Source organism: Pleurodeles waltl, chromosome 7 (genome assembly GCF_031143425.1).
Source record: "Pleurodeles waltl isolate 20211129_DDA chromosome 7, aPleWal1.hap1.20221129, whole genome shotgun sequence".
NCBI classification, from domain to species: domain Eukaryota; kingdom Metazoa; phylum Chordata; class Amphibia; order Caudata; family Salamandridae; genus Pleurodeles; species Pleurodeles waltl.
In genome coordinates, this window is record NC_090446.1 from 151,533,520 (window position 1) to 152,110,235 (window position 576,716).

Below are 576,716 nucleotides of genomic sequence, written 5' to 3' on the forward strand. Positions count from 1 at the left end.
TGTTTATTTCAGCAGTTAGTTTCTTTTAAAAAACCTTGAGGGATCTATACAAAGCACCCCTTGCTGAATGCAGAATTTTGTCTACTCTTCAGAAATGTTCAGCATCCTAGGCTCACATCTGTTTCCAAAACAAACTCTGCAGCCACCGACTTTGTAAGAACAGTCAGTTATGAGGATAAAAAATGGTTCTGCCCATGTTGTGTTTTGGAGTGTTTCCTGTTGTAGGCAATCGGCCCATCCACACAATTAGAGTACAGTTTTTATTGGGGTAATTCGGGCAGTGAAATACGCGATGAGGATGTGCATGGGGGCCCCTCCATTTCCCGTGCATGGGCAGTGCAGGGGCCACAAGGGGCCCCACCGACACCTCTATTCCGCCAGCCTTTCCATGGCAGTGTTTACCACCATGGAAAGGCTGGCGGATGGGGACTTGTGATCCCCAGGGCAGCGCTGCTTGCAGCGCTGCCCTGGTAGATTACAACCCCGGGACCACCAGGCTGCAGGCTGGCTGCAGCCTGTTGGTGTCAGCGGTTGGACAGTGGCGGCTCCGCCACGGTCATAATGGGGCAGTCGCACTGCCCTGTTTGCGGTAGTCCGACCGCCATCGTGAGGCTGGCAGTCTTAAGACAGCCAGCCTCGTGATGAGGCCCTATATGTTGCTTTTGTAAATCAGCCATTGTAACAAGAATTTACTGATGAAAACGTTTTCATTAGTTGTTTTTTCCTAGACAGTTTAATTATTTGTTTTATTTCAGCACTTAGTTTTTTTACAAAAACCTTGAGGGATCTATACAAAGAATCCCTTGCTGAATGCAGAATTGTGTCTGCTCTTCAGAAATGTTCAGCTTCCGAGGCTCACATCTGTTTCCAAAACAAACTGCAAGCAGGCAACTGAAACCTCAACAATTACCAACAAGCATTTGCAATGCAACGTGTCTCGCGTTTGCTCATGTTAAAGCTGATAGCGTTGTAAACTCCTAACCCGACTTTTCACCTTTCGGCAAAAGTGCATTTATGTACGTAACCCGAATAAGTGCAATTAACTGTGTAAAGCGCTCGACTTCTGCCAAGCGAGATCGCGCTGCGAAACTAGCGAAAAAGTAGTCCACAAGCCGGACAGAAAACAGCGAGCCTCGCATGTTTTCTGTACTTGGTCGATGCGCTCGAGGAGGGCTATCCACCGGAAAAGGCATGACATATGCATGCCTTCCACTAATGAAATCAAGCAGATTCTAACAGGCAAGACCACAAGCCAATGACAGACACAGATGTGACGCGGACAGGGCTCCGAGCCCTTTTTAATTACTAAAACGTCTCGCTTAGCAAAACGCATGCGCAAGCGCATGCAACTCAGACTCGACCCTAAAAATGGACTACCTCTTACACAACTGCAAAAACTGTGGTAATTTTGTTTTAATAAACGTCTGCTTGTTTCTAAAATCTGGGAGGCAAACCTTTTGTGAATTGCTTTCATAGGAATAAATATGTAGTCTTCCACAGCACGTTTTTCCTTTTTGTTCCACAAAAAAACATTTCGCACATCTTGGCTGTTTTTCCTCTTCCCTAGAGAGAAATCTGCAGCCCCTGGGTACTTTTTAAATCCCCAGGATGCAGGAATAACAGGATGTAAATTTGTCATGTAGACCTTTTTTGGAAAGAACGTTAGAAAGGATTAAACGAAAGCTACTTCTAATATCCAGAAAATGGCTTAGTACAAAGGAGGAAAGTCCTAGCAGTCACGAGGTTAATAACTTTTTAACATGCCCAATGTGATCTCATCTAGCAACCAGATCAATCATTGTCTCTATGACCCTTGTTGTACCTTTCTAAACGCTCTCCATTCCAAAAAAAAAAATGAAATTCATAACTTAATCGCTCTTTATAAACTCAAATTTCTTCTTCTCGAAGCGACAAGGCTTGAGGAGGTTTCCGTCCTGGATCTAGCCATGGTAACCTTGTTTTTAAGACCATGTCTGTACATAGGGAAACTAATAAACAGGGTGCTGTTACACTTATATTTAGAGAGACATACACAATTCTATTTTCTGCTTTCAAACTTAGGTATTAAATTTATATTTCCCCAGTCTTTTACATGTATTTCTGCTTATCGTCCTCTAAACCCAACTACTACTTTTAGCGCTTTTAGGGGCATATTTAATAGAAAGTGGCGTAATGGTCCTGATGTGACATTTTTCTTGCGTCGCCCCTGCCCCACTCAACAACACCATGGATGCGCCGTATTTACAATACAGTGCACCATTGCGGTCATTAGGACAAAAGCGGCATGACGATTATGTGGCACTTTGCTGCACTAGCATTAAAAATCTTGATGCTAGGGAAGCAAAGCACAGGGAGGCCCATTGATTAAATTGGGTGCGTCACTTTAACGCCTGCTCTGCCTAGGCTTTAAAAATGACGGGAAATATGGCGCAGTGAAATATTGTAAATTTCACTGTGCCATTTTTTCAGGCCCCTCTGCGTCTGAACGCCTCCCTTGCACAGATTGTGCCTGGCGCAGGCATAATGTGGCACAAGGGTTTACGAAGTGGTGCAATGCAAGCATTGCTCGACCTTTTAAATACAGTGTGGGAGAAAGACCTTCTTAGCATAAAAAAATTACGCTAGGGTGGCGCAAGGTGGCACTAGGGCAGTGGTCTTCAAACATTTTAATGCTGTGCCTCCCCAGTTGGAAAATAAAAATCCTTGGGCCCCCCCTCAGAATTTTTCACAATTATCTTATAAGAATGGCAATGTTTAAATATGTCTAGGCCTATTTAAACATTGCAGTTAAGTACTGTTACCTTTTTTTAAATGCATTAACATGCTTCTGCTTAAAACAAAGGCCTGTTATCTGTATAATGCTTCTTTTGGCCAGAGTCTGGCGCCCCCCCTTGGATCACTTGGGACCCCACCAGGGGGGCTGGCCCCCCAGTTTGAAGACCTCTGCACTAGGGGCTTGTAAATATGCCCCTTAGTCCTTTATTCCCAGACTATCTCTCAGCGTTTGGCGCGAAGCCTCTAACTTTCTGGTTTTAGGTGGTTTTAACATAAGGGTCGACTGTCCTGCTGTTACCATCCCAGCCTGCTTCCTAGAGAAGAGTAAAGTGTTTGGTGTTTCTCAGATGGTCTTGAGTATGACCACATTATGGACCGCACTCTTGATTTGATCTTTTCATTTAGTCCAAATATCAAGGACGCACAATGCACTCCTCTTCCCTGGACAACTCATTACTAAATACAATTTGTTTAAAACTTCGTAGGCCTCTTAAAATGTTGTATCCTAATAATGGTATTACAATCCCTGCTTGACAGAATGTCATATCTGGGATGTTTGCCGGTGTTCTCAGCTCTACTGTACCACTTTATGAAATTGATCTTTCGGATTTAAAACTTATCAATAATATAGTTCACAGCTGGCTTTATATTGTCTTGGAAGAAATAGCTCCAATGAAAACCATGCAGTCCTTTTGTACAAACTATATGAACCCTTGTTTTCTGATAAAATATGTATGCTAAAAAAAAAGAGTAAAAAGCGTGAACGTAAATGGCGGAATGACTATAATTCACAAAATAAATTAGAGTATGTATCACCTTTTCACCATTACAAAACAATAATTAAACTCTCTAAATCCAAGTATCTTGCAGAACAAACACAGTCTGATTCCAACCACCCATCCCCTGTTCAACATTGTGGAAATGTTTCTTAAACCTAAAACTGTCAAGTAATGTGTAATATATTATCAAACTATTTCCTTGCGAAAATAGAGAAATTCTACAAGAATTTCACCAAACCGAATAGCTGCCTCAACTCCACTGGTTTACTTAAACCCCTTTGTTTTGTTCTTTGTGCCATAGCAAACCACGTTCCCCTTCATATGCAAGAATTGTTTCACAGACACAAGCAGAATAAATGCCTAGGTACGGCATCAAAAGATAATGTGAGTGTTCCCTCTTTCAAACAAGCATTTGCAATGCAATGGGTCTTGCGTTTACTCGAGTTAGGGCTATTAGCATTGTAAATTCCTAACTGGACTTTTCTTGGCGCATACATTAAACACGAAAAGTAAAACAGTTGACACAAGAAAGTCAATTCAAAGCACCACGGCCACCATGAGCGTGAGCGCGAGCACAAGAGTTATTGACTCCCTGCGTGCATGTCTGGGAAGGATCGTGGCTGGGATGAAAAGCAAACCGAAACCGGAGGAGGGGCCATTACACGCTGTAACAGGAAGAAGCGTGACGCAGTGTGATGGCCAACAAAAATGTTCACTTAGTGAAATTGCCTGGGAGGGATCGCAGCACACAAAGGGGGGACATTTCACAAAATGCACCAATAAAAATGAAGCATTTAAGATAAGCACAACAAAGAATGAATAACAGTAGTGGGTGTGGTTAAAAGCCCACAGAGGGATTACAACAAGCCAGAGCGCTTGTGCGCTCGACCCTAAAAATGCGCTATGATTGGAGGGCGTTTTGCACTCACTCAAAATATTAGAAATTCTCTGTATCTTGTTGATGAAATCCACTCTTTATTGAAAAAGTGGAATGTGAAAGAGACATCCTCAATTGTTTTACCTTCATGATACTTAGATGGGTGACATCTTAATATTGTGCATCAGAACATTCCTATGGACTAGGACATTGTTCTATATACCTCAGTTGGGCCATAGGGCAGTCCCTTGTTCCCAGCCGCCGTTTGCTCCTACCAGTGCTTTAAATGGAAATGTCGAAGTGGAGGTACTCACTTTTCTGAGTAACTGCTCGTGAGAAGTGCCAGTACCCTCCAATTAAATGTATTGCAGCAGTGCTGAGAAGTGCAGGTACTCTTGCTTCCAAATTAAAGAAGTGCAGGCACTCAGTACCTGACAGTACCGGCCCATTTAAAGCACTGGCTCCTACCTCTTGTAACAGTGAACTCCAGACCTCTTCCATTTGTGCCCCTATCCTTATTTAACTGGTGACGAGGATGGGATGCGAGCTCCTTGCAGCTGAGTCTGTCAATCAGAATTTGAAGATTGTCACTGCATGAACTAGTCTTGCCATGCTGAGACCTTTCTCCACAAGCATACAGAAGGCTGAGCTTCGCTGTTGTCCCACAGTGTATCTTTTCAGGACTATTGAGGTGAGGTACAGCAGCCACGGTTGTTCTTGCCATGTCATGCATTGTCAGAGCTGCACATTATCACCGCCGCTACTCATGCTTATTATCAGATATACTTCCCTCAGTTAGGCTGCCATGGTGCCATGGTGTTGGTATACTGGTGAATTATCCCGGTATCTCAAGCCTCGCTTTCACTACAGTAGCCATTTTGAATTTCTGTTGGCATTAGAAAGAAAAGTTCCCTATACCTTACCATAGGGAGATCCCCATCCCGGTGGCGGAGATCTCCATACGGTAAAGTATGAGGAACATTTAAAAAGTTTATTAAACTTGGAAAATGTTTGTAAAAACATTTTAGTGATAAATATTAATGTAAATTATTGTTATATATTTATTTTAAATGTAGAACTGAAAAAAGTGCTATGTATATATTCTTAAATTACCATAAATATACACAACTAAATTAACTATATTTTTTAGGTTTAATCCAAAAAATAAATCCCCACCTAAAGTAATAAAATGTTTTTATTATGTATCAATAATTGTTAAAAGTGGAATATAAAATGCATTAAAAATAATTTAACTATGATTTATTAAAAGTTAATCTAAAATTATTTTTTATGTTAAAAGGTCGCATTTGATATTTTAGAAATAAATAATAAGTATATATTATTTTTAAATATTTGTGTAAAAATTAAAATATATTTTTTTAACTATTTAAATAAACTAAAATAATATTAACATTATTTCCTATGGATTCTTATTGTCATTCCCTACTTCTATTATTTCTGAGTGGGTCTTTTAGTACCACTGTTTAGCCATGTGTGGTTCTGGAGTTAGGGCCTGATTATGACTTTGGGAGAGAGGATTACTTTGTATCCGTCACGTTTGTGATGGAGTAATCCCCTCCACAAAGGTCGTAACCAGGACCTTAATACAATCTTTTTCCAGTAGTAACTTACACATATAATTGGGGTTCCACCCCTTATTTCAGGATGTGGAGATGTGGAAATTTACACTTTTGAGTAACGTTACACTTGGATCTTGTGAATAGCCATAAGTACTAAAGTTATTCAAAGATGTAAGAGTAAATTACATGTGTAAATTACTCAAAATTGTAAGTTACCTTTATGAATAGCTCCACAGTCTTATTTCTTTTCACCGAACAATAAAACAATAATGGTCAATTAAGTTATTTTGTGAAGTACATATGCTGGTCAAACTAACATTCTGTTCCACAAACAATCTTGAGGTGTGCATTGGTTGTCAGAATATAATTAGCAAACATATTGTCTGACATAAATATTGTGTCATAAATATTGTTTACAATAATATCAACTGACAGGATGTAGATTTTCTATGATTAATTCCATTTGAGCAATATATTTTGGTATGCAATATTTAGGACACGGTATTTCTATCAGACGATGTTTTAGTGATGATATTGTGGTACTAGACCTCTTGGCTGTTTGACCTCGCAACCCTTCTGAAAGTCAAAGCCTCGAGAGAAGGTACTTGGGAACTCATTGAGCTTGCAGTAATATGTGGCACTTGTTCCAGGGATCATTGCAGTACTTGATCAGTAACCAACAGAGCATGTTGACTGCAGCTTACAAATACCCAATAACCGTAAAAGGGGTCTTTTGGGGGATCAGGGCTCACTTTTCATCATCAGATATTGACCCAAAGCATGACAGAAAAGGGAGAAAGAATGAGGAAGAGAAAGCAAAACTGACCCAAGGAAAAAACAGCGATGAAAAATAACTCACGAGATTCAAATGAGGATGAGATAAAGAAACAGGAAGTGCAGAGGTGTGAAAGGAATTCTTGAGGTCGAGCAGTCAGCACCCCAGCGCCACTGTTTTTTTCAACTAATTAATCACTAAATAGTGTTTCTAAGGGCAGTATGATGACGCCAGTGAGGTCTGCTGACACCTGTTGGAGCTGTTGGTATTACTATTTTTTAAGAAGAGAACGAATATTCTATGTGGACAAACGCTATAACTTTCTGATAAAGATGCGAACAAGCAAAAATGTGTATTATCACTCAATCTCAGTTCTATTTTCAGCTCTGGCTGATAAGCAGTCAGTACATCCGATAGTCGCCTCGGGGACCAGGCTGGAAGTATTTCCCCACCGATGCAGATCAGCGCACATGGGATACATTCCTTTCATGCAAATATATTTGAAAGCGCTTGCAAAGAGGGGAGACAACGGCTTAAATTCTCCTTTGTTGGCTCCAATAATACCCTACACTGGAGGCCGCAGGCTGGAATTCATGAGTAAATGATCCCTTCATTCATTTTTTTTAACATATTTCTTTTAAAGTTGTTAGAAGTTCCAAAAACATTTCTAAATAATGCTGCATGTATGTGTATGGCAGCTATAAACATTACCACTAAGGCCTGCTTGCGTGTGAGTGAATAAAACACACAGGGGCGGATGTACCTCTCTGCAAACTGCTGTCCCAAAAAATCTGCTGTTAATGAAAGGAATCGAAATCCAATGCGTACTTTACTTTCAAATGAAGGGGCATATTTACAAGCCCATAGCGACTCCTTGTGCCGCCTAGCATCATTATTTGGACGGTAAGGTGGCGTGAAGGAGGCTTTTCCCCACGCTGGATTTACAAAGTGGTGCATTGCAACCACTTTGCAAACCCCTGCACCACATTATGACTGTGCCAGCGATAATATATGCAAGGGGTGCATTCCCGTTAGCAGGCCCAGATAAATGGTGCAGTGAAATTTACCAAATTTTACTGTGCCAATTTTCCCATCGTTTTTAACGTCTGCTTGAGGCAGGCTTTAAAGTGACGCTCCCATGTTTCCAATGGGCTTCCCCATGCACTGCTGGACCAGAGCCATCATTTTTGGCGCTAGTCGACCAATGTGCCACAATAGCGTAAAAAATGTTGACGCTTGATGCTATTGTGCTAACGTGCGCTATATTATAATATGTCTCTACCATGGTGACATTAGGGGAGTGCAGGGGGCACGAAAAGTGGTGCATCATAGCTGATGCACCATTTTATTGTAAACACGCCTCGAAGATTGAAAATGCAAGAAAAAAAAAACAAGGGTTACAGCTTCCACAGTGCCAGGGGACTTTACTAAAGGAACATACCTGTAAAATGTGTGCCGCTTTGTCAAAGGACTACTAACTCATGTCCATGTGCAGCAGATGCACCACAGCTGGTGCCACGTGAATTTGGAGATGTATAGATACACTAATACTAACTCCACATCTATGTACCTTGAAGATATATGTCCAGCATAGATACATATATGTGGAGTTAGGTATAGAATATCTAGATGTGCTTACCTGTTGACATTGTTTCTCAAAATGTGGTCCTCAATAATGTGTTCCATCGATATTCTATTAATCAGGGTGCACATACTTCAACAGTGGATCCGTGCTTTATGAAACTGTTATGTTATGAAATAGGTCAAAATGACCAATACAATTGCAATGCAAGCTCCTGAGACAGAGTACCGGAAGATGTTACAGACTGGAAAGCCCCTTTCAAATGTATGGACATCGCATCTGAGATAGATGCCATAGCTAGTTTTGAGAAAGAGAAAAAGAACAAGACCTTATATGCAACTACAGACCATTCAGAACAAGGTTAATTTGTCAGTGGCTGACGGTGGGGAGCATATCTAGCTGACATAAGGGGTATAACCTTACAAAAACTAGGAAACCCATAAGTAGGAGACCGTACAAGTAACAAACATTAGCACTCTTGTATGTTTGCAGTGCTAGTTGTGGAACCCACTGATGAACTATACCACGCTAAGTAGGTCAGTTTCATCATCGTATATACAAGTACATGAATGTATGATAATTCTGTTAGAGGTCTTTGTAACATTTTTAAACCATACCTTAATAGTGACTCTACATCATATTTAAAACCTTCGCCAATACTGGCCAGAGGCAGTTTCTCTTTTAGGGCTGATGGGCTGCGCCCCTCTGAAATTCCTACACATTAATTAGAAAAAATAGATTAATACAATCATATGTCTTAACAAATCAATGCATTTAAGACTCGTCTGTCTGTCCCAGGCTTCCTGCCCGCCTCACTTTAAAGCATGAGACGGAAGCCAGGCAGTAAACCAACTTTCTACACTGTGATGCACAACGCAGGGCTGACTGCTCTAAAGTCCTTCATTTCCATTGTGATCTATGCCAGTATCCACTACAGGCCAGTGACACTTGTAGCGTTATGATTTTGGGCGTCGGAGCCTTCATCCCTGCGTAAGGGCAGCCATCTGTCATTAACAGGCATAGATCCCACCCTTCCACCCATTCGTCATGCAGTAGGAGTGGATGCAAGCATGTGATTTAGTGCCTTGTCTTTGGTAACAGTAAGTGTTATAATGTTAATTATGTGTTATTTTTATTGTACTGAGACCCCTTGTCATGCTAACTTCCCTTGTGTGACACTCCAGGCCCTAGCTGAAGATCGGTGGCTCCTTTAGAAGTGGAGCTGCTATATTTGTTCTTCATTAAATTGTTCCAAAAAACTAGCAGGATTCTTGTTACCTTGCAAAATTGATCCAAATATCCATGTCAAGCACAAGGGGAGAAATACATGCTTACAGTAAAGGCAGTTATCGGCTGTGTGGCGTTAAAACTGGCCCTATCTTCATGCCCTAAACATTAATGCCACAAACATAGATTTATACGCGAACAATGAATGTTAAAATGTGTGTAATGTGTGTCAGCAATTTAGTTCCTCTTATTTCACATGTTTTACTTAATGTTGCATTCCCCAAGAGAGTTAGCTGATTCATCATGCTGTGTTTCTGTGCATTGTATTACTCTTGCATAGTGCATATTTTAACTCGTGCCAGGTGTTTATGAGGGGCTTTTATTGAGAGCGCTGGTGCTAAAGCTGAGGGCAAAGCAAAGTGCCTTACAGTGGTCTCTCTGCAGAGCACACAGAACAATGGTCATGTGTTCCAGTTGCAAATTAAATTCAATGTAAATGTGTGTGAAGGGGTGCATAGAGGTTGAAATATTTAGAAGGCAAAAGCACAATGAAATAAAGGCCCGTATTTATACTTTTTTTAGCGCCGCATTTGCGCCACTTTTTGGCGCAAAACGGCGCAAACCTACAAAATACAATGTAATTTTGCAAGTTTGCGCCGTTTTTGCGTCAAAAAACGACGCAAATGCGGCACAAAAAAAGTATAAATACGGGCCAAAGTGCTTAAATGTGAATGAGTGCAGTGTATGTTTGGGGTAGTAAAATGAGGGAGATGCGAGGGACTGCATTCAGGTAGAAGGAAAAGAGGGTGCAGAAGAGGAAAGAGAGGAGGTTTCAGATTGCAGTTGTGCAGATGATGAGATGCGAAGAGAAAAAAAGCAGACATATCTAACGTAAAGCACACATAACTGAAGGCCATACTCCTTCCACAGGCCTCAATAATATTCCATTCACAGTCTCAGAATTGAAACATTTCCAATGTTAATTATTTATAACTAATCATTGTTATTACCCAACCATTGACAACGCCAATAGTGCTGACAGGTTTTGGGTGTATGTACGTTGTTGTGTTATATTTCTGGATGCAATAACATCTCAAAGAGAAACCAAAATACAGGCTGGGTGGCATACTGTGGGAATCACATAAATTTATCTTACATGTTTCCTTTTAGAGAGCCCCCACTTTTTCATCCCACTTAAAGATCTGTCTGCACATATTTCTGTGTGATTGATTGCAGCCAGCAGCTCTGGGTACTTCCTGATGCCTGGTTAGAGCATTTTCTTCCAAAGTTGATGCTGCATGCAGTGCAAGACACTGGGCAAGCTCACACTTTAAAGGGCCTGAAGTTGTGATGCTGTACAATTTGCACATTAAAGAAACTGTTGAACTGATTAATGCTGTAAGACATAGGGCAGTTTTTAATGTGTTTAGTATTTCATGACTGTATGTTCCCACTGCTTTATAAACCTTGCTTTCTCACTAAATGCATTTGCTTTCAAATGCTCCATTTGTCCATCATTTTTCAATTTGTTCTTAAGAGGAGGGCTCACCTTGGACCCCACGTTTGTCCATTAAGCTTGCTTTCTTCACTCGCTACATAAAAGTCATATTCAACATTTACACCCCACCACTTTCAAATGTCATCAGCTGCCACTGATACTGGCATTGTAGCTAACATCACTTTGCATTCTGAGGCTTTGGACCCATAAAGAAAGTGTTATGGCTAAAATACATGCCCCACAATGTAATATATTGTTGGCCGAAAAGCAAGGAATGGCTGATTTGTCATATTTAGGGTCACTGGAATTATGCAATTGTGCAGCTGTGCTGCACTTCCCACATAATCCATCATCTTGTGCAAAATGTGCACATTTTTTCAAAAACAAATTTAGTTTCTAGCTCATTCAGATCAAAGTTATTAAAATCATTACCGTGCATGTGCTGTCCATTGGCAGACCTTTTGTCATGTAGAGGAAGGCCACCTTTCAGTTGCTGATTGCTGTAATTTGGTGTTCAACCAATATTAATGAGGTGAAAACATTGCTCAATATATAGTTGATGTGAGAAAACAGGGCTGATTGCAGAGGCCCCCTAACTTTTTGCCACCATTTTCCACTTTTGGCTGGTGTTTTCCTGACTCTGATGGTGCCCTGGGTACTGCTAACCAGTCCCAGAGCCTGTGCTCTGTGTAAAATCAATATGCAAATTAGGCTAATTATAATTGGCTAAGTCAACCTACCTATAAGTCCCTAGTATATGGTAGGGCATGTAGGTTTAGGGACCACAGCATAGGTAGTGCACCCATAGGTGCACTGCTCAGGTTCCCAGTGTTATTTTAAAGGCAGGCCTGCCTTGCTGGCGCTTTTAAATTAAAGTTATATGAAAATTCGACTTTGGAATTAAAAGTAGTTCCAAAGTCTTAAACTACCTTATTTTTACATATAAGTCACCCCTGAAGTGTGCCCTATGTGCCCCTAGGGCTGGGTGCCATGTAACTATAAGCAGGGGCCAAATTTGCTTTTCCCTCATTGTAGTGAATGGCCTTCATAGGCTAGAATGGGGAGACATTATTTTAATAATAAAGTCCCCTCAAATGACAGATACAAAGAGTTTGGTATCAAATTAATTGTTATAATAAATCCCACAACTTCCAGTTGTTGGATTAAATATAACTTGTTGAGATTAAGAGTTTTAAACTTTACCTGAAAAGTTGCCAATTTCAGCCCTGCATTGTTTTTGCTGCTGTGCTCTGATTGGCCAGCCTCTAGCAGCCTGGCCAGGCTGCGTTGATGAGGTGTGAAGTGGCCTGGCTTCACACAAAGAGATGTGCCTGTGGGATGGAATCTCCCCTCAGCAGATGGTGAGGCAGGAAGGGGGAGGGCTGCCAAACTGGTCTTCAAAGGTAGAGAAGGACATTTGGAGCAACCCAGCAACACCCCCACATCCTGCAACCCCAGACAACTAGGTGCCCCCTTAATTAGATTAGGAGAGGGCAGGAGAGGGGTGTGTTTATGACTTTTAGCCACACCAGTGGGTGGGCTCAGCCAGATGTAACCTCCAAAAATCAGATTCAGCCATGATGGATTTTTGAAGAATGTTGCCTCCTGGGATTGATTTTTGCCACACTTCACAGGAAGTGGTCATCACAGGGGGAAGGACCCTTCACCTGATTGGAGAATCAGGACCCCCCCTGTTTTTCACCCAAGAGCAAGGATAAAACTGGCAGACCTGCACCCACACCTCAGTTCCCTACCACATCCCTACCAGGAAAAACTACAGAAGAAGAAGGACTGCCCTGCTGGACCCCTGGCCTGCACCTAGAACCTGCACTCAGAAGGGCTGCACCAGCTGCACACTTGGGCTTCACCACAAGAAGGACTTTGCCTGGCTTCAACTGGTTCAATGAGGGACTCCCTGTTTGCTACAGGTGAGAAATTGCTAACCAGAGTCCCCTGCACCAACTCCTGAAGAAACCGACCAGCTGACCACTGCCCAGTGGCCAAAAAGGAGTTTGTGCCAGGTGCATTCTGGGAGATGTAGTCCGCACCCCCAAGGATCATCTCAGAGCTTCTGGACCCCAGGGGCGAGCTGTGGACCCCAAAAGAACCTTAAAAGAACATCTGGGAGAACCCCAGAAGTTTGGAGAAGTTTGGAGTACTTTTGAAAAAAAGCTCCATAGAGGGACCAACCTGCCGCGGCAACTCTAGCCGGCTTGCCTCAACCTCGACCCGGCCTGATTTGCAGGTTCGTCCCAGTGAAGAAAATCTCCAAAAAAGAGACTAGGGGCCATATTTATACTTTTCGACGCACAACTGCGCCAACGCAGTTGTGCGTCAAAAAATCTAACGCCGGCTAACGCCATTCTGAAGCGCCATGCGGGCGCCGTATTTATTCAATGACGTTAGCCGGCGTTAGCCGGCGGAGCTGCCTGGTGTCCGTAAAAAAAAATGACGTACACCAGGCAGCGCCGGCGTAGGGGAATATGGAGCTTGGGCGCCAAAAAATGGGGCAAGTCAGGCTGAGGCAAAATTTTCGCCTCAACCCGATTTGCGCCATTTGTTTTTACTCCCAACCCTCATTGAAATTACTCCTGTCTTAGCAAAGACAGGAGTCATGCCCCCTTGCCCAATGGCCATGCCCAGGGGACTTCTGTCCCCTGGGCATGGTCATTGGGCATAGTGGCATGTAGGGGGGCACAAATCAGGCCCCCTTATGCCACAAAAAAAATAATAAAATTACTTACCTGAACTTACCTTATGTTCCCTAGGATGGGTCCCTCCATCCTTCGGCGTCCTCCTGGGGTGGGCAAGGGTGACAGGGGGGGTCCCTGGGGGCATGGGAGGGCACCTCTGGGCTCCTTCCGAGCCCACAGGTCCCTTAACGCCTGCCTGACCAGGTGCAAAAAAACGACGCAAAAGCGGCTGGACGTCATTTTTTTTGACCCGCCCACTCCCGGGCGTAATTTTTGCCCGGGAGTGTAAATACGGCACACATGCCTCGGAGTCAATTTTTTAGAAGGGAACGCCTACCTTGCATATCATTAACGCAAAGTAGGTGTCCACGCTAAAAAATTACGCAAACTCAATGGACTTTGGCGCTAGACGCGTCTAACGCCAGAGTATAAATATGGAGTTCGTTTTGCGTTGAATTCGCATTAAAAAAAACGACGCAAATCCGGCGCAAACGGAGTATAAATATGGCCCTAAGTGCGAAGGTAAAAAATTGACCGGGACCTCCCAGCCAGCGCATCCGAGGAGGGCTCCAGGTACGTCGGATAAAGATCCAGGTTTGCCCTGTAGAAGGATTTTCACCTTGAAAAAACGACTAAGTCCGAAGGTAAAAATCTCAACCGAGGGCTCCCGCGACGCGTATCCGGAGAAGAGTTCCAGGAGGTCGGATTAGACTGGAAGGTTAATCCCGCTGAAGAAAATCTTCAGAAAAGAGACTAAGGGCCATATTTATACTTTTTGACGCAAAACTGCGCTAACGCAGTTTTGCGTCAAAAAAATTAGCGCCGGCTAACGCCATTCTGAAGCGCCATGCGGGCGCCGTATTTAATCAATGACGTTAGCCGCCGGCGCTGCCTGGTGTGCGTGGAAAAAAACGACGTACACCAGGCAGCGCCGGCGTAGGGGGATATGGAGCTTGGGCGCCAAAAAATGGGGCAAGTCAGGCTGAGGCAAATTTTTCGCCTCAACCCGATTTGCGCCATTTTTTTCGACTCCCAACCCCCATAGAAATGACTCCTGTCTTAGCAAAGACAGGAGTCATGCCCCCTTGCCCAATGGCCATGCCCAGGGGACTTCTGTCCCCTGGGCATGGTCATTGGGCATAGTGGCATGTAGGGGGGCACAAATTAGGCCCCCCTATGCCACAAAAAAAAAAAAATAATAATACTTACCGGAACTTACCTTAATGTCCCTGGGATGGGTCCCTCCAGCCTTGGGTGTCCTCCTGGGGTGGGCAAGGGTGACAGGGGGTGTCCCTGGGGGCATGGGAGGGCACCTCTGGGCTCCTTCCGAGCCCACAGGTCCCTTAACGCCTGCCTTGTCCAGGCGCTAAAAAACGGCGCAAAAGCGGCCATACGTCATTTTTTTTGACCCGCCCACTCCCGGGCGTGAATTTTGCCCGGGAGTGTAAATACGGCGCACATGCCTCGGAGTCAATTTTTTAGACGGGAACACCTACCTTGCATATCATTAACGCAAAGTAGGTGTCCACGCTAAAAAATGACGCACACTCCATGGACTTTGGCGCTAGACGCGTCTAACGCCAGAGTATAAATATGGAGTTCGTTTTGCGTCGAATTTGCATTAAAAAAAACGACGCAAATCCGGCGCAAACGGAGTATAAATATGGCCCTAAGTGCAAAGGTAAAAAATTGACCGGGACCTCCCAGCCAGCGCATCCAAGGAGGGCTCCAGGTACGTCAGATCAAGATCCAGGTTTGCCCTGTCGAAGGATTTTCACCTTGAAAAAACGACTAAGTCCGAAGGTAAAAATCTCAACCGAGGGCTCCCGCGACGCATATCCGGAGAAGAGTTCCAGGAGGTCGGATTGGACTGGAAAGTTAATCCCGCTGAAGAAAATCTTCAGAAAAGAGACTAAGGGCCATATTTATACTTTTTGACGCAAAACTGCGCTAACGCAGTTTTGCGTCAAAAAATCTAACGCCGGCTAACGCCATTCTGAAGCGCCATGCGGGCGCCGTATTTATTCAATGACGTTAGCCGGCGTTAGCCGCCGGCGCTGCCTGGTGTGCGTGGAAAAAAACGACGTACACCAGGCAGCGCCGGCGTGGGGGGATATGGAGCTTGGGCGCAAAAAAATGGGGCAAGTCAGGCTGAGGCAAATTTTTAGCCTCAACCCGATTTGCGCCATTTTTTTCGACTCCCAACCCCCATAGAAATGACTCCTGTCTTAGCAAAGACAGGAGTCATGCCCCCTTGCCCAATGGCCATGCCCAGGGGACTTCTTCTGTAGATGTTAACACCTTGGGTGAATTGTACTCTCTGGGAACTGCATTCTCTGTGCACACCACTTGGCTAAGGAACACAGTCAACAGAGAGATTTGTTTTATAGCTAAGCGCTTAGACGTTCTATGGGCTCTCCAACATGTGTTTCCCTACTGCACAGCCATTAACACAACATCAGGTTTGCAGTGAGTTGGTCTCAGTGCAGCACATCCTTCCACTAGTGAGTAGACTCAGTAGCAGAATGTAATCTGGAAAAACAAATGTGTATAGAATCATTCTTATTTACCCATGCATGCACTTATTCTAGGCACAGCCCACATTCCTCACCATGCTTGTATAACCCAGCTGGAATACACATGCCATTTCATCTCCACACATCTGTCCAAGTACTCATAGCCCTTGCATCAGAAGTCCACATGAGTTTATAAATGGTGCAAGGTACACACTGTACTCATATACTTGTTGAAAAGAGCACAACATCGTTTTCCAACTTGATCATGCCTTTTCTGCACCCACCACAGCACCAAAGGTGAAGTGACTGGCAAAATGCTACTCTCAATAGAAAATCCACACCACCCTATCTTTATTCCTACGTGGCCCCATTCCTTCCAAACCAACCACACAAAAACACAGCATGACATTCTAAATGCCAAACATTATAACTCACAGAACTAGCCATTTCTATTACACCCCCCAGTTCTACCCCTACCTAAGACTACATGGTCTGTATGGCCTTGCACATGCTCACATGCAACATCAGGAATAGCATGTGATGCCTGCTAATCTAACCAAGGCCCTTGCTGTTTCTCTAATCCACCTGGAGCATGTCAAAATGCGCACTTTAAATAAGTAGATCATGCAGCTGCACTGACCCTGGATAACCGAGAACAAATATGCCTACGTTCACCAAACAGCCCACAGCCTATAAGAGAAAAAATACATCAAAAACCTACATACATGCAAAACTGACAATGGATGAGTAAAATGTCACTTTCTTATCAGAAAGACGGTAAACTCTTCCAAGGACAAGTGTAGAGTAGTTTTTAGAAGTGAATGATGCAGAAGGTGTTAAAGGGTGTGTCCGGGGAATGGTGTCACAATAGATTTAACAACCCTATACTTTTCTTTTGTAGATATCCCTGTTTGAATTATACATGTAACTTTATTCAGGTGTATGTTTTAAACCAAGTTTTAAACCAAGGGTAGGTCGCTCCCCCTGCCGCTGCAGCTCCTCCAAGTTCCCGAGTTCCTGTGTTCCTGAGACCCACCTAACTGTAAGTACCCCCCTCCTCCCAGCCCCTCGCCCTGCCCCGCGCCACTCACCTTCTCTCCTGCTCCTGCTTCTTTTCCTCCTCTCTGTCTCTTCCTCCTCGCTCCCCCTCTGCAATCTTCTTCTGTGTTCTTCTGTTCTTCTGTTCTGTTCTTCTGTTCTTCCCTTCTGTTCTTCTGTGTTCTTCCGGTCTTCTGTGTTCTTCTTCTCTGTTCTTCTCGGTGCTTCTGTGTTCTTCTTCTCGGTTCTTCTGTGTTCTTCTCTGTTCTTCTCTGTTCTTCTCTGTTCTTCTCCTCTTCTGTCTTCTGTTCTTCTGTCTTCTGCTCTTCCGGTCTTCTGTTCTTCTGTCTTCTGTTCTTCTGTCTTCTGTTCTCCTGTCTTCGGCTCTTCTACCTCCTCCGTCTTCGTCCCCCGAGCCTGCCCTCCTGCTCCTTCCTCATCCCCCTCCCTCACTCGCCTCCCCCTCTCTCACCCCTAACTAACCCGTACGCTATCTACCTCCCTCACTCCTCCTATCTTCCTATCTCTCTAGCTCCCTATCTCACTATCTAACTCCCCCACTCTCCACCTCCTCCTACCTACCTATCTGTCTATCTACCTATTTCCCTATCTATCGACTTCTCTATCTATTTTCTCTATCTATTTCTCTATCTCTCCCCCCCTCCCGCCACCCCCTCTACTACCTATCTCCCTATCCTCTCACTCTACCTCTCTCCCTCACCCATCTCTACAACCCCCCCTCCCCTATCTTCACAACCCTACTCCTATCTCTCTCCCTAATCTCCAAACCTCCTAACACTCACCCTCCTCCACCCTAAACCCCCTCCCCCAGCTCCTCTCACTCTACCTGTCCCCCCCTCCCTCGCGCTTTCCCGCCGCGACCTCCTGCACGCCCCCGCCCCCCAGCTCCCATTCGTCCCCAGCTGACCCCTCCCCCCCCCTCCTACCTCTTATGGCAGCCGCTGCGCGACAGTGGTAGCGACCCTTGACCCAAGGGTAGGTCGCTCCCCCTGCCGCTGCAGCTCCTCCAAGTTCCCGAGTTCCTGTGTTCCTGAGACCCACCTAACTGTAAGTACCCCCCTCCTCCCAGCCCCTCGCCCTGCCCCGCGCCACTCACCTTCTCTCCTGCTCCTGCTTCTTTTCCTCCTCTCTGTCTCTTCCTCCTCGCTCCCCCTCTGCAATCTTCTTCTGTGTTCTTCTGTTCTTCTCTTCTGTTCTTCCCTTCTGTTCTTCTGTGTTCTTCCGGTCTTCTGTGTTCTTCTTCTCTGTTCTTCTCGGTGCTTCTGTGTTCTTCTTCTCGGTTCTTCTGTGTTCTTCTCTGTTCTTCTCTGTTCTTCTCTGTTCTTCTCCTCTTCTGTCTTCTGTTCTTCTGTCTTCTGCTCTTCCGGTCTTCTGTTCTTCTGTCTTCTGTTCTTCTGTCTTCTGTTCTCCTGTCTTCGGCTCTTCTACCTCCTCCGTCTTCGTCCCCCGAGCCTGCCCTCCTGCTCCTTCCTCATCCCCCTCCCTCACTCGCCTCCCCCTCTCTCACCCCTAGCTAACCCATTCGCTATCTACCTCCCTCACTCCTCCTATCTTCCTATCTCTCTAGCTCCCTATCTCACTATCTAACTCCCCCACTCTCCACCTCCTCCTACCTACCTATCTGTCTATCTACCTATTTCCCTATCTATCGACTTCTCTATCTATTTTCTCTATCTATTTCTCTATCTCTCCCCCCCTCCCGCCACCCCCTCTACTACCTATCTCCCTATCCTCTCACTCTACCTCTCTCCCTCACCCATCTCTACAACCCCCCCTCCCCTATCTTCACAACCCTACTCCTATCTCTCTCCCTAATCTCCAAACCTCCTAACACTCACCCTCCTCCACCCTAAACCCCCTCCCCCAGCTCCTCTCACTCTACCTGTCCCCCCCTCCCTCGCGCTTTCCCGCCGCGACCTCCTGCACGCCCCCGCCCCCCAGCTCCCATTCGCCCCCAGCTGACCCCTCCCCCTCCCTCCTACCTCTTATGGCGCCCGTCCGCGCCTGGCCCGCGCCCAGCGCCACGACCCCTGGTCCCCAGCTCCCCCAAGCCCCGCTGATCCGCTACGACCCCACCACCCTCCACGCCCTCAACCCAGGGCGCTCCAAAACCTGCTTCCTAGCTTACCCCAAACGCACCCATGGACCCTTCGCCTGCAACTCCTGCAAACGCATCTTCCACCACGCAACTACCACGACCACAAGCCCACGCGCCATCAACCACCTCAAGTGCATCCTGATCAACGCTCGTTCCGTCCACAAGCACGCCGTTGAACTTTGGGACCTCCTGGACTCCACAGCCCCGGACGTCGCCTTCATCACGGAGACATGGATGAACGCCTCCTCTGCTCCAGACATCGCTACCCGCCATCCCCGAAGGCTACAAGATCTCCAGAAAAGACCGCACCAACCAAGTAGGAGGAGGTGTCGCCATCATCTTCAAAGACTCCATCAGCGTCACCACCTCCACCGAAGACCCCCCCCTCGCCGCTGAACACCTGCATTTTCAGATTCGCACCGACCCAAGGACCACCCTCAGAGGATCCCTCGTCTACCGTCCTCCCGGACCTCGCGCCTCTTTCAGCGACGCCATCGCCGACTTCATCTCCCCGCACGCCCTCGCCTCACCGGACTACACCCTCCTAGGCGACCTCAACTTCCATCTGGAACAAAACAACGACCCCAACACCACCACCCTGCTCGACAACCTCGCCAACCTCGGCCTCAAACAACTGGTGAACACCGCCACCCACATCGCCGGACACACGCTCGACCCTATCTTCTCCGCCAGCAAACACGTCTTCTTCAGCCACACCTCTGCCCTACACTGGACCGACCACAGCTGCGTCCACTTCACATTCCGACGCGAGACCTCCCACCTCCGCACTCAACCCATCCCTCATCGACAGTGGAACAAGATCCCAGAAGAGCAACTCTTCTCCGCTCTCGCCGCCAACCAACCCACCCTCACCACCGACCCCAACGACGCAGCTCTCAACCTCACAAACTGGATCTCCAACTGCGCTGACAACCTTGCTCCCCTCAAACGCACGCATCGACAGACCAACACCAAAAAACCTCTCTGGTTCTCCGACACCCTCAAAGAATCAAAGAAAACTTGTCGTGCCCTTGAGAAGGCCTGGCGCAAGGACCACACCGCTGACAACATGACCACCCTCAAGAACGCTACACGAGAACACCACCACCTGATCCGCACTGCCAAAAGGAACTTTTTCACCGACAGACTAGACAAAAACAGCCACAACAGCAGAGAACTCTTCAGCATCGTCAAAGAGTTCTCCAACCCCAGCGCCAGCGCCAACGCCGTCACGCCCTCACAGGATTTGTGCGAATCCCTCGCCACTTTCTTCCATCGCAAGATCAGCGACCTCCACGACAGCTTCGGACACCAGACCCAACCATACACCACTGAACCCGCTTCCCCGGACATCACCCTCAACAACTGGACCCACATCAACACGGAAGAAACCAAATCCATCATGAACTCTATCCACTCCGGCGCCCCTTCGGACCCCTGCCCGCACTTCATCTTTAACAAAGCCGACGACATCATCGCCCCGCACCTCCAGACCGTCATCAACTCTTCTTTTTCTTCTGCTACCTTCCCCGAATGCTGGAAGCACGCTGAAGTCAACGCCCTACTAAAGAAACCTACGGCTGACCCAAGCGACCTGAAAAACTTCCGCCCCATCTCTCTTCTACCTTTCCCAGCCAAGGTAATAGAAAAGACCGTCAACAAACAGCTGACCACCTTCCTGGAAGACAACAACCTGCTCGACCCTTCACAAACCGGATTCCGAACCAACCACAGCACGGAAACCGCCCTCATCTCAGTCACAGACGACATCAGAACCCTGATGGACAACGGTGAAACAGTCGCCCTCATTCTCCTCGACCTCTCGGCTGCCTTTGACACCGTCTGTCACCGCACCCTAATCACCCGCCTACGCTCCACCGGGATCCAAGGCCAGGCCCTGGACTGGATCGCCTCCTTCCTCGCTAACCGCTCCCAAAGAGTTTACCTCCCTCCGTTTCGCTCAGAACCCACCAAGATCATCTGCGGCGTACCTCAAGGCTCATCGCTCAGCCCGACACTCTTCAATGTCTACATGAGCCCCCTCGCCGACATCGTACGCAAGCACGACATCATCATCACCTCCTACGCCGACGACACCCAACTTGTACTCTCCCTCACCAAGGACCCCGCCAGCGCCAAGACCAACCTACAAGAGGGTATGAAGGACGTCGCAGATTGGATGAGGCTCAGCCGCCTAAAGCTGAACTCTGAAAAAACGGAAGTCCTCATCCTCGGCAACACCCCGTCCGCCTGGGACGACTCCTGGTGGCCCACGGCCCTCGGCACCGCACCGACCCCCGCAGACCACGCCCGCAACCTCGGCTTCATCTTGGACCCTCTTCTCACCATGACCAAGCAAGTCAACGCCGTGTCCTCCGCCTGCTTCCTCACTCTCCGCATGCTCCGTAAGATCTTCCGCTGGATCCCCGCCGACACCAGAAAAACCGTGACCCACGCCCTCGTCACGAGCCGCCTGGACTACGGCAACACCCTCTACGCCGGGACCACAGCCAAACTCCAAAACCGCCTGCAACGCATCCAAAACGCCTCGGCCCGCCTCATCCTCGACGTACCCCGCAACAGCCACATCTCCGCACACCTGAGACACCTGCATTGGCTCCCAGTCAGCAAAAGGATCACCTTCCGTCTTCTCACCCACGCACACAAAGCCCTCCACAACAAGGGACCGGAATACCTCAACAGACGCCTCAGCTTCTACGTCCCCACCCGCCCCCTCCGCTCCGCTGGCCTCGCACTTGCTGCCGTCCCTCGCACCCGCCGCTCCACGGCGGGTGGGAGATCTTTCTCCTTCCTGGCGGCCAAGACCTGGAACTCCCTCCCCACCAGCCTCAGGACCACCCAGGACCACTCCGCTTTCCGGAGACTCCTAAAGACTTGGCTGTTCGAGCAGCGATAACCCCCCCTTTCCCCCCTAGCGCCTTGAGACCCGCACGGGTGAGTAGCGCGCTTTATAAATGTTAATGATTTGATTTGATTTGACAAATACCAATGGCGTTAAAGTATTTGTCTTATTGCAATGTGATAATTCAGCTTGCTCAGACTTTGCCATGTTTTATTTTGGTGTAGATTTTATTGTATTTCTAGTTATTGTTTGTAAATTATGAACAATATTTCATAGAAATTGATATCTTGATTTCCCAGGTATTGTTTTAAAACAAAAGCTTTGTTTAATAGACTATAACGAGGTGAAATGCTAGAGGGGGTTTAATTGACTATTGTTTATTCTGAAGATGTATATAAACTGAAAAAAGCGTTATTTTTAGAGAGAAGAGTTTCACTCCTGGGACTCAAGACTGAGGGTCATCTGGTAGCTGTAGACACCTTTTCTTGTGGAAGGCTACAAAGAAGGCACATTAATTCCTCAGTACAGCTTAGCGTATCTACTGGCTTCAAAATTATAGCTGCTGAAACGGAGCTACGGGAGCAGCAGCAGCTATGCCTTTATTGAACACTACTTCTTTTGTTCAGAAAAGGTATGCCAATGTCAACCATCTTTGAAACTTGAATAGGTCCCCGTTGGTGCTACGTTTAGCTTAACACAGGAAGGGAGCTGTTGGGGTCTTAAGGAGACTCCAGCAATACTGCCATAATATTACAGTGGTTCCTGTTATTTCTGCTGACCCACATTGTTGCTGCCAACATGTTTATTTTTATTATAACTACTATTCATATTGTGTGCAGTAGGATAGGATTTTGATTTTAATACATCTTGAAAATATATTCCTAGCCTCGTAGTGTTCTTAAGTATAACGTTTTAGGATGAAAGAGGGTAAGGGTTCCACTAACAATTCCTGTGAGAGTCTCACAGGACTGATTGGTACCTAATACACATGTCACTTACATAATTTACAGTAGGGAGCGGGAGACTGCAGTCAACTGGATTCTCTGACTCATATTGATACACTTGGGGGGTCATTACAACACTGGCGGTCTTTGACCGCCAGGGCTGTTTTGGAGGAAGCACCGCCACATGCTGGCTGTGCTTCCAAAGGGATTACGGCCGCGGTCGCACCGCCGGGGCCGGTCGTTTCATGCCACTTTTGTCCCGGCGGATTTAATCCTCCAGGGCAGCGCTGCTTGCATCGCTGCCCAGGGGATTACGAGTCCCCCTCCCGCCAGCCTTTTCATGGCGGTTTTAACCGCCATGAAAAGGCTGGCAGAAAGGGGAGTCGCGTCGCCCCCTGCCACGGCCCCATGGAGCTTTTCACTGTCTGCTATGCAGACAGTGAAAAGCACGACGGGTGCAACTGCACCCGCCGCACAGCTGCAACACCGCCAGCTCCATTTGGAGCCGGCTCCCGTGTTGCGGCCGAGATCCCCGCTGGGCCGGCGGGCTGAAACCAGGTTTCCGCCCGCCGGCCCAGCGGGGATCTCATAATAGACCCCGCGGGAGTGCGGCGGCATTGGCGGCCGCCCGGCGGTTCAACCTTGGCGGGCGGGTTGTAATGAGGGCCTAAGTCCTTAGTGTCATCGGGTCTAAATAACTTTTTCTTGGTCTGTGTTTTGGAGAGAAATCCAGAAAACATATCTTTGGCACCAAAAGCCGTGTTCGTCTTGGCACACTCAAGATTTTGCCTGTTATTACTAATATTATATTATCGGTTGTAATACAGGGCTCCTGCTTCAGTTCAGAAAGGTGTTTCCTCTCCATTGTGACTTTGTCAGGAACTTGACTTATAAAAGGTTAGCTCCCCATTTTGATTTCAGCTTTGAGTCTCATGTTTTGAATCTGTTTTAAAATTGCCCAGCAACCTATTTTGATGGGGGCATCACAAACAAATCACCTCTTTGCTAGGTGTTTTCCTAAATCAAGGTGGGATGACTTTTGTTTTGGATACACATGCTACGCACCTTTTTGAGATAATTTACTCGCAGTAGATCTTGATGCTGTAGATTCCAATCCTTGAAATTTTCATACATACAGAGGTGCTGCAATACCTGCTAATTATGAACCACATTGCAACTTAGAAGTCCCGTTAGGGTGCTCAAAACATCAAGCATGTTTGGTGGATAGGTACTCAATGTAGTTCATAATGTTAGAATGGGCACCTTCAGCAATGAGGGGACTATGCTGCCGTACTGGCCAGTTACACACCACACCCTGACAAAATAAACTTGCAAGCTCCAGATTTAAGACATCTAGTAACTTAGCCAGCAGTCATTCAATTCTGACTTTGCCAGTTTGTTCTACAATTGACTGCTAGAGGACCATTTGTTTGTTCCCAGCCCTGCTTAGCAAGCAAATCCCAGTCTGCAGGCAAATAGTTCACAGATTATTAATGCTTTCATGATTAAAGTTCCATGAAAGCGAGATGAGATTCCATTCTGTAATGCTAATAAAACTGACCAATTAAGGTGGTCTATCCTCATGGAAAACCCCAGGAAAAACATATGGCCCTCATTATGACCCTGGTGGTCCGAAGACCACCAGGGCTGCAGTGGCGGTCTCACCGCCGACAGGCCTGCGATGAAGACCACCACAATACGAGTGTGGCAGTTTGGCCTCCACCAAACCATCCATCACCATGGTACCACCAGGACAGTATGACAGCCAGCCCGAAGGACAGCACCTCCGGGCCGACGGTCCTCTGAAGACCACAAGCGGTATTACAAGTCGCCTTTCTGCCAGGAATTCCGCCTCAATAGCACTGCCACAAAAACCCTGGCGGAAAGGCTGCCGGCGACAGGAAATTCCTTTCCTGCCGCTGGCAGATGACTTCCCAACACCCCCTCTTCAATTACATGACCTCCCACCCTCCCTTCCATGACAGCACCACCCTCCCCGCATACATGCACACCCACACTACATGCATTCACCAACACTTGCATACATGCATTCACCCATACGCATTCACACAAAAATACCAGCACGCACTCACTTCAACAATCACACACGCATTCACACATGCATACACATACTCATACACACTTATATTCACACACGCACAAACAATACCCCCACCTTCCCACCCCCCTCAGACGATCGACTTACCTTGTCTGGTGAGGAGGTCGTCCCCCAGTGAACGGGACCCGGCGTTTCCACCGCCGGAAGAGCCCCGCCATCAGGACACCACCACGCCGTATTACTGCTTGTAATATGGCAGGTGGAGTCCTTTTGGCATGGTGGTGACTGCAGTGTATCTGCCTCTGCGCTTCTGACCACCAGCACAACTGCTGACAGATTTCTGCCCAAATTGTGGCAGAAATCCTTCAGTAGTCGTAATATGGCGGTCAGAAGACCGCTAGCACTGGCAATTGCGGCTTCGGAGGTCTTAGGAAAAGATCACCAAAGTCGTAATGAGGGCCTATGTGTGTTCCATTTGATATGTTCCCACCCGTAGAAGAGCGCACTATTTTGGAAATAATCAGTGTAAGTATATATACTAACACGCATGGCATACCCACATTGATGGTCTTACTGGAAGTGTTATAACAGGGAGGAATTAAATTAATAGGTAGTTTAGTTTTGAAACAGTTACCTCAATAGTTCTGAGTACAATTCAAGGACAAGCTGTAGTTCCAGCACTATTCCACCGGTTGGCAAAAGTTCCTTTTCCTGACTATGAACAGGAGCTTCCTAAAATTATTGCAGAAGTTTGTCTCTGTAGGCTGTGATACTTTAAGCTGCACAACTACACCTCAAAGTAAAAAATGAGAATGAGGGCTCCAGTAAACAGAAGGCTGCACCAATATTAAGAAAAAGCAGTAAACAAAATGAAAACCAGGCTGGATCTCCTCCATAGAAAAGTACAGAAGGGATGGGTGGATGTGTTTTGAGGAACTGTGTTAAATATAGAAAGTGGGATCAGGATCTGTATTACGATAGAAGTTGTTCTTGTTGTTAGCAGGACTCTGGTGGTGGTAAATGGACAGACAGGAGTGGATGGACTGAGAGGCATATTTAAGAGCCCCTTACATGACGCTCGAGTGGCCCTACCTCTGATCCATATTTACAAGGAGGTGTAACGACACTTTTTGTGGCGTTATGACTCCTTGCAAATATGGGTGCCTCCGACACAGTTTTCTGCATCAGAGAGGCGTGCAATGGGTGTTGCTGTGGGCGTGCCACAGGAAAACACCCATTGCATTTTAACGCTGCCTCAGATTTACGAGATTATGTAAACCTGAGGCAGTGCCAAAATCTAACGCCACCCCAGGGGTGGCGTTAGCAAGGAGCAATGAGAAGGAATACTTTTCTTCCTCCTCGTTTTTTGCTTTTTCTATGCGTGCTGCATTTTGCAGCATGCATAGAAAGAGCAAAATGCCAGAAATTATTGTTTATGTGCGATAAGGTGTCCCTTCCTGCACATAAACAACCATTTCAAACTGACGCTCTGGCACTTGTGTCTGTGCTGCTTTCTACAGCACACACAGAAGTGCCAAATCACCATTAGTGATTGTTTATGTGCAGGAAGGCATACCTTCCCCCACATAAACAATCACACTCCTCAACGCAGACATCCTTGCACAATGGTGCAAGGAAGCCTGCGCTGGTGCTGGCAGCTAAATTTAGTGCTAGAGCAGGAGACAACACAGGGGTGCGCCATATTCAATTAAATACGGCACATCCCTGCGTTGTGAAAATGACGCAGCGCGGCGTTGCCAATTTTGGCACAGTGTCGCGCTCCATCATTGTCCTATAGATATGGGCCTTAGAGTCATATTTATACTCTGTTTGTGCCGAATTTGCTTAATGTTTTTTACACAAATACGGAGCAGACCTAACTCCATATTTATATTTTGATGTTAGACACGTCTAGCATCAAAATATAGGAGTTTGCACCATTTTTTGGATGCGTGCACCTACCTTGCGATAATGGGATGCAAGGTAGGCGCTTCCATCTAAAAAATGGTGCTATCCTCATAGCTCCAAATTTATCTCCCCATGCTAAATTGACACACGGGTGGGAGGAGGGGCCAAATAATGGTGCAAAGCTTGCTTTGCAAAATTATTTTACACTTGGGTCATACCAGGCGTTAGGGGACCTGTGGACCCATTCCCGTGGTTAAACACCATGGAATGGGTCCACAGGTGTCCTCCCCATTCCCCAGGAACACCCCCACCCACACCAGAGGGAAACCATCCCAGGTGAGTAGGGTAAGTATAGGTAAGTATTTTTTAATTTTATTTTAAAGTGCCATCGGAGCCCTAACTTGGGCCCCCCTGCATGGGACAGGGTGCAATGGCCATGCACGGGGGCCAGTTGTCCCCTGTGCTGACCATTGGGGTGGTGGGCATGACTCCTATCTTTCCTAAGACAGGAGTCATGTTTTTAGTGGTTGTGTGGCAGGAACTGGCGCTAGTCTGGTTAGAGGCATTTTTTTGCCTCTAACCAGGCTAGCGTCATTTTTTGACGCACAACCCCCTCCTTCCCTGCCGCCACCTCCACCCGGCTAGCATCTTCTTTTAAGATGCTAGCCCAAGTTTAGCGCCGGCTTGCATCATTCCTTTAATATGGCACCCGGCTGGCGCTGTGGAATGACGCAAGCTGGCAAGCTACTTTTTGCCGCAAAACTGTGTTTGCGCAGTTTTGCTGCTAAAAGTATAAATATGCCCTTTAGTATCATAGAAAAAATAAATACATGAGACAGAAAAGTGAACCAGTGTGTGAGTTTGAAGTTAGTGTTAAGAATAAAGAGAATGCAAACCTTTTCCTTCCTAATACCAAAAGAGTTCAGGTAAAAATATGCATGCGAGCAACCTTTGAAACAGGCTGCATTCTTGTTTAGAAACCAAGCAGAGTGGAACAAAGAATCTGTTCCACATGGCATTCTCTTAGGTAGTAAGGCCAAGCTTCAGTCTGGCTATATATTCTTAAACTAAAAGTTAAATAAGATAATAAGACACTTTTAGATCAGTCATGAAATCAAGCTGTAATAGTGCTTTGTCTTTCCTCCACAAACGCTCCTTTTTTCTGTTATTAATCTTGAGAAATCCTATAGAATAGTTTTAGATTATAGAAATCTACATGCATATCTATACACAGACACACACACACACACGCAGTGCCAAATGCATACAACACTGAACTAATGACAAATGTAGTCAGTAATGAAAGGATAACCTCTGGGTTTGGAGTCGTTCAATCTGTATTGCACATTGGGTGAATTACCTTTTATTTAATAAAACTGTTGCAGACATCTCTATTGGCTCCGTACTTTCTTACAATCACATAGGTACGACATTTATTTTGATGTGTTTCTTATTGAACTTTATAGACTGTACTACTTGTTTGGTCCTAATTATATTAGACTGGAATTAATTTCCATTAGAAGTAATTTGCACTCACATATGAATCACAGGATTTAAAGTATTGTTTGACTATGATTCTTGTCTCCCAATTTATTGGGTGTGTTATAACAGCATATTACTGTCTCTCTCATTGAACCTAATCTGCATCTTATAATATGGACATTACAGACAACATGAGAGGCTGCAGTATCTACACTTCACCACAATATAGTTAAAATAAGCATTGGCAAGGTTAATAAATCTGGCATTGGCTTCCAGCCTTTCGACTTTGTCACTGCTTATTTTGATGTATTATTGTCTTTGCAAGCCTTTATTGTTAGTAAAACTGCCAGTCTCTCACTAGGCTGAATAAATTGCCTAAAAGCAACATTTTTTTGTTCTCAGAAAGCCCACCATATCGTAGTAATCCCTGTGGATGTGCTCCATGTGAAAGGGAATAATGCTGTCTCTCACACTGAAATTATTCAATCACTGAAGTGAGCTGACCCACTGCCCCTTCTGTATGCTGTAGTGGGGGGAAATTCTATCCTATGGGATTTAGATTTCGGCAGACAAGCTATCCGGCACCATTGTGACAGAGTAATCGATCCACAAAGTTTTAAATCAGGCAATCTCTTTTTCCTATACTTTTGCTTTTCATATTGATGTTTTTCCTGTTTAATGCAGGCCTTGGAATGAAGTGTTTGTGTTACGCCTAGTGTGACTGACTGTATGTCTTGTGGCAATAATAGCGAGTATACATTGTTGCACCGAAGAACATATCTGATGATTTCTGGGTTGTGGATTTTACCAAAATGTGGTATAGAAAGCACTCCTTCAACATGGGATTTTGGAAAAGAGACAACCTTGAAAATTAAGTGGATAATAAACTCATCAGACCAACAAACCTGTGATTGTTTTGTTTACATTATGTTGCAGCACCTTTTTGGAACTTCCTGATAGGTCACTGGCCATGTCTTATGGGCTGATCCTAAATGTAACACGTGCAAGGAGTAGCCCTAGAGCAAAGTAGCATTCAATTTTGACAAGATTGTCTACCATTGTTCATTAGGGGTAATTTGAGTGTTGTTGGGAATACTGATTTTGAACTCCCCATGGGTGAGAGGTAGCAGTATTCATAGCTTTGTGGATACAGACGGAATATTAAAATGTCATCTGATTTGGCTTTTGTGAACCAATGAAGAGCAACAAGTATAGAACACAACTTGAGTGCAGGGGTGTGGAATTTCCTTATAACACAATTTGAAATCAGGGGTGTGAATTCCTATAGCCTGCCAACCAGGACATATTGTTTGGGGTCACGGACAACAAGTTTTCATAGTTATTTTGTCCTTGGGACAAGTAGGCCCAATACTCTGCAGCACAAACCCTTTGGCTGCTACTTTACAGGGAAGGGAACGGTCTGCAGTTGAGGTAATATTTGTGTTTCTATGTTAGTGCTCTTCCTACTTGTATTTATGGTTTATTATTGCAAAGCCTTTATTATTAAGGTGAGTGCTGTAAATAAATGCTGTAAGCTCGGACTGCGCTACTGACAGTGGTTCCAGTAAACAAATGTGTACACACATGTTTGAAAACTTTAACAGTACCATGCTACATATAATGCTCTCTGATTAGATGCAAATGTTTGCAGAAGCTTGTAATCAGGACTGTGGATCATTTGCTTTCAAAATAAAATGTTCAGAAAAACAATGCAAATAAGGAAAAAGGTTATCCTAAATTACTGTGAAATTTTAGGCACCATTTCTTTGAGGCATCATTTATAAAATGTGTTAATGCGTGCTAGTATTTCCAAAACATATTCCTAATAGAAAATCAGTGTAACCAATTTCAACAACATTATGGGAAACATGAACATAAACATGCATTGGCAAAGCCAAACGATTTCAAATTGGTGGTCAGTCTTTTGTTTTTTCCAATGCGTGTCTTGTACTGACATGGCTTCTGTAAAACTTTATTGTTGTGGGAGCTGCCAGGCTCTCACCATTGTAACAGGCATTGGCAAAAAGCAAAATTATTTTTGGTCACAATATGCTCCTTGTGAAAGAGCAGAATGCTATAACTCACAGTAAAGCCTGCAGGTTGATGGATAGAGAGAGAAATAGATTTTTAATAAAAACAAAAGGTCTTGGTTAACACCAGTCCTAATTAGGGGCCCAATTCCTAAAGTCACAAAACTGCACCCATGGTATTGTCTTTGTATTAGTGCAGAATTATGGCTTTCACAATTTCAGAAGAAATTACAGAAGTAGACCAGGAAATCTTACTCCTGGAAAATATTTGTGAACTGTATTTTAGCATGAGCAAATATGCATGTGTAGGTTTTCTCAAACGAAAATCTATTAAGCATTTACAAGTTTACTTTCCTTCCAAACTCTTTTTTCCCAACCCTGGAAGAACTTCTACTTCTGCCCTTATCAAGAGTAAATTTCCAACCCTTTTCAGTATTGAAAAAGATTAGAGAAGAGATGGTGAAAATCCTTTAAACATGCAAAGTTGGTAGGTTTGCACAGACTCAAAGGCGTTCCAACCCTGGAACTACTGCTTACTGCTTCCTCCAGCACCAGTATGTAGATCTGTGGAAACGTGGGAAATAAGGAAATTGCTAGTATTCAAGCCCTAGTATAGTATTAGCCCTGACATAATCAGAGAGGCTATTATCAGCGCTCTTATATAATGAGATTGCTACCATAATTTATCGTTGCACAACATGGCACCAAAGGGACAAGTACATTTTTTTATACAACAAGTAGGTTTATGAAGCAACCTGTCCCAAGGGCAGTAGATGTTTTATTAAATTCCACACCCTTGTGAGTTCATGGATCAAATATATGAATGAATGAGTACACTGATCATGCGCACAGTACGAGCAATGGGTCCCTTGGCGTGAGTCTTACAACTTTAAAATATGGCAATTTGAGACAGACAAGCAAAAGATAGATGTGGATGTGGTTTTGTAGTGCTCACCCACAAAGGGCATATGTAGCAGTCCACCATTCTGTGACATATGAACTGGTGGTGGAAGATATAGGACACAGGTGTACTTTAACTATGCCTCTTATAAGCTCATGTTTTCAAAGCACAGATGTAGATTGTGTCTATTTGGTGTGAATCCCTGCTACATAGAAATGTGAAGAACTGGTTACACCGCTATCAGGACCAGGTTCACACTGACACAATCACATTTTGAGCCTACAATCCAGAAGACAGCTCTGAGGGAAGAACTTGACCCTTGGAGAAGTCAGGTGGGCTGCAGCCCGAACCTCCTTAGTACACGCCGGCCTTCATAAGTTTTTTTTTTTTTTTTAAATAACTGACTCATTACTGATGATATTATTTTGCTCCACGGAGTGTAGAAATAGAGATTGTACATTCTTTTGATTTAACTGTTAATTGACTGTATGGTGACCTGTTCACACATCATACATTTTCTTTGGGAACTGTCCTGACACTCAGCGTTGCTACCAAAGGTGAACAAAGATGCCCTTAGTAAAATATGTTTACCCTTGAGGATTTCCCATTTCATCAGTGAAGGAACTCAGTCACAGCTCGCATCATTGAGACTGTGACTTTTCACCCATGGAGCTTGTCAGAGGCAATTTCTCGGATATTCCATGTCTGCTATATGTAAGTAATTTTGAAGAAACAGAACAGCTTTTTTGGCCACTGAAATCCTTGCAACTATCCTTTCACTATAACTTGGTTGTGCACATTGGTTTCTTCCAGCCTCATTGAACAGGGCTCCATTTCATCTTTCCTATTTCAGTCTGATGGTTGCTAAGGAGCACAGCTAGAAGATGAAAGTCTGCTAGCTTTCTAACAGCTTTCCCTCTCCAAGGAGAGGGTTAGTTCACTTGGGAACTTAATTCATCTTGTAACATTGCCCTTATTCCCCCCTTTGGAGAACAGAGTCCCAGGACATGGCCTTGTGTCGATAACTCACAGGATGCATTGGGTAATGGAAAGCTGATCGAGACAGTGGTTCTCAGTAAGTGGAGTAGGCCAGTAATTATTATATTATGTGTATTTGTAAAGCACACTACCATCCACGAGGGTCTCCTGGTGCTGAGCAGGTGTGTGTGCCCAGCCCTGCCTATGGTAGGTTGGTTAATTGAAAAGCCAGGTCTTTGGCTTCTTGTAGAATACAAGAGGAGAGGCGGAGCCTCTGATGTGTGACGGGAGGCTTTTCCATGCTTTAGGGGCGATTTAAGAGAATGACCATCCTTCTGATCTGGTTATGTTTGTGTGTGGGATATGTGCGAGTAGAAGTCCTGTGGATTGGAGGTGTGTGGGTGGTTCGAGAAAGAAGATTCAACTGTTCAGATAGGTTGGGTCTAAGTTGAGTAGTGCCTTGAATGTGTGTGAGGAGCTTGAAATATGCATGTCTGTGTATCGGGAGCCAGTGGAGCTCCCTTAACTGTGGTATAATGTGAGTTCTGTGTGGGAGTGATGATGAGCTCACCCGCTAAGTTGTGGATAGTTTGCAGCCTTCTGGTGAGTTGCTTGGTGATCCTAGCATAGAAGCTATTCCTGCAGTCCAACTTGCGTGTGATTAGAGCATGAGAAACAGTTTTTGAAGTGTTGCTTGAGAGCTATTTGGAGATCTTCCTCAGCATCTTCAGGATCTGGAAGCAGGATTTGGTAATGGCGTTGACTTATGTGATCATATCCAGTTTTCTGCCATCAATTATTCAGAGGTTCATAGGTATGCGTTTAAGTTTGGCTGGTCATCAGTTGGAGTTCTTGGTGAGGTGTTCTTGAAATAGATCACTTTCTGTCTTGCCGGTGCTAAGCTTGAGACAGTTGGCTTTCATCCAGTTAGCAACTTTGGTCATGCTGGCGGTGAACTTGTTGAATTGTGTTTATATTGGTTTTCCTCGCTGAGAGCCCTTTCCATATGACTGCATTTGGGAATGTGAAGATAGAAGGGTTCATCTTACTAACCAACCCTAGGTATGCTAGGGGAGATACACCTCCCATTAATACTTTCATCTAGTGAGAGGAGTGTGTGTAGTAATATTCAAGGTTGGGATACAGGACAGGGACAGACGTTTCCCATTTCGCCAGCTTAAAATGTTCTCCATAGCCCACACTAATCCAAATCACATTCCCCTTGTTTTATTCCATAAATTTCCCACTTAGCTCTTCGTCAATGTTGAACGTAGGAACGAGGGAACAGCCCAGTGCATTCTGGACTTACCTGGTTGCAAAAGTAAATGAGTACCATGTGCTGGCCTAGGTAAGTGCCTCTACACTTCCACCTTCAGAATTAGCACTTCGGGTCTCCCAAGGGGAGGGATGTCATGATGAAGAGCAAGATATTATAAATTTAAAAGGGCCTTCAGAGAGGCGGGACACAGGAAATATGATACGCAATCAACACACACAGACATAAGGACCGGTTAATGCAACTGACAACAAATTAACATACACAAATTTATCTTCCATCATTCTGGATTTACTTCGAAATTACAGTACAAATATTTAGGAATTTAACATCATAATAAAGCCATAAAAATCAGAAAACAATGTGGCAAAATGGACAAAAGGCCCAGTCGCATAAGGGTAAAATACAAGATGCCTGCCACAGCAGCGTCACTCAATCGTACAATGACTTTGCGGTGCTCTTTGATCTTGAGGGCATACACCGCCCTTTCGGTGAAAGTTTTACCCTTGCATGCTTCCTCCATAAACACAGCACGTGCCAGACTAGGAAAATCTTACCCTGCCGTGGCTAGGTGTGAAGTGGAAAAATGGCATTACAATTCTGCACAAACAGCCACCCCACATCAAAGTGCAACATTTTCTGAGAATTCAATGGAAAGATTATACAACACAGTATAGGCATGACCTGCTGCATGTCAAAACAGTACAAGCCACCGAACTGTAGCATATGATGACCAGACATCCTGGATTTCCCTGGCGTTTGCACGGCCTGGTTTTCAAGAGAGGGTTGGGCTAAATGTGTACACTAATTCAGTTTTGCAGAGTTCATTCCGTGTTTGGCACTTTTGAAGACAAAACTGAGAAGTAACAATTTCCACTGGCCCTCCCATCACACTTCCAGCAGACCCTAAAGGGCATATTAACAGGCCGCTAGTGCCACCTTAGCGTCACTTTTAGTGACGCTCCGGTGACACTGTGCACTGCGCCATTTTTTACAAGGCAGCGCGAAGCCACTTTTGTGGCTTAATGCCGCCTTGTAAATATGGGCCCCTCCAACGAAGTTTTCTGCGGCACAGGGACGTGCATTGGGTGTTGCTGTGGGCATTCCACCCCAACACCCATTGCTTTTGACGCTGCCCCAGATTTACAAGGAATCGTAAACCTGAGGCAGGCCAAAAACTATCACCGCCCCAGGGGGTTGCGTTCTATGTGTGGTCCATTAATAATTGTTTATGTGCAAGAAGTGCCACACACATAGAAGTGCCAAATCGCCATTGTAGGTTGTTTATGTGCAGGAAGGGACACCTTCTTGCACGTAAACAACCACTCCCATCAACGCAGACACCCGTGCACTACGGCGCAAGGGTGTCTGTGTTGGCACAGGCAGCTAAATTTAGCGCTTAGGGAAACACAGGGATGCACTGCATTTTTGTAAATACAGTGCATCCCTGCGATTCAGAACTGATGCAGCGCTGCCAATTTTAGCGCAGCACCACGCTGCGCTGGTTCCATGTAAATATGCCCCTAAATTCTTTAGTCAGCTGCTGTGTTGCATCACCTCATTCACGCAGCACACCAATTTTTAATGAGGGGTGTAAATGCAGTTATGCCAGCTCACATTGTGCCACTGTGTATCACGATATCGACTCTCTTCACAGCGACCCCCGGTGAGGAGCAGATGTCATGCAGTGAGTGGCAGGGAAACCCATCTAGAAACCACTGCAAAGAGTGAATTTACATTTTGTCTTTTGAGGCTTTTAAAAGCTAATGTCCATTAAGGGGTGGAAAAAGTAAACACCAAGGACATCAGCATGGTCTCAGCAAGCTTTTTTCATTCAAGCTGGGTTTGGTTAGTTAAGGAGAAAGAAGTGCCTCTTACGTAGTTCTCGCCAGGAGGCCCCCTCCAAGGCCATGCACCCTCCTCGCTTGGTGATTTTGTTTTTAAGTTGGCAGGTTTTTAAACATCAGAGGAGCACGTCAGCTAAGTACAAGGTCCAGCAGTTTGGTCATGGGACTTATCAAAACACAGGTAAGTAATGTTTTCACATGATGTGTTTCAGCTATCAGAAGTTAACACACTTTTATATGTCATGTCAAAAAAGGATTGATTTTCTGGGGTGGAAAGCAAATAATTCTCATTGTGGACCAATGACCACCTCTCCATCACCACCATGCACTCCTCCTCCTTGAAACACAAATTAAAGCTCATCCAAAACTATATTTTTTAATTTGCCTTCTGGCATTTGTAGTCTTGTTTTACCAGTCTAAAAGAAGGACTACAAGACCCATAATGCGAAGAAAACCGGACTAATGGCACTGCTCATGTGTGATAGAAAGTTATTTAAGTTAAATGCAGTTCTTAATTTGTGCTTGCTGTTTCCGGTGCTGAGCACTGGCACTTATTTCTGAGGGCCGGCGCTTAAGTTTGTGTCTCAAGCATTTACTGTGAGAAAAAGACACGGGAAAGATGGAGGAAGAGAAAAAAGAAGAAGCGTCAGAAAGGGGAAAAGCAGGAAGCTGCAAGAGTGAGCTGAAGGGACGGGGACTGGCTGTTAATGGGTTTCAGGCCCAAGGTGGCTTCAAGATTACTCTGCCTCAGTATTATGTGCTCGCATTTTTAATTGCAGCAGCCGCGTGTTAAGAGGAGAGATTTTAGCACCGGCACCTTTTTATTTACAAATTAAGCACTGGTTAAATGTACTTTTTCCATGGCAGGTCATTACCTTTTGAAATTAAAGTGCTCAAACTCTGAAACGCTGGTCTTTTCGTCATTCTTATTTGTTTACTTTGCTACCGGTTTGTGGAATGGGGCGGTATAATCCTTTCTTAGTGGTGGGTGCAGGACTGTAGTTCATTAGCGTCCTTGGCTAGTGCCAACATCTAGTCCTTCTTCCATTTTACTGGCTGTCCCTGTTCTTGGTTCTGAAAATCTTGTCAACCTACCGTAAGAGACAAATATAACTGCGCAGATGCTTGTAAGATGGGAACAAGGGTTGAGGTTTCCTCTTGTGCTTCGCAGTCGTCAGGCAACAGACAAAACGCCTTACACACCTACCGGGTACGCTTGATTAAATGAAGCACAGTACATGTCACAGATCACGTGCTCTTGAAACCACCGTAAAGATCACTGAGCTTGTCCAGGTTAGATTGACACAGAACATTTTGGTCAAATGGCATTTAAGATGCAAATTATTTACAGCCAGCCACAAGCCAAGACTTACCACCACCATGTGCGCTGCAGCCAGCTTCTTTAAAGGAAGCAGTAAGCTGTGGTTTTACAATCTTTTCCGCAATGTGAAATTGTTATTTTAAAAAGGTGAATCCACCCTACGCCTGTTTCCGGTGGTCCAAAATTGAGCTGACGGTAATGACCCCAGTGGCTGCCATCTTGATGTGAATGGGTCTCTTTGCAAGTGGGCACTTCCAGCCAGGACTCAACATGGCGAGCCCTCAAATAAGCCCTCTCCGTCTGCAGCACTGGAGGCTCTCCTGTGGCTGCCACTGCCTTCCCTGCTGCCTGCTGGTGCAGTTTCTTGCTTCGGAGCTTTGCTTTCTCACTTTAGCCTCCTTGGAGTCAGTGGTGTAGCGGGTGTTTCATGGGCCTCAGTGCAACGAGGTAAAATTGCCCCCGCCTCCCAGGCTGCTCTTTGAACTGTGAAATATACAGCAATATTCAGGGCTCAGTGGGCCCCTCAGGCCTCTGGGCCGAGGAGCACCAATAGAAGCTACCATCCCCCCTGCTGGGAGAGAACTGGTCGCTGGGAGAGCTGGCAGGCACTTACAGGGAGAAGGGGCACCGCTTAGCTGGCACCCCCAGAGTGGGTGTGTGGCCCACATTCCAGGTGTGGCCCTAGACGTGCTTTGGGCTTCGGTCTGTACATGCACATTTTCAGGTGCAGTGCACAAGGCCCACCTCTCTCTGGACTTATGGACATGCAGTATGTGTGACAGAATATGAATAGTTTGCCTTCTCCTCAGAAGCTTACATCGCTTTTCCGAGGTGGGCTTTCTTGTTCAGGACATGGGTGTGAACTGCATCTAATCTACTCAACTGTGTATTGTAAGGTTTAGTGCAGGATACCAAGCAGCAGAAGCTGCAGGGAGGACTTCCTCACATAGCCATCAATGTACTTCTGCAGTGTAAAGACACAACCCAGATTTCTGGCAGTCATTGTCTAGTCTCTCTGCAGAGGCTCTCATTAAAAGTGCCTATGGTGACTTCCCGCACCTGTTGTCTGGGCCCCCTGTGGGCTGGAGATCCTCCTTGCCCCTTATTGAGCCATAGGTGAACTAGAGCCTGCTGCCTATCCCTTACTGTCCCTGCCTCGGCTGGAGACTCCTGTCTGTCCCTTACTGGGCCGTAGGTGAACTAGAGCCTGTTGTCTGCCCCTTACTGGCCCGTCTGGACTTGAGACTCCTTTCTGGCCCTTTCTGGTCCCTGTCTGGACTTGAGACTCCTGTCTGTCCCTTAGTGGGCCATGGGTGAACTAGAGCCCGCTGCCTGCCCCTTCCTGGCCACTGCCTGGTCTGGAGACTGCTGTCTGTCCCTTAGTATGCCAAGGGTGAACTAGAGCCCGCTGCCTGCCGCTTACTGGCCCCTGTCAGGGCTGGAGCCTGCGGCCTGCCTATGGCTGGGTCCTGCGTGGGACCTGTGTCTAGAGTCCTCTTTATTAATCCTTTGTAATATGCCAATTGGGGCTCTGCTCGCTCCACTATTCCTTCAGGAATAGTTAGACAGCTCCTAAATATTTTTGGAGAACTTTATTATTGTATTTGCTGTTTTAAGTTTACATTTCAAAGGGGAAATAATACCAGCTGTTGCTGATTCTCTCACTTTTTACTGGCATCGGGATATAATACTTTCAGCGTTATCCCTCATCTAGTGGGATTATTTGAATTCATCAAGTACTGGGTTGAGATTTGCATGTTTTATGCAAAGCCTTAACTACATTAGCCCCTCCTTCTGGAAATTATTCTTAGTTATGAATCTTTATACAAACCAGTTTTGGAAACCACCATTCCACTTAAGGCATTTCTTTCCTTCCAGTCAGAAGCTCCTGAAAAGTTTTAATGACTTTGCATTGCGGTGGGCCATACAGGTGTCAGGGTTTGGAAGGGAGTTGCAGCAAATAGGCTGCTGTCCCATAAAGCTTAGCTCCGGCAGTGAGTGCAGGGTGGTGGCTGTACCACCCCTGTAGACAACACACTTGTAGAAGTGAAAGCTATTGAGCTCTAATCTGGGCTGTAAGGATGCAAGAGTGGGTCCTAGTGTGGCTGGGCCAGTGTTTGGCACTGGTAGTGCCATACAGTGCAACACAAAGGCTTACCCACAACTCAAGTCATTACAGTGCCAGAAAGTAGAGGAACTCCGCAGGTTATTGTCTGCTTTTCATGTTTTAGGGATTCCTGAAAAATAGTATAGTTTCGAGATATTTTGGACATTTTTATGTCTGTATACGCCCACCAGCCTTGTATATCTATGGAACACCCAGTGCCCTTCCAATGCCAGCTTTATTGAGAGAATGTTGTTCGAGCATCTTTAAGAAGTTAGAAATTGGTGAGGGTGGCGTTATGGACAAATAAAAAAAAGGGGTACCCGGTGAGTTGGTTTATATCAAAGCCACTTCATCTCATTGTAGATGTTTGGCACAATTTATTTTTGATTTCCACGTGGAAAGATCAGGCCCTCACCTGACAGTCTGCAGGGTGTATGCCCCTCAGACAAAAATCTTAGTTGTTCATTTTCAAGTTTGATTTACTCTGACAGTCTGGCATCCGGTGTTAAATGAGGGATTAGTAAATCTTACGTGCACTACTTGCTGGAAGCTCTGCTTAGCATCGAAACATTCAGCGTGTTTAAGGCCAACATTTGTAATAAAGGAATCTCACCTCACAGGTGATAAGTCATGGGTGTACAACGTATGCCTTGCGGGGTGGGTAGGCCTTCATGCACGATTTTCAGGAAATCCAGGTAAGAAACATGCATAGAAATGAATTTAAATTGAACACATTTTTTTAGTTTTCCTGAAATTCTGGCATGAATCCGGGCCTCAGGAACTGTCACTGGATACCAATGCTTTTAGTGGTATTAGGACAGTCAATTAGAAATCTTGTGGTCACTGCAGTCAAGATGATTGGCCAACACAACCGTGGGAAGACTATTTCACACACAAGAAAATATGGAAAATGACCATTTCGGAAAGTTCAATTCACATTTTCGCTCAGTTTATAGCATATAGGCGAGCATACTTGGAAAATCAAGCGTTTCTGTCTTACGTGTCTCTCTTCCTGATTAATGGTGTCACATACGCTGATGACATCACTATTTAAGAATGATCCTTTGATGTGATACCGATGGAGTCAACATTATTCAACCTGCTGTACATTAGATAAAGGCATGGATGTCCTTTGCAGTATCTGCAGAAGAGGTGAGGGTTTATTTCAAGCACCCTTCAAAAGGAAAAGAACCCCCATTCATGTGCCAAGCTGTCAGTTTCAATTGGTGCTAATTTTATAAACCACAGAAGGATGAAATTCGGCGAGGACCTGCTTGGATTCAACATAGTGATGTTACATTTACAGAGTATGTAGGGGAGCATGCAGATTTCATACTATTTGCATTATAGCCCACTTCCGCGGGCTACACCAGCCTTTAAAGGCCCTCTACTTGAGTTGAGGCCCCAGCCTAGGAGAGGTCCTGTAATAAGGGACAGGGGCCAAGTCAGAAAGGCAACAGTGCTATAAGACCCTTCCACCCACAACGGGTGTAATGGTCTAAATTGAACTGGGAGAACCGAATGACAAGTATTGCAATGTTGGAGTAAACTGTCTATAAAAGCCATTATGGGCCATCTGACTCTTATCGCTTTCAATAATACACCCAGCATTCCAGAGTTCTATGTATAGTTTTCATTGCACAACCTTTCTCTAGGTTAGTTTGAAATGTATCTTTTTGTACGTAATGTGCTTTTAAAAAGCCAGTTTGAGTTGGAACGCTTCCAGGAGAAGACATTCAACAAATGGTACAGATCACCTGCAAGACTGAGTCAGTTCTCAATCTCTATCACAAGCCTATCATCGTCGCTGCTTGTATCAGTGTATTCCACTTGGGTTTGCTTCCTCGTCATTTCCAAGCTCCTTTTCTTTGTTGATCTCTGAGCCATGTCGGAGGTTCTCACAAGATGCAGAGAGCCCATGAGTGATGGAGAGGCTTCACACAATTTATTCTGAGTTACTTGATAAGTCACAGTACCTTCCCTCCAACAATCAAAGGTATCACATTCATCCTGACACGCAGTAGGTATACCTACTGCGGCGTCTCCGGCTTCCTCTGAATTACAGAATATTCCACAATATCCTGGGATTGTTGGTACAGCTGTGTCCATCAACTCGGATGGCAAAGAGCAGGTGGTGCAAACACCAAGCAAGGTATCCTTCTCTGCTGATGGGCAAGGGATCTCTGTGGTTTCCACTTCTGTCCGTCCCATCCAAACATGTGTCTCTGTCACTGGTGCACCCAACCTTTGCCTTGTCAAGGCCATTCCGTCAGTTTCTTTTTTCGAATTGTTATCTCTGACCTCTGAAACCCCAAGCCCTGCCACCAAGGGATCCGCATCAAAGAGATGTTGCAGGGAGGCCCCACTGTCATCAGGGGTGAAATGCCAACAGGAGGAAGTGTCTGGGCCTGGGAGGGTGCTTTCGGTGCACTCCAGTAGGTCCGGATTCTGGAGTACTGGGGAGGGAGGCGTGGAGATGAACCCATCAAAGGTGGCAGGCAGTGGACCCGAGTGAGATGGGTTGCTGCTGTTTGTTGTGGGTGATGGCGCCGAAGGAGCAGGCAGGTCAGTAGCAGTGTTTCGGCGTTCATTGGTAGCCCGTGAAATATCCTGGGAAGAAAAAAAGACAATTAAAATTACAGGGCAGAGAGGTGAAAGGGGCGAAAGGTAAGTTTGCTGAGTAGTTAATAAATACTTCAGACATAAACATACACTTCGTGCGTTTTTTTTCCTCCAAAAAATGGTTGCAACCTATAAGCAAAGGCAGTTAGTAGTAATGCAGTAAAGGACACGTCTTTAAAATTTAAAAATACGATGTGTGGAGTATCCGTTGCTACAGGAAGGAAGAATGAGTGCTGAAGGTCAGATTCTGAACTGAGTTAAGATGCATGGATTTGTGCAGTTAAAAGCTATTAATATAAGACCATGGCGATGCTTGCATTGTCCATTAACGTTGAGATCACAAAGGTGTATAAAATATAAAGTAACAACATGTTTTGTTTACCCTATTTTCATATTGTTTGCTAAAATTAATATTATCATCATAGAACATCTACATATATGTGGTTTTATACTTGTTGCATTTCATAACTATGTAGCAAAACTTTCACCGAGCAGCTGAGTTGTGTGAGAGGGAGAGGGCAGGAAAGCGTCACATCTAAAATAAAAAAGATATGGTACTGTCCTTCTCTCTCCCTAGAGCCTGCGCCCAATCAGGCTGACGAGCGCAATGCACACACCTCTGCGCCACAGTGGAAAGTTTTCTGTGTGAGCCTTGCATTGGTTTTGGGATGCCTTACCAGTACAAAATACTATGCCTAGATTAACTTTATAGCTTTTCCCAGCTGGATGTATGCTGTACAGTGCAGCACACATGCAAAGTGGGAAGAGTTGGTTTCTCATTTTTAATCCTGCTTTCAAGTGGCATTATGTTTTGGCGCAAAACCCTGTCTTGTATTATCAGTAGATGGGGTTTTGCGCCAAAAACCAAGGGTGTTGCATGAGAACGCCCATGTACAATCCACTAAATGTCCCCTTGGAGCAGAGTAACCCACTGTTCTTTCCAAGCATCTTTGCAGCGCTAAACATGTTTTGCGCTGGAAAGTAGAACAAAAAAAAAAAAAAACATTTTGTGCAGGTTTGCGTCATTTTTGTGACACAAACCAAGGTCAAAATGTTTGTTAATCTGGGCAATCATTTTTTCCTCTTTTTGGGTACAGGACCTTTCTGCTTACTGTCCGAAGATACGCAAAGCTATCTTCAATTCATAGTGTATGATGAAAATGATCGCCACCGTCGGTTCTCTTGTGGCAGCTGTTCACAATCATTGACAAAGCCAATAGGTCCCCAAGCTGAGACTTGTTAGACTGCCAATGCCTAGTTATTTCTCCTTTTACCACCACATGTTGTAAAAGCGAACAACGTCCTTGCAACAAAAAACGTAGACTAGCATGTATTTTTCATTCTGAACATTGGAAGGTGTGTTTTTTAATCTTTATTTATTTATAGATTTCATAGGATACCCACATTGGAACAGTATATTTAGGAATTAGCAGAAAATTGCATTTTGTCGAAGATACTCTTAGTCATCTCTTAACATAACCATGATTTTATGTCGAACACAAAGTTAAGATTTTTCAAATTCTTCATCAACTTTGAACTTGTAATTTGCTTATTATCTTCATGTATTAATTTCCCAATGTTTCGGTATTATCAGCCTTGTCATTTAGCATTTGCAATGTTAAGTAGCGTTTTCAAGAGAACTAGATGCCTTTGGGGCAGGATGACTAGGGGAGGAGCAATGAGCATGTCTCTGAGGCATCATTAGACGAACTTAAAAATGGAATCCAGTCTTTAACTGGTGAAATGGAAATCTATCCCAGCTCATCGCCACTCTACGGTTGGCTAACAACAGTGCAAGAGCTATAGACCTTCCAACTGCGGTAAGAAAGTCTTTCACATACTACAGTAGAGCAATGAGGGGCATAGTTATGGATTTTGCCGCAAAACAGCACTAACACAGTTTTGCATCAAAATCCATAGCGCCTGCTAGTGCCATTCCATGGCGCAAGCAGGGTGCCATATTTATGGAATGGCGCACGGTGGCGCAAAGGACAGGCTAGCGTCCAAAGAAAAGATGTTAGCTGGGGGTTGGAGTATGGCGGGAGGGGAAAAGGCGCTAGTGAGCCAGAAATGACGCTAGGCTGGTTAGCGGCAATAAATATGCCTCTAACCAGCTTAGTATCATTTTCTGAAGCACTACCACCCAAACATTACTCCTGTCTTGGTAAAGACAGAAGTCATGCCTACCACCCCAGTGGCCAGCCAAGGGGACCAGTGTTTTTGTGATGGAGTATAAATACGGCGGCAGGGGGTTAGCGTGATATTGTGCATCTAATTAGCGCAAGGTAGTTTGCAGCAAGCACAATATGTTGTTAGCCCCTATATTTTTACACTAGACGGGTATAGCGTCAAAAGAAAAATATGGAGATAGCTATGCGCCATTTTAGCGTCAAAATTGTTGACGCTAATACAGCGCAAGCCAAGTATAAATACGCACCTGAGTGTATTAAAAGTCACACCTTTTTTGCGCCATTTTGCCTAATGCACTGCCTATGCTTTTGTCCAGATTTAATTTATTCCTTGACGTTCCTGTCGAAAGACTGTTTCTCGATAAACAATCTACTTACAGTTAACCACGGATAGAAAGTTAATTAGTTGTTTTATCCTGAAAAAAATTGTGAAAGATTATTAAATTGCATTATTGCTTCAGTGGACTGACTATTTGCTTGCAACGCAAAGCTATTTGGTTTGCTTGCTGCTCTGAGAAGTGTCAGGATTGGCTGTCAGTCTGCCGGCCACACATACATGCGCAGTGAGGGGGAGTGCTGTCCACTCCTCTTCAGGGCTCGTCACAGTCTGCGGCTCAGCCCCTTTTCCCAAAAAACGATAATAAACATGGTTTATTATCGTTTTTGGGTAAAAGGTTTTCAGCTGCTGCTAGCGGAGGAGCTGTGCCTGCTGTACATAGATAACATGGGGCACTTGGATTATTACACAATCTTCAAGTAATATTCGAATCAATCAATCACTCAATCAGGGATTTGTAAAGTGCGGCTACTCACCCGTGAGGTTCTCCAGAAATTTGTAGAGACAGCTTGTGTTGTTCCTTTTCTACAGATATCAGTAGTTATTCATGGCGCAACAGTCTTAATGGTCGTCCTAAGGGTACTGATAGGAACTGTCTATGTGGAGATTGAGCTGACCTTTGACAGCCATTGTCAGTGTTCAATCCCTTAATCACTGGGTTCCCTCTGGGTGGTATTCACCTCGCCCTCTTTCACAACACCTTCTGTCTCTTCTGATGTCTGATGAAGCAGGCTATAACTGTAGGTGTTCTGTGCTTAATGGGGGCAGCTGTACTCCAGGTGTGGTATACTAGGGAGAATTTTACCGAACGGGGATTCGGATGTCTCTGCCCAGTCTAAGCTTATGTGGTTGCTCTCTGTGACAATTGCCCTTGGACACACTTATTCAGGTAATTGCTGGCAAAACCAGTTCCTGGTAGAGGAAGGCTGCGTCTGGATTGCTTTGCTTGTGATCTAGTTGATCTTGCTGCCTGAGATCTTCCTTTGTCCCAATCGCAAACCCACCTCGACACAAGCTAGGAGCCCTACAAATATCAGTGGTGAGTACGCAATGTTAGTAGAGGTCAGCTCCGACAGGGTGGGACACCTTCTTCCCTGGAAAAGTACCTCTTCTGGCCTACTGGCTATTAAATGGAGACCACAGGCTTTTTGATGCCATGTTACTTGTAGGTGCTTTTTGCTTGAGCAGACGAATTACCGAATAATGCTCTGTAGTGCCCTACAGACAGCTGTGCTCAGGATTCTCTTCACAATGCGGGGATACCTCAACACTTCAAGATCTCTCCCTCAGGAAGAGTGATGCAGATTATTCCATGTATCACAGTGGCTAACTTCAATTTGTCCGCCTCAACTCCTTCGCAGTATTCTGTCTTCTAGTTGGCATCTTTGTCATGCAAGGGCATCTTCACTTCTCTTCCAGTCGCTCAGCTCTCTCCTTCAAGGAAAGGTTAAGGTAGTCTCTCCTGGGATGCTAGTAGAGCTATTCAGGTTTTTGGTCCAAAACTTGACAGTAGGAGTGGTGGTGAATACACCAACCCAGGAGTTTCTTTATTGCCACTTGTAAGGGACCACGGATTCTCGCGCAGAAATCATGGAACCCTGGCTGGAAGATATTCTCCCATTTTTAGACTTTGTGTTTTCCAAAAGTTAGCTCTGTATCTAATTTCGGGCAGTCCTACATTTTGATAATTCCTCTCAAGTTGATACAGCAATGGTTTTTGCCTTAAGCAGGATGTTACTTAAGCTGGGGTGGAGTTAAGGCACCTTCTCTCTACTCTACTTCACACACGACAACCCCTAGAAAGGATCTTTGGAATATACTGCAGGAGCCCTGAATTTCGCATTACTGTATGATCCACATACATCATCTACACTTAGGAATAACACATACACACTTATCACTCATGCCCCAAAAGGATGCAGCGAATAACCCAGTTGGAGAAGACAGGCAGACCAATTTAAAAAGGCAGGAAGGACCATTATATGATTCTGGCAGATAAAGTTAAAACGGTATGTCCGTAGCTTCAGTCTTATCACTACCACCACTGTCAGTCCTCTACAGCCTTGTGAGCTGGCGGTTGTCATGCTCAGTAGGGATATTTTGCACAATGAGCTCCTCCTGTTACAAAGTCTTGCTCCGGGCCACAATTCATATCACAGAAAGATCATGAACGCACATGCATGATTGTGGTGGTGCTGAGAAGAGAGCTACAAAATCTGCAGCTGGTGTTATGAGGAACTGGAAGCATGGCCACATTCTCTCCAGAGCCTTGAGAGGGAACATTTTCCCTCTCAACACAGAGATCTCCAGGACTGTTGAAGTGCAATAGCCAATTATTCCAAAGATTTCTCCAAAGATCCCTTCCTGTGCATACACATTCTCTCAACTTCTCAGACTAAACTAGGAGAATCCTTCAATACACCCAGAGGAATGAGTTAAAAATGTGAACAAACAATATAAGAGCTACTTCATTTCCAAACCTGACATCTGCAGATACGTCTGTTTACATTTTCCTGATCCATGCCAATAACCACAAGATTGGAGGAAAAGGGAGACATACAGAGGGCTCTGTGGACTTGTTCTGGTACAAACATCATTTCAAACAGGCTAGTGATTCCGGCTCTGGGGAACAAACTCTTGGAACCTGTGCAGTGAACAGAAGCCAAAACTGGACTGGACTAGGACTGGAGACCAATAAAGCACCTCCTCCTAAACAACTCCAAAATAGTCTCGCTTAGGGTGGTGGTCTCGGTATGGATCAAAAAAGCATCCATTCCTGACATTCCAGCTGGAGCAGCTGTGGCTGAAGTCAAGCCAATAGCTGGATTAGAACCAGCTGTATGGAAAGGAATCTGAGCATTAGAGAAGAAGGATCCAGTCCATACTGTTCATCAGAAACAAGGAAACGGACGATAGAAGCAAGGATGGAGGCATGATGCAATCAATTACACATAGGTACACTGTGCAGTATAAAGCTGCTTTTTAACAGCTATATAAGCAGATTCCTGTCCCAAGACTAGGTTGTGGAACCAGGAAGTAACAACAAATATGTTTATATGTTTCTTTCATTACCTACCAATCTAAAGTCAGCCAGAGAATCTTCCCACACAGAAGTAGAGGCTTAATAAAAAAAAACATTTTTTATTATTGCATTCAACAGAACGATTGCTTATTTTTTAATGCTTATTTTTCACAGTTATTCTTTTTTACCACCTGCTCTCACTTATTAGAAAAATGTCAGTTTTTTTACTAGAACTCACACGTGGTAACTAAAAGTAGATTTGCATACATGAACTAGAAAGTTATGGTCTAAGGTTTGGTAAGCCCATATATTATACATCAGACCAACGAGTTTCGTAGGTATGGGTCTGCAGTAAGGAAGATACTTCTTAGGGAACGTCTACTTCCCCAAAAAAAGAAAAGTAGTAGGGAGTGATCTAGGGAACACCAGTTAGTTTCATAATGGTGAGCCTTTGGTTGTCCAAGTGTGTTTTCCATGTATGTACAAAGCGATGACCTACATTCTCCTCAGGGTCTGTGCTTTAATTGGCCCCATTCCATTTATTGGTTATGTGAGACAACGCCTGATTCTTGTCAGCCAAACATCTCCTCACATGCTCACATTGGTTCCCATCACGCTTTTATCTGGAGTACACCAGACATAAGATAATGTGAATCACATTTGATATGTTGACAAAAAGCAATTCATTAAGTCTCTAATAACAAGTCCCTGTAAGGGTATGCAATACTGTTGTAATTGGAACACGCAGGAGCAAGATTTAGTGTAGCAAATTGGCTGTAATTGAAGAGCATAACAGAGAACAGCCTTTGGCACACAGGTAAGCCAACTCCTCGTATTTCAAAATACGGGTAATTTTCGGGAACACTGGATTTCCAGCATTCAGGTCACTTGCATCCCTAACATTCTACTTCATTATTACATGAATCAGGTTCTACTCAAGACACTACATAGGTTCTCCCCTTTGGAAATGAAAACAAATGGTTTTACCATAGGCATATATAAACTGTTATCACAATATACTCAACACCTAACGTACAATACTTATGTGACACATGGAAAAAACATATCTCTCTCTCTCTCTCTCTCTATATATATATATATATATATCTGTATATATATATATATATATATTTATATATATGGTCCATCACATTATATATCTCACAAAAATTCAGATTTGCCTCTGAGTCGGTTAGGTATTTTCTTCACCTTAATACTTCATCTCACACCCAAATCTTGACCACTTTCAACATTTGTATCCATCTTCTTTTCTTTCCCCATCTTTCTGTTGTTTTGTCTTTAGTCTGTGCAGCCGGTGCAGAACAGGGTTCTGTTCTTTTCTGCAATCCAACCAGGGGCTGCTCCTTCATGAAGGTGGAGGAGCGTCACCCCACCCCCCCAGCAGCCGCAAAACCTTTACAAGGAAACGATAACAAACGGTGTTTGTTATTGTTTCCTTGTATAGGGGCGGGGCCACAGGGGTGACGTGCTCTGAGGGGGAGTGCTGGGGGAGTGCTGAGCACTCCCCCTCAGAGTGCATTTGTGTTTGGCTGGCCGTTTCAGGCCAGCCAAATACACATGCGCCATAGTCGCTCTCCAGCCTGCACAGGCTCCCAGTCTGCCTAGGAGCACCCTGGCTGGGCCGTGCTAAAAAGGTGTTTTTTTAAAACTTAATTTTCTTACATTTTAGGTCCCCCCCCCCCCCGCGCGCCGCACCCGGCCCTCTCCTTTTGAATTAAGTGGGCCGCAACTGAATCAAACAACCAAAAATGAACCTGCAGAGGGAATGGATCAGATCAGTTAACTCGAAATCTGACTTAATATTGACTGTGGGAAAGCAGACAGCTCCCCTAGTGCTATTGGAGTGGAACGAGAGCTTAACCAAAGGATTAGGATAGCCAGGCTTCCATTCGGTTGACCTAATACTCCAGCCATGGAAATCACTACGAAAGACACAGCAACACATTGACAAAATCAGTTTGACAGCAACTTCTATTAAATAATTGTTGGATCAGTCACCTTCGATTAAATCAGGGCAATTAAATCAGAGTAACGCAGAGACCTGCATATGTGCTACATTGTCAGTCATTTGCTCATTTAAACTAAATTGTTCTTTTTCTTAAACGTCCAAGCTGCTGGGACACTGCAGGCTGCCAATGATAACTCACATACAGCTGATAACCAGATGGACCACTCCTTGTTCGAAATCCCTTTCAGGTTGCTTTCAGTCGGGAGGCAATTTGGCTCCCAATTGGCCGGAGTTATGGGACAGCAAAAGAGGGCTTTGGCTTACTTGCTGACAGACTTCTGACATTAAGGGTCATATTTACAGCAAACTGGCGTAGGGCAGCGCCGCAGATCTTTTTGGTGCTCTGCCCTACGCCAATGTGAAAGGGCAAGAATGCACCGTATTTCTGAAATACACTGCATTCCTGTCCTTTCACTCAGCACCAGCGCACATTTTGATGCCCAGCACCAATGCAGGCATCCTTGCACCATGGTGCAAGGGTGTCTGTGTTGTATCCAGGATTATGTTCGTGCAAGAAGGGGCACCTTCCTGCACTAAAAAAGCCTGAGAGGTGTTCACGGGAAGAGGAAAAAACGAGAAGAAATAAAAATATTCCTCCTTGTACGCCACCTCTGGGAATGCGTAAGGTTTTGGCGCTATCCCAGGTTTACGCCATTTAGTAAATCTGGGGCAGCGTCTAAATCTATGGGGGTTGCACTGGAAAACTTACAGCAATGCCCATGAAACCAAAGCCTTGCCTTAATCCATAGCTAAGAGGCCATGAAAAGCCATGCAAAGTGGAGTGGCTTTGCATGGCCTCAGAGATATGGTTCTGCAGTCCTCGTCACCAGAGCATCAAAAAAAGTGACTTTCCGGCAGCACACGGGGATTGTTCATGTACCTCTATGTACTGTAATATGGAATGATCAAGAAGGCACTGGGAACAACAGATTCCAGTTGTTTAATTAGTCACTCTAATTGGTGAAGATTGTTTACATCCGAATCCAGACAATGGGGCTGTGGCTACCCTAAGATGACGATATTGTGGCTCTCTAAGCGAGATGAAAACGAAGCACTGGACAAACTTGATGATAAAAGGCCACAGGAAAGTCTTGTAAAGCGAATTACTTGACCAAATCAGATAGGAGCTGATTTCACCAAAATGGCACAGGTAGCGGAAGTGATCCCACATCCTGTGAATCCCGATAATATCATGGTTTGACCACTTGGCCCATTTGTAGTCCTTAAGCAGCCTCTTATTTACTGATGAGGGGTTAAAAAAGGACCAGGAGTGGAAACTCCAACTAAGCACTTCAATAAGAATTCGGCTTGATTTCTGCTCTTGCCATGAGAGCAGAGATTGAAAGGACAGAGCAGGGATAACAAATCGAAAACCAAGAATAAAAGGTACTACCCCATTCGACCTCTTTGCCCACCAGCACATTAGGTACTAACCTCATGAGTAAGCACAACAGATTGGCTTTCTTCTCACTCCTTGTAGGAGGCTGGCCTGGCTTGTAGTGGGTACCAGAGGTACTTACACCTTGTGCCAGGTCCAGGTATCCCTTATTAGTGTAAAAGTGGTGTTTCTAGCAGCTTAGACTGATAGAAGGTAGCTATTTCAAAGCAGCTTAGGCTGAACTAGGAGACATGCAAAGCTCCTACTATACCACTGGTGTCATATGCACAATATCATAAGAAAACTCAATACACAGAAGTACTAAAAATAAAGGTACCTTATTTTTATGACAATATGCCAAAAGTATCTCAGTGAGTACCCTCAGTATGAGGATAAGATATATACACAAGATATATATACACAAACCAAAATTATGCAGGTAATAGCAAGAAAAGTAATGCAAGCAGTGTAAAGTTACAATAGATTGCAATAGGAACACATAGGTATAGGGGCAACACAAACTATATACTCCAAAAGTGAAATGCAAACCACGAATGGACCCCAAACCTATGTGAGCTTGTAGAGGTTCGCTGGGACCTTAAGAAAACAGTGAGGGTTAGAAAAATAGCCCACCCCAAGACCCTGAAAGGTAGGTGTAAAGTGCATCTACTACCCCCAGAGAGCACAGAAGTCGTGATAGGGGGATTCTGCAGGAAGAGCAAACACCAGCAATGCAACAACAGTGGATTTCTGGACCTGAGTACTTGTAAGACAAGTGGACCAAGTCCAATAGTCGCAACAGTGTCGAGAGTGGGCAGGAGCCCAGGAAATGCCAGCTGAGGGTGCAAGGAAGCTGCCCCTGGATGGAAGAAGCTTGGAGTTCTGCAAGAAAGAAGAGGACTAGGAACTTCCCCTTTGGAAGATGGATGTCCCACGTCGCAATGAAGCTTGCAGAGGTATTCCCACGCAGAAAGACTGCAAACAAGTCTTGCTAGCTACAAGGGTTGCGGTAGAGGTTTTTAGGTGCTGCTGTGGCCAAGGAGGGACCAGGATGTCGCCACTTGGATGAGGACACAGAGGGGGCGCCCAGCAAGTCAGGGAGCCCTCACAGAAGCAGGCAGCACCCGCAGAAGTACCTGCACAGGCACTTGGACGAAGAGTGAACCGGAGTCCACGCAGAGTCACAAAAGGGAGTCCCACGATGCCGGAGGACAACTCAGAAGGTGTGCAATGCAGGTTAGAGTGTCGGGGACCCAGGCTTGGCTGTGCACAAAGGAAATCCTGGAAGAGTGCACAGGAGCCGGAGCAGCTTCAAATCACGCGGTACCCAGCAATGCAGTCTAGCGTGGGGAGGCAAGGACTTACCTCCACCAAACTTGGACTGAAGAGTCACTGGACTGTGGGAGTCACTTGGACAGAGTTGCTGAGTTCCAGGGACCACGCTCGTTGTGCTGAGAGGGGACCCAGAGGACCAGTGATGCAGTCTTTTGGTGCCTGCGGTTGCAGAGGGAAGATTCCGTCGACCCACGGGAGATTTCTTCAGAGCTCCTGGTGCAGAGAGGAGGCAGGCTACCCCCAGAGCATGCACCACCTGGAAACAGTCGAGAAAGCCGGCAGGATGAAGCGATACAAGGTTGCTAGTAGTCGTCTTGTTACTTTGTTGCGGTTTTGCAGGCGTCCTGAGCAGTCAGCGGTCGATCCTTTGGCAGAAGGTGAAGAGGGAGATGCAGAGGAACTCTGGTGAGCTCTTGCCTTCGTTATCTGAAGAATTCCCCAAAGCAGAGACCCTAAATAGCCAGAAAAGGAGGTTTGGCTACCAAGGAAGGAGGATTGGCTACCAAGAGAGGTAAGAGCCTATCAGAAGGAACCTCTAACGTCACCTGCTGGTACTGGCCACTCAGAGCAGTCCAGTGTGCCACAAACACCTCTGTTTCCAAGATGGCAGAGGTCTGGGACACACTGGAGGAGCTCTGGGCACCTCCCCTGGGAGGTGCAGGTCAGGGGAGTGGTCACTCCCCTTTCCTTTGTCCAGTTTCGCACCACAGCAGGGCTGGGGGATCCCTAAACCGGTGTAGACTGGCTTATGCAGAGATAGGCACCATCTGTGCCCATCAAAGCATTTCAAGGGGCTGGGGGAGGCTACTCCTCCACAGCCTTCACACCTATTTCCAAAGGGAGAGGGTGTTACACCCTCTCTCAGAGGAAATCCTTTGTTCTGCCTTCCTGGGCCAGGGCTGCCTGGCCCCCAGGAGGGCAGAAACCTGTCTGAGGGGTTGGCAGCAGCTGCAGTGGAGACCCCGGAAAGGCAGTTTGGCAGTACCCGGGTTCTGTGCTAGAGACCCGGGGGATCATGGAATTGTCCCCCAACGCCAGAATGGTACTGGGGTGACAATTTCATGATCTTAGACATGTTACATGGCCATGTTCGGAGTTACCATTGTGACACTGTACATAGGTAGTGACCTATGTACAGTGCACACGTGTAATGGTGTCCCCGCACTCACAAAGTCCGGGGAGTTTGCCCTGAACGATGTGGGGGCACCTTGGCTAGTGCCAAGGTGCCCACACACTAAGTAACTTTGCACCCAACCTTCACCAGGTGAAGGTTAGACATATAGGCGATTTATAAGTTACTTAAGTGCAGTGGTAAATGGCTGTGAAATAACGTGGACGTTATTTCACTCAGGCTGCACTGGCAGGCCTGTGTAAGAATTGTAAGAGCTCCCTATGGGTGGCAAAAGAAATGCTGCAGCCCATAGGGATCTCCTGGAACCCCAATACACTGGGTACCTCAGTACCATATACTAGGGAATTATATTGGTGTACCAGTATGCCAATGTGAATTGGTAAATTTAGTCACTAGTCTGTTAGTGACAAATTTGGAAAGCAGAGAGAGCATAACCACTGAGGTTCTGGTTAGCAGAGCCTCAGTGAGACAGTTAGGCATCACACAGGGAACACATACAGGGCACATACTTATGAGCACTGGGGCCCTACCTGGCAGGGTCCCAGTGACACATAGACTAAAACAACATATATACAGTGAAAGATGGGGATAACATGCCAGGCAAGATCGTACTTTCCTACACTCCTTCCCACTTTTCTAGGAGTTGTTGATGCTGTCCGCTTTTCGTACTTCTTCCCGTCACTAAAGCCGTTTCTGAACTTTATGCAGCTCCAGTTCAGAACATTTTCTTTGTCAGTTTGCAGAGAGACTGATCTGTGAGCGTGCTTAGGGCCATTTTATGAATGGACTTAATTTAGATGTGTGGAAACATATTGCCACAAATAACGTTTCTGTGGGACTCCCCACGATCCATCCCATGCCTAAATCCGGCTACTATGAGGTAATGCACATGGAATAGCGACTAAACCTGTGGATCTGGTTTTCCTACACATTTGTCCGTATCCTGTTCGGATTAATACTCCCTTTTACCACTAGCACTAGGTAGATTATAAACGGGAGAAGAGGTAGGGTGGGTTGGGAACCAGGCAGGGGACAGGGCAGGCTGTAGGTCGGCAGGGAGGGAATTAAATGATCCAGCTGTGTCAAAGGAAGGGGATGGGTGAGGTACAGGGACGGGCTGGCGATCCTATCTGCGTGCAATTTTTGTGGCCAGATTTTTTCATCCAGGAAGATCAGGCCCAGTATCCCTGCACCAGACATCTATGTGATATTTGTATCCTATCTAGGGACAACTGCTCCGTCTGACTCGTACTCGAGCCCCCTCAGTTGTAGCGTTAAAGCAGAGGTACATTTTCAGTCTCCAATAGTTGTACTTATAAGAAAGACTGGTAGTCTTATGCATTTGGCCTTCAACTTGGTTGCCTTCCCTAAAGTGTCCCATGTGGAAAGGCCTGCACGCCCCTAGGGCAAAGTAGACTAAGGTAAATTGCTTCCCCTAACAAGAAAGACTCTATGACCGCCTTGGTTGTCTCACCTAGAGGTGGTAAGTTCGTTGATAGTCCATCAATGCATTGGCAACGTCCTCCACCCTCCTATCCTGTATCTGGTGAGGACTACATGAGTCACGCTGAATATTTCATGTAAAAAGTCCTGCAAGTGTGATGTCCCTGTGGCTTTATTTAGAAATGTTGGCTGCTGTTCTCGCCTTTGTCATTACCCATTCGTCTGGCATGTTTTTTATGAGTTCCAAAAGTTAAGTTAAAGGTCACGGAGTAGCTACTCCAAAGAGAGATGATCTTTGGGGTTTGGACAGCTGCCGGGAATTCTGTTCTACTTTCTTCTGTTAGTCTCCTTTCAGAGACAGCTGGGCTTGCAAGACATTGAGTCACTGAGGGTGTCTTACACTAACTTAACCTCTGGTTGCAGGAACTTTGTGTTAGAATGTATATGCAGTTTCATACCTAGTAAGGACAAAGGTTAGGTATTAGTTGTAGCAGCCACGTTTTTTCAATCGAGTTTTAACCCTGGTGGCTGACACTCCTACACAAAATCAGATAATGGAGATGCTGTGTGAAGGGGTAATGGTGAACTTTCTGTTGATATAATCAGAGCATTTGGGCCCTAATTTAAATGAAAATGACAGAGCATGAAGCTGCGTCAAAAATGGCAGCTCTGTGCTCCGACATTTTCACGACACACGGATGAGACATATTTAATTGAATACGGTGCATCCCTATGTTGTCCCCTGCGCTGGTGCTAAATCGAGCTGTCTAGCGCCAATGCAGGCATCCATGTACCATCATGCAAAGATGTCTGCGTTGAGGGGTTTGATTGTTTATGTGTGGGAAGGTGGCCCTTCCGGCACATTAACAATCACAAATGCCGATTTGGCACTTCTGTGTAAAGTGCCAACGCTTCATTTTGAAATGATTGTTTATGTGCAGGAAGAGACACCTTCCCGCACATAAACAATCATGTCTAGCTTTTTGCTCTTTCTACGCATGCTGCAGAATGCAACACACATAGAAAAAAGCAAATAACGAGGGGGAATAAAAGTATTCCTCCTTGTTGCGCCTTGCAAACTCCACCACTAGGGTGGCATTAGATTTTGGGGCTGCCTCAGGTTTACAAAAACTTGTAAATCTGAGGCAGCGTCAAAATGCAGTGGTTGTTGATGTGGCACACCCAAAGCAACACCCATTGCATGCCTCTTCCACGCAAAGGGCTGCGTGTGAAGGGGCCGTATTTACAAGGTGGCGTTAAGCCACAAAAAGTGGCTTAATGCCACCTTAATACAGCGCAGGGCTTAGAGCCACCGGAGCGTCATGAAAAGTGACGCTCCTGTTTATCTAAGGGCTCATAAATATGGTCCTAGGGGGCATATATATGGCCCAGTTTGCATCATGCTTGCACCACACAATGTGGTACATGCAGGACACAAACCTTAAGTGAGATTTATGAACCCACGCAAGGTTACTTTGCATGGTCCCGAGTGGCACCAAAAATCTGGAGTAAAGCAACACAGCACAAATAGTTGCTTTGCCTTACTCTGCACTGGGGAGGCGTTGCATGGACATTGTGTGGGTGTTCCCAAGCAATTCCCATGGTTTTTGACGCATTCCCAGAATTACCAGAACTGGTAAACCTGGAAATGTGTCAACAAGATACGTATCCTCAGGAGAGGCCTAAGGCGGAGAAATGTTTTTATTTCTCCTCGTTTCCTCTGCATTCTATGTGTGCTGCTTTCTGCAGCACGCATAGAAAGAGGTAAAAGCCTCAGGAGATTGCTTTTGACAAGAAGGTGCTCCTTCCTGCACAAAAACACTCCTGGATGCAATGGAGACACCACTGCACCATGATGCGTTGGCGCAAGGCAGCCAAAATGTCACTAGCATAGGAGAAAAGACAGGAATGCGCCATAGTCTTTTAAATACAGCTCATTCCTGCACCTTCCTTGTCACTCAGTGCAGGCAGCAAGGTGAGTTGCTGCTCTGCACTACGTGACAATCCCCATAAACATGCCCCTCAATCTGTACCAGATGTAGGGTCCTGTTCATCCTTAAGTGTAGAGCAACACCTGCAGCATTATAAATAGCCTGGGGTCTGTCAGAGCAAAAACACAAGCTCTTGATTATTAAAGTAGATGACCATCCAAACGTAGGGAAAAATCTTGAAGAGGTGGAAGCTCGAGGTGGTGGTCTTTTAGAAAAATAAATATTAAAATGTCTGTAAGTTTAAGTCTGCCATTTAGCAGATTTCAAGTTCTATCCGATTAACGGGAAGCTGTTTAGGGGTTGGAATACCTTTCCTCCAAGGCAGGCACTGCGTTGTACATGCTTCTGTAGGAGGAGCAGACCGTTCTCAGATGTGGGTCCTGTACTCACTGTGCCACTGGATTCAAACTAGCCTGGCTGATAAAGGGTGATACCCTGAAACCGGTCCCAGTATGCTTGTTTCTGGACCTAGCCTGGCAGTTCGGACTGAACTGTTCCCATGAGGAACAGAGTCAAGACTGATTTGCATACAGCTGGGTCCAGCTGGGGTGGCAAGGTGAGCAAAAGAACGATGGATTAAACCCAGATCTGTGACTGGGGTGAGTGTTTGCATTGTTCAGCACTCAGTCCATCATCCTTTTGTGTTGCTAATGTTCTAAGGACTTCATTTACAAGAAACTGGCTAATCAGAATTGATGCACCAATTTTCTTGCACAAGCACTCAACCCTCTAACAACGCCATAATAGCTCTGTATTTATGATACATCGCTTCATGGTGCAGCATTTGCACAGATGCGTCCGAAATTCTGATAAATCTGTGGTGCTAAACCGACGCATTGCTGGACTAATGTAAAAAAAAGTATGACAGTACTTCGGCAATGCGAGGGGTCCAATGTAAAAAAGCCCAGCATCACATTAACGCCTGCTCTGGGTGTTATAAAATTTACGCTGTGAAAGCATAGAATGGCGCAGGGAAATCATGTAGATTTCACTGTGCCAGTTCTACGCAGCTTTTACCGGGGGAACACCTACCTTGCATTCATTATACCTGGTGCAGGTATAATGTGGCGCAAGGCTTTACAAACTGGCATAATGGCCCCATTGTGCTAGTTTGTAAATGTGGGGCAGTGTAGGGGACTGCTTGTGCCTCCGCAACATACAAAAAAAAAGTGATGCTACAATGGCACAAGGGGCTTGTAAATAAGCCCCAAGTATGTTACCCAAACTTTGAGAAGCTTAACACAAAACATGGCACAGTGGACACCTATGAAAGTCAGGATAGGGCAATAACTTTTCACACATATTTATTGGAGTTTGCACATTTCACAGCATGTGTCCGATCACAGATGCTTACTCAGAAAGCAGACATAAACAGTCATTGCTTGCTTCCCTAAATAGAAAAAAATGACAGCTCCGTTGCAAAGTTATGGATAATTAATTTAAACACAATGGCCATCTTTTTGACATTGGCGGTAAATCACACTTACTGCCAAGCTGACTGCCGCCAACTTACCGCTGCTGTGGCAGATATCCATTCACCATATTATGACACGCACACACCAATCCATCACTATTCAGCCACATACACAATTCCGCCACATCAAAGGTCAGTGGTAAACTGGCGGTATCCAAGCCCATACCGTTATGCCAACAGAACAACGCCCAGGACATTATGACCCATTAATCACCACGGCGGACATTCAATGGCGGTAAACCATTGGCAGTACATACCGCTGCGTTCAAAATACACACACACAAACAGAACTCCACCACATTGGACAATTCAAACAACACACACCTGACACCCATACACACACCACACCCACCCACTCAAACCACTATAAAACACACACCCACATTACCCAAAACCGTTTACCATTACAAACAATTGCCACCAGAGAGACAGCAAGTCCGCAGACACAACCAGAGCCACACACTACCTACACCTATACACTTCCCACGCACCCCACATCACACACCCTAACACATTACCCTACACACACAACACCCATGCAACCACAAAGACACCCCCGATTCACAGAGGAGGAGCTAAGGGTCATGGTGGCGGAAATCATCAGGGTAGAGCCTCAGCTATTTGGAGCACAGGTGCAGCAGATGTCAATAGCTAGGAAGATGGAGCTATGGCGGAGAATCGTAGACAGGGTCAAGAACTATGGATGACATCAGGAAGTGGTGAAACGACCTACAGGGGAAGGTATGTTCCATTGCAGCAAGTCACCAGCTCGCTGTACAGAGGACTGGCGGTGGACCCCCACCTCCTTCCCCACAACTCACAGCATGAGAGGAGCAAGTCTTGGCAATCATGCATCCTGAGGACCTGGCTGGAGTAGGAGGAGGACTGGACTCTGGGAAGTCAATTCTTTACTACTATCACCCCCTACCTCCATGCCATCACATACCTCCACCCTCACCCTCACTCCCATCACTCCATCACGTCCCACACACCCCACCATCACATCTCACTCATCCCAATGCCAAGCCCTGCATGCAATACCAGTGCATGTACACCACTCACAGCCCTGCATGGACACCTATCACTAAAGCATGCACACTAGAGAGAACCAGCAATCCCAACACATACCAACTTACACAAGTGAAAGTTGCCAGGGCAAATACAACCAAAGAGGGCAAGCCACGGATGCACAATATGTCAGACACAGAAACAATAACACATCATTCACATCCCCACAGGTACCCCAGTCAATGTCACCGGAGAAGAGGTGCCAGCAGTATCCAGTTCCCCAACTGAAGAGGCCCACAGTGATGACAGCAACTGGTCTACTGGATCTGGATGACCAACCTGGTCCATCAGGGACCTCTGGACAGTCGGTTACCCAGGCCCAGTCACACACCACCACAGAGCCTCCCCATCAGGAAACACCACCACAGCACCCTCCCAGCTTACCCACACCTCTGTCCCCAGGACATGTCAATCAGCAGTGTGTCCACCACTACAGGGACCCCAGGGAACACCTTATACCCAAGACAATCAGGGACCTGGGGTCAGTGGGCACACGGTTCAGTGGACAGAGGCACAGGCCAACAGGGAAACTGGGAGGACTGCTGTGCGCCAGGGAGGACAGGCCCAGGGAACAGACTCTCCAGGAGGCACTTGCAGAGATCCTGGGAGCCTACCAACATTCCCAGGACTCGATGGGCCAGATCATGGACAATGTGCAGGAGAACAGGCGGCTGCAGGAGGGACAGTACCAGGGGATCAGGGAGGACTTGCAGGCCTTCAAAACCACCCTGGTCTCCGTAGCAGTTGTGCTGGCAGACATGACCAATATTATGAGGGAGGCAGTCACACAACAGCGGGCCCCTGCCACTAGCCAGACATCTGAATTGCCTTCCACCTCTGCTGCCGTTAGTGGACAGGAGGCCCCGCCACAGGATCAACAGGCCACCAGCACAACTCCCCTTGCAGAAGGAGAACCCCCCCGCAAGCGTTCCCTGTGATCCAGACAGAAGCCAGAGACACTTGCCAAGACCCCCGCCACGAAATGAGACTCTCCTGATTGTCACCCTTGTGTCCCACCATGTCACCCTGTCCACCTTGAACTGCCATTGCTCCCCTTCCTATGTCCCCTTGGACAATGCACCTGTGCTACAGACTGGAACAATACCCCTCCACCATTACCCCATCCCGTTGCACTTGCCCCTCAATATTTTAGGACTTCAATAAACACCCTTGGAAAGAATAGAAGTATGGGGTATGTCAAATTTTTCAAGTATGTATTCATTTAACCAGATTCAAACATTGCAAATCAACTGTACAGTAAATGAGCATATGTTAATGACCTGTAGCTGGCTTCAGTGATCACACCATGAGCTATTGTGAGGCACCAACATCTGTAAAATGAATTGCCAAAGGGTACAGTAAGTGGCCATAGAAGTGGGAAATAACAGCATGCCAGTGCCACAGAAATTCAAAATAGTGACAATGAAATGTGAAGTAGCACTGTCTTGCCTGTGTGTCATTGGAAATATTGTCTGGTGACTGCTGTTCTGTTGTCCTCATCCTCATCCTCTGCCTCCTCATCCTCACTGTCCACAGGGTCCACTGCTGCCACACGGGCATCTTCAGCCTCCTCCTCCTGCAGAAAAGGCACATGGTGTCCCAGGGCAAGGTTATGCAACATGCAGCATGCAGCATGCCACTGTTATCTGGCAGACCTTCTTGGATGAGTAGCACAGGCATCCACCTGTTAGACTGAGGCACCTGAACCTGGCCTTCAGGGGGCCAAAGGTCCTTTCTATAATCCTTCTGATTCATCCATGTGCCTCATTATAACGTTCTTCTACCCTTGTCCTGGCATTCCTCACAGGGGTCAGCAGTCAAGATAGGTTGGGGTAACCATAGTCACCTGCAATACTGAGGGACATTTAACCATACACTATCCCATATGGACCACACCATACCCACACACCAACATCTACTGGATGGGAACCAGGGCTCACCTATTAGCCACACCCATGCCTCTGTAGTTGGCCGATCACATTTGGGATGCTGCTATTCCTCAGGACAAAGGCATCATGCACTGACCCTAGATACTTAGCATTGGCGTAGGAGATGTATTGGTCCGCCAAGCACACCATCTGTACATTTATAGAGTGGAAACTCTTCCGATTTCTGAACACCTGTTCATTTTGACAGGGGGGACAAATGCAGTATGTGTTCCATCAGTCGCCACAATTATGTTGGGGATATGTCCCATTGCATAGAAGTCGGCCTTCACTGTGGCCAAATCTTCTACCTGGGGAAATACAATGTAGCTGCACATGTGTTTAATCAGGGCAGCACGTTTGAGAACATTGGCTGTCACATTCCTGCTGCCAAACCCACTGTTACTTGGAAAGAACCAGTTGCCAGGAAATGGAGCACAGATAGAACTTGCACAAAACGGGGGATCCCAGTGGGTTGACGGATAGCAGATATTAGGTCAGGCTCCAATTGGGCACACAGCTCTGTGATTGTGGCCCTGTCAAGTCTATAGGTGAGGATGATGTGCCTGTCCTCCATTGTTGCCAAGTCCACCAGGGGTCTGTACACCGGTAGCAATCTATGGGGCAAAAGAGTGAGGAGCCGGTCACAAACTGAGCAATGGGGCTACAACAGAACATTGCATGCTGTTAACTTGTAATGGGTCAGTGTGAATTGTCCAATATGTCCAAATTTAAAAAGTGATGGAGCAATTGTCCAGGGCCTGCCCCCCGCCCCTGAAATAGCATCCACCTGTCCAGTGTGTAGGGACAGGTGGAAGTGAGGTTATTCCGCTGATGTTGTGTGCCGTTGCGGGAGGCGGTCAGGAACAGCTGTGCAACTCCTCATTGGTTATAATTGGGCCCTATGGGTTACAGTGGCCAATGGTGATCTACGCCAGCGGTGACGGTATGCACCGCCGTGGACGTGACCGCCATCTTATATCAGATTCCTCACTTGCAACCTGATCTTCAACGGAAGAGGACCTACACTGCATGTGCTGTGTCTGCAACCTACCATGGCCCGTGTGACTGGGGAAAGGGACCCAGCCTTCACTTCCGCGAAGTTGGAGAGACTGGTGGATGGGGTCCTACCTCAGAATGGGCTGCTGATTGGGCTACCAGACCAACAGGTGAGTACACTGTGGGCTTGATGCCTGTGGCATGAATGCATGGAGAGGTGTGTGAAGGCCTTGTGTACGGGGGTGTGGATGTCCTCTGGGTGGCGTAGCTGTTGTGTGCTGGGCCATGTGATGTGCAAATGGTGATGTGAAGGGGTATGGTGGGCCATAGGTGTAACAGGCAGAACTGTCTGACTAATACTATTTTCCTTGTGTATTTCCTCTGCAGGTCAGCACCCATCAAAAGAAGGGTATATGGCGTCCCATCCCCAAGGACGTGCGGACCCTGGGGCTCTACGGCAGGCGGAGCACCCAATGTCGGAAACAGTGGGAGGACCTGAGACGCTGGGCACAGAAGACGGCAGAGGCCCAGCTTGGGATGGCCTCCCAACGAGGAAGGGGTGCCTGTCGAACTCTGACCCCCCCTGATGCCCTGAATACTGGCCTATCCAGAGCTGGATGGGCGCTTGAGGGCATCACAGCAGCCACAAAGGAGTGAGTATAGTGCCCATCATTACTACTAACGCCTGGTGGGGTGGTAGCTGGATGGTGGGTGGGTGTTAATGGGTGCCCCTAGGCCAGGCCTGACATTGCAGCGTAGGTCCCCTGGTGGCTGGGGTTCTGAGGGATAGGCATCCACTACTGGTCAGGGTTGCGTGGGTCCCAGGTGTTCTGCATTTGGCAGCGTGTGCCCCTCCCCATGCCTTGGGGCTAGCAATATCAGTGGTAGTGCAATGCATAGTGCGTAGGCCTATTCCCTTTGATTGAGGGTGCTCTGTACCCCATCAGTGTTGTTGGTGCAGCCATTGACCAAGTGTATCCCTTGTCTCCCCCCTTCTTGTTTTGTCACCCTGTCCTGCATCATCTGACGGAGGAGCAGAAGCACCGGCAATGGAGGGAGCTGCATCCCACAGGACCCAGGAGGCAGAGTCCACCGATGGTGAGGGCACCAGTGGGCATGAGGGCAAGGGGAGCACCACTACGGAGACTGGAGGGGACAGTTCTGACACAGATACCTCCTCCAATGGAAGCTCCCGGGTGGTGGCAGACACCTCTATGACCACCCCAGCTACAGATACAGCCGCCACCCCGTACCAGCACCACCCTCCCAGCAGCCCCTCATTGAGTTGCCGGTGCCCGCTCACCCACGAGGGTGGGCAACTTCTTCAACCCCAGGCACCTCAGGCCCTTCCCCAGTGAGCCCTGCTGCCCTGAGAGAGGAGGCTATTGACTTCCTGAGATCCATCTCTGTAGGGCAGTCAACCATTGTGAATGCCATCCAGATGCAACAGACTAATGCATTCCTGGAGGTCATTCACACTGGATTGTTGGCCCAACAGAGATCGATCCAGACTCTGGACTCCTATCTGATGGCAGCCATTGTTCCTGTTTTCCCCCTCCACCCTACAACTTCCTCTTCCCAATCCCATTCTCCTCAACCCCAACCTATCGCAAGCACACAGGCAGACGAGCATGCACACAAGGCAACACACAAGAGTGTCAAAGACAAACACAAGCACCACACTTCATCCCACAGGCACTCAAACAAACACCATCCAGATGCAGGCATACCAACATCCACAATTTCCACTGTGTCCCCCACCTCCTACTCCACCTCCCTCCAAGTTCAGTCTATACTCACATCTGCATGCACTACATCATCATCCACTACCAGCATCACCACCACACCTAGCAGAACACACACCTCACTGGCAGACACCTCCACAACAGCCATGCACACGTCTCCTGTGTCCTCTCCCACTGTGTCTGTTACCCTCCCCCCAAGATACACAAACGCAAGCACTCCGACATCCAACAGCCATCCACCTCACAAAAGCATCCAGCACATGCACCTGCACCTGCACCCAAAATCAGCAGACAGACACCTCCGACAACCACTCCCTCTTCCTCCACTCCCAAAACTTCTCCCTCTTCCTGCCCCAATGTCCCTAAAAAACGTTTCCTATCCACCATTGACCTCTTCCCTACTCCTCCCCCCGTCCTGCACATCTGGCCAGGGTGGCAAAAACCGAGCCAAGCACCTCAGCCACCCAGTCCACGGGCCCAATCGTCATCACACGCACTCATGGTGGGAAAGGATCCAGGGCACATGTCCTGAGGGTGAAGGAGCCTGCACCAGGCAGCCTCCAGGGAAAGGAACCTGTCCCAACTGCCAGAAGTAGCAAGGTGCATGCCCAAGCTGCTGCCAGGAAGACAAAGGAGCCTGCCACAACTGCTGCCAGGAAGACTAAGGAGCCTGCCCCAGCTGCCAGGAAGAGCAAGAAGCCAGCACCAGCAGGCAGGAAGGGCAAGGGGCCTGGGGCAGGAACTGTAACGGAGCCCCCGCCACCAACCATGGTTGTGCAGCCGTCTGAGGTTGCAGGGGATGCGCAGGAGCCTCCCCCCCCCAGCAGCACCACCACCTCCACCAGTGAGCAGTCGTCCGAGGTTGCAGGGGATGGGCAGGAGCCTCCCCCCAGCAGCAGCAGCACCACCACCACCAGTGAGCAGCTTTCCCAGGTTGCAGGGGATGGGCAGAAGCCCCCCCCCCACCCCCCCAGCAGCAGCAGCACCAACACCAGTGAGCAGCCGTCCGAGGTTGCAGGGGATGGGCAGGAGCCTCCCCACCTGCAGCAGCACCACCACCAGTGAGCAGTCGCCCAAGGTTGCAGGGGATGGGCAGGAGCCTCCCCCCCAGCAGCAGCAGCACCACCACAACCAGTGAGCAGCCGTCCGAGGTTGCAGGGGTGGGCAGGAGCCCCCCCCACCTGCAGCAACACCACCACCACCAGTGAGCAGCAGTCCGAGGTTGAAGAGGATGGGCAGGAGCCTCCCCCCAGCAGCAGCAGCAGCACCACCACCACCACCAGTGAGCAGCCGTCCAAGGTTGCAGGGGATGGGCAGGAGCCTCCCCCCAGCAGCAGCAGCACCACCACCACTGAGCAGCCGTCACCGCCAGCGGAGGGTATGTAATCCTGCCTCCATGGGCTGCTGTGCGGCCTGCCCCCTGCAAATCCAGTGGGTATGACACCCACCTGAGAGACTGTGACCTTGCACTCCCAGGATCAAGAGCACAGGGCACGATGCCCCCTCCAGAACCAGTGGGTAAGACACCCACCTACCCCAGACTCCGCAGGATCAAAAGCACAGGGCACGATGCCCCCTCCAGAACCAGTGGTAAGACGTCCACTTGAGAGACTGTGGTCTTGCACTCCCCAGGACCAAGCACAGGGCATGTTGCCCCCTCCAGAGCATGTGGGCAAGTCACCCACTTGTGAGACTGTGGCTTTGCACTCCCCAGGACCAAGCACAGGGCATGTTGCCCCCTCCAGAACCAGTGGTCTTGTTCCATCTGCCGGCTGAGGTGCCCCCCCCGTCTCCCACCCCCCTGAGGTGCCTGCCTATTTCCCAAATAATGCCCCTGCAGTGTTCCCTCCATGTTGAGGCAGGTGCCATGTTTGACCTTGGACTTTGGCCTGTGGCCATGTGGACAACATACATTGTGGACTGGGCTATGTCCCTTTTTATATACATATGTATATATCTATTATCTTGCCTCACTTATTTATCTTGATGTGTTGCTCTCATTACATTCACTTTTTCTAAATCGTTTTGTCCTTGCATTATTCATCCGAGGTATGGGGTAAATATGTTTCAGTACTGCAGCCGATTGTGTGTATGGTGATGGGGGGGTGTTGTGCGTATGTGTGTCACTCTCTTTTTCCTCCCTCCCTCCCTTGTGTGCTAGGTGGCTGTACTCATCGTTGTCGTCTTCACTGGTGTTGGTGTTCGTGGTCGAGCAGCACGTAGAAGACCATGGGGAAGACATGCAGTTCAGGCTCCATGGCGGCGTGGTTGTTCACTGTATTTCCAATGGTGAGTGCTTTCCCTTCGCAGGTCTGTTTCCGCCAGGCTTTTGATGCCGTTGGTACTGCCCCGGAAAAGGTGGCATTTCCTAGGTCATAATATGGTGGGCGGAACATTGACTTCCATCTGGCTGTAGGCGTCTAACGCCGTGGTGCCTGTTGTTTCCACCCTGGCAGTCGGTGTGGTACATTGGCTGTCTATCGGAGATCTTTCCGCCATGGTCATAATTTGGTGGTAGTTACCGCCAGCCTGTTGGCGGTATTACTGCCACTTCATCACCAACCGCCAGGGTTGTAATGAGGGCCAATGTGTGTTAATATTCATGTATTCTTGGCATTAATGCTCCATTGTGCTCTATGAATAACTTGTTACACATGGTTAAAACAAATACAAACCAAGGAGTATAAGAATGGCTGGAGCATTAGAGACACATTACTATGACCCAAATGCAGCGCTAAACAGATAGGCAGATATGACTGGCCACAGCACTCCATTACTCTGTCAACCACCGTAACACTGGGAGATGTTAGGGAGGCACCTTGTCCTTTTGAAAGTATGCTCTGTGTGTTCTGATTGGAGGCACAGTGGAAAAGGAGGTAGTGTACAGTATGGATTGAAGGGGATGTACCCTTTGGTGGGGGAAGGTGGGGCTGTGTCCTGTTGTGAGGGGCCACCATGCCCTGCTTGCTTGTAAAATCAACCCAGTGCTTTGGGTGGGGGCTGCCTTGTCTGCAGCTTGATCCCAATCTATTTGCAGCCACCCAGTTTAGGACCCCCTACATCCTGCACACCCCACAGGGCCTTGATGGCAATGCTAATGATATTTTGGTTTTCTTCAGATTTTTCTCACAGAGATGAGCAAGAAATTATCATCAAGAAATAAATGTTCGGACCAAGGCGGTGTAAATAAATGCATCCCTTCTGGTTTCAGGCTCTGCCTCAGGAGGAATAATTTAACTCTTAAGCTTGAGTTGGAGGTGTCCTACCCAGGTGTGCAAGGAGTCTTTCGACAGGGAACACAAAGGCAGATATCAAGGGGGTGGAGGGGTGATTGCTCAGCAGCAGAAGCTGGTGGGGTATGCTCCTGCCTGTAACCTCCTGTGCACATATGCACAGAGCCACCCACACAGTTTCTTGCAGCCACATGGAATTTAAAACAGGCACTCCATAAGTGGTATGAGAGTACCTTATGTGTGCATTGGACCCATGCTGACCACTTCCTATGATAGCACAGGTCCCTGTGACCACAGCCATGCCCTGAATGTGAGCCTGAGCTCCGACTGATTCCTGGAAGGAGCTCTGATCTTCCACTGGAGCAGCATTATCTTATCAGCACCCAGCCAGCATTAGTTGCAGGGCACTTTAAAAACACCCTAAGAAGTCTGAGCACGCACACTGGACAAACACCTCCCTCCCAAGGACCTGCTGAATGTTTATGGGGCCCACTCTCTTACAGTGGTCTGCCTCTTACTGCAGTGAGGGGGAATGAGTGCTGACAAATGAAAGGAAGTTCACTTTATTTCACAGGTCACTTTCCTTTGGGTCCTGCAGCACTAGCCAAGGGCTCCTCACTCCTTTCTGTCTCCTCCTGCACTCTCCACTGGGCACTTTCACTCCTCCCTGCAAGGATTCCTCTGCTCATCTCCTCGTCTCTGCTGTGCTCTCCCCTGGTACTCCATGGTCTCTCTCTCTTGACCTTTTTCACTCTCCTCCTGGTCCTGCTGCACTCAACCCTGGGACCTCCACTCTCACATGAGCTCTGTTGCACTGCTGTCTGGGCCCTTTGCTCTCACCAGGGCCCTGCTACATCCCCCTCCAGGACACTCTCCCCCAGACATGCACTGTCCCTTTCGCCCTGCTGCACTTTCTCTAGGGACTGTCCCTCTTCCGCCTGGCTTTGGGGCACTATCACTAGGACTTCTGGCACTCTCAATCAGCACCGTTCCTCTCAACGTTCCCTAAGCTCCACAGGACCAATGAATGGGCCCGCTCTGCTTTGCATGGTTTCTAGTTACCCCAAAATTAGGTTCTGGAAGTGAGGTATGTTAATGGAGCTATGTGTGGAATCTAGTATTGGAGTGCCAGTGTTGCCGAGTACTAGCCTGGAGGTGCCCTAGTGAAGCTGCGAGTGGGGCCCAGCATGGGAGTGGCATTGCCTCTGAACCACAGAAACGAGGAGTGCTGAAGGGTGTGTGCGTGAGCCTTAGTGCTGAGAAGAAATGTGAACTGAATGTTAGAATTGATGGATTCTGGCGAGCTGTAGAGGTTCCAATCAACAGTGGCGTTGGATGTTAGACTTGAGGTGCACTGGCTGAGCTTTGTTTTGCTCTTTTGGGTCTAGTATCGGCTTGGCAGCAGGACTGAATATTAGAATTGTGCTTCTGTAATGGAACTTGTATGTTAGCGGAGTCTCACTATAGGAAAAGAAATTACCTCCCCGGGGCAGAACTGAGGTACACTGATGGAGCTGCTCCCAAAGTCCCAGTACTGGAACAGCAGAGTGTACTGACTAAGAACTGAGGTACTCTGGCAGACAGCGTGTGTAGGGTTCTGGCACTGGCACACCTGAGGGCTTGGAGTGTGTGAACTGAGGTGCATTGATGTAGCTGCGCACGAGGTCCCAGTACTGGAATAGCAGTATGTACTGACTGTAAGAACTGAGGTGCTTTGGCAGACAGCATGTGGGGTTCTGGCACTGGTACAGCTGAGGGCTTGGAGTGTGTGAATAGAGATGCACAGAAGGTGCTCCAAGTGGGATCCTAGTATGGAGCTGAAGTGGGCACTGAGTGCTTAGAAGGAGGTGCTATGGCTGAGCTGAATGAGGGTAGCATAGCTAAAAGAGCAAGGACGCCATACAAAGGATTCCTAGGTGACAGCAGGTTTTACCTGGGGGCGAGGCCTCTGGATGGGGGAACTTTCCTGTATGCTTGTTGGGGCAAAAGTGTAGGTAGTGGATTCATTTACAATGCCACTGAATTGCTTAATTAGGAAAGGATAGGCACATCTGTCTAAGAAAGCAGGAAATGTTGAGCAGTCACAGTTTATTCCAAAGTTTATGAAAACAATTTTGTGGTGTACAGAGAACACTGCTAATTTTGTTGCAGACCCTGATGTTAGAAGCCCTGGGTGGCTAGGCTATAAGCAATTACCAGCAATCCTCCCATGCTCTCAGCACCAGGGACCACAGGCAGGCAGACCAAATGTGACCAAGATAACAGCCTGATTTATAGCCTTGTTTACAGCTAAGCTTAGAAACTGAAGTGCTCTGGCAGACAGCATGTGTGGGGTTTCTGTCACTAGCATGGCTGAGGGCTTGGAGTATGTGAACTAAGGTGCATGATGGAGCTGCGCCCGAGGTTCCAGTACTGGAGCAGCAAAGTGTACTGACTGCAAGAACTGAGGTGGTCTGGCAGACAGCGTGTATGGGGCTCCTGCCACTGGCACGGATGAGGGCTTGAAGTGTGTGTACTGAGGTGCACTGATGGAGCTGTACCTGGGGTCCCAGTCTTAAAGCAGCAGAGTGTACCTACTGGAAGAACTGAGGTGCTCTGGCAGACAGCGTGTGTGGTCTACCTGGCACTGGCATGGCTGAGGGCTTGGAGTATGTGAACTGAGGTGCACTGATAGAGCTGCGAGTGAGATACCAGTATGGAGCAGAAGTGGCCACTGTCTCTAAGGACTGCAGAGCCCTGGTATAGCTGGGTTCCTATGCTATAAGCGATTACCAGCGATCCTCCACCCTTACTCTCAGCAACGGGGACCACAGGCAGGCACAGAAAATTTAAGCCAAGGAAGGGCGGGAGCCAAGCAGCTGAGAGAGGGTGCAGAAAGCCCAAAAAGACAAAATGTGACCAAGACAACAGCCTGATTTATAGCCTTGTTTACAGCTACAGGAGCAAGAAACAAAGGAAGAAAAAGTCCCCTACAGACCAGATAAACAGGACAAAGTGGAATTATACCGTAGTTGGTCCTTGCTCCCACATACAAGAAGGAGGTACAAAGAGGCATCACTGACCACTAGAAAGCAAGGATTTTTAAACGACACTGAAACTAACAAATGAAATAGCTGGAAGACCACAGAAGAAGTATACTTAAAAGTATACAAGAGGTCGTACGCTTATGCTTGACCTTTCAGTTATGGTGAGTAAATAGAACTTGCTGCTTCTATACTTTTAAAACGAGTCATTGTGTTATACAGCTGTCTTTATGGCAGTCTTTTGGCCATGCTAATCGCCCAGGTGACACCAGTTGTTTCAGAATCAGACCCCACAGCAATAGGGCATCTCCCTAGAAAGAAATTGGAACCAACAAAATCTTGTCCTATACAATTGTTTGAAAACAGTCTGTGTCACTGAGTAACACCACCTGCAAAGAACGTTCTTCTGGGTGGCTTTCAAACGGGACAAAGCACAGAAACAGTTCTCTTTTGGATTGTAGATGCCAATCTGCATCTTCTATTCAGAAAACCACAGGTTGTAAGCTCATTCAGGCAACTTTGAAATATGTGAAATTTGTGGATCAGTTTTTGTAATGGATAGGGAAGCTATAATTCCTGACGGCAGCCAGGGGGAAAATTAGTAGAAAGTTCTCAAATAGTTAGACAGCCTGAAGGGTACCAATTAGAGCTGCTGAATGTCATTATCAATTTCTGCACTAACAATGGCGCAACCCACTTGGGTACATAGAAATCTAGGCAAGAGGGAGATAACACTCTGCAGCACTACTCACAAAACGTTGTATGCAGATGAAACAATATTATATCTGCTATGCAGCAAGAACTTCAAATTCTTTGGGCCCTATTTTAGAAGTTGCATTGTCTGTCAGGACTACATATAAACAAAGATGAATCCAATTAATTCTCATCAAGAGAAGGTATCAACAAAATATCAAGACTAACTAACAGTGGTATACAATGGCCTCCACCTTCCAATATCTAAAAATCAAGGTACATAGGAAGCTACAGTGGCGGCTGGTGACATTTAAAAGTGGTGGGGCGTAAAAGTTGCTGGTGAGTGCACTGTGACGAGCGAGCGTAGCGAGCCAGCCTGACTAACATAAAGGTGTTTCGAGGGGGGTTCTCCACCAAGAATATTTGAAAAAAGAGTGGGCAAATGGTGCATTTTCAATCAAATTTGAGAAAGCAAGGAGGTTAATAAAAAGCAATTGGGAAAGTGTAGTTATGACATCAATAAAGGGATTTCATGTGATAATAACATAGGTAGCTGCTTATTTAATATTACCATACAAGTTCATCACAGAGTGTGAGATAACAATTCTAGTAGCTCACAGATTTCTTTATTGATATACCTTTAGAAGTGAGATTCTTCTGACTCAAAAGTCGACAAGTCAGCCACTAGACCACCAAATCTACCTTTGTTAATTTTAACCCAGTGACACTGACAGGTACTTCTGATTTATGAGGTATGATTTCTTTCCTCAACTCAACATACTAATAGCCAGGCAAATCTTAATTTTGGCTTAATTTGACATGTATGCATCTCCCTATTCCTTTCTCACTGATGTTTTATTTGACAGATTGTACCTGTAACATTATAAGTACATGCCGCATTTTGCCGTTTTTGCAGTTTTATATACGGCTGCGCGAGATAGGGCCGACAGCATTAGAGCACTTTACATGAGCGCCAGATTACACCAACAAGGTCACATTCCTGTAATTTTCTTTTTATGCACAGGGAGATTACACGATTGCAAACCTCTCAAAAGGGCCCTGGGCTTGGCCAAGAAGGAAGCGAAAAAGAGCAGTAGAGCACGCGAAAAATGAAAGGCAAATTAAGTCCTAAAAACGGACTGCTGTTTGGCCACCAAAAAACAGGGGGGATCATGCAACAAGGCCGGATAATTAATCGCCCTGCTCAAAAAGCAGAATTTCTGAAAGTCTGTGCGCCCAACCATTATATGCAGCGAATGCAAAGCGAAACAATTCCTGTGCTGGGAAGTCTGATTAAAGGCTGGATTGAACAGGAAGAGGCCTGAGGTTGTTTAAAGAGAAAACCTTAATAGAAAAAACGTGACTGTACTAGTAACTGCGGCTCGCAGCAGCCTCCTTGGCTTCTCTGCCCACCCTCCTCCCATCCATGGTTCGGTGCAAAAATCTCTGCCTCTTTTCTTACATATATAGTGCCCAGCTCTCAGCTCTGTGATCTTAGGCGCTGCACCTGTATGTTTGAGTGGTGATTTTTTGTATATTCATTCTTGTTGCACCAATTCCGTTATCCTTTTCGGATGTTTTTTCTTTGTGACCTAGGTGTGTGTCATCTATCTTGGAAACATCTGCGTTGTTCGCCATGGCTTCCATTCCCCCTACTCTCAGCCCACCCTCACCTCCCAGCTATCCCCTCCCACCAACCAAGTGGAAAACGACATTGCTTCTGTTGGAACACTTTTCTAGTGGACGAGTGCTTCAGTTATGCTACTAATATAATATAATGTGCTTTTGTATTTTGTATACACTCTTGTTTTGCTGGTACTATTTCTGAGGTATTGATTCCTGATTTGTTCTTTCTACTCTTTAGCTCCATGTCCATGTCTTTTCCAGTGGCAGCCGTAAATGCACACAGACAGCAGGTGATTTGTGGTTATTAGAGTGTGAATTTGGTGTGACAATGTATAACCCAGGAACAAGAGGCAAAGAGAGCGTAAACCAAAGCGACAGGGTGAGAGAGAGAGAATGTAGGAGAGAGAGAGAGTGAGCAACAGAAGTGCGGAGGAAGGAGAGAAAGAAAGGAGAGACAGAGAGAGGTGAAGAATGAGCGGGGTGACAAAGAGGGGAACGGAGAGATAGATGGGGGCAGACGGGAGAGAAAGAGAGCGAGAAAGGGCTTAAAGAGGTGAAACACAGAGAGTTAAAGAGAGGAGGAGAGAAAGGGCTGAGAGAAATGAGACATACAGAGAGTGAGTGAGAGAGACAAACAGAATGAGAGAGGGAGAGGCAGAGAGAGAGACGGAGGAGAAGAAAGGGCAGGGACAGAGTGAGTGAGAGACACAGAAGAGGGAGAGGCAGAGAGAGAGAGAGGAAGAGAGAGAGAGAGAGAGGAAGAGAGAGAGAGAGAGACAGAGGAAGAGAAAGGGCGGAGACAGAGTGAGAGAGAGAAAGAGCCAGGGGGTGACAAACAGGCGAACAGAGAGAGAGAGACAACTTACACACACGTTACAGAAAATGGTGTCAGTGACTTTTAAATCCCTGCACATGAATGTGTGAAACAAGAATAGTATTTACAATTTGGAAACCACTTGTGGCGTCTGCGCAGCATTCCTTTTATTGCTCTTGATATGGAATAGAAAAACTCTGGGCATGATCGTCGCAAAGTAGTGAGTGAATAACACTGGCCGAGGAAGCACGAGTGAACTGACTGCTGTAGTATTTGTCGACAAAAGTTTTAATTATACAAAATGAATGATTTTGGCTTTTATAGACGTTGTTTTGAAATGTTTAAAGAAGTGTGGGCGCACGCCCATCTTCATATCTAAAGTCTAGTAAGCGGGCCAAAGCACAAGGGTGCTTGTGTTCATCAGGGAAAATATTTTGGTCGCTGCTGGTGGTGGGGGGTGGGGAAGGCCAAAGCTGCAGAATCCATGCTGCCAATACCGACCCTGATTGTCTGCCAGCTGCGGAAACGTCGGGCTCACTGCCAATGAAAGGTGTAACCGTGCCACGAGATCACACCCACATTAGAAACCCTGCTTTTTTACGAAATCAGTACTTTTACCAGTTCATCAAAATTCTTCCCTCATACAGTATGAGAAAAGTTAAATGATGGGTGAGTCACTCACCTACTGAAGAAAGAGACAGCCCTGTCTTTTGCGGCGATGCGGCGTCTTCTTCTGCCCCCACGGGCTCCTCTGGGTCCGTGCGGCTGCTGGTGCGGGCTGCTCAGGAGCAGGAGGCGCGGGAAGCAAACACCTTGTGTTTGCTGACCGTACATAAACTGCGCAGTGCGCAGACTCCATTTTGAGCTTGCTGGAGTTGCTGCCTTCCTGCCTGAAGCCCCGCCCACCATTTCCCAACTTGTCACAGGGCTAGACCCACCCTCTGTGATAAATTGGGAAAGGTTGGGGTGACCATCCTCCACTACCCTGACTGACGTGAAGCCCCTAGCGCTACAGGGCTTCAGCCTGAAGCGCCCGGGGCTAAGTTTATCCACACGTCATTAGGGGGTGGAGACTGGTCCTCTGAGCTATGTCTTTGCCGAGCTGATGACCTCACAGGCCTCAGGCTGTGAGCTTATCAGCCCGGCAAACATAGACTCAGTCAGGGGAGGGCCTGGCCTGATCCTGCCAGTCTAATCTCACGTGACCCAGTAGCCCCGAGCCAGGCCCCAGCCCCAAGCAAGAAAGAGGTGTGTGCATTTGTTTTAGGGAGGGAGTTTGTTTTCACCTTTTTTTGTTTTGTCATGTTTACGAGGGCGGAGCCCCGACGCCCTCGTGCAGAAACCGCCACTGGGAAGCTATATGATGTGGTGGGTGGCAACCACAAGAGGGCATTATGAGTTCTACCTGGAATGGCACTGTTCTGTAAACATATTTGAGTCGCGATGACAGGAATTATCACACTATTAGACTCCTTAGTAATTTGTAAATGTTCCAGTGATACAACCTCAGAATTGTTTCACTGAACTCAATACACTTTTGACAAAAACAATAGGGAGAAACAAGAGAAAAAGAGTAGCCTTCGAAAAATTGATGACAGAAGATGGCCTTGAAGTACTGGACTTGGAATACTATTATACCTGCAGCACAGCAGCAACAGGTTGTACAATGGATGGCGATGCCAAAAACAGTGAAGACTGCACATTCATATGACATTGCACCGCTGTCCGGGGAGCGAAGCAGACTAGGAAGTCTTCATTGCCTCAATTGGTTGACATGGGAAACAATGCAGGGTGAGACGGATCGAGTATGGAATTAAAAACAGGGTTTTTACCCGAACTGCTGCTGTGGAGTCTCCCTGGAAGCAATAAGCTAGCTGGGACAATGACCAAGAGACATTAGTCTGCAGTAGGCATGGTGTACGTGGAATGCAAATGTATACATCTTGCAATGCCACATGAAGAAAAATGTAGCAACTATGTAATGGAGGATATTAATTTTAATATTAGACCGAACAATGCATGTGGTTGATTGTAGCAATATTCCAGGGAAAGGAATCTGCAGAAATGTGGCATACAATTCTAACTGTTGTTTGGTAGTTGATTTAAATTATTTGTATCTAATATTTTTCACTTTTAAACCTGTTATAGTTAGAGTTATCTAAAGTAACTATCACACATGCCATAAGGTAACTATATCTTGTGCCCTTGCCATGCACTGCTAATTATCCCACAAATTACAGCAGTCGTGATATCTTGATAACATCACTAATCATATTAATGTGATATTTGAAGTAAATATGTTTACAAAAAAACTGTGCAGGTTACAGTTACCTTGGGGCATGAGTTATAGTTAATTCGGATAACTATCTATAACAGGTGAATTTCTATGGTTTTGAGTAAATTCAGAACCTAACTATAACGTCCCTGTAACCATTGTTTTTTTCAGTGTGTGTGTGTGTGTATGTATATATATATATATAGATAGATAGATACATAGATAGATAGATAGATAGATAGATAGATAGATAGATAGATAGATAGATAGATAGATAGATAGATAGATAGATAATCATTTTAGTAAAATCATAATGTTTGGGCTAATGCTAGACCTAATACAAATGAGACAACATGTAATTTTATATAATGTTATCAGTACCTAATTTGTGCCCATAGTGGCCGGAACTTCTTACTGGGGACTGGGACCTTTATTAGTGGTCCAGTGGAAAGTGTCAGTCTTCAGTAAATAATAATATTTCTGGGATTGTGGCTGTCTCTCTGTGACCCATTGGAGGCCTAGCCTGGGCCAGGCATTCAATATGTTTCAAGGTGCTTGGTATGCTTCATGTAATATGATGAAAGAGATGTTACACTCAGGGGCACAGCTATCAATAGTGTAGCAGGCATTGTGGTACCAGGACCCACATGCGCAAAGGGGCTTTTTTATGCCAACCAGAGGTACTGGGGCCACTCTCCTTTCTGGAATAAGGACATTTTGTGCTCTTAATATAGCACCAGTCACACTATGTTTCACCTAGAATCTGTTGTTAGCTTTTGAGCTTTAAAGTAGTTAGTCAGACTGTCCAACACAAACTTGTTGCCGCTTGCGATAGAACACCATAACTGTATGCAGCCTAGGGCTGGCACCAATATGGCATGTGAGGATTTTATTGGCTTGCACGCACCTGAGTTGTTGAACCCCTTGAAGTACCGCTGTAGGCTACCCACCTGGCCCATCTCCAAGTAATCAGTGCCAACTTCTCCCCAAGGCTGTAGTGTTTGGTGCCAACGGTTTGACTACAGGGCTAGACTGGCAACATTTTTCATGCTGCTCCGGTACTGACTCTCCAATAATCCCTGCTGAACAACGGCTGGTAGGTCATCCAGTTGATTTCATCAGACCTGTAGCAATTGTGTGGGGCCTGAGCTCAGCTGGTGCTGTGCTACAGGACTCATTCAGCCCTTTTAAGGAATCCTCATGTGCTTCTCATTTTGCCCAAAAGCCAAGACATATTTTCCAGAATGCACTAAACTGAAACTGTATCCACTAATCTCTGTCTTGCATACTGCATATTGCACAGCACTGAGACCGTCCTCTTAATGTCTCTGGGAGAGCTACGGATGTTTCTGGATGAGAGTCCTCAAGCTGGCTTGCTTTTGCTGGGTATGTTTGCTGTTTTTGATATTGAAGACCGCTCAATTTTGGGCAGCCTCGCTTGACACTTGAGGGCAGATTTAAGGAGGGTCTTTGACATACTACAGTAGAGCAATGAGGGGACTATTTTAAAAAAGTGGCGCTGCACTGTTCCTTGCGCCCCTTAGTGCCCTCCTACTGCCACCATGTGTGCGCTGCATTTAAAATACAGTGCACCATAGCACAGGGTAGGGGGCAATAGTATCATTTTTTGTGAAGCTATTGTTGTACTCTGCAGGAGTAGCGCTAAAATGTCAGTACTACTCCTGCAGAGTACATAGAGGGCAGTTATAACTAATGGAAGCCCCTGTTTAACAGCAGGCATTAAAAGTGCTGAAAAAAATGGCGCAAGGAAATCTATTAGATTTCCTAGCACCATTTTTTCAGCCCCCCTAACAGGGGAATGCCCCTCTTGCATACAGTATGTCTGGCACAGGCATTATGTGGCACAGGGGTTTACAAATTGGCACAATGTAAGCATTTGCACCATTTTGTAAATATGGCGCATGGGAAATGCGACCTCAATGCCACATTTGTGTCAAAATAAATGGCACAAATGTGACGCAAGGGGCTTATAAATATGCCCCTGGGTTTGTTAAGCTTGGTCCTCGAATGATTTAGGTCTCTTTTTGGCGGTCTCTCAGGAAGTCTTGCACCCTCCTTTCTGCTCATTTTACCCAATTCATTTCTACATGGCACCACTTGGACTTTAAGATACTAGAAGCTTGAATGAAATCCCGCTGTTGCTAAGGCTGTACCAGACCTCCACTAACGCCATTAGCCACCTAGACAGCTATCCACGTGGGGGAGGGGGGTGGCAGGCAACAGATTTTTACAAATAAATAGAGAGAAGACAACTGAGGTTTTTAGAGTCTGTCAGACAGGGAAGTCGGCTACAAATGTGGCTGAGTACCCTGTCTGCCAAACTGACAGCTGAGTCTACCATTTGGTGGACCACTGTGTTTCCGCCAGTGATGCCTTGTTGGCAATGCCAGCAGAAACCTTAGACGAAGAACCCAGCATGCTTTGGCCAGTTGGTCTGTGTCCCTCAGACCATCTACCCTATTTAGCACAAACTTTCTGATGTACTTTTTATCCTGTTTTGAACCACCAGGAAATGTTTGGTGGTCCCAAACAAAAATTTAAAGATTGCCTCCCCCAGTCCCTCCTCACAGACACTGAGAGAAAACTCACAGGGCGTCAGGGCCATTAGATTTTTGTTTTTCAACAGCAAAATCCAACTTTGGGAGTTGTGTTTCATCAACAAAAAATGTTTGCTGAGCAGCTGCAGAAAACATGCCAGCCATTCAGAAAAACTACAGTATCTTCAGAAGAACCGCTCTGAAGCCACAAAGATCTCTGCCAGGCAGATGGAGAACTCTAAATATAGCGGGCTGTAGACCACCAGGACAGCAGACACGCCTCCCCTCACCCGATCGAATGGAGTATAACATGCCAAACTCTAAATAAAGCCCAAATCATTGGTGGTGAAACTCCCTGCTGGGGCCTGGAAGTATGGTACGATCATCTAGGCACTTTGATTGTCCCTGCAAAGAAGGCAAATAATGTTTGCATTACTGTTTAATCCATGTCCCTTTTGAGTTGTGTGGTGTCTGATGGATGCACGCTGTTGAGAGCATGATGAAGCAGAACTATGTGGTCTATATTTACTGCCTTGGATGTATGTGTAATGTTCTGTCTAAATGTGCCTTTTCAGAGCAATGGAAGCATCACAGATGGTATCCTGTTTAAGACAGACATCTCGTCATTATGTGGTTAAGACAAGAATTAAAGGCGAACCAATTAATACTTTACCAGGTCTTTCAAATAAAGAAAGGTCAGGTGAATGAGGTTATAGGTGGCTGCAGCCTCTAACAACCTACTGCTGCAGCAGTTTTGAAGAGAGGCTTCGAGCAGCTAGCCTCTTAAGGTGACCCATTGGGGCTCCTCCCCTCAAGTGAGGTCACAGGCGGCAGTGTGACAGATGTGATATGACAGATTTACAAGGGTAACCATATCGGGAGTGGGATGTATGGGGCATATCTACAATAGATGCAAGCCTAAGATTTCATAGAGGTGAACTAGACATGCAGGATATATAGTACGAGGAATAACCAGATGGGAAATCTGCACTTCAGGAAGGTGATGCATTTCAGGTGTGGCCCCAGATGTGGCGCAAGGAACTAAATATGCAGCCAGTCCAGCGCAGGATGGCAGGCAATTAATCAGGTGCCTGGCAGACTGTAGAGAAAGAAAGGCAGCAAGAGGAGCCGCTAGGCCACCACTCTCCCCCCTGCAAGACAGCAAAGCATCGGACTCCAGATAAGAACCAGGATCAAACCATCAGCATGTTAGAGAAACATCCAGGAGACTGTCTGGGAAATGTACCAGAAAGCTCTGGTTCCCCTCAGAATGAACACCTTGAAGCAGATGCCATCCCAACCTCAAGATCACCAGTTCCACCAAATGCACAGCGTGCCCTAAATGGGCACACACTGTATGTGCACTTCTTGATTTGAAAGGGAAGGTGCCAGCACTTCTGTGCAGGGAGGGAGTACTTTTAATGGGAGAGTACAACCACTTCTCCATGGGAAACAGGTACTCTATGATAGCGAGTATTGCCATTTTTAATATTTCCTTTTCAAATACTGCCCCAGGCATGGACATGTGTGCCAGAACGCATCTCCAACCAGGAGGAACTCGGCTCAGGACGTCAGCGTGATAGTCATCTAAAATAAGTTCAGAAGGAAAGTCCTTCAACAGTGCAAGAATGAATGAAATCTGTGTGAATGCTCTGAGGGAAATATAGTAATTCCATCAATGATTAACAGGGTTTAGGAGCTTTGCAGCAAACATCTTACCTGGCTGCCATTTTGATGCACTTTTACTTTTGTTAACATCGGGTAAATTGAATATGTCCTCTTAGGGGGTAAAGAATTGTACGGGGTCTCAGAAAATTAGAATTGAAAACCCGACTTCTCAACTTGACCTGCGTGGGTGCACCTGGAATTCCATTCCAATTCTTCATGCGCAAAAGTAGGAGAGTTGACCTACAGCACGTTTTAGACATATGAGCTCAGGAACACAGGGCTATATATGTTCAGAGAAATCCTTGGACGGTGCCGGTGGACCATACCTTAAGAAAAGCATGGGGGTGACGGGGTGGGGGTTACTGCTTACATTACGATGACAGCTGAATAGGTAGGCGCCATCAGACAGCAAAAAATGGTTTGAAAATATAAGCACCCTGAACTAGACGTTTCTCCACAGTACAGTGCGCAGTGCTTGAAATTGAAAAATTAAAGTGCAGGTACTCTGTGCCAGAGTACCTGCTTGTTTCCCAGAAGTGCCGGTACTCTCCAATTAAAAGTATTACGTTTTTCTTGAGATGTGCCGGTACTCTCCCTCTCAAAATAAAAAAGTGCTGGTACTCAGTACCGGACAGTACCGGCCCATTTAAAGCACTGACAGTGCGTGTGCAAAAACCTACATTCCATCAGCTGGATCTAATAGAAATGAATCTTTTATTAGAGTAACAAGAATTCTACAGAGGCTACATAAAACAGGTATTATTCATCATCGAACCACAAGATTTATCAATTAACGACCGGCGCAAGGCTGCCTGGTGGCTTTCTCTCCTCCACAGGAGTTACTGCACTTGTGTAATGTTCACTTACAGCTGCATGTGGTCTGACGGTTTTCTCGATGCTGATTGGACACGTAAGCTGCGTCAGCACTCCACTTCTGTGGCTCAGCTCTTGACCGCCGGGGTTGGCTCTTCCGGGCCCTGCCTCGCGCGTTAAATGCGTGTGACCTGGCTCCGCTGGTGGCCCCGTCGTATATTTATCTGAAATAGGGATTGTTTGCAGAGATTAAAGATGTTAATATTGAGGACAATAATGACCTATGAAAACATTTATTCTATAAATCCTGTTCTGGTTTCCCCACGACTTGCTCGTCTCATGAAACCTTTGGCCATATTTTTTTGTGTATCGTATAACCAAGTACGCAACACATTTCCTGATACAATGATGTAGGGCTATGAGAAAAAGCCAGTAAAGATGTGTGCTTGTTTGTCTTCACAAAGTTCTCATGTATTTAATCCCCTCCCCACTGGCACGTCGTAGACACAGGTGTTGCTAGCCAGAAAGGGAAGTTGTTATTAAAGGAATTAGGGTAATTATTGTTTCATTCCTCGCCCAGGAGGATAATCCTCTGCTATTATTGGACGATAGTCGAGGGATGGCGCTGCAATATTCGGGTATTTTCTACGACGTCCAGGGTGGGCTTTTTGACCTTTCTTCAGACCTCTGGAAAACCAATATCTCAATAACAGACCTGCCAGCTTATTACAATGATGAATATACACATGCATAAGAGAAACAGTGGCAGGATGCGGGAGCTGGAACCCTCATGGTGGTATCCCGCATGATGTCTAGGAATGCTGCAGAGCAGAGAATAGGAAAAAAAGGTGCTTTACCCTAGTGAGCTGGGGTCGGGTGATCTGATGGGAGGGTACAGAGTTACCCATGCATCCTCAATCCTAGAGAACGTGCATCCTTCTTATCTTGAAGCTTGCCGTTCTAGAAAATATCTTGACCCATACCTGAGACCTTATCTTATCCTTGATGTTACATAAACCTAAATCAGATAGACTGGTTGAGTCCACATGCACGACAGATGCCATGGTCGTTCACAGTGTGTTTGTTTTCTGTTTGCTGCTGTTGATGCGCCACTTGCGCTGCACTTCCATGTGCCCAACAGCATTGCAAAAGCCTCGACATTTGGCCATTTGGACCTTGGGTGCTGCCATAGTTCTTATTGGCTTTTATGGTTTGTGAGAAGAAGGGACCCTGGCTGCAGATTGCTCTAAAGATCAGGACATTTCTCTCAGGGTCTACTGCCTTCAGCACTGGGGTTTGGCAAAGACCACATAGTATGGGAGTGGCACATCCCATTCACGGGAGCACATCTGATTTGCCGTGTTATCTATGGAATATTTGCCGCTGCTTGATATGTCTTTTCTGGAGGAGCCATCAAAGAGCACCCTTGGGCCCAGATTTATGGAGCCCTTGTGCCGTTCCAACGCTACATTAGTGTCTTTTTTTTTACATTAATGTGGCTTTGGAAGGGGAAAACGCCACACCATAATTACAAAGTGTGCATGCTTGCATTGCGCCACTTTGTAACTCCTTGTGCCGCATTATGCCTGCGCCAGGCATAATGTATGCAAGGGGGGGTGTAAAAACTGAGCAAAGGAATCTATGAGATTCCTTTGCAACATTTTTTGCAGCATTTTTTAACACCTGCTAAGTGCAGGAATTAAAAAGAGGCTCCTATTGATAACAATGGGCCTCTGGGTGCTTTGCAGGATTAGCATCATCATTTTTGGCGCTAATCCTGCAAAGAGCCGGACTAGCGTAAACAATGATGACTCTAGTCACCCTAACTACTGCCATGGTGTGCAGTATATTATATACAGCGCTACCATGGTGGCGTTAGGGGGGTGTTAAGGGGCGCAAGAGAAGTGGTGCAGCACTAGGTGTAGCGCCACTTTTCATAAATCTGGCCCTTAGTTTGTGAGGCAGCTCTGAAAGTGTAGGAGTTTGTCTCCTCCATCTATACTTTATATCTGATAAGAGATTACCACTTTAAAATGAACAATTTCAACAAGAGTTTCACGATGCAATAATTACACAGTAATGACTAGTGGAGAAATCATTACCTCATAGAATTTCTAATGGGACTTGGAGCGCATGCATACAATTATGATTTTGTCCGCAACGTTGTAAAAAGGTGACACGTTTTGCAGCTGGTTGAAGTTGAGGCGTTTGGAACCACTGCAAATCCTCACAGGTGGAAGAAATGTCTAGCAAAAGAAAGGTTTTGCCCACTGTTTGCAGGCATTTTCTTCCATCTGTTGTTCTTTCAATGTTGCCAGCTTCATATTTAGGGAAGTTTTACAGAAATATTTGTCAAAGCCAAATACCTAGATTTTACATACACGTAGGCACAGATTTACCATAATTCAATGGTGTGTGAAATCTGCAGCGTTGCACTGAGCAAACAGAAAAAATTGTGGAGCACCATATGTGCTAAGATTTGAGCGCCGATGATGTGATCGATCGGTCACCTTCACTATAAAAACTGACTGACTGTACAAAGGTAAACATGAGTTAGCATTGCACCACGGTGCAAAGGTGCGTGAGTACTGTTTTTTGGTGCCTGTTTTTATCTGGAAAGAAAGGCATGAAAGAGTGAAACCACCTTTTGCAGAAAAGCAGCCCTATCCCCCTGAACCAATTTATCTGCAAAGAAAATGGTGTACGGAGGATGCATCGAGAGCACCAGTAGTTTACAATCGCGATAGGCATAAATGATTTAAAAAAAGAAAGACTGTCTTGATTTCCAGAAGCCGCAGCAAACAACACTGAATAAGCGTCCATGGTGTGCAACATACTGAAAGTTAGGACTAAATTTAGGCCCTACAAGGGGTGGAAGAATGGTTTTGGAGGGAACATATTTGTCAGGCCATTCAGAAAACACATCTCAATTAGTGATTTAAATAAAGATAGAGGGTTGATCAGGCAATCACAAAAACGGAGGAAAGAACCAATAAGTGGCCCTTAACTGTGTTCAAAGGAAGGCTTTGCTGGTAAAATTACAAAACAAACAACACATCAGAAAGTTCAGCTTGCAGAGGAGTGAAATGACAGACAACCCCCACCAGACCACAAGCTTTTCCCAGCACCCAGCACTGATGGATGTAGTGGATAGGCATCTGGCTGCTAGAATGTCATCTATTACTTCAGTTGGCAAGTCAAAATAATTCAACTGTCACTGCTCAATCTCCATGCATGAATCTGTAGGTTGTGTAGACTCAAGTGTACGGCCCTCCCCTGTAGTTGAGACAGGAGGTACATCCAAAGAGGTAGTTGGACCACAGGATAAGTGCTCAGGGCAGTTCTGGCTACCACACTTGATGGGCCCTGTCCAAGGCTATTAAGATGACTTGGGCCTGGCCTGCCCTGACTTTCCTCAAAACTCAAGGAAGGTGAGGTAGTGGCAGAAACACACCCAGGAGACCTATGTACTATTGTTCAATGATCTTTTTTGAAAAAACTCCAGTGTGAAGTAATTTGACACTGCTCATTCTCACTAGTGAGAAACAGATCTAGCCAGGTCATGGCCTACTGATCGAAAATGCCCTGTGTTCCCTTGGGATGAGACACAACTTGTGGCCTGCTAGCAGATGTATTCTCAGCTCTTCTGCTCTGATGTACAGAGACCCTGCTAGGTGGGTAGTGATCAAAAAGATCTGCAGGTCCAGCCACCTCCCAAGATGTTTGGCCACATTACACAGGATCCAGTACCTCTCATGAGGCCCATAGGAATACCCATAAATGCCTTGTTATACACTAATAGTAATTCAAATGAAGATAGATCTGATTGAATAATTTCAGTCACTAAATTGGCCTTGGTTTCTAGAGCAAGGAGTTGTAAACTTAGCACTTCTTCTGTTCTTCACACTATAACAGCAAAAGAGAAACTTCCATAGGTGAACCAGGTGGTGAGTACATTCTGATGTTTAGTGGGGTATCTAGCCCACTGTCATTCTTCAAGTGTAAGTAGATGGGGAGCAAATTGTTATCTTCCTCATCATTGCTGTCGCTGGGAATATTGTGTATTCTCTGAAATGCATCAGAGTCAAAGCCAAATAGGGCCTCTAATCTCTGATGGTACCAGTATCAAGCGAGAGGTAGAAGCTGATGGTCTGACCGTATGCCTTTGGTTGCGCCCTATTTATTTCATAGCATCACCTAAGGCTGGCACAGACCAACATCAGTTCAGGCTTACAGTCTGCCATCAAAATTGGATCTGTTACCGGCTGTTACCAGCTGTATCAAAGTCTGTATGGATGCCCGCATGAAAGGAACTGGCATAGACCCGAGGGCTGGAGTGAAAGTCTGTGCCAGCTTCAGAATGGGCCTGGGAATGTGACCTAAGGCAATACACTGGAGGAAGTCTAATGGTGGTCCTTACAAACCAGCAGCATTGAAAGATCAGCTGCATACCCTCCCTGAAGGCTATAATTTCCTGTGGGCCAGACGATAGCCCAGGAAATTTGGAGCACACAGGCATCGACTGTGGCACCAGATCAGATTCAGAAGATGCTGCAGGTGAGTAACTCTTCATTTTTGCCCCATAGACTTCTTGTCTGATTATGAGTGGCTGGATGGGGTCGAATCACTCTTGGCTTTCTTGCTCAAAGGCACGTTTCAAATTTGTACAAGAGCATTCCCACACCCTGGAGCAGGAGTAAGACTGCTGTGTCTTCATAAGCTGAGTGACGTAGAGTTTTGTTTTCCGGTCCCTTCCTTCAGGTGCACGAGAGAGCACTAATCACACAACTTTGAGTTGTGACTGGAGCCCATGCGCAAGGGGAACATGTTGTGTGGGTCCGTGACAGACACCTGCTTCCTTGCAGCATGGCATGAATCCTGTCATTTTCAGGAGGAAACACTTCCATTGGCACACTATCTGGATAATTATAGAAAAAAGGTCATCTGGACCTGCATCAAAGGGCATGGAAAGAAGGGCACTAACATCAGCACACAAGGGTGGTACTCTTATTCTGCTCCTCTCCGTCATTTCTTGGGTAGTATGAAGTCAGCACGGACCCATATGGTGCCACCTACTGGTACATAAGGAACACTGCTAAAAAAAATCTTTGGATCCAGTCTGCTGCCTGGGGACATTCTAAAGGGGAGGAATCTTCAGTTAGAAGTATTGATCAGAAATGGGCCTTTCCTGACTAGAGATTTACTTTGATGCAAAGTGAGGTGTAATTCTGTTCAGCAGTTCTTCCTACAGGGGAGCACAAACATTCTTCTAGGATTTAAAATAGGAAATACTATTTCAAGCTCTTTCCAACTACTATTGCCCCATTGACTAATCTGTATGAAATTTAAAATGAGATGGACAGATCAAAAATGTGCCAGATGTTTGGTATATTCCTCAAACAGTTGAATTTTTAGCAAATCAAAAAATCAATTTCATATGAAGTGTTAATCATAATTAAAGTCACTGTTGTAAACTATGTCATGTACCCATATTCCAGAGTCAGGAGTTAGGATACATTTACTACCTTAATGTGTTACCTTTCAGGCTCTATAGATATGTCATTAAACAAAGCATTTAGATTTTGCTCAAATTGCAGACAATATGTTTAAGATCAGCCAGGCCTCTTCATCTATTGGTCTCTTGTTGTGTAAATCAGATTTTTCTTCCATCCACTATAATACACCACAGACAGCAATTGGTCTGCTCACTTCTGCCACAGTTTAACTTCATTGTGAGTGACAGCATTCTGCGGGTTCACAAGGAGTACATCCACAAAGTGTTTCCCTTCAGTGCCAGGGACTAGAATAGGAATGTGCATTTTCTTAGGACACAACAACATATGTTTGGATATAGTCCGGATTTTATGTATATCTTAAGGGTCTGGCAGCTCTCCCAACAATATTTTATTTTACAAAACCCATGTTAAAACAAAACAAGCATTGGCAAAACCAAAAGGTTGTGATCCAGCTGGTTTTGTTTTGTACCTACTATTGCAAGATTGCATTAAGAAAGTTGAATGAGAAGGCATTATCATGGGAAGCACAGTTAATGACAGTCAGCCTATTTTTTGGTAGTTCATCAACAACTCTGAAAAACACTTAGGGGGTCATTCTGACCCTGGCGGTCGTAGCACCGCCAACAGGCTGGAGGTGCTTCCTTGCCCATTCTGACCGCGGCGGTAAAGCCGCTGTCAGAAAGCCGGGGCTGGCGGTTTCCCGCCGATTTAGCCCCGGTTGGGCGAATCCGGGATGGCAGCGCTGCAAGCAGCGCTGCCATGGGGATTCTGACCCCCTTCCCGCCAGCCTGTTTCTGGCAGTTGTCACCGCCAGGAAGAGGCTGGCGGGAACGGGTGTCCTGGGGCCCCTGGGGGCCCCTGCACTGCCCATGCCACTGGAATGGGCAGTGCAGGGGCCCCCTAACAGGGCCCCAGCCAGCTTTTCACTGTCTGCCCAGCAGACAGTGAAAAGCGCGAAGGGTGCAACTGCACCGGTCGCACGGCCGCAACACCGCCGGCTCCTGTGTTGCAGCCCTCCTTCCCGCTGGGCCGGCGGGCGCTAACATTGTTAGGGCCCGCCGGCCCAGCGGGAAGGTCTGAATGCCATCAGCGGTCTTTTGACCGCGTAGCGGCCAATTGGCGGTTCCCGCCTGGCGGGCGGCGACTGCCGCCCGCCAGAGTAGGAATGAGGGCCTTACTGTTGATATCTACCAAACCTATACCACGCCATGGAATTCTTTTTACTTTCAGCTTGCTTTGTATATTCATGAAGTGAATTCTCTGTAAGCCTGGTTAAAGAACTGACCTAGAAAACTGTGCAGGCATTTCAACAACTTTGCATCCAACATCAGACATGTTTTAGTACCATCACCACCAGGATCTTCTGTATCGTGACAAACTAACCGGCATGTCCAGTTTTGTAAATTTGTTCTGGGGAAAGCCACTGGTGAAGTTTTATCTCCACACTAGAGAAAGAGCTATGCCCAAAGGCAAATGCACCAAGCCAGCTTGTCACCAGCTTCTAACTTTGTGGGTGTTTTTTGGACGTGTTACCACCCAGAAACCCTCACTCCACGGCTCTGTGAGAAGATCTATTTAAACGTGACATTACACTAAACTGGTGCAATAATACATGTGAGTAACTTGCATTGTGAATGTAAATCTCTGTTTAGAGAATCTAAATACCGAATTTGCACTCATTTATGAAGCAATCTGCAAATCTAAATTTTCATATCGATGCAGTAGCTGCATCTGGATTTTCCCAACAAGGGTTTGTAATTGTAGCAAAACCTAAGTTATACTGCACATTTTCCAATTCAGATATAGAGAATCACAACACACAAGGGATTAGAATTACATTTAGAGTGGGAAACTTACTGTATGAATTATTTGTGTTCAATGTTTATATTCCCACAAACAGAACTGTTAATTAGAGGAATCGTTTACTATAGGTGAAGGGTTATGCCTGAGCTTGTGGCCTAGAAAATGTATAATTCTGTGGGTAACTTCGATGCACAAACACGTCTAGTTTAGCACAGTTGGTTAGTGATAAAGAGGAAGACGCTTACTAGAAGGTATCTAAGGCATTTATTAGCAATACATCAACAAATAAGAGGAGAAAAATCTAAATGTAGAAATATAAGTAAATAGGGGGTTATGTTTATGAAATGGTTGTCTGGTGGGTGATATTTCTGGAAAACCCAAAAAAATACGAAAGAAATGAGCAAACACCATTCACTGTGCCATTGTTATTTTTTAGTATTTTCAGCAGTGCAAAGACGGGTCTGAAATTTCATCCACTCTTAGTGATCCAGCACACATAATAGTGTCTGTAAGAGACTGCCAAACACTGCAGGATTGGGCTATGGTCAAAGGGAAAATTGAAGTACATTGCAATAAACACATGAAAAGGAGTATGGTATCAATGTTGATATGTGAACAAATGTTAGAGGCTGGTTTGGGGAAGATCCTACTTTGTCAGATAACAGGGAAAAATAGTTCTCAAATTTAATTGAAAATGTGAGAAATACATTCCTTTGGGAATAAAGCAACATTGATCTAAAATAAATCAGACAAGACCCCAAATTTCACCCATTTCATTCGAATTAAAGCAAAAACAAATACATCTGGACAAGATGATTATAGAAAAATATATTCGTAACTTGGCATTAAGGAAATTGAAATAATGAGACTAAAAGCCTGATTTAGAACTCAGCGGATCGTTTATATTCAGTCCGCCGAAATCTAAATCACATTTAAGATAATGAGATTTAGATTTCGGTGAACTGGATACCGTCACCACTGTGATGGAGTAACTTGTCTGCCAAGTTCTAAATCAGGCCCTAAGGCTTTTAAAGAAAAAAAGGAAGATTTTGTACATAGAAATCTACAAGACCATACTGGTAAATTATAATCAAATCTTTATGGCAGAGCAGATTGAAGAAATCTGGAGATAATAGAGTATACACAGGAAAACAACAATACTGAAAATGTTAAAAATACTCTGTAAATGAAGGATTTGAAACTGGATGCTAAATATTAAGTTGTTATCCTTAGCTTGAGTCATGGAAGCAACACAAATATGCTAAAGAGTATAGACAAACGGTAGACTCAATTGAAGGAATGGTATGTGTTAACAAAGAGGGCGTGCATTGGAGCATTATTTTTAGAATAATACCAGATTTTGTAACGTTCAAACCTTGCTGTTAAAATTTAGATTTCTGTATATTTTTTGTTTGTGAATTAAAAAGAAATCATAATTTTTGTTTTTTGATGGATACATGTGTCTGTATTTCTGGGTAACGTTTTGAGTCTTAGAAATTGCTTAGGGGTGGGGTCATCAGCTTCTAGTAGTGATTCAGCAGTGGTCCTTTGAAGTGAAAATGTTAATAAATTGATGAGAAATGCTAGGAATTTTGAAACATAGCAATCTGAATGTATTCCTATGTCGGCTATCAAGCAAAAATACTGAGGGGTGGTTCTGTCTTCCTCTCCATGGTTTATATAGAATGTGCTTGTAGTAAAAAATACCAGGCTCATGAAATCCATGTATAGCCATACCAATACATTAGATGCATCTACAAATGCAATGGTTTTGCTTTGTCCAGCCCTGATTCCAAAACCTGTGCACTGGCAAAGATTTATCTGTCCTAGGTTTTTGTGAATGGATTGGCTAAGCTTGTACACTACAATACACATTGCCTATATTCATCTGCACATGTTCCTCTCTTTTCTGAGCCTACTTCAGTTTATTCCCTGGCAGTGGGCATCAATCATTGAACCTCTGGATGTTTACAGGTTGCCAAGAATTACCACCTTTGTGAAAATAGCATTTTAACATGGTGGGAAGTGGCACAAAACTTTTGCCAAGCTTATCACTTTTGCACATACACAGCATCAACTTCTTTCCATGTTTACCTTCTGCTGCTATCCATCTGACTACTTCTCCTCCTACTCACATTGCGGGTTGCTGCTACCCCTTCAATCCTCCCCGCCAGAAGAAGAGGTACGGGTGACTTGGGAGGCTTGAGAATGAGGATGGGATGCTAGTATCTTCAGTATGGGGTGAGGAGGTATTGGAAGAGAGTTGGTCGGCCTTGGGAAAAAAAAGACACAGCAGGAGAGTTTTGGGTTGCCTGAAGTGGAAGTGCCTCGAAAGACAGAAGCCAGTAGGAGGGACTGAGGTAACGTGGAGGACGTGAGAAGTGGGAGAGACCTGTGTAGCTCAAAACTGGAGTGCAGGGAAAGGGGCGAGCAGGAGAGACTCACCTGGCCTGGGGAAGATGGTAAGAGGGAGTGCCATCGAAGGGTTGGGAAGGATTCCTATTTTTGTATACTTTTCTTTCCTTTCTAGAAAAACTTGCAGGTGGTGTAATCTTTTGTTTATATTTTGTTTCCAACATCTACATAGCAGCAAAAATCTTCCTTTTCAGTTGTTACGTGGCAAGGGCCATTTTGATGTGAAACTATATCAGAATGCTTCACCTCAAGACATTACTGGGCATCCCCTCTAAGGCCAAAATTAAACCATGCACTGATAATGCAAATAGGACTGGCTTAAAACTGAAAATATCTAGATGTTCCCATTCAAGTCACTCGTCTATTCATCCGTACATTCAGTCATATCCTTGCCCTCGTTCATCTATCCATTTACCCCTTGACTCATTGTTGCACTTACATCCTCAGTCATCCACAATACCACAAACATAAACTCAGAGTTATCAGGCAGACCTATTTGCTTTACTCTTAGTTTGTAAGTGGTGTGAGAGTGCTTCCAATAGTTTGCAAATGATAGTCTGTGAAGGGTGTGCGAGGACTATCATAGTGTCTCTCCAAATCCGTTAGACTGGTAGTAGAGCTGATGGCGGTGTGTGTTTGTACTAATTGCTGAGTGTATGAGACTGTGGTCTATAAACAAAGCCTGCAGGTTTGTGAGGAGTATGAGACTACTTTTAGTAGTTTGTGATCACTAGTGTGTTTGGAGTGGACATTGCTTCCAGTGGTGTATTAGCGCTACTCTAATATGTGTAGAAGTGTTGATGGAAGTGTGAGCCTGCTAGTACGTGAGTGCTGATAGAATGTTTCCAGTGGTGTTTGACTGGCGCTTCTGTGTGGGGTTTGAGGGTGCTTCTTGAAGCATGCTATTTCTAGAAGATTGGGAGGGCTTTGTCAGCATACATGGGGCCTGATTCACAAAGATAAACTTAGACCTGGAGTCTAAGTTTACACCTGAAGTCGAAGTTAAAACTTAGACTTTTTGAATTGGGCCCTTAGACTTCAGATCTAAATTTTCCTTTGTTAATTGGGCACATGATATTTTGATTTTCCATCATGAGTTATCCTTGAATTTACTTTGAGGCCATCGCTGTGTACTTACTCATTACTTGTGTGCTACAGCAGCCATTCCTAAGCAGAGCCCTCTTTCTCTGTTTGTGAGCCTTGTCAGTCTGCATTCACAAATTAAGCTGGCCAAAGATTTGGGGCATTAATTCTCCAAGTTTTCAATTTACTTATTTTGAGACTCCTTGCTCAGTGACAGCTGGCAGGCTACCCTCACTCTACAACCTCCCCATTCACATATGACTAATCCTCACATTATGCACACAGCGTGTTGTATTATCAGCAGCACCAAGCACCGGACACACGACTGATCAATGTCTTAGCCGGGACCCAGCAGTGCCCCCAGACTCACAGATGCTGACCAGCTATGGAAGATTGTGGTGCCATTGGGTGGAATTGACAGTGGCAAGGCTAGTTTATTTTGCAGCAGTGGGCAAAACAATGTACTTCCACTGCAGTTCATGCAAATATGTTGGAACTGGGTCATGGGGTTCTAATTGGGACAGTTACCATATTTTTCATTGGATGTCCTGGAACTGTTTACAACTGAACCAAAAATGAGTACCACATACACTTCTTTTACACTTGACCTGAAACCGCAGAACACTCAAAGGCTTACACAGGGAGGTGGTGTGGATGGGAACTCAAAACTCTAACAAACACACAATGATACTTAATAAATTAATGCCCAACCAGTGCTTTTACCTTTAGAACATTATTCTTACACAACTAAATACTAAACAAAATTACAAATATATGTGATGAAAACCAGACCTCTTTAGCCCCAACTAAACTAGAAATCTGTGTAAGATAGTCTACCATTGTTAAATAGTGTAAAGACTGCCTACAGTATTTGTCAGAGTTCACAATGTAAAACTCATCCTACTGTAATTGCCATAGGGTAGCGCCTGCATAGCTTTCTGTTGTGGGGTCTTCTTTATTAATCAGTTATAAACAAGGGAACAGCTTCAGGGGAGTTAACACAACTGCTGCCCTTGGATAACATCATTAAAGGGATGGAGCCACAGCCCTACGGCCACCTCACTATTGCATCCAAAATGAGCATCAAGCACTCCCCCTTAGCAAATTCACCCAAGGCTGAGCAATCCAAACCTTCCACACGAAGGTGGCGTGATGTAGAAAAGGTAAGAATGCCTCAAAGAACATAACACCAAGTAAGTCAATGTGAATATGCTACTTTTGTTTCTGAAAAGAAAAATAACTATCCCCACAACTAAATACTAAATCTAAAATCACAAATATACGTAATTACAGAAAGACCCCCTTCTCCTCCTGTTGAGATTTAAGTAAGATTGTCACAAAATAAAATCCCTTCTTAAAGTTAAAATCACATAGTTTATACTAGAAAATCCCTTCATATTTCATTTATCACAAAGTTCACAATGCAAAATCCCTTCGCACTGTATTTGTTACAGTTAATAATTTAAAACCCATTCCTATTGTACTTGTCAGAGAGTTCACAATGTAAAACCCCTTCCTTGTATTTGTAGCACTATTCGAAGTCCCTTTCTACTTTATTTGAAGCAGGTGTGAGGAAACAATAGGCTTCATTATGAACTCGGCTGAATTTCCCGCCGAGTTCAGGCTGGCGGTCTAAACACAGACCGCCAGCCCATTGAGGACCCCGCCGGCCCAATAAACAACATTCTGCTGGGCCGGCAGGCAGAAACAGTGTTTCCGCCAGCTGGCCTAGCGTAATGCTGGGCCTGGACATTGTTGACAGCTCCACATGGAGCCGTCGTCAATGTAGCAGCGTGGCGGGTGCAGCAGCACCCGTCGCGCGTATCACTGCCTGTAAATCGGGCAGTGACATGCGCGATGGGGCTGTGCACGGGGGCCCCTGCGCTGCCCAGGCCAAGTGCATGGGCAGTGCATGGGCACCCCAGGGGGCCCCGGAGCACCCCTTCCACCAGCCTTTCCCTGGAAACCGCCAGGGAAAGGCTGGGGGAACACAGGTTCTATATCCAGCAAGCAGCGCTGCTTGCAGCGCTGCCCTGTTGGATGAGGAACTCTGCCATCATCACGCTGCCTGGTGGTGGCGGAGGTCTGCCTGTGGCAGTCTCCCTGTGAACAACATATGGCAGTCCGGACCGCCATGCCAGTGGCAGTAATTTCCGCCAAAGCCGGCATGGCGGCCATGTTTATAATGACCACCAATGTCTCTATTAATTGTGAGCAGTGAGCCACTTCGTAGGTGAGCTACTTCATAGGTGCTGAGCAATCAGAAGCACGTGATGAAGATCAATATGCTGACATTTTGTTTTGTGATGAGTGGAGATGTGGCAGACAACTAAACCTGCTTTTAGCCAGATCAAAAAAAAGAATCATTTGGGAAGCCAGGAAATTCTGGAGTAATATCTCTTTAAAATGCCAGCTGGAAACTTTTGCAAAACTAACTTGTTTCATGTTCAGAGTTTGGCAGAGGTAAAATCTGTAATTCACTTACAGCAAATAGGCTTCCACAAAAAGCAAAAAGATCTGAGAAATGGCAGCTGGAAACCTTTTTTTGCAATAACCCAGTAACCTAGTGTTCTTCAAAGTTTGGTGCAGGTGAAATTTGTAATTAACATAAAGCAAAAGGCCTTCTGCAAAAATCAAAAAGAGCTGAGGAAAGTTCTGATGATTTGCTTGCTCCAAACATATAATAAAATAGAGTCTCGCTCTGGCCTGTAACTTTGTTACCTGTATGTTAGCTTTCAACATGGAGATAGGGCCAAGCCGAGAACCATGGAGAACCATGGAGAAATCTGAAACCGCAGAGGGTCTATTAACCTTGATACTTGAACTTTACGCTGACCTGCATTAGGCTTTGTTGGGATTAGAATCAGATGTGGGTTTATTTAAGAACGTTGAAATCCAAGTGATATTTGTAAATTGTTTATATTAGACGCTCTTTTGTTCTCAGTGTACCTGTCTCGCTTACAAAGAACGGCAGGCTGAAGCCCACGTTTTCCCTATTTGGTGTTACTGAATGCCCCATAATTCTGTACGTATATAATTTGGTCGTTTTTAGGTGTAACACCGAAAGTGCCTCAGTGTTCTAGATGTACAGTAGAAAAATTCACCCAAAACAATTCATTATTGATAATTATCCTGAGAAAGAAACCTTTCAATCAGTGGTATTTCCTTGGCACCGTCATAGAACGTGTACCTAAATTTGTTAAATGGGATACATGTTGGACCAAAATGTACCCAGTTCCTCACACAGAATTCGCCAGACTGTGGAGGGTCTCACAATGGGAAATGGTTTTACTAGATTAATTTTTAATACAATAGGGGAGCAGTTAAACCCCTGAGGACTTTCTCTGGAAGAGATATTTGTCAGTCTGAAAAAGGTGTGCGCTGATGCATTGAGGCTCGACTTCAAACTTGTAAGAATATGTGCAATTTTTTATAAAATACTTTGCCTACTTCACTGGGGCCTTGATGTCTCTTTGCCTCCATGGAAGCACATCCCCCAGCTCATGCCACTTCCTGCCTTCCGGACACCTAATGCCAACTCCAGATGCTAGTCACCAATTTCCAGATGCTAATCTTCCGATGCTAGATGCCGGACCAGGGACACAAAGCTGCAAGAGAAGCTGTGATGCACATAGTACCGGTGTGGGAAACCATGGATTGTTATATGGTGTACTTGTGCCACCTCACTGTGTAATAACAACACAGTCTTATCAGGTCTGGTCAGATTTGCTTGTAAAACCTTAGCTCAGTCCTGGGTAACTGTGGCACATAGCAGTCAGGCTTTATCACAAGTACAAGTGTAAAGTATTAAGAGGTCCCAAAACAGCAACTAAGAAGAAAATGCAACACAATAAAAATCTGACAACAATTGTTTTTTAGAACAATATGCCATATTTGTATCATTAAATAGACATTCCATGAACAAAAATCTACCAGATGGTACCAGGGATATGATTTTTTAAAGAGACAATAATACACTCCTTTTCATTCAAGGCAATTAATCATTGTAATCTATTGCGTTAGCGGTTTAGGGTTAGGGTTAGCCACAACAAGCAAGTTGAAACCAGCCTGAAGACGCTGTAGATGCTGAGCTGCTGTAATGGGCCTTCCTGTGGACACCCCTCGATCCTCGAGCTTGTGGAGAGGACTTTGGCCTCATGGACCGATCTCCCACAATGTCCAGTCAAAGTCCAACTCAGATACAGCTGCCACAGGTCTACTGGTCACAGTTTACAACAAATCCAGTGGGTTCTTTTAACTTGCAATAGCTTCTTTGCAGGGCACTCTGATGACTCTTCTGGGTCCAGCAGACTTGGAGGTAACTAGTGAGGGAAAGAACTCGGTCTCCCAGGCTGCCTCTCAGTGCATCGCAGTGGTCAGGCTTCTTAGCCCTGGGCTCTTAAGGGTGCAGGCTTCTCAGCTTTTTATCAGCCAACTGATTCTTGGAGTCACCTTATCTGTCTGGCACACTGGGGCATCTCCACGAGTGGGCCACTGCCAGCACGGTGCTCTCATTGCTAGTCCAAGGGGCCAGCAGTTGCAGTCCAGACTTTGATACTGCCCCTCTTTGCTGGAGACAAGGACGCTGCAGAGAAGGTTTACTTCTGTCTTCTCTTCAGTACAGATGTGATCTGAGTGCCAGGGGTGCCACTTTTACTCCAGTTCCAAGCCTAAGGGGTGGCAGCAAGTAACTAGCCAATGGACTATCAGGTCCCCTCCTGCCTGATGGTGACGTCTTGCATAGAATGGCATACACTATCGCAGAGAGCACTATTTTACCCACTCCCAACATGGCCAGACCCTTCTCTCAGTGGGTGAAGCTTTCTTGCCCGTCCCATAGGAGTGGCTACCTGGGATCTACACTCACCTTGGAAAAAACTGGTTTGACAACAGGTTTTCCTCCTCTGCCCAAGATGTCAGCCTTTCTACTTAAACAAAAGAGCAGCCTTTCCTCATGTGACTACCATTTGCCCATCAAAGGCGGCTTTCACTTTGAAGCTCACCATCTGGGCTCACTCTTGTTATGGCCATTCTGCCAAGAGGATATCACACCTCTTTCCTAAGCAGGGCTTTTGTTTCCCTTCCTTCGAGTCATTCTCACCTCTCCCCGGGAGGCAGCAGGCTGTCTAGAAGACAAACAGCTGTTTACAATCAGAATCGGCTACTGGAGAACTTTGTGCAGCAAAGTGGCAACTTTCTAAAGCTGCTATTTATAAAATTGTTACATTCATTTTGAATTGAGCAACCAGTCAGGTTTAATGTAACAATTCTTTTGATACCTTCAAGTATCAGATGTAGGAATCCCATTTGGAAGTTAGCACAACTGAGTTGTCAGCATGTATCTCCATTCTAGTCAATGTGGATACTATCCTTACTACAGTAAAAATGACAATGTGGGGTTTTTACTAGCAGGGCATGTAAAATTATCAAAAACACATGTTCTTCCTTTAGTATAATGCACCTGCCTTTAGGGCTTGTTAATCCTGCCTTAGCGGTGACTTATAAATATTCTAAAGAGTGATTTAGGTTTTTCCATTGGTTAAAATGGCAAAGTCGAGGTAGCAGCTTAGAAAATGTTCTGCCAGGCTTCAATAGCAGCCGGGGAGTCTCTGCTTTGTCACACTGTTGGTGGTACAATAAGTGCTTAGGTCCACCAGGCACACTCAACTTACAGGCCCTGGGTATCCCTGGTATCATATACTAGGGACTTATAGGTAAGTTCACTTGAGCCAAGTGTGGGTAAAGCCATTAGACATATACCTCTCAAGGGTTAAACACTTTCACTGAGGCCCAGTTGACAGGTTACAATGCACTTTCAGAGTTGAAAAAAAGGAGGATGGGTCCAAAGTTTGGGGGTAAGCAGGTCGTACTTTGCTTGCTAGTCCCACATCACACCTTACTGGCACTGGCTGAATCAGCCTCCAGAAGCTAGGACTGCCAAAGCCTGCACATCCATGCACTAGGTACAGCCCATATCTATGTGGTGATAGTTGGGAGAGAATTTACGTTCTACTAAGCTCCTAATTACAGGGAGCTTGATGAGCTCACTAACAACCTCAAGCATCAACGGCTACTAGTGACCAAATACTATGTGGATGTATCCTTTCATGTGCAATCAGGTGCAGCCCAAGGGCAAAGGAATACAGCTAAAGATGGACTGCTACAGTAGAGCGTGAAGGCGGTGGGGTGTGCAGCTTGTGTATTGTGGCAGTTCTGCTTCCCCTTGCTAAGTATCACTCTCTATACTTTAATAGCTCCTGGCCGGCACACTCAACCCTTTCACAACCATTATGTACTCAAGGGAATGGAGCAGGTTTGTCGTAGCTGGACTCTTGTTCTAGGCAAGACTGCTGGTTTAAGGATGACAACACATTTGTTTGTAGGTGACTAGGCCAATCCTACAACTGTCGTCCCAATCCTCCTGGCTCACAAGCAGTACCTCACCAAAAAAACAACAGTAATAGGTGATTTGTGACAGTCTTTATGCATGGATTCGGGAGTGCAACATCTCAGGGAGGTCGTGTTTAAATGGAGATTACCCTTTTCTCACATGAACAACATGTGTCAGTCAAACACAGGCATTGAAAGAGATACAGTAAAGGTTCAATAGGTTTTAATAACAAGACTGCAATCTACAACAAATTGCATGGGCTGCAATGATTAGGATGATGAACAATGCAAGAGACAGAATGGTAAAAAACGAGAGTCATGAATACAAAGACCCCCACCATCTTGCAATAAAATCTAATGTGTAGTAGGTATAAAGTAGACCCTATGCCTTAGCATGATGCACCTAATCTCTAACGTAAAGAGAGCTACTTTAGATCAGGCTCCGTGGGGACACAAAGGCTGGTCCAGCATCAAGGCGACCTGTAGCACAGATAGCGTTGATGGCATCTGGTAGGAATCCCTCTGATTATCTTGTCTGTCTGAGATGTATTTATACAGATATAGTAGGACCCCTGACACAGGTATGTTCCACAACAATAGATAAGAAGGCATGCTTGGGGCAGCAATTATATAAACAATTCCCTGATAAGGTACATTATGTTACTGGCACACAAAAGTACACCATGTGAATACCTACGTATCTCATTTATCTCTGATGCTGATAGTGACCCCTTTACAGAATGGCACTGATAATATGAAACTAAAACATCTTGCTAACTATAAACATGGCAGCCATCTTGGAAGAAATAATTAAATAAATGTGCTAAAACAGAGCAAGCTAAGTAGGTTAAAAGTAACTAGGTTACGGGGGCACAAGTCTGCAAGCCAAAGGCTAAGGTAAACTCCTGATTTCCATTAAAACTAAATAGGATCCACTACAAGTTGAACACGTTCCACAAGGTTTCATAGGCATTATAGGTAGAGTCTTTTAGACTTTTTCAAATACCATCTTAGTTTGCTTCTTCTATCCACTTAACCCTAACCCATTTCACCAATCCAGCTGTTCTTTTTAAAAACACTTTCCCAATAAGTTAAAATGGCCCCCTTCTAAAGCCTATGTCAGATGCCAGTTTTCTCAAATATCAGGTGCCTCGACAACCAAAAAGAAACATGGGCACAAACTGACTCAATCAACTTCTTGTCGAACTGACTCTAACACAGCTAGCACTTCGCATAAGTAGAAGAGATCGCAAACCCTCATATTTCTGAAAATAACAGTTATCTGCTCAAGCTTGTGGCTGGCTTATAAATCTTGGATACTAAAGCACCCAGCACACTCACGGATGATGATTATTCCAGGCAGGTGGTTGCCTAAAAATATGGAAATTCTGCAAGAAGAACTTTGAGTCCTGATAGCATATTAGACTCTATCCTAATTAACAATTCTATGCTACTAGATTCACCAGAAAATATGTGAAGAACACATGGGTCCAAGCAAAGCCATGTAACTCAGAAGATTGCTCCAGATTTCAAAGACATAATCCATTTTATAACCTCTTGATCAAACAACCCCCGTTCTTGTGGCTCTCCTGTTACTAGAAAGGACGGAAAATGTCCATCTTCAGCAAATGTGTTTACCTAACCACAAATTATGTATCTTCGTCTGCCAAATTACTGAACTGTTTGAAACTGATGAGTAGTAGCTCTTACCAGTTGGCCCAAGTCCCTCATTAAAAGAGGAGCAAGTAAGGATCCCTAATATCCAAGTGTCAGATCACTTCAACCACTCTTATTCATGGCAAAAGCCCAGTGCTGCTCTTAATGCGATGATTTCTGCTCTCTCTGTACAATCAACTGCTGCAGAAAAACAAACAAACCTATTAATGTGGGGAGAAGGCACCCTGTCTGTCCGATATCAACAATAAAAGTGAGACCACTAATCCTTTCCTATCTTGGCCTCAAAATGAAAGAATAAAATAAAACATCTCCTGTGCTAATTTATTGGATAAATTATCAAACATTCCCAGCACAGTACTCCAGTACCCTGGCCGGAGAGCTCCTGAGCGAGTTCAGTGGGGAGCCCTCTGTGTGCTTTGCAGGGGCCCCCCTAAAGTTTGGTACGCCACTGATAGAGCAGGGCCCTGTGGTCAACTCTTCAAGACCTACAACTGGGAGCTGTAAACAGCCATTTCCTGAGCAACTCCCAGACCAAATATGCAAGAACAGACTTGACCAAAATTACAGTTCTCGACTTTGCCATGACAGAATTGGTGACCCATTTTACCAACTTTAAAATATTGCTTTCAACAGAGAGCCACTATTTATTATGTAGCCATTGGACAACAGGCCACTATGTGGGCTTTAAGAGAATCAAATGGTTGCTTGTCCATCAACGTATATTGGTTCAATGGGTATCTGTTTCAGCCTAAAATCCAGCTCATTATGTTGCTGACGTAGAAAAAACAGCAGGCCCAACACTGATGCTTGGGCCTTAAGGGTGAAGAAATGTTAAATAACACCTTTCCATCTATACCAGTAATCAAGTGGTATCTAAAACTCTCAGAGGTCTACTTGCTTAGTTTTAGCACGGTGTTTGCATCACAAAAGTGATGCAAAACCACACTAAGGCCTTCATTATGACATTGGCGGTAATTCCCGCTTACCGCCACACTGATGGCCGTCAACTTACCGCAGCGGATACCTGTACACCATATTATGACACACACACCAATCCGTCAGAATTCAGCCACATATACAAATCCACCAGACCAAAGGTCAGTGAAAGTGGCTGTATCAAAACCCACACGTTACGCCAACAGACCAACGCCCACCACATTATGACCCACGAATCACCATGGCGGAGATTCAACGGCGGTAAACCTTTGGCGGTACATACCACTGTGCTCACAATAGACACCCACAGACAAAACACCACCACATTGGACAATTCAAACAACAAACACCCAACACCCATACATACACCGCCCACACCACTATAAAACACCCCCACATTACCCACAACCCTTTACGATTACAATTCATTGGCACGAGAATGACATCAAGACCACTTAGCCAACTAGAGCCACACACCACTCACACCCATACACCACTCACGCATTCCACATCACACACCCCAAAACATTACCCAACACACCCTCACCAACACACCTCACATAAGACCCATGGCACTATAAAGACGGCCCTGTTTCACAGAGGAGGAGTTAAGGGTCATGGTGGAGGAAATTGGCAGGGTAGAGCCACAGCTATTTGGAGCACAGGTGCAGCAGATATCCATTGCAAGGAAGATGGAGCTATGGCGGAGAATCGTGGATAGGGTCAACGCATTCGGACAGCACCCCAGAACAAGGGACAACATCAGGAAGAGGTGGAACGACCTACGGGGGAAGGTACATTCCATAGCAGCAAGACACCAGCTCGCTATACAGAGGACTGGCAGTGGACCCCCGCCTCCTCCCCCACAACTCACAGCATGGGAGGAGCAAGTCTGGCAATACTGCATCCTGAGGGCCTGGCCAGAGTCGGAGGATGACTGGACTCCGGTAAGTCAACTCTCTACTATTATCACCCCCTACCTGTGTGCCATCACATACCCTCACCCTCACTCCCATCACTCCACTCCATCCCACACACTCCACCATCACATCTCTTCAATCCCAATGCCAAGCCCTGCATGCTGTATAAGTGCATGGACACCCCTCACAGCCCTGCATGGACACTCATCACTAAAGCATGCACAGCCTAGGGAAACTAACAATCACACCATGCACCAACATACACAAGTAAAACCTGGCAGGGCAAAAACAACCATAAATGTGAAGCCAGGGATGTACAATATGTCATACACACGAACCATAACACATCATTTACATCCCCACAGGTACCCCTGACAATGTCAATGGGGAGGAGGTGCCAGCTCTATCCAGTCCTCCAACAGAAGAGGCCCACAGTGATGACAGTAACTCTGGACTTCAGGATCTGGACGATCTACCTGGCCCATCAGGGACCACTGGACAGCCGGTTACCCAAGCCCAGCCACAGACCACCACAGAGCCTCCCCCATCAGGAACCAACACCAGAGCACCCACCCAGCGTACCCACACCTCTGTCCCCAGGACAAGTCAATCAGCAGTGTGCCCACCTGTACAGGGACCCCAAGTCACACCTCATACCCAAGACAATCAGGGACCTGTGGTCAGTGGCAGGTGGCACACGGTTCAAGGGACAGAGGCACAGGCCACCAGGGACACTGGGAGGACTGCTGTGCGCCAAGGGGGAGGACAGTCCCAGGGAACCGACTCTACAGGAGGCACTATCCAAGATCCTGGGAGCCTGCCAACATTCCCAGGACATGATGGGCCAGATCCTGGACAACATGCAGGAGAACAGGTGGCTGCAGGAGGGACAGTACCAGGGGATCAGGGAGGACTTGCAGGCCATCAACAACACCCTGATCTCCATAGCAGGGGTGCTGGCAGACATGGCCAACATTTAGAGGGAGGCAGTCTCATATCAGCAGGCGCCTGCCGCTAACCAGTAATCTGAACAGCCTTTCACTTCCTCTACCGCTAGAGGCCAGGAGGCCCTGTGACAGGACCCACAGGCCAGCAGCACCCCTCTCCCTGCAGAAGGTGAACCACCCCACAAACGTTCCCTGCAATCCAGACAGAAGCCAGAGACACTTGCCAAGACCCCCGCCAGGAAATGAGATTCTCCCGATTGTCACCCTTGTGTCCCACACAGTCACCCTGTCCACCTTGAAATGCCATTGCTCCCCTTCCTATGTCCCCTTGGACACAGCACCCGTGCTACAAACAGACTGGAACAATACCCTGGACTTTCCTCCCTCATCACCCCATCCTACTGCACTTACCCCCATCTGTTAGCACTTCAAGAAACACCCTTGGAAAAAAATCGATTTCGATATGTCATGTATTTCAAATATGTACTGATTGAAACAGATACAACCAGTGCAAATGAACTGTACATAGAATGAGCATAGAATGAATGAGCTGTAGTGATCACACCAGGATTATTTGTCATATCACCAACATCTGCAAAATGAATAGCCAGAGGGAACAGTAAGAGTGCATTGAATTGGGAAATACCAGCATGCCAATGCCACACATAATACAACCAAAGTCATTGAAAAGTAAAGTTACACTGTCTCATATGTGTGTCATTGGAAGTACTGACGGATTACAGTTGTTCTGTTGTCCTCATCCTCGTCCCCGGTCTCCTCATCCTCACAGTCCACAGGGTCAACTGCTGCCACAGGGGCATCTCCAGTCTCCTCCTCCTGCAGAAAAGGGACATGGCGTCTGAGGGCCAGGTTGTGCAACATGCAGCATGCCACTCCTATCTGGCAGACCTTCTTGGGTGAGCAGCATAGGGATCCACCTGTTAGATGGAGGCACCAGAACATGGCCTTCAGGAGGCCAAAGGTTCTCTCAATAATCCTTCTGGTTCGCCCACGTGCCTCATTATAACGTCTCTTCTGCCCTTGTCCTGGCATTCCTCACAGGGGTCAGCAGCCATGATAGGTTTGGGTAACTAGAGTCACCTGCAAATATTGAGGGACAATATTTAGCCACACACTATCCTATATACCCACACCATACCCATACACCAACATATACTAGGTGGGAACCAGGGCTCACCTATTAGCCACACTGTGTGCCTCTGTAGTTGGGTCATCACATTTGGGATGCTGCTTTTTCTCAGCACAAAGGCATCATGCACCGACCCTGGACACTTAGCTTTGACGTGGGAGATGTACTGGTCCACCAAGCACACCATCTGCACATTCATGGAGTGGAAACTCTTGTGATTCCTGAACACCTGTTCATTTTAGCGGGGGACAAATGCAATATGTGTTCCGGGAATCGCACCAATTATATTGGGGATATGTCCCATTGCATAAAACTCGCCCTTCACAGTGGCCAAATCCTCAACCTGGGGAATGCAATGTAGCTGCACATGTGTTTTATCAGGGAAGACAATACTCTTGTCAGCACTATTGAGAACATTGGCTGTGACATTCCTGCTGCCAAGCCCACTGTCACTCAGAAAGAACCAGTTGCCAGGAAATGGAGCTTGCACAAGAGGGGGGATCCCAGTGGGGTGACGGATGGCAGATATCAGGTCAGGCTCCAATTGGGCACTCAGCTCTGTGATTGTGGCCCTGTCCAGTCTATAGGTGAGTATTATGTGCCTGTCCTCCAGTGTAGCCAAGTCCACCAGGGGTCTGTACACAGGGGTATGTCTCCATCTCCTATTCATCCGCAGTGGTAGGAATCTAAGGGACAAAAGAGTGAGGAGCATGTCACAAACTGAACAATGGACCCATAACAGTAGTTTGCAATCTGTAGACATGTAATGGGTCAGTGGGATTTGTCCTGTATGTGCCTATTTCTCCTGTGACACAGCATTATTCCATAGGGATGCCCCCCCCCCTGAAATGGCATCCGCCTGCCCTGTGTGGAGGGACAGGTGAAAGTGAAGTAATTCTGCTGACATTGTGCACCATGGCGGGAGGCGGTCAGGAACCGCCGTGCAATATCTCATTGGTTAATATTGGGCCCTATGGGGTGCAGTGGCCAGTGGTGATCTACGCCGGTGGTGACGGTATGCACTGCCGCCGACGTGACCTCCATTTTCTATCATATTCCTCACTTGTTTCCTGACCTTCCATAGGAGAGGACCTACACTGCATGTGCAGCTGTGACCTGTGTCTGGAACCTACCATGGCCCATGTGACCGGGGAAAGGGCCCCAGCCCTCACTTCAGAGGAGTTGGAGAAACTGGTGGATGGGGTCCTACCCCAAAGGACTGCTGTATGGGCCTCCAGACCAACAGCTGAGTACACTGTGGGCCCAATGCATGTGGCATGTATGTATGGAGGTGTGTGTGTGACTGCACCGTGCAAGAGGTGAGGGATGCCCTCCTGGCTGGGTACACATTGAACGCTGGGGTATGTGTGTGCCAATAGTTCTGTAAACAGGTATGGTGGGCCATTTGTGTAACTGGCTGGACTGTTTGTCTAATGGGGTTCTCCTGTCTGTATTGCCTCGGCAGGTCGGCGCCCATCAAAAGAAGGGTATTTGGTGTGCCATCGTCAAGGATGTGCAGACCCTGGGGGTCTTTGGAAGGCAGAGCACCCACTGTCGCAAATGGTGGGAGGACCTGAGACGCTGGGCATGGAAGACCGCGGAGGCCCAGCTGGGGGTGGCCTCCTAACGAGGAAGGGGTGCCCGTCAGACCCTGACCCCCCTGATGGCCCGCATAATGGCAGTGGCCTATCCAGAGCTGGATGGGTGCTTAAGGGCAACACAGCAGCCACAAGGGGGTGAGTACAGTGGCTATCATTACAACTTACGGCTGGTGGGGTGGTGGTTGTGTGTCAGTGGGTGCCCCTAGGCCAGGCAGACATAGGGGCATAGGACCTCTGGTGGCTAAGGTTCCGAAGGGAAAATACTGCCTACCTAGCTTGTTAGCATCCAGTACAGGCCAGGGCTGCGTGGGTCCCAGGTGTGCTGCAGTTGGCGGTGTGTGCTCCTCCCCATGCCTTGGTGGCTAGCAATATCACTGGTAGTGCAATGCATAGTGTGTAGGCCTGTACCCCGTGTGTGAGGGTGCTATGTACGCCAACGGTGTTGTTGGTGCAGTCACTGACCCAGTGTATCCTTTGTCTCTCTCTACCCTTTCTTGTTTTGTCATCCTGTCCTTATGTGCATTAGCATCATCTGGCGGAGGAGCAGAGGCACCAGCGACAGAGGGAGCTGCATCCCACAGGACCCTGGAGGCAGAGTCCACCGATGCTGAGGGCACCAGTGAGACAGAGGGCGAGGGAAGCACCACGGCGGAGACTAGAGGGGACAATACAGACTCTGATACCTCCTCCGATGGGAGCTCCCTGGTGTTGGCAGACACCTCTGTGACCACCCCAGCTACAGGTAGAGCCGCCACCCCCCGTACCAGCACCGCCCTCCCTGCAGCCCCTCAGCGAGTTGCCCGTGCCCCCTCACCCAGGAGGGGGGGGATCTCCTTCGCCCCAGGCACCTCAGGCCCTGCCCCAGTGAGCCCTGCTGCCCTTAGTGAGGAGGCTGTTGACCTCCTGAGATCCATCAATGTAGGGCAATCAACCATTGTGAATGCCATCCAGGGACTGGCAGCCCAGATGAAATAATCGAATGAAATGATACTCATAGTACGGGCCAGGGGCTGCATGCGGCCCTTCTGACCTTTACTTGCGGCCCCCTCGGCCCCCTGGTTAACAGCAGCACTGGGCTGCTGTTTACTCGACTCAGCACTGCCCTTAAAAAGATGTTGAATAAACGAGCAAGCATTTATTTAGGGTGAATTGAAGTTTAAAAAAAAAAAAAGGGAAGAAGCTAGGGAGTCCTGCACAACTTAACATCAGAAACACATTCATTTTTAAAGACATATTTGCAGAAAACCTGTAAAAGCATTTTCAAATCTGTTCAAAATTCAAAAAGTGTATCACATTAACACGCAGAAACATTTAAACTTAGTACATCAGAATATATCAGTGAATTGAGAAATATTTTTAAAGTGATATTTTTCAAACAAGAATCTAGAAATATTCACTCTTGCTCCCCACCCTGACAACAATGCAAAAGATGAGCTAGGAGGCAAGTCTGTTCTTATGTGCACTATTTGCGTGGCCTGGGTTTCTATTTTACATGAACATTGTAGTTTCAAAAACACAAGAAGGTTTTGTGCAGCACACACCCTGAAGTCATGTATTTTGAGGTTCTCATATGTGATAATGAACATAAAGCAAGGAAAATGAAATAAAACATTTGGCTCGGTTCAAGCAATTGGTTAAGTGGAGAAGCAGCGATCATTCCCATGTTTATGGTTTCACATTGGGCAATTCAGACACTAGATCTATACACTTCGCTTCCTCTACCCTCACCTTACTGCCAACCCCTGATCATCACCCTGCTGGCATCAATGCAGCCCTCGGTCACATCACAGACCAAACTTTGTGGCCCCCGTGAGAATGTTTCCGAGTACCCATGATCTAATGCATTCCTGGAGGGCATTCACACTGGATTGGCGGCCCAACAGAGATCGATTCAGGCTCTGGCCTCCTCTCTGATGGCAGCCATTGTCCCTGTTTCAACCATCCCCCCTCCAACTTCCACTTCCCAGTCCCATTCTCCTCAACCCCAACCCATCCCAAGCACACAGCCAGACGAGCATGCACACAGGACAACACCCAAGAGTGTCACAGGCAAACACAAGCACCAAACTTCATCCCACAGGCACTCACACAAACACCATCCATTTGCAGACACAACAACATCCACTATTTGCACTGTCTCCCCCTCCTCCTCCTCCTCCTCCGCCTCCCACCCAGTTACGTCCACACTCACACCTGCATGCACTACATCATCATCCACTACCTGCATCTTCAGCACACCAAGCAGAACACACACCTCACTGGCAAATACCTCCACAACATCCATGCACACCTACCCTGTGTCCTCTCCCACCGTGTCTGTCTCTCCTCCGAAGGTACACAAACACAAGCACTCAGACACCCAACAGCCATCCACCTCACAACAGCATACAACTCATGCACCTGCACCCACATCCAGCAGATAAACACCTCCAACAACCACTCCCTCATCCTCCACTCCCATTACTTCACCATCTTCCTGCCCCAATGTCTCTAAAAAGCATTTCCTTTCCACCATTGACCTCTACCGTACCCCTTCCCCCACCCCGTCCTGCACGTATGGCCAGGGTATGAAGAACTCAGCTAAGCACCTCAGTCAAACAGTCCATGGGCCAAGTTCCATCAGCACCTAGTCGTGGTGGAAAGGATTACAGGCCACAAATACTGAAGGGGAAGGAGTCTGCACCAGCCAGCAGAAAGGGGAAGGAGCCTGCACCAGCCGGCAGAAAGAAGAAGGAGCCTGCACCAGCAAGCAAGAAGGGGAAGGAACCTGCGCCAGCAAGCAAGAAGGGGAAGGAGCCTGCACAAGCAGCTGTCACAGAGCCCCCACCACTGGCCGTGGTTGTGTAGCCATCAGTGAGTGCAGGGGAAGAGCAAGAGCCAAGCCTCCCACTACCACCACCACAGTGCAGCCATCGCAGGGTGCTGGGGCTGAGCAAGAGCCTCCCACTACCACCACCACCACAGTGCAGCCATCGCAGGGTGCAGGAGTCTCCCACTACCACCACCACAGTGCAGCTATCACAGGGTGCAGGGGCTGAGCAGGAGCCTCCCACTACCATCACCACCACAGGGCGCTGACGGACGCCATGCGATCCAGCCTCAATGGGCTTCTGTTCGGCTTCTCCCATCCAGAACACGTGGGCAAGTCACTCAATTGAGAGACTGTGGCCTTGCACTCCCCAGGACCAAGCACAGGGCACGTTGCCCCTCCAGAACCAGTGGGGAAGACACCCACTTGAGAGACTGTGGCATTGCACTCCCCAGGACCAAGCACAGGCCCTGTTGCCCCCTCCAGAACCAGTGGTATTGTTTCTGCATCCAGCTGAGGTGCCTCCCTCCCTCTAAGGTACCTGCCTATTTGCCAACTGATGCCCCTGCAGTGTTCTCTCCGTATTGGTGCAGGTAACCAGTGGGCCCTTGGACTTTGCCCTGTGGCCATGTGGCCATTGTGAACTGAAGACTGGGCAGTGTCCCTTTTTTTTACATATCTGTCGCATTGGCAAATCGTATTATTACTTTTGTATTGATCTTATTACAATCACTTTAGTCAATTCCTGTTGTCCTTGCATTATTCAGCCAATTTACGGGGATAAATTGTTTTCTTGTGCAGCTGGTTGTGTGTATGTTGTGTGTGTATGGGGTGTGTGTGGTGCGTGTGTGTGTAGGAGGCTGGACTGGCTTGTAGTGAGTACCAAGGGGTACTTGCACCTTGCACCAGGCCCAGTTATCCCTTATTAGTGTATAGGGTGTCTAGCAGCTTAGGCTGATAGATAATGGTAGCTTAGCAGAGCAGCTTAGGCTGAACTAGGAGACGTGTGAAGCTACTACAGTACCACAAGTGTCACTTGCACAATATCATAAGAAAACACAATACACAGTTATACTAAAAATAAAGGTACTTTATTTTTATGACAATATGCCAAAGTATCTTAGAGTGTACCCTCAGTGAGAGGATAGGAAATATACACAAGATATATGTACACAATACCAAAAATATGCAGTGTAGTCTTAGAAAACAGTGCAAACAATGTATAGTTACAATAGGATGCAATGGGGACACATAGGGATAGGGGCAACACAAACCATATACTCCAAAAGTGGAATGCGAACCACGAATGGACCCCAAACCTATGTGACCTTGTAGAGGGTCGCTGGGACTATTAGAAAATAGTGAGGGTTAGAAAAATAGCCCACCCCAAGACCCTGAAAAGTGAGTGCAAAGTGCACTAAAGTTCCCCTAAGGACAAAGAAGTCGTGTTAGAGGAATAATGCAGGAAAGACACAAACCAACAATGCAACAACGATGGATTTCCAATCTAGGGTACCTGTGGAACAAGGGGACCAAGTCCAAAAGTCACAAGCAAGTCGGAGATGGGCAGATGCCCAGGAAATGCCAGCTGTGGGTGCAAAGAAGCTTCTATTGGACAGAAGAAGCTGAGGTTTCTGCAGGAACGAAAAGGGCTAGAGACTTCCCCTTTGGTGGACGGATCCCTCTCACCGTGGAGAGTCGTGCAGAAGTGTTTTCCCGCCGAAAGAACACCAACAAGCCTTGCTAGCTGCAAATTGTGCGGTTGGCGTTTTTGGATGCTGCTGTGGCCCAGGAAGGACCAGGATGTCGCAAATTGCGTCAGGAGAGAGAGGGGACGTCGAGCAAGACAAGGAGCCCTCTCAGCAGCAGGTAGCACCTAAAGAAGTGCCAGAAACAGGCACTACGAGGATGCGTGAAACGGTGCTCACCCGAAGTCGCACACAGAAGTCCCACGTCGCCGGAGAACAACTTAGGAGGTCGTGCAATGCAGGTTAGAGTGCCGTGGACCCAGGCTGGACTGTGCACAAAGGATTTCCGCCGGAAGTGCACGGAGGCCGGAGTAGCTGCAAAAAGTCGCGGTTCCCAGCAATGCAGTCTAGCGAGGTGAGGCAAGGACTTACCTCCACCAAACTTGGACTGAAGAGTCACTGGACTGTGGGGGTCACTTGGACAGAGTTGCTGGATTCGAGGGACCTCGCTCGTCGTGCTGAGAGGAGACCCAAGGGACCGGTAATGCAGCTTTTTGGTGCCTGCGGTTGCAGGGGGAAGATTCCATCGACCCACGGGAGATTTCTTCGGAGCTTCTAGTGCAGAGAGGAGGCAGACTACCCCCACAGCATGCACCACCAGGAAAACAGTCGAGAAGGCGGCAGGATCAGCGTTACAGAGTTGCAGTAGTCGTCTTTGCTACTATGTTGCAGTTTTGCAGGCTTCCAGCACGGTCAGCAGTTGATTCCTTGGCAGAAGGTGAAGAGAGAGATGCAGAGGAACTCGGATGAGCTCTTGCACTCGTTATCTAAAGTTTCCCCAGAGACAGAGACCCTAAATAGCCAGAAAAGAGGGTTTGGCTACCTGGGAGAGAGGATAGGCTAGCAACACCTGAAGGAGCCTATCAGAAGGAGTCTCTGATGTCACCTGGTGGCCCTGGCCACTCAGAGCAGTCCAGTGTGCCAGCAGCACCTCTGTTTCCAAGATGGCAGAGGTCTGGAGCACACTGGAGGAGCTCTGGACACCTCCCAGGGGAGGTACAGGTCAGGGGAGTGGTCACTCCCCTTTCCTTTGTCCAGTTTCGCGCCAGAGCAGGGCTAAGGGGTCCCTGAACCGGTGTAGACTGGCTTATGCAGAAATGGGCACCAAAAGTGCCCATGAAAGCATTTCCAGAGGCTGGGGGAGGCTACTCCTCCCCTGCCTTCACACCATTTTCCAAAGGGAGAGGGTGTAACACCCTCTCTCAGAGGAAGTCCTTTGTTCTGCCATCCTGGGACAAGCCTGGCTTGACCCCAGGAGGGCAGACACCTGTCTGAGGGGTTGGCAGCAGCTGCAGTGAAACCCCAGGAAAGGCAGTTTGGCAGTACCAGGGTCTGTGCTACAGACCACTGGGATCATGGGATTGTGCCAACTATGCCAGGATGGCATAGAGGGGGCAATTCCATGATCATAGACATGTTACATGGCGATATTCGGAGTTACCATTGTGAAGCTACATATAGGTAGTGACCTATTTGTAGTGCACGCGTGTAATGGTGTCCCCGCACTCACAAAGTCCGGGGAATTGGCCCTGAACAATGTGGGGGCACCTTGGCTAGTGCCAGGGTGCCCTCACACTAAGTAACTTTGCACCTAACCTTTACCAGGTAAAGGTTAGACATATAGGTGACTTATAAGTTACTTAAGTGCAGTGTAAAATGGCTGTGAAATAACGTGTGCATTATTTCACTCAGGCTGCAGTGGCAGGCCTGTGTAGTATTTGTCAGAGCTCCCTATGGGTGGCAAACGAAATGCTGCAGCCCATAGGGATCTCCTGGAACCCCAATACCCTGGGTACCTCAGTACCATATACTAGGGAATTATAAGGGTGTTCCAGTAAGCCAATGTAAATTGGTAAAATTGGTCACTAGCCTGTTAGTGACAATTTGTACAGAGAGAGCATAACCACTGAGGTTCTGGTTAGCAGAGCCTCAGTGAGACAGTTAGGCACCACACAGGGAACACATACATATAGGCCACAAACTTATGAGCACTGGGGTCCTGACTAGCAGGGTCCCAGTGACACATAACAAACATACTGAAAACATAGGGTTTTCACTATAAGCACTGGGCCCTGGCAAGCAGGATACCAGTGAGACAGTGAAAACACCCTGACATACACTCACAAACAGGCCCTTAGTGGGGGTAACAAGGCTAGAAAGAGGCTACTTTCTCACAGTGTGTGTCACTCTCGTTTTTCTCCCCACCTCCCTTGTGTGCTAGGCGGCTGTACTCAGTGTCGTATTCTTTGCCGGCATTGGTGTTCATGGTGGTGCATAACGTAGATCATCATCGGAAATACCTGCAGTTCTAGTTCTATGACGGCGTGGTTCTTCCCTGTGTCTCTAATAGTGAGTCCTTTCACTTCTGTAATGTGTTTCCACCAGGCTTTTGATGGTGTTGGTACTGCCCCGGAAAAGTGGCAGGATTGTGTTGTCATAATATGGTGGGCGGAACTTTGACCGCTGTGGTGACTGTTGTTTCCGCCGTGGCGGTCGGTGTGGTACATTGGCTGTCTTTCAGAGATCTTACTGCCATGATCATAATTTGGCGGTAGTTACCCCCAGCCTGTTGGCAGTATTACTACCACATTATCACCGACTGCCAGGGTTGTAAGGAGGGCCGAAATCTTTTTTCACTAATTTACTTTCCAGTACTAAACTTGTTTAGCGCTTGAAATTCACTCAAAAATAGGACAAAACAGCACTACTTAGCGCAACGGGGATATACCATAGGTGAGGCATGGGGGTTCACATACAACCACCCAAGGTTTCTGACGATAAGCCATACTTACTTAAAAAAGTGGACAAGGTTTAGCGTTAGAAAATAGTGCCCATTTCAGACAGATTCTAAGAAGGAGAATTGCTTTTTTCTTTTTATTTGCCCACTTTGCATGAGTGTTGCACTGTATAGCACACAATTTAACCCGTAGGGTGCCTTGGACGAGGTGATCTTGTCCAAGGCACCCGGGAACCGGTGCCTTGGACGAGATCACCTCGTCCTGCACCCGGGACACGAGGGAGCGCTAGCGCTACCCCCATGGGCCCCCAACCCACACACCCCGGTCGTGGATGGAAGGGGAATCCCTTCCCCTTCCACCCCTGACCCCCCCGGCAATCTGATGACGTCAGCGCACTCACAGCGTGCCAACGTCATCAAGTATTGCCGGGACGCGCTGGAAGCCATTTGCTTCCAGCGCGTCGAGGGAAGAGGACTTCCTACAGGTAAGTCCTTCCCTTTTTGGGGATTTGGGGGGGAAAACAGACACGGGGGAAATGAAAGCGTTTTTCCTTTCCCCTGTGCCTGTTTTCACTGGATTCCTGCTCCACGATCGCGGGCAGGGCCCGCGATCGTGGAGCAGGAATCCCCACTAGCCACCACGGATTTGTTTGTGTTTGGTTTTGGGAGCGACCCCTTGGGCAAGGGTCGCTCCCATGGGGGGCTATTTTTTTATCCTATTTGGCCCCCCCCGGGGGGCAGATCGGCTGATTTTTCGGCCGATCTGCCCCCGGTGGGGGGGGCGAAAACCACTAGACACCAGGGATTTAGTTTTTCACTATTATTTTGGGAGCGACCCCTTGGGCAAGGGTCGCTACCATGGAGGGCTATTTTTTTTATCCTATTTCACCCCCCCCCCCCCCCCGGGGGCAGATCGGCCGATTTTCCGGCCGATCTGCCCCCGGGGGGGACGAAAACCACTAGACACCAGGGATTTAGTTTTACATATGTATTTTGGGAGCGACCCCTTGGGCAAGGTTCGTTCCCATGGGGGGTGGGCTATTTTTTTTATCCCATTTCGGCCTACCCTGGGGGCAGATCGGCTGATTTTTCGGCCGATCTGTCCCCGGGGGAGGGGGGGCCGAAAACCACTATCACCAGGGATTTCGTTTTTCAGATGTATTTTGGGAGCGACACCTTGGGCAAGGGTCGCTTCCATGGGGGGCTAATTTTTTTTTCCTATTTCGCCCCCCCCCCCCGAGGGCAGATCGCCCATTATTTTTGTAGGCCCATTTGCCCCCAAGGAGGGCAGAAACCACCAATACGCCAGGGATTTTTTCCCCCTTTTTTTTGTTTTGTGCTGGGGGTGCCCCCTTTGGCAAGGGGGCACAGAGCTGTTGACCATTTCTGCCCCCCTTGGGGGCAGATCAGCCAATTTGTTTTACGCCCATCTGCCCCCAAGGGGGGCAGAATCCACTTAGGCACCAGGGATCGTGTGTGTTTTGTGTTGGGGGGGGTGGCACCTTTGGCAAGGGTCGCCCCCCCAAAGGGGGCACATTAGTGATGGCCATTTCTGCCCACCTTGGAGGCAGATCAGCCTATTTTTGTTAGGTCCATCTGCCCCCAAGGGGGGCAGAAGGCACCAAGATGTCAGAGATTTTTTTTTTTGGTTCCCCCTTATGCCCCCTTTGGCAAGGCCCCCCCCAAACAGGGTACAGAGCTGTTGGCCATTTCTGCCCCACTTGGGGGAAGATCAGCCTATTTTTTATAGGCCCATCTGCCTCCTAGTGGGGCAGAAGCCACTTAGGCACCAGGGACAATTTCTAAGTTCTTGGTGGCGGGGTGTTTGTCAACTGGCGAAGTATTTGTATTTGTGATTATAACAGTTTATTTCTTCTTTTTGTTCTAGTTCAAAGTTTTTGCTTCCTTTGCTGTGGATCCTTGCGGTTTTGGCAGTAGTTGTCCTGCGGTTTGCATAGTTGCATGTTTTAGGTAAGTGAAAGCAATTTACTCCAAAGGAGTATTGTTGACATGCATGAATGACATGTTTGTAGGTGGTGTACTAAATGCAGTATTGTGTATGAAATTGTCCTTAGATTTGAGCACAATGATATTTGTGTTGTCATATGTCTAATTTTCTTTTTTATTTTTTATTTTTAGTGGGATATCATTGGTGATTGCTCTGTCTGTGCAGAGTAGTTGCTGGTGAGTAGCTTTTTCAGGCAAGTGAGTGGTATAGTTGTTTAGTACATAACTCTTTGTGATAAAGCTACACTTTGTTTATTACTTATTTTAGTGCTAGTTGTTGTTGGCAATCCATTTGTTGTTAGTGAGGATCATGGCTAGCCGCAGAGTGACCGCTCAGCAGGTTGTTGGCATGCTCTTTGAGTCGTCTTCAGACCATGATTACGAGACTGACTCTGCATCTGAGGCAGAGGAGGAAGTGAGAGATTCTGGCAGTGAGTTTTCTGTCCGAGAGTATTCTTCTGATGAGGAAGCTACTCTCAGTGCAGATGAAGGGCCTGTTGTAGAGGAGGACATTGATGTGCCAAGAGTGCAGCAGCCTGGGGCTGAAGGGTTTCCCATTAGAAGACCTGACACATGGATTGCCCCAAACATGGAGCAGTCACAGCTACCTGCATTTACTGGACTCCCAGGGTGTAGAGTCAATACGGAAAACTTTTTGCCTGTCCATTTCTTTCACTTGTTAATGGACGATGTATTTTTGGAAGAGATTCTGGAGCAGACTAATTTGTATGCAGAGCAATATTTGAGGGACAACGCTGCCAGACTTAGGCCTCAGTCTAGAGCTACTCAGTGGGCTCCCACATATCTGGAAGAGATGAAAAAGTTTTTAGGTTTTACTTTTTTGATGGGGTTGATCAGGAAGCCGTCACTGGCTTCTTATTGGTCTACTAGTCCCTTGATGGCAACGGCTATATTTCCTGCAACTATGGCACGTAATCGCTATTTGCTTCTTCTTCATATGCTGCAATTTGTAGACAATGATTTAGCCTTGCCACGATATCACCCTGATTGTGACTGTCTTTTTAAGATTAGGCCTGTCCTTGATCATTTTGTAGATCGGTTTTCAGAGGTCTATGTTCCAGGCAAAGAGATAAGTGTGGACGAGTCTTTGGTCCTTTTCAAGGGGCAGTTAGTTTTTAAGCATTACATTCCTAGTAAGAGGGCACGGTATGGGATTAAATTGTATATGCTGTCAGAAAGCAGTACAGGATATGCGTATAATTTCCGGGTCTACACTGGTAGGGATTCCAGTATTGACCCTCCTGGTTGTCCGGCCACTTTCGGAGTTAGCGAAAAAAATGTGTGGGAACTTGGTAGACGACTGTTTAACAAAGGTCACCATTTGTACGTAGATAATTTCAACACTAGAGTGCAGTTGTTCAAGGAGTTGTTTAGAGTGGACACCGTTTCTTGTGGCACAATCTGTTCTAACCGGAAAGGCTATCCAAGGGAGCTTATCTGTAAAAAACTTGAGAGGGGACAGTGCAGTGCCTTGCGGAATAATGAGCTGCTAGCTCTGAAATTTTCAGACAGGAGGGATGTGTACATGCTATCTACCATCCATGAGGACGGTACTTCCCCTGTGACTGTTTGGGGTCAGGTTGCGGAAGTGCGCAAACCTGCGTGCATTTGGGACTACAACAGGCACATGGGTGGTGTTGATAGAGTAGATCAGAGGTTGAAACCTTACGCTGCTCTTCGTAAGTCTTACGAGTGGTATAAAAAGTTGGCCCTACATTTATTTCATTTGGCAACTTTTAATGCTTTTATTGTGTTCAAGGATTGTTCACCTGATTCAAGGATGACATTTCTTAAATTTCAGGAGTCAGTGATAAAGAGCCTTATTGTGGTGGAACAGGGAAGAGTTCCTAGAGTAGAAGTGGTGGAGGAAGTGGCTAGATTGAAAGATCGCCACTTTCCAGATCACATTCCTCCCACTCCCAAAAAAGACTTGCCCACAAAGAAATGTAGAGTATGTGCCCGGAGATCAATCCGGAGGGAGAGCCGGATGTACTGCCCCGAATGCCCTTCAAAGCCTGGGCTGTGTGTGCCCGGCTGTTTTAGAAGTTACCACACTAGGAAAAAGTTTTGGGAAATACCGTGAGCGTAAACTGCCTGTTTTATATTTTCATATGTTCAGTTTCACGGTTGGTATTACTGTCATGTATTTAGTTAGAACTTTTGTGTTTGTAGTTTTGTACTTATTTTATAATTAGTGGTTTCTTTGTTGTTTATAAACAAAAAAAAAGTGATGGCAGTGTGCGTGGGGTGGCGCTTGGCTGGTGGTGTGCTTTGGGGGCGCTTGGCTGGCGGTGTGCGTGGTGTGGCGCTTGGCTGGCGGTATTGGTGGGGTGGTGCTTGGCTGGCAGTGTGCTTGGGGTGGCGCTTGGCTGGCAGTGTGCGTGGGGTGGCGCTTGGCTGGCGGTATGGGTGGGGTGGCGCTTGGCTGGTGGTGTGCTTGGGGTGGCGCTTGGCTGGCGGTGTGCTTGGGGTGGCGCTTGGCTGGCGGTATGGGTGGGGTGGCGCTTGGCTGGCGGTGTGCTTGGGGTGGCGCTTGGCTGGCGGTGTGCGTGGGGTGGCGCTTGGTTGGCGGTATGGATGGGGTGGCGCTTGGCTAGCAGTGCCAGCCAAACGCCAGCCCACACACTCATCAGCTGGTGTGATTGCTTTATCAGGCATGTGGCCGTATGAAAGTGATGGGCCCTTGACTGGCGCTGTCTGTCGATGCGAGTGTTGTAATGTGCTGGGCCCGTGGCTGGCGGCGTGAATGGCCTTGTGCATGTCATGTATGAAAGGTGTGTGAATGGACTGTAAAGCGGTTTGTGCCTTGCCATGGCTTTACAGCTCACGAGCTGTGAGTCATTGGTTCAGTTTTTTGGCCTTTCAGTTATTACCAGTGCATTTCACTTTTGTGAAATCTCTTGTTAATAAAATTTGATCTACTGAACCATCACTCACCCTCGTGCCAAATCCAACCAGTATGTGTGGTACAAATGGCAAAACCTGCTCTGCTGTAATCAGGCGTCGCAACACACTTGTGACACGCTAGGTGTCTCAGGTGGGACCCCGATGATGAAGCATACCACCAACTTGGTTGGTGGGTGGGGGTCTTTTTCACATAACCTAAGTGTGTTTCTTTTCACAATTTTAGTGTTTGGCACATCACAGACGTATGTAGACACATCAAAATGATATATTACAAACCTACCTGTGTTTGGGGGGAAGGGGGCACCTATGTTTTTGGGCCTGGGTGCGGCCTTCATCTAGGGAAACCTACCAAATCCAGACATTTTTTTAAACTAGACACCCTAAGGAGTCCAGGGAGGTGTGGCTTGCGTGGATCCCCCAACATTTTCTTACCCAGACTCCTCTGCAAACCTCAAAATTTGCTTAAAAAAGCATATTTTCCTGACTTTTGTTTGTACGATCACCGCTCCAGCACAAAATTCCTACTCCCCAGCATTCCCCTCAGTCTCCCAAGTAAAATGACACCTCACTTGTGTGGGTCCCCAAAGCAGAGTCAGCCTAAAGATGTATAAAAGAAGAATATGTGCTTATCAACTTGCTGGGCTATCCCCATAATCTCTACAAGTTTGTGGCCTTTTTCAGTTGCAGGCACCTGGCCTACCCACACCAGTGAGGTACCATTTTTATCGGGAGACTTGGGGGAACGCTGGGTGGAAGGAAATTTGTGGCTCCTCTCAGATTCCAGAACTTTCTGTCACCGAAATGAGAGGAAAAGGTGTTTTTTTAGCCACATTTTGAGGTTTGCAAAGGATTCTGGGTAACAGAACCTGGTCAGAGCCCCACAAGTCACCCCATCTTGGATTCCCCTAGGTCTCTAGTTTTAAAAAATGCACAGGTTTGGTAGGTTTCCCTATGTGCCGGCTGAGCTAGAGGCCAAAATCTACAGATAGGCACTTTGCAAAAAACACCTCTGTTTTCTGTCAAAAAATGGGAAGTGTCCACGTTGTGTTTTGGGGCATTTCCTGCCGTGGGCGCTAGGCCTACCCACACAAGTGAGGTATCATTTTTATCGGGAGACTTGGGGGAACACTGGGTGGAAGGAAATTTGTGGCTACTCTCAGATTCCAGAACTTATTGTCACCAAAATGTGAGGAAAACGTGTTTTTTTAGCCAAATTTTGAGGTTTGCAAAGGATTCTGGGTAACAGAACCTGGTCAGAGACCCACAAGTCACCCCATCTTGGATTCCCCTAGGTCTCTAGTTTTCAAAAATGCACAGGTTTGGTAGGTTTCCCTAGGTACCGGCTGAGCTAGAGGCCAATATCTACAGGTAGGCACTTTGCAAAAAACACCTCTGTTTTCTGCCAAAAAATGGGATGTGTCCATGTTGTGTTTTGGGACATTTCCTGTCGCGGGCGCTAGGCCTACCCACACAAGTGAGGTATCATTTTTATCGGGAGACTTGGGGGAACATAGAATAGCAAAACAAGTGTTATTGCCCCTTGTCTTTCTCTACATTTTTTCCTTCCAAATATAAGAAAGTGTGTAAAAAAGACGTCTATTTGAGAAATGCCCTGTAATTCACATGCTAGTATGGGCACCCCGGAATTCAGAGATGTGCAAATAACCACTGCTCCTCAACACCTTATCTTGTGCCCCTTTTGGAAATACAAAGGTTTTCTTGATAGCTATTTTTCACTCTTTATATTTCAGCAAATGAATTGCTGTATACCCGGTATAGAATGAAAACCCACTGCAGGGTGCAGCTCATTTATTGGCTCTGGGTACCTATGGTTCTTGATGAACCTATAAGCACTATATATCCCGCAAACCAGAAGAGTCCAGCAGACGTAACGGTATATTGCTTTCAAACATCTGACATTGCAGGAAAAAGTTACAGAGTAAAACGTAGAGAAAAATTGCTGTTTTTTCACCTCAATTTCAATCATTTTTTTTCAGTTGTTATTTTCTGTAGGAAACCCTTGTAGGATCTACACAAATTACCCCTTGCTGAATTCAGACTTTTGTCTACTTTTCAGAAATATTTAGGTTTCTGGGATCCAGCATTGGTTTCACGCCCATTTCTGTCACTGACTGGAATGAGGCTGAAAGCACAAAAAATTGTAAAAATGGGGTATGTCCTAGTAAAATGCCAAAATTTTGTTGAAAAATTGGGTTTTCTGATTCAAGTCTGCCTGTTCCTGAAGGCTGGGAAGCTGATGATTTAGCAACGCAAACCCTTTGTTCATGCCATTTTCAGGGGGAAAACCACAAGTCTTCTTCTGCAGCCCCTTTTTCCCATTTTTTTTTTAAAAAACGAAATTTTCACTGTATTTTGGCTAATTTCTTGGCCTTCTTCAGGGGAACCCACAAAGTCTGGGTACCTCTAGAATCCCTAGGACGTTGGAAAAAAAGGACGCAAATTTGGCGTAGGTAGCTTATGTGCACAAAAAGTTATGAGGGCCTAAGCAAGAATTATTCCAAATAGGCAAAAAAAGGCCTGGCACAGGAGGGGGAAAAGGCCTGGCAGCGAAGGGGTTAAATGTCTTGACTTATTTTCCTATATTGATATGGTTTTAAGAAACTAACAACAACAAAAAACGGTGAATTTTAACTGAGTAAAGTCTGCCTCAATTGCAGGAGGTGTGCTTAATTCAATATTGGATTATGTGTTATACCAAGTTAAAGTTAAAAAAGAACCAGGAGACAAATGCACAAAAGGATTTTGTGAATGCAGACCCTGCAATTCGCAAAACTATTTTGTTTCTCACCGCAAAATTTGTATTTTTTATTAACACAACCCATTTATGATTCAGAAAAGTGCTTCCAACTTGTAAAAGTTTGCTTTGCAACCCATTCCGAATTATAACCTGGAAAGGACCTGCCTGCCAAATTGAGATATGGTAAACTATCAATGGTTCAGACAGCAATTCCAATCAAAAACCATTGACCACTGACTACTCCAAGAAAGTGATAAATGATTTGTAAAGGAAGAGAGGTCCAGTGCACCCTTTCCTTGTAGGCAAATCATCTGGCACCTTAGAGGGAGAAAGGGGAGGGCCGAGGGACCAGGTCCTGCTTCTTCTAAAGTTTCCCAAACAGGAAAAATGTGTTTATTTTTTAGGAAGCAGCAGCGATAAAAAATCTGGGCTGCTTTAAAAAAGTGTTCCCTATTTGGAAATGCAAACACAAAGATGGTGGGCTGCTCTCTGTCTGTATAGCCAATTGTAAATTGTGGCCTTCCTAATGCATATTAATTATCCAGGTCGTCCTGCAAGTCCACGTGAATGGGGTTTTTGCAAACCAACCTTAAAGGACATGGTTCATTTCGCTAAATCAGATTCAGTTTGCTAAAAGTCAGTAAGCAATTAACAAGCACTCTGTGTGAATGAAATCTTGGTACTTGAATGAAATCTTGGAACATCAGACCCCCAGTGCCTTACTTATAATTTAGTGCCATGGTACTCTATTTTAAGGTGTCCCATGCAGTGAATTTGTCGTGCCATTATCTTTTAGGTAGTTGTAATATGGTGGATGGAACATTCCCCCGTGCTTTTGAGCACCCTGACTGCCAAACTGTAAATATTGCCTTTAGTTTTCGCCCCAAAGCCTTCGAGCTTGCCAACCATAGACCAGATTTCAACGTGGGTTGGATCTGAGGGCACGATGTGCCCATACTATCCTTTTGGCCCAAACAGTTCCCCTACTTTATATTAAAAGGCAGCTGTTCCAACATGATTAACCCCAAAATTTGGGATGCCTCAGGTGATGTGGATGGAAGGAGTCTCCAGTGCTGTGAAGTCCAGTGAGGGACACACGGCTGAAAAAGAAACAGGCCTTCTTGCCAGGATGTCCGCTGCCTGAAAGAAATGTAAATGTAGGCATTTGGTTAATCTGCAAATGTAAAGGCTGCTTTGAAGCCAGTATTGCCTTTAATTGAAGAAGTCCCTTGAAGAGTGTTCTTTTTTAGAGCTATTGGAAGGTGATCTGATGAGCAGTGGAATGTGTGCTTTAAATGGACAATTATTAAAACAATGTCTGCACCAAGTGCATACTGGATACTACTCAGATCTATATTTTGGGAGCACTTTTTTATCTTAGACCTAAACCTTTATGTGTACTTTGTGGCAGCTTATTTTATACTGCGTGCAAATTAATGTAAGTTTTAAAAAATTATGTACATATTCAGAGTGCTTTCTGCCACAGGCTCAAACTTTTTAACAATAAAAACACACAACAAATTATTCCCCGCTGCACCAACCAGGGATTAATTCTGTGGGTCTCTGTTTACACACACAGAGGTCAGCAGGGACCACAGTCACCAAAAGGTTGTCTATTATCAGTGCTTGAAATGGAAAAATTAAAGTGCAGGTACTCTGTGCCAGAGTACCTGCTTGTTTCTGAGAAGTGCCGGTACTCTCCAATTGAAAGTATTACGTTTTTCTTGAGACGTGCCGGTACTCTTCCTCTCAAAATAAAAAAGTGCCGTTACTCAGTACCGGAGAGTACCAGCCCATTTAAAGCACTGTCTATTATTTTACGTGAAGTGACTCGAAGGTTGAAAAACCAACAAAATAGTTACATAATATTTTGTTCTTTTAGCCATGCCTTCCATCAAGCTCCCACCTCTCTGACCCCGCCCCCACTGGACTCAGAATCACAATCCAGAAACTTTTTTTTATGTACTTCTACTGCTGTCTGGAACTATTATGTTCAATGTCTGTGGTGAATAAACCATAAAAAGCAGCAATGAAACTCTCAGCCTCAAGAGAGATCAAGATGCCTGACCTCGTTTACACGAGCTTTGCAATCTCGGCACGAATTCACAACTGAAATCCGACTGTAGTTTTGTTTGGAATTAATCCCCTCTGATGCCTCTCATGTGTCGTTTTCCCATAAAACTAAGCACTGGTGACTTACATGTGCAAAGAACTTGAGGACGATGGCAAAACAACCTTTTGTCGGACCGAAAATGCGGTCTACGCCAGTCAGGGATACAAGATATTTAACACGTATTATTTGTGTGCCCTGCAGGCCGAGTAAGTCAAAACAGAAAAAGCCAATTCTTCGCCAAGGCGGAAAGCAAGCACTAACTCTTTTTAGAACAATTCCCGTAATGGTAGCATATTTTACATTTCAAATATTTCATGAATGCATACATGCTTTTATTTCTCCCTGTTTGTGTTTGGGAGTGTCTTGCCTTTTGTAAGCGTCTTCTAAAGACTCCAAAGAAGTTATGAAAAAAATCAACTTAAAACGGGCATTTACCAGTGCTATATTTTTTCATATAGCGCTTAAACTAACTGCCTTGGGGGGCTGTACACGAGCACCTTGTTATGTTATATAAGGTCAGATTCTTATTTCTTTTTTTAAGCAAGGGGTGGTTAAGTGTTCTGCCTAGAATCACAGGGTGCAGAGCCGACAACGGGACTCCAACCTGGTTCCCCAATTCCGAAGTCGGCAGCTCTGGCCACCTTATTTCTCCTGAGAGAGGCCCTCTGGTGACCTCTCAGCTACAGAGCTGATCGAGCTGTTTACTCAGACTGTTATTTCAGGCCGGCTACAAAAGCAGAGGGATTCCATAAAGTGACTCTTAAAAATGGGATGAAAAGGGCATGTTGGCCACTGTTGAACGGTGTTAGATGAAGAGGATACATCTTGTCTAAACTTGCGGGGGCCGGCGGTACAGCACTGTTGTGCGTCGGGGGCGTCAGTTTGGAAACAGACGGTGCGAGTGACCCTTCACCGCGGGGATTCGGCGTGCTAAGGTCAGAGTGCGGAGGTGAAGATGGAGAGGACTGCAGGCAGAGGTGGGTTACATCAAGATACACGATGGAAGAACATCAGGGCTATGTTGACTTTTCCCTTAATGAAATGGTAAGCGCCAAAGCTAACACAACCTAGCTAGCTGGGAAGTCAGATTTGGGGGTGTTGTAATTACCTTCCCTAACCAAATAAAAAAACGTTTAACACAGAATTCCATCTTCCTTTCAGTGCTAATAAAAAACACACAATGAAAATGTTTCTTTTAGAATACTAATTAGCACATCTGACAAGTTCACCATGCAGGACCCATGCTTGAAGCACGCATTTTCAAACGAATCCTCTGAAATGTGTGAAAATAAAATATTATAAATACAGAAAACATTCAGGAAAAAGTTACACTGTTTTACATTGCACCTCGGACTTTCTTTCTTTATAAATGTCTTGTTAAAAGTAGTCTATAGTGTTAGTGTGCGCAAAAGAAAATCACATTTTTGAATGCGTTTCTAATTTCCTTCCAAGCACTTTCATTTAACCCCTTAGCTGCTGGGCCTTTTCCCCCCCAATGCTGAGCCCTTTTTTGGCTATTTGGGGTAGTTCGCGCTTAGGGCTTCATAACTTTTTGTCCACATAAGCTAACCACGCCAAATTTGCGTCCTTTTTTTCCAACATCCTAGGGATTCTAATGGTACCCAGAGTTTGTGGTTTACCCTGGAGGAGACCAAGAAAATAGCCAAAATACAGTGAAAATTTAGTTTTTTCCCAAAAAATGGGAAAAAAGGGCCGCCGAAGAAGGCTTGTGGTTTTTTCCCTGAAAATGCCATCAACAAAGGGTTTCTGGTGCTGAAATCACTATCTTCCCACCTTTCAGGAACGGGCAGACTTGAATCAGAAAACCACATTTTCCAACACAAATTTGGCATTTTACTGGGACATACCCCATTTTTACTATTTTTGGTGCTTTCAACCTCCTTCCAGTTAGTGACAGGAATGGGTGTGAAACCAATGCTGGATCCCGGAAAGCTAAACATTTCTGAAAACTAGACAAAATTCTGAATTCAGCAAGGGGTCATTTGTGTAGATCCTACAAGGTTTTCCTACAGAAAATAACAGCTGAAATAAAAAAATATTGAAATTGAGCTGAAAACAACAGCCATTTTTCTTTATGTTTTACTCTGTAACTTTTTCCTGCGATGTCAGATTTCTGAAAGCAATATACCGTTTTGTCTGCTGGACTCTTCTGGTTGCGGGGATATAAAGGGCTTATAGGTTCATCAAGAACCCTAGGTACCCAGAGCCAATAAATGAGGTGCACCCTGCAGTTGGTTTTCATTCTATACTGGGTATACAGCAATTCATTTGCTGAAATATGAGGAGTGAAAAAGAGGTATCAAGAAAACCTTTGCATTTCCAAAATGGGATCAAGATAAGGTTTTGAGGAGCAGTGGTTATTTGCACATCTTTGAATTCCGAGGTGCCCATACTAGCATGTGAATTGCAGGGCATTTCTCAAATAGACGTCTTTTTTACACACTCTCTTATATTTGGAAGGAAAAAATGTAGAGAAAGATAAGGGGCAATAACACTTGTTTTGCTATTCTATGTTCCCCCAAGTCTCCCGATAAAAATGATACCTCACTTGTGTGGGTAGGCCTAGCGCCCGCGACAGGAAATGCCCCAAAACACAACGTGGACACATCCCATTTTTTCACAAAATACAGAGCTGTTTTTTTGCAAAGTGCCTACCTGTAGATTATGGCCTCTAGCTCAGCCGGCACATAGGGAAACCTACCAAACCTGTACATTTTTGAAAACTAGAGACCTAGGGGAATCCAAGATGGGGTGACTCGTGGGGCTCTAACCAGGTTCTGTTACCCAGAATCCTTTGCAAACCTCAATAAGTGGCTAAAAAACAAGTTTTCCTCACATTTCCGTGACAGAAAGTTCTGGAATCTGAGAGGAGCCTCAAATTTCCTTCCACCCAGCGTCCCCCCAAGTCTCCCGATAAAAATGATACCTCACTTGTGTGGGTAGGCCTAGCGCCCGCGACAGGAAATGCCCCAAAACACAACGTGGACACATCACAGAAAACAGAGCTGTTTTTTGCAAAGTGCCTACCTGTAGATTTTGGCCTCTAGCTCAGCCGGCACCTAGGGAAACCTACCAAACTTGTACATTTTTGAAAACTAGAGACCTAGGGGAATCCAAGATGGGGTGACTCGTGGGGCTCTGACCAGGTTCTGTTACCCAGAATCCTTTGCAAACCTCAAAAAGTGGCTAAAAAAACAAGTTTTCCTCACATTTCGGTGACAGAAAGTTCTGGAATCTGAGAGGAGCCTCAAATTTCCTTCCACCCAGCGTCCCCCCAAGTCTCCCGATAAAAATGATACCTCACTTGTGTGGGTAGGCCTAGCGCCCGCGACAGGAAATGCCCCAAAACACAACGTGGACACATCACAGAAAACAGAGCTGTTTTTTGCAAAGTGCCTACCTGTAGATTTTGGCCTCTAGCTCAGCCGGCACCTAGGGAAACCTACCAAACCTGTACATTTTTGAAAACTAGAGACCTAGGGGAATCCAAGATGGGGTGACTCGCGGGGCTCTGACCAGGTTCTGTTACCCAGAATCCTTTGCAAACCTCAAAAAGTGGCTAAAAAAACAAGTTTTCCTCACATTTCGGTGACAGAAAGTTCTGGAATCTGAGAGGAGCCTCAAATTTCCTTCCACCCAGCGTCCCCCCAAGTCTCCCGATAAAAATGATACCTCACTTGTGTGGGTAGGCCTAGCGCCCGCGACAGGAAATGCCCCAAAACACAACGTGGACACATCACAGAAAACAGAGCTGTTTTTTGCAAAGTGCCTACCTGTAGATTTTGGCCTCTAGCTCAGCCGGCACCTAGGGAAACCTACCAAACCTGTACATTTTTGAAAACTAGAGACCTAGGGGAATCCAAGATGGGGTGACTCGCGGGGCTCTGACCAGGTTCTGTTACCCAGAATCCTTTGCAAACCTCAAAAAGTGGCTAAAAAAACAAGTTTTCCTCACATTTCGGTGACAGAAAGTTCTGGAATCGGAGAGGAGCCTCAAATTTCCTTCCACCCAGCGTCCCCCCAAGTCTCCCGATAAAAATGATACCTCACTTGTGTGGGTAGGCCTAGCGCCCGCGACAGGAAATGCCCCAAAACACAACGTGGACACATCACAGAAAACAGAGCTGTTTTTTGCAAAGTGCCTACCTGTAGATTTTGGCCTCTAGCTCAGCCGGCACCTAGGGAAACCTACCAAACCTGTACATTTTTGAAAACTAGAGACCTAGGGGAATCCAAGATGGGGTGACTCGCGGGGCTCTGACCAGGTTCTGTTACCCAGAATCCTTTGCAAACCTCAAAAAGTGGCTAAGAAAACAAGTTTTCCTCACATTTCGGTGACAGAAAGTTCTGGAATCTGAGAGGAGCCTCAAATTTCCATCCACCCAGCATCCCCCCAAGTCTCCCGATAAAAATGATACCTCACTTGTGTGGGTAGGCCTAGCGCCCGCGACAGGAAATGCCCCAAAACACAACGTGGACACATCACAGAAAACAGAGCTGTTTTTTGCAAAGTGCCTACCTGTAGATTTTGGCCTCTAGCTCAGCCGGCACCTAGGGAAACCTACCAAACCTGTACATTTTTGAAAACTAGAGACCTAGGGGAATCCAAGATGGGGTGACTCGCGGGGCTCTGACCAGGTTCTGTTACCCAGAATCCTTTGCAAACCTCAAAAAGTGGCTAAAAAAACAAGTTTTCCTCACATTTCGGTGACAGAAAGTTCTGGAATCGGAGAGGAGCCTCAAATTTCCTTCCACCCAGCGTCCCCCCAAGTCTCCCGATAAAAATGATACCTCACTTGTGTGGGTAGGCCTAGCGCCCGCGACAGGAAATGCCCCAAAACACAACGTGGACACATCACAGAAAACAGAGCTGTTTTTTGCAAAGTGCCTACCTGTAGATTTTGGCCTCTAGCTCAGCCGGCACCTAGGGAAACCTACCAAACCTGTACATTTTTGAAAACTAGAGACCTAGGGGAATCCAAGGAGGGGTGACTTGCGGGGCTCGGACCAGGTTCTGTTACCCAGAATCCTTTGCAAACCTCAAAAAGTGGCTAAAAAAACAAGTTTTCCTCACATTTCGGTGACAGAAAGTTCTGGAATCTGAGAGGAGCCACAAATTTCCTTCCACCCAGCGTTCCCCCAAGCCTCCCGATAAAAATGATACCTCACTTGTGTGGTTAGGCCTGGTGCCTGCGACAGGAATAGATCACACAAAAGTGATATATATATGACAGCCAATCACCTGAAACTCAACTCAAGCAAAACCAAAATAATCCTCTTTGGCCCACACAAAAACACCTGGGACCCCTCATGGTGGCCCACCACGCTAGGCCCTGCACCCACCCCCGCCAACCACGCACGCAACCTCAGCATCATCCTAGACTCCTCCCTCTCGATGACCCAACAAATCAACGCTCTCACCTCCTCATGCTTCAACACACTCCGTATACTGAAAAACATTCAAATGGATCCCCACAGAGACCAGAAAAACTGTCACTCACGCACACATCAGCAGCAGGCTTGATTACGGAAACGCCCTCTACGCCGGCACCACTCTAAAACTCAAGCGCAAACTACACGCATCTAGAACTCAGCAGCACGACTCATCCTCGACCTCCGCCGACACGAACACATCTCTCCACACCTCAAATCCCTCCACTGGCTCCCCATTGACAAAAGGATCACCTTCAAGATCCTCATCCTCGCACACAAATCACTCCACAACACAGGCCCTGCCTACCTCAACGAGAGTCACCTTCCACACCCCCACACAAAACGTCCGCTCAGCTGACCTCTCTCTCGCCTCTGTCCCCCGCATCAAACACACCACCACCGGGGGCAGATCCTTCTCCTACCTTGCACCCAAAACCTGGAACGCCCTCACAACCCACCTTCGCAAGACCCAAAACCTACTTCTTTTCAGGAAGGGCCTCAAAACCTGGCTTTTCGAACAGTGAACCTCCCAGCCCCTTTCCCTCCCCCCGCCCCCCCCCAAGCGCCTTGAGACCCTCACAGGTGAGTAGCACACTTTATAAATCTCTTTGGTATATATAGATCTACCTCTATATATATATATATATCTATGTACATAGATATATCTATAGATATATCCATGTACATAGATATATCTATCTACATAGATATATAAATATAGATCTATATATAGATCTATTTTTTTTAGTTGTTGTATGGTTTCCTTGGGGACCAAAATGGCCCCCAGGGAAACCCTACAACATCTAAAAAAATAATTGCCCCCACAGGGGGTCACCCTGCCCACGGGCGACCCCCTGTCATTTTAAAAAAAAAAAAAAAAAAAACAATCCCCTGGGGGGCACCTACCTTTTTTTTTTTTATTAATTATGCCCCCGGGGGGGGGGCGGCCCGTTTTCCGAGGGGGCCGCCCCCCCAAAGTGAAATCCCTGGCGTCTAGTGGTGTTTCCTGGCCCCGATCGCAGCTGTGCTGTGCCCCGATCGCAGCTGTGCTGCGATCGGGGGCCAGGAAACACTTTGAGAAGGCCTCGTAAGAAAGGGGAGACTCTCCCCTTTCTTACGAGGCCTTCTCAAACTGTTTCTGGCCCCCGATCGCAGCACAGCTGCGACCGGGGGCCAGGAAACACTTTCAGGAAGGCCTCGTAAGAAAGGGGAGTGTCTCCCCTTTCTTACGAGGCCTTCCCGAACGTGAGAAAGGCCGTTTTCCCCATCAAAGCAGGAAGCGGCCGCAAGGCTGCTTCCTGCTTTGATGGGGAAAACACCTCGCGCTGACGTCACAAAGGGGCGGGTGGGGGGGCGGGGGGAGACACGGAAGCTTCCGTGTCTCCCGGGGGGGGTTTAAAAAAAAAAAAAAAATCCTCGGGTGCGACGCACCCGAGGATTTATTGATACCCTTCCTGGTGTCGGCCACTGGTCGTGACCCGCACCAGGGAGGGTGTGTGGGCGTCGGCCAGTGGCCGACGCCCGCACCTAAGCGGTTAAAACGTGACTCATAAAACAGCAAATTATTGCGTAAAACACGTTTTAAATATCAGCACATTACCCCCAACAAAACACACATTCCTCAAAACACGGACTGACATATCTGCAGTCTCAGGCAAACAAAGATGCTATCTTTCTAAAGAGTATGAAAATCAGCCTTGTGGTTTGAAAATGTCACTGGAATGGGAAACAGTTTAGGATTGCTCATGCAATAGGGATTTAATCATCATAATGACAGCCCCCAAATCACTTTAATATTCTCAGGGCTACTAAGATTAGGTAACATGGATGACTACATTATGCATTATGTGGCAAAAATGCAAACTATGTGGCACATGCTCTGCCAGTCATACATTTATATCCATTTGAGATAGAAACATTTTTTTGCAGAATCTGAACATTTTGCAAATGATGGGCACATTCAGCAAATACATAATTATTGGTTACATGCTGCAACAGAATCACTTGAATCCACTGACCCTCACCAGTTTCCATTGGTTGTTATGCTCAAGTCCACTAAGCATCCACCAAGTCACTCTTACCATGCCTTTCCCGCAATGGGAGAAGCTGCTTTTTAGACACTGAATTTGATGTAAAATACCAGTTGCAAGACAACTAAATCTAAATTAAAGCACAAAAAGAAGCGCTTTTATCAGTGCTTACTCTAGCTTTGTTTTGGCACCATTTGCCTGGTGTATGCTGCGTTGGTATTATTGATCCATCTGAATCAATGATCAACCTGTTCTGTGCCTTTCCAGATGACAAAAATACAGGCTATACACCATCTCCATACAGTGATGCACAGCGAAAGTGGATTGGGGCATATGAAGAAACCAGGCACATGGCAAAACAAGCAACCCATGTAAAGATCTGTTAGACCTGACAGCTTTAAGGTGGTCTTCCCCCAACGTTTTGCATGCCTCCCTCCATTTTTCGGATCCTGTTTTTGCTGGTTTGAGGACTCTGCACATTTTGCCGCTGCTGACCAGTGCTAAAGTCCATGTGCTCTATCCCCTAGACATAGTAACATTGGCTCCTACCCAATTGGCATATTTAATTTACCTGCAAGTCCCTAGTAAAGTGCACTAGAGGTGCCCAGGGCCTGTATATTAAATGCTACTAGTGGACCCGCAGCACTGATTGTGCCACCCACATAGGTGGCCCCTTAACCATGTCTCAGGCCTGTCATTGTAAGGTCTGTGCGTGCAGTTTCACTGCCACATTGACTTGGCATTTAAAACTACTTTCCAAGCCTTTAACTCCCATTTTTCTACATATAAGTCACACCTACGGTAGGCCTAGGTAACCCATAGGGCAGGGTGCTATGTAAGTAAAAGGCAGGACATGTACTTATGTGTTTTATGTGTGATGATAGTGAAAAACTCACACATTCTTTTCTCAATACTGTGAGGTCTGCTCCTCTCAAAGGTCAGCATTAGAACTGCCCTTATATACATTTAAGTGGTAGGTTCTGATCTGAAAGGAGTAGCACTGTCATGTTTACTATGGCCAGAATGGTAATAGAAAATCCTACTTACTGGTGAAGTTGGATTTAACATTACTATTGTAGAAATGGCACTTTTAGAAAATGGGCATTTCCATGACAATGTCTTCTGTGCCTTACAGTCTGTGTCCAATCCACGTCTGGGATGTGTTTGTTGACAGCTCCCCTTGTGCATTGCACCCAGACAGCCATAAACACAGACCACTCAGTCACAGCTGCATTAATTTGCATACTGAATGGGTCTCCAGGGCAGGATGGCTCTCACACTTCAAAGGCCAGTGGTATGACCCCACACAAAGGACTGATAACCCCCCACAGGGATCCTGGTAGACAAGGCTGGGTTGAAATAGGACCTTGTGCACTTCCAAGCCACTCTTTGAAGTTTCCCCCACTTCAAAGGCACTTTTGAGTTTATATACTCGGCCTCTGACCTCGCCAAATCAGACACTTCTGGATCTACAACTGGACTCTGTTAGATGGACTGCCTTGCTGCCCAGAGGATTCATCGGTACCGCTTTGCTGGAAGGACTGCTGCCCTGCTTGTTGCCCTGCTGCCTGGTGGCACCTTACTCCGCTGGAAGGACTCTGACATCCCCACAGGTGCTCTCCAAGGGCTTGGTTTGAGCTTGCCTCCTTTCCTGAAGTCTCAGGACCAACAAAGACTCCATCTACTACCAAGATCACTGACTTCAGTGACTCCTGAACCGGCACCACTGTCCAAAACCCCACCACTGCCTGCTCCTTGGTCCTCGCTGAACACAACAGCCGCAACCTGCAAAGTAAGCCCGACGTCGTAGTGATGCCGCTGAAGTCCAGCAGTGTGACTGCGTGACTGCAAAGTCATTACATCACGTCTTGACCGGCTGGACTCATCAACCCCGTCAGGTCACAAGGCCTCGCCACCAACGCAGCATCAGCTCCCCTGCAACTGGACGGAACCGATGCCTCACCTCCCTTGCCTCACAGTAAGAAATCTCACCTCCCCAGTAGCTGCAAGGAACCAACGCCGCACTGGCTCCAGCGACGCCCCGACTCCATGCAACATCTTTGTTTCATCGTTTTTAACAGTACAGTCCCTGGGGATCCGTGCAACTTCGTGACCGGTGCGGCACTTCCTCGCGAGTGGCATCGGACTGTTGGGAACGACTCCATCAACAACGTTGTGATAGCCCCAGTTGCAGCTATTGAGTCTCTAAGGGCTTTATTGCGATTTAATCTTTAACAACTCATATCTTTGCTTGTGTATGTTGGATTTTTGTTGTTTTGGTTTTGTTTTACTCAGGCACATATTGGTTATTCTTCTAAACTAGTGTGGAGTACTTTCGTGGTGTTTTCACTATGTTACTGTATGAGTTATTGCACAAATACTTTACACATTGCCTTCTAAATTAAGCCTCCCTGCACAGTGCCAAGCTACCGGAGGGTGAGCACAGGATAATTTGGATTGGGTTGTGACTTACCCTGACTAGGATTGTGGTCCCTACATGGACAGGGTGCATACCTCTGCCAACTAGACACCCAATTTCTAACAAGATATATAATGTTTTTTCAATGCCTGATGTTATACTTCCTCTAAGTTGGTTTTGTGTTTAGTCACCACTTCAGGTCTTGTTGAACTAACATTGATGTTCCATTTTTTAAGTCTACTGAGGTCATCTGATTCAATCAGTATAGTTTCTCTCACGTTGCAGCCAAAAGTGTGTGACTACAGGTCACCGCCCTCTCATCATGTTATGAACACAAAAGTAACCCAAACCTACAGTTAGTCAGAACAGTGCTTGAGCATGAGTACTTGTCCATGAACATAAGTTCACTATACTGCAGTGATAGAGCTACCACTAAGCACTTGGGTCACTTGTTTATATGTGGGGATTTGCAGTGTCCACTGAACTTGGATGCTGACTTCAACTTAAGAAACTTAAGAACTGAAGAAAACAATATCCTCAACATTTTCTTTAATGTTTTTGCAGGTACCAAATCGAACCAAGCAGATTGAACAATGATTTTGTATTTCTTAGTGTGATGCATGGAATGATTGTAAAATATGCAGAGATACTAAACTAAGTAAACTAAGTAAGGCCCTGACAAAGGCTGATGACCGGTAGACGCATAGATGAAGGCCAAAACACGTAGGCTAGGTGAAAGTGGATAGATGATTTATTACAGTTCATCTGACATCCACGTTGCACAGTTTAATCATATCTAGTGTACCCCACCAATAAAAGGTAAAACCGTAACAGTACACCCAAGATATTTTTACCAAAAAATCTGGATTTCTGCAACTATTCAGTATAACTTATCTGAATTCCCACTCAGCAGTTGTGTCCACCAAAGAGGTATTCACCTACCTGGGTGTGGATAATTCACCAATGTTGAAGCAAGCCACAGGTGAGTGGGGTGACCTATCCTTATCGATTTGGGTACCTACAGTTTGAAGTGACACACTTTTTTGCTCCTTTTTTGACCCTAGCACCTTCCGTGTATTATATGATTGATAGGGAGACTGTGCTTGGGTAAGTTCATTCTCCCGCTCACTCTCAGTGGCTATATTGCTGTTTTTGTATACCTTAATTACTGAAATTTTAATGTATAATTCATCAACACTAAATTTGCTGGCAATGGATAACACCTTCTAATTGTTCACAACAGGGAGCGCAAATATATGTCATGTCCTGGCTCTAGATATTTGTAAGATCATATTGCTCTGGATAACTTTGCTAAGTCAGTTCTTTTTTAACTGGGCTTACAGAGCTTTTCTCCGACGGGCATATAGGGAATACTGAGGCCTGAATAAGGCTCGTAGGTGATGATGATGGAGAGCATTGCAGCGCTGGAAAAAGTTCTGGTCAGTTTAAGGTGCTGACAACGATAGACGGGTGGTGGCTGACAAGTGAAGGTTGGCTCATAATCACCCTTTTGACATTAGACCAGGTGACAGCTATGCAGTGTTCACTGACGAATAGGGAATGCGGTGTTGTATTACAGCTTCAGGCTCTACCTAACAGACATGGTTTCCCAATTGCAGAAATCCACTCACTGGCTTTCTGTGAGAGCCAGTGTCAACTTCAAGATAATGACCTTGTTCTTCAAATGTCATCAGACAGGTGCTCCTAGGTACTTAGTCAAAGAAACAGAAAATATATGCCTACCAGATCCTTGTGATTAGTTGATGTTCTACTCCTCGTGGTCCGCTGATCAAACAGGGGAATCAAACATTAGATTTCCAGTAAAAGGACCCAAACTCTGATTAAACTTCTCTTGCATTATTCGGAAGGAATAATGTTCTTTCTTATTCAATGAAGTTTTAAAAGCATGCTTTGTTAAAACATTTTTTTTAGATTAGATTTTTGCTTCCATAACCGCAGATTCTGGAGCCCAGACACCGTTTTGACATTTTGCGGGCAGTAGATATAAAGAAATAAAATAAATAATATTTTTTATGAAAAGATAAATACTTTCAGACAATCAAGACATATGTTTCAGACTGGAAGTACCCTCTGTCCTTCTGAAGAAGGTTGTAGGGATCTGAATACCACAGCTACTTTTAAGATGATATACAGACACGTTGGCCGCTTCGTGGCCAGATTTTGTATTGGAAGTGTACTTCTGGGACTTCCAGTCAAGCAGATTGGTCAGAGTTCCTGCCATCATCGGCCACTCAGCCCCTGCTCAGAGGCTCTCTTTGGACACTGCTTGGCTTCCCTCCTTCAGAACGGGCTTTTATTTCCCTGGTGTATTAAGCCTCCATGAACTTTACTTCATGGGAGCAGCTCTAAGCCAAATAGCAACCACATTGTATGTGTGAAAAAGATAACTTTAAACAGACAGCTACACAATACTATTAACATAAAAACTTTATGTAGGAAGCTGGCTCTGTATATACTATATATCAAAATGAGATATAATGTGCACAGAGTCCTGGGCTTCCCCAGAGGCTTGACAGAGACAATAATAGATAATACCGATGCTCCCTTTTGTGGCAGTGTTGTCGAGCAGTTAGGCTTTTCAGAGTGTAGTTGTATGAAAATGGCCCTTGTAGCAGTTACCCCTCCACTTTCTGCCTGATATTGATGCTGACTTGACTTGAGAGTGTGCTGGGATCCTGCTAACCAGGCCCCAGCACCAATGTTCTTTCACTAAATATGTGCCATTGTTCCCACAATTGGCACACCTCTGATGCACAGATAAGTCCCTTGTAAAAGGTACAAGTGGTACCAAGTGCCCTGTGATCATGGAAGGTCCCTAAGGGCTGCAGCATGTGCTGTGCCACCCTAAGGGACCCCTCACCCAACACTTGCACACTGCCATTGCAGATTGTGTGTGTTGGTGGGGAGAAAAAGGCAAAGTCAACATGGCATCCCCCTCAGGATGCCATGCACGCAAAATACTGCCCATGGCATAGGTAAGTCACCCCTCTAGAGGGCCTTAAAGCCCTAAGGCAGGGTGCACTATACCACAGGTGAGGAGATAGCTGCATGAGCAATATGTCCCTACAGTGTCTAAGTCTATTTTAAGACATTGTTAGTACAGTGTGGCCATATTAAATATTTGGAGTGGGAGTTTGTCAAAACGAACTCCACAGTTCCATAATGGCTACACTGAACACTGGGAAGTTTGGTATCAAACTTCTCAGAATAATAAACCCACACTGATGCCAGTGCTGGATTTATAAAAAAATGCACACAGAGGGCATCTTAGAGATGCCCCCTGTATTTTACCCAATTCTCCAGTGCAAGACTGACTGGTCTGTGCCAGCCTGAACCTGAGAGACAAGTTTCTGACCCCCTAGGGAGAGAGCCTTTGTGTTCTCTGGGGCCAGAAACAAAGCCTTCACTGGGTGGAGGTGCTTCACACTTCCCCCCTGCAGGATCTGTAACACCTAGCAGTGAGCCTCCAAGGCTCAGGCTTCGTGTTACAATGCCCCAGGGCACTCCAGCTAGTGGAGATGCCTGCCCCCCCCCACCACTTTTGGAGGCCAGTCCGGGGAGATAATATGAAAAACAAGGAGGAGTCACACCCTCAGCCAGGTCCACCCCTAAAGTGACCAGAGCTGAAGTGTCCACCTCCTTGGAAAATCCTCCATTTGTTTTGGAGGATTTAGCCTAATAGAGATAGGGATATGCTCCCCTCCCCAAAGTGAGGGAGCATAAGGATGGTGTAGCCACCCTCAAGGACAGTGACCATTGGCTACTGCCCTTTGACCCTAACACACCCCTAAATTCAGTAATTAGGTGTGACCCTCAACCCAGGATTTTAGCTTTCCTGATGACCTAAACAAAAAGAAGGACTGGACTGCTGACCTGAAAGCCCCGCAGAGAAGGCGGAGGCGACAACTGACTTGGCCCCCTGCCCTACCAGCCTGTCTCCAAACTCAAAGAACCTGCAATAGCGACACATCCAGTGGGATCAGCGACCTCTGCCGACTCAGAGGACTGCCCTGCAAATCAAAGGACCAAGAAACTCCTGTGGACAGCGCCTCTGTCCAAACAACAAAGAAGAAACCATCTTTAAAGGGACTCACTTCTGAAGCGCGAGTCCCCAACACTCTGCACCTGATGCCCCCGGCTCACGTCCAGAGGAACCAACACTGCAGCGAGGACCCCTATGTGACTCCCACAACGTGGCCAGCCAGAGATGACCTCCCTGCACCCCCACAGTGACATCTGCAGAGAGAATCCAGAGGCTCCCCCTGATCGCGACTGCCCGGTAACAAAGAACCCGATGCCTGGAAGAAGCACTGCACCCGCAGCCCCCAGGCCCGAGAGGAACCAACTACTAGTGCAGGAGTGACCAGCAGGCGGCCCTCATCTTTGCCCAGTCGGTGGCTTGCCCGAGAAGCCCCCCCTGTGATCCGCCTGCATCGCCAGAGTGACCCCCGGGTCCCTCCATTGAAACCAACGTAAAACCTGACACCTACTTTGCACACTGCACCCGGCCGCCCCTGTGGCACTGAGTGTGTATTTTGTGTGCCTGTTTGTGACCCCCCCAGTGCTCTACAAACTCCCCCTGGTCTGCTCCCCGAGGACGCAGGTACTTACCCGCTAGCAGACTGGAACCAGAGCATCCCTAGTCTCCATAGGCGCCTGTGCTATTTGGGCCCCTCTTGGACCTCTGCACCTGACCGGCCCTGTGTTGCTGGTGCTGGGTGTGTAAGGTTGATTTCAACCCCCAATGGTGGGCTGCCTATGCCCCCGACACTGAAATTGTGAGTGCTTTACTTACCTGCTAAACTAACTTGTGCTTACCTCCCCCAGGAACTGTTGAATTTTGCACTGTGTGTCCACTTTTGAAATAGCGTATTGCAAGTTTTGCCAAAACTGTGTACCTTACTGTTTTCATTGAAAGTTCTATATTTACATATGCCAAGTTCCTTACAATTTATGCACTTACTTGAACTCTGAATCTTGTGGTTTTAAAATAAATTAAGAAAACAATATTTTTCTATATAAAAACGTATTGGCCTGGAGTTAAGTCTTTGAGTGTATCTTCTCATTTATTGCCTGTGTGTGTACAACAAATTCTTATCACTACCCTCTCATAAGCCTACTGCTCGACCACACTACCACAAATAGAGCACTAGTATTATCTATTATTGCCACTATCAACCTCTAGGGGGAACCCTTGGACTCATGCTTCTGGAGTGAGGTGGGAGTCTTTTAGAAGCAGTTTCTTCTTCTTTTCTTTTGGACAGGGCCCCTGTCCACTGGAGTTTCTTGATCCTCTGTGATGCAGGCAGTCCTCTGGAGGTTTCTCAGAGGTTGCTGGACCTGCAGGATACAATGCTTTTCTTTTGCAGGTTCTTTGAAGCAGGAGACAGGCCGGTAGAGCTGGGGCCGAGTCAGTTGTCTCCTTTCCTTCTCTGCAGAGTTTTCAGCTCATTTCTTCTTGAGAGGTTGTCAGGAATCTGACTAGCTTGGTTCAGGGAGTCCTTAAATACAAGATTTAGGGGCATTTTTAGGAGTCAGAGGGCAGTAGCCAATGGCTAATGTCCCTGAGTGGGGCTACAAACTCCTTGTGTCCACTACCTTTGGGGAGGGGGGCACATTCCTATCCCTATTGGTCCCTGTCCTTGAAAACCAAGATGGAGGATTCTGCAGGGTGGGGGTCAGTTCAGCTCTGGACACCTTTGGGGTGGTCCCAGCTGAAGTGGTCACTCCTTGTTGTTCTTAAGTTTCCCACCGAACTGGCCGCCCAAAGTGGGGCTTTGTTCGGGGGGTGGGCATCTCCACTAGCTGGAGTGCCCTGGGGCGCTGTGACATGAGGCCTGAGCCTTTGAGGCTCACCACCAGGTGTAACAGTTCCTGCAGGGGGGAGGTGTGAAGCACTTCCACTCAGAGCAGGCTTTGTTTCTGGCCTCAGAGGGCACAAAGGCTCTCAACCCATGGGGTCAGAAACTCGTCTCTTAGTGGCAGGCTGGCAAAGACCAGTCAGTCCTACACTAGAGGATTGGGTAAAATACAGGAGGCATCTCTAAGATGCCCTCTGTGTGCATTCTTTTATAAATCCAACACTGGCATCAGTGTGGGTTTATTGTGCTGAGACATTTGATACCAAACTTCCCAATATTCAATGTAGCCATTATGGAACTGTGGAGTTCGTTTTGACAAACTCCCAGACCATAAACTTAATATGCCCACACTACACTTACAATGTCTAATAATGGATTAGACACTGTAGGGGCATATTGCTCATGCAGCTATGCCCCCACCTGTGGTATAGTGCACCCTGCCTTAGAGCTGTAAGGCCTGCAAGAGGGGTGACTTACCTATGCCATAGGCAGTATTTTCTGGGTATGGCACCCTGAGGGGGATGCCATGTCAACTTTGCCTTTTTCTCCCCACTAACACACACAATTTGCAATGGCAGTGTGCATGTGTTTGGTGAGAGATCTCTAAGGGTGGCACAACACATGCTGCAGCCCTTAGGGACCTTCCCTGGTCACAGGGCCCTTGGTACCACTTGTACCTTTTACAAGGGTCTTATCTGTGTGCCAGAGGTGTGCCAATTGTGGATACAATGGTACATTTTTTAGGGAAAGAATACTGGTCCTGGGGCCTGGTTAGCAGGATCCCAGCACACTCAGTCAAGTCAGGGGCATATTGCTCATGCAGCTATGCCCCCACCTGTGGTGTAGTGCATCCTGCCTTAGAGCTGTAAGGCCTGCATGAGGAGTGACTTACCTATGCCATAGGCAGTATTTTGTGGGTATGGCACCCTGAGGGGGGATGCCATGTCAACTTTGCCTTTTTCTCCCCACTAACACACGCAATCTGCAATGGCAGTGGGCATGTGTTTGGTGAGGGGTCCCTAAGGGTGCCACAACACATGCTGCAGCCCTTAGGGACCGTTCCTGGTCACAGGGCCCTTGGTACCACTTGTACCTTTTACAAGGGTCTTAGCTGTGTGCCACAAGTGTGCCAATTGTGGAAACAATGGTACATTTTTTAGGGAAAGAACACTGGTGCTGGGGCCTGGTTAGCCGGATCAAAGCACGCTCTCAATTATGTTAGCATTAATATCAGGCAAAAGATATGTGTGTGTGGGGGGGGGGGGGTAACTGCAACAAGTGCCAGTTTCCTACACCTTCCTAACGTCTTTAAGACAACAAAGATACCTCACTAGACACTCAAAAAAACTAAGCCCTCCTCCACACTAAAAGTCACATGTCCCTAGCCAAGCTCATATGGCACCTCAGACTACCTGAACCCCTTCCCCAGCCCCGCCACGAGGTGATTCACTGACACCCAAAACCAATCATATCTTCCTTGTGCTTATTAAGCTAAGAAGAACTTGTCACACAACAGATCGCCAGCTCATCAGTGACACACCACATGTACCTTTTGTGCTTACAAGCCTATATTATCAAATATGCCTTTAACTTGATAAATTGAATAAGGGGCTCAAAAACAATCCCAAAAATAACAACCCGACAATCTTACTTTAGAGTGAGAGGGTGGGACATACTTATCTCACTAATCTCCCTTGACTGATGTGCTGGATACCGACCAAGGAAAGGGGCCTTTCTGCTACCCTGTCCTCCCAGTAGCCCCCAAGACCCTCTAGTAATAGCTCCACAGCTCGCCTTTCCCAAGCCTCATTTGGCGAGGCAGCATAAGCCAAATAACCACCACGCTTTAATGAGACTGGTGCACAATCACATTAACATAATAACCTTTCCACCACTTTATAGAATGCTAGGGCCAGCTCACTAAACAATCACCAGAACTTACCCTCTCACCCAACCTTAAAAGTCAACCTCAAATTCAACTTAACTCTTCACCAATGGAACCTCCTAAGGTAATCCTAAGTGCCCTACTGCATAAACACCCTCCTGGTCATCCCGGCAGGCCAAAAACTGTTTACTTCTGTTTCTGACACCACAGACTCACTATCCCCCTCCATGATCCACTCCATGAGCTGATCCACCCGACCAGCAGCATGATCAAACATAAAATCCTTCGGCTTGCAAATGCAAACTGAGAAGTACCTGCCACCCACAAAAATCTTCCCAGTATTGGATTTTTTGTCTCCTGACGCTCAAAACCAGATTTGCTCCATAACAAAAAAGTTAGCTTAACCCTCACTTCCATTAAATATAAAAGTATGGGAATGGAGGACAAATGTACTATCATCTCTATAAAGCTGTTTCTGTTCAAAACGTATTGCCCATGGCGCAATTTTTCCACTCTTTGCTCTTGACCAAAATTCCGCATTTCTCTTTTTAATTTTCTTCTCGATTGCTGCATGTTCACATGCACTATGGCAAATCTGCTTCGCAATCGATGCTGTCCAAACTAACATTGCTCTTGCCCACCAACCTCATAATATCCCTAATATTCTTTTTTATTCACCTTTAGTAGAGAAAGCAATGCCTACCAAAGAAAGGGACCCTCAGCTGCCCTACACTCCCTGTAGCCCCATGGTAACTGCACCCTCTACTATGGGGGTGCTCGAGCCAGCACCACCAGTCTGAAAAGCACAAGTAGAGAGCTCCACAGCTCACACACACCAGCCTCATTCTGCATGCGGATTCCCAACGCCAAGGCGTGTGTGCACATTTCACACTGCTGAAGATAGCCTGCAGCACCCACAGGCTTTTTGGCAGTTTGAATTAATTCATGAATAAAAAAGCTCTTTCGCTGAAAGCACATCCCTCACATAGCTTTCTCATGAAAAGTGCCATGCCAAAATGTATGTATTTTAGGTCTGGCCTAGAGACTAGATTTATATTTCTTACCTGCCTCATGTAATAAAAAAAAGTAATAAATTACAAATACTTGAATACGTACATAGAGGGACTTGGGGCAGCCATTTCGATTCATTGGTCTGTTCATATTTTACTTTTGACCATCACAGCATCTGGCATGAGACACTGAGTAATCCGACTTCATCCACTCTCTCGGTTTCACTTTAAGTGACAGCATTTTGCTGACCACATGTGTATCTTCGCTTAAAAATAAGGACACTGTGAAAGGTGTGGTGCCAATGTTTTTTCTTTCCGTTCTTAATGCATGTTATTTTTTCACTATGTCTTCATGAGTTTTAAGTCACTAAAATGCCAGGCGTACTGGAAGTGACATTACACACCATTTAACCTTTACTTTCACCCACAAATGCATGCTTACACTTACACACACTCTCTCAGATAAACACACCGTCACACAACATACATTGAAAAGCATTTTTACTTACCCCAGCTGCTAGGGAGGGTCATAGTCCAGCAAATCGTACTACATTCTTTATCACTCTAATAGTGAATAATAAAATATTTGTCGCTATTAGTGTACTGAAACATTGAAAGGAAACACGGAACGTGGAGATCCGACCAAGGTCCATAAGGACGAGCCCTTGTGTTCCTGGCACTGATTTGGCCACCTCTTAGAGAAGGGGTCGCAAAGTCAGTGCCAGGGGTTGCAGGGGGCAAGTCAGGGGTTGCAGGTTCCATCCCTTTTGGCCCCATAATTACATCCGTGTATGTCTTCAGTTCAAAGTAACTGAACACTGAAGGCCCTGACACCCTTTCGCTGGGCATCGGATCATATAAACTATCAGAGGTTGGCATTGATCCCCACTCTCTAAAACAAGGGATATCGATCTGCGCCGGCTGCGACAGGGTGTGAAAGCTGAATTAAATAGCAGGCATTACAAACCATTGTTCTTGCTAGGGTGCATAGCAGCATACACAATGGCAATACTTCCCAAGATCCTGTACATCTTTCAGACCCTATCCCCCTCCGCATACCCAGGGATTACTTCACTGACATGCAGGCGATGTGTAACACATTTGTGTGGGAGGTTATGAGAGAACGCTTGGCCAGAAAACAGTGCTGCTTTTCCCCGCGACCGGGTGGGCGAGTGATCCTAGACTTTGCTGCTTATTATACCGCGGCTCTCTTACGATACTTGATCCAGTGGACACAAAGGGAAACAAGCAAGGGGTGCTGCATGATCGATCATACAATGGAGGCGGGGCTACTATGGGAGATCCCCTGGCTACCTAAATCACACCAGACTGGACACTCTATTGATCCCCAGTTACAGGGGAACCATTAGAGGTCTAGGATAGGGTAGCAAAGAGGGGGAGGGCTTACATCCTTCCCATCCCCATTTCCCCTTGTGGGCAACCTGGAGTTCTCACCCAGTTTTGATACAGCCCCCTTTCAGATGTGGCAAGACTGCAGTTTTTTTGAAACTTTTTAATGCCGCCCATCCACAGGTGGGGAAAAAAAAAACATCGGGCCCCCTCAGAATTTTTCACAATTATTCTTTTAAGTTGGCAATGTTTAAATATGTCTAGACTTACTTAAACATCACAGTTAAGGTCTGTTACCATTTTTAAAATGCAATAAATTATTTTCTGCTTAAAACAATGCACGGGTATCTGTATAATGCTTCTTCTAGCCGGAGACTGGCACCTCCCCCCCCCTCTCGGGATCACTTGATGCCCCTCTTGGGAAAGGGCGGGAGGGCGCCCCCCAGTTTGAGAACCCCTGGGCTAGAGCAAGGATGCTTAGACACTTAGAAATAAGTTGGGCTAGCAGATAATCACATTTTTCACTCAGTTAAAAGCTGATTTTCCACTCCCACAGTTAGAGCACTTCTGCTACCTACAAGTCCGACATTGGCTCATTTATTAGCTTTGCGTGTACTTGTTCTTTTTACTGTAATTTATGTTGTTGTTGCTGCTCACCACGACAGCACTCATGTATTCTTGCATTGCTCATTATGCTGACTGAAAGAATATTATTGCATTGCAGGCTCAGTAAAAACATGAATAGAATTTAATATTGAAATGACCTCTGCTGCGTATTTCATGACACTAGAAGCAGCCTGTTTTGGGGCAATTATTTTGAAGTTATAACATTTGTATACATGAATCTGCCTTATAAATTTCATATATCACAATCCCCATTTAAAAGCCAGTCTCTAATTTCTTTAATACAAGCAACTTGTCACATACCTAGTCACCTGTAATAAAGAAATGACGTAGCCACTCAACAGTAATAACTTATTACAATTGAATTCTGACATCACAATGCCTACTGCTAGAGTCAGTAGCCGAGAGGAAAGGTAAGTCACAGAGCACAAATAAAGCTTCAGTTTAAAAAAAAAAAAAAGAACACTGCTTTTCCTTCTTTTTGCCCTGTTTTTCTAGGTGAATGTTGATTAGCAGAAAGCAGATATTTCTGGTAATATGTTTGTTTTCTTGCACATTTTAAGTAAGTATGAAAAAGTCAGAATCTTTCAGTATGTTTTTAGTAATCCTCAGGGGCCTTTTTTAAATCAGACTTACATTATTTTTTTTTTCAAATCAAACATGTCCTACACTGATTCTAATATATTTTTGCAACAGTTATCTAACTGCTTTTTGGCATTTAAGTTTGCACTAAGAATTCTAATTGTATTCTTCATATTTACAAACATCATATCTGTTTCATATGAAACAGGTGGGTTGTGAGAAGGTTTACGGTTTGACCATGTGTTGTAAGGAATAAAGTACCCCTTGTCACATATTATAAGCAGGGCCACTGGAATTATGTTATTGTGTTGCTCTGGCATTTTTCACATAAGCATAGATTTGTCACATTTGCCACATAATGTACCGTCTGCCACACATAATGCAGATTTTAACAAGAGAAAAAGTGTTTGTAGCTCAAACAGTTCAAACGTTATTAAAGATGCAGTGGCAGGTTGCTGCACAGTGAAGGGCCCTTTACAAAGGTGACTGGTCACCTTTCTGTTGCTTATCTCTTTATTTGGGTGTTAACATCGAACTAGTGACGTGCAGCCAATGCCCAGACAGTGCTAATAACTTTACGAAGCATTGGCAAAGCCAATAGGTCTCTGCAATGCGAGGGCTAATGGTTTAGTCAGTGTCTTAGCAATATTGTATAGCAGTGTCATAGGCATGCCGTCACAAACCTTAATGAAAGAAATGAGAGTGGTGCTGAAGCAAACCAATGATAAAGCTATGAGCAGGCTGAAAGCCCACTGTGTGTAAGCAAAATGTCTTGAAGAAGTAGGGTATGTGCTATCTAGCCGAGACTAAAGTAGAGACTTAAAATGAATGGGTCCCAGTGTAATGCAACTGGTGCTCATGTAAGGCGCTCCGATACCTTGGAGTCGAGTTTGTGATATATAAAACTGTAAAAAGCCCTATGGCATCAAAGCCCAGGAAGATGGGGGGGACATTACACCTCAATTGTACCTTTTTAAGTACTAAACTAGGGGATAGGTACACATTTTGTTGCTACTTGCATTGGCGACGTCCAAAATTATTTGCCTCTTACAGAAATGAAAACTTCTGGGGGGGTGACAATGTACAGCTTTAATAATAGCGAAGCGAAAGGAATTGCCTACTGGAGAGCACATGGGGAGAAGGACCGGAAATGCTTTTCTTACTCCACAATAGAAGGATCTGCCCCTCACTGGAGAAGAGACCAGTCTGTGGGAGTGGAGGGGAGCATCTCAGATGATGACATACTAAGAAAAGGGCAAAGGTAATTTTTTCCCAATGAGCGACCTCCTCCTGCTTGTGGGTCCCGTCCATAAGAGCTCTGCTGCAGTCACGAGTCTGGTCCCAGCGAGCTTCTGGGAGGTGTATGTTCAGCTGGATAGCATGCAGGGTTTGTAGATGCTCAGCTTCTGGGCTCTGCACGACTACATTTCCCAGAGTACAGCACATTGGCATGGCAGAGAGCATTGACTGCCGAGTTTGATGAAGAAGTGGTTTTGAAATGGGTGACAGCCTCATGTTTAATGCACTAACACGCAACACGGAAAGCGGGCAACGGAGCAGGCAACCGATTGGAGCAAACCCGGGCTTGGGGGTGAGCAGAAGTAATGGTCTAGGTGTTGTAGGGTTGGGATGCTTGGGAAGGAGGGTGCAGCCTGTAAAGCTGGTGTGCTAGGACAGCTGAGGAAATGCTATTAAATCTGGGAGGTGAGGCTAAGGTGCTACTGTGCCATAATGGAGAACTCATCTACTGTTGATTTGTTATCTGAAGAGGTGTTTCGATTAAAAATATGAAATATGTGAAATACTCTCTTAAAATAAACCAGGAATTTTAATAAAGATACCAGCATTTTGAGATATACATATTTTTCTAACCTTCTGAAAATACTGCATTCTGGACTGAGAATGTATGTTTCCCTGTCTCTAGGACACAATTTTAATCACATATTTCAAAAATTGATAATTATTTTTACTTAAAAGGACATAATTCAGAGTGGCCCCAAATTTGGGGAAGTAACACCACACCTGGCATACCGATTCTGTAATGTCTGATATTTCGAGAGTGTGGTATTAGTTCCCCATCCCCACTTCCGCTGGTTGAATCGGCGATAATAACATGGTAACGCAACACGTATTGTGAGCACCAAAACTTGCACTTCTGCTTTTTTCAGCACACATTTCTGCAGATACTGATGGGTCGAATTTGTGGGGTGTGAAACTACCATGTGCATAATTTGTGCACATATTGTAGTCACATTTCTGGTTAAAAAGTATTTATGTTTTGATTTGGCAGAAGTTGTGTGCTCCCACAAAAAAAGTGTTTGGCCTCCACCCAGATGTGATCATTTTATTTATCCAGCTGCCTGAGCTTGAACTTTAATTGACATACACAAGCCATTGTAATGCTATAAAAGTGTCTTAGATAACTAGATAATTTATGGAGTTTTTCTCTGGCAGCACCACAGATAGGAGGAGGCAGTCTTCACTCCCTCCTTTGAATGCTTACAATCCTGCCCCAACGTTAAATGTGTTAAGGCAGCAATCAGTCATGTTGGTAGATTTTCCACATTCGAGTGTGCACTCTTCAAATGGAAAATCTTACAACTTCCGATTTTGCGAACCAAGTTGTAAATTTTAGATTAGACTCACAGATTGCTACAGAGATACGCAAAAAATGTAATTCGGGCCTTTAATTGTGGCAGTAAGTGAGGTGCGCACTCCTACCTTGGTGAATTTATACAGTACTGTGAGTGAAAAGATAAAATAGTTTCATTCACAACCTTCAAACGAGGTAAACGAAGAGCGGAAGGTGTGGTGGCCCCTCCGGTCGCTCTAGAATGAAATTTGTAGTTCAGGAATCTCTTTGCTGAGCGCCGAAGCGAGCCGAGGGGTTCCACGGCAGAAAAGAAGATGGCGGTCCCCATTCCCTCCACAGCTCCACCGCGGGCATAAAGCGGGAGGAGGAAGGGACCCCGGCCGTCCTCGCCGCTAATCTTCCGACACACTCCTTCAGCCTGCTGCGTCGGCGACGGCGCCCGGACGCGACGAGGCCTGCGGGAGGGACGGAACTCCGGAGCAGACTGATCCCGGCAGGCCCGACCGTGACGAGGTGAGAGAGAGCGGAGCTCCGCTGCTAACCCGAAAACCGGGAACACAGTATACAGAGCCCCCGGCTTGGGGCCCTTAATAACCGGGCTCAGGGGGCTCCCACCTGCGGACGAAGCTGGATACCTCCGGAGGCGCTTGGGGGTAGGGCCTTGTGGCGGGGGTGCCGGAGGGAGACCCCAGATTGCACAGAATTGGGCCCCCTAGTGCTTGCTACTGCCCAGGGGTCACTAGGGGTTCCGGACCCCGGCGGGGTCGAATTCCTCGGCCCTGCACGGAGCGAGAGACCCCAGAGAGTCGCTGCTGAGGGCAGATAGGCCTTTGTTCCGCGCCTTGGGATCGTGAGACAGACAGATGCCAACAGAGACAAAATATGTTCGGCTGCTAGTGAAGCGACTCTAAGCGGCTCTCGGGTTGAACCCGGAGGCTAAAAGCGCTGCATGTTTATGGAAGAAGCCGCCGCCGCCGCCGGAACCACTGACAACGACCTCTTGCACATAGCCGCCAAGTGGCCCCATGTCATCACTGACAGCTTCATCCATTTTAGTTGCTTGACTAATAGTACTTTGTATGCTAGGATGTATAAGCCCATACCGATAACGAGAGAACTCCTGATGAGCCTGCAAAGTGGTGTTCGCTAAAAGGAGGCAAAGACTGGATGCGTCAGAAGAAAAAGGCGGGATCGCGGTAGTTGCGTTTATCCCCCGACTGTCAGCTCCGCTCCTCCCCGCCCGGCACCCTCTCACCTTTGCCCCGGCCCCGCCGCCGCCGTCTCTCCCTCCGCCTCGGCCACGGCTCTTTGTTTCTTTCACGTTGCGCGAATACTAGCTCGGCGGCGGCCATCTTGGGTAAGGATCTGCGCCATATTGAGTCGGGACGTCAGCTGTGCCCTGCAGTGAAAGCCGCCATTTTAGATGAGGGAGCAGCGAACGCGCCCACGCCGTACCTGGTGTCTGAACGGGTAACCGTAGGAGCCATTTTCCCACAGGGCCACAACCGTCGCCAGTGAGGTCGTACGCCATCTTGGTGTTGACACGCTCCCTCTCCAGTGGAGACATCTGCATTAGGGGCAATCCGTATCTCTACGTACGAGGCGGCCGTCTTGGAAAAGGACGAACTCCATCTAGAGTGAAGACTGCGCCATCTTGGATAAGGACGTACTCCGTCTAGAGTGAAGACTGCGCCATCTTGGATAAGGACGTACTCCGTCTAGAGTGAAGACTGCGCCATCTTAGATAAGGACGTACTCCGTCTAGAGTGAAGACTGCGCCATCTTGGAAAAGGACGTACTCCGTCTTCTGTGAGGACTGCGCCATCTTGGAAAAGGACGTACTCCGTCTTCTGTGAGGACTGCGCCATCTTGGATAAGGACGTACCCCGTCTTCTGTGAGGACTGCGCCATCTTGGATAAGGACGTACCCCGTCTTCTGTGACGACTGCGCCATCCCAGGGACTACGGAGCCCGTAAAATAGACGAGTCCCCAGGGAGGACCCGAAGCGGCTGGCCCCACTCCGCTGAGCTGAGCCGTGCTTGCCTCTGACACCCTGCGGAGAGAAGGAAAGCGGAACACCGGTGACCTGATCGGGATCAAGGAACAAAACTGGCGAGGCCCTTTGACTTGGGGCCCCTGGAAAACTAACTCTAGAGACCCCTACTCGGAGGTCCGACAGAGCACCACTGGGGGCACCTGAAGACAAGATTGTACAAATGCAGCATTAAGGTGAGAGCCTCTGGGAATATAATGGAAACACCCCTGGTCCTGGGAATCACCTGGCGAGTTGAATTGAACCAGATCCCAGCAGGGACTATTTCCAAGACTCTGCACTAAGAGGGGGGTTCCAAGACCAAAGCAAGAGTAAAAGTGATCCACCCAGTTTCTTTCTGACCCCAACTATGGATTGTGGGCTCTGAGAGCAACTCCACACCTTGCCCCATCACTCGAGCAAACTACAACGATCTGTAGGGAAACCACCTACATTTGGCACATGCACATCACCGCAAAATGGGTAAAACGGGCCAACGCCGTGCAGTATAGTCCTCTAGACTCTTAGGGCATTTGGAGGTAGTTCTGTCTGAGGTAGGAGTGAGATGCACTCCTTGCACCATTTCTTCACAGCTGTGCAGCACTTAGTGCCAGTTGCAACGTTTAGGTTTGCGCAAGTACGCACGCTGGTCTTTCGCTGTATTGGCAGCAGCCCCAACATTCTGGACACAGGGCATTTGAGCCCCTTTGGGTTGGCCAGCTGACTAGGGGTTCCTGGTGGTTTGTAGGGCGCCAGGCCCCATTGTGTATTTGTGGTGCTAGGAAATGTATTTCTGGTAGTTTGATTTTCAGACCCTGTTCTGGCTACCTCTAAATTGTGTTTTATGTTTTTGAGGTTCTGGCATACTTTGGGTTATGCTAGTGAAATTATGTTCCACCCTGTGCTTTTTGCCCATAATGATGCCGATACTTAGGAGATAAGTATCTAATATTAGACTGTTTGAGATTTTGGGCGTACAATGTCTTTGATACCTATTGTGATGCTGTGCTTTATGTGGTTTATATCTCAGGATGATAAGTACAGTGATTTTCCTCTTACTCCACTCCATCTTCAGTCCTACCTTGTTGAATCAGCCCTGTTCTGAAGTAACAACCTATCCCTAATCGCCTCACTTTCCTGTCTCCACAATAACTCAGGTTCCTTCACCCGATGTCTGGATTACGTGCCCCCTTCTTGCCCTCATACTTCTCCTCACCACCACCGTCCTAGTAACACCCTTCCCTTTTCCCCACCACCCTCCTCCTCCACAATTTCCCAACATGGCCACCGCTCGAATTAAGTCTGGAATTAATTGCTACAAAATCATCTACCCTTCTAACCTGTCTAAAGCTGCAACACAACGTTTCAAGCATAACACCATTGAATATTTCCCTGATTCCCTTTTTGTCGATCAGTTTTACAATGGTCGATATGGGGGGCTCAAAAACGATCTAATTTTTTTCACGCACGACATACCCTCTTGGTCTACCAGCTTTTACAATTCCTTTAACGTCACCTCCTCCTCCTCTATCCCCCATGGGAAACAGCTAAAAATTTCCCCCTCTGCGTGTTTTAACGGCTCCCTCACTATCTCACTCTATAACAACGGTACTGTTATGATCCAAGCCAAAGACACCTGTCTCTCTCTCTTTGACCGCCTCTTCCCTTCCCTACTCCCCTCCCCTGCTACCGGGCTATCCCTTGACTCTCCATCTAGCTCCACCAATTACTCCCTTTCTCCTCCCCTGACCCCCCCACTCTCCAACAGGCTGCACCCTGGGGAGGCACAGGTCGACCCTCTTCTCTCCCCTCGGACCTCCCCTCGCATTCTTCCCCCCTCACAGTTTGCCCCTCCCCTCTTCACTTCAGCCTTACCTCTAGCTAACACGCTCCTCGTCCATTCCGCACCGTCCCGGCACTCCATTCTCATCTCCTCCCCCCTATCGCTTCCGGCCACCCCCCTCCTTAGGCCACCTCTCCTCCAGCCCTCTCCCCCTGTCTATGTTCCCTACGCTCCCCTTGTTCCCTCCTCCGCTCTTCTTTTCCGCCCACTCCTCCCCTCACTATGTACCCCGATTTCCCTGCAAATACATTCCATCTCTCTCCCTTCCCACTCTCCTCCAGCACTGCTGTGCTACCCCCTTTCCTCCCCTGGTAACCCCTTCCCTCCCGCGGACCGAGCAGAATCACTTCCTTTCTTCAACTTCCCTTTCTCCCAATCCCCCCCATTCTGCCCGATACCCGCTCCATCACAGCCACCTCACTTAGCTGCCAGGACCTATCCAACTCTATCCAACTCTCCCCCCTTCCTTTCATACCTCCCTAATCCCTATGACTCCTCACACTCCTCCCCTCTCCTTTCGACCCACCGCCCCACTCCTCTACTATCGCCCCCTAGTTCTGCCCTTAATTCCTATCCTTCTTGCAACGCCAACAACGACAACTCTCCTCTCACCCCTGGTGCACCAACTCCTGCTCTCACCCTAAACCTTTCCCCACCTCTGAACCCTATACCCCTACTCCCCTCCCGTTCCCCCACCTCTTCCTGCCGTACACTGCCTAGTGCACCCCCTCCTGTTTCCATCGAGCCACCCATTACGCCGTGCTCTTCCTTACTCTCTCTGGAAAAAAAGCTAGGCTCTCTAATCACCGCCATCTCCCAACTTGAAGCTACCATTTTAGTTTTAAGCTCCAAGATCTCGACTTTTCCACACACCTCAATTCCTTTGGCTAACACTCACCCTTCCACGAGATGCACCTCACCACCACACTCCACTATAGCTAAACATAGCCAGTCGTCTACAAATCCACACAAGCACTCGAACGCCACCCTTCCTTCACTTCCACTTCCCAGTAACCCTGTAATCTACACTATTCCGACCATCTCCTCTGTCAGAACCACTCGCCCACCTAAATCCTCCCGAGCGCCCTCATATAAGCACAATATCCCTATCACCCCTCATAGCCCAAGTGCCCCCGTCACCAAAACAGTTGCGTCAGAGCTGCGCTGTCTGCTCCACAACTGCAGATCTGCAATAAAACACAAACTTGAAATCTCCGATACCATCAACCAGCACAATATTGACATGATCTTCCTCACAGAGACCTGGTTAAACGATACCTCTCACTCTATGTTTGATCTCCTTGTACCCACAGGCTATTCTATACTTAGAAATGACAGAATTGACAAAGTGGGGGGAGGTGTTGCGGTCATCTTTAGAAACTCCCTTCAACTTAAGGCTCTTCCTAACAGCTCCTGCCACACTTTTGAATGCCTATCACTTGAGCTTCAATTGCACCACCGCTCACCTCTCAGATTCCATGCTATTTACCACCCGCCTGGTAGCAGCCCTTCGTTTATGGAGGAACTCACGGACTGCATCAGCGACCAATTCACGCAAAGTGACAATCAGATCTTCGTGGGTGACTTCAATGTCCACTGGGGCTCGCCTCAAGACACAAATGCGAATTTGCTGGCCACCTTCCTCTCTGCAAACGATCTTATCCAACACTGCACAGAAACAACACACTCTAAAGGCTCAATCCTAGACCTTGTCATTTCTAAAGCAGGCTTGCTGACTATCACTACCCCTATTCATGTAGACTGGTCGGACCACCTCCTCATCCCATTCTCTCTTCACCTATCACACTCTATAACTCTGGGCCAGCCTAAGAGGGCTACTTCCTGGTTCCGTGACACTAAAAATATTGACCTCAGTACCCTCTGTAATTCTGCCTTGCTATCACTTCCAAGGCTAGACCCGGACCTAGATGTCAACGAACTCACCTCCCAATGCCTCACAGTCCTTGCAGTCGAAATCAATAATGTCGCTCCTCTCCAAAGCAAAAAGAAAAGGCCCACTCCCTCAGCACCTTGGTTCAACAAATCCCTCTATGAAGAAAGGAAGTTCATAAGAGCCCTTGAGAAACAATGGAGACAAGCACCCTCCACTGAAAATTTGGCCACGCTTCGTTCAGCAAGATCCAAGTACCACAATCTCATCTTCCTTGGAAAAGCGTCGCACTACAAATCCCTCCTTGACTCAGCCAAAAATAGACCCAAAAAACTATTCGACCTCATCAAGAACCCTAACAGCTCTCCCCCAACCTCCAAATTGGAAGATTCCACAAAGAAAGCAGCGGAATTCGCTATATTCTTTGACGAAAAGGTAAAATCACTTGTAGATCAGGTCATTCATCCTACCCCCACAGAGGAGTGCAAATCCTTAACCATTTGGCAAAACTTTGACCCCATCTCTGACGATGCTCTCCTTAAATGCATCCTCGATACAAAGCCCTCTAACCATTCTCTTGACCCCATCCCTAGTGCCATTGCCATTGACTTCTCTACTAATTCTCTTTCCTACTGGACCACTCTGGTCAACCTCTCCCTCAGTCAAGGCTCCCTTCCTGTGTCCTTCAAAACTGGGCAGGTCACCCCTCTGCTAAAAAAAACCACTGCTGATGCGAACGACCTCAACAACTACCGTCCCATCACTAACCTACCCTTTCTTGCGAAAATCACAGAAAAATGTGTAGCGAAACAACTCTCTCGCCATATCAAGGAAAATGATCTTCTTGACAATTTCCAGTCTGGCTTCATTCAAAACTGCAGCACTGAAACAGCCCTGCTGCTAGTGATTGATGACGCGCTGCGGATACTCGATTCAGGGGAGTCTTGTCTTCTAATTCTTCTTGACCTTTCTGCAGCCTTTGACACTGTCAATCACAACACTCTCCTTAACACTCTTCAACAGAGAATGGGCTTGGAGGGCACTGTGCTCAAATGGTTTGCCTCCTTCCTCTCTGATAGATCCCAAATGATCAAAATAGCGAACAGTCTTTCAGCTCCTGTAGCAGTCAGTCAAGGTGTTCCTCAAGGCTCCATACTTGCACCCACACTGTTCAATCTCTATTTAGAACCGTTGGGAAATCTGCTGAGTAAATCCGGGATCCACTATCATCTATATGCGGATGACACTCAGATTTACCTTAAGGTGGCCTCCAATCACGATCTCTCCTTCCTTAGCTCTACCCTCGACTCCATTCAAAACTGGATGGTAACTCATCAACTGATCCTGAATCCCTCCAAAACAGAATTCCTCCTCCTTTCCTCCTCCCTTTCTCATCCCCCAGTGCAAACATGGATGGATCAGATCAATCTAATGAACAATAAGCCCATCATTGTCGAGAGCGCAAAATCCCTTGGTGTCATTCTCGACAAAAAACTTAATCTACTCTCCCACATTAACTCCATTGCAAAGTCTGCTCGACACCAACTGCGCCTTCTTTGGGGGATTCGTCGCTTCTTCCCGGAGTACGACCTTAAAACCCTGGTCCAAGCGCTGGTTCTCTCCAGATTGGACTACTGCAACTCTCTTCTTACTGGCCTTCCCAAATCCCACCTTTCCCCCCTGAAGTCTATTCTCCATTCAGCAGCTCGTTTCATATATGGGGCCAAAAGAAGCGACCACATCACACCCATTTTATCCACCCTCCGTTGGCTTCCCATAGAGGCAAGATCTATCTACAAAACTGCATGTATCACCCACAAAGCCTTGCACTCCTCCTCCCCTCGCTACCTGGTGAATAAACTGAAACTCTCTGGGGGCTCCAGACCATCACGTAATGCAGAAAAGTTATTGCTTGAACCTCCCATTTTCAAGAAGGAAAGATTGATGGCCCAATCCTTTTCAGGCAACGCGGTGAGAATCTGGAACTCACTTCCGCCTCAGCTTCGGACCACCACCTCTTCCCAGGCCTTCAAAACTGACCTCAAAGCTCTCCTCCTTCAAAGACACTTCCAAAGTTAATTCAAGCCCTCTGTTTTCAGAAGGAAGTCCTTCCATCATAGGATATTCTGTTCTCCATGCCTATAGAAGTGCCTTCCCAGGGTGTTTTTGTGTTTTGAGTGTCTGCCATTTAGTGCAGTATTTTACCTCTACCTGTATCTTGTACTCATTTGTAACATGCACACTGCACCTTTCCTTTTCAACGTATCATTTGCTACCTCTTATATCTTGTTTGCTTTTGATACATGCACAACGGCCACCACTGCCTCATGTAACGTAACTATTGTTTTAGTGTTTTGAGTGTCTACCATTGATTGCAACTTTTTTTACCTCTATTCGTACTTTATTTACTCTTGTAACCTGCACACGTCACTTTTTCCTCTCATAACGTATCGTTTGCTACCTCGTTTATTTTTTGCTCTTGATACGTGCACAATTATCACGATTGCCTCTTGTAATGTAACGCTTGTTTTTGTAACAGGCTCACTTGTAATTTTTCGCCTCTTGTATCTTTACTTTGCCTATTGTGAAGCGCTCTGACACCTTCGGGTAAAGTCCGCGCTATATAAAAACGCATTAAATAAAATAAAATTTTAAAAAACCTTGCCTTGTTACAAATGTGGGTCCAAAGATGTTTCTTTGGTGATGTTAAGTTGTTTTTTGAGACCTATCATTTCGTAGTCCAATAAATGACGTGACAGTGAACCGAAATGAGGCCACATATAACTTTGGTGGGGGGCACATAAACCTGTGTGGGGGCTCTAAAAACGGTGATGTTTAAGAAGTCTACCTAAGATACCTCCATAAGAGGCATGGCTTATGCAACAAAGGGTGTGGCCTAATACATGTGAAATTAAATATGTGCTTGACAGATTAAATAAATGGTATCATAATGGCAAAGAAAATCAGCCGGCAGCAAGATGGTTATTTAACAATTTTCATGTCATCAGTATCTTGGGTAGCAAGTAATTTACATATAACACACAATGAGAGAGCGAGATGATAGGGAAACCTAGTCTTATCGCCCCTAAATTCAACACAAATCACATATAGACAACTAAGATTAAATTGTGGGGTCTGTCTTGTGGAAAATGGTTTTAGAGTATATGATTGAGCCAACGTTAGTCAAAATAAACCCACAACAGTTTTTAATAATGTCTAGGGTGCTTAAACAATGAATTAAATTTCCTTGGGTATACCCTGAGACATTTTTTTCCTCCAGACCTCTGCTCCAAATCCAGTAGGGATTTATCTAAGAACTCCTGATTTTGGTTGAGTCTGCCAGGATGATACTAACTTACCGTCGTGATGATGAAGCATGCCACCATACACAGTCGGTAAGGCGTCTACTCCAAAATCTTTTCACTTTTCCACAGGACCCACCCCACAATTCAAACCTCGTTGCCTATATGTGATTTGAGTAAGTAATCCAGCACAAGTTAAATGTCAAAGTAAGCAGTGATAACTTGGGTGCTATACACAGGCCCATTCCGACCCAATAATGTAAAGAGTTGTTTTGAACTGCTTAGTTCAGTTACATCACAGGGATGAAATAGGTTGTTTCCCATTGTTATGATGTACCAAAGCTCACTCTTGGAGTTGTTGCCTCTCCCCTTCAGTCCATTTGTACTTCTCTGTTTAAAATACAACTTGAAAAGTCTGTTCATATTAGTGGACGAGTTTGGAACACGCATACAACATACAATTGTAGTTAGGTAACTGTAAATAATGGGGATTTCTTTTCACCCCAGTGTTCTTAATGACACTAATGGCAACTCAAGTTGTGCTCTCCAGTGGCGTGACAAAACTTAATGAGGCCCCCCCTGCAAAGTACTTCTAGGGGGGCCCTTCCTCCTGGACTCAGCAGGGGCCTGTACTGATGGGGCCCCCTCGAGCTCAGGGCCACCACCCCCGCACCACAGGGGCCTTTCTTACACCCCTTTTGCTCTGGTTGCCACTCAGAACTCATTGGTGAACAACACCCGTGGTATTTTTGTTCACAGTTACATGTTTCCAATTCTATATATTACTCTGAAAGGAAATAATGTAATAGACTGTGGGACAATAATGGCAAACAACAATCACTGTGTCACTTCACAGCTGTGTCACACTGAGAACTTCTAGTGACGCCAACTGTGGCAGGTGACAGGCAGGCAGGTGGAGGTGTGTTTCTTATCCAGCTAACAAAGGACCAAAAAATTTGGAACCCATGGGGTCCTGGTTCAACGCCTGTATTTAGGCCGTGCCTACCAGACAACGGACAGCTGGTGCTCTTTGGGTGCAAGAGACCTACCCTGGCCTTATCAAGAACTTACAGGTGTCTACAAACCCGCCCAATGCTTACTGTTGATTGTTTTTATTATCACTGTCATTTGATTGCTGTATATTCAATGGCTTTCCTTGCCTCCGCTTGTTTTGCGCTGCTAGGGCTCACCCCTGGCCAGCCCTGACCCGGAAGCACTTAGTAAGTGAGCAGCAAGGCAGCACGAGTTTCTTCCAGAAACCAACAGGTATTCAGTCCGTTCACCAGGACCCATTCGATGACCACGTGCAAGCAAGGGGCTGCGCCTAAAATGGGTTAACACAGGGGGCACTCCGGGCAGATTTTAGCAAGGACCGCAGAGTGTGGATTGTGAACAGATCCGGTGGAAAGCCTTACTATGCCAAGCACGTGGCTTGAAGCCGCGTGGCTTTAGGATCAAATGGTCGACCCACCAAGGGCCCAAGGGTCATGTGGAGAAGGTCAAGCCGATTCGCTTAGAGAGTGGACCCCGCAACATGAAACAAGGGTTCAACCCAGTTTCACTTCTAAACACGCCCACATTTTGCAAACAACATTTTGGTCAAAGTCAATTTGACACTACATGCTAAAAGCCCGAGTAAATATTTATTTTTGAGCAAGATATGACAATCTGTCGCGAAACGAGGAGTCCCATAAACGTGGAAGACATAAATATACAAGACACACTTTCAGTTTAGGTGTTTCGCTGGAGGAAGAGCAATGGTTGGCTTTCAGTAGATATGGGTGTGAGAATATCTGCCTTAAAAGACCGAGACAAGACAGAGTGCAGGGGTGCGACAAACGACACACATATGAGGCTGCACCACGAAAATCATGCGGTCAGGCAATTTTCTCTGCAATGTTCAGTCATTTGCATCAGGTAATCCGTGCAAAAAAATGGCAGGTGCACAGAATGGGGTCGGGAGTCAAATAATACATTTTACACTGGCTAGTAGGTACAATTTTGTGTTTTCACTTCCGGCTGCTGGGTTAGAATGACACACTCATTGATAAAAAAATCCATGATTCCTTAGCAGTCGATGTGATCCAGCCCCGGGCTTTACTCACAGTTCACCAAAGTCCATGAAAAGGAACTGTGATGAGTGCATTCTCATTAGCGCAAAGATAGCTATGGAGGCCCAGCCTGTTATCAATCCTGATTTTTTTATTTTTTTTTATTAACGTCTGATACACGACAGATTTTAACATAACCTGCCTCTGACTGCCACCTAGTGCTGCGACCAGGGAAATAAAGTGCAATACAATTATCATAGTTCCAAACTATTTAATGTTGATGCTTTGTGATTCGAGTGATGCATGCCGCACTGAGGCCGTTTCGAGGCACAGTTACATTACAATGCGGATTACAATGAGTTTGGTGTATTTTAAGGCTGGACACGTCTCTTCAAAAGAATGATACATTTCAGTAGGCAGCAGTCCTTCAAAAACTGCAAGTTTTTGTATTGTATGTAACTCCACCTTCAAATGCTTCTCATTCACAAGAGTGTCTCTGAGGACGACTATGTTGTAATTAACGACAAATATCGGAAGGTAAGATATCTTTCGACCATCAATGCTCTTTCTCCTCAGCTAGAATCTTCTTAACATTCTATGTGGGACATCCTTGTCAACTGTAAGAAAGTACTATTATGATAAAGGTGTAGGGAGGGTCAGTACCTCCTGGGATTGATGGAATAGACATACGGCTAATGAACATTTAGTAAAAATGAGAAATATATTACAACACACTACCTTTGAAACAGACGACTCGTGGCAGGAAACTGGCACTGCCTGTCCAAGCCCAAAATCTCCTCACAAGAGCCCTTTCACAATTGCGGAATGCAAAATTATGGGGACGGACTGCAGAATGTGGTGAGAGGCCCATATGACCCCATCATCTCATAAATATGGATTGGTCTTAGGCTGAATTGGACCACCCTGAAACGTGGGGTTTGCATTACACCCCTTCAATTTCATGCCAGTTCTACCACCCAGAGACTGAGGTCAGTCAAAAAGGCCATTCAGACCTTCACACAGATGAAAGGATATATGTGTTCCCTCCACAGGTTGGCCAGTACAAAGTGGTTTTGTTTGCCTGCAAAGTTTGTAAATTTCCTGATTATATCCTTTCTCAAAGCTTGCAAAGTTTCTGGTATTGGGTTGCTTGTGTTCCAGTTCAGGAAGGGCTTGACTTGGCAGTTTGGGCTGAATTGTGCCTATTGGAACCGTATCAAGACTGATTTGCATATTACTGGGTCCAAACTGGGGTGGCATGGTGGGCAAAAGAGTGACTGGTTGGAATGCCACCCTGAGTGAATGCCAGTGCAAACATTCCTCCCATCACCTTTTGTGTGTTTAAAGTTTCTAGAGTACCTTTCTTTGCCCTTGATATTTTTCTCCACAAAGTGGGATCATTTGCACCGCATAACAAGACAAGTTTCACTCTTAACAAACTCACTAAAACTGGGAAAACATATGGCAAATACCATCACTTGATGGCAAGATATTAGCTCCCATTCTGAGTTTGAACTTTAAAATGAGGTATAACTTGTGGAATCTGTTTTTAACACACCAAATTCAGCACATTTTGCCTTTTTTGCTGGCTTTTCCCCACTACAAATTTCAGCAGACTTATCCTGACACAATCTATCAGGGAAAAATGCAGTGTTGGAAAAGTATCATCACTCGACTCATAGTTCAAGTGATTGTGCAAATTCTAGTTTGCACAAGTATTGTAATTTAGGCCTTAGCGTGTTAGGCAGAACTGAAAAACAGAATTTGTAAGTGAGATGCAGGCAAAATTCCATGTTTGTGTCCAACTCTGATATACAACGAATATTGTAATAAGGAGCTGTCAGTGTTCTGCGTGTAATTTTTACAGAACAATATTGTTGATGTTAAATGAGAAAATGTGCAGCATAAAGTGTTCCTTGAGCCACAGTTTTCACATCAATGAAGCAAACCAAAATGTTTCATTGCAATGGGAAAGCTTTCCCTTCCACCCCACACTAAAGCATAGATGACGTACAAAGTTAAGAATTGGAGCAATATTGTTCACCTATATTTCTCAATGTCTACAATCAATCCATAATTTTAGGACTATCGGGGAGTCTGGAAATTATTTTGTGACACTATTAATAAGCAAAAGTGAGTAGTACAGAAAAACGGTGTTTTAATTATGAAATGCAGAAAATAATTTAAATGGTTTGGCAATTACAAAAGGGGTAGGGCTTTTAGTGTGCAGTAATATTGTGCTTCTTTTCAACTGCACGTTGTAGTGGGTACTTTTATGCCATTTTTAGATTAAGCCTAACTGATAGCGCAAACTGTCTAGTTGGTGGGCTTACCAAAAACATACAGGGGCTTACAGCCCTCCTATTACCACTGGCTGGCTGTATTGTCAACCTCATTTGCTTGCTTCTTATTCAATGGCTTTCCTTGTCTCAGCGTGCCAGCTTGTGCTTGGCCCGCCTGTGGAGCGCAGCCTCTTTACCATCCATCACTCAGTTTTAGGGAACTACTTTTGCTTTTTGCTTAAGCACTTCATGAGAGTGCATGTGTTTTCCAGTTCTTTCCCATGTGTGCCTGACAACTGGTAAATACTTGCCCCTGCACTCTATGTTGTTGACTCAATTGTGTATTTATCCCTCTACCCATAGTGATGCTGTCACTCGTATTCCGATTTTCCCCTCCCTCTGCCCACTCCTGACGGCTTTGCACACTTACCTGCTCCTCCATTGACCCCACGCCAAAAGTATTTTAAAAAATATTTTATTTTTTATTTTTTCGGGGTAGAATCACCCAGCAAATTGCTGCTGCCCCCACCCCTTAAACAACATTGTTTTTACACTAACTACTTCTTATTTTTTTTGTTTAACTAAGCAATCCATCTCGGATTGTTAAATTAAAAAAAGGCCACTCATTTTGAAGGCAGGCATTCGTAATGAGGCCTACACTTTATTACAAACACGGGTCCACAAAATGGCGCAACCTTTGTTGCTGCATCACCACATGTACAGCATTGGCAAAAGGCGTCGCAGTTAAGGAAGGAATGTGCAGAAGCAAATCACAAAGTGAACTGAAGGAGAGTAAGGACAATGTGGGTGGAGACCGTGATGTCCCAGAGTTTAAATGTGGTGTGTGTGAGAGTGAAATTAGGAAAGAAACCCCAAAAAACGTTTCTGTAGAGATTCCGGGCTATTGGAGATACACAGTTAAAGGTTTGGACAGCAATTGGTGGAACAAAAGTAAAGTTGTGAAAATGCCTGCATGTTTGCTGGGGGGAACTCAACAAGAAGGTGCTGGATCTGGATTTACCTTGGAACGTTCTGGCAAGCAATCTGCTATCCAAATCTTTTGTTTGTGTTTAACACAGGGTGCGTTCTGCACGATGACTGATAGCTATTGAATCCATGTTTGACTTTGCAGTGGGTGCTTTTACAATTACTGCTAAAGTCCCGTCATTCTGTGGTTATGTCCCATTTGTTTTTTATATTTATCTTCTATACCATTTACAGTTTTTTCGTTAAAAATGCAAATATACTGTTAGGGTTTCGGTTTGGAGTGAGGAGATATGTGCTATTCTAAACTGTTATATTATGATATGGGATGCTCCAAAGAAGGATGATCCTAGGGTGTTGGATGGTGGTTCCCCTCCTTAACTGTTTGGACACCCAGGATTTGACGAAAATAAAATACTTACCAAAAACTCCCTGAACCACTTCTTCTTCAGTAGTCCCACGTACATGAGACAAGAAACAACAGGAAATGCTGGCATTGAAAGTCTGTTCACCCACTTAGTGCCATTAGTTTGCTTATCCTGCCAGGATCTCACTGACATGCCAAGCCCAGATGAACTTCATAATGTCAAAGGAGGTGGGGTGGCCATGATGACTGGGAGGAGGACGAGTAGGATAACGAGCAATGAAGCCTACTGGTATGCAGTGCTTAATTTGTAAATAAAGAGGTGCCGGTGCTCTAAGCCCTTCTCTTAAACACGAGGCTGCTGTAATTAAATCTGCCAGCACTGAATACCGAGGCAGAGTAATCCTGAAGCCATTTCGGGCCTCTTCAATCCATTTACGGCCACCCCTGCCCCTTCAGCTCATCCTGCAACTTTCTACTTTCTCCCTTTATGACGCTTTTTAGTTTTTCCTTCTTCTGTCTTTCTCATATGTGTCTTTTGCTCGCAGCAAATGCTTGAGGCATAAGAATAAGCCCCGGCCCTCACAAATAAGTGCCGGTGCTCAGCGCCGGAAACAACAAGCACATATTAAGCACTGCTGGTATGTAACCCAAACTTATCCTAATAATTACTAATGAGGAATACCAGAGCCCAAACTAACTTAGTCAATAATAAGAGTCATACTAGTTTTCAATGTGTACCCAGTGATTTATTGAAACTCACCAAATTTATAACATTACAGAGCGTAACCCACAGGCCACACGCTTTTGCCCTGAATACTCATTGGTTCAGGCTTTCTGTCACTGAATCTGCCAAGGGAATTGTTGATCTAATCCAACGACTAAAAGCCAAAGAAGAACTTTTCTCCTTTTGACCATATTTACCAAAAATTACAAACAGATTGTCATGCTGACAGAATTCTTGAGTCCTTGTAAAGTGTACGGTAGTTGTTAAGAGCTCTGACCACATCAAGAAAATGTAGATTTTCATCTTCAGGAAGCTACTATTGGCGCAGAGTGCAAGACTGTCTGAAAAAGAACGAAATGGTGCCTTAACTCCCATCCCTTCCGGTTGAAGTAATTACCACCAAAAACACCGTCTTCGTAGTTAGGAACTTAACATCCACTGTACTCAAAGTCTCAAAGAGGAGATTCCTCAAAGCATTCACAACTAATGGAAAGTACCATGGAGGCACCATAGGTTTAATAGCAGGCCTTGACAAGTTAAAATTCATAAAGAGTCTAGATCGGATTATTTCCCCTTTGTGAAAAGAACCACACAGTTCTTTGACAGCTCAAATCACTGCTCACTGGGTTTCAAGACTTGAAAGAACCACATACCAAGGAATTGCAAAATCCCATTATGAAGAGGGACCTTAAGAGTCACACCGTGACTGTAAGGACTTTCAATGTGTGGTGTGAGGAAATGCCTTTTTTCACATGATCACCTACAAGTTTTTGGACAGATGCTGCTGATTTTTTACTCTGAAGGTGCACCGAAAAGGCAGGCTTACTTAAAAGTACCTAGTATATAGCACCAGGGGTACCCATGGCCTATAGATTATAAAGGGGGTCATTCTGACCCCAGCCGGCGGCGGTAGCCGCCGGCCTGGCTGGGACCGCCAGAAGACCGTCCCGCGGTCAAAAGACCGCGGCGGTCATTCTGGGTTTCCCACTGGGCTGGCGGGCGACCGCCAAAAGGCCGCCCGCCAGCCCAGTGGGAAACACCCTTCCACGAGGAAGCCGGCTCCGAATGGAGCCGGCGGAGTGGAAGGTGTGCGACGGGTGCAGTAGCACCCGTCGCGAATTTCAGTGTCTGCTAAGCAGACACTGAAATTCAAAGTGGGGCCCTCTTACGGGGGCCCCTGCAGTGCCCATGCCATTGGCATGGGCACTGCAGGGGCCCCCAGGGCCCCACGACACCCCTCACCGCCATCCTGTTCCTGGCGGTCGAAACCGCCAGGAACAGGATGGCGGTGAGGGGGTCGGAATCCCCCATGGCGGCACAGCAAGCTGCGCCGCCATGGGGGATTCCTCAGGGCAGCGGAAAACCGGCGGGACACCGCCGGTTTTCCGGTTCTGACCGCGGCCATACCGCCGCGGTCAGAATGCCCTCAGGAACACCGCCAGCCTGTTGGCGGTGCTCCCGCCGACCCCGGCCCCGGCGGTCAAGGACCGCCGGGGTTGGAATGACCCCCAAAGTGTCTCCCAAGAACTGCAACACTTATGGTCTCTCCGTGTGTGAAAAAGCAAAGCATGACTGCCAGCCAGACCCTGATGGCTGGCGAGCAGTTTTTACACTGCTGACTCAACTTTGCCCTTTAAAGTAATGGCAAAGCCCAAACTTTCCTTTTTTAATATTTGTAAATCACCCCTAAGGTAGACCTATTGAGCCCTAAAGGAAGGGTGCATTATATTAAAAAGAAGGACGTGTTTTAGTAAATTTACATGTCCTGACAGTAAAAACCCTGCATTATCATTTCTACAATGGAACGGCTAGTAGCCCCATTAGCGACTACAGAGTTACACGCTAACAACTCACCCGTTTTAACTTCTGAATGGGAATAGTAAGTATGGTAACTTCAAGGTATCAAAATAATTATTGCGTTAAAGCTGACTTGATGCTCAAGTCAAATTTAATGTCACTTTTGCACAAATGGCAACTTTAGAAAGTCAACACTTCGTTGCGTAGAGTTCTTAGTGGACATTTACAGTTGCACACAAGGGAAGAGGTGAGAGCTCCTCGTTGTGGTAGGATGGCCAAGTAGGATGTGAGGACAAAATGTGAGCTTCAAAGGAGAAGCCGACTTTGAAGGGTAAATGGTAGTCACACACAAGAGGGGCTGCTCTTTTGTTTTGGCAGACATGCTAGCATCTCTGACAAAGAGGGAGAAGCAGCGGCCAAACCGTGGGTGTGTAGGCTCCAGGTAGCCACACCTCTGGAATGGGCTACGATGCTCCACTCACCAGGAAAACTGTTCTGCCTTGTTGGGAGTGGGCTGAATGGTGCATTCTGAGATAGCTGGATGCCACACTTTACAGGAAGTCATCACTAGGCAGGAGGGGATCCGGTGGCCCATTGGCTAGTAGTTGCCACTTTCCAGAGTCTTCCTTGAGCCCAAGACAGAGAGGGGGACTGCAACGCCTTTTGCCATAAAAGCTGAAAAAGCCTGCCTTGGAGAGTGGGTAACAAGGAATGCCTGATCTCCACTGACCGCTGAATCACAGCCTAGGAGCCCGAGTCCCTAACCACAAAAGTTGCACCGAGTCTGTTGGACCCGGAAGAGTCCTCATGATTGGTCCCCCACCAAGGAATTTACTTCAAGTTAAAGGGAACCACTGGTGTCACTGTGAGTGGAAGCAACACAAAAGGATGATGGACGGAGTGCTGACAATGCAAACACTCACCCCCAGTCACAGATCTGGGTTTAATCCATCGTTCTTTTGCTCACCATGCCACCCCAGTTTGGACCCAGCCATATGCAAATCAGTCTTGACCCTGTTCCTCATGGGAACAGTCCAGCCCGAACGGCCAGGCCAGGTCCTCCTGCCCAGACCTGGGTCCCGTGCTTCCCATGCCACTGGATTCAAGCTAGCCTGGCTGATGAGGAGTGAAACTCCGAAACCGGTCCCAGGATGCTTGTTTCCAGTCCAGGGAAGACCTGGCCTAGCAGTTCGGACTGGACTGTTCCCATGGGGAACAGGGTCAAGACTGATTTGCATATGGATGGGTCCAAACTGGAATGGCATGGGCAGCAAAAAAACGATGGATTAAACCCAGATCTGTGACTGGGGGTGAATGTTTGACAATGTTCAGCATTCCGTCCATCACTTGTTGTTTTTGCATTTGTCGCCCTAAGTGGGAAGGGTATGCCCAGACGTGGGTCCCGTGCTTCCCATGCCACTGGATTCAAGCTAGCCTGGCTGATGAGGGGTGAAACCCCAAAACCGGTCCCAGGATGCTTGTTTCCAGTCCAGGGAAGACCTGGCCTAGCAGTTCGGGCTGGACTGTTCCCATGGGGAACAGGGTCAAGACTGATTTGCATATGGCTGGGTCCAAACTGGAATGGCATGGGCAGCAAAAAAATGATGGATTAAACCCAGATCTGTGACTGGGGGTGAATGTTTGACAATGTTCAGCATTCCGTCCATCACTTGTTGTTTTTGCATTTGTTGCCCTAAGTGGGAAGGGTATGCCCAGACGTGGGTCCCGTGCTTCCCATGCCACTGGATTCAAGCTAGCCTGGCTGATGAGGGGTGAAACCCCGAAACCGGTCCCAGGATGCTTGTTTCCAGTCCAGGGAAGACCTGGCCTAGCAGTTCGGGCTGGACTGTTCCCATGGGGAACAGGGTCAAGACTGATTTGCATATGGCTGGGTCCAAACTGGAATGGCATGGGCAGCAAAAACACGATGGATTAAACCCAGATCTGTGACTGGGAGTGAATGTTTTGCATTTGTCGCCCTAAGTGGGAAGGGTATGTCCAGACGTGGGTCCCGTGCTTCCCCTGCCACTGGATTCAAGCTAGCCTGGCTGATGAGGGGTGAAACCCCGAAACCGGTCCCAGGATACTTGTTTCCAGTCCAGGGAAGACCTGGCCTAGCAGTTCGGGCTGGACTGTTCCCCATAGGGAACAGGGTCAAGACTGATTTGCATATGGCTGGGTCCAAACTGGAATGGCATGGGCAGCAAAAAAACGATGGATTAAACCCAGATCTGTGACTGGGGGTGAATGTTTGACAATGTTCAGCATTCCGTCCATCACTTGTTGTTTGTGCAACTGTGAGTGGAAGCCAGTGGCAATTAACTTTTGGCTGGATTTCACTCAGACTTCAAGGGACATCAACCTCTGAGCCAAAGTTGCCCCACTGTGTGTGTGGGCCGAGGGGGTGGTCACAGGAAGACTACCAACACCAGCTCAACATCTTATATCGATTGCATCTGGACCACTCCATTGATTCCTATGGTTTGTCTATATATCCTGGAACTGGACTGGAGGGTACTTTCCTTGAGAGGTAACTGTTCTGTTTGAACTTATTGGTCCTTGTGACTGGATCCCTGCCAGCTATGGTCACCATAAGAGTGCCCTTATTGCCATTTTCAAGTTACCTGTTATGGCTAACCCTAAACTGCGAGTTGCAGTAGATTACAATGATTTAAGTGAAAAGCTGTGATTTATTGTTTCTTCAAAAATTAATCCTCCGAAACCCTCCAGTGGATTTATGTTGTTAAGCGGTCTATTTAAAGATAAAAATCCAACCTATTTTTGGTGTTTGATTTTTTTTGGTGTCTGATTTTTTTTGTTAAGTTTTTATCTTATCCAACTGTTTTGGTTCTTCTTAGTGCCTTACACTTGTTCCTTTGATGAAGCATGAGTGCTCTGAGCCACATCTACCCAGGACTGAACTAAGGGTTTACACATGAGCATGACTGGATCTGATACAGAATTGTGACAATCTGTCCTCAATTGTTGCACTCCATGCAAGAAGACTGGCATCTATAGTTAACACTTTTGTGGGGTCTGGGTGCAGAGGAAGACCCATGCAGAGATTATCTATTTTATTGAACACACCTGAGAGTTCTTTACTGACAGATAGTGGAATCAAGACTTTGTAGTCTTGGGTACTTGACCTCCAGTATTTCTTCATCTTGTTTATGAATGGAGAAAGAAGCAACATAATCTATAGCACCATGAAAAGGGGCCATGGGCATCTGTTTTTTTTAGCAGAAACTTGCTAGTCTTTGAGTCGTTCAAAGCTCGTGGCCCGTTCACGTAGGTAAATTTACACATGTAGATTTACTTGTGTAAGCCTTCTCCTGCATCATGTAGGCACAAGTCTCCACCATCGGGTAAAGGAATATCCCCCCATGGTAAAGTGTAGGAAAATGTTTGAACTTTAATAAACTTTAAAACAAATTATTTAAAAAAATATATTATAAGTCTACAATTAGCAATATAAAATGTTACAGTAAATTAAATGTGCATTAATTAAATAATTATTTAAATATATTTACTTAATTTAAAAATAATACCCCTAAAGAATAATTATAAATCTTACACATATTAAAATGTGTATTTTTATTAACTAGATATTACAACCTATTAAAAGTTATGTATAACATTAATCTTAAATACTAATAATTGTTATACTTAGGCACACATTTTATAAACACAAAACCATAGAAATTCAGTAGATAACTAAGGTAACTATAACTCACACTGCCGCCATACATAGTTTTCATGTCAATAATTTCACTACAGAGTTACAGTGGTATTAACAATGATGCGTAATATGTGGGGTAATTAGGAGTGCATGGCGATGGCATGAGTTATAGTTACCTTAGGACACAAGTTATAGTTACCTGCGATAACTGGAAATCTTTGGTTTTTTTTTTAGTGAATTTCTAAGGTTTTTTAATTCTATTTCCTAACTATAACATCCCTGTAACCTTTGTTTTTTTCAGTGAATTTCTATGTTTTTAATGCTATTTCCTAACTATAACATCCCTGTAACCTTTGTTTTTTTCAGTTAATTTCTTGTTTTTTTAAAACGTTTTCATATTTATTATTTGATTACCATATGGCTGTGCGGTGCAGGGGGGTTGTCTTACGTCCTGGCCCTGCAGCCAATACCCATCATGCAGTTAACCCCACGCTTCACATGGCCTTTGGCCGTGTGCACAGGGGAGTTGGCCACAAGGCCAGGCCTGTAGCCAGGCCTTGTGTCCAACCCCAGCATATAACCAACCCCACCCTGCGCACAGCTGACCCCTCAAAGGCAGCCAACCCCTTCAGCCGTGTGCGGTGGGAGTTAGCCACAGGGCCTGGCACTGGGGACCCCAAGGCCTTATTTATTTAAAGAGGAGAGGGCAAAGTGCCCCTCCTCCCCAAACTTTGTAAGGCCCTGGGGATCTCATCCTCCAGGGCCACTATTTAAAATTAAGGGGAGGGGAGCAAGCAGCACTCCTCATCAGGCTGATTTCAGCCCAGTTGACCCTATTCCCTAAGCCCAGCACCATATTTAAGGGGAGGGATGTATCCCCTGAGACCTGGCCCAATATGTAAAAGTGGCCCGAGTAAACCTGAGTGGCCGATTTTGGCCTAGGGACAGCATCCCACGGCCTGGCCAAATATGGAAAGGGGAAGGGAGACCCCTTGGCACCCCTCCATGGCACCAATTTCGGCCTTGGGGACCCCATCCCCTCGGGCCTGGCCAAAAAAGTGTAGGTGCACAGCATTTTTTGGGGCCACGAAGGGAGCCCCAAGACCTCAAGGCCGCCTCTAACTCCACACATCACTGCAGGCAGGGAACTAGATCTTAAATCCCTTCCCAGTGCATAGGAGTGTTTTTCTTGTTCACTCCTGCTGGGGCCATGAAAGCTGAAGTGACTTGCACATTATTTTTTTAAATTTCACCAAAGTTATTAGCAAAAAAAAAAAAAAAAAAAAACCTTTTCTATGGAAATTAGGTCCTAACTATACCCACTAGGATTTAAATATATACTACAGTAGTAATACTGTACTTTTTGCAAAATACAGTTTGTGAATAGAGCCTGGCATCTCTGATGAGACTGTTCTAGATTCTGCTAAACGAGCCTCAGCTTCGTCCTGAAAACTTCTTCCCAATAAAGGTGCGGTTCTGTGACAGAACCAAAAGGCATTTGGACTAATTTCAATATCAAATACTGGTGATGTGACTTTACTTTTGGAATATAAAAGTTTACATCCTTCCAATCCACTGTGACCATAAAGTCCTCTACCATACTAAATGGAATACCTTTCTGCAAAGTCTCCACCTTGAAGTGAATCACCTTCACAACTCGATTCACTTGCTTGAGGTTGATTACCATCCTGTAACCCTCCTCCAAATATTCTGTGGACTAGAATGATTCTTGAATGCGTTCCTTTCCCCACCTCTATAGGTACAGAAACTATAACCTTGCTCTACTGTGGTTCTTAGGTTGCTTGAACAAGTGCTATTTTCTTCTCTGAACATTTCAGCCATTGAGTTTCACTGACTCCTGAACTTAGTGAGACGGAGACATAAAATGTGTTTGGGATCCCTTTCTGATTATTCAAAGGAGCAAAGAGTTTGAAGTGGACTTCTCCTAAGCTGTCCTGAAAATCATATTCTTTCTCCAACTGGCCACTCAAGACCATTTCCCATATAGTCAGTACTTCTGCAACCTCTCCCTTTCAATTTAAGAGGGTTGCAGTTGGTGGTGTCTCAATGGCAAACAATAGGATTTACGTCCACCTGAAACTGAGGTGGAACTGTGCTGGATGATCCAAAAGAAGGACGAATGTGTTTTTTTCTTAAGCAATCACTTTATTTTGTCTTCAAGTTCTTAACCAAAACGTGGTGTACCCTCGAGAGGCATAAGAAAAGATGATGATTTTAAGAAGATTCCATTTACCAGTCTCTAAGGTAGAGATCACGCCTAGCCACCACAGATGCACCTCCTGCTAAAGATGGAGCTCTAACAATGTCTATTGAGAAGCCAGACAAATACTCAATTTGCCTTGCCATCCATTCCAGGAGAGTAGAACATTCAGTTCCCTCCTCCACCGCCTTAACACTTTTTTTAAGTGAGGAGTGGGCCAGAGCTGTAGCAATGTGATCGTTCTCGTCAGGAGCCCCCATGCTAATTGTCCAATAATGTTAACTATGCAGAGACAATGGTTGATTTCTGTTTGGAACATGCTCCATTGGCAGATAAAGAGGGCTGCCTAATGGCTTAAGGAATGCTCGTTAAGCTGTGGGGACCCAGTTACTGACTGCCACAGGAGGGAAGTCCTGGTGTTTACTGCTTCCTTGCAAGCCACCGGACCAAATGAAGAGAATGGACATGCCGAAATCCCAGTGCAATGTCAAATCCAAGGAAGTAGCTGCCTTGGTCAGGTTCTCTGTCTCATTCATGGCTAAAGTGAAAAGAAATGGCCCCCTCATCGTTAACCCCCTCAAACACGTAGGAAAAACACTGAACACCATGCTGACAGAACAACTGCAAGCATTCAGAACAGAAGTGCAAGAATCTCTGGCTAATCTACCAAGGGTTATGCGGGCTTTAGGGAAGGAGTAGCAATTCATATTTCATCTCAACTTTACAAACCAATGCCGAAGAAACCCACACAGCTTTCTGGGTATTAAGGGATGAAATGGAGTATATAAAAAGGAAATGCACAGACCTGGGGGACAAATCCCTCAGGGACAATATTTGCATGCACAGTTCTCGAGAGTCCATTAAAGGAACAAAGGTTATAGCCTTCTGTGAAAGACTCTTTAGGCAGGCATTTGAGGAAGGATGGCCGACAAGAGATGGGCATAGTGCGGGTAAATAAAGTGGGTCCTCCACGCTTAGAACTTGGGTAAAGACTAATGGACATAATAGAAAAGCTAAGTTCACCAAACAAAAAGGTCCTCATCACTATTTTTTAAAATAGGATGGGGTATTTACCACATGTGGAAAATACCATGACCCACTGGTGAGGAATTTTCCATGTGTTATCAATAACTTCTATTCCGAGATTCTGAAAAGAAAACGGTGCATAACATGCTGGCTTGGTTTTTAACATATCAAATTCTGCATATTTTACTTTTTCCACCAGTAAATTTCGGCAGGCTTGAAATTTTTCAGGAAAAACAGCAAGGATGTGATAATTATCATACCACTTGTAATTCCAAACCCTGTTTAAACACATGTGTGCAGAGGAATCGTAATTTAGGGCCAGATGTAACAAAAAAGGCATTTGCGATTCGGAAATAGCGATTTTTAAGAAATCGCTATTTCTGATTCGCAAAATGCAATGTATCATATTTGCGATTCAGTAATAGCGATTTCTTAAAAATCGCAAATGCTATTACCGAATCGCAAATTGCGATACAGACCCCATTCGCACCTATGGGCCTGTCGGCCCATATTTGCGGATTTTTTGCATTTCCCAAATTGCAAATTCCGAACTGGAATTCGCAATTTAGGAAATGCAAAACCCCCAGGGTGCTGGGGGCCTAAGGCCCCCTCTGCTGCACCCCAAAAAAATATTTCAGGACATGTAAGGCGCACACATGCCAAAGGGACATGTGTGTGTTACATGTCAATTTTAAAAATACATTTTTAATGCATTTTTAAAATTTGCACATGGTTACCACCAAGTTCAACTTGGTGGTAATAGCAATTCCTTAATTTGCATTAAGGAATTGCTTGTTACACGTAGTTTAGAAATCGCAAATAAGGATTCCTTATTTGCAATTTCTTATTTAGAGAATCGCAATTTGAGATTCTCTAAATAGGCTTGCAAATTTAAGGAATCGCTATTTTAGCAATTCCTTAAATTTGCGTTGCGAATGCCTTTCATAAATACTGAAAAGCATTTTTGCATTTGCAAACGGGCATTCGCACCATTTGCGAATGCAAATAGGCTTGATACATCTGGCCCTTAGTCCTTAACTCGTAATGAGGTCCTCAGGAGGAAATACTTATAGAAGAGAGTTGGCAGGCAGCCATAGACTTCGAGGACTGCACATTGCATATATTGCAGGACATCTCTCCGGCTACTTGGGCCAAGAGGAAAGCTTTATCTGAAATCATGGCTATGCACAGAAACACATAGATCGAGTGCAGGTTGGCTGTCCCGTTTGCCTTGATCTCTACAATTAACTAAATGCCTCACACAATCAGATTGGCTTATGGGTAGAGAAAGGCAGGGAATGACTGGGTCAGCTAAAAGAAGACCAACCAACATAGAGCCAAAGAGACAATGAAGGTCCCCTGAAAGAAAATGGAAGGTGGGAGGAGGAAACCAAAAACCCAAGATAGGAAGCAATGATAAAAAATTTCACAATTGACATTTGAGACAGATGGGATGCCCTTCCAGGTGGTCAGAACTCTGGTGCAAATCTGGATATGATTAGATCTTAACTGTTGAAGTTTGTCTTGCTGCCTGTATGGAATGCAGATGTGAGGGAGTAGCTGTCTAAAGGGATGTGTTATTAAGCACACTGATGTTATAGGCCACTATTGAAATAGTTGTTTTTTGGCTTCATGTTTCTGATTTCAACGGGAGAGATTTGGGGTCGGGAGAGTTACATTGAACATGCCACTTGACCTAGGTGATACACACCCACCAGACACAGCGAGACAGGGTCTAGGCATGACCTGTAGCCAAGAATCCAACACTGATCTAATTTTACCCATTGATTAGACTTCTACCATGGAATAAGTGGTGTCTAATTTTCCCAATTAAAAGACACAAGGTGTGGAGACCTATTTTGAAAGAACCACCATATAAAGTATGCATACAAGAATTACACCTTTTCATGAAAGATACAAGGCTGATGTTGCACAGAACCTACCACATACAGTTCCACGTCACAGCCAAAGACAGGAAGGGTTGTGGTGTCATGATAACCTTCCAAAGATTGCTACCCATGGATGTGTCAGAGGCAATCACAGATACCTGAGCAGGAAGACAATTATAATTCTAGGAACACTATACACAAATAACTTTACCACAGTGATAACCTATGCGTCAGACACACAGCAGTAATCCCCTACCTTTAGATTTCAAATTTCATTTGTGTCAAAGCATGTGGAGATATGCTGTGACTGGGGTATTTCAATCTTGTCCCCAACCGGTAGATATCTTCTCCACAGATTCGCAGAGGGAGGGATATATGAGGTTAGGAAGCCAAATAGATAGCAGATGTATTCAACAGCCCTGCGTGAGTTTTGCTGTTGGTATTGCACTCTAGGCACAGCTCCAGGTCATGCAATGAGTGCTCTTCATTCATTGCAAGGCGATCTGAAATTGTGAAGCAAAGCCCTACATTGATGATCATAGGAAGAAGTCCAGCTCCCAATACAAAGCCAAGAGCACTGACCCTCTCACAAGGCAGAGCCTACGACCGGTCTTCTTTGTGGTTGAGGTCATCTGCTAAACTAAAGTAAAAATCAAGCAGAAAACATAAGAAAGCAAAGTAGGACTCAACAGCATCCCACCACTTTCCCTTCACAGAGAAGTTGCGAGAGTGTCAAAGTGGCACACGATCTTACTACCCATTGAAAAGCTGATTTGCCAACTGGTCTGGATGCGTCCCAAATTTACTAGGCCATCAGTTATTCTGCTATTTGAGGACGTTAAAGAGGCTATGTTTCAAAATGTTGCCACTCTTCTGGCTTCCTCTGGTGGACCTCCAGACTCTAATTAAAACTTCTCAATTAAAACAATTCAAACTTCTCACACACACATACAAAGCCCTACACATCACAGTACCAGAATACCTAAACAGCTGAATACACTTTCACCGAGCCACCAGACACCTACGCTCTGCTTCACTGTCACTCCCACACATTCCCTGTATCTGCAAAATCAAAACTGGAGGCTGCTCATTGTCTTGCATCACACCCAGGACATGGACCGATCTCCTTCTACCTATCGGAGCCTTCTCTGCACTTCTTGAGTTCTGCAAGAAGCTGAAGGCTTTGCTCATTGTGTGACCACCTTGAAGACCACAAAACTACACAAGTGCCCAAGCACCTGGATACCTTCCAGAGTGATTAGTGTGCTATACACATCAATATAACGTAACATAACAGGATCTGTCCTCAGAGCGGTCTGAGCCCCTATAACCTGTATCAGGTTCCACTGCAACTAGTCCTTCTTTCGTCAGCTCCTGTACCGAAGCTGCGGGCTCGAGAAATTGATTTGGTGCAGACTCCAATATCCGATCCAAATCCATCTTGACCCTGACTAAGGTCACACTGTATCCCCAGTCCAGTGCATACGGTTCCCATACAACCTGATTCTGACAATATTTCTCCACTACCATGAAGAAGTCCTCAGAGGCTCTATTCTTTTTTTGGTTCTGATTTTGACCAAAGCTTACCACCTATCGGAGAAGTCATCAGGGATAGTGGTAACAAATTAACCCTTACATTATAATAATGACATTTTAATACAAGAGGCCAGAGGACTTGATACTTCCCCTGTTACAGGGTTGATTTGCCCCTTTGGGCCACTGATAGAAGAGAGTGCTTCCTTTGCTGTGATCATTCAATATGCTGTTAAGGTCCTGAACCTAAAACTGCCTTAAGTATAAATTAAGACAAACGTCCTTACAGAAGTTTTGCAACATGTACCTGCTTCAACTGAATGCTTACCCCTATTTAACAAACTCCTCACTGACACTCTGATGGGTGCTTTGTTTCAGTATTGCTGTTGTCTACCGGAGAACAGGCAGGAGACCAGGCACCGCAGACCGGGGTTATGGGACCTTGATTTGCTTGAGGAACATCCTACTCCTGAGAGTTTGGTGGTCCACGTTTTCATTAGCAAGCTGAATTCTTATTTATTCCCTGTGACACTCCATCAGCTCTCCCGCACAGACAGGGAGTAGAAAAGGATTGATGAATTTGGAAAATGAATGCTCTCTCTGGCCAGTCTGGACTTAAATTCAGAAATGCAGTTTGCCTACTAGCCTGATATATGCACACCAGCAAGATCTTGCCGCTGGTCTGGAAAAATGTAGGGTATACTTTGCTTAAACCATACAGGATAGCCATGATATAGCCAAGTACATAATTTGTGATGGCATGAATACTACCAATTGCCTGGGCAAGCAGTTGCCACTAGTGTGGTGCTCCATTACCTTGTGTGAATGTGATCCACAGTTTTGTCAGGAGATGTGCAGGCATCCCTTATGGATATGCTTTTCGATAGATCTTGTTTATTCAGAGAAAAAGCAGAATCCGCCTTAGAATGCATTAAGGAGAGTTGGACAATGGTGCATTCCATGGGCCTCTCAACTCCTGCCACATAGTTTCCTTATTAGTTTCAGCCCTTCTGAGACTATACCACAGGACTGGCAAATGGTCAGTGCTGGTCTCACCGCCCCCCAGCCTTTTTTTGTGGCTGTGGACTTAAATCTGGAAACACTGCACAGGCAACCATGGGAATCAATATTTTCAGTCTCCCTCCTCTACAGCAACTGCATCCATGCTGCCTTAGCCTTCACTTATTGGCACATAACCACAATGTTGGGGATCCAGGGCCTTCTTCACATCCGACAGGTGGGTCCTCCTGCTTGTTAAGGATAGTTATGCCCTACAGTTTCTTTCCACTGCAGTGCACCTTTCTCCCACATCAGAGCAGCTCTCAGAGAAGCACCTATCCAGTCTCCTCCAGGAGGTGCATGCTTTACTCTCCAAAGGTGTCATTGAGAGGGTTCCAGACTTGTAACCGGGGACGGGTTATTACTCTTGCTATTTCTTGATGCATAAGAAGAATGGCAGGCTTAGGCTCAGCTTAGATCTTTTCCCTCTGAACGTCTTCCAGGGAACGGACAAATTCTCTCACTTGTCCAGGTTCAATATGCTCTGGATCCTATGACTGGATAGTGGCCTGGGAGTTGCAGGACCTGTGTTTTCACATACCGTCCTTGGGTCCCACCAACATCTGCAGTTTATGGCTGACCAAGAGCATTTTAAGTTTGCTCTGCTCTCCTTCGGTCCTACCAGTGCCCCTCTGGTGCTCAAGGAAGTGACGATGGCCCACCTTCAGAGGTAGGGATACTAGTTTTCCCCCACCTCAATGGCTGGCTGTTTAGGATGAGTTCACCTCAGTTTGTCGTGGACTACCTAAAGAGGATCCAATATTTCATCCTACATTATGAATCTCAGTGAGGGCAGTTCTGAGGTTTCTTGCCCTGTTGGCATTTTGGATCCTGCTTGCTGACTATGTCTAGTAGCATTTGCAGGTTCTACAGTAGAATCTGAAGTCCCAGTGGCCCCAACAATAGGGAGACCTGTCAAATGACATTCAGGATTTGTCAGAGACTGCACAAGATCTGCAGTGGTGGCCCCTCAACCTCAACTGGAACAAGGGCAGACCACTCCCCCTTTCCCACCAAAAATTGACCGTGGTGACAGATGCGTTACTGCTGGGTTGGGAAGCTTACCTGATAGAGTTGCGCTTCATTTACCTGGAGCTGAAGGCCTTTCTGATGTCCATCAAGGGGAAGCTGGTGCAGGTTTCCACAGACAACACTACCGCCATGTGGCACTGCAACAAACAGGGCAAAGTGGGGTCCTGTGCTCTGCGCCTCTGCAGTTGGCTGAACCGTCAGGGCATCCCCCTGGTTGTGAATTACCTGGAAGGATCTATGAACACTTGTGCAGACAAGCTCAATCAGCAGTGCTTGGCAGATCACGAGTTGTGTTTCCACCGCAGGGCAGTTTAGGACATCTTACAACAATGAAGAGAGCCCTGGATAGATCTTTTTGCCACCACCAAGAACACACAGTGTTCAAATTTTGGCACATTGGAGTTCCTGGGAAAGCTTTCAATAGGACATGCATTTCAGAGGGAGTGGAACACAGGACTCCTGTACACCTATCTTCCTCTGCTTCTCCTACCCAAGTTCTGAGTATGATTAGGAACAACTGGACCCAAGCCACCTTAGTGGTGTTGGATTTGGCCAGGAGAGTTTGGTACCTAAACTTCTGGTGATGAGTGTCTCCTCCATAAGGATACATCTTTGGCAGGATCTTATATAGCAGCAGCAGAGCAGTGTTCTGCATCCGAACCTGTGCAGTGTACACCTCCATGTATGGAGAATTAGTGGCAACAGTTGACTGTTCAGTCTACCTATTGATGTCATAGATGTTATCCATGCTGCTAGGTGCCCATCTAAAAAGTCCATTTATGCCTGGCGCTGGGACACATTTGTGGCCTGATGTGGAGTCCGCAAGACACCCTTTGCAAGGCGACCTGTTGGATGTTTTATTGTTTGTTTTGTCTTTGGCCCAGTAACCCTTGCATTGGGCACCAAAGGTTATTTATCAGCCATTTCAGCATTTCTACATTTGCTGGACCAACCATCTCTGTTTTAATCACCTGTTGTGATATGGTTTATTAAATGTGTGACAAATGTGTCCCAACCCAAACCATTTGTGATGACAAAGTGGGACCTTAACTTCATTCTGACGTTCCTCATATGTACTCCCTTTGAGCTCATGCCCAGTTGCTCCTTGCATCTTCTGACCTTAAAGAGGATTTTCTTCACTGTGATCACTTCAGTTCGTCGCTTGAGTGAACTCCAGTCTCTTTTGGTGCTACGTCCCTACACCACCTTTTTCCTGAGGACTACACCTGGCCTACTTGCCAAAAGTTGAGACTCTTTTTTCATGTTGGGCAATCCATCACCCTCCAGTCCTTCTTTATTCTGTCCCATCTTTTGTAAAAGGAGAACATCCTCCATCAGTAGTACTGCGTTGGCATCAGGAGTGCCTGTATTTGACATCTGTCAGGTCGTGATGTGGAAGTCTGTGCACATGCTGATGAAGAACTACTGCCTTAACATCCATGTCTGATGGGAAGGGCATCTCGACTGTTCAGTCCTGCAAGACCTTTTGCTCTGAACACACTCCACAGACACCCCAACTTTGGGATCTACTGTTTTGGAATCTGTAATAAAGGTGAGTAATCTGCGGTTAGAAGTACCCACCGGCAGAAAAAGTTACTTATCTTTGGAAATGCAGTTTCTATTTCTGGTAATTATTTTATCTAATCACAGATTCCTTACTGCCCTCCAACCTCCTGATTCTTTGGAGTGGTCTTTTGTACCCCCTAGAAACCTCCCACGATATAAATCTTCACACAGATACCTCAAATTGTTTGTTCTCCAAGTCTGTGAAGGTGAGGAAAGATTCAAACAAGAAACTAACATCAGCACATAGGGATGGAGCTTATAAGCAGTTACAATCGGTCACTTCTCGGGGGACACAAGGCTGAGACTGGTGAGAGCAGACTAATATGGTACCTAGTGGATTACAGCTACGGCTGCTTTGATCCCAAGCTTGGGATCCCGAACAGGATTCTACAGCAGTCCCTTAAAGGACTCCACCTAAGGGTGTGGGCAGAAGGTACCACGATAGGTGTGCTGCTGGAGGACTAGGGAAGGGTCGATGAATATCTCACCAATCAAACCACTTGTGTCATTAAAGCCCCCATGATTCATAGAGACATACACCACACTCTGCTGAGTGGGCTTTAGATATTAAAGGGCTGAGGACCGGGAAACATCGTAAGCACCTAAGATGGCCATCCGTCCATTTTATCAAGACCACTTTGGTTCTCAGTGTATCACTCTGGGAATGTGAGGTTTACTATCAGGGCCTTGGGTAGTCATCAGAGTTCAGGATTCAGATAAAACATCATATACCTGTATTAAGACAAGTGGCAAGAGTTTTGTGCACAATGAAGAACAACACAATATAAGATAAGCATGTATGAGATTGGAGACTGCATATTCTGTATGTTGATTTTTAGATATGGTGGACTCTCTGGCACAACAGAATATTATGTTGTTGTGGCATCAAAGTAAAAGAACAAGTGAGAGGGAAGTTACTGGATTTCTTCACTGTGCTATTACTGGCATGTTTTCTCTCTACAATAATCTGCATGCCGTCAAAGAAATTCTTACTGCATGCATGCAGCCAACAATAGCATTCAGAGGGGCCCATCCATTCATGAAACAGCTGGAGAGTCCTCTCTGAATGCCGGGTAACCAAAGATCACACATATGCCTAGAAGGCAAGGAACTAAGCCAGGTTATTCCATCCATCCTTGTTTACATCACTGCCCATTGTTTCTGTGTTTCCCTCCATCCCATCCTTCCATATTTTCTATGCTCACTCCTGTCATTTATCCATTCCTCAATGTTTTCTTCCCTTTCTCCGATAGACTTTTGCTCTTTTCCCTCAATTGTTTCTTTCTTTCCAGTTTCAGATCATCAATCTTTCCTTCCTTCTAATTAACTCTCTTCCCTGCCTGCCTAATATTCTTGATTCTTTCCTTTATTCCCTCCATCTTGTTATTCCTTACTCCATAACTTTCCATTTCCTTCTCCCCCTGTCTTTCTTCCTCCATTCTCTTCCTTCTCTTTTTGGCCATCTACCTTTCTTCATTTTTTTCCCTATAACAGCTTCCCAGCTCTCCTTCGTTCTTTACTCAAACATCCATTGTTCCTTTTCTATCTTACCAGTTCTCAGTCCTTTCATTTGTCCTTTCCTCTCTCTTTTCCGCCCTCCTTTTAACTCTTCTTTTCTCTAACGCGTTCCCTTTCTTCATCTCTCAGTCCACCCTGGATGGACTTAAACACCAATCAGGAAATGGGCCACATAAACCACACAAACATCATCTACTCCAGCTGTAATTAAGCGGAAAAACCTGCAGTTCGACAAGATCATAAACTGTGCGGCGCAATGGACGGGCTTGTTGGAGGATTTTTTTAAGCACGTAGAAATGTGTGAATTTCTTTTTCGGTAAATTGCACAACTTATGTTGGTATCTAACAGTCGTGAAATTTTGCTTCTCTTCTGCTGGTATAATAGGCCAAATGCATTTTGCACAGTACCTATAATTTAGTGGATTTTTTGTGAAAATTAGATATTAGACATATTTAAAAAAAAATGCTCACCCCTACTTACACCCAATGAGTTGGTATGTAGCCCGCAATGCTTAACCCACATTTCAGAACATCAATCCATAAGGAAAATCAACATTCGGTACAACACTGCAATCACTATACTGGGCATGGACTGGCAAAGGAAAACCTCTGTGGAAGAACTTCCAATGGGAACACTTAACCCACCAACATACCTGTCTCCACGAAGGAGGACTAAGCGGCCAAGTAATTGGAAGGCATAGTGTGTTCTATTGTATTGTAATTTTATGTCTCTAGTGCTTACTACCCCTGTCGAGGCATTGAAGTGCTTTGTAGCAGGTAGCAGGCTACTCAGTAGCCCAAACTTAGTGGTTAATCCAGTGGATATTAATGACTGTCATAGATTGGTTGATAATTTGGGTTAGTCTTGTGGTCTGTGGAAACTGAAAAATGCCCTCCATATTCAAGTGGTGATGTATTACGTTAACAGGAGTTAGGTCTAATTCTTCGAGTGAGTTAAAGAGAGTATCATTCTGACAAGAAGGTAGAACATAGAATAACCCCTCACTAAAAAGGCTACTTTCATGCATACAATATAAACACTGAGGGCCTTGTCTACTAGAAAGTGGTGCAGCGCTGCACCAAAATCGGCAGTGCCGCACTGCATCACTTCAGAAATGCAGGCATGCGCCGCGTTTAGGACAATATGGTGCACCCCTGAGTTTTCCCTAGCACTGGCGCAAGATTTAGCTGCCTAGCGCCAACGCAGGCACTCTTGCACCATGGTACAAGGGTGCCTGCGTTGCAGGGAATGGTTGGTTATGTGCAGGAAGGTGTCCCTTCCTGCACATAATCAACAATGGCGATTTGTTACTTCCATGTGTGCTGCAGAATGCAGCACACATAGAAGTAGCAAATCACCATTATTTAATGATTGTTTATGTGGAGGAAGGGGCATCTTCCTGCACATAAACAATCATTAATGGTGTTTTGCTCTTTCTGTGTGTGCTGCAGAATGCAGCACACATAGAAAAAGCAAAAACGAGGAGACATAAAAGTTTTGGGGCTGCATTAGTTTTTGGTGCTGCCACAGGTTTACGATTTATTGTAAATCTGAGGCAGCTTCAAAATGCAATGGGTGTTGCACACCCCTTTCACGCTGAGTGATGCGTGTAAAGGGGCCGTATTTACAAGGCGGCATTAAGCCACAAAAAAAGCTTAAGACCGCCTTGTAAATATGGAGTAGGGCACGGGCCACAGGAGCATCGGTAAAAGTGACGCTCCGGCGGCGCAAGGGATTTGTAAATAAGCCTCTGAGTAGTATAAGATGACACCCTTCCTCACCTGGTGAACTCCTCGCTTGTTGGCGCTCTTTCTCGCACTGACCACTGATGGGACTTGTGCGCCCGTGCCAATTGACCCTCCCTCTCGGTACGCCGCGTGGCAATTCTACGCACAGACGACCAACACCGCATGTGTCGAGCCCTCGTGTAATATAAGTGAAAAGCCACAACGAACCAGGATTCCAATACCGTGTGAGCCCTGGAGGATGTGGGAACCGAGTCCGAGCAGAGGCCTCCCAGAGAGAGTGGCAACCGCTTCCCATATTAAACCCAGGCACCCCGTGTCGCTATGTCTGACTTCGACTTGTTGACGAGAAGATTGCTCTTGCTGCGGCCATAGCACCCAGACTCTGTTTCTCTTGGCGCTACGACAAGGGAGGATCTGCCACTTCTCAGCGTGCCTTTTTGGCCGCTTCTTCCTTCATATGTACGTTAATATCCTTTGGGGACATCTCAGTTTCTGGATATGTTTTTTTAAATGTTTCTATAGCATGAACCATTCCACTTTCGAGCTGGACAGAAAATAGCGAGTATTATGCGTTTTGTTGAAGAACATAGCAGGAGTTTGATCCATGTTTTGATGTCTTCGTGCAATAAATGTTCTCAGGAAGTATGAGATCTGATTCATGAATAACAGGAAATTAGTCATCTGGCTCCCGGAGCTTCCTTTATATTGTTTTTCAAATTTACAAATGTTGCATTAAATATTTATCGAATAAAAACTATGAAACGGATTGCAGAAATCCGCTGCAGTGCAATCTTGCATTGGCGTTTGAACGAGCTGAACACTGCAAAAGCACAATTGCCTGCAACCAGCTGCTGGTGCAGATGGCATATTTGCAATGCTCAGTTGGTGCAAATGTCGGTGCAACCTGCACTGCACATAAGCACATGCACTGCCCCCATATCTCCAGACTACCACTTATGAAGGTTGCAAACTGGTACCTTACACACTAAAAGCATCGCCCATTAATACAAATAATTTATCACGAACGAAACTCTATTGTTCAAAGGTGCTGTGATGAGCACCGAGCATGTTTTATTCACATTACAATCAATCATTCTACTTGTAAAGCGTGGCTAGTCACCCGCTAGGGTCTCAAGGCACTGGGGGAGGGGGACAGTAAGTGAGTGGTTGTCGAAGAACAGAGGGGATCAGGTAAAGAGCCAAGTTTTGAGGTCTTTACATTACGGCTCAAGGTGCCAGATAAGTGTTGATGGGAGGGATTTGTTGAGGGTTGGGAGCAATATCCATGCAGGAAATGGTTGTTTCTTTCACTCAGTTCTTCATTCAGACGGCAATGTGCTACCCTTAGAGTTGTTACTACTAAGTTTGGGAGAAGTGATTGTCTGGGGTGTAAGGTTCCTGTGCACATTTCAATGGTTTATACCCCTTAACATTATTAGTCTTAAATAATCTGTAAATAAATGTGTCATCTTTTTTCCCTGTGATTCCACACATATGCATCCCTACACACACACTAATTGGGTCATTTAGAGCTTTGTGAAACGGTGCATGCGTCATAAAATGGCATATGCCCTTTTCTGCCATTTCGCGGTGGTGGGATTGCTGGGTTTCTGACAGAGGAGCCTCAGCCAGCCCCAACGGACAAAATCCATAAGATTTCCAGACCGAGTGGCTCTATTTAGGGTCACCGAGCAGTACTTATTTTCCTTACCCATGACCACAATGCAAGACTGTGCATCAAGCATAGTGCCCACTCTGCAAAGGAACAATACCTGTAATGGAGCTGCTGCAGAGATACTCTATCCACCCCCAGATTGCTCATTTTTAGAATATTCTCCAGGCGCCAGACTGGATCTGGAAACTTTTCATAGCTGTGCCCCCATGCATCAAAGGTGTCACACTGCAATCCTGCGTTGACTTCTTGGGGTAAAAGGGCATCTGTACTTTCCACTCAGTGTTTCCAGGTTGAGGCGTGATCCAGGAGGTTGAATCTAGTGGCGGCTGCCACTCAACAGGGGTGGCGGGGCTGGGGAGAGGGGGTAACGGGGTGAAATGTTTTTTAAAAAGTAGCTAACATGTGGGGGAGACCCGTTCAGCTCTCCTCTGTCCTCGTCCTCTTCCTGTTCCCAGGCTTCCAGCCAATCATGGACATTCCAGAATTTTGTGCTTATGTTCCTTATTCTGGACCCTGATGCTCCCCAAGGAGCCCGGTCAGCATGTCAGGCTGCCAGCAATGGTATGCCAGATGCCACTCCTCTGACAAGGGAATGTTTATTGTGGAAGGCAGGGTCCTCCTGTCTTCCAAGACTACAGCTACGCATCTCTGCTAAGTCCCAAGACTACTCTGAATATGGGAAGAAATGTGAGTCTGTAAATCATTATGAGCTTAGCTGGGAAGACCACTACATACTTAATCTCCATTCCCCTGTCTCTGAGTGCATCAAAACTCCTCCTCTGCTTTTAAACTAGTGTGGATCAAGAATGTTAGTGACACCTAGTACAAAGCCAGCCAGGGGTCTTCAACCAGAGAAAAGTGTGTCATGGGGATGGATATAGAACATAAAAGATGCCTTAAGTGCTTGAGGGAAACGGAAAAGTCCTGTTTTACCGCTCCTAGAAATATGTTGATTCTGGTGGGATGACCCCTGGCACTTCACTCTAGAAGTAGACACAACACTGTGCATTTCAAAAGGTCTTTTAATAGCTGCGTGCTTGGTGCCACAATTTATCTTCATGTTCTTGATTCCCATGCTTAGTTGGAAGTATTTTCCGGTGCTCTATTAAGCAATATTGTCCTGCTTTGCTGGAAGCAGTTAGTAGCTACAGACTCTTGCAATGACCGCCCCAGCCAATAGGCCTTTTAAAAAGGTAGTCAGTGAAAACCTACTTCGCCGCCATTGAGGGAAACAAGAGTATTTATTACCACACCCTAGGACCCATTCTCTAACGATTTGAGCCTCACAGCAATTCTCCCTGGTAAAAACGAAGCAGGTGGACGAACAATTCCGGCCTGTATGCAATAGCTTGCATGCCTACACCTGACTCCTGAGGGGCTTTTCTACCTCACGTTCTTTCGGCAAAACCCGCTTCATGGCTCCACGATCATCAGGGCACTCAGCAGCGCCAGCAAAACTTCTAGCTCTGCACCAGTTTCTTCCCGTGCACCAAAAACCTAGATCCCTTCTGCACAATGCACCCGGAAGAAAGTGATCAGCATCGCTGCACTAGCAGAAAGGCTGAAGGCAGAGCTGAAGCTACAGGCCGAGGCAGACTGAGGAGATAAGGGGGTGCAGAGCCGCTGTGGCTTCTAGGATTTAGAAGCTTCAAAATGCTTTATTAGCGGGCCTACATCGATGGTTATTACCTGCAAATAAATTACTGTGATTGAATGTTCCATAACGGGGAATAAAATGCGTTTAGCCCCATGATAGCTCTATTAAAAGTTCTAGTGCTCAGTTCTAAGTGTTGCGTTTCTTCGCTTTGCATTATGTGTTTATACCAATCCATAAATATGTGCATGCGATTACCATGCATGGCAGTTGGGCCTGACGCAGAGTTGGGTGGTAACACAAAGTTGGTGAGTTTCATCCACCACACACTCCCTAAGGTAGAGGACATTGCCCAGGAGGACTGTTCACTAGAACTAGCACTTCTTCCAGAATTAGATGGTTTCTCTTTGGAATTGAACTCGAAATCCTTTAGTTGACATGCTGTGTTTTTTGTCTGCAGTTCTATGTATTTGCTTATTCTATTATTATTGTTCCCATGCTTGTATTAAGTATAAAGCTTTAATTATTTTTTCTGTATTAAGTCTTTACGCATAACTGTATGTGTTTAGCTTCTGTGTTTCGTTCTATGTAAATAATTCCCATGCTTAGTATTGTATATTTAGCCTCCATTCTCAGCCTCTTTAGTTCTCATTCAGAGCTCTGTGTGTTTATTTGACCTGTTTAGTTGCCAAATTTAGTCCCACTTTGAACATCTGGTTATTCAAATTCCGTACTAAGGCCTATAGAATTTTATACTGCAAATCCTTCTATGCAACTGGAGTACAGGCTCCGGTTCAGGCAACGAATGCCCATGCTACATTCGCTTTACTCGGTCTGGAAGCATATTGTAACCTGTATACCAAGTACTTTTTTCACAAACCGGGCACTGCTTTTAAACATTTAACCACTCTGCCAACAAATAAATACTCGAAGATACAAAGCTGAATGTAACATAGTTGATTTTTGAGGAGGAAGAGTTGAATTTTACCTCTGATCTCCCATCACCTGGAAAATGTGGGTCCTATTCACACAGGTAAATTTACACATGCGGATTTACTCATGTCTAAACTTACTACCACACCTAACAATAACCTTTCACCATTTTGAACTGTCAGTTTACTACTAGGTGTAGACTTACATTTCTCCCCAGAATTAAAACAGGGTATAGAGCCGGCTAAATCATGATTTACGAGTGTAAATGTACTACTAGTACATCTTCCTATGGTAAAGTATATGGAAAAATATTAAACTTTCAGGGCCTGATTCACAGAGGTAAACTTACACTTTTGGTATTCACAAATTACAAGTTTAATTTTTACCAACAGTAATGTTATGACTACGTAGACTCTGCCCTGGTGGTCCTGTTTTATCTTTTTATGCATGCAGTTGTCCACCCCGACTGCGATATCTGGGCAATCATATAATTACTGTTGGTAAGATTAAACTTGTTGTTTGTGAATACTGAAAAATAGTAAATTTTCACATAAGTGTAAGTTTACCTTTGTGAATCAGGCCCTCTGTAATTATTAACAAAATGTTAAAATTATTTTAATGTAAAATAACTTAAAACAATTATTATTCGCCTAAAACTAAAACAATACGTGTTACAGCACATTAACTTACCAAATAAATAAATACATAAATAAATGAAATATAATTATACATAATATTTTTTAAAATAATTATACAATATGCCTCCCTCACTACCATTTTCATATTTAATTATTATTTAATATGTTATTAAAACTCATTTGTTTAGTTATTTTTTATTAAAAGTTTGAACATTTTATATAATTATTTTAAAGCAAAATTGTGAATATTAATTTATTTAATATAATTATTTTTTAAATTGAATATAACATAACATTTTTGGAGGTGGGTGTTTGTATTTCCGTGATCGTCCCTAAAGATCTCATTACCCCTCCTTAAGCCCCTTTTTACTCCTCCCTAGTCCCCTCCCATCTAGAGGCAAATGGCCTCCATTTTCCAGCCTCTCCCCCTTGGTTCTTCCTACATATACTACTAAAAAATATGCTCAGACATGTGTTGTATACACTACATTGAAAGCATGAAATATGTGCATAATGCATGTTGTATTTGTTGATTATATTAAAATCAATAAAATTGTTCCATAAAAGAAATATATACCTCTGTGTCCAGAGACGTCAGCGACTGGGGATGGGACTCCCCATAGAAAAGAAAGGCAACGCAGAGGCGGGCGGAGGTCTCCGCATGTAGGTCTGTGAATTTTTGTCATACATGAGCAGTACTATTGAATAAGTGTGGAATCTTCTACATGTTTTTTTCACTTCATCTGTCATATCACTTATTGCACACTTGTCCTAACCTGATCCAGGATTCACTGCGTTGGTCACCAGGGCACCTTTGACATATTCACAAGATCCACACTGATTACTGTATTATTTGTCAATGTACGATTACATCAAACTGTGTGATACAGAACCAATTTTTGGTACTTAATAATCTTTGCCTAGGAAGCAAAAGGCTTGTTTTGCTTCCTCCGAGGGAACCATTATTTTTGAATATGCCATTTGCCCTAGTTCCTATGAATACAGGCTTGCCCCTTAGGATTATCTAATTAATGGCTTTGTAAGTAATGCAGGTGGTTTTAGAAATGGTGCAGGCTGGTAAGAGGAGTCAACTAAGTTCCATCAGGATGGGGTTGATTGATGTGACCAGTGCTTAATTTCAGCCAGTGTTTTTCGTTGCTCAGCACCAGAACTTAATTGTCAACACTGCCACTTATAACAGTTTTCCACATGGTGGCACTGTTTGCCTGCTTTCTAGATGAATACAACATTTTTTGCTTATTCATTAAACATACATTAAAAGTGACTAATATGTGTCGCCCAAGCCATTCTTATAGCTTTAGGAGCCTGGAATAGTCTGAATTGTTAGACTTGTAGGAGTGTGATGGTTAGTGGTCGTATAGGTGCTGTCATTGGTAGTGTTGACAGGGGCCATGGGTTGTAAGAGCTGCACTGGACCCCTGACCAGGATCCTGGCACTTCTTTTCATTTTTTTTACAAATCAAGCACTGGATGTGACCATATTTCTTTAAGCCTTAGATGAGAAGTGCTGTGACACGTAGAATGCTCTCAAAATGGGGGCAATATGGAGGGCCTGGAGCAGGGCATTATCACAATTCAGATGCAAGTACAAGTGCTTGAATAGCAGTTCTAAGTTAGCTTTTTTGGAAGAAATAGTTTCACTTTCTTTAGAAGAGAGCTCTGGTACCAGGTTTCTTTGTTTTTTGGGAATGCGTTCCTCAAGGGTGAGATTAGGGTCCTGGATAACCCAAGAGACTTGGCATTCAGTGAAAGTTGAAGTTCGAAGCTATCAAGGGTCAGAGCATTAGAAATATTTGTAATACTTTTTGAATGTCGTTCTTAGCAAATAACAGGAATTCAGTTTTGAGAGGGTTAAAAGTCGGGCAGGTGCTGGACATCCAGGCCTGAATGAGGTGCAGGCAGTGTTTGAGGCAATGGATGTCTGACGTGGAGGAGACACATTTGTTGATGTTGTCTGTGAATAAGGTGCTTCTTGTAGCGGTTGAAGCATGAGGCAAGGGGCTCAATGTAGAGAATTAAGATTACAGGGCACAGCATGGAACTCTGGTGGGCTTTGCAGGTGATAGGCATCTTTTGAGATATAGAGGGGCCAATGTGAACAAACTTGTGTCAGGTGGAAACAAAGTAGGAAAACCAGTTAAGGACATGCCAGTGACTCCCACTGGATGAAGGTGAGATGGTCAACTAAGTTGAAGGCAGCTGAGAGGTCAAGCAATATAAGGAGACAGGAGCAATTTATATGTGTTGTTAAGAGGGCATCGCCTACTGTATGAAAGGTAGCGGTCTTCATTCTGCAGCGTGATCTGAAGCTAGATTGGTAGCTATGTAGGTTATGGTTGGCTCTGATGTGATCCTGGAGTTGAGCATAGGTAACTTTTTTGATGTTCTTGCAAATGAAGAGTAGGTGAGTGATGGGCAAGTAGTGGCTGCTAATCAGAGTCAGGTTTAGGTTTCTTTAGCAGTGGGAGGACCTGGCCTGCCTTGAGAGTTTTTGGGAAGATGCCATGCATGAGGGAGGCATTGACAAGGGTCTGTAGGGGTGAGAGATCTTTGACAGGGTGAGCTTTGATGAATAATAAGGTAAGACATCTATATAGGAAGTGGCTTTGAGAGAGTAGAGGATGTTGGCAAGATCTGTTAGAGATAGGGCTTTGAAGGATGACCATTGTGGGATTCGATGAGTATGGGTGGGTATAAGAGGGGAAGTAGGTCTTGAGTTGTTGATGTGCATATCAGATTCTCTGATTTTTCACTGAAGAAATGGTTGATGACATTGCAATGGTCTATGGCGTGCGGAATAGGTGGGTCAGGCAGGGTGTTGATGCAGTGCTTTATTAGGTTGTATGATGGAACCACGCATGCCAGAACAACGCATGCGTTAACAACGGGGTTGGAACCACAACAGCATCGTTTCCACGCATACCTTTACCACGCATGCCTTTACCATGCATGCCTTTACAACAGATATTGTTGTAAAAGCATGCCTAGTAAAGGCATGTGTGGAAACGCATGCGAAACGGCATGTGTGGTTCTGTAATGCAACCCGCCCTGTGGCCCAAAACGACCCCCACCCCTAATACCTAAACTACCCGCACCCCTACCCCCTGAGCCCTAAAAAACTATCCTAAACCCCCACCCCAGCCCCTATAAACTAAAGTACCCCAACCCCCCACCCTTTCTGAACCCTAAAAATAAACTACCCCGACCCCCCAACCCCTGTCTCATAAAACTGAACTACCCCGACACCCCCCTCCTGCCCTGAGCCCTAATAAAAAAAAACTATCCCAACCCCCCACCCTGCCCTAAAAAGTAAACTACCCAGACTCCCAACCCACCCTGAGCCCTAAAAAAAAACAACCTCAACCCCACCCCTAAAAAGTAAACTACCCCGTGACTCACCACCCACCCTAATCCCTAAAAAAAACCTATCCAAAATCCTCCACCCCTAAAAACAAAATTACCCCGACCCCTAGCCACCCTGAGCCCTAAAAAAACCCTGATTCCCCCACCCCTGCCTCTCACCCTAAGCCCTAAATCCACCCACACCGCTAAAAACTACTCACCAACCCTGCCCCAACCCCACTTACCTCACCATGTCCTCTCCCAATTCTTCCTCCTCTTTTCTCCTCCCCCTCCCGCCTTTCCTTAAACCTTCGCCCACCCCTTTAAAAAGTAAACTATCCTGCCCCCTACCCTAAGCCCTAAATAAAAAAAATACACAAATCCCCCTCTCCCGCCCCTAAAAAAAAAAATAGAGCCAACCACCCACCCTAGGCCCTTAAAAAAATACCCAAACTCCCCACCTCGCCCCTTAAAAAAAGTAGGCTGCCCCCGAACCCCCACCCACCCCAATCCCTTAATCCACCCCCACCCCTGCCCCAGCCCCACTTACCTCACCGCATCCTCCGCATCCTCTCCTGAACAACGCATGGCTTTTTCTGTGCCTTAACCACGCATATGCATAGTTCAGCACATGCGTGTTTAAGGCACAGAAAAAGCCATGGCACATGGTTACGCTTGCATGGGAAACATCAGCTTCCTTAAGGACGCATTGTTAAGGATGTTTCCCCCTCCATTATCTTGAAGAGCATTCTGTTTTCATTGGTGGCTTCATTGATGGTATTGGAAGAGTACTTTGTTTTGGCTGATGTGATCACTTGTTTGCATGTTATGCGGAACGGCTTCAGTATTTTGAGCTAATCTGAAGTACTATTTCCATTTTCTTTCCTGTCTGTAGATTGAGTGTTTATTGTCAGTGAGCTCTTTAGATGATCATTGTGCTAAAGGTTTTGGCTTTCACATGCATGTTTTAGTTGGAGCGTGAATGATCACATGGTGACATGGAGGGAGTGATAAGTTGGAGCTGGAGTGGAAGAGGGAGACTGTAACTGCCTCTTTGACTGGGCCCGAAGTAGGCAAAGAAGATCCAGGAGTAAAGGAGAGATAGGGGAGATATGATGAATTGTATATTTGTAAAACTGACTTTCATCTCTGGGTGCTAATAACAAATACTACACTGGACACCCCTGTATAACATCACATGCTACACCTGTCCGTTCAAGGAAGGGCACAACACAGTGGTTTTGCAGGCATTAAATTCCACCAATCTATAGGCAGAGGATGGACCCGGGAAGAGAGGGGACAGCACATTGTTTTACCTTTCTCAGTGTCTTTTCAGACCCATTGAGCGACTGCTGCAGCTTTCATTGTTCTGCTTAAATAATGCCTTTATAGCATCCTGGATTGATTCCCCAAGGAGTGTTAATATTAACCCTTTTCTAGTGAGATGCTTGGATGTGCATTTTAAAGGCTATCTCTGACCTCTCACCTACCAGGCAGTATAACCCTACATTGCCTACAAGAAAAAGTCAGAAAGTCAGGCATTAAACTTTACTTTGCATTTCACAAGTCTGCCAAGTGGGACTATGACATAAGATGCCATTCCTGGGTTTTAGGTCAACTCCATGTGGCATAGTGGCATTTGTAGTTTTGCATTCAACACTGCCATTATGGGTTCAAAGCCACTGTATGAAAAGTGCAGATGACAAAAATGTCAGAACTGTGCACTTCTTTCCCGTGCTTCAAGTTGCTCTCTCTCACCCGTGTGCTCCTCTTCCCCCATTCTCCTCGTTGCTTCCGCCATCTACTTATAAAAAAAACTTTTTTCCATTTATTTACCTATCCAGATTGAAAAAAAAGAAATAAAAGTGCCCACGTCATTGTGTAGGTGCATGTATTCATGGCGAGCTTACCTAGAATGACTTGGCAAGCTGACTTACAGGCTTTTTTTGTACTCTGTAGCCATGCTGCACAGGATCAGGGATACTGTGCTGTATCCTTAAAAACCATTGGCAAAGCTTAGAAGTCCAAAGGTGTGACCTATTGGCTATGCCAATGCCTGTTTCATAATATGGGTAATAGCAGTGAAAACACTCCTTTCTTTATAGAGCAGATACAAAAGGGAAAAAATAATGCAAGCTTCCCACCTACAGAGGACAGACACTGCTTAGGCCTCAGCAGCACAAGCTCCCCATCACAGGGCGTTCATGAATCTGCCAGCAGCAGTGCAAGAATTGCCTCATTATAACAAATGTACTGCATGACAGTAGCAAAGCAAGCTTCCTTCTCTCACAGAAACAGCAAGTGCAATCATCTGTTTCTCACAGAACAGATTCAGCAGAACAGATTAGTACGAACTTTCATCACTCACGGAACATGTACTGTGAATGCATGAATGACATGTAAGTTACAGGCAGTTGTGGAGTGGGTTCTTAATTCACTGAGAGGAATGTCTAGCTGGATAAGTGAGTGAATATGTAAATTCTGACACTGTTCTTACTCATGTGCTGTTCTACGCCAGCACTCAGAAAGTTCTGATTCAGAGACCTGTTGTAACTCCTGTTGTCATATCCACCAGTCTTGCTGCTGTCACTTCCTGTACATCCAACTGCTGTCATTCAATCAATCAATCAATCAATCATGGATTTGTAGAGCACGGCTAATCACCCATAGGGTCTCAAGGTGCTGTATGTGGGTGTGCTGCTCAATCCAAGAGCCAGGTCTTAAGGTCCTCCCTGAACTGCTTCAGTGATACGATGAGCTTGAGAGGTAGTGTGTTCCATGTCTGGGTTGCTAGGTAGGAGTAGGGCCTGGCTCCTGCTGTACTTTTCCGGATCCTGGGGACAGCTGCAATGGCGAGCTGGGAGGAACAGAGATGTCTGTTGGGCATGTAAAAGGTGAGGCGGTGGTTAAGGTATGCCGGTCCTATGTTGTGCAGTGCCTTGAAGGTGTGGATCAGGAGTTTGTATGTGATGCGCTTGTTGACTGGGAGCTAGTGTGGGTCTCTGAGGTGGGAGGAGATGCAGCTGTGTCGGGGATGTAAATGTAAAAATGTAAATTAGCACTTGTATAGCGCACTACTCACCCGTTAGGGTCTCAAGGCGCTGTACTCATACCGCTATGGAACCCCTCCTGGCTTTTCCCTGTGAGGCGCCCACTCCTGAGCACCCCCAGGGTGAAGCCAGGCATCCAAGCGCTGTTGGGGCCGTTGTGGAGATTAAGCAAGCTATTGCCCAGAGTTGCAGAGTGGGACCCATGAATTAGATTAGGCACCGAGGCGAGAATTATCTGGTCAAGGGGAATTGAGCCCAAGACCTGCCAAAGCGGGACTTGAACCCTGGTCTTGAGCCAGATCTCTGCTTCAGGGTCTGCCGCTCTAACCATTGAGCCACACTTCTCCACGTCCAGGATGAGTCTGGCTGCTGCATTCCGGACTCTTTGTAGTCTTGATTGAAGTTTATTGGTGATGCCGGCAAAGAGTGCGTTGACGTAGTCCAGTTTGCTGGTGATGAGTGCGTGAGTGACTGTCTTCCTCGTGTTGGGGGAATCCATTTGAAAATCTTACGCAGGAGTTGGAGGGTGCGGAAGCTTGAAGAAGAGACGTTGTTGTCTTGGTGGGTCATTGATAGAGAGGAGGCCAGGATGATGCCCAGGTTGCGCGCATGGCCAGTGGGGGCGTTACCCAGAGTGCTGGGCCACCAGGAGTCTTTCCAGACAGAAGAGGTGGATCCGATCACAAGGATTTCTGTCTTGTCCGAGTTGAGCTTGAGGCAGCTGGCCTCCATTCAGGCGGTGACTGCTCTCATCCTGTTGTGGAAACTCCTCTTGGCTTGAGCAAAGTCCTCGGACAGGGAGAGAATCAGTTGGGTGTCATCAGTGTAGGAGACTATGTTTAGCTCATGTTGTTTGGTGATCTTGGCAAGTGGGCTATTAGACGTTGAAAAGCTTTGGGCTGAGTTAAGATCCTTGGGGCACTCTGCAGCAAGTGTCTTTAGGTTCTGATGTGAACAGTGGTAGTCTGACCCTCTGTGTTCTTCCGGTGAGGAAGGACCTAATCCAGTCCAGGGTTTTGTCTCGGATGCCGGCGTCATGCAGTCTGATGCAGAGGATGGAGTGGGAGGCGTGTCAAATGTGGCAAAGAGGTCGAGGAGGATGAGTGCAGCCGTGCCTCCAGAGTCCAGTATGTTGCGTAGGGTGTAGTGGTGTGCGGTGTTCTTTGTGTAGGTAAACTGGGTACACTTGCGGTCAGTCCAATGGTGTTCGGAGGTTAGGGTGATGGTGATGTTGTCCCCTGCTGAGAAAACAGGGTTGAGAATGTGTCCGGCTCTGTGGGTGGAGATGGTGATGAGTTGTTTGAGGTCGAGAGTAGTGAGGTTGTCCAAGAGGTTTGCAGCGTTGGGGTCATCGTGGGTATCAACGTGGAAGTTGGGGCGCCGAGTAGGATGTAGTCGGAGGAGGTAAACGCTTGGGGGGCGACAAGTTTGGTGATGTCTTCTCAGAACTGAGGTCGGGTGGCCTGTAAATGAGGGTGCCCACAGGGAGGTGATTGAGTTGGTCTGGATCTGGATATGTAGGTGCTCGTGAGTTGTTACTCAATGGTGGTAGTGAGGCGGAGGTTGCTCTTGTAGATTATGGCAATGCCTCCTCCAGGCCGGTTGGCTCTGTCCTTGTGGATGATTTTGTAGTTGTCCGGGATTGTCATGGCAATGTCCTGGGCAGCTCTGTGGTGATTTAAGTCTCTGTGAAGAAGGCGACGTCCGGCGATGTTGAGTCAAGGAGTTCCCAGACTTCTACTGCGTGCTTGATGAGGAAGCGTGTGTTGAGGAGTATGCACTTGAGGTGGCTGTCCAAACTTGGGGGCATATTTATACTCTGCTTGTGCCAAATTTGCATAATTTTTCTTGACGCAAATTTGGCGCAAACTTGATTCCATATTTATATTGTGATGCTATACACGTCTAACGTCAAAATATTGGAGTTAGAGCCATTTTTGGCATGTGTGAACCAATCTTGCGTCAATGAGATGCAAGGTGGGGGGCGTGGCCAAGATGGCGACCGGAGCGGCAGCATAAACTGCAGCTCCGATCCCTGGCCCATACAATTATCCTGACCATAGCGTTCTAACCCCCCCTTCGTGGGGTGCGTGTATCGCCTGGGGTGCCGTTCGGGGGCCGCGCCGCTGCCCGAGGCCGGGAAGCAGATGAGAGGCGAAGAAACACTGGGAAACTGCCGCCATCCGGGAGGCGCGGCGGGCGCCTGGCCGACCGCGTTCTCTTTCCGTCCTGTGCTCAGCATGCTCGCAGCGTACACACCGTAGGATCCCCCGAGTCCCGTAGCTGCTGCCTGGGCTCGCTGGGTCCGGAGTTGTGGACCTCTAGCGCCTGTGCCTCATCCGAGGCGCAGGGATTGTAAACTGTCCTGGGAGCCTGACCAACAATAGTGGCGCTGGCAGGGCTCTCCCTGCGGCGGCGCCGCCCCTCCTCCCTCGCGACCTGCCGGAGCAGGTTTACCTGGTTGCCAGCTTTGGGGGGAGACGGCCGCGGGTGGTGTCGGTGCCCCGGCTCTCCTCCCGCTTGCCGAGGGCTGTCCCGGGCGCCGCTGCCGCCGGCCCGGCGGTCGCCGCCCCTCTTTCCTTGCATCCTATCGCAGCAAGGTCGACTGGACACCATTTATTGACTGAGACGACTGCGAGTGGAGCTGGTGTCCCGGTTCCCCTCCTGCTTGCTGTGGACCACCCTGAACATCGCGGCCGGCCCGGAGGTCGGACCGCACACAAAACTCTGCTGCACGGCCAAACTGACTGCGGCCGCCATTTTTTTTTATTTTTTTTTATTGAAATCTACCCCGGTGGTTCAAACAACGTAGCGGTGCATCCTGGAAGGTACGGCACTGTATTGTAACAGTACACTGACGGAGGTACTTCAAGGCGTAGTCGTGCAGCGGGGCGGATCAGTGACGTTCTCACGCCCGGAGTGGCTCGTGGGTGCTGGCTTGCAATTTCAAGTCCTCTGGTCCTACGGACGTGTGGATTGTACTGGATAATCTGCTGTGATTGCCCAAATATGATGCCTTGACAAAGTCCGTTTTGCCGACATGCAGCTTCCTCACAGCAGTCTCTATTACTCAGCTCCCCTCACACCAACGAATCGCGCCTCACCTCAGGAGGGGCGAGGTAACAAAGATAGGAATAAAGCGGACATCGGACCCGGTTGATTGTAAGAGGTGAGCCTTTCGGCAACTTTTATTGAGTCGCAGTGCGCTGTTGTGTTGGGTCTTCGCCCTGAGCCCTACAGCAACCGGTACAGCTATAACCTTTAACAACTCCGTAGTGGCTCGCCTTCAACCCAATAGCACCATGAACCTTTATCAGTGTCATAACCTTTAGGCTTTGTAAGTAGTAGTCAACGCATTAGACTACTAATCTCTAATATCATTGTCCTGCCTCACCCATCCTCAATGTCCAGGCCGAACTGGTGTAACGCCTGACTCGGCTGTATACACCACTGCGTATTCACTTGTTGCGCTCGCGCCTTCGTATTCCCGCACCTACCAAATGGTCAAGCCAAAGACCCCACGTGCACCCCCTAGCAAAATGGACCATACTACTTCATCTCCCTCAGAGGCCCACTCTACCACGCAAGTGACCTTGGAGAAACTGGAACTCACCCTACAATCACATACTTCGCAATTCGATAAGATACTGCAAGCTATTCTAGACACTAGATCCACCCTGGAAGCTAAAATAGGCTCGGTAACAGAGGACCTCAACTTACTGCGCACAGATCAACGCGCTCTAGCAGACAGGGTGGCCGAACTCGAAAAAGATACTGCAACTCTACCCCGCACTGTGTCTGATTTCAAATCGCAATTAGCGCACCTATCGTTAGATGTGGACTCCTTAAAACGCAGAGCTGAGGATGCAGAAAGCAGGTCTCGCCGCAATAACATTCAGCTGGTGGGATTCCCTGAACGTGTTGAGGGCCTAAGCACTGAATTATTCATAGAGCAATGGCTCACAGACACAATTTTCAAAGGCAACATCCCGAAGTTCTTCTCCGTTGAAAGGGCTCACAGGATCCCCGGCAGACCCCCCTCACCTGGCTCACAACCACGCCCGCTCATAGTAAGACTCCTTAACTATCGCGATAGAGACCTCATTCTACAGTTATTCCGCAAATCTGGTCCGGTAAGCTTCGAAAATGCGCTGATCTCAGCTTATCCAGACTTTACGGCAGAAGTACAGCATAAACGTAACTCTTTTTACCGTGTTAAGTCATGTCTCCGCAAACATAGCATCAAGTACGCGTTGATGTTCCCAGCTAGACTCCGGGTGCAGGACGACACTCGCTTTTTTTTTTTCACCACCCCGGAAGATGCCTGGACCTGGCTGCATGCTAAAGGTCTGGCTGACCCACCAGTCGCAAGCACTCGGGACGACAATAGCTCTTGCCCTACTTCGGGCCGCAGACAACGCAAAAAACGGGGAGCTAAACCATCACCTGAACAGGCACAGTCCGAACGCTCCCGGCTTCTGCGGGCCACATCCAGCTTCGTAAATGCATTGCCCACTACCTCATCCACACAAATGGACGCGGACCGGGAACAGGACGCAAATTCAGACTCGGCGGACTCCACGCGTGGTCCTTCCCTCACACCCGTGCAGCTGATGACATATGATAAGCAATTAAGTTCCTTCCACTTCCGTTATCTGGATATGCTGTTATAACTTCCCCTCTCTCTGGCTGCTTGGAGGCAGTCGGTTGCTGCTGCTGTGTTTTCGGCTGCGGAGCGGGGCTCGCGGGCGGCCCCCGGTGGGAGCACCTCGCACTTTGAACCATGAGTAATTTGGGCAGGGTAAATCCATGCCCACACATCAATGCCCTCTGGCTCCCCCCTGCTCCATATGGACCATTCTCTCAAGCCGGCACTTGCCGGAAATGTTTTTTATCTATTAGTAATTTTAGTGTTGTTATATTTCGTATTAGAGTGCACCTTTTTATCTATTGGTTGTTTTTGTTACAGGCTAGTTAACTGTAAATGCGGCAGCAAACGTACATGTCATATCTATTATAGTAACATGACTACAGCTCACAGAATAGCGTTCATTGACTGCCAAGTCCCAGCGGGTGGGCAACACAATACTTTCACACTGGGGGTAGCAGATATCCACCCCTCCGGTTACATGACGGCTACAAAAATAACATGGCTACCCAAACACACCAAGGTATCTTGAAATATAAGGTACTCACATGGAATATTAGAGGCATGGCAACCCCACGGAAACGTCAAAGAGTTTATGCCTTTCTCAAGAGGCATCAAATACACATAGCTCTATTACAAGAGACACATCTCTCCAAATCCACGCTGGAAAGCACACGTTCAAAATGGAAAGGTCAATTGCATGGCACCATTTCCTCGTCTTTCGCCCGTGGAGCAGCCATTTGGATTGCTCCTGGGGTCCCATTTGCCGCGTCCCGCGCACAGTGCGACTCCAATGGTAGATACGTGATACTCGAAGGTACCCTTGATGGATCCCCCTTAGCCCTAGTTGCACTATACTCCCCAAATGTAAATCAACGTGATTTTTTATCTACACTGTCTACCGGTAGTCTCAGTGATCCCACACAAGAGTGCATATGGGGTGGAGACTTTAATAATGTTCTTGACACTCAAATGGATCGCTCGTTTCCCCCACTCGCCACGGCCCCTTCCAATCGTGCCGCACAAGCTCTAGTAAGCTGGGCATCAAATAATGGTTTGAGGGATGTATGGAGAGTGAGTCATCCTGTTCACCGCGAATATTCGTACTACTCCCCCGTACATAAGTTACACACCAGAATAGATATGATTTTTGTATCCGCAACCGTAATTCATAAAGTATGCATGTCTGAATACCTAGCGTGCACTATATCAGACCATAACCCCCTGTGCGTCATAATGGCATGGGGTCACACGCACACGCGTATACCAACATGGCGACTGCAACCAGAAGCTCTTTTAGATCCCCCCTTCCAAACAGATATGTCTAAAAGACTAGCCGATTACTTTCTATTGAACAAGAATACAACCTCATCCCGCGCCATAGAGTGGGATGCCCACAAAGCGGTGATACGTGGACATTGCCTCGCGGCCATGTTCGGGGTGAGAAAAACACTCACCAAAGAATTACAAGATCTGGAGGTAAAACTCCGCAATGTGGAGAATGAGTCAGCCGGCGCAGAATCCACATTAACAACATTGAACTCGCTCAGAGTTGCCCATAGGGAAGCACACAATAGATTAAGCAAACATGACTACAGACATTACATGGCAAGACAACACGCTGAAGGGGACAGATCGGGCAGGCTACTGGCCTGGCTGACCCGCCAACCCTCGCATCCAACACCCATAGGTGCGATACGCTTAAATCCTGATATCGTTGTTAATACTCAGACGGGCATCAATGACGCCTTTTCAACATACTACCGCACCCTTTACACATCCCCTCCCCCTCCTCCGGAGCAGCACCTTGCTGACATATTAAATCTTGTCTCTCAAAACCAACTTATCCTTGATAACACCGCTACTCTAGATGGCCTTATTACTATTGAAGAGCTGCGTATAGCTCTATCCCAAATGGCACGCAGTAAAACTCCTGGCTCAGATTGTCTACCGGTAGAATATTTTAATTCCCATACTACCCATCTCCTACATCCACTCATAGAGGTATTCAACGAAGCACACCGCAATCTGCAGCTGCCAGATTCTATGCGTGAAGCTTTGATAGTCGTCCTCCCAAAAGCGGGCGGGGACCCTCTGGATGTCAAATCGTACAGGCCGCTCTCCCTACTCAATACAGATTGCAAATTATTGGGGAAAGTACTAGCAAATAGGCTCCTCCCCTATCTACCAAACTTGGTACACCAGGACCAGTCCGGCTTTATCCCTGGCAGAAGCACCTTCTTAAATATTAGAAGACTCCTACACATAATGCATGGTAACACAAATACCGAAGCGGTGGCCCTCTCCCTAGACATCGAAAAAGCGTTTGATACGCTAAGCTGGAATTATCTCCTACGTACACTTAAAGCGTTCTGTTTCGGTCCTGGCTTCATCAGCTGGATCAAAACACTTTATTCCATGCCTATAGCCCGCGTCAAAAATGGTCGCACTATCTCCGAAGCATTCCCTATAGGTAGAGGCACCAGACAGGGCTGTCCACTATCTCCTGTACTATTCGCTATTGCCATGGAACCATTAGCAATTAAACTACGCAACAACGCACACATATGGGGCATTCCGGAATTGAACACTTATCACATTATATCCCTATATGCAGACGATGCCCTAATATATTTGCGCAACCACTCGGCCTCCATGGGTGCGGTACTGCAGTTGTTGGACTCCTTTGCCCTTGCATCTGGCTTGCACGTTAATTGGTCCAAGTCAAGTATCTTCCCTCTTACCTCTATCCCGCTTGATCGCCACACGGCACTTCCACAATATAAACTACCGTGGTCATACACAACCTTTAAATATCTAGGAGTGCAGATCTACCACTCTATCACAGATCTGAAAGAGGGTAACATTGACAGAGTACTCAGCTCCACCCGCAGCTTAATACCTTTTTGGAGCTCGCTCCCCTTGTCCCCCATGGGTTGAGTGGCGATTGCCAAGATGCTTATCCTTCCAAGGTTTTTATATTATTTCACTGCCCTCCCGTTGTGCCTACCACGCTCGTTCTTTACCAAACTGCAATCAATATTAACCGACTTACTTTGGGGCAAGGACAGACGCAGGGTAGCGCTGACCATAACACAACACTAGCAAGAGGCGGGTGGGCTGGGCATGCCTAATTTCGAAAGATACTATGCAGCAGCTCAATTATCGTGGCTCTCTACATGGCTCCAGGAGTCTCCCCCTGCTGAAAGTACAATGTTGCAGACACATATAGCCCCGCAGAAGCTGCTGTGTACAATGCTGTCGGGCCCTCCCCCCCAATTCCCAAAATTAATACTGTTGGAAGCAGCTCGGTTCTGCTGGCGCAGATACATCCAAGGCAAGACCTCCTCTCCCCCTTATTCACCCTCGCTACCGCTATTTCAATTGCCGGGCACTCAAATCCTCTCAATGCATCACGACACGTGGGAAATAAACACACTGAAGGCGTGCGATCTATATTCTAGCTCTGTAATGTGCACCTTTGCGGAACTGGTGTCTGCCGGAGTGTTGCACAACGGGGCCTTCTTGACATACAGCGCCATTAAGCGGCTATTTAATAACCTTTGGGGGTTCGGTAGCGCCGAGCCCCCCGAGACCCCATTACTTACCATTATCCTGACCATAGGTTGCACAAAAGGCATTATAACTAAATTGTATAAAGCATTGATGGCGGCGGTTTGCACCACTCTGCCGCATGCTAAGGCACGATGGGACTCTGTCCTCCCTTCGCCACTACCTCAAAAGACTTGGATCGCAGCTCTTGCAATGATCAAATCAATATCCCGTAATCCTCGCCTGCGATACACCCAATTCAACTATATTCACCAATCATATTTATCCCCAGCCCGCATCCAAAGAATATATCCGTGCACAAGCCCGACATGCCCAAGATGCGCCACTCCAGCAGCTAACTTTTACCATATGGTTTGGAGCTGCCACTCAATAAACTCGGCTTGGCTCCGCGTTACAGACGTCACAACAGACATCTCATCTCACACTCTGTCACACACGCCAGATTCCTGCTTACTTGGCATACGCCACTGCACCAGAGGGGATAAACAAATACATAGATTCATAGACTTAGCATTCGTTGTTTTCAAACGGCTAATAGCAACGCATTGGAAAGCACCACACGTCCCTTCCCACATGACCTGGCTTCACGAGTTACATTGTTGTGCGCAGGCTGAAGCCCAGACACTCCGCTCATTGCAACACAAAGGCCTCATACAGGAGTGCCCCGAGGTGTGGGACACATTTGTGGTGGCAATAGAAGCCAGGGATGATATGTATCCCCCGTGAGCAGTGCATTTTACACACCCACCACATCTCTGGCTGACATCGTCAGTACGTCAATTACGCTGCCCTAACCTTTCTCACTCTCACTTACACCCGCCATCTATGCCCTCACTCCTGTCCACAATGTAATCTCACGACACACTAGGATACTTTCTCCACGGTCAAATGTACATGCAACCCATACCTAGGTTATCTAATATTACTTCTGCCTGGTACCCTATTAAACTCCGCAAAACATAAGTCACATCTCAGTTATGACCCCCGCTTTATCCATATATACTAGCCGGACTCCTTTATTCTTCCCCCTCTACCTGCTGTGGATTATCTACATTAGTAATTACATTAATAGCGCTTAGCTGCATCTTTAATTAGCAAATAGTTAAGCTCATAGTTTTCAAGCTGTAGGCTGTTTTATTTTCCTCACCTTAGCATGGTTATGCTGTCTAATATTTGCTCTCTTTGCCTGCCCCCTTTCCCCCCCCTTTTTTTTCTTTTTTTTTCTCTTCCCTCTCCTCTTTCCGTTTCTTTGTAACATTATTGTGTGTTAATGCTGTGCAAGTGTACATAAGCTAGCAAATGGATCGCAGAATTATTGATAGCCAAATTATTGTTGTGTGAATGTTCCGTTTAATAAACAGATTTTAAAAAAAAAATGAGATGCAAGGTAGGCGTTCCTGTCCAAAACATGGTGCAATCCCCAGAACCCCAAGAGGGAGAAAAATGAAAAAGAGACAGAATTGAAAAATAGAAGTAAAGGCAGAAGTAAAAGGCAGGAGTAAACAGAGACAGAAGATACTTACTTGCAGATGGCCACTAGGCCACCAGGGATAAGGCGCAGACAGGAGCCTGTGGGTGGAGGTGGGCCTCAAACTGAGAGTCAGGCAGGCTTTCAGTTTGTCTCAAGCAGCAGGAGGAGCTGCACTGGGGATGGCAACAGACGCTGACCAGCAGGTCAAAGGAGTTGTTTCTCAAGGATCAGAGAGGCAGAGCCCTTACTATGCCAATACAGAGAAATATTCTACCTGTGGTTGAGAAACAGGATGGAGGGATAGGCATGTTCCAAGAATGACCATTTAAAGACAAAATGGTGTGTTGGGGCGTGGGCGGAAAGATGGCTAACAACATATGCTAGACACTGACTCCTGATCCCCCAGCAGAAATCCTTTGGTATCCTGCGGCCTGGAGCATGCGTGGTGCCAAAAGCATGCAATGTAATACAACAAGAGCCTGACGTGTGTGGACAGACATGGGACACAGGGATCCGATGCTGACTCTGGTCAATCTGGGATATAGTCCGTAATGAAGATGGGCCCCATGGTGACCTGCATGTGGGCCTGAGGTGCAGGTGTGACCAGGCATCCTGGGCTCCCAGAGGAAGAGTGTGCAAAAGAAGAGTTAGTGCCCGGTGGTGGACAGACTCCTGGATGTGAGCAGAGGGTTCTGCTGCATACACTGGTCACCAGAAGAGGCAGCTCACAATGAAGATGGCGGCCGTCTCAGAGGAGTGTGCCCAGGCCTGAGGTGAAGGGGCACCTAGACGTCCTGTGTGACCCCAGGAAGAGGCACAAAAGGAGAAAATGAGCTATGAAGTGCAACAGCATAAGTGGAGGTGAAGAGGAGTCAGGGAGCTGGTGGTCATGTGTGCCACTCCCTGAGTCGAACCAGGCTGCTGTGGACACAGGCATGATTGGCGCTGTGCATCCTGGGGGGCTGCGTTGCCTGCCCACCAGCCAGACACAAGCCCATCTGCAGTGGCAGATGGGAACCCCATGCAAGAATCAGATGTGGTGAGGAGAGTATGCGGGAGGGGGCTTCTGGTACGTGTAGAGGCACAAGAAAACCCATGGAGCGCTGGGCTGGTGTAGAGGCTTGCCTCTAGGACTGCAGCTCAGGCAGCAGATGGTAGGGGGCCCAAGCAGGAGTGGCCCCAAGCGGGACTGAAAACAGGCCCGTGGGGCATTTGAGGAAGAGTCTGGCGTTCATCCTGACCTCCCCTGCCTCCGGCACTGCAGAACTGCTGCGGCTGGAGAAGGCACCATAGTCGGCCACTGCCCTAGGGAGGGGAGGAGTCCTGTACTGCGGATGCACACACTACAGAACAGGGGGAGGGTTTAATGGGGGAATCCACCCCTGAAACAATCCTGGAAAAATGGATCACATTTATAGTCACCCCTAACAGCCTGTCTCCTGGGTTTGTAGTAGAAAAAGCTCATAAGGCACTGGCCTTGCTGCCACCCCACTGGCCATAATGGCAAAAATCCCCAATTACTGCAACAGAGATGTAATACTACAAGCAGTCCAGAAAGTGGGAGACCCCAGCACCTTTGCCAGACCTTTACTAGAGTGAAGCAAAAGCTGAAGGCCATGGGACTACGCTACAAGATGCGTTTCCCACACTATTGAAGGTCCTTCTTGGGAACACGCTCACTTTTTCTACACCCCAGAGGAGGAGGGCCATCCACATGGACACCAAGAAAGTGAAACACTAGATGACAGGGCCGACGCTGCGGAAAAGGCCATTGAGACACGCAAAGCACAGCACGGATAATTGTGAGACAGGATGGCATGCTCAACATAGAAAATCAGCACATAGAGCGGGGAAGGCCAGTGCCCTGGTGGTGGCAGTGCTAGTGGTAGCAGCAGAGGACTTGCCTAATCCAAATGGACACAGAACCACCAGAACCATCTGAAAATGGTGACTCTTGGAGGACGGTGTCAGGGGTGCCATGGCCTTGCTGACCTTTTGGGGTGTGGCGGACAGGTGTTTGCAAACTGGTGGCGGACGGTAAACTTAAACTTATGCAGCCAGCGTTGAAGGAGTACCACGGTCCCTGCCTGAAGCCAGAACACTGGTGCGGGCATGGGGGATTGAACAGTGAGAAGTATCAAACCCTCTTTTCATCCTTGTTTTGGCACCTACTCTCCTCTCCACTGAACAAACTCACCATCTCCCTATTACTATAGCCCTTTTCTTTGTTCTCTATGTCTTTCAAACATCGAATTTCTAATTATTTACCAATGGCTTCCCACACAATGCACGGTGCAGGTGGTCCGGGGTTGAGTAGTAGTTAAGGTGGTTACTGGGGTATTTACAAGTCCTGCTGCCACAGGCTGGTTGGCATGGGCTACACAGTGGCGACCCTCATTATACGAATATGCTAACACAAGACAGAGCCTGGAAACCACAACACTAGTCACACAGTAGGTTAGATTGGGGTGGAATAAAGAGCACAGTAATGTGATTGGGAAGACACAGCTGGGCAAGGCAAATGTTTAGCCAGAGGAAGGGCGTGAGGTGAGTAGTTTATCAACAGCTCATCCATCTAGAAGACAACTGGCATTAACCCACACAGTGTGGAGAGGGAACAAGGCCTGCGGGACAGAACTGACAACCCTCGTACTGACAAAACAGAGGGGGTAAGATGGCCACAGCACATGGCCGAATGGCAGGTCCAATTAGAATGGTTACTTTGAATGTTCAAGGACTAAATACATTTGTAAAGAGATATAGAGCACATACATTCCTAAGCCAAACCCACAGGTGCCCTGAGGTGTCTCCAACCTGAGCTGTGTTGCTGGGTTAGAGACAGAAGGCACAGGCTCCCAGTCTGTTTGGGAGCGCAAATTGAGGGCACTCAGGCATGAGAGTAGCACTCGGATTGGCCGCACAGCAGTCTGAGAGTTTGTGCCTGCAGTGGAGCCAGAGGAGCAGAAGAGCGGCGAACCGCCAGGAGGCAGGTAAGTCCTTTTTTTTTTTTTGCTTTATATTCTTATTGTCGAACTTCGGTCCCCCACACCACCACCCTCCGCCAGCCCACCCCTTTTCCCTGACATCGGACGCTACTGTATGCCAGATAGGCGAATCAGCCACTGTTGGCCAGAAGCTTGGTCTGGAAGACTAGTAGAGGGCATTCTTCCTCTTAGAACACATTTCTAAGCAATTACAGCAAAAATCTGATAAAGAACAGCGGCTTTAGCTATTAACAGGTACGACATGCGACCATACTTAGAAACTCAAGAGGCAAGTTAGCTATTAAATGGCGGCAAGTTACCTCTTAAATGCTATGACCAAAACTATAGTGTAGCTCTTAGAAAAAGCTAGAGGGTGCTAGGTTGCTAGGAACTTTCTAAATATGTTAATTTTATTCTTGCAGCTTATGACATGCATAACTGCTTTTATATTGTCATGCTTTGTGGTTACTGTGCACGTTTTAAACACTAGATTAAGACGTTTAAAGTAAATGTTTTAAATAAATTCCTGTTGCTCCTAGTGCTATGCTAATATATACTGATATGTAGCCTGACAACACTGCCTATATTGGCCTGCGTAGTGGGCTGCGGTCCAAATGGTATTTAGTCCTCATGGTAGTATATTGAACTAAATCCTTGTGCTCATGGGTTAGAAAGTCGGTCCTTGCAGATCTGGGAAATCCTAGAATTCGTATCAGCCTTAATAATGAGGTATGAAGAGAAATTGTAGACTTAAATCAATGAAGTTATGATTTTCAGATGATATATAGGGCCAGATCTACAGGAAAATGGTGCCTCAGTCCTGATGCTCCACTTTTCTTGCGCGGCCCCTACCCTACCTAACAACACCATGCTTGCGCCATATTTACAATGCGGTGCACCATGGCGCTCGTGTCCACAATAACATTATAATTTATGATTCTATTATGGCGCTTTGCTAGATTAGTGCCATAAATGATGGCGCTAATGCAGCAAAGCACTAGGGATACCCATTGGTTACTATGGACTTGTCATTTTAATGCCTGCCCCGAGCAGGCATTAAAAATGCCAGAAAAAATGTTGCAGTGAAATCTTGTAGATTTCACTGCGCCATTTTTGTGGCCTCCCTTTGTGGAAACGCCCCCCTTGCATTCATTATACCTGCCGCAGGTATAACGTGGGGCAGGGGGTTACAAAGTGGCACAATGCTAACATTGCGCCACTTTGTAAATATGGTGCAGGGAAATGTCTCCTTAACGCCACATTAGCGTAAAAAAAATGAACCTAGTGTGGCGCAAGGAGGCACAAGGGTCTTGTAAATCTAGCTCATAGATATTTAGATGAGAAATGGAACAAAGTGAAGGTTTGGGGCCATTTACACATTTCAGGAGTTGGTGTTAATTTTTTGGTTTTCCATGTTTTGAACTGTAGCCTTAGATACTGTGCTGTAGACACGCAAACAGATGCCAGACTCTTTGAAAAAGTTTTGAATGTGCATGCACTTGTTGCTGTGCAGTCCCACCCTCGGTGTATATTCTGTTCAGAATGTCTAGAGGCGCCTATAAAATGTTTATTATTAATCTGCACAATCAGACTTATTTTATCGACCTCTGCAGAAAGATGGGCAAGCTTTGCCAGGATCTGAACCTGTGACTACCGGATCAAACACAGATACATATTATGGATGCATTAGTCCCAGTGGCGGCTGGTTTACGGAGGGGGTAGAGGGAATTCAAAGAAAAGGAACTTATCCGACAGCGACGGGTCTCCCTCTCCTCACGGCATCCGCCTCTCGTCGTGGCTCCAACGCGGCGCGGGGACCAGGAAGCAGTGCTACCAAATCCTGATGCTGGTTTCATGCTAGTAACCAGAATGAAACCAACATCAGGATTGGTGGAAGCGGGCTCTCTCACCAGAGCGCTGGATGCCTGTTCTTCCTCTAACCCAGCTGTCTTAAGACAGCTAGGTTAGAGAAGTTTAAAGTGCGCATGTCAGGCTGGCCGTAGCAAGACTGCTGGCCCAAGGGACATGCATACTTTAAACTAAACTACACAGCTCCCTGCTGCTGTAACTCAGCAGCAGAGCAGAAGGGGCCCCATCCCGTCCTGACACACCATTCAGGATGGGATGCTGAAAAATAAAGTGGTAATAAAGAAAGTTTATTACCATTTTATTTTCCAGCTCCGAGGCATTTTGGGGCATTTTTTTAGAGGGGCGACGATCCTCCGCTCTCATGGAGGGGCCGCCTATGATTAGTCCACTGAGCTACCTCACACAAATACCTTACACTTTTTATTCCACTCTGCCTGGTATAGAATTGAAGCAATAGTGATTATCCTGTTGGCACATTATTTGATCAGAGTTCTCAAGTTGCCTAGATCCATGCCTGATTAGCTCAAACAGGTCAAGTTTTTTCATTGTATTCTGGGACTTGTATTCCTGTTTTTATAATCGGAAAATTACAAAACCCAAAATGCAAATTATATAAAGCTAGACTGGATCAGCAACTCATGCATTGACCTGGGAAACTGTTACCATCAGTGGCCTTTTGCCCGTTGATTTTCTGATTGGGCTTGTACTCAACCCTACTCAGGCTGTGAAAATCTGGCACAGGAATAGTGGGAAGGCGGAGGCACTGCACAGTAACCCTGCGTACCTCAGGTTAGATGTGCTATTGCAGTCTTTATTGTACATGACAATAGTCTGAACCTTTAAACAGAAATTGCAAAACACTTGAAACACCCCGCCAGAGAATGTCACTCTAGAAGAGCTAAACACAAAGTCACCACTTAAGGGAACACAATTCTGGTACGCTGGAGTGTTTAATGAAGCATAACGGCCAGTTTACAACATTCCACTCACAAATGAAAAATGAAAGTTTGAAGAGATACAAGGGGAAGAAAACAATGTTCTCCAAAAACACCAATCTGATAGAGACTTCTAGGTGCAAGTTATTTACCTTTGAATATTCACAGGCATTAAAATGGATCCGGAAGTTTTTCAAGTGGTACCTCTTTGCACCGATACGTGGCATCGTTTGGTTCTGAGCTGGAGTTATCTGCACCGGAATTGAAGTTTGCAGTACCTATATGGGCACCGACCTTGACGTGCTGAAATCAGTTCTTTCCTTTCCATGCCAGTTAACGCTGATCTGGACTGAGGTACCCCTCAGTCACTTTTTGACTGGATTTGTTTTTATTTTTGTTGATGTTTTTGAGATTTTACAACTTGGTATGAGAGTGCCACCCAAGAAACTGGTTGGTTTCAGTCCATGTGAAGCCTATCCTCGGAAAATGTCGATGACAGACCACGACTTGGTGTGATTATGGTGCCTGGAGCTGGGATACAATTCCAAGGTGTGTGAGGACTGTCGCACTATTCACCAAAATACGCTGAGGGAGCACTCCCTCAAGTTTCATGGAGCATGACGTCAGTTGACTCTGTAGCACTCGAGGTCCGGTTCACATGGGAGGTCCTTTGGCCTTTAGTGGACCCCTTCTCAACACTCATTCAAAGTCTTTGTGGATGTTGGGTAAGTCCAGCAAGCATAAGAATTTATAGAACTCCAAACGATCTTCAACTTCCTTGTGTCGGTTGAAGTCATCTTATTGAGACGAGGGAGCATTTGCATTCCAGACCCCGTGAGTCGATGGCACCTAAACCTGGGTCAGCTCTGCACTTACAAGATTTTCCTACAGCCAGGGCGACCCCCACCCAACAGTAGAAATTTTATGAGCCTATGCACCTAACGTTTGGGTGGCCTGGCCATCTAGAGTGCCTTTGGGCCCCATTCATGTGTGAGGGGCCCCTACTGGAACCACGCTGGTGGGTTCACCCTTGGCGCCACTCTGGACCAAAAGATTCCTCACTGGATCTGGAGTGGAGCTGGCAGAGAGACCGAGACCTTCCTCAGGGCTGACTCCAGTGTCAACGCCCCTTTGCAGCGCCATAAACATCATACCCGACTATGGCACAGAGCCAGATGGGCATCGTCAGCAGAGGACATATTCCCCGGAACATAGCCAGTGCCTTATTTAATGGATAGGCCTGAAGAGGGAGACATTTGTGAGGAGTTTGTGGACCCTTATGAGGTTTGGGGAACTTGGTGAGGCCAGTGGACTAGACACTTCCCCTGACACTAGCCTGATTACCCTTCCTACTGTGGCTACGAAAAAGAGAGCCTCTTTTGCTATGGTGGTGCGTGGGTGGCTGAGGTCTTAGGCCTGAACCTGCTCTCAGAGCAATCAAAACTACTGTTTTGTTGGAGGGGCTTCAGCCGCTAGTTTACCCCTCAGAAACCTTACTCCCATTTAATGAAGTCCTTATAGATGTCTTTCTTGGGGTATTCACCAATCCATGCACAGAAGGCCAGGTCCTTAGGGTTGTCTAAAGCTCCTCGTCCACCTCAGTCCACCTTCTGTCCTTCTGTGGCTATGGAACGGTCTCCAGCTATGCACATACCCTCCCAGCCACCACTGCCAACAGGCTTCCCAGCCTTTTTGTGGCCAAGGGCGCAGATCCCAGCAACTAAGTGGGTCAGGTCAGCAAACCACTGCCCCTGGTAGCTGCTTCTTCCAAGCCTCTTTAGTCCGTGCTCAGACCATCATGGGCATCCAGGGGGAGGCAGAATATGCCATCACCGCCCCCATTGGCAGTTAGTAACATCAGACCGATCGGTACTACAGATCATCCAAAGGGGCTACTCCCTCTACCCATCTCACTGATCTATGATCGGCAGACGGAGGACCATCTCTGCTTGCTCCACGAAGAAGTGCAGGTTCTCTTGGCCAAGAGAGCCACAGAGAGGGTGCCAGCATCAAAAGAACATTGTGGTTGTTACTCCCAATACTTTCTGGTGCCCAAGAAAGATGGAGGACACTGTCCTATTCCTGATCGGGCAATATCACAAAATAAAATGATGGATGGAGTGTGAAACCTTTCAAACAATCAATGTTTACATTGTTCAACACTCCGTCCATCATCTTTTTGTGTTGCTAAAGTATTCCTGATCTGCACCTTCTAAACTTCTTCTTGAAGAAAGGGATATTCAAAATGCTCATGCTTGCACAGGTGTTGCCTGCTATGGACCAGGGAGACTGGATGCTAGCAATAGACTTGCAGGATGCTTATTTCCACACCCCCATGGTGCTGGCCCACAGACGCTATCTGCAATTCAAAGTGGGCCACAAGCATTTTCAGTTCCCTGTGCATCCCTTTGGCCTTACCAGCGCCCCCAGGAGTTCACCAAGGTGATGGCAGTGGTCTTTGCTCATCTGTGGAGGTCAGGGATCTCAGTCTTCCCCATAACTCGACGACTGGTTGTTGAAGTCGGGCTCACCCCAGTCAGCTGCCTCCCACCTTCAGACTACGGCGAGCCTCTTGCAATCGCTGTAGTTCACTATCAATGTCCTAAAGTCACACCTGACTCCATCCCAGATGCTCCCTCTCAGCAGAGCTGTTTTGAACACAGTACAATTTAAGGCCTAGCCTCCTGAGTTGCAAGTCCAGGATATTCAGACTGTAATATCAGTGTTTCAGCCTCTGTCCTGGATTTCAGTGAGACTGACTCTAAGGCTGTTGGGCCTTTGGCCTTCTGCATCCTGCAGGTGTCTCATGCCTGCTAGCATATGCAGGCTCTGCAGTGTGACCTAAAGGTCCATAGGTGCCACATCAGCAGAATCTCCATGACATGGTCCAGATGTCAGAGGGAACTGCAAAAGCTCCACAGTAGGGGCGGATGAACCATGAATGGGTCAGCAACAGACACCTCTCTCCTCCCTAATCAGATTTGACTGTAGTAACAGATGCATCACTTCTGTGATGGAGTGGCCACCCGCGGAGGTGGAAGTCAGAGGACTCTGGCCTCCGGCCGAGTCCAAGCTCCACATATACTTTTTGGTGCTTTGGGTGATCCGATTGGCATTAAAAAATCTTTCTTCCTTCAATCAAAGGAAAGCTGGTGTAGGTGTCCATGGAGGTTTCAAGGCGACTCTTGCACCAAGACACTTTTCATCTCGAGTGGAGCTACGGCCTCCTGTACACCTTTAAGCCAATGCCACACTGCTGCTCAGAGTTGTGAAGAAGATCAGGAACTACCAAGGCACAAGCCATTCTTGTGGCGCCAGATTCGGTACAGAGAGTCTGGTGTTGAGCATGGTCATCAGTCCTCTAATCAGGCTGCTCTTTTCAGGAGGATGTTCTGTCACAGCAACAGGTGGGGTCCGGCACCTGAACCTGCACACCCTCCACTTCCATGCATTGAGATTAAGTGGTGGCAGTTGACAGCCTTCGGAAGTCTGTTGTGTTATTATGGAATTCACCAAGATGGTATACACCTGCCATTGGGAAAAGTTTGTTTCTTGTTGTGTCTCTCACAATATTGACCCTTTGTCTGCACCTCTGTCACAAATTCTGTTACTTGCACTGTCTTCTGCCCAGCAGAGTTGTTTTTAGGCACAGTTAAGGGTTACCTATGTGCCTCCTCAGCATTTTGGGGGTTGCTGGGCCAACCTTCTCTATTTAAGTGACCTGTTGTGGCTAGGTTCCTTAAAGGTCTGCAACACATGATTCCACCTACACCCTTTATTATGCTTCAGTTGGATCTCAAACTGGACCTTACTTTCTCATGTATGCTTCATTTTGAGCCTCTTCATAATTGTCCTCTTAGACTGTTGACCATCAAAATGGCTTTTTTAGTGGCTATAACATTGGCCAGGAGGGTCAGCGAACTCCAAGTGCCTTCTGCACACCCTCCTTACACATCCTTTTATCCAAAAAGGTCCTCAAGACACCAGCCTTCTTCCTGCCAAAGGTTGTCTCTGCTTTCCATGTAGGCCAGAACATCACCCTGCCTACTTTCTTTGCACCTCCTCATCCCTCCAAAGAAGAGGAGGCACTCCACTGCATGGACCCAAAAAATAGTGTTATTGTTCTATCTAGACCACACAAAAGAGTTCCGGGTAGACGATCAACTCATTGTGGGTTAAGCGGAAGCAAAAAGGGGAAAGCTGTAAAAAAATAGAACCATCTCTCATTGGATTGTCCTGTGCATTGGCCAAGAAACAACCCCAAAGGGCTTGCAAGCTCAAATTACCAGAGCCAAGGCTGCAACCACTGCATTAGTGTGCAACATTTCTCTCCTGAATATCTGTCAGCCAGCAATGTGTTGCTGAGACCTGCCTGGACAGTCAGATCCATTGTGAAGGGCACTTCACCTGCTCAGTCCTGCAGGACTTTTTGGTTTGAATGGATTTGCAGTCCCACCACCAGGGAAGCATTGCTTGGGTATCTTCCAATCAGCAGGGATGGGGGATGGGTATCAGCAGGGATGATGGGAGGGTCGGTAAGGAATCTGCTACTAGAAGTTTCTATAAGATGAACAAGTTACTTACTTTCGGTAATGTCTATCTGGTAGAGACTCTATCTAGCTGCAGATTCCTTACCGACCCTCCCATCATCCCTGCTCTACGAACCAGTTCAAGTGTACCGGGGTCCAGATGTACATAGGTTTTTTTAGGTCGCAAATGGTTTGATTAGCAGAAAAGCGTTTTTGAATGTCTAAAACCCTATTTTGCAATTCAGTAGCCTAATACTGAATTGCAAAATCGGTTTGTGATTCGGTATTAGGAAGGGGTGTGTTAAAGGCGACCCTTCCTAATAGGGACTCACAGTAGTATGTGTGAATGTTTTGCGATCGAAATGCGGTCGTAAAACATTCACATTTTACCAACTCCTTAAAGGAGAAAGTAACCCATTTGCAAATGGGCGGGGGTCCTCAAACAACCTCTTCCCCTTTGTGAATGTGGGTGAAAACATTTTTAAGAGCAAGCAGTGGTCCACCACTGCCTACTCTTAAAAAATAAAAAAAAAGCTTTTTTTTTTTTTTTTTAATCCATCTCGTTTTCCTTTAAGAAAAACACACTGCATTTAAAAAAGAATTGCTTCATTTGAAAAGGATTTTCAAACAGCGGTGTACAAATATGTCTTAAACACATTAAGTGATTGATAATGGGTAGCAAATTGTGACCAACCTCATGAATATTAATGAGGTAGATCTATTTGCGAACCACTGGGAATCGCTAAATGTGTTTAGTACACATTTGTAAATGGCTGTTCGTGATTTCCTAATTGGGATTCGCAAACATTTGCAATTAGGAAATCTCAAACACATTTCTTCATACATCTGGCCCTTAGTCTTTTCCACACCAGTGGTCAGTTCTCGTCGTGGCTCCGTGCTCCTGGCGTCGGAAGTCACAAAAGTAACTATTCTGGGCACTCAAAGCTATAAGAATGGCTTGGGCAGGATATATTTGTTATTTTTAATGTATATTGAATTAATAAACTATTGTTATTGTGCTCATCTCTGAATTAGGCAAAAAGCGCCACCATGTGGCAGACTGTTATAAGTGCCGGTATTGAAAATTAATTGCTGGTGCAGAGAACTGGTAATCACAGGCTCAAATTAAGCACTGGTGGCGCCTATATAGGTACTAAGCATGTCATTTCTGGTGTGGATGACACAGTAGAACCGAACAACGCCACCTACCAGCGTACACGGGTACTGCTAAAAAATCTACTAGATCTAGTCTGATACCTGAATATATTCAAAGGTAAGGAAACTTCAGCTAGATAGAGTGTCTACCACAAAAAGCGTTACCGAAGGTAACTAACTTGTTCTTTACCATCTAATTACTCAAATATTCCTCTAGAAAAAAACTCAAGCTCCAACCATGTGATTCACCTAATATTCCTTTGGGGGAAAGTCTAAAGAGCATATTTATGAGGCACTAGCGCCACCGGAGCGTCACTTTTCGTGACGCGCCGGTGGCGCTAAGCACTGCACCATATTTACAAGGTGGCGTTAAGCCACTTTTTGTTGCTTAAGCCACCTTTTAAATATGGCCCCTCCACATGCAGCCCTTTGCGTGGAAGGGGCGTACAATTGGTGTTTCTGTGGGAGTGCCACAGCAACACCCATTGCATTTTGACTCTGCCTCAGGTTTATGAGTTTTCGTAAATCTGAGGCACCGCCAAAGCAAAGTGCAACGAGGAGGAATACTTTTATTCCTCTTCGTTTTTTGTGTTTTCTGTGTGTGCTGCATTCAGCAGCATGCATAGAAAGAGCAAAATGCCAGACATGATTGTTTATGTGCGGGAAGGTGTTCCTTCCTTCACATAAACAATCATTTCAGAACAACGCTTTGGCACTTCTGTGTGTGCTGCATTCTGCATAGAAGTGCCAAATCGCCATTAGTGATTTTTTATGTGCAGGAAGGGACACCTTCCCACACAGAAACAATCAAACCCCTCAACGCAGACATCCTTGCACGATGGTGCAAGGATACTTGTGTTGGCGCTAGACAGCTCGATTTAGCGCCAGCGCAGGGGACAACACAGGGGTGCTTCGTATTCAATTAAATAAGGGGCTTCGCTGCGTTGTGAAAATGACGGACTGCGGCGCTGCCAATTTTGATGTAGTGTCGCGCTCCGTTATTTTCAGTTAAATACGGGCCTAAATTTCTACTTTGTAAAGGTGTGATAATACCATCCTCATATTAGTTTCTGCATTTTTTACAGATCCAATTTGTGATAAAATGCACATTTTCATAACAACCCTGCTATGAGGCAGGGCTCCCAAGTAAAAATACTTCCTTAAGATCTGGCCGGCATTATGGTGGTCATTCCAACCCTGGCGGTCAGGGCAGCGGAAGCACCGCCAACAGGCTGGCGGTGCTTCCTGGGCTATTCTGACCGCGGCGGTAAAGCCGCGGTCAGAAAAGGGGAACCGGCGTTTTCCCGCCGGTTTTCCCCTGGCCCAGGGAATCCTCCATGGCGGCGGCGCTGCATGTGGGGATTCTGACCCCCTTCCCGCCAGCCTGTTTCTGGCGGTTCTCACCGCCAGAACCAGGATGGCGGGAACGGGTGTCGTGGGGCCCCTGGGGGGCCCTGCACTGCCCATGCCACTGGCATGGGCAGTGCAGGGGCCCCCTAACAGGGCCCCATACAGATTTTCACTGTCTGCTTTGCAGACAGTGAAAATCGCGACGGGTGCCACTGCACCCGTCGCACCCCTGCAACTCCGCCGGCTCCATTTGGAGCCGGCTTCCTCGTTGCAGGGGCTTTCCCGCTGGGCCGGTGGGCGGCCTTTTGGCGGTCGCCCGCCGGCCCAGCGGGAAAGCCAGAATGGCCGCCGCAGTCTCCTGACCGCGGAGCGGCCATTCAGCGGTAACCGTATGGAGGGCGCCGCCCGCCGCCCGCCGCGGTCAGAATGACCGCCTATGTGTTTTAAAAGCAATTCCTCCTACTTCATTTACAAAATCTCATAAGTGAGGAATACCTCAAAGCCCCCTGTGCAAAATCGGCTTTTAGCTATATCAGTTAGAATCAGTAATACAGACGAAATGTGCTTTAAATTGTAGAACTTCTCTCATTCCCATTCATGACGTGTAAAGTGATATTTTGGGTTTTATGAGTTTTGATGGGTTTTAATGCCAAACAAGCTTTAGAATGTTCGTTTCACAATTTATAAACGAAATTCTTAAGGAATCTGTCTCTGTTACCGCTTCACCATAAACCCTATGACAGTTGACGGTGGCGCAGGACTCACAGACATCACCCTCATTTTGGTCTTCACAAGTTGACTGGAATAGCATACCTATTAATTATTCTACTCACGCCTACCTGTGGGCATCAATGTTTCACTATATGCTGTGAGAGATCTAAATGCATTTTTTTAAATTGATGTCCACGTTTTTAATACATATATGCATGTGCAACACAAAAACGTCCACTTCCCTTTCGTCTGTGGTACCCATGTCTCAGTGTCAAGACAATCACTGCTGTGTCTTCTGGTTTGCGGATGCTTATGTTAGCCTTTATGGTTGCTATGGTTCCTATACTTTTGCACCTTTAGGTCTTCCCACTACATACTATTATGTTCCCCCACTCCTCCACAGCCTTCCTAACAATCCCTTGGATTACTGAGGAGCATTAGATAGATCTTGTCTGGTGTCCGGTATCACCTCATCATTATTTAAGCGATGATACTCTGCCTCTGACTTGTTTTATGTCATCACATCTCTCAGACCTGCTGCTGTGCTTCATAGTCAGTTTTGTTCCCTAGAGATACCCCTCCTCGTTTCATGTACCTACACTTCCTCTGAGTTTGGAGCCTGGTATTAGCTTGCGCAACTTGGATGGTAAGTTCTTTGTGTGGATTTTTGTGTTGAATAATTTTTCACAGTTTTATCCCTGTTTGTTGCTGCTTTATTTGGGGGGTAGAGTCCCCAGTAGCCCAGCTTCTGGTATTTTTGTAATGCCTGGAAGTTGGTATTTCTTATTCTAATAGGAAGCACATGAAGCAGATATGAGTCTGCTATCAACTACCCATCCTTGAGATGTAGTACTGCTACCACCAAGTTACATCAGATCTAACACTACAATAAGTAATATTTTGGCCATTTGTAACTCCCTTATTTGTGGTATACTTAAAAGGGAAATGGTCCTCAACCACTCTCTCTTCCCTGCTGGCCCTGTCACTTGAGGACGATTTATCTAAGTTTGCTTTATAACCAGACACCTCAGCAACCCCACCAAGAAAGACTGCCTCTTTCAGCCTGGCCCGGTGTATTAAGACACTGTTAAGAAAGAGTGATATTTGTGCTTTTTTTCTCACAGAAAATCATCCTATATTTGTCCTCTGCGCTAGTGTGATGACCAGGAGTTCTATAGCCAGGACAAACAGGAGAGGCAACATCATGTATTCCTGTCTCATCCCCTTGTAGAGGTGAAAACTGTCTCTCAATCACTTTTTGTAAAACGCGGCTACTTACCTGTGAGGGTCTCAAGGTGGTGGTGGGGGGGTGGAAGGGAAGGGTGGAGCCTGTCTGAGAGCAGCCTGTTCCCCTCTTACACTGATTGCCCCCGTAAGAGGCAATCACCATTTTTGTCCATGTTTCTTCCATTTCTAACCTCCCTTTCACCTTCTCTGGAAACTTCTAACTAACCCAGTTGAAAGCCTTTGCCGAATCTAATGCTAGAAGCACCAGTGGTATCTTCTTCATAGCTTTCACGAGAAGGTGGGCCATCCGTCTGTTGTTACTGAACGTCTTCCTGACCAATATAACTCCTTTACGGTCCACATGTATTATATCTCTTAATTTAACAAGCAGTTGGAGAGCCAGAAGCTTCATGTATAGATGCATGCAGTACTGCAAGTAGTGCAACTGTGTGGTATGAGGGTCATTGTTGCAAATCTTCACTGGATTTGGAGCTCACTATCGCATCCACCTGTGTAATTAAATTCATGACACAGCCCTTCTTTGGTACAGTTATAAATGTTTCTGTAAGAACTGGGTTAGAGGAGCGGCAAAAGTCTTATACAATTCACTAGAATCCCATGTTGACTCCGGGCCCTGAATGATTTCATACTGCATCTGGATAGGCGAACGACTTCTTGCATAAACAGCTCAGTGGGGACCTCCGTTGCTCCACAGTCACAATGGGGAAAGATAACTCATCCAGAAAGTTTCCATGCCTGCTTGCTATTTTGCTCCCAGAGGCGTACATTGTCTCATTGTAAGCACATACTGTTGGTATTTTGTTTCCAACCTCCCCATCCTTTACACAACGCATCCCTATCCCACTTCCCCTTCTGAGTATTTGCCAACGTGGTATGCACTTTATTCCCCATTTCATAAAACCTGTGTTTTGGTGTTTTCAGCTCCTTGTCCGATCCACTGACCAACAGCATGTGCAGTCATCTCCTGATAGTCTGTAGCTTCCTAAAATCTGTACTGTTCCTGGATTGTTTCATGTGCTTCCAGATCCTTCACAAGGTCTCTTGGGTCAACCAGCTCTTCTTCTTGGCGACAGCAGTGAACACCATCATTTTTCTCCCAGTCACTGCTTTCAGCACATCACAAAGTTTATCCAGGGATTCCTCCCTCAGCATGATTTCTTTTGCCCTTCAGATGTCTCAGCCCTGCTGGCCATAACCCGTAATTAGTACTTCCATGTTCATCATTTTCAGTCTCTATAGGGCGACCCTTACACCTTCAACTGGTCTCCAGGATATGGTCTGAGAGGTTTATGCACCCTATCTCCTCCTCTATTGCCAATACCACCAGCTCACTGGGTATAAGTATTATTACTATTATGTCTAATAATGAGAATGTCCTCTGTACAAGGAAGAAATTGGTGTACACCCTTATCATCATGTTCAGATCTCTTCAAATGCCGTTCAGCCCAATCTCCTGCAGACATTCTCTTGAGACACGTCATATGGCTCCCCTTAGTCTATTACCTTTGCTTGATCTGTCCAAAGTACCCTTAATGTATTGATTGAAATCCACTCCAGCATTTTCTTGCCCTTCACGATGTCGCTCAGCTTTCGTAGTGTTAAAGCCATGAATGGGCTATGCTTGGTTTGGGGCATACTGCTTGCCTATTGTTTAATTGACATCCCCCATCGTACATTTTGCTAATACATTTCGACTTGGGGATCTGTCTTGATTTTTTCAAGTACTACTAGTCCATCTGTTGTCCTCAGCAGTACCCTGAATAAAAACAGAGAACGGGCCCCTCATAACAAGGGGACGGAGCACCGTAATATCTCAGAATTTATCAAATTCCACATGAGTACTTGCTTCATCTGCACTTATCCTTTCACTTCACTGCCAAACACACCTCAACACCTCTACTCGCCACTCAACTTACAAACGACCAGTGCCACCACTATCATACTATATAGACAGGGAAAATATCAAAAATATTTTTCATTCAATACAAACTAAATAAATAATGAAAATATATACCCCAAATTGGTTTTCCAGTGCATGCAATAAAACCCACATCAATAATCTCAAACCACCCCTGTTGCCTTTGCCTGTATCAAAACATTGTAGTGTTTTGATCTAAACCTCAAACCATCATCTCTCTTCAGACGTGTTTCCAGCATTACAATTACCTCCACCTTTTCCAATCCTAGCCTAGAATACACACTTGTTCTCTTTGCTGTGGAATTTAGCCCCATGGAGTTACATGATACAACCTGGAATTTCACTATACCTGTTCGACTGGTTCCACATTATTACCTAAAATTGACCAGTATGCCTACGTCTGTACCTCCTGAACCCAAGCCCTCCCCAGCAATTAAAAATCCATGTTTCTGATTTCTCAGAATCCATTCAAAACCAATAACTAAACAGTAACCCATACAAACATACGGGAAGCTCGCTGTGATGAACATGACCCCAAGGATATCTTCCATGACCATCTCACTTTCTGAACCGCTGCCTCTTGGCTCTTATTCTGTGACTTTCGTATGCATGGCCTCTAGATCTAATTTAATGTCTCATAGCGGGTTAAATTCCTCATTGGTGCATCAAGATTTGTTGTTCTGCATATGCTGTTTTCCACGCATTGCAACATTAGTGGCTTCCCTATATCTCTGCTGTCTCCATTCTTCTTTGGGGAGATCTGTCAGACCTCAAAGATTTCTAACTCTTCCAGTTACTTTTCCCTCTGCATTTCCATGCTCCTCTGTCCTTCCAGTTCCTGTAGATAAGGGGTGATCCCAAGTGCTTTCACTCCTTTCACCGACTCATATGATAGTTTGTCTCATCAACTTCTACTTGTAAATTCAGCAGAGCATTTTGTTCTGTCCTCCACCACTGGTTTAAAAGTTCTGTGCTTGGCTAGGTTTGAAAATGTAATATCATGCAGGAAAAAGATGCTGTCACCCTGGAAGTTCGCAAGGGCTCTTGTGTCTTGCTTTTCTAAAGGGGAGTTTCCTTCATCAATAGGAGGAAACTTTCACCACTAGGTCTCTCTGGATCTGGTGATTAGGCCTTTTTGTTGGTCCTACACCTGGCCCTAAACTTCTATTTTAGTGCCTCCAGCTGGTTGTCCGCCTAATCCACCCTGTTCCTGATGTCTGTCCCTGTGGCAGCCCTAGCACTAGTTTGAATTTCTCTTCAACCACTCTTTGTCCAACTTGGTACATGTCAAGACTCAAAGAGATCATTGATTCTTTGAAGCTCTTCTTTGTCTCCCAAGCTCCACTTCTAGGTCTACTTTCCATTCGTTCTGCAATTCTTGTAGAAAGGAGAGTACATGTTCTTTCATCAGTCTTTGTCTTTCAGCCTGCACTGCCATTGTGCCTTTCCTCGGTGTCTGTGCCCTAAAGTGGGAAAGTGTATTGTCATCCTTCACCAAGAATGTCTAATATGAGTTCAGATCTGGTTGCTCCTTATTCTGTTTTGGTTTCATTCAGACTTGGAGGGTCTCTGTCTCTTGTGCAATCTTCTCATACACCCTCCAAGTCTTTAGCTTCTCAGCAGTGTAGGCCTGGGCCTATCTCCCAAGTAGACAACAGTTCGCCCCACCTCTGCATTGTACATGTGCAGGCTCCTAATATTTGCTTCTTTGAGTGGATCTCCCCACCTGGACCTCTCCTGCCTCACCTCCATTGAAGGTCCCTTGATAGTTTTCCTTATTGGCTGGCCATGTTTCTGCTCTTCACTCCCCTCACTAGGCACTGCTGGGCTTCTCAGACCTTAGGGATCATCTTGTCTTGTCATTATCATGTATTAAAACATACATTCTCTAGCATTACTCTAGCTGTTTAGGTCACTTCTCGGCTCTCAATTGCCTCTGGTCGTTCCAGTCCCTGGTTTAGAGTTTGTACTGTCTGCGTGCTCAAGGCCTTACTCTGTTACAAAAAGCACTTTATAATATTGGATGAAGCAAAATCACTTTCCTCCATCACACATTAATCAAGCAGAAAAAATAGTGCAAATGTTTTTTGGCTACTGTGCATGGTTTCTGGGATAGGGTCCATGATGTGCTAATCAGCCATTGGTATTCAATTACAAACGCACTATGCAATAAGACTGACACTCTACTGAAAATTGTCTCTGTGGATTTCCAAGACAATCAGTAAAGCGTTTCAGACTGAAGAACAGACACTTTAATCAGGAAATGAAAGATATGTTAAGAGTTGATTTTCTATTCAACAGCACAAACATTTAGAAACAAATGTAAAAAGTTGAGGATGTGCAAAAGCAACTGCAATTTGATGAGAGAGGATTTCAGTAAATGTCCACTAGTTCACTTTTGAGTGAATATAGTGAATAAAGACCTCTCACTGTACTAAAGAAGCTCCAGTTTTGTACTAAGGACTTGTGTAAGTAGTTCCTAGCTTTAATTGCGCACACTGAACCATAGGTGCAGGATGTGGCTTTCACCAAGCTCTCATGCCCACTGTGTTGATTGCAGGATGCACCGATCGGACTTTAATATTGGTCTACTTATTTTTAACTTCGTTTTTCAATTTCGGCTATACAGGTAATAATAAAAGGTGGTAGTTGAGATTGTCATGGAGGAGGAAAGCGTTGGAGTCATGGGTGCAGCTCTGGGTTAAGTTGACGGTGGTAAGGACTTTGAATGTCAGTTGTTCCATGTTGTTGGTAGTACTTTTTGATTCTTCCTCAGGTCTATTTGTTGTGTTCTATTTTGCGATCTTCCATCTGGTGGTGGTTGTGTGTGGGGGGTATATTGCCATGTTATGTTGAGGGCTAACGAGTGAGTCAACCAGGTTTCAGTCAGGAAAATCAGCTCTGGTGAGCAGTCGTGTAGCAGTTCCGGTCCTACACAAGCTTCTGTTGCTAAATCCTATACCGGGATTAAACTGTGCAGTGCCAAAGTAGGATAGCATAAATTTAACCTAACACTAGATATAACTACAAAAATATTGTTAATAGTGCAAAATTCTCATCCAATGAAGCAATATTTTAGTAAATAAATTTAAGCCACGATATTTATGTCAGGTGGTATATTTGTTATCAATATGCTGATATACATCTGTAATAGCGTTGTATATTATGTGTGTGAAATCGATCGGACAACCTGCTGGCAGTGTTGCCAGATTTTGAGACCCTCCAAAGCCCAAATCTGTCAAAGCAAAAGCCCAAATTCAGCCCAAAACAGAGCAGTATCAGCCCAAAAAACAGACCAAAAATGCACCTCTCAAATTATGCCAAAATAGCTGCCAAAACTTTTTAAATGATAATTCTAAAGTCAGTTTAATATACATATAGTTGGAGGAGGTATAATGGACACCAATGGACTTCCGCAGTCACGCCAAATGTCTGTTAAAAACACTCCTGACTGCGGTTTTCTAATTGGCCCTTCTGGCACTAAAAAAATCCAAACTCGAGCCTGGCACTCAGGACATAAATATACAAGAGAATATTAGCAAAGTTAGACCACCGCACACAATCAATTCTAGTATGACACAAGTCTGTTACAATAAGTAATGACTAGTTTCCATTGGATAGATTAAACAAATATATACGTCGGTGTTCACATCAATTTCCTTGACAAATTATGTCTTTAATGTCGAAAGCGTTGTATTTCAGTAAACAAAATACTTCACTGCAGACACAGCCCGAAAGTGTTGTATTTCAGTAAACAAAGTACTTCACTGCAGACACAGCCAACACATGTTTCGTCAAGCTGGTGACTTTTTCAAGGCTATTTGGGCATGATGATAACACGACAAAGTCAATAAGTCAATCATAAAGGTAATGTAAGTCCCTGCGTCTGAAATTAGGCTATCCGGAATCGGAAGCTCTAGCAGGAGAAAATGTCCAAGGTAGAGGCAGGTTAGTCAGTACGGTGGACCATGATAAGTCCAAGAACAAGTTTGTAATGCGGACAGGTGTCTGTGGTCCCGAGTGCTGTGGTCGTGCCGACAACAACTGTTTGACACCTGTCCGCATTACGAAGCTAAATATTTATTCAATGGAGAGAAACAGACACTCAGCTTGTTGTCACTTCATAGCTGCTTAACCAAAACTATGATTTAGAGTGAGGTTTTGACTTTGTTCTTCCCTCATATGTAAGAGATGTGCATGTATTGTAAGAATGTCAAATGTATGTTAGAATTAGTATTTACACACTAATGATATAAATAGCATTTACTAATTTATTTTGTATTCAATTTATTTGAAGTGCTATTCATCCTAATGTAGGGTGTCAGAGCGCTTTACTTCACACAAAGACAATGAATCATACAAGTGTGCAAATCAGTGTACCAGGGGTTTTTACGTAATGCAATGAGTAACGTTATATGTTAAGAGCAGATCTTAATTTTTAAAAGAATGAGTGACGGTGCTGACAGGTCTGCTTCAGAAATACTTATAAAAATCAGCACCTTAAATACAAAGGCTGCATTCTCTGGAATTCATCTCAGGCTTCTTTAATCCACTTCTAGACGTTGCTGCCCCTTTACTTCACTCTTGCCAGCCCCTGCTGTCTCCCTTTCTAGTTTGTGTGGTTTTAGCTCTCTTGCTCACAGTCAATATCTGATGAGGAAATATAAATGACAGTCCCCAAAAATGTGTGCCGGTGGGCCCCACTGGCAACCACCAGGTGAAATTAAGTACTGGTTAAGAGAACTTGGTCTGGAGAAACACAAAGTGGGAATTCAAAACATAATGCAGTGGCTGCGTGACAATTAGACTCTATAAGGTTCAGATTGCATGCATCTCCTTGATGTCAGTTCATAGCTCACTGTGCTACATTAGAAGGATATTAACTTCAAGTGACTATGGAATCTCTGTGACAAACAAAGTGAACCATTGAGCAATCTAAACACATCACAAATCAGAGATCTCCATCTTACAAGCAGTGTTGCCACCAGATCAGATTTTTACCAGCAAGAAGAGCAGTATGTTAAAGTCCCAGCTGGTAGAAAAATAAGCAAAATTATGAAAACACATGTTCCCTCTCATCAGTGCATACCTTTAACAGTAAATATAACAAGAAAGCACTTTAAAATGTGCTCTAGAACTGGCTTAATCATTCCCGACCAATAATTGATACAAAGGGAGAAAAGATATGTTGAAAACGAACATGGATTTTTCAGGGCATTTCAGGTAAAGTCATAATTAAGTATCATTGCCAGGACTTAACAGAACCTTGAAACGTGAAAATATGGCCAGATTGTTTCCCTAGGAAGGGTGGTAAACCCTACAAGTGGTGCTTTGCAGTAGCCACACTAAACCATTGCACTACTTTATAAGGAGGCAAAACTATGACTAAATAAAACAGAGAGCTATCTAGTAAGTATATTAAGCACCAGTTATCGTACCGCTGTTTATGTCCCGTCATAATTACTGAACACTCAGGCTCAGCACAGGTGCAACCTGGTGGATGGGCAGGGCTCACCAGTAACCAGACAAGGTTGAGTCTGAACTCTGAGACCTGCCCACAGCACGAGGCAATCAACAAAAAAGGTAACAAGCCTTCCCCCGAGACCACTTGTTCAAGTCACCTGGGGAGAGAGAACCAGAACCACCATAGGTTGCGCTTTCACAGCTTTGAATGATTGCCCCCCCCCCCCCCCCCTATAAGATCCTAGGCTCAGCAGAGCCTAAAATCCAGCATTCATTTTGCCAAGTGCCTGTGGGTGTCGCTGATTATGGAAAATTTGCGCACAAAGGGGCAAATATTGCCCAGTTGTCTCCAGCCCGCGTGGTGTGTTTTTTCCTGCACAAATGCGAAAAATCTTTCCCATTTGTGCGGGGAATCGCCCAATCTGGCAACACTGCCTGCTGGGGGAGCCGCATGCATTGCTGCCGCCGCTTGGGAGCTACTAATCCTGTCATCATTTGCCTCAGTAACTGTCGACCTGGGATTCATAAGTGCGCGGCCTCCCCACTGCCCTGGGGTATTGTGTGTGTAAAATCGAATTGAAAAGCTGCTGGGGGTGCCGGGTGCATCACTGCTGCACTGAATAACTACAAATACCATCATCCTTTGCCTCAGTAACTGATGATTTGCGCTTCAAATGCACGCTGCAGCCCCGCTGTGCAGAACACACGCAGGCGAAAGCTGGGCTAAGGGAGGGCCGGTCCTGTGCCTGTCAGAGCTCGGAGGGGCTGGGTTGGGCCACCCTCTTTGGATTTATTCTTTTATGGACATTAAAGGTACTGTGTCTCTTTGCGTGTTAATATATATGACTGTTGCCATTTATTGTGCACACTTTAGTGCAGTAGTTTTATCAAATTCTTCTTGGGTTGATTTTATTGAATTTTAATCATCGTACTCCTTGGTATTTTACTATTGACTGTGTTTACTTAGCATTTATTTGTGATTGCCTTCTTTAAGCAGGCCTGTGGCTTTATGAGATTCCCCCTTTTTGTTCTGTACATCTAAAATGGGGAACCGTAAAGCCTCTAACCTAATCCATAGTACTGCGAAATATCATAAGCTCTCTACCAATCCAGAAAACTGCACTCTTCAAGAAACAACCTCTTAATAGAAGAAGTTGATTCATTATAGGTGCAGACTCAATGCCTCATGGGGATTCTGGGGCCATTTGAAAAAGAAGAAAGAAGCCCAAACTCCTACTAGTTATTTTAAAGGACATTCAACCAGGAAATGAACTTCCAAAGCCCATTAAGTTCGGCTGTTCCAGACCCAGCCAGCACGAGTGAGCCATCAAGCCAATCTCTCTTTGCATACTCCATACCCTGTAGTAACCACTTTTCGCCTTTGGTGGAATCGGCAGGGGAGCAAATAACCCCGGAGATGCTTAGTGGGCCCAAAAGCGACTCAATCTTGACACCTCCCTCTTCTGGCAATTCGGCCTACCTCCCACTGCCAAAAAAAAAGACATAAGAGATGAGGTGGTAGAGCTTACTCTATTGACTGCATGTCTTTCTAGCATGCTGAACCAACTAGTAGTGGATATGGCTTCTCCCCACACTAATAAACAGCAAGTTATATGTGCACAGGATCCCCAGTTCTCAGTCCAAGTATCCAAGCCTACTTTAAAATGTTCTTCCCTAGGACCATCAGAAGCTGCTCGTTCAAGTTATAACAAAGATCTCCCGGGGGGATCGGGAGGCCAGAACTCCAAAGAGAGTTATGGTCTATGAGACATCTAGGCACCTCTCTACACTTTAGATAACTCAGTCTTTATACTGGCGATTAACTTCGAGGTAATCTATGTATCAACGGGCTGCCATAAAGTGTTAGCAGCCTGCCTTTAACTTCTTTTTGCAGTAGGCCCTCTCGACGTGCTAGCTCTATCAAACATGCCAACCAACCCAATTCAGGTGGGAGACTACCAATTTCAAGGCTAGTCTACCGGCTCCGGATTCCTGCATGTAAAAACCCTATTCCTCTGCGGGTTTCAGCTGACAGGGCCGGGTCTTTTGTAACTAGGAGTATGCACTGGCAGTAACCTGCTTCTGCAGGCCAGTGCAAAGCACTTGCATCACACTCTCTCTGCCTGCCATAGCGCTTTCTCTTGTGCTCCAGACAGGTAAGGAAAAAAACATATATTTCCATATCTAATATCCAATCCTGCAGCAGCAGACTTGTAAATTCTATATATAACAGTAACGTGATTCAGGCCCCAATAGAAGTCAAGGGGGAAATACATTCTCTGGATTTTTTTCTAGAAACCTCCCCCTTTTCTCTACTAAAATGTTGGTAGGTATGCTGTATTGGCATGGGTAATGTCCCCAAATTCCCATTGCACATACAATATGAAGGGGGGCATGTTAAAAAACGAAACTATTCATTGGATTCACCAGGTAGGGGGTTGCTGCTCAGTCATTCGTGAGGATATTCTTGGTGACAGAAAACATTCGCCAAAAAAAACGAATTTAGATAGCATTGAGTTATTCCTCAGAGATGGGGATTTGGTTGATAGTTTGGTGGCTTTTGACATCAGAACATCTCCATTCTACAACACAAATATTCAATTTAATAATCGCCAGAGTGATTTACGTAATCCTTTATTTACAGCACTGACTGACCACCTTCTATTTGCATGAATCCATCTATTTTGTCATCACCTATGACCATACTTGATAGCAGCCAGTCAAAGGATCCCTTAAGCCTTCAGTTTCCACAAGTCTGTCCTAGTGAGTCAGCTCCCTGTGAGCTTGTTACCTCAATAATTGATCAATCTTACAACCTGCTTCTACGTATTCCAGACTCTACTTAATGTATACCTAATCATGTCTCCTTGACTCATATAGGTCTCCCTACCCCCACAACACCAATATCTAATAAATATTTCATGACACTTATCATGTGGAATTTGACTGGCCTTAGGACAAAGGTCGACCTACCAGACTGGATTAATTTTATTGAACTATATGATATCTGTCTGTTCCACGAAACCTGGTGTATTAAGCCAGTCTTCAAACCAGGTTACTTAAATTTCCAAACCGCAGCTAAATCCAGCTCCACTGGGAGACCTTCTGGAGGGCTAAGGATTTGGTTTACACCAACTTTAGAATGTAAAATTCATAAACTTCACATCAATTGCCCAGATATTCTAGCCATGCAGTTAGTGATGGTTGAGTCTCCTTGTATTGAAATTTGTATCATCTATGCTAGAGGTGTTAAGGGTGGCCTGGCGTCAAAGACTATTCAATGTCTAGAAGATTATCTGGAAAGGAACCAGCGTCAATCCCATCACATTCTCGCAGGGGACGTTAACACCACCTTTGAGCCCCTGGATATAGATGATGTCAGCCTATCCCTTGAGGAGGATGAGAAATGGGCCACAACTCGATTTACCTCCCATAAAAAGGTGGACTGATGCCGCCTTGCAGCTAAAGGCTGTCTTTAGAATTAGAGTTTAGGGCCACCAATGGCCTGACATGAAGTGGGCTTGTACATTTAATAAACTATTTCATATGAGCCGCATTGACTAAATAGTACTTGATCTGAGACTTTAGACATATGATATAGTCATAAAAGAAAGAACAGAAAGCGACCATAATCCTCTGTACCTTACTATGACATCTTTTTCCACTAAGCTCTCAAATGATCCCCATCCACCTTCCAATACTAGGACTATAATGCATACCAATGACATGGCTTAAATCATTTTATAAGTTGTACTCTGAGGGAATCCCTGACAAGCAGTCCCATTGTTCGCACCAGGTGATAATTCTATTTCACTCAATGGCATTACTAGTGGCAGAGCCCCTGGAACAGATGGTATACTAACGGATATATTTATCAATGACAGAGGCATCTGGTCTGAATACATTTTTGCCCAAGCTAATGTCATTGCAAAGGGAGATTCTGTCCCGGACTCATGGAAGAGAGCCGAAGTCATACCTATCTTTAAAAGGGTGACATGTTTACAGACCGATCAGTCTGACAGACTGTGTTCAAAAGATTTTCTGTTGTCTATTACTGAATAAAATTCAACACTGAATCGTAAATAATGATATACTGTCACCTTTTGAAGCTGGGTTTCATAAGAAAACCAGCACCATTGATCAGGTTTTCCGATTTCTTCTCCTATATTGCAAGATGGTAGAGGGAGCTTGTATGTTGCCTTTGTCGATCTCAAATCAGCATTCAAATTAGTTCCTCATCCCTCATCCAACGCTATGGCTATGGGCACGCCCCTTGATTTTCTATCTCTGGTTGTTCATCTACATGAGGGCAATTATTCCAGAATTTGATGGAGCAGCTAGGGCTAGCTTACTGATCAGAACCCTATTAATAAAGGCTCCCACGTTGTTCTCTCTATATTGTAATGATATTTTCCACTTCCTTCCCAAAATTCTACTGATGTCCCTGGTCTGCCCACACTGAAAACACCTTTCTTGCTATTTGCTGATGACACCTTATTCATCTCCAAAACTCCCAGCGGGCTACAATATCTGCTGCTCCACTTTGAGGAGTTTTGCACTGCTTGCAGTTTGGAGACTAATGAAGCAAAGACCAAGTTTATGTCTTTCAATCAACAAAAAACATTCAAAGGGGACTATCATTAGGAGGCATGACACTTGAGAAGGTGGACTTATTCAATTATTTGGGCATTAGTTTGGCCTCCACCATATCATGAAAGCTTCATGTGGAAAAAATGACTCTAAATCATAGGCAGATTACAGGTGTGATTTGTAAAGAGCATTGTATGTCTTTCAGTAAACTGATAGCTCCCACTCTCCAGATATACAAAGCCTAAGCTGTGGGCTTTGCCCTATATGGTTCCAAACTATGGGAGTTTTCCAAGTGTACCGGCTTATCGAGATCGGAGAATAAGTTTCTAAGGAGTCTGGCTCCCTTCCACCTAGTGCCCCGTTATATCCCTTGTTGCTTGATATGGGTAGGAAGGCAATAGTTAACAAGGCAAGATTGCGCCCTTTATTATTCTGGAGGAGGATATTGTCCACTCCTCAACTCACCCACTATGCCATTGCCATGCAGGCTGTTATGAATGCAGATAGATTCAATAAAATCCACCACCCAATTCTTTCAAAAAAGTTGCTCAAAAAGCAATAATGGAACTCAATTCAAAGCGATGCCCTTACAGCAGCTAGAGCTACATTATCAGGGGTGAAGTTAGATTTTAAATGTTCTAGTGTCCTGGAACAATACTTAGATATCATAACTCCCCGATGGCCAGGAAACTTTATTTCCAACTTAGAATTGGCACGTTGCCTTAGAGAACCTTCACCTGCAAATGGGCACCTAATGATTCCGTTTTGTGTTCTGCCTGCAACAATGCTGGTGAAACTATAGCTCACGTCTTATTTGTCTGTCCAGTCTATTTTGGTCTCCGATAGGCATTGATCAAGACTCTTTGTAAGGAACAGGGGCACACGTAGCTATTGTATTGCTCTCAGAATTGTAAGATGAGATATTCACCCATTGCATGCATGCTCAGTTGCTACATTTTTGCGGAGAATATGACTCATAAGAGGAATGCCCTTATCTCCTCAGTGATAACTAAGGTAGCATCGTTCATGGGGTAAACTCACTGAGTCTTATGTATAGCGCTCTTTTCTGTATTATGTGATGTTGGCTAATATAAATGGAGAAATATTTTACACTGTAATGATTTTTTATTGATTCTGTGAAATTTACTAACTTATATATGTATATTACTTTTTTATTGCATACTTTCATGGCACTAGTTGCCGAAATAAAGTTATTTTGACTGACTGACTGATATTTCTGAATTCTGCTCTGGTGTATTAACTCCTTTTGTTGCAAAATCCTGTTCTGAAACTATATGATACTTTTTTAACCTAAATCTTCCAAGCTCAGGGTCCTTATGCTAATGTTATTGTTTGTATTCAGACTATCTTTGCTCGGAATTCCCAAGTTCCCTTTACATGCTGCATATGTCCAATTCCTGATTTGCTTTTGCTGGTTTGTTGTCTATTTTCAGTTCCCCTTAGCTTTGTTTTGTCTGCTCTTATTGTATGCAGCTAAACATCCTCCATTCTTTGGGGTTAATTTACAAGAATATGTTGCATTGCCATCGATGCGTCAGATTTGTTGCTCTGCCCTGCATCCCACTAACAACGCCATGGTAGTGCTGTATTTACGATCAAGAGCTCCATGGCGCACAGTGTCCACAGATGCGTCAGAAATTCTGAGGCATCAGTGGTGCTTAAATGATGCATTGCTTGATTGGCATCAAATACATAACTCTACTCGAGCAATGCATAGAAGGCCCCCATTCTAAAAAGCCTTGAGTCACTTTAATGCCTGCTCTTTGTTGATGCTGTGAAGGCGCAGAACGATGCAAAGAAATCTTGTAGCTTTCACTGTGCCAGTTCTGTATGGCTTCTAACAGGGGAATGCCGACCTTGCATACATTATACCTGGAGCAGGTATAATGTGGCACAAAGCTTTAAAAACTGGTGTAATGGTACCATTGGGCCAGTTTGTAAATGTGGTGCACTGTAGGGGACTGCTCTGCGTCACCGTTGCATCAAAAAAATGATGCAATGGTGGCGCAAGGGGCTTGTAAATAAGCCCCTTTGGGCCTCATTTACAAGTATCTGACACATTGGCTCCGAAACATCAGATTTCTTGTGCTGCCCTGTGCCCCCTCATGGCACCATGGTAGTGCTGTATTTATGATACAGAGCTCCATTGCGATCGTTTTGACAGACGTGGCAGAATTTCAGACGCTTCTGTGGCGCTTAAGTGACACATTGCTGGACTAACATAAAATAAAAAATGACGCTAATCAAGCAATGCGAGGAGCCCCCATAGGAAAAAGCTCAACGTCACTTTAACACCTGCTATGAGCAGGGATTAAAAAACTGATGCTGTGAAGGCACAGGGTGACACAGTAAAATCTTGTAAATTTCACTATGCCAATTCTGCGTGGCATTTAAGAGGGGAGAATGCCTACCTTGCATACATTATACCAGTGGCGGCTCCTCCGTTTGAGCGCAGGAGCGTCACTCCCCCCGCCGAAGCTGCAAAACCTTTACCAGAAAACGATCATAAACCTGGTTTATGATCGTTTTCTGGTAAAGGGGTGGGGCCATGGGGGTGAAGAGCAGCGAAGAGCACTCCCCCTCACTGCGCATGTATGTTTGGCAGGCCGTCTCGGGCTGGCCAAACACACATGCACAGTAGGCTCTCTCAAGCCCGGCAACATAGTTGGCAGGCTTGAGAGAGCCCACACAGGCTCCCAGTCTGCGTGAGAGTGCCCTGGCTGGACGCTCCCAGCCAATCCTGACGCTGCCCTGAGCAGCATCAGGATTGGCGCAGGGCAGGCTGGGTGCCTGTGCCTGCAGCATCTGGCGACAGAGAGGAGCGGCGCGGCGATGAGGAAAGGTAAGTGTTTTGTTTTTTTATTGAATGAAATACATCTTGATTCCCTCCCTCCCCCCGCACGTCGCCCCGCCCCTTCAGTGCCCTGCGAGCCGCTACTGCATTATACCTGGCACAGGTGTAATGTGGCGCAAGGCTTTACAAACCGGCGCAATGGTCTTATTGCGCCAGTTTATAAATGTGGTGCACTGTAGGGGACAGCTGCGCGCCATCGCTGCGTAAAAAAAAAAGATGCAACGGTGGCGCTAGAGGCTTGTAAATAAGCCCTTTTGTTTCTTATTATACAGTTTTGCTTGTCCAAAAATGTGTGTGTAGTGTTATTCTTGCCCTGCTCTCGGTTTCATAGAACCCAGTCCTGCTTTTTTCTGAGCCATATTCATGTATTCTGTTCTTTGTGCTTTATTGTCTCTTGTGTTTAAATTAAAAATATTGCTATTATTATTAGAAGATACAAGTGATTCATGAGGCATATGCCTCATGCACAGAGACTTAAGTGCTCTTCTTTCATAGTAGCTTCACAGTGTCTCCTAAGACTATGTAAGAGTAAATATGACATTAATTACTGCGATCTATTTTAGTTACTGTCAAGGGAGTTTACATGGAGAATACAAAAATTTATTTATGAAAGTTAGTCTATTATTACTCCGCATTCTACTTTCCTATTGGCTGTTCCCAGTTTCATTGATTCTTGTCATGTATATGTTTCCTTTCTCTAAATGTGTCCCCTTCAGGTCTCATCCACTTTCTGTTCAGTTTATTCCTGTCTTCAGCTCCAGTTTAGTACTTAATCTTCAAGGCTACAAGTAGGAACTGAGATATGCAGAGAATAAGCTTCCTCCAAATTCAGCATGAATTCTGGCTGCTATTAAATGTTGATATGGAGCCAGCAAAGGCTTGGTGACTTTGCAGGGGCTTCTTATAATCGCTTGTCTTACCAGAGTCGGCAGTAAAGACAGCAGTGAGACGTGTGACGCGAGATCTCTGAAGAGGCACCCTATGTCGGGTCCAGCCTACTTTCCACTTTTGTGGCCATAACTGGCCCCATGCAGTCACAGACATTATACGTCCTAAGTAGCACATGTGACTAAATAGCCATAGACAGTAAGTAATGTCAGTGGTCTCAGTATTTAGCATTAATGGCCTGAGGGAATAGTAAGCATCAGTGGCTCGAAGCAGTAGTGAACATAGTGGCTCCAGGAAGTACTGAAGATCAAAGGCCCGAGACACACATACACAAATGGCAACAGCAATGGCCAAGTGGACTACTAAGCAGTCCCAGGAAGTCCCTGGGACTAACGAATATCAATGACGCAAGATAGCAAGGACCTTTAATGACTCCAACAGCTAAGAAGTATCAATTCTAAAGAGGAAAAAGCAGCTTCATTTATATTCCATTAAGTAAGATTTAGGACTGCATTTCTGTTATCAGCAACTAGATTCCAGCACACAGAATTTATAGAAATGGAGTCATTTTCATATAAAAAGTATCCTTGTGGACCTTAAATGCAGCTGTTACGCTGCAGAACCCCTTGCAGCAAGGAGAAGCCCACAGGGAGATTACATGAAATAAAAAGTTGTATCCAACTGCTAGCAACAAGATGTGAGAAATTAGAGTGGTGTGCCCCATCAGTGATGATGTGTGAGTTCAGAGCACTGCATTAGGGTGCTATGCTACATTACAACTGGAAATTCAAAGACCTATCTGAGATTTTTCAGTGCAATTATAATTGCACATATTCTAGTCCTCAGTGTCCATTGGGTGTGGCACGCGGGGTCTATTGATGCATGACTGTGCCTCATGCCCCTGTTTGTACTGATGTAATAGCCACTCAACACAGGATGTTTTCTTTAGCAATGCTAGGAAGCGAAAGCCTGCGAGGTGTCAGCTGGACCCTAGAAGAGACTGAGGCTGATGCCCCCTGCTGGCGGCAACAAGGAACGAGCAGCCGGGCAGCTTTAGAAAATTGCACGTCAATAGGCCCTCGTGTTTTGAATCGCTAAATCATAGCAGAGGGGGGAGGTCCATCATATAGCAAAAAGAGGGTCAGTGCAAACTGCCCCCTCAGTTGCTGGCCACGATCGTCATCCCAACCACTTGCACCAAAGAATTGCTTACGGGGCAGCTGCAAAAGTAGAAGAAAGATGGGTGGAGGTGGTGTAAGCTACAATTATTGGTAATAAATGACATCATACAAGGACATAAAGAAAAATTGACCAAACAGGGTCCTTGGGGATTCTCATGGCAGGCACACAGGAGGGCAAACAAAGGGCCAAGAGATGGTCAGTGGAGGGTGGACATGGCACTTTAAGCCCAGGCAGGACCACAGGGACGCGAAGGCCAGACATCAGTAGCAAGGGAAGCCTTGAAGCTGCGACTCGCTGTACTAAGTAAACAGAAGAGCTGTTACAAGAGGATTCATGGCGATTCAAAAATTTATTATGGTCAACCATTAAAAGTCTAACTGACTGTTACGCTCATTTTTGACAGGTCATTGTATACAAAGTTATATGGTGCATTTGTCTACCCTCCGTCCTCGTCCTGTTCCCGGCTGCACTGCACACAGGCTCCCAGCCAATCACGACGCTGCTGTCACCAGCATGATAGCAGCATCATGATTGGTCTGAGTAGCCATCTTCGCCGCTCAGACTGGGAATGGGAGCCTGTGCATATTCTCCACTCAGCTGTGCAGAGAACATGCAAACTGCGCATGTCTGTTTGGCCGGCCCAACACGGCCGGCCAAACAGTCATGCACACTTTGTGGCGCACATACCCCACCTCCAGTCCTCTACCGGCCCGTCCCTTCAGCCCAGCCCTGCCCCTTCTCCAGTGCTTAATTTGTACTTGTTGATTCCGGTGATGAGCACCGGCACTTATTTGTGAGGGCCGGGCTTATTCTTATGCCTCAAGCATTTGCTGCGAGCAAAAGACACATATGTGAAAGACGGAAGAAGGAAAAACTAAAAAGGGTCATAAAGGGAGAAAGTTGCAGGATGAGCTGAAGGGGCAGGGGTGGCTGTAAATGGATTGAAGAGGCCCGAGATGGCTTCAGAATTACGCTGCCTCTGTATTAAGTGCTGGCAGATTTAATTACAGCAGCCTCGTGTTTAAGAGAAGGGCTTTCAGCACCGGCACCTCTTAATTTACAAATTAAGCACTGCCCTTCTCCCACGAAAAATAAAATGATAATAACATAACGTTATTATCATTTGTTTTTTTCCTTTTTCTAAAATTCAGTGGGGTGACACTCCATTGCCTTAGCGGAGGAGCCGCTCTGTTTGAAGGGCTAGAGTGCTCGAAGGAAGCTCTCCCAGCTGGTGCAGGGGAGGTGGTGGTTGCAACAAACACTCCTGCCTTTAATATGTGCTAGCAATGGCTATTGTGGTCTCGTGTCAGTCTCTGTGCTACGGTTTCTGCCTCTGTACCCACTGAGCAGAGCACGTGGCCATACCCAGCAGGCTATGAGCAAGGGGAAACAGATCTTGAAACAGACCCTGCATTTATGTCACTAACTTAATAGGCAAAACCACTGATCGATTTCTCAACAATGACAAAAAAATTATTTAGGTAATCCACGTCAGCAATGCAGTCCATGTTTATGGTGAAGTTGATGTGATGCAAGCATGTACATGCAGTGGAACAGAGTGAAATGACAGTACTGGAGAAGGACATGACCTGTGAGAAATGGAGATGGAGGTCTTCAGGAAGATGTGGAGAGAAAAAGGCTGTAAATACATAACCGAGTGAAAGATTGCAGAGCAAGGTGCTGTGAGAGGGAGGACAGGCATGACTGAGAAACACCACAGGCCTCAGTAATGTTCAATTCACAGTCTATATTTTCAGAATGCAACCCTTTTAAATTCTAATTATTCACAACAATATCATTGTTGTTACCCGTTATTTAAATGCAAGTGATGGCAAGTCAAAAGTTTGCCTTATTTCAGGCTCAAAGATCTACAGGGAGTGCAGAATTATTAGGCAAGTTGTATTTTTGAGGATTAATTTTATTATTGAACAACAACCATGTTCTCAATGAACCCAAAAAACTCATTAATATCAAAACTGAATATTTTTGGAAGTAGTTTTTAGTTTGTTTTTAGTTTTAGCTATGTTAGGGGGATATCTGTGTGTGCAGGTGACTATCACTGTGCATAATTATTAGGCAACTTAACAAAAAAAAATATATACCCATTTCAATTATTTATCATTACCAGTGAAACCAATATAACATCTCAACATTCACAAATATACATTTCTGACATTCAAAAACAAAACAAAAACAAATCAGTGACCAATATAGCCACCTATCTTTGCAAGGACACTCAAAAGCCTGCCATCCATGGATTCTGTCAGTGTTTTGATCTGTTCACCATCAACATTGCGTGCAGCAGCAACCACAGCCTCCCAGACACTGTTCAGAGAGGTGTACTGTTTTCCCTCCTTGTAAATCTCACATTTGATGATGGACCACAGGTTCTCAATGGGGTTCAGATCAGGTGAACAAGGAGGCCATGTCATTAGATTTCCTTCTTTTATACCCTTTCTTGCCAGCCACGCTGTGGAGTACTTGGACGCGTGTGATGGAGCATTGTCCTGCAAGAAAATCATGTTTTTCTTGAAGGATGCAGACTTCTTCCTGTACCACTGCTTGAAGAAGGTGTCTTCCAGGAACTGGCAGTAGGACTGGGAGTTGAGCTTGACTCCATCCTCAACCCGAAAAGGCCCCACAAGCTCATCTTTGATGATACCAGCCCAAACCAGTACTCCACCTCCACCTTGCTGGCGTCTGAGTCGGACTGGAGCTCTCTGCCCTTTACCAATCCAGCCACGGGCCCATCCATCTGACCCATCAAGACTCACTCTCATTTCATCAGTCCATAAAACCTTAGAAAAATCAGTCTTGAGATATTTCTTGGCCCAGTCTTGACGTTTCAGCTTGTGTGTCTTGTTCAGTGGTGGTCGTCTTTCAGCCTTTCTTACCTTGGCCATGTCTCTGAGTATTGCACACCTTGTGCTTTTGGGCACTCCAGTGATGTTGCAGCTCTGAAATATGGCCAAACTGGTGGCAAGTGGCATCGTGGCAGCTGCACGCTTGACTTTTCTCAGTTCATGGGCAGTTATTTTGCGCCTTGGTTTTTCCACACGCTTCTTGCGACCCTGTTGACTATTTTGAATGAAACGCTTGATTGTTCGATGATCACGCTTCAGAAGCTTTGCAATTTTAAGAGTGCTGCATCCCTCTGCAAGATATCTCACTATTTTTGACTTTTCTGAGCCTGTCAAGTCCTTCTTTTGACCCATTTTGCCAAAGGAAAGGAAGTTGCCTAATAATTATGCACACCTGATATAGGGTGTTGATGTCATTAGACCACACCCCTTCTCATTACAGAGATGCACATCACCTAATATGCTTAATTGGTAGTAGGCTTTCGAGCCTATACAGCTTGGAGTAAGACAACATGCATAAAGAGGATGATGTGGTCAAAATACTCATTTGCCTAATAATTCTGCACTCCCTGTATTGTTGTGTGACATGTCTGGACGCAATAAAAGAAAACTCAAACAGAGAAGCACTCAATTTCTGGATGCGAACTTACATGTTTTAAGCCACATTTCCAACTACAAATGCCTCACCTTTTGAAAAAGACTCCTGTGTTTGGTTCATTGTCCATGCCCTTTTAAGAGATCGCCCATCTTTTTCATCCCACTTATAGCACCAAATTGCACTAAATGCAACCAGTTCTAAACAAACAATTTCTTTACTTTGCACATGACAATTAAATCACCTAGGGTTTTGTCAGGATAATTTAATAACTAGCTAGAACCCTGAACACAAAAATCTTAGTTCACATTTAAAGAAATTGTAGTTCTGCTATGTGATATTCATTTACATCTCAGTGGGAGAACCAACAGTGAATATTTTCATTTCTTCCACCACTAAATCAACTCGTACTGTGAGATGTGCCACAAAATGGCAGGAGGAAGACAAACTGTCTATTAGGATGTTTTTTCTTCCGAAGTAATTTATTTGTAGTGAGGTAAAAAATGCAGCCCTGTTTGACATTCCTTGTTAAAATCTTTAAACAAATAATCTATTATGAAATCCAAAATTACAGCACCACCAACCATTTCCTGCATAACTACCGATCTGGCTTCAGATCATGTTGCAGCACAGAGGCAGCTGTGTTACACATTGTAGCTGACTTCTTCTTAACCACGGATAAAAATGACCTCTCCCTCCTGATAGTGCCCTAAAGCTCAGCTGCCCTGGCCACTGTTGTCCATCTCACCAAATCAACACCCTGAAGTCTCCTATGTGATTCACTGGCTGTATCCTTTAATGATTCTACTTCTGCTTTTCCAACTGACACTAGTTCATCCATATGGGCATCTCCAGGTCTCAGAAGGTACCTATCACATGGGGAGTACCTAAGGTTCCATCCTGCCTAATGCCATCTTCACCATCCATGGGGGACCCCTTGGGACTCTGCTCATTGATAACATCACAGTTCACCAATATCAATTTGATACACAACTCTACTTGAAAGTCTCCTCTGCTCCCGACATACAATGCCTAAAACAATGTCTGTACCACTTTCAGGCTTTGATGTCTAGCACCTACTTGAAGATTAACCACATTAAGGCAGGATTCCTGTTATTTGCCAAAAACAACAAGCAAGCAATAGGACAAACTGCCTCAATTACCTGAATCTTGACAGCTTCGAACACTGTTTTCACAGAATGTCAAGTCCCCTTGACAAACTTTGGACAGCAACCTCACCCTCAACAAACAAAATACGAGGTAAACAATGATGCCCTGGTACTAGCTAGCACTGCTAAAGAAAGTGAAATAACTACTCCCAGAAGGTGACTTCAGATTCGCTGTTCGAGGCCTCATATGCTTGCAATTGAATGGTGAAAAGGCCCCACTCCAAGACCTTCCAGCAACACAGTGGCCAACTTAAGGGCCTTATCTATAGCCAGCAGAAATATGCTCACATCACCCCTAAACTGACAGAAATCCATTAACTACCCATGCCTCTCCGCACCATATTCAAAATCAGCTGCTTCATTTAGGAATTCATCATGACTTCCGCCTACCTGGTTGACAAGCTCGCCATCTTTGGTGGCTCTCAGCTCAACCATAGCCAAGCCACCATCGGACAAGAGACTAAAAAGGGTGAAAAAAGGCAACATGCCTTTTCTCAATAACATCTCCATATCCAGCAGGACTGCCGCAAACCTGCTCCAATTCAGGAAAGATTTGAAGAAGCACCTCTTTATAGAACACTTCGTCATGGTGCAGTAACAGCCCACAAACCAGATACCTCTCAAATGACTTGTTGACTGCATCCTTGCCTTTGACCACTGCCTTTTGATAGGTGTCTGCACTACGAATACCACATGCATACCTACATGGATTGTCCTACCCTTTGTGTACAGAGGTGAGAAAAATGCACTTAATTTCCGTAACAAAACTATTAAAAACATTGCATGTCAAAATGTCCTAATATTTTCAGATCGACCTTGGTCTTCCCCAGTGTCAAATATATCTTAAAATGGAGTGGTTGAAAGGACTTCTTCTGACGACTGCTTATTCAATAGCTTAAAGGTCTACACTGCAATGATATCCTCACTTAAAACAGGGAATGGACTGGATTTGGGGAGGATAGTCCAACCCCACAAACTGGATCATTTCTAGAGGCCTTCAGGACAAATGAAATACTCCAGTTGTACATATAACACTTTATTCTGTAGGTTAGACTGCTTCTAAGTACTCCCAATTCAGTAAGTAAATGAACTGCAACCCAGGTAGATAAACTGATTTGGCTAAGATCGCACAATTTTTCTCGAACTCGTGACACAGGGACCTGGAGTGCTATATCTTTTGGTTTGCTGTTCAGAAACAGCCACTAAATGATTTCCCCATCATAGTGAACGTTTGCCTCTCCGTCCATTCTTGAAGCTTGTGAACATGTTCACTGATCTTCAAGGGCTGTAAATGTCTCTGGTAGTTCTTGGGAAGACCCTGCCACATAGGAACAATAGTTTGAATCACATAACACAGTGGGACGCTTACAGGTGAAGACTTACAACAGACACCTGATTTTGTAGAGTGAGCTATGTAACGATCGTGCTGGGTTTAGAAGTTGTCAACCGAAAGGCGGTAGAATATCAATTCTTTTTCTAACACAACAAAATTTAAATACCCGTAAATGAACTGTACAAATATTGCAAACTATATCAACAGTTAGGAAAGCACAAATGAAGCTCATGTTTTTTGTAACATTGAACTGTGATGGACACAAAGATTTTAAGAGGATCAAAGAGCATCTAACATTTTACTTTGTGACGTGCAAATGATAAATGTTTGCTGAAAGCCGATAGCCACACATTATTGTTGTACCTTATATAGTTTTTTGTTAGTAAAACTGCACGTACGTGCAAATTTAGCAGCCATTTTAATGGTAAACGTTTTTGCTGCTAATTCTAAACAAAATGAGTTGCAGATGGCCGATAATCTGCTTAATAGAATGCAGCACATTTCTCAACTGAAAGTAATATAAAACACTGTTGAGGAAATACAGACTTAATTCAAGTATAAAAATAAGTCCCTCTCTTTCACATTTCTATCTTTGAGCAAGTACATAATGTCCCGACAACTAGAAAGCATATACCACCAGCAGAGAAACCTCAACTAGATGAAAATTGACAGCTGCAGTCTGGTGAGATCTTTGCTAATGTATCACAGATTCGACTATTTAGAACAGATATGTGCCAAGTAACACAAAAGTAATAATAAGAAAGTAAAAAAAAATAAAAAAATAAAGAAAACATGTTATTACCGGAACATGGTGGTCAGACGCTATCCATAAAACGTTTTGTTTAAAAAAAAATGAAAAATCACTTATAATGTTAGGAGAGCAATATCGATCTTTCTAACAGACAGGTGTTCTTCTTAACAAGAGTGTAGAAACCCATTTTAGATTTGATGGACATCATAGGAAAATATGATTCAAATTGGGCCGTAAAAGTATGATTGAATTTGAATAACTATAACCATAAATTATACTTTAAACACACCAGGGTAGATATGTTTTTTTGAAAGTTCAAAGAATTAGAAAAAAGCATTGGCAAAGTAAAGTTTCGGTCCATTAATCCTTATACCGAAGCAAACATTTTTTAGGTGAATGTGCACATGTGATCATGGGAAATGCCATCAATGTCTCCCCTCACTGTTGGGATGGAAATGTCCCCTGCATGGTATACAGCCTTACTGCTCGGCCCAGAGCACCCAATAACAAGTATCCGACATCTCGGTTTTTAATTTTGGCCCGAGAATCACAATAATACAGTGTGCGCACCTGGGCCCCGGCTTGACATGAGTGGAGTACTGAATCTGGCCTGTGATGAGGAATGGGCATGTTCAATCCACTCATCTGTCTGACAGTGGAGTTTGTCAGACAGTAGACTGTTGTAGCTGTCATGGGGTGGTATCAGTGTACGTGTTTGAGAATTCATAGTTGTGGCCAGACCTTTTTATCAGTGTCATTGTAGTGGAAGCCTACTGGCCCGCTTGTTTAACGTTAAGCTGCTATTTGATAACCCAAATCATGTGTGTGTGTGTGTGGGCATGTATAGCCCACGCTATGAGGGCCGGTTCGGTCCTCATAGTGTAGGTAGACACTGTCAGTTGCAGACAAAGACTATCTTTGTGAGGAGCGGTGCATTAGGAGGACTGGTCCCCGTAGTGTATGTAGGTAGTTTCGAGCAAGTGCATAAAAAAAATTAAGAGTGCAGTTATATTTGCCTTGGTCCGCTTCTTCCCTACTATCAAAGCATGCGTGGAGTTAGAATAGTAAATACACACTTTATTACGGTCAATGGCCAGTCCTCATAATTATAAGTATAGGTATGTCATGTTATTGTGTGTGTGGGGGTGGGTTGTATAGGTATAGGTATGTCTTTGTGCATGTTTTTTTTTTTTTTGGAAGTCCCTGTCCTGTTTTTTGCACAAGATGGAGAGAAGGTTGTTTTCGCAAACAGTGGAAGTGTATTGTGGACATTCATGAAGCTGGGGCAAGAGAAACCCTAGTCAGTGAAGTGCGGAAGGAAGATATAGGGCTCCTTTAGAAATTCAAATAGGTCCTTATGCTGAGACAGACTGCTGTCTAGTCTTCCAGAACTCTGCCAAATGGTCCTCCCTCTAACTGGCATATCGTCAGTCCTGAAAATGAGCTATAATGATGATCATAAAATGCACGCCTGGTGATGATTGTTCAAATAATGCAGACATAATCAATCTATTAATCATACGTAAAAAACATTTTCCCACACATCCCATTTGAGAGACCGCTGTTTGCCTGACGAGAACTTGAACGTTTTATGTAGTGTTATACCATTTGCAATACATTGTTCTAACATGCTTTAGGAGACTGTGAGCCCCCATGTTGAGTGCTAGGGTCATTCTTTCAGCCTATAATAGGATCAAAATGGAAAAAAGCTTATATAACTAGCCTTAAAATTCTGCCAAATTTTGAAAAATGCATGCTGCTTATACCAAATTTTCCCAGAGCTCCAATTAATCATGAAAAGAAGGCAACCAGGCTACTTATATGCTAAATAGTACCAGCACATTTCATATGATTGGCCACCCCCCACTTCCAGCTGTAGCTGTTTGTTTCTAGCCTTGATGTATGTGTTTTTTTGCGGTTCTTTCGGTTGTTTTTCTTCCCGGACTTGTATTTTTTGCTACAGTAGTGTTACGGTCCCGTTTGTTGTTCCTCTTCTGTTTTTGGTAGGATCCCTCAGTACCACAATCAAAGGAAGCAGGGTCTTCTAATAAGGGTTGTTGCCGCAATGGTTTAACACCATCGACCAATGGGAATAGGGGCGCTCTGATGAAGCATGTCACCTAATGGTGGGTGACGGGCTTCTGCCTGAACAAATGAAAGTCCAGAACCGGGTGACGTTTACCGCCCTCCACGAACACCAGTTAGGTAACAGAACACTGAAGGTTCTATTCGCCCCACATTACTTGACTGTACGTTATTGTCAAAAGAGTGTGGTGATTTTCAATAAATAATATATTAAGACATACTTTTAAGCAATGGGATGGTACATATGTGATAACAAGCACATACTGATAAATTCTATAATCATAACAAAATAATATTAAAATGTGGCCACCTTTTTCTTGCCATTTAGGAAAAAGTGACATGTGTGATAGAGAAAGACAGCCGTTTCGAACGTGTATAGCGCCAAGAGACTGGAAATTTATCTGAAACCTTAAAATTGAGGGGTTGATTGAATAGACAGGAAAGTTACCTACATTGGAAAGAGTTAGTTTGAATACTAGGGAAGGAAGGGCAAAATCTAGAAAATATGGTCAAATTACATAAAAAGTGCAATACCTAAAATGGATTAGTCAACATTAATTGGAAGATAGCCAACTTTAGGTTGCATGAAATGATGTTGCAAGGTCCTTAAATGCTTTCTACACAGAAAGGATGTAGCTTTATATAATCAGAATGTTTGCTGTAAAAAGGACAAAAACATTATTAACAAAAGAATATCCGCCTCTAAGGGCGGAGACAGCAAAATCAAGGCATTTGTGATGCTGAAAAACATGCCTCCTTTATGAAAAGCCGAGGTACGTATGGCTGGACTATGTTCATTTTGGGTTGATCACAGAGGAATGGTTGTAAATTGACATAAGAAAGAAAAGGTCCAACAACATCAAAGGATGCCGGAGAAGCCTAAAACATAGCTTGTAGACCGCAGCATACCTTCTTCTGACTGCTGCTCCTCACTTGGTGGTCTTGCTGGAACAACTGAGATGTTTTCATTCACACCTCTCCTCCTTGAAATCTTCTTCAGTGTGTTGCCTGTGGGTAGGGTGACACATTAGAATTCTGTGCAATATTTGTACTTCCTGCGCTCATCCAGATTCTTTTGGCATAACAATATGTTTTTAACATAGCACTTTATGAAGCAATTTGATAGTCATCTTAGTAGGTTGTTCACACAACTTTTTATTAAAATAAATAATATTAGCAGGAGTATTTATACATGAATACTGATTTTGATCATCTCTACCACTGTGTTTTCCTCAGCCTGCATTCAGGAATTGGCTTCTGCTTATTCTGATTACGACAGGCCATAATGATCACATGGTCAGCTGCAGTGTGGACCCACAGGAGGCATAAAGATGGTCACAGGCAAGCCCATCTGCAAACATTCATGCCTGGATGGTGCCAGCTACAAAGGCTACATCTTCTACAGACGGGTATTCAGCCTAATAAACTTCTGGAACGTATATATTTAAATATGAGCCACTCACCTTGTTTTACAAAGGAGAATCTCTTTTTAGGGTCGAGCCTGCGTTGCATGCGCTCGCGCATGCGTATCGCAGCGAGACGCTTTTGTATTTAGAAAAGGGCTCGGAGCCCTGTCAACTTCACGTCAGTGTTTTTTATTGGTTCGTGGGCTTGACTAATAAAATCTGCTTGCTTTCATTAGTCGAAGGCAAGCATACGTCATGCCTTTTCCGGTGGCTAGCCCTCCTCGAGCGCAGCGACCAAGTACAGAAAACATGCGAGGCTCGCTGTTTTCCATCGGGCTCGTGGACTTCTTTTTCACTAATTTACGAGCGCGATCTCGCTTGGCAGAAGTCGAGCGCTTTACATAGTTAATTTCACTTTTTCGGGTTGTGTACACAAATGCACTTTTGCCCGATAGGTGAAAAGTCGGGTTAGGAGTTTACAACGCGATCGGTTCTAACATGAGCAAACGCGAGACCCGTTGCATTGTAAATGCTTGTTATGTTTGCTCCTTGTGCTCCTGACCCCAGACTCTCTGGTTTAAACTCACTCTTAAAAAGTTTCCAAAATGCTTATGAATGCCAATTAAAAATAGATCCTTTAGTCAAGGCCTCAATCTTGTGTGATATTTCAGATTTAGGCCCATATTTATGAAAAATGAGGCACGACTGCGATATCGCAGTTTTGAGTCATTTTTTTTAATGCGAGCTAACGCCATTCCCTAACGCCATCCGTGCACCATATTTAAGAAATGACGCACGATGGCGCTAAAGAATGGTTAGCGTCTCAAAAAAAGACGCGAGCCGGTGATGGATGGCGTTAGGGGAAATGTTCTAGGAGCAGTATGGAAACACATTGTGCACATAGCAAAAGTCCAGCTGGCACTTCAACCTGTTGGTCAGAAACCACGCGTGAGGAGGAGGCGGACCTAAATAATGGTGCTAAGCCCGCTTAGTGCCATTATTTAACGCCTGGGTCAGATCAGGTGTTAGGATGCAGGCAGGCCCATTTCCATGGTAGAACACCATGGAATGGGCACTAAGATGTCCACCTCAAGCCCCAGGAACACCACCACCCACACCACAGGGACACTACAGGAGGGTGGCCCCCTCCCAGGTAAGTGTAGGGAAGTATAATTTTTTTTTTTTGTAAGTGCCATTGTGGGCCCCTTAAATGGGGACCCCTGCCTGACACTGGGTATGTTGGGATTGCCCAGGGGACACTAGTCCCCTTTGGTGGGCATTGGGGTGGTGGGCATGACTCCTGTCTACAGTTAGATAGGAGTCATTTTTTCGCTGCTTGGGTGTCAAAAAATTACGTTATGCTGGTTAGCAGCATATTGTTTGCCACTAACCAGCCTAACTTAATTTCAGACCCACTAGCGCCATTCTCCCTAACACCATCCCTGACTGGCTAGCATCTTTTTTTAAGACACTAGCCATTCCTTAGCGCCATCTTGCATGGCATTAAGAAAAATGACACAAAACTGCGCTTACACAGTTTTGCGTCATTTTTCAGAAATATGGGCCTAAATATCTAAGCTATAGTTTGTGTATTGTGGCTGATCTGAAACATCCATGGCAATTTTATACGAACATTATTCGTTTGGCATAAAGTGTAAAACTGATTTTACTAATTAAGCCAGGGAAGGTCTTCACCGGTTTGGCTTCCCCCTACACAGCTACACATTTCACTTTGTGGACAGATGGACATCGAGTACATCTTTAGGTGCAGCTTACTCGTCATTTTTTTTTAGCTTTTATGTTTGTTCCCTCAAAAGTTGCACATAGGAAACCCAGATGCTTTCTGTTGAGTATTGGCTCAGGTTTCGCACTATTATCGCCAGTAAAAATGAAATGTCGATAACTTGTGTCGCCCAGTGATTTTTTACATGGGCAAAAATATATTCCTAATCATATACTTTTCTTGCTTATGTATTGTACGGTGTTTGCAGGATAAAATTAGTGTAGCACAGCACGCTATCCTGAGTCACATTAAGCTGTGAATCCAAATGACAGTGATAGAAACAAGCATTGGCAAAGTCAATAGGTCTTGCCTATGCAAGAGCTATGGGATTTGCCTGGTGTGCCAATGTGTATTAGCCATGTTATACAGCAGCGTGGATATTGTTCAGCATGAATAAAAGTTAGTGACATAAAGAAGAGTGGGGTGGAGTGGCGCAGAGTGGCATGGAGTGGCGTAGAGTGTCATGAAGTGGCATGAAGTAGAGTGTCATGGAGCGTAAGGGCACAGAGTGGAGTATAGTGTCATAGAGTTGAGTGGAGTAGTTTAGAGTGGCAAAGAGTGGCGTAGAGTACAGTGGCATAAAGTGTCACAGAGTGGAGTGGCAAAGAGCAGAGAGGAGTAGCACAGAGTGGAGTAAAGTAACATAGAGTGTGTAAAAGGAGTTGTGCAGAATGGAGTAGAGTGTAGTAGAGTAAAGTGACGTAGAGCAAATTAGATTATCATGGAGTGGAGTGGCATAAAGTGGTGTAGAGTAGAAAAGTGGAATGGAGTGTTGTGGAGTATCGTAGAGTGGAGTGGTATAGAGTGTCATACAGTGGAGACGCATAGAGGGCCATAGAGGAGATTGGCGTAGAGCAGAGTGGGGTGGCATAGAGTGGAGTAAAGTAATATGGAGTGGCATAGAAAGAGTTGCGTAGAGTGGATACTGTGTCTTAGAGTAGAGGGGCGTAAAGCAGAGTAGATTGTCATAGAGGTAGTGGCCTGGAGTGCAGTACTGTTGTAGAGAGGAATTGCATAGAGTGGAGTAGAGTGTTGTGAAGTGTTGTAAAGTGACGTGCTTAGAGTGTCACAGAGTGGCATAGAGAGGTGTAGAGTGAAATGGCATAGTGTGGCATAGAGTGGGGTGGCATGGAGTTGAGTAGAGTAGAATTTCATGGAGTGCCAGAGAAAGGACTGCATAGAGCATCACAGAGTGAATGAGAGTGGCATAGAGTGTTGTATAGTAAAGTAGAATGTTGTAGAGCAGAGTAGCGTAGAGTGGCATAAAGTGTCTTGGAGGGGCATAGAGTGGAATAAAGTGTTGGAGTGGAGTGTTGTGGAGTAGCATGGAGTGGCATAGTGTAATGTATAGAGGCCTACAGTAAAGTGTCATAGAGTGGAGTGGCATAGGGTGAAGTGGAGGGGCGTATAGTGGGGGCACAGAGTGGCGGGACATTGAGTGGAAGACACAGAGTGAGGGCATAGAGTGGAGTAGAGTTTAATGGAGTAGAATGTCAGAGTCAAGTATCATTGAGTGGAGTGTTGTAGAGTGGCCTAGAGGTAACTGGTGTAGAGTGTGGTGGCATAGACTGTTGTAGAGTAGAGTTTAGTGGTGTAGAGTACAGAGGCGCAGAGCAGACTGGCAGAGTGCAGTGGGTAGAGTGCATTGGTTTGGAGTAAAGTGGTGTAGAGTGCATTGGCGTACTGTGCAGTGATTTAAAGAAGAGTGGCATAGAGTCCAGTGGTGCAGAGTAGAGTGGTGCAGAGTAGAGTAGAGTGGCATAGAGTGGAATGTACAGCGTACAGCATAGATTGCAGTGGCACACAGTAGAGTGGTGCAGAGTAGACTGGCGTAGAGTGGAGTGGTGCAGCATAGCTTGCAGTGGCATAGAGTAGACTGCAGCAGAGTGGAGTAGGGTGGCACAGAGTGCAGTGTTGTAGAGTGCAGTAGCATAGAGTAGATTGTTTCCAAGTAGAGCAAGGAGATGTAGAGGGGAGTGATGCAGGGTAGAGCAATCGCGCCTCCCAGATAGTAAAATAAAGTAATAATTTTAATTAAAAAAAAAAAAAAAATGGCGGGTCAGCCCTTCCTACATGGGTGACCCCGGGTGTCAATATTTCTAATTTTTTTTTAAAATGCTTCTCCCGGGGGGGCGATTTCGCCCCCCATGGAATATTTTAAAAAAAAAAATGAAAATGTTGGGGTCAGCCCTTTGGCTGACCCCCTATGGGGGCATTTTTAGGGACGAGCGCAAAGTTCTCTGTCCATGGTGTAATCTGTCTGTGGGCCCATGTCAAGCCCATCAGTTTGGTTGGTTCGTGGGCTTGCCTTTTACAATTAGCTTGATTTCATTAGTGAAAGGCATGCCTAGGTAAATGGATAATTGCACTTTTGCCAGTTACATGGATAATTGCACTTTTGCCAATATGTTTCACTGCAAGCGAAATTCTGTTTTCTTTTGTGTGTTTGCTTTGAGCTCATAGCGGCTGTTGTCTCGCTTATGTAAAACAGTTTTACTTTTCAGTTTATGTGGCAAGAAAAGTCCGGTTAGGGGTTTACAACGCTAATAGCTTTAACTCGAGCAAACGCGAGACCCATTGTATTGCAAATGCTTTTTTTTATACATGTGTGCTTTGCCATGGGGTCACGATTGGACCCATGGAAAGCACACATGTATATAAAAAAAGAAGTGACGTAGAGAGTCAGTCTCTCTCTCTCTCTCTCTTTATATATATAATATACATATATATCTATAGTGATATATATATATATATGTAACAAGAGGCACATCTCTATAGATATGTATGTGTGTGTGTATGTGTATATATATATATATATATATATATATATATATATATTGCCAAGCAAAAGGTCAGGATCACGATCGCGGGGCACTCAGCTGCTGGTGCCGGTGACAGAGGAGACCACCCTCGAAATATTTATGTAAGAATTATTCACCGCACTCCAAAGAATCCTTTATAGCGTTTATTGTTGAAACAAGCAGCAACCACCATTGTGTTTCAACCCCACTTGAGTTTTGTTCAAGACTCAAGTGGAGTTGAAACGCGTTGGTGGTTGCTGCTTGTTTGAACAATAAACACTATAAAGGATTCTTTGGAGTCCAGTGAATAATTCTTTCAGACACAAATATATATATATGTATGTATATTGCAACCAACAGTTGCTCCTCCTGAAGTAAGTACCTGTGGGGGGTGGCGCATCTCCGCCAGCGCAGCAATCTGGCAATTAATTCCAACGTCAAGACAAACAATAAATGATGCGCTCTCAAGCTGATGCAATCATAGCGTTTATTACTCCCATAACGCGTTTCGCCCGCAAAAACGGGCTTCTTAACCCACATGGCTTGTGACTCCATAAAGTAGCGCAGATGGTTTATATGCCTTCCGCAAAGGATCTACATGTATTTAGCTGAGTGGATTAGTAAAGTGTTACCTGTGCTTTAAAACAAAACAAATTAAATGTATGTGGAGATATGAGGGGCACTTTTGCTGGGAGGTACTGAGGGAATTAGAAGAGGAGGTCATGGGAGGCAGGGCACCAAAAATGACTGTTGCACTGGGTGCCACCAGCGCTAAAGGCTGTGAGGATGGGTATGGGGTAAAGTGAAGTAAATAGTGTGTCTTTTTCTTTGTTATTTTCAGTGTCTTTGGAGAATCTGCTGAATCAGAGAAGAAGCGAAGGTAAGGTGACAACATTTACTATTGGACACATCACACACAACCACAAGCAATTTTGTGACTCTATCTGTCTTCTATGTAGGCTAGTACTTTAGAGGGACAGTTTAGCCAGTAGCAGAGATGGCGTCTCGTTGGATGACTGCTGCTGAAGCCCTAACTCAGGTTCTGGAGGATAGCTCTGAGGCAGGATCAGAGACTGAAACAGCATCTGAGAGAGAGGACAATGGGGCAGAATCTGGGAGTGATTTTTCAGTCGGCGGAGTCCAATCCGACGACACCTCTTCCAGTGATTCTGAGGGAGACGATGATGACAGTCGTGCTGTCTCTTTGCAAGCACAGTCTGTGCAGCGGGACAACAGCGGGTTAGCCGAACCCAGAGAGCAGGTGCATGCTGCCGCAAGCACAGAGAGAGTGCTCTCTTGGCAGCCCCCCAATTTAATTCAGCCCCAATTTCCACCTTTTACTGGTGACGCTGGATGTAAAGCTGATACGGCCAACTTTTTGCCAGTCGACTACATCCATCTATTTTTGGATGTTGACTTCCTTCAGGAAACTGTGCAGCAAACAAATTTGCGTGCAGACCAATTTCTGAGGGAGCATGGAGGCACTCTAGGGCCCTGTTCTAGGGCACACCAGTGGACTCCCACTTCGCTGGTGGAGCTGAAGATATTTTTGGGCCTTACGCTCAAAAGGGGGTTAGTGCGAAAATCCACCTTGCAGTCCTACTTAACGACTAGCACAGTTTGGGAAACCCCCATCTTCACACCATACATGATCAGAGATCGTTTTTGCTACTGCAGTGCATGCTGAATTTCAATGACAATTCTGCTGCATTGCCCCGGGACCATCCAGACCATGATAGGTTGTTCAAAATTCATCCTGTTGTGGAACATTTGTCAGCCAGGTTCCCAGAGATCTATACTCCTGGAAAGAATATAGCAGTCAATGAGTCCTTGATCTTGCACAAAGGACGGCTGCTTTTCAGACAGTACATTGCGAGCAAAAGAGCTCTCTATGGCATAAAGCTGTACATGCTGTGTGAGAGCTCTTCTGGCTATGTGTACAGCTTGATAGTGTATACAGGGAAGGACTCTACCCTAAACCCTGTCAGGTGCCCTCCAGCGTTAGGGGTCACAGGTAATCAATCAATCAATCAATCAAAAAATTTGTAGAGTGCGCTACTCACCCGTGAGGGTCTCAAGGCGCTGGGGGAGGGGAAACAGAGGGAGGGGGCAGGGAGGGTCACTGATCGAAAAACCATGTCTTGAGGTCCTTTCTGAAGACCAGTAGGTCTTTGGTTTTGCGAAGGTCGGTGGGGAGGGAGTTCCAGGTTTTGGGGGCGAGGAAGGAGAAAGACCTGCCTCCTGTGGTGGTGCGTTGGATGCAGGGGACTGTGACTAGGGCGAGGTCGGCTGATCGGAGGTTGCGCGTGGGAGTGTGGAAGTTAACTCTTTCATTGAGGTAGGTTGGGCCGGTGTTGTGGAGGGATTTGTGTGCGTGGATGAGGATCTTGAATGTGATTCTCTTGTCTATGGGAGCCAGTGAAGGGATTTGAGGTGTGGTGAGATTCGTTCGTGGCGGGGGAGGCCAAGGACGAGGCGTGAAGCTGTGTTCTGGATTCTCTGGAGTTTGCGTTTGAGTGTGGTGCCGGTGTAGAGGGCGTTACCATAGTCCAGTCTGCTGCTGATGAGTGCGTGGGTGACTGTCTTTCTGGTTTCTGGGGGAATCCATTTGAAGGATTTTTTTAGGGTGCGGAGTGTGTGGAAGCAGGAGGAGGTTAGAGCATTGATTTGCTGTGTCATGGAGAGGGAGGGGTCGAGGATAATGCCGAGGTTGTGTGCGTGGGTTGCAGGGGTGGGTGCGGGGCCTAGGGCTGTGGGCCACCAGGAGTTGTCCCATGTGGTTTTGTTGGGGCCGAAGATGATGATCTCGGTTTTGTTTGAGTTGAGCTTGAGGTGGTTAGTGGTCATCCAGTTGGCAGTGTCGAGGAGAGCGGTGTGTAGGTTGGTTTTGGCGGTGGTGGGGTTGCGGGTGAGGGAGAGGATTAGTTGGGTGTCATCTGCATAGGAGAGGATAGTGATTCCGTGTGATCGGAGGATGTTGGCTAGGGGGATCATGTAGATGTTGAAGAGTGTGGAGCTGAGGGAGGACCCTTGGGGGACTCCGCAGGTGATCTTGGTAGTGTTGGAGTGGAAGGGCGGAAGGCAGACTCTCTGGGTCCGGTCGGTGAGGAAGGAGGTGAGCCAGTCTAAGGCTTTGTGGCGAATTCCTATGTTGTGGAGGCGTGTGCGGAGTGTGTGGTGGCAGACGGTGTCAAAGGCTGCGGAGAGGTCTAGGAGGATGAGTGCGACGGTCTCGCCTTTGTCGACTTTGGTCCTGATATCGTCAGTGCATGCGATGAGGGCAGTTTCTGTGCTGTGGTTCTTGCGGAACCCAGATTGTGAGGGGTCAAGAGTGTTGTTTGCTTCGAGGAAGTGGGATAGGCAGGTGTTGAGTAATTTCTCTGCATCCTTGGCGGGGAAAGGGAGGAGGGAGATGGGGCGGTAGTTGGGGAGGATCTCTGGGTCGTCTTGGTTTTTTTTGGGGGGTAAGATTGTATGGAAACTTGTCCAGCCACTTCTTCACAAAGGTAATAACCTTTATGTGGATAATTTCTGTATAGGAGTAGAGCTTTTCAGTGAGCTCTACAAAGCTGTCACTGTGGCCTGCGGTACAGTTCATTGTAACTGCAAAGGATTCCCGCAGGAGCTTGTTTGCAAGAAGCTCCAGAAATTCCAGAGTACTGCATTGCGTTCCTACGAACTGCTCGCAGTCAAGTTCTTGGATAGGCGTGATGTATACATGCTCACTACAATTCATGATGATAGCACATCCCCCATCACGGTTTGGGGTCAGATGGCCGAATGTCAACCATACAATGCGTGTCGTAAAACTCGCACTTGGTACAAGAAACTGTTTACCCACCTGATCCAGATAGCAACATACAATGCGTATGTTGTTTACCGTCAGACAACCACAGGAAGACTCATGACTTTCCTTGATTTTCAGTTGTGTGTAATTGAAAACCTCACTGCTGTTACAGAAGCAGCAGCAGCCTCCACCTCATATGTTCTGGAGAATGTGGCAAGGCTGCAGGAGAGACACCTTGCTGATCGCATTCCTAAAACACCCAAAAAGGATCGTCCATGCCGTCTCTGTAAAGTGTGCTAGAAGCATGGAAAGTGGCAGGAAATTCGGTATTACTGTCCCCAGTGCCCATCACTACCAGGCCTCTGTGTCCCTACTTGCTTTACGTTGTATCATACTAAAGCAAAGTTCTGGGAAATCGACTGAGGTGGAGTTGCCGTTGGGTAATCCTTTCAGTGGCAGTGCATGGATACCGAACGTCCATGGCCCACTGCTTCATTAGGCAAGGAGCAACAGAATTATACTTCATCTACTTCAGGAAATCATGGACTTTCTTATGGCCTGCTTGAGACATAAATCCACCGTCAGAACGTGGTAGGTATTCTGTTAAATTAACATGCATTATAGTCCCCATACTGCGTATACTAGTGGACAGAACATATGCCACATTGTCACGGAGTGCTCTGTGTGGCAGAATTTTAAAAGGATGACTGAATTTTGAAGTGCTTGTTAGGTAACATGTATACTACACAAGGACCACCATGATTGCCAGCGAGAACCAGAGTAAGTGTAATAAGTCAAACAAATGTCCTGTCAGACATATTCACCAACAGTTCTACTTGTTTGAAATTGAGCAAACTCAATTTGTAGCTTCACTTTCAAAGCAAAAGTAGAAGTGTTGGTGAATAAGTCCCACAGGATATTTGTTTGACTTTTTACTTTAGAGAGCTTAGGATTTTTTCACAAGCATATCTGCCTTAGTTTCAACTGTAGATATGCTCTCTCATTTTGTGGAACAGGCCTCCCAAGGCATACTTGGACACCCCCAACTTACATCCACAATCTAGTATAGTTCAGTTGGCAATTATACAGGATTAGTCAGGACTCTGATGAGAACAGAGACATGAATGGGTAAGGAAATCGTATGGTAGGTGTACCTTCACAGGGATATTGCACAGGTAGAAGGCAAATAGTAAAGGTAGTACAGATGTACATCATCTACACCTATGGATTCAAACCCATTGGTGCCATTCCAGCACTGAAGGACAATGACATGTATGGGTCAGTGTTTGACCTGCTTTTCATGTTCATCCTCCATCAGAACTCAGTAGATGTTCAGTTTGCTGTATGATAAGTGCATTACAGTCACAGCACTGCACATAATGTTGGCTGGGACCTATGCTACATTCACACGGACTCCCCTGTGTGCCAAACACTACCCTTTTTCATAGCCAATGACCTTCTCTTTAGGGAACATTACGAGAATCCCCCAGCATGTCTCCCTTAGTTTCAAAGGTAGATTTGCTCACTCAGTTTGAGGAATTGCTTTGTACAGCATACTCGGACACCCCAACTTGCATCAACAAACTGGAAGGAGTTGGATTTAGCACAGTGAGTGGGTTGAAGGTTCATGAAAAACATGTCTTGCTGAGCTTCGGGTGGCTGTCATGGGAGTCATTAGTAGAGGTTCGCTACACATGCATTCGGTAATGTTCAGGAAGAAGGATGCGGTTACTTGACAGGTGGTAAAATGTAGTCAAACTTATTCCGTTCTGTGGCGTGTGAATGTGATGGGCCCATGTCTGGCAGCGGTAAGTTAATGTGAGTGCAGTGATTGGTTGTTTGGGCCCGTGGCCGGTGGTATGAAAGGATTGTTTGTTGCGTGTGAATAGCGTCTGAATGGACCATAAAGAGGTTGGTGCCTCGACGTGGCTTTAAGGCACACCTCCAGAAGGCTTGGTTTCAGGAGGTTTGATAAGTATTCATGCTTTGAAAAGATCATTTCTGGAGGTGCTAAAACCAACACTTGTGAGTGGTGGGTTAACTTTAACATACTAGTACCAGGGGAGTCCAAGGGTGCAGGACGTGCGTGGCTCTCACCAGTTTTCCTTCACCCCTTGAAATCACAAAATTTGCTTAAAAATCACGTTTCCCCAGTATTGTGATATCTTTCATAGATTCACATGCTTGAATCATTCCCCGTCGTCGAAGTGGGAGTGCCACGGTACATAGAAAGCAATAAATAAATAAAGAAAAAACTTCTTTTTTTTTTACCGTAGTCAATAGGAAAAAAAAAACACATTCAGTTTTGTAACTATCAGCCTCATTAGAAAAGGCCCAAACTTCAGCCAATCAGGCGAGACCACCTCTCTAGAATCCTCAGCACAGAGGCTCAGTCTCTCAGATTTTCTACCGCACGTAGTGTGTATGGGAGTCTCCCTGAGCTCTGCTCAGTTTACTTTCTCTTCAAGAGATATTCTTCAACTTTCACTTTTGTTCTTACTGTAGTACTTCTTCCATCATGTCTACAGCAAGAAAATGTTTGTTTAGACCTTGTGGGACCTGTGGAAAGTTAATGCTTCATTGTGAGGACCCTCACAAGAATGCATATACTGTCTCCATCCAGAGCATAAGGTCAAAGACTGTAAAATCTGCAGGACTTTTCCCAACAAGACTCTGAGAGACAGAGAAACCAGGCTCTTACTTTGGCTTCAGAAAAGAAAAGCCAGAGAAGCTCTTTCTGAGGAGGAGGACAGCGACACATCAGTGGCCTCAAAGAAGAGGAAAAGGTCTGTGGAGAGCTTCTCCCCCAAGAGCAGTAAGTCAGCCAAGAAGCTGCATGCATTTAAGGACAAATCTGAGGAACAAGCTTCAACATCCAGGGAACTTGGTGGTAAGGTTCGTTCAGAGCCATCTACACCTGCTTCCTCCTCAAAGAAGCTCAAAAGATCTTCGAGTTCCCTGCCACCGTCGACGTTCAGGATATCCACACCGTCGACGACACCGTCGACGAGCGCATCGTCGACGGCAGGTCTTCCTTCATCGACGACAACAGCGACGTCCACGTTTACGGCTCCGTCGTCGCCAATGATTGTTACCTCGTCTCCACTGTCATCTACGACTATAACGTAGGTGAGCTTAAAATACGGTCCATCACCTGCTCACACCTTGAAGATTGCAAAGAAACCGCCGACGGGTAAGAAGATGAAATCTCTATCGTCGACGCACTCATCGACGGGTAAATTCCGGGGCTCTTCGTCGACGATCCCTCCGACGGAAGCAGCGACGGCGACACACCCGTCGACGGAAACTTTGTCGACATTGGCACCGTCGATGGCAGCTTCGTCGACGCTCGCATCGCCGATAACGGCTCCACTGACGACGGCTCCGTCGACGCCTACACCGTCGACGAGAACACCATCGATGAATGCACCGTCGACGATGACTCCGTCGACGGCTCAATTTCCTGATCCTATACCCAAGCATTTTGGAGCATCTCCTTACCTACCTCAGAGAATTCTACCAATAAAAAGCAAGTCTTCTCTCCTACTTCCATCCCATACGTCACCTAGTAAAGTCACACCAGTACCTCAGCAACATCTCTTTGCTGACGAGGAGGAGGAGGATGATGTATATTCCGATGATGGTTTTTTCCCGGTGGCACGTAGCCCCTCAGAACTACGGATTAAATGGCAGGAGGAGGATGAAGAAGAAAGTGACCAGCTTTATTTAGATCAGCAGAGGCAGAGTCACCTGCAACCTCAAGAGCAGCAGGAGCAGACGGTTCAGATGCCTGTCTCTTTGATAGCTAACCTACAGCAAATGATGCAGGACTATTATTCTAGATTTCCTCCACCTGGCTCCTCTACCCCGGTGCAACCTCCGCATACACCAATATCCACCCCTGCTCGACCATCTGAATCTACAGAACCTATCCCAGGTCCTTCATCTAGACAGGATGTTGATCCACCTTCGTCTGAGGATGAGCAGGAAGAAGGTGAAATTCAGGACACTGACTCAATCATTCCAGAATGGGATGAATATCAAATTCAAACACCATCTCCTTCTACGCCTCCACCAGTAGACTCTCCACCGCAGGATATTGGTGGTTTTCATAGTGTGATGGAAAGAGCTGCAAAAAGATTTCAACTGCCAATAACATCGAAGCAGTCACACTGTTTTCTATATTACTTCAAGGAGGATACTAGGAAGTCAGTAAGAGCTATACCCATTGTTGACTTTATTTGGGAAGAGGGCCTTAAGGTCATGCAGACTCGATCCTCCATACCAGCAGTATTACCGAGACTTGAGAAAAAATATAAAGCACCGGACAATTCTCCAGCATGTTTGGTTAGTCACCCTAAACCAGACTCCGTCATATCACAGGCAGCTCAGAGAAGGTCCAGAAACCCATCTGCATCTTTGACTGCCCCCCCAGATAAAGAAGGACGTCGGTTGGATTTGATTGGGAAAAAGTTCTCAACGATGGCGGCCACTACAGTTAGAGCAGCAAATTCCCTAGCAATCCTAGGAAGGTACGACCGCCAGATGTGGTCCGATATGTCGCAGTTTATAGATATGTTACCTAAAGATAGTAGAGCAGAAGCGCGCAAGATTTTACAGGAGGGTGAGAAGATTTCGGCTGAGATAATAGACTGCGCCATAGACGTCTCGTCTACAGGTTTCCGCCAGCTAGCCGGAGCGGCCGTACTCAGACGTCAAGGGTGGCTGAAAGCTACATCGTTCAGACCAGAGGTACAATTAAAGATACTAGACATGCCATATGATGGTGAACTCTTATTCGGCAAGCATGTAGATGCTGCGTTGCAATCTATTAAAACAGACACTGAGACAGACAGATCTCTGGCAACATTACAATACAAAAGACAGCCCTTTCGGGGAGCGAGAGGGAGAGGAACCTTTTCTTATAGAGGCGGCGCACATCAGTACCGTCAATACTCCTCTTACCAGGGACAGTTTCGTTCCACCTTTGGCCAGCAACAACCACATTCCTTTAAACAACAGTCATCCACACATTTCAGACAGCAAGCGAGAGGAAAGTCGACTTACAAAGCCAGAGAGGCAGCAAGAAAGCACTGACCTTCATCAGATGCCTGCATCCAACCCCTATATCAACACTCTAATAGGGGGCAGAATTTCCAAGTACCTCCACCAGTGGTCCAAAATTACTTCAGACAAATGGGTGCTCGATATTGTCAACCGAGGACACACACTAGAATTCAATCATCCTCCCCCTCATGTACCACCAAGAGGTCCCCCGCCGGCCCATCTCAGTGAACTTCTGCCACAGATTGCTATCTTAATGGAGAAGGGAGCAATAGAGATCGTACCAAAGTACCAGAGGGGAACAGGTTTTTACTCCCATTTCTTCCTTATACGGAAAAAGACAGGAGACTGGAGACCTATTTTAGATCTTCGTTCTCTCAACAAATACCTCAAGAAGCAATCTTTTCGCATGATTTCCCTTCAAGACGTCCTACGCCTAATCAACCGGGGGGATTTTATGACATCCTTAGATCTCCAGGACGCATATTTCCACATCCCCATCCACCCCAGTCATCGGAAATTCTTACGATTCAGGGTTGCAGGCACTCATTACCAGTTCAGAGTGTTGCCCTTTGGCCTCAGATCGGCCCCAAGAGTATTCACCAAGGTTTTGGCACCAGTTGCAGCCCACCTCAGGCAACTAGGGATAGAGGTGTTCCCGTATTTAGACGACTGGCTAATAAAGGCACGAACAACGTCAAAAGCTGCCAGGGACATGAAGACATGTCTATCTCTCTTCGGGACACTAGGCTTGACAGTCAATTACCCCAAGTCTCATCTAGATCCTTCCCAGAACATCACCTTTCTAGGAGCCGTCTTGGACACAGTCCAAGCAAGAGCCTTTGCTTCGCACGACAGACGAAAGAGACTTCAAGATCTAGCAACACGTCTCAGCAAAAGAAGGTCCGCTTCTGTTCGGACTTACAAGTCTTTTTTGGGGATGCTTTCGTCTTGCATTCCATTGATAGAAAACTGTCGTCTGCACATGAGAACACTTCAACAGCAATTAGACAATCAATGGAAACAAATAGAAGGATCTTTCGACGATGTAGTTCGGATAACCCCATCAGCAAAACAAGCTTTCAAATGGTGGAAGGATACCCCCCTCATCTCGGAAGGTCTCTCATTCCTGAAGGACAAGCCAGTGCATATTATAACAACAGATGCATCCTTAGAGGGATGGGGCGCACATTTGCAGGATCTATCAGTGAGAGGGAAATGGTCCACTCAGGAGTCGACTCTTCACATAAACGTATTGGAGTTAAGAGCAGTTTCCTTGGCACTCAAGTCCTTCCTCACCAACATCAGGGGTTCTTCAGTCTTGATAAGAACAGACAATACCACAGTCATGCATTACCTCAACAAACAAGGGGGCACAAGATCGCAGGCATTGTCCCTAGAAACGCAGAAACTGTGGCATTGGGTGATTCAACATCAGATATCTATCAGAGCAGAACATCTCCCGGGGATCACCAACACCAGGGCAGATGCCTTAAGCAGGACTCGAACCAGCTGCCACGAGTGGGAACTCAATCAGTCAGTTCTCGACCGCCTCTTTCGTCATTGGGGCAAGCCCAGTCTGGATCTGTTTGCGACCAGAGACAACAAGAAATGCCAACACTTCGCAAGCTGGCGACAGCAGAAGGGATCAAAGGGGAATGCGTTTTTGATCAGATGGTCAGGGATTTATGCATACGCTTTTCCCCCGCTTCCGCTCATCCCAAGACTTCTGCAGAAAATGAAGAGGGAGCCATGCAGACTTCTATTAATTGCTCCCAAATGGCCACGCCAGTTTTGGTTCACAGAACTTCTATTACTCTCGGAGCAGCCTCACATACGACTGAGAACACTGCCGGACTTGTTAACAACGAATCAGGGGCAGGTCCGTCATCCCAACCCGACATCTCTTTGATTATCAGCCTGGCTCCTGAATTCTATGAATTTGACGGCCTAGATATCCCTTCAGATTGCAGGGAGGTACTTGCCTGTGCCAGGGCTCAGTCTACAAACAGGACATATAAGTTCAAGTGGAAAAGGTTTTGCATATGGTGTTCAACTTCCAACGTTCATCCTCTAAAGTCCTCTCCAGAACAGATTCTACCATATCTGTTGCATTTAGCTAAACCAGGCCTTTCCCATTCGTCTATAAGGGTTCACCTTGCTGCTATATCCCGTTTCCGACGAACATCTCATTCACCATCTTTATGGTCATCCAGGATAATAAAGCAGTTTCTTAAGGGCTTGTTCAGGATGTTTCCGCCGATTCACCGTCATCCACCTCCGTGGCATTTGAATATTGTGCTCTCCCAATTAATGAAGCATCCGTTTGAACCCATTCATAAGGCAGACCTCAAATACTTTACTTTGAAAAAAGCCCTCCTTCTGGCCCTCACCTCAGCGAAGAGGGTTAGTGATATCCAGGCTTTCACAGTCTCACCACCTTTTCTCCAATTCAAATCAGAGGTGGTCATTTTAAGAACTAATCAAAAATTTATACCCAAGGTTCCATCGACTTTTCATCTAAATGAGCCGGTGGTTTTGAGAACATTTTTTCCAAATCCGCAAACTCCAGTGGAGCGCGCATTACATTCTCTAGACATTAAACGATGTATAACATTTTATATACAAAGGACTAGCAGTTTCCGTAAATCTGAGCAACTGTTTATTAGTTATGGACGGATCAATAAAGGCAAGGCCGTTACTAAACAGACCATAGCGCGCTGGATCTCTTCTGCCATACAACTCTGCCACCAGTTAGCAGGGAAACCGTTATCATCCAATGTCAGAGCACACTCCACTAGAGCGGTATCCACTTCGGCAGCTCTATTCGCAGGAGTCCCTCTGAGCCAGATCTGCAGAGCGGCAACGTGGTCGCGTGCCCACACCTTCACCCAGCACTACTGCCTGGAAGCTACTGACAGAATGGATGCCGTGGTAGGACAAGCAGTGTTACGTAATTTATTTGCATAAGGTGAGCCAATAATCTCTTTACCCTCCATCCTCTATGTATTACCAGACTAATATTTTCATGTAGGTATATATATATGTATATCTGTATATGTATATATTCATGTATATAATCTTTTGCAAGGTTGATTAGCATAATTTAACTACCTATGTGAGTCCACATAGAAAGAATTGTGAACAGACATGCTACTGGTGTTCAGAACTCAACCATCTTTCTTACTGCTGACTATTCTGATTCAAGCATGTGAATCTATGAAAGATACCACAATATTGGAGAAGAAAATAAGTTACTTACCTGTAACTGTGGTTCTCCAGTATTGGTATCTTTCATAGATTCACATGCGACCCACCCGCCTCCCCATAGGGGCTCACCTCTTTAATTTTCATATAATCACTAGTGCGGAGAAATCTGAGAGACTGAGCCTCTGTGTTGAGGATTCTAGAGGGGTGGTCTCGCCTGATTGGCTGAAGTTTGGGCCTTTTCTAATGAGGCTGATAGTTACAAAACTGAATGTGTTTTTTTTTTCCTATTGACTACAGTAAAAAAAAAAAAAAAAGTTTTTTCTTTATTTATTTATTGCTTTCTATGTACCGTGGGACTCCCACTTCGACAACGGGGAATGATTCAAGCATGTGAATCTATGAAAGATACCAATACTGGAGAACCACAGTTACAGGTAAGTAACTTATTTTCTTACCTTGCATTTCAGTGAGCAGAAGTCCAGGGATCTGCAGGCAGCCACAAATTTTCTACCACTCAGCGTTCCACTAAGTCTCCAGCGAAAAACTGCCTCACTTTGGGGAGTAGGCAAGTGACCACAACAGGGAAGTACCCAAAACGGATTGTGGAGACATTAAAATTACCTACCAAAAAACAGCCTTGTTTTGTTAGGCAGCCACCTGAGTATTTGGTCCTGGCTTGGCAGCCATATAGGGAAACCTACCGAACCCAGAAATTTCTAAAAACTAGACACCCAAGGCAGTCTAGGGAAGTGTGGCGTATTTGGATTTCACAAAGTTTCTTACCCAGAATACCCATCAAAAGTGAAACCTTGATTAAAAACACTATTTTTCCTTGCTTTTTCATCACAGAAAATACAGGAATGTGCAGGGATCCTCAAAATTCCTACTACCCAGTGTTTCTTCACTGATAAAAACACAACCCCACTTGTGTGCCTACGCCTAATGCCTGCGTCAGGAATGGATCACTCCAGGGTTAACTGTAGCCCTCATGGAAGAACTACCATTGATCCTTGTGTGATCCATTCCTGTCGCGTGCACTACCCACACAAGTGAGGTACCATTTTTATCATGAGACTTGGGGGAACACTGTGTAGGAGGACATTTGTGGCTCCTCTCAGATTCCAGAACTTTCTGTCACCGAAATGTGAGGAAAAAGTGTTTTGTTGGCCAAAGTTTGAGGTTTGCAAAGGATTCTGGGTAACAGAACCTGGTGAGACCCCCACAAGTCACCCCATCTTGGATTCCCCTAGGTGTCTAGTTTTAAAAAATGCACAGGTTTGGTATGTTTCCCTAGGTGGCGGCCGAGCTAGAGGCCAAAATCCACAGCTAGGCACTTTGCAAAAAGCAGGTCAGTTTTCTTTCTGAAAATGTGATGTGTCCACGTTGTGTTTTGGGGCATTTTCTATCGCGGGCACTAGGCCTACCCACACAAGTGAGGTACCAATTTTCTTGGGAGACTTGGAGGAATGCTGGGTAGGAGGGTATTTGTGGCTCCTCTCAGATTCCAGAACTTTTTGTCACCGAAATGTGAGGAAAAAGTTTTTTTTTTTGCCAAATCTTGAGGTTTGCAAAGGATTCTGGGTAACAGAACCCGGTGAAAGCCCCCCAAGTCACCCCATCTTGGATTCCCCTAGGTGTCTAGTTTTAAAAAATGCACAGGTTTGGTAGGTTTCCTTAGTTGGCGGCTGAGCTAGAGGCCAAAATCCACAGCTAGGCACTTTGTAAAAAACAGCTCTGATTTCTTTTGGAAAATTTGATGTGTCCAAGTTGTGTTTTGGGGCATTTCCTGTCGCGGGCACTAGGCCTATACACACAAGTGAGGTAGCATTTTTATCAGGAGGCTTGAGGGAACACAGAATAGCAAAACAAGTGTTATTGTCCCTTGTCTTTGTCTACATTTTTTCCTTCCAAATGTAAAACAGTGAGTAAAAAATAGATGTCTATTTGAGAAATGCCCTGTAATTCACATGCTAGTATGGGCACCCTGGAATTCAGAGATGTGCAAATAACCACTGCTTCTCAACACCTTATCTTGTGCCCATTTTGGAAATACAAAGGTTTTCTTGATACCTATTTTCCACTCTTTATATTCCAGCAAATTAATTGCTGTATACCGAGTATACAATGAAAACCTATTGCAAGGTGCAGCTCCTTTATTGGCTCTGGGTACCTAGGGTTCTTGATGAACCTACAAGCCCTATATATCCCCGCAACCAGAAGAGTCCAGGGGACACAACGGTATATTGCTTTAAAAAATCTGACATCGCAGGAAAAAGTTACAGAGTAAAACATGAAGAAAAATGGCTGTTGTTTTCAGCTCAATTTCAATATTTTTTTATTTCAGCTGTTATTTTCTGTAGGAAAACCTTGTAGGATCCACACAAATGACCCCTTGCTGAATTCAGAATTTTGTTTATTTTTCAGAAATATTTAGCTTTCTTGGATCCACCATTGGTTTCACACCCATTTCTGTCACTAAGTGGAAGGAGACCGAAAGCACAAAAAATAGTAAAAATGGGGTATGTCTCAGTAAAATGCCAACATTGTGTTGAAAAATGTAGTTTTCTGATTCAAGTCTGCCTGTTCCTGAAAGCTGGGAAGCAGGTGATTTTAGCACCGCAAACCCTTTGTTGATGCCATTTTCAGGGGAAAAACCACAAGCCTTCTTCGGAAGCCCTTTTTCCTAATTTTTATGAAAAAACTAAATTTTTGCTGTATTTTGGCTAATTTCTTGGTCTCCTCCAGGGGAAACCACAAACTCTGGGTACCTTTAGAATCCCTAGGATGTTGGAAAAAAGGACGCAAATTTGGCATGGATAGCTTATGTGGACAAAAAGATATGAAGGCCTAAGCGCAAACTACCCCAAATAGCCAAAAAAGTGCTCAGCACGGGGGGGAACCATGAGAAACTGTCTGAATGGAATATAGATGCAAATTACTGCCTAAGAGCAAACAGACTTTCCTCTTTAGAGCAGCATTTAATTGGTAGAAAGCCTTTCCCAATCTGAAGGAATTCATTTTATTGGGATTCATGAGCATGTAACATGTTTTGCCTTTTGAAACCTGTGAAGACACTCCCTGTTTCTCTAGGCTCATGCACACTCCACTCACCCTTCCATTTATTCTATTCTACCAGTTAGCTGTTTTGATACCCAGAGTTCATCTGTAACTCATTAAAGGCCTGATTTAGATATTGATGGATAGGTTACTCCATCACAACAGTGATGGTTATTCCACCCGCTGAAATCTAAATCCCATTATATCCTATGTCTCTTCACTGAATAAATGGATCCACTCAACCAGTTCAGGTCATAAACATGGACGTCTGTGCTGCTTATGAGTAGTATAGGACATAGCTGGGCTAACTCTTCAGGCACGTACTATCCTGGCATCACCTAGGTTTGAGAGCCGCAGAGGATTCCTGACGGAACTAAGCAGACATCCATGCCCTGCTCCCTCCTTTCCTTCACTGCAGCTGCCCTAGACTGCCAATCACATGTCAGCTTTACATTGACCATTCTGTTGTGACATCACAAGCTCCGGCCTGTCTGTCCGAAGTCACATGATCAGTGCAGATCCTTGCACAGACAGACACTCAGATCTAAACACATGTGGAATGAATGCTGACCCTTAAGCACAACCTCCAAAACTGAATACAAGCAAATCGTAAAAACTCAGAGTAAATACTTCACTTGTTACCTCCTACGTCGTCTTTCTTGGAACTTTTCTCATACACATAGACTCTGTGAATATCCAGGTTGCTACGTTAAGTGCTCAAAAAAGCTAAAAAGATTGAAAAATAAGGTGACTCTCTGGGAGAAACACTTGAATCAGGTAAATAAGTCAATTGGCTTGAGATGGTTCCGGTCCTATAAAGGATTAACATTTACATTAAAATGTTGCAACAAAAACAGAAATTTTCAGGCAGCTAATTTTTCTGATTAATTGTTCACAGTCTTGCATGACCACTGATATACAGAGCATGAATCAAACTATTTCAACATTAGCTGGCAAACTTGACCTTAACCATTATCAGGAGGAGAGTTTAAATGTATCCTAAGAGCATAAGCCCTCACGTCTTATCCAGGAAAACTCGACACCTTTGGCTAAGTTACTTCAAACAATCATAAATACACTGAACAAAATTTCAAATTTCTAGTCTGGAAGATACAAATCAGAGTACTAACAAATTTAAAACTGCTTGCTACTGAAATCGCATCAATCAGATGCCGAAATCTTAGAATTCACAATCGGGGAGACACAATGCTAGTTACCTTCATGTCCCTGGCCTATGACGCAGTGTGAAGAGTCGTTCTAAATCTGTGCCTTGGTTCAACTCGGAGTTACAGGACACCAGGCGCGGCCCGTCCTTTAGGGCAGAGGGGCCATGCCCCCCCACCTTTTGTCATGCGCGATTTGCGCAGACTCCTGGCTGCCTGAGCTGAACTTTGCTGGGCTGAGGAGGTCACAGCTCCTATGGGCGTGACCTCCTTGGCTCAGCAAAGGTGCCTCGAGGCCCTCCCCTGGGTGACGAGGAAAGCGACACCCATTGACACTCGCCCTGGGCGCTTCAGGTTTAAGCCCTGAAGCGCCCAGGGCGAGTGTCAATCAGTGACACTTCGTCACAGAGTGGAGTGGGGTCAGCAGTCTCACTGACCCCATCCCACTCTGTGACGAGGCTGGGACTGCTGCCTTCCCTCATTGGCAGCAGTCCCAACTCTCCTGGGACCTTGAGGCTGAAGGTAAGTGTGTATGTGTGTGTGTGTGTGATGTTTTAAAATGAATGTTTGGTGCATGCGTGCATGTTTGAATGTTATGAGTGTTGTTAATGGATGCGCGTGCATGTGTGAATGTGTGTGAAAGAATGAGTGTGTGTGGGTGTGTGCTTCCCGCCCGCCCCCTCCCTCCTAAAGCTGCCGGCCGTCACTGCAGGACACCAAGCTCCATCTTCACCAATTAGAAAGACACTAGCCCACAGTGGACTACAGTGTACAATGCAGACAACAGGATGAATTGTAAAGAGGGAATGATGGAGTATAAAAAGTTATTATTTGAAACTATATGTTAATTTGGTACCAGCATAATAAAAGAGGCTCACAACAAACAAAAAGACATTTAAAATTTTGAATGAACTGAAAGCGTGTCTAAGGAACTGGCCCAATCTCAAGAGCCTTGTAATTCTTTGAATGCTTACTTTATAGGCAGTATGAAGTTAATCAAAGAATTCATAATTGGTACATCCACAAATTCTTAGATTAGAGTTGACAACTTTAATACTAGCTTCCTTTCCCTTTTTATTCCCTAAAAGAAGGTAGTCTTCAGACACTGATGAGGAAGGTTAAGTCAGGCTCCCCAACGGACCCTTGTCCTCCAGCAATCATGATAACAGTGGCCGAGGTAGTCATAGGGCTAAATTGCTTAAAACAATTCTAACTGAAGATGTAGTTATGGAACCCTTCAAATACGTATTGGTCATCGTGCATTTAAAAACAAAAACAAGGAGATAACCCAAAGGCTTTATATAAATATTGTCCAATTGCTCTGCTCCTATACCCCACAAGATCTGGAAGCACATATAGCTTGCAAACTATGTAGTCATTTGCAATCTTCCACATTTCTAGATCTAGTAAAGGCTGGGTTCCGTCTGGAGCATAGCACTGAATCAGTAATGCTATCTGCAATTGATGACATAAGACTGGACATCGAAGCACTGGTTCTCCTGGACTCGACCACGGTTATTGGCTACTAGACTTGGACAATCCCCCATATCAAAGACACTGGCAAAAGTTTGGGGTAGTGGTAGACAGTTAAATCATCCTGACTCAGGTTGGAGCAGGAACCACACAATCCATTTATCTTCTACTTCTAGGAAAGTAGCACCCCTTTTGCTATTAAGGTCTTGAAGACGGTAGTAATGGTAACCATCAAGTAAAGATTTGATTATGCTAATTGAATCTACTTGGGCCTCCCTGCCGTTACCACTCATTGATACTAGTGAATTCAAATGAGGCTGCATGTCTTATTTCCAAACTTTCTAGGTGTACCCATGTGACACCTGTCTTGATATAACTTCACTTGTTATCCATCAGACAGAGGGTACAATTTAAATCCTGTTGTTTAATGTTTAATGCCTTAAATCACTTCTTTCCACACTTTCTAATCAAGAAATATATTTCAGGTCGAGCCTTGAGATCATCTGACTTGAATTATTTAAAGAATTCCTAGATATTAGAGGAAAAGTTAGGTGGCAAGAGCTTCCTTGTGCCGGCACCCACACCACGGAACTCCATCCCAGAAGGAGTGTGTTTAGAAACTGTTTTTTGTTAGATTGAAAAAAACACTTAAAAACTTGATTGTATAGATAAACATTTGATTGGTTAAAACATATTGCTGTCCCTGGTTATTGGTATTCCCCTGACTATACTGTACCAAGAAACGAAAGGTGAACGTTTGTTTAATCAAATTAACTTAACATAACATAGCATGACATGACATGTTTAAGTGTGCTTATGTAAATATATATATACATATATAAATATATATGCACTAAAAATAACAAATGTTACAGGGGCGTTATAGTTGGGTTCTGAATTTACTCGGGTAAAACCAGGGAAATTCAGCAGTTATAGTTAGAGTTATTTCAAATAACTGTAACTCACAGCCTAAGGTAGCTATAACTCACTCACCCACCATGCAATTTATTTCTTCAATAATTTGACTTCTAATGTTTCATTGATATTTTTATTGACGTTCTAAGAGATGTCATGACTGCTGTAATATTTGGGGTAATTAGCAGTGCATGCCGAGGGTGCGAGTTATAGTACCTCAAGCTGCGAGTTATAGTTACCTGAACTTACCTTAACTATACCTGCTGAATTTCTCTGGTTTTGTGTGAATAAATTCAGAACCTAACTATAACGTCGCTGTAACCTTTGGTTTTTAAAGTGAATTTCTATGTTTGTTTTCAGCGTAAAGTAATCTTCATTAGTATACGTTAACCCAACTACTGCTGTGCACGGACTCTGGCCAAGCCGTGCCCAACCCCCTATAACCACTCAACCCCGCGCAGGCCTTTGGCCGAGTGCCCCGGGGATTGGCAGCCGGACCTGGCCCTGCTGCCAACCACCTATAATCACCCGATCCCACGCCACACATAGCCTTTGGCTGTGTGTGGTGGGGGTTGGCTGAAGGACCTTGCCTGCGGCCAACCCCCTATAGCCACTCAACTCCACTTGTACAAGTCTCTATGTGGGTCTGTAAGTATGTGCATGAGTACCTCAGTGGGTCTGTCAGTGGGTGCATGGATCTCTGAAGGGGAGTGTGAGTAGGTGCATGAGTTTCTGAGTGGATGTGTAACTAGGTGCATGAGTGTCTCAGTGGCTATGTGAGTGGGTATGTCAGTGTTTGAGTGAGTCTGAGTGGATGCATGAGGGTCTGAGTGGGTATGTGACTGGGTATGTGAGGGTCTGAGTGGGTCTGTGAGTGGGTGCATGATTGTCTGAGTGGGTCTGTGAGTGGCTGCGTGAGATTCTGAGTGAATCTGTGAGTGGGTGCATGAGTGTCTGAGTGGGTCTGTGAGTGGGTGCGTGAGTGTCTGAGTGGATCTGTGAGTGAATGCATGAGTGTCTAAGCGGGTCTGTGGGGGGTACATGATTGTCTGAGGGGGTCTGTGAATGGATGCATGAGTGTCTGAGTCGGTCGGTGAGTGGGTGCATGAGTGTCTGAGTGGGTAGGTGTCTATGCGGGTCTGTGAGTGCATCTGTGAGTGCGTACGCGAGTGTCTGAGTGGAACTGTGAGTGGATGTGTGAGTGTCTGAGAAGGTCTGTGAGTGGGTGCATGATTGTTTGAGCAGGTCTGTGAATGGGTACTGGAGTGTCTGAGTGGGTCTGTGAGTGGATGCATGAGTGAGCGGATCTGTGAGTGGTTGTGTCAGTGTCTGAGTTGGTCTGTGAGTGGATGCATGAATGTCTCAGTGGGTCTGTGGGTTCATGAGTGTCTGAGTGGGTATCTGGGTGCATGAGTAACTGAGTGGGTCTGTGAGTGGGTTCATGAGGGTCTGAGTGGGTCTGTGAGTGCGCGCGTGAGATTCTGAATGGGTTTGTGAGTGGGTGTGCCAGTGTTTAATTGGCTATGTGAACGGGTGCATCAGTGTTAACTGGGCCTCTGAGTGGGTGTGTGAGGTTCTGAGTGGGTCTGTGAGTTGGTGTGACAGTGTTTGAGTGGGTCTGTGAGGGGGTGCATGAGTCTCTTAGTGGGACTGCGAGTGGGTGCATGAGGGTCTGAGTTGATTTGTGAGTGGGTGCGTGAGGGTCTGAGTGGGTCTGTGAGTGGGTGACTGAGGGTCTGAGTGGGTCTGTGAATGGGTATATGAGGGTATTTATGGATCTGTGAGTAGGTGAGTGAGAGTCTGAGGGTGTCTGTGAGTGGGTTTGTGAAGGGCTGAGTGGGTCTGTGAATAGGTGCCTGAGGACCTGAGTGGGTCTGAGAGTGAGTGCATGAGTCTCTGAGTGGGAGCATCAGTGTCTGAGTGGGTCTGTAAGTGGGTGTGTGAGGGCTTGAGTGGGTCTGTGAGTGGGTGCATGAGAGTCTGAGTGGGTCTGTGAGTGGGTGCATGGATGTGTCAAGTGCTTCTATGAGTGAATGATTTACTGTATGAATGAATGTGATTAAAAAAAAATGTTTGCAGATATTCGCACATTCATTTCAACTTTACATGGGTGGCTGCGCTGAGCACTGCAACGAAATAAAAAATATCGCGATCTGTGAAAAAATAATTATAAGGCAAGAATTTCATTCTCAAAGTTCCCTATATCACATCCCTAGGATCAGAGTACTTCCACCATGAGCCCTTATGCCACTTTTCTTTTCAGCCCCGGGGACCGTGTCCCGTTATCTCAAATGGTGGCTGCAATTTTATGATCAGGTTGCGGCCAGCCAATCACAGCATTCCTGTAAGCACACACATCTGTGAATACGTCGCAATTGCAGCAAAAACAATTTGACGGATCCACGGCCCTAGATATACAAAAAGTTTTACTCTTTAATATCTTGAAAACTGCTAAACGGATTTACACCAAGGAACAAAATGTATAATCTGCAGGTACTAGTCATTTTTAATATATATTGAATTAGTAAAACAACTGTTGTTGTGTTCATCTCTAATTTAGATAAACAGTGCCACCAAGTGGCAGACTGTAATAAGTGCTGGTGTTGACATTTAAGCGCCAATGCCGAGCACCAGAAACAACCGGCTCAAAGTAAGCACTGAAGTAGCAGAGTCAGATATAGAACCCAAGTTTCAAAGTCCCATTGTGGGCAGCTTATCCACAAAACACCATCTTCTCAGTGCCACTGAACAACACTAATGCAGGCAATTTCAAAATGATCTTGCAATTGGACTTGCTGTTATATTTCTGAACTGGGCAACAGTCATCTCACTTCAGAACTTTATCAAATCTGATGTTATGTCAAGGCAAGAAAAGCGATCTGAGTACATTCAGAGCGTCCAACAGGGCACCACTCTTTATATCAATTAAAGTATTTCAGTACTGTGGTCTCTGGCTATATATTTTTAGCCTTTTATTCTTCACTGGTATAACAAATCAGATGTGTGCAATATTTGTAGTGAAAATATACAAACATTACATTACGACTTATCCTGTTAACGTAATTCATGCAATCTACAATGCATTCCGGGCCACAGTGCCATTTGGCAGGAGGAGCTTCACACAACTGTACTAAACAACAAAAGCACACATGAGAAAAAGATACAATTGTTTCACCATAGTGTAATTTACACTTAAAGACTGTACTTTCACATCAAAAAGCTTTTTCAATAGAGCTTCCATTCTTGCCATTGGATACATCAAAGGTATGGTGTGCACCCTGGATATCAAATCAACAATATTGAAGGGACAGAATATCAAAAATAAAATATCAACAGGTAATTAAGTCTAGATTTTCTATACCTAACTTCACATATGGGTACCTACGGATACAAATATTTAAATATGGAGTTAGGAATAGTAAATCTAATCTTCCTTCCATGCAATTACCTTTCAGTACTCAATACTCTGTCCTTGATATTAGTGTGCTACAATATTGTTGGTGTCAATGTCCAATAGTAGGGTCCAAAGGTACTATGCCCAATGAGACTGAAGTATTGAGCAAGTTGCACACCTCTATGTTTTGAAAGTAACTGGGGGGCAACAGTATCAATGCCATACTGAAGACTGTGTTACAAACTGGTATTGCTGATTTTCCTCCCCTATGTGACGTAGGTAAAGAGATTAGTGCTTCCTCTGTCTGTAACCTTTCTCCTCGCTATAGGCACATCGTTCCTGCTTGGAGACCAAGCTTGACCCAGTCTTAATCCAGCACAAACTGTGAGACCAGATCCTCTCTGATCAGGAACACCTGCAACCCAAGAATGGTTTCTCCCTGATTGTGCTCTTCAGTCGGATGTAGCTTGGTCCCCTATGCACTATGAGCGGTTGACTACTGTCTGAGAATATCCAATGCACTTAGTGCGTCACACTTAAGTATACAAAAAAGTGGTGAGTGGAATGGATGAATTAACCTCAGCCAATGGTAATTATTCAAGGCCGCATCCAAGTCCATCATTATTTTCCTCCCAATGCCACCTCTGTGAGGACCCAGTCATATGCAAATCATCAGAGCTTTAAGGCACTTCGGGCCACAGAATCGACTTGTTTGCGACTATAAAAATGCTTTTTGGGATGTACAAAGTCCAAATTGAGATTTGGTATCTTGTTACCAAATCACAATTTGGGTTGTGGAATTCGGTATTAGGAAGTGGGGTGTTGAGGGGGGTCCCTTCCTAATACCGAATCTGAATTGTATGTATGATTGTTTTGTGATCGTGAATGCGGTCGCAAAACAATCACAGTTAGCACTAATTTCAAATTGGTGTTAACCCATTTGCAAAGGGGAAGGAATCCCCAAGGGACCCCTTCCCCATTGTGAATGCATGCAAAAACGTTTTTTAGGGGCAAGCAGGGGTCCCATGGACCACCGCCTACTCTTAAAAATGAAACTGAAACGTTTAATTTTTTCTTTTTAAACGCCTCCTGTTTTCCTTTGAGGTCTGTGTTTTTAAAAAAAAGATTGCTTTACTTAAAAGCAATCACAGACATGCCGGTCTGCTGACCCCAGCAGGCCACCATCCCTGTGATTTTTTAGATTCCCAGTGGGTGATGTGAATTGCAACTGACCTCATTTAAATTAATGAGTTAGGTCAATTTGCGACCTACCAGGAATCGCAAAAGAAACTCAGTGGAGTTTCTTACATTTGGAATTGTGATTGCCTAATTGCCATTTGCATGGAATCGCAATTAGGAAATCACAATTCCAAATGTTCGAACATGTGGCCCTAAGTCTCACAACGAGGTACTCTCAAGTCTCCAGCAATCAAAGGAGAGTGTTTTTGGTACAGATGCCAAATCAGAAGGGAAAGTAAGAGAAAAGGTATGGCCAAGCAGCGCAGCTCGTCAGGTTTTCCGGGATATACGTTACTTCAAAATGTTCAATGTTGGGGATTATAACTCTGTAACAAATGAAAGGCCTCACCAATTAGAAGGACATGCAGCTTGGGGGCAGTAGGGGAGGGGAATCTAAGGCAGGTAGGTTTTAAGAGACACTAACATGGTGTGTGCCTCAAAGTAAAGCAGCAGCCAAAACCCCACACCAACAAGCACTATAGACATGAGTAGAGATGCCTGCCAAGGGGAACACCGACTGTGGGAAAGATACATTGTATCCATCGCTTGCGCTCATGAATAGACTGTTCGTTCTTGTGCTTGAGCACTTTGTTTCCCACGCGGACACAATTGGTGATTCACCCTCTACCTATTGGCACTAAGGCTCGTGGACAGATGGCTTGGGTGAAAGCTGCAAGAGATAGGAAGGGAAGACCTTGACGAATGAGATAACTGTGGGTGTTCCCTTTATTGGAGATTATGGGGGTCATTCTGACCCTGGCGGTCTTGGACCGCCAGGGCAAGAATGACGGAAGCACCGCCAACAGGCTGGCGGTGCTTCATCTCCCATTCTGACCACGGTGGTAAAGCCGCGGTCGCACCCCCGGGGCCGGCGGTGTCCCGCCGATTTTCCCCCGGCGGTGATAATCCGCCAGGGCAGCGCTGCAACCAGCGCTGCCCTGGGGATTATGACCCCCTTACCGCCAGCCTGTTTCTGGCGGTTTACACCGCCAGGAAGAGGCTGGCGGTAAGGGGTGTCCAGGGGCCCCCTAACAGGGCCCCGGCCTGCTTTTCACTGTCTGCATGGCAGACAGTGAAAAGCGCGACAGGTGCAACTGCACCCGTCGCACGGCCGCAACACCGCCGGCTCCATTTGGAGCCGGCTCCTGTGTTGCAGCCTCATTCCCGCTGGGCCGGCGGGCGCTAACATTGTTAGCGCCCGCCGGCCCAGCGGGAATGTTGGAATGCGGGCTGCGTTATTGTGGCCGCATGGCGGCCGCCGCCCGCCAAGGTCAGAATGACCGCCTATATTTCCAATATAGGATTCTATGATAAGGACCCTCTGAGCAGGGTAAAAAAAGATTGGCGAACAGATTTACGATTCACTACCATGTTCTCAGAGACACATTTGTGCTCCTCTATTGACCAATACCAAAGACTTGGGCTACCTTGAATCTTTAACGCAGTGTGGCTAAGTCAGGTAGCTTAGTCCAAATGAGACCTATACACTGACAACTGAGTCGAATGTAGACGCACATCTCTGGTTGTAATGTGATTAAGCTCTCACACGGATTACTGTTCGAACTATATAGTTTTCCCGTTGTTGTGCTGAATGCACACCAGTTAATGCTTCTGTTACTTTTTGGAATTAAGTAAATATTCACAAGATAGTGAGCACTGCGCCATCTGCACTTTGTTGAATTATTTATTGTCCAGTACATGGAACATGTATTGAAAAGATTGTCCATGTGGAGTTTTTCAATGAATACATTCAATATGTCTCACAATCAACACTAAAGCACAAGATTTTTTTTATTTATAAAGGGGGAGAGGTTTTGAGAGGGAAGGAAGGTGCATTTGAGGGAAGTTGGTTTTGTTGGAAATTTGCTTTGAAACTCCAAACAAATTTATATATTTTTTCAGTTGTTTTTATTTAGGCACAATCTGCAGATGTCTTCCTACAAATGAATCCCACTGCACAGTTGTGTGCAGCAAAGTTAAGTATTCCTAATGCGGTTTGAGTGTGAAGGGGTTAGTACATGTTCTTGCATAGTCATGCAAAGGTATCAGCAGATTCTGGGCCTCCTGTACAACAAACTGACGCATCGCTCACAATGCACCAGTTTGCTTGTGCCTCCCTGCGCCCCCTACCAACACCCTGGAAGCGCTTTATTGACAATACAGCGCACCATGGTGCATGTTAGCACAGCTGCGTCACAATTTCTGACGCAGTTGTGGCACTTTTCTGGACTAGCGTTAAAACATCTTAAGCTAGTCCACCAAAGCAGGCATTAAAAAATGATCCTAGAATGGCGCAGTGAAATCTTCTAGTTTTTACAGCGCCATTCCTGTGGGCCTCTTAGCGGGATAATGCCTCCCTTGCATACATTATACCAGGCCCAGGTATAATATGGCGCAAGGGTTTACAAACTGGTGCAATGGTACTGTTGTGCCAGTTTGTAAATATGGCACAGGGTAGGGGACTGTTCTGCGCCGCCGTAACAAAAAAACGTCACTACAGTGGCGCAAAGGGCTTGTAAATGAGCCCCTCTATGTCTTCCTCGTGTTGTTCTGCTGAGTTTTTCCTGTAAGGGAGACAGGTCTGTGATTTCTCCAATATGTCAAGATGGGCAGTGACTCAGCATTCTACTCTACCGTGGGAAAGGAAGATTTAGGCATGTCGTTCTGCCCCCCTGCCTTGTGGCATAGTTTGATGTGGTCTTCAGTGTTCTCTGTAAGCTGAAAGAAACCACAATCCCTTGGGTACTCTTGTGTACACTGGTCTAGGTGAGGCCAGCTGTCCCCCCAAGCACCAAGCAACTCTGAATGTCCTCCAGGTAAGGTATGAACATTGAATACACCAGACAGAGATTCTGGTTCTTCCACATTGTCATGCAGTTCCGAAGCAAGTAACTAAACAATGCATTAAGGGAGGTTCCTAACTGACAGTCACTCATTTTACAGCAGTTCAAATGATGCACATTTGCATTAGTTCAAGGTCTGCTTTTACAATCTCACGTTACACATCAGATTTCTAAAATAGGCCTACTGATCTGTGACTGCTTTGTTACCTCTCCCCACTCATTTAAAAAAGATCTGAGTATATGAGCATCAAGGTAAGAGAGAAGCACTGATGGTTGCATGGATAATCTATTCTTGCTCGAAAGACAAATGTTTGTCCCCAGTTGTTGTGAGGACCCCTTGTACCCAAATTGGTTCCCCCGTTTTAGTAGCTTCATTTCATATTTCATATTTTACACATTGTTAGCTGCATTGGTTTTTACATTGACATATTACACACTTTCTTTACATGATATTCTTCTAGGAATAAACTGTACAACATGCTTGTTTTGTTAGCCTTTTCTCGACATGTAATCAGAACATTTTATTCAAGACTAAGAACACTGTACACAATATCCTGGTTCTTGTGTTGCCCATTCAGGAGACAACTTCTAACATCAAGACATAGCATTACATCAGAACTGTGCTTCTAGCACAGTGTAGGTTTATTATATAAGTGATGCACTGACCCGAAGGGGGTAGAGGCGCTTTCCAGCTGCAATCATCCTGGGACAATTGATGATTCCGACATGCAGCTCCGATTGCACTAATCTTTCAGCTTCCTGAGAGAATCGTCATCCATACTGCAGGCTGACTCCTGTCACTATCACCTGGTATGATTCTAAGGCTAATCCGATAGATAGAGAAAGGCAGAAGGATGCACCCGCTATGCTCTCAGTATGGTCTTAAGGTTAGGTAGGAACCTCTAGCACCTCCAGAACTCATTTACCGTGGTTGGATTATTTATTGTGTTTTCCATGTTGTGAAAATCTATCTTGTATATCTCTTGTATTTTGGTCTGGGAACGCATAAGTAATCCAACGAAAGGGTGAGATCTGTTTCCGTGACTTCCCTGGGGAGTCAGCGTGACATGTTTAGGTTGCTGTACTCACCTTCCACCCTGGTAGGTTTTGAGGTTCAGGTGAGGCACTGTTAGCTAACCAGGAATCGGGTCAACATCCCCTGATGGTGTGGAAGGACTTAGCCCCCCACATTCTGAAGTTCTGTTGTTCGCAATACGCAGTCCTTTTATCTTAGTAGGAATCTTATAATACAGTCTTGCCTGATTAGTAATTAAATGACCATCTTCCAGCTGAAATTAAGTAAATTACCCGAAAGACAGCCAAAACTTCACATCCGAGTTATGGGGTGATTTTTTTTTATGGTTAAATCACCATGGCTGATTCTGCTATTCCTGTAAAATTATTTACAGTTCTTTTTTCTAACAATTTCTTTTTTTTATATAAATTGTTCTAATCTAAATTAAAAGAACTTCTAAAGCAGCGTTCTTGTTAATAACTCTGCCATTATTCTAAAGCAGAATATTTCTATGATTGTAAACAAGAAAACGCTATTCCATAGCAGGCTACTGGCATTATGGTGCACTCAGGAGGTCAGCATACAACACAACACAAAACAAAACAGCACTGGGAAAATATTAGAGTTTCCCTGCGTAGGCTTTAATAGATACATTGTGACTAAGAAGATTGAGCTTCAACTACTGTAACTAACTTTTGCAAGCCTTGTTTATCCTCTGTGTTTCAGAAAGCAGTGGTATGTTTTCAGCACTGCACAGGCGTGCCTGAATGCCTTTGTATCTATAAAAAAAGTGATGGATGAATGCTTGAATTAATCTCAGCCACTGGTAATTACTTGGGCCTCATCCCAATCCATCTTTATTTTGCACACCATGCCACTTCAATTTGGACCCCAGCATATACAAATTAGTATTGCCCCTGCTCCAGTGGGAACAATCCAGCTTGAACTAAAAGGCCAGGGCCTACCTGAACCAGCACACAAGCAACCCACAACTGGTTTTGCTCTTATTAGATCTCATCAGACAGGGGTAGCATTGCTCCAGTGGCACAGTGTGCACATGGCCCACACCTGGGCATACCAGTCCAACTTAGGGTGACACACTGAAATATACAAAAAGTTATATATGAAAAGCTTAAATTGATCTCAACCACTGGCAATTACTCATGCCGCATCCCAATCCATCATGATTTTGCACACCATGCCAACTCAGTTTGGACCCAGTGATATGCATATCAGTCTTGACTCTGCTTCAGTGGGAACACTCAAGCACAAACTGTCAGGCTAGGTCATCCCTGAACTAGAACACAAGCAACCCAAGACTGATTTGGATATGGCTGGGTACAAACTGAGGTGGCATGGTGTGGAAAATAAAGATGAACTGGGATCCCTCCTCGAGTCATTACCAGTGGCCTAGATTAATTCAAGAACTCCATCCAGCACTTTTTTGTGTACTTTTATCTGTCGCCACAAGTGGGAAGGTATGCCTAGACATGGGTCCAGTGTATACTGTGTCACTGGAACCAAGCTGTACCTGGCTGATGAGCCATAACTGGTCCTGGGTTGCTTTTGTTCCGGTTCAAAAAGGAACTGGCCTGGCAGTTTGGGCTGCACCGTTCCCAATGGGGTACGGCCAAGGCTGATTTCCATATGGTTGGGTCTAAACTGCGGTGGCATGATGTGAAAAATAACTATGGCTTGGGATGTGACTTGAGTGATTTCCAGTGGCTGAGATTAATTCAAGGATTCCATCCATCATTTTTTTGTATACTTTAGTGTGTCACCGTAAGTAGAACGGATATGCTCAGACATGAGTTAAATGCACATTGTGTCACTGGACAAGCTGTACTAGGCTGATGAGCCATAACTAGGGCAAAACAAATCCTGGGTTGATTGTGTTCCAATTTAGGGTGGACCTGGCCTGGTAGTTTGGGCTGCACTATTCTCACTGCAAGAGGGTCAAGACTGATTTGCAGATGGGTGGGTCCAAACTGTAGTGGCATGGTGTACAAAATAACAATATACTAGGATGCAGCCTAGTGATTACTAGTGACTGTTATTAGTTCAGACCTTCCATCCATCACGCTTTTGTATATTTATGTATTCATCTATTTTAGATATTTATATAGAGGGACTTAACCACATACTAAAGAGCGAATAGATCACATTAAAATCGAAAGTAGGAAAACCAATAATTCATAACAAGTAGCAAGTGATCAGAAGATTTGAACAGGAAATTAGATTGATTTAAGCGTAGGAAGTGGGATTTGAAGAGCTTGTGAAAGCCACGTGGACTGACGTTTTTGAAACATAGCTGACTTTTTCTACATCAAAACCAAGATAATTTATGAGGATCTCCTTTCAAATGTCAAAAATCCTTATAACATACCAGATATATTTACAAATGACGCATACCACGTCCCTCTCATCTTACACTAAGAGCAGTATTCACATAAACTAATAAATGTTTAACCACATTGTCAAGAGACCTAACTGATCCATTACACATAAGCAAATCAAGATTTCTTCCAGAAAGCGGCTCACATACAACTCATGTTCTGTGTTTAATTGGAGCCAGTGGTTTGCAGGTCTGGTCCACTCACTGTTTGGGACAGGCACTTATTTTTCCTCATCGGATATTTCCTGAGAGCAAGACAGCAGAAAACAAACAGGGGGAATAATGAGAATGAGAAAGACAGAAAACTGTCAAAAAGGGAAAAAGTAGTAACCTGCAACAGTGAGATAAAAGGCAAGGGTGCCTGTTAGTCGATTAAGAAGCCATGAGATAGAGTCCAGACTATGCAGCCTTGGTATTCGGTGCACTGACATGTTATAATGCCAGACACAGGCTTCTGAGCAGAACTTCGAGCGCCAACACTCACTCTTTTACGAATTAGGCACTGGCTATGCTGCAAATCTTACACTGCATAATCAAAATTCTGGATGGAGGTGATTTTTGTTTATGATTTCACTATTCACACATAAACCTTAAGTCGAGATGTCATTCAAGTTTAATTGATCTTTTATTCTTCTTGTTTTTCCAAAGTGGGTTAAATCCATGCAATACTTTTTAATGCCAGCCGATGCGTTTCATCCCCATTGAGACTTACTCAAGGCATTAGTGTTGGAGGTATCACATTTATTCCTACATAATTGTATCGCTACACAAATACATTTTTTTACCAATTTTATCAGAATTGTTTGAATAGACTCGCGTGTACATTGCTTGTTGCCCCAGAAGGATGTACATAAAGCCCCTCCCCTCTGAAACTCCAGACAGCATGTATATTGCCCTCACTGGAAGCTAGGGTTACATTTAAAATGACCTGCATAATATATAAGGCTACCCATGCTGGCTCCCTTCTTATTTAAATGATTATCTACAAATCACTGAAAGGCAGAGAGCTCCCACAACTCTGGAAATACCTAAAGAAGAAAAGGCGTAGTCTCAACTAAGCCTTCACATCTTTGGAAACCATATGATGGGATCCCATCAAAGAACATATATAACTAAACTTGAACCCCTCTTAAAGAAATAATTTAAATTGTATCTCTTCAAACTATCTCTTGCAATTAAATTCCACCTTCCTTTGTTATCCTATATATCTTCTCCTTTCCTATAGCGCTGATATGTATTTACTGTTGAATTAGTTCACTGTACAGCTCACCAGTGTCCCAGACGCTAGCTCTGTGCTATAAAAAAGAATAAGAACTAACCAAATACACAAGTAGGAAACCGAAGAACATACCTAAGGGCCATATGTACGAAAGCTTTTTCCCATAGACACAGAATGGGTAAAATCCTTTGGTACATCTGGCCCTAAATCTCTTTAGAGGTAAAGAGGAGTTTAGGAAGAGTTAAGCTAATACAAATACATCTGCAAAAGAGGAAGACCACTACTATTCATAAACCACACTTCTAAGGTCACCACTGCCCTGAATAATAAACGTGTTAAGTGCACTCTAGCCCAGTCCTGGACTTATTCTAGTACCACACAAGGCTATTCACGGGTACTGCAACACACTCCCATAGAAAATAGTGGAGGCAGGGACTTAATATAACACCTTGTAGGAAATAATATGAAAATACTTATATTATTCCGAATTTTATATCATGTATATATACACATATTTGTTTTGCATGAAAAATTATTAAAATATTTTATTAGGTTAAAAATAATTAGTTATCTTATTAAAAAATATAAAAGTGTAATACTTTTATTACCTCTTCATTTTCTCTTCCTCGTCCCATTCCGATCTACGGGGGGTGAGTGTGCCCATTCACTCCTTCGTCAGGTCCTGTTAAGCTGTTTCTTCACATTCTATGAAAGGGAAAAGGTCATAGAGTATATGCCCCCTCCCCTTCCTGTGGAGGATCCTGTTTTTGCGTGTGCAAACAACCCGTCTTTTGGATTGTGTAGGGCTGCATTGGCACCCGTGGCCTTCTCCTTATTAAAGGGCCCTTTTTTGCAATGACATGGCGGACTGTGGCTTGGGCCCCCCTCCCTTTCCTGGGTGGTTGCTAAGGGCACTGCTGAGTTGTGCCTGTAGTGGCCTTGCCTTTCTCCTCTCTCTTATTAGTGTGAATTACAGTGGCTCCTCCTTTCCTCTTTTTTATCAATTCTCCCTCAGGGTGCCTAGTTGACTTCCTGAGGGTCTTTGCCTTTCTTTTCAGGCTTTTTGATGGTTGTTCCTTGGGTCCTTTTTTGTTATTTATACTGTTCCTTCTATTGAAGGGCATATTCTTTGCCTGCTTGACCATGGGGAAGTATACACAGAAGAACAACAATCTTCACCTGACAGGCCGCCTCCAGGGGTCCGTGAGGGGGGTATTCAACATCGTTCCCCTCCTGTTTCTGGGGTGTATCTCCATGATATGATTTGGAAGCTGTCTGAGGCCTATAATAAGCATCAAGGAAAAGCGTCACCCTTCTCTCCTGCCTCTTCCTCAGGGTCTGCCTGGTCGGTTTCCTCTCCATCTCCTGTTTCATCCTGGCCCTGTCTGGATTATGATGAAGAGGATCAAGGTTTTCTAGCTGCTGCTTCTTCTAGGGGGAAATATATTCTGAAGGAGGACTAGGAGCTTGTGGTGTCGTACTTGTCTTCCAATCTTCAGCTTCCTGCAGATTTGGAGCAGCCCCGCACTAGTGAAGAATGGTTCCATCTGTTTTAGCATCCTTACGTTCTTAAACTTCCAATCACTCCTGCTGTTCATTCTTTGTTGCAGCGTGAATGGAGAGATCCTAATAGAGTCTCAATGCCTTGTGTCATGGGATGGCTCTATCCTTTGTCTCCAGGGTAGACTGCAGTTCGCCAGCTCCTCACAGTGGATCCTCTGATTACCAATCTCACACGGAAGTCTTCTTTGTTGTCTGAGGATTTAACACTGAGTGACCCAGTGGATAAGAAGGTGGAGGCTGCTGTGAAGAGATCTCACGCTGGCCTCAGTCTTCCCTTGCAGTCTGAGATTCATGGGGTTTATGCGGCTCAGTTGTTAGTCAAGGAATTCCAATCTCTTTTTTCTGCTATTCAGGAGGGAGAAGATTTTTCTGACTTTTTGGGCTGTATGGAGGTGAAGGCTAAGTTTCATTCTGATATAGCCTTTGATTCTGTTCAGGCTTCAGTGATGCCCACAACCAGTTTTGTTTCTGCAAGGTGTTCGAAAGTGGACTCCTCTCAAAAGAATTGTTTGTTCCGTATGACTTTTAGGGGTAGTAAACTATTTGGCGATGAACTGGTGAAGGTCATCAGGAAGTCTTTCGAAAGTCAAAAACATGTCCAGCCATTCCGCCACAAACCGAAGTCCTGGGAAAGCAGCAGACAACGTCCAGCTCAGTTCAGAAAGCGGAGGACTGATTTAAAGCAGAATAGCTCCCCGTTCCAGTGTAAGGGTTCCCAGTCTGGTGGTTCCTCCTGTCCATTTAGTGCTAAGGGTGGTTCTAAACAGCCTTCCTGACTAGTCCGTCCCACCTTTCTGTCCAGTAGGGGGGCACCTGGGTTAGTTCTTTGGAGTTTGGAAGACTTGGATTTCCGACAGTTGGGTTCTTCAGCTTGTGACTCACAGTGTATCTCTGAATGGTTCCCTTGAGTTTCCATAACCCCATTCCTTTCTGACCACCTGGCTTCGAGATCCAGCAAAGAAGTTAGCCCTGGAAGAAAGTGTTGCCTCACGTGTCCTGAAATAGGCCCCCGTCACAGGTCCACCTAAGAAACAGGGTTGCGGTTGTTATTCCTGTGTGTTCCTGTTACTGCTGGTGCAGCTACACCAGACAGTATGTTTCTGAACAGGAAGGTCACTGGGGAATGTTTGCACGATCATAGACCTGTGTTTCCTGAACGGCTATCTTCTGACTCTGCGCTTCAGGATGAACACTTTGCAGGAGGTAATGCCTATGATGTCTCCGGGGGATTAACTGTCCAAGATCGAACTTCAGGCTGCATATATCTATGTTCTGATGGATCCTGTCTCCCAGCAGTTTGTGAGGTTTGCCATGGGTTCCCTGCACTGGCAGCTCCTGGTGCTCCCATTCGGCCTGAAGTCCTCTCCCTGAATTTTCACCAAGGTTTTGGCCCCAGTAATGGGCCTTCTTTATTCTCAGGGTGTGTTGGTCCATCCATATCTTAACGATCTTCTGATTCATGCCCCCTCTCTGGAGAAATCCCTGCTAGACACTGCCAGCACTGTCTCTGTTTTGAACGACTTTGGTTTCCTGATCAACCCCTCCAAATCTCACCTGGTCCCTTCTCAGAGGTTGGAATATATTGGGGCATCTTTCAACTCGATTCAGAGGACGTTGTCCCTTCCCGAATCCAGGAATGCCATTCGTAGTCTGTTAAGGGTCCGGGAAGCCTCTGGGAGGGTTTGGACACAGCTTCAGGGACAGATGGTAAGCGGGGGTTTAATTTTGAGTTTTCGCCCCCTACTTACCTGGACCTTTTTTGTCTCTGTTGTTATTTTTCTGCTGTTGTCACTCCTATTTTTGTGTTTGAGGTGGTGACATTGGACATTGTACCTTGGGCCCCCCTTAACTTGGTCCAATTGTGCATCACATCCTGCTCCCCTAGACCCCAGCATGGGGCGATTTCAAGTCTGTGTTTCCATCTGGCAGGAACTGGACTGGTGGTTGAATCCTCCTTCTTTGGAACACAGCTTACCGCTTCGCTATCCAGATCCTCTGATTCTGACTACTGCAGCTTGGGATGGGGGTGGGGTTGTGTTGAGAGATCTCACTGCTTAGGCTCTCTGGATCAAGGCGGAGAGTTTGAGTGCATCCTATTGGAAGGATTCGAGTAGTGTTTGGAATGCCCTACTGTTCTTCTCAGACAACATCCGGGGCCACTTAGTGATAGTCCGTGTGGACAACAAGGTGGCAATGTCTCACATCAATCGCCGGCTTGGCACCAGGTCCTCCTCCCTCAACGTTCTTGCTCACCTCATTGTGTCCTTGGCGAAGACCAACCTTCTACGGTGGAGGGCCATCCACATTCAGGGGGTGTTGAATTGTCAGGCGGATATGGTGAGTCAGGCATTCCCAACCTCCCTGGAATTTGTTCTCGCCCCTTCAGTGCTCACCCAGATTTGCAGTCTTTGGGGCATCCCAGTGGTGGATCTTTTTGCTACTCCTTTGAATGCCAAGATTCCACTCTTTTTCTCCAGGTTCCTGTCTCCGGGTGCCCTGGGGGGGCGATGCCCTGACCAGTCCTTGACCTCCAGGTCTTCTCTACGCTTTCCCTATGATTACTCTGATCCAGTGTTTTCTGACTCATCTGCTCTGGGAATCAGCGGCGGTAATGGTGGTCCTTCCTTGTTGGGTTCAGAGGACTTGGTTCCCTCTTCTCAGGCTTCTGGCTTTGGAGCCAGAGTGGCTTCTTTCCCTGGAGCCATCCCCACTATCCATCCCTCTTCTTCCTCTGAAGACTCTGGCCAAGTTGTGTCTCTCGGTCTGGAGATTGAGAGGGAGGGTCTCATGAAGAAGGGTCTCTCTCTGCAGGTGTCCCATTCTCTTCAGTCTTCTAAGCACCTCTCCATGAACAGGGCATATGCACATCATTGGAGTTCCTTTGCTAAATGGTGCAAGGTAAGGTCTGTGTCTCCTGTGTCTGCTCCAACCACTTAGATGTTTCAGTTTCTTCAGGGGAGATTTGATAAGGGCCTCTCAATTGCTACCCTTAAACTTCAGTGGTGCTCTATTAAGACTTTTTGGGGCCCTTGGGATAATCTGTTTTCTATCAAGTGCATGGCCTCTAGGTTGTTCTGGGGTTTCCATCTTCTTCGGTCTAAGCTCTGTGAACCTTTTCCGCCTTGGGATCTCCCTCTGGTCCTTTCTCATTTGAAGTCCTCTCTGTATGAGCCTTTGACGTTGGTGTCCCTTAAGCTCCAGACCTTGAAGCGCTTTTTTTGGTGGCCATTACTATGGCCAGATGTTTGGGGGAACTTAATAGCCTGGTTTGTCGCCAACCTTACCTGCATGTCTTTGATGGTAGGGTAATTCTTTCTCTGGACCCTACGTTACTGCCAAAGGTGTATTCCTTCTTTCACTGTGAACAGGAAATTGTTGTCCCGATTTTGCTCCAGGATGCTTTGGTCTCTGATCCTTCTTTGTCTCTGTTGGATGTGGTCCGTGCTTTAAAGATTCATCTTGTTCTGTCTTTGGAGTTTTGCCACTCTGAGAGACTTTCTCTCAACTTTGGTCCTGTCAGGAAGGCAAGAAACCTTCCTCATCTACGTTTGTTGAAGACAGTGATTTTTTTTCCGCTTGCCAGGCTCTGGGCAGGGAGGTCCTGGGTGAGGTGAAGGCCCATTCTACACAGGGTATGGCTGCCTCTTGGGAGGAGTAGTCTGGTGTTCCCCTCAGGGAAATATGGTAGGCCTCCACTTGGTCCTCTAATTCTACCTGCATTACAAATTTCAGGTTGCATCTGGCACAGGGTTCAGAGTTGTCTTTTGGTTGTGGACTCTGTATGGCAGCTAACTCCTCCTCTTAGCATGCTTCTGTTGCCGCTGTTTTCCTTTGGGGGTTCTGTTTCTGTCCTGGGGGCTTTTTTGGAACTGATTCTTGTTTGCATTTTGTATGCTAAATAAAGTTTGCATTGCAATTCTTTCCTGTGTTTCTTGTGGTTCCTTGGGAGGTCTGAAACAGGTCTTGCTTGGGCATTCCTCCATGTAGTTCAGCATGGGACGAGGAAGGGAAGATGAGGAGGTAATGCTTGGATTACTTACCGGTAATCTTCATTACTCAGATTCTTCCTTCCTTGTTCCATTCCGTACGTCCCTCCCTACCCTCCCTGGTCTTTCATCAGCCTGCAGTTTGGTGCTTGGTGATAAACAGGATGTTCCACGGGGAGGTGAGGGGCTATATACTCTATGACCTTTTCCCTTTCATAGGTAGGGAAGAAACAGCTTTACAGGACGTGACGAGGGAGTGAATGGGCACACTCACTCCACGTAGTTCTGAAAGGGACGAGGAAGGAAGAATCGGAGTAATGAAGATTACCAGTAAGTTATCCAAGCATTAAAAATGTAAATGTAATTTAAAGTTAATAAATACAACTTTTGATTACATTTAATAAATATTATCTACAAATGAAATTGCTAGGTAGAGTGGTTTTATATTATATCTTGTTTAAAAAATAATATTCATAAAATAAATTTACATAGTTAAATTATTTAATTACTTAAAAAAGACTTATATTGAAAAGGTAATAAGCTCTAGCATTTTATTTTATTAGTTTTAGGGTGAAAATATATTTTTTAGTTTGTTTTACGGTTATATTTTACAATACACTTTTTTTTTTAAGTGACAAACTTTAATCATTCTCTCTATTCTTTTGCACAGAGAGATCTCTCCACCACGGTGGCAAAGACCTCCACCACAGGTACAAGCAGAATCTTTATACTTGTAAATTTAGTTCTGCCCCCAGTTTCAGAGGGTGGATGCATGTAAGTCTACACTTTGGAGTACATTTTCTCTTGAAATGGTGAGCAGCCAAGCATAGCAAATTTACTCCAAACTCTAAAGTAAATTTATAAGTGTAAATTTACCTTTGTGATGAAGACCTGTAGTCTATAAAACATGCTCACGTACAGAATTCACACCAATGCTTAATTTGAGCTAGTGGTTTCCAGGACTTGGCACCGGCACTTAGTTGTCAAAACCGGGCACTTATGACAGCCCGCCAAAAAGTGGCAATGTTTGTCTAATTTTGTGATGAGCATACAGGGAGTGCAGAATTATTAGGCAAGTTGTATTTTTGAGGATTAATGTTATTATTGAACAACAACCATGTTCTCAATGAACCCAAAAAACTCATTAATATCAAAGCTGAATATTTTTGGAAGTAGTTTTTAGTTTGTTTTTAGTTTTAGCTATGTTAGGGGGATATCTGTGTGTGCAGGTGACTATTACTGTGCATAATTATTAGGCAACTTAACCAAAAAAATATATATACCCATTTCAATTATTTATTATTACCAGTGAAACCAATATAACATCTCAACATTCACAAATATACATTTCTGACATTCAAAAACAAAACAAAAACAAATCAGTGACCAATATAGCCACCTTTCTTTGCAAGGACACTCAAAAGCCTGCCATCCATGGATTCTGTCAGTGTTTTGATCTGTTCACCATCAACATTGCGTGCAGCAGCAACCACAGCCTCCCAGACACTGTTCAGAGAGGTGTACTGTTTTCCCTCCTTGTAAATCTCACATTTGATGATGGACCACAGGTTCTCAATGGGGTTCAGATCAGGTGAACAAGGAGGCCATGTCATTAGATTTCCTTCTTTTATACCCTTTCTTGCCAGCCACGCTGTGGAGTACTTGGACGCGTGTGATGGAGCATTGTCCTGCATGAAAATCATGTTTTTCTTGAAGGATGCAGACTTCTTCCTGTACCACTGCTTGAAGAAGGTGTCTTCCAGGAACTGGCAGTAGGACTGGGAGTTGAGCTTGACTCCATCCTCAACCCGAAAAGGCCCCACAAGCTCATCTTTGATGATACCAGCCCAAACCAGTACTCCACCTCCACCTTGCTGGCGTCTGAGTCGGACTGGAGCTCTCTGCCCTTTACCAATCCAGCCACGGGCCCATCCATCTGGCCCATCAAGACTCACTCTCATTTCATCAGTCCATAAAACCTTAGAAAAATCAGTCTTGAGATATTTCTTGGCCCAGTCTTGACGTTTCAGCTTGTGTGTCTTGTTCAGTGGTGGTCGTCTTTCAGCCTTTCTTACCTTGGCCATGTCTCTGAGTATTGCACACCTTGTGCTTTTGGGCACTCCAGTGATGTTGCAGCTCTGAAATATGGCCAAACTGGTGGCAAGTGGCATCGTGGCAGCTGCACGCTTGACTTTTCTCAGTTCATGGGCAGTTATTTTGCGCCTTGGTTTTTCCACACGCTTGTTGCGACCCTGTTGACTATTTTGAATGAAACGCTTGATTGTTCGATGATCACGCTTCAGAAGCTTTGCAATTTTAAGAGTGCTGCATCCCTCTGCAAGATATCTCACTATTTTTGACTTTTCTGAGCCTGTCAAGTCCTTCTTTGGACCCATTTTGCCAAAGGAAAGGAAGTTGCCTAATAATTATGCACACCTGATATAGGGTGTTGATGTCATTAGACCACACCCCTTCTCATTACAGAGATGCACATCACCTAATATGCTTAATTGGTAGTAGGCTTTCGAGCCTATACAGCTTGGAGTAAGACAACATGCATAAAGAGGATGATGTGGTCAAAATACTCATTTGCCTAATAATTCTGCACTCCCTGTAGGCGTATTAGTAAAGTCAATGGCAGCACTGGTAGAGGCAATGGGTGGTGCAAGCTGCAGTGGCCCACTGACAAGGGACCTGGCACTTATGTTTTTACAAATTAAGCACTGATTCACTCCAAGGCTATTTGACAATCATGCAGGCTTTGAAAGTGCATTTACCTAATTCCATCCTATGCTTTTTTGGCCACAAAACAATTATTTGTAATTTATTTCATGCTGGTACAATTTACATGCCTCCATTGTTCATGGTTGATGGTTGATGGTTTGTTAATACATTTTAATTGTCTTTAAGAACTCCAAAAGTGTTTGTCCCTAAACTTCCATCAGAGCCACCACTGCTTTAAGTTAGTGATCTATGTTTCAGATTGGGTGAGTGGCCCTTCCTTATATATCACGTAGATGCCCTACACCTCTCCAAACAGCCTGGCCTAAAAAATATGTTATGGAAAGTAGAAACATACATGTAACCAATGTGGTCCCCATACCATGACAGGAGAACTTCCTGCTCTTCTGAAGCCCATTATGCATCTTTGGAAGATGTTGTTTTTTCCGCATGGTAGTCATCTTGTGTGGGAGCAACAGATTCTTGTGCAGCCTGTTCACTTTGAATCGAGTGTGTCCACGCAACTGCTTGCCTCTGCACCTGCATGTAAAAAATAAATTGCAGATTCAGTATATGCGTAGGCAATTGCAATTAGATCCAACTCAGGCATCGCAGATGGAATAGCATTTGTTGTTGCTCTGCTTGCGACATGGACTACTTTTTATACCATTTATTTAGGCCAATGTTGGATGAACATTTAGGCCTGATATAATAGTGCTTCTATCAACACTAAAAGAGTGGTCAGTCAAACAATTTATAAGAAACTAGTGTTTATCATCAGAGATGAATTGGAATAGACCCAAAACCCCATGTTTTAGAGGTTTATCCTACAAAGTCTTGTTGTTTCCTATCAAGCCCAATTCTGTACTGTTCCAGAGATCTCTCTTTGGGGAGAACATTGGGGTGCAGAAATTACTAACCTACTTTTTTGCCAACTCCACATCTACTCTTGCATTTTCTTGATTCCATTAAATGGTCATTTTCCTTCTCTTTGATAATTATTTTGTTGAACGTTCAAGAGAAGCTTATAGTGCTCAGTCTATGTCAATCTTTACAATAAAAATAATAATATGAGGACTTAATGTAGAGTTGGGTAGTAGTAAGAAATCCTCGGACTCCTGGTAGTAGTGCTAAGTCTGGAAGAGAAATCACCAGTGTAATTTCCTTTATCACTTAGATAGTATGGCGGAGAACATTCTGCAGCTGAATTCTCCTCCAGACTAAGGGCCAGAGAATATCGGTCCGAGGACTGCCAATGCCGCAGTGGCGGTCAGACCGCCACAGTTGCAGGGGTCTGACCACCTCATTGCAAGGTTGGCGGGCAGAACCGCCAAACCACCGCCGTCCCTGCCAGGATCCTGACAGCCTGACGGCAGGTGCAGGTTGTAATCAGCCAGGGTGGCACTGAACGCAGAGCCTCCCTGCTGATTAAAACCTGATTCTCTGCCACAAAAAGGCTGGCGGAGAACAGGTACAGGGGGCCACTGTGCAGACAGTGCGCATTTTGAGGGTGCTGGTGCCCCCTGCATGCAGCAGCATTGCAGATAGCTCAATTATGAGCCAGCAACAATGCTTTCACCACTTTTCTGATGAGCTGACCAGCGGAAACCTTGGTTTCCACCGGTCAGCCCTGCAGGAAAGTCTTAATGGGGCCAGCGGGGAGGATGCAAGCATGGCGGCAACCACCCCGTCTGGAGTTTGGTGGATGCGTGTTTCTATCTACTACACTCATAAAAGGGCCCTAAGACCTTCTTCTAGAATTTAAAGTAGTTTGCCCTTGGGAAGATCCAGTACGGAAATATCCAGTTGCTATCTAACACTGAAAATGTACATGTTTATAAGGCCTCTCAATTTTGGGTTGATCAGGGAAATGAAACTTTTGGATTATAATGTGCTTCCCTCAGGATCACAGTTTAACCAACTGGTGAAGACCGTTTTAGGAACCATATCTAAAATATCCACATATAACAATGAAACCAGAGGCCTACATCTCTCCTTAAGGAGCCTGTTGGGTATGGACTGTGTGTTAGCTAACTTTTTCGATGGGAAATTTATAGTATTCCTTACCTAGAATTTTACTTAAAAGGCAACATTGACAGAACAGAAAGCTAAAATGTGATTTTCTCGAATATTATTTCTGCTAAATTCCCCAAACAAAAAAGTATTTGAATCGTTCTTATTTGTAGGCATGTTCCTTTTTTATTTTGGATGCCGTTTATATTATGAAATGCCTAAAGCTCCTGATACAGGAAGTGAATATCAGTTGTGGGGAAATGCAGTATGTAGATCTTTCATAGCTGCAAACTACACTTCTTCTCCTTCTCTGAGAACACTTCCCGTTTTGAAATTTAGCGTCAACTAAAGGACAGAGGTATGGAAAATAAGCTAGATACAAAGAGGTTTTCATTAGTATACCCAGCAGACAGTTAAACCTTAAAGGTAATAGGGAATATATTTTTGGGGGAAACGGTATTGTCACATACATTTTGGAAGTAACCTAATCCAAATAAAGTAAGCTAGGTTTCACAACTTTTCTATTTCTGGATGTCTAGTCAACCTTTGGCACACTAGTAAACTTTGAGAACATCCCGTCAAACTTTACTTGTGTGCCAAAGGATGACTAGACGGACAGAAATAGAAAAGTTGTGAAACCTAGCTAATCTCAGGTGGCCATTTTGTGGGTAGGGTTGTGTTCGAGGCTGGCTCACACATGAGGCCCTAAGCTTCCAGTACCCCACCTTGGAAATTGTTTGCAGCCATGCAAGGAAGACAATTGTTAGCAGAGGTTCTAGAATACTTGTCTAAAGTAGGTTCAGGGTGACTGGATCGTTGTTCGAGTTTTGGACAGAAATGGAATATGCATTTATATATTATAATAATAATATTTTACCCAGTAAACGGTTATCACAAGAATCCAAAATACATCACTGTCCACCAGAGGGGAATTTTCTAGAGACAAGACATGGCTGTAGGACAGTTTATGATCATCTTGAGACTAAATGGCTGAGGAGTTATGTTTTCAGTACACTTCAGTCCGTGGATGCCTTTCACGTCTAGGCGCCTGAGAGGGATGTGGGTTTTTTCTACCCTTACACACTCCAGAAAAGGTTAAACTAAAGCATTCTCTAATAAATGTGTACTATTTTTTAATGTTTGACACTTTTCAGTTAGTTTTCATTCCTGATGGAAAATATGTTTTGTAGTCAAACATCTACTTTCCTGCTAGAAAATGAAAAATAGACGTTGTCGCCCTTGAATAAACAATAGCAACTATGAAGGAAAGGATTCTATTTATAATTACAAGGTTGAACACTAATAAACATGGTGAACATACCACACTGTATGCACCCATTCAGCAAAGAGAACCTTGGCTACTGACACCCAAACATCTAACACACATCTCTCTGCCAGGAGTTATTTAACTGATTGTTGGATGAGAACTCATTAAAAGCTTGTAAGCTAAAAGTAAATGTTTTTGTATTAATTGAGGCTGCATATATTTTGACAAAGAAGATGACTGGCTCCAGCAATGTCTTGTTCAAGAATCATGAAAGGCGATGAATCACAAATATTTCCCTTGGACACGTGAGCCACATATGTGATGTGCTTGAGCCACCTGAAGCCTGTCAACAGGGCTGCCTAGCTTTGTGGAAGAGAAGTCTTGTTTCCCAGTTTCTAGATGTATGTATGGATTGTGTGTGGGTTGGATGTTTGACAAACTTTTAGATACTCCTAGGGAACGTAGTCATGATGTGCACAGTGGTCTGGGAAGCAAAGGGTTTAACTGAAGTGTTATGAGGATTGGGATATGGTCCCGCATGGCCTTAGGAAGAACATAAATGCTGGAAATGTGAAGTTTATTTAACATGGCAACTCTCAAACCCATTTCACACAGTGCATTCATCCATCCTTTTCTCTCGGTCATACCTGGTTGCTGTCTCTGACAGTCAGGAAAGGAAGCAACTCTGGTCTTTATCTAGACTTTGCAAGACTGGGTACTCCACCATGAACACGGCAGAGTACCCTGTGCACCAAACTCTCCGTCCACCCCTTCTATGTAGAGTCAGGCGAACCATCACATTTCCGCTGCAGAACCTCCCCTGACTCTGCCAGCAAAAAAACTTAGTCTGGCGATCTTGAACAAGAATAAATAAAAATGACTTCCGCATGCTGGAAAAAAAACTCAGGGCCTCTTTTAAGAAAAGCGGGGTTGCACGCAGTGCCCCTTAGCGAACCCCCAATGCCAACATGTGTGTGCCGTATCTAAGATACAGCGCGCCATGGTGGTAGTTAGGGAACTAGTGTCAAACTTTTTGACACCAGTTCGGAGCTTTGCAGGATTAGTGTAAAAAATGTTGACACTAATCCTGCAAAGTCCATTGAGGCCCTTTGTAAACAATGGTGTGCCTCCTTTTAACGCCTGCTTTTCTGCTTTTAGCAGGCGTTAAAAGTGCCGAAAAAATGACGCAAATAAATCTCTTACATTTCTTTGTACCCCTTTGCATACATAATGCTTGGCACAGGCATAATGTAGCTCAGAGGGTTACAAAGTGGCACAATGCATGCATTGCGCCACTCTGTAAATTTGGTGCAGCGATGTTGGCCTCGTTGGGTCACATTAGTGTAAAAGAAAATGACGCTAATGTGGCACAAGGAGGCGCTAGGGGCTTTTTAAACTGCCCCTCGATGTTGGGGTCATTAGTGTTTTGTTTTTCAAAAACACAAACTCTGTATTTGGGAGTTTGTTTATTGTTTTTGAAAAATTAAATAACTTTGGTGAGCTGCTGCATTAAACATTGCGACCTGACAACCAAGTTACTGGACTGTTAGAAGAGCTGGTGGAGTGGCGACTCCTTTACGGCCACAGACGTGAAGTTCTCAAAATATGGCAGTGGTCAGCTCCTGGAGCCTCTTCCACCCTGGTGGGATACGAAGCCACCTATTAAACGCTATCTAAGGCCATTTGTTACCTCAATGTTGCTTCAGAAAACTCTTTTGTACTCCATCATCACACAACCAGATGATGAAATCACATGAAATGTCAACTGTAATTGGCACTAACAATCAGTACAGCAGAACACATACATACATATGTTGTACACTTAAAAAGCAGTGGCAAACCTAGCCTCTCAAGGTTTCACATCTAATAAAAATGGAGGCAGATCTTTGAGAGTCCTGGGACCCATACCGAGGTAAGTTATTAAATCTGAACAGTTCTAACGTGCAGTCAACAAATCCCCCATACCTTCGGGGTTAGTGATTGCTGACTATTACAGCATGACGCTCCATTCAATTAATAGAATCTAGCGCCCATTCCGTGTATCACCTAGCGCACTGAAGTAACCAAAAGGAGAAATGAAGGGTGCTATACAATTTTAAATAAATTAATTAATTTTGTGCCACTGTTCACTATATTTTGTATTGACTGCATAACAGGTTGTTTGCTTGTTTTTCTCGAATTAAGTGGACCTTTCTCTTACTGGAGATACCTCAGCTTACAAGACAGCCATTCAATAAAGCAGATGACACTTTTTCTTTGAGGGCACTTGATCCATCCCTCAGTCTTCCCTACTTCTATAGATGGAAGTTAGACAAGTTGAATACTTTTACAATAATTATGGGACCCTAAGCCTTTATCCTTCAGTTAAATAAATGTCTCAACAACATCCATTGAATTGTGTTTCATTCTTACTAGTGTTTCATTGACACAATGCAAAAACAGGTATGTATAGTAAACCAATACTTTCAGTTATTTATTTGAATCCATTCGTAAAATGTGTTCTTCGATGCTATCAGTTCAAATTTGTATACAATCAATATACAATAAAATATGATTCTGACTGAATCGTAATATCTGAATTATCCCCAGGCATCAGCCTGTATGGTGATGCCAGTAGAGGGTGTCATTTGGGTCTGAGTGGCATCATCTGCATCGTCTGTACTGAAAGTAATGTGCGCAGTGCATATCTAGGCACAACACCAGCAGGCTGTCTGTTCGTTCATCGCTGATCCAGAGAGAGCTACCCCCAGTAATTTTTTGACAGTTTTTTTTGTGCTTTTTGTCAATGTTTTTTTACACTTGCCTCCTAGTGTGGCAGGAATGTTAACCAGAGTAACCCCTGCCCAACACCGAGAATTTTATGAGACCTCATATTTCCACAGCCAGTCCTCCTGGATTGCCTTCGGGCCATGCGGGTTCGGAAGGGGCCACTACTGGTTCCGCACCAGCCGTTCCACCCTTGGTGCCATTCAGTCCCATTAGGTCCACAGATTGATCTGGGCTGGCGGTGGTCAAGCCACCTTGAACTTCCCTGGCACCAGTGGGTCCCACTGTCGATGCTCCACAGCGCTGTCCCCTGCCTTATCCCCAACTCAGACGGAGAAGAACAGGCGACACCCGATGCCAACTCCAGTGCAGACAGGAGCCATTCCCTCCAGACCTGAGCCCTCTTCGTATGGGCTGGGACTTGGGGAAGATTGGGAGGGGCCACTGGAACCTGAGTAAAACCAGACCCTAGACCACAACATGGACTATACTGGCTTGGTCTCTCCTCCTACCCTGGCTATGGAGGAGGGAGCTTCTTTTGCCATGGTGGTGAGGAGGGGACCCAGGTCCTGGACCTTTGCCTGCCCTCAGTGGCAGTCAAGACTAACGTGGTAACAGAGATGCTTCAGCCTGGAGTTACCTCCTCAGAGTCACTTCTTCCATTTAATGAAACCCTCCCGGACCTCCTGTTTGGGGCCTGGTCCAAGCCCTGTAGAGGGGCTTCTGTGAAGAGGACAACTGCCTGCTGCCATCGCCCTACCCCAGGGGAACCCAATTTCCTCACAAAACACCCTACCCTGGAGAGCTTAGTGCTTTAAGTCTTCACTTCCTGAGTAAATTCTGGCCTATTCCCTACCACCCCACTGGACAGGAAATCCCAAAGGCTGGACAACGTAGGCCCTGTGGTCAGTGAACACTGCGTGCCTTTTGGGCCGTTACTCCCTTTCCCTCTGGGATTCGGTTGTGCAGGTGCTGCCTGTGATCCTGGAGAAGACCCAGGCCATACTCTCCCAAGCTATTGCTGATGGGAGAGATGCAAGTAAGTTCACAATCTGATATGGACTGGACACGACTGACTCTCTAGGCAGAGCGGTTTCTGTGTTGGAGGCCTGATGGCAGCGGTTCCTAACCTGTGGTCCAGGGACTCCTGGGGGTCCGCAAAGCCTTCTCAAGGGGTCCGTGACCGCATAGAAAAGTAGATATTATTCACAAGTTAATAAAGTGTATATATAGATAAAGTGGCTAAATGTACAACTCATTTTAAAGTGTACTGTAAATCTCAAGGAATTTAAAATTGCAGAAAAAAAAAGAAATAGGTAACCTGAAATCCATTTGTGGGGGCAGTGCAGGTGCATCAAACATAGTATAGTATGGACAATGTGTGGCTTCAATTAAATTTAGAAAAGCTCCAACCTTCCTGTTGATATAAAAAACAATTTATATATTTATATTTGCTTGCAAATTAAATAAAATGTGTTATGACTTGTGTATGTGTTTAATAAATGCTTTCTGTATTTTTGTGTGTTGTTTTGTCTTTCAAATCATCAACAATGTTTAGGCTTGGGTCCCCAGCTTCCAGTAATGACTCAGTAGGGGGGTCCCCGGATTCCAATAATGGTTCAGAGTGGGTCCCCGGGTTCCCGTAATGATAAAGTGGGGGTCCACAGAAGTCAAAAGGTTGGGAACCACTGCCTTATGGTGGCACGCTTGGCTGAGTAAAACTGGCTTTTCAGGGGATGTCCAAGGTTTGCTTATGTACATGCTTTTTTATGTCTCGCGTCTCTTCAGAGACAAGGATCTGGATAGCAGAGCTAAGGCCAGATCCTTGGGCCCTTCCATGTCCCCTTGCTAACCCCGCCTGCCTTTCACTCCTTTGGGGCAACAGAAGGGGTTTCGAAAATGGTCCTCCTCCAAGAACTTCTCAACATGCAGAGGTGTATTTTTGATGCTTTAATTGAGTAACATGAAACCCGACCAGCACAGGATCAGGGACAGCATCAACTGTCACCCAGAGCTCTTCTAGATTCCATCCACTCTACATTACATACATTCCATCCATAGTCATAGCTACATATCCTGATATACAACACCACCCCCTTGTATAACAATTGTTAAATACCTTTTTGCATAAAATTCACTATAGTATGTGAGTATATTAACATTCACAAACATTTGTCGAATCTCCAAATATTTACAAATATTTTTAATTTTTTACTAAATACTAATAATCATGTACTAAATTCATAACTAATAAATAGTTACTTTTATGGATCTCTTGGTGATCAGAACGTAAAAACACATAACATGCCTGCTATATAGAATCTTTGAATTTAAATGAATTCATCCTATGGCGATTACTCCTATGCAATAGGTACTTATAGACACAACCCTCCCTTTTTACTGTAATATTATGATTTTTTGTTAATTCTACTTTATCATATCTTACCACATTCCTCAGATTCCACTTTTTTCCATCTTCTAAAATAACAGAACTTCTTTCCACATCTTGGATTCTTTTCAGACCATTTTGATTAATCTTTCTTTGATCCATGGAACTTTCTCACTCTTACAAAATCACCAGCTACATATCCTTCTCCGATATTGTATTTCTGTTGTTTTTCACCAGCTATTTTCCTCTCACTGTCATCATCAGTTTTCAGTACAACACCATTATTCATCCACACTGGCACAGTTAATGTACCTGGTTTCCTGCTTTTCAACAACATGAATGGAGTTTATTCTGTTGTTGAATGAAATGTGGAGTGGTCCTATAATTCCACACCATTTCCTTATTCGCTTCTTTCCAATCAAGACCACTCTGCATTGAAAGCTAAATATTTTCTCCAACAATCCTGTTGAATCTTTCAACAAGACAGTTTTCACAGGGGTGATTACAGCTGTTTTTTTAAGACAAATACAACTCTGCTCCAAAAATCCATTGAATTCCTTTGCCAAAAATTGTGGCCATCATCAATTATTAATTCCTCTGGATATCATTCTCTTCTGCAGAATGTCTCACAAAACGCAATTACCACACTGGTCTTGACCTCAATGATAAAATTAATCTCCAGCCACGTGGAATAATAATCCATTAACACACTATGGCCTATTTTTTATTTGCTCCTAAAACCTCAAATGGTCCACATACATCTATTCTAAACCTTTGCCAGGCACGTTCAAGAAATGCTGTTGCTGCCACAGGCATGCAAACGCTATGCAATCTCTCACAAATCTCTCCACCTCACGATCTAATCCCGGCCACCAAAAATCCAATTGTACCTTACATTTCGTGACTGACATTCCTCCATGATCTTCATGTAAAGCAGATAATAATTTAAATCATAAACCTGCTGGTACTAACAATCTATTTACTCTCCTAAGAATACCATCAATGGGAGGAAAAACTCTGGCCAGACATATTTGTAATTTGCAATTAGACTACTTTTTGTCAAAATCTTTATCCCAACCAGAGGCAGCTGCTGGGAAAGAAAAGTGATGGGGCAGCACGGGGGGCAGCGTGGGGGAGAAACAAATAAAATAGCACTTACCTGCCGGCCACTGCCTCAATGCTCATGCCCTCACTGCTCCCCTCAAATACCAGCAGTCCATGCACAAGTTCCCAGACTCTTCTATACAGATACTGCTCTCATGCTGGTAATACCCAGCATGAGAGAAGTGCCGGTATTGGTCTGAGTTGTCTGGTTTGACACTCAGTCAGGGCCTGTTTTCCATCTGGCTGTGCATCACAGCTTGGTGGAGAGATCGAAGTGTGCATGTCGATTTGGCCATCCTAACCTGGCCGGCCAAGCCAACATGCACACTTTTGCTGCAGTGCCCACCACTCCTCCTCACTGCTGCAGCTGCTTTCAATCAGGATGGTGCCCACCGCCCTTGACTCAGCTCAATAAGTACAATTATAATAACCTATTTTATTATCATTTTTATTTTTCTTGTTTTCACTGCTGAGAGAGCAGTGGGCAGACGCTCCTCCACCTTAATGGAGGAGCTGCCGCTGATCCCAGCTATTAGGCAACAGTTCAATTATGTTCGGGCACACCCCATCCTTTTCCACTTCAGACTTCCATTCTTACTCAGAAATCGCTTTCAAGCTAGCATGTTCCATTTCTGCTACATTCCAATCATTCTCTGTTTCCTCAACATCATTTTGCAATGGTAAATGAAATGAAAAAACTGCATTTACATTTTCACCCCAGGTTAATATTTCACCGTAAAGGTGTATTCTTGTAATCTAAACAGCCATTTTGCTATGCAGTATGCAGTACTACTTACCGGCCTGCGTATCACAGATGGAGTTGTAACTGTGTAAAACTATCAGACTGGCTCAATAACAATCTGAATTTGTTCTTAATTATTTGCTCTTCTGCACACATTTGCTTTGATTTCTTTTCACGAACACATGAGGACTAGTGAAAAGAGCACTTCTCTTTTTCTCAGTATTACTGTTTTTTTGCAGAGCAACCTCTATATATGGCATATATGCATAGGTGTTTGTGTCACATATAATTTTTGTATGAATTAGGACTTGTGTATCTTTCTATGTTATAAAAATTGTTATGATTTTTCTTTTCTCCTTCCCTTCACTTTCCCACAAAGTTAGGGTGAGGTAAGCCTCTTATGTTGGCTTACTTTGGCTGGGCGCTTCACTTGCTGGCCACGACGTCAGGGCTTAGTTAGTTTCCACTCATTACCACAATGATCCCCTTTCTCAGCTATCCAGGACTGGACAAAGAGGGTTACGCTGTCTCCTTGCTATAGCTCCTCTGTCTATAAGCAGTGGTTTGCGTATATCATAATTTTTGTAACTAATTTGCCCTGTTCCCTTGTTTGGTTTTTATCTAATTTAAAAAAGCATTTCTCAAGGTTTTGTTGTGCCTTTGTTTGTTACTACCCTACAATGAAACATCATCTTGAAAAAACCTGACCTGTTTCGAATCTCCTAGCAAATTTTGCACCACTCGCTGAAACACAGCTGATGCAGAGGCTAAACCAAACGACATTCTCACAAAACAGTATGTCTCTTCAGATGTGATGAATAAGGTTAATTGTCAGGAATTAGTGTGCAACAATATTTGATGATATGCATTATATAAATCTATGGTCAAATAGTATTGGCCTTTGGACACACCAGACAGCCATTCACCCATATTAAGTGGAGGATGTCGGTCAACCCAAACATTATTATTTAAATCTCTTAAGTACATACACTCTCCTATTTTTCAATTCGTTTTGCATACTTTAGCTATGGGACTTAACCAATCCAACAATTCTATGGATTCGATTATGTTGTTCTTTCACAGCCTTGCTACCTCAATGCCATGGGAATACTCCTCACTTTATGCACCACAGGTATGGCATTTTTCTTCAAAATTATTCTGTGGCCACATTTTCTTAAATATTCATGTTCATGCCCAAATAATCTAGGGAATTATTGAACCAATGTAAATAAATTATCTTCTGTTGTTAACAAAATGTGTTCTTTCCCATTTGGATCTAGCGTCATGCCAAGTGCTCCCTGCTCTCTCCAACGCAACAATATCTTCCCCTTTTCCTCTACATATACTTTGCCGTTCCTAAACACTTCTTTCTTTAAATGATAACTTAGTTTGAAAATAACCAATGATGGGCAGTTTGGCACCACAATAACCATCCGGTTCAATATGCGTTTTTCTTAAACTTACACTAGCTAACTCCTTGCATGTCCCTTTCTCAATAAACTTGTAGGGGTAACATGAATCTGCTCACATCCAGGCATTTATACAACATATGGTCACTTGACATATGGGAGGGCGATACAATTTACTAGAGGCTAAAGTTCCCTTGTCCAATGCATTCATAACTTTGTGCACCATCAGTACTTCAAACTCTTCATCAGTGTCAGATTCATATTCTACATTTCTTTCATGTACATCATCATGATGCACCAAATTTACAGAATTCTTGCTTCAATTACCTTCCATCACTACTACAGACCCTTGCAAAATGTCCAGATTCTTTTCATTTGTAGCACTTCACTTTCATGGCAGCACAATTACCTGACATAGCAATATGTTTTACACTTCTGCACCTAAAATACAATTTCATACTCACATTAATTGAAAAATGTTTTTTCCTCTTCCTTAAATCTATTTTTGTTTCCCAACTCTTTAATTTTCCAAACATTTTCAACTCCTCAACATACCTAGATGTGTCCCCTGACCATTTGGCTAATGCAATTTCAAAGAAAGAATTCTAAACAGTTTATCTTGTATTTTGAGATTATTTGTACAATTGATCACAAATAATCTCCCAATTTAATTCTTTAAACTTGCATGTACCAGCTAAGTTGCGCAACACCACTATCTATTGATCCACAGATGCATTCGCTCCTTGTGCTCAGGAAAATAATTTGTGTCTTTCCAAAACCACACTCAATTTGCGTCCAAAATTCTCTTCCAATGCCTTCATAACACCTACATACTCATCATTGGATTCCTCCTCAATGTCACAATTCTTTTCTTTACCATCCCCTTGATCTCTCACACGAGGTAATGTTTTAATACTTTCTTTCCCCGACATCTAAACTACGCTTTAACATAGCCAATTTATTTTTTTGCAGTAAACACATCTCTCCCAATCGCCTCCAAATACATTTGATACGATTCATATCAGTCCTTCCATGGCATTATGGGATCACCAGGATTAGACAAAAATGGAGGTGGTGGAGAAACTGACTGCATTTTCACTTATTAAACAATTTCTAATGTATATAAGCTTAAAATCTACTTGCACTCTAAATCTCCTTTCACTTAGATAATTTATTACAATTAATTCACTCACTTGCATAAATACTGTTCCATCAAAACAGATAACTAACATAAATAAAGTTGTCACTGTTGTCATGTGCCCTCAAAACAAAGTAGTCACACTGTTGTCGATTGAACATCGAGGTCGTAAGAAAGTAGAATCACGCTGGTAGCAGCAATTGCACCAATGAGTCCAAGAGAGACAATGCCAAGAAGTTGTGGTTGCTTCCAAACCAATATGGATGCCAATTAGCTCGTGACTGCTGCCATGTCCGCTTTCTATCTCCACCAAAAATGCAACTTGGATGTTAGTCAGCTTTCAGTTTCTACTCCATCAGGTCTTCAAATGCACAACCACGCTCCTCAGGTCTACGTGGTGAACATTTTCAGTCGCTCCAGTCACCTTTTCAGAAATGCGAGATGCTCTGGTAAGACTTTCATTGCTCTGTCTCACGTGCTGACTCGCCTCACACATGCCTCACTGTAGCACACGAGGCAGATGCATAACTACTTGCATGCCGCTCTTCTCTCGTGCTGCTGCCTCTGTATACTCATCGCTGCAAACAGCTAGCATACGGACGTGCGCAAGCTCAGCTTCATAAGATCAATTTTCTTCTCATTTACCATACACAACTGGAATAGGAAAGTTCTCACCATTAAATATGTAGTCCTCCCTCTTCTGTCAGTATAAATGTGCCAATTAAATATATCCACAGGAGCGGATCGGGCTGGTCCTATCCTCAGTTAACGCATTCCATCCACATTGCCAATAAAACTTCCCTCCTCCAAGAACATCTCAACATATGAGCTCTTCTACAAACTATCCATTATACATTCCACTAGTGCTTACATCATAGTCATAGTACAACAGTTTGCAGATGCTTCTTTACGTGCGCAGCCTCCACAGGACGCAAGCTCCCCTGCCTCTGCGTGGCCAAGGAAGCAGTAGCCACATTCCCACAGGGTCTGGCAGCAAGAGGTTAGGCCAGTCCACACCCGTTCCTACAAGCCTTTTTTGTTCGCCCTCCCACCATCATGGGCAACCAGTGGGATGCAGGATATGCCATCACTTGCACCATTGGAGGTCGATAACATCCGACCGCTGGGTTCTCCGGATTGTCCAAAGGGACTACCCTTAGTGACCACCCCTCCACCAATGCCACCCACTTTGCCACAGACTGACAGAGGACCATCTCTCCTTACTCTGCCAGGAAGTGTCGGCTCTCTTCACCAAGGGAGCCATAGAGAGGGTGCAGACATCAGAATTAGGTGGTAGTTATTCCCGCTACTTTCTGGTGCCCAAAAAAGATGGAGGCCTTCGTGCTACACTAGATTTCTTCCTAAAAAGAAGAAATTCATAATGCTCTTGCTCGCTCAAGTTCTGTCTGACGTTGACCCAGGACACTGGATGTTAGCGCTAGACTTGCAGGACACATAGTACCACATTTCTGTCCTGCCTGCCCACAGGCATTACCTGTGGTTCATGGTGAGCCACAAGCACTTTCAGTTTTCTGTGCTCCCTTTTGGAATTATCAGTGCTGCTCGGGTGTTCTCCAAGGTGATGGCTGTGGTTGCAGCTCATCTGTGGAGATCAGGGGTGCCAGTCTTCCGCTGTCTTAATGACTGGCTGTTGTACGCAGGCTTTCCCCAGGCAGTTGTCTCCCGCCTCCAATCTGCAACAGACCTCCTGCTCTTGCTGGGGTTCAGTATGAATGGTCTGAAGTCGCACATGATTCCCTCTCAGACTCTCCATTTGATCTGAGCTGTTCTGGCCATGGTGCACTTTTGGGCTTTTCCTCCTGAATGGCGAGTCCAGGATATTCAGGCTATGATACAGATGTTTCAGCCTTTATCCGGGGTTCCGATGAGACTGACTCTGAGGCTACGTGGCCTCATGGACACCTGCATACTGCTTGTGGCACATGCCCGCTAGCATATGGGGACTCTGCATTGAGGGCTGGAGTTCCAGTAGGTGAAGCATCAGGGGAATCTCTCTGACATGGTCCAAAACTCAGAAGGTACTGCAAAAAATGTGCAGTGGTTGGTAACAAGCCGTGATTGGGTCAGCGGCAGACCCCTCTCCTTTCCCCAGCCAAACCAGACAGTAGTGACAGATGCAACGCTCCTGGGATGGGTTGGTCTTCTGGGAGAGGTAGAGATCAGAGGCCTCTGGTCTCCGGTGAATTCAAACTCCATATCAATCTATTGAAGCTCCGAGTGATCCAGGCTGACATTAAAAGCCTTTCTACCCTTCATCTAGGGAAGGTAGGGAAGGTGTTCATGGACAACAACACCATGTGGTACCGCAACAGGCAGGATGGGGTGGGGTTGTGGACTTTTTGTTAAGAGTCCCTATGCCTTTGGACATGGCAGGAACATCAGGGGATATCCCTAGTGGTTCAACACCTGGGGGACCCTCTGAACACCACAGCCTTCAAATTCAGCCGCAGATGCCTAGCTGATCATAAACTGCATCTCCATCTGGAAGTGATGCGAGCTTTCTTTCAGCAGAGGGGGAGAGCTTTGGTCAGATCAATGACAGCGGTTTTGCACACTGCAGTTTCCAAGACAGCTGTCGCTTAGAGGCGCTTTGGGTCTCGAGTGGAGCTCGGGCAGCCTGTATGCCTTCACGCCTATACCACTCCTGACCAGAGTTCTCACAAAGATCAGGATTGACCGGGCCCAAGTCATCTTTGTAGCGCTGGACTGTGCTTGAAGAGTTTGGTATCCAGAGCTGTTGAGCAGGCTATTGATCCTCCAATCAAGTTGCCCTTTTAGAAAGATCTTCTGTTGCAGCAGCAGGGGAGGGTTCTTCACATGAAACTGTCAATGCTCTGCCTTCATGCAGGCAGATTGAGCTGTGACAGTTGAAAGCTTTTGACCTTCAGTTCGAAGTCTGTAATGTCAACCTGGCTGGCAGGCATCCCTACACCAAGACAGTATACGCCTGCCGTAGGGGCAGGTTTGTGGCATGGTGTGCTGAAAAACAGGTTGACCTTCTTTCTGCTCCCCTTTCTCAGGTGCTTCTGTTTATTATTTCTCTTACCCAGCAGGACTCTGCCCTGGGCACCTTAAAAGGCTATCTTTCTGTCATCTCAGCATTTCTGCTGTTGCCAGATTAGCCATTCCTGTTCAAGTCCCCTATTCTGCTTAGATTTTTTAAAGGTCTCCACCACATGATCCCTCCTTCACCGTTTATCATGCCTCAGTGGGACTTAAATTTAGTACTCACCTTTCTCATGTGCGTTCCCTTTGAGCCGCTACACAACTAACCCAGCAGACTCCTTACTATCAAAAAGGCCTTTCTGGTGGCCGTAACATCTGCCAGGAGGGTCAGTGAGTTCCAGTTTTTGACATGTAAGCATCCTTATCTCAACATTTTTTCAATCTGGTCTTTTGCACTAGGGCTTCCTTCCTTCTGGAGGTGGTCACTCCCTTTCATGTAGGCCAATCCATCACCCTGCCTACCTTTATCGCTCCACTGCATCCCTGTAAGAAAGAGGAGTCACTCCACCCAAAACGAGCAGTGTCATTCTGCATTAACGGCACAAAAGAGTTCCGGGTGGATGACCACCTCTTTGTGGGGCATGTCGGCGGCAAGAAAGGGAAGGCCTTGTTGAAACTGACCATTTCCTCATAGATCATGCTCTGCATTAACAAATGCTACGCATTGGCCAAGAAGCAGCCCCCTCGGGGTTTGCATGCTCATTTCACCAGAGCAAAGGCTGCGACCTCTACATTAGCATACAGAGTCCCTGTCTTGGACATCTGCCAGGCAGCAACGTGGGCCTCTTTGCACACGTTCACGAAGCACTACTGCCTGGACAGTCGGGTCCATTGGGATAGGCTTTTTGCCTGTTCGATCTTACAGGACTTTTTGTTTCGCAAACCCACCTTCAGGGAGGTATTCCTTTGATATCTATTTAAGGTAAGGAATCTGCAGCTAGAAGTCTCTATCAGATGAACAAGTTACCTATCTTCGGTAACACCTTATCTGGTTGAGACTTTATCTAGCCGCAGATTCCTTACCACCCACTTATCCTCCCTCAGTTTGCAAACAGATCTCTAGGGACAGGGCTGTTTCCCTTCCAGGGCACTAGTTTTACACACCAGTGGTCGGTGTTCTTCGTGGCTCTGCATTCCTGGCGTGGAAAGTCGCAAAAACAAACTGACTCCAGCACACTGGGGTGGCGCCGATAAAGGTACAGATGACCCAGACGATGCCACGTGGACCTGAACGATGGCACCAACCCACATGCACGGGTACTGCTGATAAAAGATTTCCTGATCCACACTGATGCCTGGGGATAATTCTAAGGTAAGGAATCTGCGGCTAGCTAGAGTCCCTACCAGATAATGCGTTACCGAAGGTAAGTAACTTGCTGTACAAATGTGGTGGCAATTCCTCACCTTTCATTCTTTTCTAATGCACATATCATCAGGAAAAACGTGGCAAAATATCCAAGGGGAAACGGGCCTGCAGAAAAAACATTCAGGAATTAATCTTCAAACACTGATTCAGGCAATAGTTCCAAAGAAATAATGCAGTTCGTAGGGTCAAGATTGCTGGTTGAAGCATTACCACATATGGAGTCCCTTGGCACTCATAATGAGGATCTGAAAGTTCACCCACCTTCTCCTTCCGATCTTTCTTTTCTTACTTGGCATACTCCCAGCCTTTCCCTTTTTCAGCTTATCTCCATGGCCTCCATGGAACATGGCGGCCGCGTAACGCTGCGGTCACGAGCTCTCTCCCGGCCGGCGCTCGACTCAGTATGCCCAGACGCCGCAAGCTCGATGAGCCTCGTGCCACGCCCCCGCCCTTCGGGTGAATCAGGGTGACATGAGGGGCTGCATTTCTCCGCGGAGACGCCAAGGATCGGCGCTCCATTCACAGGATTTTGTTGGAGGCTGCCTCATCTTTAAATCAAGGGAGACGTTTATTATTTCATAGCTGCTTCCGGGGGCCACGCTTGGAAACAGCTTTCTGCATTCACAGGAGGGACCTGGAGGAAGACATCAAGGCTTTTAAGGATCACAGCAAGTATTCCTCTATTTTTTGGGGAGGCTCTGTTTATATGACGCCAGCTAAATTAAGAATACGGGCGTCTTCTAGGGGCCCCCCACTGGTGCAAAGCCAGAAAGCTTTTCTTAGTGTTGGGAAAGGTGAGGAGGCCCTTCAGAAAAGCGCACCTAACTGTTTGCAAATTTCTAGCAAGGGGAGGGAGGGGGGTCCGGAAATAAGAGGGAGCAAGTCAAGGGGATTGGAAAATCTAATAAGGGGAGTTTTTCTGTACCCCCTTTGTCTGGTTTGGAGCCTAGAAAGAGGCACAGCAATAGGTCTAGCAAAATCAGTAAGGCATTGTGCGTTCAAGGTTTACTTTCTGAGAAAGAAAAATTGGTCTCTCCCCTTGCACCCTTCTTGAGGAATACCTCACACTGTCCAGCGATGCAGCCCCCACCGTCCTTAGAGGGCTCCCCCCGTTCTCGGTCTCCCTCAGCCTCCTCCCTTGGGTACGGGAGGCAGGTGGGTAAGAATGAGTCCGTGCAAGCTCAATCTGTGGTGTGTGGCGGGACGCAGGGCCCCTTGGATGTGAAGGCCCTAGTGTTCGGTCTACCTGCACATGATTCTGCGGTACAGAACCTTTTGATCTCCTTATCTGAGGAGATCAGGGGCAAATTTGAGGTATCTGAGTATAACCAAGGGAAAATCATAGAGTCCTGTGCCACTCTGGAGACTAAACTTAATGCCTTGACAGAAAGGATAAATAACTTGGAAATGGCGGTGTCAGAGCAGGAAGCCTGTGTACTGTCCAACTCCCAGGGAATCTCTCAGTTGTCACGCAATGGCAAGATGCTCCAGGAAAAGCTAGAGTCCTTGGAGAATAACCTACGGAGGAACAACATTAGAATCCTGAATGTACCTGAGGGGCTGGAAGGAGAGGATATCAAGGCCTTTGTACTAACTCTGCTTGAGAAAATGTTTTCCGCAATGGATCAGACAAAGTTGAAAGAAGATATACAAAGGGTTCATCTGGATCCCTTTAGGAGGAAGCCTGATAGGAAGACCCCCAGGAAGATTCTGGTTAATTTTGGCACTTACTCTGTAAAAGAAAGAATTTTGTCTGAAGCTCTCAAGGCGGTAGTTTCTCAATGGGTGATTGGTAATTTCGGATTTGTTCGGATCTATCTAAAATAACTTTAGATAGGCAATGGGAATTGGGGAAGTACATGCAAGATCTTAGGTCCCTTGGCGCTACAGTTCAGATGAGGTTCCCGGCTTTTTTGAAGATTATGTGGAATAATACCATGTATAATATCAGGGAACCCGAGGAAGTCCAGGCACTAATTGAGGAAATTAAAAATGAATGTTGATTTCTTCTTTTTTTTTCCTTGGGTAAAGCCAGCCGGCCGGCCGAGCTCACATGGGTGGTAATAGTCACCCTTGGAAGACGAGGGAGGGTTCCCATAGGTGGAGGAGGCATTGGGTGTGTTTGGGGTACAAGTCAGGAGGTTTTTTGTTTTTTTTTCACAAGGGGGACGAGGTGGGGGTGGGGTGGAGGAATAGCAGGGGGCGGGGAAGTTATGCAGTGCTTGAAAATGCCCTCAGTAGTATGCTATGGGTTCGTATGAGGGGCCTTGACTTTTTGTTGAGTTTTTGGTCTTCTGGTGATAACTTTTTTATTATTGTCAATGTTTAAGCAGACAGGAGCCACTTTGAAGTTTCTATCATGGAATGTAAACGGCTTACGGGTTCCGGGGAGGAGGAGGAGGAGAATTTTTGAGTTTTTAAAAATGGCAGAGGAGGAAGTAATTATCATACAAGAAACCCATTTGTTAGAGACCGAATGGAAGGTATATCTTAAATACTTGAATTGGGTGGGTTATTGGGCGTGCACTAATCAATCATGAGCAATCAAGGGGGTGGCAATTTTGATAAAGAAGTCAGTAGGAGTGAAGGTTGCCAATATTAAGAAAGATCCTCGGGGGAGATGGCTGATTTTGGAAGCCGCCTTACACGACACCTGGTTTACGATCGCTGGGTATTATGGTCCCAATGTTGATGATCCTTCACCCTTTCAAGATCTTTTTTCACATCTACTGGTTGTTAAATATCCGATTTCACTCCAAGTCCCAGGCACCTCCTTGCTCCCTCGCACCTGGGGAACACCGCGGGCGCTATTAAGTGCGCCGCGCAACACCGCTGCTGCTGCCATTTCACTCGTGCCTGGTGGGACTCCAAGTCCCAGGCACCTCCTTGCTCCCTCGCACCTGGGGAACACCACGGGCGCTATTAAGCGCGCCGCGCAACGCCGCTGCTGCTGCCATTTCACTCGTGCCTGGTGGGACTCCAAGTCCCAGGCACCTCCTTGCTCCCTCGCAACTGGGGAACACCGCGGGCGCCATTTCACTCGTGCCTGGTGGGACTCCAAGTCCCAGGCACCTTCTTGCTCCCTCGTACCTGGGCAACACCGCAGGCGCTATTAAGCGCGCCGCGCAACGCCGCTGCCATTTCACTCGTGCCTGGTGGGACTCCAAGTCCCAGGCACCTCCTTGCTCCCTCGCACCTGGGGAACACCGCGGGCGCTATTAAGCGCGCCGCGCAACACCGCTGCTGCTGCCATTTCACTCGTGCCTGGTGGGACTCCAAGTCCCAGGCACCTCCTTGCTCCCTCGCACCTGGGGAACACCACGGGCGCCATTAAGCGCGCCGCGCAACGCCGCTGCTGCTGCCATTTCACTCGTGCCTGGTGGGACTCCAAGTCCCAGGCACCTCCTTGCTCCCTCGCACCTGGGGAACACCGCGGGCGCTATTAAGCGCGCCGCGCAACGCCGCTGCTGCTGCCATTTCACACGTGCCTGGTGGGACTCCAAGTCCCAGGGACCTCCTTGCTCCCCCCTCGCACCTGGGGAACACCGCGGGCGCTATTAAGTGCGCTGCGCAACGCCGCTGCTGCTGCCATTTCACTCGTGCCTGGTGGGACTCCAAGTCCTAGGCACCTTTTTGCTCCCTCGCACCTGGGGAACATCGCGGGCACTATTAAGCGTGCCGCACAATGCCGCTGCGCGGGACGTGCCCGGGCCAAGGACGGGCCCGTCCTTCGCCCGTCAGCGACCGACAGAGGCCGGGGCGGGCCACCCCTCTTTAATTTTCGTTTGAGGACCCTAGTTATTTGGCTTTGGATACCACGCAGTTAGTTATGGGGAAGCGGAAGGCAGATGATGTTTCTGCACCACACTCTGGAGCCAAAAAACACAAGAAGCGAGCCAGTAGGAAAGTAGACGACCCTCCCAAGCCTACTAGGAATCAATTTCAAGCTATTGATTCCTTGTTTGAGGAAGTAGAGGCAATATTGAGGAGTCCATCTATTACCGCCCCCCCCCCCATTTCTAACACTTTAACGCATAGGAAGAATCCGGATTTATTTAATAAGAAACTGCGGACACCTCATCTGTCTGTGGAAGTGGACCGCCACTCGCCTCCCATATCCCAGGCTGCAACTCTGTCGTCATCCTGAGGCATACTTTGAATGCTGAAGTTGTAGAATGCACCCAAACCAGGGACTCTCTGCACTCAGGCTCCAAGATCATAATTTCTAGTGCCATTCCCTGTTCGAACAGATTTCTACCCCTATCTACTTCCAGTGGGAACCTAGGTTGCTCTCCACCTTTAATTCCAGCGGAACCCGATATAGAGGAACTGGACTGGTCGACCCAGCGTAAAAGGTCACTCGAACTGGAAACTGTTTCCCAGAAGTTGGACGATTTAAAATCCTTGGTAATGGTAATCGAGGGAACATTTTCTGGACTATCTGATCAAAAGGCAACATGCAATTGCAAATTGCCAAGTACGAATGACCACATCCGTGAGCCGACTGTGGGGACCAATACGCTAGCAACTTTGGACACTGGGGATAACTTAACTTTTTTACCCAAATGCCCAAAGTTGGGGGCGAAGTCTACGAGCATGGTAACGAATAAAAAGGGGAGTTGTTTATCCTCTCCCGTTGACAATCCCATTGATACCGGCCGTATGCTTAACCTTGCCCCAAAACATAATAATCAGCGTCTTCCCTTTAAAAATCCCTTGTCCAAGGAAGCTAAGGATGGTAAGGGTATACAGGTGCCTGTTAGTCCACTCAGAGTTTTACATTGAGGTCAATCTAGACCAATTCAGGCGACTGATCTAAAGGGGAGATATGACCAGAGTAGGAAGGATGCTTATATCTATATGACAGGGGTCCCTAGGTTGCTTGCTGGCCAGAGAGAGTCTCATGATTCTCTCATTAATAAAGTTATTTATTGGATTCGTACACAGAGGAAATGTCTCTTTGTTATTCGAGCTGATATTCGGGAGGTACGTAGACATGTCCAACTAGACTCTGATTTTGATTATATTTCAATACTTCTTTTCGATACCATCATGGTCGATAACCTTATGGCTTTCAATTTACGGACTAGCCTTCTGAAATCTGGCAGAGGTATCGGAATTGGCCTCTGTATGTATCCTCCGGGGGGTGAGACTCGAAGGATCGATAGACCATCTAATGTCCTTGAGGGAGGGGCTCAGGGTCCACTTAAGAGCAACCGACCATTTTTGACCGAGATCTGTTCCCCCCTGTTATCCGATTTAGACTGACTAAATGCTGTTCCTACCTCAGAGTACCCCATTGTAGTTGCTACGGCCCACAGAGGCAAACGACCAGTGGCTTTGAAGCTTACCACACCCCTGAGAGCCAGATCAACATTAGTGCCTCCTGAACTTAACATTATGGGGGTCATTCCTACCCCGGCGGGCGGCAGGTGCCGCCCGCCAGGCGGTGACCGCCAAAAGACCGGGCGGTCATTTTGACTTTCCCGCTGGGCTGGCGGGCGACCGTCAAACGGCCCCCCACCCGCCCAGCGGGAAAGCCCCAGCAACGATGAAGCTGGTTCCGTATGGAGCCGGCGGAGTTGCTGGTGTGCGACGGGTGCAGTTGCACCCGTCGCGATTTTCAGTGTCTGCTTTGCAGACACTGAAAATCTTAATGGGGCCCTGTTAGGGGGCCCCTGCAGTGCCCATGCCAGCGGCATGGGCACTGCAGGGGCCCCAGGGGCCCCACGACACCCGTTCCTGCCATCCTGTTTCGTGCCCATGCCAGTGGCATGGGCACTGCAGGGGCCCCCAGGGGCCCCACGACACCCGTTCCCGCCATCCTGTTTCTGGCGGTGAAAACCGCCAGAAACAGGATGGCGGGAAGGGGGTCGGAATCCCCATGGCGGCGCTGCTTGCAGCGCCGCCGTGGAGGATTCCCTGGGGCAGGGGAAATCCGGCGGGAAACCACCGGTTTCCCTTTTCTGACCGCGGCTTTACCGCCGCGGTCAGAATGGCCCCTGAAGCACCGCCAGCCTGTTGACGGTGCTTCCTCCGTCCCCTGCCCTGGCGGTCCATGACCGCCAGGGTAGAAATGACCCCCTATGTCTTGGAATGTGGCTGGCATAGAGAAAAAGCTGGGAGATCCCGGATGGGTCAACTTCATCACTAAGCAAGATATATGTTTTTTTCAGGAAACCTGGGCGGAAGAGATAATATATGTTGAGGGGTTTACAACATATTTTGCCGCAGCTCAACCTGCCTCTGGAGGCTATGGTAGACCTATGGGTGGGCTCATGATTTTATTGAATAAGAAATTGAAATGTGATCATTCTGCACTATCCCTTAACTCGCTAGATTTGTTGGGTGTTAGACTTACATTTCAGCCTGGTTTTATAGTGATCATGGTCAATGTGTACGCGAGGTCCGTCCCCTGTAGTTTGGAATCTAGGGCACTTGCTCAGTTAGCTGAGTATATGGAACTTTTGCATCCATCTAATCATCTGGTGATAGGGGGTGATATAAACTGTTCCTTCGTATTCAAGAACCTTGTAGGTAATTTGACAACTGAAGAAGATGAATCTTGGGGTATTCCCCAAACGAAGGACGATACTCCCAGCATTGGTTCTTGTGTTGCCACGCAGATGGCCTCCTTTTGCTCACGATTTGGACTCAGAGAATGTAATGGTCACACTAGATCTGATCCAAATCGTGCCCCACTTTCAAGCGTGGGTGCTCCTCCAGTATTATTGATTATTTTGGTCGACATTAGGCTCTGGTCAAACACTCTGGATATGAAGGTGGAACCCCGCTATGATAGCGACCACCACCCCCTATGTCTCACTTTATCCAATCAAGCTTTTGGGAGAGCCCAACATTTAGAGACTACTGATGTCCCGATCCCCTGTCTGAACCTTAGGCAAACTCGCGTCAGCTGGCCAAAAGTTACATCTAATCCATTCCTGATCAAGCAAATTTACTCTTCTTTTCTACAGCTTTTCTCTGGTTTTGATAAGCAAGAGGTTGATAGCATCCCAATCTTGAACATTCATGTTGAATTGATAAATATCCTACAGCATTTTTTTTATAAAGAAACCACTTTTAGGCATACTTCCGATACCATCCGATCTAGAGAATGGTTCAACCAAGATTGTGACCTTGCGAGGCTCAATCTTAAATTGGCCCTCCATAATCACTCACAGGAGGAGATCAGGGCCGCCAGACTTAGTTATACCAAGGCCCTGGATCTAGCAAAGAAAAATTGGGAATTTGAGATCTGGCAGAAGCTGTTGGAGGCAGTCAAAAATCGAGATGAGGGTTCTTTTTGGAGGTTGCTGACTAACCGGCATAGAAGGGGTAATGACACTCTAAATTTCCATATCCAGCCCGAAAGGTGGGTGGCCCATTTCTCTGAGATCTATACTCCATCCATACAGCAGGACCATGTGGACCATAGGGGTGATGAACGCAGACCTCTCATTGAAGGATCTACGGAGGACATTGTTTTTTCAATTGCTGAAACCACAGCAGCTATTAGTTCTCTGAAATCCGCTAAGGCTCCTGGTCCTGATAAGATACCGGGGAACCTGTTTAAGTCAGAACCAGTCATTTGGGCATGGTATATAAACACATTATCGAACGCCATCGCAGGAGGTGGCCCTATTCCGGACTCGTGGCTCGGGGAAGAAATTATCCATATCTATAAAAAAGGAGATGTGGGACTGCCCTCAAACTACCGCCCAATTAGTCTCATTGACAATCTACAAAAGATTTTTTCTAAGCAAGTCCTAGACAGGCTTATGGACTGGGTCCAAGCCAATCCGGTCCTATCCCCCCTTCAGGCTGGTTTTCGCCCAAGAATTAGTACTACGGACCAAGTTTTTAGGTTCTTCCTGTTACTCTGGAAATACGTTACCTTGGCCAAACAAAACTTGTATGTTGCTTTTGTCGACCTAAGGTCTGCCTTTGATCTCGTCTCAAGAGAGAAACTGTGGGAAGTCTTAAATAAAATTGGTGTCCCGAGGAATCTGGTGCACCTAATCCAAAGATTGCACAAGAACACCTACGCTCGAGTAAGATGGGGTAGACAGGGGGAACTTACCGACCGCATTGATATCAGGCAGGGGGTACGCCAGGGCTGTGTCCTGGCTCCCACCCTTTTTTCCTTGTTTATCAATGAGGTGGTGCAAGTTGTATCTGACTGCCAAAATGATGCCCCTTCATTGAACAATTTAAAAGTTCCAATTCTCTTATTTGCTGATGACTCCCTCTTGATCTCCAAAACACCTATGGGCCTTCAGGTTCTCCTGAATAGATTTAGTGTGTTCTGTGCAGACCACGGATTGGAGCTCAATTCTAGCAAAACTAAATTCATGATCTTTGGTCCTGGTCGCACCAAACAATGCAATATATTACATAACGAGGTTCCTCTGAGCAAGGTATGTTCTATTGATTACCTAGGGGTGAGAATCAGCAATGATATGAACTGGCAGGCCCAGGCAGGAAAAAGTTTAGCTCTTTTAGCACATAGGTCAGGGGCAATTTTGCGTTTCCAAAAGTCTAATACTGCGAAAGTTGTTTCCCCAGCTATTAAAATCTACATAGCAAAGGCTCAGAGCGCCGCGGCTTATGGCGCAGAGGTTTGGGGCTGCATCAAAACTAGTAAATTATCTGTGGGGGAAAACAACTTCGTAAGATCGCTCTTGGCATGTCCCCGTAGTTCGCCCTTGGTTCCAGTGTTCTTGGACCTAGGGTTTTCCCATATTTCTGATGTAATAGCCCTAAGGCCTATAACCTTTTGGGTTCGTATCTGGACCACCCCCAAATTAGTTGTTTATAAGGATTCCTTGCAAGATCTATTGGACAGACCGAACATACTTTCTATCCCTTGGTTCAAGTACATTTCAGAATGGTTTCATACCTTGGGACTTAGGGGGTCATTCCGACCCCGGCGGTCAAGGACCGCCGGGGCCGGGGATGCGGGATCACCGCCAACAGGCTGGCGGTGCTCCTCAGGACATTCTGACCGCGGCGGTTCAGCCGCGGTCAGAACAGGAAAACCGGCGGTCTCCCGCCGGTTTTCCACTGTCCTGCAGAATCCTCCACGGCGGCGCAGCTTGCTGCGCCGCCATGGGGATTCTGACACCCCATACCGCCATCCTGTTCCTGGCGGGTCGCCCGCCAGGAACAGGATGGCGGTATGGGGTGTTGTGGGGCCCCTGGGGGCCCCTGCAGTGCCCATGCCAATGCAGTGCCCATGCCAAGTGGGGCCCGTAAGAGGGCCCCACTTTGTATTTCAGTGTCTGCTTTGCAGACACTGAAATACGCGACGGGTGCCACTGCACCCGTCGCACATACCCACTCCGCCGGCTCCATTCGGAGCCGGCTTCCTCGTGGGGAGGGGTTTCCCGCTGGGCTGGCGGGCGGCCTTCTGGCGGTCGCCCGCCAGCCCAGCGGGAAAGCCAGAATGGCCTCCGCGGTCTTTCGACCGCGGAGCGGCCATATGGCGGCTCCCAAACGGGCGGGCGGCTCCCGCCGCCCGCGGGGGTCAGAATGACCCCCTTAGTGACTTTTGGAGCCAGCCCAATAATTTAAGGAGGGCTCATAAGGAACATTTAAAATCAGTTTACTGGTCCCATGTTAGGGAAAATTACCTGTTATGCACTTCATATGGTAGGTTGACATCTCGATTTCTCGATTTTAAGTGGTATCCTCACTTTGAACCCTTTTTAGATTTGATTACTGATCAACTAAGCAAAAGTCTGTATGTTCGGTTTAGGTATGGATGCCTTCCCCTGAAGTCTTTTACTAGCTCATGGTGTTCTACTCCGCCAATCGATCAATGCCTAAGTTGTAACGGCTCTGCAGAAACTGAAGCGCACTTTATGTTTATTTGTCCTGCTTATGGCCTTGTTCGGCGGAAATGGCTCCGCCCTGTTTGCAGGAATATGGGGTTGAGAACGTGTAAAGATGCCCTAAGGTTGATGATGACTGATTGCTCCCCCTTCCTAACATGTGCGGTCAGCAAGTTCCTTGCGTTCGCATGGCACATACGTACACATTTTTTTAAAAATCATAGTGATTTGCTATTAATTGAATCTTGATTTTAACTTATTTAATCCAATTACTGTTTATATAAATGTTTTAAGCTCAATTGAACCCTTTATTAATTTATCGATGAGGTAGTTAAAGGTAGCTTAAATTCGATGATTCCTCCTCACATATAGAATAGGAGATATATGTGGAGATTTATATCAATGTTTTTCTTGTACATTTGCAGATCTTTTTATTCTATTCTCATTATTACCTTTAAATCCTTGATATTATATATTTATTATGTACAGATCATGGTTTTATTGCTGTAAGCTATTGCTTTGATGGTTTAATTAGACCGAATAAAGCTTGTGTGATGATGATGATGATGAATATCCGATTATAATTGGTGGAGATTTTAATATTGTATTGAATCCTTCTTTAGATAAGTCCACACCAAGACCAACTGTCAATTTACCTAGAACCCGGTCAAGGGTAAAACAAGGAATGTTGGATCTTGGTTTAATTGCTATTTGGCATCAGAAGGGTGGGGGGGGGTTAGGTATACATTTAATAATAAGAAGCATGGTCATCTTTCAAAGATAGATTTCTTTTTAATTCAACATCAGTTAAGAGACATGGTAATATCTGTTTGTCATGCCACGGCACATCTTTCAGATCATTCAGCAGTATTAATGCAAGTCTCTCTTAATAGTCAAGTTTCTATTCCCAGGTGGACAGTAAATCGTTCTTTGTTTTTGGATGAGCTATTGGTGGACGGGTTGAGGAAAGATACTAATGAATTCTTTGAGTTGAATTACGGATCCACCACACTGCAGACACTGTGGGACACATAAAAAGCTTTTATTAGAGGTAGGCTTGCGAGGCTGGCCACTTGCAGCTATAGAGCCGAGAGAGACCAGGTGAAACAACTTGAGCTCAAGGTGGCTTCCTTGTAGGAAGTGTCCTCAAGGGTGGAGGAAAAACAGAGGGGGTTCTTCAATGCTCAGTTAGAATGAGCTAGGTCGGAGCTGGTTTTATTCTTAGAGGGGAAAGCAAGAAGGGCATGGGAATGTAGTAGGTTTGCCCACTATGAATACAGGGAAGGCTGCGGAAAACTTTTGGCATGGAAAACTAGATCAGACCGCCCCAAGAATGTAATTTCACTTGTCAAGTCAGAGATCACGGGAGCTGAATGCATAACTAATCCTGAGGTAGAGGAGGCTTTTGTGGGTTTTTTAAAGAATTTGTCTACAGAAGATCAGTACTCTGCTGTAATGTTTGAAATATCTGTAAAGGAGTATCTCGAAACGCTTCATCTCCCCCAGTTAACAGTATCAAAACAGAACCGACTTGTGAGAGAAATAGACCCTGGGGAGATGAGAGCAGCGATTTTGAACTTAAATAAAGGGAAGACTTCGGGTCCAGGTGGTCTGCCTAACGAATTACACGGCAATCTTTGCAAGGAGTTGGTTACTATTTTGACAGAATTGTTTAATTTCCTTTTACAGGAGGGGGTGGATATGCCCAGGTCTTGGAGTGAGGCAGTTATAAGCCTCATTTTGAAACCAGGGAAGGATCGGGCCCTCTGTAGCTCATATAGGCCAATTTCTCTGCTGAATTCAGATTATAAGCTTTACACACATATATTGGCTAACAGGCTTCGGAGTGTGATTTGTGATTTGATTCATGAGGACCAGAAAGGGTTTGTCAGAGGTAGATACTTGCATGAATTGACTCATGATTTACTGGGGACAGTGGATCTGGCGACCACCGAAAAAGTTCCCCTATCAGTCCTTACGTTTGATGCAGCTAAAGCTTTTGATCGTGTAAATTGGTGTTTCCGACAACGTGTAATGGAGGCCTTTGAGATGGGCCCGAAATTTATAAAGGCAATTCAGGTTATTTACAAAGATCCATCAGCTCGTATCTTGATTAACGATAAGTTATCTTCAAGGGTGTCCATTATTTCCTCTTCTTTTCAATTTATACATCAAACCTTTAGCAGCCAAAATTAGGGCGGATAGAGCGATCCCTACTTTTCAATGTATGGGCTGGGAGAAGAAGGTTGCTCTATATGCTGACGATCTTATGATATACACGGGTGACTTGACGCAGGTTTTTTCTAGAATTCTATTATGTTTGAAGGAATATGGAGATGTTTCGGGCTATTCCGTTAATTCAGAGAAAACTGAGATTATGTGTTGGAATACTACCTTTGATAGTCCCCTGGTCAAGCAACAGATCAGATATCTGGGTATTCAAGTTATTTCCAATCTCAAAGAATTGGCTAGGGTCAATTTCGATAAGCTCTGCAAGGAGACTCGTAACTTACTGAAGACCTGGGCCGGGCTCCCTCTGTCTTTTGTAGGTAGAGTAAATATCCTTAAAATGATTAGTCTCCCTAAATTTACATTCCTGTTTAACACAATCCCCTTGGAATTTAAGAAGAGATGGTTTCCTAAGATGCAAGCTGACTTAACTTTGTTTGTTTGGTCCTCAAAAGGTGTTAGGATTGCCTGGCAAAAACTATGTAGGCCCAAGGGGAAGGGGGGATTGCAGTTCCTGCTTTTTACAAATATTATTTAGATTTTCACTTGAAAAATGTTAGGATCTTACTACGGGATAGGTCTGAATACACGTTATTTTGGGGCGCAGTGACTCAGGAGTTTTCGGCGGCTGGCTGCCGATTTTTATACAAGTTTGGTCACCCAAAAATTTTCAAAAAGATCCGATTGAAGCTTCTTAAAGATGCTGCTAGAGTATGGTGGTTGGTACGCCAAGTTTTTCACATTTACTATTATAGTCCCTGGGCTCCGGTCTGGGATTCCCCTGGCACTCCTGAGTTTCTTCTAGACAAACTGGCTTTGGTGTTAAAGGGGGTGACGAAGTGGGGACAACTCTTGAAGGATGTGAAGCCGGTGCCATGGTCAGAATTGGAGGAATTAACAGATCACAAGCTTTCAAGGTTTAAGTATTTACAACTAGCAAATTGGGCGGCATCTCTTCAGGAGAAAGGGGGAGTGTATAATCCTTGGGAAGAGAAATTATCCTCGATCTTGGTAAATAAAGAAGTTTCTGTTTGGTATCAGGCATGCCTCGATGCACCAGACTCAGTGGTTTTGTCTCTTGAGAAGAAATGGGGAGAGGTTTTTCCAAATCTGGATTTAGCGCATATTTGGGAAAGGGCAAGATCTATGCTATGGTCGGTAACTAGATCAGCCGCTTTGAAAACAAATCAACTGTTCACAATGCATAGGGTTTATTGGTTTCCTCAGAGGCTGTCCACGGTGGGGAAGTCAGAAAAAAAGTGTCCGCGATGTGGGAGCCTAATGCAAACGATGTACACATGTTTTGGAACTGCCCAAATCTAGGTTTTTTTTGGTCGGGATTAATGGTTTTCTTAAGCAATTTATAAGTACCGATATAGCAGTGACCCCACCTCTGGTATTTTTTGGCGTTTTCCCTGACTCAATATGGGAACAGAAGTTATCTAGGCCGTATAAGGGTATATTGTTTTTGTTGATACTACTGGCCAGGAGACAAATATGTCTAAAGTGGGTCAGTCCTATACCTCCGAATGTTTCGGATTAGCTGTTTTCAGTAGATTATTTTTCTTGTTTAGAACGCAGTGGTCCAATGGGTAATAATGATGAATGTTGGGCCATCTGGGAAAATGCTCGGCAAAATGGAATTACTCTTGATATGTAGTCCTATGATTATTTTTGCCTTTACTACATTAAGTAGTCCAATGATTATTTCTGCCTCCTTTCCCCCCTCATTCCTTCTGCTCTCTTTTCCTCGCTCACGGATTTGTGGTTGGAAAAGAGCATTGGGAGGGCCCGGGAGAGGTGAAGTGCGGCATCTAATTGGTTCTAAGCCTGGTTAACTAGGTTACCATGTTTGATGTTGGTTGATGACCCTCATGCAGCATGGTGGGATTCACTTATGAGGACAGAAAAAAAAGAAAAAAAAAGATTCACCAATACTTGATGTTCCAGGCCACTAAAAGTTTCATTCTCAACCGTTTCAACCCCACTAGAATATTGATTCACCCTATCTATTGTTCTTCCTGTTTGCTCACTTGTTCTTTTTAAATCAGTCTTAGATCCAACCGTTTATCTTCTTTTTGATCTTGCTCTCACTGCTTGGCTTTCTCTCATCCTCAACTAACTTTCCTTGTATCTTTTCCATTTTTAATTTTGTTTTTCATGTTTAGTCTTTGCCTTCTTGAGAGGATTGCTAGTTTGGGAAACAGAAACAGCTTGATAGTCTGCGGATGGGACCTGACATTCTGGGAGGAGGAGCAGCAAAGCAAGGCAAGCAGCGAGGTGGTGAGGTGGCAGCAGCGGCTACTGTACGTGGGAGCCGGAGCAGAGCACCAGAGCACTGAGTTATTGTGGGCCAGACTTCGGGGGCCCAGGTTATCACTCTGAAATTGGGCAACTTCTAAGTTCTGCAGAAGCGCGGCTGACAGTTCACCGCCCGACCTTCTTGATGGCCCTTTTCTCGGCCCCCTGCCTCCCCCGCTCGCTGACTGCTGGGGATATTTACTTACAACCCACCAGGACCTTGGACCTCTCCTACACGGTGGAGGGAGAAGTGAGGATGAGAGAGGCAGAAGAAGCAGCAGCCTGAAGTAAGAGAATCGCAGAGGTACTACGATTCTGTGGAGGAACTCGGCTCAATCGCCACAGGATGCAAGTGGTGAAGCAAGGTAGGGGCAAGCGTTCGAGAGGTCTGGAGGCTCAACTGAAGCATATGGCTCTGTGCCTATCTCAGTGTGTGCCTAACTGGAGGTTCTGGAGCTGGAGTTGGTGGAGGCAAGTGGCTTATGCACCGCACAAATGTGCCGGGAGGAGTGATTACTTTTTAAGTACCTTTCCTGGCATCTGCAGTTCAAGCTTTTCCCTATAGCTCTCTTTGTTCATCTTCCTCTAGCCCATATCTGTCATGCCTGCTCCAGGTACTAGAGTCCTAACAAGATCCACCTGGTACACTGCTTATTTACTTCTCCAGAATATTTAATTGAGCTAAATTGAAGCTCGCCCGCTATATTTTGTGCTTGTCGGGCACTTTGTTCGCCAGATCTCAGGAGTTCTGTGGAGGTGCTGCAGCCATGCTTTTGTTCCTCCCCTTACAGCTGTGGTTCCTGTAGATCTTATGCAGTAATGGCGTGGCAGCACTGGAATGGCTCAAACGGCCCTAAAGTTTGTAAGGACACAATCCTTGACAAACCAAGGGGGGTGTTGTGGCATTAGTGGTATGCAATGGGGGGAAGCTCACCACGTTCCACGGAGATGGTTCGTTCAGGTACTGGTACAGCTTGTGGGTCCTGGTGTACCCTTCCCCATCCTTTGTGAACCTTGCTACAAACCTCTAGGTTTGATTGGATCACCTGGCTCATTTTCTAAGGTATCTTGGAGTATATAATGGCAGCAAAGAAACTTCACTCTGGAATAATTTTATCCGTCAGACTTTGTCAAAAAACAAAATCTAATCTGTTAACTAATTGAGCCCCCACCTTGGTATTCTTAAAGGCAGTGGTATCATTCCTGCATGCTTCCAAAAAGCTCCAGAAAATTCTTGCTTGTCAAATCCGTGGGGGCGATCAGGCCGCTTCTCAGCCAAAAGTTGGAGATGTCTCTCCCACCTGGTCTTGAGTATGCTAACCCTCTTAAACACCAGCAAAATTCAGTAGCCAATCCTACCTATGGAGAGCAGAGCATATGGAGTTCCCCCATTGACTAGTAATAGAAAAGAAGCACCACAGACATTGTCAGTCTCTCAGTCATTGATCGTGTTAGATTACATGCTACCGGATATATCACCTTTGAAAACTAGTCCTGGGGTAGTAAATAGAAGCATGGCATTCCCTCTGTCAGTAAAGCCTATAATACAGTCTGTAATGCAGAAAACGTCAATAGACTGGTATTCTAGCACTCCAAGTCACGCAGGCGGGAGGGCATTACAGTAAACATTAACTCCTGACCTGTCCTTAAGTCCTCCAGTTAATATTTCAGCTGACTAGGGGCCTCATTCTGACCCTGGCGGTAAAATCCGCCAGGGCCGCGGACCACGGAAAGCACCGCCAACAGGCTGGCGGTGCTTCCTGGGCCATTCTGACCGCGACGGTAAAGCCGCGGTCAGAAAACCGGGTCCGGCGGTTTCCCGCCGGATTAACCCCGGTTGGCCCAATCCTCCATGGCGGCGATTCCGACCCCCTTCCCGCCAGCCTGTTTCTGGCGGTGAAACAGGATGGCGGGAATGGGTGTCCTGGGGCCCCTGGGGGCCCCTGCACTGCCCATGCCACTGGCATGGGCAGTGCAGGGGCCCCCTAACAGGGCCCCATTAAGCTTTTCACTGTCTGCTGAAAAGCGCGACGGGTGCTACTGCACCCGTCGCACACCTGCAACACCGCCGGCTCCATTCGGAGCCGGCTTTAGTGTTGCAGGCCGCTTTCCCGCTGGGCCGGCGGGCGCTATTTTGGCTAGCGCCCGCCGGCCCAGCGGGAAAGTCAGAATGGCCCCAGCGGTCTTCCGACCGCGGAGCGGCCATCTGGCGGTTCCCTCCAGGCGGGCGGCGACCGCCGCCCGCCCAAGTCAGAATGAGGGCCTATGTGTGCTACTCTAGAACGCTCCAAAGTCTGGAGCGTATTCTATTGTCTATCTTGGCTTTACTGGAAAAACACACAGATAATTTGGATCATTTCCTTGACATTTTGACGGTTATTCTCAAGGAGAAGCCTTTTTCATCAGCTGGGGCCATGAAGGGGAACAGTTCGACTTCTCATCTGCCCAGAATGGTACACTGAGGACCACAAGCCGGTCGCTCCAATGTCAAGCCCCTTCAAAAGGTAAACCACAGGGACCGGTCTATGAATTTAAACAACCTAGAAGATCTTTTTAAAGAAGACGGGCACTCCGACCAAATGGCAGTCATCATTGGAGGGAGGGACCATATGCAAACTTCTGAGCATGGGAAAGGTATGGATGTGTACCCAATCTTTAAAAAGAAACAGGAAAAAGTTGGAAATATGGGCCCCTCGGCTCAGATCGCCGAATCAGAAGATGCCCAGAAGCCGGGAAAAGGTAAAGACAAGGGAAGGCAAAGAAGAAAGCTAAAAAAGAAACTGAGAATGATAATTAAAAGATGCGCAAGGAGAGTTAAATTTCAAAACCCAGAACCACAACCAGAAACCCAGATAGAATAGAATATCATACAAGTTAGTGGCGCCAAAGAAACTATCCAGGAGAAGCCATTTTCGGGTAATCCGGAGGACTTCATTGACAAAGGCAAAGAATCTGATGGTTTAAAAACTGATAAAGATTACTATCAGGCAAGGACCATAACCCCCATAAACAATAGGTTTAAAGCCTCCAATGGGGTATTACCTGTACTTAATCTGACTATGAACCCATACGTCCCAAACATGCCTTGTTAAATGGGCCCGGAAAATAGGGATTCGTGCCAGGCTAAGCGGGAAGGGCAGCATGGGTGGCAAAAGGGAATGAAGGTGGCCGAGATCATGAAGACCCTAGATTTTATTGTCCTATTTGATGATGAGATTTCCGTTCCTAATAGATCATAATTACTGTATTTTTTGGCTCAGATAGAAAACTATAAAGAGTAGTGATATCAAACTGGTAGATTTACTAAATGTGGGGAGAGATAAAATCTAAGGGTTACCTTCAATTCACCTACAATAGTTAGCCTGATAATGACTAATTGTGAATTTTTCATATCAAGAGGGTTTGATATAGTCCTGTTCATTTGGTAGAAGGGATGACTTTAACTTTACTAATGGGAATAGACCACCCCCACAGATAATGGGACAACTTCACCTGAGGAGTTGGGCTGAAATGCAAAATTAACCGTAATTTCCTGTACTGCGGGGAGAAGAAGGGTTTCCCTTCTGAAACAAAATTCAACTACTGTGGAGTGGGAGGATAACTTGCAGCGGTAGCTGTGGTCAGCAGGAGCCCTGCATGAATAAGGGGCTAGGCCCACAGCAAGTACCTACCCTATTTAGCAATCAAATTAAGAACATCTCTTGGACCTTAGAGGGTTGCTCTAAAAGTGTAGCCAAAATTTAAAATTTTGCTTCATTAAATGCACATATATAACATTTCCAAGAAACATGGGTAATGGGTGCATTAGAGGTAAAATATTATTTTGCCATTAATAGCCCCGCAAAAAAGTCTAGGAAGGGGCATGCAAGAGTTTGTTTCACCACTCTAATGAGTACATATTGCTCATGGTCTTGTCTCCTTGGTCTGACCCATCATACCCTATTGCTGTCTGGCTTCTGCCTCCCAGTTTTTGGCAGGTTCCCCCCATCTCTGTGTGCCCCTTCCCAATTCAAATCTTTCACCTTTTGTGGTCCTTGGCAGCATAATTCTTTGCTCTTTCTGCACTCTCTGCTCTCTCCTTTAAACATTCTCAGCTCTCCCATTTACTTCTTGCAATTGATGAATCACTGTTTTATGCATCTCTGCAGGCACTGATGCTTGTTTTACTAGTGTGTATAAAGCGCTAGGGAATAAGCGTTAAATAATTTGTTTTGGCTCTCTTAATTAGACCCTCCAGGATCATGTGGTTTTGCAATTTGCGAAAAAATAGCGAAATCAGCAGTTTAGCAGAAAGCCAGCGCTTTACAAATGTACACATGAAATTTGAAGGGTTCCGACCCTCCTTGTATTGGTCCAGTGCCACCAGGCCAATAGAAGGAGGGTCCCACAGCAGGCAGGCGAGGTGGTGTATATCTACTCCTCACCTTTCCTGCCTCCTGATCATTCCATTCGGGCCATACACCACGTTCGGGGCACACACGATGATGGAGGACAGACAGGAGGACAAAGACCAGGCACCACAGGTAGCGTACCCTGATCCTTTGTGTTTTGTACTCCCTGGGCACAGGACACAGGCAGCAGGCTCGGGGCCATTTCTATACTTTTTAAAATGTATGCTGGCAGCTTCCCACCGCACAGGTGTCCGGCTGCAAATACTTAAATAAAAAGAAATGCACCGAGCCTGCCGCCCATGCCCTGTGTGCAGCGGGCCCTAAAATAAATAAATGCCCCTCCCTGTGGGCCGGGGGGGGTGCATCTCTTGTTTATTTAGGGCCCACCACACACAGGACACAGGCAGTGGGCCCGGGGCCATTTCTGTACTTTTTTAAATGTATGCTGATAGACCCCCCTGCATGGGCGGACTGCTGTATACATAAAAAAAAAAAATGCCCCCAGGCCCGCCGCCTGTGCTCTGTGCTCAGCGGGCCATAGAATAAATAAAGGCCGCCCTTGTGGGCCGGTGGCACATCTCTTGTTTATTTAGGGTCACGCATAGGACATAGGCGGCAGGCCCGGGGCCATTTCTGTAATTATTTTAATGTATACTGCCAACCACCCACTGCATGGGTGGCTGGCTCCATTCATTTAAAAAAAAAAAAAAGAAATTCCGCTGGTCCTGCTGCCCGTGCCCTGTTGGTGGCGAACCCTAAAACAAATTAACGCCTCCCCCGTGGGCCGGGCGGCATTTCTTGCTTATTGAGGGCCCACCACGCACAGGACACAGGCAGTGGTCCTGGGGCCATTTCTGTACTTTTTTTAATGTATGCTGACAGACCCCCCTGCATGGGCGGACTGCTCTATACATAAAAAAAAAAAAATGCTCCTGGACCCGCCACCCGTGCTCTGTGTGCAGCGGGCCCTAGAATAAATAAATGCCCTCCAGTGGGCCGGGGCCACACCTCTTGGTTATTTAGGGTCACGCATAGGACAAAGGTGGCAGGCCCGGGGCCATTTCTGTAATTTTTTTAATGTATACTGCCAACCACCCACTGCATGGGTGACTGGCTCCATTCATAAAACAACAAAAAAAATGCCCCTGGTCCTGCTGCCCGTGCCCTGTGGGTGGCGAACCTTAAAACAAATTAACGCCTCACCCATGGGCCGGGGGCATTTTTGCTTATTTAGGGCACACCGCGCATAAGACATGGGCGGTGGGCCCGGGGCCATTTCTCTACTTTTCTGTACTTTTTTAACACTGTATGGTCTGCTGATTGCATACATTTAAAAAACAAAAAAAGAAATGCCCCCGGATACCCTGCCCATGCCCTGTGTGCGGTGGGCACTAGAATAAATAAATGCCCACCCCGTGGGCCAGAGGGGCATCTCTTGTTTTATTTAGGTCCAGCTTTGCGCAGGAGAGAGGCGAGGGCCCAGGGCCATTTCTGTACTTTTTTTTAATGTGTACTGCCAGCAGCGCACTCCATGGGCGGCCATTTGTATATATTAAAAAATAAAATAAAATGCCCCTGCACCTGCCGCCCGTGCCCTGTGCGCAGTGATCCCTAGAATAAATAAATGAGCCCCGTGGGCCAGAGTCACATCTCTTGTTTATTTAGGGCCCGCCGCGCACAGGACATGGATGGTGGGTCCAGGGCCATTTCTCTACTTTTCTGTACTTTTTTTTATGTATGCTGCCAGCCGCCCACTGTATGGTCAGCTGACTGCATACATTTAAAAAAAAAAGAAATGTCCCCAAACCCCCCGCACGTGCCCTGTGTTCGGCAGGCACTAGAATAAATAAATATCCATCCCGTGGGCCAGAGGGGCATCTCTTGTTTATTTAGATCCTGCCGTGCACAGGACAAGGGTGGGGAGTCTGGGGCCATTTCTGTACTTACTTAAATGTATACTGGCAGCCGCCCAGTCCATGGGCAGCTGTTTGTATATATTTTTTTTTTGTAAAAATGCTCCTGGGTCTGCCACCCATGCCCTGTGCGTGGCTAGCCCTAGAATAAATAAATGACCCCAGTGGGCTGGGGGCACATCTCTTGTTTATTTAGGGCCTGCCACACATAGGAAATGGGTAGCAGTCCTGGGGCCATTTTTGTGATTTTTAAAATGTATACTGCCAGCCACCCACTGCAAGGGCAACTAGCTGCATACATTTAAAAAAAAAAAAAAAAAAAATGCTGCTGGGCCCACTGCCTGTGTTGTGTGAACGGCGGGCCATAGATCAATAAATGCCCACTTGTGGGTTGGGGAGCATCTATTGTTTATTTAGGGCCCGCTACGCACAGGACATGGACAGCGGGCCCGGGGCCATTTCTGTACTTTTTTAAATGTATGCTGCCATCCGCCCACTTCATAGGTGGCAGGCTGCATACATTTAAAACAAAATAAAATGCCCCTGGATCTGCCGCCCGTGGATCTGCCACTGTGCCCCTAAAATAAATAAATGCTTCTCCGTAGGCCAGGGTGACATTTCTTGTATATTTAGGGCCCGCTGCGCACAGGAAATGGGCAGCCAGCCCAGGGCCATTTCTGTCTTTTTTTAAATGTGTGCTGCCAGCCACCTAATGCATAGGGGGCCAGCTGCATACATTTAAAAAAAGAAATGCCCCCAGGGCCCGCCACCTGTGTCCTGTGCGCAGCGGGCTCTATAATAAATAAATGCCCACCCCGGCTGTGGTTTATTTAGGGCCCGTCACACACAGGACCCTGTGTGGCAGGCCCTAGAATAATATATTGCCCCCCTGTGGGCCTGGGGGGCATCTCTTATTTATTTAGGGCTATTTTTATTTTATGTTTAGTTCCTGCCGTCCACTGGGCAAGGGTAGCAGGGCATTGGGGGCATGTTTTTTTTTTTTAATATTAGGTCCCACCGCCCACTGGGAATGGGTGGCAGGGCCCTGAGAGGGCATGTATTTTTTTTAAAAATGTTTAGGGCCTGTTTTTTTATTTCTTTGTTTGGAGGGGTTGAGTGGGTTTGTTGGGGCAGTTTGGAACAACTTTTTGATTTTCCTTACCATTCTTTATGCGCTGTTCTTATTCTCCTCCCCCCCTCCACAAGTGCAAAAAGCCATGCTTATGAGCCCCTATTTTCAAAGTATGCGTGTACAAATTTGTTTTGAACGATTTTATGTTTCCCTTTCTTTGCAGGTGGCCCTTCCTAACCTTTTTTGTCCTTTGTCAGAATCCATCCAACCTCATTTAAAAAATGTAAAGTTTTCCATTGTGGTTCCATTTCAGTTTCCTTTGTCATTAATTTTTTTAGTTGCCTTTCTGTACATATTTAAACTCAATGTATGCAACATTGCTTCAAAACGATGCACGTTTTCCTTCCTTTGCAACTGGCCATGCTGTTTTAACACTGTGGGGGTCATTATGACCCCGGTGGTGAGTGTAAATGTGGCGGTAGTACTGCCAACAGGCTGGCGGTACATACTGCCACATTATGAGAATGGCGGGTTGGCTGCAGCCAACCGCCACTTCTCCACTCATGTCACCATGGCGGTATCAGCCTCCAGGCCGAAGATATCAATCTCCAGCCCGGCGGCTGGCACAGTATCGCCGGCGGCATTATGAGCCTGCCTACCACCATGGGTTTCGTGGTGTTAGCAATGCCACGAAACCATGGCGGTAGGCCCTACCGGTGACAGGGAAATCCTTCCCTGTCACCTTTAGGTGGCCCCCCCACCCTCCTAACACATACCTGAAACCCCCCACCCACCCTCCTTTTAAAGCCCTCCACCCCCCATTTCACACACTAACCCACCCACCCCGACATTCAAGACCCCCACTCCCCGACACCCCCCTCCGATCATCACACACACACCCTCCACCCCCTCTGCACCTACCCCCCATACACACACACCCGCAACCATGCACCAGGCATACACCCAATCACTCACACTGGCATACACGCATTCATACACCCATACTTCCAGACATGCTCACATACATTCTTACACACAATCACACTGACATGCAGACACACACTCACTTCACCATTCTGACACGCATTCACTCACATGCATACAACCATGCAAACAACACAACACACACAGACGCATTCACACACTTACACATTTATGCACACACTCAGAAACACACACACAACACCCCCACTCTCCTACCTCCCTCCCCTGTTGGAAGCCTGACTTCCCTTTGTCAAGGAGGTCTTCTGGCAGGGAAGGGGAAGGGGCATTGCTACAGCAAGCAGTGCCCCGCCAGCAGAACACCGCCAGGCCATATCACAGGTCAAGATATGTCTGGCGGCATTTCTACTGGCGTGGCGGTGCTGATGGTAGCAGTGCCACCTTACCACTATCCGCCACCATGAACACTGCCGGATTTCCACCCTTTTTGTGGCGGAAGTCCGGCAGTGCTCATAATATGGCGGACGGATGGTAACCGCTTTGGCAGTATTTTGGCAGCCGTCACTGTGGCGGTAAGTGGTTTTTATCGCAAAAGTCAAAATGACCACCTGTGTTTGCTCAACTCCATTTGAGAGCCGCTGATTTCCAGAGTGGCTTTGTTTCCCCAGGTTTGCATGTTTTCCCTTTATTTGCAAGTGAATCAGAGTTTAGTGCATTTTTTAATCACTGCTTCCCTACATATATGTAGATCTTTCGGATTCCTGGGGAGCGACAACCACCACCCCAAAAGCAAGATGGAGAAGCTTATGCAACCTGTGAAGGCCGTGAAACATCGATCACATCTGGCTACCCAGATAACAGCAGCAGAACGGGCCAGAGAGTACAGCGACATGATGCATGCTGATGGTGAAGTGCTGTTTTGCAGTGTGTGCAACGTGGCGATCGACCACTTCCTAAAACACACAGTGGATATGCATGTGCAGTCCCAAAAACATTTGAATTGGTAGGCAGGTACTACAGACCCTCACTTATCACTGAAAGGTGCCTGTCAAATGCTTGTGAACTCACTTTTCATAAAGAGTACAGCTGCCAGTGTCTCAAACCAGGAAATAATAAGTGAGTGGGTCAATGTCTGCACAGCACTGAACATTCCATTAAGCAAAATCAACCACCCTGTGTTGCACAAGTTTCTCCAACCACCTAGCAGATACAGTGTCCCTCTCGAAGTGCAGCCATGGAACTGTAGCTCAAATAGTTGTGAGGGTGCTCACAGAGTACAACAAAGCCTTTCAGGACGTTATTTCTTTTAATACAGACAACACGGCATACATGCTCATTCAAGCAACACTGTGTTGAGAAATCTTTATACAAACTCCATACATATCACCTGCTTAGCACACATAATGAACCTCGTTGGTGAGTCATTCTCAAAGCCTTTGTAGAGCTCAATGCCTTTCATCTGTTCTTCTCACTAATGTTTTACATGGCCAGTAGCAAAAAGTGAAGGTACCTGCCACACGTTGCTGAGTACCATGGGATGAAACCACAGATGGCATCTGACCCTTCCAATACCTGCTGGAATTCTTGGTTTGCTGCTGTCCAGCACCACTGCAAGCACTTAATGCCTATGCTGGGTTGAGTCTGAGATGCAACTCTGCAAGTCTCCCCCAGATTCCCTTGAAAATCTACAGAGCTTTCCGAACAGTGACCAGAAAAACTGTATTAAAGTTCAATTGGAAATTGTGGCAAAAAAAAATCAGAACATATTAAGTCTTATGGACGTATTTCACAGCCAAACACCAGTGACAATAAAGGTATATGATTATCTAGAGGACCTCCACGTGAACCTCACAAGCAATTCAGTCCTCACTCTGGGGTCACTGCAACCATTCCTAGAGTCATCTGCCGGGTGCTAAATTGACTCTGGCACAAAAAGAAAAGATAACAGCCCTGCTTAATGAAGCTGTTGAAAATTCCTTTGGAAAGGTGGGCAAGTACATGGGGGAAGCCCAACCAGGCATTGGGTTCCTGAAACAAATACGCCTTTTCAATCCTGCACGAAGCTGTATCCTACCCAAGGACAAGACTGCATAGTCGGCCATCCCTGATTTGAGCATGGTGCTTGATCAGGAGCTTTGCTTTCACTTTGAACACATAGGCCCAGAAGCAGTACAGGCATCAGTTTCAGGGGTGATTGACACTGACCTCTTTTGGTGTGGGATTCCAGTCTTTTCACAGCTAGCAGCTGTGTATAAGGACTGTGTGACCACATCTGCAGATGCTGAGAGGAGCAACAGCATCTGCAAAATTATTTTGTCAGCCAGACGTCAGTCCCTCTCAGAACAATCAATCTGGGCATTATTGTTTTTTCATTACATTCAGCAGCACAACATCGGACTAGATTTGGACTGCTCAGAAGGATTGCATATACACGGGCATGATCAAAATCTTAGGAGACAAGCATACAGGTTCCATGGTTATCATTCCTTTACAAGTTTATGTCGTGTGTAGTCCTTGCCCCAAACAATTGTCTCAAATGTAAATAAACGTAAAAATAAGATCCCTGTGTTTGGTGCTTAAAGAATGGTAAAATAAAGTGCCACAAAAATGCAACAAAATCTGCCTATTTGTGCCGCAAAATTTGCCAATCAATGCCGCAATATCCTGGGGGAGTCTGCTTAATATTGCAGTCTAGCACATCTCTTTGAATACTGATTACATATTTACATATTATCATTTGCTTTTTAAACGAGAGCAACAAAAACTTTCAGTCTTGCTCAAATTCTTTTTCCTGCTGCATTTGTGTTCAGGAGAGTTTTCTTCCCCAAACTGCTCTTGTTTTCTCAAAAGGCTTAGCTACAGAGTGGATTCCAGGTTGGTATGGCCAGTTGTAACAAATGGCAGGCATTCAAAGATAACTCTATCCAGCCTGACCCCAAACTTAAATCTTAACCCTGAATCATTGAAAAAATTCTAGTACGTTCCTCTTGGCCTACAATAGCATCCTAGCAGGTTCATGGAACTTGTGGCCTCAATTCAAGCAGAGACAAAATTGTCTTGAGATTTACTAGCCATGGAAATTCACAAAAATTACAGTGATCGATTAGTTCCTGCAGGAAGTAAACTATTATCAGTACAAATTCTCTATTCACTATTCTCATTCATTACCCCACTAGGAGACTTTCTAGACCTTAATTAACAAATTTGAGGGCATATTTACAAGCCCTTTGCGCCTCCTTATGCCACATTAGTATAATTTTGTATGCTAATTTGGCATTGGGTAGGCATTTCCGACAGTGCTTGCATTGCGCCACTTTGTGAACCTTTGTGTCACATTATGCCTGCACCAGGCATAATATATGCAAGGGGGGGGGGGCGTTCCAGCGCTGGGAGGCCCTAAAAAATGGAGCAGTGAAATGTACAATTTGGAGGAGTAAGACAGGATTAAAGGTCTGTAAAAACGTCTGTGAATAGGGCCCAGACAAATTATCAGAACCAGTGTAGTAGTAGTAATAGTAAGAGCGTTGTTAGCAGTAGTATTAGCAGTGGCAGTATTAGTAGTAGTAAACTGCATAGTATTACTAGCACTACTCCTATTAGAAGTAGTAGTTTCTGCACTTAAGATATTGCTCCTTTTGCTAGTAGTTGGACCAATACTAACAGTACTAGCGTCTGTTGTAGCTGTAGTAGTAGTGGTGCTACTAACAAGTATACTGCAGTCGAAGATGCATTACTACTACCCATAGGCTTGAAAGTAGTGGCATACCATTGGCATATAAGCTGTATTTCAAGCTAAGCAGATCTGTAGTGCGGAGAGGAATCACAAAGAATATACAAGTATCTCTATTTTGGTCAGAAGATGGAATCAAAAATCTTTGTGGGTGTGTAGCAGTGGGTTACAAATGCCAAGCCTAGTAGTCTGATGGATGTGTCAAGGCACAATTATTAAGCATGTAAACTTGTTTTTAGGAAATAAAAAAAAAGTGTAACCTTTTCAGTTCGGTCCTGCTCTAATGCCTCCTTCTGCTTCATAGTTTGAAGGAATGTAACCAAATAGAGGACAATCTAAATAAGATAAACATTTTCCAAAATGTTTATAATATGATAGATGAAAAGCTGACTTGAGAAAGACAACGAAAAGCAATGTCACTGTCTCAAGACAAATACGGCATCCAAATGCATGCATGCAACTTAAGAAATTCAATAAAAGTAGCACAAAATGACTTTCTGAAAAGGTTGCTTGGGAGTACCACAGAGTTAATCTAATTGTTGGTGACTGGCAAACAAGGTGTTGTGGGACACTTTTACAAGAAAGTGGCGCATCATTCCTGCTGCACCACTTTTCTTGCGATGCTCTGCGCCACTCTAGCGACACCTTGTGTGCGCTGTATTTACAATGTGGCGCACCATGTTGCACGTTAGAACAATGTCAAAAATATTGCCCTTATTGTTGCGCTTTTCAGGATTAGCACCGAAAATTATGGCGCTAATCCTGCAAAGTAAAGGGAGGCCCATAGTCTAATATGGGTGCATGCAAATGACACAAACATAGCACAGTATCCTCACATACTTGGGCTTTGAGAACTCTACTTTGGGTACCACCAGGACCCACTATGCGTCCGGCTGCCTCAGACTTCACAGTCGGAGTCCCCATGTTTGGATGAACATCCCCCACGATTATTTTATGTCCTAATGAGAACCTAGATGGCTATATATAGGGTCGAAATGCCGACAACACTTAAATGGACAGACCTTGGTGGTGTTTTCATATAGGTCAACTAATGTGACCATCTATTCCTTGAACAATTGTGGCTTTCTAAGATTGTACACCAATATACCAATCACTTCACAATATTGGAAATTGTTATTGTTTAGGCTTGTTTCACTTGGGGTGCACTTATCACTATTTCACTTGGTTTACTATTCAATTTTGTTTTCATTTTGATGACATTTATGAATAAATACTTCTGGATCATTTACAAGCCCATTGTGCTGCTGTAGCGTCATTTTCTTTTTACACTACGGCATGCAAAACAGTCACCCACCCTGCGCCGTATATACAAACTGACGCAATGTCTCCATTGCGCCAGTTTGTAAACCCTTGTGTCTCAATATACGTGTGCCAGGTATAATGTATGCAAGGGAGGCATTCCCTCACAGGGTGATTAAAAAAAATAGTGCAGTGAAATCTATCAGATTTCATGGTGCCATTCTTGCGTAATTTTGTAACTCCTTCCCAGGGCAGACGTTAAACTGATGCTAGACTCTTTTCATTAAGCCTCCTCAAGCTTTGCTGGACTAGTGTAAAAAAAATTGACACTAGTCCAGCAAAGCGCCACAAGTGAGTTAAAAAAAATTGACGTATTTGTACTAACGAGCGCCATGGTGGGCTGTATTATAAAAACAGCGCTACCATGGTGTTGTTAGGGGGGTACAGGGTGACGCAAGGAAACTGGTGCATTAGAGCTGATGCGCCAGTTCCTTGTAAATGAGGCCATTTGTTTGAAAATCACTATTACTACTGGTTGCCATACTTTTGCTGACTTTTGCTAGACAGAATGATCACTGTCCTCATTTATGAATCTTCATATTGATTCCTTAAATGCTTAAATGTGGAATAGGTTAGCCTACAATTGTTTTCACGTGAACAATGGTGCATGTTGTGATGTTTATACACGTGAACACAAGGGTAGCTCTTGTTTCTTAGTTTGAATTAAATAAAATAAAAAATATATATATATATGTCAACTGTGGATGAATATGATATCAGTTTTATAAGAAGATATTTCAAAATAAAACTACTTCTCTTCCCCTTGTTTCAATTGACTTTCCGCAGCCAAAATATCCATGTGAAAATAAACAGGTTCGTGGAAACGCCGCCGATCTCATAATTCTGATGGGGCAGATAACTCGTGTTAATGGCCCCTCAGGAATTAAGAGGCCTCTCTTCATGGCGGACTCAGACACTGCAGCCAGCTGATCTGGCCTGCAGTGACACCACTCGGGGCTAGCTTGACTTCACAGGAGCTTTCCAGAAAGAGCAACACGTGTATGTATGTTTTTGCATTTCTAAAGCGCAAACCTAAACCTACCTGGTGGGCGACCATGAGTTATATAGAGGATAAACTTCTGGGGGTGGATACACGTGAGAGGAGACCAGAGGGAGGAGGTAGAGCTCTTGAAGTGATGAACAGTCAGATAAAAAGGCACATGAAAGTCTCACTAAGGAGTAGCTCATTGTGATGAATTGTTATAAATGATAAAGTTAATATTATGCTTACTAAAATAATATTGAACAATTACTATAGATGAATTGAAGGATTTTTCACATTCTGTGTCTATGGGAAATGCTTTAATACATATAGGCCTAAGCCACATAAATCCGCCAAAGGATAAGAGAGTCAGACTGCCATCTACCGGTCAAAGAAGCATCTAGGAAAACCATAGTACTAAACTGTTACACATATGCAAGGGGGCAAACCGGGATGCACGTTGGCGACCTGTGCTCTGTACATGGTAGCACGTGCCAAACCACACATATAACACCCAAGTTAAAGACTTCCCGTTAGCGGCATAATGCACACAAAGCCCTTTGAACATTACCAAGGCAAGGGAGGGAGTCAGCGGTGACTCAGCGACCAGCCAGCAAGTAATAGATTTCTCAATCATGCTGGAAACGGCAGGAAATAAAAACAGCATGTGCCCTTAAATGACACACACACATCACTGACTATTCCACCCACGAAGGTGACACCAGCGTAGGCTGAAAACTGCTTTGTAGACCAGGCATGATGGGAAATCACACGGCCCAGCGATCTGCAATACTGGGGCCCTCAGTGTCAATGGGGCACTAGTGCCCTCTCTGCCACCAGAGGAGAATGTTTACACTTGGTGCTGTCTGTCACTTTTGATGGAGCCTAACATTCTCTCGGCTGACCCTTGTACCTTAGGACCTATCTGTCAGAGGGTGTTAGCGAGGCCTTCTGTGCCATCAACGGTGGCTTGTGCTCAAGTGCAGTGTCAGTCAAAGACTGGTGATGGAGCCTTATAGGCCATCTAGGGAGAATTGTTATGCTGATAAACTATTTGTTAAAGAGTGGTAGCCATGGCTTATAGCCGTATGAAGAGATGCTTGTATACAAAGGCACTGTCTGCCTGAGAGTGGTAGTGGAGGCGTATGGGCTGTCCAGAGAGGCCTGTACACCAAGGCACTGCCTGTCAGAGTGGCTCATTGTGTACACTAGGGCCCTATCCAGTGGAAGGGGGGAGGAAGTGCGGGAGGGGTGGAAAAAACATTACAATCAATTAAATTAAAACAAAAATCACTTACCTCGCTCCTCGCCGCTCCTCTCCGACGACTCGCTGCAGGCACAGGCTCCCAGTCTACCCTGTGGCCAATCCTGACACTGCTCAAAGCAGGGTCAGGACTGGAAGGGAACGCCGAGCCAGGGTCCTCTCAGGCAGACTGGGAGCCTGTGCAGGCTCTCTCCAGCCTGGCAACTGTGTTGCCAGGCTGAAGAGCGTACACTGGGCATGTACAATTGGCCGGACCGAGACCGCCGGGCAAACATACATGCGCAGTGAAGGGGAGTGCTGTGCACTCCCCCTCACTGCTCGTCACCCCCATGGGCCCTTTAAAACAAAAGGATAATAAACATTGTTTGTTATCCTTTTTTTTTAAAGGTTTTGCAGCTGCCACTGCTGGCGGAGTGGCAACTCTCCACCGCCCTAATGGAGGAGCTTCACCTGGCCCTATCTGTCATAAAGCGCTAGTGAAACCCTTTGTACCATCAATTGAGGCTTGTACACCAAGGGCGCCTGTCATAAAGTGCTAGTGGAAACTGCTTAGCCATCAACTAAGGCTTTTACAGTAGGGCCTTATCTGTAATAGAGCGCTAGTGAAACCCTCTGTGCCATCAACTGATGCTTGTCAACTAGGGTCCTAGCTGTCATAAAGCACAAGTGAAACCCTTTGTACCATCAATTGAGGCTTGTACACCATGTTGCTATCTGTCATAAAGTGGTAGTGGAACCCTCAATGCTATCAACTGAGGCTTCCACACTAGGGCCCTATCCCTCTGAACCATCAACCACGGCTTGTGTACTAGGGTCCTAGCTGTCATGGGGCACTAGTGAAACACTCTGTGCCATAAACTGAGGTTTGTGCACTAGGGCCCTGTCTGTCATAGAGTGTTAGCGGAGCATTACATGCTGTCAACAGACCCTTGTAACACTAGGACGCTAGCTGTCAGGGTAGTTGTGGAGTCCTTGGTGCTGTCAATGACCCTTGTAATGCTAGGGCGCTATTTGTCACACAGTGCTGATGTGCCATTAGGGAAGCGAATTATCTGTCAGAGTACACAAGTGGAGCCTGGAGTGCCGTCAACAGAGGCTTGTCACTGCGGCACTGCCATGAGTTGTATGTGCAAACCATAGTGACAAGGAGCAGGTGAGTGGAGCCCGAGCAAGCCGAAGCTAACTGGGATTGAGCCCAGGGGCAGTGTCAGGGTTTGCAGAAGCTTGGAACTCGTTGTTTCACCCTCAGAAACCACAGTGAACCTCCGACCTTGCGCTTGGCTGTCTAGAGTGTCACCTTGGCAGCTCAGTGGTAGTAGGACTGAGGCTAGGGTGGCGGCAAGAAGGAGAAACCTTGACCCCAAGATAAATCTTTTAAGTGTACTTATGTTAAGTATATTTTGGGCCTGGTCAAAGGAGTCTGTCCCTGTTGTATGATGCTGATGTCAGTGTATCAATTCCTTACCCGTTTTTGGTGATTTCCAGTTCTTTGGACCCACAACGTGTGGTCGTCGAAGTTGGTTCGGTTTGGCCCGATTCTCCATTTTTCGCCGTTTGATCCGAGGCGTTCGCTGAATTCGTAAAGGTGTCTGGATTTCCCTGTAGGAAGCATTAATACAATGAAACATTACCATCGTACCTGCCCTCCTCACCTCCATCCTGGCATTAATGAGAGATGGCGAGACAGGCCCCAGAGCTGCTCACATAGTCTTTCTTCGCTACCCATGCATTAAAGATTTTTGAGAGGCGATACGAGGCTTGCTGGAGAGGGTGGCAGGGCTACCCCTAGAGCTTCAACCCTGATGGGCACTGCTGAGAATCTAGGGCCAGACAGATCATTCCCGATATCAAAGGCCATTGGTAAATCTGGGATGTAAGGTGATAAAACAGGACATTGCGCAGAAGTGGGGGGCTGTAACTCCTCTGCGGCACTGAGACTGGGTGTTGGAATCATGGAAAAGGAAGTCTACATGGGACGGGGGTGTCAGAAGAAATTTGTGAAAATATGAGGAGACTGAATACAGATGTAGAGTAAAGGAAGGACCGGGCAAAGAAGCCATAGTTCTGATTTAGACATGGAAACCAAGGTCTGCCTGCAAAACTGCAGCATGTACATGGGCATGAATTAGATGGACTGGTGGGTCAGTGCGGGTGTTTAGTGATGAAGTGCTTTTGATTATACACTTCCTCTGTGCCGGATCCAGGCATTTAGAAAACAGAAGTAAGCTGCATGACGTAATGTTATGTTTGTTATTCTACTGAACATGTTTTGGTTTTTTTCTTTCATAAAACAATAAATATATATTTTTTTTAAAAAGAATAGCAATTACCAAACAGCGATTAGGAAAAACTCACTATTCGGAAATTGCTATCCTTAAATGTTTGTACACCTGGTCCTGTGTCCCTTTGGCTTTCTCCCAGCTGGCTACGTCTATCTCAGAGTGTAAGAGAAAATACAGTGATAGTAAAGAATGTTTATTCATTTATTTACTTATGTGCAGACATTACACAGAGGTGTCAGAGCGCTTTACAATAAAACGATGGAACACTACAGATTCTACAATTACTCATTGTGATAGTTACGTATTTACAAATTAGAAAAATCAAAATATATTAGATAATGCAAAGGAAAAAACAAAAACGGTCAATTTACAGAATTTCATATTTACAATGTTGGAGCTAAAGGTCATTAAAGCTCTTGCGGGTGTCATGGAACAAAGACAAATTATAGAATGTGAAGGCATAACAATAGTGAGAGCAATTGATAAGGTGTGCTATTGAGAAAATGTATTTGGAAAGAGAAGAGTTTTAAGGTCCTTTTTGAAGATCCAAAAAGAAATGGTGGTCCGAATGTTCAGAGGCGTCTATAAGTTTAGAGCTGAGTCTTCCTCCTTCGATCCTATCATGTATCTATTTGGGAGTTATCCCTGTAGCTGATCTATGACTTACCTCTAGCCACTTATGTGTATCCAGGGGGGCAACCAACCCAATGTCACTCAAGTCTCCAACGGTGAAGTCAACTGCCTGCATTTAGTCACACGTGGCTCATATGCTGTGCCGAAAGTCACTGTCGTCACCACCGGGTTGTTTCATCATCACAGTGAGGATTCATCCGTTGCTTTCTCTGTGGATTGTCTTTGACTGCTCACCGCGCCTTTCCCAACCAAGCTATACCCTGTATTCATTGCTGGCAATGCTGCCACCATAGCCATATTTTCCACCTTTGATTTCCTTGATGAGGTGGCTCCATACTGAGCCTTGTTTGTCCTCCACACGTGCAGCACAGGCCTGCATTTCAGTTACTACCAAGCCACCCTACCAGCCAACACTACTTTGAGCTTCACTGGGAACAGCAGCAATATATTGTATCTTTGAGTATGGTATTTTTTTTTTTTTACTTCAACAAACGTTCTTTGTTGTTGATAAATTTGTGCCCATAGCAGACCGATGTCTAATACCACAGGTCTATTTCCATCTCCAAACTGAGTGCTGCATGAGTCCAGTATATCTGTTAGTATCAGGTCCAGCCTATCTTTTGGTGTCTCTGGGTGTCCTGAAGATGTGATTCTGATGCAGAGTGTTTCTGGTTCCTGCAGTTTCTTCATTTCCTCTGCCTCCAGCGATGTGTGCCATTGGGTCTGGGTTTAACCATCTTTTAAGCTTTGTCTGTGGTTGGTGCAGGGGAACCAGGCCATCTTTGTGGTACTTCACACATTGCACCATTGCTCGGTATTGCAGATGGAGCTTTTGCAATTCTTAGGGATTTCCTAAGCTGAGGTTTTTGGTGACAGTTTGCTCTTCCCTGCCACTCACGTTTAGATGGTATTCACCACATCTTCTCTGGGTGTGGACTCAAAATATAGGTGGGATTATCTTCCTGCCCCACTGTAACCCTCACAGATCAGGAGCTCCAGCCAGGTCACATCCTCAGTGGCCACCACCCTCTCTTCAGTTTGTTCCAGTCTTTATATGTGGGACTATTATTGGCCCATCTTCTTGCTGGGTGCTGGAGGCCAGGGTCGGTAGACTCCACCTCATCTATGTTCTCACTGAGCTCCACCCTCAGTCTGTGATTCCTGCTCTGAATGTGGCTCCTCTCCCACCAGAGCAACCTTCTTCACAAGGCAGATCTGAGTCCTCCTCTCCCGAAATAGTCTTCAGATGCCTGGGCACCTCTCAGGTCTCCGGCACCTGGTTAGACTCGGCCTGAAGTCACAGTTGATGCCCCCATATTGCCTCCCTGGCGAGGACTGTGAAAAGCATTGCTCTCAGTCCCCCTCTATCACCCTTAATTATATTGTATAATAATCTGTATTTTCGCGAAAAGTAGAAACCATCTTCAACATAAACCTGTCTTTAAATCGAACAACCAGGTGAGTTGGAAAAATGCTGAGGAACAAGACCTACTTTCTAGAGACCTCAGCCCCCTGAGGGGTCAAGTCAAGGGCATAGGTACCAGAAATAATATCTTAAATGACAAAAGCTACAGCTGAATGAAATTAACTGGGTAAATAGCGGCTCTATAAACTAGCACATTGAGGGAAATACTAATGTGAGTAGAGGATAGAAATCTGAGTTGAAGAAAAACTCTATAACGATTGTTGTGCGTACTCTTAACTTTTTTGATTCCTCTACGGACATCTCTAAAAGTCCAGGTGTCATCAGATGCCTAGGGTGGTAGATGACAGACTCAAAGCCATTTGTGAGGAACACAATTACTTCTGTGGGATTACAGTCCCAGACACACGACTAACTACTCTTGCACCAATATCCAAAGGCATCCCATTGACGGTTGGAAGACTTAAGAATGGATGGTCATCTGGAAGCCTGGACTGCCACAATATTACCCCTGAATAGTCTCTGCAACCCAAACTTCAGTGTCCACACTGACAGTAAAGTCTGGCTTGAAGTTAGACCAGGAACAAGAAGTGATGAGGGAAGACTGTTATCTCTCACGACTGGGTTAAAGTGTACTACTTTTAAAGAGGGGTTAACCCATTTTTTTCCAGAATAGAATGATCAGGTTCACAAGGACCCTTGTCAATTGATGTACTCTTTCTAAACTTTATCTGGGACAACACAACAAAGAATTAAAATTAAGATTCTGAAACTGCCTTATAAAAATAGAGGGCTAGCCCTTCCTCATCTCTGTGACATTTGCAATAAAAGCTAGATGGTTTTCACTCAATTTGATTAGCTATTCGAATAAACAATGCTTCATGCTCTGCAAATACTAAACTTACCTACTTTTAACAAACTTCTCAGATCTCCAAAACAGTATTCAGTCCTGTCAAGTTTTAAATAAATATCCGTCAACGTCCTACCTTGCCTTTCCCGTCCCTTCTTTTCATACAGAAAACCCAGTCACGGAATGCAAAATTGTCCCTTGCCATTGCACCAGCTTTTTTCTTAAATATTGATGGATCAAGGATTTGCTAAATGTACCAATGTCTGTTTCAGCTCCATTTTTAAAGATTCTACAAAGCTTGTTTGTTAATAAAGTTGTCACATGCCAAAGATGTTGCCCAAGAGGGAGATACTGACCATATTACATTAGAGAGTTGTAGGACCTGGCCCTTTTTACAGGGTTATTCCCAAACTTGTTTGCATCTTGAAAGCATTGCTCTCAGTCCCCCCTCTGTCACCCTTAACTCTGATACCCATGTTGGCATGAGTCTTTCATCCATTAGGATGTTCTGCTTAACTGCGGATGTGTTAGGACTTAAAGCATAGCCCAGAGAGGGCAAAGGTCACGTCCTCGCAATCATGTTGCTGGCCATGCCCGCTGGGTTTCCCGTGGAAAAATAAAACTTAACATGCGCGAAAAAAGTTACAGTGCACTCGGGAAATATGCCCAATTGAACACTAAGTGCAATCACGCATGCGGCAATCTCGTGCTTGTAGGCAAAATGAAATTCCCAAAGGTTTTCCAGGAATATTCCTGGAATTATGCGATCGAATTTGTGAGTTTGCAAAATTCCAAAAATGCATATCTCTATTTCCTGACGTATAAGTAACCCTCTTAATGTTATTTTTTGAGGCCCTGTATTTTAAATATCGGTGCGCCTAAGGAGAACATTCCAATAAATGTGGCGGCAAGAGGCGCTGCGGTATTACTATGACCAGCAGCATCGTACCACTATAATTAGAGGATGTTTAAACGCGGGGAATAACCTTCCTTAACGCTGGCCCCATGGTTATTCCCCGTTCCACGTCCGCACTTCTGCAGCAAAGGGCTCTAGGAGGAGGAGTGCACGGAGCGCGGTATTACAGGCACTATGCACTCAGGAAACAGTTCAGATGTGTAAATACAATGACGCAGAAAAATGTCATTAACCAGACAATGTTTTAGCTTGCTGCGTTAACGGCTACTGCTAAAAGTTACCCACTTACGTGGGAGGAGGACAGGTCACTGTGTCGTTTTCGCTCTGTGACTAAAGTGTGTTAAGACTGTTTTAAGCCTGCCTCAAGTACTTCTGTGTTTTGCTGCCTCAAAAGGCACATCTTGCAAGCAGCCGATGCCTCCTCTCCCAAGGCCAAGATGCATCACTGACTGATGAAAAGTGGGAGTGTAATTTGAAACGCTTTATGTTGAGAGGCGTTGAGCTGAAGTGAGTTCAGCTGCTTTAAAGTTAGATAAACGCATTCCGCTGCGGCCCGAGAGTAATTGACACCGCATGTGCTTGATGGGGGAACTGATATACACCACTGGGACACGGACTGCCGTATGCGTAAATGTCTCAATCACTTCCTCGTGCCACCCATTCACAAGTTGTGGTTTGAGCACCCCAACAGAGAGCCGCCTACAGGTCAGCTTCTCAAGTAGGCCCCCTCGCTTGAGAATCTGTGCCATTCTGCAGTCTCCTATCATCCGTCCTGTGTTAAGTACCCAAAGCTCCATTGGACAAAACCACAAGTCTACCTTTTCTTCGGAAAGACTGGGTGAGCACAATGATATTATAGATTAGTAATCGAGGTAATCCTTCCATACTGTGCTTGTTATGATTACTTGACCAGTGTACACTGTACCGCACTAGTGCTGATTTGCATCGTGGTGCTCAAGTCCCAGTCCTTACCCAGCATTAGGGTATATGCACAACACAACACTAACAACATTACAAAGGGAGAAAACGTGACTGTTTTTTAAACTAGTGCATAAGAAACAAAATATTGAAGTGATCGAGACATTGGAGAATACTCCAGGAAATGAGCCCCAATCACCGGTAGGCCAACATCAGGGTGACCATTTTGCTGCTCTGCAAATGTCCCTGCCTCTCAGCCCAAGGTGGCTGACTTTCCCAGTGTACCTCTTGGTGTATCTGATCAGCTAAAATGTAAACTGCAGGAATGAGGAAGCAGAGCTACAGAGACAGAGTGGATGTGGCCAGCTGGAGCCTGTGTCAGGCAGGTCCAACATTTATGAAGAAGCTATTTCACTGCCTAATGTCCCTTTTGTGATAAAAATAGGTGACAACCAGCTGACACCCACTACACTAATAAGCTCTTCTAGGGTAAAAAAGAATCCGAGCAAAATATTGAAGAATAATCTGTATTTTCAAGAAAAGTAGACGCCATCTTCAACATAAACCTGTCTCTAAGTCGATCAACCAGATGAGTTGGAAAAATGCAGAGGAATGAGATCTGCTTCCTAGGGACCTTAGTCCCCTGAGGGGTCAAGTCAAGGACATAGGTACCAGAAATAATATATGAAATTACAACATCTACAGCTGAATGAGATCAGCTGGGTAAATAGCGGCTCCTGTAAACTAGCACATTGAGGGAAATACTAATGTGAGTAGAGGGTGGAAATCTGAGTTGATATGAAGGAAAACCCTATAACAATCGTTGTGTATACTCTTAACTTTTTTGATTCCTCTACTAAAATCTCTAAAGATCCAGGTGTTATCAGATTCTTAGGGTCAGACACAAAGCCCTTTGTGAGGAACACAATAACTTCTGTGGGATTACAGTCCCAGATACACGAATCCCTACTCTTCCACCAACATCCAAAGGCATCCCACTGATGGTTGGAAGGCTCAAGAATAGATGGTCATCTGGAAGCCTGGACTGCCACACTATCACCCCTGAAAAGCCTCTGCGGTCCAAACCTTTCATTGCCCACATTGACAATCAAGTCTGGCTTGAAGTTAGACCAGGAACAAGAAGGGATGAGGGTAGAAATTTAACTCTCACTAGTGGGTCCCAGTGAACTATTTTTAAAGAGGGGGTAACCCGTATTTTCAAGATCAAGTTCACAAGGGCCCTTGTCAACTGATGCACTCTTTTCAAACTTTATCTGGGACAACACACCAAGAATTAAAATTAAGATTCTGAAACCGCCCCATGAAAATAGAGGGTTAGCCCTTCCTTGTCTCTATAGCATTTGCAATAAAAGCTAGATGGTTTTCAATCAATTTAATTGGCTTTTCCAATAAACAATGATTCATGCTCTGCAAATACTAAACTTACCTAGTTTCAACAAACTTCCCAGGATCTTCAAAACAATAATAAGTCCAGTCCAGTTTTAAATAAACATTGGTAAATGTTCTACCTTGCCTTTCCAGTCCCTTCTTTTCATGCAGAACACCCACTCACGGAATGCAAATATTGTCCCTTTTCATTGCACCAGCTTTTTTCTCAAAGATGGATGGACCAAGGATTTGGTAATATTGCCGATTTCGGCCGCAGCTCCATTTTTAAAGATTCTACAAGCTTTTTGTTACTAAAGTTGTCACATGTCAAAGATGTTGCCCAAGAGATAGATATTGATCATATTACATTATTAGAGAGTAAACTATGCTCCCTAAATCCATCAGATTTATATCAGGGGGTTTGGTACAACAAATTACAGGTCCAGCCCATAGATTTGTTAACATGACTACAAGAAAATTGGTAGATCAAATAGGTATTAAGCAACACAATAATGAGTGGTGTAATATCAGTATGACCGTCTTTAATAAATGGTTGGTATACTATACACTAGTTTAATTGAATAAAATATCCTCCCAGCTTTCAAGTAATTTCCTCAGATGCTGGGGAAATCAAATTGGAGACTGGAAGCACATGTCTTTGGAATGTGTTGCTTTCACCGATTTTTGGTGTGCACATTTTCCCTACCTTAGTAAGGAAACTGGGCTATCTTTTTGTCCCAATCCTAAGTTATTTTTTTCCCTGTATGGCTGATTATGAGACTCCCCCTTAATTTGTAAACTAAGGGCCATATGTACGAACACATTTTCCCATTGACACAGAACGGGAAAAGTTTTTTGTCTTGGTCTAGATTTCTTTGCCGGATACATTATAAGTTCCCTTTAGAAATCTCCTAGAAGTCCATATTTCACCGACTGGCATGAATTTTTTTTAAAAGATTAGCCTGTGTAAATAACACCATATGCTCGGGTGGGAATGAGATTTATGACTCGAGGCAATATTTATTACTAATACATTTGTTCTTTTCTTTGAAATGATTCTTTTTCCTGATTTTAATGCTTTGCTGAAGAAACTGGTACTTTTAAGTCCGGGTTTATCCCTTATGTATTGAATATTTTTACAGAATATTTTTACAAAACATTCAATTTATTTTGTACATTCTATAAATACATTTTAAAAAATCGTAAAAATCCCTCTCCCTCCCTCTTGACCTGAACAGAATCTGTAGAATCGGTGTAGTAGGAGTAAATAAATAAAGAAGCGCAATGGGCTAAGGGCAGAAGAGAACATTAACTCCACATTCTCCTCAACCTGAAACTAGCATTCTCACTCTAGGCAAGAGAGCACAAGTCCTGTACTCTGGCGCCCCCACACAAGGCATACAATGTCTCCTGAAACAGAAAGAACCAGGAAGAGGGAAATACTCTGCTCAGCTTATCTGCAAACCATTGTCCACCCCTGTGTTAAAAAAAAAACACTTTTAGTGAGAGCCGCTTCCTCTCTACCCAGGCATAGATCTGAACCGTCACTGTGGGTGTATGACAGAACCATGCATGCATTTACCACGCCTGCCTTTACAACGCAGTAAGTACAACACGTGTCATTACCACACAAGCATTTACAATGAAAGTTTTTACCACGCATATGACTTTACCACGTATGCCTTTACCACAGAAATTTCATTTTAAATGCATGGTTAGTAAAGGCATATGTGTGGTTAAAAGTTAAAGCAGTAAGTATAACAAATATATATGTATCGCTATATATGTATATATTTAATTCTATATATTTACTGATATATATTTAAATAATGAGATATATATGTATATATGTTTTTGTATATATTTAAATAATGATATATATAAACATATATTTAATGTATATATATATATATGTTTGCGTATATATTTAAATATATTTAAATCATTATGAATATGTATCTCTCTCTCTCTCTCTCTCTCTCTCTCTGTATATATATATATATATATATATATATATATATATAAAATCAACTTGGCACCCAAAAACTCATACCCACTCTAAACCCCAAAAACCCCTTATCACCCAAAAACGCATACCCGCCCTAAACCCTAAAAATAACCCTTACTACCCCAAAATCCATACCCACCCTAAGTCCTAAAAATACCCTTCCCACCCAAAAACTCATACCCACCCTAAAACCTAAGAACCCTTGCCACCTTAAAACTCATACGCACCCTAAAACCTAAAAATACCCTTACCACCCAAAAACGCATACCCACCCTAAAACCTAAAAACCCTTGCCACCTTAAAACCCATACCCACCCTAAACCTTAAAAACCCTTGCCACCTTAAAACCCATACCTGTCCTAAAACCTAAAAAACCCTTACCACCACAAAACCCATACTCACCCTAAAACCTAAAAATACCCTTACCACCCAAAAACGCATACCCACCCTAAAACCTAAAAACCCTTGCCACCTTAAAACCCATACCCACCCTAAACCTTAAAAACCCTTGCCACCTTAAAACCCATACCTGTCCTAAAACCTAAAAAACCCTTACCACCACAAAAACCCATACCCACCTTAAAACCTAAAAACCCCTTACAACCCCAAAATACAAACCCACCCTAAAACCTAAAAAGTCTCTTAGTACCCCAAAACCCTTATCCACCCTAAAACCTAAAAACCTCTTACTGCCCCAAAACTCATACCCACCCTAAAACCTAAAAATGCCCATAGTACCCAAAACCCATACCCACCCTAAAACCTAAAAAGGCCCTTACTACCCAAAAACCCATACCCACCCTAAAACCCAACAACGCCCTTACCACCCAAAAACCCATACCCTTCCTAAAACCTAAAAAGCCCTTACCACCCAAAATCCCATAGCCACCCTAAACCTTAAAAATGGCCTAACCACCCAATAACCAGTACACACCCTAAACCCTAAGGAACCTATATATATATATATATATATATATATATATATATATATATACACATATATATATATATATATACGAAACAACCCGGAGCATGGAGGCTGTAATTGGGCAGTCTGGTACGGGTTCCGGTAACCCTATCCATCAAGACAAAACCTTCTTATTGTAAAGAAGAATCCGGACTCCATGGCACTGCGAAAATGCTGTTTAATACAAAACAGTAGGATTTACAGACATCCACACCAACGCGTTTCAGCCGTAGCCCTGTTCACAGTAAAAGTGAAAATGCCAAATGCACAACCATATAGAAACATCAAACGCAAATGACAGACAAATACCTAAACTAGTGCATAATAGAGGGCTAATGTGGCAGCCATTTTGGAATGTAGTGAGCACCACCTCAAATTCTCAAGTTCATCAGTAGTAATAACCATTGGACAGCTCCATATATATCAAAAATACATAATAATCATCTACATCTCCATTCGTTTTCTACCTTCGGCCTTTTGTAGAGACTCTACCTTTCTATATCAAGCATACTACAAATTTTCTCAAGGCCATTGAAGGCATGCATTGGGAACAAGATTATCTGATGATGACTTTGGATGTTGCTAGTTTATATACTTGCATCAAACATGAACTGGGAATAGGTGCAGTGAGATATTTCATGCAAGCTAGATCTACCTCTTTTCTGCTGTACACAGAGATGATACTGGAAGTGATGGAATTTTGCCTCAAAAATATATTTTTTATTTTTGACAAACTAATCTAAAAGCAGATGCAAGGGACCCCGATGGGCACCTGCTTCGCCCCCAGCTAATTTGTTCATGGGCTGGCGGGAGGAGCAGGTGTCTATTGGACACACTGAATTTGAGGAACAGGTGATTTTGTGGTGCCGTTATATAGACAATGTGTTTGTTATCTGGAAACGGGATGAAATATCGGCCAAAGAGTTTGTATTGAATCAATTAATACAATCTACAATTTAGTGCTAATTTCAGCAGGTCCACATTGAATTTTTGGATGTGGATGTTATGTTGAAGGAAGATCGCCTCAGTACAAGGCCATTCAGGAAACAAACCGCAGGGAACAGTTTGCTAAATGCACATAATGCTCACACCTCTAGCCTCATACGTAGTATTCCTAGAGTTGCTACGTGCTAGGCAGATATGTAGAACTATGGAGGATTATGAGCATGAGTGCACGATTACGTGCAAAAGGTTCAGAGAAAGAGGTTACAGCAAGCAGGTGATATCCCAGGCAGTAGAGAAAGTTAAAAGTGTCACACAGGATAGCTTGTTATGTACTGTTGCCAAAAGTAAGATAGAAGATGATCACACAGTAAGGTTCATTACAACTTTTTCCAATAAAGCGTACAATTTTCGTAATACACTTAACAGGAGTTGGCATATCCTGCAAACAGATCCCGTGTTGGCCAAATGTTTCCATGTTACACCTCAGATTACTTTCAAGAGGAGTAAATCTCTTTGGGATATCTCAGTCACAATATAGTATCTCGACAAACAACCTCTCAGGTTATGAGAGGTCTGGGATCTTTTGCTTGTCCTCACCTGGAAGTGGTCGAGGAGCAGGCAGCTTGGGGGCATCAGTGAGGTGGTTCGGCTCACATTCCCTAGACACAGAACTTGGAGAGGCTGAAAGACCTTTGAACAGACTTAGATCAACCCTGGTTGCTCTCCAGCAAACAGTCCACTTTTGTGCGGCACAGCTCTTCCAGTCTCAGCAACTAGGCTTCTCCTTTCTCAGGAAGTCAACTGCTTCAGGGTCAGACACACTTTTAACCCTTCTAAGCAGCTCAGGAAGGCTCCAAGGTCGCAGGCAGACTCAAAGCTGTGCCTACAAGATTCGTAGACTTCAGATGATGTCCCCTTAACTTTGGGAGATTTGCCCTCCGATCCAACATTCATCTTCTGCCAGGTAAAACTACGGGCAATCCATAATTGACCCCAATGGTCTCAGCAGTCTCACACTCACTTTCACAGTGAGTCCTGCTATTAAGCATGCATTACGAAACACACGCTCAGCATGGACTCTTGATGTGAGGTCTAAGATATGGGTGTTTCACCTAAACATTTTATGCAAGGGGGACCCAAGGAGCCACTCTCATGAATCAGAGAAAAAAGTATTTTCAGATCTAGAATTATTTAAATGTTATGCCTCAACCACCATTTACTTGTCAACAACCCATGACATGGGCTGTAGTCCAATATCAGCAAGAACACATGATTGTGCACCACTCCAGGTCTCAAAACCAGGAGCTGGGCCTTCAAATCCATTCAAGTTAAAGGTTTTGGTATGCATGTTGGTTTAGGGCTTGAACTGGGCCACAAAAGGTCACAATACTGTATATCACATGCAGGTAGGTAACTTAGGGCAGGGGTACTCGCCTGTTTACCGTGTGTGAGAAAGTAGCCTCTTTCTAGCCTTGTTACCCCCACTTTTGGCCTGTTTGTGAGTGTATGTCAGGGTGTTTTCACTGTCTCACTGGGATCCTGCTAGCCAGGGCCCAGTGCTCATAGTGAAAACCCTATGTTTTCAGTATGTTTGTTATGTGTCACTGGGACCCTGCTAGTCAGGACCCCAGTGCTCATAAGTTTGTGACCTATATGTATGTGTTCCCTGTGTGATCCCTAACTGTCTCACTGAGGCTCTGCTAACCAGAACCTCAGTGGTTATGCTCACTATTTACAAATTGTCACTAACAGGCTAGTGACCAATTTCACCAATTCACATTGGCATACTGGAACACCCTTATAATTCCCTAGTATATGGTACTGAGGTACCCAGGGTATTGGGGTTCCAGGAGATCCCTATGGGCTGCAGCATTTCTTGTACCACCCATAGGGAGCTCTGACAATTCTTACACAGGCCTGCCACTGCAGCCTGAGTGAAATAACGTTCACGTTATTTCACAGCCATTTACCACTGCACTTAAGTAACTTATAAGTCACCTATATGTCTAACCTTTACCTGGTAAAGGTTGGTTGCTAAGTTACTTAGTGTGTGGTCACCCTGGCACTAGCCAAGGTGCCCCCACATCGTTCAGGGCAAATTCCCCAGACTTTTTGAGTGCGGGGACACCATTACACGCGTGCACTGTACATAGGTCACTACCTATGTACAGCGTCACAATGGTAACTCCGAACATGGCCATGTAACATGTCTAAGATCATGGAATTGTCACCCCAATGCCATTCTGGCATTGGGGAGACAATTCCAAGATCCCCTGAGTCTCTAGCACAGACCCGGGTACTGCCAAACTACCTTTCCCGGGGTTTCACTGCAGCTGCTGCTGCTGCCAACCCCTCAGACAGGTTTCTGCCCTCCTGGGGTCCAACCAGGCTTGGCCCAGGAAGGCAGAACAAAGGACTTCCTCAGAGAGAGGGTGTTACACCCTCTCCCTTTGGAAAAAGGTGTCAGGGCTGGGGAGGAGTAGCCTCCCCCAGCCTCTGGAAATGCTTTGATGGGCACAGATTGTGCCTATCTCTGCATAAGCCAGTCTAAACCGGTTCAGGAATACCCAGCCCTGCTCTGGCGTGAAACTGGACAAAGGAAAGGGGAGTGACCACTCCCCTGACCTGCACCTCCCAGGGAAGGTGCCCAGAGCTCCTCCAGTGTGCTCCAGACCTCTGCCATCTTGGAAACAGAGGTGCTGCTGGCACACTGGTCTGCTCTGAGTGGCCAGTGCCAGCAGGTGACGTCAGAGACTCCTTCTGATAGGCTCTTACCTGTGTTGCTAGCCTATCCTCCTTCCTAGGTAGCCAAACCTCCTTTTCTGGCTATTTAAGGTCTCTGCTTTGGGGAATTCTTTAGATAACGAATGCAAGAGCTCATCAGAGTTCCTCTGCATCTCTCTCTTCACCTTCTGCCAAGGAATCGACCGCTGACTGCTCTGGACGCCTGCAAAACCGCAACAAAGTAGCAAAGACGACTACTGCAACCTTGTAACGCTGTACCAGCCGCCTTCTCGACTGCTTTCCTGGTGGTGCATGCTGTGGGGGTAGTCTGCCTCCTCTCTGCACTAGAAGCTCCGAAGAAATCTCCTGCGGGTCGACGGAATCTTCCCCCTGCAACCGCAGGCACCAAAAGACTGCATCACCGGTCCTCTGGGTCCCCTCTCAGCACGACGAGCGTGGTCCCTGGAACTCAGCAACTCTGTCCAAGTGACTCCCACAGTCCAGTGACTCTTCAGTCCAAGTTTGGTGGAGGTAAGTCCTTGCCTCCCCACGCTAGACTGCATTGCTGGGTACCGCGTGATTTGCAGCTACTCCAGCTCCTGGGCACTCTTCCAGGATTTCCTTTGTGCACAGCCAAGCCTGGGTCCCCGACACTCTAACCTACAGTGCACGACCTCCTGAGTTGTCCTCCGGCGTCGTGGCACCTTCCTTTGTGACTTTGGGTGAGCTCCGGTTCACTCTTCTTCATAGTGCCTGTTCCGGCACTTCTGCAGGTGCTGCTTGCTTCTGAGGGGGCTCCTTGTCTTGCTGGGCGCCCCCTCTGTCTCCTCACGCAATTGGCGACATCCTGGTCCCTCCTGGGCCACAGCAGCATCCAAAAACCCTAACCGCAACCCTTGCAGCTAGCAAGGCTTGTTTGTGGTCTTTCTGCATGGAAAAACCTCTGCAAGCTTCTTCACAACGTGGGACATCTATCCTCCAAAGGGGAAGTTCCTAGTCCTCTTCGTTCTTGCAGAATCCACAGCTTCTACCATCCGGTGGCGGCTTCTTTGCACCCTCAGCTGGCATTTCTTGGGCATCTACCCACTCACGACTTGAGTGTGACTCTTGGACTTGGTCCCCTTGTTCCACAGGTAATCTCGTCTGGAAATCCATCATTGTTGCATTGCTGGTGTTGGTCTTCCTTGCAGAATTCCCCTATCACGACTTCTGTGCTCTCTGGGGAACTTAGGTGCACTTTGCACCCACTTTTCAGGGTCTTGGGGTGGGCTATTTTTCTAAGCCTCACTGTTTTCTTAAAGTCCCAGCGACCCTCTACAAGCTCACATAGGTTTGGGGTCCATTCGTGGTTCGCATTCCACTTCTAGAGTATATGGTTTGTGTTGCCCCTATACCTATGTGCTCTCATTGCAATCTATTGTGACTGTACATTGCTTGCATTGCTTTCTATTGCTATGACTGCATATTTTTGGTATTGTGTACATATATCTCGTGTATATTTGCTATCCTCATACTGAGGGTACTCACTGAGATACTTTTGGCATATTGTCATAAAAATAAAGTACCTTTATTTTTAGTATATCTGTGTATTGTGTTTTCTTATGATATTGTGCATATGACACCAGTGGTATAGTGGGAGCTTTACACGTCTCCTAGTTCAGCCTAAGCTGCTCTGCTAAGCTACCTTTTCTATCAGCCTAAGCTGCTAGACACCTCTTCTACACTAATAAGGGATACCTGGACCTGGTGCAGAGTGTAAGTACCCCTTGGTACTCACTACAAGCCAGGCCAGCCTCCTACACCGTGCAGAGGACATTTCTGTTCCAACAATTACATTACCCAGTGTTAGAAATGGGGTCTCTAGTTGGCAGGGGTATACACCTTTGTCCAAGTAGGGACCACAATCCTAGTAAGGGTAAGTCACAACACAATCCAAATTATCCTGTTCCCACCCTCCAGTAGCTTGGCACTGAGCAGTCAGGCTTAACTTAGAAGGCAATGTTAAAGTATTTGTGCAAGAACTTATACAATAACACAGTGAAAACACCATAAAAATACACCACACAGGTTTAGAAAAATTAAGAATATTTATCTGAATAAAATACCATTGAAGCGATGAAACTCCAATGTAAACAAGCAAAGTTATGAATTTTTAAAGAATAAATCCCAATAAAGCACTTAGAAACACAATAGATCCAACTGGGACTATCACAGCTTCGTTGAACGAGACGTTCCCTATAATCTGACGTCACAGGCAGAGGTTGCGGGGTCACACGGACACCCAGGTACAGTACCTTTGGATAATGAAGAAGCAATGACTTTGCATGGAGTCAGGGAGATGAGGTGTCACGGGGGCCGGTGCAACTTCAGTCCCTTCCGGCGTCCGGGGGGATGAGGCGTCAGTTCTGCACTGCGAAGCAATGGGAGGTGAGACGTTGGTTCCATCCTGTTGTAGGGGGTGCTGGTGCGGCGTCGGTGGCGATGCGTCGATTCTTTGTGACCCCACGGGGTCAATGTATCTAGTCGGCAAGAAGTGATGTGTCGACTTTGCAGTGTTGCGATGACCTTGCATGATGTCAGCGGTGTTGCAGCAACATCAGACTTGAGTTGCAGGCCACAGTCGTTGCATGCAGCGATGTCCACGGAGTGGGAGCAGGCTGCGGAGTCAGTGCTGGTGTCATTGAAGTCATAGCAGCCATTGCAGAAGTCGGAAAACTAGCTAAAAGCCAGCTGATGAAATGCTGTCTCTGAGACTTCAGAACAGGAGGCAAGCTCAATCCAAGCCCTTGGAGAGCACCTTTGGGGAAGGCAGAGTTCTTCCAGCACAGTCAGCGGCCAGCAGGCAGCAGGGCAATAGCAGGGCAGCAGTCCTTCTCAGCAAAGTAGTCCAGATGAGTCCTTTGGGCAGCCAGGCACTCCCCCTGATAGAGGTCAGGTTTGGATCCAGACATGTCTGATTTGGTGGTGTCAAAGACCCAGTTTATATACCCAAAAATGCCTTTGAAGAGGGGAAAACGTCAAAGTGATTTTGAAGTGCACAAGTTCCCCTTTCATCCCACTTCTGCCTGCCAGGATCCCTGTAGGGGGTTATCAGTCCTTTGTGTGAGGGCAGGCTACTGCCCTTTGAAATTTAAGTGAGAGCCCCTCCACTTTTCCTGCCCAGGGAGACCCATTCAGTATGCAGATGAATGCAGATGTAACTGAGTGTTCTGTGTCTGTGGTTGTCTTTGTGGAATGCACAAGGGGAGCTGGCAACCGGGGCAGACAGGCGTGGATTTGAGACAGGCTGTGAGGCACAGATGGCAGTAAGTGCAGAGAAATGCCCACTTTCTAAAAGTGCCCTTTCTAAAATAGTAATATTAAATCCAACGTCACCAGTTAGCAGGATTTTCTATTACCATTCTGACCATTCTAAATATAACATAGCTACTCCTTCCAGTTCAGAAGCTACCACTTAAAAGTATATGAGGGTGGTTATAATGCTGGTCTATGAGAGGAGCAGGCCTCATAGTAGTGGAAAACCAATTTGTGAGTTTTTCACTACTAGGACATGTAAAGCACACAAGTACATGTCCTGCCTTGTACTTACATAGCACCCTCCCCTAGGGATCACCTAGGGCCTACCTTAGGGAGACTTATATGTAGAAAAAGGGGAGTTTAAGGCTTGGCAGTGAAACTGCACCCACAGGTCTTGCAATGGCAGACCTGAGACATGGTTAAGGGGCTACTTATGTGGGTGGCACAATCAGTGCTGCCGGCCCACTAGTAGCATTTAAGTTACAGGCCCTGGGCACATGTAGTGCACTTTACTAGGGAGTTACAAGTAAATTAAATATGCCAATTGAGTAGAAACCAATGTTACCATGTTTACGGAAGAGAGCACATGCACTGTAGCACTGGTTAGCAGTGGTAAAGTGCGCAGAGCCCTAAAACCAGCAAAAACAGTGTCAGAAAAATGGAGGGAGGAAGGCAAAAAGTTGGGGATGACCACCCTAAGCCTGTCAGGTCTAACACCCAGATACCACAGGAAATATATGAGGGCGTATATTTTCTAGCATGGAATCATTGCTGGCACGATCTGATGTGCAGTACAACAGGGTTGTCAAGTATCTCCAGGTCATGAGGGTGACATAGCCAATTTAGATTTTTCAGGCAACAGCACTAAGAATGCTGGAATGTGTGCTTAGCCTATGTGCCTGATTAGGAGTGACTGCAAGTCAATCATGACATTTATTGGTGTTAAAAAGTTGGCGATGTTTGGTTCCCATAGAGAAGATCATTCATGCCTTCTTCAGCCACATAAAACAAACAAGGATGTTATGTGAGGAGTCCTGCAGTGTGCAGTAAGGGCAAGGATAGAAAGACCAGAGTGGAGTTGCCTATTAGAAAAGTGAATAATTTTCTAACAGGTCACTAGATATGAAAAGGTGGCAGAGATGCACAACATGAGACTCACTGTGTCCCAAACCATTTTAGTTATTTAGAGGCAATAGACTATTGAGTCTCAATGCTTTCTCCAGTATCACATTTCACTAGCATTCCCGCAGTCCAATCAGCTTTTGAGAGGGATATATGACAGGAAAACTCCCCTTGCTGCTTCATCATCATCCTCATCCCAACCTTTATACAACAGAAGGACTGTGCATCGATCCACAACCTAGCCCCAATTCCAAATCTGGGACCTCTTAGGTGTACTTCAACCCCGAATGGACTGTGACTCATGTAGAGATTTTTCTCTATCACTCCTCATGTTTTAGGTCTGTATTGATAGCGCAGCTTCTGCCAGACTTTATGTGATCAAGCTGAAAAAGAACTCTCAGGAGTACTACTAAAAGGGGCTTTCCCCCCCCCCCCCCCCCACACGTTGATAGACAGGCGTGCATGTTTTGATGGGGCAGAGACTTTGTGCTTCTACAAAAATGGGTGCTTCTCTCCATGTAGCTGTGATTATTTTGCGTGTTTATCCAGCTGCCTGACCCTGTAGCAGTAGGATTTTCCTGACCATTCTAAGGACCCACACTTGACACTGTAATGCTGTTTAAATGTCTTCCTAAGTGTAGAATTAATGGTGTTTGTTTTGCCTTAGCAGCAGGACACATGGGGGGAGGGCAGTCATGAGGACTTTACTGGTGTATTCCACTCCCAACACTGTCCTCTTTCATCATTAACTTTCAACCTCTGACGGCAGTTGTGTGAGAGTACTATGCAATGCCCATTGCTATGCATACCTTTATGGATTTGTACATCTGGTCTGCCAGCGCGGATGTCACCTGACCTTATTTGATCAACAAAAAATTACTTTCAGAGTTCTACTGCGAAAGAGGCTTAGTATCCACCCACATACTGGTTCTCCTGAGTACAGGATTTGATTGGGCCACATTTGGGTGTTTCCACTAAAAAGTGTGCTTGTATATCACTTTTTGGCTTGTGGCATAGCTTATACTAAATACAGCAGGTTTGGGTTGGTTATGGTGGCAAGCCAATGATCATGGGTAATGTCCTGACCTTTTGATTATGAAAGGTTATGATAAAGAAAGTAGGCGGGCAAATTTCCTGTGAAATTCTTCTTTTGTGTACATTTGCAATTTTATGACTATATGCCTGGTAGATGCCTTCTGGTAAAGCTTAAACTCAGTACAGTAGGCCTAAGATGATTATGGTAAAAAGCCAAATATAACAATTACAGGTTTGATTGGTACGCAGGGAAATGTTATGCCAGAAGTAATTGTCTGGTCTGGTTATTATGAAAAAATATGACAAAAGCAGTAGGCCTGGCTTATTTCTTGTGAAGAACATTTGTTAACGCCTTTAGGCCTATTACATTGAATTGTTATCACATTTTACAGTCTGTACACATCTATTTGGTTACATGTTACAGATTACATTAGTAGGCAAGGGTTTTGGTGTTGGTCACCCACCCTGACATAACCTGGGAGTAGAATTTCATTGTGCTGATTCACGTTAGGCTCTATTAAGATGGGTAGTATATTGGTTTTCCAATTGCAATATTTTACATATTTAGAATTTTATGATTGCAGGTCTGATGATTGCCAGCTTATGCACACTGCAGTAGGCCAGTGCTGAATATAGGGTCAAATGAATGGTAGAGGCTAGAGACCGTGGGCAGATTTATGAGTTTGGCAGGCCGACTGTCTGCCCGCCAGCCCCGTGGAGAGGAGACCGCCATGGAACTGGAAGTCTCCCCCCAGACCAATTACAAGGTTAATACTGGGCTGACCGGTAGAAACCTCAGAAATCGGAGGTTTCCGGCTGTCAGCATGTTGGAATCAGTGCATCAGCATTGGCCTCAGCTCCTCATGGAGATGAGACCAATGCTGTCGCACTGAGGGTGCTCCCAGCACCCTCGAAATACACACTGTCTGACATAGCAGACAGTGTGCATTCCGAGGGTACTCAGCAGGGTGACCCATGCAATGCCCTTGACATGGTGGTGGGCAGTGCAGGGGCTCCCCTGAGGACCCCAGCACTGGATTCGCGCCAGCCTTTCCATGGTGGGTCCCTGCCATGAAAAGGCTGGGAAAACTGGACTTGTGATCAGCAGGGCGGTGCTGAACTCAGCGCTGCCGTGGCTGACCACGTCTCGGACCGCCGCCACCCCGCCAGGAACCGTGTTCCAGGCTGTGGCGGCGGTCCCCTGGCGGTCTGACCGCGAGGGTGGTAATTTGGCAGTTGGACTGCCAGGAGTGCAGCAGTCTGACCACCACCGCAAGTCTGGCGGTGTAAAGACCACCAGGCTCACAATAGTGCCCTTTATAATGTCACTGGGAACAGCTATGCCAATTTCCTTAGGTGTGATCTTTGTATAATGAAAAGCTATGACAAAGCAAGTAGGCCTTACATACCTATTGAGAAAAGCATGTGTTAAAGGCAATAGGCTTTTAAGAGAAGATTGTTATTACACTGTGCTAAACCCTGTAGGTGTGTATTTTGTTACAAAAAATCATGTAGATTACCGTGGTAGGCAATAAACATGGAGATAGAAGATTTACACTATTGTAATCCTTATTAGGCTTTATTAGTAGGAATTTTATATTGTTTTGACAACTGTAATTTTTGCATGTTTGTATGTTTATTACGGTATACCTGGTAGTTGCGGTGTGGGAAGATTTTTGACCAACACAGTAGGTCTGAGTTACTTATGGTGACAAGCCAATGATAAGGTTAAAGGCCTGATTGTTTGTACAAAAAGTTACAATAAAGGCAGTAGGCCTGATAACCTGATGGTGAAAAGCATATGTTAAAGTCAATAGGCATTTAAGGGTGAATTGTTATTACTCTATATTAAAAACTACAGATAGGTATTTTGTTATATGTAATCTCACAAATTACCTAAGTAGGCTAGGGTTTTGGTGTGGGTTACCCCCGCAGAGTATTTTCACTTTGAGAATTATTGCTAGGCTCTCTAAGGGGAAATAATAGTGTGCTTTCCCAACTGTAATTTTGTATACTTTTTAATTTCATGACTGCATGCCTGATGGTTGCCTTGTGGAAATGTTAAGCTCAATACAGAGGCCTGAGTATGTTATGATGAAAGGCCAATGATAACAGCTAGAAGCATGATTAGTTCACCAGTGAAATACATTTCAGATGCCATAGGTCTAATCTGTTTGTTATGAAATGTTACTATAAAACCACCATGCCTACATACTGAATGTGAAAAGCATATGTTAAAGTCAATAGGTATTTAATGGCGGATTGTTATTTCTCTGTAATAAAAGTCTACAGATAGGTATTTTGTTACATTATATGTCATGTTACATTTGTAGGGGAGGATTTTGGTGTTGGTTACTGCCTCTGACAAACCCTAGAGGTAGGCGATTTGCACTGTAATAATGCTTACTAGAATCTGTTTTGAAGCCCTAACAGACTTAGCAGTCTGCCAGGGTCTTGTAATGAAAAAAATCATTATATAATACATAGATCCATATTGATAAATATTTATCCATTTATCCACAGATGCATAGAGGGCCTTTGAGTGAGCTCTTCTTCCACTGATTTGTTTGAGTGTCATTTATACTCTACTTCCACCAATGATAGTGTACTGCATGTGGTTATGGTTCAGTTCATATCAGTCTTTGGCATCAGTGTCACAGCTGGTTGGCCAGTCTTTTCATTTTAAAGCTTCTCCTTTTATAGTTCCCCTTTCAGTTCTTTGCTTCTCCTGAAGGATGCTACAACTCTCCCGGCAATGCTTATGAGTCGCTTGCTTGCAGATAATTGTTTCTGTATTGCGCAGTATCCCATGTAGCAACTTCCTCAAAACGAGAAGCCCACCATGGACTGCTGTGGTTCTATAGTGTATACTTGTTTCACCATGCCAGGATGGCCAATCCCTTTGGGTCTAAAAGGTGCATCCATTCTGGAATTTTAAAACAACACTATGGGGGTCATTACAACCCTGGCGGACGGTGGTAAAGCGGCAGTAAGACCGCCAACAGGCTGGCGGTCTTTTTTTGAGTATTATGACCATGGCGGTTACCGCCATAGTCATCCGCCACTTCACTGTTCCGCCCGCTGGGCTGGAGACCTGGGTCTCCAGCCCGGCGGCCGTCCCAATACCGCCGCCGGTATTTCGACCCGGCTTACTGCCGTGGATTTCCAGCGGTAGGAACCGCCATGAAATCCATGGCGGTAAGCCCTATCAGTGCCAGGGAATTCCTTCCCTGGCACTGATAGGGGTCTCCCCCACCCTCAATCCCCACCCCGACTCCCTCGCCTACACCCCCCACCACCCCTGCCACCCCCCAAAGGTGGCAGGGCCACCCTCCCCACCCCGACCCCCAACATCACATAACTCACACACACATGACACGCACGCAGGCACCACCAACACACATACACGCACACACACCAACATACATGTCTACATCCACACACTCAGTCAGACACGCACACCCATATACAGACATACATGCACACATTCCCAACACACGCAACACACCCGCAAGCATACACGCACTCACACCCCCCCTCTACATACACAGACGCACACCCCCATGCACCCACACAACACACAACATCCCCAGCCCCCTAACGGACGATCGACTTACCTTGTCTGTCGATCCTCCGGGAGGGGACGGGAGCCATGGGGGCTGCTCCGCCGACATCACACCGCCAACAGAACACCGCCGTGCTGAATCACAGGACGTGATTCGCTGGGCGGTGTTCTGTTGGCGTGGCAGTGGAGGTGGAGCAACCTCCACTTCCCCGCCGCCCGCCAGTATGGCTGTTGGCGGCTCTCCGTTGTAAAAAGGATGGAGAGCAGCCAACAGTCATAATACGCCGAGCGGCAAACCGCCACTACTGGCGGTCTTCCGCACAGCGGTCCCTCGGCGGTCTTGTTAAAAGACCGCCGAGGTTGTAATGACCACCTATATTATGTATATTACCTTTGCTGCTATGTTTGGTTTCGTTATTACAAGCATACACCTCCCATGTTCAGACAGCAGCATCTTTTCTTTCTATCAATTTGCATTCCTTTAATTTATCCTGCATATGTTGTTAAGTTTGTGTATGTATTATTGGGTGTAAAATGGCACTGCAAGAATGAGTCAGTCGACAGATGAATGAATACATGAGCTCAAAGTTTAGTGACGCAGTGTATGTAATTTCACTTACTGAATACCCTCCTGAACCCATCAATTACATAAAAGACACTTTCATTCATAGGCAAGACCTATTGGGATTGCCAAAGCTTGTTATGGCGTCATCAAAAGAAACCACAGTTTTGTTATTATAATCTTTTTTGTCTTGTTTTATGGATGGGCTAATAGGTGTTAATTTATATCAGTGTTATACTTTGGAGCAGAGCCCATGCTCCAGATGCTGATAATGCAATAGCAGGAAAGGAGCAAAACTTCTGCCATGGGTGTAAGGACAGTTGTGGGAAGTTTCTTTCCAACAAGTTTTGAAGCAGAACCTTGCTGAGACCAAACCTCCTTTTGGAGTAGTACAGCACATCACCTACAGCTACTGGTGGCCAGTTTAGCTTGGGACTGCACCGGCTAATAATTACAATGAGCATGAGTTGTTATATCACATCTTGCTCCACGTGGGTTTTTTCTTAGCCATCTTACGGGCCTCTATGGAATAGACACAGAAAATGAGGAAGAAGAGAACCTACTGATCCAGATCCCAAAGTCGATTACATTAAGGAGAATTACATGCTCGGTCGTATAGTAACTTTGACCCTTCTTGTCCAAGTCGGCTGTACATCGTTCATGCATTCGTCAGCGAGGAGCCAGACTTTAGCCGACGTGACCTAAAAGCAACTGGACTAAAATGTCACACCCATGTCATTCCAAAAATATGTACTTAGGTCATACTCTAACAAACCAGCATCAACGTCTTTGAAGTGCATAGCTTGGCTTAAGTAGCCTTTACTGTCATTCTGGTTTCTCTTGCATTCTCCTGTTACATATCAATGGTTAGTTTTCGGTGCCTCAAATATTCCTGCCCGATGAATAATTTTCAGTTATTCTTGTAAAAGACATTCACATTTTGGGGCATATTTATACTCTTTTTGTGTTGAATTAGTGTCATTTTTTTTACGCTAATTCAGCGCAAACTTAACTCCATATTTATATGTTGGCGCTAGATATGTCTAGCGCCAAAATATTGGAGTTAAAGTCATTTTTTTTCCTGCAGAAAACTACCTTGCGTCAGTGAGGTGCATATTTATCCCCCGTGCTAAAATCAGAGACCATGGAAAGAGCCTATAGGTGCCTATCTCTAGCCCCAGGGACACCACCACCCAGACCTGCGGGACAGCGGAGGACGGGGGACCCCATCCCAGGTAAGTATAGGTGAGTAGAGGTAAGTATTTTATTTTATTTTTTATAGTGCCATAGGGGGGCCTAACTTGAGCCCCCCTACATGGCACTGGGCCCAATGGCCATGCCCAGGGGGCATATGTACCCTGGGCATGGCTATTGGGGTGGTGGGCATGACTCCTGTCTTAACTAAGACAGGAGTCATGTCCATGGGGTTTTAACGTCAGAACATGATGCTAGTCTGGTTAGAGGCATTATTTATGCCTCTGCCCATACTAGCGTCATCGTTTGATGCTAAACTCCCTGTTCCCCCTACGCCTCCCCCACCCGGCTAGCGTCCTTTTTTATGACACTAGCCGGGCCTTACAACTGGCTACCGTCATACCATAAATATGACGCCTGGCCGGCATCTTGGGATGGCACTAGCAGTATACTTTTTGACGCTATACTGCATTAGCGCAGTTTACCGTAAAAAAATAAACAAATCAAGGCCTTTGTGTTTATGAAACTCCTTATGCATAATCTGCTCTATTTTGAGCACATCAAAGGAGTGTGGCAGCAATTGTTTGTAGGCTGTGAAATATTCAGAAAGTAAAATTCTTCAGTACATGTTCAACTAACTGTCTGGGAAAAAAAAGGAACTTTTCTCATAGTTCCTTAACCACCAGCTCTAAGAAGCAGGCATTTTAATGCAGTATACTACCTTGTGCGGTGGCTCGTTCCAACAACCCAGCATCAAGTGTATATCTCAGCTTTAATAGCCCTTCCTGTCATTTCGGTCACCTGTTGCATTTTGGACCTTGTAGCTTAATATTTCACAATTCATCTCTGTCAGAGATCGGTAGGAAATTAGACTTTGGAGGCTTTATTTGGTGGCAATTATTGGAAATATTTAAGAACTAAACAACATGGGTGGTACAGGATAATTATTCTTGTATGGATGGTATTTGATTTGGGTTCGGAGACCTTGGGGTGCCGGTGGGTGATGATGACAACCCCGCGTCCTTCTTTCTTCTCAAGTTCTTCTTTCTTTCCCAAGGTAGTCATTTAGGAGAGGTGAGGACCGCCAGACTGCTCCTCGTATATGTAAGCAGAGAGAAAAAAAAAAAAACACAAGTAAGTTTACTGGTCTCTCCGAGAGATTTTTCCTTTCACCAAATCCTAGGGGTGTGCTTATTACTTGGCTAGTATGATAGTGCGGATGAAAGAAATGCGAAATACCTCTCACTTGAAACCATGAAGAGAGAGGGTTGTAAGACAAAAAAAAAAACATTGTCACATTCAATATTTCCCCTAGTGCGCAGTAGTTATCAGGATTATGACACGTCACATTCGGCTTTCCTTCTTTTCCATTTTACGGTAATTTGTTTCCTTTTGGATCAATATCCAATATATTTGGGTGCCGCCTATAAAGTGAAGTGGTGCTGATGTGCTAGCTAAGGGAGCCTCACAGTAATAGCATGTCACCCGTGCACTTCTCTCACTGACTCTATTTTCCTTTGCCCACATCAGCGCTTTTGTGTATTATGATCCTGTCACTCACCGCAGGAGCCACGGAGCTGTGGAGTCTCTGGCGGCGTCCCAGCAATCAGTTATAAACCACTCGTCCTCTCCTTCCTCCTCCTCATTGTCGTCCTCTCCTAGTCTTGCGTCTGGTTCTCTTCCACGTCTCTCTTCTACTTCTCGACCTTATGTCTCATCCTTGTGTCTCGTTTGCATCTTGTCCTCGTGTCTCGTCTACTTCTCGTACTTGCCTCTCCTCGTCTACCTCCGTGGTGTCCTCCTCCTCCTGTTTGCCTCCTCCTTTCTCCCCCATGTTTGTTGTCCTTCCTCTCCTTCTGGGTTCCTTTTCAGCTTGGCCAGTGTTTGCTCCCAGGTCGTTGTCCTGTTTCACGCTTCTCCACATGTGCTGCAAAAGAACATCCGGAGTCAAGTCGGGGCTCTTTGTATCAGTCCTCTGTTTGTTTTCTCCCAGGTATCACGACGTAGGCCCACTGGAAGATCCCGCATCAGAGTTACAGGTAAGTGTCGGAGGCAGAAGGGGGTTATGTCACACACCTCGTCCCCTACTTTCTTCCTTAGAAGAGAAGATGATATGGGGTATCGGGAAAATAATCAGCACTGTTTTGGTCTCATCCTTTTCTATGATGGGTGGTGAAATGGTAGGGCTGGAGAGCAAGCAAGCAACCCCCTTTGTATTCTGGGATTCTTTCCCTTATTCCTGGTGATCCACTCCAAGGGGGCATGATCCGTGTATAACTTCAACTCTTCCCTCTAAGTTATACCGTAATGCTTCTATTGCCCATTTAATAGCCAATGCCTCCTTTTCTATGGTTGCGTAGCCCACCTCTTGAGGAAATAATTTCCTGCTCAGATATAAGATGGGTTTTTCTTCCCCATACAGCTTTTCTTGGAATAAAATGGCTCCCAGACCCACTGCAGAGGCATCTGCCTGGAGGATGAAGGGTTGGGAGAAGTCTGGGCTATGAAGGACGGGTTCTGAGGTAAGGCTGGTTTGTTGTGTCTGTTAAAGTGGTTACACTGTCGAATCAGGTCAAATTGGTGTCTCAACCTTTTTTTATTAAATCCATCAGGGGAGCAGCCAGATGGGAGAAGTTTGGGATGAATCTTCTATGGTATCCTACAAGCCCCCAGAACGCTATAAGAGCCTTTCATGTCTGAGGGAAGGATATCTTCAATATAGCCTCTATTTTCTCTTACTGGGGTTGTAATACTCCTTTACCTAACAAAGACACCAAGTATCTCACTGACCTGGCTGCTAGTTAGCTCTTCTTAGGATTTCCCGTTAGACCTGCAGCTTCTAGGGATTTTAGGACTGCTACTAACAATTGAATATGAGCCTCCCAAGATGGACTGTGAATAACAATGTCGTCAATATAAGCAGCAGTGTAAGCTATATGGGGTTTTAAAATGACATTCATTAGGCGTTGGAAGGTGGCAGGCGCACCATGTAGGCCAAAGGGGAGAGCGGTAAACTGGTATATGACCCCTGGGGTAGAGCACACAGTCTTTTCTTTATCTTGAGGCCTTAGGAGGACCTGCCAATATCCCTTGCAGAGATCTAAAGTACTGATATATTGAACTTCCCCTATCTTCTCTATAATTTCATCACCCGAGGGATGGGATATGTATTTAATTTCGATATCTTATTCATTTCCCTGAAATCGATGCAAAAGCGTACGGAACCATCTTACTTTGTGACCAAAACAATCGGAGCATTCCACTCACACATGGAGGGTTCGATAACCCCCATCTGTAACATGCTTTGTATTTCCTGTTTTACCACAGCCCTGCGCGCTTCGAGGATCCTGTATGGTTTTAACCTCACTTTTTCACCTGAGTTGGTATGTATAGTGTGTTCCATTAGATGGTTCTTCCTTGTGTGGTGGAAAAAGTGTCTCTAAATGGATACAAGCTGCTCTCCAGTTCTTTCTGTTTTCTGAGGTCTAAGTCTATACAATCCTGAATAAATTCCTGTCCTTCTGACACCGTAGTGTTGTGCACAGGCAAAAGGCCTTCCCATTTTTTTAGTAAACTGATGTGATAGATCCAAGACTCTTTTCTGTCTTTATTCAGTTCTACTTTATATGTGACAGGTGTAATTCTCTCTAGAATAGTAAAGGGACCTTGCCATCGTCTGAGCATCTTATTTTGGGTTGTAGGTAACATGAGCAAAACCTGGTCACCCTGTACGAATTCCCTCAATTTTGTGCCTCAGTCATATTAGGTATTTTGTCTTGTTTGACCTCTCTCAAATTCTTGGTGCTAATTCACGTAATTAGTTTAAGCATGTTTTGAGCCCACCACATATTCCAACAATGGTGAGGTATTGTCCTTTTCTTTTTCCCAGGCCTCTTTGGTCATGTCCAATAAGGTGCAGGGCTTGTGTCCGAAAAGAAGTTCAACAGGGGAGAAACCGGTACTACTTCGTTCATGACACCTTAAAGAGAACAACGCAAGGGGCAGCATCTGTTCCCAGTTTCTGGCTTCTAAGTCCAGAAGTTTCTTCAGTGTTATTTTGAGAGTGGTGTTATACCTCTCCACCAACCTGTCAGTTTAGGGGTGATTTGCAGCCATGTGCATTTTGTTTATTCCTAGTAGATTACATATTTGTTTAATTAGTTTTGAGGTAAAGGGTGTACCCTGATCAGTGACGATTTATTGTGGAAAGTCTACTCTGGAAAAGAGTTCTATCCTGGCATAGTCAAGTATTACAAGGACATGCCTATATCCACTACGTGAAGGGACCAATGGACTTATGATATCCATCCCTACACACGAGAAGCGTTCTTCTATCACTGGTAGAGGGCTTAATGAAGCTTTACGGGGCTGTACAACTGTGGAGCTGGCAGACTTGACATTCCCTACAATATTTCCGTACCTGATTGTGAATCCCTGACCAGTAGAACTTGTCCATGATACTTTTTTCTGTCTTTTCAGGCCCAAAATGCCCCCCTAATAAATGGATAAGTGCCAAGTAGAGTACTTTTCAGGGAAGGGAGTAGGAACAAGTAATTGTTTCTCCTGAAGGGACCCCCCTTCTGATATAATAACACATTTTGTATAAAAAATAGGGACATACCCCTTTGGGGTCTTCATTGGGTTTGGCATGAGCCCATGATTCTCGGAATTACATTTCCTCTCTTTGGGTGGCTCTGAAGTTTCTGTCAGCTTCCCATACAAACTCTTCTCCATATGCTGGAAATCCTTTGAAGAATCAGTGTTTTTCCTCTCTTCTGATTCGTACACTCTCAACTTGTGAGAAAGGAGTGGAGCTTCACCACTTATCTTCTACTTCTTTGGATCGCTTCATCAACCCTTCTAGATCAGGATGATCTGATCCGATCCTACTATGAGAGGTTGGGGGAGGTGGGGTATTAATCCTATTAGCCAAATGACCATGGGTTCTTCTTCATGTTGTGAGTTAATGGTGGTGGTTGCATATTTTTTCCTATCTCCATGGACACTTTGAATGGTAACTTCTCCTTGGGGTTGCACCACCGGGCCCGGTATTACCTGCAGTTGGATGATGCTCTGTCGGCACCCTGAATCGAGAAGAGCAGATACAGGGTGGCCGTTGACTTTCATCGTGCAGTGATACCTCAGCTTCCTATCCCCAGTGGTGTAATATGAGGCTCAGGTCATGTTAATTTCCATAGGTTCTTCTTTTTTGGACACACCCTAGCTATATGACCCCAACCCCCACTCTGATAACACTAAGGTCCTAGATGGACGGGCATGGGACTCAGGGTAACATCAACCAGTATGGGGTCTGTTTTCCTAGCAAAGGATTGGGATGTTACGATCTGACTAGGAGGTGAGTTCTTACTTCTCAGAAAAGACTCTTCAGTCAGTTCCTGAGCCAAGCTGTATGTGCTGGCTTTTTCAACTGCTGCCTCCAGAGTAAGATTCTGGTGTTGTCTTACCCATCTTTGGAGGGATGGGTGCAGAGAACTGAGAAACTGTTCTAGACATATCTTTTCAAACAGCTCTTCCTTTGTCGCAGTCTCTAGTTGTAACCATCATTCCACCAGATCTTTGATCCTGAAGTATAGGGCTCCTGGAATTTCATTCAGCCTTCCTTTAGTTGTCTCAGCCTTATTCTATAGGTTTTGTTGTCTAACCCCACATGTTCTAAAACACTTTCCCTAATGTCCTCGTAGGGAGTTGTACCTCGAGGATTTGCTGCTTGGTAAGCGGCTTGTAAATCTCCAGATAGCAGGGGCCCCAGACACTTGCCTCATTTGACAGGTGGCCATGTGGTTGCACATGCTAACCGTTCAAAATTATTATTAAAGAAATAGTCTTGGTCTTCCCTTTCTACATACTTCTGAAGAATGATGGAGGGTAGCCCAGTGTGTCCCCTCTGCTGTCCTAATGTTTCTGCCAGTATTCCTACTGCAGCTTCTATTGTCCTTCTGCCATTCTAGACATATGTACCTCCATTTCCACTTTTGACACCACTTGTTTGGAGACCGGGTCGGAAATAAGGCTTTGGAGACTTGATTTGGTGAGTACTTCTGTCAGGATTTATTGGAAATATTTAAAAACAAAACAACATGGATTGTACAGGGTAACTATTCTTGTATGGGTGGTATTTGATTTGGGTTCAGAGACTTACGGTCCCGGTGGGTAATTATGACAACTACGCTTCCTTCTTTCTTCTCAAGTCCTCCCCCAAGGTAGTCATTTAGGAGAGGTGATGAACGTCAGAGCGCTGCCATTATATATGAGCAGAGAGAAAAAAATACAGTAACCACAAGTGAGTATACTGGTCTATCCGAGAGATTTTTCCCTTCACCAAATCCCATGAGTGCGCTTATTACTTGGCTAGTATGACAGTGCTGATGAAAGAAATGCAAAATATCTCTCATGTGAAACCATGAAGAGAGAGGGTGAGAATAAAAAAATAACAAAATTGTCACATTCAATATTTCCCCTGGTGCGGATGTTACCGGTATTCCGACACATCGCATTCTTATGTTGGGTTTTCCTACTTTTCCACTGTATGGTAATTAGTTTCCTTTTGGATCAATATCCAATATATTCAGGTGCTGCCAATGAAGGGAACCAGCTAAGTGAGCCTCACAGTATTAGCATGCCACCCCTGCACTTTTCCCGCTGACTCTATTTTCCTTTGCCCACCTTCCCCCCTTTTACGTATTACGATCCCGTCATTCACTGCAGGAGTCATGGCTCTCTGGAGCCGTGGCGTCTCTGGTGGTGTCCCAGTAATCGGCTATAAACCACTCATCCTCGCTGTCCTCCTCCTCCTCCTTGTCCTCTCCTAGTCTCGTGCCTGCTTCTCCTCTACGTCTCTCGTCTACTTCTAGTGTCTCATCTACTTCTCGTCCGTGTGTCTTATCTACTTCTTGTCCTCATGTCTCGTCTACTTCTCGTCCTTGCCTCTCCTCGTCTCCCTTCGTGGCGTCCTCCTCCTCCGGTTTGCCTCCTCCTTTCTCCCCTATGTTTGTTGTCCTTCCTTTCTTTCTGGGTTCCTTTTCAGCTTGGCCGGTGTTTGCTTTCAGGTCGTTGTCCTGTTTCACGTTTCTCCACAGGTGTTACAAAAGAACATCTGGTGTGGTGGGTGTATGACCTCCTAATATTAGGCTAAGGTGACACGTAATAGGGCAGTGACATCTACTACCCTCAGAGGTTGACTCAAATATTTTGACTCAGACAGGAGTAATGAGATCATCAAATCAAACAATGAGAAAAGAATCAAAATATGCAATGAGGAGTCAGTAATTCATACACATCATGACCTATGTGGTCATGAATCACCACACTAATTTAGTAACGTTTAAACATTTATTGCCTTTATATTAACAATGCTATGGTCACATAAATGATGCGCAAAACCAAATTGTAGTAACACACAAACAACACAGACTGTCCAAAGCGTCTTTCAAGAGCAATTACCATTAAACACTCCAAAGGAATTATGCAGAATAACAACAGAATTGTTTGAGAAATAACAGCTTTTCATTGGTTGTGCAGTTGAATCAATCATAATCAATTAATAAACATTCAAATGAAATATTGGCTCAGACATTCTATCTACCAAACTCTAGTTTGAAAAGCATGTTTCGGGCTGGACTTTTTTTGTCACATGCAAAAATTAAAAGTAACACAAAAATTAATTTGGAAAACATCTAACTATGGCACTACCAAAACGCGGTTGGATTTCTATGCGAAAAAACATGCGTAGGAAAAGCAAATGCACATTGGTTGTACCTCTCCTAAATGAGACAGCAGCCAGCAGATTCTTAATCAGCGGAGCACAGGAGCAGTAGGTCGTCAGCGGTCAGCATCAGGAACATAGAAAATGGCAACGGTAGAGTAATGTTGGGTTAAGGTATCTGAACTGTTAGAATCATTAGTATCTAGACAAGAGTTGACCAGCAGAACTGAATGAACAGAATCTAAAAAGAATCGAAATTTAACTACATCACCTAAAACTTTGCTCAAGTCCCAAAAGTTACTAGCTAGGCTTCTATTGGACAAGACTATGAGGTGTGATAGTACGCAGCCAATTAGACTTTCTTCATTCCTTCTTTAAAATAGGCTCATGTTCATGCTCCTCTTCGGATGACGGCTTCTTCAAAAGTATAACTTTGTAAAACAGCAGCACACAACACAACATTTAGCTAACATTGCTTCTTTCCAGAAACTAAAGCCCATTGTAAAACTTGCAATATTTATCACAAGATAGTACAGAACGAACAATGGCCCATATTTATACTTTTTTATCAATCATTTATTGACACAAAAGCGGTGAAAACTTACAAAATATAATTGTATTTTCTAAGTTTGTGCCACTTTTGCATCAAAAAATGACACAAATGCGGCGCAAAAAAAGTATAAATATGGGCCAGTGTTTGCCCAAGCAATTCAGTAAAGTCAGCATAACATTTCATCACTGTGTGCTTCTGGAAAAATACTAAAACATGAGCCTTTTTACTAATGCTAATACATGAAGAATAAAACATTACTAATAATTTCAAACCATTAGTTTTGTAGTACATTATTATTAATATTTTTCTGTCAGTGCATGTAGTTATAATTAATCAAAATACATTTTCACAGAAATGTATTATTTCACATAGAAATCCTGGTGGTGTACACATGCATGTTTTATTTTTCTAACACGTGTCTCTATTTAAACTCTTTTAATACATGTTATGTGTTACATTTTGGTTACTAATTTTTCATTAATAATGTTTGCTCTATCAGGGAACCACACATCCATAGTTTCAACATATTCATACAGCAAATGATAGAAAACATTAGAGGAAAGATCTCCTTGTGAGCTGTCTAAGTGTGAGTAACTCATCTTAATAAAACTTGTCTAACTCAGAAAGTGTAGTGACCTCTTAGCCGCTTTGTCAAAATCAGTTTCAAATGTCTCTTTTAGTAGATCACAATCTGCTGATCACTTACTATTGTTTCCAGTGTAATGTAAATGTAATTTCAAAACTCAGCTCAAATGCGATTTCAAGTTCCAAAATGTTGAACTGGATTTTCATGGTCAAAACAAAAGGACATAAACTCATATTTCCACTCATAAGCTGCAGGGTACGTCCATTCAGGACCTGAGTACCTTTTGACTTGCAACTCTCTTTCTCTTTGATTTTCGACTTGCACTTATGTCTTCTTTACTCAGATCTGTTCCTTCCGTTGTTTCTGCTTCCTCATTTATACTCGACAACACATCAGGAACTGTTTCAATTGCATGTAAGGAATGCCATTTATCTACTTTCACAGGTTTTCTAGACACTGATGGCTCAACTGGACTTACGATTCTTCTTGGTTTAGCAGGAATTTGACAAGCTCTTCTTTGACCTTAACATGTTTCACCAGTACCATTAGCCACTTCAGGAGGAGTCACATCTGCATGACTTTGATTCAACTCAACTCCACTTTCGTCTTCTTCGGGAAACAAAATTTACTTTATCGCTTTTTCCCAATCGTCTGCATCTGGGAGAGTCCTTCTTAGACTTGACTCTCCTGATACACCCGCTTCCATTTCTGCTGATAGAGGAATATCACAATTGTCCTCAATTTCATCTGTCAGAGGAGTGCCTGAATCTGGATCTTCACCAGTTAGCACTGTCTTTACTTTTGCAGCTCTTGTTCTGACTTTGTCACTTGCTTTACTTGAGACTGTACAGTTTCTGCTGGTGCTCTCAGGAACACTGGATCTTCATCATGCAAAGAATATGGCACTTTATGCATGTGGCTGACATGTATCCAGGTTGGAATTCCAGCACACTTCACAGCAGTCGTTGTCACTAAGGTAACCTGGAAAGGTCCCTTCCACCTAGGTTCCAAGCAAGTCTTCCTCAAGTGCTTCTTGATCATCACCCAATCACCAGCCCAAAGACTGTGACACTGGTCTTGGGATGGTGGCAAGGCTGTAGCTTCCACCTGGTGAGACAATGAGCAAACCACATCTGATAGACCCTTGCAGTAATCAAGCACCAAGTCATCTGTTATGCTTACAAGCGCATTTGCAGGAACAGCTGGTAATCTCATTGCTCTGCGCATTAGTATTTCATGTGGCGAGAGGACAGTCTTTCTTTCAGGTGTACTTCTCATGCTCATCCGAACTAAAGGTAAAGCACCAGGCCACATGTTTGCCAGTCGAGCTATCAGAGTGCCATTTATTTGCTCTACTAATCCAGAAGCTTCAAGATGGTAACTACAGTGCAGCTTCTGCTCAATATTTAAGGCTGAGCATAGCAATTTTATCACCTCGTTATTGAAATGACTTCCTCTATCTGATTCTAAAGAGGCCGGAAAGGCGAATCTTGGGATCCACTCGCTAAGTAACAGTTTTTCTACTGTAAGGCTATAATTTCTACATGTAGGGTAGGCTTCAATCCAATGACTAAAAATATAGACAATCACCAACACGTACCTCAGACCACCACACGCAGGCATTTCAATGAAATTCATCTGCATTTTGTTAAATGGACTACCTGATCATCCAATGTGACTCAAATTGACAACTGTTCTCTTTCCCACATTCATTTGCTGGCATGAAATGCACCTGTGACAAATTGCTTCTGCAACCTGTCTAAATTTTGGATTGAACCAAGATTGTTTAAAGGTTCGAACCATTGCATCTCTGCCAATGTGAGTTTGACCATGATAGTATCTAGCCATTTGCGTCAATGGACAGTTTGGCAAGACAAGTTGCCCTTCATTTGAAACACGAATTTCATCAATTTCTCTTTGATTACAATCCAGTTTTATCCAGCTTCTTTTTTCATCACCTGGAACCTTATCTTGCAATCTTTTACTTTCTTCCCAAGTGTCAATCACTGTCAACAGAAAACTTTGACTTGCCCCAAGTTGTTAAATTTCTCCACTCTTCATTGAAAGTAGCACAATTAAGTGCACAGAATCTGGCGATTTGATCAGCATATGCATTACCCATATGGATAATTCATTTGCTTTTCGATGTGCAGAGCATTTCACAGCTGCGACTTTCTCAGGTAATTGTAAAGTTTCTAACAATTCATAAACCTTGTCCCCATTTCTTATAGGAGAAACAGAAGAGGTTGTGAAACCTCTCTGGGACCATAACTGCTCAAAGTCATGCACCACACCAAATCCATACTGGCTGTATGTGAAAATTGTAATTTTAAGCTGTCATGAAATACAGCATGCTCTAATAAGAGCCACCACTTCAGCCACTTGTGAAGAAAATACTCCTTGAAGCTATGGAGCTCTGAGTACACCAGAGATGGTCCACACAGCATATCCAGATCTCACTGTTCCCGCATTGTCTCTTGAACAGAAACAATCAACAACATTTATTTGATCATTTTTCTTTAATGGGGTATCCTGAATGTCAGGTCTGGGTCTTGTGCACAGTTCAGTAACATCCAGGCAGTCATGTTCCACTTCATTTACATTTTCTGACTCAGCAGTGTCTATAGGTAACAAGGTAGCAGGATTAAGTACTCCACATCTTTTGAGGGTTACATTTGGGGACCCCAAAATCAGTAAATCATAGCGAGTCAACCGAGCATTTGTCAGATATTGAGTCTTGGTCCTGGTAAGCAAGATCTCAACTGAGTGAGGGATCAGAACAGGTAAAGGATATCCCATCACAATGCTCTCACTTTGGGCAAGACTTACACCAACCGCGGACACCTATTTCAGGCAGCCTGGTAAAGCGGCAGCAACCAGATCCAATGTAGCTAAAAAATATGCACCAGGACAATTTGCGCCACCATGTACCTGCGTTAGAGCAGAAAGAGCACAACAATCATGTTCATGGCAAAACATTGAAAATGGTTCCATGTTCAGTCATTCCCAGAGCTGGTGCCCTTTGCAGACTCCCTCTCAGCTCAGTAAATGCTTTCATACAAGATTCATCAAGGGGCACCGGATCAGTGATATCTTTGTGGGTCAATCTCTGCAAAGGCTTGGAAATAACAGACAAACTGGGAATCCATTGGCGACAGTAACTCACCATTCCCATATATATGCTGACATCTCTTTGAGTAACAGGAGGGTTCATTTGCAATATAGCTGTGACCCTTTCTATGGACATTTTTCTTGTACCTTTCTCTATTTGATGTCCCAAATACTTTACTTTTTTTCTTTTACAATACTATAATTTTGTTAGAGTCACTTTATGGCCCTTTTCACCCAAACGATTCAATAAGGCAATAGTATCTTGCTTGCATGCTTCTTGTGTCTTTCAAGCAACCATTAAGTCATCAATGTACTGAACCATTGGAGATTGGAAAGGCATTTCCAATAATTCCAATTTTTTTCAACACTTGATTAAATATTGATGGGGATTCTGAAAATACTTGTGGAATTCTACACCTGGAATACACATGATTGCAGAATTTGAAGCAAAAGAGAAACTGACTATCCTCGTGTAAAGGCACTAAGAAAAATGTTTGAGACAAGTCCACTACTGTGAACCTTTCTGTGTCACATAGAATTTGGAACAAAATCACAGCTTGATTAGGTACCACTGGACAACATTTGACCAGTATGTCATTAATTTTTGTCAAATCCTGAACTATGTGAAAATTCCCACTAGGTTTTCACAAACCCATAATAGGTGAGTTACATGGGCTGCTCAGCACTTTTTTGCTAAACCCCTTGCTCAACAAAATCCCCAATTACAGAAGTAACTCCTTCAATTACGTCTGGTGCCATGTGATGTTGGGGAGTCTTCAGAAAAACTGCATTAGGTTTAACTGTGACTTAGACTAGTTCCACTCCTTTAATTAGACCAATTTCTTTTCCAGAAAGAGCCCACAGTTTTAGAATAACTGTATCTTGTAGATCACTTGGCAAGTCCAGTACTGTAAATACAGGAAAAAGAGTAACCAAAAGGAATTCTTCATTAATTAGATTACAGTTGATTGGTATGCATAATTCCTCATTGTCACTATTTGTTTGAATGCCAATTCCATCATTTGTGCAAGTAATTGAACATCTTAATTATCACAACAAGTCTCTTCCCAATAGGCATTCTGGACTTGAGGCACTTCAAAAGTAACAATTTTAACAGGAATTGGTTCAGTAATCAGATTTGACAGGTCTTGATTCGCTACTCCTACAACCTGAACTGTTCTCCCAGAAAGTGGCACATTGGGAATGTCTGCAGTTCTGACAGAAGAGCGGGTAGCTCCTGTGTCAAACAAGTATGAAACTTCATGACCCATAACTGTTCCATTTACATAGGGACCATTCTGATCCACCTCTAATGAAGCTGCTAGCACATGTCCTTCTTCATCTGAACTCTCACTCACAATTTCATCACTAAGTTCATCCTCATTGTGTAAGGGATACTGCGTTATCAACTGATTATTTTGATTTAACATTTGATCCCTGTTCTACAGTGGAACTACTGCCTGGTGCTGTGCCATTGGAGCTTGAGGTATTTGCATTTGCTGTTGCTGTGGCATCATTTGCATCTGCTGTTGTGGTACCTGAAAACATGGCATTTGCTGTTGGGGAATCTGCAATTATGGAATCTGCGTTTGATTACTCATATTCTGAACATTCACATTAGGATTCCGATTTCTTGGTCCTCTCAAATTTGGGAAAAGATTAAGATTATGGCCCTCATTCTGACCTTGGCGGGTGGCGGAGGCCGCCCGCCAAAGTCCCGCCGTCAGATTACCGTTCCGCGGTCGAAAGACCGCGGCGGTAATTCTGACTTTCCCGCTGGGTTGGCGGGCGGTCGCCTTCAGACCGCCCGCCAGCCCAGCGGGAAAGAGGCTTCCACGATGAAGCCGGCTCGGAATCGAGCCGGCGGAGTGGAAGCTGTGCGACGGGTGCAGTTGCACCCGTCGCGTATTTCACTGTCTGCGCAGCAGACAGTGAAATACATGTAGGGGCCCTCTTACGGGGGCCCCTGCAATGCCCATGCCAGTGGCATGGGCACTGCAGGGGCCCCCAGGGGCCCCGCGACCCCCCCTACCACCATCCGGATCCCGGCGGTCCGACCGCCGGGATCTGGATGGCGGTAGGGGGGGTCGGAATCCCCGCGGCGGTGCAGCAAGCTGCGCCGCCGTGGAGGATTCAATGGGGCGGCGGTACACTGGCGGGAGCCCGCCAGTGGTGCCGGTCCGACCGCGGCTTTACCGCCGCGGTCGGAATCCCCATTGGAGCACCGCCGGCCTGTCGGCGGTGCTCCCGCGGTCCTCCGCCCTGGCGGTCAAAGACCGCCAGGGTCAGAATGACCACCTCTGTTCATTCATCTATACAACACCTTCCTGCACCATTAAAGGACAATTACGTTTCCAATGGTCAAGACCTTGCAGGTGAGACAAGGTAACATTTTCTTCATTGCCTGCATATCACCTGTATAAACATTAGTGTTCAAATCAACATGGTTTCCATTTCCACCACATCCTGTTTCTCTTGCCTGTCCCTGATCCTGAATCTCTTCCATGTTTTCCTGTTGTTGAGAAATTCCCTGCATCCCTTATTGTGCTGTTCTAATCTGCATCACCTTCACTTTTCTTTCGATATTTTCTGCTTCATGTCAATTTCGTCACTGCGATGTTTAGCAAACTGTCAGCAAATCAAATGATGCTTAAGCTTGTTACCAATTTCAGGTCTCAACCCTTGCACAAACCTGAACACAAAATGAATCATCTTTGAGCTCAATTGTCTCTGTACCACTGCAATGCTTAAATACCTGCAACAACCTTTCATAATATGCATGTATTGACTCATTTGCTTTCTGACCTGTCCTATCAATTCTCTGCCAATCAATAATTTAGGGAAATTCTCATTTTCAACAATTCAATCACTTTGTAATAGCTTTTCTTACTTCATGGGGGCGGTGCACCTGTAACTGGATCTTGTGGAGGCTCTCTTGTTGGCCAGTCAACACTCCTTTTGCATTCAGTCCATAAATCAGCAGGGACCACTATTTCTAAAAGAGTATTTAAATCCTCCCACAAACATTTTGCAAGCTTCATAGATCTGTCTGTCTGCTGATACCATTCCACTGGTTTCTCTCGCAGTCTCAGGTAACCATTTGTGAATGATAAAATGTCACTCCTGCTCCAAGGGACATGCACATAATTCCCTCCAGGAATTTCTCTCATTGGCAATATTTTCACTGGACCATCAGTCTGCTGTCAGTCTGTCAGTAGAGTTCAAAGTCGCAGACTCTCTTTTCTTCTGCTCTATTTTTTTTACCCATCCTCCTTACATTTATCTAATGCTCCCATGTTTGAATACTTTAGATTAATTCTCTAATGTGAATTTTCATTCTAGGTGATCTCATGTTTGCAATATCTTTTGAATCAAATTCTAATCTGTAACTCCTCTTTAATGGTTTGGATTTCTCAATATCTACTATATATTTTCATGCAAGTTATAATAATTTCTGATGTGCCAATCCTGCTCTGCTTGTGACACCTTTGCACATGTAATGTAACTCATCTTCCTTATATGAGTCAATTCCATTTAATTCAAGTGTTCCCTTAATCATTTCATTTAATTCTAATTTTTGTCTTGCAAAATTCAATCTTCTTTCCCCTTCAGCAACTGTGCATTGCTGATGCTCCCCTCACTTTCTCCACCCATTCTGTTAATTGCTGAGCTGTCAAGCACTGTAAAGAAACATTATTATTCACATTAGGTACACATTGTGGAGGCATGGCGGCCCCATCACTCTCTGAGGTGACATTAGAACCGGATTTTTTATAGACAAAGGCCCTCATTATGAACACAGCGGTCGAAACTGCTGTGTTCATGCTGGCGGTCAATCCACTGACCGCCAGCGTCTCCGGATCCCCGCCGGCCGTATAATGTATATTCCTGTGGGCCGGCAGGCGGAAGCATTGTTTCCGCCCGCCGGCCCACAGGAATGCCTGGCCGGGACATTGACGGCGGCTCCATGCCTTTGTGCGGCAAGGGCACTGCACAGGGGCCCCTGCACTGCCCATGCCAAGTGCATGGGCAGTTCAGGGCCCCCCAGGGGTGCCCCAGTGCACCCCTTCTGCCAGCCTAAAGGGCTGGAGGCTGAGGAATCATTATCCGACAGGGCAGCACTGCTGCCCTGTCGGATAATGATTCTGACCGCTACCAGGCTGCCTGACAGAGGCAGCCTGGCGGTGAGCGAGGGCCACCGATGGCGGCCCTCATGGTGTTCATAATGTGGCGGTGTGGCCCGCCATGCCGGCTGGCGGGTTTACCCGCCACCGCTAGCCACACCGCCAAGTTCAAAATGACCACCAAAATTTTGTGAAATCACAGGACATGTTACATCAATAAGTGGTCCTGTTTTGTCAAAGATCTGATTTGTTGGAGACATAACTCCAGCAGTAGCTTGGGTTTCTCCATGTCTGCATTTGATTTAAAATGATTCTGCATATTGATCTCAATATTTCCTTGAGCATATAATGGAACTACTGGACCAGTAGTGACAGGAATTGTTAATGCTTCTGGACCTGATTAAATATTCTGACTACTCGAGTAAATTATTCCAGAACTCTGACCTGTAAATACTGAGGAACTCAGTTGCAATATTGTTACTGGAGTATACATTGGTACTGTCTGAGCTTGACTAACAACTTTCTCAGGAGTTACTGAAATAGGTGTAGGCTCCACCTGAATCATCATTGGCTTCTGAATAATCTGTGGTGTCACTGGTACTATAATACTCGGTGCAGAACTAACAACAGGAACTATAGAACAGACTACAGGCTCAGCTGCAGTCTGAATCATAGGAGACTGAGTTACAGTAATAGCAGGGACATTAGTTAGGGCCTGTACCTGACTCTGTGTTACCACAACTGAAGGTGCACTTGGACTAGCTCTACCAGCATCTTGATTTCCCTCTTCTGCTGCACATGGGGGAGGACGATTTCTCAATAATTGTGTTATAAATTCATCATCTGAATCACTATCATAAGTCAATGATCTTTTAGCTTCATCTCACCTCAACTCAGTTACCTCAGCATTCTTTTTCTAGTTCTTTGGTCTGATACTGTCACCTTTTTCTTATGAAAATGCAGGAAACATTCCAATACCTTGTAAGGTTTCTGTTCTCCAAACTTTCTGCTCACTACCCCATTCTAACAATGTTTTCTCAGCCTTTTTTCATTTGTCTCTCAACTTTTAATTTCTCTTGTTGCCTGGCTACTAGCTCCCAAATAGCTAAAGCTTCAAATTGTGCTGCTCTCGGAGGGGCCTTTAATTCATAAAGTACTCTTTTCAAATTCTCTACAATTCTCATATTAAAACTCCCATGAGCAGGAAAAGCTAAGCTCCCTTCCTTCTCTGTTATTGTGCACCATTGTTTTTAACCAAATTCATGCTGATGGACCTTTCTCTTCAATTATTATGTATGGAGGTGTACCTTCCGGTGGGGCAATTTGTCCTATTCTAACTGGAATAAAAGCATCTCATCTTATTGCACTTTTTAACGCTTCAAATAATTTCATTTTTACCTTTAATAGGGCATAAACTATGAATTAAATCCAAAACAGGAAGTGTTTCACTCCCAAAAATCCTTTTCGCTTGCTAATCTTAACCAATAGATGTTCACGGCTGTCCACCAATCTGTTCACATCTCCGTTTACCAACCGACCAATCCCAACACGGACCCAGTGACTCACACAGTGGCTGACAAAGCCTTGCGTCTCATCCTTCAGACTCAGTTCATACAGAAAAACTAAAAGCAAAATATTGTGAGCACAAAAAAAAAAAACAACAAACCAACTTGTCTGCTTACTACAGGCAGGGCTCAATCACTTTGGAAGCTGTTTGAAAATTTTGACTGTGGCCTTTTGCTAAATCAGCTACTCTTCTGGCTATGGCTTTCTCTCATGCGTAAGTACAATTCGACCTCCAAATTTCACTCATGACTAATACCAGATCCTCCTTGTGTACTCAGGAATCACCTAGTGTCTGTCAAACTAGCACTCAACACACATACTAGGAATACAACTATACCAACTGCAGACAAGTTAACAACAAGTGTCTCATACACTTATACAATACTCCGGAGTCTTAGACCTCGCAGGGTCCATTACAACAACAATCATGTTGTCAATTTTTGGGCACGAAGCGCCACATTAACCTGAAGTTCGACAGCTTCTGTACTTTCACTATTGGAGTACGCAAATTCCCTACTCAACTACGTTGGAGTACGCAAACTCCCTACTTCACTCATACATCACAATTTACCTGTGATTTGCCAAAGCACTGCAAGCGCACACCCTACTCAAAACCCAAACAATACTGGGAAAATACCAAATCTAATCTAAACAAGCATTGGCAAAACCAAATAACCAAAAACCAGGATGATTTCTCTCCTTTTAAGACAAAACCACATCTAAACAAGTATTGGCAAAACCAAATCTCTCTAAATCAGGGCGAAACCATCCTCTGCTCCCAGATTTTGTGGGCATGTGACCTTCTAATATTAGGCTAAGGTGACACGTAACAGAGCAGTGACATCTACTACCCTCAAAGGTCGACTTGAATCTTTTGACTCAGACAGGACTAATGAGATTATCAAATCAAACAATGAGAAGACAATCAAAATATGCAATGAGGATTCAGTGATTCATACACACCATGACCTATGTGGTCATGAACACCACGCTAATTTAGTAAAGTTTTACATTTATTGCCCTTATATTAACAATGCTAATGTCACGCAAATGATGCACAAAACCAAATGGTAGCATAAAACACTCCAAAATAATTATACAGAATAACAACAGAATTGAGAAATAACAACACGTTTCATTATTTGTGCAGTTGAATCAATCATAATCAGTTATAAACCATCAGATCAAATATTGGGTCAGACATCCTATCTACCAAACTCTATTTCGAAAAGCGTGTGTGGGAGGGCTTTGTCACATGCAAAAATTAAAAATAAGACAACAATTAATTTGGAAAAATCTAGCTATGGCACTAACAAAAATGAGGTTGGGTTTCTAACGGAAAAAACCTGCAAAGGAAAAACAAATGCACCTTGGTTATACCTTTCCTAAATGAGACTGCAACCAGCAGATTCTTTATCAGCGGAGCACAGGAGCAGCAGGCCTTCAGCGGTCAGCATCAAGAACATAGAAAAGGGCTACAGTTCAGTAATGTTGGGCTTAAGGTATCTGAGCTGTTAGAATCATAAGTAGCTAGACAAGAGCTGAATAGCGGAACTGAATGAACAGAAGCTAAACAGAATCTAAACTAAACTGAACTACATTTGCAATATAGCTGTGACCCTTTCTATGGACATTTTTCTTGTACCTTTCTCTATTTGATGTCCCAAATACTTTACTTTTTTTCTTTTACAATACTATAATTTTGTTAGAGTCACTTTATGGCCCTTTTCACCCAAACGATTCAATAAGGCAATAGTATCTTGCTTGCATGCTTCTTGTGTCTTTCAAGCAACCATTAAGTCATCAATGTACTGAACCATTGGAGATTGGAAAGGCATTTCCAATAATTCCAATTTTTTTCAACACTTGATTAAATATTGATGGGGATTCTGAAAATACTTGTGGAATTCTACACCTGGAATACACATGATTGCAGAATTTGAAGCAAAAGAGAAACTGACTATCCTCGTGTAAAGGCACTAAGAAAAATGTTTGAGACAAGTCCACTACTGTGAACCTTTCTGTGTCACATAGAATTTGGAACAAAATCACAGCTTGATTAGGTACCACTGGACAACATTTGACCAGTATGTCATTAATTTTTGTCAAATCCTGAACTATGTGAAAATTCCCACTAGGTTTTCACAAACCCATAATAGGTGAGTTACATGGGCTGCTCAGCACTTTTTTGCTAAACCCCTTGCTCAACAAAATCCCCAATTACAGAAGTAACTCCTTCAATTACGTCTGGTGCCATGTGATGTTGGGGAGTCTTCAGAAAAACTGCATTAGGTTTAACTGTGACTTAGACTAGTTCCACTCCTTTAATTAGACCAATTTCTTTTCCAGAAAGAGCCCACAGTTTTAGAATAACTGTATCTTGTAGATCACTTGGCAAGTCCAGTACTGTAAATACAGGAAAAAGAGTAACCAAAAGGAATTCTTCATTAATTAGATTACAGTTGATTGGTATGCATAATTCCTCATTGTCACTATTTGTTTGAATGCCAATTCCATCATTTGTGCAAGTAATTGAACATCTTAATTATCACAACAAGTCTCTTCCCAATAGGCATTCTGGACTTGAGGCACTTCAAAAGTAACAATTTTAACAGGAATTGGTTCAGTAATCAGATTTGACAGGTCTTGATTCGCTACTCCTACAACCTGAACTGTTCTCCCAGAAAGTGGCACATTGGGAATGTCTGCAGTTCTGACAGAAGAGCGGGTAGCTCCTGTGTCAAACAAGTATGAAACTTCATGACCCATAACTGTTCCATTTACATAGGGACCATTCTGATCCACCTCTAATGAAGCTGCTAGCACATGTTCTTCTTCATCTGAACTCTCACTCACAATTTCATCACTAAGTTCATCCTCATTGTGTAAGGGATACTGCGTTATCAACTGATTATTTTGATTTAACATTTGATCCCTGTTCTACAGTGGAACTACTGCCTGGTGCTGTGCCATTGGAGCTTGAGGAATTTGCATTTGCTGTTGCTGTGGCATAATTTGCATCTGCTGTTGTGGTACCTGAAAACATGGCATTTGCTGTTGGGGAATCTGCAATTATGGAATCTGCGTTTGATTACTCATATTCTGAACATTCACATTAGGATTCCGATTTCTTGGTCCTCTCAAATTTGGAAAAAGATTAAGATTATGTTCATTCATCTATACAACACCTTCCTGCACCATTAAAGGACAATTACGTTTCCAATGATCAAGACCTTGCAGGTGTGACAAGGTAACATTTTCTTCATTGCCTGCATATCACCTGTATAAACATTAGTGTTCAAATCAACATGGTTTCCATTTCCACCACATCCTGTTTCTCTTGCCTGTCCCTGATCCTGAATCTCTTCCATGTTTTCCTGTTGTTGAGAAATTCCCTGCATCCCTTATTGTGCTGTTCTAATCTGCATCACCTTCACTTTTCTTTCGATATTTTCTGCTTCATGTCAATTTCGTCACTGCAATGTTTAGCAAACTGTCAGCAAATCAAATGATGCTTAAGCTTGTTACCAATTTCAGGTCTCAACCCTTGCACAAACCTGAACACAAAATGAATCATCTTTGAGCTCAATTGTCTCTGTACCACTGCAATGCTTAAATACCTGCAACAACCTTTCATAATATGCATGTATTGACTCATTTGCTTTCTGACCTGTCCTATCAATTCTCTGCCAATCAATAATTTAGGGAAATTCTCATTTTCAACAATTCAATCACTTTGTAATAGCTTTTCTTACTTCATGGGGGCGGTGCACCTGTAACTGGATCTTGTGGAGGCTCTCTTGTTGGCCAGTCAACACTCCTTTTGCATTCAGTCCATAAATCAGCTGGGACCACTATTTCTAAAAGAGTATTTAAATCCTCCCACAAACATTTTGCAAGCTTCATAGATCTGTCTGTCTGCTGATACCATTCCACTGGTTTCTCTCGCAGTCTCAGGTAACCATTTGTGAATGATAAAATGTCACTCCTGCTCCAAGGGACATGCACATAATTCCCTCCAGGAATTTCTCTCATTGGCAATATTTTCACTGGACCATCAGTCTGCTGTCAGTCTGTCAGTAGAGTTCAAAGTCGCAGACTCTCTTTTCTTCTGCTCTATTTTTTTTACCCATCCTCCTTACATTTGTCTAATGCTCCCATGTTTGAATACTTTAGATTAATTCTATAATGTGAATTTTCATTCTAGGTGATCTCATGTTTGCAATATCTTTTGAATCAAATTCTAATCTGTAACTCCTCTTTAATGGTTTGGATTTCTCAATATCTACTATATATTTTCATGCAAGTTATAATAATTTCTGATGTGCCAATCCTGCTCTGCTTGTGACACCTTTGCACATGTAATGTAACTCATCTTCCTTATATGAGTCAATTCCATTTAATTCAAGTGTTCCCTTAATCATTTCATTTAATTCTAATTTTTGTCTTGCAAAATTCAATCTTCTTTCCCCTTCAGCAACTGTGCATTGCTGATGCTCCCCTCACTTTCTCCACCCATTCTGTTAATTGCTGAGCTGTCAAGCACTATAAAGAAACATTATTATTCACATTAGGTACACATTGTGGAGGCATGGCGGCCCCATCACTCTCTGAGGTGACATTAGAACCGGATTTTTTATAGACAAAGGCCCTCATTATGAACACAGCGGTCGAAACTGCCATGTTCATGCTGGCGGTCAATCCACTGACCGCCAGCGTCTCCGGATCCCCGCCGGCCGTATAATGTATATTCCTGTGGGCCGGCAGGCGGAAGCATTGTTTCCGCCCGCCGGCCCACAGGAATGCCTGGCCGGGACATTGACGGCGGCTCCATGCCTTTGTGCGGCAAGGGCACTGCACAGGGGCCCCTGCACTGCCCATGCCAAGTGCATGGGCAGTTCAGGGCCCCCCAGGGGTGCCCCAGTGCACCCCTTCTGCCAGCCTAAAGGGCTGGAGGCTGAGGAATCATTATCCGACAGGGCAGCACTGCTGCCCTGTCGGATAATGATTCTGACCGCTACCAGGCTGCCTGACAGAGGCAGCCTGGCGGTGAGCGAGGGCCACCGATGGCGGCCCTCATGGTGTTCATAATGTGGCGGTGTGGCCCGCCATGCCGGCTGGCGGGTTTACCCGCCACCGCTGGCCACACCGCCAAGTTCAAAATGACCACCAAAATTTTGTGAAATCACAGGACATGTTACATCAATAAGTGGTCCTGTTTTGTCAAAGATCTGATTTGTTGGAGACATAACTCCAGCAGTAGCTTGGGTTTCTCCATGTCTGCATTTGATTTAAAATGATTCTGCATATTGATCTCAATATTTCCTTGAGCATATAATGGAACTACTGGACCAGTAGTGACAGGAATTGTTAATGCTTCTGGACCTGATGAAATATTCTGACTACTCGAGTAAATTATTCCAGAACTCTGACCTGTAAATACCGAGGAACTCAGTTGCAATATTGTTACTGGAGTATACATTGGTACTGTCTGAGCTTGACTAACAACTTTCTCAGGAGTTACTGAATTAGGTGTAGGCTCCACCTGAATCATCATTGGCTTCTGAATAATCTGTGGTGTCACCGGTACTATAATACTCGGTGCAGAACTAACAACAGGAACTATAGAACAGACTACAGGCTCAGCTACAGTCTGAATCATAGGAGACTGAGTTACAGTAATAGCAGGGACATTAGTTAGGGCCTGTACCTGACTCTGTGTTACCACAACTGAAGGTGCACTTGGACTAGCTCTACCAGCATCTTGATTTCCCTCTTCTGCTGCACATGGGGGAGGACGATTTCTCAATAATTGTGTTATAAATTCATCATCTGAATCACTATCATAAGTCAATGATCTTTTAGCTTCATCTCACCTCAACTCAGTTACCTCAGCATTCTTTTTCTAGTTCTTTGGTCTGATACTGTCACCTTTTTCTTATGAAAATGCAGGAAACATTCCAATACCTTGTAAGGTTTCTGTTCTCCAAACTTTCTGCTCACTACCCCATTCTAACAATGTTTTCTCAGCCTTTTTTCATTTGTCTCTCAACTTTTAATTTCTCTTGTTGCCTGGCTACTAGCTCCCAAATAGCTAAAGCTTCAAATTGTGCTGCTCTCGGAGGGGCCTTTAATTCATAAAGTACTCTTTTCAAATTCTCTACAATTCTCATATTAAAACTCCCATGAGCAGGAAAAGCTAAGCTCCCTTCCTTCTCTGTTATTGTGCACCATTGTTTTTAACCAAATTCATGCTGATGGACCTTTCTCTTCAATTATTATGTATGGAGGTGTACCTTCCGGTGGGGCAATTTGTCCTATTCTAACTGGAATAAAAGCATCTCATCTTATTGCACTTTTTAACGCTTCGAATAATTTCATTTTTACCTTTAATAGGGCATAAACTATGAATTAAATCCAAAACAGGAAGTGTTTCACTCACAAAATCCTTTTCGCTTGCTAATCTTAACCAATAGATGTTCACGGCTGTCCACCAATCTGTTCACATCTCCATTTACCAACCGACCAATCCCAACACGGACCCAGTGACTCACACAGTGGCTGACAAAGCCTTGCGTCTCATCCTTCAGACTCAGTTCATACAGAAAAACTAACAGCAAAATATTGTGAGCACAAAAAAAAAATCAACAAACCAACTTGTCTGCTTACTACAGACAGGGCTCAATCACTTTGGAAGCTGTTTGAAAATTTTGACTGTGGCCTTTTGCTAAATCAGCTACTCTTCTGGCTATGGCTTTCTCTCATGCGTAAGTACAATTCGACCTCCAAATTTCACTCATGACTAATACCAGATCCTCCTTGTGTACTCAGGAATCACCTAGTGTCTGTCAAACTAGCACTCAACACACATACTAGGAATACAACTATACCAACTGCAGACATGTTAACAACAAGTGTCTCATACACTTATACAATACTCCGGAGTCTTAGACCTCGCAGGGTCCATTACAACAACAATCATGTTGTCAATTTTTGGGCACGAAGCGCCACATTAACCTGAAGTTCGACAGCTTCTGTACTTTCACTATTGGAGTACGCAAATTCCCTACTCAACTACGTTGGAGTACGCAAACTCCCTACTTCACTCATACATCACAATTTACCTGTGATTTGCCAAAGCACTGCAAGCGCACACCCTACTCAAAACCCAAACAATACTGGGAAAATACCAAATCTAATCTAAACAAGCATTGGCAAAACCAAATAACCAAAAACCAGGATGATTTCTCTCCTTTTAAGACAAAACCACATCTAAACAAGTATTGGCAAAACCAAATCTCTCTAAATCAGGGCGAAACCATCCTCTGCTCCCAGATTTTGTGGGCATGTGACCTTCTAATATTAGGCTAAGGTGACACGTAACAGAGCAGTGACATCTACTACCCTCAGAGGTCGACTTGAATCTTTTGACTCAGACAGGACTAATGAGATTATCAAATCAAACAATGAGAAGACAATCAAAATATGCAATGAGGATTCAGTGATTCATACACACCATGACCTATGTGGTCATGAACACCACGCTAATTTAGTAAAGTTTTACATTTATTGCCCTTATATTAACAATGCTAATGTCACGCAAATGATGCACAAAACCAAATGGTAGCATAAAACACTCCAAAATAATTATACAGAATAACAACAGAATTGAGAAATAACAACACGTTTCATTATTTGTGCAGTTGAATCAATCATAATCAGTTATAAACCATCAGATCAAATATTGGGTCAGACATCCTATCTACCAAACTCTATTTCGAAAAGCGTGTGTGGGAGGGCTTTGTCACATGCAAAAATTAAAAATAAGACAACAATTAATTTGGAAAAATCTAGCTATGGCACTAACAAAAATGAGGTTGGGTTTCTAACGGAAAAAACCTGCAAAGGAAAAACAAATGCACCTTGGTTATACCTTTCCTAAATGAGACTGCAACCAGCAGATTCTTTATCAGCGGAGCACAGGAGCAGCAGGCCTTCAGCGGTCAGCATCAAGAACATAGAAAAGGGCTACAGTTCAGTAATGTTGGGCTTAAGGTATCTGAGCTGTTAGAATCATAAGTAGCTAGACAAGAGCTGAATAGCGGAACTGAATGAACAGAAGCTAAACAGAATCTAAACTAAACTGAACTACATCACCTAAAACTTTGCTACATTAAAGTCCCAAAAGTTACTGGCAACGCTTCTATCGGACAAGACTATGAGGTGTGATAGTACGCCGCCAATTAGATTTCGTTCCTTTTCCATTTGTATCTTTCCTCATTCCTTCTTCAAAATAGTCTCATGTTCACGCTCCTATCCGGACAACAGTTTGCTCAAAAATATAACTTTGTAAAACAGCAGCACAGGCGTTTAGCTAATGTTGCTTCCTTCCAGAACCTTAAGGCCATTGTTAAAACTTGCAATATTTATCACAAGGAAGTACAGTAATTAAATGTGGGCCTTTTTACTAATGCTAATACATGAAGAATAAAACATTTCTAATAATTTCAAACCATTAGTTTTGTAATACGTTAATATTAATCATTTTCTGTCAGTACATGCAGTGATAATTCATCAAAATACATTTTCATAGACATTTATTATTTCACATAGAAATCATGGTGGCGGACACCATGTCAACCACATTTTAAACATGCTTGTTTTAAACTCTTTTAGTACATGTTATGTGTTACATTTTGGTTACTCTTTTTTTTTAATAATGTTTGCTCTCTAACAGTGTCAAGTCGGGCCTCTTTATAACAGTCTTCTGTTTGATTTCTCCCCCAGGTGTCGCAACGGAGGCCCTGCTGGAAGATGGGAGTTGCAGGTAAGTCCTGGGGGCAGAAGGAGGTTATATCACAATCTCTTCCATCAAATTTGCATGCCCCAGTAGCCCTAACCTCCATATTGTTAAAGTTACTTGAGTGCTACTGTTGCATGTATCCTTTAATGGAAAAAGGGCAGCAACACTCAAAGCATGTTCATTAGTCATAACACACGAGTATGGGCCAGAGGCTGGAAAACAGATTATGCCCAAGAAGAGCCAAAATAATCAAGCTGCCACTGAAAGGAGAAAAATCTTCAGAGATGATACATTAAGCATGGAAGCATTATCACCCCTTCATGTTAAGAGAGAATTTAACAGTGCCCTACTCCTCCTTGGAAGGCCACATCAGCTGGTCCAGTAGTCTGAAGAACCGCTTGTAAAATAAGTACTACAAATGAAGTTCAGAAAAGCTCCATACATATCTGTCTTTTAGAACTCTGTAGTATTCATCACTAGGCAAACAGAGAGGATTTCACTGCAGGCAAAATACTTTACTTTTTTCACAATGATTCGTTCAGTGACCAACCCCTGAGTAAATGGCATCATACAAAGCTACTTCAAGACAGTATGTGGAACGTCCAGCCAACTTTAGGTTATGTCTCCATCCCTTTGCAAGCAGGCATAAAGAGATATACACTAAAGAAGAGTGCTCAGGAACAGCTCACAAAAGGAGGCGCCCTCTGGTACACAGTTAGGAAATGGCCTAATGTGTTTACTCCCAGGACGTCCTGGCTCAGAAGTGTCCGGAAAGACAATCAACCTCAAAGCTGGTAACATTTTAGTCATAACAATCCATTCCAATATGGATACACTCCAGCATATTATGCAACTTGACCTGAAAGGAGAGTCCAAGGGGGTTATTACAACTTTGGAGGAGGTGTTAATCCGTCCCAAATGTGACGGATATACCAGCAGCCGTATTACGAGTTCCATAGGATATAATGGACTCGTAATACGGCTGGTGGTATATCCGTCACTTTACCGTCACTTTTGGGACGGATTAACACCTCCTCCAAAGTTGTAATAACCCCCCAAGTCTTTTTTGAAGGGTTGGAGGATGTCTGCTTCCACATTACCATCTGAGTCAGGTTCTGTTTCAGAGTTTTAATCTGCAAAATCGATGTTTCCAATTTCAAGTCTTATTCTATGTGTGGATCTTAGAACTGAAGGTACTTACAAAGGCAGTCAGGCTCCTAAGGGAGGATCTAGTACAATAATGAAATCACAGCGCATTCACACTTGGAGGATTGGATGGTACACTTGCATGAGGAATTCAAGTTTGCTGCGACAGAGGTCTAGAGTATCCTGAAGTCACATGTGTTCCTAATCATCAGGAAGAGGTTTCATCTGGTTCCCTGCCTGGATCTCGATTCAATGTATTGCTGTCAGCTTCATCATGGATCCGTCAGCAGAAGTCCTACTGATATGCAGAGCAACAAAGCTTCATTAAACACCTGTTTCAGCTTTGACTTGTAAATTCCACTACTGATCTTGAATGGCTCATGCTGCAAAGAGGGAAGGTAGCTGCTGAGTGGGTGGTCAAAATGGAATCACAGAAACCGGGGAAGCTGTTCACCTGAAACCAAAGTGACCTGCTCTTTAATCTCGTCTGCTGTTTTCTGGGTAGATAATCTCTGTGGCATCTGTAGTACAGAGGCTTGTGGCGATGTTTCTTCGGTGTCTCAATTTGGTGTAATTAAAGCATGTCACTTTTACTAAAAAAAAAAAACACTGGGCTGGACAATGAATTCTTATGCTTTTTATTTGACAGCTTGATTTCAAGCCTCTAACCTCAAACACCCACCCACCCCTGGGCACACTACCTCCCTTTTGACTGATCACCTCCGCTACCCTGAGAGTAAAATGCAGACAGAGGGGGTCATTCCGACCTCGGCGGTCTTTTCAATAGACCGCCGAGGGGCCGCCGTACGGAATACCGCCAGTGCTGGCGGTCTTCCGCATGGGCCATTCTGACTGTTGGCAGCGCTCCGCCCGTTTCCGGACGAAGAGCCGCCAACAGCCATACTGGTGGCAGGCGGGGAAGTGGAGGTAGCTCCACCTCCACCGCCACGCCAACAGAACACCGCCCAGCGAATCACGACCTGTGATTCGCTGTGGCGGTGTTCTGTTGGCGTCGCGGTGTCGGCGGAGCTGCCCGTTCCCTCCCGGAGGATCACCAGGAACAGGTAAGGTGATCGTCCGCTAGGGAAGGGGGGTGGGGGGGTGTTGTGAGTTGTGTGCATGCATGGGGGTGTGCGTGTGTGTATATTGAGGGGGCGTGTGAATGCGTGCATGAATGCGGGGGGTGTGTGTATGTGCATGGATGCGTGCATGAATGGGGGGGGTGTGTATGTGCATGGATGCGTGCATGAATGCGGGGGGTGTGTGTATGTGCATGGATGCGTGCATGAATGCGGGGGGTGTGTGTATGTGCATGAATGTGTGCATGAATGCGGGGGGGTGTGTATGTGCATGAATGCGTGCCTGTATGTGTGTATGTGTGTGTATATGTTGGGTATCGGGTGGGGGACGGGGGTCCTGCAACCTTTTGGGGGTGGCAGGGGTGGTGGGGGGGGTAGGGGAGGGAGTCGGGGTGGGGGTTGGGGGATGGGGGAGACCCCTATCAGTGCCAGGGAAGGGATTCCCTGGCACTGATAGTGCTTACCGCCATGGATTGAATGGCGGTCCCCAACCGCATGAAATCCATGGCGGTGAGCCGGGGTCAGGCGGGTTGGAATGCCGCCGGCGGTATGTGACGACCGCCGGGCTGGAGACCGAGGTCTCCAGCCCGGCGGTCGTTACCGCCGTGGCGGTCGGAACGGTGAAGCGGCGGCTGACCATGGCGGTAACCGCCATGGTCAGAATACATGAAAAAAGACCGCCAGCCTGTTGGCGGTCTTACCGCCGCTTCACCGCCGACCGCCAGGGTCAGAATGACCCCCTTAGTGTTCTTAGCCCATTTTGCAACCTCATAGTAGGATGGACCCCAAGACACAAGCGGCAAACGACCTCAACCACCATGGTTACAGCATCTGCTTGCTTTGTGACCCCATAAACAGGGTATGAAAAGCAACATTTACCACTGTCGAGCCTTCATCAGAACTTGAAAAACATAAAATAAATCATGTCACTCCAAAAAATGATTTGCCTAAAAGAAATAAAAAAACATCAGCCCAGTCACTCGAAATACGTTCATAGTATATCTGTATATAAATCATCCAATTGATTAGACAATAATCAAAACATATAACTTGATAGTGTGACACAAGTTTATAAATATATGTAGAAAAACATCTGCAAAGCAGTTGTCACACAATCCAAAAGATTTTTTTTTTTTAAAGAATACGATAAACGTTAACTGTTTTAAACTCTCCTTACTTTTTATTACGTGCACCACATATGGATGCTACATAAACCTTTCCACAACCATTTACGGCTTGCTTGCTTTTACTCCTTTGGGATAATTTCTAATATTGAGGAAGGCTGTGAGAGGAATAACTAAGAACCGAAACATATGTCAACTCAGCCATTGGTTCCAAACGTTTTTCAATGACACTATGGCGCCACCTTTTTTGCGTCGCCTTAGCCCCACCTAACAACACCATGGTTGCGCCGTATTTACAATACAGTACACCATTATCGTTTGGAGAATAGTGTCAAAAATATTTACGCTATTGTGGCACTTTGCTGCATTTTGATGCTAGTGTAGCAAAGCACAGGGCGGCCTATTGATTAAAATGGGTGTGTAATTTTAACGCCTGCTCTGAGCAGGCATTAAAAATGATGGAAAACATGGCGCAATCAAATGTTGTGAATTTCACTGCGCCATTTCTTTGGGCCTCCCTGCATCAGAATGCCCCCTTTGTATACATTATGCCTGGCACAGCCATAATGTGGAGCAAGTGTTTACAAAGTGGCACAATGCGAGCATTGTGGCACTTTCTAAATACGGCGTCGGAGAAAAGCCTCCTTAAAACCGCCAAAGCGTAAAAAATAAATGACGCTAGGGCTGCGCAAGGTGGCGCTAGGAGCTTGTAAATATGCCCCATGTATGTTTTCATTCAGTGGCCTGTACTGATTCTGTAACCCACAGTAGATTGCACAACTTTTTCTTATTTTTTCATAGCTTTGAAGGTAACACAATTAGAGGTGCCATATACCCCCCACCAACTGATTTCTGTCGTCTTCATGACAAATGGCACATGCTAGGCTGCCATTTCAGATCCAGCTGAACTAAGGTACACATAATAAAATTCCATCACAAGCCTCGAAATGGATGTACACACAAAAAAAAATGGTACACGAGAAGCACTGATGTGTAACAAAACTTTGATGAAGACATTTTTCGACTGTAATAAACAATACAATTTCTACTTAGTTGAATAATCAGTACAGCCTTTGCGTTCTTTATTTTCAAATTTTTGTCTCTCTAGAATTATTTGTATGGAATAGTTTACATCTTTCAAAAATTACGATTTAGTTTATAAGACAGGCATGTGGTTACACCAGTTATTAAATTGTAAGCAATGTTCCCATGCTGCCTCCCCGATTCACCCGCATCTTCTGGCGAAAATGGCAACAAACCATGATATGCTGGGGCGTGGCCAAGATGGCGGCCGGAGCGGACGCTTCGTAGAGAGCTCCGCTCGCAGCCCATTAACTATTCGGCAATTATCCGGCCCTGTGGGGTCCAGGCGCCCGCTGGAAGCACGCGGTGTCGCCCCTGAGACGGAGGGGGGCTTGAGGACGATCGGAAGAAGGAGGATCGCCCGCGGGGGAGTGGATTAATCGGACGGTTCTGAGGGTAGGCGTGGCCTTCTGAGCGGCCTCCTACACAGTGGCGGGACGTGGCCGAGCGTTGGAGGCTGCCGCCTGTGGGGCAGAGAGGATGACGCTGACCGAGCTCTGATCGGGGTCGCGAGGGTCCAGCTGTAACAGAGGCGGCTCCTGCCCGCGAGTGCTGTGGGTTCAGTGCTGCCCACTGGAGATCGGGCCGGCCGACCCCCGAGCGCGCATGGCGGCCGCGCCTTGTCGGCGGCATACACTATGCTGCAGAGAGATTGCAGCGCTGCATTGCTGAATCGGCGGGCGGCCCGCTTCGTAGAGGGGGTGCGCTCCTGGAGCACGTCGGACGGCCGGGCAGGCCAGACACTCGAGTGCTCGGTCGGAGCACCAACACGAATGCCAGCAAAGGAGCCCTCTCTGGGGCTCCTGGATGTACGTCCCCCCAGCCAAAAGCACAGGAACAGCATTGGCGCGCAGTGAGGGACCTCACCCCCCCCTTGATTTGACACTGTGCCCACAGCATAGTGTGGATGGTCCACAGTCATCTCTCTGTGAATACAACACAGGTGCAGCGCAAAGAGAGACATTAAGAGCCTGCATATGTGGCTACACGGCTGGCTGTGAGAATAATCACTCCCTCTCTACGTCCAGGTGCTTCTCAGTTGCATAGTGCTCTTGTTACAGCCCTCCTTGACATCACTCAATACAGAGAGCCGTCTATTGGGACAGTCTAAGCTGGGCACAGGAGTAAAGGATCTTGGGATCATCCTAGGTCGGCCTGATTCGGTGAGGCTTGGCCTGGTATAAGGTTGCACGCTAACACATTGCCTGTCGCAGTGCCCGACAAGGAGCTGAACTTCAGTGTGGAATCAGGGCGGCGTGTGGATTCGCAGATGACTGATATCGCATGTGATCATGGTTAAGCCAAAATCATCTAAGGCGCAGCTCAGTGCCAAACGAGATGCCCCACCTCCTGCGGGGGTCACAGATGACCAGACCGGCACCCTACACCGGGTGTCTGAAACATTGCGCACTCACTCAGCACAGTTCGACAAACTACTGCAGGCGGTGTTGGACACTAAAACTTTGTTATAAGTGAGAATTGATTCAGTGGCATTGGAGGTAAACCTCCTCAGAACGGACCATCGTAAACTGGTGGATAGAGTCACCCTTACTGAATCAGTGCTTAGTATAGCCCAACCTGACATTGTCGAAATCAAACCCCAAATACAACAAATGGAGGCCGAGACCTCCCAACTGCAATGCAGGGCAGAAGACACAAAAGGCTGTTCGCAATGGAACAACGTTAGATTTCTGGGCTTCCCGGAAAGGGTGGAGACACCTAACGCTGAAGCGTTTTTGGAAAGATGGCTGAAAGACACAGTGTTGATGCATAATGCGCCCTCATCGCTGGTGGTAGAACGGGCCGACCAGATACCGGGTGGGCCACCGCGTCCGGGGGCTTCCCCCCCCGACCGCTGATTGCACGCTTCCTCAATTATCGCGACAGGGACCAGATACTTCAATGCTTCAAAACTTTAAGCCCCATCTGAATGGAAAACACTGGTATTACGGCCTATCTGGACTACACTGGCGAGGTACAGCGTAAACGAGCCTTGTTTACGAATGTGAAACAACTGCTGTGCGACAAAGACATCACTTACTCACTTTTGTTCCCGGCTTGACTCCGAGTGGTGGGCGGGGAGAGGACCCTAATCTTCCCGACCTCGGAGGATGCCTGGACGTGGCTGCATGCCAAGGGCCTGGTGGACCCAATAAAGGAGGACAGTGGGTGGGAGGGTGGCTCATCCCCCGTCCCCGGAGAAAAAAAAGGGCTGGAGCCGGGGCTGAGGCACGCCGTCAAGATCGCAAGCTGCAGATGGCCAAGCACAAGCCCTGAAAGAGGCCAATGTGTTCGTGACGGCGCAAACCTCGACTCGACATGAGGCTAGAACCACTGACTCAAGCTTGCCACAGAGTCGCTCCAACCCTCCCTCATCTTCGTTGATATTCGGCCTGGAACTTACCCCACGCGCAGCTGACGATATTTAAAGTTACATACAACTGTACTCATGGAGCGATTAAGCTGGGAACTGCACGGAATAGCGGAGTGTCATGGTGTGCATACGGACTGGCGCGTGCCTGCATTCGCGCTCGCTGGCCGGGGTTCCCAGCCCTGGGGGGCATGCATTTTGGAATGTAAGTGCGGGCCTTAGGGGCCGCATCACTTGAACTTGGTCTGGTCGTGAGGCTCCACGTGAGCGGCAGAGCGCCTAGGACCGCGCAGGAAGACAGAACATCCAAAATGGGCTGCGAGCCGTGATCCACACATCTTCCTCAACTGCGCCTCCCCACACCCGCATGGGTCTCCGAAAGGAACTAGTTTGGACAAGTGTCCTTGATGGCACCGGTTGTGCCAAAGCGTTATTGGTTGTTTTGGGTTCCGTACGTTTTTTCTTTTTCATTATTCCTTTTATAATCACAGATTCTTTTCATGCTCGCTGGGTGGGTTGGGTGGAGGGTGGGGGGTGCTGGGAGGTGGGGAGGGTGGGGATGTGGACACCTGAGAGACTTCCACTCTGGAACTGTTACATGGCGGCGCATGCAGTGCCGCGTTCCTTCACACTCAAGCCGTTATGAGTACATATAATATTTTAAAATGGAATGTGCGGGGCATGGCTGGCGCCTCTAAGAGCTGCAGGATATATGCATACCTCAAACGCCATAAGATACATATAGCTATATTGCAGGAGACGCACCTCACAGCAGGAGACTTGAGTAGTCTCAGCAGGAGGTGGTCTGGTTGGTATATGGTACTAAGACATTGCCATTTGCAAGGGGGTGCTGATATGGATTGCTCCCGGAGTCCCTTACACTGTGGTGCACGATAAAATTGACAAAGAGGTTAGATATGTCCAATTGGAGGGGGCACTGGATGGGAGACAACTAGTTCCATGGGGCTTTACGCACCTAATACTAAACAGGGAGATTTCCTCTTATCCACCTCCTCACGACTTATACGAGACCCCTCGCTACCCAGCATTTGGGGCGGGGACTTTAACTGTGTTCCAAACATAGATATGGACAGATCTCACCCACCACTTGCAGGCGCCTCCAGTAGAAGAATCTCCCAGGTGCTGCAGTCTTGGATGCTAGAGAGGAGACTCAATGATGTGTGGGGGGGTTTACACCCCCTGGATAGGTAATACTCCTTCTTCTCTCCGGTCCATTGCCTCCACACCCGAATAGATTTACTGCTCAGTTCTTACGGGCTGACTCATAATTTTACCGGGGCCTCATACCTAGCAAAAACTATATCCGATCACTGTCCTTTGAGAGCCTCTATTCAGTGGGGTAGAGCACCCACACGTGTCCCCTCCTGGCGCCTACAACCGACTCTACTACTTGATCCCAAGTTTCGCACAGAACTAGCGGAGCATATTGATTCCTACTTTACACTAAATGAGAAGAGGGCATCCTCACGGGCAATTGAGTGGGAAGCGCACAAAGTGGTGGTAAGGGGTTTATGCGTGTCAATGGCAGGAGGGGTACGACGCACATTAGCACGCGATTTACAAAAGACTGAGGTGGAGCTTCGTGAGGTGAAATGTGGGGTGGCGTCGGGCGCTGTGGATCGGGGAAGTTAGGTGAGTTACGAGGGAACTGGGCCGAGGTTGATTCGCGCTTGAGACAGTTTGACTACCGCCACTATGTAGCTCAGATGCATTCTGAGGGGGACCTCTCTAGCAGGCTATTAGCCTGACTAATAAGAGGTGAACAACAGCATACCTCCATAGGTGCCATCCGATTAGAATCTGGGGATATAGTTAATACACAGTTAGAAATTAATGAGGCTTTCAAACAATACTATAGTGCTTTGTATATGGCACGTCCCCCTCCATCTCCAAGGCAATTGGAGGACTTTTTCGAGGCGCTTCATTTGACCTGCCTCACTGCTCTACAGGTGCTGGGACTGGTGAAACCTATAGAAATGGAAGAGATTCAGCAGGCTCTGCGCCAACTATCCCACAATACAGCTCCCGGAAGTGATGGCCTGCCAGCTGAGTACTACCGGGCTTTTTCTGCACAGACGCTTAAACCATATATGGAAATGTTAAAAGAGGCTTTTAGTGAGGGTCGGCTCCTGGTGTCACAAAGTGAGGCGATGATAGTGGTCCTCCATAATAAGGGTCGCGATCCCCTAGACGTCCGGGCGTATCTCCCCTTATCACTGCTGAATTCAGATTGTAAATTATTGGGGAAAGTGCTGGCGAAGAGCCTTCTCCCGCTAATGTCATCTCTGGTTCACTCGGATCAATCAGGTTTCATACCTGGCCGCAACACCTTCATAAATATTCGGTGCCTACTGAGGCTCATGGCGGAGACCCCGGAGCTAGGCTACAGTCGGATATCGGTTTCTTTGGACATAGAAAAAGCTTTCGATACTCTAGGCTCGCCCTTCTTAATGGAGACACTGAGTAGCGTGGGTTTTGGCAATATATTTATGCGTAGGATAACTGGATTATACTCTGACCCGAAAGCAAGAGTTAAGACAGACGGGGTCATCTCAGACGGGTTTACCGTTGACAGGGGCATGAGACAGGGCTGTCCTCTTTTGCTGATACTGTTTGCATTGGCAATTGAACCATTGGCAGCGCGGCTGCGGAGTATGGCTCCAAATTGGGGCTTATTGGATGGGGACGAGTATCGGATTGTCTTTCTATATGCTGACGACGCACTAATATACTTACGTAATCACCCTGAATCCCTCCCGGATTTACTGAGTTTGTTGGATTCATTTGGAGACCTATCTGGTCTGCGAGTGAACTGGACGAAGTCCTGTTTATTCCCGATGCGATTGGTGCCGGGGCCTCATCGAACCACAGCCTCGACTTATGCTTTGCCTGGTGCTTTACTAATTTCAAATACCTAGGGATACATATATACCATGGCATCACAGACCTTAGAGAGGGGAATCTGGGTCGAGCGATCAGGTCCATTAGAGGCTCCCTACCTTTCTGGTGTTCCCTCCCGCTGTCCCCGTTGGGGAGAGTGGCGATCGCAAAGATGATTATTCTCCCACGGTTATTATATCATTTCTCTGCCCCGCCAGTGGCACTTCCTCGGGCTTTCTTTGGGACCCTGTCCAGCCTGCTGACCGACCTGGTGTGGGGCAAAGGACGTCGACCGGTGGCGCTGACCAAGATTAGCTTGCCACTAGCGCAGGGTGGATTGGGTGCCCCGCACTACGTGCTGTATTATGCAGCGGCGCAGATACACTGGATTTGGCGCTGGCTGCAGGACCCCCTCGGCTCAGAGGCTCGGACGGTGAATGCCTCCCTGGGCCACATGAATGTGTTGCGATGGCTCCTAGATCAGGATGGACCACCGCGTCTGTGCAATATCATGATGAACGCGGCTCGTGGAACTTGCGCCGTTATGTATTGAAGGGAAATCGGGCCCCATCATATTCACCTAGGATTCCCCTGCTGGCCATCCCGGACATAGGGAAGGTAGCTGGACAACACAGATTGGCTATTTGGCCCACGAAAGGCATACAAACAATAGGCAACATTTTTGAGGAGGGACACTTCCTGACATTTGAAGCGTTGGCGAGCGCTCATGATCTGGGACACGGTTGGTTCATACCATACGGCGTGTTACACCAGCTGGTACGTGGCACATGGGGAAGCGGGGAATACGAACCAACGACGGCCCCCATTGTACATGAAGTATTAGCTGGTGCGGGCACACAGTTTAACATATCCTGGATATATGAAACACTGCTGTCCTGTCCTGAGGAGGTACAGATACAGGCGAAGGCTCGGTGGGACGCGGTTCTGTCCGCGCCACTGACACAGCGAGCATGGATCACAGCACTCACCTTGACACACAAAGTCTCACGTAATTCTCAATTCTGTTACACGCAATTCAATTATTTACACCAAACTTACTTATCCCCACACCGGCTCAAACGTATGTTCCCACAAGTTACCCCAGAATGCCCAAGATGTGGGGATCCAGATGCCACTTTTTTTCATATGATGTGGGATTGTCCCCCGGTGTTGCATGCATGGCACGATATTACCTCATTGACGGCTGAATGGTTGGGACTATCACTATCCCCTACACCCGAATCCTGTTTACTGGGGATCCTCTTGAGATGCATAGGGGGAAAACAGGTGCACCCGTACGTTGACTTAGCGTTTGTATTATTTAAACGCCTCCTGGTGATGCAGAGGAAGGCACCGAGCGTGCCAGACACTCACCGCTGGTCAAGTGAACTGTTGCACTGGGCTAGAGCAGAGGCGCAGGTACTGCACTCCCTCCGTGATAGAGGGGTGATTGTCAAGGGGGCGGACACATGGGATTCCTTTATTATTCAGCTGGAGAACAAAGACAACACTCGTCCACCTTGAAGTCGCAGCAATGATGTCCTCATATGCACGCACTCGCACGAGGCAGTTAATATGGGGCTTACAAGGCAGAGGCTGGAAATGTTTAAACTGCTGCCTCAGTATCATGCAGAATTGCCCCTACACTCTGTGCGGTGTGACCCAGAGCAACCGACACAAACATGTACCCCCCCACGGCCCTGTTCACGGAGCGGAGCCTAAATTCCACACAAGCATCTGGGATCTCACCCGCCTTGCTGGCCACTGAGGCCGAGCCTTTTCTGGGTCCCCCCGGCCCTCCCCCCGATGGGCCACCACCCTCTCCTTACCGCCTCCCCCCGGCTCCCTCATGGGTTCCCTCACGAGCAGTCCTATATCACCTTGTTTGTTCTTTATTTCTTCTCTTTGCTTTTAATTTTCAAATCTTTGATAACAGTTATTCCGTTTATATTAAGTGGGTTAATCCATGTTGATGTACTGTCACAAGTAGTGATGTTGTACCCGGTCGCATATCCGGATTGTTGTGTGAAAACTTAATAAACAGATTTAAAAAAAAAATGATATGCCTTTGTAAATCTCCATTACAGGCAATTTATGAATCAATACCCTTTCTAATTAAGGTAAAACGTACTCAGACTCCATTGTGCAAATTTGACTAGCACAGCTAGTTAGCAAGTGTGGTCCAAAATGTCAGAACAAAACATGTTGGCAGCTGAAAACGTCATCTGGGAATTTTAGCCGGAATAGTAGGGAAACATTTTAAATTTCAGATTGCCTAGCTGGCAGAAATGATTTTTTATCGGAAGTGGAAAATCAACATCATTTGGCGGTAAATAATGACGATTTTTGATATTGATGCAAAGAATGAAACGGACCGTTCCTTACCTTATGCTGCTGCTCCGGGCTCTCTTCTAATGACTCCTGGGCATTGGCGACATTAGTTGTTGCAGAATTGTTGGCCGAGTGAGATATCGTGTTCACTGCACTGAGGACTGTTACTCTGCAACTTGAATTAGGCTTTTCCACATTCGATTGTTCCAGGCACGAATGTGGTGAGAAGATTAGTTGATTGCTGTCTTTCTTCAGTTCTGCTGTGCAGGACAGGTTTCTGGCCAGGCAACACCACGTCATGCGCATCTCTGTGTTCAGAGAAGGAAAATTGATATTGGCTTCCGTGGAACACTTGCCAGAGTAGAAGCTTTTACCTTGCTGAATAGTGACCAAGTGGGAAACAGGTGCCCCAACAGGACGGCAGGGCTCAAGGGCATTTTCTGTTGGGATCTTGGTATGTCCACTTGAACTGTCTGGATCTAGAGGGCGGTCCCTGATGCTGCCTGCACATAAGGTATAAGGGTTACATCTACCCACTGGCTCTTCCTGCTTGTCTTCTGATGGCTTTCCTGAACACAAGTAAGGTGATGCCAAATTTAGGCAGTTTGCTCTAAGGAGACAGTGGGTTAGTTCATACTTTTTTTCGTGATCCGGTGGTAACAAAAATGTTCCTTTGTCAAGTGATCTGCATGGGAAAGTCTGATTGCTTTTCACCACTGGTTGGTCGGTGTTTGTTTTGGAACATTCCTTCACACATTCTGTTTTCCCGGACCCTCCATGCTGTAAGCATGTCACTTTGCTCTTGTCTCGGTATGAGCTGCTTTTGCAGTAACTGCTGTATGCCATGCAGGTAATGATGCTCATGGCCAATGAAGTGCTTGGAAAACCAGTTAGGAAAGTTTCCCTCTCATCTATAGGCTGTACAATCACCGACTGCTCGGTGTGCTTTGGTGGAAACACAGATGACGGGGGCAGCTTGATTGACCCGTTCTTGATATTCAACGAGGACCCAGTGACTGCGACTGAAAGAGCCTGACTAACTTTTCCCTCTTCTCTTCCTGTTGTACACAAAAATTCTACTGCAGGTAGTTTAAGTAGATATTTTGGAGAAAATGCACATTGTTGAAGAGCGGTCGACTGTATCACACCTTGCTGAGGGCTGAATGGTGGGCAAACAAGAGCTTGCAAGTTATGCTCTCTCCCAACAGTGCAGGCTGAGTGTTTCAGTTCAGAAGGTGTCTGATGCTTTTCCAAAATTGAGCTCTGTTCTACTGCAACCTCGGAATGCTGAGATACCAGATGTGATGTTGAAATCAACCTACCTGCTCCATCAAAAGAGCCCTTAGTATTCTTTGAAACTGGTGAATCACTGAGTTGGCTGTGTGTCTTCTCACAGGCTAAGCCATCGACACACCGAGTGATGCCATTAAAGTTTTCCTTAGTCTCTTCACGGTAATGTGAAAGTTCCAATGGGCTCAAAATAGCATACAACCGTGCCTCTGCAACTGTGTCAATAGACTCCCCAACCTTTGCGCTACTTGCACTAGAATGGGTGTTTAGCTGATTTTGTTGTCCCAAATCGTCAACTTTTACCTTCTTCCTCTCCGACGGTAGCTTCCCACCTTCTTTGAGGGGCTCAACACTGCTTCTTCCACCATATTCACTTTCCTCTAGTCTACAAATCGTTTGTACACATTGGCTAAAAGCTTTATGGCTGGTGTCTCCTTTACTAGATGTTCTGCTTCCATGGTCTAGTCCAGTAATAGATTGTGCATTCAAACCTGCAAGACTGGAGTGTTGTACATTAGGGTGCAGTTGAGTTATAGTTCCTGGCGTTGTCAAGTTTGTCATTGATTGTCTTCTTACCTGCTGAGGCTGTGGCGACTTTGGTCTGCCAATGTTTAGGGTGAGAGCACCAACATTCAAGCTTTCACTGAAGCCTGGTGAGGCTCGGCAGCTTTGCCCTTGGATTGAGACAGTTTTGTTCCATCTTGCCTTGTGAGCTGGATCAAGACGTGGAGAGATCATCGAAAGGTTCCTGAAGCTGCCCTGGCCAGTCCATTGCGAAGTCTCCCTCACGTTTTGAGTACAGTTGTCTGGTTGCTCAGCCGTCTGTGAACTTCCCAAAGAAGATGTGGCAGGGGCTTTGGGATGAGCCTGTGACCTAAATCCACCCTGGCTGCCCTCCACTTGCAACTGTGAAACAAGACTTGCTAGGTCATTTAGGTGACTTTCCTTATCATCTCTCCTCTTTTTAGCTTTTTCCTGGTTATTTTTCTGGTACATTTTTTTGAACGTTTCGTCCCCATACATTTGCCACTTTTCCTGCGAAAACATCTTCAGTTTCTTCCGACTGTTTTTCTTACTGATTGAAGGGCACTGGGTGGCAGATCCCTCTTTATTAGTCCTATCTTCTATGCAGTCTTCAGCTGGTGAGTAGTCAGTAGCTCGATTTGATGGCAGATGATCCACTGCACTTTGCCTGACCAGTGCACGAGGGTGACTGTTGTGGGAATCCAATAAACTTGTAGCAAACTGACCACGGTGCAGCAAACTTGGGAAGCTTACATCGATGGGCTTGTTTTGCAGAAAATTGAACTTTGAGTTACCCATTTGCTCTCGTACATTTCTTATACTTTCCACAAATGGCAGAGAGTTACTCCGTGTCACTGGCACACAATCAATTGTCGTAGAGAACTGGGTAGGTACTGAATGAAAAAAGAGAGGCTTGCTTTTTTCTAAGGGGTTAAAGGTAGACTTGGCAGAGCAGAGTGAGTAGTTGTTCTTCCTGTTACTGCCAAGAGGCTTGATGTCAAAGTGAAATGAATCCTTGTACGTGTAGGGCATAGGTAAGTCAATGCTACCTTGTTTGGACAATACTGTTTTACGAGGCCTCACATTGTCGAGTTGTGTGTTGTCCACCACAGCTTTGTTCTGAGAGATCAGTTTTGAGATGTGCTCTTCCAGTTGTTTCTTCTCCAGTGGGAAGCTGGATGTTTTCTCAGAGTGTTGCATCTGTGGCAGGTTGAGGCCTGTGTCCTCAGGACCGCTGTCATTTTGCTCTTGCTCCTCAGCCTCACTGTTCTGCTCGCAAAGACTGTGCAGCGGGCTGGATGGCCAGGTCTGCTGATCCATGCTGTCTGAGTGAGAAAGATACCCTGAGTCTGTGCTTTCACATTTCTTGAGTTTGCGCTCTGAAGCTGGACATTCCAATGGCTTCTCAGAAGATGTTACTTGTTGGCTTTGCAACTGAACCTGTCTACTAACAGTGGAGAATCTTTGTTCCTGTAGCATTTTTTTAACATAATGAGTTGGTGTAGTCTGCATGCTCTGGGGGTCTACTGAAGGCTCTCTGGGGTTGATGTTGTCCAAACAAGCAGTTGTGCCCTTGGCCTTTGGGTTTGCCAGTGCAACCTGTGTGCACTCTGGAACCAGAGATGCATCTGCTGTGGATAATGTGCCTTCGATATTATTTTCTATCTCTGGACGTATATCGTCAATGTGCGAGTCTTTGCTTGGTTCAAGATGATCAACGTTTTCATTGAGATGGGTGAGTCTTTCATTAAGATAGCTCCCTCTTTCACTAAATTGGCTCATTTTTTCAGTAACATGCCCACTGCTCTGTGTAAGATGTTGCTCTCCCCCAACTTCCAACACCTTCGCGCCCTCTTCAAGGATGCTGCTGTCTGACTCTGAAGACAGCCTGGCGTTGTTGACGTGTGTCTGCGTTCTCCTGTGCTTGTACAGATTGCTCTGTGTTTTGAAAGCAATTCCACAGGTGGTGCATGGGAAGGGTCTCTCTCCCGTATGGGAGCGGATGTGTTTCTCAAGCACACTCGGTTTGAAGCAATCTCGGCCACAGTGTTTACAAATGTACTTTCCGGCATTTTTACATTTCCCAGGGCTTCCAACGCTGGAACCTGAACAGCCAGGAGATAAAATCGGCAAAGTTCCTACGATGTTCAAGGTCAGGGTCTGTGTTTGTTGTTTCTGGATTAGCGCTGAAGCCAAATCAATTTTCTCCGAATGCACAATGGGATTTAGAATCATGGGCTTGCTACAGCTGTCAACACTGAAATCTTTGCCCCCTGTCGCATGCTGCTCTGACGGCTGAAAGAGGTGGTAGAGAGGAACAGGCACTGCATTCAGGTACAATTTCTGGGACTCAAACCCAGAAGCTTGACAAGGATTCGATAAACCCTGGGTGATGGGACTTTGTATGTAGGAGAGGACATCTGACTGACAGGAGACTTGTTGGGTGACGAAAGCATAGATTGGTGGCTCCATTTCAAAGTCTGATCATCTTCAGGCACATGCTTAGTTATCTGCAAGAAATAAGCGGGCCGGTCATTCAAGGAAAACATTCCTTACTACACACACACAGGCACGCACACACACACGTGCTCCAGATTTGTCCAATGTTTGTCTCATCAGCTTGACAAGTCACCACAAATGACAGACAGTGGTTTAAAAAAGGACACTAAAGTGATTGCTGTGGCATCAATAGATTGTTTTGTGCATTATGAATTATTTGAATTGCTTTTGATTATATTACATTAACCACTGCTGTACCTGACCTCTGCGTAATCAAGGAACTCAAAATGCACCTGCTGAATTTAGGAACTTTAGCAGCTTTATTGTGATACTTTGTTGCCTGATCACTGGGATACTGAGTTGCCCGATCAATGTTTTTGCTATACACTGCTATGCAGAATACTAGAGTTTTGCTCAATGGTCTGACATATATTTTTGGAATAGTCCTCTAACATACACAAGCAAAGAGGTGGACAGAAGATAATGCACTCAAGGCCCATTAAGCCTTCCCTTTGCGTTAATCATTCATGTCAACAAGACCATGTAGGACCATTTCTTCCATGCACATTTGTATGTTTTTGCATTATCTGTTGCCATTAATTGAATTGCATGATAGCATTTATGAGGTGCACACTACTTCAGATGAGGTCTCTTGTATGTAATGTCAAGCTGTTGGGGTTTCTTTTAATTGAGGCACTTCACACACTGAAAATATATATCTTAGATTTACGTGTGAGCTTCTCATTCCTCAGCCTCATGGAGTGATTGAAAGTTGTAGTCTCCTGATTAAAACAATTCACTTGTTGTGCCTTGCTTATTTTCAGCATTTTTTGACAAGCATAGGAAACATGGATTCCAAGGGCCATGGTTCATAGTAGTGGAAAATATGTGGTGGTATTTGCTTCACCCAATTAATAGCTTTAGCCTGTATTGGGCTTGTAGAACATGTGGTAACTTGGTAAATATCTCAAATATCTCAAATACTGAGTTTTCCGAGTCATTGTGGGGCATAAAATGTGAAATCTGGGCTCACTGCAGAAGTGTGTTTTGCCAGTTTTTCTTCTGTTTTCCCCTGATAAATTTCACCAGTTTTTTCTGCCAGGGAAAAAGTGAAGAAGAGCAATGTTTATGCACAACTCAGAATTCTGATCCCTGTTCGAACTCCCATGTGAGCAGGGACCAGAATTAATTCCACAACTCAGGACCCAGGCCTCAGTATTTTGAGCCTAATTATGAGTCTGGAGGTCACTAGATCGTCAGACTTGCGGTGGCGGCTTAGACCACCGCTGCTGTGGCAGTCCAACCGCCACATTAAGACCCTGGCGCCATCTCGGCTGGGATCAGTGATCCCAACGTGCTGACAGCGGGTGCAGGTTGCAATCAGCTAGGGGGCACTGCCTGCAGTGCCACCCTGCTGATTACAACCTGGTTCTCCGCCGGCCTTTTCATGGTGGTTTCACCGCCATGAAAGGGCTGGTGAAGAAAATGTGCAGGGGGCCACAGGGGGGCCCATGCACTGCCCATGCCCATTGCGTGGGCAATGCAGGGGTCCTCCTGCCCAGCACCCTAATAATGCGCACTGTCTGCTGTGCAGACAGTGCGCGCTACGAGGGTCTTGATGCTCCCTGCGGGCAACAGCATTGCCGCCAGCTCGTAATCGAGCCAGCGACAATGCTGCCAACACTTTCCCACTGGGTGGATGGGTGGAAAACTTGGTTTCCGCCCGTCAGCCCGGCGGAAAAGTCATAATGCGTCCAGTGGAGCGGTTGCCACTTCAGCGGATGGGTGTTCCCGTCTGCCAAACTCGTAATTAGGCCCTAAGGGTCTGATTACAACCTTGGTGGATGGGATACTCCGTCACAAACCTGACGGATAGTCCGTCTGCCATTTTACAAGCTCCAAAGGATATAATGGAACTTGTAATATGGCGGGCAGGATATCCGTCATATTTGTGACAAAGTATCCTATCCGCCAAGGTCATAATCAGGCCCAAAGTCTCTTGCTTTCAACTGATTAGATAGATCAATGAGAGGAGCATCTGTTTCAGTGATCTGTTTGTCACCGTCAGATTGCAATTTTGAATCCTAGCCAGCTAAACACAGTGTTCCATGCTTCCATGGTTCTTTAAATTAGTTTTGTTAAGCTGAATAATCATGCTTATTATTTAAATGCAGAGACAGAAGTAATTAATTTTGTTTGTGCACTATATACATGTTCCACATTATTATTATGTTTTTGGAACTCTACTGTTTTTATTGTACATCTATATCGTAGGGTCTGCTCCCGGATTTGTTCAGATAGAGGATTTTTAGATAAAACTGTGTTACTCAAATAAGATGTGTGAGAAATACCAATGACCTTGAGTTTCTATCAACATGAAAAATTAACTTCCTGTCTTTTTTTGGTGAATTACACAAATAACAGTTCACAAATATTTTGTAATATGGATAGCATGGGAAAAATATCACCACTACAAAAATATCAGGGAACAGAATATTTAAGTTAGGAATATTGTTATTTATGTATAATATTGTATATTGTCGAATTTAACTTATTCTATTTTAATATAGTTGTAATAAATAAATGTTTAAAATAATTTAAAATATATTTCTGAGTATCTTAATTGTACTTGTTAGTACTATCAGTATAATTCTCACATATTTGTATTGTAATTTGTAATTTCAATTGTGAAACCTTTTAAAATTTTGGTTAGTAATTTATGATGAAGTAGTACGTTGTTGGCTTTGGACGGTCATAGGGTGGCAAGTTAATTCAATTTTAACATATTGCTTTTAATTTAAATTAATGTTTTATGTAAATTAACTATTTATTTGGTGATTAATTATGCAGATTTGTAAGGAAATGATTGTTGTTTGATTTCTGTAAGTTTAATTTGTGATTTTTTTTTTTTTTAAATAGTTTAATTAGTAATATATATATATTGTTGAAGGGAGTTGTGTGATTGGCAGGGGAAAAGAGTGGAAAGTTATGTAAATTATACATTGTTTTAAATATATGATATATGTTATTTACATATTTATTTTTATAATTCGTTTTGGATTTTTTATTTGATTAGTTATGTAAATTATTTATTTTATTTTATTTTGGTATTAGTTGATTGATAAGTCTATTTAATAATAATCTTTGTAAAATCTACTTTATTTCGATTATTTTACTTTTTAAGTAGCATTTTAATTTTATTATTTATGCACTTATTTATTTATTTATTTATGTTTAATTTATATATATATATAGTTATGGTGTTTTGGGGGGGCAATTGGGAGGGAAGTGAATATATATATATATATATGTATGTATATATATATATATATGTGTGTATACATATATATATATATATATATCGAGAGAAAGAGAGAGAGGGAGAGAAATCAAGAGAAAGAGAGAGAGAGGGGTATCTTTTAATAGTTGTAATGTTGTACTTATTTAAATGTTTGATACAAAATGAGTTGGAATGGTACATGTAATCTCTCCAGATTCCACATTTTCCCTACTGTTGCTTAGATTGGAGTGGGAGTGCCTAGATTGGAGTGGGAATAGTAAATTTAACCCCTCCGATGTCCAACACCTTCCCTACTGTTGTGTAAATTACAGTGGAATTGTAAATCAATCTGTCCAAAGTTCAACACTTTCACTATTGTTGTTTAGATTGGCATGGGAATAGTAAACCTAACACCTCCGAAGTCCAACACTATCCTTAGTCGTCCTTAAACCGGAGTGTCTAAGTCCAGCATTTCCATTCTGTTGGTTAGAATGAAGTGGGAATGGTAAATCTAACCCCTCCAAAGTCAAAATCCTTTCCTATTGTTGCCTATATTAGAGTGGGAATAGTAAATGTGACCCCTTCTAAATCCAGCGCTTTTTCTACTTTTGTTTTGATTGGAGTGGGAATGGTAATTCTAATCCCTCCAAAATCCAACACTTTCCCTACTGTTGCTTGGATTGGAGTAAATTGTTAGAGATGGGGTCTCTAGTTAACAGAGGTATACACCCTTGTCCAAATAGGGACCACAATCCTAGTCAGGGTAAGTCACAAACAATCCAAATTATCCTGTGCCCACCCTCTGGTATCTTGGCAAAGATCATTCAGGCTTAACTTAGAAGGCAATGTGTAAAGTACTTGTGCAATAAACCATATAGTAACACAGTGAAAACACCACAAAATCACACCACTCAGGTTTAGAAAAATATAAGATATTTATCTTGTTAAATTGAGGTGAAAAGGATAATGATTCAATAAGCACACGTTGAAATGTCACTTATGCAAGATTAAAAAGAGTCTTAAATCTTACTGTGGCTTAGAAGGGAGTTGGAGTATTAAATGTAATCCCTCCAAAATCCAAACTATCTTTACTGTACTGTGAAGCAAAATACCGTACCTACTGTTGCGTACATTAGAGATGGAATAGTAAACCTAGCACCTCCAACGTCCAACACTTTCCATACTGTTGCTTAGATTGGACTCGGAGTAGTAAATTTATCCCTTCCAAATTCCAACAACATTACCTACTCTTCCTTTGATTTGAGTTGGAAAAGTAAATCTAACCCCTCCGAAGTCCAACACTTTCCTTACTGTTGCTTAGATTGGAGTGGGAATAGTAAATCTATCCCCTCCATATTCCCACGCTTGCCCTACTGTTGTTTATATTTCAGGAAGAATAGAAATCTTCCACATCTAAAATCCAACAACTTCAGTTCTGTTCCTTAAACTTTGCTGTTGCTTAAATTGGAGTTGGAATAATAAATGTAACCCCCCGAAATTCAACACTTTCCCTACTATTGTTCATATTAGAGAGGAAGTAGTAAATCTAACCCCTCTGAAATCCAGCACCTTCCCTGCTGTTCCTTACATTTGAGTGGGTATGGTAAATCTAAACCCTCCAAAGTTCAACACTTTCCCTCCTGTTCGTTAGATTGGATTAGGAATAGTTAATCAAACCCTTCAGAAGTCCAACACTTTTCTAACTGTTGCTTATATTGGAGTGGGAATAGTAAATAAAACTCACCAGAAGTCGAAGGCTTGCCCTGCTGTTGCTTAGAATGGAGCAGGAATAGCACATTCAGCCCCTCCAAAGTCTAACACTTCCCCTACTGTTGCTTAGATGGGAGTTGGAATTAAATGTAACCCCTCTAAAACCCAACACTTTTCCAGCTGTTGTTTAGGTTTGAGAGGGAATAGTAAGTCTAGCCCCTCCGAAGTCTAACACTTTCCCTACTATTGCTTACATTGGAGTGGAAGAAGTAAATCTAACCCATACAAAGTACAACAGTTGTCCTGCTGTTGCTTAGAATGGAATGGAAATAGTACAGTTAACACCCTAAAGTCCAACACTTCCCCTACTGTTGCTTAGATTTTATCTGGAATAGAAAATGTAACCCCTCCAAAATACAATTGCTCTAAATCTTACCATACCAAAATCCAACACCTTCCTTAATGTTCATTAGATTGAAGTGGGTATAGCAAATATAAAACCTCTGAAGTCCAACGTTCCCTCCTGTTGTTTAGGCTGGAGTGGGAATAGTAAATCTAACCCCTGCAAAGTGCAAAATGTTCCCAACTGTAGTTTAGAAAGGAGTAGGAATAGAAAAATGTAACCTGTCCAAAATCCAGTACTATTTCTACTGCTGTTTAGATTGGTGTGGGAATAGTAAATCTAACCCCTCAGAAGTCCAGCACCTTCATTATTATTATTTAGACTGGAGTGGGAATAGTAAATCTAATCCATCCGAACTTTAACACTTCCCTTACGGTTGATTAGATCGGAGTGGGAATAGTAAATCTAAATCCTCTGAAATTCGATAACTTCCCAGCTGTTGCTTAAATTGGAGTGTGAATAGTAAATCTGAATCCTACGAAGTCCAACACTTTCCGAACTGTTGCTTAGACTGGAGTGGGAGTTGTAAATTTAACCCTTCCGAAGTCCAACACTTTCCCTACTTATGTCAAGATTGGAGTGGAAATACCACACCTTCCCTACTGTTACTTAAATTGGAGAAGGAATGCTAAATACTAAAAACAATTTCCTTCCTGCTGCTTATATTGATTTGGCATAGTAAATGGAGCCCTCCTAAATGCAACACCTTCCCTACTTTTCCTTAAATTGGAGTGGTTATAGTTCATTTAAACCCTCAAAAGTTCAACTTTCCTTACTGTTGGCTGGGCTGGAGTGGGAATAGTAAATCTAACCCTCCTGATGTCTAACGCTTTCCTGATGTAGCTTTGAAATGAGTTGGATTAGTAAACGTAACCCCTCCAAATTCCAAGAATGTCTCTATTGTTGTTTAGATTCGAGTTGGGAGACAGTATATCTAACCTCTCCGAAGTCCCACACCTTCCCTACTGTTGCTTAGATTGGAGTGGGAACAGTAAATTTAAACCCTCCGAACTCCAACAAGTACCGTACTGTTGCTTAGACTGGAGTGGGAATAGTAAATTCAAACCCCCTGACGTCCAATACCTTTCTTCTCTTGCTTGCATTGAAGTGGGAATAATAAATATAACCTTTCTGAAGTCCTACACTTTCCTGGTTTTGGTTACAGTGCACAGGGTCATTAAATAGTGCTGCACCTAGTGCTTGGTGAGTATATATTTGTATCACAGGGGAAATTGGGTTGAAGAATGAGCCCCAACAAACTTTCATAAGGCCCCCAACATATTGCTCTAGGCTAAGTCTACATTTTGACATGAGAGCTGCCCATTCCATTTGTTCATTAAGGGTCATCCCAAGGTATTTAAAGGTATGTACCCGTTCATGGGGGGCCCTGTTCAGAGATGGATTGGGGTGTGTTGTGCGGCAAGGGTTAAAACCATGTACTTTGTTTTTGCCACATTAACTTCCAGCCCCCTCTGGCTGCAGAAAGTACCAAATTTGTCAAGATTCCTCTGGATCCCCATGGGCGACTTGGACAGGAGGAGGGCGTCATTGGCAAACATTAATGTCTGCACTTTCCTACTGGCTAGCCTTGGGGCGTCATTCATACATGTATTCAAGTGGGCAATTAGGTCAATAACATACAGCATAAAAGGGATAGGGGCAAGCACACACCCTTGCCTGACCCCTCGATTTACTGGAAATGGGGTGGTCACTTCCCCTGGTTGTCTACTTTGAACCCGGACATAGTTCTCAGCATGGCGCCTCACTTTGGCTGCCAGAAGACACACCAGCAGCCACATATCGAATAGCACATTCCACATTGTTTTTCTGGGAACCAGGTTAAAAGCAGATCGCAGGTCCAAAAGACCACGTACAGACTCCCACCCTCTACAATGACTGTCTTCCAGAATAGTAGCTGGTGCCTCAATACTTGCTGTACAGTGGTTGTACATTCTCAAAATCCTGCTTGCAAGGGGGATAAGATATTGTTGTCCTCCATCCATTCCTGCAACCTAGCTAAAATGACTCTGCTAAACAATTTCTGTCATGTCAATGAGACTAATGGGTCTATAATTAGTTGGTAGTAGGGGGGATCCCTTTTAAAATCGAGCGCAAGCACTTTTTGACCTGTTGTAAGTATTCTGTGGGCTTTAACCACGCCAATCACTTTCACTCGCTCGTGTGTTTGCCTTTCAAAAATGCATTTATGTCATTGGTAAATGCTTTACGTTTGTCCTGCCTTAGTCAGTTTTGTTACCGCCTTGAAGACTGACCCTGTTACATGGATTACTTCATGATTGCCAATATACTTCAGTGTGGGTGAACTATTTTTTTCTTTTGTCTCTTCCCTTCGTGCTCCAAGGCAACCATGGCGCTCACAGCGCAGAACAGCAGTGCGAACTCCATCGGCCGTATTAAAGTGCTAGTCACACTGTTCACACTGTTACCAAATCATGCTCCATAGCGTTCACAAAAATACTTGTAATTGATAAATGCTTGACATAAAAACACAGAATTCCTCAAAACAGCTCTCCCAACACATCAGGAGAGCCAATACTACAATTTTCATTGCACTTGGGAAACTTGCACCATAATGCTTTGCAAGCATTCTTTCACAAAACATTTTTTGCCCATTACACAGCCTGTGGTTGTCCTAGGACAATGGAACTACAACCAAAACGTTCAGCATGACACACTCTCTCTGTCTCAGGGTTAGTAGGCATTCCAAAATAATAACTCCTCCCACCATTCAGTGTCTTTTTAAAGTATTTCATGGCTGTAACTTTTGTTTTATAGATGAGAGTAGTTAATGTTTTAAGGATCTTGTTTGAAATATCATTGTAATAGGCCTGCTAGCTCTGAAAATGTGTAATGCTCTATTCCCTCTAGGAGCTAAATATATGCTTGCACTGTGTTATTTTCTGCCATTCTGTTTTTATGTGGTTATGTCCTCTAGGGACTAACTATATGGTTACATGATCATGTTTCTTATAAATGCTATTTTTATTGTAGTGTTCTCTAGAGGCTGTTCTGAGCGTTACAGACAACATACTATAATAGAAACTCGCCTCATAATGCTTTGCAAACATTCTTTTACAAAACATTTTTGTCCATAACTCAGCCACGTTGTGGTCCTAGGACAATGGGACCACCACCAAAACGTTCACAACAACATACTCTTTCTGTCTACATCATCTCTGGGTTCCCACACTAGGTTAGTGGGGACCCTAAAATAATAACCCCTCCCACATTTCAGTGTCTGTTTAGGCTCTTTCATGGCTGGAACCTTTGGTTTACAGCTGAGAGTAGTTTGTGTTTTAAGGGATTTCTTTGTAATATCAATGTAGTAGACTTACCAGCTCCAAAGATTTGTAATGTACTATGTCCTCTAGGGACTTGATATATGTTTGCGCTGCATTATTTCTTGCCATTCTGTATTGAGGTGGTTATGCCTTCTAGAGGCTAACTATATGGTTACAGGACCATGTTTCCTAAAAATGCTATTTGTATTGTGGTGTGTTCTAGGGGCTGTTCTGAGCATTACAGTCAACATACTACAATATTTGAAGCACTCAGAAACACACCCCATAATACTTTGCAGGACATTCAGTTTTTTTCAAAAACATTTTTGCCCATGACTAAGCTTGCGGTGGTCCTAGGACAATTAGACCACTACCAAAACCTTTAGCACAAAGCACTCTTTCCTGCTAGGTCAACTCTGGCTCCACAAACCAGGTTACTGGGGATCCCAAAATAATAACCCCTCCCACCAGTCATTGCGTTTTTAAGCGCTCTCATGGCTTGAACTTTTTGTTTACAGCTGAGAGTAGTTTGTGTTTTAAGGGTATTGTTTGTAATAACATTATAGTAGGCCTGCTAGCCTTGAAAATGTATAATGTAATATGCCCTCTAGAGGCTAAATATATAATTGTACTACATTATTTTCTACCATTCTGTTTTCATGTGGTTATGCCCTCTAGGGGCTAACCATATGGTTCATTGACCATGTTTCTTAGAAATTATGTTTTTACTGTGGTGTTCCCAAGGGGCTGTTCTGAGCATTACAGTGAACAAGCTTCAATATTTGCGGCACTTGGAAACACCCCATAAGGCTTTGCGGGGCATTCCTTTTACAAAATACTTTTGCTTGTTACTCAGCCAATGGTGGTTCTAGGACAACAGGACCACCTTCAAAACGTGTCCACCACAAGGTGCTCTTTCTGTCTAGATCATCTCTGGGTCCCCACACAAGGTTAATGGGGACCACAAAATAATAACCCCTCCCACCATTCAGTGTATTTGAAAGCTGGCGCTTTTGTTTTGCACCTGGCAGTAGTTTGTGTTTTAAGGCCCTTGTTTGAAAAAAATAATCCAGTAGGTCTACTACTCCTTTAGTTATATGTGGAGTCACTGGAATTATGTGGCAGTAAAGACCAAATGATGCGGCAGGGTTGACCAATTAATGTGGCAAAAGAAGACCACTGATAAATTTACAATGCCAATAGCTCCAACTCAAATAAATGTGAGACCTATTGCATTGCAAATGTGTGTTGTAAATGAAGATAATTCCAATTTCTGCCCAGAAGGGGGGATAGGCATGCCCTTTATGATGGGATTGAATAAAAAAGCTAACTATGGGGCCCATACTTCAGATTCTGACAGAAATCGATCTCCAGGAATCTTATTGGTCCCTGGCCCTTACCTGGGCCAGTCTTCCAAATGGCCAACTTTACTTCATTACACAAAATATTAGGGCGCTTATTGCAAACAGTGGCTTCCGTCACAGCATTCATAAAGGGATCCCTTCCTTCCACTGGTGTGACACTATCTCCTAATATTGGAGAGTATAATCCTGAGAAGTGAGATATCCAAACCTCAGCAGCAATATTTTTCCAAAGTGGGACAATGCCTGCCTTATTCCCAGGAGCAACTAAATTCCAAAATGTGCAGTGATCGCCTTCCTTTACAGCTACCAACAAGCCCTCCTATTTCACTATGTCCCAATCCTTCTTTGCTTCTCTGAGAGCTTCTTTATAGGCCTCCCTCCTGTCTTGAATCTGTCATCTATCCCTATACTTAATTACTTCAATTAATTCTAGCTTAGCAATTTTGCATGTACTGCCAAAGCAAGAGGGTTGGCCCTTGGTGTGCCCCCTGAATTGGATTTAGCAAAGAAATGCTGCTTGAGATTTTCAATCGATTGTTTGTTGATTTCCCCAATCTCCGCCAGAGTTGCAGGCTGCTCCTGGGCCAGCTCCAGGCTGAGTAAATCCCCAAGGGGGCCCTCCACTGATTTATATGTGATGTTGACCCTCTCTTGGGAATGAATCACTGTCCCCCACTTAATCCTGCCCCTGTTGGAGGATAGGTAGTTCCTGTTATCAAAGGGGTTGGTGTGGGAATAATTACCTTTATAGATTGGGGTGTGTCCATGACAAGAACTAAGGCATTGTGATCACTGTCATGTCTGGGAATTACTATCATACTGGTGATGTGAGACCATAATCTAAGATCCACCAGTATGTAATCTATCAAGACAGTGCTCTGAGGGTGATTAAAAGTGTGCCTCCCTCCCCTAACTGACTGCGTCCTCCCACTACATGCCCAGATACTCTGGTTGAGGGCCAATGCATTTATTTGCAAATCCAGCAGGGACCACATTTTTATTGGGGCAATCGTCAGATCTGGGATTGACCATGTCCTATCTTCCTCCTACATAAAGTTGTTCATGCTAACATCCAGTAGCTCGTACTGACAATTGAGATCTCCCCCCACTATTTTATAGGCGCTACCTCTCAAACTAGCCAGATGGTCAGTGAGTAATTCAATAATTGATGATTCCTGTTTGTTTCCCACCGGCATTAGATAGACATTGTATAAAAATAACCAAATTTGGGGGGAATGTGAGAGTTATGCCTAGCAAGTCATCCAAAGAAAGAGGTATCTCCACTACCGCACATCCAAGTTTTGTGCTAATTCCGACTGCCTGGCCCCCTGAGGGTCTACTCCTTGTCAGAGCTTCTTTACTAAAAGTAAAATAACCTGGGCAATAGCCAGGTCGCTTGGGAAAGGCAGAGATCAAATGCATCAATAAAATTTCACCCAGTCCGGGGACTCAATTTTTGTTCCCAAGTCTGCAACATTCCATAAGACTAACCTGAAGAATGTCTTAGGATGTTGTACACATAACACCTCAGGGTCCCTTTCCCTTGGGCTGATCTTCCGGTGTACTGAAAAATCAGGGCCTGGGTGGTGGACACGGGTCTGCAGCTCCCTTTTGCTTTCATTGTCCCCATAGTTGCTGGTGTAGTGCCTAAACTGAATTATCGTCACAATAGATAATAAACCACAGCCTGCCTCAGAATGCATACTAGTAGAATCATATTTACTCGAGACTGATAATGGACTGGCCCTTCTACCAACTGGAGGCCCAATTACACTTCAGCCTGTGAATCCTGGTCTTGGGGCACTGCAAAAGCACTATTAAGAGCCTGTAGGCCAGTTAGATCTCATGACCCATCTTCTGGCCGGATGCCAACCTCAAGTTCAGCCAAGGGCACGTTGTATTTGGGTACAAAGGTCACTCCTCTAATAACCTGCTGGGTTGTGTGCACTTCCCTCCTACTCCTTTCCAGGGACCCCCTTACCTTACATCTTCCCTCAATATGTGCTGCCAAGGGGGGGTACACAATCCAGTCAGTCGACTTCATTGAGCACATCACAGTGATTATGTATGGGCATACTGTACCCCACACATAATCGCTGTAATGGTGTGTGGCAGGTAATCAGGTTATAAGGGGGTTATGTGTTGGCCGGGAAGGGTTGTATTTAGCATAGGAGCTACGTTTGTTAAAAGTAATCCAGGGGTAGAAGACAATTTTAGATCCTCTATCCTGATTGCACGCATCATCAAAGAACAATAATTGAACCATGTGTGGCTCTTTAAAATTATTCATATGAAATTCCCCCAGTTAGTCCGCCAGTCGCCCCAATCCACCCCACCCTGCAAATGAACAATCTCTTATTCAGCACTGTAAAGTTCTTGTTGCACTCGAGCCAATGGACTGATTTGTTCACAAGTTCCTCACACATTTCACCCTGATCCTCACGCAGATGTGGACCTCCTGCCAGGATTGCCACATAGGGGCAGGACGCAGATGGTAAATGTATCACAGGTAGCTTTCAATTTCGTGGAGGTACACGTGACCCCGGAACTCCTTGGTTATGCGTCCATTACTTACGTTAATGGCATTACTCCTAGTCCTACTCCCTCACCTTCCTTTAAACCAATGAGGCTCCCTGCCTCCCCATAGACCCCTCCCTTCCCCTTAAACCCCACCCCCACCACCTCCTGTACAAAAACAAGCCCAAGTAGCAACTCAGGCGGTCCATACCTGGAGGGTGGGAGGGAACGGAAAGGAAGGCGAGGGAGTAGGACTAGGAGTAATGCCATTAACGTAAGTAATGGACGCATTACCTCCCGTCCCTCCCTCGCCTTCCTTTAAACCAATGAGACATAGCAAGAGAAAACAGGAGACGGACACTGAGTTGCAACAAGTTTAATAACAACCAACAAAGACTACCGAATAACCACCCCCCTATTACATCATAGAGGACAAGACATGGTGACCCAATACCGACTCCAAACTGCCCAAGTCTGCCAGTCTGTAATGACGAACAAAGGTCGAAGGTGAGACCCAAGTAGAGGCCCTGCAAATTTGCACCACAGAATAGCCCTGTAGCTCCGCCACCGTAGCAGCCATACCCCTGGTATAACGACCCTGAATCCCTTGGAGTGGAACCACCCCCTTTAAAGAATATTCCCATCATTATCAGCGAGCGAACCCACCGACTCAAGGAAGCCGTGGACGGCTTTTCCCCTTTCCGAGCTGGACCGAAAATCACAAATAGAGAATCACCCTTTCGGAAAGGAGCAACCACCCGTAGATACTCCAACAAGGCCCGACGCACATCTAAAGAATGCAACCGAACCTCCTCATCCGAGGAAGGATCTAGACAAAAAGAAGGAAGGATAACCTCCTGGCGAGCATGGAAAGACTAATTCACTTTGGGAACAAACGAAGGAACCGGGACAAGCACCACTCGATCCGGAAAAACCTTACAAAATGGAAAAGAGCAGGCCAAGGCCCCCAATTCCCCTAAACGGCGGGCCGAAGTAATGGCCACCAGAAAAAAAGTTTTCAAAGAAAGATGCCATAAGTCACAGGCACCCAGAGGTTCAAAGGGAGAAACAGTCAAAGCATCCAATACCAACGAAAGATCCCAGGAAGGAAAGGACCGCACCGGACGAGGAAACAAGTTAAGAAGACCCTGGAAAAATCGAGGCATCAAATGACCCTCATCAGAAAGATTACGCCATGGACCCCTAAAAGCCTGAATCGCCGCCCACTGCACCTTTAGAGAAGCCACAGACAAACCCAACTGGGCACCATCCTGTAAAAACTGCATCACATCAAAAAGAGAAGCAGACGTAGTATCCAACCCATGTCTGAAACACCAAGAAGAAAAAACTTTCCAATGCCGACCATAAGACAGCAAAGTGGAACGCCGTCAGGAAGCCATTAAAGTAGAACTCAAAGCTACCGGAACCCCCAAACCCGTCAAACCCCGTCGTTTAACTTCCAGGCCGTCAAGTGCAACCGCCTCAACGACCCCATCGAGAGGCAAGGAAACTCCAGAGGCGACGGACAGAGAGGAAGAGTCCACACGTGATCCGAAGCCATCAACTGAAGCAACGGAAACCAATTTGCCCTCGGCCAATGGGGCGCAATCAAGAGAACCCTGGCCTCCAGAAGACGTACCCTCACCAGAAACGCACGGAGCAACTGGAAGGGCGGGAAAGCGTACAAAAGACCCTGAGGCCAAGGACACGACATCCCGTCCACCGCCCAAGACTGAGGACAACAAAACCGGGAGTAAAAGCGACTGAGTTTCGCATTCTCTGGGGACGCAAACACATCCACCACCGGAAGACCCCACAGGTGAACCAGATGATGAAACAGAGACCACCGGAGGGAGAAAAGCTGAGATGAAGGAATTACTCTGCTCAGAAGATCCGCCCGAACATTGACCACCCCCTGAATCTAGGTGGCACGCAGGGAAAGAACCCATTTCTGTGCCCAAACAAAAATCTTCCTGGCAAGGCGGAACAGCTCCCACGACCTAGTCCCCCCATGCCGGTTCACATAAGCTTTGGTCACCAAGTTGTCTGTCCGAATAAGAACCGCTAAACCTTTCAGGGAGTCCTGAAAATGAATCAGAGCTAGAAGCACCGCCTTCAACTCCCGCCTATTCGAGAAACATCTGGCTTCCAGAGGTGACCAAAACCCCTGGACCTGAGCAGACCCCATCCAAGCCCCCAACCTGAGAGGCTGGCATTGGTCGTCACTACCACCGGGAGAGGAGGAGATAAAGACACCCCTACTTGAAGATGAGCTGGCACCAGCCACCAACCCAACTCCCTGCGAACCAACCCCGTCACCGGAATCCACACCCGAAGAGAACTCGACCCCGGAGACCAATGAACAAGGAACCAGTTTACCAGGCAAAGAAGATGGAACCGTGCCCAGGCTATTAGAAAAATCACTGACGCCAAATGACCCTCCAGATGCAACCACTGAAGGGCTCTGGGAGCAGGCTGCGACAAGATCGACCTCGCCAGAGACTGAAGGCCCATTAACCGCTTCTCCGACACAGTCACCAAGCCTTGAAGAGTCAGAAACCGAGCCCGAGAAAAACTAGATCCTGGGAAGGAACCAAATCTGACTTCCCCCAGTTGACCAAAAAAACATGGTTTTGCAGGACCAATAGAAACCCGGGCCACATGCCTCCGCAACAGCCCCTGAGAGGACGCTTGGATTAGAATATGGTCCAGATAAGGATGAATAAACACCCCTTCGGAATGTAGAAGAGCCACAAGAGGGGCCAGCACCTTGGTGAAAATGCGGGGAGAGGACTTGAGGACTAGAGGACTTGAGGCCGAATGGTAGAACACAAAACTGAAAATGGTCCAGGACCACCGCAAAGCGTAGGAATCGCTGAGAAGACCGAGTCACTGGAACATGCAGGTAAGCATCCTGCAGATCCAGAGATGCCAGGAAATCTCCCGGACTGACCAGAGGAAATATTGCCTGAATGGACAGCATACGGAAATGCACAGTCCTGATCCAGGAATTCACCCCTTTTAGATTGAGGGCAGGTCGAAAACCCCCTGACACCTTTGGAACCAGAAACAAGACGGAATAAGTGCCCAGACCTCTCTCCCCCACAGGAAACAGGGAGATGGCCCCCTTGAGAAGCAAGTCCCGGACCCCATCCAACAACGCCTGTCTCTGGGCCCCGTCCGCAGGCAGAGGAGTGGGACGCAACCCGGAATCTGGAGGCACCACTTCAAAATCTATGGCGTAGCCATTGTCCACAATGTCCAGCACCCAACGATCGCTGACACTCTCCTGCCACACGGAAAGAAAGTGCCTCAGCCGTCCCGCAACCGGCCCTATTCCAGGCCCACAATGATTGTCAGGACCCCTTCTTGAATCCACCCCGGCTCGAAGGGGCAGACTTCTTAGGAGAAAAACGGGGCTGAAAACGACGTTTCCTGAAAGAAAAAGATTTGGAATCCATTTTGGGAGAGGAGCGCGAATGCTTCCGCCAACCCTTGCCAGAAGAAGAACCACCTTTGTAAGGCAAGGCGTGTTACCTCTCCTTAAAGGCCTTCAAAAGCATGGAAGGCAACTGATCACCAAATAAATTGCGCCCCTCAAAAGGCAGTCTCAGGAGAGCAGACTTCTCCCCAGGATCCGCCTTCCAGATCCTCAACCAGAGGGACCTACGAGCCCCAATCAAAGCTCACGATGCCAGAGCCGAAGTACGGACCACATCAGAAGACATGTCCGCCAGCAACCTGGCCTGCTGCTCCATAACAGCCAGAAGTTCTGAGCATTCCGAACCTTCCTGAACAGCCACTGCCAGCTTGACAAAATCCTGCACCAAAGATTGTGCCGAATAAGCAGAAAAAATACCCGCTCTGAGGGTCAAATTCTCCACCACAAATGCGCTTTTAAGACCAGAATCCACCTTACGGTCAGTGGCATCAGCAGGATTGACCGCCATCTTGCCAATCAGAGTTGCCAGAATGGAATCTAGTTTAACTGAGAGTGGCAACACATCTTCCCCTTCCAGCAAGTATAGTTTCTGAAGGAACCTTGGAACCTGAGACTTGTCCACATCCTTCCAGTCCCGGAGTACCATATCCTTCACAGGGCCCTGAAAAGGCATGGCAAACCTCGAAGGTGTTTGATACTGAGGGAACAAGTGCGAATCCGTCCCTGTAGGTTGAAAAACAGGAAAACCTAAATTGTCCCGAACATGAGACATCACCTCCCACATCTCTTCCCTGGAGAGATATTTCCCACCAGAAGAAGTAGACGGCGCGGCATCATCATCACAAGAAGAGGACCCTTCCACAGCCCCAGGCGGACGGGCCTCCGAAGAACGTCCAGGCCTGGCCACCCCTGCTTGGAGAGCACGAGACACAGCCACCTCAATCATGTCCTGAACCTCTTCTCTGGACATGAGAGGTATAGAAGCCCCCACCGGACCATGGTGACCCCCAGGAGTGGAGAGAGGAACCTCAACATCCTCCCCTGATGAAGAGGAAGATGAAACAATCCTCCGTCTCTTAGCAGGAACCTTCGGCATAATACAAACGTGTAATGCAAGCCAGAGGTCCCAGACCCCCTTAAATAAAGGAGAAATCCCCCCCCCTAAAAAAATAGCAGAAAATGAAAAGGCAGTAACAATTAGCCCCCAAACTATGAAAACGCTGGCAGAACGCCCGTCCTACCACAAAAACGCCGAAAAATCACAACCTGCACATCAGCTCGTCCCTGCAAGCCGAAGATCCGGAAGTTCAGCCCCAGCCGCAAAGAGCCGACCGACCTCGTCAGGAGACTCCCAGGACGCGTCTCCAAGGCAGCAACGCCCACCTCCCGAAGACGCGACCGCCAGGAACCCTCCACGAGGAGCTTCGCGCCTCGAGGAGAGTGAAGCCGATGACCCCCAGGCCCCGCCGTGGAGGAAGAAGAAGGTAAGTCTAGCGGGGCTAGACAAAACAGGAGGTGGTGGGGGTGCGGGGGGGTTTTAAGGGGAAGGGAGGGGTCTATGGGGAGGCAGGGAGCCTCACTGGTTTAAAGGAAGGCGAGGGAGGGACGGGAGGTAATGGCTTTTCTGACTGAGTGGGCCCTCAAGTCATCTCCTTTTGGGGTTGCAATAAAGCAATCCGTGGGGGATATTAGGCTTCACTGGAGGGGGGGCGGGGTAGTATAATGTCAGAGTCAGTACAAGTCCCAGCTTTGCCTGTGAAAGTAAACTGCAGGGCAATTGTGGGGCCATATAGCAGTCCATTATAGGCTCAACTTGCGTGCCAGTGTCAACATTTTTGGACCAAACCAATCTCTGCAACCTCTTACCATCGTCAGCAGGTTGGGGAAGAACCTTGTTGCTCTGTTCTGGACTCGCCATTACATGCTAAGACAATTTGATCTCGTACCTCACCCCTCTCATTATGGGCAGTACTGGGGTCATTAGTTACATTCGCTAGCTAGGCGTAAACATGGCGGAAATCGACCTGGATTCCAGAACAGCCTTCTCTCTGTCAATTCTGTATCTGTTGTGATGACCCCCATTGCCCTCTGCAGAAAAAATTCTATTGATATTGTTTTAGGCGTGGAGAGGTGACAGAACCCCCACGAACACATTTTTGTTTGCCCATATCTCCAAATATAACTGTGTGTTTAGATGGACCACTTTTTGCCAGGCACTTTCCCAAAGAAAGCCTCCTGTTGCATCAGGCACACACCATACCCTGTTAGATGGGCTTAAGGGGACAGGCGAAAAACTGGGACTGAGCAACATTATAGGCTCGAGGTCTATCTTAAAGTTGTACTTCGACCACATGGACACAGCTCCCAGGACTTAAAAGAAGAAACAGCAACTTAACAGTGGAAAATTGATTCACCCTGTTTCCTTAATGGACTTTATGGGGGGAGGAGGGCCCAGCCCAGCCTCCTCCAAGATCGGACGGGCACAGACACACTCGCTCTTGGCTCAGTCTTGGCCCAGGCACACGTCCTTCGATGTGGGGGTTCCCTCTGTGCTATGTAGCCCTGGTGATGCAGGCCAGATGGTGTGAGAGCTAAGGACCTCCCCTTCATCCCTGTTGCAGTGTGGGACTCGTGGTCCCCAGCTCCAGATTCAGCGTTGTTAGTTGTCCTGTGCTGTGGGAGCTCCTAATGCGCTATATAGTGCTGGTGATGCAGGCCAGGTGGTGTGAGAGTTAAGGGCTCCCCTTCAGTGGTGGTGCTGTGTGTCCCCAGGTCTTGAATCAGCGTTTGGAATTGGATTACTGGTTTTTGCTATTATGCTTATTTTTAAAGGTTGTTATTTTAAAATAGTTTTCTTAATGTTTATATTATTTTATGTGTTTTTTTCACAATTAAATCTTTTATATTAATTATATTTATATTGTCCATTTGAACAGGGAGGTGACTTTGTTATCAACTGTTGCCACACAAGGGGGGATGTTTCAATGCATTTTACTGACCAGCTCCTAAAATAAGATGTCAGAAAATCGAGTTTCACAAAGAAGGGCAGTGGCACAAGCCCTGTTTGCCAACATATACCCTAGAGGCAGTGGTCGCAAAATAACATATGCAAAGAACAAAAACTGGGTGATAAACTTAAGAAGTTTGAGAAACACAGTGGGCAGGACCTCACAAAATGGTGGGAGGCAACTTCTTTACAAAATTACAAGGACAAAGAAATAATCTCAATAGGCCTACGATATCTACAGTACCATCTTATGAATCACCAAACCCTAGAATGCTTAAGGAGTGGGCAAGCAATTCAGCAGCTAGCTCCAAACGTAATCTAGAGATACCTATTAAATATGCCTGGTCAGATAGAGAATTGATTCTCAAAGAGACAACCATGATCAAAGATAAAGTGAGTCAGAGATTCAAGAAAGAGCTAATTGAGACATTTTTGGCAGAATTGGAAAATAGATTGGATAAACTCGAAGAAGACATAAAGGCACGGAAGCAATGTATATTGCAAAGGTGTTATGATGACTATGAGAGTGGCAGAATTCGTACTTCCAATCGCAAATACGAAGGCATACTTGGCCAGGAGGTGACAGCAATCCCCCCAATGGCACAATACGACACTACGATCTCTGGAGCAGGCACAGCTACAGGTAACGATAAAGATACATCTGGAATAGCAGGGAGCAGCACTTCAGGAAGTGAACGCAGCCACAAACCAGCAACTTTTTTGGACGAATACTGCCTTCTGAGGAGAGGTCACAAGACTGCAAGGGGGACGACAGTATTGAAGAGCAGAGGCCGGTTTCAGGATCAAAGGGCAGTAGAAGAGGAACAGGACAGGGAGGAGTAGGCAGAGGAGACAGAGAATCTGCCAGAGAAAACTAAAGAAATGGAAGAAGACCATGGGACAATGGAAAACAGCACAAAGAGCCCTGGTTGGAACTGTGATTTATATGGAAATGTCAAATAAAACCATTATAAACCTTTCTGACAGGTTATTTACCAAAATGGAGAAAAGAACACCATGACCCAGATTTAAGAAACACTAGTGCCACATTAGCGTCATTTTTTTTACGCTAATTTGACGTTAGACTTCAAAAATTGCAGCGCCATATTTTTAAAAAGTGGCGCAATGCATGCATTGTGCCACTTTGTAACCCTTTGCACCACATTATGCATGCGCCATGCATACTGTATGCAAAGGGGGCATTGCCACGTTAGGGGGACCACACAAATGGTGCTATGGAATCTACGAGATTCCACTGCGTCATTTTTTGTGACACACCATTGGTTACAGTGGGCCCCTATGTAGCATGCAACGTTAGCGCCAAAATTTGGGAGCTAACCCTGAACAGTACATCAATAGCGTCAAAAATGTTGACGCTATTGCCCCCTACCCTGCGCCTTGGTGCACCGTATTTTAAATACGGCACACACATGGTGGCCATAGGGGGCGGTAAGGGGTGCAAGAAAAGTGGCACTGCACTAGGTGCAGCACCACTTTTCTTAAATCTGCCTCTATGTTTTGGACTCTCCTTTTGTCACCTAGGTGGTTTTAATTACATTCATACACGGATTGATGGGTTCAAGTTCATAAGGAAACTAAAACTGAAGAAATGGCACAGTCATAGAGTGGGTGGTAGGGGTGTGGATATAGGTGGTAATACGAGTGATGTTCCTCATGATTTAACCATTGGTGACACTGATAGATTGATGATACTGCATTAGTTGGAAATGTGTGCGTCAGAGGGCAATGTCCCCAAAGATATCTATGATTTGGGAGTTACCTATGACATCTTTTATCCCAGTGGTTTTAAACCACAATCCACTTTCTTGCGTACGATGCTCCATGACAACATTGACACCTTCCATGATGTCATTACCAGGAATTTGAAGGATCTGAGGAGATCCGAACACACTAACACTGATTATAATTTCTTTCTAGACCAGAAATGAGCCATAGAGTCATTGGCTTGTGACAAGAATGTCACTATTTGCCCAGCCGACAAGGGCAGCAACATTGTCCTGTTCACCAGGGACACTTATGGTAAAGGAGGCTATAGGACAACTCAGTGACAGTAACTGATATGAGACTACAGACAGGAAAACCCACAACAAGTGTCACTGATCTGTGGGATCTTTTGGTGACCTGGAGGAGCAAGGGTCTCCTCAAATGGGAGGAATATTGTTATCTTAGAAAGGAATTTCCCAGAATCCCTGTTCTCTACCTCCTTCTCAAAGTACATAAGGATAGGGCCAACCCATCTGGTAGGCTATTTGTGTCCTCAAAGAGCAGTGCCTTGGAAAATGTGTCCATATATTTTGTTGATTCGATGTTGATAGACTTTGTCACAAGCCTACGGTCATACGTTAGAGATACTAAGGACTTTCTGGGGAAGTTAGAAGTTCTGTGTTGGAAAGAACATTAGATGTCACCTCCCTCTCCACCATCATACAACATGAGAAGGGGATACTGGCATGTAAACACTTTCTCTGAGCCAGACCTATAAGATATTTTGCCCACACTGAGATGACTGTGGAAATGATTAATGTCTCATGAATAGCACCTTTCGCTTTAATGGCATGTTGTATAGACGGTTGCTTGGAACTGTGATGGTCACTTACTTCTCTCACAGCTTTGTAAATCTCTTCCTCGGCTGGTGGGAGGAGCAAGTGTTCGATGACATCACCATAAGCACTTATATGAAAAAGGTAGACTTGTAGCTCAGGTACATAGAGGAACTGTTCATGATCTGGTGAGGTACGATTGAGTCAGCAACTGATTTTGTGAAGGAATTGAATGTCAATGCACATAATCTGGTATTCACACACCATCATTAGAATGAGCATAGAGTACCTGGTTCTTAAGGTGGAGATTGTCCAGAATGAAACACATACCAGTCTGTTTAGAAAACCTGCGGCATGCAACAGACTCCTGCATGCCCTTAGGGGGCACCCTGATACTCTGAAATGGAGTATACCACTTGGTGAACTGCTGAGGGCAAGGTGAAACTGCAATACGGAGGAGACATACAAGACAGAATGCAATGATAGATTAAGAGAATGTGGCTATCCAATATGGGTTCTGAATAGAGCCATCAATTGAAGGATATTGACAGAGATTGCACACTTTTTGACAACAGGAAGGAGGTGACAAAGATGAATCATCAACCACAAGAGTAGTGATGAACAGCTCTGCACTGATTCAGCAGATATTAGCTAAAAACAGGGGCATCCTTGGATGCGATCCCATGACTGGACAGGCTATCAGCAATAGACCTAAGATCACGTACCGGAGAGGATGTTCTCTTAGGGACATGCTGGTACATACTGATATTACCCTCACCAGCAAGGCAAGGGAACAAAGTCTGCAAGGTTTCTTTCCTTGTGGCCACTGCAAAGCAGTAGAAAGATAGAATACGCTATTCCTGATGGGAGAGCCAGGAGAGCCATGACACAGTTTTTGATGTGTAGCTCTCAGTTTATGATTTACATCTTGGAATATCCCTGTAAACTGAGATGCATGGATAGCACTACTCATGCAGTAAAAATGTATTCCTGAGCATTTCAGGGCCAATGACAACTATGACCTGCATTACTCAGTAGCAAGACATTTTAGGGATAAACATTTCAGTGATTGCACAAAATTAGCATTCTTTACCATAGAGCAGATACCACACAGCATCAGGGGTGGCAACTGGACACTCAGGCTCAGGAAAAGGGAGTCTAAATACAAATTAGAACTAGATACCAAGAATCCAGGCGGTTTGAATCTTTATGAGGAGTTGAATGTACATCTCTGTGAGGACTAATGGTGTCATGTGTGTTTTGCTTCTTTCTTTTGTGTGAATCTTGATCATCAACTTGATAATGTTTTTTATTATATTATTTTATGTGCTTTATTACAGGAGGAGAGGAAGGGAATCTCAAACATAAGCTCAGGAGGTAGCCAGGTGGGTTCCCCTGCCCTTTTCTTCATCTGCATAGTGGAGGTGTCTGAGTACTACACAGATAAGATTGAGTTTTTTGTTTTGTGATTCATAGATGTCATATGTGCATGTTATATTGATTCAAATATGGTAGGCTATGGGGGAGATGTGCGATTGACTGCTGGAACTTTCTAACCTTGCAGGATTTGGCTCCTTAGCCCACTTGAGCTAGATTGGCTGAAAAATGACTCCCAGGCTTCTTTGGGATATGTCGGACTGCACATATAATTTGACCATGCTTTGTTGGACTGCTCCCACTTGGGCTAGTTTGGAAGCATCTTGGGCTTCCTTTGTTATGAGGCTTGGCATTTGGGGTATCTGAGTATTCAGTTTGTCTTGCTTCTGGCTGAAATTGTGCACTGTGGTGTTTTTTGTACTGAATTGATTTGTATATGTGTTATTTTTATTTTGTCAACAGTGTCTGATACGCACCATGGTTATTCAATCAAGAGTGTGGCAAGACTGGGAAAATATTGATTTGTACCTGCTGCCTGAAGGCATGAGATTTCACAATGTGGATACCAGAGTATACAGTAAGATTTACCCCCTACAAAGAAAGTATACTGTGCTGTTTATTTTCAATTTTGATGAATTTCATTTTCACATTTGCACTGGATTTGTTTCCATACAGCCGTCCACTTTGCATGAGGCATGCGCTGGTACACTCTGCCCACTTGGATGAAATTGGATAATTTGGTATTTACATACTTTGTATTGACATGAGGTACTAGGGTCAGAAATATAATGCATAATGCTGTTTATCTCATTGTGATGAATTTGATATTTGTATCTACACTGGCCTTATGTATCATACATTTGTCCACATCTTAATGTGGTATTCAGTGTCTGTACCAACTTTGGTTGGCTCTGTTTACACACTGTGTGTGTATATATATCTATATATCTATATATCTATATATATATATATATATATATATATTATTTCTTCAACAGATGGACTGATAGCCATCTGACGGCTGCACCGATCCCATCATATATATATATATTCATGTGGGAATTTTTTTATGGGAGCATGTATTTGATTTGCAGCGTGGATTCTTGCACTTTACGAATTATTCTTTCAGTTCCATGGTAAGATGGGGCCCATATATCACATACTTTGGTTGGATACACATGAGACCCCTTTTTAGGTTCAGTGCACTGTTACAACACACAGTCTCCTGCACTTGCTTTTAATTATGCCCCCAGGTGGGCCAAGTCCCGGAGGCATGATTAATTAAAATATTGAGGAGGGGGTGCATGGGCCCCCCTCCTAGGGCTTTCGAAAGCCCTGGGGACCACTACCTTCCCGGGGAGACATGCAAAAAAAAAAACATTTGGCGGGGGCGCGAATTATAGTTACATGAAATAACTCTAACTATAACTGCTGAAATTCTATGGCTTTCTATGAGTAAATTCAGAACCTAACTATAACGCCCCTGTAACCTTTGTTTTTTTTCAGTGAATTTCTATTTTTTTTTTTCACGTATATTAATTTTCTTTACGATACGATAATCCAACTGCCACCGCACACAGCCTTTGGCCGTGCACAGTGGGGATGTCCACAGGGCCTGGTCTCGGCCAGTCTCTGCGGACAACCCCTATAACCATCCAATCCCACATGGCTCCACCTCCTCAGGTTGATATCGGCCCCGGGGACCCCATCTCCCGGGACCCAGCATAAAAATGTAATTTTTGTTTTTGGGAAGGGGTGCTGCATGCTCCCTCTCTCCAGGCTGATCTTGGCCCTGGAAGCCTCACCTTTTTTTTGGGGGGGGGCTGCGTGGCCCACCTCCCCAGGCTGATCTTGGCTCCGAGGACCCCATCCCCCGAGACCTGGCCTAATTTATTTTATTTTGGGAAGCAGGGCCGTGCCCCCCACCCTAGGCCGATCTTGGCACCGTGACCCCATTACCCGGGCTCGGCATAATCATTTTGTTTTTGGTGGGAGGGAACCACGTGGCCCTCCTCCCCAGGTCCAATCTCAGCCCCCGGAACCTCATCCCCCAGGGCCCGGCCATGTAACCGGGGTGCCCCCCAGGGCACTCAGTCTCAATGTTGGGGACCGTGGGCGGAGCCTGAAGGCCCCCACAGTCCCAGCTGGCTCTCCACCTCCTATGGGAGCCAGCATTGCTGTCACAGAGAGAGAGCTGCTGAAGGAGCCCCCTTTCTGTGAGAGCAATAGTTCTTCTGCCTGCCTGCAGACCCACAGGCAGGCAGACAGAGGAACCCTCCGCTCTGATGAAGGGTGAGCTGTTTGACAGCTCTCCCTTCATTGGAGCAGAGTGTCTGCTGTGACTTGGCGCCACAGCAAACAGCTATGTCCCGGGGGTGGGCACCCCGGTACATAGCAGGAGCCGGCCCTGGTGGGTGGCTGTCCCCAAGGCCATCATTGGCTCCTCTCCAACATACATAGCGCCAGGAAGGTGGTGGTGGCCCCCGGAGGCTGCCGGGGAGCATGCAGCCCCATGCCCCAAATGTATTCAATGCACCAGGGAGGTGGCCGTCTCCAGGGTTACGGGGGGAGGGGGTGCTCAGCCCCCAGCATCAATTTTACTTAATGCCCCAGGGCGGTGGTGAGTACCAGGGCTGCGAGGGGACAGCGTGCCCACCCCACACAATATAATAAATTCCCCTGGGAGGTGGTGGTCCCCAAGGCTGAATGGGGGCCACGCGCCCCACACACAATACAGGGAGTGCAGAATTATTAGGCAAATGAGTATTTTGACCACATCATCCTCTTTATGCATGTTGTCTTACTCCAAGCTGTATAGGCTCGAAAGCCTACTACCAATTAAGCATATTAGGTGATGTGCATCTCTGTAATGAGAAGGGGTGTGGTCTAATGACATCAACACCCTATATCAGGTGTGCATAATTATTAGGCAACTTCCTTTCCTTTGGCAAAATGGGTCAAAAGAAGGACTTGACAGGCTCCGAAAAGTCAAAAATAGTGAGATATCTTGCAGAGGGATGCAGCACTCTTAAAATTGCAAAGCTTCTGAAGCGTGATCATCGAACAATCAAGCGTTTCATTCAAAATAGTCAACAGGGTCGCAAGAAGCGTGTGGAAAAACCAAGGCGCAAAATAACTGCCCATGAACTGAGAAAAGTCAAGCGTGCAGCTGCCACGATGCCACTTGCCACCAGTTTGGCCATATTTCAGAGCTGCAACATCACTGGAGTGCCCAAAAGCACAAGGTGTGCAATACTCAGAGACATGGCCAAGGTAAGAAAGGCTGAAAGACGACCACCACTGAACAAGACACACAAGCTGAAACGTCAAGACTGGGCCAATAAATATCTCAAGAGTGATTTTTCTAAGGTTTTATGGACTGATGAAATGAGAGTGAGTCTTGATGGGCCAGATGGATGGGCCCGTGGCTGGATTGGTAAAGGGCAGAGAGCTCCAGTGCGACTCAGACGCCAGCAAGGTGGAGGTGGAGTACTGGTTTGGGCTGGTATCATCAAAGATGAGCTTGTGGGGCCTTTTCGGGTTGAGGATGGAGTCAAGCTCAACTCCCAGTCCTACTGCCAGTTCCTGGAAGACACCTTCTTCAAGCAGTGGTACAGGAAGAAGTCTGCATCCTTCAAGAAAAACATGATTTTCATGCAGGACAATGCTCCATCACACGCGTCCAAGTACTCCACAGCGTGGCTGGCAAGAAAGGGTATAAAAGAAGGAAATCTAATGACATGGCCTCCTTGTTCACCTGATCTGAACCCCATTGAGAACCTGTGGTCCATCATCAAATGTGAGATTTACAAGGAGGGAAAACAGTACACCTCTCTGAACAGTGTCTGGGAGGCTGTGGTTGCTGCTGCACGCAATGTGGATGGTGAACAGATCAAAACACTGACAGAATCCATGGATGGCAGGCTTTTGAGTGTCCTTGCAAAGAAAGGTGGCTATATTGGTCACTGATTTGTTTTTGTTTTGTTTTTGAATGTCAGAAATGTATATTTGTGAATGTTGAGATGTTATATTGGTTTCACTGGTAATAATAAATAATTGAAATGGGTATATATTTTTTTTTTGTTAAGTTGCCTAATAATTATGCACAGTAATAGTCACCTGCACACACAGATATCCCCCTAACATAGCTAAAACTAAAAACAAACTAAAAACTACTTCCAAAAATATTCAGCTTTGATATTAATGAGTTTTTTGGGTTCATTGAGAACATGGTTGTTGTTCAATAATAAAATTAATCCTCAAAAATACAACTTGCCTAATAATTCTGCACTCCCTGTATAATCAATGCCCCAGGGAGGTGGTGGGCCTTGGGATTATGTGGGTCTGAAACAGACCCCCGATCTCTTTTTTATAACACGCTCCGGGGGGGGGCGGGCAGCCCCTCTGCATTATTGTTAATTGATGCTCTGGGGAGGTGGCTTTCCCCGGCGGGATTATGGGGGGGCTGGATGCCCCCAAATCCCATTTAAACTGAAATAAGCCTCAGGGAGGTGGTGGACCCCAGGGCTGTGAGGCACCCACCCCTCGCCCTCTGCATTTCAATAAGCAATGTCCCCAGGACTTGGCCCACCCGGGGGCTTGAAAAAGACAAGGGGCAGCAGCCCGTGCTTCATTTTTCTAAAAACTATTTTTGCCAGATTTGCCACGAATCGCTCCAAAAACTTTTTTTTTAAATGCTTTTTTGCTTTGAGGTTGTCCCTGTGGGATCCCAGCACCAGAGTGCCAGGGTGAATCTAACCAGGCCCTTTTTTTTTTTTTTTTTTTTTACCTTTTTGTCTGGGGTCAAGCCATGTCCCAAGATGGCTGCCAACACTTCCTGGTTTGAAGTGTTGGCAGCCAATCAGATCTCAGCATGAGAATGGAAGGGGTCATGAATCCTTCACGTCCCTAAATTTACAAATTTAGATTTTCTTCAATTTCTCAAAAACTACTGAACGGATTTACACCAAATAACAAAAAGGGATCGTTCTGGACCAAGAGCTGCCTTTCTTTCAAATTTGGTGTAATCCCATTCGATTGCTTGGATGCTATCGCTGTTCAATTTTTTCTGTGGGAATTAATATTGGAAACACTCTAAATTTCACCCCACCTTTATCTCGGCCTCCGCTTCATGGATCCGCCTGAAACATTCCAGACAGCATTTTACGTGACTCAAATTTTGGGGGAAATTTTCATGAAGATTAGTCAAGCGGCACCAAATATATAGGCAGCAAAAAACTGCTTTTTCTATAGAAACTAGTTCAAAATCAAGATTGCAAAAGGCAAAAGGGAGGGCGCGCCAGGTCCAGAAGTGATCCCTCCGCTCCTGTTCAAATTGGACTCTGTTTACTGGGCAGGCGCTCTTAAACCAGTCTTTGAGCACACCCTTTACACAGAAACAATTCCAGCATCCTGGAGGGGGTCTATAATCTCACAATTTTTTAAGAGAGGTAATAAAATTGAGGCAAAAAACTACAGGTTGATCGTCTTAATAGATAATGATGCCAAATATTTTACCAGCCTTATTCTAGAAGAACTGATGGGCTGGGTGACAGAAAGCCCAGTTATCCCCATAAACCAAACTGGTTTTAGTAAGCAGGTGGGTACACCACAAACATCCTTAGTCTTTCTTTCCCTTTTGATAGATGCTGCAAAAACTTCCAGCTCGTTTATTGATTACGCTTCAGCCTTTGACCACATTGATAGGAACAAAATGTGGGGTAAGCTTGCCAAAAGAAACATACTGAGGGGCCTCTTGAACCAACTAATTGTTTTGCACACTGATACTTGTGTTCAAGTTGAATTGTGGGCAGGGGATCATCTGTTGAGAAGGATTCCGACTACAAAGGGGCTTAAACAAGGCTGTGTATTGGCTCCAACCTTATTTGACCTTTTTATGGCAGACCTGCAGTCCGAATTGGAAAATTGCAACCCCCATAGTCCCAGGATGGGCGGATATGCTCTCTCTAATTTACTATATGCAGATGACCTTCTGTTAATCAGCCAAAGGCCAGTTGGCCTCCAGCGTCTACTAGATGCCACCCAAAAATACTCTCTTGAAAACGACCTGAGCATAAATCTAGATAAATCCAAGGTCATGCAATTGAATCAAACAAGGGTCCCACAAAGATTCCACTGGCACTTGGGAGGACTACGGCTAGAGATAGTAAATTAAAATAAATCCTGGGGGTTATATTCGACACCAAGTGCACGTAGACTCCGCATAAAGAGGCCTTGAAAAGAAGAGGAATAGCAGCAAAAGTTGCTTTAAAAAATCTTAAGAACAAGTGAGTGTGTTCTTCCAGAATGCATAGACTAGGACCTAGTATGAGTGAGAGCTCCTACAGGGGTCTTTTTGATTATGTGGCTGTAAGAAGCAACTATATATGGGTCAGGCATAATGTTACTGATGGGGCTGGGTGTTTGCCATTTATAAACCCAGGGTGACGCCACACAGAACATCACAGAACAGATGGTGTCCCCAAGAGAAGGAACAGGACCCTAGTTGATCCAGAGGCACGACGTGTAGCACCAGACTGGTCTGAGCCACAGCTGGGCAGACTCCATGAACATCATTTAGGGGTCACCAGGGGTCGCCGCTGGGACCCCTGCCTTGCCCTCTGCGGCCCCTGGCACAGCCTTTGCGTTCCCTGGCTTCAGAGATGGCAAATTCAGTGCCAGAAACACAGTAGCAGCTCGACCTTATGGACGTCAGTTGGGGCTTCACTCTCTTTGTTTTCTGTCAAATTTTTATAACACTAATAGTGAAAAATAAAATATTATTCACTATTAGTGTAATACAAATGTGATTATGCCGTTCCATTATACCTGAGGTAAGTAAAAATGCTTTTAAATGTATGTTGTGTGCATGCTTGCGGGTGAGAGTGTGTTTATGTGAGCGAGTGTGTGTATGGGTGAATTTGTCTGTATGTGTAAGCATGTGTCTGGGAACGAAAGAGGAGGTTAAAGGGCGCGTGACGTCACTTCATCTACTTCTGGCATTTTGCTGAATTGACGCCCATGGCCCGGCCCGGCCCTTCTGGCTTATGACATTTCCTGCAGTAGAGGGAGAAACTGGAGTTTAAACAGGGTCATCTTTAATCTCATGCACTGGACTGCTGTAAAACAGTAAGTGAGAAACACGTGGCAGTTTGCTCTATCATAGTGACCTGTACAAGTGTGAGTCCACAAGGGAGGTGGGTACCGGCAAGGAACATAGTCAGGTGTCAGTACACGCTGCCCCAGTCTAGGAACCAAGACGTGCAGAACATTTATTGGGCCTGTAGGTTAGTCCCTCACACTGGCTCCCACAACCCCACACTTGTTCGGAAATTATGGTATCTGCACCCTAGGGATAATTCGTCGTTCCGAGATCGGAATCGATGAGGTTACAAATGTCCCAGGATGCACTTGCGAGGTGCTGCAATCCCAAGCACGGAGACTGCATCAGGGGAGAGAGGAGTGCCTGATTCCGAAGAAGACGGCGGCCATTACTGCCAGAGATGATTGTGAGAAGTCCCACGGGTGGGTGTGGCGGCTCTCTCCGTGCTTGTCACTGGGTTTTAATTAGCTCCCTGGCAGGACGAGTCGTGCAAAGGGCAAGAGACACCAAGTCAAAGGAAACCTCGGAACGGCTTCCTGCGCAGAGATAGCTCCCCGGGATGTGCGCTCGCTCCTGTTCAGCGCCCGGAGGAAGAGAGGGGTGAGGTGCCAGCGGGGAGGAGCCTAGGGCTCCACCCAATGCAACTCTCACTCACCAGACGGTGTTTGTGACAACTGTAATTACTACACGTGAGATCTCTGCGAACGATCCCCTTGCTGTCCCGGTGAGTCACCGACGTCTCTGTGAGGCGGGGGACAGGCCCTCAGTCACAGCTAACCGGCCCGAATAGCAGTCTTTCATGCTGAGACTCATAGGGGATGCTGGGCCACAAGCAGCCAGCGAGAGCGCGCAGGTGAGGCCAGGGCACCTTCTGCAGCTGCCCTCAAGCCCGCGGTGGCAATCCCATTCCCACCAGCTCCAACTGGCCGCGTCTCTGTTCGCTTTCTATCACCAGGGCTCACGGGTACGTCTGCTTGGGGGCAGGTACACAGGCAGTGCACACTGCACCTTTGATATCACGTGATTACTGTGGTCAAGCACCCAGTATACACAGTGCACAGTTTGTATCTAATACTTCCAGCAGTCAGACCTACAGGTAGGCGGTGCAAACTGCACCCTTTGTATCACATGCTTGCTCCGTTCAGGCACACATACACCAGAACACACTGCACCATTTGTAACACCTGCTTACCACATACGGAAACATACACCGGAACACACTACACCATTCCTGTCACATGTTTACTGCATTCTGCAGCACACACTCTGAACACACTGCACTATTGTATCATATGCTTACTGCATTCTGGCACACAGACACTCAGAACACACTGCACCATTTGTATAACGTGCTTTGTAAATTCAAGTGCAGACAGAACTACACAGTGACCCATTTGTAACGCGTGCTTAGTGCAGCCAGGCACATAGGCAGACTGTACAGACTGTGCCATTTGTATCACACGCCTAGTATGTGCGAGGGCAGACAGGAAGTACACAATGCACCATGGATATAGAGTGTTGAGTGAAATCAGGCACACACTAAAGTACACGTTGCACTATTTGTATCATTCAGGAATGCATATAGAATATACGCAGTACACCATACGTCGAGAGCAGGTAGAAAATATACAGTGAAACTTTTATCGCAAAAGCTTAGTCCAGTTGCGTACACAGGCAGACTGCACGCACTGCACCGTGTGGAACACCTGCTAAGTGCCTTCAGGCTCACAGACGAGCAGTACACACTGCACTATTTATATCACATGATTAGAACATTGTCATCACAGACAGGACGTACATAACGCACCATGTCTAATATGCGCTTAGTGCAGTCAGGCACAAAGGCTGACTGTACACACTGCACCATGTGTGTTCCACATGCATGCAGTCTTCAGGCATACAGTACACACAGGGCACCATTTCTATCCAGTGATTCGCGCAGCCGGCCACATTGACAGACTGTGCACATCTCATCATTTGTAACATACCTTTACAGCAATCAGTTAAATAGACACGCAGTGCACACAGCAGTATTTGTATCACATTCTTAGTATTTTCAAGCGTACACACTGAACCTCTTGTAACACTTGCTCAGCGCAGTCACGCACAATGGCAGGCTATCCCTGCACCCGGCGCCATTTGTAGCACGTTCTTAGTGTAGCCATGCACATAACTAGACTGTACACCCTGCGCCATTTGTAGCACGTTCTTAGTGTAGCCATGCACATAACTAGACTGTACACCCTGCGCCATTTGTAGCACGTCCTTAGTGTAGCCATGCACATAACTAGACTGTACACCCTGCGCCATTTGTAGCACGTCCTTAGTGTAGCCATGCACATAACTAGACTGTACACACTGCGCCATTTGTAGCACGTTCTTAGTGTAGCCATGCACATAACTAGACTGTACACACTGCGCCATTTGGAGCACGTCCTTAGTGTAGCCATGCACATAACTAGACTGTACACACTGCGCCATTTGGAGCACGTCCTTAGTGTAGCCATGCACATAACTAGACTGTACACACTGCGCCATTTGGAGCACGTCCTTAGTGTAGCCATGCACATAACTAGACTGTACACACTGCGCCATTTGGAGCACGTTCTTAGTGTAGCCATGCACATAACTAGACTGTACACACTGCGCCATTTGGAGCACGTCCTTAGTGTAGCCATGCACATAACTAGACTGTACACACTGCGCCATTTGGAGCACGTTCTTAGTGTAGCCATGCACATAACTAGACTGTACACCCTGCGCCATTTGGAGCACGTCCTTAGTGTAGCCATGCACATAACTAGTCTGTACACCCTGCGCCATTTGGAGCACGTTCTTAGTGTAGCCATGCACATAACTAGACTGTACACCCTGCGCCATTTGTAGCACGCGTACTGCATGCAAGCACACAGACACACAGTGCATCAATTGTGTCACATGCTTAGTGTAGTCAGGCACAAATACAGAGTGTGCCCCAATACACCACGCTTAGCATATTCAAGTGCAGACAGGATGTTCACAGTGCACCCTTTGTAAGGTGCAGAGTGCAGTCAGAAACGAAGGCAGTCTGTACGCACTGCACCACGGGTACCCCGTACTTTCTGTATTCCGGCACTCAGTGCACCATCTGCATCAAGCAAGTCCTCACTGCAGTCAGGCACATTACCAAGCTACACACTGCGCAGCTGCAACGCGTGCAGTCAGGCCCACAGTCACACTGTACACACTGCATCACTGCATCACGTGTTTAATGCAGTCAAGCACACAGACACGCACACAGAATGCATACAGTGCACCACTTGTATCGTGCTTAACGCTTTCAGGCTTACAGACATCCTCCTACCAGTGTGCATTCTGACATGTGAATGATTAGTACACTAGGAGCATTGCAAAATGTAGCTAGTCGGGGTGCAATCTGCACAATCTGGTTTGCAAAATCGAATTTCTAAATCGGACCCATGATTTTCAATCCTGCAGTATTCTTTTAAACACCACTGCAATCTAACGCTTTAGTGCCATTTGATTCGCTGATTAAATAGAAACAAAAATTCCCAGAATGGAGACATGGTATCCCAGCAACAAGGACCCCTCTGACTCTCTAAGAGTGCATGTCCTTTAAAAACCTCATAGACTTGCTTTTCGTTTAAATATTGCTTCCTTCTTTCCTCTGTCGTCTTTTCACCTGTCTGAATGTTCCCAAGGCTCTGCTTTGAAGATGTACGTAGGCCCCTTGCATTCTAAATAATCGGTGCATCTCAAGCCCCGGATGTGTTGGTAGTGGCCTTCCATGGCCATAAGATGCCAGTGACCCACCTCGGCTATGATACATTAAGTGGCCAGACCTAGCCATGAGGCTTTAGTGTCCCACATCAGCAATGCCATGCTTTCCAAACCTAGACGATAAGCCAGGAGTGGATGCACATCCCAGCCCAGGTATGCAATGATAATGTCCTGTCCCAGCTTTGTGATGCTGTTGGACTAGGCCCAAGTCCGCAGTGTGAGTGGTCACGCCAGCCATGAAATGCTAGTACCCCAGCCCAGCTCTCCAATGCTAGAGCCAAATGCTGGCTATGTAATACTAGTGGCCCTACCCTGCAATGTAATGTTAGTGGGCCAACTCAGGTAGGCTGGGGCCCAGTTTAGCTATCCAGCGTGTAAATCATCCCACATATGTAACACCAGTGATCCAGCCAGAGAAGCAGTGGAAGTGACATAACCCAGCTTTGCAATATCACTGACCCAGTCCATGTAAGCAGTGCTACTGGCCCCACCTATCAAGTGTGCGACCCATCCCAGCCATATGGTGCGTGTGGCCTAGGCCAGCTACACAACATTAACCCCCATGCCCAGCTATATAATATTAGTGGCCTTGCCCAGATGGGCAGGGTTAGGGGCCCTACCCAGCTTTGCAATATCAGTGGCCCTGCCCAGATAAGCAGTGACAAGGGCCCAGCACAGCTATGTAATACAAGTGGCCCTCTCCAGATAGGCAGTGACAAGGGCCCAGCACAGCTATGTAATACAAGTGGCCCTCTCCAGATAGGCAGTGACAAGGGCCCAGCACAGCTATGTAATACAAGTGGCCCTCTCCAGATAGGCAGTGACAGGGGCCCAGCACATCTGTGTAATACTAGCAGCCCTGCCCAGATAGGCAGTGAGAGGGGCCCAGCACATCTATGTAATACTAGGGGCCCTGCCCAGATAGGCAGTGATAGATGCACAGAACGGCTATGTAAATCCAGTGGTCCTTCCCAGCTAGGCAGTGATAGGGGCCCAGCACAGCTATGTAATACTCGTGAACCAGGCTAGACAAGCAGCACTAGTGGCCCGGGCCAGTTAACCAATGTGTGACCTATTCCAGCTATGCAATGCTAGTGGCCCAACCCAGCGATGCCATTTTAGAAGCCAACGCCAGAAATGTGATGCTAGTGACCCACACTTGCCATCAGTTGATTGTGGCCTACACCAACATTTGATGGCAGGGTCCCGACCAAGCAATGTGTTTCTAGGGTCCCATATCCCCCATACAAGATTAGTGGTCCACCCTAGATGTGTGCAGTTTAGCACCAGCAGTGCAATGCTTGTGCCTCACACTAACCAGGAGAGATCTGGGGCTCATCAAAGCCAGGAACCCACCCAACCTATTTTGTGCCAGTGATGGTCCTGCCGTGAGGTGTTACCATTCTACTCCAGCAATACAATCCCCCCCCCCCCCCCAGCACAGCATCTCTAAGCTAGAGATGTACCCCAGTCATCCAAAACTATAGGCAATGTAAACAGTTGGATATCAGTATATCATATGCAGAAATATTGTATTGTGTTTGCAAAAGATAATTGCAACCAGATATTTATGTCAGATAATATACTGACAATGCAAGCCAATGTAGTAGGTGCGCCTTTGCAATCAGCCGCCTGTGGTCCACTCAAACCATGTTATGCACACTTGTTTGTGCCCCATCATTTGCAGGCGATGCAAGTGAACAACCGCAGACACGTGATTTTCGTGGGCAATCCCTGACATGAAAGGATGTAATCCTCCTCAGCGATGTGCTGCTGGTTGACCCCTCTGCCTGACCGATATTTGCACGTTTCCTGTGCTATTCTTCTCAGTGCCTGTAGCCTAAGTTGCACTTCCTCATTTTCAGTGTTGTGATTTTAACATTCATGCTTTTTATCCTGAGCACACACAGGTCTATGTATCCATGTCAAATCTATATATAGTTTAAAAAAAGCCCGTGAGATACACAGCGGTGTGGTCATCTTGGAGAGGGCAGACAGAGCTGGAAATATGTCAGAGTTCATGGCATCAAGCCCACGGTGTCCCCCCGAAAAGGCCACTCGGAATCTAACTGAGGAAGTTGAGTCATGTCATATCAACCCTGGAGGAACTACATTTGCTGCCCCTCCAAGCCTGTGTGATCAAGACTGGCTGCATCACCTATAGTGTCGCCTGCAACAGCGCCCCTGCGTACCACGCCAAGAAAGTAACCTCCTCAGGGGGACAGTGGCAAGGCAGAAGCCAGGATATGACTAGAATGGAGATACAAAATCTGACAAACATATAAAAACCAAGACAGGCTTCTTTCATCCCCCCCCCCCCCCCCCCCCCCCGGTCCGGAACAACTTCACCGTCGTCTTCAGAACTGCCTCAAACCTTGTGTAATTCAAAAAGGAAGTGAAGATGCAGCTCTTTAAAGGATATCACATCTCTACACAGTAACCACCCACAAATAGTCTGCATTAGTTTAAATGATCCTGAATCGTAGGCGACATGCTTTTGTTCAGTACCCTGATGCGTCACAGCAAGGTTAATGCTACACAAACCCCCGCACATACATACATTCTTCGGGTTAGCAGAGGGGGAATAGTGACTAGCTGTCCCCAGCACCCTCATCTCCCACAAGTATCTGCACACCCAAGTATCATCGGCCTAGGACACCTTCAGCTGCCGCATAATTATATTTCTGAATCCACCAAGGCAGGCAGGTTAAGGATGTGACAGGATGCCAGACCGTGAGATGTTCAGTAAAGCCAGTGGGGAGGGGAGGATTCGAGCTAAGTATCGCTGAGCAGGGCACACCCTTCCCTCTTGCAAGGAAATTACAGCAGGGTTTATGAGAAATGATGCCATCTGAAGAAGATGTCCTCGCCTGGCACCATGCATGAGTCACATGAAGGGAAACGCAACATTTGCTGGTGCGGTGTGTCGCTGCCACCGCACAGTCGCAGGTGCTACCAGGGGTGTCACTCCACGTTCAAATTCTAGTCGAGACATGAGCTAGGAGAATGTTTCTAGTGAATGTGCAGGAACAATGGGCGATTTTGCATTTATTTTCATTTATTTTGGAAGATTAATTCCGGAAGTCACATACGTAGAAACTAGGTGCTATATGGGCATATTGGCAATACTGTTTTAACAGAGACAATGCCACGAGCCTGGTTGTATGCTGAACGTTTAGATATGCAAAAACACTACAATGCGCTTGGAGTATATTTACAAAATAAATGTATTTTCAAACGTAGGACATCGCCATAAAGACATGAGGCATGGCAAACCGAAATGTTCAATGTCCTGTTTTTAAATTTAGGTGAGACTGATAGTGTGTTTGAACTCTGAGAGGCGGGAGGAGTAGCCCACCTTGGACTATAGGGGCACTGAATGGTAGAGGATGGGATACTGATCAGGGTGGCAGTAGAATTTATGACTTTGCCTGGAGATAGGTAGGAGTGCAGAGGACCCCTCACTAGTGTACTACTGCAATATCCCAGCTTATTCTAAGCTTAGTGTTAAGTAATTAGGTTGTCGTCTGGAAGGAGGCATGAAGATAAATGTTTAAATGCCGAGAAGCTGTGGCAGGAAATGAGATAAACGTCCCAAGCCTCTCACAGGCATTAAACGATACCCCGAGGGTCCTGGCTGTAGAAGACAGAGGGAGTGAGGTTAATGACAACCGGAGAGCACCATTGTGTCATCAGAGGAAGTAAATAGATATCCCTGAGTTTCATGGACAGAGTATTTAGGATAGAAGGACACTTCAATGGCAAATTGATGGAAAGTTGAGATTTTATTCCAGGGGTTTTACAGTGTGCTGGTGCCACTGCATGGGGGGTAAACTGGTGCAATGGCAGCCTCTATAAAACGAGTGATCTGTAAATTAGCAATGACATGGCCTAATAATGTGTAAATTAGATTGATCACACAACGGAGGAGAAATTGGGCCAGTGATTGGTAAATATGAATTATGTATAGATTGGTTGTTTTACAACAGTTAATCATTTTAGTAGGTAATTATAACTTGGACCAAAATGATTAATTGATCTGTAAATTGTTGTTCGAATTGTGCAGTGATTCGTAAATTTGGCATAATTTGTCTTTTAGATTGGTAAATTGGAGTGATATGTCTCAATGATTTGTGAACTGGATGTGAGATTCCTCAGTGTCATGTAAGGTTGGAACTGATATGACTTGTGATTACAAACTGAGATGATATGGTTAGGTGATCGGAAAATTTGGTATGATATCATGAGTTGTCATAAGGTATCATTCAGTGTCCCACAAGGCTCTACTTTAACCCCAGTACAAAGCATTGGCCTGATAATTGAAAAATTGGCATTGAACTTCACTAATAGGTGGATAATATGCAACTCTACTTGAAGCTATCATTGATAAAAGACATCATCATTGCCAAAGGGTCTGGAGAAATTATGACTGGATGACAGCAAACTGCGAGAAAATAAATACTCAGAAAATGACATTCTTACTAATCTCTCACAAATCCCACAAAAATGACTCTAACCTAATCACAGAACTGAAAGTGAGAGGTTTCTCTCCATCATCCTTGGCAACTACGATATTGCTGCTGTTCCTGGCTGTCGCCTCAGTCTACTCCAGTTGAAAAGATTAAAGTTTGTACTCAGCAAAAATCAGCTGAAACAGCAGCACATGCTAAATATCTCCCGGATTGAGACTGTCAATACCATCTTGATGAACTTTCCAGCTAAGGTTCTGTCACCGAACAAAGCAAATCTTCACTCTATTGCACATCTGATTGTTTAGAAAAAGAAATTTGATTGGTTCGCCACAATTAGGTATTGATCTTTACTGAAATCCTGTAGAGTCCTGGATAAAATGTAAGATCTTCTGTTTCACTTTCAAAGTAATCCATACAGGTAGACCGCGCTACACAGCAGGTCCTACTGATCATTTCTCCTCAAGTGGAAACAACAACATTCTAAACAACCCAAGCAGTAAGAGAATCATTTTCAGGAGTAGCTGCAACTTTCTGAACACCCAGACGACCCACCTCAGAACACCCCTTACATCCCGTTAACCCAAAAAGGGTTAAGACCCACTGTTACAAGATGCACTAAGAAGGAGGAAGTAACTGAACCAAAAGCACATCCAAATCAGGGAAGGGCCCTGAACAGAGATAACAGGGATCGAACTGAGTTCATTGTTTTGTTCTCTAGGTACTCTCACTCCAAATCTCTGTTTATTTCTGAGGTCATTAGAAAGGGCATCTTCCCGTGTATTCCACCCAATCTGTCTGCCCCTCATCTCCTAGTCAAAACGCATTCCTCAACTCAAACATCCTAGATCGCTTTTGTTCACATATGCTGGTAGATTTCCCCACACGTCCTAAGCAAAGCGTTCTAATACTGCTTGAGCAGCTTTGCTAAACAAAAATCTAAATATATAAATACGTATGGCTCAATTACTTCACAATTGGGGGTTGATATGGAGATTGTGGGTTTTCCTAAAATGGGAATTGTAGAGATCGGTGATTTGTAAAGGGCAGTATTTAATTTGTAAAGGAAGTCCAGGGCACATAAGTTTCTCTCAGAAGCCTGCATTAGGTGCTATTGAGGATCATGGTGCCAAATACCTAAGGTGAGTAGACTTGATTCCACCTCGTGCCTCTTTAATCCACCACTATACACTCTCCCTTTTTATTGGCTCCTGCAAGTTCTTTTTCATCCCTGCTTTCAGCCATTGACACTGCTTTTCCTTCTTTATTTTCCTCCTTACTTCCCCCTTATGTGTTTTTTCTTTCATGCTCTGGATCAAAGTATGTTGAGGGAAAATAACTGCTGGTCCCAAAAAATGAGTATCAGTGGGCCCCACTTGCAACCACAGACTCAAATTAAGCGCTGTTAAATGGGCATGGTATAGATCAGTGGTTTGTAAAGTATGATACTAGAGTACTGGGAAGTAAATATAATCTGATAAACATATTGTGTCCTAAATATATTTGACAATAATATTGCCCAATTGCAGTGAATAAGAGAAAGTCTCTACCCATTGAGGCAATATTTTGCAAAGGATATTAAGAACACAATACATTGAGGTGCTATGGCAATGTTATTTGTAAATCTGGAATGACTTGGCTTTCGATTTATGCATTAGTGATGATATGGCTCAGAGATTTGAAAATAAATATGAAATGAACTCGGGTGCACAGCTCAGGGGGTTGTACATTGGAAATGAAATGGCTTGATAAGTGTGGCATGTTGGCGTTTTAAACTAGGTACAATGCAACTCATTTGTAACTCATTTATTTGTAAATTTAGAGTGATGGAACTTCGATGTGTAAATTACACGCAAGTGACTCGATTTATAAACTTGGATGATATGGCTCTATGATTTTCAAACTACAGTTGATGCAGTGATGTGATATTCGGAATTATATGACTTGTGTATTTTGTTAAAGTCAAGGATAATATCCTAGTGATCCTTGAAGGTAAATTGACTCAGTGATTTTGTTCACTTTGAGTCATATGGAGCTTTATAACCTGCTTTAAAAGGCATGGATTATATGGCATAGTCATTTGTACAATGGGTTTGCTTTGGCTCGGGGACCTGTTAAACATGGGTAATACAATTTAGGATCTCATTAAAAGAGAATCGGAATTCTGATATTGTAATTGATCACCCTCCTTACCAGCCACATTGGGATGACTGACTAAATTGGAGTTAGGGGGAATAATTATGACTAAATGAGAGAGATTTAGGAAGCACTAAGGAGAGGCTAAGGAAGGGCTGGGGAGAGGTTTAGGGAGGGACATGCACCCACCTAAAAAATGCAAGCTGATCCCTCTTCACAAGCTGCAATTCTATTACAGTCAAAAAGGGCACGTAAATGTTCTCCAGCTCAAACCTGGAGTAAGTCTAGTATGACAAATGGCCAACCACCCAACCACTGAAACTGGAACACCCTTCCATAGAAAATAATGGATGCATGGACTTAAAAACCAACATATAGAAAATAATGTTAAAATAAATTAATTTATTTAGACTTCTTAAAAAATATATAAATTAAATTAAATGTTAATCACATGCATATATGTGTTTATGTATATAAACATATATAAATGTAAATAATATTTATAAAATAAGTCAATAAATGTAAGTTAATTGTATAAATGTTAATAATTTTAATACCTTATAGATAAACATAAACATATTTCTGTAGGTGGGTTTTTAAAAAAGATCTTTAAAACGCCATTTTAATTCAATGTATTTAAATGAATTAAATATTTAATTGAAATTAAGTCAATAGTACTGTAGTGTATTTTAATGTGTTCTACTTTTAAAATAAATGTATACAATTAATTTACATTAATATTTAACATTAAAATATTCCTACTTTTTTCAAATGTAAGATATTTTCTACATTTCCCTATCCTTTCCCATAGAGTGATTTCCAACACAGTGGCGGAGCGCTCCACCAGAGTGGCAGAGATCTCCACCTGGGTGGCAGAGATTTCTGTTTACATGTGAAATGTTACTTTATACATGAATTTTTGGCTCCACCCCCAACTTTAAGGGAGTGGAGACATGTATGTGTGCACGTTGGACTATATTTACCTTTGGAAATGGTGAACAGACAAAAGTAATACATTTACTGTAAAGTGTAACAATAAATTTACACATATAGATTTACTCATGTGTAAATTTACTGTGAACAGGCCCAATACAGTTCAAATATAGATCCAGGCAGCAGGCACTTAAATCACTGAGCTATATTAAAAGAGAAGCATACAATTCTCTTGGTGTTATTCTTCTTGGATCTTGAGCATTCCCTTTTTATCAACAAATCACCATTTTATGGATTGCTACTGCGGGATGCATTCTGCCTTGTGCACCAGAAGGGGAAACAAACACTAAATGTTCCTAGCACAGCTGAGGACATGACGGCTGAGGCACACCAGCTGGCTGATTTTCTGCACCTGCCACTGAAAAACTCAACTATGGTCAACTGTACTTTCTCCCAGATATGCATCACTGAGAGAAGCACAGCCCGAAGAGCTATGCCATTGGGAACCTTCATGTTGTTGTCCTTCACAGCTGCTGACAAGACCGAAATATTATATAGTTTATTTGTCTAACATGGAGAATCTCTACAGAGCTATGCTTCACTTTGGTTGGAACGGGTTTTGTTCCACACACAGGACTAATTGCAGAGCTAGTAAATGGTTATCAGTTGCAAGCAGGGACAGATTGGGAAGGAGGGCAGTGGGCATTGGATGTAGGCTGGTGCCTTAGGGACACCCGTGGGCCATTTTTATTAGGGCCTCTGTAAACTGGCCTACAGAGACTAACTATTTCCCCAGCCACTGCCAGAAATTTGCAATGTGGCACCAGCATCATGGACACTTCCATGCCAAGCTGTCAAACCGAGGCTGGGGTATTTTTTTGCTCTGGCCCTTGGGGTATTCCTACTTCAGCCCCCGGCTTCAAGAGGCCATCCCAGAAGCAGTGTCATCTCCGCTGGGACCTCACGTTTAGGCCTTGGTGGGTGTGTGGAGGGTGAAAGCATGCAGGAGTCTTGCATAGGGGGCAGGTGATTTTGTGACCCTTGGGCCATTCCCACCTTATCCTCCTCTGGAGCAGCAGCTGTATTATTTTCTTTACCCCTCCCCTGCCAGGTCATTTCCCTGAGGCTGTATTGGGCTGAGGAGGTATTGAGTGAGAGAAGCAGCCTCCCCAGGGTCAGGTGTTGTCACCTCTGTCCCAGTGTCTTTTAGGCCTTGGTCCGGGGGGGGAAGGGAGGGTGTTTGCACAGGCCTCGCTGTGAGGCCAACTTTTCCAGGAGAAAAAAAACCATAGTTTGTAGCGTTATGGTCAGAGCTGCCGACGTTAGAACCTGGGAACTAGGTTTGAGTTCTGGCGTTAGCTCAACATCGTGTGATTCTGGGCAAATCACCTACTCTTCCTACCTAAAATAAAAATTAATTTGATCTTCTGTAAAGCAACTAGTGCTCATATAAATTGCTCAAATGCCTTTGGGAGAGTTCACACTTTATAAAACTGCAAAAAAAGAAAAATAATAAAAAATAACTGACCAGAGTCTATAAAGGCTACAGCATGATACTTGAAAAGGACTCTACATAAAAATGTCTCTATTCCTTTTTAACATGGCTTTTCTCCCTTTGTTTAGTTTAACTATTAATCATGGATCATTAAGGTAGCTTTAGGACACATTTGAAAGTGCTTTTGCCTCATATTTACTGTTTAAAGTACCATTGGGTCAGAGGAAACAGTACCAGCTTTTGGTGATTTTCTTTGGTTTTGTACTGTTCAAGAAATTAAAATACGAGTCATTCCGGTAAACAACCATCGAGGTGGCAGCCCTAGCCAGATTAGATGTTGTGCCCTTGGGCCACTTTATTTCTCTCCACCAAGCCATAATACAGTGCCTCTAGTTATACCAATGGTACATGCCATATAAGCTTTAATATATTTAATTTACTGAACATTTCTGTAAAAAAGTAGTCCAATGAGACTAACTAAATGGTGATCCATTAAATGAACAGTTCAGGAATATGGGTCTCTTATTTAAGAGTCCATGGGCCTAATTGTGATCTTAATTTGATCCTGGTTACAAGCGAGCAATTTACAAAACAAATAAATAATTTATATATGTGGCTACACATATTTAAGGAATATTCTGCGGGTTTCTGTAAGGATTACCAAATGACAAGGGTTTTGGGACAGTCTAAGGAAACGCTGCCTGCTCTTTCAAGCTGTAGCATACCTGTCGGGGCTGTGTGTCACAGCTCATCAAATCAGGGAGAGCTGCCACAAAACACCCCAATCTACTGTGCATACATGCCAAAATAAAGGACTATTTATATATGTCACTTGCATTTTCAAACTGCTATTTAGAGTACCTGTTTGCTCCTGAGAAGGGCTGGTACTCTTCCCATTAAATGTATTGCAACAGTGCTGAGAGGCGCAGGCATTCTCCCATAGAAATTAAAGAAGTGCAGGTACTCAGTACCGGACAGTACCTACCCATTTAAAGCACTCGTTATCTGGGAATTTAAAGTCCCCGGTGTCTTTTTCTAAGAAGCTTCCACTTAGCTTAACTAACTGGTGGTATGAGTGCCCTGTGACCAGCAACTTGCTCTATACGAAGTTAGGGGATTCGTATTTTACACGCGTGCCGCATGCAAAATCTATTAGGTGATCACCAGAAAGAAGACTATAGGGCGCTCAAGCACGCTAATCTGCTTATGGAAATAAAATGTCACTCCACAGACGTGCCTGTAGACAGGTTAAAGTAGGCCCCGTGTCTCTGTAGCAGGTGCTCGGGATAGCGAGCTGCCTCATCGGCTTGCCGGTGTGTGTGTTTCCCGCGCCTCCGCATAGCTAGCTGCCTGCCACAGAGAGCCCGTCGGGGCTATAAGGCTCGCCAAAGACCGTCTTAGCTGGAGCGGCCGCAGTCCGTCCGTCGGACGGGTCTTCGCTTGGCCAAAGTTCGCTGGCCGCACGACCCCCAGTCCCTCTCGCGCTATGTACCTCTCCTCCCGGGATGGAGCGCGAGATGTGGTCCTGTCAGGCTGCTTCCTGGTTCCTTAGGATGATGCACCTTTAGTGCTCAGCCGGTAGAGCTCGCGCTGCTCCCCACACACAGCCACAGAAAAGGGCGAGCTTACCTTGGTGCCCCACCGCATGACCACCGCCGCATCCCGGACGAGCTCCAGAACCGGAGATGGAGCCGAAGAGCGAGAGACCTGCAGCTGCTCTGACATAGGAAGCCGAGATCGCTACATGATGTGCCACAGCAACAGGCTCTCGAAAGAGGAAGCCGGGGGAGGGAGTGAAGTCATATTTCAACCTTTTTTTCTCTCTTCAAAATAACTGACATTATTCGTTTGACAACTCAGACTTGCAATCAGGTGCTCTGATAAGCTGCTTTTTCATGCAATGACGAAAACGGTTTGCACATGTCGCGCTCGGTCGCTTCGAAGCGCGCTCACGCTCTAATAGCTTGCTTCCAGTGAAACCACAGTGCTTACATTTAGAAGCCTAGAGAATCTATCGTGCATTTGGGGTGTAAGCGGGGTTCGCGTCAGTTCTAAGTTAATGCGCATGGTCCTTTACAGGTAGCACCCAATAGCCAGTGCAGTTCTTTTCAAGTGAAGAGGTTTCTTCCCAGGTCGCTGAATGTGAGGCATTGTAATCGTACATTTGGCAACAAGCAGCGAGCAGCACATGGACTGAATATCCGGTTGTTACCGAGTGGGAGAGCTCAGAAACAGAAATATTTCCAAATCTCGAATGATGACAGAAGCATCAAAACTTTTCACACTTTCTGTTTTGAGAGCACGCTACTCTACGATTGAGTGAATGGACGAATAGTTGTTTATTTCATGCACAGAATGGGTAGACTGATTTGAGCTTCAAGGTGTGTTGGTTCTAAGATAGTTTGATGCATGCATTTACTGATGAATGAATGAGTGGGTTGTTTATTGGGTGATGTGTGGTTGATTGAAGGATTTTCTAATGGCTTAATGGGATAATAGCAGGTTAGATGAGAGGTTAGTTAAATGACCGAATTTACAAAAAAGGTGAATCGAGCGATAAATTGTCAGCAAATGCTCAGTTGGATGGATAAACAGGGACAGTTTGTCAGCTGATGGGATGTTGAATGGATGAATGGGTAAATTGTCAGGCAATTCATCGACAGATTGATGTTTACAATTAATTTTTCGTTGATGAGTCATTGGATCGAGGTATATACACCTAGAAATATAGACACATAGTTTATTTTGGCAGCATGAATGATTGGGTGAATATGCATTTTTTCTAAGGCAGGTGAATTATTACATTTATCTAGAGATCCTCCTGTCTTATTATATTGCCAAACCTCTTTGTTGTCTTCAACACAATCGACCGTTCCACACTCATATGCACCACGGAGTGTCAATTGTGATTCAGCAGCAATCAATCAGTAGATATGTAGAGTGCTGCTTGCGACCCATGAGGGAATCCAGGCACTGGCAGCATCTAGTTGATTAGCTGAATAGCCAGGCCTTCAGGGACTTTCAGAACTCTGGAAGAGAGGGGGAGGTCCGGAGATGAAAGGGTAGCTTGCTTTGTGCTTCCACTGCTAGGTAGGACAAGGAGCAACCTTTGCATCTGCTATGTTGGATGCAGGGGGGGTGAGGGTTAGAAAAAGGTAAGCAGAGCGGAGGTGTCTGGTGGGCTGATGGAAGTTCAGGAGTGGTTCAAGTAGGCGGGTCCATGCATGCATGGGACAGACTCTTAAATTGGATTCTTTTCTTTACAGGAAGCCAGTGGAGTTCCCTGAGGTATGGAGTGATGTGTGTTCGTCTAGCGAGATCCAGGACGAGTCTTACTGTGGTGTTCCTTATGGCCTGTAGTCATCTGAGCTGCGTTTCCTGCATAGAGAGCATTGCCATAGTCCCATCGGCTGGAGATTAGGGCTTGGGTTATAATGCATATTGTGCTTTGGGGTAGCCATTTGAATAACTTACAAAGCATGCAGAGGAAGAAGAAGCAGAAGGAGGAGATGGAGTTGACCTGAATTGTCATGGTTAGTTTGTTGTCCAGAATGATACCTAGGTTCCTATCGTGGTCAGTAGGGGTAGGAGTAGGCCCAAGTTCTGAGGGCCACTAGGATGTGTTTCATAGGAAGCTTTTGTTTCTGATGGTCACTACCTCTGTCTTGTCAGTGTTGAGTTTCAAGCAGTTTTCCATCATTCAGTTTGCAACATCTGTCTTGCAGCTGTGGAAGTTGGTCTTGGTGGTGTCTTAGGAGACAGAGGGGATAAGTTGTGTGTCACTGGCGTAGGATGTGATATTGAGTCCATGGGTTTTGGTGATGCTAGCCAGAGGTGTCATATAAATGTTGAAGTAGGTGGGGCTGAGCAACGATCCTTGGGTTACTCCACAGATGATTTCCTTGAGTTCAGAGGTGAAGGAGGGAAGGCAAACCTTTTGCCTTTTTCTGGTAAGGAAAGAGGCGGTCCATCTGACAGGGGCACCTTGTATGCCTATGTTGTGCAGCCTTGTGATGAGTGTGTGGTAGGACACCGCATCTAAGGCTGCAGAGAGGTCTATGAGAATCAGAGCTGCAGTCTCTCCTTGGTTGAACAGGGCTTGGATGTTGTTGGTAGTCGCGATGAGGGCTGTCTCAGTGCTGTGGTTGCTGCGGAACCCGGATTGCGAGGAGTCGAGTAGGAGGTTCCATTCCAGGTGTGAGGGGTATTGTTGGTTGCTGACTTGTTCTAATACTTCGTCAGGGAGATCAATTGATAGTTGTTGAGTTTGCTGGTGTCTGCCTATTGGGTTCTTTAGTAGGGTGTTGACTTCTAGTCCTCGGGGAAGGTGCCATTGGCAATTGAAGTGTTGAACTCAGTGGTGAGTACATGGCTGATTCTGGGTTTGCTGTGGTTGACGATGAAGTAAGGGTATGGGTCAGTGGGCCTATAAGTGGACTGAGTTCATGATGGAGGCAATGTCCTGTTGGGAAACCTGGCTCCATTAGGTTAGTCATGTGTCTGTGGTGGTAACAGGGTTGTTGTGTTGCTCGAAGAAGTCAGTAGCTTTGGACTGGAGTTTGAAGTTTCCTTAAATGTTGGCGATCTTGTCGCGGAAGAAGTATGCAAGGTTGTCGCGAAGTTCCTGTGACGGGGTAATGTTTGTTGGAGCTGAGGGTTTGAAGAATTCTTTGGTGATGTTGAAGAGTTCTTTGCTGTTATTGGAGCTTGAAACGATGCATAAGGCTAAGGCCTTTTTCTTCGATTCTCTCAACTGCCTGTGGTAGAGGTTGAGGGCTGTTTTGAAGGCAGTCTTGCCGTTCATGTCCTTGCTGGTGTGCCGTCTCCTTTCTCGTTGTTTAGCAGTTCTGAGGTCTTCAGTGTACCAGCTAGCCTGCTTGGTGGACCTTCTGTGGGTGTTGTTGCTGATGGGAGCAACACTGTCATTGTAGTTGGTGATCCACTTGAAGTTTCTGACGTTCTGGTTTAGGTTGTTGGAGGAGATGGTGTTGGTGGTATTAAAAGCATTGCTTCATGTGTACTTTGAGTCTTTGCTTCAGCTGCAGTTGGGGGCTTTGGGTAGATTGAGGGCTGAGGTCCATGAGCTGGTGATATTGAAGTGGACTATGCAGTGGTTGGTCCAAGTGAGTTCTGTGGTTTGGCTGATGCGGTCGCTGAAGATGAAGATGGAGTCTAGTGTGTGGCCTATGGTATGTGTGGGATCTTGAACAAGTTGGGTGATTCTGATGTTGTTCGGGCTGCCAAGGTGGTTGGTAGTATTGATGCCATTGTGGTTATCGAGGTAGAAGGTGAGGTCTCACAGACAATGTAGTTGTTGGAGTCTATGGCAAGGGGGGGCAATGTTCTTTGATGGTTCTCCTTCAACCTTTCCAACTGACACCAGTTTGTTCACATAGGCATGCCCAGGTCGCAAAAGGTACATATCACTTGGGGAGTCCCTCGAGGCCCCAAACTGTCTCCTATCATCTTCATCTTATACATGGAGCTGCTTGATGCTCTCCTCGCAGATAATAGCATCAAGGTTCACCAAAATGCAGATTATACACAGTTGTCCTTGAAAGTCTCCTCTGCCTCAAACACTGCTTGCTCATCATCCAGTCCTGAAATTCCAGCGCCTACGTGAAGCTCAACCCACCAAGACAGAATTCCTGTTATTTGCAAAGAACAATAAACATGCTATAATCTTAATGGCTTCGAACCCCAACTTTCACCAAATGCAAAGTCACTTGGATTCACCCTGTAGAACAAACCCACCCTCAACTAACACAATGCCAAAAAACAGAGACAGCTTTGTACCAGCTCTCTTACAGAAAGTCAAATGTTTCCTCTAGAAAGTGACTTCAAAACTGTTGTGCATGCCCTTGTATTCTTCCATTTGGATGGTGATAATGCCCTTCTCCGTGTCCTCTTAGATTCCACAGTGACACCCCTTACGAGCCTCCTACATGTCTCATCCAGGGCCTAAAGAAAATAGATCACATCACCCCCATCCTGATGGAACTTCACTGGGGCCCTTAGTGGATATATACTATCTTTAAAACCAGTTGCATCATTTAGAAAGCTAAAGTGAGCAGCATCACCTCTTATTTTGAGGACAAGCTTGCTATCTCTTGTGGATTTCAGGATCAGGACACCTACATCCAGAACACCACCAGGCTGCAGACTAAGGAGTGAAAAAAATATAAAAAAACAAGAGAGAAAAACAAGAGAGCAGTCCTTTTTCATCTATGCACCCAGGATCTGGAACAACATCTGCACATCCATCAGGACTCCACTCCTCCAATTTAGGAAAGAGTTGAAGACTCACCTTTTTAAAGAGTATTACATTAAAGTGCATTAACCATCAACGACCTAGCTTCCTCTCCTTTTACTCATTGACTTTATACTTGTCTTTGACCATGTAGACTGTTCCTCTGCCTTTTGTCTAGATTCGAGCTATAGAAATACCATACACATGCTTGTAACTTTTTGCTGACCATACACGCTTGACGTGCATCTGCCACAGATATGTTACTTACAGGTCTCTATATTGCATTCTTCTCTGCATAATTTTACACGTACATATTTGCAATGTATTGATGCTCTAAGTACCACTTTTTTGTTATTATTGAAAAAACTTTAAAAAAGCTAGTAACAACTAATAGAAATATACATATACATACATACATTGATAAACAGAGATATAAGTTGTCAATTGTTGGGCAGTCAGATGAAAAGATTTTCTGGCTAATGACTGAATGGTGTTAGTTGCAGGGGTAACAATGTTCCCACCAGGCTGGCCGGCGGGACCTGACGTTCCCGTCGAGCTGACCTGTGGGGACAGTGCTACAGTATTGTTCTCGGCTCCCCAAGACTGTAGCACACCAGCACCCTTGGAATGCGCACAGTCTGCAGAGCAAGTATTGCACATTCCAAAGGTGCTGGCAGGGGTGGCCCTGCCCTGCCCATGTCATGGGCAGTGCAGGGGCCCCCTGTGGCCCCCCTGCACTGGCTTTTAGTCAGCGTTTTCATGGCGGGGTCCCTGTCATGAAAAGGCTGGTGGAAATTTGAGTTGTAATCTGCACGGCAACGGTGAGTGCAGCACCGCCATGGCTGACCACGACTCTGCCAGCCCACTGGGAGCCATGTTCCTGGCAGGCACAGTGGTCCGACCGCCAGGGTTGTAAAGTGGCGGTCGGGCTGCCTGGAGTGAGGGGATCTGACCATCACCACGAGGCCTCACGGTCTCATGACCGCCAGCTTCGTAATGAGCTCCATATATAGATAATCTGTCAGTTTGTAGGAAGCCAGGAGAACGACTGAATGAGTAAATAGTTGTTCAGTTGATTGTCAGCTGAATTCCAGAATTTACAGATGGCTAAATGGATGGATAGTTTGACAGTTGTTGGATGGTTTTATGAATCAATCTCCTGAATAATGCAAGGCTTAATAATAGGTAAATAATGCAATTTTACCAGCAAATTGAGTATCACATTTTTACCATGAGCAGTGGATGGATGCATTTCAATATGTCTCGATATATGGATAGTATTTCAGTTTGTGGTAGATGGATAGATACCTAGTTGGTCGGTTGTTTGCTTGTTAAATTATATCTCTTACCACACATGCCTCAAACATCAATTAAGCCTCTGATTTCTTAATTAGTTGTCATGAGTAAGGTCTCATTAATGGTCAAAGATGCAGTTATCAAGTTTCTACACCTGGTTCCCAAAACAGATAAATCCTGTGCCCCTCTGGGAAAATCTGTTATTACTGGTATCACATCACATGCAGAGACCCATGCACAGTATATTGATATTTTTTTAATTACTCATGGCACACCTTTCAATTAATTTATTCTGGATTCACTCCAAGGACGTGCAGAATCAGTTCAATCACAGATCCTTCTTACATTGATACAAGGAATCTGTTACCATCATTGCTCGATCACAAGTGACTGTGTTATGCAATCATACCTTATCTCTAGATCCACAAGTTACTATGCGCGTGAAAGTATAGTATTAAAAACAATGGTGTTTGTTCTTACAAAAGCTTATATGTTTCGTAATTTTTCCTATGAACAACTGATTGGAATTGCCTTGGGTGTCAAGTTTGGTTCTTATTATGCAAACTTGTGTATGGGCTGGTATAAGACAGAACATATCTGGTCTGATGGTGTGGATGATTTCAGTAACCCAGTGATTTTCTTTAATATAAATATATCTATATCTATATATATATTAATATATATATAGATATAGATATATATATATATGAGGTTCTCATGAGTTTGAATAACCCATAAGAGAATTGATTAAAATATGCAAAATATCTCTATAGCCCTGACCTAATATTGTATTCACCATTGAATGTAGCACCTTCTTGCCTGTCACCTTTCTGAATGCAAATGTTTTGTTTAGGACACCCAATCACACAAGCCTATAAAGAAAGCCCACTTACATGAACTTGATTCTCTATGTCTCTGGCTATCACGCTAATGGCCTTATTCATAGTTCTTATAGATAAATTAAGGGAAATTGTTCACTACCCTCTGATTTTGAGTCTGACACCAAAAATAGATTTACAGCTTGAGGTTACAGTCTTCTTATTTTATGTCAGACAGCCAATTAAGTAAGTAATATGAAAAGAAGAGGTATTTTTACAAATTAAAAAGTCAGCCAAATGTGTACAAACAGCACTCTTTGCTTCATTATACAATACATTTCTTGGTCACAAAGTATATTTAATAATCTTACAAACTGGATTTTATAGTTTTTCTCATTGTGTAATTTGCCTTGTCTTTTACAATATGACCCTTGTGTTTTTTCCTTTGATGGCAGCCTGACCTCTACTTTTAAATACTTTACCTATAGAAATAGCACCCACATAGTATATATTCTGAGGTGTCCATGAGAAAATTATATATGTAGGCAGCACCATGTTAAACCACAGATGTCCTTTTTATACCAGGATGGAGACAAAGGACCTGGACAGGAAGGAGGTCACACCTCTTCCCTCCCAGGATGGCTAGTGTGATAGTAATAAAGGTGGTGAGTGTAGGAGGCTGGCCTGGCTTGTAGTGGGTACCAGAGGTACTTACACCTTGTGCCAGGTCCAGTTATCCCTTATTAGTGTAGAAGAGGTGTTTATAGCTGCTTAGACTAATAGAAGGTAGCTATGGCAAAGCAGCTTAGGCTGAACTAGGAGTAAAGCTCCTACTATACCACTGGTGTCATATGCACAATATCATAAGAAAACACAAAACACAGAATTACTAAAAATAAAGGTACTTTATTTTTATGACAATATGCCAAAAGTATATCAGTGAGTACCCTCAGTATGAAGATAAGTTATATACACAAGATATATGTACACAAACCAAAATTATGCAGGTAATAGCAAGAAAAGTAATGCATGCAGTGTAGAATTACAGTAGATTGCAATAGGAGCACATAGGTATAGGGGCAGAACAAACCATATACTCCAAAAGTGGAATGCGAACCACGAATGGACCCCAAACCTATGTGAGCTTGTAGAGGGTTGCTGGGACTGTAAGAAAACAGTGAGGGTTAGAAAAATAGCCCAACCCAAGACCCTGAAAGGTAGGTGTAAAGTGCACTTACTACCCCCAGAGAGCACAGAAGTCGTGATAGGGGGATTCTGCAGGAAGAACAAACACCAGCAATGCAACAACAGTGGATTTCCGGACCTGAGTACCTGTAAGACAAGGGGACCAAGTCCAATAGTCGCGACAGTGTCGAGAGTGGGCAGGAGCCCAGGAAATGCCAGCTGAGGGTGCAAGGAAGCTGCCACTGGATGAAATAAGCTTGGAGTTCTGCAAGAAAGAAGAGATCTAGGGACTTCTCCTTTGGAAGACAGATGTCCCACATCGTGATGAAGCTTGCAGAGGTGTTCCCACGCAGAAGGACCGCAAACAAGCCTTGCTAGCTGCAAGGGTTGCAGTAGAGGTTTTTGGGTGCTGCTGTGGCCCAGGAGGGACCAGGATGTCACTACTTGGAAGAGGAGACAGAGGGGGCGCCCAGCAACTCAGGGAGCCCTCACAGTAGCAGGCAGCACCCACAGAAGTACCTGAACAGGCACTTGGAAGAAAAGTGAACCTGAGTCCACCTGAAGTCACAAAAGGGAGTCCCACGACGCCGGAGGACAACTCAGAAGGTTGTGCACTGCAGGAAGGAGTGTCGGGGACCAGGCTTGGCTGTGCATGAAGGAAATCCTGGAAGAGTGCACAGGAGCCGGAGCAGCTGCAAATCACGCGGTACCCAGCAATGCAGTCTAGCGTGGGGAGGCAAGGACTTACCTCCACCAAACTTGGACTGAAGAGTCACTGGACTGTGGGAGTCACTTGGACAGAGTTGCTGAGTTCCAGGGACCACGCTCATCGGGCTGAGAGGGGACCCAGAGGACCAGTGATGCAGTCTTTTGGTGCCTGCGGTTGCAGGGGGAAGAGTCAGTCGACCCACAGGAGATTTCTTCAGAGCTCCTGGTGCAGGGAGGAGGCAGGCTACCCCCAGAGCATGCACCACCTGGAAACAGTCGAGAAAGCCGACAGGATGAAGCGATACAAGGTTGCTAGTAGTTGTCTTGCTACTTTGTTGCGGTTCTGCAGGCGTCCTGAGCAGTCAGCGGTTGATCCTTTGGCAGAAGGTGAAGAGGGAGATGCAGAGGAACTCTGATGAGCTCTTTCATTCGTTATCTGGTGAATCACCCAAAGCAGAGACCCTAAATAGCCAGAAAAGGAGGTTTGGCTACCTAGGAAGGAAGATTGGCTACCAAGAGATGTAAGAGCCTATCAGAAGGAGCCTCTGACGTCACCTGCTGGCACTGGCCACTCAGAGCAGTCCAGTGTGCCACAAACACCTCTGTTTCCAAGATGGCAGAGGTCTGGGACACACTGGAGGAGCTCTGGGCACCTCCCAGGGAGGTGCAGGTCACTGGACTGTGGGAGTCACTTGGACAGAGTTGCTGAGTTCCAGGGACCACGCTCGTCAGGCTGAGAGGGGACCCAGAGGACCAGTGATGCAGTCTTTTGGTGCCTGCGGTTGCAGGGGGAAGATTCCTTCGGCCCACGGGAGATTTCTTCAGAGCTCCTGGTGTGGGGAGGAGACAGGCTACCCCCAGAGCATGCACCACCTGGAAACAGTCGAGAAAGCCGGCAGGATGAAGCGATACAAGGTTGCTAGTAGTCATCTTGCTACTTTGTTGCAGTTTTGCAGGCGTCCTGAGCAGTCAGCGGTCGATCCTTTGGCAGAAGGTGAAGAGGGAGATGCAGAGGAACTCTGATGAGCTCTTGCATTCGTTATCTGGTGAATCCCCCAAAGCAGAGACCCTAAATAGCCAGAAAAGGAGGTTTGGCTACCTAGGAAGGAGGATTGGCTACCAAGAGAGGTAAGAGCCTATCAGAAGGAGCCTCTGACGTCACCTGCTGGCACTGGCCACTAAGAGCAGTCCAGTGTGCCACAAACACCTCTGTTTCCAAGATGGCAAAGGTCTGGGACACACTGGAGGAGCTCTGGGTACCTCCCTGGGAGCTGCAGGTCATGGGAGTGGTCACTCCCCTTTCCTCTGTCCAGTTTCGCACCAGAGCAGGGCTGGGGGATCCCTGAACCGGTGTAGACTGGCTTATGCGGAGATGGGCACCATTTGTGACCATCAAAGCATTTCCAGAGGCTGGGGGAGGCTACTCCTCCCCAGCCCTCGCACCTGTTTTCAAAGGGAGAGGGTGTTACACCCTCTCTCAGAGGAAGTCCTTTGTTCTCCCTTCCTGGGCCAGGGCTGCCTGGATCCCAGGAGGGCAGACACCTGTCTGAGGGGTTGGCAGCAGCTGTAGTGGAGACCCCGGAAAGGCAGTTTGGCAGTACCCGGGTTCATGTTACATGGCCATGTTCGGAGTTACCATTGTGACGCTGTACATAGGTAGTGACCTATGTACAGTGCACGCGTGTAATGATGTCCCCGAACTCACAGGGAATTTGCCCTGAACGACGTGGGGGCACCTTGGCTAGTGCCAGGGTGCCCACACACTAAGTTACTTTGCACCCAACCTTCACCAAGTGAAGGTTAGACATATAGGTGACTTATAAGTTACTTAAGTGCAGTGGTAAATGGCTGTGAAATAACGTGGACGTTATTTCACGCAGGCTGCAGTGGCAGGCCTGTGTAAGAATTGTCAGAGCTCCCTATGGGTGGCAAAAGAAATGCTGCAGCCCATAGGGATCTCCCGGAACCCCAATACCCTGGGTACCTCAGTACCATATACTAGGGAATTATATGGGTGTACCAGTATGCCAATGTGAATTGGTAAATTTAGTCACTAGCCTGTTAGTGACAAATTTGGAAAGCAGAGAGAGCATAACCACTGAGGTTCTGGTTAGCAGAGCCTCAGTGAGACAGTTAGGCATCACACAGGGAACACATACAGGGGACATACTTATGAGCACTGGGGCCCTGCCTGGCACGGTCCTAGTGACACATAGACTAAAACAACATATATACAGTGAAATATGGGGGTAACATGCCAGACAAGATGTTACTTTCCTACAGTGAGTCTCAAAGGTTTTCACCACCCTTGATTTGTAAATCCTTGTCCCCCACTCAAGGACATAGCCCTTCCCGTCTTCCCCAGCTCAACAGCCAAGAAAATTATTTATGCAGGAGGCATACACCTCCAAAAGACTAGCCAGACCTTTAGGGTGGGCTAGGTGGTCTGTACAGCCGAGGAAAGATTTTGCCATACTGGTAAACCTTAGGAATAGTGGGTTCTTGGTAGAAAAGTGACATACTCCCACAGGAAGTCATCATTTCAGGGGCAGAGTAGCCGCTGGGACCAGTAGCCCATTGACTACTGTCCCTCACACCCTTAACGCCCCCAAACTAGGATTTAAAGGGCTACCCTGACAGCAGACCCCCAGTTCTGACTTGGAAGAGGCACAAAAAAGATGCAGTCACCGACAACAGGACCTAGGACTCCGTCGCTATGCAAAGAAACAACACTTAGGTCCCCTGAGGAAATTACTACTGGAACTGTGTGATCGGTGTGTGCCTGTGGTGAAAACACTTTTGTCCCAGTAAGAGGGACCCCAGTGGACACCGAGAAGCCAAGACAGACTCCCCTGCCTGGTGGGACCAGTCACCAGCAACCTGCAAAAGTGCTGACGTGCTATGTCCAGAAAAGTGCAACTCGTCAGGCTCCCCCATGAGTGAGCCCAAAGAAGATCAGTGACCTGCACCCCGGGAGTGGTAGTGAGGTTCCCACCAGGTTATGAGCCGCTAGCCCCTTCCGGACGACCTCCAGTCACCGAAGTGCCAGTGGACTACTTTTTCCAATGCCAAGTCTTCTCTGTTGCCAGCAACAAGTGACTTCTCGAACATCACCAACTCCAAAGCAGTTCCCACCATAGAAACTGATGTCGGCACTGACCCCTCTCCTGAGATCCTTCATCCTGAAGGAGGCAACTTTGCGAGGAGCAGCAAAGCATCTTTGGCATGATCAGCCCCGTTATTGACAGCTGAAGGCCACCTCTACACGCGGAGATGCCAAATGTGGTGGCAAAGTTTCAACTGTTGATCTGAGTCCCTGGTCCCACAAAGCCTCTACTCCCCAAGGGTAGAGTTTGAGTCCACCCCGGAATGTGCTTTGGTCAATTTGACAGCACCCTCGGATCCCATCAGCACCAAGGACAGCCAGAGCACATCTGCACCCAGACTCCCTGGTCAAGGTAGCTAAAAATTGACTGTTGAGGCTTGGTCTAAGGAACCGCAAGACCTTAACTTCAAGTGGGTTCCCCAGAACTCACCCTACAAGTGACCGATTGCAAACTGTGATTTTCCCCATTGACTTGAATGGGAGTGGTCTGACCATTAACCCCTTGGGTGCCATGTATGTAATGGTTACGCCCCCAGCTGCAGCGCTGCTGTACCGAGGACGTAACCATTACATCCTGCACCCGGCCCACGGGGGGAGCCTAGCGCTTCCCTTGCCACCTCCAATCCCCCCAGTGATATCAGATGACGTGAGCGTGCATTTGCGTGCTGACCTCATCAGAGGTCACCTCCATCAACCCGAGGAGAAACTGATTAATTTCTTCTCGGACGGGGGAAAGGGGCAGGTCGGAGAGGATTGAGAGGAAGGGAAAGTCTTTTCCTTTCATTTCATGTCTCTCTGAGCATTCCTGCAGCACGATTGCTATGGAATGCCCACTAGACACCAGGGACTTTGTTTAATTTTAGTAAGGAAAGAAGGAGAGCAGCCCCTTGGGCAAGGGTCGCTCCCCAAGGGTGGCATTTATTTTTAGTCCATTTCTGCCCCTCTTGGGGGCAGATCAGCCTATCTAATTAGGCCGATCTACCCCCCTTTGGGGCAGAAACCTCTAGACACCAGGGCATTTTTTTTATTTTTTTTGCAGGGGGAGTCGCCACTTAGGCAAGGGTCACTCCCCTGTGGGCCAATATTATGTTAGGCCATGTCGGCCTATTTTTATTAGGCCCATCTGCCCCCAAGGCGGGCAGAAAGCCCACTAGACAGCAGGGAATACTTAAAAAAAAAAAAAAAAGAGGGTGGGGGTATGGCCATAGTTGTTCTGCCCACCGGTGGGCAGATGGGGTAATTACCCCTGATCCACTCCCAGAGGGGGCAGAAAGCCTACTAGATGCCAGGAATTAAAAATAATAGAGGGGTGGGAGTAGACAACCAGTATGGGCATTGTTATGCCCCCACTGAAGGGGGTAACAGTCTTTCAGCCCCCCCTGCAAACTAAAGGATCTTATCCCAACAACAAGCAAGAGGACATTTGATTATTTTGGGTTTAGATTTTACTTTTGGGCCAAGAGAGCTTGGCTAACTCTCAATATCGTCACACCTAGATTGATGAGCAGCTGCTCTTTTTGGACTTTGGGACGCTGGCACCTTGAAAAATCTTCCAGACCTAGACACATCTGAAAACTAAACATCTGGGTGAGTCCAGGGTGGTGTGCTTCACCGGCACCCTACACCATTTTCTTTCCCACAATGCCCTGTAAACCTCCAACTTTGCATGAAATCACACATTTTCCCTATATTTTTGTGATGGAAACTTCCAGAATTCAAAGGAATCTACAAAATTCCTACCACTCAGCATTGTCGTATCTATACATATAAAAATTCTGCCCCGCTTGTCAGCCTAAAAACAATTTTTTTCCAAAATGCCTTTTTGGACCCGCTTTGGTTCCCTCTCAATTTTGACATGTTTTTGGCCCTTCCCTGTCACAGGCACTTGGCCCACCTACACAAGTGAGGTATCATTTTTATCGGGAGACTGAAGGGAACGTTGGTTGGTAGGAAATTTGTGCTGGTGCGGTGATCCCACAGAGAAACATGAGAAAAATATAATTTTTTAGAAAAAGTTGAAGTTTGCTGAGGATTTTGGGTAAGAAAACACTGGGGGGTCTATGCAAGTCGCAGCTCTCTGGACTCCCTTGGGGGTCTAGTTCTCACAAATGTCTGGGTTTCATAGGTTTCCCTATATGGCTGCTGAGCCCAGGAACAAAAACGCAGATGCACCTCTCGCAAAAACAGGTAGTTTTGTAAAAGATAATTTTGATGTGTCCATGTTGTGTTTTGGATTCTTCCCTTTTGCGGGCAGTAGGCCTACACACACAAGTGAGGTTCCATTTTTATCGGGAGATATGGGGGAATGCTGGTTGGAAGGAAGTTTGTGGCTCCCCTCAGATTGCAGAACTTTGCAGCACCGAAATGTTAGAAAAAGTGTTTTTTAGCCACATTTTGAGGTTTGCAAAGGATTCTGGGTAAGAGAACCTGGTGAGAACCCCACAAGTCACCCCATCCTGGATTCCCCTAGGTGTCTAGTTTTCTAAAATGCACAGGTTTGCTAGGTTTCCCTGGGTGCCAGCTGAGCAAGAGGCCAAAATCCACAGCTAGGCACTTTCCAAAAAACACATCAGATTTCAATGTACAAATGTGATGTGTCCATGTTGCGTTTTGGAGCATTTCCTGTCGCGGGCACTAGGCCTATTCACACAAGTGAGGTACCATATTTAACAGGAGACATGGGGGAACACAGAATAGAAGAACAAGTGCTTTTGCCCCTTGTCTTGCACCACAATTTGTCCTTCCAAATGTAAGACTGTGTAAGAAAGAAGTCTATTTGAGAAATGCCCTGTAATTCACATGCTAGTATGAGGGCCCCGGAATTCAGAGATGTGCAAATAACCACTGCTTCTCAACACCTTATCTTGTGCTCATTTTGGAAATACAAAGGTTTTCTTGATACCTATTTTATACTCTTTATATTTTACCAAATGAATTGCTGTATACCAGGTATACAATGAAAACCCATTGCAAGGTGCAGCTCATTTATTTGCTCTGGGTACCTAGGGTTCTTGATGAACTCACAAGTCCTATATATCCTTGCAACCAGAAGAGTCCAGCAGACGTAAAGGTATATTGCTTAAAAAAATATGAAATAGCTGGAATTCGTTACAGAAGAAAACGTGGACAGAAATGCCTCAATGGCACAATGTTCAACTCAATTTCAATCTTGTTTTACTTCGGCTGTTACTTTCTGTAGGAAAACCTTGAAGGATCTACACAAATGACCCCTTGCTGAATTCAGAATTTTGTCTAGGATCCACCATTGGTTTCACACCTATTTCTGTCACTAACTGAAAAGAGGCTGAAAGCACAAAAAATAGTCAAAATTGGCTATATCCCAGTAAAATGGCAAACGTATGTTGAAAAATGTGGTTTTGTGATTCAAGTCTGCCTGTTCATTTGCTGATGCCATTTGCAGGGAAAAAACACATGCTTTCTTCTGCAGCACTTTTTTCCCATTTTTCCCCAAAAAACGAAATTTTAGCTGTATTTTGGCTAATTCCTTGGCCTCCTCCAAGGGAACCCACAAACTCTGGGTACCTTTAGAATCCGTAGGATGTTAGAAAAAAAAGATGCAAATTTGGTGTGGATAGCTTATGTGGACAAAAGGTTATGAGGGCCTAAGCATGAACAACCCCAAATAGCCAACAAAAGGCTTTGCACCTGAGGGGGAAAAGGCCTGGTAGCGAAGGGGTTAAAAGTACTCTATTTTCCAACACTTTACACATTCCCAACTCAAGTTGTATGTAAGATAAAAAGTTTGTCTTGGTGTCTAAATTAAGATAAAAATCTGCTTTATTTTTGCCAAATTGGTGTTGGATTTCTTTTGAGTCGGGTCATTTACTTATTGTTCATGTGGTTGTTGTGAAATTAATTACACACGTTCCTCTAAGTAGCCTGACTGCTCTTTGTCCACCAAGACTACCAGGACTAAGCTAAGGTTTACTGGTGTGAACCCGAGGTCCACCTCGTGGTAATGTGCTAGTATTACATAGTAAGATTCCATAGTCATCCCACATAATACTGCCACTTTGCTACAAGAATATTTAAAAAATATGTCAGACACCATTTAATACTAACAAGTGTAAATATTGTTTGTTTAACCATTGTTGCAATCCCACTAATAAACCACTAAAAGATGGAAATGCAAAAAACAGTCAACCAAATCTTTTTGTGATGTTAAACTTAGATTTCAACAGAACCACAGACAGGCAGCTAGAAATACCTATACAACTGGCTGGTGCAAAAAGTTGAAATCTGCAAGGAAAATATCAAAATCTAGAGATATGAGGTTTAAAAAATAGCTATACTTTCTATATTTGAAGACTACTAATAATTTGATGTAGCCCTGCCAAGTTTCCCAGGTCCAAGTGTGATGTACTGCTCCATTACAGGTTTGTTCTTTCAATTCTGGAACTTGTAGTACCATTCCATTATAAAACAGTACTAGAAGTTACAGAATTCAATGCCAAAAACCTGGACTGTAGCAGCACATCACTCATGGGCCTTGGACACTTGGCAGCTATGTTGATGCATGGCATTACAAATAGTCTTTCAACATGTTGTACTTAAAAAGAAAAACTTTATGTGGCAATTAAGGATGAAGAGATCAAAACAACATTCAGAAGCAGTGTGTTAATATGAAAAAGGGAAACAAGAAGGTGAGAGCTTCCCTAACTGGCTAATATTCTCCTTGACCCCAATGTTTACTTTAAATGCATAAAAAAAAAAAATACATGTTATTTATGAGCAAATAATATATGTTAGCTGACAGTGAATTCTGCTGCCATTGGGGGCTTGCAAATGAAACATTTTAAAAGGCATGCTAGCTTTTATTTTGATTGAATCTGCTTTTTACCTTGAACTTACCCTTTGTTCAGGCTTTGTTCTTCCTGGTTTCCTACACAACTGAAGCTCAACTGGGCCTGAAATCTGCAAACTGCAAGAAAATAAATAAAACAGCTCTCAGAGCTAAAAGCAGCCTCAGACTTAAAGATTTTATTTCTTACAAATAAATATGAAACCAGAAAAGGTTTACAATGAATTGGATTGAACTGTCTACAGTGTTGATTTTTTAACATTTTCTTTCCTGCATATGAAACTGACACTAGAAAGGTTTGATGACCTGTATAACCCTGTCTCCAAGAGCTGATTTATAGCCCAAGCCCAAGCCTCCTTGTCTTCTCCAAACCAGGAGAGCTTTCTGCAGAGGTCTGTGTAAACAGACAAATACCTACTTAAATTAAATATTGCACAGCCTTGAATTCACTGGACACAAACACACTGTTATAGTTCCTCTGTCTTCATCCAGCACATGCAATGAGAAGGCTTTTTTCAGTGAAAAAGAATGTATCTCTCTCTCTTAACTCTCATTGGCTGTTGCCAACCAATCAGTGTGAAGGTGTGTTTCACAAAACTAAAAATATGTTGATATGACTGAGGGATGAGGAATGAGGACTAGGTATGTTAGATGAGGAGTTGGGATGATGGATGAGGTTTGAGAAGTACGAATGATGGAAGATGGGTGAGAAGTACGGATGAGAAGCAGGGATGAAGGATGAGAAGTAGGAATGGTGGAAGAGAAGTAGGGATGATGGAAGAGAAATAGGGATGATAGATCAGAAGTAGGGATGAGAGGTAGGGACGATGGAAGAGAAGTAAGAATGATGGATGAGAAGTAGGGATGGTGTATGATGGATGAGAAATAGGGGTGATGGATGAGAAGTAAGGATAATGGATGAGAAGTAGGGATGATGGATGAGAAGTAGGGATAATGAATGAAAAGTAGGGATGATGGCTGAGAAATAGGGATGATTGAAGATAAGTAGGGATGCCAGAGGAGAAGTAGGGATGAGGGATTAAAAGTAGGGATAATAGAAGAGAAGTTGGGATGATGGAAGAGAAGTAGGGATGATGGATGAATAGTAGGAATGAGAAGCAGGGATGAGGGATGAGAAGTAGGGATGATGTATGATGGATGAGAAGTAGGGATGTTGGATGAGAAGCAGGGATGGTGTATGATGAATAAGAGGTCAGGATGATGGATGAGAAATAGGGATAATGGATGAGAAGTAAGGATGATAGATGAGAAGTAGGGATGATGGGTGAAAAGTAGGGATGATGTATGACAATTGAGAAGTAGGGATGATGGATCCGAAGTAGGGATAGTGGATGAGAAGTAGGGATGATGGAAGAGATGCAGGGATGATGGATGAGAAGTAGGGATGGTGTATGATGGATGAGAAGTAGGGATGATGGATAAGAAGTAGGGATGATGGATGAGGAGCAGGAATGATGGATAAGAAGTAGGGATGATGAATGAGGAGCAGGAATGAGATGCAGAGATAAGAAGTAGGGATGATGGAAGAGAAGTAGGGATGATGAATGAGAAGTATGGATGATGTATGATGGGTGAGAAGCAGGGATGATGGAAGAGAAGTAGGGTTAATTGATGAGAAGTAGGGATGAGAAGTAAGGATGATGGAAGAAAAGCAGGGGTGATGGATGAGAAGTGGGGATGATATATGATGGGTGAGACGTAGGGATGAAGAATGAGAAGTATGAATGATGGATGAGAAGCAGGGATGAGAAGTAGGGATGAAGGATGAAAAATGAGGATGAGAAGTAGGAATGAGAAGTGAGGAATTAGGATGTCCTAAAATGGATGTTGTACCTAGGTGTAAAGGACTGACACAAAGGCAGGAAATCATTTGGAGCAATGAAGTGGCCAAACATTAATTGCAAGAATTCCTCTAATTTCTCTTTAACTTATTGTTTTACGGTCTCTAACAATATGCAGGCATCCACAGTTTTCATTGATACTTTCATTCAATATATAGTGCAACTCTTTTGCAATTAGAACTGTTACATCAAGCTTTTTCCAGAGACATGGACATTGTTTTGTTTTTGAGATTTTCCTATTTAGATGCTCTGATAATGCCAACATTGTATAACGTATGATACAATACAGGTAGTTTTAAAAGAGTGTTTGAAGTTTTGTGTAGGTGTGAAAACAAAACATTATACATTGATTTTCATACTGTGTTATTACCTACTCTCATTACAATTTGTTACCACTGTAAATTTATTTTTAGAATTCACTATTGTAACATTCTCTGACTGTACACGTCTACAAATATTTTCTCTTTTTTTGTTGCAGAGTTTCCAAAGGCTCTGAAAATTTAAACTTGAATAGACTGCAGACGCAGGAAAACTGGGGTTGCTAGCCACTATTAATGCTCTCATTATGCACAGCTATGTAATTGACTTAAAACAACCTCTAAATGCCTCAGAATTATGTTGTTTTAACATAAAAGAGAAATATAGATCATAGGTTGTGAAATGGGCCATGACTGAATATTATTTATCTGTTCATCTGGAAACTACTTATTTTGAGATTCTGATGGATAGTTCTAGCTGCAGATTCCTCACCGTTAATAGTCCCCATGTGTCAGAAGACCGGATCCTACATTTCTCTTAGCAGTGCTCCAGTGCGCCACTAGGTGGGATTGTACAGCTCTGCATTGACCCAGTAAGGTCCAAGTGAAGGAGCAGAGCTACATAAAAGTGCCATGCTTTGCATGCCAATCCCTTCTTTCCGTACCTTCGAATGCGGATCGGGAGCTCTGCTCCTACTTTCTTCCCAACTACTGCGAAAAACAAAATCCAGTGAGTCAGGAAATTATGTCCCCTCCTAAAACTACATGCTTAAAACCATGCTGCATCTGCAGAAAACAATGTCAGTCATAAACCCAAATAAGTTGTGTCATTGGGGTTTGGGCTCAGGACGGATCCCCGGGTACTGCGAGGAGTGTGCCCTCAAGCACTGAAAAGCGATCCGGATCAAGAAGTGAAGCTGTATGTAGCCAAGATGAAGTCACTGGCCTCACATAGTTGCTGCTTCTGCTCCAATCGAGGGTGCGTAACCACTCTTGCTCCAGGGTAGTTACCACAAGAATTCATCTTTGTGATCTAAGTTGCCTGGTGAATCGATGTCCAAATCTAAACAAAAACACATGTAGGCAAGGTGGGACTCAACCCAATTCCGTCACTGTCTGAAAAGATGAGCATCAAAAACAAAGTGATGGATAGAATGCTTGAATTAGTCTCAGCCACTGGCAGTCACTTGAGGTAGCATCCCAAGCCATTCTTTTTTTTACCCACCATGCCACCTTAGTTTAGACACAGCCATATGCAAATCAGCCTTGACCTTGCTCCATTGGGAACAGTCCAGCCCGAACTGCAAGGCCATGTTCTCCCTCAACCAGAACACTGGCAAACCATGACCAGCTTCAGCCTTAATGGGCCTCCTCAGTGAGGTATAGCTTGGTTGCAGTGGTAGAGTGAGCATGGGACCAAGGCCAGGACATACCTGTCACACTTAGGGCATCAAAAAACAAAGTGATGGATGAAATGCTAGAATTAATCTCAGCCATAGGTAATCACTCGAGGCACATCCAAATCCATTGTTTTTTGCCCTCAATGGCACCTCAGTTTGGACTCAGCCATATGCAAATCAGTGGTGACCCTGCTTCAGTGGGAACAGTTCAGCCTGAATTGCCAGGTGTGGGCCTCACCGAACCGGAACACAAGCAACCCTGGACTGGTTTCACCATTTTTAGGGTTCATCAACCACAAAGTGCTGGATGGAATGGAACTAATCTCAGCCATTGGCGATTGCTTGGGCCGCATCCCAATCCATTGTTTTTCGTCCACCATGCCACCTCAGTTTGGACCCTGCCATATGCAAGTTAGTCTTGACCCTGCTCCCATAGGAACAGTCCAGCCCGAACTGGTAGGCCAGATCCTCCCTGAAGCAGAACATAAGCAACAGAGGGCTGGTTTCACCCTTATTAGGGCTCATCAGCCAGGTACAGCTTGGTTCCAGTGGCACAGTGAGCATGGGACCCATGCCTGTGCATACCGGTCACACTTGGGACAGGAAAAAACAAAGTAATCGGTGGATGCTTGAAATAATCTCAGCCACTGGCGATCACTCAGGGCCACATCCCAAACCATAATTATTCTCCCACGATGTCACCTCTTTAAAATTAAGTCACAATAGGGTCATGGTGTCTGTTGGTATCCCTCCTAATATCCGGTTGCCTTAGGGCCTGATGAATCCTCAGGGACCCACTGGTGGATTACGCCAGCAGATCTGCCCTCAGCACCCTCTGAACCCCATTGACTTGTCACGGACTCCACACAGTTTATGGTTCTGACTTCCACCTCGGCTCCACAACCTTCGTCTGTCCCTCCATTGATACCAGTGCCAATGCTACCTGTGCCAGAGGAGAATCCAGTGCCGGCTTCGATATCTGATGCTGAACAGTGTTTAACTCGACCTTGAACTCCGACACTACAGAGCTCCTGGCCATCATACAACCTCAGTGTGATTCTATGCTTCCACTATCGCAGAGGCATCTTCAGTGGCTCCATTGTCGTTTTGGCCTGGACTCTGGCCAGAGTTTGCTACCACACATAGATGATGATGGTGGGGATGGGAATGATTTTCCCTCACACTATGATGGACATTTTTTACATGGACTTACTGGAGGCCAGTGGGCTTGATACCTCCTCTGATACAGGGTTAAACTTATTTTGTTTCCCTAATGTAAGACTGTGCTTTCTTTGCTGTGGTAAGTTAAAAAGCAGCTGAGGTTCTGAAACTACATCTACCTTCTGATGAAGGTAAGACACATGCAGTTACAGAAGTTTTGCAACCTGGGCCAGATCCATCTGAGCCCTTGATCCCTATTCAATGAAGCCCTTACTGACTCCTGAATGGGCACTTGGTGTAAGCCCTGTTCTTGCCTGCTGGTGAGGAGGCCGACAAATGCCACACACAGGTGCCTGGCAACCCTAATTTTCCTACAAAACATCCTACTCCTGAGAGTCTGGTGGTCCAAGCTTCCAACAGCAAGGTGAACCCTGATTCATTCGCTACAATACCCCTCCACCCGCAGTCAGGAAGGTAAAAACAATTTAGTCACCCAGGAAACGAATGTACTCTTTAGCTACCTTAGCACTGAAGTCAGTCAGTACTGTGTGTTTATTGGGGAAAAACGCATGCCCTCTTGGAAATGGCCAGCAAGATGTTGCTGGGGGTCCAAGAAGAATATAGAGCGTCATTGGTCCAAACCATTTAAGATGGTTAGGATGCAGCCAAACAGGTGATTTGTGCTGGCCCTAACACATTTTAGTGCTGGTGTCCACATCGCCAGACTAAAATGCATTAGTCACACATCTTACAGCTCCTTCGAGGCTACGAGGCGCTGCAATTATAAACAAAAGCAGCCAGCTCGCTTCTTGTTGTTGCTCTGGTGCTCCCTGCCACATTCAACTTTGGGAAGCAGTCAACCGGACTCTTTGCTACAGTAACAGTACCATTCCAAGGTAACTTTAAAAGTGGCTGATATTTATTTTATTTAGCTTCCCCAGGCACAGCACAGTAAAAATACACCTTCAGAGCTGAGGTCAGGCCTTCTTGGGTCACATGGATCCAGGGAGGGCACCACTCAGAGCTCAACAATGGTAAGTGCGCCAGACCCAGCCTGTGAAGACAGTGGGAGGGATACTTCCAGCTCATGGCGAAAGAGGCAGGAGCAGAAGACACAAAGGGGAGTAGTCATTAAAAGAAGGAGCATCTGAAAAGAAGCATTCACCTAATGGGGGCACTGTCTTAATTCAGCATGATGAGTTTTCCAGTGGCTCTGAGCTGAGAGGCAAGTCAGTTTTCATTTGTACCCTATATGTAAACTAGATTCCTATTATAGCTGAAGTAACTTCATATGTCATTCAATCAAACATGCAACATTGGAGAGGTTGTTGCATTACAGCCAGAGCTGCAGACCTTTGAAGCTGTAGAACCAGGTTTGAGTCTCAGCGTCGGCTCAAAATCCTATGAATCTGGGCAAATCACTTAGGGCTACATGTACGTAGCATTTTGCACATTGCAAACAGCGAATTGGGCCGTTTGCGACATGCAAAATGCACTTTGGTATGTTGAAACCCATTTTTGCGATTCGCTAAACTATTTATCACATCGCAAAAAGGGATTGCGAGTCGCAATTAGGGAGGGGTGTTCCCTTCCTAATTGAGAGTCGCAGTCCCATGTATGACTGTTTGCGAATGCGGTCGCAAAACAATCGCAGTTAGCATCAGTGTCACACTGATGCTAACCCATTCGCAAATGGGAAGGCGTCCCCATGGGACCCCTTTCCCTTTGTGAATGGCAGTAAAAACGTTTTTTCAGAGCAGGCAGTGGTCCGTAGGACCACTGCCTGATCTGAAAAAATTAAAAGAAAACATTTCATGTTTTGTTTTTGAAATGCATCTTGTTTTCCTTTAAGGAAAACGGGCTGCATTTAAAAAAAAAAAAACTGCTTTATTCAAAAGCAGTCACAGACATGGTGGTCTGCTGTCTCCAGCAGGCCATCATCCCTGTGAGGGCAGCCATTCCCAAGGGGGTCGCAAATTGCGACCTTCCTCATGAATATTCATGAGGTAGGGCATTTGCGACCCCATTACGAATCGCAAACAGTGTTATTGAAACTGTTCAACATACGATTTTGTGACTCGCAAATTGCAAGTCGCAAATCATTTCTTTCGTACATGTAGCCCTTTATCTCCCCATTCCTAAAAAACAAATCTGACCTTGCATAATATAACTGGTACCTATGTAAAGCGCTCCAATGTGCGCTATATAAAACTGCAACAAAAACAATAAGTATTCCAACTTGCCCCTCATGGACCAATTCATTTTCACATATTTTGTATCGAGGTCATTTACTCGCAACATTTTAACAATGGTGTTCTTCAGAGTACCAAAAATGGTAATGCCAAAAAACCTTGTCCTTCCTCTGATTCATTGTACGATATCTCTGATATGTTATACATGTGTGGCGTATAGCTAAACATAAAGAAATGAAGGAGCATTATTGCATGATTAGTTTAAACTATCACAATTTATAAAAATGTGTTTTTTATAAAAAAAACACATATTTGAAGGCACGTTCATATGTAATAAAAGGCATAAAGAAGGCTCATTGAAGTAAACTGTTTGCTTAGGATCACACAGTTTGGTGAAGCAGGGAACTTGGGTTTGGTCCAGTTTTGCACTGTACAATACTACCAGTAGATGGGTATCTCTTTCTGACATCAGATGTTAATGCTTTGTCTGTAATTATTGGAGGATGGGATTAGAACATAGGTAACACTGCCTGACCATGCTGGGTTCCTGGCATGACTCCATGGCTCTAACGGTCCCCACTGTAGACACCCCAGTCCTTTCAAAACTAAAGTAGTGGATCTAGCAGGCAATGCTAAGGTCATCCTGTGCATCAGTTCCCCATGTTCCCCTCCTCTGCAGCTTTCTGATCCAAGTCGCTTTGACCTGCCATTAGTAGTGTAAAAATACCCTGTGAGAGAGAGAGAATCCAGTACTTTCTCCCAGGGTGGTGATCTCTCACTTCCGACATGTGGGCCCTGCAGAGCATCCAACATGGTTATGCCATACCAGTTATTTCTCCCCTGCTGCACCTTCCCCCCACATCAGAAAGGCTCTTTGAGGAGCACCTGTCTATTCTAATGCAGGAGGTTTGAGCTTTATTCTCTAAAGGGTCCATAAAGAGTGTTTCTGATTCGGAAATAAGGATATGTTGTTACTCTTGCTATTTTCTCATGCTGAAAAAGAAAGAAGGGCTTTGGCCTCTCTTAGAAGTTCTCTTTTTAAATGCCTTCTTACAGGAAGACGAATTCAAAATACTCACGTTGGCTCAGGTTATGTCTGACCTAGATCCAGGCAACTGGATGGGTGCCTTGGACTTGCAGATGCATATTTTCATATAGCATTCCTGCAGTTAAATGTGGGCCAAGAGCATTTTCAGTTTGGCATGTTCTTCTTTGTCCTCACCAGTACATCCGAGGCGTTCACCTTAGGAGGTCGGGGTACCAGTTTTCCCCTACCCCAACGACTGGCTATTGAAGGAGGACTCACCGCAGTCGATAGAGGAACACCTCCAGGCAATGGCAAACGTCCTAACATTATTGGTGCTTTCAATCAATGACCTGAAATCACAACTGACTCTTTTGCAGAGGCTTCCTTTCATAGGAACTGTCTTGGGCACACTACAGCTTAGAACCTTTCCCCTATTGCAACAAATCCTGGATATTTTGGCTCCGATCCCAATATATTAGCCTCGCTCCTGCTCCTTCATGACAGCAGCTCTGAGGCTTCTGGGGCTTTTAACCTCTTGCATCCTCCTTGTGACATGTTTACACAACATAGTGGTAGAAGGAACTTTATAGTTACAGGAAAAAAACAAGTTTAAATGATGTTTGCTGAATGCTTACCACAGTGGGAGTGCTAGATATGATGAGGATGATCAGGATCAGAGGAAACGTGGCCTCCCAGCAGTGAAAGCCTCAGCAAAATGAAACGAACCTGAATCTCGTTGGAATCAGGATTTTGAAATCGACGGCCATCTTGCATGTTACTATAAAAGGAGAATGGTGTTGTAGTCTTGTTGCTTCCCCAAACCTGTCTGTGGCTGCCAGTCATTGGAGAATCATTGAGCAGCCAGTTTCTTCTAGTAGGAACTTTGGGTTGGAAATTTGACCTCCTGCTTTTTGCTCAATCTTGCCTATTCAGATCGTTTTCATGACTTGTTACAATTTTCAAGTCCTTGTATATGTGTAGATATATGTATTTACATGATCTATTTGAGCACAGTTTTGTGTTTTTTGGGCCCGTTCTTATTTTGCGCATGGTGTCCCTCGTGTTTCATCACCACCACTGAACACATTATCATATTCATGGATTTTCAAGAATGAACGAGTTTGGACGTCTGCACACTGAACTCTCTAGTACGTTTGCAGAGTCATGCATGAAAACCAACCCACATGGATTTCAAAGAACAATAATAATCATTGGTTTTCTATATTTCAGTGAGAGAACTGCATCTATGTTTAGAGAAGAAAGGTCTGAGTGAGATGACCTGTTACTTAGGCTAATTAAGTAGAAGGAATGTATATAATATTGATACAAGGCTCTTTTCTTATCTTATATTGTATTTCTTACAGGCTTTTATAGCAGTCTGGGAGGAAGTGTGACAAGCCTCACATCAGTGTTTTTCTCTCTCCTCCCTTTATCCTTTCCATTCTGTGTGGGCTACTATGATTTCTTTTAGCGCAGGCCCATGGTCTTGCACTTGTATCTTATGCCGATGACACACAGTTTATTTTAGCTCTTACACCAGAAACAGGACAGGCATCCTCAACAATTAAACTCATGTCTTAAACAGGTCACAGACTGGATATCTGAAAGCTGTCTAAAACTCACTGGCGAAAAAACAGAGGTACTGCTGGTTGGCAGCAACCCTTCCAGGTGGAAAGAAATTACCTGGCCAGATTATCTTGGAGAGCTCCCACAGTGATCACATGCAGTGAAAAGCTTAGGCTTTTGGATTGATGATAAGTTGATGATGGAAAAGCAGGCTAAGAAACTGGCAGGGACTTGCTTCAGCATGCTGAGAGCTCAAAGAAAAGTCATACAGTGGCTCCCACTTTCGTCAAGGCGAAGTCCTATTGGGACTCATCAACTCTTGGGTCGACTATGGAAACTCTCTTTTCCTAGGTAGTCCGAAATATGTCATAAAGACACTGCAGGTCATTCAGAATTCCACAGCACTCTCCGTAAACTTCCAAAACACCATAAAGCCACCCCAGCCTTGGCTGCCCTGCATTGGCTTCCGGTGCAGAAAATATTTGTTTTAAAGCATGTATGGCTCATCAAGCTATACACGAAAGAGGCCCACTTCTTATCCATCAACTCCTCACCTCCTATGCCCACAAGAGGTCATTGCACTCTGAGAATTTAAACTGTTCACTATACCCAGGGTCAACAGAGTGAGATGCGGGGGACGCTCCTTTCCATATCTGGTCCCTAAGTTATGGAATGACCTTCCTATGAATATAAAGATGGAGCAATCAGAAACAATCCTCAGAAAACTAATGAAGTTGCACCTCTTCTAATCTTAGCCATGTCACAATTTTAAGGGCATACAGCTAATCGGCAGGTGCGTTGGTCCGATGGGGTAGCTATGCGCTGTTTCAAAATTCCTGAATAGAATAGAATTTTACACTTTGAAATCATGGTCTTTTTGTGGAGGTGAATAGGACTACCTTTGTGGCACTCCTGCAGATTGGTGAATATAAATCTGTGAACTACGAAACCTTGTTGACCAAACAAGGTGGCCAATGCAGGCTGTGCAAGGGAATTTCAAGCTCTACCGGCCCCAGCACCATGGAAACACGTGATAGGCCATTTAGATTTCAGAAGAGTCTATGCATAATCTGCAGTGGTGGCTGATCGACTGCGAAAGGTCCCAAGGCAGACACCTTTCCTTTTTACACCGAGGGCTATTGGCAGTGATATATACATCACTGCTGGAACGGGATGGCTACCTGGGAGTGGTGGAGATCATATGACTCTGATCTCTGGCAGAAACCCAGCTCCATGTTAAACAGTTGGGGTTATGGCCATTAGTGAGGTGTTGATGGCCTTTCTGACGTCTATCAGGGGGAGTTTGGGGCAGGTCTCATGAAAAATACCACTTCCACGTGGGACTGCAGGGTGGAGTGGGTTCCTGTGTCAAGAGGTGCTGCACCTCTGGAGTTGGCTGGAGAGTCAAAGCATTTCCTTGGTCGTGAACCATGTGGTGGGCTCTTTGAAGTTCAGGGTTTGACAAGTTCAGCCTTTAGCATCTGACAGATCACAAATGCTGTTTGCATCCTTAGGTGGTGCAGGTCATCTTCCGGCAGTGGAGAGCTCTGTGCCTAGATCTTTATGCCACAGTTGGGAACATGCAGTGTCAATGGTTTTGTGCGTTTGAGTTACTGTGAAGAGCTTTGCTGAGAGATGGATTCTGGCAGGAATTGGAACATAGAACTCCTCTACACGTTCCTATCCATAACTTGCCTGTCCAAGTTCTGAAGAAGATTAAGAATGTCCAGGCCCAAATAATCCTAATGGCTCTTGTTTGGGCCATGACAGTGTGTACCTGGAGCCTCTGGCATGAACATCTACCCTCTGATCAGGCTACCAATTCAGGAGGATCTTCTGTTGCAGCAGCAGGGCAGGGTCCTTCACCCAACCTATGAAATCTACACCTCCATTCATAGCGATTGAGTGGTGGAAGTTAACTGTGTTTTCATCTTCATGTTTCTGATGTGTTTGCGCTTCAAGCCGATGCACACCTCCTTTCTGTGTCCTGTGACTCTAAAGGCTGTTTTCCTCATTGCTATTACTGGAGCTTGTTGCATGAGTGGGCTCCAGGCACCAACTGTATAACCACCCTAAGCCATCTGTTTTTCAGACAAACTGGTGCAGCGGACTCATACGGCCTTCTTGCCACAAGACATAACTCCTTTCCACATTAGACAATCCCTCAAGCTTCCAGCGTTCTTTGCCTTGCCCCATCCCTCGAACAAAGCAGAGAGACTCCATTAGTATTAATCCAAATGAGCTTCAAGCTTTTGCATCGATCACACCAAGGACCATCGGGTGTGCTATCAGCTATTCTCTTGGACAAAAAAGTATAAGGCTGTGCACAAGAGGACTCTGTCAATGTGGATAGCCCTCTGAATTACAATCTGTTACACAATGGCTAAGAAGTCTCCTAAGGGACAGAGGCCCATATCACCAGGACTAAGATTGATATCACTGTTTTGGCACACGGAGTGCCTGTCCTTTACAACTGCCAGGCTGTGGCATGGGCTTCAGTGCCCGCATTCACAAAGCACTTCTGCCTTGACCACTGGGTCTGACGGGAAGGATATTTTGGCCATTTAGTCCTGGAAAACGTTTTGTTTTGAATCCACTATACAAACCCCCCCACCTTTGGGAGGAACTGCTTAGGTATCTATTCTAAAGGTGGGAAATCTGTTTCTAGTAGTATCCATCAGAAGAACAAGTTATTTACCTTTGGTAACGTTCTTTCCTGTGGATACTCTATATAACCGCATATTCCTTACTGCCCTCCCACCTCGCATTCAGTGGAATGGCTTCCTTCTACCAAGTAAAAAGGGACCATCTTAGAGATCTACACACTGGTACCGACAAATGTTATTGCTTCATGTCTGAGGGTGCAAAACGAAACTGATTTCAGCACACATGGGTGACACTTATACATGGCTCCACTCCATCACTTCCAGGGCAGGAAAGAGTCAATGCAGAGCAACACAGCACAACCTAGCTCTGCACTGGAACAGTGCTAAGAAAATGTTAAGATCCAGTCTAGCACCTGGGGAATATTCTAAAAGTAAGGAATCTGAATAGAGTATCCACCAGAAAGAGCGTTATCAGAGGTAAGTAACTTGTTCTTTTGAGATTGAGAGAATGTTTCCTTTGTCTAGAAAAGGCAATAAAACATTATTATTACAGCAACATCAACAGTTTTAGATCTCTATTTTGAAAGCGGTAAAGTGGCATCACGATACAGGCCATAAATATTATTTTCATAATATATCTCCAATAAATCGAGTAGCCCTTCCAGGATGAGATTGGTCTAGCTTGTTTAAAATTTTCCAGACATATTGTTATCATTTTCACATAAGGTGGTAATATTTTACAGTGAATTTGCTAGGAGATGGTGTAATGTCATGCTATACACAATTCAGTTGTGGAATCTGTCATTTCCTCCATGCAATAAGCGGAATGGATTTTGCAGAGGTAATTGACTTTCTCTATCGTGTGGATCTCTAAGGAGTGTTATGACTCAGCTTCTCAACTATATCCTTGGACAGTTGAAGGTATAATATTTGCTCTTATTTGCCACTGATACTGAGCTACTGTGTTTCCATGGTGATAATTCTGTACTAAAATACTCAATTAGTGTCAGCCCATTAAAGTTTATAAACCAACTTATCTTTTTGTTAGAAGGCTGTTATTACTAATATGAAGCACATACATTTACTTTTTGAAACCTAACCATATCAATGTGTAAATATATATTGTTTCAGTTAATTATTCAAAATAAACATATTTTCTCTGTTTTCTTCACAGTCCTGAAAAAGTGTATATTACATGTAACAGAAAGACTTTAATGTTAGCTGACTCTATTGGTTTTGCTTTTTGTTTTAACTTATTTGTATATTTCTCCCAATTATCCATTAAAAGGATGTGTGCTGTTGGCTTTGGGCGTCAAGATGGCGGTCGCACTCATAAGAGTGCTCTGGACCCCTCTGTCATCCACCGATAGAAGCCCCAGCTGTCCCGTGTCCAATTCGCCCCCACCCGGTTGCGATGCCGGTGGGGGAGCCTGGCGGTGTGGGCCAAGACCTGTGCATGCCGCGATAATGGTGGAGAGGTCTGGCGAGAGGGCCCCATCCCGCAGGGCTGAAGATTAAGGCCTGCAACACGGCCTGAGGAGGCGGAGCCTGGCCTTCGGTGGCATCAGGGGTAGCTTTTTGTGTCCCTGCGCCACACTCGTTGCTAGGTCCCTGCCCCAGAGGTGTGCTCGGGCCCCTGCATACGGCAGGCTAACGAGGAGGCAGGGACCCCGGTGCAGTGAGGTGTTGTGGCGGCTGCTTCTGGCCGCGTGGGCTGGCTCCCTGGGTCCCCGGGGACGCTGCAGGTGTGACCCTCGCTGCCGGTGGGGCTGGTGTCGGCCTGGCCCGGATCTGTGCTGCGACACGCCTTGGCTAGGGTGCAGAGGTGCGGCTTGGACAATGGAGAGAGGGCGCCACTTGGGCCCCGTGAGGTGGGCGACCCCTCCACTTGCATGAGGAGATTCGTCCACAGGAGTGGGGCAAATAGAGGGGGCTGGGGGAGCCCGGGGTGCTGGGCCGTCCCGCCCTGCCAGCCCTTGGAGTGCGGTGCTGCCTACAAATAGGCGAAGAGACCCCAGGAGAGGAAGGCGCTGCGCCAGAGGAGGTGGAGGCAGTGATCATCAGCGGGCCACAAGGTGAGGGCCTGGGGCACGGTGCGGAGGCGTGGCGAGCAGGGGGACGTCGCTCAGGAGAGCGTGGACTGCACCAGGTCCTGGAGGGGCCCTGCCGCCTGCCCCCCCGCTCCTCCCTCGCTCGCCCGCCGGCACCTGGTCCTTGTCGTTGGGGGGGCCCTCCCTGCTTACTTGTGGATGCCTGGCAGGGTAGTAGCCCTAGTGGCTGTTGTCTAAAGAAGTGCCCCCTCCTACATTGCATCTTGAGAAAGCGTTGCCTGTGCTTCTGCCCCCCCCCCAGAGAGTGATTGGACGGGGAGCGGCGAGGGAGCGTGACGCCCGAGCCTGTGTGGCCACCATGGGGAAAGGCAGGGCTGGCAGGCAGCTGACGGAGTCCCAGCAGCGCATTGACCAGTTCACCAAGCAGGCGCCCCCCCCCCCCCCAGGAGCGGACGATCCGACACCGGGAGCCCCCGTAGCGAAGGGGGTGAGCATGGTCCTCCTGGCCATTCACAGAGGTCATGGACCGGGTTTCTCAGGCAGAGGACAAGATCACGGAACTTAAAACTAAAGTCACCCAGCTGCTGATCCACACTGGCGAGCTCCACCATAGAGCTGAGGATGCTGAGAACTGCACCTCGTTGGCCTCCCCAAGGGAGCAGAGGCAAACTTAGTGATCAAGTTTCTGGAGAACTGGATCAGATCCTGGGTCCCAAAGCGGAATCTCTCCCCCTGGTTTGCTACTGAGCGGGCCCACAGGGCGCTTGCGCCCAGACCTCCGCCTGGAGGACCCAGGCGGCGAATGATCAGCAGGTTTCTTAACTCCCAGGACTGCAATGTCATCCTTAGAGAAGCAAGAGCACACCCAGACCTCCGCTGGGACAATCACAAGATCTTAATATTCCCAGACTACACCCGGGAGGTCCAGACCAAGCGCCGCACCTGTGAGGGAATTAAGCAAACACTTAGGGCAATGCAGCTGACATACATGCTCCTTTTCCCTGCACTCCTCAATGTCCTCATGGACGGGAAGTCCTTCTTCTTCGACTCGCCGGAAGTGGAATGAGACTGACTTACTGAGGAGCACCGGGTGGCCCGGAGGGGTCCCCCTGTCCTGGGGGGCGTATCCCCAGGGCCAGGCCATGTTGATCCTCGGGGCTCATTGGGGGGGCGCAGACGCACCCAGTCGCGCCAAAGGAAGAGGAGTGGTCCAAATAGCCTGCCGACGGAGGGCCTGCCGCTGAGTCCTGCTTGTCCGGAAGGGGGGGGCCTCACCGGACAGCCTGGAAGAAAAGAGGCCTACGTTGACAATCGAGGAGGACCGCCTCAGCCAGACTCCCTTGCTCTCATAAAGTGCATCAAGTACGGACCTTCTGCAACTGGAGGAGAGCAGAGAGGAGGACATCCTGCCTGGCACTGGGCGCGCGAGGGGGGGGGCGGCCACATTGCAGAAGTCTGACTACATGGAGGGGTCCACCACTCCACACCAATGACAGACTCTCTGTTTTCAGGGTTCTGGTTGGGTTTAAGGGCGACAGATGCTTCAGGAATGGAAGTATGCTGTGGGGGCAGTAGGGGGGAAAGGGAAGAATAGTAATGCAGCATATTCACGTTGTACTGTGGTTGAGTAGTAGTTATGTTAACCGTTTTTCTTTTAGGTGGTCACATCCTGACTCTGGGACAGACATGCTATACATATTCTTATCAGTTCCTTACATGCACCACAACCCTCTACGCAGGTGGAATGTTAATGGGCTCCTAGATAAAATTAAGCGGTCTGCGGAATTCAGTACCCTCTGCCGAAATGCCCCCATTGCCCTATGCTCGCGCGGGATGGGTATGAAAGGGTCTACCATGCGGGCTTCTCTAGGGGCTCCAGGTGGGTGGCTTTCCTGCTGCATCGCTCCCTACCCATAGTGATAAGTGCATCCCAGTTGGATCCACAGGGGCGCTATGCAGCTGTGTCTTGCATGCTCAGGGGGCAGCCAGTCAATATCCTGGGCGCCTATGCTCCCCCTGGAGCATTTGAGGGCTTCCTGACTGTCCTCCAGGAGGTATTGGCAGGGCTTCCCCCAGGACTGACCTTGCTGGGAGGGGACTTCAATTCCGTTATGAATCCAGAGATGGACACCCTCTGTCTACAAGCCGGTCCAGTCGGCCTTGGTCTCTGTGATGTGTGGCGGATATGGCACCCTAGAACGAAGCAGTATACGCACACGTTGGCAGCACACCACACCCATGCCAGAATAGACCTTCTCCTCATGCCGGCTATGGATGTTCCAGAGTCACAGGGGCGGAGATTCTGCCACACAGGGTTTCGGATCATGCACCACTCCTGGTCTGCATGGATGATGCAGACCCCACAATACACCCTACATGGCGGCTAAATGCCTGGTATTTGCAGGACAGTGACCATACCCAAGCCTTGAGGGACCAACTCACCCAATATTTCAAAAACAATCTGGGGTCCGTGTGATCACCTGGCACGATTTGGGCAGCTTGTATGGCCACCCTTTTGGGGCAAGCCAAACATCCCCTCCCTCGTGCGAGAGCGCACACAGAACTACAAAGTGTCGGAACTCGAGGCCAGGGCATTACGACTTGAGCGCCTGCTCACTGTCTCCACTCATGCATCTACAACGAGGCAGTTAACCCTAGTTAGAGAGGAGATCAGGCACTCTACTCTTGAAATGGCGAAGCATATTTGGTGAGCCTCAGCGACCCGCGTGTATGGGTGGGGGGACAAGAATGGTAAGCTCTTGCACTGGCTCGCAGCCCAGCCCATGGCAAAGAGAGTCGTCCCTGAGGTTGTTGATTAATCAGGAGCCCTCTCTCGGACGCCTAGCGAGATTGTGCAACGCTTTGCCACTTACTATACAAGTCTTTACGAGGAGCGGCCCAGGCCACAGGTAGAGAGGGAGGCCCCCTTACTAGGAGAGGTGTTTCTCCCTAGACTTTCGGTAGTGGAAAGACAACACCTCGACGAACCCATGAGGCTGGAGGAGGTCAGGGAGGCTATCTTAGAGCTGGCTGCGGGCAAAACCCCAGGCCCGGACGGCTACCCGGCGGAACGCCACAGCAAATGCAGTGACATCCTAGCCCCTCACTTGCTCGCCATGTTTGAGGAAGCCGAGAGGACGGGTGTCTTTCCCCCGGGTCTCGACCAGGCCACCATAGTGGTGATCCCCAAGACCAACCCCACTTCGCAACACTGTTCTGCCTACCGCCCCATTTCACTTCTCAACACTGAAGTCAAGGTACTGTCCAAGATACTAGCCTCCAGACAGAAGGGGGTGCAGACCTAGTTGATACACTCGTATCAATGTGGCTTTATCGCAACAAGAAGTAATAGGCATTGCATTAGGCGCTTGCATGTGGCGTTGGCTAACCGGGGTCTCTTAGCCCCTCCTCCTCCTAGACTTCGAAAAGGCGTTTGACACTGTGGACTGGACCTATCTTCACCAGGCGCTTCGAAGCACCGGATTTGGCCCCAAATTCCGTAGGCTAGTGAAGCTCCTTTACTCTAATCCGACGGCGCGGGTGTAGGTGAATGGGGTTGCATCAGACCAGTTCCCTTTTCGTCGGGAAACCCGCATTAGCAATGGAGTTGCTTGCAAAGCTTATAAGGGAGGACCCCTTGATTGACGGCTGATCTTGGCCCACTGGACAAGAGGACAGGGTGGCGCTTCATGCGCTTTATGCAGACAATGTGCTCTTGTTCCTGGCCAACACAGCCAGCAGCGGACCCCGGGCGCTGCAGCTCCTGGGACTGTTTTCGGAGGCCTCTGGCCTGACACTCAACCCCAGTAAATCTCTGCTGGTTCCATTGCACCCCACAAGGGACTGTTCCAACTGGCAAAATACCATCCCCCTCAGACGCAACAGCTTCTGGTATGTGGGAGTAACTGTGGCCCTGCTGCCAGAACTGGCTTGGTCACTTAACGTTTCACCGCTCACCCAGAAGGTCAAAAATGACCTCCAGAGATGGCAGACCCTGCCTCTTAACATCTTGGGTCGGATAGCGCTCTATAAAATGATGGTGTTACCTCGGTTCCTCTACCTGCTCCAAAACTACCCCTTCCCCATACACAGGCGCTGGTTTAAAGAGATGGACGCTATAGTAGGGCAATTTCTTTGGTATGGTACCCGGCCCCAGCTGGCGATCAGCACCTGTCAAAGAGATGTGTACGAAGGATGGTTGGGAATGTCCAACCTTTATCTTTACTACCTAGCAATGCACCTGCTGGTGATTAATGACTGGATGGGGGGCTGGTCCGACCCTGCTTATCAGCTAGAATTGCTGACTTTGGGCTTCCCTGTCCTACTCTGGATGCTATATGGTAATCCCCTGCCTCGCAGGGTCCTGGAGGTGACAAAAGTGGTACTGATGGGGTGGCGGGAGGTGCAGAGGGCGACGGGATGGTGGCGCTGTCTTACCAAACAAACCCCGCTGTGGCACGGAACGTGGCTGGGGGAGGTCTTTGCCCTGGAGGGGTTCCAAAAATGGGACCTTATAGGCATTTCACTGTTGATGGACATCTGGGAGGGACCCCACATGCGGTCCTTCAAGGAGCTTCAACAAAGATACTCCCTCAACAGCAACCAATTCAACAAATTCTTGCAGCTTAGGCACACGCTCAACATACATGTCTGTGCTGGCAGGGTCCTCCCTGAATATAGCCCCATGGAGGCCAAGTCACTGATGGGCAGTTTGGGTAAAGGGGGAGTGTTGTAAATATACCACACCTTGGTCACCAACACAACTCAGATGTTGGGCAGACTCCGAGAGCGATGGGAAACATGGCTGGGTCACATAGAGGATGAAGACTGGAGAGACGCACTGATAGCCCCTAGAACACAGACAATAACCACGCGTCTTCACGTGGTGCAAACCTATTATCAACACATGGCTTACCTCACACCTGACAGGTTGTTTAAGGCAGGTCTCCTACCCCATGCTGATTGTCCCCGCTGTGGAGGCCCCAATGCAGATTTTTACCAAATGGTGTGGACTTGTCCACACATAGCCGCCTACTGGCGAGCGGTGGCAGCCGAAATCTCCAGAATCTTGCAGGTGGAGGTAGAGATTGCCCCGCTGCCGCTCTTGTTGGGGGTATTGAAGGGAGTGGGGTCTAGTAGAGTGGAATGGGCCTTTTTGGGAGTGGTGTGTCTGGTAGCCAAGAGAGACATCGCAGCTGGCTGGAAAGCAGAGGCGGCGCTGGCATTTGCGAAGTGGCACAGTGGGGTGGACTGGTGTGCCCAACGGAAAAACTGGTATATGAGGCAAGGGGGTGCCCTGCTAAATATGATAGAGTGTGGGAGAAGTGGACAGCCGCTTGGGGAGAGTGTTCAGCGGCTGTGCCCTAGGTACGACAGCCGAGATGTGCCCTGTTCTTAGCCATTATGGCAAATGTCAATCATGTACTCAAGTCAGTTATGTAGAATTGTATGGTGATATGTGAAGAAAGCGCGAGTGTGACCTTTTGGTTGTATGTTGTTATGCAAAAATAATAAAGTTGTTTATAAAAAAAAAAAAGGATGTGTGTTTATTTTGAATATTGCTGCAATCCAAACTCTGAAAGAGTTGCAGAGGGTCCAGTAAGCAAACTGCATTTTGTAGTAATTTTAGTAGTACTACAACAATACTAGTAAAGTACAATTAAATGCTATTCACAAACCTATGAGTGTAAATCTCCCACATCTCCTATCCATCTTCACACATGTAAGTTTACTGCTTAGTAGTAAATTTGTCAAGTTAAGTTGGCGAGCACAAGCAAGAATTTGCATCCCCTATGGCAATTTTTAGGTGCTAGAACACCTCCTGGCAAGTTATTTCAATGTAGTGGGTCGCAGCATGTGGCGATCATTCGTCTTGAGAAAACTGCTGCTCGAGAAGAAAATATACTTGAGCGGTAGAAAGTTTTTTACAGCACAGAGCAAGCTCCCAGCACTGAAATTCAGAGCGAGAAGCACGAAATGCCTGAATTCTGCCCACTCCCGGACCTCAATGGATTCTTGCAGAATTTTTATGTAACTCCACTTAATTCTACAGAGTGAAACTCCGCGAGTTCCACCCAGGCCTATAAAATACCTCTGTAAATTACTCACAAGTGTAAGTTACCTTGGTGAATAGCTCAGAACTTGTTTTCATAACGTGTTTAACCAGAAGTGAAGAGATGCTAGTTTTTTATTCTATTTTTTATGTATTGTGCAAAGATTTGAAATTTAATGAACTCACAGTAAGCAAAATGGAATTTGTGTAAACTTTGCTTTCCAACGGAAACTTTTAAAGACCCATATAACCTTGCTAGAATAAAAGCCATTCATGATTGGAATATTCTCTGTGTTTATTGTTTTTTTTATGTTTCTCATTTGCTCTCCCATATTTTGCATGCACATAATCCTTCAAGTGCATGTAAACAGGTACGCTTAAATTTGATTAATAAGTTAGTGATTGTAGGTTTGTGTAGTTTTTTTAAAAGCCACTGAGGTACATGCTCATGACTTGTAACTGTTATTTTTTTGTGTTGAATAAAGTTCCATGGTATGTTTAGTTAAAATAAACTGTCTGATAGAGACTTCTACCTGTAGATACCTCGCCGTTACACTTGGAATATTCCCTAGGCGTCAGACCAGATCTAGAAACTTTTCAGTGGACCACTGTGTACCAGTAGGTGGCGCAGTGCGGCTCCGTACTGATACCCTTCTGCCCTAGAAATGACATACCTAGCCTACATAGGCGTCACTCCCACATGCTGACGTTAGTTCCTTTCCTTCCAAACCACCAGACACTGATCTGGAGCTTCCTCCTCTGTGAGACCCTTACCTCGATCAAAAAAAATGTCATAGTGTGCAAGAGACATATCACCTCACAAATCTACAGGTTTTAAGCCCTGTAAGAAGTGCCACAAACAAATATCTGTGACAGATCCTCACAAAAATTTCCTGTGGTGCCTGGGGTTAAGCCACGACTGTAAGGCCTACTGTGACTGCACTTCGATGATCCCAAAGGCCATACTAGGACACATGGCGAAACTCTACATTGCCAAGCACCGGAAGACTCCACAATGAGACCAGTTCAAGGGCCTGATTTAAAGTTTGGCAGAGGGGGTTACGCCGTCACAAACGTGACGGATATCACTTTTGCCGTATTACAATTCCATTATAAGCTATAAAATTGCAATACGGCAGACTGGATATTCGTCACATTTGTGATAGAGTAACCCGTCTGCCAAACTCTGAATCAGGCCCCATGTCTAAAGTAGCCCCGAACTTAGAAATCTGCTCCGTGGGCGGAGTTTGTAGAATTTGGGCACTTCGCGCCATGTGGTAGTGCAAAGTTCCCGCATTCCAGCGCATGAGATTGGGTTTTGGTGCTCTCTCGCGAGTGCTACAGTGCTCTAGGTCCACTAGCGAGCGTGCACAAGACTTTTCATTCAATTGCGCTGTTTCCAGCCACGGGCGCAAGACTTTGCGTTCACTTGCACTGCTTCCGGCCACGACGGCAGCAAAAACAGTCTTGCTCACGAGCGTGTATGCACCTGGCATAGATTTTCTACTGCAGATACGTCTAAGTGTAGTTAAAAAGTGTTTTTTGAATGGATTTTCTTTCCAATGGACCCTTCCGGTTGTTTTTTAGATTGAGAAGCCTTTTTTTCTTCAAACAGGAAGGAAGTGTGCCAGAGACTCCAGCTTCCTGTTCGTGTCCAGCAGGCTCCTGCCTGGATTTCAAGGTGGAAGAATCAATCTCTTTGTCTCCTGGATCTACCTTTGGATTTGAGGACTTTGTTTCTGTCAAATCACACAGGTAAGTTAAGTTAAAAAAAACTATAGAATAAGGGTGCTGTTTATTTGCATGCACCCATATTTCTTGTACTTTAATTTTATTTTACAATTTTTATAGTGGTGGGTGGCCTGGAGTTTAAGTATGGGCCAAGTTATTTATTTTGCATTTCACTTCATCTTTCGTAAAGGGAAATTGTTGCACAGCTAATTACCTTTTCTACATGTTTGTAATATTATTTCAGAATGTGACTTAGATATCCAAAGGGCCGTCTAGCTAGTAGTCATCAGTGCATGAAATACATTTTTCAGTGATATATGTTTTTAAAACTACATTTAGGGCAGGGATGGTATTAGATTAAATTACAAATGTTGGGTATTGCATTTTTTGCAAACAAATGATATGTTGTGTAGTAATATTTGATGGCATTGGAGGATCTGTGTACTGTTGTTGTGAAATTTTTATAGCTCAGTTAATTTTTTTGGTTTGCATTGCTGAATTAACGTTAGTGTTTTCTTCAATGTTACCACCATGTCTCCTTATCGTCAATGTGTGTGTGTGTTTGTTATCGTCCACCATTTGTCTTTGTTCTCCATGCCGTGTGGCCAGGGGCCATTTTGTGTAGTCTATGTCCATAGGCTTGCATGTGTTCTTTGTTCTCCATGCCTCCTTGTTCACACTTGTTCACACTTGCTGGCTGCCATTTTATGCATCCAGCCAGTGTGTCTTTGCCATAGGCTTGCATGTGTTCTTCCTCTTTCTCCTTGCTCCTTGTTGTTGTAATTTGACCATGTGGCCGACAGCTATCTTGTGCATGCAGTCAGTGTTCCTTTGCCATAGACTAGCATGTGTTATTTCTTTGTTTCCCATGCCTCCTTGTTGATTGACCATGTGGCCATCTTGTGCATACGGTAAGTGTTCCTTTGAGATAGGCTTGAATGTTATTTCTTTGTTTTCCATGCCTCGTTGTTGTTGTTGTTTGACCATGTGGCTGACAGCCATTTTGTGCATGCAGCCAGTGTTCCTTTGCCATAGAATTGCATGTGTTCTTTCTTTGTGTGCCCTTGCTCCTTGTTGTTGTTGTTTGACCATGTGGCTGACAGCCATTTTGTCCAACCAGCCAGTGTCTCTTTGCCATAGACTTGCATCGGTTCTATGTTTGTCATGTCTCCTTGCTCCTTCTTGTTGTTTGACCACATGGCTGGCAGCCATTTGTACATCTAGCCAGTGTGGCTTTGCCATAGGCTTACATACATACATCATTATTTATGGATCTTTTGTTTATTTTAAGTTTCTATTTAAATTTTTAATTTTTATTTTCTATTTTCATTTTTTTATTTTAATGTGTTATTCTATTATTTTGTATTTCAATTGTTTATTTAATGGTTTTATTGTTATTTTTATTTGAATCTTTTAATTTTATTAAATTTTATTTTGTATTTAATTTTTTATTTTAGTTTTTTTATTTTAATGTTTAATTGTAATGTTTTTAATTTCTTGTTTTTTATTTGAATTGTAGTTTTTTTTTAGATTTTTTAAATTTTAAATTTTTTGATTTTAATTTTATTTAATTCTGCCTTTTGCCTTCATCTATACATCCACATCCATTTCTCCATCCATCCACCAAAGGCACACAGCTGCACAACAGCATTCGGTTTCTTTAGGTGTATAATAATTCAATTTACTCCTGGAAACCCTGACTGTGAAGCCCTGCAGACAAATCAGCAGCATAATGCTTTTCCCCTGGACCACCTTGCCGCCATAGGTTTTTTAAAGGATTATTGCATTTACCCGTACACCTCTCTTTGAGTACCCCAGGTGTCCCCTTTAAAACAGATTGGAGATAAAGCAAAGAGCTATATCTGCATTTTGTGCCACCAAATTTGAAACTCAATTTTATGATGTGGTGGTGTGGTTTGACTTTAAAATGTTTGATTAAATTAGTATTTATTTCATAAGTAACCAACTGAACTAAGATTGCAATTGTACTATTTCAAGCTGCAACAAAGCTATGTTTCACTATCTTATTGTTTTCTTGCTTGGTTGCTTTTAGGTGCACAACAGAAGAGACCTCACATCATCCGCAGCACTGCCAAAGGGAAGGCCTTACACTTACTTTGGTCTTCCACCACCAGCTCCCATATTTGTAAGGCCCCAGCAGAAACTTACACCAACCCATACCTCAGTAGAAGTATGCACTGCAGAGAGCCAATCAACACACCCACCTACCTCCAGTTCTTCTTCAGGCATTGGCAGTGGCCCAATAAGAAAGTACTTCTCCCAAGTTTGGGCCTTTTTAATGAATAGCAAACACGAGGAGAACATTGCAATATCCTCCATTTGCCACGCAAGTGTTCGTCGAGGTAAACCTGGTTCACGCTGTGGTACTGGAGGCCATATGACCCATATGAAAAAACATCACAAAATCCAGTGAGAGGAGCACCTTAAAAAATGCTGAAAGTGGTTGTGGTGGTGAAGGTGAGGAGAGCCAGGAAACATTGGATAAAACTGGTCAAATCATGGTAGATGGTGAGGAAGAAGAGGGTGTCATCCTCACGCAAAGGAGCCCTGTCCCCAGCAGTGCACCAGAATCACCTGCCTCAGTGAACACAGAATGGCAGAGTCAGATGAAGACACCACGGCATACTGTGACTGCACCAAGACGCACATTGAGTCTGCCACCACCTACATCTCAGAAGTCGCCTGCGTCAGTGGCTCCACAAAAGACAGAAATTCAGGCTACAATTACGGGCATGTTTATGCAGGAGGGCTTCTACGACTGCAACCACCCAATGGCATGTTTGTACAATGGGAAGCTGGCAAAAATATTAGCACTGGATCTTCTCCCTTTTTCTTTTATGGAAGGAGTGGGATTCTTAGAGTTTGTGGCAGAGATCTGCCCAAAATGGAAGGTTCCAAGTCGGACCTATTTTGCCAGAGTTTCTGTTCCAGTGCTGCATCACGATGGGCTGCAATTGGTTGGACAAGCTTTGCAGCAAAGTGCAATCAACCGGACGACAGATATGTGGACCAGATGTCAGGCAATTGATTACATGTGCATCACTACACACTGGATCCCTTTTGTGGAGGTAAAGCAAGATCTACCTACAGGTTTCGGCCCTGAAGAAATTTTTAAGAGCGTTCGACGGCATGTCACAGTAGCCATGTTCTTCATGGAGAAATCACACCCCGCTGCAAACATCCTAGACAAATTTAATAACAAGGTGTCTGAATGGCGGCAACCCAGAGGTCTTTGAATTGCATTTGTTGCCACGGACAATGGCAGTAACATATTCAAGGCCATGACAGATGGTGGCTATTTCAGGGTCCTGTATTTGGCATACTGCATCACCCTGTTTGTGCAAGACTTTCTTAAAAAAGAGAACGTAGTCCGCAACATACTCACCACCTGCAGACACATCTGCACTTATTTGAGCCATTTTTTTAAAGTCCAGAAATAGTTGTAGATTATTCAGAGTAGTAACAGAGTACCAGTTAAATCCCTGATACAGGAGGTGCCAACATGTTGGAACTCAACCTATTATATGTTGCAACATCTGTTTGAGCAGTACAAACAGATCAATGACTATGTCATTCAAAGAGGAGGGGATGCAATTGGGAAAGCTATGACCATGGAAGCAGACAAAACTCAAATGTCTCACACAGATGCTGCTCCTTTGTGAGGTTTTCACATGGGATGTTAGCAAGGAGGACAGTGCAATAGGCCAAGCTATCCTGTTATTGCATGTGCTACAGGAGCAGTTAAAGAATGTGTCTAAAAGGGTCTCATTCGGGGGTGCGATCGAAAACCCAGAAGCGCATGCCTTGGTTGAGAGCCTAAGCTATTACTTGACTTGTAATGCAAGGCTGCAAAATGACATTATCTCCTCCAGGGAGGACATCTGTGCCACCCTACTTGATCCATGCTACAAAAAAACTTCTTCCAACTTTCATTTGTTTTTCTAAAGGGGATGTTTCACAATACAAGAGGTGGATTGTTGAGCAAGCAGGAGAACTGGAAGAAGAACGGCTGAAAATCAGAGACCCACTCCACAATTCTGGGGTGCCCTCTTCAACTTCCAGAGAGGGTAGTCTTGTCTCACATCTGCCAACCTCACCAACAAGAAAACCGGTGACAACAGCAATAGAAGAATCGGAACCGACCTCTGCATTGGCTTGGTTTCAGGTGGCAGGTATTATGTCCAGTGCAGAGGGGAAGGCAAAAGCGATCGAGCAAGTGGTAGCACCAATGACCAGTCAGAGGATGTCCAGGAGTATCTGGATTACCCGAAAGAGGTGTATGTGGATCAAAACCCATTGGTGGATTGGTATGGGAAGGTGCCAATGGCCAGAGCTCAGGTGGCTGGCAATAACGTTTCTGGCTTGTCCTTTAGCCAGTGTGTCTGCTGAACATGTGTTTAGTGCAGCTTGTGCAGTTGTTAAAGTGAGAAGGACCAGTCTCTCGTCTCAAAACGTGGAAAGATTAACCATGATCAAAATGAACCAGCATTTTATAACACCTGATTATACCATTCCTGAAACACCATAGGAGGAGGAAAGGGATGATTGGTCAGAATCAAGTGTGTCAGCTGACCAACGTCTGGGTGAACCACCAGAGTATGAGTACAAACTCTACTTCCTGGACTGAGTATGCCAGTGCCACCATAGAACTTTTTAATTATTTGTTGTTAAACTTCTTTTTTTGGGGGGAAAAAAAATGCTGGTGGAACATTATATTTGTGCCAGATTTATGCTGCCCCACCATTTTATAGTCACATTTAAGCCTGGATTAGAGTTGGACCCGTGTGCAGGGAAGAAGCCCCCAAATACCCTTCAGGACATTGGAGGCAATGCCTGCCTCCCTCACATGCCATTGTTTATCCTATTTGTTTACATCACCAAGCACAGCTGCCCTAGAAGATAATTGATTACAAATTTGCCAGTGCCACCAATGCCAAATTCCAATGTGTTGATACCATCAAAGAGGAAATATTTTGTTCAACCACTGTGCTTGAATGGGAAGAGCTAACTACTAAGTAACTATTGCAATAATGAGTGGTGATATATTGAGTGATTGTGAATTTGTGAGTGATGACTGCTGTAAGTGGTGGCTGACAGTTAGGGAGAGCGTTCAACAAATTTGTAAACTTGTTTCCGATGATTTGCAATATTTGGGGGCTGATGGGTGATTTTCTTTTCCTGAAAGTGATTAGCCTTTCAAACTTAGTGAAATTTACCTGCAGAGTCCACTCCTTTTTTCTGTTTCCTCAGAACAGTCCAGCCACTTTAGTTCCCAAACATAAATCTACACAAAATACCCCAGTTCTGTTTCTCTATTTGTTTTTCTGCAACAGTGCACTTCACAGGTCTACCTTGCTCGGTTTGGTACTGGGACGGAGTCACTCAGAATCTTGAGGAGGAGGATGGAAGGACTTAGGGCGGGACTACCTCAACAGCTAGAAGTAGAAAGTTATCGACTTCAAAGAGAAATCGTGATGATGGCAAAGACACTGAGGCCTAGTTCTCACTCAGCTCTGTGAACTGGAGAGAGGTACGTTGATTTGGAAATGCTGCTGAGTATGTGTTTTCTGCATTGTTGGCTCAAACATGAAACTCCTCTTATGTTCTTGCTCTGCCTCTGAGTCTTCTTGGTACACTCCTGACTCCTTATGAAGCTTACCTTGCTTCCTTTTGTCCTGCTCCTTTACTCTATAATACAGCTCCTGTTTTTTTCAATACACAGACCTTCTCTTTGTCCTCTCCTGCATGAACAAAACTTGGGGAAAGCTCAAGACTCAGCTTACCCACTGGACAGGTTTAGACAGGCACCCAAGAATGTCAGACAGTCCAAGAAGAATGGAGATGCATTGTCTAATTTATCAATACAGTATTATTTTCCTTTTAACAATAATAATTTTAAGAACTGGGTGGGTTAGCTTCAATCTTGCATAATTTGTTTTTTTCAAAACTAGAAGACATAACATTTAGGATATATACTATCTGGGGTCTCTGAGGGGCAGAAGAACTGTTTGCACTGCATTTAACTGAAGTGTGTCATACTTATCCCTTCGTTTCCTTCCACAACACATTGATGATGGGGTGCTGCTCAGCCCCCCAATGAATATTGTCATGGTTTCTATTGTGTAGTGTTTGTCTTTGTCTCACCTTTCCCCAAATCTCCTTTCCCATCTATTCATCGAGCCCCTAACTCTCTTCCCCCAGGCTTTGTGATTTATTGAGGTGTGACCTAACTTTAAACCATACTTGCTGGTGCGGATGTGGTGAAAGCGACACCAACTCAGTCACTGCATGACCTTTTAATTTTCTATTACCTGGGCAAGGTTCCACACAGGACCCATCAACATCATCATTCATGCTTGTGTGTGTGTTCTGTGAATTGTTAACCTAGTGCAACCACTCTTTAGTTTGACTCCATAATTTCATTTCCTAAGTTTAGATTTATAGCTCCCCACCATTGCACAGAAGAAATTGATATTGCTAGATTTTATTATCATATCAGTTCTTCTTTTTTATGCGTCTAATGATGTCATTGTGGTAGTCCGGTCTCAGTCATCCTAAAATTATGTTATACGACCCCCTATCTGTTTTCTTTCAATCTAGTTGACAGTGACGGATAACCCTTTGAGTTCACATAGGTGGGAGTGGCACCTTCTGTCTTCCCTGTTAGCGTGCTAGCCTGCTACTACTAGTACCTATCACCCTCTTACGATGCCACCTTAGGGAAAACCCTGCAGTAAAAAGACTCCCTCACTTCATCTATTCAGGTAAGAGAAGAACCATTGATGGAAGTGAACTTGTTTAGTTAGTAATGAACTCCTACTGAAGAAGTTGTCTATGTGTACTAGGTTTTTGTAGACAAAATAGGCAATGGCAATCACGGTCAAAATATAGTTGTAGGGCAATGGAGCAAGGGTATAAGCAAGGGTATAAGTAAATTACATACACATTTTTAGCAGGTTAAAAAAACAGGCTACACTAAAAGACAGCAGTGCAAATTAAAACACCAAAAAAAACATTTGAGGCGCAAATGAAGTAAAAAGAAATCCCCTATAATTATTTGCAAATAGAAAAAACTCCCTCTCCACACACAACAGTCCCACCCCTCTCCTGCACAAAACATTGCCCGTCCTCAAAAAGTCCAATGAAAAGTCCAAAATCCATCCCAAATCCCACCCTCTCCACCCACAAAAAGTCCTCCCACCAAAATATTTTTTTTAAAAGGGCTTAGAAGAGGACATTGTCAATATGTGTCCAGAGCTGGTGCAGGCTCTGCTCAATCCTGACGAGCTGGCTCTCTATGCGGTCCATCCGCTGCTGGATGCAGTTCAGCAATGCCCTGTTGGAGTGGGAGGGTGCAGCAGCAGGTGCAGTCAGGGACCCACACTGCTGGCGGCGGCAATGTATTGGCCAGGGACCGGGGTGCTGGCATGCTGCTGTGCTGGAACCTGGGTCTGAGGCAGCTGTTTTGGACTCTTCCTCCTCCAGGACCACCAACCACCGGTATTTGGCCTGGATGTTACCCAGCCTCTGTCACCCCACTATCTCCTGCCTGGTTGGTGGTGGTCATCACCAGGAGTAGCTATCTCGAGAAAAAGAAGAATAAAAAAGACAAGTTGCAAACAATGCTCTGAACAAACACTTCTTCAAAGGTAGGCAGTGGGTGGCACAGTAGCACTACATTGCTGGTTCCGTAGGGACATTGGAATTTGATATGATCATGATTAGGAGAGTCACAAGGCCATTTTTATTTTTGTTTACCCACATATTCCTCACATAAAAAGCGCTGACTGTCTGGTAGAAAATAAATAAGGCAGAATAACCCCAGATTAAAGGCTTTTCTAGTAACTAAACAGACACATTTAGAGGGAACATAAAAAATGAATTACCTCTCATTTATGATGATTAAGGCATTATGCACTATGGAGTGCAAGTTGTTGTGCCAAATTATTGGAGGCATGCTAGCCAGCACTTCCAGTACTTTGCTACTATCTGCATCTGGGACAGCTGTAGCTGACAATTATCTATCTTTATCTTTAATGGCCCTGCTCTTCCCCAAATGCTTTTCACTTAGTTTCTACCCTCTCTCCAAAGAGGCACATTAATAAATAAAATACGTCACCAATGTCATGTATATTATGCAGATATATTTATCCTTTCTGCGCTAAGTAGACAGTGGGAAAAACAATGCACTGCACTACAGGGAAAGGAATGGGCTATATATATTGTATTTGGCATGCTTGTCACATAGTATCCCTTACGCCAAACTTGAAACCAAATCAGGTACTTACAAGTTCCACTTTACTCACTGGCCTCGCCCACCATCACAAATTCTTTCCAACAACTTTATTTGCTGGGAAATAAGGAAAGGAAACTTGACTTACTATACTAAAGAGTAAGGCAAATGGATTAGGCTGGTAGGTAGAGCTTTTGCTATAAAAGAACAAAGGGGCGATACTGATCATCAATTTATCATGTGCTTAAGCTTTAGATTATTCCATCACTGTATAGCGAAAGTCTAAATGGAAAAATCTGAACAGGTGGAAAATAAATCTGTAATGGGAACACTGCACTGCACTTCTTCAGTCATAGGTGGCAAAATGCCATGGGCAGGGAGGAGGTTGATAAATGATGATGGGATAATCTGCCTCATTTAACAAATACAGTGAGTCAAGGGATTAGAACACAAATTAAAATACCCCACAGTTTTAACCATAGCTGTGATAACCATTAATGATAAAACACAAAATAAGAAAAGTAGGTTAGCAGCATGCCCCTCTACAGAAGAGCTCCCTTCTTTATTCATCAGAGCAATTATTCAATCATCCTTTTATTCTTCCTACTATCTTCACCCATATCCACCATGATTTAAGCTTTACTTTCTCTCATCCAGTCTTTCACCCAAATTCACAATCCTTTATTCATCCATTTAGTACCCACTATCTACCCTTTCTTTCAATCAACCTTTCACCCATCCATCCATTTACCCAATATTCACACATGAATCCTTTTTCATCTACCCATGCATCATTTCCTTCCACTCTATTCACCCATCCTTTCTTATAATCTTTGTTTTTTTTCATGTTTTAATCAAGCCATCATTTTTACGGTAGATTATGGCCCTCAATATGACATTGGGGGTAAATCCCACTTACTGCCAATGCTGACTGCCACCAATTTACCGCTGCCGCGGCAGACATCCGTTCACCATATTATGACACACACACACACCAATCTGTCACTGTTCAGCCATAGACACAATTCTGCCACTCCAAAGGTCAGTGATAAAGTGGTAGTATCAAAACCCACACCGTTACGCCAACAGAACAATGCCCGTTACAGTATGACCCACGAATCACCACAGCGGACATTCAATGGTGGTAAACCATAGGCAGTACACACAGCAGCGCTCAAAATACACACACTCAAACAAAACAACACCATGTTGGACATTTCAAACAACACACACCTGACACCCAGACACACACCATACCCACACCACTATAAAACACACAAACACATTACCCACAACCCTTTACAACTACAAACCATTGGCACGAGACAGACACCACGACCACAGACAAAACCAGAGCCACACACTACCTACACCTATACACCACCCACGCACCCATCACACACCGCAACACATCACCCTACACACCCTCACCTACACACCTCACACAACATGCATGGCACCACAAAGACACCCCCCCCCCATTCTCAGAGGAGGAGCTAAGGGTCATGGTGGAGGAAATCATCAGGGTAGAGCCACAGTGTCAACATCAGGACAGTGCGCGCTCTACTGGCGAGTAAAATGCAGAAACCCAGTCTTTATGCAAGAGCATAATTCATGCATTGTGTTTATATGCAGTATGTTAACCTTTTGCATTGCAGAGTTTAACCTTGAAAAGCACTATTAATGATTTTTGCAAATAATGTTCATTTGCAAGGTATTGCTGCTATCAGGGTGTGGTCCCTTTCTTGGACCTTCTAGAAGCTTTCCCTGCTGCATGACTGGGTGTGGTTTGTGGGCTGGGCCAGACTCTATATAAGGGAGCCAGCCCAGCTCCACGTACTCACTATTCAGAGGTCCCAGTACAGAGCAGCAGCAACTTCCTGAGCTCCTGTTCCGGAGGCTTACCTTGATGTTCCAGGCCTGCCCTGCATCATATTGGTGATCCTTGAGCAGGGCGGTAAGGCGGAGGTCGGGCTGGGCCCCGACCCTGTTCTCAAAGACTCTTGAGTTTTGGGCTTACTAGTTAAACTTTCAGAGTACGCAAGTCATTGCTCCCATGTGAAACTTAATGTTCAGATCGTCAAAAGCTTGTGCGATCATTTCATGGCATTTGCATATTCTTTTTCGAATCGGCAGGGTGAGCGATTTATTTCCCGCATGTAAAACTTGGTGTTCAGATCGGCAAAAGCTTGCACGATCATTTCATGGCATTTGCATATTCTTGTTCGAATCGGCAGTCTGTGCGATTCATTTCCTGCATGTAAAATTTGGTGTTCAGATCGGCAACAGCTTGCACGATCATTTCATGGCATTTGCATATTCTTGTTTGAATCGGCAGTGTGCGCGATTCATTTCTCGCATGTAAAAACTTGATGTTCAGATCGGCAACAGCTTGCGCAATCATTTTATGGCATTGGCATATTCTTGTTAAAATCGGCAGTGTGCGCGATTCATTTCCCACATGTAAAACTTGGTGTTCAAATCGGCAACAGCTTGCGCAATCATTTCATGGCATTTGCATATTCTTGTTCGAATCGGCAGTGTGCGCAATTCATTTCCCGCATGTAAAACTGGATGTTCAGATCGGCAACAGCTTGCGCGATCATTTCATGGCATTTGCATATTCTTGCTCGAATCGGCAGTGTGTGCGATTCATTTCCAGCATGTAAAACTTGACGTTCAGATCGGCAACAGTGTGCGCGATCATTTCATGGCAATTAAAACTTTGGTGTGTAGTGTTTGTTGAAGTGCACACATTTATCCCGAGCATTTGGATTTTCTGTGAAGATGCTAAATTCAAAATGTGACGTTCTTTGTGCATATTAAGTCCCTAGTACAATTCCTATTGTTTTCCAGGGAATGTTTCAGATAGCCTTTTGTCCTCCAGTAAAAATGCAATGTTTGTTCTGAAACATTCTAGAAGGTTCTTGTATTTCTAGACAGTATGTGATAGTTCATGAAAAGCTCATATGAAACATTGTATTAACCCATTCTTGATTTTTCCAGGTACCTAGATTTTTTTAGGCCTAATTGGAGTCTAGTTCTAGGCCATTCATGTTTCTTCAGTACAGAGTGTTATTTCATGTTCCGATTATCATTGAACCCTAGATTTAACAGAGTGTTATTTCATGTTCCGAATATCATTGAACCTTAGATTCAACAGAGTGTTATTTCATGTTCCGAGTATCATTGAACCCTAGATTCAACAGAGTGTTATTTCATGTTTCGAGTATCATTGAACCATAGATTCAACAGAGTGTTATTTTAAGTTCCGAGTATCATTGAACCCTAGATTCAACATAGTGTTATTTCATGTTCCAAGTATCATTGAACTCCTAGAACCATAGTCTATTGAAAGTCAATGTAATTTTATCCTGATATTGTGTTGTTTAACCTTTTGCTCCCTACAAGTCTCCTTCCCAGCTGTTCCCTTCCTAATACCCTTTTCCCCCACTTGGACTCTCTCAGGCTCTGTGATATTTCTATCGGAGCTTTGGAGATGTCTAGTGGTGGACATGTTGGGAATGTGCGCAGGCCCGAGGATCTGATCTCCCTGACACACAGCTATTTGGAGCACAGGTGCAGCAGATATCAATTGCCAGGAAGATGGAGCTATAGCGGAGAATTGTGGACAGGGTCAACGCCGTGGGACAGCACCCAAGAACTGGAGACGATATCAGGAAGAGGTGGAACGACCTATGGGGGAATGTACGTTCCATTTCAGCAAGACACCAACTCGCTGTACCGAGGCCTGGCGGTGGACCCCCCACCTCCTCCCCAACAACTAACAACATGGGAGGAGCAAGTCTTGGCAATCATGCATCCTGAGAGCCTCGCCGGAGTAGGAGGAGGACTGGACTCTGGTAAGTCAACTCTCTACTACTACTACTACCCCCATACCTGCATGCCATCACATACCCCCACCGTCACCCTCACTCCTATCACACCACCACTTCCCACACACCCCATCATCACATCTCACGTATCCCAATGCCAAGCCCTGCATGCCATCCCAATGCATGGACACCACTCACAGCCCTGCATGGGCAACTATCACTAAAGCATGCACACTAGAGAGAATCAGCTATCCCACCACATACCAACATACACAAGTGAAAGCTGACAGGACAAATACAACCAAAGCGAGCCAGCCACGGATGTACAAGATGTCAGACACAGAAACCATAACACATCATTTACATCCCCACAGGTACCCCAGCCAATGTCAGTGGAGAGGAGGAGCCAGCACTATCCAGTCCCCCCACAGCATCACAGCATAGAAGAGGCCCACAGTGATGACAGCAACTCTGGACTTCAGGATCTGGATGACCAACCTGGCCCATCAGGGACCTCTGGACAGCCGGTTACCCAGGCCCAGTCACACACCACCACAGAGCCTCCCCATCAGGAAACACCACCACAGCTCTCACCCAGCGTACCCATATGTTGGAGGCTGGCCTCTTTTGTAGTGGGTACCTTGGGCACTTAAACCTTATACCAGGTCCAGTTATCCCTTATTAGTGAAGTAGTAGTGTTCTAGCAGCTTAGACTGATAGAGGTAGCTATAGCACAGCAGCTTAAGCTGAACTAGGAGACATGCAAAGTTCATGCAGTACCACTTATAATTACACAGTACTTATACACAAGTAAAGCTAATACTCGGTGTTACCAACAAAAAAAAAAGGTATTTATTTGGGTGACACAGGACCAAAATATCTTAGAGACAATACTCCTTCTGGAGGTAAGTAATATACACAATAAATACACTAGACACCAAAATTAGGCAAGTAAATAGTCATAGAACAATACAAACAGTAGGAAATCCTATAGAATGCAATGGGAGAAAATAGGTCTAGGGGCAACACAAACCATATACTAAAAAAGTGGAATATGAATCACGAATTCCCCCCTCGACAAGTGTAGTGTGTGCAGAATCGCTGGGGGAGTGATAATACAGTAAAGGTAAGTAAATTACCCCACCCCAGAGCCCAGAAAAGCAGGAGTAAAGTACTGCAAGTTTCCTTAGGACATACTACACCTTGTTTTGGGGATTTTGCAGCAGCCAACTAAGTTTGCAAAGAACAACTGCTGGATTGTTGGACCTGAAGACCTGCAAAGGAAGGGGACCAAGTCCAGAAGTCGAAAGATGTTCCAGGAAGGACAAGAGCCCCTACCAACCCAGAAGAGGGTGCAAAAGAAGAGTCCCCGGTTAGTAGAAGACTGCAGAAATGCAAACTAGGAAGATGCCAGCGGGTTTCTGCATGATGCAAAAGATGTCCCACGGCATGAAGATTGTTCCAGATGAGATTTCGTGTTGGAAGGCGCCAACAAGCTTTGGCTACGACAAAAGTGCATTTTTCAACAAAATGGCACTGGATGGACCCAGAAGGGACCTGGGGGCCTCAACTCTGTGTGAGGAGGAAGAGGGGGCTCTCAGCACTTTAGGGAGCCCTCAGGATGCCTGCCAGCACCCCCAGAAGCTGCAGGGTCTGGGTTCAAAGGAGGTGCAAAACGCAGTTGATGCAGCACAACAAAAGAAGGTCCCACGCCACCGGAGAACAACTCAGCAAGTTGAGTGTTGCAGGGTGGAGTGCTGGGGACCTGAACCAGGCTGTGCATAAAGGAATTTTGCAAAGAGTGCACAGAGGCCTCACGAGGCGAAGAAGACACAATACACAGGGTTACTGTCGTTCTCGGGGAAGGGAAGGCTTTTTTACCTCCTCCAAATTGCGGCAGCAGGACCTCAGGACAGTCTGTGTTGATGATGTCCATCCTCTGTGTCCTTAGGAGCACACTCGTTGCCGTGAGAGGAGTCCCAGGGTACCGGAAGGGTACCTTGGAAGGTGCCTGCTTGGAGCAGGGGGGTGATTCCGTCACTCCACAGGAGATTTCTTCGGTTCTTCTGGTGCAGGATGAAGACATCGAGTCCCCAGAGCATGCACACCATGGAAACTGTTTCAGTTGCTGACTTGGAGCTGAGGTTGCTGAAGAAAAGTGTCTCTTGTAGACACTTTGTTGCAGTTACAGCGTTTCTTGGAGCAGGCTGTGGTTGATCCGAGGTCCGAAGAGTCTGAAGTTGTTGCAGAGGATTCCTGAAGGAAACTTGCCAGCAAAATCTGTAGAGAACCCATAGGAGAGACCCTAAATAGCCCTGAGAGGGGGATTGGCTACCTTATCAGGTATGGGCCTATCAGTAGGGGTCTCTGACATCACCTGCTGGCACTGGCCAATCAGAGCCCTCCAGAGTGCCCCCACACCTTGCAAAGCAAGATGGCTGAAGTCTGGGACACACTGGAGGAGCTCTGGGCACTACCCCTGGGGTGGTGATGGACAGGGGAGTGGTCACTCCCCTTTCCTTTGTCCAGTTTCCTGCCAGAGCAGGGGAGAAGGGGTCCCTGAACCGGTGTAGACTGGTTTATGCAAGGAGGGCACCATCTGTGCTCTTCAAAGCATTTACAGAGGCAGGGGGAGGCTACCCCTCCCCATCCTGTAACACCTATTTCCAAAGGGAGAGGGTGTAACACCCTGCTCTCAGAGAAAATGCTTTGCTCTGCCTTCCTGGGACTGGGCTGCCCAGACCCCAGGAGGGCAGAACCCTGCCTGTGAGGTGGCAGCAGCTGCAGTGCAAGCCTCAGAGAGCTGGTTTGGCAGTACTGGGGGTCCATGGTGGAGCCCCCAGGATGCATGGAATTGGCTCCCGAATACCAGATTTGGAATCTGGGACAATTCCATGATCTTAGACATGTTACAGGGCCATATTCAGAGCTACCATTGTGAAGCTACATATAGGTATTGACCTATATGTAGTACACACGTGTAATGGTGTCCCTGCACTCACAAAGTCCGTGAAAATGGCCGTGAACTATGTGGGGGCACCTTTGCTAGTGCAAGGGTGCCCTCCCACTTAGTAACTTTGCACCTAACCTTCAGCAAGTGAAGGTTAGACATAAAGGTGACTTATTAGTTACTTAAGTGCAGTGAAAATGGCTGTAGTGTGCGCACTATTTCACGCAGGCTGCAATGGCAGTCCTGTGTAAGGGGTTGTCTGAGCTCCCAATGGGTGGCAAAAGAAATGCTGCAGCCCATATGGATCTCCTGGAACCCCAATGCCCTGGGTACCTAGGTACCATATACTAGGGACTTATAAGGGGGTCCAGTATGCAAAATGAAATTGGTAAATATAGTCACTGGCCTACAGTACAGATTTAAAAGCAGAGAGAGCATCAGCATTGAGGTTCTGGATAGCAGAGCCTCAGTGACACAGTTAGGCACTACACAGGCATACACATTAGGCCACAAACTATGAGCACTGGGGTCCTGGCTAGCAGGATCCCAGTGAGACAGGCAAAACATACTAACATATATGTTTTTATTTATGAGCACTGGGGTCCTGGCTAGCAGGATCCCAGTGACACAGTAAAAACACACTCACACACAGGCCAGAAGTGGGGATAACCATGCTAGAAAGAGGCTACTTTCCTACACCATACCTCTGTCCCCAGGACACGTCAATCAGCAGTGTGTCCACCTCTACAGGGACCCCAGGGCACATCTCATACCCAAGACAATCAGGGACCTGGGGTCAGTGGCAGTGGGCACACAGTTCAGGGGACAGAGGCACAGGTCAACAGGGAAACTGGGAGGAGTGCTGTGCGGCAGGGGAGGATAGGCCCAGGGAACCAACTCTCCAGGAGGCACTTGCAGAGATCCTGGGAGCATTTCAACATTCCCAGGACACGATGGGCCAGATCCTGGACAATGTGCAGGAGAACAGGCAGCTTCAGGAGGGACAGTACCAGGGGATCAGGGAGGACTTGCAGGCCATCAAGAACACCCTGGTCTCCATAGGGGTGCTGGCATACATTGCCAATATTATGAGGGAGGGAGTCTCACAACCGCAGGCCCCTGCCACTAGCCAGACATCTGAACTGCCTACCATCTCCACTGCCGCTAGTGGAAGGAGGCCCCGCCACAGGACCAACAGGCCACCAGCACCCCTCCCCCCGCAGAAGGTGAACCACCCCGCTAACATTCCCTGCGATCCAGACAGAAGCGAGAGACACTTGCCAAGGCCCCAGCCAGGAAATGAGAATCTCCTGATTGTCACCCTTGTGTCCCACACAGTCACCCTGTCCACCTTGAACTGCCATTGCTCCCCTTCCTATGTCCCCTTGAACAATGCATCTGTGCTACAAATAGACTGGAACAATACCCTGGACTTTCCTCCATCATCACCCCATCCCATTGCACTTGCCCCTCTTTTTCTTAGAACGTCAATAAACACCCTTGGAAAAAATAGACGTATGGAGTATGTCATATTTTTCAAATATGCATTCATTTAACCAGGTTCAAACATTACAATTCAACTGTACAGTAAATGAGCATTTGTTAATGACCTGTAGCTGGCTGCAGTGATCACATCAGGAATTATTGTGAGGCACCAACATCTGTAAAATGAATTGCCAAAGGGTACAGTAAGTGGTCATAGAAGTGGGAAATAACAGCATGCCAGTGCCACAGAAATTAAAAATAATTACAATGAAATGTGAAGTAACACTGTCTTACCTGTGTGTCATTGGAAGTATTGTCTGATGACTGCTGTTCTGTAATATTGAGGGACAACATTTAGCCACACACTATCCCATATGGCCCACACCATACCCATACACTAACATATACTGGGTGGGGACCAGGGCTCACCTATTAGCCACACCCTGTGCCTCTGTAGTTGGCCCATCACATTTGGAATGCTGCTATTCCTCAGGACAAAGGCATCATGCACCGACCCTTGATACTTAGCACTGACGTGGGAGATGTACTGGTAAGTCAAGCACACGATCTGTACTTTCATAGAGTGGAAACTCTTACGATTTCTGTACACCTGTTCATTTTGACTGGGGGGGACAAATGCAATATGTGTTCCATCAATCGCCCCTATTATGTTGAGGATATGTCCCATTGCATTGAACTTGGCCTTCACTGTCGCCAAATCTTCCACCTGGGGAAATACAATGTAGCTGCACATGTGTTTAATCAGGGCAGACAACACCCTTGTCAGCACTACTGAGAACATTGGCTGTGACATTCCTACTGCCAAGCCCACTGTCACTTGGAAAGAACCAGTTGCCAGGAAATGGAGCACTGATAGAACTTGCACAAGAGGGGGGATCCCTTTGGGGTGACGGATAGCATATATCAGGGCAGGCTCCAATTGGGCAAACAGCTCTGTGACTGTGGCCCTGTCAAGTCTATAGGTGAGCATTATGTGCCTGTCCTCCATTGTTGCCAAGTTCACCAGGGGTCTGTACACAGGTGAATGGCTCCATCTCCTATTCATCCGCAGCGGTAGCAATCTATGGGGCAAAAGAGTGAGTAGCCGGTCACAGACTGCACAATGGGGCTACAACAGAACATTGCATGCTGTTAAGTTGTAATGGGTCAGTGTGAATTGTCCAGTATGTCCAAATTTAAACAGTGATGCAGCAATTATCCAGGGCTTGGCCCCCACCCCTGAAATGGTATCCGCCTGTCCTGTGTGGAGGGACAGGTGGAAGTGAGGTAATTTTGCTGATGTTGGGTGCCGTTGCTGGAGGCGGTCGGGAACCACTGTGTAACTCCTCATTGGGTAACATTGGGCCCTATGGGGTACAGTGGCCAATTGTGATGTACACCGGCGGTGATGGTATGCACCACCGCGGACGTGACCTCCATTTTATATCAGATTCCTCACTTGCTACCTGATCTTCAACAGGAGAGGACCTACACTGCATGTGCTGCAGTGACCTGTGTCTTGAACGTACCATGGCCCGTGTGACTGGGGAAAGGGCCCCTGCCTTCACTTCGGAGGACTTGGAGAGACTGGTGGATGGGGTCCTACCCCAGTGCGGACTGCTGTATGGGCCTCCAGACCAACAGATGAGTACACTGTGGGCATGATGCATGTGGCATGAATGCATGGAGTGGTGTGGATGAAGGCTTCGTGTAAGGGCGGTGTCCCCTGGGCGGCATATTGGTTGTGTGCTGGCCCATATGTGTCCAAATGGTGATGTGAAGGGGTATGGTGGGCCATAAGTGTAACAGGCAGGACTCTCTGACACTATTTTCCTGTGTGTATTTCCTCTGCAGGTCAGCGCCCATGGTGATGGTGATGGCGATGGTGTGCCATCGCCAAGGACGTGCGGACCCTGGGGGTCTACGGCAGGCGGAGCACCCACTGTCGGAAACAGCGGGAGGACCTGAGACACTGGGCACGGAAGACCCCAGAGACCCAGCTGGGGATGTCATCCCAATGAGGAAGGTTTGCCCGTCGAACCCAAACCCCCTGATGGCCTGCATACTGGCAGTGGCCTATCCAGAGCTGGATGGGCGCTTGAGGGAATCACAGCAGCCACAAGGGGGTGAGTACAGTGCCCATCATTACGCCTGGTAGGGTGGTATCCGGGTGGTGGATGTGTGTCAGTGGGTGCCCCTAGGCCAGGCTTGACGTTAATCTGGCGGAGGAGCAGAGGCACTGGCGATGGAGGGAGCTGCATCCCACATGACCCAGGAGGCAGAGTCCACTGGTGCTGAGGTTACAAGTGGGACGGAGGACGAGGGGAGCACAACGGCGGGGACTGGAGGGGACAGTTCTGACACAGATACCTCCTCCGATGGGAGCTCCCTGGTGGTGGCGGACACTTCTGTGACCACCCCAGCTACAGGTACAACCGCCACCGCCGTACCAGCACCACCCTCCCAGCAGCCCCTCATCGAGTTGCACGTGCCCGCTGACCCAGGAGAGTGGGCATCTCATTCGCCCCAGGCACCTCAGGCCCTGCCCCAGTGAGCCCTGCTGCACTGAGTGAGGAGGCTATTGACCTCCTGAGAGCCATCTCTGTAGGGCAGTCATCCATTGTGAATGCCGTCCAGGGGCTGGCAGCCCAGATGCAACAGACTAATGCATTCCTGGAGGGCATTCACAGAGGCTTGGCCACCCAACAGAGATCGATCCAGGCTCCAGCCTCCTTTTTGATGGCAGCCATTGTCCCTGTTCCTACCCTCCCCCCTCCAGCTTCCTCTTTCCAATCCGATTCTCTTCAACCCCAACCTATCCCAAGCACGCAGGTAGATGAGTATGCACACAAGACAACACACAAGAGTGGCACAGGCAAACACAAGCAGCACACTTCATACCACAGGCACTCACACAAACACCATCCACAATGCCCACTGTCTCCCCCTCCTCCTCTTCCTCCACCTCCCTCCCAGTTCCGTCTACACTCACACCTGCATGCACTATACCATCATCCACTACCAGCATCTCCACCACACATAGCAGAACACACACCTCACTGGCAGACACCTCCACAACAGTCATGCACATGTCCCCTGTGTCCTCTCCCACTGTGTCTGTCCCCCCCTCCTAAGGTACACAAACACAAGCACTCAGACACCCAACAGCCATCCACCTCACAACAGCATCCAGCCCATGTCCCTGCACCGCAATTCAGCAGACAGACACCTCCAACAACCACTCCCTCTTCCTCCACTCCCAAACCTTCTCCCTCTTCCCACCCCAGTGTCCCTAAAAAACTGTTCCTATCCACCATTGACCTCTTCCCTACCCCCCATCCTGCACGTCTGGCCAGGGTAGGAAGATCCCAGCCAGGCACCTCAGCCACCCAGTCCACGGGCCCAGTCGTCACCACACCCACTCGTGGGGTAAGAGGATCCGGGGCACATGTCCTGAGGGTGAAGGAGCCTGCCCAAGCTGCTGCCAAAAAGGGAAAGGAGCCTGCCCAAGCTGCTGCCAAGAAGGCAAAGAAGCCTGCCCAAGCTGATGCCAAGAAGGGAAAGGAGCCTGCCAAAGCTGCTGCCAGGAAGACTAAGGAGCCTGCCCCAGCTGCCAGGATGATCAAGGAGCCAGCACCAGCTGGCAGGAAGGGCAAGTGGCCTGGGGTCGGAACTGTGATGGAGCCCACACCACCAACCATGGTTGTGCAGCCGTCAGTGGCTGCAGGGGATGGGCAGGAGACCCCCACCAGCAGTCCCACCACCACCATTGAGCAGTCGTCCGAGGCTGTAGGGGATGGGCAGGAGTCTCCCCCCCCCCACCAGCACCACCACCACCATTGAGCAGCTGTGCGAGGCTGCAGGGGATGGGCAGGAGCCCCCCCACCCCCAGCAGCACCACTACCTTTGAGCAGCCGTTTGAGGCCGCAGGGGATGAGCAGGAGCCCCCACCCAGCAGCACCACCACCATTCAGCAGCTGTCCTAGGCTGCAGGGATGGGCAGCACCCCCCCCCCCCCAGTAGTACCACCACCACCATTGAGCAGCCGTCCGAGGCTGCAGGGGATGGGCAGGAGCCTCCCCCCCCCCAGCAGCACATCACCATTGAGCAGCCGTCTGAGGCTGCATGGGATGGGCAGAAACCTCCCCCTCCCCAGCAGCAGCACCACCACCACCACCATTGAGCAGCTGTCCAAGGCTGCAGGGGATGGGCAGGAGCCTCCCCCCCAGCAGCACCACCACCACCATTGAGCAGCCGTCCGAGGCTGCAGTGGAGGGGCAGGAGACTCCTCCCCCCGGCAGCAGCAGCACCACCACCATTAGGCAGCCGTCACCGCCGGTGGGCAGTATGTAATCCTGCCTCCTTGGGCTGCTGTGCGGCCTGCCCCCTGCAAATCCAGTGGGTATGACACCCACCTGAGAGACTGTGACCTAGCACTCCCCAGGATCAGGAGCGCTGGGCACGATGCCCCCTCCAGAACCAATGGGTAAGACACCCACCTACTCCAGTCTCCCAGGATCAAGAGCACAGGGCACAATGCCCCTCCAGAACCAGTGGGTAAGACACCCACCTAACCCAGCTTCCCCAGGACCAAGCACAGGGTACAATGCCCCCCCCAGAACCAGTGGGTAAGACACCCACCTACCCCAGCCTCCCCAGGATCAAGAGCAGAGGGCATGATGCCCCCTCCAGAACCTGTGGGTAAGACACCCACCTACCCCAGCCTCCTCAGGACCAAGCACAGGGCATGTTGCCCCCTCCAGAGCATATGGGAAAGTCATCCACTTGAGAGACTGTGGCCGTGCACTCCCCAGGACCAAGCACAGGGCATGTTGCCTCTCCAGATCCTGTGGTCTTGTTCCATCTGCCGGCTGAAGTGCCCCCGACTCCCGTACCCCTGATGTGCCTGCCTATTTCCAAACAGATGCCCCTGCAGTGTTCTCTCTGTGTTGAGGTAGGTGTCATGTGTGGCCTTGGAATGTGGTCTGTGGCCATGTGGACAACGTACATTGTCGACTGGGCTGTGTTCCTTTTTATGTACATATGTATATATCTATTATCTTGCCTCACTTATTTATCTAGATGTGTTCCTCTCATTATATTCACTTTTTCTAAAACGTTTTGTCCTTGCATTATTCATCCGAGGTACGGGGTAAAAATGTTTTAGTAATGTAGCTGATTGTGTGTATGGTGTTGAGGGGGGGGTGTTTTGTGCATGTGTGTGTCACTCTCTTTTTCCTCCCCCATCCCTTGTGTGCTAGGCGGCTGTACTCACTGTGTTGTCTTCACCGTTGTTGGTGTTCGTGGTGGAGCAGCACATAGAAGACCATGGGGAAGACATGCAGCTCGGGCTCCATGGTGGCCTGGTTGTTCCCTGTGTCTCCAATGGTGAGTCCTTTTACTTCTGTGCTCTGTTTCTGCCAGGCTTTTGAAAGCCATTGGTACCGCCCCGGAAAATGGTGGCGGTTTCCTAGGTCATAATATGGTGGGCAATATGGTGGGCGGAACATTGACTTCCGTCTGGCTATAGGCGGCTACTGCCGTGGTGGCTGTTGTTTCCGCCCTGGCGGTCAGTGTGGTATATTGGCTGTCTATCGAAGATAACACCGCCATGGTCAAAATTTGGCAGTAATTACCACCGGCCTGTTGGTGGTATTACCACCACTTTTACACCAACCGCCAGGGTTGTAATGAGGGCCTATGTGTGCTTTTGCTGAGTTGCAGATAGAAGAGGCCATAAGTAACCCAACCACCGCTGTAGCTGTAATGTGGGGGGGGGGGTTCACAAATCCGATCACGACAATGGCCTTGTAGCTAGTGAGTAATAGTAATTGTCAATAAGCATGCAATGTGACTTACAATCGCACATCCCTGCTGCTGTGTCTCCCCCTGCTCCATCTGCTCGTGCAGCGGTGGAACTTGTGCAGGCTCCACTGGTCGCACTGTTCGATGTGGCGAGAAAAAAACAGTATACAGTTTTTAGATGCCAGGTACACCACCCATTCTTAATGTTTCTAATCAAACAAATGCAACCACAATACATTGTTACAGTTCAGTTAGCACTGCAGTATCTTCTATCAAAAATGTCACCCTGGGCATTTTGTTGGTCTGTTAGAAAAGCCAGATAGTAAAGCTAATCAAAAGCTTTGCGTAATGGAGGGGCACAGCTGTAGCCTTTGTTGATGATGACTTGGAATCATTGAAGCTCGATGAAGGGGTGGACTACAAAATGGTCAATGAAAGAAAAAAAGATAATACAGGGATAACGGGAATTAAACAAAACTTGGATAGAGGAGTTGGAAAAAAGGGAGTCAGTATAAAAAAGTAAACAAGGCAAAATTAAAAGTAGTATAAAAGTGGGGAGGTAAAAGATAGAGAAATAACAATATTGAATAATAGGGCTAACTGTGATGATCAGGGCCATCAGCATCCGTGCTAGTGGTCAGCGCCTCCCCAGCTCCTGCAAGACCCACCTGTGTAGTGTCCTTCTTCATACCCTTGGGTGTTGATGTAAGAAATAAAGAAGATAAAACAATACATTAGTGGTACTGTTCATCTCTACCAAATTATTAGATAACAGGCAAATGCAATAACATTGTACTTCAATCAAGATCGCCTATGGTACTAGTGTGATCGACTATCGTTGAGTTGGCAACGCTCCTAAAATCCCTATTCCAAATTTCCTTAACAAAAAACACATTTGGAACCAATGCATTGAACTAATGATCTTTGATTCTATTCTAATTTCACAACCCCCTTGATGGACCAACTCAGTCTCCCTTTTTTGCAATGAATAGTTGCATACTCGCATCACTGTGAAATTGCTTGGGACTGTACAAGCTACATTAAGTCACAGAGAACGTTAACTCATTGAAATCACTAATTCACTATGGAGATAGGAGGGCATAGGAGTCTGCATTGCAATGGCTTCTTAAATAATCAGCCAAAGCGAGTGCCTACGAGTATGATGATGTAGTGCCAGGCCCCTGCCTAGCTCTAACTGGATCTCATAATAAATAATATTCTTAACTTAAACTAAACGTAATTTACCTCTGAGTGCAAGCCGCATGATATTCAGAAAAAAGTTAGCTTTGTAGAACTCAAACACAATAATATAATACTCACCAAGCCCCAGAATCTCGACGCCTAGCAGGTCGAGCGGTCCTGCTCACAGTCGATTATATCCGCACAGCAGTGTTTCAGCTGCTGGGTGGTACGCAGGACCTGGGTGATGGCCCTGATACACTGACGCACCCTATCCCAACACAGCCAATGCTCCTGCAGGAGGTAACCGCTACCAGGCCTGCTGCCAGCATAGAGGGGAGTGGCGTTGAATATAAAAGTAGTGCTGCTCCATGCACTCTGCCCAGGCCTAGTCTAAAGTTCGGTCCTGGTACCGTTTGAGATCCAGAAGTCGCCCAACCCTTGCTTTCTGCAATGCCACACCATCTACCACTCCCCCCACTATGACTGACAGAACACCATCTTTCCATTTTGCAGCAAGAAGTGCAAGCTCTTTTAGCCAAGGGGGTACGAAAGGGTGCCTTCATCAGAAGGAGGACTTGGCTGTTATTTCCACTACTTTCTGGTGCCCAAGAAGGATGGAGAGCTTTGTCTAAATTTAGAGCTGCACCCTTGCAAAGCCTTCCTCAAGGAGGAAAAGTTCAAAATATTCACTGTGGCCTAATTCTTGTCTGCCCTCAAACTTGGAGGCTGGATGGTGGCATTGGACCTGCAGGACACCTATTTCCATTTACTCGTCCTTCTGACCCACAGACGTACCTGCAGTTCATGGTGAGACAGTAGCCCTTTCAGTTTGTTATGCTCCACTTTGGTCTCATCAATGGCCTTCAGGTGTTCACAAAAGTGATAGTGGTGGTAGCACTGCATAGTCAGAGGTTGGAGTCCCAATCTTCCTTTACCTCAATGACTGGCTGTTGGAGACAGGCTCATCAACCACTTCTAGACAACAGGAAAATTCCCATCATCTTTGGCGTTCACTATCAACATGCTGAATTCACACCTGACCCCTTCTCAGATGCTCCCCTTTATCAGAGCTATTCTGGACATGGTTTGGGTTCATGCCTTTCCTCTGAGAAAGCGATTTCAGGACTTTCAGGCTATGATCCCAATCTTTCAGCCTCAGTCCTGGATTTCAGTGAGATTGGCTCTGAGGCTGCTGGGACTGATGGTCTCCTGCATCCTGCTGGTCGAGCATGCCAGGTGGCATATGCAGGCTTTGCAGTGGGATCTGAAGACTCAATGGGCACAACATTAATGTGACCTCTCTGACTACGTTCCGATTTCAGAGGAGACCTGCAAGATTAGTAGTTGTGGTTACTGGACTGTGATTGGGTCAGTGGCAGACCCATCTCCTTCCCCGCAATTGACCATGGTGATTGATGCATCTCTTCTGGCTATCTGTGAGAGGTGGAGATCATAGTCCACTGGTCTCCAGTGAAGCCTTTATATTCAAATTGATATGCCATTAAATATAACTTGATAAAATTCAATAGTATAAGTTGTATGGTTTATTCAATTGATGTTAAGCAGAAGAACACATATGTGTCTTGATCACATCTGCCAACAAATAGTCCATTTGTAGAGGGGTTTTAGCATGCATTATTATGAATCATTTTTATTCCTACTGAATGACTGTGTACCTCTGACCCACATGTTCAAACTTTTCTTAGAAGCTAAATTCACCCTAATCACTTATCTTAATCCTCACCCTCATCTTCTCATACATCGAGAAGGAAAAGTTCTCCACCTTCGATTATCTTATTTCTGTCCAGGTACCACCCACCCAAATTCATGTTATCACCCACTTCATACCAATGTAGGAAGCAAGTCTCTGGTTTCCAGTTCAATAGTTATTTGAATCTCAATGTTGCTTCAGTTTCATGGATATTCATCTTAGCATGCAAAATTTCACTTGCTCGACTGAGAACTCCTTTAAGTGTTCCTTCACTCTTTCCCAAGGAGAGCTCATCATTGGACATAAATATACAACTTAAATAAAGCCATCATTCAATTAAAAACATTTGGGGCAGGTCGGAAAACATTCTGGTTTGAATATATCAATCATTTAAATAGATTCTATGTTGTATCTATTTATGAAATTGTGTTGTATTTTTTCTATAGTGCCACATTGCCAAGTGGTATTAGAGTGCTTTCCAAAGGAAGTAAGAGTTTCAACAACAGGAGAGTGGTTAGTGTGTCTACAATGGTGAGAGGAGTGTAAATGAGCAAAAACTGCTGCTCAAGAGAAAGAGGATGAACATAAGTTGAAGTAAAATGGGAAGGAAACCTCATACTAAGGGGCACACTTAAGAAAACTGGCGCTGCATCCAATGCAGTGCCACTTTTATAGCACCCCTTAGCTCCTCCCTGCCGTCATCATGTGTGCGCCGTATGTAATATACAACGCACCATGGTGCAGGGGAAGGGAAATAACACCAAAATTATTGACGTACTTTGCAGGACTAGCAAAAATGTTGGCGCTAGTCCTGCAAAGTATATAGAGGCCCATTTTAATAAATGGTGTGCCTCCTTTTAAAGCCTGCTCAGAGCAGGCATTAAAAAATGCCACTAAAAATGGCGCAAAGAAATCTTTTAGATTTTAATGCGCCATTTTTTTGCCACCCTGTAGGAAATTGGCCCCTGGAACACAGGTGGTGGACCCAAGTGACCCAGACTGTACAGTGGTCCAACTGTCCAAATTTGGAGGAGGTAAGTCCTTGCCTCCCCTCTCCAGACAGTAATCCTGCACACCGTTTGAACTGCAGCTACAAGGGCTTCTGTGCACATTTCCATGAAATCCTGCATGCACAGCCAAGCCTAGGTCCCTAGCACTCTGCCCTGCGATGCTCAACTCCCTGAGTTGATCTCCGGTGTCGTGGGTTTTCTTTTGCAGTGTTGAGATGACCGCCGTGTTCAGACTTCTTGAACCCATGTTCAAGGACTTCTGCGGATGCTACCTTCTTGTGCATGGGCTCTACACGTTGCTGAGGACTCCCTCTGTCTCCTCTCCCAAGTGGCGACATCCTGGTCCTTCCTGGGCCCGGGCAGCCCCCTTTTTCTTCAACCGTGACTCTTGCAGGTAGCAAGGTTTGTTTGCAGTATTTTGCCAAGGAAACAACTTTGCATCCTCCAGCACTGCGTGGGACATCTTCTGCACAAAGGAGAAGTTCCTAGCACCTTTTGTTGTTGCAGAATCTTCAGCTTCTTCCATCCAGAGGCAGCCATTTTGCACCTTCATCCTGGGTTTAGTGGGCTCTTGCCCCTCCCCGGACACTTTCGCAACTCTTGGACTTGGTCCCCTTCCTATAAGCCAGGCCAGCCTCCTACACACCCTAACAAGGGAACGCCCGTTGCATACATTATGACTGTATGCGCAGGTATAATGTGGCGCAAGGGGTTACAAAGTGGCGCAACTTTGTAAATATGGTGTGGTGATTTTTTAAGCCTAACGCCACATTAGTATCAAATAAATTACGCTAATGTGGCACTAGAGCTTCCTAAATCTCGGCCTAATTGTTTAATATCGAACAGGGACTTGGAGGCGGTAGTGGAAGATCACAAGAGGATCAAGCCAAAGGGGAACTGCCTCTGATCAGGTAACATTAGTGGTTGAATTAATGTATTGATTGTGGCCTGTGATCCCACATTCTCCTAGATGCATCTTGAAAAGATAGGTCTTCAACCCTTTTCGGCATGATAAGATGTTTGTGGATGTTCTTTAATTGGATCGGTAGGGTGTTCAAGATGTTGACAGAAGTCCCAGAGAATGGTTGTCCTAGGGCTGGGGTTAATTGGAATTTCGATATTTCAAACCAAGAGATGTCTTACTCTTGGACTCTCTTGTGCCTCCTGAAATAGTCAAAAGATGTGTTAGGCACCTAGGATTGCCTGTGTGGACTGCTTTGAAGGTGAGATAGCTGATTTAAAATTTGGTCCATGCCCCTTAAGGAAGTCAAGGAGATCCTTCCATTATCTAGAAGTGGTCATATTTTGTTTTCTTTGAAATCAGACTGCAGTCGAATGAAGTATTGCTTACATAGGCATCAGAACATTTGCCAAAAAAAGCGAACATGACTTTGCTGGCATCAAACGTGGACATAATTAGTACATGTGCCACTGTCTTTACTCTTTTTGTGTGGTGCGTGTGGAAGTTTGACGATTGCACCAGATTATTGATTATTGATATGTAGTAGCACAGAAAGAGGTCGATCTCATCCTCTCACTCTTTTATTAGATTTGATCAATTTTATCTAATGGATTTGTGGGAGAATAGTAAGAATCTGTTTTTTCAGCATTTGGTTTGAAACAATGTTACTAGGTGGAATTAGCATTTATTTTATTGCAAGGCGCACTGGAATTCTCAAATATCTTTATGGGTTGCAGTATACACTTCACGACCCATTGCAAATCTGGAAAATGGGATGTAATATGGATGTTCCCCTTCCTAACAATGTAACCCAAGGACACGGCCAGCACTGCAGTTGCAAACCATTTTTTGGGGAAACCAACACACAATAGTGGAAAGATATTTACAGGGGATAGCACTTGGCAAATGTGGGTACTGGTGGTAACACACAACAGTCCAGGGAACCAATGCATGCTCCCAATTGTCAGGACTCTGCCATCCTCCCATTGGCTGGCCCTCACAAAGGCCCAATTGTGTCTTGTCTTTGTACCAACTCATGCCAGAACACACTGCAGCATTTAGCACATCTTGCCATGCGTTACATTCCAGTCCTTGTTCCGCACCTCCATCCCGATGTATTATGGCCCGCATGGTTCCTTCTGTTTGCAGACCTTGTCTAGATCATGTCTTGAAGGTAGAGCTCTGTTCAGTATGATCGCTCCTGGATCGTGTGGATATACTGATCCATTGGTACACTTCTTCCAGTCTCCACTCTGTTCCTAGTTTCCTCATCTCTCTACTTTTGCTTCCTGGCTTTCATTGTCTTTCTCTCTCCAGCCAATACTCATTTTACGTATTATCTGTGAATTGTCCATTTTCTTTTTTTTGTGTGAGTTTCCATTAATAAAAAAAAATCACAATAATCCTTAAAATACATGCAGATAGCTACAAATGTTCCTGAATTCAGAATCGAAAAACATTGGTTCTGAAAATCTAAACGGGTGCATTATGTAATAGAAATACATTATAGAAATCAGGTACTAATTCTTTCCCGTTATTGAGCGTCTGAACTCCCTGTGAACTCAGCACAATAACATAAACATATTTTCAAAACTATCAGGTAGTAGGAGAAGCCTTGACACAGACATTTTGTCTAATATATGATCAATCTGCTGAAATACTTTGAGGTGGGTATGACTAATATTGCTGATGTTAATTATTTCACTTGAGGATTAGTTTATGGTCATTTATCCTGTTTTGTTTTACTCGTATGGACCCAGGGTTGTTCTGTCCTCCACCCAAATGTGCTCAGAGCTGTTATGCTGTTTCATCCTAATGTGCCTGTGGCACCTGGACTGAAGGCCATTCTACATTCCACCCTGTGCAGCCATAGGCACCTGGATCTGGGGCATTCTGCACTAAACCCTCTCGTTCCTAGGACACCTGACCAAGAAGCATTCCATTCTCCACCAAAGGTGCCTGGTGGTCCTGGACTGCCCATCTACGCCCCGTCTATTTATTCCTGGTACACCTAGGAGGGTGCACCTCTGCACCTTGCCCTGATGGGCCTGACACACCTGAAAGGAGAGACACACCAAACCCTAATGCACTTTATTTACTTGGCAGACTGCTCTTCTACGCCCTCTTCTAGTGTTGCTGGTACACCTTGGATGGCACCCTTTTACACCCTGTCCTAATGTACCGGGTGCACTTGGGAGAGTACTTCTCCTTCCCACTCTGCCTTCCTGTTCTTTTCCCTTCATGTATGCTCTGAGCTAGAGTACTGTGCGCATTGTCACCACCTTCTGCAACTTACTGTAGGGCAATTTAAGATCAGATTCCAGCCTTATGTCCTTCTGCAGGAAATTAAATTCTCAGCTTTTCAGACTATTCCTTTTCAATGAGTAGTTGTCCTAAATGTTGATCCCATCCCACACTTCTGATTCCTTTCCTCCCCTATTCTGATGAAGACTGCTATTTTCGTTAGTATTAATCCCCCTCCATGATATTCGTTTGAGCTGGGATATCGATTTTATTTGCTGTTATTGTTACTGCTACAATTGCATGTAATCTGATGTTCTGTGTGTAAACACACAAATATGCCTGCGTGGCGAAGCACTATTGAAGACAGGCGGATGTCATGTTATGTTAGCTGGATTTGTAAAGCGCTGCTTATCACCCTAAAGGGTATCTAGGCGCTGGAGCAGGTGTTTGGGTCGTGTAGCTCGTTGAAGAGCCTGGCCTTCAGCCTGTTGCGGAATTTAAGAAGCGAGGAGGAGGCCTAGATGTACAGAGGGATTTTGTTCCATGTTTTAAATAAATTAATGAATATAAATTGTGTCTTCCTGCCATAATGTGCTTGGTATACCTGACAGGGTGCCCGTCTCCTCCCATTCTTAACCTTCCTGGTAAACATAAGAGCATACCTCTCAATACCATGCCCTAATGTTCTTAGTTCACCTTGGAGAATGCTGCTCGACAGCCTACCATAATGTGCCTGGTTGACTAATGTGCCTGGCGCAGCTTGCAGTGGATCCTCTCTACACCATCCCCTAATGTGTTGGCACACCGGGAAGAGTGCCACTTTGTACAATGCCCTAATATGTCTCATTCACTTGACTGGCTGCTCCATTACACAGTCTCCGAATGTGCCGGATGTACTTGTGAAGGAGGATGCTCTTCTACATCCCGCCCTCATGGGCCTGGAGCCCCTAGGGCGGTGGCTTCTGCACCATGTCCTAATGAGCGGAGAGCCCCTAGGAAAGTGCCCTTCTACACCATGTCCTAATGAGCCAGATGACCCTATGATGGTGCCCTTCTACACCATGTCCTAATGAGCCAGGAGCCCCTAGGGCGGTACCCTTCGACACCATGTCCTAATGTGACAGGTGTCCTCCCGGGATAGTGCCCTTCTACACCCTGTCCTAATGTGCCTGGTGCACCTGGGACAGTGGCTTCTGCACCATGTCCTAATCAGCTGGGTGCCCCTAGGGCGGTGCCCTTCTACACCCTGTCCTAAGGTGCCTGGTGCACCTGGGACAGTGGCTTCTGCACCATGTCCTAATCAGCTGGGTGCCCTTCTACACCCTGTCCTAATGTGCCTGGTGCACCTAGGACAGTGCCCTTCTACATCCCGTCCTCATGGGCCTGGAGCACCTGGAGCGGTGGCTTCTGCACCATGCCCTAATGAGCCGGGAGCACCTAGGACGGAGCCCTTCTACAAGCCACTCCTAATGAGCCAGGTGTAGTTGGGATAGTGCCCTTCTGCACCCTGTCCTAATGTGCCTGGTGCACCTGGGAGGGTGGCTTCTACACCATGTCCCAATGTTCCTTGTACGACTGGGATGGTGCCCTTCTACACCCTTTTCTAATGTGCCTGGTGCGCCTAGGACGGTGACGTTCTACACTCTACTCGTGCACAGGTACACATAGATGTGCTGCTCAATACAATGCTATCATGTGCCTGTGTCAGCTGGGTGGGTCCCTCTTCACCCTGTTCAAATGTCTCTGGCGCACGGGTGCGTTATCCACCATGCTCTGGTGTGCGGTTCCAGGTACAACCGGAAAGGCGCCCTCTCTCCACCCTGCTCTGATGTCCCAGGCACAGCTAGAAGCAGGGCCAGCCCTTTTGTGTCCCAGTAGCTCCCTGGGCGGAAATAAATGGCCGCTTCTCTTTACGGCTAGTGAATAAAATGAGGCAGTAGCCCCAATTTGCAGTCACTCTGGCTTTGCGTCTCGCTGCCGACTGGTGCTGAGCTCCTTGTGAACGCCTAGCTCCCATCCCTCCCCCTCGCCCCACCCTGACCAGAAGCTGGAGTGCTCTGCTGTGACTAATGTGAGAGTGACTCACACTGAATGATTGCAAACGGCAATTATCGCCTCTGGAGCGACGCAGTCAGAGCGTGCCCGTGAGAGCTCTCTTCCAGGCAGCTGCGAGCAGACACAGTCACCTGTCGCATCGGAATCTTCCTCCTCAGTTATTCCGCACAGATGAATGTGGCTCGTGGCGTTCTATGATAATCCTTTCCAGCGTGGTGGTCACGGGTCACTAATATGTAAAAACAGCGAGCTCCAGGCACCTGGAGATGGATCTGAGGTCTTTGCTTACAATCACAGCCAGGCCGGCTTTAGGGCGTTGCGACCTGTGCGCCCGCACTGGGCGCTGACCTGGAGGGGGTGCACTAACCTCACAAGGGGCACAGTGTTAAGCAATAACTAACAATATGAAAACACCTGCTGCATAGTTCCTTGTACATCCAGCTCTCAAACAGCAATCAACATGTCAAGATAACGCTTGTGATTATTGTTCCTGGTAGAGAGAGAGGGAGATGGGAGTTTTGCCTAGTGTCAGTTTTGATTCACCATATAGTAGCACAGAGGGTTAATATGCCTGCTGCAAAGAACAGATCTGTATTTATTTGGATAGCTCAGTGGATTAGTAAAGTCAGCCTTTACCATCACTTTAAAACAAATTAAATTTATGTGAGAAAGGGACTATGGAGAAATGAGGTGCACTTTTGCCAGGTGGTAGTGAGGGAATCTGAGGAGGCCATGGAGGGAGGGCAAAAAAGATTGTTGCACCGGGCGCCACCAGTGCTAACATTGGCCCTGATCACAGCACAGTGTTGAGTGCAAACATGCACAACGTTGGTACAAAAAGCAACATGCACACACACCACGCACACAGTATATATGGGTGCATATACACATAAATATTTTATATATATGGAGTATAATATGCTATTTATTATTATTGTTGAATGTGAGGAGGAATGAAGAGTCATGGCAATATTCCCCCCTTCAACAATGATAATTAAACTACATGTTATATTCTGTACATCTCCATATATGGTTTATGTCATGGCATTTTTATGTGTATTTTTTCCAATAAATGTATTTAACCAACCCAAGAGTCAAAGGGTTAAATTTATGCAAAAAGATAAAATCACACTCAAAAGTTATCTTGATTATTAGCAGAGATGGTTCCATATGTATAACTTGAACTGCTGTGTTGCACTGCCTATGAGTGCACAAACAGCATCATTGATGATGTCTGAAATCACCAGCAGTTGAAGTTATACTTGTGTCAGTTACCTATAACTGGGGCATTTCAATGTTTTGTTTTTGTTTTATTATAAGACCTACTCACTTTAAGCTTAGTTTTTTTAATGTAAATTTATATGAATATATATTATATATATCTATAATAAAATACATATTTAATATATATATATAAATATATATAACAGAATGATGGTCTCTACTGTGTTTCCATAGGAAAAGCATATTTTTTTTTGCTAATAACTTTAACGTCGATTGTCGATTTGTCACAAAACAGCAATGTGATTGGTGGCTACAACATTAAGGCAAATGTTGTGCCCTCCTTTACAAGACTCAGGGACCCGGTTCGGCATGGGTATCTTGACGTATGTGCCATAGCACCAGCATGTGGGCAAAGTTTATGTCTCATATCACATGATTAGTCATAGAAAATTGGTGACTGATGTAGTGTTTTTAAATAGTTCAAATAAAATCCACAAACTCAATAAGAAGTTGTCACAATTACTAGATGATCTAATCAGTGATACATGAATGTTGTCATTTGTGATGTCATCAGTGATGTCATTAATTATGTCTTCTACTATGCCATCAGTGATGTCATTTGCGTGGTCATAAGCATTGCATGGAAGGGACACAAGAAATAGTTAGCTCAGTAAACTATAACTGCTCACTGTAGGTGTTCTTTTGCTTTTTCAATATTAGCTCTTTTCTCTTTTCAATGCCTAACAATAGCGTCACTTTTTATTCATTGATTTGCTCTGTGAATTTCTGTTTTCCTTAATGTAAGCTAAGATCGTATCATCATAGTTACCTATTGCATCATATTAACCTTTGGCTTTTTCCGTGAATCAATCTCCCTCTCTCTCTCTCTCAGTAGGTGGTTATAGTTAGCACTAACTTTTCCCATAGATGAAACATTTTTTTGATTTACTAATAACATTGGCACTGTTTGACAATCTTCACAAAATTTTCAAAACTCATATGCTAATTAGTTAAGCTGCTTTTTGGAAAGTTTTGGAGTGCTTTGGCAAGCAGGGGCCAAGCATAGGTGGGGGAGTCTCAAAACACTCTTTCCACATGTTATGTCTATGGGGATTTTGCAATATTTGAACACAACTGCAGCACAAACCACTGAACACATTTACACCAAATTTGGCAGAAAGATAGGTCTTGGTCCAGAAAGATCTCTTTTTTTTATTTGGTGTAAATCTGTTCAGTAGTTTCAGAGTAATTAAAGGAAATAAAATATAGCTATTTAGGGATGCGATCCTTTACGGATCCACCCATGGTTGGATCGCGCATCCTGGACCAAAAGCAAGGGCCTGATTGGCTGGCTGCAACCTGAAAGATAAGTTGTGGCAGCCATTTCCTTTCTCACTTGAGCTGGGGGAGGGCAGAAAAAAGAGGAAAATCATATAAGGGGTGAATATAGAGGTATGCAGACCCCATAGGTCACATGGAGGGATCTCTCATAGGCAAAATATTGCCCAATTTTTTTCGGCCAAACTGCGGATCTGCAAATCCACTGCAGGGATCATCGTGACCACCCGTGTAAATCTGCAATGGTTCTGCAGATCCATAGTAGACTTAAAAAAAATACACCCATTCACACATGAAACTTGGCTGTGCACAGCGTGCTGTTGGGAGAATGCGGAGGGGTTGGCAACGCGGGTCATGGAAAAATCAAAAACCATGGGAAAGGTTCCCAGGGGGAACTAATTAATCTTGCCTACACTGCTGCAGGGGCCAAAATTAAAAAAAATGGTACACTGGGAGTGAGTTCAATAGGAAAATGTGGGGTCCTGTCCTCAGAATACAAGATGCCACCAGGGTAGGGTGACCAGGTGTGCCAGATTTGCCAGGACTGTCCCAGTTTTCCACCAGCTGCCCCAGCAGATTTCAGGAAATTTAGCTCATGTCCCAGTTTTAGAAAGGGTCGACTGGAAAGAGTGGGAGGTACGTTTTTTTCTTTTCCAAAGCAGGGATAGTTGGCAGCTGTTATAAGACAACAATTTAAATACCAGCCATGATACTGGCTTTAAAAATTAAATTGCATTTTATTTATTTTCTTAGTGCCTCGTCTGTAATTCTTTGCTGATGAGCGCTGTCAATCTGTGTGCTAGATTGATGAAGAATTGTAGTCCTTCTTCTGTTTCATGAAACGTCCCAGTTTTTGGTTTTAAAAATCTGGTCATCCTACCCCAGGTGCACCCATCTCCACTTTGGGGTGGCTCATCAGGTGTTTATAGGGAGAGGTGTGCAAGGGGCCCCTTCTCAAATTATTTAAAGCGCTGAGACCCCCTGCTCCCCAGGGGTTGACGCATGTTTGGTGGGGTCCGGGGACACCATTTGCAGTACCTCGAACTGAAGAGAAGGGTTGAGTGCTGCCGCACAAACCCCATATGGCAGTGCGCCACTCCTGCTCCCATTGCCTGCGGGAGTGAGGAGCACTCCCCTGCTAGACACCCTGCCCCCATGGAGTGAACAGAGAAAAGGAAACTACCAGCTCCCACGCCATACTGTGCTAGCTGCCAGGAGCTGGCTCGACAGCATAGAAGTGGACTCCATGCACTACACTGTAATAAAAAAAGGTAAGGCGGTGGGTGCCTCAGGTGAGACATAGGGTACCCAAACCAATAGAAAAACTGTGGTGTAGGTCGAAAAACCAGCTGGGCAGAGCAGGAGTGGACTCCCTGCACTTCCATTGAAATTAAACAAAAAGAAAAATTGCAAGCATTCAAGCCCTACTATAGTAGTAGCCCTGGCAAAAACAGAGGGGCTATTATAAGAGCTCTTACATAAGGAGATTGCTGTCATAATTTGTAACCCTAATACATGGCACCAAAAGGACAAGTAGATTTTTTTACAGGACAAGTAGATTTAAGAAGCAACCTGTCCCATTGGCAAGTAGATCTTTTATTACATTCTACACCCCTGCATAAACTGGGCCAGTAAGAACCCACGACAGTCAAAGCCTGACTAAAGAGTCTTGTATACTGTGACAACACTAGCAATTTGTATGCTACTCTCCGACCACCCACATCCAGGCCAGAAGACATATAGCAACCACTGAGGGATTATATATTGACATTGGAAACTCCAGAACTGTATATATAACCTTGAGGTGTGCTTGGACCCTTATATTTACGTGTTGGCAAGTGTACTTGCTGATATCACCTGTAAGATCTACATCCATGTATCGCTTACTGCATGGACAACCCTTCTCCTATTTGTTTTTAGTTCTGTCATTGTACTGCTTATCAATTTTAGTAGTCTTGCAGGTTATACTCCATTTTGGCACGTTATGTTCCTCCCAGAGCTAGGGAGGATGACTGTGGTTTATGCATGGTATGATAACACAGTAAATAAAGTTTAAAAAAGGATCAGCACAAAAATGAATGGGACAACTCATACTCCTAGGGATCCCTGCTTCACTGGTTCTATTCACCACATTACTATGCCTTATTATTGACCAACACCTAACTACGACTCTACACATCTCCTATTGTACAAAAAAGACTCAAATTTGATTTGCTTATACAATTTGAGACCCCATCAATCCTTCAGACTTCTGAACAGCACTACAAGTGTTAGTGCTATCACATCTCAACAGTGGCAGTGCACTATAAGCAAGATTAGACCACCACACACAATCAATTCTAGTATAACACAAGTCTGTTACAATATGTAATGTCTGGTTTCCATTGGATAGATGAAACAAACATGTACGTCGATGTTCACATCAGTTCTCTTGACAAATGATGTCTTTATTGTCGAAAGCGTTGTATTTTAGTAAACAAAGTACTTCACTGCAGACACAGCCAACACGTGTTTCGTCACGCTGGTGACTTTTTCAAGGCTGTAGAAAAGCATATATATACATACTATGTAATTCTGCTTACATGGAAACTGATAAATAAATGTACATCATCAAATAATAGTGGTCAGATAACAGAAGTTTACTGAATTTGTGATCTCTGTATAATCGCCATACAAAAAATGGGAGTATCCCAAAGAATGAGCAGTCAAATATAGGAGTCATGGACATGGTCAAACCACCAAAAGTCACAAAAAGCTATCAGAAAAACACCATGTGTGACATGCCAAAAGGAGACCTGGCAAAAAGGGAAGAAAGACACACTGCAAAACATAGAAAATATAAAGAGATGAATACAGTTTCAATACATGCAATAGACCTCAGTGCAATACTTTAGGAGAGAATCGAGATTGTGAATAGTCCAGATAAAGTAAAAAGTCAATAAAGAAACCGGGAAAAGTGGAACGGTGGTTCCAGAAATGGTTGTACCTATTTAGGCGTGATGATGGCACGAAAAAGTCAATAAGTCAATCATGAAGGTAGTGTAAGTCTTTGCGTCTGGAAACATAAGAAAGAGAGATAATGCGAAAATAAACGGTTATATGTAAAACCTACAAAAAGCGCAAAAGCGCATGTACTACCCGTACACAAACGATGCTAGGAACCCAACAACCTCTAAAATCTGGGAAATACCTGAAATTGGGCTATCCGAAATCGGAAGTTCTAGTGTGCGAAAATGTCCAAGGTAGAGACAGGTTAGTCAGTACGGTGGACCATGATAAGTCCAAGAACAAGTTCTAAAAAGAAATGAAAGAAGTAATAGCTAAAAATAGCAACAACATAAGCGTCATTCCCAAACGCCCATAAAATACGTAGACTGGGTATATATAACCCCAAAAAGTACGCACACCCAAGGGATAATTTATGCAAAGAGAATTCCTAATCACAAAATAGCCAGAACATCAAGCGTCAAGTTAGATGAATAACTTAGGTACCACAGAGTAAGGAACACATGGGGACCCAATGTAGATCAAATAGATTAAGGTCTAATTTTTCAGCATAACACTAATGTAGTTAGAGTATATATAAACAATTAACGCCCTCCAAGCAATTAAATGGGGCAACAAAAAAAGCCGTGGCTGAATAACAGAAGTCGTAACTTCAAGAAACTAAGAACCGCCCATAGTTACCGCCCATATGTTGTAAGGAGAGAAGAATAGTGTACTATCACGTTCCCCTCAGAGCGCCCTGTATGCCAAAGTGAGCCGTATCTAAAAAGAAACTCCGTCCGGAATAGAAAAGGAAGTTTATGACCCAGCCTCAACTCACCGTAGCGGACAGGTGTCTGAGGTACCAAGTGCTGTGGTCGTGCCGACAAACAGTCGGTACGTCGTAGTGCATGCGACTATAAGTGAGAGCAGTAGAAATCAAAATAGGACTACTGCATTAATAAGAAAAGTACAAAGTAAACAGAACACCAGCTGCATGGCAGCCATATTGGAACATCGAACTGAATAGAGTACATGATGCGATACTACAAAGAAAAGACTGTTTAAACAACGTCTATGCCAGGGCAAGTTGGAAAGAAAAATGAAATGTATGTAAAGGCAAATGGAAGTGCCATAAGAAATAACACAAGAAGATGTCATAGAATATAGTACGTAAAGCAAACACCGCATTAGTGACAAGTGCAAAAATGGTAAAATAGTTGGACACATGCAAGCCCGGTCAAAAAAAAAAAAAAAAGGGACAAGTATAGAAAGTAGAGAAAACAAGCATGATGAGAACAATAAGGGAAATATAACATAAACTTCATATATCCGTGATGATTAATAACATATAATCAAAGAGACGCATGTATATTCTACAAACATAACTGAGCCAAAAACAAAGAAATTAATAACATGCAGACAAAGTAATGTGGGTTTATGAATAATTACACATCACGAGTCAGAAAGAGGACATCGATAATACAAACATATATTAGATGAGTATGGTAACTATTGGCATAGATAGGCATATACCATCAGCATGACAGAGTAAAGTTCTTGTCGCAAGGTGCAGTATCATATCGGGGTGCAAACACTTTAAGGTCCAAAATACACAGAAATGGTAATTCTATGTGAACACGGTTGGGTGATGTAGCATATCCTAATTACACCAAGGGTGTGAAAAGGGAAAGTAAAACATGAAAAAACAAGATGTGACACGGCTAACTGAGGAAAACATGTAACTCTTGGTCTATGTTGAGGCCCAACTCTACAGCCCAAAGTTTTAGTATCCATTTGGCCTCACATCTGCGTAGGTCTTTTGTCCTGTTACCAAATCTGGGCGAAACGTCTACATGGGCAGTTCCATGAAATCTAATGTTGAGAATGTAATTCTCCCCGTGCAAAAGGTTGAAGTGTGTCGCAAGAGGGTAGTTTGAAGTATGGTTCCTGATCGCTCTAATGTGTTCTTATATTCGCTCCTTTAGTGGACGAATGGTACTGCCCACGTATATTAATCCACACACGCAAATGATGCAGTAAACAGTATACTTAGTATTACAGTTAATAAAGTGTCTGATGTGGTGAGTAATATTGGTATTGTAAGAAAAATATGTTGTTTTGTTGAGAGCCATAGAGCAGGACACACAACATCCACATTTATAAAAGCCAGTAGGTTTGTTAGAGAGCCAAGTCGGCTGTGATGTCTTAGTAGACGGTATTAGGAAACTAGGACATAAAAGGTTTCTCAACGTTTTACCCCTGCTGTGTGTAATAGATGGTGTTTTATTGATTAAAGAAGTCAAGCCAGCATCTAGTAGTAATATGTGCCAGTGTTTTTTTAGTATCCGATATATTAGCGTACTGGCGGGGGTAAACCTAGTAATGAAAGGAATGTTTTTTTTTTCCTCTTTCCCGACTCGGTGTGTTTGGTACGGCCTCTGATAAGTAAGGATTGGCGTTGTCTCAATGTGATTCGTTTGTTAGCCTTGGAGATCAGATCTTCCGAGTATCCTCTGGCATGAAAACGTTGTGCCAGGTCTCCAAGTTCTTCTGAGAAAATGTTATCATCACTACAGTTGCGACGTATCCGTACCATCTCACCATATGGCTGTAGGTTTCCTATACAATCTGAATGAAATCTTATTCCCGGTCACATATAATAGGAGATCAAGAAATTCAATATGGGCGCTATTACTTTTGTAAGTAAAGGAGAGATTGAAGTAATTTGTATTGAGATGATCAATAAGAAGTTTCAGGTCAGGGAGCTGCCTGTCCATATGGTGAAAATATCATCAATATATCTGCCCCAGAATAAAATATTTTGGGTAATCTGAGTGGGGCAGTTGGACCAAAGATGGCGTTTTTCGAATTGTCGCATATAGAGGTTGGCATAGGAAGGCGAAAATTTGGCACCCATAGCAACCCCATGGCACTGCTGATACCAACGTCCATTATGTAGGAACACGTTATTCTCTAGAACTAACCTAGTGAGATCCAGAAGCATTTGAGTATGTTCATATAAGGTAGCATCACGGTCAGCAAGTGTTATGGCGAGCATTTCCAAACCCTTTTCCAGCGGAATGGAAGTGTACAATGAACTGACGTCCAAAGTTACATGAGTATATTCCTCCGACCAGTCGATGTCCTCTCTAGAATCCTGTATATATGATGGTAGATTGCGTACCAGAGGTTGTAAGAATGAGTCAATAAATTCTGAAATTTGTTCAGTAGGTGAGCCTATACCAGAAATGATGGGCCTACCAGGTGGAAACAGTCCAGGTTTATGAACTTTAGGTAGAATATAAATACAAGGTGCCCTAGGTGTACTATTGAACAAAAATCTGTATTCTTGGTCAGAGATGAGACACATGTTCTTCCAATACGTCAGTCTATCCTCAATTAGGTTGACAACTTTGCGTAGGGGGTTCACTGGTAAGTATGAGTAGGCTGTAGTGTCACTTAGCTGTCTGTCAATCTTGGACACATAGTCCCATCTATTCATAACCACCACATTACCCCCTTTGTCAGCTTCTCTAATAATGATGTCTGTGCAAGTAGAAAGTCTCTGTAAGGCCAAGAACTCCTTATGGTTTAAGTTATTTCTCATTCTACGAGTCTGTGTCCTGAGTTTGTTCTCCAATTCAAAAAGATCAGTACTTACAGCCTTATAAAAGACATCAATATTGTTGTCAGGGGGTGATATGGGAACAAAGTTCGATTTAGGTTTTAGACCACTGTCAAGATCCAAATTAGATTTGGATGTTCAGGTAAGAAAGTAAGTCCTCCATGCTCACTCCAGAAGGAGTAGTAGGATCCAGAGATCGAACAGTCTGAATGTCACGTATGTCACTTATGGATCTATTACATGTACGTTGGATGGGATTGGGTACCTTGTTGTGTATTGCTTTATTAAGAAAGAATTTCTTCAATTTAAGTTGACGTATGTACTTGAATAGATCTATATGGATTTCTGTGAAATCTGGTCTATAAACAGGACAGAAACCCAGGCCTTTTTGCAGAACATTTATTTTGTTATTAGTCAGTATCAGCTTAGACAAGTTAATCACCTGTACTGAATCAATCATAGGTGAGGGGGGTAACGGAACAGTACAACAAATCAAGTTTTCTGAGTCCTGGCGATGGAGTGAGTGGTCACGCCCTCCCTCTTGTCTCCCACTGTGTTTCTTCCCACCCCTACGGGTGGGTTTGCGTTTGGGAGCCTGTTGTAATTCTGGCGTATACCCTTTCTGTAGCGACCCAGTTCTTCTAAAAAAGGTGAGGGCTTGGGAACACTCTGTAGAGGCAAATTAGTAGCGGATCCCTCTGTAGAGGGGTCCACACTAGTATTTGAGAGATTCGAGACGTCTGAAAGGCTACTGGGAGTTGACATGTCTGAGAGATTAGTTTCACTGCTCTTCGTGTTACATTCATTGTTAACCTGCTCAAATCGGCGAGCAAAAGTATAGATGCGACCTATCGCATAATCATTTTAATCTCTAGTGAGTTTTCTGTGTTTTTTGTCCTTGATGTACAGTTGGTAACCATTAAGTATGTCTCTCAATATGTTATAATTTTTGTTGGTTGCCTCTGGGAGATTCCATTTTTTTTATTTCTTCCTCTAAAGCAGAGATTTCAAGTAGTAACTTGTCCCTTTTCCTATCAGCATGTTTGATGAGTATGTTCATCATGCCTATGGACGTAGAAGAAATTAGGTGTTCCCATTCCCCTAGAAGATCTGGGTCAAGATCATCAAAAGATGGAAAAATAATTACACGTAACCCCCTAGGAACTTGTTTTAACTCAATGTATCGCTTGAGTGTGGTAGCATCCCACCACCTGGCTAGTTCTTGTTTTTTCAGTCTTTCAAGTCTAATGAATGTTTGTCTAAGACCTTCCTTAATACTTGAGTTGGTCCCCGTAGGGATAAAGGTAGATTTTTTAGCGAATAGTTCAGCAGCTAAAGTATCACGATTGTCATCAAAGGAAGCCATGTCCAAAATACAGTACACAGAGCAGTAGTAAATTAAAGTATATGTGTGACCTAGGGTGCTGCTCACCACAGTGGCAGTGCACTATTAGCTGGTCTATCTAAGTCCAAAGGGCTCACTCAAAATCATATCACAGCTGAAAGCCTTGCACATCGCTGGTGCAAATGTGTTAGATCATATTTCCCTCATTCTAAAGGAATTTCAGTGGCTCGCCTCTTGATGCAGGAATTATCTCCAAAATGGCTTGCATCAAGCACCCATTGATGCTCGTAGGATTTTCTCTAAAAGATCAATTACGAACTACAGGAGGCAAAAGAAGCAAATCCTGCCTTCACATGCACCTCACAAAATCAGGAAAACAAAACAATCAGAATTGAGCTGTCTCCTGCCAAGTGCCAAGAATACAGAAGAATCTACCTGAAAACATCAGAATAAATCCCAATTTAATGTTGTTCCTAAAATAACTCAAGAATTGCTTCTCAGAACCTACTTTAAGGAATAGCCCATTCTTTTGTTCCTTCTACCTCCTTCCTTTTTACGCTACCCACTTCATTGCTATTTGCTTCTCTTTCTATATAGAAAGTGCTATGCTGCCCATGTGGTTAGGTCCATGTGATATAACTACCTATGGTAAATGAATAAAAAATAAAATACAGTATTAGAAAAAACAGATGTGATTCTTTGGAACTTGAGACTTGGGACCCCAGAGTAGTATTTAGTTTCTTTTGCGTCCAGATTTGTAAAATTATCTGTGGGATGCTGTGAGAATGGAAAGGTGGATCCTACACAAATGACCAGGGGCGTATTACGGAAAGTGCCCCAAGGGTGCACTGGGAATGTGCGCCCGCTTGGAATTACAGAAGGGACGGCAGACACTTGTGCAGCCCTTTCTGTAATGCTGATAGCTCTGGTGCACCTGTAGTGCCAGCACTATCTTAGGAGGGCATTCTCTCATTTTCTTGGGAGTGTGGCCTCATGCAAATGATGGAATCACATGCCTATGCACCTGCGCCGTTTTACAGACGCTGGTGCAAAGGCAAACAAGCCCTTATGACTCACACTGCAAGTGCGCCAAAGAAGGTGGTGTGCTGTCAGCGTGCCCCCTCAGGGCAGCCCTCTAGAGGGGTGAAAAGGGGTCCCATTGACCCCCCCAGACACCCCTCTGCAGGGGTGCAGTCATTCACTACATCTGTGTGCAAGAAGATATATTGTTTTTAAATAGCCACTCAGTATTTCACTCAGTGCGCTGCCCACAGACCACATCGAGTTTCTGGCAGCCCTGAGGTCAGCACATTAATCATAGTAGGGCGTATTGTCCCTGTTTGCACCCAGCATACCTCTTAAACAGTGTGCCATAGCACACACAGGGAAAGTGAAACCTCTATGTAATGCTTCCCTTGATGACCATTCTCTCTACAGTTGCAAATTAGATTTTCACAATAACATTCTATGCCTGTATCTGGATGTTTCTTTCTTTCTCACATACTCACAAATATGCTAAGAAATACATGGCACAAGTACTTAAATTCACATCCACGCATATTTTGGCCTCATAACTACAGGATACTGCACTTTTCAGGTCCAGCGTAAGCATACAACCTCTAGTATACTTTTAAGTATACTTCTTCTGTGGGTTTTTAGCTATTTCATTTGTTAGTTTCAGTGTCATTTAAAAATCATTGCTTGCTAGTGGTCAGTCATGCCTCTCTGTCTCTCCTTCTTCTGTGTGGGAGCAGGGACCAACTACTATCTAATTACGCTTTGTCCTGTTTATCTGGTCTGTAGGGGACTTTTTTTTAACTTTGTTTCCTGCTCCTGTCCATGGAAGCTTCCCTTTTCATTTGCAGAGCATTCTTGCTCTGAGCTTAGCTGTAAACAAAGCTATAAATCAGGCTGTTATCCTGGTCACATTTGGTCTTTTTGGCCTCTCTGCACACTCACTCAGCTGCCTGGCTCCCACCCTTCCTTGGCTTGGATTGTCTTTACCAAGTGTGCCTGCCTGTGATCCCCAGGGCAGAGAATCACTGACACTTGCTTATAGCCTAGGCACCCAGCTCTACCAGGGCAATCCTTAGAGACAGTGCCCACATCTGCTCCATACTGGGATCCCACTCGCAGCTCCATCAGTGCTCCTCAGTTCACACACTCCAAGCCCTCAGCTGTGCCCATGCCAGAACCCCACATACGCTGTCTGCCAGAGCACCTCACTTCTTGCAGTCAGTACACTCCGCTGCTCCAATACAGGGACCTCGGGCGCATCTCCTTCAGTTCACTTCAGTTCACACACTCCAAGCCCCACAGACGGGCCCGTTCCAACACCTTACATACGCTGTCTGCCAGATCACCTCAGTACTTACAATCAGTACACACTGCTGTTCCAGTACTGGGACCTCAAGCGCAGCTCCATCAATGCACTCCAGTTCACATACTCCAAGCCCCTCAGCCGTGCCAGAATCCCACACACGCTGTCTGCCAGAGCACTCCAGTTCTTACAGTCAGTACATTCTGCTGTTCCAGTACTGGGACTGCAGGCACAGCTCCATCAGTGCACCTCAGTTCTACTCCGGCGAGGTCAACTCCTTTCTATATTGGGACCCCAATCAAATAAAGTTCAGTTACAGCAGCTCAATTCTAATATTCAGTCCCACTGCCAGACCAATATTGGACCCAAAAGAGCAAACTACATCTCAGCCAATGCAACTCAAGTCTAACATCCATTCCAACTGTTGATGGGAACCACCACAGCTCCACCAGAATCCATCATTTCTAACATTCAGTGCAAGTTTCTTCTCAGTACTAAGGCTCACACACACGCCCCTCGTCGCTTCTGTGGTTCAGAGGCAATGCCACTCCCATGCTGGGGCCCACTTGCAGCTTCACCAGGGCACCGCCAGTCTAACATTCGGCAATACTGGCACACCAATACTAGGTTCCACACATAGCTCCAATAACATACCTCATTTCTAACCTTGTGTGCCCGTTACTATTCCAGCACTGCAGCCCACATACAACTCTGTTAGTGCACCTCAACCCTAACCTGAAGCGCTCCATTATTCCAATACCAGGAATTACACGGTGCTCCGTTTCTCATTCCTCACCCGCTGCCTTTCTATTATTCCAGTACTGGGCCGGAACACAGCTCTGTCTGTACCTCCAATCCTGATCTGAAGTGCCCGAGTATTGCTGTATTGGGGTTCACATACAAGCTCTGCTAATGCACCTCTTGCTGTTCTGCAGTGACCCTGCTGTTCCACACTCTGACTTCTGTTAGAGGACGTGGGGTAGCCAATTAAATCTATTTTTAGTTGCCATCTTTATTTGGGAGGGTCTGTTTCACCTCTCTCACTCCGTTCTTTCATTTACTCTGTTTACTCTCAGTGAATTCTTTCTCCCCCACTTTTCTCTTTCTAGCTCTTAAAATCCATGTGTTACCAGTTTTGCTCCTTCTTTCAACTGTTTATTTCTACTCCTCTTCCTTTTTTAAATGAATCTCTTCCTTTTACTACCACCTCTTTCAAACTCGCAAAAACTTGGTTATTTCTTTCCTTGTTTCGTTCCTCTCTGTTTTCTTCATCACGCGTTCATTTTTCACTATTTTTTTCTCTTCCGTTCATTCTTTCTTTGTTTTTTTTATTTGCACTTTCCTTTGACTTGGTATGCCTCCTTTCACTTTTTTTTAAAAGATCTTTCTTCCTTCCTTTCTCTGGTGTTTTTCTTATCTTTATCCGTCAATTCACGTTTTACTATAAATCCCTCTTTTTCCTGTCTGTATGTGGAAGCCACAAGTTACTTGTGGGGACCCGGAGTGTCAAAGTGGTTTTCCCATTCTGTATCTGTAGGAAATGTGTCAGTACATACATGCCCTTGTTCTTTTGCTGCTTGTTTCTCTCACCATCTCTCTTTTTTCTCTAATGTTCATTTTTTTCTTTCTTTTCACACTTCTGTCATTATTTTTTACTCTTTATCTTTCTTTTGCTAGCTTCCTTCCCTTTTTTCTTGTATCTCACATGCTTGCTCTATTTCGTCTCTTAGTTGTGTTTTCATTTTTTCGTTCTTACTTTCCCCTCTTTCATTTATTTCTCAGCGACCCCTTCTCTTTCTTCCTTTTGTCTGTTGTATTCCTTTCGCTTCTCTTTTTCCGCCCCGTCCGCTTTCTTTCCTAAGGCCTAGTTATCAATGGAGCAACAGGTGCAGTGGCACTGGGGCACAGAGACCTATGAACCTCACTTTACTCAAATTACTGTTGTATTTTCCTACTGAAATTCCAGTCAACCATTTTCCTTTCTTACTCCAGGGCCCATGACACTGTTGCTACGCCGCTTGACCTCTCCATCTTTACCCCAGACTCCCTCTCTTTTCATCCTCCAATAGTCCCAAATTATATTTTTGTTATGGTGTTTTGAGCATTACACTCTAATGATAAAGGTTTTTATGATATTTGTATATGTTTTAAGATAGAGTAAGAAGGCAAACTGAAGTGCTTTAGTTAAATGCTGGGCCACTGGAATTATAAAGCAAAAAATAAGACGACATTATGAGGCAGGGTTGACCAATTTATGTAGCAAGAAAATGCAAGACCTATTGTAGTGCAAATGCTTGTTTATAAATTGCTACACATGATCCCTTGATAATTGTTCAGAAGGTAAGTTTTATAGACATATGGGTTTATTTAAAGTAGAAGGTTAATGGAATTTCCACCAAAAGAAGATAGATGTTCTGTCCTCTGTGTTCAGTAACCCCACTGAGAGGCCACCAAAAGGCAGGGGCGTAGCTTGGTCAATAAGATTGGGGGGTGTAAGCCTCAGATTTTCCAATAATCAGACTGGCATATAGGGCCTGATTTAGATCTTGGGCGAGAGAAATACTCCATCACAAACGTAACAAACATCCCGTCTGCCATATTATAGCCTATGGAGATCGTAATACATGTGGACGGGATATTTGTCACGTTTGTGACGGAGTATTCCATCCGCCAAGATCTACATCAGGGCCAAAATTTTGAATACATTATACAGCAAACAGGGTGCATGAGAGGGGCATATAAGGCAGTGGAAAGGTGGAGGAATGTGGATTAGGAGAAGTACTAAGAGAGGAAACACAATATTTTGTAAAATAACCAGTATTTTTGAGGACTTTAAAATAAAGATGGGGTGTGTGTGAGTTTTTGTTTGTGTACTTAAAAGTTCCTGGTGAAGTCCAACTGACATCTCACAATACCCGACTGAAAGCGTCTGTACCCAACCAGTTATCAAAAAATACATTTATTAGAGGGTGTAACACCCCAAACACCGCCTGAAGCTACGCCCCTGACAGTCAGGGTGTGACGAATGCCATAGCCACAGCCGCCTCCATCATTTGGTACATGTTTAGCAAACCGGCCACCATTAGAAACAACATTATCATCATCAGAAACGGCGTCATACAGTTACCTGGATAATATAGTGTAAGTCTTTATTTTGCAGTCATAAGGACTTTCAAGTGAGCTACTCCTTAAAGTTTAATCGGTGGGTACCCCTGGTGCTTTGATTTACTGGGCACCTCTGCAGATGTTTAAAAAAAATAAAAGTTTCCAGTTATATTTGCTCATACATCTTGAGCCCCCATCAATCCTTTAGACTTCAGAACAGTCCTTCAAGCCTTAGTGCTGTCACTGCTCGACTGTGGCCGTGCACTGTTGGTTAGCTGGTCTATCTAAGTCCTAAAGGGCTCACCCAAAATCAAGTTACATCTAGAGGCCTAGCTCCTCGCTGGCACAAATATATTAGTCTGTATTTCCCTCATTCGAAAGGAATTTCAGTTGCTCCCCTCTTGATGCAGGAATCCTCTTCAAAATGGCGTGCATCAATCACACATCGCTTCTCCTGGGCTTTTCTCTAAAAGATAAATTACGAACTAATGGGGGCACGAGAAGCAAATCCTGCCTTCACTTAGCACTCCTAAAATCTGGAAAACCAAAATATCTGATTCGAGATTTCTACTGCCCAGTGCCATACAGCTAGTGCCTGGGCAATCCGTTTTGTGATAAAGTGTCAACGACCACTACACAAGACTGACAAGTTTAAACAGGTAGGATTGATAAGAAAGATCATGAAGATAGCGCAGATGTCAATTTAAAAGCCCAGGCCCACGGATTTTCTTAAAAGCCTGCCATTGGTGCTGACGAATGCCAGGGGTAGCTGAATACCAAGGCTGCATAATCATGATTCCAACTCATCCATTTTTCTTTCACCACCTTTCACTCCCTGTCTCCTTATCCCAGTTTTACTCCACTTCCTCCCGATGTCATTATTTTCCTACCCTTCACTAGTTTCTTTATCTGGGTCAAAATCTAATGATGAAAAATATGTACTGGGCTCCAAAAATAAGGAACAGAGAAATCCAGGACTAGCATCAAGCCCAGACAAGCCACTAATGCAGAGAAAGCGGCGTCCAACGATACCACCACCAGAACCCCGCGGACCGGAGCCACTACCTGGAAAAGAGCAGAAGAACGGCAGCCCCCTGCCCCCCTACACACAGCCACTACAGTAAGAAATCCCAGGAAGTAGAAAGTGCAGTAAAAACCCTGCTCAAGGCACCAGAAAAACAATCAAAGCCATGAGACCCAGTACTGAAAACCACACCAGAAAGGACGAAAATGTGCCCCAAGGAACATCAGGGACAGGAACCAATAAGACATCACCCCAAGGCAACAAATATCCGAGACCCTGCAGGACCCCATCACAGGCATCCCCACCAGGGGCACACAAAAAAGGGGAATGCTCCAACAGACTGCAGACAAAGGGAAAAACAAACACCCAAGCTATTGAAAAAAGAGCCAGACCGAACCCAAAACCTGAAAGGCACAACCCCATCATACAAGTCGGAGATCCCGTAGCCAGGGAACAGTGACAGGAAGGGGCAGAGAGGCCAGACCCCACAGATGCAAATAAAACACCCAGACATAAATATATGTGGTATGTGCAAAGCTCATACAACACCTGATGAGGCACCGAAACGGCAATACAACCCCTTTATAAACAGACCCAAGGGACAACCCGGGCAGACAAAAACATCCCTGACACCTACACGCACAGAAACATGAGGGAAGAAGCCCCAACCACTAGACCAGAAACAGGCAGCATAGAGGGGCCCAAAGGCCAACAAACCCCTGAATGCCAACCGAAGGGCCAACCACAGCCCCACAACCACCGGAACCAGAGGCGGAAGAAAGCCAGCGGAAGGGGGAACAGGAACAAAGCCTATGGCCACAGGCTACATCGACCATGACCCAACAACCAGACATACTCCCAAAGGGCTAGTTCTGCAAACAATCAGGAAAGGCCCCGGAGAATAGGGCAGGGAATTGCCCATTAAAGAGCACCAGACCCACAAACAGAAGAGACAGCAGGGCAACAATCCAGAAGTCCGTCGAACAAGGAGCCAAAAAAGCACTCTCTGGCTGAAGCCAGAGCACCAGTTATGAATGAAGCTTTCCAGCGAAACAGCTGCAAACAACCCTGCACACTGCACCAAGGCAGCCAACAGAGCAGACCATGCCACAGCCATCCCAAAGGCTACAGCCAACATAACGAAGACCAGTACCAAGTAATGTGTCAAAGCTGATGAGAAAGACAAGCTGACAAAACCAACGTCCCAGCAGCATGAGCCCGACAACCAGATGCTAACAGCCCAACAGTGGCAGCAGAGAGAGAAAAGCATGCTGGAGCAAAGGCAGCCAAGCCGAGCAGGGGAGACAAAAATAGAGGCCAGAGGAGCAACCTACCACCCCAAAGAAGGACACAAGAACTGCAGAAAGTGAGGTAGAGGAATCAGTGCAACAACCTGCCCATCAATAGAACTGGAATCCACAGGAACAAGAAGGGCATGGCAAACCAGAATGAGGAGCCTAACGTGGAGACAGAGCACCCATTGGCTGTGCAGCCAGAAAGGACCAGCCCAGGTGCCAGGAGAGGCCACCACTCCACACGGGAAACAACCTTCTGCACAAAATAAGTAGAGGACACCCATGAACCACAGTTAAGGAAGCATATACAGGCACACAGTTGCAGCCAGGCTACTGCAACAGGCCCATAAGGCTGCCTCTAAGTGCACTGGCTACCACAACCAGGACCCACAACACCACCCCTGCAGAAGAGGCACACCCATCCAAACCACAGAGAGGCACAAGCTGTGTACGTAGAGAAGAGGAACATCCGATGAGCCAGAAGCAGGTGACAGTTTGAGCCATTGAAAATCATGGAACAGACAACTGACCTACCGCAAGGAAGGGAAAGGACCACAAATATACCCAGAAGAGAACCCACAACATGCAGTGTGTGGGTGGACACAAACACACAGGGCCGAGCATGAAAGCCCTTGACCTGAACCATCAGGCCCCTGACAACCCCCAGAGCCCCATCTGAAGGCCACAAAACCAACCAGTCCACAGGGAAGGCAACCACCATACGCAAAGACAGGAAGCAAGAGGTCCAGGAGCCGCAATGCTGAAGCTGCGAGACAGGACTGCAGACAAACCATAGAAAGGAACTCAAACACAGTCCCCCACCGAGAGAAAGAAGGAAACAGCCCTGATTCTAAAAGACATCATAGCAGGGAAATAACATCAGACATCCCAGGACCAGAAGCCACAACTGGCAGTGCGAGGCAATGAGACCAGAACCATGGGCAGCACTGCCAAGTGTCACACATCTTGTGGCAGAAAAACGCATATCCGGCCAAGTTCCTGCATTACCACAATGCCAGAGATGGACACACTGTTCTGAAGCGCAGTAGAACCTAGCACCAGACGCTCACATTGCTAGGTAAGCTCCGACTAGCAGTAAAAACAAAGTCCACAAGGTGGCGTTGGTATAGAATGGAAGGCACAGGATTCTCAGGAAAGCATGAGAATACCAATGGTCCTTCACCCGCAGTAAGCGTACGCTTGTAAGAAGGAGACACCCAAACATGGAAACAACACTCATAATGACACTGAAATAATGAAAATGTCACACATAACCATCTGAAACCTTGGCAACTATGAAGGAGGCCAAAGGAGACCTCTGCTAGACAAGTAGTGGAACTACCAGCCGACCGACGTTCAGCACAAGAGGTCCACCAGGAGGCCAGCACACACCATAATAAATAAATAAAATTCCCATTCCTACCACCGAGGCACCCCACCTCTGATATGCGCCAAGAGCCGCCAAGGTGCCGACCCGGAAGCGTAGCCACAGCAGGACCGCCGGACTCCGTCACAGCTACTGCTGGCAGCGCTCGGTCCGCAGCCAAGCCGAAAACAGGAAACTCCACCCAGCCAGGAAATCGCCGCACAGAGCTCTGCTCACGGTGGGGATGCAAACAATGGAGCCCCCCAGGACACGCTGTGACGGGAGAAGAAGGTAAGTCCAAATGGAAAAAAAAGGACTGTATGAGGAGGGGGCGGAAGGTGTTTTTGTTTAGAGGAGGGAGGGATCTATTGGAGGAAATAGGCCTCATTGGTAATGAAGGAAGGCGAGGGAGGAACGGGAGGTAATGAGTGCTGGCGCTTACACCTGCCTGCGCAAATTAAGGACTGAGTTCAGAGGTATATTCAGTGGTGTACCAAGGTTGCCAGGGGCCCAAATGCAAGCATGGAAACTGGCCTCTTGGTCACCTGGTGAGTTCTAGAAAACATCCATAACTGGGGTGCAGAGGGCTACTCATTATCCTGGGCCAGAGAGGCCCTGCACCGGCTACACCATTGATAGCTAGGCCCTTGGTCATGTTGTATCAGTTTGTGCATTCTCTGTGTGTTTGGAGCTGTTGATGAGCAGCATGCTGCCATCTGCATAGTCCTGGCATGTCACTGACTCTGCCCCAGCCCTATTGCCTTTGCATGCAACTTACTAATATCAGCGTAAATATGCCTAACAATGTATTGCAAATACATATTTCACTTCAAATTGCAGCAACACTACATACACCGTAGGCTTCGAAGCTCCTGCAAGGCAAAATGCTTAGCGCTACGTAAAATAAACTATGCAGTTGTAAGTTAGTGCAGCAGTTACCCCAAAGATATATTGCGATGAACGAACAAAGGCAGGTGTTTTTCTTACACAAATGAGCCGCCAAATCCACGTTGAGAGTGAAAGGGGCGGATGTGTGGGGGTGAAAGGCAGAGAGGGTGGTGGCAGGGTGGGGAAGTGGTACTGGCTGAGAACGGAAATGATGCACTGAAGAGGCCAGTGCAAGGTTGCAAAACTTAAAAAAGCTTTTGTAAAGTGAGTGAGTGGCAGAATGCAAAAGGCAGAAAAACCCATTCCAGAGTAAGGAGAGTACGGAAGACATAATAACCTGATTATATATTATAATCTCAAAGACATAATTATGTGTTCATTGGGGGGCCTACCTAGTGGAAATTCCATTTTTCCAGGGGCAAATTGTTTATTTTGGATGCAATGATAAGCTTATGAATTTTTTGAAATATAGGGGGCTATTTTAGACCATGGCTTTATTTCCGTGAGTGAAAACACCTAGGATAAAAAGTAATAGTCTTTACCCCAGAGTCCATATCATTTTTGTGACACAACAACGGCGCAAACCTCAAACTCATATCTATGAGTCTATGCAAAGCCACTTTGCGTGATTTTGGATGGCCTCATAGATATGGAGTAAGCAAAGGCAGTGCAAATCGCTGCAATGCTTTACTTTGCACAAATAGAAAGAGGTAAAAGCCTCTGAGGAGGAGCCTCTGAGAAGTGCCTCTTCCTGTACAAAAACAATCCTGCCTACAATACAGACACTCTTGCACCATGGCAAGAGTGCCTGCGTTGGTGCTAGGCAGCCAAAATGGTGCCAGCATAGTGGGAAAGGACAGGAATGCGCCGTACTGTATAGATATGATGCATTCTTGCCCTGTCCCTTTGACGCAGGGCAGCACAGGAAGGTGATTTGCTGTATTAAACTGCGTCAAAAGACCATACAAATGGGCTTGAGTCTGTTAGGTGAACTGTGGGCTGGATTGCACACCGGTGACGCCATTTTTGGCGATACTTGTAGTTGCTCACTTCCATGCTGTGAAGGAATATCAGTTCGTGCCAGCCTTGCAGCATGCCGCCACTGTCCTCTGCTGACTCTCATGGTATTCCTATGCACCTCTTGCACACAAACAGGGTCGTGGAACCCATGCAACGCCTTCTCTATACAACTTCTTATATGGCAAATGATCCTTGGTACATACAAATGCCCAACTGACCACAAGTTGCTCTTGCCATGATTCCTGGCTACCTTCTTTCTCCTATCAGACTTGACATCACCATTCATTTTAGCTTCCTATCGCAGGCTTCACACCAATCGCATAATTTCTCTTTTCCATTCTAACATGTCCTTACATAGTACCACAATCACACCTGCTTCCACAAATACACACCACTTGATATCCTCTGATAAATCTTCATAAGAAATACTGACAATCAACAAGGCCCTAACGTTGCATCTGTCAGGTGTGTATTCACCCTTAAAATTAAATTGCAGCAATTTTGAGGCATCTGGCCAACCTGACGTAGGGCCTTTTCACCCTTACATCTAAAAGAATGTCCACCAGTGAACGATTGCCTGTCCTCAAAATAAATGTCCAACCCCTCATATAAGTCCTAAATCTCTATATACCCCACACATAGGCTAGCATCTCCCTTTGGGTAATTGGGTACCTGCACTCCACAGCCTCAGTGTTATTGATGCAAACATGAAGATACATTTGTTCTGATTGTCATTCTGATGTAACATGGTTCCTATCTATATGTACCTGCACAGATTGTGATGCAGCTCAACCTTTTCTTTGTACCTACAACTAGAGATGGAGGCACAAATATTACCTTCTTTACTGTATCAAACACAACCTGACAGTCATTATTCCAATCCATCACCACATTTCTCTTCCAGAAACACCTGAACACCTCTGTAATGTTGACAAATCTGATAAAGAATCTTGGAACAGAACAATCAAAACCCAATTAAAGCCCTCAACTGATTCTTGTTCTTAGAGGAAGAAGAACATTGCTGATACTTTTAACAAAACTGGGCTTTGGCCTCAAACTGCTCACCACTTATCAATACATGAGTCAAATACTCAATTTCACATGCTCCAAAGATCTGAAGAATTCTTTCAAGGGTATCTTCGTGTTCTTGCGCATTATCACCAAAAGTTAAAATGTCATCTTGGAAAGTAAACACTTTTTTCTGCTTTTTAGGCATTTCAAGATAACTTTCTGAAATGCAGAAATGACAGGTGCCAAATGACACATGACAAACCCGATAAGTTCCACCAGGAGTAAGAAATGCATTTAGGTGTCTTGAGGCAGAGTCCAATTCAACCTGATGATACGCAGCTTTACAACCTAGTTCAATATACCATTGGGCCTGACCCACCATAACAATAAAATCTTAATCTTTTTCTTCATGATGGCAGTGTTAAAAACTCCTAAGACTCACTGATTTTTGTGAACCAGAATAATTGGGGATAACCTTAATCTGCCATTGACTGGTTCAGGAATTTTTTGTCTGAGCATGCCATCAATTTTACAAATGACTTCTCACAGAGTAAAGTACATTTCACAATTTGTGTTTTACTGTGGTATGCATTTTCTTAACTAGAGTGCTACAAATATAATCGTTGAACCTTTTCAATTTATCACTTGAAAACTTTAGAAATGTACTAAACACTATTTCAGCTGTGTCTTCTTCAATGAAAGAGCTTTGGGCCTTCTCACCAGGCCTGAGCAGCAAATAGAATAGGGCTTGGGCCAAACCCTACAACATAAATGTCTGACTTGGCAACAAAGGCCGTCCCTTGAGCTTAAGGACGGCCTTACAATGGCATGACAATGTACAGCTATATCATTCCTACTCCTTCAACTGCCACAGTAGTAATTACTTTGTAGTGTCAATCACATTCATATTTGTCAACTGAAATTACTGTGATCCTTGTTATGTATGGACCTCTATGTCCTTCACACATAATAAAGTCCACTTCAATTGCTCACCTTGAGATAAGTTTAGGACCAGCAAAAATTGTGAGTTTAGAGTGGTCTCTCGAAACACCACCAATTCAGATGATGCTGTGGCCCTTTGGCCCAGTGGCAGGCACTTGTCGCAAAACTGAAATAAAGACAAATCAGAGATTGAAAAGGAAGAAGTGGCTGTAGTTAACTTAGGTACAACATAGCATCCGGTCTTCACCTGACAAGATCCATCTGGCAAACCTGGAACTCTCTAGACCTTCTATGGAAGGAGAAACAGCACATTGTGACCATTTGTGCATACAGCTCTGTTAATGGCAGCACGCACGGAAATGGTCACCTTGTGCTTTTCATCTCAGAGGTACAGAGGAAAGATTTATAAGCTTTAGGCCAAAGAACCACAGCAAATCGTTGTCAGCAGTGGACGAGCTGATGCCTAATGGAATCGATTCGTTAAGATTTGTGCGTGAGTAGGTCTGATTTATTCTTAGCTTACTCCATAAATATAGGGCCTTATTTAAACTTTTTGGTGCAAAACTGCACTAACGCAGTTTTGCACCAAAAAGTTTTGCACCGGCTTGCACCATTTTTTAGCACCAGCTGGGCACCATATTTATGGAATGGTGCAAGCCGGTGCAAAGGGTAGGCTAGCTTAAAAGAAAATTACATTAGGCAGGTTTGAGTCAAAATAAATGATTCTGACCAGATTAGCATCATTTTTTGACGCTAAGGGGCATATTTATACTCTGTTTGCACTGAATTAGCGTCATTTTTTTTTACTCTAATTCAGTGCAAAACTAACTCCATATTTATACTTTGGTGCTAGACCCGTCTAGCGCCAAATTAATGGAGTTAAAGTCATTTTTTGGAAGTGGAAACCTACCTTGCCTTAATGAGATGTACGGTAGGCGTTCCCGTGCAAAAAAATGACTCTATGGCCTTAACGCCATATTTATACTCCCATGCAAAAATGGTGCAAGGGAGGGAGGAGGGGTCAAAAAATGGGGCAAAGCTCGCTTTGCCCCATTTTTTAAAGCCTGGGTCAGGGCAAGCGTTAGGGGACCTGTGGGCCTATTTTCATGGTGGAACACCATGGAATAAGCCCACAGGTGCCCTCTCCAGGCCCCAGGTGCACCCCCACCCACACTAGAGGGACTGCGGAGGATGGGGGACCCTATCCCAGGTAAGTACAGGTAAGATTGCATTAAATTATTATTATTTTTTTTAAGTGCCATAGGGGGCCCTGAAATGGGCATGGTAGGTTTAGCACCATAATATGACGCTAATCTGGTTAGAGTCATTTTTTTTTACTCTAACCTGCCTAAAGTCATTTTTTGGTGCTAAACCCTCTTCTTCTATACTGCCAGCCCCACCCGACTAAAGTCATTTTTTTTCACTCTAGCCTACCCTTTGCACCGACTTGCACCATTCTATAAATATGGTGCCCGGCTGGTGCACAGAAATGGTGCAAGCCGGTGCTGAACTTTTTGGTGCAAAACTCAGTGCAGTTTTGCAGCAAAAAGTATAAATAAGGGCCAATATTTTGTAAGTTTGCACAACTTTTGTGTCAAAAAATGACGTTAATGCGGTGCAAAAAAAGTATAAATCAGGGCCTTGGTGCTAGACGGGTCTAGCACCAAAGTATAAATATGGAGTTAGATTTGCACTGAATTAGAGTAAAAAAAAAGATGCTAATTCGGTGCAAACAGAGTATAAATATGCTGCAGAGTATAAATATGCCCCTAAAAATGGTGTTAAGGCCATAGAGTCATTTTTTGCACGGGAACGCCTACCTTGCATCTCATTAAGGCAAGGTAGATCTCCACTTTCAAAAAATGACTTTAACTCCATAAATTTGGTGCTAGAGGGGTCTAGCACCAAAGTATAAATATGGAGTTAGTTTTGCACCGAAATAGAGTTAAAAAAAATGACACTAATTCGTTGCAAACAGAGTATAAATATGCCCCATAGTGTTTGTAAATCATCCTTAAGAGTCGTGCATCAGAGCTGGTTTGTAATGCACAAGCATCCTGTTAGCACAGCTTAGGTCCACATGTTTCTGTGGCATTGGACTCATTATTTTGTGCAACTACAATGGAGTATGACTACGGCCCTGTCTGTAAGTCATGCCTAATATGAGCTGTATATGAAAGTTTATTTCTCAAGTGTATGCAAGACAACATGTGTAACACGAGGAATCCATACTTCAGGCTACAGTTCTTTATTAAATTGGCAAAGACTTGACTATAACATTTTCCTTCGCCACCATCTGTCTTAGTGCTGTATCATGCAGCACCCTTGAAGCATGTGTGTTATTTGATTAGGCACTTCACTGTAACTGCCACATCTACAGTGGACTCTAAGACATTCCTGGCATTCAGGCCTAGTTCTGTCTGGCAGACTTGAGCCAGCAAGGCCTTTTTTTCTTTCAAAGCCAAGACTAGTTTCTTCTTCTCCAGTGCCGTTTTCTTTTCCTCTAGGGAAAGAGTTACCAGGTGTAAATTCAGTGTCCTCTTTGCTTGTCTGTCCTCCAAATCTGACTGGATAAATATGTGATTGGTTGCATTGCTTTCTACCTAGGACAAGGCAGGGGACCTAATTCCTTGGGCCACCTTTTCATCCACTGGCTCTGGGGCCATGGCAAGGCCATCCTATTCTTCCTCCACATATTCCTCCTCTACTCCATCCTCCTCTTGCTCCTTTGTGTGGGCCTGCACCATAAAGACCTCCTCCCAGGCTCTGAGGGATATCTGCTACACTACCCCTTTGGCCTCTTTTGCCAGCTTCATCCCTCTCTTCTTGCACAGCTTCTTCAGCTCTGCTATGTTGAGTATCTCAAAATTATTCGGATCTACTTCCATTCACCCACAAGTCCCAGGTGCAAAAAGCTAGGGGTTATGAATTAAATTAAGGAAAAATAAAAATCAAACAAAAACTAGTGGTCTATTAAAAACAAATAGTATCTAATTTTGAGGTCAGATTACATAGGGATTTTTGAATTTAATTTACATCATTGAGTGGTACTGCAAAACACAAGTCCTGTACCCCACCTTTGAACATCAGTGCAAGACATTGGGCTGTTAGTAGAGGGGTGTTAGTACCTACCTCAAGCAATAATCACAGTCCTTCTAATGGTGAATCACTAAAGTCACTAAATAAACCCGAGTTGAACCCCAAGTAGCTATGACACATAGGAAACAGGCTTAGTTTAGAGGCAATGTGTAAAGTATGTAGTAATAGAGTAGTAAAAAGACAGAATGCAAAATCATTTAAATTCCAAACTAAACTAGGAAAATAGCGTAAAATGTAATAAACTGAATGACACCAACATTACAAAAATGTAATAAGTAAAACCAGAGAGATGATTTTTAAAATTTTAAGTAGAAATAGTGACAAGAAACAAAAACTGAAAACAACAGTATGTGGTCACAGGACTTAGGCCCAATCTGATGCTAAGCATGATGGAGAAAGATCGGAACTAGCCAGGTTTGTCCTGGTTAAAGATCTTACCTTCTGACTTAGTCCTTTATGTCCCAATCCACGGAAGGAGTACACTTTTAAAGGAATCCAAGACCTTGAGGGAGGCATTTAGAGACTCTAAAGGTGGCAGGTAGAGGCAAACAGAAGGGTCCAGTCCTGCTTCAGTTGCCACTGATCAGCTTGATAATTGCAGGAAAAGGCCTCTTGTAGCTTGTTGTGTCCCTGTAGCTTTAACGGGAAGTCAGTCTTATGCCCCTTAAAGTTCTCTTCTTTGTCCTGAAGAGACAATCCAGTCTTCTAGGCTTTACCCATGTCTCAGACAGCAGGTTCAATCCTCTTCTGATCTTTTACAGGTCCTGTAGTGTTCTAAGGTGGGTGTGTGGAGATGCCACATTTATGCCGGGCATTAGCTAGTGGATGTACTTAACCCATTGAGACATCCTACCCCATGGGGTAAAGGTTCCCACGGCTAATCATACACACCCTGGGCATTTTCAAGATGACTAAATTCAAAATGGCCACAGTAAGCGTGGGCTCTGAGGACTAGGGGTGTGCGTGGGACGTTTCCTGTGGTGATCCTAGGGTCCTCTAACATCTAGAGCAATAGTCTAGTTTTAGGCAGTACCTGTACCCACAAAAACCTCTGAGACAGACATCTAGTAGGACAAAGCAGAGCTTTCAGCAACCAGACAATTGCTACACATAGCTTTTGCATTTTGCTTTACTATTTTGAAGTGTACCCTGAATATGATATGAAAACACCAGCACGCCTGTCAAACAGGTTTTGATGCTCTAACAGAATTTGCCACTGTGATGTAAACAAGAGGACCCCTGTGATGGAAGCTGGTCTGACTGGGAAGAAGGGTGCAGGCCTGGGAGTTGCTACATATGCTTCTGACAGGGTAGGCCTCTTTGATGTTACTTAACATCCTGAACAGCACATCCTGTCAGGGCACAACAACACCTTCCCATACCCAAGGAATTTTATTACTGTCCTGTGAGCAAATTCACACCTCATTCACATTCACAGGAATGTTAATTACTGAATGGCATAAGGGAGAGAGAAAAATTCAGATTTAGCTTCAGGGACTTCAGTCAGGGCAAAGAAGACTTTTTTAAAGTCATCTTTCTAACATATTTATTCCAAACCTGACTACACCATTGAATTGGGTTTATAATAAATGTTTCAAAGAGTCAAAAAATTTAATTTAAACTTAATATCCTGTGGAACAGTCAACCCTGCTACAGTGAAAGGTGCTAGTCCTTACAAGTTTCACCTTAACCTTTACATGTCCTGATTAATGCCATGCATCCTGCATTAATGTAGTAGGACTTACTTAGAGGTGACTTATACATATTGAAAAGAAGGGTTTGGGGCTTGTCTGAAGGGGTTATTTTGGCAGGTTAAATTTGCAGTTAAACCTGCACAGCCAGGCTACTGGTGACAGGGTTGCAATCTTGTTTACATTGTTACTGTAGTGGATGGCACAATGGGTGCAGCAGTCCACTTGTGACATTTAACTTACAGGACGTGGTTATTCTTTAGTACCATATACTAGGGTCTTAGAGACAAGTTAAATATGCCAATCAGGAATATACCAATTTTACCACATGGAAAGGGTGGTCACAAGTACTTTACCTCTGGTTAGCAGAGGTAAAATGCACTGAGTTCTATAGCCAGCAAAAAGGTAAAACATTATTGCTGACTCGGCTGAATATTACCTTCTAAGGCCCAGATTTAAACTTTTTGCTGCAAAACTGCGCAAACGCAGTTTTGTGTCAAAAAGTATAGCGCCAGCTTGCGCCATTCCACAGCGGCAGCTGGGCGCCATATTAAAGGAATGGCGCAACCCGGCGCTAAACTTGGGCAAGCGTCATAAAAAAAGACAGTAGCCGGGTGGGGATGACGGTAGAGAAGGATGGGGTTGTGCATCAAAAAATGACTCTAGCCTAGTTAGAGGCAAAAAAATGCTTCTAACCAGACTAGTGACATTTCCTAGTGCACAACCACCAAAAAGGGGACAAGTGTGCCCTGGGCATGGCCATTGTACCCTGTGCCATGCAGAGGGCCCCAAGTTAGGGCCCCCGATGGCAAAAAAATTAATACTTTCCCTACTTGCCTGGAATGGGGTCCTCGATCCTCCGGTGTCCCTTGGTGTGGGTGTTCCTGGGGCTTGGGGAGGGCACCTGAGGACCCATTCAATGTTGTTTAACCTTAGAAATGGGTCCACAGGTCCCCTAACCAGGCGTTAAGCTTTGCTCCATTATTTAGCCCCCCTCCCACCCGTGCATCATTTTAGCACGGGGATAAATATGGGGCCATGGGAATAGCACCATTTTTTAGATGGGAATGCCTACCTTGCATCTCATTTACGCAAGGTAGCTGCACGCATCCAAAAAATGGTGCAAACTCCTGTATTTTGACATTAGACGTGTTTAATGTCAAAATATAAATATGGAATTAGGTTTGTGCTGAATTTGCGTAAAAACAAATGACGCAAATTCAGCGCAATTGTAGTATAAATATGGGCCTAAGTGAGCAGAACAGTGTAGCTACTGTTCTGTGGGTGAAGACTGCGAGATCAGTTACACCAACATAGCAGGAATGCTATGATAAATTATAATTTAACCAATGCAAGAAAGGTGGATATGTAACATAAATCAGCTATTTAGAGATATAAAGGGTGTCATTTAGTGTCAAATACTCCACGGTAAATGCGGCAGATGTCTCATCTGCTGTATTACAAGTACTCCATGGTCTATGGCAATTTGAATACACCAGACGATATATTTGTCCAATTTTGATGGTGTATTCAACCCTCCAATCTCTAATTACGGCCCGCTATTTCCTATTTGGTGCCAAGCTCTGCCTTGCTGCTTTAAACACCTTTTAAACTTAGAGGTGTCTGCCTCCTTGTCAAGCCTAAGAGCTGCCTTCCTGAGTGTGCCATTGCTCAATGGAGATTACTTCGAAGAGTAGGGGAAGTCTGGACCTAAGTCACAAAAGCACAGAAATTAGCAGATTTAATGTTGGAGTCCTAGTACTGCCTTTCTCTAGACCAAGATATGAAGAAGCAAAGCCTGATAGGCAGTTTTTAATTAAAAACAATATAATAGGTGCAGGAGTCCAGATTATTTCTTAGGAATTGTAGGAGGCTGGCCCTCTATGTAGTGTGCAAAATTTGGCAAACTGTGCAGGGGGTCCAGTCAACCACACGTTGGTTTACAGAGGCAAAAACTAGATCACCTAATGCTCTAATTTTTAAAGTAGCTTGGTTGAGCAGTTAGGCTTATCTTGGAGAAGTGCAAAGCATTTGCCTTACTCACAGCATCAATCTTGCAACTCACACATTCAAAGGAATAACTCGAGACCAATTTATAAAAATACTTCAGATTTTTATATAAATTGTAAGGCCAAGATCATCAGAATTGATATATGGATTTTTGAAGTTTAATAGTAATAATCATTTGGGCATAATTGTGCACCATAGGAAACAATGGAGGATCACCTTTAAAAATACACATAAAGTCGTGCAGTTGGTTAACCAAGTTTGTCTTTTGCAGGTTGTTTGAGGTCATCAGTAGGCACGCTGTGCCAGCTGGAGAAGTTCGGACGGCTCCTGGTTCGGGCGGGAGCAGTGGGAAAAGGTCTCTGGAGCTGGTGCAGGGCTACTGCGAGGGACCACTTGGAAAACCACTTCACAGGTAAGTTTAAAAATGAATACTGAGGGTCCCCTTGGAGTCTTGTGGTCACAAGGGGTGGGGGACCCTTAGGGCACCGCAGATTCTTAGGTTCAGGGCACAGGGCTGCCAGGTGCAGAGCGAATCAGTGAGCCAGATGTGCGGAAGGATGCCCTCAGGAGCAGAAGGTAAGTTGGTTCAAGGATCATTTGCAGCACAACGGGGGCACTCTGTTGGGAAGTCTGGGGTGTTCCTGAAGTCCTGTGACAGGGCTTCCTCCTGGTCCCTTTGCAGCCCCAAGCAGGCTGTTTTTCTTGATGTCTGATGTTGACTTACTAATACCCAGGGTATTGGCAAGGTTTGGACACCCAACTTGGCACACTGGCAGGGTTCGTCCTCACGGTTGTCAGGTGCAATTTGGTCCAGCTGCGGAGTCTGGTTCAGGAGTCAGCAACCGGTCAGTGAAGTGACCCTCACTGGCTTGCTGGTTTTGTGAAGTGATACCTCCACTCTGGAGGAAGTTCTCTGGTGACTGGCAAAGCCTGGAGGTCCTCTGGGTTTTTTGTAAAGTTGTCCAGTTACCCAGCAGCTCCTCAGCGTCTATTGTCTGGTCCTTGGTGCAGCGGGCAGGGTTTAGTGCCTGTTTCTTTTGGTGCAGCATGTCCACAGTCCTCGTGCTTCGAATCTTCTTGGTGCCAGTCTTCTTTTGTCCGTCAAATCTGATCTCTTAGTCTATGGATGCCCACTAAATACTGTATTTAGTGGCCTTTTTAAGGGGAACCTGGTAGTGACAAATGGGTCATCTACCTTAGGGTGGCTACGCCCACTAAGTGACCACTTCCTGTGGAGAGGGGTCAATTCCCTATACCTGATTGGCCATTTTTCTTCCATCCAAGATGGAGGAAAATGGAATGGAGTTTTCACCTCCCAGTCAACGCCTTAAGAGTCGTGCATGCCAAGGAGGACCACTCCTCCTACCCTTTGTTTGAGTTTCCCACCGTTGCTACTGCCAAAAGTGGGAGTTTGCAATGGGGGTTGCCATTTGCTGCTAGCAGCAAGCCTGGATGTCGAGTTTCAAACGGGGTAAGCTCTTTGAAGGTTGCCGCCAGGGCAGTGCACATTCCTGAGGGAGGGGGCGTTGGCACCTCACCCAGGAAGGGATTTGTTCTGCAAACCACAGAGAATATCCTCTCCCCCAAAGGTTGTAAATTGGTTGTCTTGCAGTGGTCAGCAACCATGCCAGGGTAATTAGCTTTTGCAGGGGGAACCTCCAAGGTGACCCCTGGATACATTTTATAATAAATCCAATGCTGGTACCAGGGTGGATTTATCATTCTGAGTTGTTTGATACCAAACAACCCGGGGTTCAGAGTGGTCATCATGTTGCTGTGAAAGTCGAACTGACCACTGTCCAGCACATGCTTTTTAAAATGGCTGCTCTGTTCATTCACCATGTCCCAGGTTTGGCAAGGATATGGTGGGGTTATATTGCTCATGTAACTATGCCCTCACATACAGTAAAGTGCACCCTGCCTTAGGGCTGAAAGAGCTGCCAGAGGAGTGACTTACCTATATTGAATTCAGTGTGTAGTGGACAGGACACACAGGCAGTGTGCCATGTCAAGTTTTCATTAAAGGTTTGCATCTGGGCACTCAGCCTGCAATTGCAGAGCTGGGTGCACCTGGATGCAGCGCCCTAGAGGGTGGCACAATCAGTGCTGCTGCCCTCTGGGGGCTACCCTTACTACCTCCTGCCCTGGCCACCTAAGTACCATTTACTAAGGGCTTATGGTGGCAGCCAAAGGTGTCTACAATTGTGCCAATGCATCACAACAGCTTAGGGAAAGAGCTCTGGTCCAGGAAACCTGGTTAGCAGGGGGCCTGGGCACTAACAACTTCTAGGCTACAGCATACACCAGGCAAAACGTGGAGGCTAACCATGTCAAAAAGAGGCCTTTTCTCACAGGAACCCACCATCAGTGTTGGTGAGTACTACAGTTGCCGAAAGCCAATTCTGCCTAGTCTTGATTCTACATCATCCCTCTTTCTTTCATCCACCTTTGCTTTCTGATATTTCATTCCATTGCTAATGGCTCTTTTTCATGCAAGGCATTCATTCTTTTTCACTGTTTTCCTACCTTTAGCTTCCTCATTTTTTCCCCCTATTTCGATTTTCTCTTCTCTTGCACTGGGCCAAAATATGATGCTGAACATAAATCCCCCAAAATTAGTGCTACTGCCCACCACCTACAATCACCAGCACAAACTGAAAGGAGTGGATCGCATTTCCACTTTGTTGAGGACTTGGCAGCCGTGTAACTTTCTGCTAGAGACTATGTGAAGTACCTGGAAGCCAGTCTGAATGATACTCCAGACCAACTATTATGTGGGACTAAGTAGGCCCATCCAGAGGCTTACTGTAACCCATACCTTAATCTAGGGGAGACCCCTTGCCAGCCCAGTGTATCCGGCAAAAAATCATGCAAAGGACATCTCTGAAGACTTCCTTCCTGGAGTACGTTCAGCAGTCCCTGTCTAGGTAGGCTTTCCTGTGCCCACATTCGAAGCACCATACTTTTACCAGGTCTGGGATCACCAGCACTCTGAATTTTCACCAAGAAGCACAATTGCTAATAAGTAAACCTGAAGTGTGATTATTTATTATTGTTGTAAGGGCTGATTTGCATTTGTAATTTTCATCCCTGCAAACCCTGGATGAGAGAACCTCCTGGCACATTACCTGCGTTTTGCCTGTATATGTTATACAAAGTGATGTGACTAAGTCAGCGTTTTACCAAGCAACCCACACACTGCACACAAATAAGCAGGAGGGCGCCATTCTTTGTTTCAAGCATGTCTTAGTTTCAACCTCATGCACCACATCCCATTGAGGACAAGCTGCATCTAAGCTCTACCCAGGAAGACAATGGAAAGAGAAGCGCTGCACAGCCTTATCAATGGTACCAAGCTCTATACAAATTCTGCAACCCTGCAATTTATGTAGCCCAATGAAGACAGACTAGAGAATTGAGTGTGATGATCACTCTACTTGGCTCTCTGGCTAGAGCAGTGATTCCCAACCTGTGGTCCGGGGACCCCTGGGGGTCCGCAAAGCCTCCTCAGTGGCTCCACGACTGCTTAGAAAATTAAATAAGATTAACAGATTCGGTCCCCAACTTTCAGTACTGACTCAAGTTGGGGGTCCCTGGATTCTAATAATGATTCAGTCCGAGTCCCTGCGATCCAGTAATGATAACGTGGGGGTCCACAGAAGTCAAAAGGTTGTGAACCACTGGTCTAGAGGGTTTCAAATAAATACACTGTATATAACCTTTAATAATCACAACTATTCTTCCTCTGTTTCATTTGGCTCACTTGATAATTATAGCAGGTTCGTGCTTATCAGGGCTGAAAGTGAAGCCTGATAGATACATAGAAAAAAGTATGCCTTTTCCTTTAGTTAACTGGTTAATGATGGCCCACAAAACCTATTCTGACTGGAATCTTGCCTGCTTTAGCTATTGAACTGAGGGTACCTTCTGGACTGCTTGCTCCTAACCTCCCCATAAATGATTTCTTCCTTAAACTGAATTCTATATTTCACGTTTGAAAAGTCGTGAAAATTTATTTTCTCCATCCATCAACATAGAACTATAACAAATAAAAGTGCAAGTCAGTTCTCTCCTTTGTTTGTTCTTTGTGTGAAACTTTATGTAAGTGCGTCCCAGGGTTCATACTCTATTCCCTAAGTCGCAAACATCCAAATGGAGCAAAACTGAATTGTTGCAATGGGACAAAACCTTACATAGTTCCACCACGTCTGTCCAGACAAATGCGTAATCCATAACAGCCGATCTCAAGTTCTACTTTAATTCTAAATACGAGCAAGTAAAATAGGTCATTGGTCTACCCCAGATCCTGCAGATCACTGGTTTGAACCTCTATTGGATAAACTCAAGCTTTGATCCTTCCGAGTTAAATACAATGAAAACCATTGACTTGTGTGTCAATCACCTGGTACTAAAAGTGATATTGAGCTGCAAGAGTCTGGCAGAAGGGACTGTGTATAAGTAAGAAGCAGGTTATTACTGCTGCTGATTTTGGTAAGGATTGTCTAAAACCTGATGGATTCTGAGCATGAAGCACTCGTGGGTGACATCATTCGCTAGCTTTGCAGCCTCAACAGCCGCAGCTGTGCGTGGGTGTAAGAAAGAACACGATCAGACTGCATGCAGGTACTCGGAGCATATGCAAGCAGATGTAAAAGAACACTCGGTGCACACAACGCCTGTACTTGCTCGTCCAGTGACTAAACAGAAATCTTGTAAATCTCTTTGAACAAGACCTCCAGAGACCAAGACCTGAAATAAAACATAATCAGAATGTTTGGGGTGCTCAGACTTGGTGCACAGGGTAATACAACAGTTGTATATTTTCTGCACATGCGCTACACGATAGTCGGAGAAGTCGGAGCAGACTGAGCTCTGTTGGTGTGGAGTATGCAGTCTGTGGTGGTTAGTACCCTTTCTCAGAGGAGGACAAGGTGTATTATGGTCACCTGGATGGCGCTTGGAAGGGGCCTGGTCTTACCTTGAGGATGAGACCCACCAGGGCGAACATGATCTGTACCACTGTGTGGGGGCAAGGTGGTGTTGCATTTGTGGTTATAGTGGACCATGCTAGTTTTCCTGACAGATGTGTACCTTCATGTAAGTCAGGTGTAGAAGAGCCTATTGCACGCTGAAAGGCAGCCCGCAACGTGTTGGAAAGTGGAACTTTGGGTGAATCATGGCTGTTTGCACAGGGTGAAAGTGACAAACTGTAGGACTTTTTAAAAGAGATGGAATGAATCGCCAAGGATTCTTACGCGGCGATTGTCCTAGTCCAGTTTGTTTAAAATAATGGACATGATCATGCTCTTGGCTGAGTCGAAAGTGAGGTTGAGGAGCAGTTTTCATTAGCCACTTGAGCCCCTCACCCCCCAGGTTTATTTTTGCCCCTCATTTTTTCTTAGGTTGATTTGGTTCCAGACAGATGGGCAGGCAGTTGGATTTCCCCAAGCCAGTCCCTAAATCAATACATCAGCAATAAATTTTGAGAAACCCCTACCTGCCCTCAGTTTCTGTTCTGGACAGTAAACTGATCTAACAGACCACTCCTGAGAGGTGAGTAGAAATCAGAGCTCTTAGTTGAATTGTTAAAGAAAGTAAAGTTTCAAACATGGCCTATGGTATTTCAGCACGATAATTTTTTATATATATATATATGTGCGATCAGTACTTTAACGCTAAGTAGACATAGTTACTTCTTCATACCTGGTCAGAAACTTCTTCTCTGATATTCCCCATAGGGGAATTGAACATATTACATTTTACCTAAACATTTGTAAAATGTTTATCTTTTTATTCAAGAACCTGTGATTTGGGTAGCAAACCTCCACTACCCTGGATGGTGGAAAAACCAGGCTTTACTTGAGACATAGCTCTGGTTAATGCCCTACACTGGTAGGGTTTTCAGTCGTACCTATGGTGCACTTACCTAGAAAAGTATCTCTCCTGCTTCTATTCACACATTGACTTAATTAGCTGGTGCTCAGTCTAGACTGCATACTCATTTCCAAAGGATCATTCCCACCTCACTCCAAGGTGAGCCGAATGAATGGCTCTCACTCTGCACAGCACAGATGGTTGCGAACTGTAAAGCCTATTATGTGATATCTCTGGTTTGCTTGGATCTGAAATTTCTATGCCTGCTGATGAGCGTACCAGGTACCTCAGTCTCTGGCCTACAAGCACTACTCAAAAAGTGACCCTAAGTGGGCGCCTTTAAAACAATTATGTATCAACCTATTGAGAACCATAGACGCTTTTGTCCAATCCAACAAACATTTAGACATTGTTATTGGCTAGACTCAAGTTACGGTAACTTCCAAACCTTGATCTCATTCATCTATTTCTGGATATTGAAGTGTCATTACTGGAAAATTCATTGGTGCTTTTTTGTCGGGTCCTGTTCTTTATAGATCTTACCAGTCTGGTAACGTAGTTCTCGTTTACAATAAAAGCTGTAATTACAGCTCTAAACTACTACATGATTTGTGTCATTTACTTACTTAAAGCAGTGATTTACAATTTTATGTTTGTTTTGTTGGCTAAAAATTATGGTATCAACAGAAAAGCAAAGGCTTTTAGGATCTATCCAGATAAGCAATTTTCGATGTTGTGATAGCTTTTAGAACCCCCTCTAAAACGCATAAAGTATTATACCAATTTTTATTTTATTTACCTTGGATGCTTTTATTTAATATATTGGTTCTTTATGAATAAATGGTCTTGTTTGGAACTTACAGTTAAAAGGGTTAAGGTATCACATTGAGGATATCTCTCTTCAGGGTAAGTGAAAAGCAGTTCTTATCTTTCATCTAACTCAAACTGTCTTCAGCATTGTGTCGATCATTAAAATACCTGCTACCTCCGGACCAGCAAACACTTAGGCCCTAATTTATACTTTTCGACGCAAACCTGTGTTAGCGCAGGTTTGCGTCAAAAAGTATACCGCCGGCTACCACCATTCCTGAATGCCAGCCGAGTGTCACATTTAAGCTATGACACTAGCACTAAATTTTTGACGCTAACCGGGTGGGGGAGTTGAAGGGGAAACTGGAAGTTGTGCGTGAAAGAATGGCGCTATTCAGGTTAGAGTAAAAAAAATGACTCTAACATGATTAGCGTCATTATTTCCATGCACAACCCCCATGGACATGACTCCTGTCTAAGTAAAGACAGAAGTCAAGCCCCCCAGCCCAATGGCCATGCCCAGGGGACTTAAGTTCCCTGGGCATGGCCATTTAGCACAGTGCCATGTAGGGGGACCCAAGTTAGGCCCCTCTATGGCACTTTGCAAACAAAAATAAAAATACTTACCTGGGATGGGCGTCCTCCAGGTGTGGGTGTGGGTGAGTGGGGGTGTCCCTGGGGGCAGGGAAGGGCACCTAAGGCCCACAGGTTCTCTAACGCCTGCCCATACCCAGGCATTAAATAATGGTGCTAAGTAGGCTTAGCGCCATTATTTAAGGCCCTCCTCCTCCCGTGCGTGATTTTTGCATGGGAGGATAAATAAGGCGCTAGGGCCTTTGAGTCATTTTTTGCCCAGGAACGCCTACCTTGCATCTCATTGACACAAGGTAGGTTTCCACAGGCAAAAAATTACTTTATCTCTAATATTTTGGCGCTAGACATATCTAGCACCCAAAAAAAAATATGGAGTTAAGTTTGCGCCGGATTTGCGTAAAAAATATTATGCAATTCCGGCGCAAACAGAGTATAAATATGCCCCTTGCTGTGCCAATTGACATATTTAAAAAACATAGGCGGTCATTCTGACTTTGGCGGGCGGCGGAGGCCGCCCGCAAAGTCCCGCCGTCAGAATACCGCTGCGCGGTCAAAAGACCGCCGCAGTAATTCTGAGTTTCCCGCTGGGCTGGCGGGCGACCGCCAGAAGGCCGCCCGCCAGCCCAGCGGGAAACCCCCTTCCATGAGGATGCCGGCTCCGAATGGAGCCGGCGGAGTGGAAGGGGTGCGACGGGTGCAGTTGCACCCGTCGCGATTTTCATTGTCTGCTTGGCAGACACTGAAAATCTTGGTGGGGCCCTTTTAGGGGGCCCCACGACACCCGTTACCGCCAGCCAGGTTCTGGCGGTCAAAACCGCCAGAGCCAGGCTGGCGGTAAGGGGGTCGGAATCCCCATGGCGGCGCTGCCTGCAGCGCCACCATGGAGGATTCCCTAGGGCGGCGGGAAACCGGCGGGACACCGCCGGTTTCCCATTTCTGACCGCGGCTGTACCGCTGCGGTCAGAATGCCCAAGGATGCACCGCCAGCCTGTTAGCGGTGCATCCGCGGTCCCCGGCCATGGCGGTAGTCTACCGCCAGGGTCGGAATGACCCCCATAGAATTTAAAGAATACAACTATGAGAACAAATACCAATGAAAAATTTAAGTTAAGAACTGAAGTATTTTAGGATTTAAATGGTAGCATCAGTGTAATAAAGCGTAATTAAGATGTTAATCCACAAAAATGAAGTAACTGTTAGAGATGGTGTGGGTGTGTTTGTATTGTAACTAAGCATGATTGCAAATGAAGGCATTTTTCCTGGAAGCTGACCTGGAGGATATTTGCATACCTGCTGAGCCTAGAGGAATACATCAGATTGACCAGGGTGAGTTTGGTATCTGAAATTCCTGAGCATGAGCATCAGTCCTCCAATTAGTATGCCTTTTCAGGGGCATCAGGGTAGGGTCCACCTTCATGTTTGGACGCTGATCGGCAGCAGTCAAGCACTTTTGATCTCCTTGATGAAGTTGTTGATTTCCTCTTGGCAGCCAGGCATTCCTCCACCATGTGTGAATATGCCTGCAGATGGGAGAGGTTTAAGCCTTGGTGGGCTACCAAGCAAGTTGATCCACTTCATACTAAGCTGTGCTAATTGTTGTTGTATATGTTGTCCCTGGCCAAGCAAGCACTTGCATTGGGCACTGTTAAGAGTTATCTTTTGGCTCATTCGACATTTTTGTGGTTGCCTGACCAGCCTCTTTGCTTAAATCACCCACAGTGATGCGTTTTCTTTAATGGTTCACAGTGAATCTCTCCCCTTTCTCCCGTTATTACGCTCCAATGGATTTGAACTTGATTCTTACTTTCCTCATGTGTGCTCCATTCAAACCTCTCTGCAGCTGTCCTCTTCAGCTGCTGACCCTCAAAACATCAGTTCTTATAGCCATATCATCGGAACAGCAGGTGAGCGAGCAATAAGCCCTCTCTGTCATCCCGCCTTACATCACCTTTTATCCAGATAAGCTAGCTCCATGGACTCGAGCTCCTTCCTTCCGAATATAGTGACTTCATTTCATGTTGGTAAGAAGATCACTTTTCTGGCATTCTTTGCTCTACCTCACTCCTCTACGGAGGAAAAGACTCCATTGATTATATCTGAAAAGTGTCCTTGGTTTCTATATTGACGGTAGCAGAGAAGAACACCAGGTAGAAAATCAACTCTTTATCAGATTCAGGGACAGTTCCCTCTCAGTGGCGAAGGAGTGCTGTTCCACTGGCTAAGCCAGCAGCTGAAAAATAAAATGATAATTAACTATTGTTTTATTTTTTAGCTCCTGGCTCAGCCAGCATCATGTGCAGGAAGCGGCCGGCTGGGCCATGGGAGGTGGGAGTGAGGGCAGGAGGAGTGGAGTGCACTTAAGTGCGCATGTGTCTTTGGCCGGCCATCTTAGACCGGCCAAACACACATGCGCACTTAGGTTTTTTCAACCCGGTTGTGTTACACAGCCAGGTTACAGAAACTACAGAGACTTTGATGCAGTGTCTGAGGGGCAGACCAAGCCTCTCAGACCAATCCTGGTGCTGCTCTCATTCTATGTTTAGCATGAGAGCAATACAAGGATTGCATGGGGAGCCTGTGCTGGTGTCCCAGGGACTGTTGGGACACCAGAAGAGCAGAGGAGCGAAGGGGCAGGCGTCAGGAACAGTATGTTTTTTTTTATTATTACTTTTTTTATTTCAGCCCCTGCCCCTCTGCCCACCCCTCCCCTTGAGATTTGCGGCGGCCTCCACTGATCAGATTTGCTAGAGCCATAAACAGCAAGGATGAGCAGAAGAGAATCGTCCCTTGCTGGATTATGCTATGCATTAAAATTTGCTATGCATTGACCAAAAAGCAGCCCCAGAGATCTTACAGGCTCCCTTCACCAGAGACAAGGTTGCTACCACTGTGTTGGCACATGGTGTGCTTGTCCTGGACATTTGCCAGGCAGCTGGAAGCGTCTCTCCATACGTACATGAAGCACTGTTGAACAAACAATCAGGTCCGTTGGGATGGGCACTTTGCCTGCTCAGTCCTGCAGGACTTTTTTGTTTGAGTCAGTTCAAAGATCCCCCACCTGGGAAGTACTGCTTTGGTGTCTATTCAAAAAGTGAGGAATCGGCTGATAGAATTCTCTATTAGAAGAACAATTTATTACCTTTGGTAAACTCTCTCTGGTAGAGACTCTATCTAACTACAGATTCCTTACTGACTTCCCATCCTCCAAGTACTGCAAACTCAACTCTTCTTATTTAAATTAGAGATTATGCAGTGGTCACTACCAATCTGAAGTTTGGATTCTGTGTCTGCGGGCACTGACAGTTCAGAAAACAATTGATGTCAGTGCGCATGTGTGGCACCTACATTGGGGCCCACTTGTCACTTCCGTAACTGAGCGACGTCCTGCAGAGCTGTGTGGTAACACCTGTCAGCCCGCAGGGTACTGCTTATGATTTGCTGGATCCAATCTGACACCTAGGGACTATTGAAAGGGTGAGGAATCAGAGATTAGATAGAGTCTCTACCAGAAAGAGTGTCCAGTAGGTAAGTAACTTGCTCTTTAGCATCATACAAAAAGGACATTTTTGCGGAAATTGATGACATCATCAGTCATAGTATGTGCAGCACTGATCAGTTTTTCCCATCCCCTTCACGCAACTCTACACATTTTAATGAAGTGTTTCCTCTGCAACTGTAGATAAATCTTGGATGTTGTGTTCTATGTTTAGTGTCTTTTCAACTGTGCAAAATAGGATGCTGAGAAAAGTCCCTCACATTCATATTATGTCTCAGAATGTTGAGCACATAGGAGTTTTGTTGCCACGCATGGTGCTCCTTTGTCAGTTTTGATGCTGGGAAAATAAATATGGGTTAAGCAGTGTGTCTTCCTGGGCTTTTATACATGTCTTACTTGAATATTACTATCTGAAGATATAACCTGTTTATCCTAATAAACAATGCTGGACTGGGACAGAAAATAGGCCTGGGAACCAAAATAAAAGTGCCCCTCCCATTAATGTATTAGATACCTAAAAGGTAGCCCATGTTTACAATTTGGGGCAGTTTTAAACTTGTAAAGACATGCTGTATACATGTTTTGCAAGGTATAGAAGACTGCATGAATTTGAGTTTGCAGCAGGCAATGTTTTTTTTTATATCGAGGAAATAAAAAGTAACAAGCATTGGCAAAGCCAATACATCGCACCTATGCAAAATCTATTAATATTGGCTTTGTCTGCTGTGCGCCACGGCTTAAAGTAAAAAATAAAAGCTCTGTGATGCAGCCAGTATTGACTGCATTATATTACTTTTCTTTTTTTGCAGCCATGTTGCACAGCAGCCTGGGCTGCTCTACGCCATGTACAAAAACAGTGGGGAAGTGTTGGGAAGGACAACACAGCAGGAGGAGGGTGGGTGAAAAATAACAGAGAACAGGTGGTGGGGAAATGGGCGGTATGAAGGAGAATTACTTTTGGACATGCACTCAATAAGAGTGGATTTCCAAAATTAACAAAAGAGGACCTACAGGAGCCTGCAGCAAGTGGAATGACACTTGCCACAGGAAGCAGTACTTGGTCCATACTCCACAGCATGGACAGGCAGAGAAGCCCCAGGAGGAAATTGAGGTGAGGAGGAGGTGCTGACCAATGGTAAGTAAAGAAACCTGAGTGATGTGGGAGCCAACCAATAGTAAGTAGAAGTAATGGATGGTCTCAAAGCCACCTTGAAGATGTTTTTTCAAGAAAATAACTTAGCAGCGAGCCCCGCTCACTGTAGACGAAACCTAACACCCAGCCCAGCAGCCCAGAAAACCGGCCCAGAAACAGCCAAGAAACCGGCCCACACTATGGCCTGCTAGACCGGCCCATCCGGCACTGCCTGATTGCCCTATAGGCCTGTCCGAGACTGCTAATAAGGAACTGACAGAGAAATAGCGTGTCTCAATCAGTACATCTGCACGCTATCTCCCTACATCCGCTTTAAGCGGTTGGCCCTCTGTTGCTATAAGTCTGCACAATGACCTCTTGGCATGGTCAGCCGAGCAGAGGAGCACATAAATGGAGCACCTTTCTTCTCCCACGCGTCCCCGGGTCGCACTTGATCTAGTTAACAAATGTACTGCACTTTTCTTTAATTGCCTCCTCCCGCTTTCAAGCCCTTATGTTCCTTTCGGTTGTCAAGGCAACAGCCGATTTCCCTTTGCACCCTAATGTCTAGATTATGGTTTCCCTAGTTACAACGCGACCACAGATTTGACTTAAATTTCACTAATTATTCTATAGCAAGTTGCACAAGTTTTCTCGTAGCAAATGTGACCAAACTCAGTGGACGCATGAGTGAAATGCACGAACCCTCATGCGATAGCTGCACTAATTGACTTTTGTTGATGTCATTGTGGCTTCTTCTTCAAGGGGTTTTCATTGTCACGCCTTATCCCCAAGTGATAAAGCAACCATACAAAAAATACAGAAAGATGCGCGAAGGGAATGAAAGTCGTCAGAGCTCAGGCCCCACTGGTGCGATCAGAGGGCTTAATGTTAGAATAATCATGCAATAGCTTGTTCGAATTAATGAAGCAAGCAGGCCTTTCTAATAACTTATGAGTAACTATCTCATAAGCTTTCTGTTCTGTGTCACATCTGTGAAAGGGCTGGGTCGTGCAGGCTCTACGAGAGTTTGTAACATATAGCCTTTGAAACAAGCATTGACAACGTGGCCAGTTCTGCACTTTGAATAATGAAACGAATGGTGAAAAGACTTTTTGGAGCATCAACAGTGAATGGAAATATCCAGATTGGAAGCTATCAGAATATTGCAACCAAAATTTGCCATGAGAGAAAATATCTCTCCACTGGAATTACCCAGACGACATAAACACTGAGTGGTGCAATATTTTTCTAAGATTTTCTTAGGACACATTACTTCTGTCAGAAGACATTTTTTACTAAGGATGTCCTGACATGCAACCCAACGGTCAGAAGCAGTACAAGCTTTCTCTCACGTGTAATCAGTCCAACATGTCAGCTCCAAATCAAGCTTCCTTCACACACAGAACAGGTTCAGCACAGACAGAAGCTTCATCACTTACAAGCTGCGAGGCACACTTCCCTCGTCCTCGGAACAGGTAAGTCACAAATAGTGGTGCAAGCTTCCCTCACACTGATAAAATGTGTACTGAATCAATGCAAGCGTCTCTCATATACAAAACAGGTTCAGCACAGACAGCATTAGAGCAATCCCCCAAAACCTATAAGCAGTAAGACATGCTTCCCTCACCCACAGAACAGGTAAGACACAGGCAGCAGTGAAAGCTTCCCTCACACACAGATGTGGAAAAGAGACTGCATCAATTCAAGCTTCCTTCACACACAAAACAGGTTCGGCACAGTCAGCATCAGGGCAAGCATCCATAACCTACAAACTGCAGAGCACAGTTCCGTCACTCACAGAACAGGTAAGTCACAGGTAGCAGTGCAAGCTTCCTCCCAAAGAAAATATGTGCAAAAGAGACTGCATCAATGCAAGCTTCCCTCACAAAAAATACAGGTCTCGCACAGTTAACATCAGGGCAAGCGTTCACACTTAGAAGCAGCAGGGCACACTTCCCTTACTCATAGAACAGGTAAATCACAAGCAGCAGTGAAAACTTCCCTAACACACAGAAGATGTGCAAAAGAGACTGTTGCAATCTAAACTTCTCTCACTCACAGATCAGGTGCAGTACGGAGACAGAGTAACCTGGTTGTGCCATTATGCCTCTTAAAACATGAAAGGAAAGGTTGGATGTTTTTCTGCTTAATGAAAGAAATTGATAGACGGTAAACTATACAAGCCAAGTGCACAGATAAATGAAATGTTTCATGCATGCCATATTTTATCATTGTTTGAAAGAATGTTTACGTTACGTTGTTTTAGAAATATTATTCTTTATAATCATTATATATCTGATATAAGAAGACGTATAGTGTTTATTTAACCTGAAAGTGTATTCATGTTTAATTAGTTTGGCCAGAGTGAAGGGCCATATATTTTCTGTGTTTTAACCTTCAATGTGCAGTTTGCTTTTTGAATGTTTTTCTAAAGCTGCAGGTGTCAGGATCTGAGATCGAGTTAATAGGGAGCTCATTGTTTGAGATGATACGAAAAACCCAGCGGAATGCTTATCGAGGATGTGAGGAGTATCCTGAGTTGGCAGCTGTAACTCTTGTGGGATTCCAGAGCGTGGGAGTGCACCAAGGTTGATGCCGAAAACCCAAAAGGCCGAAGTGTCAATTAGCAAATTATAGCTATGTTTTTGAATTGGGAAAGGTAGTTGCTATGATATCATCCTTGGAAAAACAATAATTAAGTGTGGTGTAGTTAGTGATAAGCTTCAGATTCCCTCTGCCCTTAGTTGAGAGAGGACCTTATTTAGATACCTCTCTTGAACTTTAGTTTCTATGTAGGTTCATGCCACCATAACTCTCTTGATGAACATTTCTCCAGAAGCTCTGTTGTGCTATTTTCTTGAACCTATAGATTATTAGCATAGTCAGGTTTTAGATCAAATGGTTTGGCTGGGAAACATTGGATTCGGATTCTATGCATCAATTGTTTTTCCTCATTTTCTGCATTATCGCTATTGACTTAGTGGTCATTCATGTTAGTTAAATTTCATATAGCGCTACCTTTGGTTATTCTGTACATTTATACTGTGATTTTGAGACTCAAATATGTAAGTTTGACTTTGAGTCTAAATAAAGCCCTTTGAACTATAAGTGTGTCTCTTGATTTGAATGTGTGACTGTCAAGTTGCACTGTAATTAATTTGAATAATTTGGTGCATTGTCTCCTCACCCTCCAGAACAGAGAAGAAAAATTAATCGGACCGCAGAATCTAAAATATTGGCCCAAAGCTGGAGCAGTACTGTCAGTAGCAGTGCAGCATATTCTCTGAAGCAGAACAGGTACAGTACATTCAGCTGTAGTGTAAGATCTCTTTATGTAAAAAACATGGAGCTCAGGACACATCTAATGCACAAAGAAACAACCCTGTACAGGTAGCAACAACAGAAGCTTTGTAACACACAAGAGAGAATTCAGCACATGCACTTGGAATGCAAGCCTCCATGAAAGTGCTCGGAGAGAAACTGTAAACAGACCACAAGAGAAGCACAGTGGCCTAAAAGATCGAAAAAAGCACACCTCAGACGTTGTCAGTGTTGGACAGATTATGGGATTAAATGTTAGGGAAACTACTTTTCCCACCCTCCTCTAAGTGACACAAAGAAAACACAAACACCAGGCAAGGCTCCAGAACAGATGAAATGTTTGTTGAAGTACAAAGGTTTTTGGCAGGCCAAGACAGAAGGCAGACGCATCCCAGTGTTATGTCATACCAGCTGGCATCTTCTGCCCTGAGACAATTAAGTCAGACAGACTTATATGCTTGAAAGTGCTGTCACAGCAAAACCCCAAAATGGGACACAGTCCAAATATAGGCAAGCATATACAAAAAGTAATGCCGCACATGCAAAACTTCAAGACCACAGAGTAAAATTATACATAATGCAGTGTGAGCAAAAACAAATGAACAAACAACAGGTGGACCATGAGGAAAAGGGGGCTGGGTTGTTGACTGGCTGAACTGAAAGTGTGAGACCGAGCTAAACTTAACATGGCTTGGAGAGGTTTGTTTTCACAGCTGGCATAGATGTCAAAGAGGCCAGCAGGGAAGTCTTGGGGCAGTGCTAAAATAGTAATTTGGGTGAGTGGAACCATTCTGTGAGCAAGCACCTTGGTAAGAGAAAAGAATAAATAGCTTACTGGGATTCAGATAATGGCGGAGAGAATTGGAACTAAACTCTGATATCTGTAAGTACTTACATGTGTATATATATATATATATATGTATATATATATATATATATTCTACAACATTAAACATTTACAACTGTGTCACTTCGTAGTGGTTCAAGGCATACAATATAGCAGAAAAACGTTTGTCACTATATTTTTAGGAGAGAATAGCTGGACTCTGTAGATACTTAAAACTTCACTTTGTTCGCTTTCATTTGTTCATAGCTGTGCAACTCCATTTCTATTTTTCAGTGCTTGTTCTGAAATATATTTTACCAGAGAACGCTTGTCTCAGAAAACACATCCTGTTGGGATGATAGACCGCATACCACATGGTCACCTTAAACATGCTCCCCTTTTTGAAATTTTCCCTGAACTCCCTCTATTTTTATCAGCAGTGGTCTGAAATCCATGACAACACCAACTCTGCCTTTGCGCTACATACAAAGTTCCACACACTGACAGATTTTGGGGATACCAAACAGTTCCCCATAACTGGACCCTTGATCCAGCCCTCGCAACAAGCACTTGATGTGCTGAATTGACTGAGGAAAGTTGCCCTGTTTGCAGGGTGTTCAAAGGATTGTTAAACAGCTCATTGACTGCAGGAACATGATTGTTCTGCACCCTGTTTCAATCCCTGTAGATGTAACAATTGCTTGGTTTGTCCTTTGTTGGGTATCACCTCTGCTGCTGCAGATGTTTAGTTTTCTCATACTAATGCATATCTGGCGAGCCCAAAAACATCTCTTGCTTGTTGCACCTCAGCCCATGTCCAGAGGTATGAATCAACATTCATACATCTGCTGCAGACCGCCTAATAGGTCTTCTACTGCGGTGCTGGGACGTTTGTGCACATATTTGATCTCTTTATCTTCTAAAATGTCCTTAATATACTGCTGGGTGATTTTAATGTACATTTTGATGATCTTACTTATGTAAACCAGCAAACGTTCAAAGAGATATTCATGCTATTTAATTTTCAAATTACCTGAAATATCACCAATTCATAATAGTGGTCATATGCTTGATGTGGTCTGTAGTGAGAGTGATTTACATAAAACCAACACAGTGTTCAGTGTTACCTGGTCAGACTATTTTGTTTTCTCATTTAGTCAGGACTTAATTGACCCTGTGGGAAACATATTCGGTAAAGCACCCGAAAAACCTATTAGTGAGTGGTGTAAACGGAATTATCCATATTAACACAAACGTGCCAGAGCTGACCCTCATTTAATGACCTTTATCAGCTGTTTGAGCAATACAGTGGTCAGTTAATAGAAACTATTGATGCACTTCTTCCTTGCAAGATAATTCGCTCAAGAGCAAAGGCTAAGGCAAATAAATGGTGTAATGATAAATTATTAACAAGCATTTGCAATGCAGTAGGCCTCGAATTTGCCTGAGTTAGAGCTATTGGCGCTGTAAATGCATAACTGGGCTTTTCTAGCCACAAATTGGTCAACCCTGTCACATAATTTGGTCCTCTCTGCCACAAAATTCCCGTGGCCCTGCATATAACTAAAGTACTTCTATTTACTGAAGAGAGTTTTGCCCTGATGACCTTGAACATTTCTTAGATTGTTTTAGTACTGATTTCTTGAAATTTATTTGTGTGAGGAACTCTTAATGACATTTTCAGAGAAATGTTGTGTTTGTTTTATGCAGCATCCATAAAAAAGGTTCTTTAAGACCAATACAGGACCTCAAATATGAGAAATGGGAGGGTGTCACAGGAGTTATTTGCAGTAATATTAGCGAACTGCTGCTGTGTTACAAGTATTAAAAACACATATCACTATCCCGCAATATTAGATGTAAACAGGTTAAGAATTTGGACGGTTGTGATTGGATTGTCTGTCACCTAGCCAAAGAGGGTGAGATCCTAATACATGCCCTACTTTACAGTAGAATCCAGATTATGCAACAAACTTGTGTAACACAATCATATTATCATGATTTTCAAACACTGCCCAGTAGGGATAGTGCAGTTCTTTTGTAACACTCACCATTAACATTTTGTGACTGATGCATGATGAATAAAAACATTATATTACAAGATATCGAAGCTAACAAACGTAAATCTGCTCTGAAAATATATATCGTGGACTAGCCAAATACAAACACGCTCTGAGTGGCTCATCGAGTTGAACGCTTGTAGCCAAGGCGGGTCACCTACAGGCCACAGGTTTCAGTCCAGACAAGACCGGCTCCACCTCCCCACCTATCGAGGTCAGTAAATAGAGCACTGTTAAAGTGGAGGTAATATAGATACTTGTTATTTGTAGCGGTTATTTTGGCTGGAAGTCTTGCATAAAAAGGTCATTACAATCACTGACACTTCTAGTCCAAGTAATACAACCAAGAAGTGAAGTCAGTGTTGTAGCCACTAATGCAAACGGTCTTGTGTTTGCTTGAGCTCGAGCAATTAGCATTGTAAACTCCTAACCAGACTTTTCTTGCCACATAAATTAAAAATGAAAATAAAACAGTTTCACATAACTAACTGGACTTTTCTTGCCATATAAACTGAAAAGTAAAAGTTACACATAAGCGAGCTGATGGCCACCATCAGTGCAAAGCAGACACACAAACGGAAATAACAGTTCACTCGTAGTGAAACCTATTGTCAAAAGTGCAATTACGTAACCGGCAAAAGTGCAATTAACTATGTAACACGGTTGATGTCATGCAAAGCGCTCGACTTCTGCCAAGAGAGATAGCGCTGCGAAAAAAGAGAAAAAGTAGCCCACAAACCGGACGGAAAACAGCAAGCCTCGTATGTTTTCAGTACTTGATCGCTGCGCTCGAGGAGGGCTAACCACTGGAAAAGGCATGACGTATGCATGCCTTCCACTAATGAAAGCAAGCAGATTTTAAAAGGCAATCCCACGAACCAATGAAAGACACTGACATGACATGGGCATGGTTTGAAGCCCAAAGAAAGATAACAACACGGAACTGAGCTCTTTGTGCTCGCCCGTAAACAACGAGTTAACGGTTTCGTTTATTCCGAATGTTTTAATTCGCTAAAAATGGAGGCATAAAATTTAGTGTTTCAAACCCTACCTGTGAGCTCTACTACAGATAGCATTAAATACACACGGAAGTTAAGTGTGACGAACATTCACATATATGAAAACATGTTAGACTACAGCTTGACTACATGGAAAACGAAAGAGCGATTTTTGTTGCCTCGATCACTGAGAGATGAAAAACCAAACAGTAAGTACATTGACAGAGTGTGGTCAGATGTATGTCCTCAATTCAACACACAATTCACACGGATTCGATCACAACTGCACTGAAGTGCAACAACAAGCATAAAACCAGATCAAGCTGGCCTCCTTCAGAGTAGAAAAGCAACAAAAATAAGTTGTTACCCTGTAGTATTCTGCAGCATGTTAATAAACTGGTAGTCAAGCAAATCGCTCCAATACCGCTTATCGAGTTCGCACTGTATGACACTTTAAAGCGCCATGCCTGCCATGGAGCACGAAAGGGAGAGACAAAAGGACAAAATAGTGCACTCACACTAAAGTATATGGCCGAAGGTGCAATTATCCATGTAACAGGGTCAGTCTGCAAGGCGGGACAAACGCAAAGCATTTACCAATGAGATCAAGGGATTTTTGAAAGGCAAGCCCATGGACGAATGAAAGTGATGGCATGGTTAAAGCCCATAGAATAGATTACAACATGCCGAAAGAATGTGAAAGAGTGAGATGAAGTGGCAGGGTGTTCTGCTATGCTCATCCTAAAAATAAGGAGTACATTACGTCTATTTGCGCTTATTTGGAAACAAACTACTACATAGCTGCTAAAGCTGAATGGCAGACTGTTAATAATCTGTATAAAAAGCTGTAAAGGCTGCCATAGATAGGTTTTATTCTGAGAGAATTTTACATTTGCCAAATGTTGCAGAGGCAGAGTTTCAAGTTACAGATAAACTGAATCGACCTCTAGACTGATTGAGGACAACTGCCAATCTATCTAACATCCCTCTAGTTATAATGTTGTTGATGTGTGGTATAATGTTTATGAATTCACTAAGCTGAGTGAGGAATATTGCATGGCTGTAATTAAAAGTAGTAAGCCTTCTGGCTCTGGGGCTGATGTTTTCCTTTCCAGGCTCTGAAAAATCTCTTAATGAGGTCGTGCACAGCTGTTCAGACTATTATCAATTCATGGATGAGCTTTTGTGTTGCACATACAGAGCTAAAGAAAGCTTGGAATTTACCTTTAATGTACAAAAGGCTGCATTAGATCCCTAAGGAATGGAAACACATAGCTTTGTATCACAACTGCCATTCTTGGACAAACTTCTTGAACTCGCCATCTTGAATCAGTTATCTATGTTTGAAAGAGGCACAAGCGCTGCAGCATCCTACTCAGGATGAATTTCCTGCTGACCATTGACAGCCTGGTATATTAAAACGCCTACCTCATTTTGATATAAGAGGCTTAGCTGTAGATCGGTTTCGGTGTTGTTTTTTTTAATCAAAGTGGACTGCTTCAGGTGGAGCTGGGACCACATTTATGTAACACAAGATATTTAACATGAGGAGTGCCGCAGGGGTCTGTGTTGTCTCCTTTGTTGTGCGCTTTATAGGTTGCTGCGTTGGCTCAGTTGACTGAATCATGCAACCTGTCGGGTTTAATGCATGCAGATGATACACGGACTCTGGTTACAGTTGAGGAAGATCTAAGGTTGAGTGCTGTGATATGTCTAAATTACAACAATGGTTAGTGAAAAAAAGTTTAAAACATAACGGAGATAAAACAGAAATTCTTTCCCGCCACCGACAGACATTGGTTTAGGAAAGCCCATAAGTTGCAAAAAAAAGTGCAGGTGCCCACAGTTTTAATCATAAGTCTGCGGTCAATGCTATACAATGTCAGGGGTGCCACATGCCGATGCTGCCTCTGATTCCACCTCTTGCCTGTTTCCTTGTGGACCACACTGTAACTCACTCTTTCACATTCTTTCTTATCCCTGCTTTTCCCATTTGTCTCGGTTTTCCTGACCCTCTCTCCCTCTTTTTTCCAGCTTTTTGTATTTCTCTCTCTTGCTCTGGGTCAAAGGCTGAAGTGGAAAAATACGTCTTTGCCGCCAAAAATAAGTACCAGTGCCCCACCTGCAATCTCCGGCTCAAATTAAGTTTGAGATTATACTTTCTGGCTCTTATTCCGTTTTAAGATGTGAAGAAACTGGAGGGTAAAATCAACTCAGATCTTACTGTTTAGGACCAAATACATTGTGGGTCTGAAGAAATGAGCTTTGAGCTTTCTAAGAACAGTCAAATTCCTCACTCTAACAAAGATAGAATCAGCTGAACACCTCCAATTGTTGTTGATGGCTCTTATTTAGATACTGAGTATTGATTGCGGAAACAACTTGACCTTTAAGGGAAAGTGTCCTCTATTGCAGGTATATTGGGACATGCTATCATGCTATCAAACTAGAAGGGAACAACAGAATATTGCCGGTTTCTGCTGATCTTGGAAAAAACACTTTAGCCGACAACTTTTATGTGATGATATGTGGGCATTGGCAATAGATGTAAAGTTATTGACAACTTGGGTATTTTCTTAGTGAAATCATCCCTGAATAAAATGCCCTATGTTGAATGTCGCACCTAGGAGGAGGCTAATTCCATTAACTTTGACTTTAATATAAGAGTCAATCCTTTGTGGTATTCCAGTGATATAGATGAGTTTGCATTGCCAAGTAATTACGAAACACGTTATATTCAGTCTGATAATTCCAAAAGGGCAATAACAAAATTCCCTTCTGTGGATTGTTCAGCCATTTGAAAGATCTTTGTCAAGGGATCCATAATATCTAGCTGTTTATCTTGACATGAAGTTACTGCCTGGTCTGTTCCTTTTATTCAGGAATTCTCTGTATTTTGGGTCAAAGACATTTTTCAGTGGTCTAATATATGACGTGATTTTTTTAGGGCAGTCTGATTCTGGCTGTAATGTAGTCAGCCACATGTGGTAAAGTGGTCCAGTCCTAGGCTAGAGGGTGGAATAATAAGAAGCGACCAAAGAGTTGGTAATCAGTGCAATTTTTTCGTTGGTAAATTTTGATGCACATCTCTTTTTGCGTTTGTTAGGCTGAAACCAATTGAAATCTGCATCTTCCTGGTCATCAGAAACTGTATTCTGAAAATACAGACTACCAGCCAAGTCAAATTTGGAATGATCCTGCAGAAAAACTGAAAATAATCTTTTCCTACAGGACACTTTGACATCCCTGTTGGAAGGTCTAAAAATGGCTGACAGCCAACCTTTCCTTCAAAATTCTAAGAAAGTCAGAAATCATTTTGGTAGGAGGCCCTGTTTTATAGGAGATAAGTGTTTGGTTTTACAAGATTTCTTAAAGGACTATCTTTTTATGGGTTAGTGGAAAGTTTAACCACAAAGTCATCTTGACCTTCAAAACAATTGTCAATTGTAAAATGTATTCATGTGCTAAGACCAGCAGATTGTGACTGTGCCTTTACAATGTCTCTGAGATGTTTCCCAATATCCTGCACAATAGTTTCCATAGAAACAGACACTGCTGTCTGTACAGTATTATTAGTAAACACACTTAAATTGCCCTTGAAAACATCTCTGCTTTTAGGTTCCATTTCTTCTTGTTAACTGAAATGCATGGGGACAGACATTTCAAATAATATTGTTCTTGAATGCCAGAAAAAATATTTCATTGTGTATAAAGCACAATATTCAATAAAGTTTGTTTGTGTGGAGGCCTCGTGGAAATTTGGAAATATGAGAAGGTATCAGCATAGTACAGTATAGACTCCAGTAGAAGTCTTCCAGATTTGGAATAAGTTTTTAGCATGAAGCTTCACACTTGCAAAAATAAAGGAAGCAGAGAAGTCTGTACCCCTCAAAGTGTAAGGGAATCTGCTATAACATCTGACAAAGTAACCATCAATTAAAACAAACAGAAATTTCAGCAACAATCATATGTCTGCCCACCCCACCAGAAACTAATCATTTCACTTCTCATGGTGTTCATTTGTCATACTATTTGAATTTCCCAACTCACAGAACTTGGACAGTTACTGCAACCTTGAGCATTCCCCATTCCTGATAGGGGATGAATGGGGGCTTAATCTGCCCATTCGGTCTGAATGTTTCTTGCCAAGATTTCTTTTCCCAGGCCTTACTATCAATAAACTAATACATGCAACAACACTTCTTTCTCTAGCTAATCAACTCATGAGAACACACCTGCAGAACAAAGAACATGCTAACCAAGCAAAATACATTTAAAAATGAAGCCCCTCAGTCAGGCTAACTTTGAATAAAACATTTAATGTGCATTTCAAATATATGATTTTACATGCATACATATAACTTTCAAAATAAATGCAAAACATGAAGAAGAGAATGCATGTTTACTTATGAATGTAAACATAAACATGAATAATCAATATATGTACAAGCATTTTCAAATGAACATTACTGTGCATCTTTATAAAGCTTCAGTTCCTCAATAGTTACATTTCATTAATGCATTTAAATGTTCAAACATGTTAATATTATTAAGACACACAGTAAATATAATGTCAAAAATAAATTCGGAATTGTGCAATGATAATGTATAAAAGATGGAGTCTAAATTGCACTTCTCCAGACACAATGCTACACATAATGGAGGCATTGCAAAATGTCTTGTAAAGCTATTGCAAATATAGAGCTATGACAAAAGTGAAAAGATAGTAAGGAAATGACACTGGTCTGATGGCTAGGAGAAGCAATAAGGATGAAGGACAATTCGCCGACTTAATAATTCACCTGTGCTACGTTACTTGGTAGTTCCTCACCAGAGGTTTCTGGATATTGCCCTGTTGTTTTTCTATATAACTTGTTTTATTTCAATGTGTTTTTTTCTGGCTGCTTTGAGAAAATAATAGTGAGAAAGCGATGCACAATAGAAGCCACCGGACTTGATATAAAATTAATCTTCCCAAGGCAAATATTTGATTCCTCGTTCCAAATTCATATTTTATTTCCTCTTCACTGTTCACTAAGTTTTATATTTAATTCATCAAAGTTCTCATTATTTAACACTGTTCGTTGGTTTGCTGTATTGTGCATTCTTCTTTTGCATTTTGAAACAAAATATTTAAGTTTGTTTTATATGTATGTTTCAATTTACTTAAGAGGTACCCTTTTACCATGGCCTCCTTTTATACAAGCCACACTAAATAAATGAAGCACAGGTACTGTCAGGATATTGTGCAACAAGGTCTGTGATCAGACATTCTGAACTGCACAACACCAGAATGTTCAGTGAATGTTGGCTTTTTATATTTCGGTACAGGTTCTCTGTGGACGACGAGGACTATATCAGTATATGTCTACATTCTCAGGCCCAGATTTACTTACATTTTACCTTGTGATGTTGCAACTTGTTTGGTGCAGTCACAACGCAAAATTTATTTATGATTTATAAAACCATGCTCAGATTTGCGTGGGTTTTGTGGAATTTTTCCCCAAAAAGTAATACATAGCTGTGCCTTGTGACACTTTGCTCAAGGAGGGATTCCATGGTTGGAACGTAGGCATTCCTATTTATCCACCCATAAAGTTTGACGCAATCCCAGATTTACTTAATGAGCAAACCTAGGATTGCACCAAAATGCTATGCCTCCCTGGACCAAGTTTATCAAGGAGAAATATGTTTATTTCTCCTTGCTACTTCCTGTTTCTTTGTGTGCTAGATTATGCAGCAGGGATAGAAAGAGAAAAATGCCTTTAAGGGTTGTTTTTATGCAGGTAGGTATCCTTTCCTGCACAAAAATAATCGCACCTGTAATGCATGCACCCTTGCACCATAGTGCAAGTGTGCCTGTGGTTGCGCTAGGCAGCACACAGTGCACCAGCAGAAGCACCCCATGTCTTATTAGATATGGTGCATTTCTGCTGTCTCCCTTTCATGCAAAGCAGCACAGCAACTTTGTGTGCTACCTTGCATAACCTGAAAAATTAGTAAATATCCTCCTCAATGATTCGCGGGCCTTGTGCTACACACTAACACAAAACTATTGTGTCCCGCAACTCCTGCTTTGTTTGGAAAGGATATATATAGATGTGTACTGCCTAAAAGAGCATCCAATGCTGCATGCTACATGCAGGGCTGTATACTATGGGTTATTCTGTTTGCCACTGCATCAATGCTGTCACTTTGCTCATATGGTGTGACACGCTGTCTGTATACCCTCTTCTACTCACACTCCTTTGTAGAACTTCAAACAGCACATTCTCTCAGCCACCTCATAGAGGGCTGCCACTCTGAAGGGTGTTTCGCATCTTGGGCCTCCCTTTTATACTTTGCAACACCTGCTCTCACTTGGTGGTCAATAGCTTGTGCTAATCACCCGTCCTGCGACTATTTGATAACTGCGAATGCTTTGTACATATCATTTTCATATTGCTATTTGTTGATCGCAGGTTACTATTTGCTTTTTAATTACTGAATCAGGATGGCTTTCATGCATTGAGATTTTGTAATCGCTAACCAGTTTGCAAGCAATTACCGAGTCAAGAGAACGTTCATATGTAAAACCCCAGGCCCCTTAAATTTTCTCTTGAGTATGAATACCACAGATATTCTAACCTACTGGATCAGAATAGATGTGTTAACAATGTGTACGTCACAAGGGAATGCAGGGGATGGCTCCCCCTTCTAAAGTAGATGAGATGAGTTCTGGAGGTCTAAGTCATAATAACACTAGTTAATTAAGTGTCAGGGGACTATTCAGTGGTCCGGGTGCGCTATAGGAACCATCTCTATGATTGATATATGCACTGTTATGGTAGACGAGAGTATTGCAATCAAATGGTCCTGCTTGAGACCCCTCGAGTCTGACTTCTGCAGCACATCCTGACATAGACACAATGATCTGATGTAGAACTGGTCATCGCAGTGCAGCTAACAAAAGGAAACAGGAACGAAATACCAACATCATCAAAAATGATGGAGAGAGTGATTGCTCATTATTATAGGAGGCCCCAGGAGTACACTGTTCTTTTCTTCCATTTACAAGGCCAATAATTCAACTTTGCTTTGTTGCACCATTCGCAAGGTAGACTCAGAACCCCCCCCCCCCCTCTCCACCCAGAACCTCATTTTAGGACTCCCCACAAGAGCCACAATAAAACTAAAAATCAGTGTTATTTGGAATTCATTGAAGTACTAAAATGGGAAAGGCACCTCAGGGGCAGGCGTTGCCATAGTTACACCTCACGCCTATGCTCGTGACAGTTTAGGAGGGTGTTTCCATAGTAACAGAATGCCTTCGCTCCAGCTGCAAGATGAGCTCATAGGGAAGCATAGCCACTGACACTAACAGAGATGAGGAAAGTTTTAAAACAACATTCAAGTTGGATAGGCAATTCGTGGGAAAGAGGCTGAGTTACAGTTACATGGTGTTCGCTCTACCAAAAGTGCCAGCTGGTAATTAACTGAATATATCAACTTAATTTAATATAATCTATCAAGTTGTTCTTTCGAATAGTCTTTTGCTTCTGCATAGAAAAACGCAGATTATTCACAGCTTGGAATGTAGGACACTGTGATGTTATTACAGACACAGTGGCTGATTTTCTGCATAACATTTTCTTATGTTAAAAAGCCTAGACCACATAAATAATTAACATCATAACACTAGGCCTTCGCAACATAAGTCCAGCGGCGGCTCCTCCATTAGGGTGGAGGAGCATCGCCCCCACTGCCAGCAGCAGCTGCAAAACCTTTACAAGAAAACAATAATAAACTGTGTGTATTATCATTTTGTTGTAAAGGGGCAGGGTATTGGGGGTGACGAGCACTGAGGGGAGTGCACAAAGCACTCCCCTCAGTGCACATGTATGTTTGGCCGACCATCTCGGGCCAGCCAATCACACATGTGCAGTAGGCTCTCTGCAGCCTGGCACTGTCCTGCCAGGCTGGAGAGAGCCTACACAGACACCCAGTCTGCCAGGGAGTGCTTTGAGCAGCGTCAGGATTCGCCGCAGGGCAGGCTGGGAGCCTGTGACTGCAGCCTGGAGCGACGACAAGGGAATGAGGAGCGGCGCAGCGGCAACGGAGAAGGTAGGTTTTTGTTTTATTTTTTTCTTCTTATATGTTTCCCCGCCCCTTTAGAGGTCAGTGAGCGGCGACTGCATAAGTCCAAGTCTGACCAGCTGAACCAGTGAAATTACAATAGTGCACTAGACCACCAGTCCAGCAGCCCAGCACTGGCGTATAAGCTGAAGCTGCCATGACGCTCACTGAACCCCTTCGGGCTGAGGGCCTCTGTGTATCCCCTAATGAAGTTGCATTCCAGAGTGTGAAAACCCCATGTTGTCCACTTTCTCCAGAACAGGGCTAAACCTGTGACCCTACAGCTGAATTTCTGCCCTGCATCCCACATCATTCAGTATATCATGAGCTCCTCCACCCCTCACCATAAGACTGAGGTGGGCTTCTGAAAATTCAGCATCAGAACCTACAGGAGCTCACCTAAACTGACTTTCACTGAGTCAGTCATACTTGCACCAGTGGTGGAGGAGTACTACCTGAGACACAGTTCTGCAAATGCAGGTGAGATGGAGTTGACTGGCATCCTTTTCTACCCCAATGCTTCCTATTTTTAAATATTTACATTGGTGCTTCAGTGCTGAGAGAGGTGGTCCAGCAGCAAGGTAGGCTACCCAGATCCGGTCACTTTCGTGGTCACTTGTGAGGCCCATGTGCTCTTTTGAGGATATGAGGTGAAAGAGCTGCCTTGGTGTCTTTTCTTGCATACTTCAGCTCCAAGACACTATCCTCTTCTAGTACTGGTGGGGAATATATTACACTTCAAATTGACTTCATGGCATCTTTGTGGTTTGTTGTTTTAGATGCTCACAAGCTCCTAAGGTCGCAAATCTTAAACAATGCCATTGAAACAAAATAGTCTGTATGTTGGTGTGAAGGTTAGGATCCTTCCTTATTGACAAAGTGTCTATATAGCATTGATGACGTTTGAGAACACTACCTTATTGGGCGGCAAGTACTATTATGTATGGCACTGGTTGTGTGATCTTGCATTTTTTAAACTCACATCATGTTTATTGAAATATTTTAGGTATAGGAAAAAAATATATAAACAGTTGAGTAATCTGGAGACCAGACGATACACATATATGAATAATAGCATGGTGGGCAGCACAACATCCATATACAAGCATCATGTAACATATCCAAATGTCAGCAAGATTGACCTGCATGTTAACCACATATACATAGAAGGCTGAGTATAATAGCCAATAATAACAATTGTGATTGAGAGGATATAGGCTGATTATTACATGGATGAAGGTGTATCATCTAGTTAAACAGGGGATCATAACCATAGGGAAGGGAAGGGGAGGAGCGGAGAGAAACGGGAGAAGGGGGCGCTGGCACAAAAGAGTAGCGAGTAAGAATTATCTATAATGTGGTTGTTATGTTATGTTATATGAACTTATAAAGCGCCAAACTACCCGGAGGCCTCGCAGCGCAGGTTATATAGATGTAGTGAGAAATTTATTAAATAGTGTTTATTTCTTTTTTCATAAAGTGATCTAATGTTTGCCAGATCTTGTTCAGAGATGTTTGGGAGTATGAGGGCAGTTTGTATAGCTTATTAGCTCCTCTTAGGTATGATACCCAAGCCCACCATGTGTGAGGGGAAACAAGTTTAAAAGATTTCCAGTCAGCTAAAATAACCTTAATCGCTGGTTAGAAGGAGATCCAATAAGGCCATGTCATTTCCATCTAGGCTGAGCCTGTTTGAAAGACTTCAAGGGCCCAAAATGATTAAGGGAAAGATTAGAGGAATGAGAGTCCCAGACATGTCATCAATTTTGTTTGAGATATATGTCCAATAGGATGCAAGTTGGGGGCATTGGAAAAACATGTGTTCATGGGAGCCCGGGCAGATTCACAGTTCCAACGATTGTCGTTCTCTCTGAGACCCAGCTTATGTAGTCTAGTGAGAGTCCAATGTAGAAAATGGAGGGTGAAGAATTTAGATTGA

At 45.2% G+C, this 576,716-nt stretch overlaps 1 protein-coding gene across 1 annotated transcript; it reads right to left on the minus strand.

Moving 5' to 3' along the window:
- Positions 1 to 34,178: 34,178 nt before the first annotated feature.
- ZNF831 (zinc finger protein 831) lies at positions 34,179 to 447,614 on the minus strand. Its single transcript, XM_069243423.1, has 7 exons — positions 447,304 to 447,614; positions 398,537 to 402,807; positions 335,617 to 335,750; positions 287,333 to 287,490; positions 242,826 to 242,924; positions 80,622 to 80,791; positions 34,179 to 41,785 (listed from the first exon to the last, which is right to left on the minus strand). Exons 2-7 carry the CDS (start codon positions 402,767 to 402,769, stop codon positions 40,946 to 40,948), a joined length of 5,634 nt encoding a protein of 1,877 aa, XP_069099524.1. The 5' UTR covers positions 402,770 to 402,807; positions 447,304 to 447,614; the 3' UTR covers positions 34,179 to 40,945.
- Positions 447,615 to 576,716: the final 129,102 nt, after the last annotated feature.

Coding starts and splice junctions, on each gene's coding strand:
- ZNF831 (XM_069243423.1), bottom strand. CDS start 402,769: ATGGAGCCACCAATCTATGCTTTCGTCACCCAACAAGTCTCCTGTCAG. Junction 287,491..335,616: donor CTGGAAATCACCAAAAACGG/GTAAGGAATTGA, acceptor TTTTACATGCAG/GTGCAGAGGCAAGCAGTTGC. Junction 242,925..287,332: donor CAGGAAGTTCTCCTGTCATG/GTATGGGGACCA, acceptor CCCTACCCACAG/GCAACACACTGAAGAAGATT.